The 530148-nt window shown below is 42.7% G+C and overlaps 9 protein-coding genes, 4 long non-coding RNA genes, 2 other non-coding genes and 2 pseudogenes across 73 annotated transcripts in view, besides 33 other annotated features; 10 read left to right on the forward strand and 7 right to left on the reverse strand.

The window, feature by feature from the left end:
• Nucleotides 3522-3651: an enhancer, noted in NCBI's record as "active region_9964". NCBI's record gives its function as "activates an Ori minimal core promoter by ATAC-STARR-seq in GM12878 lymphoblastoid cells {active_cell/tissue: GM12878}" and the evidence as "EXISTENCE:reporter gene assay evidence [ECO:0000049][PMID:35858748]".
• SNHG21 (small nucleolar RNA host gene 21) lies at nucleotides 3838-10480 on the forward strand. 5 transcript variants are annotated; one of them, NR_110097.1, is made up of 5 exons: nucleotides 3838-4122; nucleotides 7903-8058; nucleotides 10004-10059; nucleotides 10178-10213; nucleotides 10320-10480. It is a non-coding gene; the product is annotated as a small nucleolar RNA host gene 21 (long non-coding RNA). The 5 variants fall into 5 exon arrangements; NR_110096.1 differs by having other exon boundaries at nucleotides 10178-10480; NR_110098.1 differs by lacking the exon at nucleotides 10004-10059 and having other exon boundaries at nucleotides 10178-10480.
• Nucleotides 3942-4011: an enhancer, noted in NCBI's record as "active region_9965". NCBI's record gives its function as "activates an Ori minimal core promoter by ATAC-STARR-seq in GM12878 lymphoblastoid cells {active_cell/tissue: GM12878}" and the evidence as "EXISTENCE:reporter gene assay evidence [ECO:0000049][PMID:35858748]".
• On the reverse strand, nucleotides 8636-59343 carry FSD2 (fibronectin type III and SPRY domain containing 2). Of its 9 annotated transcripts, none has more exons than XM_005272425.6 (14): nucleotides 59240-59343; nucleotides 49524-49640; nucleotides 40026-40742; nucleotides 39785-39880; nucleotides 36069-36299; nucleotides 33519-33541; nucleotides 32040-32161; nucleotides 25347-25502; nucleotides 23024-23158; nucleotides 22154-22304; nucleotides 19172-19305; nucleotides 18440-18572; nucleotides 15376-15552; nucleotides 8636-12874 (listed from the first exon to the last, which is right to left on the reverse strand). In XM_005272425.6, exons 3-14 carry the CDS (start codon nucleotides 40662-40664, stop codon nucleotides 12622-12624), a joined length of 2250 nt encoding a protein of 749 aa, XP_005272482.1. In that variant the 5' UTR covers nucleotides 40665-40742; nucleotides 49524-49640; nucleotides 59240-59343; the 3' UTR covers nucleotides 8636-12621. The 9 variants fall into 9 exon arrangements, with proteins under 9 accessions (XP_005272482.1, XP_024305612.1, NP_001007123.1 ...); XM_024449844.2 differs by lacking the exon at nucleotides 59240-59343 and adding an exon at nucleotides 55818-55912; NM_001007122.4 differs by lacking the exon at nucleotides 49524-49640.
• Nucleotides 9219-9345, forward strand: SCARNA15 (small Cajal body-specific RNA 15). Its single transcript, NR_003011.1, has one exon.
• Nucleotides 16677-16877: a silencer, noted in NCBI's record as "peak2404 fragment used in MPRA reporter construct". NCBI's record gives its function as "represses an SCP1 promoter by STARR-seq MPRAs in K562 erythroleukemia cells {active_cell/tissue: K562}" and the evidence as "EXISTENCE:reporter gene assay evidence [ECO:0000049][PMID:32103011]".
• Nucleotides 35511-35676: a silencer, noted in NCBI's record as "fragment chr15:83450989-83451154 (GRCh37/hg19 assembly coordinates)". NCBI's record gives its function as "represses an EF-1alpha promoter that drives an FKBP-Casp9 reporter gene in an ReSE screen in HepG2 liver carcinoma cells {active_cell/tissue: HepG2}" and the evidence as "EXISTENCE:reporter gene assay evidence [ECO:0000049][PMID:32094911]".
• Nucleotides 59627-59726: an enhancer, noted in NCBI's record as "active region_9966". NCBI's record gives its function as "activates an Ori minimal core promoter by ATAC-STARR-seq in GM12878 lymphoblastoid cells {active_cell/tissue: GM12878}" and the evidence as "EXISTENCE:reporter gene assay evidence [ECO:0000049][PMID:35858748]".
• Nucleotides 62902-89382, forward strand: WHAMM (WASP homolog associated with actin, golgi membranes and microtubules). Of its 6 annotated transcripts, none has more exons than NM_001080435.3 (10): nucleotides 62902-63609; nucleotides 66377-66550; nucleotides 69966-70116; nucleotides 71194-71363; nucleotides 72597-72762; nucleotides 76374-76561; nucleotides 79684-79770; nucleotides 80025-80120; nucleotides 83873-84353; nucleotides 86503-89382. In NM_001080435.3, exons 1-10 carry the CDS (start codon nucleotides 63001-63003, stop codon nucleotides 86808-86810), a joined length of 2430 nt encoding a protein of 809 aa, NP_001073904.1. In that variant the 5' UTR covers nucleotides 62902-63000; the 3' UTR covers nucleotides 86811-89382. The 6 variants fall into 6 exon arrangements, with proteins under 6 accessions (NP_001073904.1, XP_047288109.1, XP_047288110.1 ...); XM_005272423.5 differs by lacking the exon at nucleotides 62902-63609 and adding an exon at nucleotides 63735-63983 and having other exon boundaries at nucleotides 66377-66533; XM_005272421.5 differs by lacking the exon at nucleotides 62902-63609 and adding an exon at nucleotides 63736-63983.
• Nucleotides 63158-63287: a silencer, noted in NCBI's record as "silent region_6754". NCBI's record gives its function as "represses an Ori minimal core promoter by ATAC-STARR-seq in GM12878 lymphoblastoid cells {active_cell/tissue: GM12878}" and the evidence as "EXISTENCE:reporter gene assay evidence [ECO:0000049][PMID:35858748]".
• Nucleotides 63308-63417: a silencer, noted in NCBI's record as "silent region_6755". NCBI's record gives its function as "represses an Ori minimal core promoter by ATAC-STARR-seq in GM12878 lymphoblastoid cells {active_cell/tissue: GM12878}" and the evidence as "EXISTENCE:reporter gene assay evidence [ECO:0000049][PMID:35858748]".
• Nucleotides 63638-63807: a silencer, noted in NCBI's record as "silent region_6756". NCBI's record gives its function as "represses an Ori minimal core promoter by ATAC-STARR-seq in GM12878 lymphoblastoid cells {active_cell/tissue: GM12878}" and the evidence as "EXISTENCE:reporter gene assay evidence [ECO:0000049][PMID:35858748]".
• Nucleotides 85560-86759: an enhancer, noted in NCBI's record as "P300/CBP strongly-dependent group 1 enhancer chr15:83501038-83502237 (GRCh37/hg19 assembly coordinates)". NCBI's record gives its function as "activates an origin of replication core promoter dependent on BRD2, BRD4, P300/CBP, MED14 and CDK7 cofactors, with strong dependence on P300/CBP, by STARR-seq in HCT116 cells {active_cell/tissue: HCT116}" and the evidence as "EXISTENCE:reporter gene assay evidence [ECO:0000049][PMID:35650434]".
• Nucleotides 85873-86072: an enhancer, noted in NCBI's record as "active region_9967". NCBI's record gives its function as "activates an Ori minimal core promoter by ATAC-STARR-seq in GM12878 lymphoblastoid cells {active_cell/tissue: GM12878}" and the evidence as "EXISTENCE:reporter gene assay evidence [ECO:0000049][PMID:35858748]".
• Nucleotides 87935-239431, reverse strand: HOMER2 (homer scaffold protein 2). Of its 15 annotated transcripts, none has more exons than XM_047433359.1 (10): nucleotides 205805-205994; nucleotides 145959-146115; nucleotides 128547-128678; nucleotides 117441-117533; nucleotides 112303-112409; nucleotides 107918-108074; nucleotides 105416-105526; nucleotides 104425-104505; nucleotides 102963-103177; nucleotides 87935-91068 (listed from the first exon to the last, which is right to left on the reverse strand). In XM_047433359.1, exons 1-9 carry the CDS (start codon nucleotides 205807-205809, stop codon nucleotides 102989-102991), a joined length of 1032 nt encoding a protein of 343 aa, XP_047289315.1. In that variant the 5' UTR covers nucleotides 205810-205994; the 3' UTR covers nucleotides 87935-91068; nucleotides 102963-102988. The 15 variants fall into 15 exon arrangements, with proteins under 15 accessions (XP_047289315.1, XP_047289312.1, XP_011520534.1 ...); XM_047433356.1 differs by lacking the exon at nucleotides 205805-205994 and adding an exon at nucleotides 205284-205796; XM_011522232.3 differs by lacking the exon at nucleotides 205805-205994 and adding an exon at nucleotides 205284-205796 and having other exon boundaries at nucleotides 112303-112442.
• Nucleotides 103075-103850: an enhancer, noted in NCBI's record as "H3K27ac-H3K4me1 hESC enhancer chr15:83518553-83519328 (GRCh37/hg19 assembly coordinates)". NCBI's record gives its function as "activates a minimal SCP1, AML or CMV promoter by ChIP-STARR-seq in primed H9 embryonic stem cells {active_cell/tissue: H9 hESC(primed)}" and the evidence as "EXISTENCE:reporter gene assay evidence [ECO:0000049][PMID:30033119]".
• LOC105370928 (uncharacterized) lies at nucleotides 146076-195247 on the forward strand. Its single transcript, XR_007064741.1, has 5 exons — nucleotides 146076-146136; nucleotides 152862-152908; nucleotides 170589-170640; nucleotides 172577-172691; nucleotides 195175-195247. It is a non-coding gene; the product is annotated as an uncharacterized LOC105370928 (long non-coding RNA).
• Nucleotides 205244-205744: an enhancer, noted in NCBI's record as "H3K27ac hESC enhancer chr15:83620722-83621222 (GRCh37/hg19 assembly coordinates)". NCBI's record gives its function as "activates a minimal SCP1, AML or CMV promoter by ChIP-STARR-seq in naive H9 embryonic stem cells {active_cell/tissue: H9 hESC(naive)}" and the evidence as "EXISTENCE:reporter gene assay evidence [ECO:0000049][PMID:30033119]".
• Nucleotides 216670-217170: an enhancer, noted in NCBI's record as "H3K27ac hESC enhancer chr15:83632148-83632648 (GRCh37/hg19 assembly coordinates)". NCBI's record gives its function as "activates a minimal SCP1, AML or CMV promoter by ChIP-STARR-seq in primed H9 embryonic stem cells {active_cell/tissue: H9 hESC(primed)}" and the evidence as "EXISTENCE:reporter gene assay evidence [ECO:0000049][PMID:30033119]".
• On the forward strand, nucleotides 239484-244331 carry RAMAC (RNA guanine-7 methyltransferase activating subunit). The gene is made up of 4 exons (NM_031452.4): nucleotides 239484-239643; nucleotides 240610-240658; nucleotides 242284-242462; nucleotides 243155-244331. Exons 3-4 carry the CDS (start codon nucleotides 242293-242295, stop codon nucleotides 243339-243341), a joined length of 357 nt encoding a protein of 118 aa, NP_113640.1. The 5' UTR covers nucleotides 239484-239643; nucleotides 240610-240658; nucleotides 242284-242292; the 3' UTR covers nucleotides 243342-244331.
• Nucleotides 242237-264913, reverse strand: C15orf40 (chromosome 15 open reading frame 40). 7 transcript variants are annotated; one of them, NM_001160115.2, is made up of 5 exons: nucleotides 264771-264913; nucleotides 263511-263637; nucleotides 261822-261949; nucleotides 245206-245320; nucleotides 243835-243929 (listed from the first exon to the last, which is right to left on the reverse strand). In NM_001160115.2, exons 1-5 carry the CDS (start codon nucleotides 264879-264881, stop codon nucleotides 243907-243909), a joined length of 504 nt encoding a protein of 167 aa, NP_001153587.1. In that variant the 5' UTR covers nucleotides 264882-264913; the 3' UTR covers nucleotides 243835-243906. The 7 variants fall into 7 exon arrangements, 5 of the variants coding, with proteins under 5 accessions (NP_001153588.1, NP_001153587.1, NP_653198.2 ...); NM_001160116.2 differs by lacking the exons at nucleotides 243835-243929; nucleotides 245206-245320 and adding an exon at nucleotides 242237-242431; NM_144597.3 differs by lacking the exons at nucleotides 243835-243929; nucleotides 245206-245320 and adding an exon at nucleotides 248091-258966.
• Nucleotides 253691-253985: a silencer, noted in NCBI's record as "tiled region #12194; K562 Repressive DNase matched - State 5:Enh". NCBI's record gives its function as "represses a minimal TATA promoter and a strong SV40 promoter by Sharpr-MPRA in K562 cells {active_cell/tissue: K562}" and the evidence as "EXISTENCE:reporter gene assay evidence [ECO:0000049][PMID:27701403]".
• LOC124903542 (uncharacterized) lies at nucleotides 265015-315119 on the forward strand. The gene is made up of 2 exons (XR_007064742.1): nucleotides 265015-266333; nucleotides 314761-315119. It is a non-coding gene; the product is annotated as an uncharacterized LOC124903542 (long non-coding RNA).
• Nucleotides 265091-265150: an enhancer, noted in NCBI's record as "active region_9968". NCBI's record gives its function as "activates an Ori minimal core promoter by ATAC-STARR-seq in GM12878 lymphoblastoid cells {active_cell/tissue: GM12878}" and the evidence as "EXISTENCE:reporter gene assay evidence [ECO:0000049][PMID:35858748]".
• On the reverse strand, nucleotides 269697-320526 carry BTBD1 (BTB domain containing 1). 3 transcript variants are annotated; one of them, NM_025238.4, is made up of 8 exons: nucleotides 320025-320526; nucleotides 309663-309819; nucleotides 303347-303452; nucleotides 295002-295199; nucleotides 283410-283602; nucleotides 273949-274036; nucleotides 271981-272127; nucleotides 269697-271499 (listed from the first exon to the last, which is right to left on the reverse strand). In NM_025238.4, exons 1-8 carry the CDS (start codon nucleotides 320423-320425, stop codon nucleotides 271341-271343), a joined length of 1449 nt encoding a protein of 482 aa, NP_079514.1. In that variant the 5' UTR covers nucleotides 320426-320526; the 3' UTR covers nucleotides 269697-271340. The 3 variants fall into 3 exon arrangements, 2 of the variants coding, with proteins under 2 accessions (NP_079514.1, NP_001011885.1); NM_001011885.2 differs by lacking the exon at nucleotides 273949-274036; XR_007064459.1 differs by lacking the exons at nucleotides 269697-271499; nucleotides 271981-272127 and adding an exon at nucleotides 281890-282002 and having other exon boundaries at nucleotides 273950-274036.
• Nucleotides 297581-298243, forward strand: FABP5P8 (fatty acid binding protein 5 pseudogene 8; annotated as a pseudogene).
• Nucleotides 319844-320013: a silencer, noted in NCBI's record as "silent region_6757". NCBI's record gives its function as "represses an Ori minimal core promoter by ATAC-STARR-seq in GM12878 lymphoblastoid cells {active_cell/tissue: GM12878}" and the evidence as "EXISTENCE:reporter gene assay evidence [ECO:0000049][PMID:35858748]".
• Nucleotides 320254-320733: a silencer, noted in NCBI's record as "silent region_6758". NCBI's record gives its function as "represses an Ori minimal core promoter by ATAC-STARR-seq in GM12878 lymphoblastoid cells {active_cell/tissue: GM12878}" and the evidence as "EXISTENCE:reporter gene assay evidence [ECO:0000049][PMID:35858748]".
• MIR4515 (microRNA 4515) lies at nucleotides 320609-320689 on the forward strand. Its single transcript, NR_039740.1, has one exon. It is a non-coding gene; the product is annotated as a microRNA 4515 (primary transcript).
• Nucleotides 320794-320913: an enhancer, noted in NCBI's record as "active region_9969". NCBI's record gives its function as "activates an Ori minimal core promoter by ATAC-STARR-seq in GM12878 lymphoblastoid cells {active_cell/tissue: GM12878}" and the evidence as "EXISTENCE:reporter gene assay evidence [ECO:0000049][PMID:35858748]".
• Nucleotides 320924-320973: an enhancer, noted in NCBI's record as "active region_9970". NCBI's record gives its function as "activates an Ori minimal core promoter by ATAC-STARR-seq in GM12878 lymphoblastoid cells {active_cell/tissue: GM12878}" and the evidence as "EXISTENCE:reporter gene assay evidence [ECO:0000049][PMID:35858748]".
• Nucleotides 322411-322705: an enhancer, noted in NCBI's record as "tiled region #9115; HepG2 Activating non-DNase unmatched - State 9:DNaseU, and K562 Activating non-DNase unmatched - State 12:CtcfO". NCBI's record gives its function as "activates a minimal TATA promoter and a strong SV40 promoter by Sharpr-MPRA in HepG2 and K562 cells {active_cell/tissue: HepG2 | K562}" and the evidence as "EXISTENCE:reporter gene assay evidence [ECO:0000049][PMID:27701403]".
• Nucleotides 322610-322659: a silencer, noted in NCBI's record as "silent region_6759". NCBI's record gives its function as "represses an Ori minimal core promoter by ATAC-STARR-seq in GM12878 lymphoblastoid cells {active_cell/tissue: GM12878}" and the evidence as "EXISTENCE:reporter gene assay evidence [ECO:0000049][PMID:35858748]".
• Nucleotides 348650-355399, reverse strand: LOC124903543 (uncharacterized). The gene is made up of 2 exons (XR_007064743.1): nucleotides 354583-355399; nucleotides 348650-354477 (listed from the first exon to the last, which is right to left on the reverse strand). It is a non-coding gene; the product is annotated as an uncharacterized LOC124903543 (long non-coding RNA).
• Nucleotides 348788-348874, forward strand: LOC124903588 (uncharacterized; annotated as a pseudogene).
• Nucleotides 360547-360826: a silencer, noted in NCBI's record as "silent region_6760". NCBI's record gives its function as "represses an Ori minimal core promoter by ATAC-STARR-seq in GM12878 lymphoblastoid cells {active_cell/tissue: GM12878}" and the evidence as "EXISTENCE:reporter gene assay evidence [ECO:0000049][PMID:35858748]".
• Nucleotides 360857-360976: a silencer, noted in NCBI's record as "silent region_6761". NCBI's record gives its function as "represses an Ori minimal core promoter by ATAC-STARR-seq in GM12878 lymphoblastoid cells {active_cell/tissue: GM12878}" and the evidence as "EXISTENCE:reporter gene assay evidence [ECO:0000049][PMID:35858748]".
• Nucleotides 360919-390682, forward strand: TM6SF1 (transmembrane 6 superfamily member 1). Of its 15 annotated transcripts, NM_001353878.2 has the most exons (11): nucleotides 360919-361046; nucleotides 366071-366174; nucleotides 369119-369216; nucleotides 372852-372955; nucleotides 375195-375277; nucleotides 376031-376152; nucleotides 377946-378050; nucleotides 380029-380121; nucleotides 380632-380751; nucleotides 384010-384133; nucleotides 389755-390682. In NM_001353878.2, the coding sequence occupies exons 1-11, from the start codon at nucleotides 360955-360957 to the stop codon at nucleotides 389790-389792; spliced, it is 1083 nt and encodes a 360-aa protein (NP_001340807.1). In that variant the 5' UTR covers nucleotides 360919-360954; the 3' UTR covers nucleotides 389793-390682. The 15 variants fall into 15 exon arrangements, 11 of the variants coding, with proteins under 11 accessions (NP_001340807.1, NP_001340811.1, NP_001340808.1 ...); NM_001353882.2 differs by lacking the exon at nucleotides 384010-384133 and having other exon boundaries at nucleotides 360919-361160; nucleotides 372852-373008; NM_001353879.2 differs by lacking the exon at nucleotides 384010-384133 and having other exon boundaries at nucleotides 360919-361160.
• On the reverse strand, nucleotides 366012-461097 carry HDGFL3 (HDGF like 3). Of its 3 annotated transcripts, XR_001751298.3 has the most exons (7): nucleotides 460605-461097; nucleotides 417273-417349; nucleotides 411177-411315; nucleotides 410689-410847; nucleotides 404489-404635; nucleotides 367733-369015; nucleotides 366888-367052 (listed from the first exon to the last, which is right to left on the reverse strand). XR_001751298.3 is itself a non-coding variant. In XM_006720554.5 (6 exons), the coding sequence occupies exons 1-6, from the start codon at nucleotides 460686-460688 to the stop codon at nucleotides 368983-368985; spliced, it is 639 nt and encodes a 212-aa protein (XP_006720617.1). In that variant the 5' UTR covers nucleotides 460689-461097; the 3' UTR covers nucleotides 366012-368982. The 3 variants fall into 3 exon arrangements, 2 of the variants coding, with proteins under 2 accessions (XP_006720617.1, NP_057157.1); XM_006720554.5 differs by having other exon boundaries at nucleotides 366012-369015; NM_016073.4 differs by lacking the exons at nucleotides 366888-367052; nucleotides 367733-369015 and adding an exon at nucleotides 381027-392549.
• Nucleotides 411304-412503: an enhancer, noted in NCBI's record as "CDK7 strongly-dependent group 2 enhancer chr15:83826782-83827981 (GRCh37/hg19 assembly coordinates)". NCBI's record gives its function as "activates an origin of replication core promoter dependent on BRD2, BRD4, P300/CBP, MED14 and CDK7 cofactors, with strong dependence on CDK7, by STARR-seq in HCT116 cells {active_cell/tissue: HCT116}" and the evidence as "EXISTENCE:reporter gene assay evidence [ECO:0000049][PMID:35650434]".
• Nucleotides 420098-420599: an enhancer, noted in NCBI's record as "NANOG hESC enhancer chr15:83835576-83836077 (GRCh37/hg19 assembly coordinates)". NCBI's record gives its function as "activates a minimal SCP1, AML or CMV promoter by ChIP-STARR-seq in naive and primed H9 embryonic stem cells {active_cell/tissue: H9 hESC(naive and primed)}" and the evidence as "EXISTENCE:reporter gene assay evidence [ECO:0000049][PMID:30033119]".
• Nucleotides 453554-453713: an enhancer, noted in NCBI's record as "active region_9971". NCBI's record gives its function as "activates an Ori minimal core promoter by ATAC-STARR-seq in GM12878 lymphoblastoid cells {active_cell/tissue: GM12878}" and the evidence as "EXISTENCE:reporter gene assay evidence [ECO:0000049][PMID:35858748]".
• Nucleotides 460355-460804: a silencer, noted in NCBI's record as "silent region_6762". NCBI's record gives its function as "represses an Ori minimal core promoter by ATAC-STARR-seq in GM12878 lymphoblastoid cells {active_cell/tissue: GM12878}" and the evidence as "EXISTENCE:reporter gene assay evidence [ECO:0000049][PMID:35858748]".
• Nucleotides 461195-461534: a silencer, noted in NCBI's record as "silent region_6763". NCBI's record gives its function as "represses an Ori minimal core promoter by ATAC-STARR-seq in GM12878 lymphoblastoid cells {active_cell/tissue: GM12878}" and the evidence as "EXISTENCE:reporter gene assay evidence [ECO:0000049][PMID:35858748]".
• Nucleotides 461195-462008: a biological region, named in NCBI's record as "H3K27ac hESC enhancer GRCh37_chr15:83876873-83877486".
• Nucleotides 461395-462008: an enhancer, noted in NCBI's record as "H3K27ac hESC enhancer chr15:83876873-83877486 (GRCh37/hg19 assembly coordinates)". NCBI's record gives its function as "activates a minimal SCP1, AML or CMV promoter by ChIP-STARR-seq in primed H9 embryonic stem cells {active_cell/tissue: H9 hESC(primed)}" and the evidence as "EXISTENCE:reporter gene assay evidence [ECO:0000049][PMID:30033119]".
• Nucleotides 474398-475597: an enhancer, noted in NCBI's record as "BRD4-independent group 4 enhancer chr15:83889876-83891075 (GRCh37/hg19 assembly coordinates)". NCBI's record gives its function as "activates an origin of replication core promoter dependent on BRD2, P300/CBP, MED14 and CDK7 cofactors, and independent of BRD4, by STARR-seq in HCT116 cells {active_cell/tissue: HCT116}" and the evidence as "EXISTENCE:reporter gene assay evidence [ECO:0000049][PMID:35650434]".
• Nucleotides 478180-479379: an enhancer, noted in NCBI's record as "MED14-independent group 3 enhancer chr15:83893658-83894857 (GRCh37/hg19 assembly coordinates)". NCBI's record gives its function as "activates an origin of replication core promoter dependent on BRD2, BRD4, P300/CBP and CDK7 cofactors, and independent of MED14, by STARR-seq in HCT116 cells {active_cell/tissue: HCT116}" and the evidence as "EXISTENCE:reporter gene assay evidence [ECO:0000049][PMID:35650434]".
• Nucleotides 497077-497277: a silencer, noted in NCBI's record as "peak2407 fragment used in MPRA reporter construct". NCBI's record gives its function as "represses an SCP1 promoter by STARR-seq MPRAs in K562 erythroleukemia cells {active_cell/tissue: K562}" and the evidence as "EXISTENCE:reporter gene assay evidence [ECO:0000049][PMID:32103011]".
• BNC1 (basonuclin zinc finger protein 1) overlaps nucleotides 509158-530148 on the reverse strand; it is a 28781-nt gene continuing 7790 nt past the window's right edge. For 3 of the 4 annotated variants that reach the window (NM_001717.4, XM_011521893.2, NM_001301206.2), the window contains exons 2-5: nucleotides 521407-521506; nucleotides 520110-520345; nucleotides 516225-518089; nucleotides 509158-511400 (exon numbers count right to left, since the gene is read on the reverse strand). In NM_001717.4, coding sequence (NP_001708.3) covers nucleotides 510716-511400; nucleotides 516225-518089; nucleotides 520110-520345; nucleotides 521407-521506 — 2886 coding nt within the window. In that variant the 3' untranslated portion in view covers nucleotides 509158-510715. Of the gene's footprint in view, nucleotides 511401-516224; nucleotides 518090-519182; nucleotides 519438-520109; nucleotides 520346-521406; nucleotides 521507-530148 lie in introns of those variants that run through there. The other variant, XM_011521894.1, reaches the window with a different exon arrangement.

Below are 530148 nucleotides of genomic sequence, written 5' to 3' on the forward strand. Positions count from 1 at the left end.
GTGTGCCTGTAGTCCCAGCTATTTGGGAGGCTGAGGTGGCAGAAATCACCTGAGCCCAGGAAGTCAAGGGTACAGGGAGCCAAGATCATGTCATTGCACTCCAGCCTGGGCAATGGGAGTGAGACACTGTCTCAAAAAAGAATAATAATAATCACGTTGAATATCAGTGGTTTAAATGCACCTAAAAGACAAAGATTGTCAGAGTAAATTAAAAAAAAAAACAAGATCCAACTATACATTGTGAACAAAATAACACACTTTAAAGACAAATACAGATTAAGAGGAAATGTGTAAAAAAGAGAAAGATATACCATGTTAACACTAATCAAAAGAAAGCAGTGGGATGTTCAGGCAGTCCATGTCAAGTAAAATAAATAAATAAATAAATAAAAGAAAGAGGCCGGGCATGGTGGCTCACGCCTGTAATCCCAGCACTTTGGGAGGCCGAGGCGGGCAGATCACGAGGTCAGGAGATCGAGACCATCCTGGCTAACACAGTGAAACCCCGTCTCTGCTAAACAAAATACAAAAAATTAGCCGGGCGTGGTGGCAGGCGCCTGTAGTCCCAGCTGCTCGGGAGGCTGAGGCAGGAGAATGGCGTGAACCTGGGAGGCGGAGCTTGCAGTGAGCCAGATCGTGCCACTGCACTCCAGCCTGGGTGACAGAGCGAGACTCCGTCTCAAAAAAGAAAGAAGGGGGGCGGGGAGAGAGAGAGAGAGAGAGAAAGAAAGCAGGAATAGCTATATTAATTTCAGACAGAGCAGAATTCAATGAAGGAAAAGTTATCAGGGATAGGCCGGCCACAGTGGGTCAGGCCTGTAATCTCAGCACTTTGGGAAGACAAGGCAGGTGAGTCACTTGAGCTCAGGAGTTCAAGACCAGCCTGGGCAACATGGTAAAACCCCATCTCTAACAAAAATACAAAAATTAGCCGAGCATGGTGGCGCATGCCTGTGGTGCCAGCTACTCGGGAGGCTGAGGTAGGGGGATCACCAGACCCCAGAAGTCAAGGCTGTAATGAGCCATGAGCTGTGATTGCACCACTGCATTCCAGCCTGAGCAATAGAGTAAGACACTGTCAAAAAAAAAAAAAAAAAGAGTTATCAGGGATAAAGAGAAGCATTATGTAATGATTAAGAAGTTATTTCTCCAAGAAGACATAACAGTCCTTAAAGTGTATGTGACTAGCAACATAATATCAAAATATGTGAGGTAAAAACTGATAGAACTGCAAAGAAAAACAGATGAATCCATTGTCATAGTTGGAGATTTCAACATATTGCTATCAGAAATAAACAGATCCAGCACAAAGAAAATCAGTAAAGACACAGTTGAACTCAACAACACCATCAATCAACTGAATAATATTGACATCTGTAGACGACTTCATTTAACAACAGCAAAATACACATTTTTCTTAAGCTCATAGGGAACATTCACTAGGAGAGACTACATTTTGGGCCATAAAATACACTTTAACCCACTTAGGAGAATAGAAATTATACAATGCCTGCTCTCAGACAACAATGGAATTTAACTAGAAATCAATAATGGAAAAATAACCTAGAAATCCCAAAATATTTGGAGATTAAACAATATACTTCTAATTTACATATGAGCCAAAGAAGAAATTTCAAGAGAAATTTAAAAATATTTTGAATTAAATGAAAGTGAAAATATAATCAAAATTTGTGGGAAGCAGTTAAAACAGTGATTAGAGGGAAATTAACACCATTGAATGCATATATTAGAAAAAATGAAAGATCTAAAATCAATTTTAGCTTTCACCTTAGGAAAACAGAAAAAGAAGAGTTAATTAAATACAAAGTAAGTAGAAGAAAACAAATAATAAAAATTAGAGCAGAAATCAATGAAATTTAAAACAGAAAATAGAGAAAATCATTGAAACCAAAAAGCTTGTTCTTGAAAAAGAGCAATAAAAGCAAAACACTTCTAGTAATCTAACTATAAAAACAATTGAGAAGGCATAAATTACTAATATTAGAAATGAAAGAGGGGAACATCACTACAGATCCCATGAAGATTAAAAGGGTGATAAAAACTCTATGCCCAAAAACAAAAACAAGAAAAAAACTCTACGCTCATAAATTTGATAGCCTAAATGAAATGGACCAATTTCTTGAAAGATACGATCTGGCAAAACTCACACAAGAAGAAACAATCTGAATAGGCCTATATCTATTTTTTAAATGGAATCAATAATTGATAACTTTCAGAAACAGAAAGTACCAGGTCCAGATGGTCTAACTGGTGAATTCTATGAAACATTTAAGGAAGAAATTATGCAAATTATCTATAGTCTCTTTCAAAAGATAGAAGTAGAGAGAATCTTTCGTAACTAATTTTTTTTTTTTTTGAGATGGATTTTCGCTCGTCACCCAGGTTGGAGTGCAACGGTGCCATCTCAGCTCACTGCAACCTCCACCTCCTGTGATCAAGCGATTCTCCTGCCTCAGCCTCCCAAGTAGCTGGAACTACAGGCACCTGTCACCACGCCCGGCTAATTTTTGTATTTTTAGTAGAGGCGGAGTCTCGCCATGTTGGCCAGGCTGGGCTCAAACTCCTGACCTCAGCTGATCCGCCCACCTCGGCCTCCCAAGGGGCTGGGACTACAGGCGTGAGCCACCACGCCCGGCCCCTACCCATCCTTTAAAGGGATACTCCGAATGTCTATGAACACTCAGATAAAACTGAACTAAATTTGAATCCACTTGTACTACATTTATTTGTCAACTCTTCGTTTGTCTACTTCTTGAGAACTTTAACAGCTGTACTGGGTTGGTTAGTGTCGCCCCCAAAATTCATGTCCTTCCTGGAACCTCAAAATGTGACCTTATTTGGAAAGAGTGTCATTGCAGATGTGATTAGTCATGATCAGGTCATACTGGAGTAAGGTGAGCCTTTTACCTAACAGGACTGGTGTCCTTATAAAACACACAGAGACAGAGACACACAGGGAGTATACCATTTGATAACAGAGGAAGAGAATGGAGTAATGCAGCTACAAGCGAAAGTACACCAATGATTGCTGGCTCCCACTAGAAGCTAGGAAGAGGCAGGAAGGATTCTATCCAGAGTCTCAGAAGAAGCAAGACCCCACTGACATCTTGATTTCTGACTTCCAGACTCCAGAAAGCGAGAAAATATATCTGTTGTTTTAAGCTATCCAGTGTGAGGTACTTGGTTATGGCAGCTTCAGAAAACTAATACAACAGCAATTTCAATTTCTACTTTATCTTCCTAGCCCCAAGAGTACCATGTGGCTATTAGAGTACAGGATTATGTAGGCTCTCAAATCCCTTCCATGGTAAAAGAATGATTGGGCTTCCAGCAGTGGCCAAGAATTGCCAGACGCTTATGAGCGCCTGCTGCGAGATGCTTGTACAGTGAATGCTCAATAAAGTGGTGGCCATTATAACCGCAAGCAATGAGACTACATAAATAGTAAGAAACGAAATAGAACAAGGGGCAGCGGGAGCAAAGAGAGAAACAAGGGCAGCTGAGGAAGGAAGCCTCAATTCCCCGGAGGACATCCGCGGGCGGAGGAAATGTGAATCTGCAAGTCGTTCTCCCAGACCCCGCTTAACGATTCCCGGCCCTTTCTCCACTCCCTACAGCCCTCGGACCCAGCAACAACCGGATCCTGTGCAGGTCTTCCCTGAGTCCAACGCGATTCTCCTGGATAACGTCAACCAGCTGAGCGATTCTGAGCCTGCGCGAAGCTCCTCGGCGCTTCCAGTAATGTCACGCTGGTGCGTGGGGCGGGACTTCCTCTCACGCGCAGGAAACGAGAAGGGCTTTTCCGCCGGAAAGAGAGTGGATTTACTAGGAAGGTGGGACGTTGGAGGGGTGGCCGCATGGAGTGAGTACTGTCTCTGGCCACCGAGCAGAGCCAGTGACAGCAGCGTCCTGGTAGGCAGGCAGGCGTATCAGGTTTCAGAGGATGCGGCTGGGAACGGGAGTAGAGGTGAGGGGTCGTTGCATCTGTCGCGGTGTGTATCTTTTGGGGGTTCAGCGCCACCAGCGACTTGGGCCTCATTCATCGCGCTTACATTTCTCCACCTCATTTGAAGAACGAGCTTCGTAGCCCACGGAGCTGAGGTTAGTATAAATGTGGAAGGGAGAAGTATGCACTCACCAGACTAAAGTTTACAGTTTTCACATAGGTTGTGCTGTTCTGTGTCCCATAAGGGCCTGCGAGAACCCAGACATTCTGAATCGGTGACGCCTGCTGGAGGCAGCAACACCTGTTGCATTAATTTTAGAACACACACACACGGAGTTGGTAATTCTTAAGCTTCCTGAATCTGCTGGCGGTCATTTGGTGTCAGAAGCAGAGCAAAGCCATCTTGGTCATCTCCCTCCTTTTAGCTTAAACCGAAGCATGATGGGGGAGATAGGCCGAAAGTTATACAGCTTGTTAATAACAGAGCCGAGAGTGAAAGCGCGATTTCTTCATTTTTAGCCCGGAATTATTTGTTGTACACCATACTGTTTCTTTGCATTGCTAGACAATTCGTCTTTTTTTACGAGGTTGACGGGGAGTTGCAAGGAGGAGTGAAAAGGGTGGTAATGTACATCTACATACAGTATAAATCCATGAAAGGCAAAATCCGTGTGTGTTAGGAGTTAGAACTGTGTCAGTCATCTACATCTTCCATAGTTTGTAGATGGAGATGAGTCTGTCACGTCGCTCTGTCATTTCCCTTTTAGCAACAGATGTGTAGTAACAATATGTGAAGAAGGAACTTTCATTGCCTGTTACATACATTTACACAGAGCGGCCTGGGGTTCACTGAGCAAGCTATGTGCTCACCCTAGAAAACTGATTCTGTAGAGTGCACTGCAGTCAAACCTCAGCTGTTTTAAGTAATCTTACATTTGGTGCTTGTGTGGCTTAAGTGTCTTGTGCATTATTGCAGTCATCTCTCTCATGTTATGAAATGGAAATGTGTTGTAGGAAAGTGGCAAGCCTGTGAAGAAAGTAAGTGAGCCTGAGGCCCAGAAAACCATACATTAGCAAATACTGAAAAACTGTTCACATCACATAGGGGGTATCTGAAGTACTGAGGAGCTCATTTAACCGGATGTTCATTGTGGGGAAGCCATGAATAGCCTCCCTCTCCTGGGTTCAAGCGATTTTCCTGCCTCAGCCTCCCGAGTAGCTGTGATTACAGGTCCATGCCACCATGCTCGGCTAATTTTTGTATTTTTAGTAGAGACAGGGGTCTCACCATGTTGGCCAGGCTGATCTCGAACTCCTGACCTCAGGTGATCCTCCCACCTTGGCCTCCCAAAGTGCTGGGATTACAGGTGTGAGCCACCGTGCCTGGCTCCTATATAAACAATTTTCAAACTTGTTGGTCTCAAGAGCCACTTAACAGTTATTGAAGACTCCAAAGAGCTTTTGTTCATATGAAAATAGTTTTGACTTCACTAACCCCCAGAAGGGCTTTCAGAAGCCCCCACAGAAACCAACTTTTAAGAACTACTTTATGCAGATGTTTCAAAGACATTTTAGATTATGTAGAGGAATGATTGCTGTTGTGATTGTGACATAAGCAGAAGTATCAACTTAAAAATGCAACAACAAGCACAGTAGCTTGTATTTCCAGTAGCTGTATAATTCCAGGCACAGAGAACACAAACAGATGTCCATTTTTAATTCTTTTCTTGTTTTTTTTGAGACAGGACCTCACTGTCACCCAGGCTGGAGTGCAGTGGTGCAATCACAGCTCACTGGCAGCCTCGACCTCCTGAGCTCAAGAGCTCCTCCACCTCAGCCTCCTGAGTAGCTGGGGCCACAGGTGTGTGCTACCACCCTGGCTAATTAAAAAAAAAAATGTTTTGTAGAGACAGTGTCTCTCTGTGTTGCTCAGACTGGTCTCAAACTCCTGAGCTCAAGCCATCCTCCCACCTTGGCCTCCTGAAGTGTTGGAATTACAGGCGTCAGCCACTGTGCCTGGCCTGTGATATTTTTCTATGCTTGGAAAGTTTATTAATCAGCTAGGATACTTCTCTACAAAAATACACATATATAACTTGAGATTTAAACTTTTCTCAGCCAGCTGTGGTGGTTCACACCTGTAATCTCAGCACTTTGGGAGGACAAGGTGGGTGGATCACTTGCGCTCAGGAGTTTGAGACCAGCCTGGGGCAACAGGGCAAAACCCCATCTCTACAAAACTGCACCCAGCTATTTTGTATTATTTTTATCTCGTTGCTTTTTTTTTTTTTCTTTTTCTTTCTTTCTTTTTTTTTTTTAGTGGTTTCAGGCAGTGGTTCAGACCAGCTGCTAGAGAATCATGGGCTAAGAAGAGAAGACTACCAATTTAGTAGATTTGGACATGGACAAGCCACAGGCAGTTTCTCTTCTCACTCTCTTGGCCAGTCATCTCTTGCTCACCTTCCCCTGCCAGTAGCCAGTAGCATGTGACAGCCTCTATATTCCATCTCCCTTTTCTCCCTCTTCCAGAACTAAGATGAGTTTTCAATGGATAACTGTACAGAAACATACCCACTGCTGAGTTTATAATAAATAGGTAAATGGTGTTTAAAATGCCTTCTGTAGGAATCCTTGGTAGATAGTTATATGTGGTTGTTTTTTGGGAAGTTGGCTTGAGGTTCTTTGAAGGGCTGGGAACGTGTATTTCTTTTGCGTGTGCCTGTGTGTGTCAAAATTTTATATGTTCATCAGTGCTCTACACGTTCAGAGAAACGTTTCCAATAACGAACCATAGAATGATCCCTGGAGCATAGGATCCCACTGTTTGAAAATTCTAGCCATCGATCACTTTATAAGAAAAGGATGAAATTTCAAACAAGGAGTTTGTTTATCTGATTTCCACCCTACAGATAATATATAAATTTGGCCAAAGTTGTTTGGGGAAGAGGGGCTGTTGTTAGGTACTGAGCTATAATACTTTGTTGCTTTGTATCACTTTTAAAAGTGACTTTTAAAGATACTTGACATTTGAAAAGGAATCACCTTTGATCTTTCTAAGTCCCTAATTTGACATTACCTTTATAGCATATAATTTATTCCATAAAGTCTTAGATCCTGAAACTAGTGGAAAGCCAAATACTCATGTTGTGCTATAAATATAGGATTGACAGTTAAGCTTACTCAGTAGTCAAGGGGGCGGCTTTCACTCACCAGCCTCCAGGGCATATGAACCAAATTTATGATTCAGAACATTTAAAATATACATTTTGAAGATCTTTGGGCTCTCTTAAGTATAGTCTAACTATAATAAATATTAAACATGTCAAAGGTCTCTTGCAGTGTTGGGAAGAGCATTCTAAACCACATACATCTTTCCCATCCCCAGATTGTTCTGTGTCCCCTCCCACTCTTCCCAGATTAGAAGTCACCATGGAGCACTATTAGTAATGGGACTCTGTATCAGATCTTTAAGGTGTATTGGGACAGAAGAAAGGTTGATATTTTGGGGTTGTTTGTTTTTTTTGAGACGGAGTTTTCACTCTTGTTGCCCAGGCTGGAGTGCTATGGCGTGATCTTGGCTCACTACAATCTCCGCCTCCCTGGTTCAAGCAATTCTCCTGCCTCAGCCTCCTGAGTAGCTGGGATTACATGCGCCCACCACCATGCCCGGCTAATTTTTGTATTTTTAGTAGAGACGGGGTTTCATCATGTTGGCTAGGCTGGTCTCGAACTCCTGACCTCAGGTGATCTGCCTGTCTTGGCCTCCCAAAATGTTGGGATTACAGGTGTGAGCCACCATGCCCAGCAGGTTCATATTTTTAATGTTTCCTTCTACTCCCCAAGCACACACAAATTTGAAAGCTGCTTTGCTTTCTAATAAAGAGGCTTTTCCTTTGATTTTGGAAGATAATTTGATGTCTCTTTTCTCTTTGCAGGTATATGAGCTCCCTGAAAGCACAAAGCAGTTATTTCCATCTTCAGATCATTCAGAGATTATGAAGGCACAAACCCTGCCTTCAATTTGCTTATAGTCAAGTGGAGCAGACACAAGTCAATGATTGCAGTATAGCCACTGAAGTAATCTAAAAGAGGTGAGTGTGGCACTTAACCTCTCCTGGGAGGGGGAGGAATAAGGCAGTGTTTCCAAGAGGTGATTTTGGAGCTATACAGGCATTAGGTAGACAAGGAAGGGGAGGTCCATTCTGGGTGCCTAGGACTCTGTGGCTGATTTATAAATCGTAAATGGTACAAAAAACAGTGTTGAGTATCTTTTACCTTTCTCCAGAGTACTGTTCTTACTTTTGGATAGTGCTTCTTGTTTTTTCCTTCCCTCTCCCTGTCCCTGTCACCTTTAAATTAAATGAATGTTTGGAAGGAAGTAGGAGGGTAAGAATCTTTCTGGGTGGCAGAATAATAGATGGGTCTACCAAGAGCGATGTATATACCCAGTAAAGCCATCTCTAAAACTGTGTTTCTGCATTGTTACAGTGCATAGTTGGGAAATCTCAGTTTTGTTGGCTGTGTACTTTCCCAGTGAATGGATTATATTCCTTTCTGCGAGCCAGTCTGTTTGAATTTAAGGGCATCTCTTAAATTCCTTTCAAGCAAGAGACCTAACATTTATACTTAGGAATGAGAGTAGTAGAGACAGCAAGATTAGAATCCAAGTTCATATACCAAAACATTTTTATTTGCTATGTCTGAGTGACTACATGTTGTTTGAATCAACTGCAGGCTAATTTGTAACATTTCAAATAAATGATAGTTTAATTCCTCCAGGATTTGAGTAAGGTGAAAATAGAGCTAAAAACCATGATTCTGTCACAGTCTGGGAAAATGAAAAAGCAATCAATTAGTGAGTTGGGCTTAATTTTTTTTTTTTTTTTTTCTGGAACTGGTGATAGCAGAAAACAAGCAGTAAAGTAGTCAGACATGATATACTTGACAAGAACCACCACCTGTTCAGTAGCAACTCTAAAATAAGTACTAACTTAGGGGCAGTTGTTGTGCCCAGGTCATAGTCATACTCCTTCCAGGAGACTTCCTGATGACAGAAAAGATGCTGACCAGCTGGGGTCTTCTTTCCAAATAACTTTTCTCTTGCATTTAGATTAATTAACCATTGGTTACAGTGAAACAAGCATATGTACAGAGTTAATCTCCTATAGCTTGAAGTTATACATGATCTTTATTTGAGTATCTTGACTTGTTAAAGGACAGTGTTTTAAAAGCTGGATTTGGTTATGTTCTTCTGGAGACTAAGAAAATAGAGTCCTTGAAATCAAGCTGACTCTGCTTTTAGCCTCCTAAATGAAAAGGTAGATAGAACAGGTCTTGTTTGCAAAATAAATTCAAGACCTACTTATCTACCAACAGCAATTACACGCTTTCCATTGTCTTCCTATAGAAAATAGGAGTAGTACACTTATAGATGAGAAAACTGGAGAAAGACATAGTGAACATGTGAGAATCTTGCTCTACTAATTGATAGGAAGGTGACTAGAAATTGGCGAAGTTTTCTTGGTAAGTTGAGGAGAGGACTTTTCTTATAGTGCAGTCTGGTAGCTGAACCGCCTTGCATCAAGACCAATGTAGTCTTATTTACAGAATGCCACATCACAGTGAATTGTGCTGTGGACAGCTTCCAGTGTGTGAGTTGTGGAAGATGATGATTTTAACAGATTTTGGAGGATGAGAAGTATTAAGAAGAAGGCCCCACTGTCCATGCATTTGCTCTGCTTTTTACTTTTGACCAAGTATACACTTCAGAAATATCTTATTGGATGTATACAAAGTGATTGTGTGTCATTTGAACCAGCAGGAAGTAATTTATTAAACACACTTTTCTAAATAAAAGTCATTTAATTTTATCAGAAATCAGTGTCATTTTAGATTGCAAGTCTCAAACCAACTTTCCAATTCTGACTTGTAAGGGTGCCTTAAATCCTGAATACTGTACTCTGTATTACTAAACCCATGTTAGTTTACGCCAAGATTCTGTGGTGGTTTTACATATTCTTTTTCCCCTTTGTTAAGGTGGGGAGGCCACAGCTTATGTGAATGACTTTCTCAGGAGTTATAAAGTGATACAGGTAAAGCTAAGAAAAGAACAGATTTTGATAACTTTTGTTTTAACTGTCCAGTGTTAGGGATTGTGGCTACAGTGGTCTAATTTTTAAAAACTCTTTTTTTTGCTTTGTTTTTTAACAGACTTATCAGCAGGTTGCAGGTGAACATGGCCTTGAGGTAAATCTGTCCCTTGCTGAATACAGTTTCAGTAGATTGTTTATAGTAGTTTCAGGAATTGAGATTTTTTACAAAAATACAAAAGTTTTGCTTGGTTCTGTTCTAGATGTTTTCTTCTAAATAAATGAGAAAGATGTTTCAACAAAGGCTCTTTATGCTGAATAATTGTGATGCTTGAAGTTGCTAATCTGCTTTAAGTGGATTTTAAATGTCAGGCAATTCTAGACAGTTTTTTCTTGGTCAAATAAAAATTTAATTAAAACTTTATACGTGTTGAGTTTTTAATCCATTTATCCGTGTTCATACTAACGTGTAGTATTCCATAAAGCCTATTAGAACCCTGAATTCAAACTTGCCTTCTCTGTGATATCCTGTTTCTTACTTGGTAGTTTCTATTTCAGTAGCTGAGAACTTTTTTTTTTTTTTTTTTTGAGATGGAGTCTTGATCTGTGAGCCATCTCGGCTCACTGCAAGCTCCACCTCCCGGGTTCACGCCATTCTCCTGCCTCAGCCTCCCGAGTAGCTGGGACTACAGGCGCCCGCCACCAGTCCCGGCTAATTTTTTTGTATTTTTAGTAGAGACGGGGTTTCACCGTATTAGCCAGGATGGTCTCGATCTCCTGACCTTGTGATCCATCCACCTTGGCCCCCCAAAGTGCTGGGATTACAGGCGTGAGCCACCGCGCCCGGCCGAGAACATTTTTAAATATACATGATATGTATCTTTTAATTGTTTATAACTGGAACTATTTCTGTGCTTACATCTGCTGTCCCTTGTTTCAGAGTAGACAGTCCAGCTTGGCAGGATAGGTGTGTGTGTGTATAACGAGTTATTAAATTGTCAGTGTGAATTGTTAATTCAGGAATCTGAGCTGCCATTTATACGAGTAGGCAGAGTTTAGTAGGAGATGAGAGTCTTTCAGTTTGTCAGACTTTGCAGGTGCTGGAAAACATCAGAGGTTTTTTGTTTGTTTGTTTGTTTGTTTTTGAGACAGAGTTGCGCTCTTGTTGCCAAGGCTGGAGTGCAGTGGCACAATCTCGGCTCACTGCAGCCTCTGCCCCCGGGTTCAAGCAATTCTCCTGCCTCAGCCTCCTGAGTAGCTGGGATTACAGGCGCCCACCACCATGCCCGGCTAATTTTTTGTATTTTTAGTAGAGACGGGGTTTCGCCAGAAAAAAGAAAAGTGGACTTTTTTTTTTTAAACACAAAACCTTAAATGATGAGATTAGGGCATATCTGGGTTTAGAGGCATCTGTGGGACATGATACTGAATTGTAATTGCTTCACAAATGGAATTATTCTGCAGCTTCACTCACAAGCTTTGAAAATGCTGTGTGTGCAGAGCTTAAGTGGCAACTGGAAACTTGAACAGGAGAACCAGGAATGTAGCTGATGGAGTTGGGCATTGAGCTCACAGAATGGCCTGGGGGCAGTGAGGCAGGATGCCTGAAAGCTGCCTAGCTAGAGATCAGTCTTCCTTCCCGTGCTCAGCTTTGCCCTTTGGTGGGCTGTTAATTTCTTTTAAAAAATTGTTGTGCATTTGCTAATATGCCACAGATGCCCTTCTGTTCTTTCACGCTGCCTCCATTCTAGGTTTTTTCCCATTTCTTGGCCATAGGTCCTTTGCTGTAGTTTTGAAAGAGCCCTGCCATCCTTCACATGGAGAGCAGTAAGAGGCCAAAGAGCAGTGGCTGAAGAAGATACTAATTTATTCAACAAATACTTGGTGACAGCTGTTATGTGTTAGCCCTTGGTGATCTAGCAATGAACAAAACAGGCACTGTCCCTCCCTTCATGGAATTAGGCATTATAGAGGTAATTTCAAAATTAGAGAGTGGTGCATACTGTGTAGGAGTGGAACAGGGAATACCCTGTATGCAGAGTACACAGTGGAAGGGACCTCACCACAGTGCTGCTCACTATTGGGAAAACGAGGGTAGAAGACATTGAGAAGGGCACACAGCTTCCCTGGTTCTCTACAGACAGCCTCTCGCCTTCTCAAGTGTATTCTTGGCTGACTCATGAAATGCATGGGTGTACTGGTGCTGCTGGAGCCATTAAGACTACCCTCGTCCTCTCCCAAGCTCTCTAGGTCTTGGAAACTCAAGATATTTTGCATATACACGAATATAGTTTGACAGCTTCAAAGACTTTTGAGTTCGTTTAGTCTGAGCCTTTATTTTACAGCTGGGCCTGGTAATGACTATCCTAGCAGCACACAGGTAGCAGCACACAGGACTAGAATCCAGGTTGGGTGAAATGAGCGCTAGCACACCAGTCAGATAATAGCATGAGCCATAAATTGTGCTGGGCACATGGTGCTTAAGTGCCAGGTTCAGCCAGCTAAGGCGTGAGCAGCTGCGAGAGGGGTAGGCATGGAAGACAGGAAACTGGACATCAGAATGTTCTAATAGAAAGTGACATGTTTTGGCATTGAAATGCCATTATGTACCTTTAGACACCCAGGCTTTTCCAAAGAAAAACAGGGATGCACAAATTCGTGAAGCTGACAACTAAATGTATATAGATGCTGAGAAAGGTCCACATTGAAAAATGACAACTTTGAATGTTCATAGTCTAATAGAATGCCAATCTTCTTTGGTGGAACTGTTATTCTTATATCTGGAGTTGTTCTGTTGTGCAGAAATTCATACTTATGCCTGAAAATTAAATTTGACATAATAAAGTTTCAGTAATTCTATAGATTGACTATTTATAGAACATTTCATACTAATTTTATTCATAGTCCTATGATTTTGCTATTTTCTAGTATTAAATGACTACCAAGGTGACAAGCCATTTCTAAAACTATACTCTCTAAACTATCTCTTTTCTAAAATTTGTCCTAAGAAACATTTTCTTTTTTTTTTTTAGATGGAGTCTTGCTCTGTCACCCAGGCTGGAGTGCAGTGGTGCAATCTCGGCTCACTGCAACCTCAGCCTCCTGGGTTCAAGCAATTCTCCCACCTTAGCCTCCTGAGTAGCTGGGATTACAGGCGTGCACCACCAAGCCCGGCTAATTTTTGTATTTTTAGTAGAGACAGGGTTTCACTGTGTTGCCCAGGCTGGTCTCGAACTCCTGAGCTCAGGCAGTCCACTTGCCTTGGCCTCCCAAAGTGCTGGGATTACAAGTGTGAGCCACTGCTTCTGGCCGAAACATTTTTCAAACATCATTTTTTCTCTAGCAACCTCTTAACCTAAGAAATTTACCTATAGCATCCTGAACTCTCTTTCATCTAAACTAGCATAGGAATAGAACATGTTTTTAAAATTTGGATTAGACATTTGAAACAGGGAACCTTGTGATTTTCCATGTGATAAAATGGGCTTCTTGGTATAAGCTCTTCTATGCACAGTTACTCCAGTTCTTAAACTTTCATATTGAGTGGGGAGCCAGTGGGCCTGTTACCAATCAATACTATATCACTATCCATGCTCTACATCCTGTGTACTTTGAAAAATGGCAGAAATGAAAACCTGTCACAGGAATTTCCTAACCCTGCTACCTACAGATATTTGAAGAGCTCTTTGTGTCAACAGGCTAGTCTAGGCTACTGGGATAAACACTTGGAATATGATCTAAACGTGTCAGAGGAAGCCTGCCTGTCTCTAGCCCATTTCACCTTAATTTAACTAAGCAGCTGCCAGAAGCTATGAGTCGTTTCTTCTACTTTCTATGCTACCACCAATAAAGTCTAATACTATGAGCCAAAAATGCAAGTCTGCTAGGAGACCTTATCCTAGGATACCTTACCTTCATTCTCCACTTGTAACGTGTGTGCACGTGTGTGCGTGCACGCACACACACACACACACACACCCTACATCTGTAAGAAACTGGCTTGGCTCTAGCACTTGGACTGTAGCTTTTGCCCTTCTTTTGTCATTCTTCTGTTTCCACCCCTCTTCTATTGTGTCTTCTTACCCCCTTTATTCTTCCCTCTACACGTGGACTTCTAGGCTTTCTTTATGCTCCCTTAGTTTTACTCTGCCCCTTGTTCTTGCCTTTCTAAAGAAGAGACTTTGCTCTTTAGTCTTACTTCAGGCAGAATCCCCAAATAAAGTATCTGCCTCAGTGTATAGTAATTCTTGGATTCCCCAAACTGGGTGTGAGGTTTAGTAGATTTCATTAGAGTCTTCATCTGTTATCGGAGGGGAAGTTGGTTTTCCCACTTATGCTTGGGCATGACACATAATGTGTAAATAACCATGATAGAGGATCATGGGCAGAGAGCATTGGATGAACATTAATAGGATTCATCAAATCAAGGAGGGTCAGAGGCCCCATTTTACAAGGTGTGATAGGAAAGCAGTGTGGGGTCTTGTTTTTCAGTTTTTGAGGTGAAGGAAGGTTGTAACCATGGCCTTCTAAGTCTGAAAGTGTATTCATTGGCCTGGGCTTCGTGAGACTTTTTTTCCCACTATATGGAACTACTCCATGTGTAAAGACAGAGTGCCCAGCAGCAGGAGCAAACCAGAATTAGCCATAACTACTAAGCCTCTTGCCCACATTTACTTAAAAAGATGGAACTGGGGCTTCAAAGCAAACTGTATTGGCTTAATACTAAAGGTGAACAGAAATGAAAAATCTATCACTTAAGTGGTTAGGAATGAAATCTTTGGAACCAGACTGCTTGAGTTTGAATCCAAGTTCCAAATCCATGTCGTTTGGATTATCTAATTGCTGTGAGGTGTGGTCTTCTTATTTTTATTCTTTTATTTTATTTTATTTTTTTATTTTATTATTTTTTTTTTTTTAGAGACGGGGTCTTGCTATGTTGCCCAAGCTGGCTTTGAAGTCCAGGGCTCAAACAATACTCCTACCTCACTCTCCTGAGTAGCTGGGACTACAGGTGCACACCACTGCACCCAGCATTCTGATTTTTCAAATGAGATAACACAATTGTGAGAAGTAAATGAGATAATGCATGTAAGAGTACTTGGCACATAATTCTCCATAAATTTTAGCTATTTTTAGTTGAAGAAAAGCTGCTCTTTCTCCTCTTACTTGGACTTTAGGGAAAGTGGCTGGCAGCAACTCCTGAAATATCTTAAAATATTTGTAAAATATAACGTGTGTCTTAATTATTGCTAGTGAAAAGGTCTTGCTGTAATCTTTCAAAAGCAAATTTTAATTGTGAGTATCCAGATTTTACTTTACCTTGATGATGCAAATGTGTGCCTCATGCACCAGGAGAGGCAATTTGCTCCCAGATCCTCCTGTTTACGGACATCTGCAAAGGCCACACCAACTCTGTAGTCCAAATGCTCATCCACCTCCACCTCCCAGTAATGGTGCCCTCGGACTGGAATTAGATTTCCCATGACAGCAACACACCTGGTTTTAGAAAGTGGAAGCATGTGTGATCTGGGGTGCCCCAAGCCTGGCTGTGCAGGTCAGTGATGCCAGTTGCTGGGATCAGTCAGTCGGTGGTCTACGAACGTGGTGGTAGGTGCTTCTGGACACTTAACTTGTAAAGTACCCTTAGCTCTCAAAGCTCAGTGGGCTGATACTGAAGATTTGAGATTATGTTACTGCTTGGTAATGGGAGAGGAGGAGGCACTAAACCAACAGAACAAGTTTTGTTTGCTCTTTAAAATGGTTGGGGCTTTCATAGAAAAAGGTTTGGTTCACTTGTTCATAAAAAAAGAAAAGGGTTGAAAATACACAACACAGCACGGTTAAGGGAACCATAAGCTTGAAGTTCACCACCATTGCTTATGGTACTAAATGAACATGGAAGGCCTTTGAGGTAGCCATCATGTTAGGGATGACTCCTGGTGGAATTCAGAGGCCAGCCCAAGGAGAACAAGATAGCAGATTCCTCACAGATCATTAAAATCTACCTCCACTGTTGCACTGGGAACAATTATACTGACAAAGATTAGAGTTATGTTTTGTTCTACATCAGCAAAGTATCAACAGAGGAAGGTTTTCAGTGAAAATCAAATTATACTGGTATCTCCAAAGTGAATATTCTACCTTCTTCAGGAGACTCCTACATTAACCAAAATATATATAGACCTCAACATCCCTAGAAAGATTTGTTCAGTTTAAAATTTTCTCTCTACTTTCAAAACCCCAAGTTCTTACTGCTCAAGCAAAGCTTTGGGAAGGAGGTTGCATGTTGGTTAACTTCTACCTCGGTTACCTCACCTATAAAATGAGGCCATCTCTGCTTCAAGCTCCAGACTCACATTTCCACTTGTTGTTTCAAATTCAGAATGTCCCAAATGGAAAAAGTCATATTCCCACCCCTCTTATCTACCAAAGTTTGGGGTGTAGTGGGGAGGGGTACATACTTCTCACATCTCCATTTTGGTTAATAGAGTCATTATCTACCCGGTAACCCCCTGGTGGAAAACTAAGATGGGAATAATGTAGTGGCTACAAGCTCACCTTCTAGTTTGATTCCTGCTTCAACCCTTAATAGCATTATACTCTTGGGCAAGTTACTTCTCTGTGTTTTAAGTATTCTCATCCGTCAACTGGGATTGGTAATAGTACAGGGCTGTTAGGATGATTGCATGAGATGAAATACATTTAGCACTTGGTAAGCACTCTATAAATATGGCAATATGATAGTCCCTGACTCATCTTCCTCTCTGTTGCCCTTTAAACAGGTGAGCACCTAGCCTTGTTGGTTTTATGTGCTCAACAGCAGTTGACTCCCCTGGCTCCTCTCACCCATGCTACTGCGTAGTCAAGCCCTCCATAGTCTCCTCTCTGGTCTCTGTTTCCCATCTGCCTTTGCCTTTCCCTCTCCCTCCCCAGCTCACGTTCTACCATGCACTGGAATCTTTCTGAAATGTAATCTGATCTTGTTCCCCTGCTTTAAATCCTCCAATAATTCTCACCACATAGAGGATAAAATCCTAACTTTTTGTGTGTATACTGGACTTTCTCCGACTTTCCTGCCTCATCTTCCACCTCTTCCCGTCATGGATCCTATACCGCAGACATACCAAATTCCTTATATTTCTCCAAACATGATCTTTCCGGCTTCTTTCATATGTACATGTACAAAGCAATTATCTGCCTTGAACTTTGGAACAGACTCACTCCATGGCCAGTTTTCCATCAGGAGTTTTGCTGTAAGGTACCACAGTGCAGGAGAGAGAGCACTGGGCTAACTGGTGGGAGACCTGGGTCCTTGTTTCTGTTCTCCCACTAGCCCACAGCATGACCCCTGTGAAGCAGGAGAACAGGGTCTGGGGGCAGGGAACCTAAGGACTTCCTAGAACTAAATTAAACGGAAAAACCCCAACCTTCTAAGTCCAAGTAAATAGCTTTGTATTTCAGCATGGCAGGAAACATCCTCTTCATTTGCATAGGGTGTACACCCAGTAAATGACTTTGTAACTTCACTTTAGCCACTTCATATACATAGGGTGTACACCAAGTAACCAGTGGGAACCTCTAGAGGATATTTAAACCCCAGAAAATTCTGTAACCCGGCCCTTAAGCCGCTTGCTTGGCCCACTCCCACCCTGTGGAGTGTGCTTTCGTTTTCAATAAATCTCTGCTCTTGTTGCTTCATTCTTTACTTGCTTTTTTTTTTTTTTTTTTTTGAGAAGGAGTCTCACTCTGTTGCCCAGGCTAGAGTGTAGTGGCGCCATCTCCGCCCCGCGGGTTCAAGCAATTCTTCTGCCTCAGCCTCCCGAGTAGCTGGGATTACAGGCACCCGCAACAGGCCCGGCTAATTTTTATATTTTTAGTAGAGATGGGGTTTCAGCATGTTGACCAAGCTGGTCTCAAACTCCTGACCTCAGGTGATCTGCCTGCCTCGGCTTCCCAAAGTGCTGTGATTACAGGCATGAGCCACCGTGCCTGGCCTCTTTCCTTGCTTTGTTTGTGCATTTTGTCCAATTCTTTGTTCAGAACGCCAAGAACTTGGACACCCTCCACTAGTAATTCCTGTCCCACCCTCATGACCTCTGGCTGCTCCAGCTCTGGCAGCCTAGGACCCAGGGACCATGCCCTCCCAGGGGACCGCGCCCTCTCCTGACCTCACCGTCCCAGGGGGCTCTTCTGCCTGCACCTGCCTGACCCCTCTTGCCCACACTCCTCTGGGTCCCCTCCCCATTAGGCTCCTCCCTCCTCACTCATTTGTAGGATTCCTTTTCCCTCGAGGCTGCCTCCGTGCCATATTCGGATTTGACCTGAATAACAGTGCACCTTCGGGAAGTTCACAGAACGCCCTTGTGAGCGGTTGACAAAGTACCTGGTGAAGTGAGTGTCGCTGGGTGACAGCTCCCTGGCGGGGGTTCTCCTTTCACTTCGTACAGCCGTAAGTCCGTCTTCAGAAATGGTCAGCCAGGGATGGCAAGTGTCCTTGTTTAGGCGAAAGTAGCTTCCTGTGGGAGGAGGAACACACAGAAGACCCGCAGCCAATCACTTGCTTTCTCCATGTGGGCGGTGGTCACCGGTTTAGCTTCGTGTGGGATACACCTAAGCCTGGACCTGGCCTAGTAATAGGCGTCCAGTTAACAAGGATGGCAATTGACACTCATCGGGCAGTCTTGTGTGCCTAGTATCCCCTTCAATCCTCACGACGACCCTTAGAAACAGGTGTCACTATTTCCATTTTGTAGATGAGGAAACAGAGGCACAAGGTGGTTAAGAAATCAGCTGGCAAATGATAGAACTTAAACTTGAACCCCAAGCCCCTCTGATTCCAGAGGCTGTGCTCTTTACCTCTAGCTGTAATGCCTGTGTATGGATAAGAATTTCTAACCTATTTGCCAAGGGAAATAGGAATTGAAGGACTTCTTAATGATCCATTTGACTTGCAATTAGGGCAGTATGGGACACCCCTGAACTCCTTCTGGCCTGACTTGCCACGTGTCCACATCTGTGCATATTCATCAATTTCCCAGTGAAGTCATAGCAGCACTGGGTCTGCCACAGAGTGGCCACTTTGGGTCCCAGAGACTTTGTGGGCTGGGGCACAGACCTATGGTGTGGACTGTAGCTGGCTCGCTCCTCACGCTGGGGCCCCCCATATTGAGGGCTCGCACATAGATAATGTAGCTCCGCCCCGGCTGCAGCTGCACCACGGACTCGCAGGTCGGGATGCCCACAACAGACCTGTACAAGGAAGCAGAGCTGCAGTCAGAATGGGGCTAGGACACCCAGGCCCAAGCACCAGGCATCCCTTTCAAAGCTGGAAGGTTTAACTCACTCTTGCGCTCCTGTCCTCTGACCCACATTTAACAGCAGCATAGCCAGGAGTGCTGGCTCCCCCTCTGCATTCCCTCCCACAGTCTCTGGTCTGCTTTTCTCACTTCATTGCTACTTCTTGTGTTTGTGGCTGTCTCCTCTCCAAGTCCCTCATTCTGGTTTCCCAGGCACCCAGCACTGTGCTTGGCATATGGTTAACACTGCATCATGGAGTGTGCATGCAGTAGAATCCAGTGTGTCTCTGTCCGTCTGTTAGGATCATAATGTCTCTGAGGTCAGGGGCTGAGTACCGCTATTCTTAGTACAGTACTGGGCCCATAGAAGGCCGTCAATTCAGCCAGGTGCAATGGCTCATGCCTGTAATTCCAGCACTTTGGGAGGCTGAGGCGGGTGGGTCACTTGAGGTCAGGAGTTCGAGATCAGCCTAGCCAACATGGTGAAACCCCGTCTCTACTAAAAATGCAAAAATTAACCGAGTGTGGTGGCAGGTGCCTGTAATTCCAGCTACTCAGGAGGCTGAGGCAGGAGAATTGCTTGAACCTGGGAGTTGGAGGTTGCAGTGAACCGAGATCATCACGCCACTGCACTCCTGGGCGACAGAGTGAGACTGTCTCAAAAAAAAAAAAAAAAAGGTCCTTGATTTATGTTTATGAGCAAACAATTCTGACTAGAGCTGAAAGTGTTAACTGCTGTTAACCCCCTAACAGCTGCCTATTGGAAATAATCCAATGTATTTAAATTGTACTATACAGAAATATAAGCTCATAATTGCCACTGTCTATATTGCTGCGGTTGCCAACCCCATGTCAGTCCAGTGGGCAAGAGAAGTCTTTAGGATGATGCCCATTTACCAATACAACACCCTCACCCAGATGAGGCCAAGTTGTCCAGGTTATCTTCAGGCTGCAGCTCTGGGCCAGAGGGGCACTTTTACTTATGCATTCAATAAATGTTAACTAAACTCCTTAGGTTCCAGGCACTGTATAGGGAGGCCCTCAGAAAAAACAAATGTAGTTCCTGCCCTCATAGAGCTTACAGTCTAGATGGGAAGAGCAGCATTCTTCAGGCAATCACTGGAAGGAATGTAAGATGGTAACCAAGACAAGTTGATAGTGTGCTGTAGTGTATAATGGTGGGGGCAGGATGGCTTTTGAGCAGAGCTCTGAAGAATGCTGAGGAGGTAACTGGATGAAAAAGGGACAGAGGAGTCTCCTACATAGGAGAAGCATGTGCCAAGGCCCTGTGGCAGGAAGGAGCATGAAAAGTAGGAGGAACTGAAACATGACCAATGTGGTGGGATCTTGAGAGGGAGGGGAGCTGGTGTGGGAGGAGCTGGAGAGGCAGGAAGGGGCCAGAGCCTGTGAAGGAGTTTTGCCTTTTCTTCAGCAATGGGTCGCCATGATTGGATTTGTACTGGAAGAATATGCACCAGCTCTCAGGTCATCTCTCAGGTTACTGACCAGCCCTCTGATGACCTCATCATTGTGAGTTGGTCCCAGGTGTCAAGTGCTCCTAAAGTATCAGCATAAATTGCAAAGGAAACCTGAACCATTAGGATGGCCAGAACCACTGGACACACTGCCCCACTCCTGAGTATCTCCAGAGTGGATTACCAAAGTCAGCCTCTGTGTGGCCATGGACACACAGATTCCACCTGGAACAGATGGATGGGTGGCATATGGCCACGTTTCAAGCCTGGCATTTAGCATAGAAGAATCTGCTTCCCTAACAATTGACACCAACACCTCTTCATTTCTCCAGCTCCAGGTCAGTGCACCCCTGTGTTCCACAGCAGGGGAGCCCCTGGTCCTGGTGGCTGGTGCTGGCCTGCCTGGGTGGTTCATCCCCTTTCACAAACTTCTGTAAACCAGAGGTAAACCTATGCTTCCTCCATCATAGGCTGCTGTAAACTCATAGGTTCTGCGAGCCCTTGTGGTCACTGAGTCCAACCCTTATCAATTTGTGAACCCCTCTAGCTCTCTGAGAATGAGGGGTGAACATGAGCTTCCAGACAGTCTTCTGTGATAGATGAAACATTCTTTGTACATTCAGCTGCAATCTCTTTTGTTTTCGCCTATGGCTTTCACCCTCACCTCTCTGAATTCTAGCTAGGTGGGTCTTTTAGTTCCTCCAGCAGCTCACTCCTGCCCCAGGGCCTGTGTTCATGCAGCCCCCTCCCCCCGAAGCACCCCTGCATTCGCTGTTCTTGGGGCTCAGTCTTTCCCATATGTTCAGGTCTCAGTTTAAACATCTTCTTTATCCAAAGTGGATCCTCACCTCCACCACCATTCTCTGTTTTATTACATTTCTTTTTCCTTCCTAGCACTGTATATTTTACACATTGGTTTGTTTTCTTGCCTTTTGTCTATTTTCCCACCAGACTGTCAGCCCCATTAGGGCAGGAAATTTGTCCATCTAGTTCCCAGTGCCTTGCACAGGACCTGACACCACCCAGGCACTCAATGCATGTTGAATGAATGAATGAATGAATGAATGAATGGGAAACCTTACTTGAGCTAAAACAACAACCACAACAACAACAAAACCTGAGGTTCAACCAACTTATTCATTCACTTGTCATTCACCTTCAGTAATAGCATTCCAGCTACTTCTCATGAACACTAAGCAACCAAAAATTGAGATTCCTGTGTATCAAAAATGCCAACCTTCTCTTCAGACTCCGTATACTTCCTAAGCCATGTCACTGTATCAGGTGTCAGGGCTCTCGTGCCCAGCAAATGCCCTCATGACTCACTCAGTTACACCCGAGGCTTCTGGACTTTCAGCCTGGGTCAGCTCCACAGTGTACGAGTCCACAGGATTCAGGTTCCCAGACTCCCAGCAAATCAGCACAGCCTCTTCACAGCTCCTTATCTCTTTGGTTTTAATAATGGGGGGAGAAGGTGCTAAATGTGGGAGAAAGGGAGAGATGAACAACTGTTGTGTTCATTTCCAGCTGTTTTGTTCAGAGCCATGGACAAACATCACAGCCACCTTCTTCCTCCCACAAAAGAGATTCAGTGCAATAAAAAGCAAACCAGGGAATCCCTTCCAGATGTTCCTGGAATAGAAGATGCTTGCAAGGTTTAAATGTCAGTGTGACCGAGAGTAGCAGTTTTTTATATTTTGAGACCAACCATCAGAAAATGTCACTGTCACTGTCGGCTGAGTGCAGTGGCTCACGCCTGTGATCCCAGCACTTTGGGAGGCCGAGGCGGGTGGATCACTTGAGGTCAGGAGTTCGAGACCAACCTGGCCAACATGGCGAAATGCCATCTCTTCTAAAAATACAAAAAAAAAAAAAATCAGATGTGGTGGCAGACACCTGTAATCCCAGCTACTTGGGAGGGTGAGGCAGGAGAATCACTTGAACCTAGGCGGCAGAGGTTGCAGTGAGCAGAGATCTTGCCACTACACTCCAGCCTGGGCGGGACTCATCTCAAAAAAAAAAAATGTCACTGTCAAACTAGGCATGTAGATTTTGTGTGTTAAATAAAAGAAAAAAATGTACACAGCTCTTCCTACCCTTCTGAATGAAATCAAGAGCCCTGCCATGTCTAGAAACCCATGACTCCTGTGTCCGCTTGAATGAAAGCCCTGCTATAGGAAATGAGTAGCCCATTACCTGTCATGTACACTGCACGCTCGCTAGAGGGGCTGGGGCCAGCCCTGTTGTGAGCTGTGACCCAAAATTCATACTGGGTATTTGGCACAAGGTTTGTCACTGAGCAATATGTTTCTTTGACAGTCACTGTAAACTCTGGGGAAAAAAAAAGATAAGAATTCAACCCTAAAAACTGGCCAAGTGGCTCCAATTCATTATGCCGAATCCCACAGTAGTAGATTACAAAACTGGCTATAAATTCCTCCCATCCCTGTATGCACTCCCTCTGCAGCATGACTTTGCTGCTCCTTCCATTCAGAGCTTCCTTCCTTCTCTCTATTCCTTGAAACTGGGCTTAGCTATGTGACTAGCTTTGGTCAATGGGGCAATAACAAACGATGCAAGCAGAGGCATGGAAGTGCTCGTGCACAGGGGCTAGCCCTCTTGCTGCTGGGGATGCTTCCACTACCACGTGAGCAAGCCCAAGCCAGCCTCCTGGAGGATGTGAGACCGCAGGGAGAGAGACCCCAGCTGCCCAAGTCCTCCCGGCTATCCTATCTGCGACAACAGTAAATGAGGCCATCCTAGACCAACCAGCCCTATCCAAGGTGGTTCAGAATAGAACTGTTTGGCCAGCCCACAGAATTACAAGAAATAATAGGGCCGGGCGCGGTAGCTCATGCCTATAGTCCCAGCACTTTGGGAGGCTGAGGCAGGTGAATCACTAGGTCAGGAGATCGAGACCATCCTGGCTAACACAGTGAAACCTCATCTCTACTAAAAATACAAAAAATTAGCTGGGCGTGGTGGCATTTGCCTGTAGTCCCAGCTACTCGGGAGGCCGAGGCAGGAGAATCACTTGAACCCGGGAAGTGGAGGTTGCAGTGAGCTGAGATAGTGCCACTACACTCCAGCCTGAGTGACAGAGCAAGACTCCATCTCAAAAAATAATAATAATAAATAAATAATAAATGTTTGTTATTTTAAGCCACTAAGTTGTAGGGGGTGGGGAGGGGGTTTGGTTATGCAGCAAAAACTAACACAACTCCAGACTTCCCCAGAATCTTGAAAGGCAGTGATAACTCCTTAATTTACGTTCGGATATCATTTCCTTTATAGTAAAAATGGTCAGTTTGAAAGATCTTTATAGATTGCCATGACACAGCCCCAATACAATGACTTCTGTGTATCTGCAGGGGGTGCTGACAGGGTTGATTTGTGGCAAAAGCTGGGGTTAATCAAGTCTGACTTCCTAGTCCCCAACCCCCCTTTTCAAAGCTCCTCGCCCCTCTCCATGTCCTCTTTAGTCCTTATTCTGACCACTCTCACCCTCCCTCATCATCACTTAAATTTACTCTTACTTTTCTCAAGAATTCCCCTTCTTTCCTGGGCAGAAACACCATCCTCAGCTTCTGGAACTCAGCCCTCCACCTGCATGGTCTGGTACAATGAGCAGAACTTGAGGCAGGACGCCTACACACCTGATTCACGTCCTTGTTCTGCCATAACTCACTGTGTCCTCACAGACAGCTTCTTTCTCTCTGACTCTCAGTTTCCTCATCCATAAAATGGAGATCTCTAAGTCTCTTTCCAGCAATCCCACTTCAACCCCACATGCCCAGGACAGGTGCTGTCAGGCTGGCCCTGGTCCCTTGAAATCTTCACATGTTCAGCTGGGGCTCTTCTGTTGTCTGACCCTCCCTCCTTAAGAAAGAATGGCTTATTGATTATTGTAGTATGGGGGGCCCTACCCCAGCTGTAACCCCACACCAGCCAGTCCCATTTCCGGGGAAAAGGATGTTGGCCAAGAGCTGCCCAGAGTGGAGGCCGGGGGCCATCTCAGGAGTTGTCTTCTCCTGGGAACGTGGAGCTGATCACCAGCAGCCCTTCCAGGCTGCAGAGGCCCCCTCACCCCTCATGGGGTCTGCAGATGAATCCTCCAGTTTCTTCTGCAGCACAAGGCTGCTATGAGAAGAGCACCAGCCTGACCCTCAGATGCCAGGACAAGCTAGAACCCAGCCAGCCCAGCAGGGCCTCCTTGACAAGGGGCACCCCTGGCCCCTCCTGCACACAGGGCAGCCAGAGACTGGTCCCAGGGACAACTCTGACCCAATGGCTGTAGATATGCTCCAGACCCCTTCGCCTGGCCTTGCTGTCCTTCCCAGTCAGGCCCCAGCGTGCCTTGCTAGCCCTTTCTGCCCTGTTCACCTGCCTGCATCCAATCCTCTGCATGTCTAGACCCATCCTGTCTCTACCATCCCAACTGCCAGGAAGACAGGGCCCAGGCCCCTGAGGGGCCTGAACTGTTCCCATGAGCACGGGCATGTTCCTGGCAGAGCCTCACCTGCTTGGTCCGTCCCAGGTGAGCTGTCCTGCACTGGCCGGTAGGACAGCTGATAGCTCTCCACAGTGTCGTCGGAGTATAAGCTCCAGCACACTCGGACTGAGGAACCTGTGGCTGAGTTAGGGACCTGTGGATTTATGACTGGAGCAGAAGGAGCTAGGAAAAGAAAAGAAAAAAGAAGAGGAACCTCTAATAGAGGTGTGGGGTGACAGTGGCCCCTTTCCCATGACCATTGATCCCCCCAATGAATCCACAGCCTTTGGGAATGGAAGAGAAAGTCCAGAGTAGACAAGGATGGGGACATACAGCCTCTCAACCATGAGTCTGCAAAATACAACCAGTATATCTATTCTTGCTTTGACAAGTGCAGATGAGCTTAAGGAGCAGGGGTCGGTGACAGGGACTCAGGCCAAGGCATAGATTGCGAGTCCTGCTCCAGGTTGTGGGTCCTCTGGCCCTTCCGTGGCACCTAAAGAGGCAGGACAACCGGGATCACAGCACTGCTGCCTCAGCAGAGACAAAGAAGCCTTCAGCAAGGAGGCTCTGCTTTCATTGATGGTATGGGGAAAGGGGGCATCCAGGGAACATCTCCCACATTAATGAGAGAAGATTGGGGTGGCCCAATTGTGATTTTCAGAACCAACTTCTTTAGAGTCCATCTACTAAGTTAATTCTTTTCTTCTCTGTAGGTGAATACTTCTATCTCCCCCACCCCTATACAGTCTCACACACACAACCAAGAATAAGAACAAGTGGTGTGTTTCCTCCATAATTCTTTTTTTTCTCTGTCTTTGAGACAAAGTCTTGCTCTGTCACCCAGGCTGGAGTGCAGTGACGTAATCTCGGCTCACTGCAGCCTCCACATCCCGATTCAAGTGATTCTTGTGCCTCAGCCTCCTGAGTAGCTGGGACTACAGGCTCACACCACCACGCCCAGCTAGTTTTTGTATTTTTAGTAGAGACAGGGCTTCGCCATTTTGGCCACGCTGGTCTCGAACTCCTGATCTCAAGTGATCTGCCTGACTCTGCCTCCCAAAGTGCTGGGATTACAGGTGTGAGCCACTTGTGCCCGGTCCTTTCCTCCATAATCCTTCTCCCATGGCAGCATCTCCATCCCAGACTTTTAATATCCTTAGTTTCAAAGGTTGAAATTGATCAACCCATGTAAGAGCACAGCTGAACTTAAAGGAGTTGACTTAGTTTTGGTTCATCCTTTGCTTTCTGATCAGGGGCTGAAAGATCGTAATGTGACAGAGGTGAGGAGGAAGACAATAACTTATATCCCCAGTGACAAAGTCCAGGGTGCACAACAGATGCCCTGCTAGACGCTGTCAAATACAGCTTCACCTGGAGATGCAGCGTAAGAAAATGTATGGTTCTGGGAACTTTAAACCCCTCAGGAAGCACTAGATGCAGGCAGGAAGGTGATGATTTATGTGAGATCTGGACACAGAAAAGTGAAGAAAAATGTCACTGCTTCTCAAGCACGGATTTGGGCAATAGTGCTTTTCCTTCCCAATGACTAATGATCATTTGGGCAGCACCATTCCTAGATGGGGAAAAGAACCATCCAGTGGACGTCATAGCTCTGTGAAATCTCTCCTTGACCCAGTGATTCTAAGAATGGTCCCCAAGATCTATGATTAAAGATTTGCATTACAGTATGGTTTACAATGGTAAAAAAAAATTAGAAACACCCCAGTATCCAACAATTGAGGATTAAATAAATGAAAATATGTAGGCACTAAAGTGATATTGCAAAAGAATTTATCAGGGTGAGAAAATATCTATCAAAATTGTTTTGCTGAAAAAACAGCAGATTTCAAAACAGAATGACTCAATTTTTATAACAAAAATACTGTGCAAGGAAAAAACCTAAAATGCTGTACACAACATTGTCCACAATCATGTTGTTCAGTGTTGGTGAGAAGGGGAAAGCAAGCAGTTGAAAAATGAGGAATTACAGACTATCCTTATAAATAAGTAATCACAATAATATTTTATTTTATTTCAATTTTTTGAGACAGGCTCTTACTCTGTCACCCAGGCTGGAGTGCAGTGGGGCAGTCATAGCTCACTGCAGCCTTACTCTTGGGCTCAAGCAATCCTCCCACTTCAGTCTCCCAAGTAACTGGGGCTATAGGTGTACGGTGCCACACCAAGCTAATTTTTAAGATTTTTTTTGTAGAGATAGGGTCTTGCTATTTTGCCTAGGCTGGTCTTAAACTCCTGGGCTCTAGCAGTCTGCCCACCTCAGCCTCCCAAAGTGCTGGGATCACAGGCATGAGCCAGCACGTCTGGCCAACAATAATACTTTAAAGAGCTACTTGGCACCATGTAATATGTTGTACATAAGTTTTCTCATTTAATTCTTACCATATTCCTATGAGGTATTATGATGTCCATTTTTACAGATGAAGAAACCAAGACTCAGAGAGGTTAGGTGAATTGTCCAGAGTCACACTGCTAGGAAGTGGCAGAGTTGGGATTCTCATGAGCTCCATAGAATTCCAAAGCCCATCTCTTAACCTCTATGCTAAAAACAGATACCCAGGAGGAACCTCAGAGAGGTCAGCCTCTGTACTCACTTATGAGCTAAAGACAAAAATAGGAAGTTAGAGGGAAAAAAATACTTGTTTCTAAATCCTTTTTTTTTTTTTCTTTTTTTGAGACGGAGTCTCGCTCTGTCACCAGTTTGGAGTGCAGTGGTGCGATCTCGGCTCACCACAGTCTCCACCTCCCGGATTCAAGCCATTCTCCTGCCTCAGCCTCCCGAGTAGTTGGGATTACAGGCACGTGCCACCACAGCCAGCTAATTTTTGTATTTTTAGTAGAGACGGGGTTTCACCATGTCGGCCAGGATGGTCTCAATCTCCTGACCTCATGATCCACCCACCTCAGCCGTCCAAAGTGCTGGGATTACAGGCGTGAGCCACCGCGCCTGGCCTTGTTTCTAAATCTTTATTATTTTTTTCAGACATTGACATTTCCTACTCAAAGCTCAGGGGGTCTGCAGGGTTTTCTACAATAAAATCATATAATCCGACTGGCCATGGTGGCTCACGCCTGTAATCCCAGCACTTTGGGAGGTCGAGGCAGGTGGGTCACGAGGTCAGGAGTTTGAGACCAGCCTGGCCAACATGGTGAAACCCCGTGTCTAATAAAAATATAAAAAATTAGCCAGGCATGGTAGCGGGTGCCTGTAATCCCAGCTACTCGGGAGGCTGAGGCAGGAGAATCGCTGGAACCCAGGAGGCTGAGGTTGCAGTGAGCTGAGATCGCACCATTGCACTCCAACCTGGGTGACAGTGTGAGACTCTGTCTCAAAAAAAAAAAAAATTCATATAATTTGCAAACAGAGGCAATTTCCCTTTTTCCTTTTCAGTTTGGATGCCTTTCTATCTTTCTCTTGCCTAATTGCTCTGGCAAGGTCTTGTAGCACTACGTTGAATTGGAGTGTTGAGAGTGGGCATCTTTGTCTTGTTTCTGATCTTAGAGGAAAAGCTTTCAACTTTTCACCACTGAGTATGATGTTAGCTGTGGGATGTCATATATGACATTTTTTATAATGTTTGCTCTAATCTTTATTATTTCCTTTCTTCTGCAAAATTTGGGCTTAGCTTGTTCTTTTTCTAGTTTCTGGAGGTGTAAAGTTAGGTTGTTTATATGAGCTCTTTCTTTTTAATGTAGGCGCTTATTGCTATAAATTTCCCTTGTAGTACATCCCTTTTGCTGCATCCCATAAGTTTTGGTATGTTGTGTTTCATTTTCATTTATCTCAAGGTTTTTAAAATTCCCTTTTGATTTCTTCTTTGGCCCCTTGATTGCTCAGGAGTGTGTTGTGTAATTTCCACATATCTGTGAATTTTCCAATTTTTTCTTGTTATTGATTTCTAGTTTCATACCACTGTGGTCATAAAAGATACTTGAGGCCAGGCAGAGTGACTCAGGCCTGTAATCTCAGCACTTTGGGAGGCTGAGGTAGGAGGATTACTTGACACCAGAAGTTCAAGAACAGCCTGGGCAACATAGTGAGACCTCATCTCTACAAAAACATTGAACAAATTGTCTGGGTATGGTGGTGTGGGCCTGTAGTCCTAGCTACTTGGAAGGCTGAGGCAGGAGGATTTCTTGAGCCCAGGAGTTGGAGTTTGCAGTGAGCCATGATCACACCACTATACTCCAGGCTGGGCAACAGAGTGAAACCCTATTTCAAAATAGTAATGATAATAACAATAAAAGATACTTGATAGATTTCATTCTTTTTAAATTTGTTAAGGCTTGTTTTGTGGCGTAACATGTGATCTAGCCTGGAGAATGTTACATGTGTGCTTGGGAAGAATGTGTATTCTGCTGTTGCTGGATGGAATGTTTTGTACATGTCCATTAGGTCCATTTGATCTATAGTGTTAAAATGCATCAAAAAGAATAAAATACTTAGAAATAAACTTAACTGAGGAGGTGAAAGACTTGTATACTGAAAACTATAAAACACTGATGAAAGAAATTGAAGCAGACACAAAATAATGGAAAAGTATCCTACATTCATAGATTGGAAGAATTAATATTGTTAAAATGTCCATATTATGCCAAATGATCTACAGATTCAAGGCAATCCCTATCAAAATCCCAACAGCATTTTTTACAGAAATAAAAAAAAAATCCCCAAATGTATATGGAACCACAAAAGAACCCAAGTAGCTAAAGCCATCTTGGGAAAGACAAAGCTAGAGGCATCACACATTCTGATTTCAAAATATATTACAAAGCTACAGTAATTAAGACAGTATGGTACAGGCATAAGGACAGACACATAGACCAATGAAACAGAATTGAGAGCCCAGTAATAAACCCATCCAAATGATCTTTGCTAAGGGTGACAAGAACACACAATGGGGAAAGGATAGTCTCTTCAACAAATGGCATTCAGAAAACTATATCCACCTGCAGAATAATGAAATTTGATCCCTATCTTACACCAGAACAAAAGTAAACTCAAAATAGATTATTAAAGACTTAAATGTAAAACCCTGAAACTGTATAACTTCTTAAAGAAAACATAGGTGAATAGCTTCTTGACATTGGTCTTGGCAATGATTTCTTAGATTTGACACCAAAAGCACAAGCAACAAAACAAAAAATAGGCAAATGGCACTACATCATACTAAAATAGCTTTTGCATAGCAAAATAAACCATTAACAGAGTGAAGAAACAACCTGCAGAATAGAAGAAAATATTTGCAAACTATCTGATAAGAGACTAGTATACAAAAAAAATAAGAATCTTCTACAACTCAATAGCAAAAATCCAAACCGATTAAAAAATGGGCAAAGAACTTAAATAGATATTTCCCCAAAGAAGACATATAAATAGCCACCTTGTATATGAAAGAGTGCTCAATCTCTCTAGTTATCAGGAAAATGCGCATCAAAACCACAATGAGATATCACCTCATACCTGCTAGGATGATATTGTCAAAAAGTGAAAGGAGGCCGACCGCGGTGGCTCAGGCCTGTAATCCCAGCACTTTGGGAAGCTAAGGCAGTCAGATCACTTGAGGTCAGGAGTTTGAGACCAGCCTGGCCAACATGGTGAAACCCTGTCTCTACTGAAAATACAAAAAATTAGTGGAGCGTGGTGGCGGGTGCCTGTAATCTCAACTACTTAGGAGGCTGAGACTGGAGAATCACTTGAACCTGGGAGGTGGAGGTTTCAGTGAGCCAAGATCGTGCCACTGTACTGCAGCTTGGGTGACAGAGCAAGACTCTTTCTCAATTAAAAAAAAAAAAAAAGGTGAAAGGTAACAAATGGTGAGAATGTGGAGAACTGGAACCCTTATATACTGTTGGTGTGAATGTAAAATCATGCAGCCACCATGGAAAACAGTATAGTGGTTCCACAAAAAATTAAAAATAAGCTGGTTGTGGTGGTGTGTGCCTGTAGTTCTAACTACTCAGGAGGCTGAGGTGGGAAGATCATGTGAGCCCAGGAATTTGAGGCCAGCCTGGGCAACATAGCAATACCCTGTCTCTGAAAAAAAAACACAAAAAAACCATATATATATATATATATATATATATATATAATAACTATTACATGATCTAGTAATTCCTGGGTATGTATTCACCAGAACTGAAATCAAGATCTCAAAGATACCTGTGTTCCATGTTCATTGCAGCATTATTCACAATAACCAAGACATGGAAACAACCTCAATGTCCATCAATAGATGGATGGATTTTAAAAAGTATGTGTGTGTATACATATGGAATATTATTCAGCCTTAACAAAGAATGAAGTTTTACCATCTGTGACAACATGGATGAATCTTGAGGACATTATGCTAAGTGACATTAGCCAGTCACAGAAGGACAGATACTCCATGATTCCACTTACATGCAGTATATAAAGCAGTCAAACTCTTAGAAGCAGAGAACGGAATTGTGGTTGCCAGGGGCTTGGGGGAAGGGGAAACGGGGAATTGTTGCTCAATGGATACAAAGATTAGTTATACAAGATGGGTAAGTTCTAGAGGTATGCTGTACAACACAGTACCTGTATTTAACAATATTGTATTGTACACTTTAAAATTTGTTAAGAGGATAGATCTCATGCTAAGTGTTCTCATCACAAGAAAGAAAAAAGCTCTGGGTAGTCTGAACCTGCCGCGAAGTACACACACAGGTGAGCACCTGGAATGGTGTTAATGGAGCCCATCAGCTGCTCCACATCAGAGAAATCCAAGGTCTGGTCTTCAAACTCAGGCTGTGCAGAGATTTCCACGTCTGTTTTTGTTTTCAGGAATTTCCCGAGTCTGTTGGTATAAAAAGACATGCTGACTAGAATGGAGGGGCATTCTCCTTAGGGTATATATATAGTGCTGAGTCACTGTCATAAATGAAGAGGGGCTCTTTGCTGAACTTTCATTTAGTTACAAACAGCTGCTGGCTGCCATCTACCATCTTTTTTGGAGATTGACCTAGGGGTCATCAATGGGGATGGGTGGGATTGGTTTGTGCCTTTGAGGGAGAGGAGAAAGGGTAAGGTCATGTCAGAGGGTGGGTAGAGGGCGATCTGCCAACAAGATCCAGAACCACACCCTCTGGAAGATCTCTTAGGTGCTAACCTGGGAGTTCCCACTCTCAAGTCACTCCAGGCCCAAGAGGTACTGAGGGTCCAGACTCCCCAGGCTTCCTCTCCACATGGTCAAGTGCCCTCAAGTTGCTGATCATGGGACTCGGGGTCTCCTTGTATCTGCTTCCTGGCAGTCACAAGGTTTGTAAATGGCAGAGGCAGAATTTGAAACCAGGGCCAGGCATGATGGCTCACACCTGTAATTCCAGCACTTTGGGAGGCCAAGGCAGGCAGAGCACCTGAAGTCAGGAGTTCAAGACCAGCCTGGCCAACATGGTGAAACTCCGTCTCTACTAAAAATACAAAAAAATTAGCCAGGATGGTGGGGGACACCTGTAATCCCAGCTATTTGGGAGGCTGAGGCAGGAGAATCACTTGAACCTGGGAGGCAGAGGTTGCAGTGAGCTGAGACCTTGCCATTGCACTCCAGCCTGGGCAACAAGAACGAAACTGTCTCAAAAAAAAAAAAAAAAGAATTTGAAACCAGTTCCATCTTTGCCAAAATCCCTGCAGGGATTACATTATGAAATCTCTATGTTCATGTTGCTTTATGGACATTTATTTTATTTGATTCTCACAAAGCTATCCTCATTTGTAGATAAGGTGTCTTCTAGACTGATTAGATTTGCTCAAGGTCATGAGGGTAGCAGGATTTGAACTGCTATCTGTCTGATTCTAAAATGTGCACACTTTCTGCAACTGGACAGTCTGGGTCCAGGCATAGTGGGGGGATGTTGGGGGTACTCCACAGATCTCAGTTCTTTCTGGTGAAATGAGGGGCTTGTGGAGGAGAGCTGCCCACAGGCTTGCTGACTGAGCCTCACCGTACACGCTCCCTACTAGCCCTGAGATCCTGAGATTCAATACTAGATGCTCCTAGTGACTGCACACCATCATTCCAAAGCCAGTGCTAATTTAATCAGGATTGACACAAAAGCTGAAACTGGAACCGTATAACCAAATGGAACTGAGTCTATTTGGATAACTAAAGTTGAAAAAAGTAAAAAAAGAAATACATACTAGAACAAATGTATTACCTGTCAGCCATAGCCACTGCATCCTAAAAAGGAAAAAGAGAAAATATTAAGTTGATTTTGGAAATAAATTTCTTTTTTCTTTTTCTTTCTTTCTTTTTTTTTTTTTCTTAAATGGAGTCTCACTCTGTCCCCCAGGCTGGAGTGCAATGGCACAATCTCGGCTCACTGCAACCTCCGCCTCCCAGGTTCAAGGGATTCTCCTGCCTCAGCCTCCCAAGTAGCTGAGATTACAGGCACGCACCACCACACCCAGCTAATTTTTGTATTTTTAGTAGAGACAGCGTTTTACCATATTGGCCAGGCTGGTCTCGAACCCCTGACCTTGTGATTTGCCCACCTCGGCCTCCCAAAGTGCTAGGGTTACAGGCATGAGCCACCGTGCCTGGCTGGAAATAAATTTCTTTTACCAACATATTGTTATAAATAGATAGATAGATATAACTATATATGTGATAATACATATTGTCACATCATATATATAAGATAGTTATATAATAATTGATATAACTAAATATATATAATAACATAAACATAGAAGAAAACTTGGAAATTAGGAAAAAGTTAAAAAGCCCAGCTGTATCCCATACCGTAACAAAACCACCCTTATTTCTGTGCATTTTCTTCCATACCACAGTACTGCTTTTCCCCATCAACTTTGTCATGTGCCTGTGGTCCTAGCTCCTTGGGAGGCTGAGGCAGGAGGATCATCTGAGCCCAGGAGTTCAAGGCTGCATTGAGCTATGATCACACCACTCTCCTCCAGCCCAAGCAACAGAGCTAGACCCTGTCTCAAAAGAAAAACCAACAACAAAAAACCCACACTATGTAAGCACTTTCCATGTAGTAAATGGTCTTTTGGGCCATCAGCTTGAACACTTGCATAACAGTTAATTGTGAACAGTTAATGAATGGAAACGCCATCATTTACTTGATGGTTCTTCTCTTGTTGGACATTTTGTTGTTTCCAGCTTTTCACCATCATACATAACAGTGAGAAGCCCACCTTCATGTTTATCACTTTCTCCATGTTCTGCATATGGTGGGCCCACTAGTTCAAGAGGTATGAGCATTGATGGTTCTTGCAGTGCCTGCCAAATTGCTCTCCAGCTTTATTCGCTGGCCCCTCACCCCAGGCACAGCAGAAAGGAGGCATGGTTGGGCTTTGAGGGGCGACTGTACTCTTGGACAATGTGGGGGCCATATTTAGCAACCAGGAAGCTCTGGAGGCTGAAGGCCCCTCCCCCACGCCCTGGACACCACATCTTCCCCCTCCTCCTGTGGCACCTTGTGAAGAAATCTGACTGAGATTGAAATTCCCATAGCCTAGCCATGTAGAGGGTTGGGTCAGATTTAATTTGTTTTCAAGAAAATTAGGAAATGGATTTTTTTTGCATGTCTGAGTTCGTGAAGTAAGATTTTTAATTGCTACACTTGTAACTGGGAAATTTAAGGTGCCTTTTCAGCCTTGACAACTTTCTCCCCAGAGCTCCAAGAGGCCATCTGAGGTGGCTGGAAAACTCTTAGAGCACTCTTGGCCGGGCGCGGTGGCTCACGCCTGTAATCTCAGCACTTTGGGAGGCCGAGGCAGGTGGATCACGAGGTCAGAGGTTCGAGACCAGCCTGACCAACATGGTGAAACCCCGTCTCTACTAAAAAAAAAAATACAAAAATTAGCTGGGCGTGGTGGCGGGTGCCTGTAATCCCAGCTACTCAGGAGGCTGAGGCAGGAGAATTGCTTGAACCCGGGAGGAAGAGGTTGCAGTGAGCCGAGATCGTGCCACTGCACTCCAGCCTGGGCAACAGAGCGAGACTCCATCTCAAAATAATAATAATAATAATAATAATAATAATAATAATAATAAAACTCTTGGCCGGGCATGGTGGCTCACGCCTGTAATCCCAGCACTTCGGGAGGCCAAGGTGGGCGGATCACGAGTTCAGGAGATCAAGACCATCCTGGCTAACACAGTGAAACCCCGTCTCTACTAAAAATACAAAAAAAAAAATTAGCTGGGCTTGGTGGCGAGCGCCTGTAGTCCCAGCTACTAGGGAGGCTGAGGCAGGAGAATGGCGTGAACCCAGGAGGCAGAGCTGGCGGTGAGCCGAGATCGCGCCACTGCACTCCAGCCTGGGCAACAGAGTGAGACTCCGTCTCAAAAAAACCAAACCAAAACAAAACAAAACAACAACAACAAAAAACTGTTAGAGCACGGTTTTTGCTCAGCTTAGCTCCAGGATGAGGGAACAGGTATCTGGGTGACCAGAACAGAGGAACAAAGACTGGTGCTGCCTCTGCGCTGGGGGAGGGAGAGAGTCTGCGCTGTGAGTCCGCCTGGCCACTCACGTGGAAGCCATGCAGAGAGATTGGGCCACAGCCTCCCCATCACGATCATCCAGTGGAATCAAATGGATGCTGGCCATAAAAGTCGATTCCAATGCCTCCAGGAGGAAAGAGGACAACCTAGCTTACCTCAACCATAACTGTCGTTTCCGTTTATAATTCCATCTCTTTCCATTATGTTCATTATTTCATTTTGTTTCATTACTGACCTTTATGAAATCCACCTTCTCCTCGTGACACATCTCCTCTATTGTTTCCATCAGTTCTTTGCAAGTATCTAGGTTTTCTCCACAGCTGACCAGTTGTCCATATAAGGCTTCCAGCTTCTCTTTCTTTTTCTCCCCTAGAGCTTGTATTTTTTCCTCATATTTTTGAGCAAGTGTTTCCAAGATCTCGTTGTAATGTGACTCAAAGTTTTGTTCTTGTTTTCCAAAATTCTCCTGCAAGACAGTTGATCTCAGTCATCATTTCAGCGCATGTAGTGTGTTGATTAGAGTCTTTTGTTTTTTGTTTTTTTGTTTGTTTGTTTTTGAGACACAGTCTTGCAGTGTTGCCCAGGCTGGAGTACAGTAGTGTGATCTTGGCTCATTGCAACCTCTGCCCCCCAGGTTAAAGTGATTCTCCTGCTTCAGGCTCCTGAGTAGCTGGGATTACAGGTGTGCATCACCATGCCCGGCTAATTTTTGTATTTTTAGTAGAGATGGGGTTTCATCATATTGGCCAGGTTGGTCTTGAACTCCTGACCTCAAGTGATCCGCCTGCCTCAGCCTCCCAAAGTGTTGGGATTACAGGCAAGAGCCACCACGCCCAGCCTGATTAGAGTCATTAGAGAAATGAAAATATGTGCCTATCAGAACTATTTTAGTTCCTCTACTTTGTCCTCTCATCTCTTGTTGGGAGTTGGAATGGAAACTGGAGGTGCTGGAACATAGGTGTCTCCGGCCTAGACTCCAGGAATAATCTAAACAAAAGCACTGCTTTCTCTCCTGGCAGCATTTTGCAATCCAGTTCCAGTTTCAACTACCTTCTATCACCATGACAAGTGACCAGGGAGATTATCAGTGATGATTCTGCCCGATATTGGACCTTAATGTGGAAATATTTTCCCTGAGAGATTCCCATCTATCATTCTCTCCTGAGCTCTTAACATCTCATGAGGCTCCTCTTCACTCCCTGGTGCTTGGATCATACAAATATCAAGATTAAATCAACTAGGATCATATCAACTAGGGGAGAAATGAAGGCAAAGGAGGAACAAGGGTTGTGGTCTGGCGGCACTGCTTACAGATGAGAAGATGCAAGAGGGCAGAGGGAGGGTTCTGACAATATTAATCCAGGAGCACAGTAGATGAGAAATATTAATATTAATAGAGTATATATTGCTTATATTGTCCCCAGAGCTCTGCAAGCTCTGATGGATGTCATCCTCATCAGATGATGGGGACATTTCCAAGGAAGAGGATCTTATCAATCATTCAGGGAGTAATTACTGAACACCTGCTATGTGCACAGGACTTGCTCAGAATGGTGGAAGAGAGAGAAAGGCAATAGATGAACTTCCCAGTGTTGAGTATGAAAGGATGGCCACTGAGGATGAAGGGACTTTGATCTGAGAGTAAGCTGGCAGAGCAGCATGTAAGAAGTTTTTTATTTTATTTTATTTTATTTTATTTTTTTTTTATGGAGCCTCATTTTGCCACCCAGGTTGGAGTGCAGTGGAGCGATCTCAGCTCACTGCAACCTCTGACTCCTGGGTTCAAGTGATTCTCCTGTCTCAGCCTCCCAAGTAGCTGGGATTACAGGCACCCACCACCAAGCCCAACTAATTTTTTTTGTATTTTTAATAGAGATGGGGTTTCACCATCTTGGCTAGGCTGGTCTCGAACTCCTGACCTCAAGTGATCTGCCACCTTGGCCTCCCAAAGTGCTGAAATTACAGGCGTCAGCCACTGTGCCCGGCCAATGTAAGAAGTTTTGTCTTCGATGTTGTACACTTACCCCCTTCTACCACTACCCTATGCTTGGCAGTGGAAGGGTTTGCCACTTCTCTGTATCTTCCATGGGGGATTAGTGCAATAGCTCTCCTCCCTTGTAAGATTGGGGCTGGAAAAGGTCTACCTTCATGGGAAATGGGCCTGGGGCTTCGTTGATTCATATAAGATCCTCCTGTTGGTACCATCCGAAGCTGCATTAATAGAAGTAGAGCATCCGCATGAAGAGAAGAGAGAGGGCAAGTCCTAAGCTCCTCAGTCCTGGTTGACCTCATCTGGAAGGTTGGGTTGAGCTCTGGCATCATAGTGGTTACCATGTATCTACTAGGGCACACACAGGGGACTGTGGCATGTTTGGTGACAGGCATGGAAACTTATTAATCTTATGAGAAATAGATATCAGCTGAGGAAAAGAACACTTACCAAAAACGGGATGGGTATCCTGTAATACCTTGTCAAGGCTGAACCGTGAAAGAGGAGCTAGTCTTATTCTGTGTAGCTCTAGGGGCCAATATGACTAGTGGACAAAAGTTACAGAGCCACACCACACCTTCTATCTCAGTCGTCTTGGCATCTGGATCAAGGCTCACATTCTTACCCATGTCAAGATTGGGAGGGAGAGGGGCTGTCAAAGAATAGAAACTCCTTTCCAATCCTAGAATTCTAAGCTTTTACTGATCTCTCAGAAAAGTCTGGAAATTGCTAACTAGACAAAGGCAATACATTATTTATTTATTTATTTATTTATTTATTTATTTATTTATTTGAGATGGAGTCTCGCTGTGTTGCCCAGGTTGGAGTGCAGTGGTGTGATCTCGGCTCACTGCAACCTCTGCCTCCCGGGTTCCAGCAATTCTCCTGCCTCAGCCTCCCAAGTAGCTGGGACTACAGGCACATGGCACCACACCCAGCTAATTTTTTATTAGTAGTAGAAATGGGATTTCACCATGTTGGCCAGTCTGGTCTCGAACTCCTAACCTCAGGTGATCCACCCGCCTTGGCCTCCCAAAGTGCTGGGATTACAGGCGTTAGCCACCGTGCCCAGCCATAAATTTATTTTTTAAATGCATGCAGAGCTAAAAATATTCCTTTGTTTGAGTAGCGATCATTGGCAGAAGTGGGTATTTTGCCTCTTAGAACAACAAAAAAGTGTTTGACAGTCTACACCTGACTTTATATAGTCAACATTATAGGTACCCCCAAAAGCCTAAAATTAACAACTCCCGAAACCAACGGAACAACATGGAACTCCACTGTTTCTGGTTTCTCCGCCAATGCACCAGATAGCAACCCGGGGATTCTCAGTAAGAACTTCTACCCCAAAAAAAGAGGTCCAAAACAAATAAACAAACCCAAAAAGACAAGGGCAAAAGAAAGGATGTCCCCTCTTCACCACCTGGGCTCAAATGAGGGAATTCACTGGATGATGCCACCGTGAAGTCATCTTTGTTAGAATAAGGGTCTATCAAGTTGAATGATGAAAACAGTATACATTAAAAAAAGAATTCGAATAAGGGTCTAAATCACATACAATTGGTGATTTGGGTAAAGGGGGATTAGGAGAAAATGAAGCCAGTGAAGGAGAGGGATTGTGATTGGGAAATTTCTACCTTATTTACTCATGCAACAAACATGTATAAAATGCCTGCTCTGAAACATACCATGTAGTAGGACTAGGGATATTGAGACAGACGACCCAGCTTTCACACCAAGAGCTTATAGTTCAGCAGGGAATGCTGACAGGTAATTGGTTCCATGACGTCCATGCCCAGGTGCTATGGGAGGTCAGTGAAAGAAGGGAGGAGAGAAGGGGGAGTGGTGACCCCTCACATTCTAAGAAAACAGATTCTCTAGCTCATACCAGAAACAGCTGCTTGACATAGCCATTGATGGAAGAAATGTGAGTCTGATGAGGTCTTCAAGTGTGCTCTTACCTCCACAGTGATGAAAACCTCCTCCAAATGATTTGCAAAGTTTTCCATCTCAATTATCTGCTTTTCCAATTTGTACATGTTTTTGTGAATTTCATCCTATCCAACAGAGGATCACAAAGAAGGTATTAATGTTACATCTTCTCTCACTCTTGTAGAAGGCGTTTTAGATTTATTCCCTGCGTATGTACTTGAGATACCAAAGCAATATCAAGACAGAGAAGAACCAAGGACACCTATTTACCTTGGCACTTTCCAGTGCTTCATTGAGTGGGATCACTTCATGCTCCTTATGTTCATCAAAAACCTTCTGAAAAGCTCTTATTGGAGTCTTACAAGTGACACAGAAGACATCAGCAGCTTCTTCTTCATCCTCTTCCTCGGGGATGACATAGCATTCATACTCCTCGCTGGCACGGCCGTGTGTGTACCTATAGGCTTCCCGCAAGTCCTGGCACTGGCCTGCTGAGCCCCACCCTCCGAAGCCCAGGTCCTCGGCCTCCGCTGCCTCTCCACTAAGTCTCCAGTCTCTCTGCTCCCTGGCTGGGTCTCTCCTCTTCATCATATAAGGAGGATATTCTGAAACCCCTGTTCTGGGTATGTTTTCATCAACAAACTCATCCCCTAATTCATGATCATCTTCAAGTCCATATAAGTGGACAAGTTCATCCACTTCCTCTTGAAGGTCTCTTTGAGCCTTACCATCCCCTGCTCCTCTTGACTCATTGGCCATTTCAGCTTGGACTACTTTCCTCATCCTAGTGTTCTCTTCTGGAAAGAGGTGCAGTCTGTCTTCAGAGTCATACAGGTCCATGTGGTAAAAGTGGAAATCCTTGGGAGTAGACCTGTCCAGCCCCAGTTCCTCCCCCGATTCCTCCTCCATTGTAACTCTGGAAGTCCTCAGAAGCACCTTTATATAAGAAAGATCCTTCCTGGACACTTAATAGTGAATATCTGGGCCCTGGAACACAAAAGGAGGAGGAAAATCATTTCTGGAGAAGGGCATTGCAGTAGATGATCATTAGATTGGGCTCTACTCATATAAAACTTTAAAAAAATTATCTGTGTAGTTCAGTCGTGGTTTCACTTTGAACCATCTTTAAAAAATTTGTTTTCTATGGGAGGATGGGCTTTCTAAGGTTAAAAGAGACAAAAGAAATTACAAAAGAAATGTCTAATAGATATGTCCAACAAAATACTTCCCTCATACATTAAAAAAAAAACTTAAAAGGCAAAATAATGGGAAGCATCTCAGGCAATTATTATTATTATTATTATTAATTTATTTTTGAGATGGAGTCTCACTCTGTCACCCAGGCTAGAGTGCAGTGGCATGATCTCGGCTGACTGCAGCCTTTGCCTCCAGGGTGCAAGCAATTCTTGTGCCTCCACCTCCCAACTAGCTGGGATTACAGGTATGTGCCACCACACCCAGCTTATTTTTGTATTTTTGGTAGAGACGGGTTTTCACTATGTTGGAACTCCTGACCTCAGGTGATTCACCCACCTCAGCCTCCCAAAGTGCTGGAATTACAGGCATGAACCACTGCGCCCAGTCTATTATTTTTAAATTGTATAAATTAATTGAAAAAGTGGCATCTCAATAGATGAATGTGCACAGACAATTCACAAAACAATTACTTTTGTATATGATAGCACCTGCACAAAAACATTTGAAAAAAACTGTACTTAAAAGTAACAGAACAGGCCTGGCGTGGTGGCTCATGCCCATAATCCCAGTACTTTGGGAGGCTGAGGCAGATGGATTGCTTGAGCTCAGGAGTTCGAGATCGTCCTGGGCAACATGGCAAGACCCTGTCTCTACCAAAAATACAAAAAAAAAAAAAAATGCCAGGCATAGTGGTGTGCACGTGTGGTCCCAGCTACTTGGGAGGCTGAGGTGGGAGGATCACTTGAGCCTTGAGGGGTGGTGGTTGCAGTGAGCCTAAATCACACCACTGCGCTCCAGCCTGGGTGACAGAGCAGGACCCTGTCTCAAAAAAAAAAAAAAAAAAAAAAAGTGACAGAACAAATAAGTAGATGCTGTTTTGCCTTTTCAGTTAGAAAATATTTAAAAATATCAAAAGTGATACCCGCAGCTGGATAAGGGGACAGTGAAGTGAGCACTCTCATATGCTGCCGGCTAGAATGTAAACTGGCCCCACTTTTCTGAAGAGCAAGCTTGGCAACCTGGGTCAGGAACCTTAAAGATGTTCACACTTTCAGCAGGGTGTGGTGACTCATGCCTGTAATCCCAGCACTTTGGGAGGGCAAGGCAGGAGGATTGCTTGAGGCCAGGAGTTTGAGACCAGCCTAGGCAACACAGTGAAACCCCATGTCTACAAAAAATTTAAGCATTTGCCAGGTGTGGTGGTGCATGCCTGTAGTCCCAGCTACTAGGGAGGCTGAGGCAGTGAGCCATGATTGCGCCAGTGTACTCCAGCCTGGGCGACAGAGCAAGACTCTGTCTAAAAAAAAAAAAAAAGTGTTCATACTCTCTAGCCTGTTCATACTCTCTCTAACCTAGTAATCCTCTTCTGGAACCTTGAGGAAAAATCCCAAATACAAGGAAAAAAATTATTTTATGTAAAAATGCCCACTACAGAATTTTTTTAAGTAGCAAAAACTTTTGTTTTTGAAAAGGTTTAATGATTAGGAGAAGGGCTAAGTAAACTCGGGGATGTACACTACATAGAATACAAAGCAGCCTTCAAAATGTTTATGGAGAGCAAATGATAACTTGGAAAAAGACATACAATATGATGTTAAGCAAAATAAACAGAATGCCCATTATATGTAGAATATCATGTCCACTATTTTAATGAAGTACATAAAGTCTAGAAGGATATAATAATAATAATAATAATAATAATAGTAAATACAATATTAGTAATAGCTACTACTTCTTGAACACTTATCGTATGCCTTTTCTGTGTTAGGCAGTTTATATATACATTATCCTCACATCGACCCTATGTGGCAGGCACTGCTATCATCCCCATTTTGTAGATGAGTCAACTGTGTCTCAGGGAGGGTATCTTGTGCAAGGCCACACAGTTAGTATATTGTTGAACTGGGATTTGAGCCTTAATCGGTGTGGCAGCTATAAGACTGTGCTTCACAGATATCCAACTACAGGGAGTGTAATTGACTGGAGGTTTCAGTTGCCCTCTGAAGTTCATTGCTGCATAGCATGCTTGCCACAAACATCTGCCATCCAGTGACAAGCACAGCCAGGAATTCTAAGGCAGATCCATTTCTGGTTGATACAGAACTCCTCTGAGCCCTCCTCTAGTTCCAATTACTCAGGAGGCTAAGGTGGGAGGATCACTTGAGGCCAGAGTTCAAGACCAGCCTGGGCAACATAGCAAGACCCTGTCTCTTAAAATACAAACAGAAGGCTGGGTGCCTGTAATCCCAGCACTTTTGGAGGCCAAGATGGGCGGATCATGAGGTCAGGAGTTCGAGACCAGCCTGACCAATGCGGTGAAACCCTGTCTCTACTAAAAACACAAAAAATTAGCCAGTTGTGGTGGCAGGTGCCTGTAATCCCAGCTACTCAGGAGGCTGAGGCAGGAGAATTGCTTGAACCAGGGAGGCGGAGGTTGCAGTGAGCCATGACTATGCCACTGAACTCCAGCCTGGACAACAGAGCGAGACTCCGTCTCAAACAACAACAACGACAACAACAACAACAACAACAAACAAACAAACAGTTCTCTGATGGCCAGAGGAGTTGGCTGGAGGATTCTCTGACAGCCTCACCAAGGCTTTCTTAGACCTCATGGTAGTCTAGGATACTTGCCTGAATCTTCCCTGAACCTTCCCTCTTGCTCTCCTTCAGCCAGGGTCAGACTTACATCATGGTCTGGCAGCTCTTCCAGCCTTTCCTAGCTGCCTCCCCATTTTATTGCTCACACAGGTATTTCCTCTAATAAAATTATTTTCCATCTTATGCCTGCTTCTTGGAGAACGAGATTAACACAGTCGGTTGGACTCCAAAGTCCATGCTTTCTTCCTGGCACAGAGCTGCCATTTGTGTGTGTGTGTGTGTGTGTGTTCGTGCGTGTGTGTGTGTGTGTGTTTGAGACAGAGTCTCACTCTGTCGCCTAGGGTGGAGTCCAGTGGCGCGATCTCGGCTCACTGCAACCTCCGCCTCCCGGGTTCACGCCATCCTCCTGCTTCAGCCTCCCTAGTAGCTGGGACTATAGGCGCCCGCCACCATGCCCAGCTAATTTTTTTTTTTTTTTTGTATTTTTAGTAGAGACAGGGTTTCACTGTGTTAGCCAGGATGGTCTCGATCTCCTGACCTCGTGATCCGCCCACCTCGGACTCCCAAAGTGCTGGGATTACAGGTGTGAGCCACCACGCCCGGCCCATTGTGTTTTATTAATTCTTTTTTGTAACAGTTTTATCGAGGTATAATTCATATACCATACAATTCACCTGTTAAAAATGTATACTTTAGTGGTTTCGTTTTTTGTTTGTTTTGTTGTTGTTGCTTTTTTTGAGGCGGAGTCTCGCTTTGTCACCCAGGCTGGAGTGCAGTGGCGCGATCTTAGCTCACTGCAAGCTCCGCCTCCCGAGTTCACGCCATTCTCCTGCCTCAGCCTCCCCAGTAGCTGGGACTACAGGCGCCCGCCACCATGCCCAGCTAATTGTTTGTATTTTTAGTAGAGATGGGGTTTCACCGTGTTAGCCAGGATGGTCTCGATCTCCTGACCTTGTGGTCCGCCCGTCTCGGCCTCCCAAAGTGCTGGGATTACAGGCGTGAGCCACCGCACCCGGCAATTCAGTGGTTTTTAGTATACTCACACATATGTGCAGTGATCACCACAGTCAATTTCACAGCATGTATTTTTAAATTTTTAAAATTTTTTTGAGACATGGTCTCCCTCTGTCACCCAGGCTGGAGTGCAGTAACACCATCTTGGCTCACTGCAACCTCTGCCTCCCGGGCTCAGGTGATCCTCCCACCTCAGCCTCCCAAGTAGCTGGGACTACAGGCACTTGCCGCCATGCCTGGCTAACTTTTTAATTTTTTTTTTAGAGACGGGGTCATGCCATGTTGCCCAGGATAGTCTTGAACTCCTGAGTTCAAGGGATTGCCCACCTCAGCCTCCCAAAGTGCTGAGATTACAGGAGTGAGCCACTGCGCCCGGCTGTAATTTTAGAGCATTTTTATCACCTCAAAAAGAAGCACTGTACCCTTTAGCTATCACCACCAGCATTCCCCCATCTCCCCTATCCTAAGCAACAACTAATCTACTTTCTGTCTCTATTGATTTTCCTGTTTGGACATTTCCTATAAACGGAATCTTATAGTATGTGATCTTTTGTAACTGGCTTCTCTCACTGAGCATACTGTTTTCAAGATTCATCCATGTCGTAGCATGTATCAGTATTTCATTCCCTTTTTAGGACCAGAAAAGTATTCCGTTGTATGGATATGCCATATTTTGTTTGTCCATGCATCAGTTGATTCGGGTGGCTTCCCATTTCATTTGGGTTGTTTCTACCTTTTGGCTATTTTAAATAAGGCTGCTAAAGATGTTTTTGTACCAGTTTTTGTTTGAATATGTTTTCATCTCTTGCAGGTATATACCCAGGGGTGAGTAAACACCTCAGAGTGGGATCACTGGGTCAAATGGTAACTTATGTTTAACTTTCTGAAAAACCATCAAACTGTTTTCCAAATTGTCTACACCATTTTACATTCCTGCCAGCAGTGTAGGAAAGCTCTGATTTCTCCACATTCTTGTCAGCACTTGTTATTATCTGACTGTTTGATTACAGTCATCCTAGTGGTTATGAAATGGTATCTCATTGTGGTTTTGATTTGCATGTCCCTGATGAATAATGATGTTAGTTATCTTTCATGTATTTATTGGCCGTTTGTATACCTGCTTTGAAGAAATGCCTCTCCAAATCTTTTGCCCATTTTTAAATTGGATTATTTGCCTTTTTGTTATTGAGCTCTAAGAGTTCTTTGTGTATTCTGCATTCTAGTCCACTGTCAGGTATGTAAATTACAAATATTTTTCTTCTATTCTGTGAGGTGTCCTTTTATTTTCTTGATGATGTCCCCTGAAGCACAAAAGTTTTTAATTTTGCTGAAGTCTAGTTTATCTATTTTTTTTGTTGTTGTTGCTGCTTGTGCTTTTGATGTCATGTCTAATAATCCATTGCCAAATTTGGGATGAATCCCACTTGGTCATAATGCTTAATATTTTTCTTTTTTGTTGTTGTTTTTTAAGAGGGATTACAGGCATGAGCCACCGTGTCTGGCCTAAGTTTTTGTCATATGTGACTAGATTCAGTGTGCTAGCATTTTGCTGAGGAATTTTGAATTCATATTCCTAACAAATATTGGCCTGTAGTTTTGGGGTTTTTTTCTTGTGATATCTTTCTCTGGTTTTGGTATCAGGGTAATATGTCTCATAGAATGAGTTGGGAAGTGTTCCTATTCTTCTATTTTTTGGAACAGTATGTGAAGAATTGTTATTAATGCTTGTTTCAACGTTTGGTAGAATTCACCAGTGAAGCCACCTGGTCCTAGACTTTTCTTTGTGGGTGGTGTATTGATATTCTTATTAATTTTTTTTTGAGACAGGGTCTCACTCTGTCACCCAGGCTGGAGTGCAGTGGCACAATCTCGGCTCACTGCAACCTCCACCTCCCAGGTCCATGTGATTTTCCTGCCTCAGCATCCCATTGGAAAAATTAGGGATTACAGGTACCTGGCACCACGCCTGGCTAATTTTTGTATTTTTAGTAGAGACGGGGTTTCACCATGTTGGCCAGGCTGGTTTTTTGTGTTTTTTTTTTTCACGTCAAGAAATAACTTTATCCGAAAGGAATTCAAATGGAAGATATATTTAGCATCAATTCATGTATTAGTAACTTATACATGTATTGTCAAGTATGACATCCATAAAAGCACAAAACAGTTTCTCACACGTTCCACCAAACTTCTGGCTTACTTTGTGTGTCACTTCCATGACTACCAATCACACATGCAGAAACTAGGAGAGACAGTGAAGATGGCTTTCCAGGAAGTTTACAAAATAAGAAAGGAAATGTATGTCAAAATATAGCGTAAGTAGCAATGGGGCCCTGAATTCACTTTGGAAAAAGCTAGTTTTTTAATTATTAATTTAATCTCTTTACTTAGGCCTATTTAGATTGCCTATTTCTTCTTGGGTCTGTTTTGGGACTTTGTGTCTTTCTAGGAAATGTCTATTTCATTTAAATTATCTAATTTATTCAAATACAATTGTTCATGGTATTTCTTTTTAATCTTTTTTATTTCTGTATGCTTGGTAGTAATGCCCCCTTTTTCATTTCTGATTCTAGTCATTTGAGTTTTCTCTCATTTTCTCTTGGTCAAACCTCTGACTAGAGGTTTGTCAATTTTGCTGATTACTTCAAATAATCTGCTTTTGGTTTCTTTAATTTTCCCTATTGTTTTTCTGTTATCTATTTCATTAATTTCCACTCTAATACTTATTATTTCCTTCCTCTGCTTGTTTTGTTTAGTTTGCTCTTCTTTTTCCAGTTTTTTAATGTATTGATTTGAGATCTTTCTTCTTGTTAAATATAGGCATTTATAGCTATAAATTTTCCTCTAATCACTGCTTTTGCTGTACCCTACAAGTTTTCATGTTATCTTCATGTCTATTCATCTCAAAGTATTTTCTAACTTCCATTTTCATTTCTTCTTTGACCCATTGGTTATTGAGGAGTGTGTTGTTTAATTTCCATATATTTGTGAGTTTTCCAACTTTCCTTGTGTTATTGATTTCTATTTGCATTCCATTGCGACCAGAAAACATATTTTGTATTATTTCTGTCCTTTTAAATTTATTGAGGTTTGTTTTATGGGCTAGCATATGGTCTGTCTTAGAGAACGTTCCATAGGCATTTGGGAAGAATGTGTATTCTGCTTCTGCTGTTGTTGAGTAGAGTGTTAATATAGATGTCTGTTAGGTGCATTTGGTTTATAGTATTATTTAAGTCTTCTATTTCCTTGTTGATCTTCTGCTTAGTCATTCTATCCATTACTGAAAGCAGAGTATTGAAGTCTTCAACTATTATTATTACAGTTTCCATTTCTACCTTCATTTATGTCAGTTTTTGTTTGACATATTTTGGTATTCTGTAGTTAGGTGCATATACATATGTAATTGTCATATCTTTTTGATGGATTGGCTCTTTTCTTTTTTTTTTTTTTTTGAGAAGGAGTCTCGCTCTGTCACCCAGGTTGGAGTTCAGCGGCGCGATCTCGGCTTACTGCAAGCTCCGCCTCCCAGGTTCACGCCATTCTCCTGCCTCAGCCTCCCGAGTAGCTGGGACTACAGGCGCCCGCCACCACGCCTGGCTAATTTTTTGTATTTTTAGTAGAGACGGGGTTTCACCATGTTAGCCATGATGGTCTCGATCTCCTGACCTCGTGATCTGCCCGCCTGGGCCTCCCAAAGTGCTGGGATTACAGGTGTGAGCCACTGCGCCAGGCAGATTGGCTCTTTTCTAATGACAGTGTATCCCTCTTTATCTCTACTAACACTTTTTTGTTTTAAATCCATTTTTTCGGATGTCAGTACAGCCCCTCTAGCTTTCTTGTGGTTGCTGTTTACATGATTTATCTTTTTCTATCCTTTTAGTTTCAATCTATTTGTATTTTTGAATCTAACGTGTGTATCTTGTAGACAACATAGAGTTGGCTATATTGTTATTAATTTTTAATTGATTCATTATGAGAAGTTTCCTAAGAATTTCTAAATTACAACACTTTGTTGGAGGAGCTCAAGCTATGATTTTTTTTTCCATATAACAAAATGGCATTTCCTACAAAATAATATAACACGCCCCCAAAGAAAATCCTCCCCAGAACCTGAGAATGAACATTCCAATTCTTAACTTTCTAGTAGGATAATAAATCAGAGGTTAGAAGAAGATTATCATCTACAAGTCTATCAGAACTAAATATAGGCATTTATGGCTATATCAGAGGAAGACATTTCACTCTAAAGGAGTATTAGGCCAGGTACAGTGGCTCACGCCTGTAAACCCAGCACTTTAGGAGGCTAAGGTGGGCAGATCATTTGAGCTCAGGAGTTTGAGACCAGCCTGGGCAATATGGTGAAAACCCATCTCTACCAAAAATACAAAAAAATTAGCCAGGCGTGGTGGCACACGCCTGTAATCCCAGCTACTCAGGAGGCTGAGGTAGGAGGGTCTCTTGAGCCCAGAAGACGGAGGTTGTAGTGAGCTGAGATTGCACTCCTTCACCTCAGCCTGGGTGATGGAGCGAGACTCCATCTCAAAAAAAAAAAAAGTATTAGATGATAGGTGAGTTATGATAGGAGAGTAATTATGAAGAGGACACTAAAGGATACTCTAAGACTGAGAGAAAAACTGTAACACAGGATAAACTTCACAGGGAGTTCAAATGTCATAGAAGAAGTTTTGATTTCCTTTTCTTTTTCTTTTCTTTTTTTTTTTTTTTTTTTGAGATGGAGTTTTGTGCTTGTTGCCCAGGCTGGAGTGCAGTGGCGCGATCTCTGCTCACTCAACCACCGCCTTCTGGTTTCAAGTGATTCTCCTGACTCAGCCTCCCAAGTAGCTGGGATTACAGGCATCCGCAACCACATCCAGCTAATTTTTGTATTTTTTAGTAGAGACGGGGTTTCACCATGTTGTCCAGGCTGGTCTCAAACTCCTGACTTTGTGATCCACCCACCTTGGCCTCCCAAAGTGCTGGGATTAGAGGCGTGAGCCACTGCGCCCGGGAGAAGTTGTGATTTCAACCCACATCATGGCAAACGGAATTGTCCTGGCCAGAGCTGGTCCCCAGTGGCTGTAAAAGCAAGAAAAACATATGGAAACACAGGTGAACCAAGGTTGGCTGGCAGGTGAGCTGAAGAAGTTGGCAGCATTGCTGCGGGCATAAGACGTATTAGGAGAACCAACGGAAAGTGGTCACCAGGCCTCATGAGAGACTCTGAGCCACAATCACCCAGACGAACTGTTCTCAGGTTCTTGACCCTCAGAAACGATTCAAGAGAATAAATATTTGTTGTTTTAAGCTGTCAAGTTTTGAAATAATTTGTTATGCCACAATAGATGACTAGTTCATTGTCCCAGACTAAAAATAAACTTTCCACCCAGCTTTCTCTGCTAGCTGCTATTCTCTCTTTCTCCCCTTTCCCTCTCCAGACTCCATCAAAGGGTGGCATTTCCACCATCACTCTTCAGGCTATGGAATCTGTATGCGAAGACTTTCCAAGGGGTACATGGTATAGATAGCTTCAGGAGGATCAGCTCCCAGATGCTCAACTTTATATTTAATCTTTCCCAGAGCTGCTCTGCCTGGGAAGGAACTAGCATTTGAGGCTTCATGTAGATTCTTTTTTCACAATAGTCCTTTTTCTCTTTATTACAAAAGTAAAACTATACCTCTCACTTATCCTGAATATTTCATTGCACTGTAAGATTTCATTGCTTGGTAATTAAAAAAAAAAAAAAAAAAAAACACCTCCAGGGGACTAAATGGAAGGACAATTTGAAGTATTGCTATCAATGGTGGAGGGTGAATGACATTAATGAATGCATAAGAAAAAATTTGTTTTCAAGCTAAGTGGTTTCCAGTTCTTTGCTTTCAATAAAGTTGAAGGAGGATCTAATCAAATTGTCAGCTAATATATGATTAAAAATAATTTTTCATGATAGATCACTATGTACTTTTTGAAACACATTTCAGAAAGAGTTCAAAAATGTGAGTGACATTGCTATAATAAAACACTTTCATTTCCATCAATGTTTGATTACGTAGCTAAGCAAGGTTGCTCTGTTCTTACATCAACAAAATGAAAAGCGGAAAGACAATTGACCCTAATTCCTGTTGCAGTCTAAAATATGTAATTTTCATCAATGGATACACAAATAAACTTTTTTTAAAAAAGCTCCATCTACCTCATTAAGAGATGCATTTCCATTTTATTTTTCATTTAACAATTATTGGCCAGGCGTGGTGGCTCACGCCTGTAATCCCAACACTTTGGGAGGCCGAGGCGGGCAGATCATGAGGTCAGGAGATCGAAACCGTCCTGGCTAACACGGTGAAACCCCATCTCTACTAAAAATACAAAAAATTAGCCGGGCGTGGTGGCGGGCGCCTGTAGTCCCAGCTACTTGGGAGGCTGAGGCAGGAGAATGGCGTGAACCTGGGAGGCGGAGGTTGCAGTGAGCCAAGATCACGCCACTGCACTCCAGCCTGGGCGACAGAGCGAGACTCCATCTCAAAAATAACAATAATAATTATTATTATTTACCAAAATTTGTAATATGTTTATGTTATTTTGCTTACATGTGATTAAAAGTTGTATTGGTAACTTCATCCAAAAGAAAAAAAGAGTTTAATATTCAGAGATGTATGGTCCCAGGAGAACAAGAGAAAATCTTTCATCTCAAGTTATACATCTGTATTTTTGTAGAGAAGTATCATAGATGACCAACAAAAGACTTTCCAAGCACAGAAAAATATTACAGGTCAGGTACAGTGGCTGACACCCGTTATCCAAGCACTTTGGGAGGCAAAGGTGGGAGGACCACTTGAGCTTAGGAGTTCGAGACCAGCCTGGGCAACAAAAAGAAACCTCACCTCTATTTAAAAATCAAAAAACAAAACTAGCCCAGCGTGGTGGTGTGTGCCTGCAGTCCCAGCTACTCGGGATGCTAAGGTGGGAGGATCACTTTAGCTTGGAAGATTGAGGCTGCAGTGAGCTATTATCTTGCCACTGCACTCCAGCCTGGGTGACAGAGCAAGACCCTGTCAGAAGATAGAAAGGAAGAAAGAACGAAAGGAAGAAAATTCATGTTTTAAGTGCACAATTCAATGATTTTTAGTAAATTCCCCAAATTGTGCAGCCATCATCACAATCCAGTTCCTAATGCCTACCCCCATTAAAAAATTGTGGTAAATCTAATGTCTTTTTTTAAAAAAACTAATATTATTAAACTATTTTAACATGACATATATATATAATGTTTTGAGAAAAATAAGCAAAATATTTTAAGATATGGTTTAGCACTGTTTTTTCCTTATCCATCACTTTTATGATCCAGTTTTCCTTAACTTCCATTTATGTGATCAAAGTTAGCAGCCAGCTGTTTGTCTTCCCTATTTGTTCCACAGTTGTACACAGAAAACAGAAGTCAACAAGTTCGTCGGCTTCCCCTATCAGCTCTGTTTAACTTTCTGCAGTGATAGACTGTCACTTCTGCTGATAGACTGTCCTTTTAATAGCCACTTCCCAAACTATATTTTTAAAAAGGCATTAAGTTTTCTTTCCACTATCTCCACTGTTTTGTTTTTTTTTTTTTTTTTGAGACAGGGTCTTGCTCTGTTGCCCAGGTTGGAGCACAGTGGTGAAATCTCAGCTCACTGCAGCCTTGACCTTCTGGGCTCAAACAATCCTCCCACCTCAGCCTCCTGAGCAGATGGGATCACAGGCATGCACCACCACGCCTGGCTAATTTTTGTAATTTTTGTAGAGACACGGTCTCACTATGTTGCCCAGGCTGGTCTCAAACTCCTGCTTAAGCAATCCTCCCGCCTTGGTCTCCCAAAATGTTGGGATTACAGGTGTGAGCCAATGCGCCTGGCCTATCTCCACTTTTGATTGCCCTTTTAATATAACATTTTCTCATGGCCTAATTTGGAAATTCATGGACCCTGTCTGGTGCTCTCCTGACTGCTCCATGCCATTCAATCCTATTGACCCTTCTGTGTCCCCCGGCTCAGCTGGGATTTCCCCTAGGCCACTGACTGCTGAAATCTCTGCCAAGTTCCTCCCCTTGGCTGCTCTTTATATGCAGGCATCCCCTTAACCTCCATTCTAGGCCCTCTTCCCACTCTCCACTTGCTCTAGGTGATCTCATCCAGTCTCACAGCTTCTATGTCCCCGTCTTTTCTGAGGGCTCCAAATCCATGTCTCTGGCTCTAACCTGTGCCCCATGCAGAGGCAGAGGCTCAGAGGTGCAGCTGCTGTCTTGAGCAGCCCCCTCCAGCAGCCCCCTCAAACTCAGCACTGCCAGATGGAGCTCATTGCCTCTCTCTTTCCCCAACTCACCATGTGGTGTGACGTCACCTCCACGGCAGCCCCTGCATGCTGCCTGTTAGTGGGGTGTCCTCCCACCAGCCCTGCCAGAACTCCTCCTCTCAATAAGGTTTCTCAAACTTTCCTGCACACACGTCGCCTTGGGGTTCTGGTTAAACGTAGAGTCAGAAAGTCTAGAGTGAGGTCTGGAAAACTGCATTTCTAAATCTCTAAATGGTGCCTATTCTGCTGGTCTACCTTGTAAGGTAGAAGATGCCTGGATGCCCAGCTGGCCCGTGAGAGGTTGGGACAGTCTTCCAGAAAACCCACCTTCTTCAGCCTCTCTACACTCTGGCCATGAATGTCTGTGATGTCCTGAACTGACTGCCTGCCCTTCCCTCTGCCCTCCCTGGACATTCCTGCTGTAAGCCTCCAGTTTCATCCCTCTTCCTCAGCCTTTATTTGTGGAGGCCAAGTTACCCATGGCCTCGGGAAGAAGAACTCTGCCCTGCGTCCTCAGAGAAGAACTCTGTCTCTGGTCAGAGATGACACCTTGCCCTTATGGCCTGGACCTCCCCCTTCCTTCCTGGGGACAACCAGCCAGGCTCTGCTCACTGCCTGCCCCAGTGCCCTCCAAGTTTTGTCCTGCAAGCACAGGAAAAGGCTAGGAGTAATGATGAGGAAAGCAGAGGTGCCAACACAGTTCTACATCTGGCCCATTTAGGAAGGATTTGAGACAGGCAGGCTAGCTAGGTTCCTATGTTAAGATGGTCTGGAGGAAAATGATAAAAGCCCCTCAGTCGGCCCCACACAGTGGCTCACACCTGTAATCTCAGCACTTTAGGAGGCTGAGGTGGGCAGATCACCTGAGGTCAGGAGTTCAAGACCAGCCTGGCCAACATGGTGAAACCCCGTCTCTACTAAAAATACAAAAATTAGCTGGGCGTCGTGGTGGGTGCCTGTAATCCCAGCTACTCGGGAGGCTGAGGCATGAGAATCGCTTGAACCTGGAAGGCAAACGTTGCAGCGAGCCAAGATCATGCCACTGCACTCCAGCCTGGGGGATAGAGCGAGATTCTGTCTCAAAAAAAAAAAAAAAAAAAAAAGCCCCTCAGTCAGGCTCTTGCTTATCTAACTCCCAGCCAATCAGTAACAGAAGACCCAAGAAGCTATAACTGCTATAACCATAAGCTCCTATTTCGGGGGTCTAGGGACTTCCTTGGAGACCCAAATGTGCAGTTACATTTAAACTCCAACCTATAGTTACCCCTTCTTCATTTTAATGCTAAAAATCACCCCTGGGGTGGTGATTTAAAATGCTAATGCTACATATAATATATGAAGAAGCATGTTGAGCCACTGTGCAAGCACTAGAAAAACTCTCCTACACCTGCCCCAATGTAACCCTTCCCCATAGAAAGCCTTTATAAAACTAACCCACACACTACTGCCCTCAAGGAGCAGCCCATTCTTTTCTTCTTCAGTGCCAGCTTCCTTGTGCACAAGCTAAAATAAACTTTCTCTATGCTGCTGTGTCTGGTGATCTCTCTTGATTCCTATCCTGGGAGATTACAAGAACCCAGGATGCTGGAAACATTTTGATCCAAGAATAGGAGGTTCTGGATCACAGTGATGGAACCATGTCCTGCTCTTAACCCAGAGGGGCCCTTAGTCATTTCATCTGGTGCTCCGTACCAACTATCACTCCCCCAGTTAATCGTGGCTACACCCTGCCTTCGAAATCCCTCACATTTCCCTCCATGGGCTCACCCTGGCTCTTTCTGACAGCAAGACAAAAACACAAGAACCAACCAGCCTTCTCTGATGGTAGACGGGTTGGGGAGGTGGGATGTGGAAGTGTGACTACCTGGACTCAGCCCTGGTGAGCCCCTGGGGACCTTCTCTCTTCTCCTCTTCACTCTGAAGTGTCCACGGGATGCTGTTTTTCTAGGTACTGTATCAGCACCACACAGAGAGGTCGACTTCCAGCAGTCATTAGGTGACAAAGATGCTGCTATCCTAACCCAATGCCATGTATGTTATTGGTTTCAGAGATCTGGATCCTCATAAGGAAACCTTACTCCTGAGACTCTAAGACTTGGGAACATCACTCTTGGAGTTCTCCCACTCTCCAATGCTCCAAAACTCTTCACATGGAAGATAGTGGTAAATATCACTTCAGTAACACCTGCTGAGGCTGAGATACCATGACCATGCAGGATTAAAGCACACAAGGCACCAGCTCCACCATGTCTTGGTCCATGCCACCTGGGACCACAAACAGGATCAGGTCCACCCCTAGATGGAGAGAAGGATGAGTGGAGGTAGGTTTCCAGAGGCAGCATCGCAAAGCCAGTGGTTTCCAGGCACCAGGGCCAGTGTTTTGCCTCCACAGCCAGTGTTTTGCCTTCATATGATTTATGAAGACTCCAGAATTGAGTTTTCTTTATGGGGAGGTTACTACTAAGAAACCTGTCTACCATTAGGCTCTGGCTGGGGCAGTCCTGGCTCATCCTCACTAATGCAGCCTGTACACAGGGCTGGAGAAGTGTGGCTTCAAGTGAACTAGGGCACAGCTTCTTCTCACACTGAATCTGCATCCCAGCAAAACCAGTGCTGAGCTGGACCAGCAAGTCTCCCCCTCCATACATACCAGACCCAAGGGATTGCTAGCTCCTCCTGGGTATCATGCACATTGCCTGCACTTTAGCCCATGTTTCCCTCCGATGGTTCCCAAGGTCAAAGTTCCCTTCCAGCTATGGAAACACCACTTTGCCTCCTCTCTCATCCTGAATCCCTTGTTGTAGTGGATGATTCTCAACAAAGTAATCAGAGCCTTCTGCCCTGAGAGGCCCTGAATCCTGCCTTCACACTCCTGTATGTCAGATTGCCCAGCTAATCAGAATTACCCACATTGCATAGAAATAATGTCTTACCATTAACAGCTGGGTTGAGCTCTTACTTGGCATCATGGGGGAGGAAGAGTAGGAGAATGAAGCTGAGCACAAGTACCTCTGGAAATAGAACCTGAGAGGATGGGAGGGTCATGCTTCTTCTCTATGGGCCTCTTATCAGCCAGCAACAGCAGCAGCAGGTCTCCCCAGCTTAGGAGCAGTTCCTCATTTCTACTCCACCAGGTCTCCTGGTTGCTGCCTCTGCTCCTGGGGCGTTATAGATTCCACCTGGTCATGGCAGAGTTAGTGTGTTATGGGGCAACATGGAATGACCTGGAAAGTCTGCACCCATGCAGAGGTCATCTGGTGAAGCCCTAGGTCCTTCTGTGACCCTGGCTAACCTTACCACATGCATGGTCTGTGGTGTTGGGCATCATTCATTGCCCCAGCTCTGAATGTTCATGGGGTTGGTGAGGTGTGAATTCAAGAGAACAGGATTGGGCTAGGCGCTGGGGGTACAATGGATGAGACACAGTTGCTGGTGTCAAGGAGGCTCCAGACAAGTGACTAAGGGATTATTACCCCATCTGGGGCTATGCACAACTTCTCAGAGACGCTGCTTTCCCTCTTTCCTGGGACCCCAGAGTACTTCTCCTTCCTAAAGCACAGAGTCTGTGCCAAAATCCCACTATTTCCCTCTGTGGCTCGAAATCTTGCTTGAAACCCTCCTGTCTCTACAGTCTGCTGACTGCGCGCACCATGGTCCTTCCTCAGGGGTGTCCCTGCCCAGGATAGCAGCATAGCTTATACAGCATATGTTGCTTTGTTCAGGCAGAAGTGGTACATCTGCACATCGTGCATTCTGAGGGCTCCATTACTGGCAAGTCCCAACTCTCCTGGGCACCAGGGATCCCCCACCCCATGCCATAGCTCTATACTCCCCAAGCAGCCCCACCTTCCCTAGCGGTAACCCTCTGTTCCTTCTGGCCGCGCTCAGGGTCTTCCATGTGAGACTCACCCTAGGCCCTGGCTCAGACTGTCCTGCCTGCTGAGAGCTCCCACTCTTCCCTATCTCACCACTGCTTCTTAAACCCCATACTCATCCAACATGGCCCTCCATGAAGTCCACTGCATTGCTACTATCCATGAATGAGAGCATGACATCCACCCCCTCCAGCACCAAACCAGAGACCAGAAGCTCATCCTTGACACCCCCAATCTAATTAATAACTAATTCATGCTGATTCTGACTCTACCTCTTGAATCTCTAAGTAATATCCCTTTTCCTGTCCCCTCTCCCTGCTCCCCAAGATCACTGCCCTCTGGATTCAGAGAGTCCTGTGTTTGCATTGTTTCTGCCACATCCTGGAAGTATGACTTCAGGAAAATCATCTCTCTAGGCCTAACTTTAATGGACTATAAAACAGCTCTATTAACAGTGTCTACCTCATAAGGTTGGCATTTAGATGAAATAACATAATGTACTTTATGCATAGTACATAGCTTAAAGTAAGTCCTCAGTAAGTGTTAGCTGCTGTTATTGTTGTTGTTCTTACTATCATTATCATGATTCCTACCTTAGTATCTCCCACCTGGGCTAGAAGCCTTCTACCTAGTCACTCATGGAGAGTGACCACAGCAGTGTGGAATCATCCATGGCTACTGTGGGAATATTTGTCCCTTGAAAACAGCCGATGATGAAAGAAGGCACCAAGCAGAACAGCCTCATAACCACGCACAGACATCAGCTATGAGATCATTCCTCTCCCAGGGGGCCCAGGCAGAGATATGGTATTCTAGGGATGGAGGTCCCTTGGAGAGCATCTAATTCAATTTCCTGATTTTATTCAGCAGGTCATGGATGTTTAAAAAAAATTCCTGATTTTAGGATGGCAAAACTGAGATCTTGTGAGGATAAAGGACTTGCTTATAGCCAATTTTCTTTTACAAAAATGTATCTGGGCTACTCTGTATTTAGCCCTGTGCTTGAATCCAAGCTTTTCACCTGACACACAACCAGTCAGGTGAAGAGCTTGGATTCAAACCCAGGTTTCCATTAAATCACACCATCTACAGACAGAGGAGCAGTTCACTAAAATAATGCTTACATTCCCATGTGCTACCCAAAGGGAAATAGCCAGGATTCTGTATGACCAATAAATCATCATGAGAAATTATTTCAACCAGAAGCTGGAATGTGAAACACCAAGTTGAACTGTCAGAAGACTGGAAAACACTTAGTGCAAATACAGATAAGAACACATGCTTTCAAGCTGGCACTTGCCCTTCGAACACACAACACAAAGTGGTCTCAACACAAACTGGCTCAGTGTCAAAGTAGGAATTTTGCAACACACCCTACAGTTAACAGTCACTTTTCCCCTCAACACCTAGACTCTTTCTTAACAAAATCAGGATTTGGGGAGAAAGGAAAGTTGACAATAAACTGTCATTTTATAAATGGTGAAACTAAAGCTTAGAGAAGTAAAGCAATTAGTCATAGTCCATTATGAATGTCTTTGCTGGATACCCTTTCCTCTATGCCAAGGGAAGCAGTTAAAAAAAATAAAAAAGATGTTTGTCTAAGGCTTATATGGGAGGTGTATCCCTGTGCATTACTTAGAAAAGTCCCCCAATAATTTTTTTTTTTTTTTTTTTTTAGAGACAGGTTCTTGCTATGTTGCCCAGACTGGTCTTGAACTCCTGGGCTCATGCAATCTGCCACCTCACTTGGCTTGTTTATTAACCTTTTATGGATCATGGGCATATCTACTGAATCTACTGAAACCTGTGAATTCTCTTCCCAGAAGTGATTCCATAAGGGCAGGAACATAACTTTGCCTATAATTTTAGCTCTTCCATGCAGCCCTTGGCAATTCCTGAGCCACAGCAGTGAAAGAAAGCTTGCCTTAAAGTGTTACAGTGATATGAAATGATTCAAATCAGCTTTGCAGACACTGCCCGAACCTGAAAACTTTCTATAGGAGGAGGCTGTATGCATAACAAGTGAAAAATAATTACGATGCTGTTTTTTAGTATTTGAATCAATGCATGAAGTTATTATTTTTCAGCATGTACACACAGATTAAATAAAATGTATTTACAACACAATAGTATAGCCAGATGATATTCAACATCTATATTTCCAAACTGTTCTACCAAATGGTTCTAACTAATGGGTCCCAGCACTACAGATATCCTAAAGACACATTATAAGAATCACCAGCCCCTGTCTGCCTTCATCAGAGCCTCTCACATCCTGTCCCAACATCATGTTCAGTTAATGCGAATTCTTGCTTTAAGAAGGCACAGAAAACATTTACACTATTTATTGTAATTTAAACATCTGCAATTTACCATGATATCTCTTCCCACCTACAGGAAAGATATTGCATTAATATTGCAGCATTGAGTTTCTAATAATACAATTTGCATTGGAAGAATATGACTACCCCAAAACTTGCCTGCTAAGCGTCCATAAATGCTTCCTTTAACTCAGAGGACCTGGAGTTCTGCTAGAAAATTGAATCTGTGTTCAGCAGGCTTTCCTTCCTAGTGACCTCTGCATGCCCCACAGGCTACCCCTGCCTATTTTACACCAGAGTTCTGCAAGTGGGGCACCAAAGCTGGATGGTAACATGAGCTGGCTGCAGCCACAAATAGCAACAGGCCTGCCATGAGTGAAGGTCCAAATATAGACCTGCTGTGGCTGAGTTGCCACTTCTTACTACTCAAGTGTCACCAGGAGAGGTCACATGCCGTGCTCTGAGTTACTTTCTGTGCTGTGAGGGGTTTTAGACTTGTGGCTCTACCATGGGTCTCAGATGGCTGGTCATGTGGAGAGGGCTGGGGACTGTCACGGCAAGACCAGGAAGAAGATTCCTTTTTTTTTTTTTTAAGTGAATGAGTTTCTAAAATTATATGCAAAATTATGTCTGTGTCCTTATAGAATCACTTCCGGGAAGAGAACTCACAGGTTTCAATAGATTCTCAGAGGTGCTCATGAACCATACAAGGTTAAAAAACATTTTGGGGGCACTTTTCTAATCAAAGCACAGGACACACTTCCCATATAAGCCTTAAGCAAACATTATTATTTTTTTTTTTTACTTGCCATGGTATGGCATAGAAATGGGACTATCCAGCCAATACATTCCTTATGGACTATGATTGACTATTTCTCTAAGCTTTAGTTTAATAATTTATAAAATGACAATTTAGTGTTAATGTTCTTTTCTTCCAAAATTCTGACTCTGTTAAGAAGTTGAAAGAGTCTAGGTGTTGAGGAAAAAAGTGAGTGTTAACTGTGGGTGTGTTGCAAAATTCCTACTTTGATGCTGAGCCCACAGACCAGCATAACAGTATAATCTCTCTCTCCTCTCTCTCTCTCACATGCACGCACGCACACACACACACACACACACACAGTGTAATAGTCAGAGTTGTCCAGAGAAACAGAACCAATAGAATGTATACATATATGGAAACAGATTTATCATAAGGAATTGACTCATGTAATTATGAAGACCAAAAAGTCCCAAGATCTGCAGTTAGTAAGCGGAAGATCCAGGAGAGCCAATGGTGTGGTTCTAGTCCAAAGGCCAGCAGGCTCAAGACCCTGGAGAGCCAATGTTTCCATTTGAGTTGGAAGGCAGGAAAAAAACCCATATTCCCACTTGAAGGCAGTTAGGCAGGAAGAATTCCCTCTTATTCAAGCTTTTGTTCTATTCAGACCTTCAATCGATTGGATGAGGCCCACTCACATGAGGGAGGGCAACCAGTTTTACTCAGTCTACTAACTCAAAGGTTAATCTCATCCAGAAACACCATCACACACACACACCCAGAATAATGTCTGACTAAACACCTGGTGACCCAATCAAGTTGACACATTAAAATTAACCATCATACATATATATACATATGCTATAGACAGTTTATATTCCCCTAAAATTCCCATGTTGAAACCAAATCCCCAATGTGATGGTATTTGGAAATGTGGCCTTTGGGAGGTGATTAGGTCATGAAGGCAAGCCCTCATGAATAAAATTAGTGCCATTACATTGGGGGTCCCAGAGAGCTCTTCCATGTGAAGATGCAGTAAGAATACAGGTATCTACGAACCAAGAAGCAGCCCTTCCTTACCAGACACTGAATCTGCTGGTGCTTTAATCTTGGACTTTCCAGCCTCCAGAACCATGAGAAATAAATGTTTGTTGTTTACAAGCCACCCACTCAATGGTATTCTGTTATAGCAGCCTGAATGGACTAAGACATATATTAATATATAGAGAGAGGATAATTTTATTTTTTCTTTTCTTTTTTTTTTGAGGCAGAGTCTCACTGTTTCGCCCAGGCTGGAATGCTGTGGTGCAATCTCGGCTCACTGTAACCTCTGCCTCCTGGATTCAAGCAATTCTGATGCCTCAGCCTCCTGAGTAGTTGGGATTATAGGGCATGCACCACCACGCCCGGCTAACTTTTCTTTTTCTCTCTCTTTTTTTTTTTTTTTTTGGTATTTTTAGTAGAGACGGGGTTTGGCCATTTTGGCCAGGCTGGTCTCGAACTCCTGACTTCAACTGATCCGCCCACCTCGGCCTCCAAAAGTGCTGGGATTACAGGTGTTAGTCACTGCACCCAGCCACCCACGACAATTTTATAATTAGAAAGATTGACAGTTTCCGCTTGAAAAACCAAATAGATAAGAAAACTAACAGAAATAACACAGTATAAAGCAGATAGTAAAAAGATATAATGTGAGGAATATACAAGAAAGATATTTAAAACAGACTGTTAAAAATCATAAGTAACTCATATTAGTTAAAATAGTATATTAAAATAGGGGAAAATCAATCACTTCAGCTAAAAGTTTATCTCTCCAAGAAGACTGAGTGACTGAGTCCCAGGGCCCAATCCCCAACCCTCACACCGGCAGCAGGCATAAAAGGGGAGGGACCTTCAGACAAAGGCACCTTTCCATCTTCAAGTTGCATTCCACAGAGGTTCCTAGATTTCTTGAGGTCATTTTCAAGGCAGAGAGATGCCCTAACTAGAGCTTTAGCTTCGCCCTGATTTTTTCGTTTGCTTATTGTTTACCCTTGGGGATAACAGCAAGTACAAAATCTGATTCCAACTTTTCCCAGCTCAAAACCTTCACAAACACTTTCACTTGTTCCCGAATCAACACCTCACAGGCCTTGCTTTGGCAAACGGCTCCTGATCCCAGCTTCCTGGCATCTCCCTCCTTTCCTCCTCCCATTCCCACCACCTGTCTCAGTGCACTCCCAGGATGGGAGCTGACATGGACTGTATTTCTCAGTCTACACTGCACATTTCCTAGGCAGAGACTAGGGCCGTCTTGGTGCTTGTTGCATGAACAGATTTAGCTCCACCCTGACACGTAAACTGGATTTCCTGATATCTCCTTAAACAGGCCTTCCGTAGCCAGGGGGGCATGTCGAGCCCGAGTGTCGGTGTATCTTAAGTTTGTCTGGGCCTCCGTTTCCTTAACTCTAAAGTGAAGAGTTAGAACACAGATTGTATTTAAACACCCTGGTTGGGAGCTGCAGTGCCCTGAATTCCCCCTCTTACTCCACCCCCTCAATACTGACACACAGCCGACACTCAATAAAAGTTTGTTGAATTGACAAAAATAAATTTGCGGCTTCTTGCCCAGTACTTGGCACTTAGAGGCCCTCAATAAATGACTATCGAGTTTATATTTCATCTCCCCAACGCATTTGTGACATTCTTAAGGGCGTGAACCATGTACTCAATAGGGCCCTGATGATAGAAAAGAAAATCAGCTTGGTCCCTGTTCTCAAGTTCATAGTTTAGTGTGGGAGACTAATACAATAACTCGCCGATTCAACAGATATTTTTCCAACGTCCGTATGTATTGGGTGGAAAAGGTGAGGCAAGAGTTGTATTTCCCAGACTCCTGAACAGGTTGCGAGATGATTGACTCCTGAGGGAGACCTTCTCACCTTTTCATTGGTTGTCGCTGGCCCTCTCGTCTATCACCCAACCAACCCCGAATGCCTCTTGTAAGCCCCACCTCCGGCAGCCAGCCAATCAGAAGTGCCGGGGGCCAGGGTGCTGCTGGGGCACTGACGCGGTTTCGATTCTAGCGAAAAATGATTTGGCTCGGACTGTCCCGTGACAGGCGGTGCGAGGAGGCCAGGCCCGCGCCCGCCGAGCCCTAGGGCCGCTGCTGCCGACAGCCATGGAGGACGAGCAGCCTGACAGCCTGGAGGGCTGGGTGCCGGTCCGGGAGGGCCTCTTCGCCGAGCCCGAGAGGCACCGGCTGCGCTTCCTGGTGGCCTGGAACGGCGCGGAGGGCAAGTTCGCTGTGACTTGTCACGACCGTACCGCGCAGCAGCGGCGGCTGCGCGAGGGGGCCCGGTTGGGGCCCGAGCCCGAGCCCAAGCCTGAGGCCGCCGTCTCCCCGTCCAGCTGGGCCGGCCTGCTCTCGGCCGCGGGGCTCCGCGGCGCGCACCGGCAGTTGGCGGCGCTGTGGCCGCCTCTGGAGCGCTGCTTCCCGCGGCTGCCGCCGGAGCTGGACGTGGGCGGCGGCGGGGCCTGGGGTCTGGGGCTCGGGCTGTGGGCGCTGCTGTGGCCGACGCGCGCGGGTCCCGGCGAGGCGGCGCTGCAGGAGCTGTGCGGGCAGCTGGAACGCTATCTGGGCGCGGCGGCCGACGGCTGCGGCGGCGCCACAGTGCGCGACGCACTCTTCCCGGCTGAGGGCGGCGCGGCCGACTGCGAAAGCCCGCGCGAGTTCCGGGAGCGGGCCTTGCGCGCGCGGTGGGTCGAGGCGGACGCGCGGCTGCGCCAGGTAAGCGAGGCCCGGTCGCCGGCGTTCGTCCGCGCTTCCATGGCCTGGGACACTGTGGGAGGCTCCCCCGGCGCCGAGAGCCCTGGCTGACGGCTGACGGGGAGGAGCCGGCGGGCGGAGAAGGCCGCGGGCTCCCCAGTGCCGTCACCTGCGCGGGACCGCTGCGGGAAACCGGCGGGAGCTGCGGGAGGGTCTGCAGAGAGGACAAGCGAAGTTAGAGCCTAGTGTACTTGCAGCTGGGAGCTGGGCTAGGCCCCCAACTTTTGCCCTGAAGATGCTGGCAGAGCAGGATGTTGTAACAGGAAATGCCAGAAATATTGCAAGCAAGACTGAAAACAACCCATCCATGTAGGAAAGAATAACACGGACTAAATGTAAGCAATTCCTGTGTATGAGGGGACGTCGCAAATGGGATAAAATGGTTTAGAGGAAGAAATGGCTTTTAGGAGATAGGGTGTTTTGTTTTAAGTAATATATACTTGGTCAAATGGAAAGCCGGCAGAAGGTGAACTTTATTCATCAGTTTGGAATGACCGCATTAGTGCCCTTTTAAGCTTGAAAGAGGTAGTTTGAGAGAGAGTAATTATTTGAGTGGTAAACTTACTGAACCTAAGGGGAGGGGAAGTACAAGTTCACAGAAGGGTTTAGGAGAAAATATGCCTTCTAAGTCCACACCCACAGTTTATTAAGGAGAGCCAGGCTGGAGTCTCGGCTCACTGCTGTTATTAACCTGAATGATTTTTTTCTGTGCATTCTTCTGAGGAAGGGGAAGTGAAGAGAAGAATTCAGCCTAAGCTAAATGTAGAATAAGCTTTCCAAATTAAAATGGTTTTATAAAAGGAGCTCGTTAGTGGGGTCATTTTTGTACTGTGGGTTTTATGTGTAAATATCTACACACCCACTTCTCGTGTTGATTTCACTTTAGAATATGAGGAAACCACAGGGGAGTTTCAGGCCAGTCAGCGTTTGATCTTCAACTTTATCGTCTTCACCTTAGGATATGAGGAACCCACAGGGGAGTTTCAAAAATGATATCATTTTGTATCAGACTTGTTTTTTACACACTCGGTTTCTCACAGAGATAGGTGGTTTCTCCTTAAAATCGAACATGTTTATGATGTATTTTACTGTAGTAAATACTATCAGAAAAGTTATAGTTTTCCCAAATTTAAGTTCACTCTGGGGTACTATAGCATGAATGTAGTTCATACTGTTGAGCTAGCCGTTCACGTTAGTGTAGTTCACATATTTATCTGGAACTTAAAAATGAGGGGTTGGGAGAGGAAGCTTAAATTCAAAACGTGTTCAAATATATAATTTTAATATTTAGAATGGAAAAGCAATTGATTCTAGAATTAGACCAATTGCTAGTATTGCTAGGATATATAAAATGAAGCTGAATGTTTTAACTCTGGAATTTTTCTGAATAGTTTAAGAAATAAGGCTGAAATGTATCACTTGCCTTAAGTTTACTTTTGCGTGTGTGTTTTGATTTTGTTCAGTGAGGCTTTCACTTAAAAAAAAAACCCATAATATTATTACCTGGATAAAAAACTATAGCTGAAAGTAGATCACTTTATCCTTAAGCAGAAGGATGGAAATAGGAGAATTTAAGAATGTATTGGTTGAAAAAAATCTATATTATTTGATTTTATTTCTCTTCTTCTGGGAGTAAAATAATTTCCTGCCAAGTGAGTCCACCTAGATTATACACTGTTCAGTTTATTTTCTGCCCTGCAGCAGAAGCAGTAACCAGCAGAGACTGGAACCACAGTTGAGGCTCTGTAAATGAGGTGACTGCTAAGGGCTTCATGGGAATATTAATCTGGGGCATTAAGAGAATCAACATGCTGAAGTACTTGGAGACAGCTCTGTAATGTTTTATGAGGTCTTTTTTTAAAATTTTTTTCGAGATGGAGTCTTGGCACTGTCGCCCAGGCTGGAGTGCAGTGGCGCCATCTTGGCTTACTGCAACCTCCGCCTCCCGGGTTCATGCTATTCTCCTGCCTCAGCCTCTCCAGTAGCTGGGACTGCAGGCGCCCGCCACCACGCCCGGCTAATCTTTTGTATTTTTAGTACAGACAGGGTTTCACCGTGTTAGCCAGGATGGTCTCGATCTCCTGACCTCGTGATCCGCCCACCTCAGCCTCCCAAAGTGCTGGGATTACAGGCGTGAGCCACCACGCCTGGCCCTTACGAGCTTTAAAAAGGAATACAGCCTCACAACACCTTTACAGTCAGAAAAGTGAAATGAAAAAATATCCACAACCTCAAACCTTCTTTTGGGTCCCTTTCGCTGCATACTTAGTGCATAGTTGAGATTAAACTTTGCACTCTGCCTCTCCATTTAATATTATAAAAGTGTCTTTTTTTTTGAAATGGAGTTTCCTTCTTGTTGCCCAGGCTGGAACCACTGTCTCCCAGGTTCAAGCGATTCTCTGCCTCAGCCTCCCCAGCAGCTGGGATTACAGGTGTGAGCCACCATGCCTGGACAAAAGTCTCCATATTATTAAACAATCTTCAGAAGCACAGTGCTGAATGACTACAGTAATAATATTCTTACATGGATATATCATACTTTTCTTAACCATTCTTGTTTTATTGGGCATTTTTGATGGAGGATGATAACATTTTCATATTTAATCAGTATTTAAAATTGATGTATTAAAAGTTGAGAACATGAAGGTTTCTTTTGTTTAGTTTTGTTTGTTGGGTATGTATTAAATATACTGTCCTGACTTGAGCTTTATTCACATTTGCTTTCTAGGTTATTCAAGGACACGGAAAAGCCAACACCATGGTAGCATTAATGAACGTTTACCAAGAGGAAGATGAAGCATACCAGGAATTGGTTACCGTGGCAACCATGTTCTTCCAGTACTTATTGCAGCCATTTAGGGCTATGCGAGAAGTTGCAACTTTATGTAAGCTTGATATTTTGGTATGTTTTTTTAAAATTTTTACTTTATCAGATTTACTATTTGTCATAAATTATTTCTTTATTTACACTTAATGTTCAATCTCTGTTTGTACTTTGTTTGGGTTTACCATTATGTTTATTTATTTACTTATTTATTGATAGAGATGAGGTTTTGCCATGTTGCTCAGGCTGGTTTCGAACTCCTGAGCTCAAGCAGTCTGTCCACCTTGGCCTCCCAAAGCACAGCATTACATGTGCCTAGTTTACCCTTATATGTACATATTGAGTTTATATTTAAAATTGATAGAAAATGAAGACATTTACGTTGGTCATCTTAATAGCTTAAGATTCCTACAGATTTGAAAGAGTTAAATGTTTTTTCTGGTGATGAATTTTTTTTTTTTTTTTTTTTTTTTTTTTTTTGAGACAGGGTCTCCCTTTGTCAGCCAGGCTGGAGTGCAGTGGCATGATCTTGGCTCACTGCAACCTCCTCCAGGTTCAAGCGACTCTTCTGTCTCAGCATCCTGAGTAGCTGGGATTACAGGTGTGTACCACCACGCCCAGCTAACTTTTTTTGTATTTTTAGTAGAGACGGGGTTTCACCATGTTGGCCAGGCTGGTCTTGAACTCCTGACCTCAAGCGAGCTACCCATCTCAGCCTCCCAAAGTGCTGGGATTACAAGCATGAGCCACTGCACCCAGCCTGATGAATTGTTTTTGATGTGATATTTATTTGCTTCAGCTTGTTTTCCTCTAAGGACTTACGCAGATTTCTTAAAATAAGATGAAAATTTAAATAGCAGGACCCTAGATTGTAATTCAGTAACTTAAATTTTAGTAAATGCTGTTATCACTCTTGCTTCATTGAGCCATCAGACAACCCTGTGACATCATTCAGAAAAGGCATGCTTATTCCAGTGTTACAAATGAATCTAGAGTCCAGAGGAGTTAAACAGCTTGCCTTGGGTCTCAACAACAGAAATCAGAAGACACCTAAGATGTCTCTTGGTTTCTGCCCCCTGCACCGGGCCATCTTTCCACATATAATCTCATGACCCTTGCCAGATGATTGTATTATAAAAATAGTATCACATTTAGATGAGAGTCATACCACTCTAACCTGTGGATAAAGTTGTTCTGTTCATTATTTTGAAAGTCTATTATTTGGAAAGTCTACTTCTTGCATACATTTTTCCTTTCTTCTTTTTTTTTGAGATAGAGTTTTGCTCTTGTTACCTAGGCTGGAGTGCAGTGGCGCAGTCTCAGCTCATCGCAACCTCTGCCTCCTGGATTCAAGCAATTCTCTTGCCTCAGCCTCCCGAGTAGCTGGGATTACAGGCATGTGCCACCACGCCCAGCTAATTTTGTATTTTTTTAGTAGAGACGGGGTTTCTTCATGTTGGTCAGGCTGGTCTCGAACTCCCGACCTCAGGTGATCTGCCTGCCTTGGGCTCCCAAAGTGCTGGGATTGCAGACATGGGCCACCACACCCAGCCTATATTTTTCCTTTCTTTTTTTTTTTTTTTTTTTTTGAGACAGAGTCTCGCTCTGTCGCCCAGGCTGGAGTGCAGTGGTGCAATCTCAGCTCACTGCAACCTCTGCCTCCTGGGTTCACGCCATTCTCCTGCCTAAGCCTCCCGAGTAGCTGGGACTACAGGTGCCCGCCACCATGCCCGGCTAATTTTTTTGTATTTTTAGTAGAGATGGGGTTTCAACATGTTAGCCAGGATGGTCTTGATCTCCTGACCTCGTGATCCGCCCGTCTCGGCCTCCCAGAGTGCTGGGATTACAGGCGTGAGCCACCGCACCCGGCCTGTTTTTCATAAAAGGTGTTTTAAGATATCACTCACAGATTTTATATATATATATATATATATATATATATATATATATATATATAGTACAATTCAGTGATTTTTAGTATATTCAAAGTTGTGCAGTGATCATTACTGTGTAATTTCAGGACATTTTCACCCCCAAAAGAAACCCTGTACCCTTTAGTCACTCCCAACCCTGGGCAACCACCAATCTACTTTCTGTCTCTGTGGATTTCCCTACTCTGGACATAGCAACAGCATTATTCAATATGTGGTCCTTTCACTCAGCACAATGTTTTCAAGGCTAATCCACGTTGGAGCAAATATCAGGATTTCATTTCTTTTTATTGCTGAGTAATATTCATTGTATGGATATATTACATTTTATTTATCAGTTGATGGACATTTGGGTTGTTTCCACTTTTTGGCTATTATGAATAATTCTGTGAATGTTTGTGTGTAAGTTTCTGTGTAGACATATGTTTTCATTGCTCTTGTGTATGTACTAAGGAGTAGGATTGCTGGGTCCTGTGATTACTCAATGTTTAACCTTTTGAAAGACTGCCAGACAGTTTTCCAAAGTGGGTGCATATTTTATATTCCCAAAAGCAGTAAATGAGGGTTCCGGTTTGTCCACATTATCACCAGCACTTGTTACTGTGTGTCTCTTTGGTTACAGCCATCCTAGTGGGTGTGAAGTGGTATCTCGTTATGGTTTTGATTTGTAATTCCTTGTCGGCTAACTTGTACATATTTCTTAGGCTTTGTAGAAGAAAAATTGCATATTGGATGACATAGCAGTACACGTCTTAGTTCAGGCTGTTATAACAAAGTACCGTAGATTAGTGGCTTATAAACAACAAAACTTTTTTTTCACAGTTCTGGAGGCTGGGTAGTCTGAGATCAAGGTGCTCACAGATCCATTGTCTTGTGAGGGCCAGTTTCTTAATTTGTAGATGACTGTCTTGCTGTGTCTTCGCATGGTGAAGAGCAGAGAAAGAGAGATCCTGTGTCTCCTCTTCTTTTTATAAGGGCATTAATCCCATTCTTGAGGGTTCCACCCTCATGACCTAATTACCCCCCAAAGGCCCCATCTTCAAATATGATCACACTGGGGATTTAGGCTTCAACATATGCATTTTGGGGGGAGTCCAATACCAGTACATGTTATAAGCATGAATATACAGATACTATATTTTAGGTGATTATATTACATATCCCTAAAAGAAACAGTAACAACAGCTAATACTTAAGTGCTGTGTTCCAGGCCCTATGCTGAGTGCTTGACAACACAGATCACTCATTTAAACAATTGTGTATTATTATTAATAGAAGCATAAGTTGACAACATTCCTCTCTAGAAAAAGTTATTCTAGGCATGTGAAGTGAAAGTGGGTTTTTTTTTCGCTTTATGCCCCAGAGTGTCCTTTTGTCTTACAGGTGGTGCTCAGCTTAGAGCCTTATTCATACGCAGTAAGGGACTGCTGAATGAATGAAAATTTAATTGACTGAGTAGTAGTGTAGTTAAATTAATCCATGTGACCAATTTCCTTTCAATTTCCTAATGGCTCTACATAACTATTAGCTCTTACTAAGAAAATTTTCCCTTCTGTCTGTAGAAGTCTTTGGATGAGGATGACCTAGGTCCTAGAAGGGTAGTTGCCCTGGAGAAAGAAGCTGAAGAATGGACCAGACGGGCTGAAGAAGCTGTCGTCTCTATTCAGGATATCACAGTGAATTATTTTAAGGAGACAGTAAAAGCATTAGCAGGTGATAATTTAAAAAATGCTATATGAAGATACATGTAATTGATTATCATTTTATTCAAATACCATTTGAGTCCCTCTTACGCACTAGGTACTATGTTTTCTAGGTGCTGAGAATTCAGTGTCAAGCGTTAAGAGACGTTGTACAGTCTGGTGAAGGGAGAGAAATCTTAATTATCTATTCATTGAAGCACATGGAAAATGGCAGTGACAGTAAATGGCACAAAGAAGAGAGACATGGGCTCTGAGGGTCTGTGAGAGAGAAATTGGGCTTGATCAGGGTGGTGGTCACTGAAGGCCTCTGAGAAGTGGCGCTTGCCCCAATATCTGAAGGGTAAATGGAAGTTGAGAGAAAATAAAAAGTGAGGAGTATTCCGGGCAGAAGGAATAGCACTGCCAAAAGTCCCCTGCCTTGAGGGAAGTTGGCAAATTAGGAGCTTAAAGAAAACCTGCGGGGCTGGATCGCAGAGAGTGCAGGACAGTGTGGTATGAGGGAAAATGCTGGCCAGACAGGCAGGGGTCAGACCATGCAGGGGCTTGTGGGCTGGGTGAAGGACTTTTTTTTAGTCTTAAATAATTGTTGATAAAAACACCAAGTAGGAAACAACTTAACGTCTGTCAGTTTGTTAAGTTATGGTACCTTCATAAAACAGAAAACTACGTAGCTGTTAAGCATGATTCTTGATTTTTTTTTATGAGTGGCAAGAGTTTCTGATACATTGTGCAGAATCAACAAGATAGAAAGCAGAATGATGATCCTGGTTTTGTGGTCAAACTATCCATATGAGCCTGTCTGTCTAGCTAGACATAGAAACAATATGGAAGCAAGTGTGCCAAAATATAAGAAGCAGTTGCCTCAACTAGGTGAGATCATGACTTACTGTCTTTTTAAAAATGGAATACCTAAAATTTTATATCAATGAACATGTATTATTTTTATCATAATAAAAAAGTTAATAAAATTTCTTTTAAAAAGGATATTCTGCAGGTAGTATGGAGGCAATAAAAAAAGGATTAGCTCATGATAAATGTTTCCCTTTTTAATGAGGTGTAATTATATTTTATTTTTATAATCCAACAGGAATGCAGAAAGAAATGGAACAGGATGCGAAGAGATTTGGTCAGGCTGCCTGGGCCACAGCAATTCCCAGGTTGGAAAAACTTCAGCTAATGCTAGCTCGAGAGACTCTGCAACTCATGAGAGCGAAAGAGTTGTGTTTAAATCACAAAAGAGCTGAAATTCAGGGAAAGGTAAGACAAAGATAAACATAACTTTGTTTTAAAAATACACTTTTATTTTTAAAACATTTTGTATAAATAAAGGATACAAGTGCAGTTTTTGTTCCATGGATATATTGTGTAGTGGTGAAGTTTGGGCTTTTAGTGTAATCATCACCTGTATAATGTAATTGTACCTATTAAATATTTCTCATCCCCCCTCCCACCCTCTTACTCTTCTGAGTCTCCAGTGTGTATTATTCCACACTGTGTATACACATTACTTAGCTCCCACTTATAAGTGAGACCATGTGGTAAAGCACACTTTTATTTTTAGATAGCACTTTTCTTTCCAGGCATCGTTAAAGAGCTTCTTTTCTTCGCTTATTCCAACACCATCTTCTGTGGAAGGTTAGACATAAAGTTTTCCTTTGGTTAAGATGTTTCAAAATACCATATTGTAGGTTTCACTTTATAGTAATACCAAGCTCAGTATTGAAATGGGTACTGTACTTGAAAATCAACCCAGCAATGTTTTCACTACAACTTTAAAATAATCAAAGAGATACTTCACTGCATAGTCACTTAAATTTTTTCCTATAATCTTATGACTTTAAAGCAGAAAACACTGTAAACACCTGTCTTAGTTGGCTCAGGCTTCTATAACAAGATTAAATATCACAGATTGGGTGGCTTAAACAACGGACATGTATTTCTCACAGTTCTGGAGGCTGGAAAGTCCAAGATCAAGGTGCCTGCAGATTCACTGTCCGGTGAGGATCCTCTTCCTGTCTGGTAGACAGCTGCCTTCTTAACTGAGTGCTCATATAGCCTTTCTTCTGTGTGTATGTTTAGAAAGAAAGTGATCCCTCTCTTTCTCTTCTAATAAAGGCACTAATCCCATGATGGGGGTGCTATCCTTTTGACATAATCTGAACTTAATTACTTCCAAAGGACCCACCTCCAAATAACATCACACTGGGAGTTAGAGTGTCAACATACGAATTTTTGGGGGGACACCAATATGCAGTACATAATAATACCTCATTGCCATTTATGTTTCTCAGAACCTAAATGTTTTCCTCTGTTTCAAGGATGAGATAAAGTATTTGCATCACTAGATGAAATGAAAAAGTGTTTCTTTCCTATTTGCTTTGTTATATTTAGTACTGAACAAGGAATAGAAAATAGCTAGAATGCTTCTAAAGTTTGTTTTTAATATACTAATTTATTTTAACTTATTTTTCTTTTTTCTATGAAAATAAGATGGAAGATCTTCCAGAACAAGAAAAAAATACAAATGTTGTAGATGAATTAGAAATACAATTTTATGAAATTCAATTAGAACTATATGAAGTTAAATTTGAGATATTAAAAAACGAAGAAATACTGCTTACTACACAGTTGGACTCTCTTAAAAGACTTATAAAAGGTAAAATTTAAGTATATAGATTGCAATGTTTAAATTATAAATTTAAGGAAATACAGACCATATTATCAATTACTTTTTGTAAATTATAACATCTGAAAATTTCCTAAAGTTTTCCTTCAGTGGTTTATTATTCAAATAATATATTCATTGTTAACACATAGCAAAACAAAGAAAGAAAAATGATTATTACCCCAATCCCATCATCTAGAGATGCTTAGTGGTTGGCTGGGCACAGTGGCTCACGCCTATAATCCCAGCACTGTGGGAGGCCGAGGCGGGCAGATCACTTGAGATTAGGAGTTCCAGACCAGTCTGGCCAACATGGTGAAACCCCATCTCTACTAAAAATACAAAAATACTAAACCCTGTCTCTACTAAAAACACAAAGTCCAGTGTGGTGGCACGTGCCTGTAATCCCAGCTGCTTGGGAGGCTGAGGCAGGAGAATGGCTTGAACCTGGGAGGTGGAAGTTTCAGTGAGCCAAGATCGTGCCACTCCACTCTAGCCTGGACAACAGGGCGAGACTCCATCTTGAAAAGGAAAAAAAAAAAAAGATACTTCGTGGTAACAATTTGCTGTATAACTTTGTAGATTTTAAAATATGCTGATATATAAAAATATAAATTTTTAACCAAAATATATAACCAGTTCAGTAACATCTTTTTAAACAATTTTTAATTTTTATGGGTGCATAGTAGATATATATTTTTATGGGTTACATGAGATATTTTGACATAGGCATATAATGCATAATAGTCTCTTTTTCATTTAATACATAACTGTCTTTCTATTTCAGTGAATAATAAAAGTATCAAAATTTTAATGGCTGCATAGTATTCCATTATATGGATATACCATGATTTCCAAATTTCAGGTGTTTTGAACAGTAGTGTAGTGAACTTTACACATGTCTTTGAGTATAGGACAGATTATTTCCTTGGAATAAATTTCTAAGGATGGAATTATTGGGTCAAGGGCAATGTATATTTTACATTTTGATACATAACAGTACAATAATCATCTGAGATACATTTTTCCTCACCTCCATATTATTTTCTGATTTCTAAATTTCATGCTACATAATGACCCTCTAGATAGGTTGTACATTTAAAATGATGCTCCCAGGCTGGGTGTGGTGGCTCACACCTGTAATTTCAGCACTTTGGGAGGCTGAGTGGGGCAGATCACTTGAGGTCAGGAGTTCAAGACCAGCTTGGCCGACATGTTGAAACCCTGTCTCTACTAAAAATACAAAAATTAGCTGGGCATGATGGTAGGCGCCTGTAATCCCAGCTACCTGTGAGGCTGAGGCAGGAGAATCGCTTGAACCTGGGAGGTGGAGATTGCAGTGAGCCGAGATGGTGCCACTGCACTCCAGCCTGGGCGGCAGAGTGTAAGACTCTGTCTCAAAAAAAAAAAAAAAAAAAAAAAAGAAAAAAGATGCTCCCATCAGCAGAATATGAGTGTGTATGTTTCCCAGACTCATGCCATTCTTTTGCATTTTTGCTTACTTGACAGAGAAAATGGCAGTCTTCCAATTTTCATTTATTTAATTATGAGTGAATATTGAACAAAATTTTGTATGTTTACGAGCCATTTGTACTTATTTTATGAAATGCCTATTCATAGTCTTTGTCCATTTTTCTTTGGAATATTTCCTTTCCACATTAAAAATAATATCCTCTATTGTCTGTCATATGTTGCAAATAATCTCTCCTTGTCATTTGTGTTTTCTTGCCTTTCAGAAATATTTAATTTTTATGAAGTCACGTTTATCAATTTTTTTCCCCATGGCTTCTGCTTTTAGTATTATGTCTGGCAATATTCTCCAATCCCAAAATTATGTCAATATATGCTTATGTTTTCTTTTCGTATGTTTATGATGTTGCTTTTTAAAACATTTAATTCTTTAGTCCAGGTGGAATTTATTTTGATTGTCGTAGGAATTGAACCTTTCCCTCAAATTGTTAAGCAGTCCCAATCACTGATTTTAAAAACATTTTCCCTAAATGTTTAACATTTCTCAAGTTAAACATTAGATTGACTTTGGTCTGTTTCTGTGTTGTTCTCCTCCATTGGTTTGTGAGTGGCTTCTGCTGCTGGCTCCATACCGTTCCCATGACTGTACCTTGGAAGCACATTTTAGGGTCTGGTAAGGCAAGTACCTCCCCCATTACTTCTCCACAAGTTTTCTGACTATTTTCACTCCTTTATTCTTCCAGATGAAATTTAGAATCAAGTTCAAAACAAAAACTCGTTGGAATTTTGATTGTGATTTTGCTTAAAATTAGAGATTACTTTGGGGAGAATAGTGGTCTTTGCAATTTTGAATCTTCCTACCCAAGAACATGGTATGTCTCTCTCCATTTATTTAAATCTTTTTTCCTAAAGTTCCTCCAAGTTTAATAAATTTCTTCACATAGATCCTGAACTTTTAGTTTAATCCTGAGTATTCAGAATTTTTTGCAGTAGTTTCAGGTTATAAGCATTTTACATATTTAGGAAAAAAATTACATTAAAAAAAGAAGTTAATCTGGAAGGATGCATGCCAGATTGTTCATAATGTTTTTCCTCTGAGAATGACTCAGAAGGTTTGGGGAAGGAGCAAGACAATTTCACTGTTTTATGTACTTCTGGAGGGTTTGAATTTGTTACAGTAAGCATGGCTTTAAAAAAAATCAATATGTAATCAAGATTATATATGACTAAGACATCTTAATAATATATTGCTGGTAGAATATAAGTTGCCTTTCTGGAGGGCAATTTGTCAATGGGTATCAAGATCCTTAAATATTTATCTGCTAAGGAAGTGATAAAAAGTGTACACAAAGATTTATACAGGGATGTTCATCACAGTGAAATGAATAATAGTGGAACATTGGAACAGCCTAACAACATGGACTGCTTAAATTAGAGAATACTATGCTGCCATTAAAATTTATCTTTTTAAATTTTTTTTTATTTTTGGAGATGGAGTCTTGCTCTGTTGCCCAGGCTGGAGTGCAGTGGCACGATCTTGGCTCACTGCAACCTCTGCCTCCCAGGTTCATGCTGTTCTCCTGCCTCAGCCTGCCAGGTAGCTCGGATTATAGGCATGCGCCACTGTGCCTAACTAATTTTTGTATTTTTAGTAGAGACGGGGTTTTGCCGTGTTGGCCAGGCTGGTCTTGAACTCCTGACCTCAGGTGTTCCGCCTGCCTTGGCCTCCCAAAGTGCTGGGATTACAGGCGTGAGCCCCTGCGCCTGGCCTAAAAATGTATTTCCATCCCATGGAAAATGTTCTTTTAGAACTCCATTGATATGTGTAGCTATGTAAGTAGTATGTGTGTGTGTGTGTATATATATATATACACACATATGTCTATATACATGTATGTATACATGCATACACTACATGGATATACACACATGCTACTTACATACATGTATATAGTCATGTATATACACATGTGTGCATGTATATTACATATACACATATTTTTCATATATGTTAATAGTGCTTCTCAGTGGTGGGATTACAAGTGATCTTTATTTTTCTTACATTTAAAAAAATTCAATGCATTTTTTAAAATAATAAAATATGTTTTAAACAATCATTAATACATTTTTAGAAAAACAAGATGAAGTTGTCTATTACGATCCATGTGAAAATCCAGAGGAACTTAAAGTCATTGACTGTGTGGTGGGGCTGCAGGATGATAAGAATTTGGAAGTGAAAGAACTCAGAAGGCAGTGCCAGCAGCTGGAGTCTAAACGGGGCAGGATCTGTGCCAAAAGAGCCTCTCTCCGGAGTAGAAAGGTAGGTACGCTCAGAGCGGCTTTCTTTTCTTTTCTCTTTCAGAGATTTATTCTTGTATGAAGGATAAAGGTATTGAAATAAGGTTTTTACCAACACAGTGATTACATTTTGTGTGCTTATGTACTTATCCATGGCTATAGTTAAAATGCTTTTAAATATTTTTCTTAAAAATATTTTTTTTCTTTTGGGATTTAAGCATTTAGCAAATCTCAAGGTTTTAATTTATTCATTCAACAACTATTTGTTGAATGCCCATTGCATACACAGGCACACAGGCACTTTATTTTTATTTTTTTGAGACAGAGTCTTGCTCTGTCACCCAGGCTAGAGTGCAGAGGCATGATGTTGGCTCACTGCAACTTCTGCCTCCTAGGTTCAAGCGATCCTCATGCCTTAGCCTGCCAAGTAGCTGGGTTTACAGGCACGCGCCAGCACGCCCAGCTAATTTTTGTATATTTTGTAGAGGTGGGGTTTCACCATGTTGGCTAGGCTGGTCTTGAACTCCTGACCTCAAGTGATCCGCCCACCTTGGCCTCCCAAAGTGCTGGGATTACAGGTGTGAGCCACCACCCCTGGACCACAGTACTTTAAAAACCACAATAGGTAGAAACTCTATTTCTAATAGCCAACTATAACAATTCTAAATATATTTTACTGTAAATTATTGAGTACACAAAAGAATTACAGATAACAATATTCAGCTCACCTCAGACATTATATTTGGTGATTTTTTTTCTTAATTTTAAAAAATCCATGAATACATAAAAAGATAACACTAAGAAATTTAATTTTCTCTGACAGAAAAGGAAGCTCCTATATATCATTTTTATACAGACTTTTATATGTATTTACTCATATTTACTATACTTTTCTCCTTTTTTTTTTTTTGAAACAGAGTCTCGCTCTGTCTCCTAGTCTGGAGTGCAATGGCGCAATCTCAGCTCACTGCAACCTCCACCTCCCAGGTTCAAGCGAGTCTTCTGCCTCAGCCTCCCGTGTAGCTGGGATTACAGGTGCCTGCCACCACACCCGGCTAATATATATATATATATATTTTTGAGATGGGAGTCTCACTCTGTCGCCAGGCTGGAGTGCAGTGGCACGATCTCGGCTCACTGCAACCTTCATCTCCAGGATTCAAGCCTGCCTCAGCCCCCTGAGTAGCTGGGATTACAGGCATGTGCCACCACCCCTGGCTAATTTTTGTATTTTTAGTAGAGACGGGGTTTCACCATGTTGGCCAAGCTGGTCTTGAACTCCTGACCTCAGGTGATCCACCCGCCTTGGCCTCCCAAAGTGCTGGGATTACGGGCATGAGTCACAGCGCCTGGCCACACCCGGCTAATTTTTGTATTTTTAGTAGAGACGGGGTTTCACCATGTTGGTCAGACTGGTCTTGAATTCCTGACCTCAAGCAATCCACCTGCCTCAGCCTCCCAAAGTTCTGGGATTAGAGGCGTGAGCCACTGTGCCCAGCCTACTATATTTTTCTTATTAGAATTAAGAAAACATGAAAATTGTGACTTTTGTAGCTTATAAAAATGTTCATTACTCTTCCATGTAAATACAAATACTTAAGAAAAACTTCGCTAGGTGCCATGGCTTATGCCTGTAATCCCAGCACTTTGGGAGGCTGAGGTGGGAGAATCACTTAAGGCCAGAAGTTCAAGACCAGGGACAACACAGTGAGACCTCATCTCTATGGTGCGCACCTATAGTCCCAGCTACTCAAGAGGCTGAGGCAGGAGGATCGCTTGAAGCCAGGATGTTGAGGCTTCAGTGAGCTATGATTGTACCACTGCACTTCAGCTGGGGTGATAGAACAAGACCCTGTCTCTAATAAAAAAATAAAAATAAAAAACTTTGTTAGAAGAGTATATTCTTTGCATGTTTGTGTTTAAGAATTGTACTTCTGGATTTAGGAACTGTTATTCAGAGGATTTGAAGATATACAGGCATTTGCCCTTTGCTCCACATTTCAGAAAACCCATGAGCCCCAGGAAGACTCTCCTTTGGCACTCCCATGGTGCTGTGGATGAACAGATGCCTCCACCTCCTTGGCAGTGTTTTTTATATATATATATAAAATGCTCCTATGCCTTCTCTTATCCAGACTTGGAGCATTAACCTTCACTCTCAAGATATAATCACTCCCCCTACCCCATTTAGAGGAGCTCTTTCCACTGATTCTGGAAATGTTGGAATTTGGAAGGCACTCAGTTAATAGAATGGTAGTTGAGGTGAGCTATCAACTTGGGTTCAAATCACAGCTTGGCCACTTAGGTAGCCATGTGACCTTAGGCAAATTACTTAAATCTCTTTCGAGCTCACAGTTTTCTCATCTGTTAAAAGAGGATGATAGGCTAGTGCGGCACCCGTAATCCCAGCTACTCGGGAGGCTGAGGCAGGGGAATAGCTTGAACCCGGGAGGTGGAGGTTGCAGTGAGCCGAGATCACGCCACTGCACTCCAGCCTGGGCAACAAGAGCGAAACTCAGTCTCAAAAAAAAAAAAAAGATGATAGTGGCAATAATACAAATTTCATGTGAGGATAAAGTATCATAAGGCATGAAAAGTACTTGGCATTGAGGCTGAAACCTACTCAATAAATGTTAGTATTATCTGTATTACTGTATTATTTTTTACATAGATGAAGGATTTTATGTGCATATCGCATATTATATATTGGTACAGTGCGTGGTTAAGCACAGGTGAAACAGTTCTAATTTTTCAGGTATTTGTAGGTTGCTCTGCTTTTGTAGGTATGCTCGGAAATGTGATGAGTATTAATAATGTTATGGGGAAATGTGTTTAAACAGTCACATTAAAACATTGTTGGGACACATCCCATTTAAGAATGGCGACTGCCTATGTGTCCTCTCATGGTTGGCGGATTGTTTTTCATCTCTTAAAGCACTCTGCTGGGAACAAATTATTTCCATAAGCAGCCAGGCAACCCTCATCATAGACTGCGGAGGAGACAGTACCATTGGGCCGCTCCAGAACTAATATTAATGAATGCCTTACACTATAGCCCAAATGCAGTGCTTTTTTCTTTTAATCTTTTATGCTATACCAGGGTAATATTAAAAACCATGTAGGTGATTTGTATTATTCCACCAGGATCAGTGCAAAGAAAATCATCGGTTCAGATTGCAACAGGCTGAAGAAAGCATAAGATACTCTCGTCAGCATCACAGTATTCAGATGGTGAGTCTCCTCCGAAGGAAAATGTTCTATGTTTGTGTAGCGTGACATGCAGGCCTAGACTTGTGGAAACTGGAGTTGCGCTGCCCTGGACCTGCAGCTGTCAGCCATTAGCCTCCAGGTCTGCAGCCTGGGCGCAGCCTTGGGGTGGTAATGTTGGGGTACAGCCTCTTTCTTTGCTGAGACATTTTTATTGTATGCCAAGACATTTTTTGTAATGTTGAGCAATTTACAAATATACATTTGTTTAAATATAGAAAAGAGACAAGATAAAAGAAGAGGAGCAAAAGAAAAAAGAATGGATCAACCAAGAACGTCAAAAAACACTCCAACGATTGAGATCATTTAAAGATGTAAGTTCTATAAACAATCACCTCATCTACACTTCTGGGGAAATAACTGAAGACCACCCTAAAAAAGATGAAAGTATGAAGTATTAAGAACAGGTCATTCAGAACGTGAAACATTTAAAAAATACCATTATTTCTGGTATATCAATAAAAAACAACAAAAATAGAATATCAGTGATTCAAAACCCATGATACAAAATAACTGCTGTTTTTGACATCACAACACGCTTGGGTTCCTGCTCTGCACTCCTCACTGAGTAGTCCTAACTGGCACTGGTGGTTTAGATTGGCAGGGAAAACTGAAAACTGTTCAACTCCCTTGACTTTAGCTGGCATTTCCCCTCATTTGTAATAAACAATTCTTTAAAATGTTATCCAGGCAGCATTGTGATATAAGTGTAGTGAAAGTGCCCTGTTAAAAGTAAAATTTAGTGGGTTTTTTTTTGATATCTACAACTTTCTTTTTTCTTTTTTTGAAGTATATACTTATGAGGATAATGTTATTTTTTTATGCCCTCTGTTCTAGGCCTACATTTGTATTTCCTCCACAAAATGATCCTGAGTCTAATTTTTTTCTATTTGTTGACTTTATTATTAGAGATAAATTCCTTTAAAAAAAGCTGCTATGAAAATTCAAAAAATAATTTTTTGCTTTTATTTTTAATTGACACATAATCATTGTACATATTTATGAGGTATAGTGTGATATTTTGATACAGGTGTATAATGTGTAATGATCAAATCAGGGTAATTAGCATATCCATCACCTCAAACATTCATCTAAAGGTAAATAGGTTTTTTAAAACAATGTAAATAGGGAGTCAGGCACGGTGGCTTACGCCTGTAATCCCAGCACTTTGGGAGGCTGAGGCGGGCAGATTCCTTGAGGTCATGAGTTTGAGACCAGGCTGGGCAACATGGTGAAACCCTGTCTCTACTAAAAATACAAAAATTAGCCGGGCATGGTGGTGCATGCCTGTAGTCCCAGGTACTTGGGAGGCTAAGGCACAAGAATCACTTGAGCCTGGGAGGCAGAGGTTGCAGTGAGCTGAACTTGCGCCACTGCACTCCAGCCTGAACAACAGAGTGAGACTCTTCTGTCTCAAAAAAAAAAAGTAAATAGGGGCTTATTTAAGAATATCATTGAATTTACTGACTGTAAAACATAGACCTGCTTTCATTCCCCAGCCCCTTCACAAAGACCCAAGTTTATTGTAGCCCCCAAAAACAACCCACTTTATCCCAGAAAAGATTCTGGAATAGGTATCAGATGCCTTCTGTATACCAGGCACCATGCTAGGCACTTCACATTCACTCTCACTTAGTTCTTGAAACAGCCTTGTGAGATAGTTTCATCACCACTTTACAAATGAGTAACCAAGGTTCAGAATGGTTGGTTACACAACTTAGTTCAAGGTTAAACAGCAGGAATTGAAGCCAGGTCTTACTCCAGAGCCACACAGGGCTTCTCAGCCTGGGCAACACATCCACATCCCCTGGAGAGCTTCTTCTAAGTACTAAGGCCCAGCCCCACCCATAGAAATTCTGATGTGATTGCCCTGGATCGGGGCCTGGGTGTGAACTGCAGCAGGAAGCATGAATTGAAGGAGCTGCATGAATACCAGATGAACACAGAGCCAGTGAGGTAGAGAGGAACTGGCTGGTCACCATCACCAAGAGAGTTTCGATGAACAGAATGGAGTCAGTGTGGAGGAAGGGATCCAAGGGCAACCAGCCCATCTCCTCAGGCCTCACTCAGATCAAGGAATTGTTTGGCAATACAGAAGATTACTTTTTCATGTGTGGGTGATATGAAAATGGGAGGGGTAGGCAGATTTAAAATGACAGAATCAGGCCTCCTAAGCTCCCAGCGAAACTGGAACAATTAGTTAAACGCTAACAAGTTCATCCCAAATTGGGATAAATTACTGGTTTTCTAGTCCAAAAAAGCCCATATGGAGGTATGCACTTGCATGGGGTGATAGGAAAGTCTGTGTGGCTTAAATTTTGGGTAAAAGAATTTAAGAATTCAGTTTCCTTCAGTTTAATGAGCCACCTGTGTGACGAAAGCTCATGGGCTTTTGGGATGTATGGACAGCGGCCATACACAGAATAAGGGAGTTCTGTGTTTACCAAGAAGTGCCACCCTTGAAGGGGACATAGCCAATTTGAGCACATTTGGAAGGGAGGAAGTAGGAGAGGGAGAAAACTAGAAATAAAATCATGTGATGCATGATATCTATTGCGATCAAGAAAGTTTTTTGAATATCTGAAGGGCTGTACAAGGTAAAGGATTTAATTTATCATGCGTGGACAGGCTGTATGTGCAATATAAGGCAGAACTCGGCCAGGCGCCATGGCTCACGCCTGTAATCCCAGCACTTCAGGAAGGTGAGGCAGGTGGATTGCTTGAACCCAGGAGTTTGAGACCAGCCTGGGCAACAAAGTGAGACCCCGTCTCTACAAAAAAACAAAGGCAGAACTTAACAGTCCAGAGTCACAGTGACATGCTGCAGCCGGGATGCCACAGAGGGCATCCTTGGGTGGTTCAGGGAACCCCAGCATCAGGGATGACCTGATCAGTTGGATGGAGATCAGTTGGATGACCACTGGAGTTTAGCCCTCTGGCCCATTTTCTGGGATTCTAATTCTGCTGGCATGGTCTCTGACAGAAGGCTGCAGGACGGCAGCTGCATGGCTGTGTCTGCATCAGGGAGGTTTGGGGGCTTGTCGCCATGACATTGCTATTTGTCCTGAAAGGAGCAGAAAGTGAGGGAAATAGAAATACTCCTTGAGTTTATCGTGGATTGCATGGGGTGTGTGTGTGTGTGTCCTTGAGTTTATCATGGATTGCATGGGGGGGGTGTGTGTGTGTTTAGGTTTGCATTGATAGGATCATATTGAACTCATCCTTTGCCAGTTTCTTTAACTTAGGTTTTTGAGATATATTCATGTTAATATGTATAGAGCTAGTTCATTTTAATGAGTTCATAGTATTACATTTTATGTTTTATTGGCTAATCAGTGCCTTCTTTAGGGACTTCCTCTCAAGATTAGCTCTTTGTAGGGCTAGGTTTTTCTATATCAAATGAATACCTGAAAGACCAGAACTTTTTCAATTTACATTTTTTAAATTATGAAATTAACTCTTAAGCCTAAAAGTAAGAGAAAAGAAATATCCACAGGCTCTGTTATAGCTTCCACTTGGATGTCGACTGTGCTGGCATTTTTCATAGAACTTTTCTCATTTTTAATCATAATACATACTATTTTATATCTGGTTTTCATTGAACACTATCATCTGATTTTTTTCTGATGTTTCAGGCGTTGTACTATTTATCACTTTTTATGGCTTTTTTTTTTTTTGGAGACGGAGTCTTGCTCTGTCGCCGGCTACTTAATATTTTGAATAGATTTGTCATAATTTTTTCAACAAATATCTTATTATTCGTATTTTAGCATTTCTAATTTTCCATACTAAAAGTTGATGACTATTTTCCTCTATATGTATGCTTTCATATCTTCATTTTATTACAGAGAAGGTAATACTTGATCAAAGGATATAAATGCTTATCTTTTTTTTAATCCATGAAAAATGGGTTCGGTAGAAAGGATGGCTGTACAAACAAGGAGTCACTTTGTGAATTAGACCATCCATGCATAGAAACGGATGTGTTTATAGATTTCTAGAAAGTTTCAGCATTTTGATGGTTTGCACTTGTGGCAGATTGCTCACCATGGTTTTTCATTTTCAGAAACGCCTAGCTCAATCTGTCCGAAACACCTCTGGCTCAGAACCTGTGGCTCCAAACCTGCCAAGTGATCTTTCCCAGCAGATGTGCTTGCCAGCTTCCCACGCGGTGTCAGTAATTCACCCGTCCTCTAGGAAAACTAGAGGTGTTCCCCTATCGGAAGCTGGTAATGTGAAAAGCCCCAAGTGTCAAAACTGTCATGGAAATATCCCTGTCCAGGTTTTTGTTCCAGTTGGTGATCAAACACATTCCAAATCCAGTGAGGAATTGTCACTGCCACCACCTCCTCCTCCTCCACCACCACCACCGCCGCCACCGCCGCCCCCACCCCCTCCTCTCCGTGCTCTGTCCTCATCCTCTCAAGCTGCAACTCATCAGAACTTAGGCTTCCGGGCTCCAGTGAAAGATGACCAGCCACGTCCTCTAGTGTGCGAATCACCTGCTGAGCGACCACGTGACTCCTTGGAAAGTTTTTCATGTCCAGGTAATCCACTGGAATTCTGTCCCTGCTCCCCATGAGTTGTTAAGCTGTTGAAGCATTCTAGCTTCAGAAGCCATCATCTTCAAATGGAAATCATTTTTATAATTCTCTATAGCCTTAAAATATTCCAGTATTTGCTGCCTTGAGTATCATTATTCTTTTATTGGAAAGTTAGTATAGTATAGCCTAAATCTGGTTTCATAAATGTTAATTCAGTTTGAAGAAACCATCTCTATACATTTAATGATCGCATGACTTGGGGTTTCTGAGGTTGTTAAAGTATCAACCTATTTGAAGTTTCTTAAGACTTCAGTATGTATTTGATTTCTGCCGTTGGAATACTTTTCAATACTGTTTTAAATTATGCTTACTCTTGCATCTCTGAGTCCTTTATAGAATCCAGTTGTTGTATTTTAAGCAGAATACTGGTTGGAAATTACTGTAGAGGCATACTAGCCAGAATGTAGAAGGCTGTTCTTGCAGACTGACTAGCACACTGAGGACCCTTACTATTGGAAATCTTTCTAAAGTGCAATGGGACAGAAAGAAAAAGTGGGCCACTTGTCTTGGCAAGTGCAGTACACTGAATACTCCTGACAGTTTCTTTAATAGGGCTATAGTTCTCACTCAGAATTTGAATTTTGACTTTAGACATTAAGTGTTGAGGAGAATGGCCTAAATCTGCCTAGACTTGGAGCCTACTTCTTTGGGGGGTATGTGTGTGCACTTTAGATAAATCCTAGCAAAATTTATGTAAATTTGTTTTTAAAAGTATGCTTAAGCACCTCCACCTAAACTGTGCAAGGTTACTGTAATAAGTGTTATGAATGATATAGCAGTTCCAAACTGTGATTCTGGTTAATTGAGCAATCTGGCTATTCTGAGTTCAGAGCTTCACTGTACCTAGAACCAGGTACAAATGAAAATGTTCATATATTAGGTGGAGACCCAATGGCCTGTTTCCATGGGGTTTGCAACAACTGCCCTGTGAATGAAAAGTAAAGAGTTCGCGTGGCTGTGTCTAGATCGGACTTTGGAAGTGGGCAGATCTTTGTGGGGTGCCACATTCCCAGCCCAGATTTAATGCACATGGTTTTGGGAAGTTCTGTTCAACTCACAAATGCTGCTAATTCACAGGAAAGAATAAGAAAGTGTGAATTTGCACCAGAGAATGCCCTTGATTGTGAAACCTGTCTCATTACCCCCAGAAAGAAATTGTAATAAGAAGGTATAAGTTTAAATCCAAAGCAAAATAGCCTTTTGTTAGCCACAGCACGGCCTTTCAATCCTGAACTAGAATTGATTATTAATCCTTGAAGCCTTACCTGGAAGATCTCTAAATTAGTGGCCACAGTCAGGCCTGTCTCCAGCAGGCGATAAAAGATTTTTACCCTCTCAGGGGTCTCCAGGTGCCAGAGTGAAAAATAGCTTCTCCTCACCAATGCCTTGAAGCTCTGATCTAATTGTGTTTTGACAGCATTTCACATCCTCAAAAATAAAGTATGTAAGCCACCTCAGGGTAATGTAGGTGGAATTAAACACATTATATACAGAAAAATGTGCCAGCACCACCCCTCCGGTGGCGGTTCATTGAGTTGCCGGTTAAAGTTTTATTTTAAGCCTTTTCATGTGTAGAAACCTACTCACTTCATTGTCATAGAATGAGTCATCACTGACTAATACCCAAGACTGAAGTTAAATTGAGCAGGATAAATTTTTTTTAAAAGATTTCTTTTAGCTGGACAGGGTAATGAAGGAGATACAGCTTCAGAGGTATCCAGGTCACGCACAGTGGGTGAGACTATTCCACCCCAGGCCTCCGTAACACTCTTCAGGATGGGAGGGACAGATCACATTTGTCTTGAAAAACCGTCATTCTAACAAAAGTGCATGTCTGTTCCTGTCAGTTGCTATGGATTTGAAGAAGTTAGCAGAAAGGAAGTGGTTAAGCTAAAACATGAGCTATTCAGCTGTCCTGGATTCAACCAGGGAGCTTATCGTTAGCACGTAATCAAGGCATTTGCTTAATGAAGTGATTATTTGTTTAAATCATGGTGTTAACTGATAGGAGATTTCACAATTTCATAGCAGTAATGTCCTGGGAAGGGAAAGTGTTTTATTGATAGTACTAGCTCTGCTTATTCAATTTCAGGATCTATGGATGAAGTGTTGGCCTCCTTAAGGCATGGCAGAGCTCCTCTCCGGAAGGTGGAAGTGCCGGCGGTGCGCCCTCCCCACGCCTCAATCAATGAGCACATTCTGGCTGCCATAAGGCAAGGGGTCAAACTGAAGAAAGTTCACCCTGATCTTGGCCCAAACCCCAGCAGCAAACCAACCAGCAACAGACGCACCAGTGACCTTGAGAGGAGCATCAAGGCTGCGCTCCAGAGAATCAAGAGGGTGTCTGCTGACTCTGAGGAGGACAGTGATGAGCAGGACCCTGGCCAGTGGGATGGTTAGGCTCAAGTTTGACAAAGGCACCTGCCACAGTAGGCTTGAATAAAGTGGGTGAGTCTTAGACCTATCGAAAAGCATACTAACAGGGTGCTGATAGATGGGCCACATAACACCCCGGAAGATCAGCAGGGCCTTGTGTAGGCTGCTGCAGCATTTTTTTTTTTTTTCTTTTTTGAGATGGAGTCTCACTCTGTCGCCCAGGCTGGGGTGCAGTGGCGCCATCTCGGCTCACCGCAAGCTCCGCTTCCCAGGCTGGGGTGCAGTGGTGCGATCTTGGCTCACTGCAAGCTCCGCCTCCTGGGTTCACGCCATTCTCCTGCCTCAGCCTCCCGAGTAGCTGGGACTACAGGCGCCACCACCTTGCCCAACTAATTTTTTGTATTTTTTAGTAGAGACGAGGTTTCACCGTGTTAGCCAGGATGGTCTCGATCTTCTGACCTCGTGATCCGCCTGCCTCAGACTCCCAAAGTGCTGGGATTACAGGTGTGAGCCACCACGCCCAGCCTTTTTTTTTTCTTTCTTTTGAGACAGAATCTCTCTGTCATCCAGGCTAGAGTGCAGTGGCACGATCTTGGCTTACTGCAACCTCCACCTCCCAGGTTCAAGCAATTCTCTGTCTCAGCCTCCCGAGTAGCTGGGATTACAGGCATGCACCACCACGCCTGGCTAATTTTTGTATATTTAAGTAGAGACAAGGTTTCGCTATGTTGGCCAGGCTGGTCTTGAACTCCTGACCTCGTGATCCACCTGCCTTGGCCACCCAAAGTGTTGGGATTATAGGCATGAGCCACCGTGCCTGGCTGATGCTGGAGCTTTTATGTGACATGGTGACTCTTAAAACTGGGGAGGGACGTAGAGATGAGAGTTTCACACACCAGCCCATAGGTGGGATGTCAAGACCCATCGGAAGTGTCGCTGGCCTAAGAGAAGAGCACTTATTTCTCACCATGGCTGATCTAGAATTGTTCCCTGATTCTGAAAGAAGTTTACACTACACTGGTAAGCAGTACTATTAGACTACTGACTGTGGCCTTCTGTGCATATGGAATAATGATTTCTCAGATTTGTAGGCTTGAATGTGAATGTTATTTTATCAGTAATCAGAATAAATTGCTTATATTCAGGAGTTATTTTAAATATTTAAATGAAATTTATTTTAGGCACCAAGCACTACATAAACTCATAATAACTATTTGCAATGCATTAGCATCACTCACGGGGTAATGAAAACATACCTTAGCTGCTGTAAAAGCAAAGTCTTCCGTGTCCGGGTGGGCTGAAAGTTTTTAATAAAATTTTAGCTAAACATTTGTTTAAGTGAATACTAAGGATGGAGCAATAGTGTTATTTTCCTCAGGAACTGAAGTCTCATGCTGAAGTATTTTCTCCTTAAAATTAAATTTTTAAAATCAGGGAAGGGGAAGGGACTGATGCAAAGCAGTCCGTTCATTTCTCAGACTGCGAGCATCCCTACTAACCTCATCACCCTCACTCTGGTGATATTACTCCTGGGTCTCCACAGAACAAAAGGAACGCACCTCGTTTACAAAGAAAGTCCTGATTGATATAGAACAGAAATCTTCCTACTTCAGTTTTTTTGTTTTTTTTTTTGAGACAGAGTCTTGCTCTGTCAACCAGGCTGGAGTGCGGTGGCACGATCTCAGCTCACTGCAACCTCTGCCTCCTGGGTTCAAGTGATTCTCCTGCCTCAGCCTCTCGAGTAGCTGGGACTACAGGCGTGTGCCACCACACCCAGCTAATTTTTATATTTTTAGTAGAGATGGGGTTTCACCATGTTGGCAGGATGGTCTCGATCTCTTGACCTCGTGATCCTCCCACCTTGGCCTCCCAAATGCTGGGGGTTACAGGCGTGAGCCACCACACCTGGCCTTCCAGTGTCTTAACTAACTGGTACACAGCAGCCTGAGGGGCCTCAGTTGGCACAGCTGGGAGGGGCGTGAGTCCCTTTCAGCAGCTGCAGCCTGGGTCTCCCTCTGTGGCATGGCCACTGCCAGGTTTCCCAGCCACTGCCAGGTTGCCCACGGGTCTGTCATGTGTGCTACCTTTTCAGAATGCAAATCCAACTCCTGTGTATGAATGAATGTGCCTCACTGTGCTGGCCCAGGCCTGATGGGCCAAGCCCTGACTCTGCACTGGCCCCTGTACCTGCCGCTCCCACCCAGGTTCCCAGGGGTGTTCCAGTGGGGGACGCAACCTGCGGGCTACTCGCTGGGCATCAGGTCCAGATCCCAGAGACAGGTCCAGTGGCTGTGGCCCAGGCCTCCTTCCCCACCACAGACAGGCCAGGCTCAGCATCAAACTTCCTAGGGAAAGAATTTGGAATTGAAAAAGTAGCAAAATCACAACTTTGTGGGACTTTTCTTATGCATATTTTGCAGTTTGGCATTGTTTGTAATTACGTATTTATAATTTCAGTATTTTGAGATACCAGCGAGCTTAATCAGGCTAAAATAATTCTCAGAATTTGCTTTCTAAGGGCTGCCAAACACAAGAGGCCTTTGAAAAAAGGATCCTTTTCAAAAGAACGTTCTCACAATAAAAATTCCTGGCCCAATTGTGTCTTCTGTGCATCAACGCTTCCTTTCCTCCTCTGGAACCTTCTCTCCTTCCTTTCTCCCTTTTCCTGCTTTTTCCAGCCAAGCCTTGAAGTCAATCCAGACTTTGGCTTCAGGGAATTCAGAGCCAAGGAAGTGGGGACAAGTGTCTCCTATTGCCCAGCTTCAGAGCTCTCCAGTCGGCCTCCAAAGCACTGCCAGTCTTCACCTCTCCCTGGCTTTCCAGCCCACACAGGAAGGGCAGCCCCTCAGCCTGGCAGACAAAACCCTCAGAGACTTGGTTGCCTCCCCTGGGCAGCCCCTGCCCCTGCCACAGGTTTTAGTCCAGCAATACCATGCTGCTTCCTGCCTGCCCCCAAAGGGCCTGCTCTCTTAAGTGCCTGGAATTCTCCCTGCACCCTTCATGTCCTGGCAAACCCATGCCCATCCTTAGGTCTCAACCCCACAGCCTTTTCCGCCAGGTCTTCTCTGACCTCTCTCTCCTATACAGCCATGTACTTTGTCTTGGGAGTCTGGTACAAAGGAGGACTGGCATCTGCTCCTAGTACAGCCAATCCTATGGATTGTCCTGGAGTGAAAAGCATTGAGCTAGGCCAGTCAGACTTGTGTATTCATCTGTTCGTCCATTCTCTCTTCAGAATTTGAACTAGGGAATCAGGCAGGTGGTAACGGCAGCCAGAATGAGGAGGTTATTGGTTAAAGGCCACATGGCATGTGAAACCCACGTAGTTGAGTGGATTTATGGGGCAGAGGCTCTCAGACCATAGGGTGTGTAAAAGCACATGAGAGTGCATTGGTTTTCTATTGCTGCCATAACAAATCACCACAAAAGTAGCTGCTTAAAAGACAAATTTCTTATCTTACAGTTCCATAGTCAGAAGTCTGACATGGGTCTCACTGGGCTAAAATCAAGGTGTTGACAGGGCTGTGTTCTCTTCTAAAGGCTCCGGGGAGAAGCCATTTCCTTGCCCTTTCTGGTTTCTAGAGGTTGCCCCTGTTCCTTGGCTTGTGGCCCCTTCCTCCACCTTCAGTGCCAGCAGCATCGTATCTGACCCTTCTTCCATCATCACATCTCTTTCTGACCCAAGGAAAGGTTCTCTGCTGCTGCTGAGAACTTGTGTGATTAGTCTGGGCCCACCCGGATAATCCAGGATCATCTCTCCATCTGAAGGGCCCTTTTGCCAACTATGGTAACATAGCCACAGGTTCCAGGGATTAGGATGTGGACATCTTTGGGGACCATTATTCTGTCTAGTAAAAGGAGCTTTCTAGAATGAAGATTTCCAGGCCCAGAATGCAAGGGTCCTCATCCAGGTTTTTTTGGGATGGGCCGGCAACACAAATAGTTCTGAAGCAGCTGCTCTGCAGATTGTCCTTAGAAAAATGCTACTACACAAAAGTCAGAGGACCTTAGTGGGCTGGTGACGCAGGAACAGCGAAGCAGGTACACTTAGAGCCACCGTGGGCTCCTCCTGGGGTCAGCGATCCTGAAGCCTGGTATTCATGAGGTCTTCAGAATGTCCCAGGTCGTCCCAAGTCTGGAGAAGTGGGGTGCACACTGGCCTCTGTCGTCGGCTGCCTATGAGAGCTCTGCCTTGTGGGGGAGCCTCCAAAATCCCCCATCAGCTGAGTTCCATGAACGCCTGCAATGGAGCAGCTCACCCCTCCACTGGAACAGAGCAGATCTGGGGAAAGTAATAGTCTTCTTACTGTGGTGTTCCCAGGGCCTGGGCATGAGGGTGCACAATAAATATTTGCTAAATGAAAACATGAATGAATGATTTAACAGCTGTAAGTATGAAAAGGACGATGGAAGAGGCACAAGTCCCCCTCCCTGGTAGTGGTTTAGTTTCATCCGGAGGGCTGGGGCCTTTGGGGCCTAAAAGAGGAATGGAGTTGGAGCAGGAAAGGATTCCAGGGATGGAACAGCATAAGCAAGAAGAACACAGGGAGAGTGCACAGCAAGGCCTGGGCAGGCAGGGGAAGAGCCTGCAGGGTCCTAGGACCTGATCTGTCTATGCTTTAGGAAGAAGCCTCTGGCAGCTCTGCATTAAAGGAATACGAAAACGGAGGAGATCCTGGAGGGTACGGGAACAGGGTAGGCATGGGCCGGTCAGAGCAGCGGTAGAGTGAAGAGATGACATGGCAAGATGGAGAAGCACAAGACTGTGTAACCTACTGTGCAATAAGCAAGAGAAAGGGCACAGAGATGGTAACAACTCTGGCAGGCGCAGCGGGGCCACTGCTGGGAAGTAGGGGGTAGAACTGTGGCTCTCGGCAATGCAAACAGCATCGGTGGCAGCCACAGAATTATTTCCACTCAGTGGTCTTGACTCCCGTGCAAACACACATTGGGCTTATCTAGCAGTCCCTTCAAGTTAAATGAAGTCATTGTGGCGCCAGACAGGGCATGGCTACAGGGAGGGCCCAGGCAGGCAGAGCCAAGTACAGCTTCATGGAGATTCCTACAGCACAGAACAGCTAATTCCTATGTCCCAAGCATGGGATGGAGGCATGAGGTATCCAGCGGGGTAGGAAACGGGGATATCTCAGCAGACGTGAATCCCCTCCCCTTAACATGTTGGAATATGTAAGCTCCCCAGAACTGTAAAGGACTCTCCTCTGGAGAAAGGGGAGTGCTGAAGCTGACTGAGTCAAATTGCATGAGCCTGGTGGAACAGGGGCTCAAAAATCAACACTCACTTGAATGAAGGAAAAATAGAGAAGGTCCTATTTCTTTTACTCTTGAGCTGAGGGCTGGGATTCACCACTCCTACACATTTGGGAAAAGCCGGTTCTGTGTTTGATACAGACTTTGCCATGTGAATAGCCTGTTCCAACAGCTCTGGAAAAACCTTTTCTGGTGGGGGCTGTGTATGGTGGCTTGCACCTGTGATTCTGGCATTGTGGAAGGCCAAGGCAGGAGGATCATTTGAGCCCAGGAGTCAGGACCAGCCTGGAAAACATGGCGGGACTCTGACTCTACAGAAAAAAAAAACCAAAATCTTATCTGGTGGAATGAGTCTCTGAGATTAGCTTTTACCCCAATAGCCAGGCATATAAAGCTACATTCTCCTGCCTTCTCAGAAGGCTAGTCCCCACAGAAGAAAAGTGCCTCATAGGTTGCCTTTGTGTGGGCCCTACTGAGGCAGAATATGACCAGATGAAGGGCAGGCATCCCCTAAACATCCCTAAGCATGGGGTTGCCCCAAAGCAAGAACCAGAAACATTGGCACACTCAAAAAATCCCAAGCCTAATATGCCCCAGCCCCCACTTCCACTTATGCTTTGGTTCAGGAGTAGCCTGCAAGGACATTAGCCTACTTAGGGAGATCAAGAACTTCCAAAGTATCTTGTCAAGATACAAAGGATTTCTGAAAGATTTCTGTTGACTTAAAAACAGACACAAATATTTTACTGAACTATGTATTTCTACAGAAACTATTACAACAAAATCAGGTAAAATTCACAAAGGTATACAAGCCTTTAAAGGAAAATATTTTTTCCCTTAAATATAAAAAGATCATTTGCCAAATAACATCAAAAAGAAACAAAGCAAAAACTGTTAGAAACAAAAGAAACAGACAGAAATACAATAATAGGAGACGAACATATCTTTCTTAGCCTTAATGAATCAAGTAAATTAAAATTAAAGGTCCATAATATTATACTTTGTAAGGTCAAATGAATACATCTGATTGAATTTTGTTCCCTTCAGAGAATATGCTTTCTTCTTCAGTTTCCTGGAGATATGTATTAAAACTAAAAATCAGGTCTCAAGAAAACATCCATGATCTCCAAAATGCACACAAATTGTACAGGCCATACTCTCTTTGACAAGGCAATAAAACTAGAAGTTTGTAAGAAATGCTAAAAAACAACAACAAAATAAACTACCTGGAAATTTAAAAGTATAATTTCAAAAAACTCCAGTAAAAAATAAAGTCAAATCTGAAATTATAAATTATTTATAACTTAGAACACTAAATATAAATTTAAGAGATATGGATAAAGATGTATTTAGAGGAAAAGTCGTACCTTACAATGTTAGTAACTGTCTTTTATTAAGTAAGAAAAAGTTAAAATGGCATGTAACTTAAGAAGGTGGGAAAATAATAAAGGAAAAAATTAAGAACAAAACGAAAAGAATCATGAAATAGTAAAACAGTAAAATTAAGATATAAATCTCAGAGTTGGTTATTTGAAAAGATCAATGAAACAGAGTAATTCTGGAAAAACCAATGAGAACAAAAAGGGAAAGCACACGCAACATGGGAATGAGGAAGCAGAATACTACAACTCCAGGCCAACAAATCTGAAAATAGAACAGAATCACTATTTAGGAAAATTCACTTAATTAAAAAAAATTTTTTTTTGAGAAAGGGTCTTGCTCTGTGTCCCAGGCATGCTCACGGCTCACTGCAGCTTCGGCCCCCAGGGCTCAAGTGATCCTACTGCTTCAGCCTCCTGAGTAGCTGGGACTACAGGCACACACCACCATGCCTAGCTAATTTTTAGTAGCGACTATGTTGCCCAGGCTGATTGTGAACTCCTGGGCTCAAGCAATCTTCCTGCCTCCGCCTCCAGAAGTGCTGGGATTACAAGCATGAGCCACTGTGCTTAGCCGGGAAAATTTAAATTGCCAAAAACTTACAGAATAGAAATAAAGTTTGAAGAAAATAATGAGCATGAAAAAAATTAAAAAAAAACAACAACCCCATATTTCCTAAAAAGGCACTACTAGATTTGGACAGTTTCATACATGTTATAAAAACTTCAAAGAGCAAAAAATTCTAAATATTTAAATGTTTCCAGGGCATAGAAAAACAGAGCTTCCCAAGTTCTTTTTAATTTTTTTAAGAAGTTAACAAACACCAATAACTGACAAAGCAGAAAAAAAATTACCCAACTATTCATCTTATTTAGGTATGAAAAATTCCATAATAAAATGAGAAAACCAAATCCAGAAGAATTTCACAATTTAAAGCTCTTATTTTTATTATACAAGTAATACACAATCTTTGTAGAAAAATCAGAAAGTACAGATAAGAAACACAAAATAAAAATCTACTATGGACCAACCAATCATAAATAACCACTGTTAACATTGAAAGGAGATGTATATTAAAAGAATAGTATACTATGACTACATCAGATTCTTGTAGAAATGCAGAGATGTCTTAACATTAGCAAATCTATTAAAACGATTCATCTAAAGTCATAATAGAGAAAAGCCAGTTGATCATCTTGACAGATGTGGAAAAAAGCCATTTAATAAAACCCCAACATCCATTACTAATAATATTTTCATCAAACTAGAAATAGAGGGCATAACCTGAATGTATAATTCAAATATTAAGATTATTTTACACTAAGAGTCAAATTTATAGTTTTGGAGAAACACTCTTCTAAGTAAAAAAAATTTGATATATATATATCAAATAATGTACAATATCAGCACAATTATGTAAATGTTTTTTAACATTGTTCTAAAAGTACCAGTCAATGTGATGAGTTGAGAAAGTGAAATAAGATTACAAATATGGGAATAAAATTATCAACCTACCCAGAACTATTACCCAACTGAAAAAGGCGAAAGAAATTAACAACAGCAAAACCTTTAGAATAATTCAGTAACTGGCTAGTTACAAAATCAATAACCAATCGCCAAGTTAAACTATTATACAACTACACACTACTCTCTTATGCAGAGGTAAGAATGAGGTAGATTGATGTGTACTGACATAGGAAGATCTATTGCAAAGAGAAAAATGCTAACAGCAGAAGGGTTGTCTCATATGGTCAAAGTGCTAAAACATACTTTAGGAAAAAACTGATGAATATGCTGTTGACTTTTTCTGGGGGAAAGGGATTTTAATTATGGGGGACTTTAATTTTCTACATTATGTTTTTAAATAATGTTTACACTTACATAAGTCTAATGTTTTAAAGTCATAAAAGCGATAGATTTAATTTTCATTTTTTAAAGTAGTAGGATCTCATTTACAATAGTAACCACACTAAAAAAATCACCTATACTAGAAAAGATAGGCTGAGAAACATAAAACATAAATTTACTGAAAGGTTAAATATTATAAAGATGTTAGTCCTCTTGTGTAAAATATGTAAATTTTACTCAATCCAATTTCTAATTTTTCTAAACATAAAATTATCTCAAACTTCTTTTGGAAGGTTTTTTTTTTGTTTTGTTTTTTGTTTTTTTGAGACAGAGTCTCGCTCCGTTGCCCAGGCTGGTGCTATCTCAGCTCACTGCAACCTCTGCCTCCTGGGTTCACTGCCTCAGCCTCCCAAGTAGCTGAGATTACAGGTTCCTATCACCACAGCCAGCTAATTTTTTTTTTTTTTTTTTTTTTTTGTATTTTTAGTAGAGATGGGGTTTCGCCATGTTATCCAGGCTGGTCTCGAACTCCTGATCTCAGGTGATCCATCCACCTTGGCCTCCCAAAGTGCTGGGATTACAGGCGTGAGCCACCATGCCCGGCCTGCACAATATACTAGGCAAGTTTTGAAAAAGTTTAATGGGGAAGTTTAGTCCAAAGCTATGGCGATCCAAACAATGTGGTACCAGTGCTAGAATGTGCAGGAAGATCACAACCCATAATAAAGAGTTCACAGCACACTCAAGGCCAGGGTGCTTATCCTGGCACCCAACAGAAGGGCTACTAGGTGTATGGCAAAAATGGGATTTCATATAGAATAAAGGACAGACTTCCCAATAAACAGTGTTGGGGTAATTTAGAAAATACATTCCAGATAGATCAGAGGTTTTTAAAATTTTTTTTAGAGACAGGGTCTTGCTCTGTTCCCCAGGCTGGAGTGCACCGGTGCCATCAAAGCTCACTGTAACCTCAAATGCCTGGACTCAAGTGATCCTTCCACCTTGGCGACCCAAAGTGTTGGGATTACAGGCAAGAGCCAACACGCCCAGCCAGATCACAGATTTAACTGTTTAGAAAGAAATAATAAAAGTACAAGAATAAGATAGTGGTGAATATTTATACAACCTTGCCATCAGAATTGGGAAGACCTCGCCGGGCTTGGTGGCTCACACCTGTAATTCCAGCACTTTGGGAGGCCAAGGCGTGTGGATTGCCTGAGTTCAGGAGTTCGAGACCAGCCTAGGCAACATGGCGAAACCCATCTCTACTAAAAACAAAAAGTTACCTGGGCGTGGTGGCATACACTTGTAGTCCCAGCTACTCAGGAGGGAGGTTGACACATGAGAATCGCTTGAACCCGGGAGGCGCAGGTTGCAGTGAGCTGAGATCACGCCACTGCACTCCAGCCTGGGGGCCAGGGTGGACCCCGTCTCAAAAAAAAAAAAAAAAAAAAAAAAAAAAAAGAATTGGAAAGACCTGCATAAGCATGACGGCATAGGTAGCAACCATTAAAAAAAAAAAAAAAAGTAACAGATAAACTTGACTAAAAGGTGTTTTTTTAAATGTCTAAACGTTTTTAAAAAGCCATACGTGCAACTTAAAATTTTGTTTTACAATGTTTATGAAATAAACCTCTTAGAAATCAATGATACTGCTGAACACCTTAAAGGGTTACATTTTAACCAAAAAAATATTTTTTTTAGCTCTCTGTCCCCAGGGTAACTCCAGTGTTAAAGAGGAAGCAGTACACACTCACACACTGTGGGTGGGAGTATAATTGGGTCTGTCTTTCTGGAAGGCAATTTGAGGCAATACATATTACAAGTCCTAAAAATGTGCATTCTTTTTTATTGTTGCAACAGGATATGTTATGCTGCAGTTAACCAATTAACCCTGAAACCCCAGTGTTTAACACCTAAGGTTTATTTTTTTTATTCATGCTACCCGTCCATGCAGGGTGGCAGGTGAGGGTAACATGAAGGGAGAAGGGGGCTGCTCCACGTAGTCACTCAGGGATCCAGGCTTGACAGAGGCTCTGTCCCTGGGACATCAGCATTTGCTGAGGGAAGGGAAGGCAGACACTGCGGAACTGCTCATGGGCATTTCAGTGTCTGTCTGGAGCTTCATGTGTCACCTGTGCTCACATTTCATTGGCCAGAATTAGTCATAGGACCCTGAATGAGTACAAGGGGGATGGAGGGTGAAGTCCTGTATGCCTCAGAAGGAAAGGAGCCGCAGATAGGGAGGCGCGTACTTTTGAGCCAGTGATAACTTCAGAAAATTACCCTAAGTCAATATTCTGAAAAGTTCGCAAGGATGTTAGAAGAACTTCATTATGTCCTTGACTACAACAGTAAAAAAATTGGAAACAACCTAAGTATCCAAGGTACAACCTACATAGAGGTTAAAAATAATGTAATTACATATTTACTGATATAGAAATCTATTCACAATATAGCATTAAAAGGGATAAAAGTTATAAAACAGTATGTATAATATGATTATATTTCATGGAAAAAGTAATAAAACACACACAGATGCATAGAAAAAAGTCTGAAAAGATAAAAACTGAAATGTTAACAGTGGTTATAATCAGATAGTGTAATAACAGGTGATTGGTTTTTTTCCCACTCATCTGGAATTTCTTTAAAAAAAGTATTATATTATTTATGTACCAAGAAAGCATTTAAAAAGGGAAACAAAAAACAGTACTCTTGGGAGAGTTCACTTATCCACTCCACTCTTCTCATTAAACTCTTATATTTGATGCAAGGAATGTCTTCTTGCCTGTCACATCATAAGACGCTGCTCTCACAACTGACGTAAAGTCGGGACTTCCTATTAAAAGCAGTACAAGAGGGTAAAAACAATAGCACAGCCTCACAGCTGTGAATCATCAGTCCTGCCCATCACTCGCCAAAACATGCACCACTTGGGACTCTGCCGTGGTTTACGGGCTCCTGCCAGGTGCCCTGGGGGTCTCTAGGGCCCAGGAGAACACTTTGCCGCAAGGCTCTGCACCGTCAAAGAGAGTAGGGCACTGAACAATTCCACTTCAAACAAAAGATCCACAAACTTCTGGTAAATGGATTCCAGAACATAGATCACCACCACCAGAAATAGAAAATAAAGTCTCCTCTTAGGTATACATATTTTTAATTAAAAACGCTTCCTTACTGTTTCTCCCACTTCCCCTTTTGCTGTTTCTTCACACACACACACACACACACACACACACACACACACACACACGCGTGCGCACATACACAGTCGTAAGTTCACTAGAACATTTCATCCAGCTCAAAATTCTTACCAAAGCCACCTTCCTGCCTGGGTAGTGTTTAAAGCCAACTAGAAAACCCATATTCTTGAGATCGGTACATGGAAGAGGCATGTAAGTAACATTTTCTAGACTAGACAGGAGTCCCTCTCCATGCCAAAACCCCCATCATCTCCAGAATATATACTGTTTCTTTGGGGAAGCCATGTACTCAGAAATTAGGGTCCTTTTAAAGCATGCATATCTTTAAAAATATACATGGACATTGATCTTGCAAGCTTCTAGTTTGCAAGTGCTTCAAAATCTAGTGATGTCTCAAGGCAATGAAAGAATTTAGCTTCTAGAAGGATGAATGGAACAAACAATCCACTTCTGGATATTAGCAAAGACCAGTGGCTGCCTCTTTTGAGTGCCTGTGCTAAGTCACATCACGTCTGCCTTCTTCCCAAAGGTGCACCTGGCCACATGTGAGGTCCCACCATAACGTCCCCAGCGCGTCCTGTGGTTGGCTCTCATCCAAAATTGTCCCTGGTTTCTATAGAGAAGGAGACTTTTCTAAAGAAAAAGAGCCCTGTTAAAATAGGCAGAGCATGATGTTTCTGGGAGGCATATTCACTGTATTACGCTCCACCCTTTACTTGATGTTTTGCATCAAATGTAGTCCACAGCAGGCAGGCGCCTGCCCACCACCATCAAGGCTGTGCTCATGGAGCCTGCAGGCTGGAGACCAACTGCCCTCTGTGCACAGTCTTCCTGGGTGTTGATCAGGTCCCGTTCAAGCTGCTCCCACCACTGAGCAAGGCTGCTCCCTCCCCAGAAAGCCAGAAAGGAGTGCATCTCCAGGAAGGGGCGGGCAGTGGACAGGCCACCCCCAGCCAGAACTCTGTTTCCATTCCTGCGATCTCAGGGCCTCCCACTTGTTTTGAACATACTGCTCTGCCTCCACTAAAGCCATCAATAAAGAACTCAGGGTGTGTTTGTTTTCCATAGAACTGGCCTCACAGGCAGAGACATCATTTTAACCAACTTTCTTGGAAAGATTCCTGCAAAACCAGAATCATTCCAAAGTGGAACTTATCATTTATAACAAACATTCCTAAATGTCATTCGGATTCACATTTTTGTAAACTGTCCTTTGCTGTGGACACATATTGAAATAATATAATTGTAATATGCTCTTATCAGGATATAAGAATTATTTTCTCTTGGCACCCACGGGTCACCAAAGGGACTAGAGTGGCATGTCTCAAAAGATACTGCATCAAGGTCCAGGAGACCTGGATGCAGAGTCCACGCTGCTGGTCACCGCTGGGTGACCCTGGGCGTGTCACTTTCTCTGTCTCTACTTCCCATCTGCAAAATGCAGGTGACAGTCTCTGCCCTGTTCTCTCACCCAATTAAAGTCTAATGTGATGGCAGGCAGGAGAGATGAAACTGAGGGGCCACACAAGTTCGAGGTCTTGTGTGGATACTGGTTCTCTTTCCCTCCAAGGCCTGACCATACTGTCCCAACCTGTTGCTCTGGTGGTTTTACATTCCCCGGGCGGCACTAGGAAGGCTTCCTCGCCACTCCCAACTTTAAAATGCATCCAGCTGGGTCTTGACTGGAATGAAAGGTTATTTTTAAAGGTCCTCTTGGTTAAAGGGTTCCAAGTTTTAGTTGATCTTTTTTAGACACCAGGTTTCATGGAGGCAGAAGGAAAGCTTATCAAGGTATAGCAGCCAGTCTTGGAAACACCAAAATCAGGAGACCTCAATTGCAAACTGAAAATGCAGTCCTGGCCCTGCAGCTTCCAGGCAGCACAAGCGGCTGCGATGCTCACGAGTGAATGGCTTACATTCTGCCTGAGTCTGGCGTAAGGTTATGACAACAGTACTGAGACTGGGCTGGATGTCAGAATAAACGAGGGCACGTCACACCAGCTCAAGGGAACACCGTCCAGGTTGCTCCAGGGCCACTATTTTAAAAGAAAGTAAATGAAAAGACACTGAGATCTTCAGAGAAAAGCAGAAGGAATGGAAAGTTCAGTGCTTTTGTAAAAGCTGTTGTGCTTTCACGGCCAAGCCCAACTTACCTTTCCCTTTAAGGGAGTCCTTACTACTCTTAGCTCCAGGGTTGCAACAGCTGTAGAGCTGGACACACAGCAGGAGGAATCCAAGTTCCTCACCTGCTGCCCACAGGATGCTCACCACACTCTTCAGTGCTTGGTGAACTGGGATCATGGGTCTCAACTGCACAGCAGCCCACTGTGGAAATGGCTCTTCCAACATTTTCTACACCTCCACTTCTGGAGTTTTCTAAAGTCACTGCTATCAGAATGTACAAGTGGCTTCAGTAACTATTCTATGCATGTCACCTGAGCATTCTCTTGTCAGTCAAGCGGGCTCTTTCTAGATTCATAAGTCACCTGATAAAGGCAGAGGTCATCTGAAGACCCCAGCGGAAGGTGTTTGGAACCCAGTGTCCACTGCTCCCAGGCAGCCACACACCCAGCCTGCTGCTGGGCAGACCAGGCTGGCTTGAGAATCCCCTTATCCCGCTGCTGGGCCACGGGGCTGACTCATAGCCAGCTCGGCTCTCTGGTCTCCTGGTGCAGCCAGGAGGGAGCTGCTACCAACTGTCCTGAGAGCCGTCTGGAGCTCTGGGGAAAGGGAAGGGCCAGCAGCAGACTACCCCGAATCACAAAGATGGCTGGCCACGCTTTCCACTTCCTGTCTGCCAAAAGCCCTATGTACTCAACCAAAGCCCCCACTCACCTTGCGGGAGCTCCTCTAAAAGTGCCTTGGTGCTCCAGATGCCCAGCCTTCCCTTCCATCCACATCCCAAACAAGACTCCCCAGCTCAGAGAGGCGTCTCCGTGAGGGGAAGGGAAGGAGAGCAGGAGGACTCGTGTTCACCTTGGGGCCCAGGGCACCTGGGTTCGGACCCCATCTCCCTCCTTCCTCGGGTTGTTTGCTCATTAATCCAAATTCAGCAGGGAGAAAGTCTAACCACGTCCATGGGAGAAGGTTTCTAGAAGGAGTAGTCCTCTTAGGTGGTTCTCAAAGGGGTGAGGGGGCACCAAAGCCTCCCCCCTGCTCAAGGCATTTAGAGATGTGTGGGGCCAGGGATTCAAGCCATTATTGCCACACACGGGCAATCTCCCAGGGCAGGATGCCAACAGCACCCACAGGCCCGCTGGCCCCACTGAGCAGCTCTGTGAGAGAGGAGAGGTTTATGGCTGCAGTCCCTTCCCTAGGAGAAACTGAAAAAGGCAGGACGCAGAGCTGGGTGGAACACCTCTGTCATGAGGGCCAAGGCTTGTCAGCTGAGCTGCTCTCTCCCCCCGAAATGCCTGTGATTTCTTCCCAGCTGTCCAGACCCATAAGACAATCCTACCCTAGGTACCAAGCCCTGGGCAGCCCCTATACCTGGAATCCCTGGGTCACCATTCCTAGGGGAGAAGGTGATTCGAGGGTCTGGAGAGCCCCAGGGGCAGAGCATCACGGATGGGCTCCAGGGGCCTGAGACCAGCTCCTGCTGCTTCCCCTTCTCCCTCCCTGCCCCAGGGCCACCCGAGCCCCAGCTTGGGTTTGACCAGACAGTGGTATTCATGTCTGTTAACTACCCAGCACAGCAAAGATGGTGCATCATTCGACAGGGTCCCAGCTCTGCTGTGGGGTTTGATTAAAACACTAAATTCTGTGTACACATTTAATTGAACAAATATTTATTAAGCACCTACTTTGTGCCAGACATTGTGCTAGGCACCCTCACTGTGTGCTGTTCCCACAGCACAATCATCTGCTCAGAAATTAAAACCAAGAAAAGGAACACTGTTGCAACCGTACAAACTGGGGGGGCGGGGGGCAGGGGGCAGTAGCGTGGATGCAGGCAACTCCGGGCCAGAAAATGCACCCACCAGAAGCTTGTTTTCCATCTCTCAGAAAGTTTCCACTAAACAGTTGTTTTAAAGCCTCTCGATGTTGACAGAGAGGAATGTTGTTCTCTCTGTGCCCCCCGGGGCTGGTGTCTGGTGGACATTCAAATACTCTGAATGCTATTTGATAAAAGGAGCCTGATGGCTTGGTGTAAAGAATATCAATATTTGGATTACAAAATGCGTGTTTTTTCAGTTCATATGGTTGCAACAGCCCTTATGAAAGATATAAACATCCCTGCCCTGACTGCATAAATGTTGAAGGTAGACCTAGTTCTGGATTCCTGAGTCAGAATCTTCCAGTTGTCCACAACCTCACAAGGCCAGAGAAGCGAGAGGAGATTTCTATTCTGAAAAGGAGTGAGTGGACGGCACAACTGGTTTGGAAACACGACAAACTGCGCCTGCATTTACAGAAGCAATGCACACAGAAGAACGTCCTAGAGCTATCTGGTCTCGCACACACGCTTGGGACTCACGGGCGGGGCCTGGGCCTCGGCCAGCCCTAGTTATCGGTGCCCAGCTTGGAGAGCCCTCGGCGGAAGTCATGCAGGTCGTCAATCTTCCCGTCCAGCACCTCCAGGAAGCTCTTCAACTCCACCTTCAGGTGGCGCTGTCGGTATTTGCTCTCCTCAATGTCTGTCTTTAAGGAACGCACTTTGTCTTCCAGGTTTTGATTGTCTCTCTCTGCCGCCTGGCCAAGCAAAAGGGAGAAGGGTCTAGAAAACTGAGTGACGAGAGTCATCCTTCAAAACCTGCTACAGCTGAACCAACCATTCTCCATCCAATCTGAGGGCCTGGGCCAGGGCTTAAGCTGCCTAGAGACATGCTACCCCAGCACACAAGCCTGTGACCAAGACATCAGAAGGGAAGCAGCAGGCACTTCAGTGACCTCCTCCTTTCCTGCCTGCTCTCCCACAGAGGGACCAACACCCAGCCTGAAAACCCAAGACCCAACAAAGCAGGCAGAACGCAGAGTCCTGCCTGAGGGAGACCTCACACAGGGCCCAGCAGGGAAAGTCTGAAATCCCTGTCTGAGTGGCTAGCAGAGACCACATTTCAGTTCCATCCTGAGAGACAGAACAGATGGGAGAGTGGCTCGTTCCCCTGGTCCCACAGAGAGGCGTGGCCTCCTCAGCCCCAGGCCAGCCTCTGGCCCTCAGAGAGGAAGGACTGGCCATGCCAATGACTCAGGGACAGCCAGTCTGTGCACCCTCTGATGCTGTTACCATGGAGATGTTCTGTGGCGCTGGGCCCCACAAGCCTACAGAGGCACATCTAGGTAAATCACAAGCAGGTTCCCAAAGACAGGACAGCTGTGAGTCCTTAAATGAGCCATAAGCCTTTAACTCTTCATATCAAATAAGAGCTTTATGTTGAGGGAATAAACAGAGACCTTTCTGAACATGTGCACAGGAAGCAGTTACCAATTCCAGGGTCATGTAACTACATGAAGCGCCGTGTGCATATCAGAGGACCTGCAGGGAAGAGGCGCTCCGAGGTGGAGGAAGCCCTGAAAATCCTCATTTTAGTGATCAGAAATCTGAGGATAGGGAGGAAGGCCTGCCCAAGGTCAGTGCCCAAGGCCACTGGCAGGGGAGTGGCTGAAGTGGCCCCACACCCTGACCCTGGGCTCTCAGGCCGCCCCCCCGCTCCTCACCCCCACCAGGGATCTGCAAGGAAACAGTCGTCTACACTGTGGTGATGCACAGGGGCCTTCATAGAACTTGCAAAACCAAAAGACAAACGTTGCTGAGTCTGCCCCGGGGGCAGGGGTGGATGCGGTGCCATCTGGCGTGCAGTCACTGCCAGCTTTTTGTGAATAGAAAATCTCTCCTTCAGCATTCTCAGTGTGAAAGTGATAGGAAGCAGGAAAATGAGTACCATGACATTTGTGCCTTCTTGTCTGAGCCAGGATGGCTGTGCCCCCAACCCACGTACCTCTAGCTTCTCAGAGACATATTCGCACTCTGACATGAGCTGAGGTATGATTTCACTTTGTTTTCGGAGATCTTTCAGCTCCTACATGAAAAAAATTTGAGATAGAACATGAAAGCAAGTCAGATAAAATATATTCTTGAAAATCACCAATGTGTGCACGCTCGTGGAAGCAGCTTTGGGACCCTGTCCTGTTTGCATAGACAGTGATAGTGACCATGCGAATACTTCATCTCAGGGAATTTCAAGGGTGAAGTGTGTCACACGCCTTGTCACGTGAAGTCTGTACACACCACCACAAGGCAGATGTTTTTCCGATTTCTGTTTTATAAGTGGAGAAAGTGAGGCCTAGGGAGTTTGGTAACATGAGCACGGCCTCCAACATGTGTGCACTTAACTGTCTGCCCCCTAGAAAATAAATGACTGTAGGCCAGGCATGGTGGCAGTGAGTGCAGGTGGCTGGCGCCGGGAGCTGGGCTGCGGTGTGGTGGGCACGTGTGTGTGGTGCTCTCATGGCGTGTGTCTATAGTCCCAGCTACACAGGAGGCTGAGGTGGGCGGAATGCTTCAGCCCAGTTCAAGACCAGCCTGGGCAACATAATGAGACTCCATCTTAAATAAAATAAATACATTTTAAATTTTTTTAAAAAAGAAAATAAGTGGTTACATCATGGGTCTCTAGCGGCATTAATTTGGCAGCAAAACTCAACTTCTGAGGACAGATGACAAACGCATCTGAGTGTCTTGTGAAATGTTCAGCTCCCTTGTGGATCTGCACGACCAGCTATAGAACAGGGGTAACAGGGAGGCGGCAGAGGTCATGGGGAGGCCTTTGCTCCAGCCTGTCTGCACCTTGCTGTGGCTCCCAGCTCTCTCTCCGTGCTGCTATCCAGGCAGCTGCCAGGGCCAGTCATAGGCCCCAAGACACCTGCTGTGTGCCACCCCGCAAGGCCAAGAGGACGCCAAGGGGCCCTGCTCGGAGCACCATTACTCACTGTCTCCTTTTCTCGGAGCTCTGCCTCCAGCTCCTCGATCCTCCTCTTCAGCTGCGTGTTCTTCTCCTTCTCTCTGTTGATCTCACTGCATTGTTCTTCCAGCTCATCAATCTTCAATACACACCACACAGGAAAGCAGGGACGCCAGCTTAACATTAGTCATTAAGCAAGAGATCACCACAGCTATGCTTCTCTTTTCTTTTAAAATAAACCCTAAACTAATCCACTTATAAGATTTTCTTTGTGGCTATGAACAAACCCCATGCAGCTCCATCATGGGGCTGCCTGCACCGCTTGCATGGGACCTGCTTTGCACATGATGCCTTACCAGAGGCATCTTACCAGCAGAGCCAAATAAGTAATAAAGCCTGCCTTCAAGATGCTCTGGGCTTCTGGTTTCCTCTCATGGCCGTGAAGAAGTAGATTCAGATTTGCTTTAAGGATCCATCACAAGCAAGGGCCAAGTGTCCCCTGAATTGATCTGCTTTTCTCCAGAATGACTGTTACACCACTGTAATCACGTCCTGCATTATTCTGTTTCATCTCAAGGGTTTAAGCCAGCAGGGTAGAAAAATCAAGCAACCTCATGGTACAGTGGCTGCCGAAAAGGGAAGCAATGACATTTCGAATATTATAAATCAAGGTGACCTTCCCCTGGGAATGCACGTGGAAGGGGCCTGGCCTGTGGGCCTCTTCCCCAAGGCTGAATGGCAAATCCCTACACCGCATCTTTCCCTTTCCAAGGCTGACCCCTCAAAACAGTTACCTGTGTGGAACAGGGGTGCAAGGGCTTGGCACTCTCACACTGCCATTGAATGCTGGGGGCCAAAATGTGTGTGCAGAGTGGACAGCAGGCGTGGACCCCACATGCAACACAAAAGCACTGTAGTGAAGTCCCCCCGAACAGGCAGCAGCAGTCCTTGACATGAAGGGCACCGAGGACACTTCCCAGAGGCAGGCTGCACCAAGCCTTGGGGTCTGAACTCCCAGCCCCTGCTGCTGCTGGAAACCACACCAACTTCCGCCTCCAACCCTGGGAGGCAAGCTTGTGAGATGTCGACTCAGGGAGGTCGACACGCCTCCAAGGGAGCGAGTTGTGCGTGATGCTCTTCCTCCACTCCCCCCGCACTGCTGCTGGCTATCAGACTGAGACCAAAGTGAGAAACTCAGCTCTTTTCTTGAAAATGCAAGAAAGGGCAATCGATCCCTCTGGCAGGCAGATCTGCCAGGCCTCGGGTGGGAACGTGCAAAGTCAGCAATTGGCCTGGTGCCCAACCGTCAGCACCAAGATGAAAAAATGACACGAGACACTTTTATGTGGCATTAGCATGAAAGTAAGACAGTGTGACAGAGGGCTGGGATGCAGGGGCCCTCCAGGTCGGGCAGGGCAGGGGAGAAAAGGGGGTCAAGGGGGAGTGAACACCAATCTAAATGGGACCTGTCCCCCTAAAACCCTGCACTGACGGAGCATACTCCAAAGCCTATGTGTTTCTAGTGGGAGGATTAACCATGATCAAAACAAGGTTAGCAGAGAAACCTCAAGACCTCAATGGGGGGTCTCTGGCCACCCCAAAAGCACCTTATGAACTAGAGTGTGACTAATGACAGGGAAGGTTACAGGTGCATTTTCAAACAAATCAAAATGCCAGGATGTCAAGGTCGGAGAGTAGAGGGCGTACAACAGGTCAGCACCTGTTTACCCTCCTCACGCCTCAAGCACCATAATCCTTTTCTCAACTCCAAATTTACATGTTTAGAAACAATAATGTGAATGGAAGCAGGACTTCCAAGCAGGCGCAACTCACCATCTCCCAAGTCTGTTTCTCACCTACCCTCTGGGTCCCCTTCCTCCACGGAGGGTCACTGAACCACAGAAATGCTGAGGGAGGGCACTCTGAGAGAGACAGGGCTGACACCTCCAGTTTATCTTCTCCTCAGTAAGAGGAATTATAAAACTTGGTTCAGAAAAGGTAACGAGTCTGGCCAGGCACAGTGGTTCACGCCTGTAATCCTGGCACTTCAGGAGGCTGAGGCGGGTGTATCACCTGAGGCCAGGAGTTTGAGACCAGCCTGGCCAACTTGGTGAAACCCTGTCTCTACTAAAAATACAAAAATTAGCCAGGCATGGTGGCAGGCGCCTCTAATCCCAGCTACTTCGGAGGCTGAGGCAAGAGAATCACTTGAACCTGGGAGACAGGAGGCTGCAGTGCACTGAGATCGTGCCACTGCACTCCAGCCTGGGTGACAGAGCGAGACTCCATCTCAAAAAAAAAGAAAGAAAATAAAACCAGAAAAGGTAATGAGTCAATTATGTACGTGGTTAAATTCCTACTAAGAAAGGCAGGGAGGGGGAGGGACGTTCCCATGGGAGAGGCAGCAAGTCTTCCTCTGGCCATGGGGATAAGGGCAAAGTTGGGGAGGGAGAAAAAGGGTTGTGGGTGCCCCCATCTCCCACTGCCCACACCAGCTGGCCTCGGGGCTCACTGCATCCACCGTACCCACCTTGTTGCGGAGCCGGTCATTCTCATCACGGCAGATGGAGAACTGCCTCTTCCACTGCTCCACACTGGCTGCCGACTCCTGCAGTGCTGTGGTCAGCCGTGCATTGCTCTCCCGAAGGGTCTGCAGCTCGATCTCCCACTTCTTCACGTTGGCTGCGCTGCAGGACAGGGACGGGCGGTGACGACGGGGTGGGTGCTGTCCCGTCTGGCTCCGCCCGCGTGGGGAAGGGGACTCCGCCATCCCTCAGCACACCCCTGGGGGGCCCACGCCCTCTCCCCACAGTAAGCTGGCAGGTGGGTCTGGCTACCCTGATCCAGGGCCAGGAGGGACTGGCCCCTCTCTCTGGTGTGAACATGTCATCCTGTGGTCTATCTTCTTAAAGAATCACCTTAGAAGAGAACACAATTCTTGGGCCGGACGCAGTGGCTCATGCCTGTAATCCTAACACTTTGGGAGGCCGAGGCGGGCGGATCACTAGGTCAAGAAATCGAGACCATCCTGGCCAACATGGTGAAAACCTGTCTCTACTAAAAATACAAAAAAATGGTGGCGGGCGCCTGCAGTCTCAGCTACTCAGGAGGCTGAGGCAGAAGAATCGCTTGAACCCAGGAGGTGGAGGTTGCAGTGAGCCGAGATCACGCCACTGCACTCCGGCCTGGCGACAGAGCGAGACTCCATCTCCAAAAAAAAAAAAAAAAAAAAAAAAGAAAACACAATTCTTCACGAATGAAGAGACAAAGCTAGGCATGAGGGCTGCAGGGCGGGCAAGGCCCATCCCATCCTCCTTACTGGCCGCCCTGCTTCCTCCTGAAAGGAGTTTCATGGGTGGACCGGGTGACCTTCAAGAATCGTATGAAAGCCATGGACGGACCTCCAGGACGCTGGGTTTAAACAAGCAAGAAGCCAACAGCTTGGCTCCGGGGAATAATGGTCCCACTGTAACCTGTGCCTTCTCAGAGCCTTTGAAGGAATCCAGATCTGAGGGCCTAGGGCTTGGAGACAGGAGAGAGTGACCAGGAATCAGTGCCCTGGGGGCACAACAGGGGTCTGGAGGGAGCTCTGGCTGGCCCATATCCCCCCGGGGTGTGAGGAGACCAGGAATCTGAGGGACACCTCTGCTGTCACCACAAAGGCCTCATGTTTCATCTGATTCTACATGCTTGGTGAGGAGGACGTTTAAAACAAAACCAAACTGGAATCAGGTTCCCCTCATTGTTCTCTTCTGACCCTCCTTCAATTTCCTTGCTAGGAGCCCACACATCTGTGGCGCTGAATGTGACTGGAGGTGACAGGGCAGAGCTGCACGTGACAAGCCCATGGGGAGGTTTCCGCCTGGCTAAGTCCTCTTTCTAAAGGCTCTTCCTAATTTTTTTAAGTAAATACAATGGTGTGTCTGAATAGATCTGTGTTATCTTTTATCCCACAACCTCAAGGACCTCGAGGACTTGGAAAATATGTACTTTCACTTTCAAACACCACTGACTGAAGAAATAATAAAATGTTATTATCTGGTGAATTCTAGAGTTGATGACTGACAATTTAAGCTAATTTAGGGAAATAGCTTCCTGCCCATTCTTGTAGTACCTCACTTGCTCATTAAACTCAGATTTGAAAACATTTATTTTTAGGGGTGAAACATTTTCACCCAGGCAGCCCACTGTGACTTAAACAACCAAAAACAGCTCTCAGTTGGGTGTGGTGGCTCACACCTATAATCCCAGCACTTTGGGAGGCCAAGAAGGGAGGATAACTTGATAAGCCCAGGAGTTTGGGACCAGCCTGGGCAACATAGCAAGACCTCATCTCTACAAAAATAAAAATAAAAATCAGCCAGGTGTGGTAGCGTGCACCTGTGGTCCCAGCTACTTGGGAGGCTGAGGCGGGGGGATCAGTCGAGCCCAGGAGTTCAAGGCTGTAGTAAGCTATGATGACACCACTGCACTACAGCTGGGATCACAGAGACTCTGCCTCAAAAAACAAATAAATAAATAAATAAATAAAGCTCTCACAATTGTCTGATGAGTAAGAAAAGAGACTGGTCACAGTTCTGTCCTTTGAAGTACCTGACAAAGAGTCACAGTCCAAAGGCAGGGGGTTGGATCTAAGGGTCACATGTGCTTTCTGGAATTCCTAGGTCAGATCACAGCCGGGCCAGCTGAGTTGGAGAGCTGGGGGCCAACTCTGTGGCGGCTCTGGCTGTGGAAGGGGACAGGCTGCCTCTGGTAGGCTCCTGAAGAGACTGTGAGTGCAGCCTTGAGTGGAACACGGGCCATGTGAGGTGATGGAAGGTTTACTAGCCATGTGACCTTGGGCAAGGAGTCACTTTGTCACTTGGAATTCAGTTTCCTCATCTGTAAAATGGGGGGAAGTTCAAAATGACAGCTTCTCTTATGGACCCAATGCTTGAGACCTCCCTAAATTCATACGTTGAAACCCTACCCCTAATGTGATGGTCTTAGGAGGCGGGGGGGCGGGTGTTGAGAGGTAACTAGGATTAGGTGAGGGCGTGAGGATGAAATCTTTATGAATGGGATCCAGGTCTTTACAAGAGTCCTCAGAGAGCTCACCTCCTCTCCCCACCTGTGAAGACACAGGGAGAAGACTGTGGTCTATGAACCAGGAAGCAGGCCCTCACCAGACACCAAATCTGCCAGTGCCTTAATCTTGGACTTTCTAGCCTCCAGAACTGTGAGAAGTAAAGGTTTGTTGTTTAAGCCACCCAGTTTGTGGTATTTTGTTATAGCAGCCTGAGCTAAGACAGCTTCTAAGATGATACAGCTTTTTTTTTTTTTTTTTTTTTTTTTTGAGACAGAGTCTTGCTCTGTCGACCCGGCTGGAGTGCAGTGGCGTGATCTTGGCTCACTGCAACCTCCGCCTCCCGGGTTCAAGTAATTCTCCTGCCTCAGCCTCCTGAGTAGCTGGGATTACAGGCATGTATCACCGTGCCCGGCCAATTTTTGTATTTTTAGTAGAGATGGGGTTTCACCGTGTTGCCCAGGCTGGTCTCGAACTCCTGACCTCAAGTGATCCAGCCACCTCGGCCTCCCAAAGCATTGGGATTACAGGCATGTGCCACCACGCCCAGCCAATACAGATCTTAAATGGGCAACTCTGAGGAGGGGGGCTTCTCGGTCTGAGGGAGACTGGGGAAAGCCTGCTGAACCCCTACCCCTGGCCAGCAGAAAGCCCTGAGTGTGCTCATGGGACCGCCCTAAACCACGAAGCTCAGCCCAGCCTGTGGGGAATGCTCCACATTCTCAAGATACAAAATCATAAGCACCGCTCATGCAGTAAATTAAAATCTTACTGATATCATTATGGGGATTGTGTTACATTTATAGATCAATTTAGGAGAAACTGATACTTTTAAAATATCAAGGCTTTTTGCCACTTCCCAACAGAATGGCTATTTATTAAACAATTATTTTATAAACCTTGAAATCATTTTAAAGTTTGCTTCACATAGATCTTGTATATTTAAGTTTATTTCTATGTAGTTTATGGTTCTAGTTCATACTGTAAAGGATCTCTTCTTCAAATATATATTCCACATGACTTTTTTGTATATAGGTGACTGAGTTTTGTGTGATTTCATATTTTAATAGTTTATGTTTTCACATGCGTTTCTCAGATGTTCAAAATTCTTTTTTTTTTCTTTTTTTTGAGACAAGAGTCTCACTCTGTCATCCAAGCTGGAGTGTGGTGGTGCAATCTCAGCTCACTGCAGCCTCTGCCACCTCCCAGGCTCAAGCAATCCTCCCAACTGAGCCACCAGAGTAGCTGGGACTACAGGTAAACACCACCATAGCTGGCTAGTTTTTAAAATATTTTTTCTAGAGACAGGATTTCATCATGTTACCCAGGCTGGTCTCAAACTCCTAGGCTCAAGTGATCCGCCTGCCTTGGCCTTCCAAAATGTTGGGATTACAGGCAGGAGCCACCATGCTTGGCCAAGAGTCAATGTTATAGATAAATAAATGATAAATTTGCCTCCTCAAAAACAAAACAAAGCACAAGCACAGGGGTGCATTCACACACACACACACACCCTCTCTCCACACATGTACACTCAATCACACACACTCTGACACTACCACACTCATGCACATTTGCCCTCTCTCCACACATTTACATACTCACAATATCTCTCTCTCACACACACACACTCTCTATTTCCCACACACACACAAATGGATGCTGATGTGGTTGGCCAGAGCAGGGCCATGAAGCCAGCTGGCCTTCCTTTCACCAGGAGACAAGAGTGGATGCTCTAAGCAGGTCCCAGTTTTCTCTCCCAATTTCCTGAAACCCTGTCCAGCAAGAAAGGCTTCTAGGGAAGTGCTGAAGGTGGAGAAAATAGAATCTGGACTTTAAAACAGCCTTACCTCTGCGTCAAGGCAATCTTCAGCTTGTCATTCTCAGACTTCAGGTGTGTGTTGGCTGGACCGGCGTGAGAGGCCTTTTCATCGTCCGTCCCGTTGACACTGGATGCCTGAGTAGAAGATGGGGTTTCACGCCCAGATTCCTGGCCAAAGTGAATTATCTTCACACGTTATTGCTTGTCTGCACATCGGCAGCAAGTTAGGCATAATAAGAAACTTTACGAGTGTGGACGAACCAACTCATCCAACCAGAATGCAGCAAAGACTAACAAGTTTTTGTTTTTTTTTTAAACAAACAAACAAACAAAAAAGAAAACAAAACCTAACAAAGACTATCATGACCAAAGAAAAAGGCACTGAAGAGACCATGTGGAGTTCATAAAGTCTGTGTGCTTTACTGACAAGGGAACACCTGGGCCAGTGCTCAGAGCCTTTTTACTTACGCCTTATGGAGAAACCCACCAAACTTGGGAGACCTGGTCTCCTGAAATACCACAGGGCAGAAGCCACAAGGGAGGAGGGACTCTTAGAAACAAGGAATGAAAAAGCACATATTAGAAAAGGAGACAACTTAAATATCTTGGGGCTATGGAGAGTTAGATCAACACATTCATTAAAGAGACAAGAACCAGGTCCTGTTGTTTGCCCACTCCCTTACTACTTAGTGCTGTTATGAATATGTTCAAGTGTTTTCCGTAAGTCATACCACGTAGAGGTGAAATCTCATCTGGTGCTAGATAAGACCTTAGAAAGATCTTATTTAGCCTCAAATAAGTACATGGGCAAAGGAAGAAACTAGAAGAGAATGGTGTATAAATCCAAGTTTCAATTTCTGAATTTCAAAAAAAACACCATAAACAAAATTAAAATGAGACAAAAACCCGGGGGGTGGGGAGGGGATGGGAATATATACAGCAGTACATATGAAAAACAAAATGTCGGCCGGGCGCGGTGGCTCACACCTGTAATCCCAGCACTTTGGGAGGCTGAGGCGGGCAGATCACCTGAGGCCAGGAGTTTGACACCAGCCTGGCCAACATAGTGAAACCCTGTCTCTACTAAAAATACAAAAGTTAGTCAGGCGTGGTGGCATGCACCTGTAATCACAGCTGCTCGGGAGGCTGAGGCAGGACCCGGGAGGCGGAGGTTGCAGTGAGCTGAGATCGTGCCACTGCACTCCAGCCTGGGCAACAAGAGGGAAACTCCAACTCAAAATAAAAAAAAGGAAAAAAATATTAGTATCTTTCCTATATTGACAAGCTCTTAGAGTCCTCATCTTTTAGAGCTACATGCTGAAATATTTACGGATGAAATGAAACATCTGGCATTTGCTTTAAAATATGGTGGGGGGGAGCAAATGAGTAGGTGCACAGATTAAACAATTGGTCATAATTTCCTAACTGTTAAAGCTGACCTATGGGTACAGGAAGGTCCATTATACAATTATGCCTAGATTTGCATATGTTCACATTTTTTTGTGTTTAAAAATAAAGCTCTTGAAAATCAATACAAAAGATTAACACCTTAACTTAAAAAGGGGTAGGTAATTGATATTCACAAAAGAAGAAAAGCATACAATCGATAAACATAAAAATATTTAATCTCACTAGTAAAGAAGTACAAAATGAAGGCCAGGTGTGGTGGCTCACACCTGTAATCCCAGCACTTTGGGAGGCCAAGGTAGGCAGATCACTTGAGGTCAAGAGTTCAAGACCTGCCTGGCCAATATGGTGAAACCCTGTCTCTACTAAAATTACAAAAATTAGCCAGACATGGTGGCAGGCGCCTGTAATCCCAGCTAATGGGGAAGCTGAGGCAGGAGGATCCCTTGAACCTGGGTGGCAGAGGTTGCAGTGAGCCGAGATCACGCCACTGCACTCCAGCCTAGATGACACAGTGAGACTCTGTCTCAAAGATAGAAGATAGAAGATGAGAGAGAGAGAGAGAGAGAGAGAGAAAGCGAAAGAGAAAGGAAAGAAAGAAAAGAAAACAAAAGAAAAAAAGAGAAGAGAAAAGAAAAGAAAGACTTTTCATCTGTCAAATTAACAAAGCTTTGCTGATGAGGGTGTGGTAAGAAAAAGCCTTATTCACTGCAGGTGGGAGTTAGAATGGTGTATTTCTGCAGGCTAAGTTTGTGGTATGCATCACAAGCTTTAAGAACATCCATACCTTTAACCCAATATCTCCATTTCAAGAAGTTATGCAGAAACCACCAAATGCACAAAGACATGCAAGAACATTCATCACAGTGTTATTTATATTAGTGAAATTTTAGAAATGCAGATGTCACAAATTATAGGTTAACCAAATAAGCTGTGATACCAACACTAGAATGCTGTCCAGTCATTAAAACAGTTTTGAAAAGGAATAATCATGACATAAAGTTAAAAGGTATAATATAAAATATATCCTGGAAAAGTATGTTAGAAAGATACACACCAAAACACTAATAAAATATCTTCAAGTGGTGAGAAGGTAGATGATTTTTATTTCCTTCTTTATAGTATGGTATATTTTTCCTTTATACAATAAACATGTATTGCATTTATAGTCACAAAACAGCCCCACATTTTAAGTGTTTTTGTAATTAGGCTGCTTAAAAATCCAACTATTTTGAAAACTTAATCAAAGTGTTCATACTCTAAGAGATTCAGGAAACCAAGTAATTGTGTGATTACTAATTTTAAAAAGCATACAAGGGCCGGGTGCAGTGGCTCACACCTGTAATCCCAGCACTATGGGAGGCCGAGGCAGGCAGATCGCCTGATATCAGAAGCTTGAGATCAGCCTGAGCCAACATGGTGAAACCACATCTCTACTAAAGATACAAAAAAATTAGTCGGGTGTGGTGGCGCATGCTTGTAATCCCAGTTAGAGAGGCTGAGGCAGGAGAATCCCTTGAACTTGGGAGGCAGAGGTTGCAGTGAGCAGAGGTTGCAGTGAGCAGAGGTTGCAGCAAGCTGAGATCGCGCCACTGCACTCCAGCCTGGGCAACAGATTGAGTCTCTGTCTTAAAAACAAAAACAAAAATAGTCTTTCTCTCTCTTTTTTTTTTTTTAATAGAGATGGGGTTTCGCCATATTCCCAGGCTGGTCTCGAACTCATGAGCTCAGGTGATCCACTGGCCTCGGCTTCCCAAAGTGCTGAGATTACAGGTGTGAGCCGCTGTACCCAGCCTTAAAAAAATACATACAATAACCTCTATACCTGGGGAACTATCAGGAAGGATAAATACTGCTAAAGATTAGAAACAAAAAGTCATTCCTAAATAATACATATACGTTAAATAACATCTTATTAGGTATACATGTATTTTTAAGGTTTAAAATACTTAGCTTATGCCTGTAATCCCAGCTACCTGGGAGGCCAAGGCAGGAAGACTACTCGAGCCCAGGGGCAGCACAGCAAGACCCCGTCTCAAATAAATAAACTTTTGAGAGGGGGTAAATATTAAAACAAAATCTTATCTGGAGAAATTCAGATATTAAACTTAAATATATCACTGTACTATGCGGTATTCTGAAAAAGATAGTATATTAGAAACTTTCTAGACCATGGACAATTTCAGATGCTGAATTTCATAGGTCCTCAGAGATTAATCAAGTAATTAGCATACAAAATTAATGGTATCACTGAATCATATTAAAGATTATTTAGAAAGATTCAGGAAAGTTCCTGTCTACCTGAAATCGAATTCACATGCATTTCCATAGGTCCATGTGGGCATATTTTATATGATGAGGCCAGAACAAGGTATTGGAAAGACAACTCAAGGCAGACATAGGTTCTGCCTTTGTGAAACATCCTGAGCCACACCAAATCTCCTGTCCCAAGGGTCGGCCACAGCACTGACAAACCCAGGGTCCCTGTCAGCATTCTCTCCCCTCCTCTCTGAGCACCGACATATTGGGCATACTCCCTCCTGGGGCTCAGCGATGCTGGAATTTCTCCCTCCCTGTCATCTTTGCTGGCTCCCATTTCATAACTGGGCCTATTTCCTAGGGCTCCAGCATCTGCCCTCCTCTCTCCACTGCTTCTTTGTGCACCCGAGACTGCAGCTACTGCCCCTGTGAGGCTGATGGTCAAGTCTAGAGCATCGATCTTGACTGCTCAAGATGCCCAGGCCTCCTGGTTCTCTTCCTGCAACCTGTCCTCATTTGCAACCCCCTCCCCGGGCTTCCCTGGCCCAGCTATTCTCTCCTTCACAGCCCCCTCGACAATCTTTCTGCTCTCAGTCCCTCCCTGCCTGCCTTACCATCTGCAAGCAAGCCAACCCTCTCAGGTGAAATCCAAATCAACAGTCACAACACACTTCCAACGTCCACCAACTACTCAAGAATAATTAAACAAGTAGCTAATAAATAAAAAATTACCCAGTAATGAAGAATTCTAGGTCTTCACAGTATCTCCAAGCACATCTCAACGCCTCCGACAGCACACCTCAGCTGCCAGCAGGCAGACTCCTGGCTATCTTGCTAGTATATCACACTTACTCCTGCCCCTAAGTATTCTCTCCTGAAGTCTCCCTTTCCCTGGCTTTCTACATATAACCCTGTCACTAGGTCGACTTCCCCCACCACCACATATACTAATCTAGACATCAGGAAAGTGGGTGTGTTGATTTCAGATTAAAATAGGTCCTTTTCAGTCAATCTTCACACTTTAGACAGACTACTGAATTCCTGGCCAAGCCGGATCTCCTCTGTTAAGACAGAGCTGTTGGAATAACCACTTCCACCTGACCTCTGTTAAAACCGGAGATGAACACAAGGGCTGTCTGACATCAAGTCTCTCTCTTGTGGGCACAAGGTACCCTACACAGAAACTCACCTCCCAGCACAGCCAGGAGACATGCTGCCTCGCCTCTGGCATTTAAACACAGTGACCACAGAATGTCTCTCCTGGGCCAGGATGTGTATTAACTCAAATCACATCAACCATTTTCTGTCAGAAATACAGTACCACATCCTAAAAAATTCAAGAGTCTCATAAAAACATGTCACTGTGATCAGGCTAATAGTTGAAAAAGCCTTCAAAATGACCTATTGTCAAAATTCCCTATTTCTGGCCAGAAGTGACAAGGAACAAAGAGTCCCTATCACCAACCCCACTGGGATTTACTTCATAGACTAATGTCTTACTTGGGAATGATTACTTGAGGTCTCGATTTTCTCCTGCGTCTTGTCTTTGGCTATCTTGGCAGCTTCTTTCACCTCCTGGAATTTCTCTGCAAACTGAACATGAAGAATAGTTATTAAGGCTTTTATTAACCTCACTCATGGCTGGTATTCAGAACCCACCTTTATTTATTTTGCATCCATTTTAGGCCCATACATTCTGTATAAATCCAGAAGAATTTTATTTGCTATTAAATGAATATAAGGATGTATATTCCAGTAAACAGCACTGGGCAAGGTCAGTTCTGAACCCATATCTAAGCTACTGAAGCTAGTTTGATGATGATGTATTAAAAACAAACTAATACAAAAATGGCAAATGAAATTTGGCTATACCACAAAAGAAATCCACGGAAAACTTCATAATCCATACCGAAAAGATCCAAAACCTCTTAGTGTCATTTTTTTCTAGATGAATACTAAGTATTTAGGAGTGAAATGTCTTGATGCTTATAGTTTAAAGTACTTCAAAAACAATAAAAGAGATGAAGAAATGTGGTAAAATGTTAACAACTGTTAAATCTAGGTAATGTGTATATGGGTGTTCATTATACTATGCCCTCCACTTTTTATTAATATCTTAATAGTTCCATAATAAAACAGTTCTTCAAGTCCTGGGACAATCATATCACCCATTAGCTTATTGCCACTAACAAGGTGGCCAATTTTAATTAGCAAATTCATTGTTTGAACAGAGAATAGCCTGTGATAATGGTGGTATTACAAAGTAAGAGCTAAATATGGTTGCAGACAAAACAAAAACTAGCAAGTTGCAAGGCTATCACCAATTCTGCAGGTTTTATTGAGAACTCATTTATTTCTGAGCACAGGCTATCCTCTGAGTATCTTCACAATGCCGACAACAGTGGTCTACTTTAGGAAACCTTGCCAGATAACAGATGTAGGTGAACCCAGCACCCTAGGGTAAGCAGTAAAGGTCAGTCTTTCTGTTCTGGCCTGTGTTGCAGGCCCTGTGAGTAAAGCCACAGCTGGGGAGGCTTCATATTTAACTATTGCAATGCTGGCAGAGGAAAATCACATTACCTGTTGCTTAAAACACGAGGTCCAGCAGGGATGCACAAAGCCTCCCTCACCTTTTCTTTTTGGGGACCTCTTAAGGAAAAACATCATTATCATGAACTCCTTTGTGGCAGGGTCCACATCTTTCCTCTCTGCACCCTCCTCCCACACCTGGCAGAAAGCAGGGACAGTACAAATAAGTTTGTTCAGTGAATGAACGAGTTTTAGGCTTGCACAGCCCTGTCCACTTTAGGAAAAAAAAATCATGTAAAAGACTTGGTTCTGGTCTTCAAAGGAGCTCCAAGTGTATCTAAGAAAAAGATTTTGTTTACATTCAAACATGTGAGAATCAAAAAGAAAATTTCAGACAGTAAGCTTAAAATATAATGAGATAGGATAAGCCCTATGATATGGTTTGGCTGTGTCCCCGAGCTTTGGCAGGATCCCCATGCTGTGTGCAGTCTACAGACTTGGTGACCTGCATCCCAGCAGCTCCAGCTGTGACTAGGAGGGGCCAAGGGACAGCTCGGGCCATGGCTTCAAAGGGTGCAAGCCCAAAGCCTTGGCAGCTTCCACATGGCGTTGGGCCTGCAGGTACACAGAAGTCAAGAATTGAGGTTTGGGAACCTCTGCCTAGATTTCAGAGGATGTATGGAAACGTCTGTATGTCCAGGCAGAAGTTTGCTGCAGGGGTGGGGCTCTCATGGAGAACTCTGCTAGGGCAGTGCAGAAGGGAAATGTGGGGTCAAAGTCCCCCACAGAGTCCCTACTGGGGCACTGTCTAGTGGAGCTGTGAGAAGAGGGCCACCATCCTCCAGACCCCAGAATAGTAGATCAACTGACAGTTTGCACCGTGTGCCTGGGTAAAGCCACAGACATTCAATGCCGGCCCGTGAAAGCAGCCAGGAGGGAGCCTGTACCCTGCAAAGCCACAGGAGCAGAGCTGCCCAAGACCATGGGAGCCCACCTCTTGCATCAGTGTGACCTGGATGTGAGACATGGATTAAAAGGAGATCATTTTGCAACTTTAAGATTTGACTGCCCTGCTGGATTTTGGACTTGCATGGGGCCTGTAGCCCCTTTGTTTTGGTCAATTTCTCCCATTTGGAATAGGTGTATTTACCCAATGCCTCTACCCCCATTGTACCTAGGAAGTAACTTGTTTTTTATTTTACTGGCTCATAGGCAGAAGGGACTTGCCTTGTCTCAGATGAGACCGGACTGTGGACTTTTGAGTTAATGCTGAAATGAGTTAAGACCTTGGGAGACTGTTGGGAAGGCATGACTGGTTTTGAAATGTGATGACATGAGATTTGGGAGGGGATGGAAAGATATGGTTTGACTCTGTGTCCCCAACCAAATCTCATCTTGAATTGTAACTCCCACAATTCCCACATGTCATGGGAAGAACCTGGTGGGAGTAACTGAATCATCGGGGCGGGTCTCTCCTGTGCTGTTCTTATGATAGTGAATAAGTCTCAGGAGATCTGATGGTTTTAAAAATGAGAGTTTCCTCCCATAAGCTCTTTTCTCTCATCTCCTGCCATGTGAGACATGCTCTCCACCTTCCGCCATGATTGTGAGGCCTTCCCAGCCACGTGGAACTGTAAGTCCAATAAGCCTGTTTCTTTTGTAAATTGCCCAGTCTTGAGTATATCTTTATCAGCAGCGTGAAAATGGACTAATATACCCTATCAGATACATTTTAAATAAATAATCATTTTTAAAGGTGTGGTATTAGTAGATGCATGATGGAACAGAACAAACAGGTGAGAAATGGGCCTCAACTTTTATATAAAAAATTAGCTTATGACTAAGGGGGAAACAGAAATTAATGAGGAAGATTATTCAACATATAATTGAGATAACTTTAGTAAATTGAGAGAAATGAATTTAAATCCCACAAACCTGTAGCATGATAAATTATTGATGAGTTAAAGGGGCAAGAAAAAGAAAATCAAACTTTAAAAAATCAGGATGCTTCTGAAGAAAAAAAAATTCTGGATGCAAACAGAACTGAGCATGTATCAAGCTTCTGCTTGAGAGGTGGGTGGATAATTTTCTAAACTTGGAAGAAATTTCTTAAAACCCACAAAAGTGACAGACTTCACTACATAATAATTTAAAGCTTTTGAATATAAAAGGAAAAAAAAAAAAAACTAAACCAGAAGGGAAACAACAGCCTTGGGAAAATATCTATAGCTAAGCTAGTACAACAGAAAAAGGGCTATTTTCTTTAGTATGGCAAGAGTTTGTACAAACTGAAAAGTATGACAAGCCCAGTAAATAAATGGCAAAATTCAGGAATAAAAAATGCAGTAACAGCTTATAGAAAACACCATTCAGCCTTGTTGGAAATGTAAATCAAAATAACGAGGTACCATTGTTTGCCTGTGAAATGAGCAAACACTAAAGACAATTAGATTCCCTGTGCTGGCAAGATATTTCTGGTAGTGTTGTGTATTGGTGCAGCCCCACTGAGAAACTATTTGGAAATATGTCTTGTTAGTGAAAAAAACATTCATACCTACTGACCCAGTGATACTGCTTCTGGGAAACCATTCTGCCAAAATAATTGAGAATATGGGGGGAAAAAAGGCCCTCAATACCAAGATGTTAATTCCAGCATTGTCTACAAATATGGAACACTGGAAACAACCCAGTGGGCCCTAGGAGAATGATAGAGAGAAACTTCCTCTCAAAGCCTCCAACTAGCAGAAGAAAACTGCCAGTCATGAGAGCCGCCTAGTAATTGTCCTTTGGTGAAAAATCGCCTCCCTCCAAGTCTTGCATTTTCTAATATTTCCCCCTTATTCTTAAAAAAATATATATATATGCTTGTAAATTTGGAAAATACAATTTAGAAAAAAATATTTTTTTCATATGATTGTTGGCTGCATGTATGTCTTCTTTTGAAAAGTGTCTGTTCATGTCCTTTGCCCACTTTTTAATGGTTTTTTTATTGTTGTTGTTGTAAATTTAAGTTCCTTATAGATGCTGGATATTAGACCTTTGCCAGATGCACAGTTTGCAAAAATGTTCTCCCATTCTGTAGGTTGTCTGTTTACTCTTTTGATAGTCTCTTTTGCTGTACAGAAGCTCTTTAGGTTAATTAGATCCCATTTGTCACTTATAAGTAGGAGCTAAATGATGAGAACACATGGACATATAGAGAAGAACAACACACACAGAAGCCTACTGGAGGGTGGAGGGTGGAGGGTAGGAGGAGGGAGATGATCTGGAAAAATATATATTTTTTAACTTTTAAGTTACATAAGTTATATATATCACTTATTTATTTTATATATATATATATATATTTTTTTTTTTTTTTTTCCCCTTTTGAGACTGAATCTTACTGTATCTCCCAGGCTGGAGTGCAGTGGTACGATCTTGGCTCACTGCAACGTCCACCTCCCAGGCTCAGGTGATTCTCCTGCCTCAGCCTCCTACTGAGTAGCTGGGATTACAGGCATGCGCCACCACGCCCGGCTAATTTTGTATTTTTAGTAGAGACGGGGCTTCACCATGTTGGCCAGGCTAGTCTCAAACTCCTGACCTCAGGTGATTCGCCTGTCTTGGCCTCCCAAAGTGCTAGGATTAGAGGCATGAGCCACTGCGCTCAGCTATATATATATATATATATTTAGACCTACAGTCCCATTGAGGTAGGAGGCAGGACTCAACTCTGGACTAGACGGAAGACTGGTTAATGGGCTCACCAGAGCCATGACAGTTTACTCATTCCCTGGCAATGACCTAGAAGTTACCACACTTTTTTTGGAAATGTTTGAATAACCTGCCCCTTAATTTGCATGTAATTAAAAGTAGGTATAAATGCGACCACAGAACTGCCGCATAGCTGCTCCTCTCGACACACTGCCTACAGGGTATCCCTGCTTTGCAGGAGCAGCCACAGGGCTGTAACACTGCCACCTCAATAAAGCTGTTTTCTTCTACCACCAACTCACCCCATAATTCCCTCCCAGGCAAAGCCAAGAACCTTCCCAGGTGGAGCCCCAATTTATGAGCTCCCCTGCCCTGCAACACCATCATCCAAGATAAGAACAAACCACATAATCTTCTGATATTTTTCTGTCTGTATATTTGCATTCATTACCTACATTTCTTTTAAAATAGATTATATATCTCATTTTATGGCCTCTTTTGAAATAAACAATATGATATTAATACTTCCATGCAATTATATGATTTTCTACTAAACATCTTTTTTTTTTTTTTTTTTTTTTTTTTGAGACAGAGTCTCACTCTGTTACCCAGGCTGGAGTGCAGTGGCGTGATCTTGCTCACTGCAACCTCTGCCTCCCGCGTTCAAGTGATTATCCTGTTGCAGCCTCCCAAGTAGCTGGGATTACAGACGCCTGCCACCACACCTAGCTAATTTTTGTATTTTTAGAGGAGACAGGGTTTCACAATGTTGGCCAGGCTGGTCTCGAACTCTTGACCTCAGGTGATCCACCCGCCTGGGTCTCCCAAAATGCTCCGATTACAGGCATGAGCCATCACGCCCAGCCTCTATTACACATCTTGATCGCTACATATTACCCTGAAGGATACACTGCAGTTTAACCAATTTCCTAGTACTGGATGTTAGGGCTTTTAAATTTTTTTTATGTTATAAATGATGCTGCAATCTTTGTACTGATATCCTTATACTCAGTTACAATTGTTTCCTTAGAATAGATTCTTGTCAATGAAATCCATGGATCAAAGGATATTCAAATTGCAAAGGTTTCCGAAATGTATTGCAAAATTCTCACATCTTCATTAAGGTCATTTTTTGGTACTTATTAAAATTGTGGTAATAATTTTAAACAAAATCATTATCATGATAGAAAATGAAACCATTACTGTTTGATTTCATTTGTGGCTTCTTTTGGCCTTAGCCATTGAAGACCTGAAGCAAACACTACTGTTTGTTTATTCAAAATCTGTTTCTTTTCCCGTAGCTTAACAGAGTCTCAAGTTTTTCTGGAGCAGGAAATTTCCTAGGTGCTAGAGAATGAAAGCTAGTCTAAGCCAATCATGGAAATCCGTTTCCCTGGTTTTTGGTGGGGTAGGGGAATGGGCTAGGGACCCAGCATTGATAATGGGGCCCCAGAAGTCTGCCAGGGGGGTTGCTGTGGTACCAGCCTCTTCCTCCTCCCTCTCGCCAAGAATGCAGGTGTGATGGGTAGAGCTTTAGAAGCCATCTTATCACCACAAAGGAAAGGCCGATAAAAGAAAAAAGAAACAAATGAAATCCATGCAGATTGTCAGACCCAACATCATGGAGCCACTGTACTAGCAACCACCTGCCTCAGGACTTCTTCACATGAGAGGAAATTATCCCATGTATTTAAGCACGGTGATTAGGTTACCTGTTACTTGCAGCCAAAAGCTTTCTACCTAAAACATGTCAAAATAATTATTAATATCCTCCATTTTAAACATTAGCTGTTAAATCAGGACCCAGAAAGGGAGGAGATAAAACAATGTTCTTACGATACTGAGTGAATAAAGTGACTACATGGGGACAAATTTGAATTACAGATGAAATCACTGAAGTGGGTCAAAAGCAAATGCCATGCACGTATCGGGGTTTGGCCAGATCAACCATGGTGCACTGGCAACGCCATCCTGGGTCGCTCCCCATTAAGGGCAGAATATGTTTCCTTCTGCCTGTAATGAATAAGATGGAACCAAACTTAGAACAGTGACAACTCGAGGTCAAATGCCAGAAAGAAACTAAACTTTAACCACTGGCTCATTCTTATATTTGTTCCTCCTTCTGTCTCCTTTCATAAGCTCTTCCTTTTATCAGCACATGCAAGTGCCTTTTCAATTTCCTTCAGTAGGCTGGGGTTTTATGTCCTCTCCAGTGGGTGGACAGACGAGTCCCAGTTTACTTCTGAGAAAACACAGCTTCTACTATTTTTGGACAGCCTATCTAAAGAGCAGGAAATTGCCCTGTAATAATACTTTTTGGACTGTGGTTGGGAAATAGTCCTTATAATGGAGCAGTTAAGACCAAGGCATCTATTTTCTTTCTGGGGGGTAGAGAGGGAAGTATGTATAAAGTGTTCTTAGATGAAAATGTCCACACTGGTGTTCCTTTCTCTAGCCTAGTTATAGTGCTTGATTACCATTTCCCTACAGGGCTGTGGGTGGTTGCTCTGGGAAGTCAGGAATACTCAGCCTGGCTGTCCCCTCAGCACACGCCTTGGGAGCCCTGGAGGCCAAGTTCCTCTGTGCTAGCTAACTGTCACTTGTTGAGATGGCCAGACTCACTTCATGATAATTTATCAGCGTGTGGTTAATCATTTCCTTCAGAGAGCAGGGGAAGAAGTTGATTTGAAACATTTGGACAAAGGGGTTATCTGAGGGCTTCTCTGACAAGTCTTTGTGACGATGGAGGTTGTGGGCACCGAGCAGAACTCCAGCACTGCACCAGAGGCTGAGTGGCTTGGCAGGACGGTGCACTCCTCCTTAATGATAGGACATTTTCTTCTGTCTGGGAAAAATTAGATGTGGCCATCCCTGGAAGCCAGCACAGCTCAAGGTCTCTTCAGTTCTCAGAGAGGCACAGAGCATTTAACTTGGACAATGTGTTCTGGTTTTCGTGGGGAGTTCTTGCTGTCGATTCTTTTCATAGAAACCTTCCCCCCTTTCTACCTAGCTGCTTGGGTTCCTTTAAAGATTGAAGAAATTGTTCCAGGCAGCTGTGAGTGATTCTCTCAAACCATCCTTGGCTTCAGGGAAGAACTTCCAGCCCTGGGAGGGAACAGGAGCACATGACCAGGACGGGCCTGCCAGGGATCACGTCTTGGACAGAAGCTCCCAAGCCTATTTGCCAGGATATGAGGCAGGTGTGGGAAGGGGCCACTCGGCTGAGGGGAAGGGAGTTCCCAACACACCCTTCCTCACCAAGGACCACTTCAGGAGGGAAAGACATACACCCCCATTACCCCCTCAGACAGAGGTTCCAGCTAATTATTCTTTCAACAAGTCACCATCTCATTTGCTTCTGCTTTAAACAAATTCTCTCTGCTCCTCACAGCACCTGTTCCTGTTCCTCTTCCCCATTTCAGAAAACGGCCTCACCACCCTCCATCCCTCATCACCCCAGAATCTCTTCTTCCTCTTCTATTCACCCCAGTTTTGCCAATATTTGTGCCTCGGTATTTTTAAAATTTCTCCAACTCTTAACCCTTCATCAGTTCTACCCTGGACTAAAACAATCTAATCTGACTTGCTGCCAGAAAAAATTCTACCTAAAATGCATCTGAGCATTTTCCTTCTGGTCTTAAAATCCTTCTCAGGCCATAGGACAAAGTCCAGAAGCTCTGGCATGACCAATAAAGCCTTCCACGACTGGACCTTAGCAGCCTTACCCACCCGAAAATCCTGGACACTCCATCAACAGTGAACTCTCCACAGCTTCCCTCACACACCTCACAGTGCCACGACTTCCCTCCAGCTATCCTGTTGTCGGGCAGACGACGGAAAAGGGAAATCTTCCCTGTGGACAAACCCCGAACATCTCATGGTGCCACATGCACAGCAGAGGTGGCCTGGATTTGACATCTCAGTGGGAATGGTTAAGGGCCTAGCTGCATGAGGAGGAACCGGGAAGAAACAAGGTGACAAAGAGGTTTGAGCAACAGCAACATCAATGGGTCCAAATGGAACCAGAGCCTGAAAATACTCATGTTCCATATGCATGCTCTTCAGAGGCCTTTACAGCAAAACAGAATATTTCAAACTAGGTGGCAGGAGGGGCTGTTCTATGGATACCCAGTCATTCACTTTCTCCAGGCAGCCTGGTACTTGCTCAAAAGACTTAAGGACACACTGGCCATGGTGCCAGGGAAAAAGGCACCAAATGGCCTTGAAAACACATACTCCTGCTCTCCACAGCCACCCTGACTCCCGGCCCTGCTGAGCATCCTACTGTCAACACAGTGACCCACGCCAAGCATCACACCTCTAGGCACCAGCCAGCTCCCTGGTGAAGGCTGATTCCACTGGGCCCCTTATTCCAGGGGAAGAGTGATTTATCATCACCAGAATAGATACTGTGGACCGCCATGCCTCTGCCAGCCCTATCAGCCAAAGATTTACCCAATACTTTCTGTCCCACATGACACTGCTTCAAACCAAGTGAGGCTGCAGAGAACTCACTTCTCTGCATATGAAGTGAAGCAACAGTGATTGCCATAGGATTCTCAGCTCCTCCCAGGTACCGTATCAGCCAGAAGTGGCAGGCCTTGCAGAACTGTGCTGCACTCGTGCCTGCTGAACATCCAGGATCACAGCACACAAGCCCAGGAAGTGAGGGATTGTGGACAGAGAGGACGTCTCCCATAACTATGTCCAATGACCTGCCCTCGAGATTTTTGCTTTTTGTCCATGTTTCCAGGCCCTGGTGATCTGGAGGTTTTAGCACCCAGGAAAGAATGCTTCTGTAAGAGGGCGGCACAAGGGTGGATGCTCAGAGTGCCATCAGGCCATTTTGGACTTCTCAGGCTTCTAAGGAAACAGAGTCTTCGTGGAAGTTCCTTGGGATGCAGAGGACAGTCTGTGGGGTATCCCCACTGGGGTGCTCATTTGTGACTGGGTATGGGATGGCCGGATCTGTGCGCTGGGGACCTCCTTAGAAGTGTGTGTGCGTGCACACATATATGTGAGTATACACACACATGCACACACACTGGACAAAGGAAGGGGACCAGTTAGCAGGCCTCTGCTGTGGGAGGCTTCCTGACTCACCCTAATTTCCCCCTCTTTGAAAACTGTCTTCAATACACACAAGTAACCCAAGCAGTCAAGTCTGTTCTAGGCAACTCTGTCAATTCCCCAAGAATCTGGAAATTTGTGAAGCCCTGGAACAAGGGCCACATCTCTGCATCCTCAGTGCTGAGGATGGTGTCAGCAGAGCAGAGGCTGGGTCAGCACTTGTCCAGCCAGTCAGTCAGATGTTCACAGCAAGGGTCTAGAGAAAAACAATTCTTAGAGCCAAGCTGCCAGAAGCAAGTCTGGCTCTGGCCCTTCCCTGGGTTTGCAGCTCTCTCCTGCACTCCTTGAGAGACTCCAACATTCTTCCAATAAATTTCTTTGACTTGTAAACTAGTCAGTCTTACCTTAAACCAAAATATTCTAAATACTTACAAAGGGCTCTTCTACCACCCTAAAAGGAAATGTAGTCTCTAAAACAGGCTCTCAGCCCCTTTAAACTGCTGAGTAAGGCCTCTCAGAGGCGATCAGTTTATTCCCTCAGTTCTTGAGGTTCTCCAAGTCTGTGGTCAGCCATGATTTGCTCCTCAACACCTTTCTAACCATCCAAGGAGTTTGTCCCAGGGCCCTTGGAGAAGTGACTTGGAGCTATGAATCCTCTCCCTAGAAAAAAAGTAACATACACACACCACTGTGTGGCATTTTAAGGCACGTGGGGAGTCCAAGCTAAGCGCTTCCATTATGCATCACCTTACTCCCCAAGAGCTCCAAAAACAGAGTCACTGACGTTGATGGCTGTCAGAGACAAAGTGTGCCTTACTTCAAAAGGGGTAACATGCTTATTTCATCAAGATGCATTCTTGGCAGCAGGAACACAGTCTCTTCCTTGGAAGTTCTATAGTAACAACCCTCCGATAACTGTGCCCTCACACAGGAAGGTCACCTAATCCTCAGAGTCCTGAAAACCCAATGGATCTGGTTTTGGCACACAAGCCAGCGCTCAGTCTGTGCGCTGATACCACCGGGCACAGGGAGCAGTGGCTGACACCTGGAGGGGAGGATGGACTGGCCACACTGCAACTTCAGGCCCCAAAGCAGCATTTGTTAGATACGAATTTCCCTTCCCCAGATGACTTCCGTGAACCTGGTATTTCAAAAGGGCCTCTGCTTTGGCAGCCCCGTGATGCCAGGAGGAGTGAAACCAAAGACCAGAAAGGAATCCTGCTCACCAAGGGCACATCCCTCGGCGGGCAATCACTGATGAGAATGGCATCTGATGCGGGATTTACTGCACTGTGGATAGGACCAAGTTACCTTTGTCAGCTGCTGCTCAGAGGAAAACCCCAAACCAAACACTGTGTTGGCTCTGCTGTCGGCCCACTGCCCAAACTTCTGTGACGTTTTGGTGAAGGTCATATTCGGTGTGATTGTGCTGTTTATGATCACCTGCAGAAAAACAGCCCAAAGAGTGAAAATTTAAATGTTGAATGAGACAAAGTCATTCCTTAGAAAGTCTTCTATTGGCAAAGCCAGTGCTTCAAGCCTGTATCCTCTGCCCTGTTAAATTTGGTCCCGCGTTCTCCTGGAACAACCCATGCTGAGTCAGATGAACAACCCATGCTGAGTCAGATACACAACCATGAAAAGGGGCAACTTCAGAGACTTAACAGTCAGTCTAAAATAAGATCCTACACGTTATCCGTGGGAGAAAGTCTCTCCTAAACAAAGAATAGTTTCCCAAACTGCTATTTATTTCCCCAAAGCTGCCACGCATCAGAGTGCCCTTAATGGCTAGCCATGTCCCACATTCTTGGAAGAACTGCACTATGTCGCTTTATGAGTCACCTGGAGCCCCAGTGTCCAACTCAAACAATTGAAAATCTCTATAAGCAATTGAGGCCTGCTGCTTCCCAACAGGAAGGAGCAGGTACAGTCCAATTAGGATAATTTGTGGAGGGTTAATTGACAAAGAAACTAATTATACGGGTGTGAGTGGGGTACAGGGAATCTGTAAGGATGGTGCAGCAGCCTGGTGCTAGCTGTCACCACTCCTTGGCCTAAAAGAATGAGGGGATGGAGAGGCTACAGACCCTGGGAGGGGGAGGGGTCACGTAGAGCAAGCTACCTGTTGGGGGACACAGTCAGCACATGGCAACCTCACAGGAGTGGGGAACTGGGGGAGCAAACACCCTCGCCTCTCTCCCTTTGATTTCCACTTGCCATTGGATAAACCCAGCTAGAAGCCAGAGGGCTTGGGAGCCCACTGATGTCTGCAAGTTAGCCCCTCAGGGACCAGAGCAGTGTCAAGAAGGGTAGAGGATGAATCTGAGGTGGAAGGGTAAGAAGATAATATCTAGCACATGGTACTTTTATTCATTCAAACATTTATTGAACATTTACTATACACCAGACATTCTGCTAATCAAAGATACAAAGATGAATGAGTCAAGGTTCCTGGTCTTTCAATGGCAAGTAGTCAGGAAGAGGGCAAAGACATCAAACAATTGATAAGGGTTATAAAATATCAACAATGGCTTATTCAGTAGAAATCATTGCAAGCCCTAGGACTCTAAGAAACACTCAGGAAAAATACTCTTGGAAATAAAGGATTACTGGGTGTCTATGTAAGGGCAGGGTAGCAATAACCACTGGCTGCTTCCCCATCAGATGATCTGAACAGGGAATAAGAGCAATCTAAGTAAGTATTCTAAAGAGTGAACCTACCAGCAATTTTACTTACTAAGGTTGTTTATTCTCAATGGTCAACTCAGAACACTTTCCTTGTAACTGATAAAACAGAGAAGACAAAAAAAGTTTGAATGGCATAGGGCTTGCTTTCTGTGGTAGGAACCTGAGTCTACTCTTTTGCTAAAGGACAGACCTTCCAGATACAAACCGTTGCCTTAACTAAAGGGATCTAGACAGTAAGTGACAGCTGTCAGTAGTAACAGAAGTATCATTGCTCTTGCTAGATCTACATTTATCTATCTATCAGACTATTGAGTTTGCTGATAAGCCACTGGCTCAAGAGAAAACCTTAGCTTAGCTGGTAAAATAATTTTTAGAATACTAACAACAGCAATTACTATTTGTTGAACACTTATTGAGTGCCTCATTTATATTAGTTCACTTAAACCTTACAACGAGCCTATGCATACGACTATTCCTTCATTTCACAGAAGTAACTGAGATTTGGGAAAGTTTTTTTGTTTGTTTGTTTGATTTTTTTGAGACAGAGTCTTGCTCTGTCACCCAGGCTGGAGTACAATGGCATGATCAAGGCTCACTGCAACCTCCACCTCCTAGGTTCAAGCGATTCTCCTGCCTCAGTCTCCTGAGTAGCTGGAATTACAGGTGACCGCCACCACACCCGACAAATTTTTGTATTTTTAGTAGAGAAGGGGCTTCATCATGTTGGCCAGGCTGGTCTCAAACTCCTGACCTCAGGTGATCCGCCCGCCTTGGCCTCCCAAAGTGTGGGATTACAGTCGTGAACCACCGCACCTGGCTGAGATTTGGGAAAGGTTAAACTAACTTGCTTAAGGTAACACATTAAAGCTGGCCAGTAGGAGACTCTAGAGATAAAAACCCAGTTGTCTGACTCCAAGACTTGTCCTATAAACTTCCATATCATGTTGCTTCTCATTTTATACACGATGAAGGAAACATTACTGCCCCTCTTCTTTTCCCCATCTATGAAGTACTGATGTTCATGTGCTACGGTCCAGCTGACTTTTCCTTTCTTTATAATAACCCTTCCATAATGCCAATGTCCATCTGAGTCAGGACATTTTACCAAATGTTTTCCATCTGGAAAACTGAATGCAACATGAGAAGTCAAGAGATCTGTCTACTGTCACTGGACACTATCAAGAGATGGGGGCAGGGAAGCAGGGCGTGGAAAATGGAGATCTAAACTACTGGCAAGTGTAGGGGAAAGCTATGGGACCTTGGAGGGTGGGGGGATTCTGGCTCAGCCCCAAGCAGGGTGGATATGGTGGAACCAAGACAGACCTAAGGAAGGTGTGTGGCTGGGAGCTGGATCAGGATGGATCACGTGACCCCAGAAAGCCAACCCTGGTCATCTCTCAATTACCAGAATCCTGGGAGGACAAAGCAATGACTACATCCATTCAGAAACTGGATTCACTTTAAATCTTGCTGCTACTTCACTGCAGGCCTATGCCCCTAGGTCAGTCACCACACCCCAAGTCTCCTTGAAAGGCAGTGGAAAGAGGCTGGCCAGAGTATAGGATATGGCTCTTAAGCTCACCCCATACAGGCTATCCCAGAGGCAGTCAAGCTAGAATAACAATGGTGATACCCCCTGCTATTTCCTTAAAACTTAGTTTCTAGGGCACTTTTTCACAGTCTTTAACCCCCATTTTTTTCAGATGGCGAAACTGAGGCTTAACAAGGTCAAGGGACCTGTTCAAGGTCATAAAACTAATAAGTGGCTAAAAAGAATATAATGTATGTCTTACTTACAAAGCAACAACGGACTGATTTCTAGAGCTAAGTCTATTTACGATGGCTGGAGGTTCATTCAGCTTCTTAAATCTGTAGACTCATCAGTTTTTAGAAAATTCTCATTCTCTCCATGAATATTGCTTCCGCTCTATTCTCTCTCCTTGCTTCTACTTCTGGGACTCCAATTACAGACATGCTAGGTCTTTCATTTTTCTTTGAGATAGGGTCTTGCTCTGTTGCCCAGGCTAGAGTGAAGTGGCACAAACATGGCTCACTGCAGCCTCGACCTCCTGGGCTAAAGTGATCCTCCCGTCTCAGCCTCCCAAGTAGCTGGGATTACAGGTGTGCACCACCATGCCCAGCTAATTTTTGTATTTCTTGTACAGATGGGGTTTCGCCATGTTGCCCTGGCTGATCTCAAACTCCTGGGCTCAACCAATCCATCTGCCTCAGCCTTCCGAATGCTGGGATTATAGACAGGAGCCACCATGCTGGCCATGCACAATATTTTTTACACTCATCAATTATTTTTCCCTGATTCTTGGTACTCTCTGATTCTATTTGGGTATTTTCTATTAATCTGCTTTCCAGGTCACTAATCCTGGCCACTGATGTCTCCAATCTGCTGTTAAATCTATCCATTGTTATCTTAATTTCAGACATTGTTATTTTTTAGTTCTAGAATGTCCATTTGGCTCTTTCAAAAAAAATTCTAAGACTCTGGGAGTATTCTCCTTCCTTTCATCTATTTTGTCCATTTTCCCTCTGTTTCCTTGAATATATTAATCGTAGTTTGCAGGCTCATGCCTGTAATCCCAGCACTTTGGGAGGCAAAGGCAGATGGATTGCTCGAGCCCAAGAGTTCGAGACCAGCCTGGACAACATGGCAAAACCCCATCTCGACTAAAAATACAAAAATTAGCAGGGCATGGTGCTGTGCACCTATAGTCCCAGCTACTCAGGGGGCTGAGGCAGGAGGATTACCTGGGGCTCCGGAGGTCAAGGCTGCAGTGAGCCGTGATCGTGCCACTGTACTCTAGCCTGGGTGACAAAAGTGAGACCCTACCTCTAAGAAAAAAGAAAGAAAGAAAATAAAGAAATCATAGTTTGCAATAGCATTGTCTTAAAAAATAAAAACAATCTGCATACCTTAATTTTAAAATATTTTATTGCTAAAAAATGCTAAGGACCATCTGAACCTTCAGCAAATTGTAATCTTTTTGCTGATGGAGGGACTTGTGTCGATCCTGATGGTTGCTGACTGATCAGGGTGGTGGTTGCTGAAGGGTGGAGTCATTGTGTCAATTTCTTAAAATAAGACAACAATATTTGCTGCATTGGTTGATTTTTCCTTTCACAAAAGATTTCTCTGTAGCATGCAATGCTACTTGACAGCATTTTACCTACAGTAGAACTTGCAAAAACAATGTCCACTACCAACAGAATGGATAAATACACTGCAGTATTTCCATACAATGAAATACTAATCCAGCAGGAAAATTAACCAAGGCTAACCAAATTGATCAGCATGGATGAATCACAAAAATTTAACATTAAAAAAAAAGAAGGAAGTTACAAAAGAACACATACATTATGAGTCTCTAGTATGATTCTATTCATATAAAGGTCAAAAACAGGTAAAACTGAATAACAGATTATTTAGGGCAGGGGTCAGCAAACTATAACCCTCAGGCCAAATCTAGCCTATGGCCTGTTTTTGTAATTAAAGTTTTATTGGAAGACAGCCATGCCCATTCATTTACATATTGGTCTATGGCTGCTTTCTGGCTACAAAAGAGTCAAATATCTGCAGCAGAGACTGTACAACCTGAATAAAAAACTTTTTTAAAAATTACTCTCTGACCCTTAGAGAAAAAGTTTGCCAACTTCTGGTTTAGCGATATATACACATGTGGCAAAACTATGCAGAAAAGCAAGGGAATGCTTAATACACTCTTAATAGAGTGGTGATCTCTTGAGGAGTGGATGGGAGAGCATCTAATTAGGGAAAGGCCCATTGAAGGACTTCTGAGGTATTAATGAAAGACGTACTTCCACTGGGTGGTGGGTACATATGGGTTTGCTTTATTATTAGACATTGAATGGTACCTATTAATACAAATGGTTAAAAATAAAGTCTACAAACCCATAACAAAGTTGTTAGGGAGGCTAATCTTCAGAGTGGGCAGAGGCTTATGAAAACAGCAGGTAGTATCCTTCCCGCCCATGGAGACACTGGAAGATTGTGTTAGGGACCGAGGAGGTGGCTGGACCTGTGGGTTCTGGCGTCAGAGGAGATACGAGACTTGAGTAAACTGGGGGATGAGAAGTAAAGGGGTCACCGGGTGGAGAGTGTCATCTGGTGGAAGAAAAGAAGAGAGGCCCAGGGCAGAAGGCTGACTTAAGGAAGCAACCAAGGAAGAGCAGGTGAAGGAGTTGGCAGTACACGTGCCACAGGTGGCCAGCAACCAAGGAAGAATTCAGCCCTGGGAGCCAAGGGTGAGTGTGTGAAGGATGAGGGCACAGCTGAGTGCCCTCAATGCGGCAGAATGACTTAGCAGAATGAGAACTGTTTACCCCTGGAGAGAGGGGAGAACGGACCTGGGGGAAGGAACCAAAGCCCAGAAGGGAGAAGGGGCTGTGCTAAAGCACCCCAGGCATAAGCTTCATACAGGCTCCCATCTCTGTGTACACCTTCTTCTTGCGTGAGTCATCTCTAAAACTTTCACAGAGAAAGAAGCCACCCTAGTAAAAGACCCAGTCCTGCAGATCAGTGGGACCAAGTTGTCACAAAATGCACAAAACACAGGTAATCAAGAGCTGCTTGGAAGCAGCAAAATGCTAAGTTTCTCCTGTCTCCAGTCTCACCTGCTCTGGATTTCAGAGGAAGCTGCTCATGAAACAGGCAGGGGGAGACAGGCCCATCGGATTCCTTTCATGAGAAGTCTTTCCCAAATCCAGGGAGATGAAGTTGGATGAACCTGGGAGTTTTCCATAAGAGGCTGTGACTGAGTTACAGCAATAAAAAGACATGTTGCCTGCTCCAAGAGTAGTTATTAACAGGTGCTTTTTAAAAATTTAAAACAACAACAACAAATCACAGACAGCGAAGAAAAGAAATATTCACTGAAAACCTACTGTGTGCTCGGAACCTTCCTTATGCTTGCTCCCTTAACAGAAGGTGCTCTGTATTTATTCAAAGGAGTGAATTCTAATGAGGAGTGGACGAGCAGAGCCTGAATGTGTTCCTGAAAGTAATTTTACATTTCCAAAAGAAAATACCAAATAAGTCAGAGTTTTGGATACTGATATCCTCTGAACCATCACAATCAGGCAGCACTCGCAACACAACAGGTGTGGCTAAATATTTGTAGAATGGATGACCTCTAAGGTCTCTTCCAATACAGGTTTCTGTGATCCTATAAAATAACTGAGAACCAAGGGCAGCAGAGTCATCCAGAGCTCCCAGGAGAAGCACCTGCTTCAGGCAAGTCTTGTCCACAGGCAGGCAGTTTCTCATAAGGATGGCAGTGATTAACTCAGTCTGGAAAGAGTGCCAACAGCACAATGAAATCAAGTGCTGTGATGGCTCAATTAACCAATGCTCTGAAAATGGAGTTTCTTTATAATGGAGTTGGCCGTTCTGCCTAAAAACTCACCATAAATCACATGCCTATTGGCATGTGCCACATGGTTTATAGCAGTGCTCTGAGAAGCTGGGAGTGGGGAGATGCCCTCATGTGGCTCCCATCTGTCCAGTGTCTATAAACAGGGACAACCCAAGGTTTGGGTCCTTGGGTCCCCCCTTGGCAGTGACCCTGCTGTCCTTCTGTGGACACAGTACACCTGCCACAGGCCTGGAGAGAAGGTGGCCAGGCCTGACCTCATCATCCACTCATTCCCCCACCCCCTTCTATGGCGTTGCCCACCCTGGCTTGGTGCTAGGACTCCAAAGATGAGCCAGGCATGGCTGCCATCCTCAAAGAGCTCACAGTCTCCTGGCAGCCCCAACACTGACATGGATCCACATAATCCCCTAGAGCTTGGGCAATGCTGAGGCAACACACTGAAGTTTTCCCACCCACTCATGTCTTTAGACAACAGCTGGAACTGACACATGAAACATTGTCCCGGGGAAGAAGGAAATGTCTTCGTGTTTTAAGAATAAAGAACAGGTCTGAGTACAGATCTTCCTGAGATGAGTAGCACCAACTGCTTCCAGAAGGAGGAGAGGCTGTCCATGCATCCCTCCCCAGGTAGAGCGTGACACATGCTTGGACAGGGCAGAGGAGCTGGCTGTGCCTGGCATGGAATGACAGCTGCTGAAGCTGTTGGCCACAGCTTTCCTTCTCAAAGAGCCTGTGCTCTTTGGCTGCCCACAGTTTACACAGAAGCTGAATCTGATGTGGCGTTTGCTCAAAATGAGCTGAGTCCATTCTACACCAGCCACTGCTTTTTTTTTTTTTTTTTTTTTTTTTATTATACTCTAAGTTTTAGGGTACATGTGCACATTGTGCAGGTTAGTTACATATGTATACATGTGCCATGCTGGTGCGCTGCACCCACTAATGTGTCATCTAGCATTAGGTATATCTCCCAATGCTATCCCTCCCCCATCCCCCGACCCCACCACAGTCCCCAGAGTGTGATATTCCCCTTCCTGTGTCCATGTGATCTCATTGTTCAATTCCCACCTATGAGTGAGAATATGCGGTGTTTGGTTTTTTGTTCTTGCGATAGTTTACTGAGAATGATGGTTTCCAATTTCATCCATGTCCCTACAAAGGATATGAACTCATCATTTTTTATGGCTGCATAGTATTCCATGGTGTATATGTGCCACATTTTCTTAATCCAGTCTATCATTGTTGGACATTTGGGTTGGTTCCAAGTCTTTGCTATTGTGAATAGTGCCGCAATAAACATACGTGTGCATGTGTCTTTATAGCAGCATGATTTATACTCATTTGGGTATATACCCAGTAATGGGATGGCTGGGTCAAGTGGTATTTCTAGTTCTAGATCCCTGAGGAATCGCCACACTGACTTCCACAATGGTTGAACTAGTTTACAGTCCCACCAACAGTGTAAAAGTGTTCCTATTTCTCCACATCCTCTCCAGCACCTGTTGTTTCCTGACTTTTTAATGATTGCCATTCTAACTGGTGTGAGATGATATCTCATAGTGGTTTTGATTTGCATTTCTCTGATGGCCAGTGATGATGAGCATTTCTTCATGTGTTTTTTGGCTGCATAAATGTCTTCTTTTGAGAAGTGTCTGTTCATGTCCTTCGCCCACTTTTTGATGGGGTTGTTTGTTTTTTTCTTGTAAATTTGTTTGAGTTCATTGTAGATTCTGGATATTAGCCCTTTGTCAGATGAGTAGGTTGCAAAAATTTTCTCCCATGTTGTAGGTTGCCTGTTCACTCTGATGGTAGTTTCTTTTGCTGTGCAGAAGCTCTTTAGTTTAATTAGATCCCATTTGTCAATTTTGTCTTTTGTTGCCATTGCTTTTGGTGTTTTGGACATGAAGTCCTTGCCCACGCCTATGTCCTGAATGGTAATGCCTAGGTTTTCTTCTAGGGTTTTTATGGTTTTAGGTTTAACGTTTAAATCTTTAATCCATCTTGAATTGATTTTTGTATAAGGTGTAAGGAAGGGATCCAGTTTCAGCTTTCTACATATGGCTAGCCAGTTTTCCCAGCACCATTTATTAAATAGGGAATCCTTTCCCCATTGCTTGTTTTTCTCAGGTTTGTCAAAGATCAGATAGTTGTAGATATGCGGCGTTATTTCTGAGGGCTCTGTTCTGTTCCATTGATCTATATCTCTGTTTTGGTACCAGTACCATGCTGTTTTGGTTACTGTAGCCTTGTAGTATAGTTTGAAGTCAGGTAGTGTGATGCCTCCAGCTTTGTTCTTTTGGCTTAGGATTGACTTGGCAATGCGGGCTCTTTTTTGGTTCCATATGAACTTTAAAGTAGTTTTTTCCAATTCTGTGAAGAAAGTCATTGGTAGCTTGATGGGGATGGCATTGAATCTGTAAATTACCTTGGGCAGTATGGCCATTTTCACGATATTGATTCTTCCTACCCATGAGCATGGAATGTTCTTCCATTTGTTTGTCTCCTCTTTTATTTCCTTGAGCAGTGGTTTGTAGTTCTCCTTGAAGAGGTCCTTCACATCCCTTGTAAGTTGGATTCCTAGGTATTTTATTCTCTTTGAAGCAATTGTGAATGGGAGTTCACCCATGATCTGGCTCTCTGTCTGTTGTTGGTGTATAAGAATGCTTGTGATTTTTGTACATTGATTTTGTATCCTGAGACTTTGCTGAAGTTGCTTATCAGCTTAAGGAGATTTTGGGCTGAGACGATGGGGTTTTCTAGATAAACAATCATGTCGTCTGCAAACAGGGACAATTTGACTTCCTCTTTTCCTAATTGAATACCCTTTATTTCCTTCTCCTGCCTGATTGCCCTGGCCAGAACTTCCAACACTATGTTGAATAGGAGCGGTGAGAGAGGGCATCCCTGTCTTTTGCCAGTTTTCAAAGGGAATGCTTCCAGTTTTTGCCCATTCAGTATGATATTGGCTGTGGGTTTGTCATAGATAGCTCTTATTATTTTGAAATACGTCCCATCAATACCTAATTTATTGAGAGTTTTTAGCATGAAGGGTTGTTGAATTTTGTCAAAGGCTTTTTCTGCATCTATTGAGATAATCATGTGGTTTTTGTCTTTGGCTCTGTTTATATGCTGGATTACATTTATTGATTTGCGTATATTGAACCAGCCTTGCATCCCAGGGATGAAGCCCACTTGATCATGGTGGATAAGCTTTTTGATGTGCTGCTGGATTCGGTTTGCCAGTATTTTATTGAGGATTTTTGCATCAATGTTCATCAAGGATATTGGTCTAAAATTCTCTTTTTTGGTTGTGTCTCTGCCCGGCTTTGGTATCAGAATGATGCTGGCCTCATAAAATGAGTTAGGGAGGATTCCCTCTTTTTCTATTGATTGGAATAGTTTCAGAAGGAATGGTACCAGTTCCTCCATGTACCTCTGGTAGAATTCGGCTGTGAATCCATCTGGTCCTGGACTCTTTTTGGTTGGTAAACTATTGATTATTGCCACAATTTCAGAGCCTGTTATTGGTCTATTCAGAGATTCAACTTCTTCCTGGTTTAGTCTTGGGAGAGTGTATGTGTCGAGGAATGTATCCATTTCTTCTAGATTTTCTAGTTTATTTGCGTAGAGGTGTTTGTAGTATTCTCTGATGGTAGTTTGTATTTCTGTGGGATCGGTGGTGATATCCCCTTTATCATTTTTTATTGTGTCTATTTGATTCTTCTCTCTCTTTTTCTTTATTAGTCTTGCTAGCGGTCTATCAATTTTGTTGATCCTTTCAAAAAACCAGCTCCTGGATTCATTGATTTTTTGAAGGGTTTTTTGTGTCTCTATTTCCTTCAGTTCTGCTCTGATTTTAGTTATTTCTTGCCTTCTGCTAGCTTTTGAATGTGTTTGCTCTTGCTTTTCTAGTTCTTTTAATTGTGATGTTAGGGTGTCAATTTTGGATCTTTCCTGCTTTCTCTTGTAGGCATTTAGTGCTATAAATTTCCCTCTACACACTGCTTTGAATGCGTCCCAGAGATTCTGGTATGTGGTGTCTTTGTTCTCGTTGGTTTCAAAGAACATCTTTATTTCTGCCTTCATTTCGTTATGTACCCAGTAGTCATTCAGGAGCAGGTTGTTCAGTTTCCATGTAGTTGAGCGGCTTTGAGTGAGATTCTTAATCCTGAGTTCTAGTTTGACTGCACTGTGGTCTGAGAGATAGTTTGTTATAATTTCTGTTCTTTTACATTTGCTGAGGAGAGCTTTACTTCCAACTATGTGGTCAATTTTGGAATAGGTGTGGTGTGGTGCTGAAAAAAATGTATATTCTGTTGATTTGGGGTGGAGAGTTCTGTAGATGTCTATTAGGTCTGCTTGGTGCAGAGCTGAGTTCAATTCCTGGGTATCCTTGTTGACTTTCTGTCTGGTTGATCTGTCTAATGTTGACAGTGGGGTGTTAAAGTCTCCCATTATTAATGTGTGGGAGTCTAAGTCTCTTTGTAGGTCACTGAGGACTTGCTTTATGAATCTGGGTGCTCCTGTATTGGGTGCATAAATATTTAGGATAGTTAGCTCCTCTTGTTGAATTGATCCCTTTACCATTATGTAATGGCCTTCTTTGTCTCTTTTGATCTTTGTTGGTTTAAAGTCTGTTTTATCAGAGACTAGGATTGCAACCCCTGCCTTTTTTTGTTTTCCATTGGCTTGGTAGATCTTCCTCCATCCTTTTATTTTGAGCCTATGTGTGTCTCTGCACGTGAGATGGGTTTCCTGAATACAGCACACTGATGGGTCTTGACTCTTTATCCAACTTGCCAGTCTGTGTCTTTTAATTGCAGAATTTAGTCCATTTATATTTAAAGTTAATATTGTTATGTGTGAATTTGATCCTGTCATTATGATGTTAGCTGGTGATTTTGCTCATTAGTTGATGCAGTTTCTTCCTAGTCTCGATGGTCTTTACATTTTGGCATGATTTTGCAGCGGCTGGTACCGATTGTTCCTTTCCATGTTTAGCGCTTCCTTCAGGAGCTCTTTTAGGGCAGGCCTGGTGGTGACAAAATCTCTCAACATTTGCTTGTCTATAAAGTATTTTATTTCTCCTTCACTTATGAAGCTTAGTTTGGCTGGATATGAAATTCTGGGTTGAAAATTCTTTTCTTTAAGAATGTTGAATATTGGCCCCCACTCTCTTCTGGCTTGTAGGGTTTCTGCCGAGAGATCCGCTGTTAGTCTGATGGGCTTTCCTTTGAGGGTAACCCGACCTTTCTCTCTGGCTGCCCTTAACATTTTTTCCTTCATTTCAACTTTGGTGAATCTGACAATTATGTGTCTTGGAGTTGCTCTTCTCGAGGAGTATCTTTGTGGCGTTCTCTGTATTTCCTGAATCTGAACGTTGGCCTGCCTTGCTAGATTGGGGAAGTTCTCCTGGATAATATCCTGCAGAGTGTTTTCCAACTTGGTTCCATTCTCCACATCACTTTCAGGTACACCAATCAGACGTAGATTTGGTCTTTTCACATAGTCCCATATTTCTTGGAGGCTTTGCTCATTTCTTTTTATTCTTTTTTCTCTAAACTTCCCTTCTCGCTTCATTTCATTCATTTCATCTTCCATTGCTGATACCCTTTCTTCCAGTTGATCGCATCGGCTCCTGAGGCTTCTGCATTCTTCACGTAGTTCTCGAGCCTTGGTTTTCAGCTCCATCAGCTCCTTTAAGCACTTCTCTGTATTGGTTATTCTAGTTATACATTCTTCTAAATTTTTTTCAAAGTTTTCAACTTCTTTGCCTTTGGTTTGAATGTCCTCCCGTAGCTCAGAGTAATTTGATCGTCTGAAGCCTTCTTCTCTCAGCTCGTCAAAATCATTCTCCATCCAGCTTTGTTCTGTTGCTGGTGAGGAACTGCGTTCCTTTGGAGGAGGAGAGGCGCTCTGCGTTTTAGAGTTTCCAGTTTTTCTGTTCTGTTTTTTCCCCATCTTTGTGGTTTTATCTACTTTTGGTCTTTGATGATGGTGATGTACAGATGGGTTTTCGGTGTAGATGTCCTTTCTGGTTGTTAGTTTTCCTTCTAACAGACAGGACCCTCAGCTGCAGGTCTGTTGGAATACCCTGCCGTGTGAGGTGTCAGTGTGCCCCTGCTGGGGGGTGCCTCCCAGTTAGGCTGCTCGGGGGTCAGGGGTCAGGGACCCACTTGAGGAGGCAGTCTGCCCGTTCTCAGATCTCCAGCTGCGTCCTGGGAGAACCACTGCTCTCTTCAAAGCTGTCAGACAGGGACACTTAAGTCTGCAGAGGTTACTGCTGTCTTTTTGTTTGTCTGTGCCCTGCCCCCAGAGGTGGAGCCTACAGAGGCAGGCAGGCCTCCTTGAGCTGTGGTGGGCTCCACCCAGTTCGAGCTTCCCGGCTGCTTTGTTTACCTAAGCAAGCCTGGGCAATGGCGGGCGCCCCTCCCCCAGCCTCGTTGCCGCCTTGCAGTTTGATCTCAGACTGCTGTGCTAGCAATCAGCGAGATTCCGTGGGCGTAGGACCCTCCGAGCCAGGTGTGGGATATAGTCTCGTGGTGCGCCGTTTCTTAAGCCGGTCTGAAAAGCGCAATATTCGGGTGGGAGTGATCCGATTTTCCAGGTGCGTCCGTCACCCCTTTCTTTGACTCGGAAAGGGAACTCCCTGACCCCTTGCGCTTCCCAGGTGAGGCAATGCCTCGCCCTGCTTCAGCTCGCGCACGGTGCGCACACACACTGGCCTGCGCCCACTGTCTGGCACTCCCTAGTGAGATGAACCCGGTACCTCAGATGGAAATGCAGAAATCACCGTCTTCTGCGTCGCTCACGCTGGGAGCTGTAGACCGGAGCTGTTCCTATTCGGCCATCTTGGCTCCTCCCCACCAGCCACTTCTTACTGAAACACATCCACTCCTTCCCTGGGGAGGAGTGGAGGCGGCTTCCCCTTCCAGCCCACAACAGCCTCCTGCTTTGAGAGGAACGAATGGCCCAGAAGTACCACTCAGAAGCTCAAAGTAATATACTTGATGTGGCCCAGCCAACAGAGAGAGGCAGGACTCAGGCACTAGACCTGCCCAAAGTCACAGAGGTGCAGCCCATGAGCTAAGACACAGCCCCAAAAGCTAAACGCATCTGACCACCTGTCATCATGGTTCAGATCAACATTTGGGATCAAAGGCCTAAAACAAAGTGGGGCTGACCCAGTGTGGTAGAACACAATGAGGACATCAGGAAGTGTTCATACTCCCCCAGCCCAGGTGCATCCATTCCTAAGTGGTCTGCCTGAGGCTCCACGGCATGCATGAGGCCTGGGACGTGCAGCTGGGCAGGGAGCAGAGCTCCAGGCTTGGGTAGCCAGTGAACATGGAACCAGAATAGATGCTCAGGAATAAGAACAGAAGTGGAACCAAGCCGACTGAACAGAGATGGGGGTGAGGGTGGGCAAGGGCAACAGACAAGAGCCCATAAGGAGAAGGCACTGGCATCAGCACAGATGCCCAGCAGTCCGCTCAACACACTGCACCTGATTCCAGTCTGCAGACAGCAGGCGATCCATCTGGAGTATTCAGGCAGGATCGAGATTGGGCTCAGGGAGATGAGGACCTTAGTAATGGGTGGGGAAGGGGCAAGCCGCGGGGGACCAGGCAGCAGCAACAGTTGCTATCACCCTAGGGTTCTCTCTCCATGCCCACCCGACTTGTGGAACAGCTGAAGGCACAGGGTATGATCTAGACCTAGGCTGCTGGGTTTACAGGTTGCTGCCTGCCAGGTCGAGAGAGGGCCCAGCAGGGCTGAATGTGCATTGGGACCACTTTCCAGTGCAGTGTGGTCAGGTTCTCCAGACAGGATACGTGCTCCCATCCCCAATCCCTGAATGCCAACTGTAGTAATTAAACAACTGAGGTCCACCCTACTCCCCACTTCCTGGGGCCTTCTGTTCCCTCATGGGATGCTTCCTTTTGCAGAAGGAGGCTCTGTCATGGATCTCTGGTGCCACAGCACTAAGGGAGGAACACGAGGTGGCGGCAGGGCGCGTTGGCTCACACCTGTAATCCTAGCACTTTGGGAGGCCGAGGGGCAGATCACTTCAGGCCAGGAGTTTGAGACCAGCCTGCCCAACATGGCAAAACCTGTCTCTATCAAAAATATATAAATTATCCAGGCATAGTGGTGGGTACCTATAATCCCACCTACTTGGGTGGCTGAGGTGGGAGAATCGCTTGATCCTGGGAGGTGGAGGCTGCAGTGAGCTGAGATCGTGCCACTGCACTCCAGCCTAGGCGACAAAGTGAGACCCTGTCTCAAAAAACAACAACAACAACAAAAACCAGGTGGCTGGGCACCATAGAAAGGGTAGTCCAAGATCCTCTGGCTGGCTTTGAGTTCCAGCAGCACCCCATGGCCTAGGTTTTGGATTCCCAGCCTGTAAGTGAGTCTATAGCTTGATGACTCTCCCACACTGAGCCTGGACTAGCGCTGTGCCACAGCCAGGGGCTTAGCCTACCCTCCCACACCCATCTGATTTCTCATAACTGTCATATTTGGCTTGAACCCCACCACATTGTCACAGCCTTCAGGAACTGCAGAGCCATAACGACACAGTGGCTGACACTTTGACGAATTACTAAAAGCTCAGCTAATAGGACTAAAGCACTTGCTCTAAGAAAGTCGTTTTATCTATATTTAAGCCCGATATATCCTTGGATAACTCAACTGACAAAAGTACAAACCCATCGAAGGATGGCAGATGAACTGGCAGAATCTATAGATAAAAGAAAGCAGGTCAGCTTGATTCACCACTGCTGTCAGAACATCCTGGAAAGAGTCCAGGCAATTCCAGCGCAGAAGCACAGAGGAGAGAAACGGTAATTACAACTGTGGCATCACTATGTCTCTCAGAAGGAAAAAAATAAAGGCACCTTTCAGATGTTCCCCCATCAAACACGAGGTGCCTACCTACTATGTGCCAGGCACTAGCACACTTCCTTACTGCTCATCAGATCACCAGATCCTGGGGATGCGCTATCATCCTACTATCATCCTGCTTGCTTAGGCAGAAAGACCAGTTCCTTCATCTCTGAAGCGGAGGGAGATAACACACTACCCGCCTGATAGGTGTCAGGAAACTCTCCTCTACCAGCCAGGAGAAGCCTGCTCCAACCCAACAAACCAGGAACTGGTGTGCAAATAACTGGGCACCCGCCCCGGCCTACAAAGCCTCCCCAGAGGCGTGAACCTGGGCCAGGTCATTGCCTCTCCTTAGACCTCAGCTGTAAAATGAGGACTTCTGGGGTCCCTTCCTGAGGAAGAAGGGCTGTGGCAACTGGAAGGGAGAACAAGAGGATCCCAGGGTCAAGCCACCTTTATCTGCAGTTGCCAAAGTGCAGAGAAAGGGTAAAAAGCAGTCACTTAGAGAACATGGGCTGAAGTGCCCTGATCTCCTGAAGAGATCGGGAGGCACCAGCAGGCTCTCGTGCCTTCCCTGGGAGAGCTTCCCTGGAGGCTTCCCCACACCTTCTGTTTGTGGAGTGTGGGGAGAAGCCTTTACCCAGGGCCCATTCTATTGCCCAGCCCCTGACTCCCCACTCCCCTGCTTCCTGTTGCATAGGAAGGCTGATCTAGAGGCAAAAGTCAGACTAGACTGCAGGTAGGAGATGAGGCAGCTACTGCAGGAGTCCAGGCAAGACTGTGATAGGACAAGAGTTATGGTCTTAAAAGAGCAGGCACGAGTGGGTGACACTTCAAAGGCAGATTCACTTGACAAACTTAAAGAAGGACTCTATGTTTCGCTTTATTAGCCCAAATGATTGGGGAATAAAAATGGAGAGGTGGTTTAGAGGACAAAAAGGGGAATTCAGCTTTAGATACACTGAATTCCAGGTGGCAGCAGATAATCCATGTAAAAAATGTACAGCAGGATGAAGACAGAAAACCAGCAGGTCTATTTTTTTTTTTTTTAAAGACTTGGTGATACTTCTGCTGGTATCCCTTCTTAATTCTGTTCCCATGATAATGTGGCAAAAATATCATGGGAGACAGAATAACAAAAATATATATGTATTTCAAGAAATACTCCAAAACCACTTAATAAAATTCAACTCCTATGCCTAATAACACCAAAACCCGACTAGATACAATACCCAATGCTGGCAAGGGTGCAACAACAGACACTCTCATACAGGCTGGAAGAACGAACCCTTCTGGAAAACAATCTGGCAATATGCATCAAGAGCCATAAAGTGTTAATATCTTGCCCCATAATATTCTAGGAATCTATCCTAAGGACTATTCAAAAGAAAGCAATGGTATGTGAACAATTGAGGATATTTGGTACATGAAGATGCTCATTATTTATAATAGCAAAACATTGGAAGCCACTTAAATATCCAACCACGGGGGGAAATTAAGAGCATTATAGGCCGTCGGCAGAATTATTATACAGGCATTAAAATGTTAGTTATGAAGACAGTGGTAACAGAGAAATATTTTTCTTCCCCATTTACCGTAAGTTTAAATGCAAAAAGAACAGAATATGTTATACAGACATTATAACAATAACTTATGTGTTAAGACGGCAGGATTTTGGGTGCATCTTGGATGAAAGATAAGCAACTGGGAGTATTAAAATCAGCTGAGGGGGTGGTACCTTGGCTCCGTCCACACTGATGATCCGATAGCTGTTCCTTGTGACATCATAGAAGTAGGAAACGGTGACCGCCTGCTTGCTCGCAGGCATCCAGTTCTTCTTGGTGTTGGGGTCAATCTGGAAGACATGCGCTCGGGTGGTGAAGATGGGCTGTTCTCTGCAATAAGAGAGTGGGCGTGTGAGTTGAGAGAACATGACTTAATGTATAATTTATGATTTCTAGGCCACCTACTGCCCCAAAAGATTTTAAATAGCTTATAGGGAAACATACATATGCATGAAGACAATTAAAATAAAAGCAAAGAGAGAAGAAAAAAAGAGACACCAGTGAGTAGTTTTTGCAAACCACATTCCACTTAGCTGTTATCCCGAGACTGCAGGGCAATTGGTGTAATGAACAATTTGCTTAAAAGGCAACTCCTTGTTCAGTGTTTTCGAATCCCCGTCAAGTGTCCTATACTTTTTCTGACATCCTGTTGTCATTTTTAGGATTTTGGAACCAATTCACTTTTTAGAATTTTTGTGACAAATTTTGGGGGATTCTGCAACAATTTTAGGATTTTCCAATCTATTTGCAGCTTAATGTTATATTTCTATTAAGTACTTCTCAAATTTGCAGTAATTTATGAATGACATAATTTTATCTTTTTTTTTTTTTTTTTTTTGGATATAGAGTCTCGCTCTGTTGCCCAGGCTGGAGTGCAGTGGCATGATCTCGGCTCACTGCAATCTCCGCCTCCCGGGTTCAAGCGATTCTCCTGCCTCAGCCTCCTGAGTAGCTGGGATTACAGGCGTGTGCCACTGCGCTCAGCTAATTTTTGTATTTATAGTAGAGACGGGGTTTCACTATGTTGGCCGGGCTGGTCTCGAACTCCTGACCTTGTGATCCGCCTGCCTCGGGCTCCCAAAGTGCTAGGATTATAGGCGTAAGCCACTGCGCCTTTTTTTTTTTTTTTTTAAGAGACAGTGTCTCACTGCTGCCCAGGCTGGAGCGTAGTGATGCAATCATAGCTCACTGCAGCCTGGATCTCTGAGGCTCAAGCAATTCTGCCTCAGCCTCCCAAGTAGCTAGGACTACAGGCACGTGACACCACACTTGGCTAATGTTGCCGGGAGGTGGTGGGTAGAGACAGGGTCTCTCTGTGTTGCCCAGGCTAGTCTTAAACTCCTGATCTCAAGTGATCCTCCCACATTAGCCTCTCAAAGTGCTGGGATATAATCCCAGCATGAGCCATTATAGGGCATGAACCACTGCACCTGGTAATATGATAGAATTATTTTTTATCTCTGTATCTCTTCAGTCTACTTCTGGAACCATTCAACAACCTGACCAAACCTTCAAATTTGATGTTTCCAACTTATAAACCTTTTGAGTTTTATGTAAATTCATCAAATCCATCCCTTCTGCTATTCTTGCCTCTATATTGTTGCTTTTTCACTCCACATGCCTAAAGCATTTTATGCGATTCACCAAATTTGCATATTACCTATGTTTCTTTCTGTTGAGTGGGGAATTAGATTTTGACAATACGCATTTAGAAACAAGGCAGATGAATAAAAATTGTAATGGATTTCACTGCATTTTGTATTCTAAGCTATCTACTTCCCAAAGTAATGCAAAATGGCACAGACTTATCACAAAATACATTTATTTTTGAAGAAAGCATCTTTACACAGACTGGCTCAAAAATCCTTTAAGTGTTCAAAATAAGATACAAATAGAAAAAAAGCCATCAACGTGTAAAAATAGTCCCATTGTTGCGGATCACGAGGTCAGGAGATCGAGACCATCCTGGCTAACACGGTGAAGCCCCGTCTCTACTAAAAATACAAAAAATTAGCTGGGCATGGTGGCGGGTGCCTGTAGTCCCAGCTACTCGGGAGGCTGAGGCAGAAGAATGGCGTGAACCCGGGAGGCAGAGCTTGCAGTGAGCTGAGATCACACCACTGCACTCCAGCCTGGGCGACAGAGCAAGACTCCATCTCAAAAAAAAAAAAAAAAAATAGTCCCATTGTTTATAAAATGCTACAGATTTAATAAGTACTTATTAGAGACACAAAATTAAAAGGTAACTTAGACAATTTTTTAAATCTTTACAATGTCAAAAGAGATAAAATAAAAGAGACATAGACAAGATACAAAAAAAAAAAAATCAAAGAGAAAAGAATTTGAAGTGTTCCAGTCTCTAGATGGAATGATTTTAGGCGAAGCAGTCTTTGAATCCATCCTGAATGTAGAATACTCATTATTAAAATTTTAAGAATGCTCTTGAGAAACTTTTCCTAGAAAACCAATTTGCCATTTGAGCCTCATATAAGGGCTACTGAGTAACACCAGCAGCATCAACCATCAACCGTGGTTTTGAAGAAATGCAGCAATCTTCTTTATGCCTGTTTCTCCTCAGGCATGCTATTAATGCTGCTTCAATGCAGCTGTTTACAGAGGCCAGCATTCCAGAACAGAGGCTAGCAGCATTCCTTGCTCCCTGAAACTTCCCTTCTAGGTCCCCTGGAGCAGGACAAGTGCCTCTGGGGCTGTGGATTACTAGGGCATTTTTATTCCCTCAAACAGAGACCAAGTTCACCCACACACTCGATGCTAAACCAACACCCTTCCAGCAGCTGGGTGACAGCTGTTAGAAACAAAAGGAAGATTCTCACTGTAATTTCCCGCATCTGCTGTCAAGAGAGGCCAGACGACAGGGAGTGTGTGCATATCAGTGCAAGCCCTCATACCCCATCCATGTGATATAATCCAGTCTGCAGTCTGGATCACCCAGCTGTGCCACTCTCAGCCCAGCACCATATTTTGCTAATCATCTAAGTACAACACCATAAAGGAAAACACTTCCACACACAGTATTCTCCTACATACGTGAAAGGAAGGAGCAATTTAAAGGGCAGCAACTACAGAACATTTGTTGAAGAATCAAATTATGCCTCATTGTCAGAGCACTAAATGGGCTGGGCTGGGGGCCCACGGGTTAGAGAAGGCCTTTCTGGGAAGGGACCCAGACTTTCAGATCTTCCCTCCTATTCCCTACATCAGAAAAGAGGGATTGGGTCTCGGTTTGGGCATGCTTAGACGGGTGTTCCCTAAATCTCCATGACAGGAATTAGCTGGTACACTTACTAAAAATACATGTTCCCAGGCCCCATCCTAGCCCCCCTTGAACCTGGCTCTCCAAGGAAGGGCCCAAGGGGCTCCATTTTTAAGAACTCCAGGTGATTTTTACTTTCAAGGAAGCTGGGGAGACATTCACATTAGATATAATCAGATGATCTAAAAAAGAAAAAAAGAAGTGGCCCCTAGAGCCAGCATCTCTACTCCAGAACAACACTGGTGACTGAATGACACAGGGAGACTCCAGAAAGTTCTCCCACAGCTGTAGAGGGGGCTGGAGGTGGGGCAACAGGGGGACCAAGAACAGGGTCTCTGGATGCAAAGGATGGGGGCAAGGGGCAAGGGGAGGCAGAGCTGTTCTGGTCAGGAAGGAGGGTGGAGATGAGTGCGGCCTGTGGTGGCCCAGCAGTAGCCTTCCGCAAGCACTCTCTGTCCCTGAGGCCTACAGGAGGGAGGAAGTGAGGAAAGCAAAGTGGAGAGATGGAGGGGAAGGCACAGGGAGCCGAGAAGATGGCAGAGCTTCCTGACCAGGCACAGGCAAAGCAGCCGGCTGTCTGCTCGGCATGATCCAGGTGTCAAAGTGAGTAGACAAGAAGGGTTCCATCTCCAAATCTGCCTGCTCAGCTCTGTGGATGGACTGAAGTCATGGTGAGCTGCCCTCGGGACCCCCAAGTAGAAATGCAACGATGTTGGAAGAACACAATGGCTCACCTGGCCACACTCTTGGTCAACATGGTCAGGCCCTCTGCAGGGCAAGTGGCTGCTCCAGTGTGAGGGGAGGCACAGAGACCTGGGAGGGGTACTGCAGGGCCTCCTGGCAGCTCCATTCTGAGGTAGTCACCATGGCAGGAAGCTATGGCCCTCCAGAGGCCAAAGACCTGCATTCCTCATCCTCGAGCCCCTGGGCAAACAGGGGAGGATTGCACGGCCAGTCTGGCAGGAAACTACCCGCCGCTCTGGGATTTCACATGAATAACCAAGTCTGGGGGCACTGGGGAGTTCCATGCTATTCTTCTACAATCCAAAAAGTCTAATGATATTTCAAAAAAAGGCAAAAAAGAAAGGCAAGGAGAAGAAAAGCTCGTAGCTGACCTTTACTGAGTACTTACCATTCTGCTAGGCTCGCTCTCCACTTTGAAACTGCAACAATCCTACAGGGAAGGGGCTGAACAGGTGGGGAAACAGGAACTCAGAGAGGCCAGGTAACCTGACTTGGGTCATGCAGTATATGACAGGTCTGAAATTTGATGTCATTTCTTTTTTTTTTTTTTTTTTTTAGATGAAGTCTCACTCTGTCGCCCAAGCTGGAGTGTAGTGGCATGATCTTGGCTCACTGCAACCTCCACCTCCTGGGTTTAAGCAATTCTCTGCCTCAGCCTCCCAAGTAGCTGGGATTACAGGCGCCTGCCACCACGCCCAGCTAATTTTTGTATTTTTAGTAGAGACGGGGTTTCACCATCTTGGCCAGGCTGGTCTTGAACTCCTGACCTCATGATCCACATGCCTCGGCCTCCCAAAGTGTTGGGATTACAGGCTTGAGCCACTGCACCCAGCAATTTGATATTATTTCTAAGTGACATGGAAACCCTCCCTCTCAGCCATTATGTTATTCTCTCTTCCTATAATAATAGCTGTCTGTAGTAGGCAGCTTCGGATGTGACTCCTGGTGACCCCCACCTCCTAGTGTTCATGCCCTTATGGAATCCCCTCCTCTTGAGTGTGGGTGAGACCTGTGACTTGCTTTTAACCAACAGAATATGGCAAAGGTGATGGGATGTCATTTGTGTAATTAAGTCACATAGGATTATGACATCTGTCTCCTATCAGACTCTCTCAATAAATTACCTTACTGGTTTTGATGAAGCAAGCTGCCATATTAGGGAGATCCACCTTACAAGGAAATGAGGAAAGACTCCAGCCAACTGACAGACAGGAACTGAGGCCCTTAGTCCAACTCCCTTGGAGGAATGGAAATTCAGCCAACAACCACATGAGCTTGGAAGCAGATCTTTCCATATGTGAGCCTTCAGATGAGACTCCAACCCTGGTCAACACCTTGATTACAGCCTTGCAAGAGACCCTGAAGCAAAGGGCCCAACTAAGCTATACCAGACTCCAGACACACAGCAATGTGGTTTAAGATGCTATGTATGTGACAGTTTATTACGTAGCAATAGAAGAGACACTGTCCTTCACAGAAAGCTTACTACACACCAAGCAAACCATAAATGTTCTCATTTAATCCTCCCAACAGGGCTGTGAGTGGGCAGGGCTCACCACACAGAAAATCAAAGGTCACAGGATCACTTCAGGCAAACTGAACAACAAATCTTAACACCTTTATGGGCAAAATCCAAACAGAGACCTCACCACAAAATTCAGAAAAGCAGACCCTGACTTTGAAAGAGTCTTCTGCTTCACTTGAGAAAGCAAAAGAGCTAGAAGTAGGACATAGAAGTCATTTCCTCCAGTGTGCAAATCAATATAAATAGAAAGATTTAAGAGAATCAGAACTTTCCAACCTGCGTTTCCTTCCCAGCAGGGAAAAGCTGAAGAGAGTGTATCAGAGGACAGAAATTACCTTCATATCCAAATTTATTCTCCTTCCTTTGATGTTCAATGTTCAGAGAGTAAATTTCAAATATACTCCCATTCCTTCTTCAGTGCTTTAAATAGAAAGCAGATGTTTCCGGATGGCAGAACGCTTCTTTAGACAGACAATATAACCTACCGTTCCTTGCATAGTCTCTTTAGAGCTGAATAAACACCAATTGCTGTTCATTGAACACATTCTGGAACCTGACAGTAATTGTTCCCAAGAATAATTAGATACTCTGTGCAACATATGTATGTTTGGAATATGAAAACCACTCGGCAAAGAGGCCACTCCTGCTTTGAACAATTTCTGGCTCCATGTGAAATAATTCTGCAAAGAATTAGCACGACTACTTTTGCAAAGAAACAAGAGAGAGAGAAATGATGTTTTAACTTATAATTCTTCACTTGCAATGTTTAGCTCCACACTTTTTCTGACATAAACCTACAAAACATCAAAATTCTTATTTTTCCTACTTCTATTTGATTTGAATTAAAACAAACCCTTCAGACATTATTTTACAGTATTACAAAGTCTTGTAAGGTACCCTAATTAGTTTGTATCTGTCTTGAGTCTTAAACCCCTCCAAACACCATCTACTACACCAACCGACAGGTCTTCCTCTAGTCCAGATGGGTCACACTCTGCCTGCCCAGCTGCAAAGGCTTCCCTGGCTCTGTCCCCAACAGGACCAGCTCCCAGTGCTTTGCATGAATTACAGGCTGTCCCCTGACCACCTGGCCCTGCCCTCTCACCAGAAGGGCTTCTGCTGCTTTCCTTCTAGAACTTCTGAATCATCTGTACTTTCACACATCCCAGCCAATGCATGTGCCCATCACTGGACCCAATACATCCTCGCTTCACTGTCCCTTCATGTACTGTCATAGCATCTTGTGAAGTCTGATTTGTGCTCTGAAGACACAGGCCCTTGACTGGTCACCCATCACAAGGGACTGGAAGCATGGGCTCATCTGGCCCCTGACCCACACTCTAGGTGGTCAACAGGCTACGCCAGCCAGCAGGGCCAAATCCTCAGAACCCAGAACAGAGAACTGAAGGAAAAAGGAGATGTGGACAGAAATTTTTTCTTGTACATTCTCCCATGCAAAGAATCTAACTTACAAGCATATTGGAGTTCTACTTTTATACAAAATCCACACAGTAACGTTATTCTTATTTGCAGATAATAGAATTGCACATAGAGAACACCCAAGAAAATCAACTGAAAAAGTGAGTAATCAAAATTCAGTAAGGTGGCTAGGTATAAAATCACTAATAAAATCAGTAGCCTTCCTAAATACACAAACAACCAGATAGAAAATATAACAGATTGTCTGGCCAGGCAAGGTGTTTCATGCCTGTAATCCCAGCACTTTAAGAGGCCAAGGTGGGCGGATCACTTGAGGTCAGGAGTTTGAGACCACCCTGGCCAACATGGCAAAACACATCTCTACTAAAAATGTAAAAATTAGCTGGGTGTGGTGGTGGGCACCTGTAATCCCAGCTACTTGGGAGGCTGAGGCAGGAGAATCGCTTGAACCAGGGAGGCGGCGGTTGCAGGGAGCCGAGATTATGCAACCGCACTTCAGCCTGGGCAACACAGTAGGTGAGACTCCATCTCAAAATAAAAAATATATAATAATAGATTGCCAAAAATCCCATTTACAGTAGCAACCAAAAGGATACAATTTCTTGGACTCTATTTAGGAAGCATGCAAGATCTATGTTTAGAAAATAAAAGCAAGCCAGGTACAATTGTGTGCCCCTATAGTCCCAGCCACTCAGGAGGCTGAGGCAGGAGTATGGCTTGAGACCAGGCTCTAGTACATACTAGAATTGGGCCTATGAATTTCTAATGCATTCCAGCCTGGGCAACATAGCAAGACCCATTTTTTAAAAAACCCAAATAAATAAATACAGTAAGAACAAAAACTTCTGAGGCACACAGAAGAAAACTTTAATAAGACATATTCTTAAATGGGAAAGCCAACACAAAGCTGTCAATTATCCCTAAATTAATATATAAATCTAACATAATAAAATTATTATTTTTAGAACTAGACAGGGTTATTCACTGGAAAACTCTATGTGAGGACAGCCAAAATATTCTGAAAATGAAAAGCAATGAAGAGTTTTAGCCATCTCAGATATTGAAATGTATTATTATAAAGTTATAGCAAACAAGGCAGAAGGTCTTAGCAAATAAGTAGGTAAATAATGGAAGAGCAGAGAGTCCAGAAATAGAAGCCTAAAGAAGTGAGTGCATGACACAGGCAGTATTGCTCATTAGTGGAGACACAGAAATCCTGTTACAACAATGCACCCTAGGAAGAGTCTGCATCTGCTGGACCTTAGCCAGATGTCTGTCTCCTTGCCTGGTCTGAGCCCCTTCAAGGAGGTCACAGCTGCCCCATTCTATTAAAGTTATTTTCTTCCTGCCCCCAAACTGCCCAATTAACAAACCTGATAAATTAGTGATCTGATAGAAGAAATACTTGTCACAAATCCTCCTAGTCCTCTGACTAGGAATTCCCTTTTTGGGTCACATTTACACCAGGGAATGGATGAGGCAAGTGCCGCTGATGAATGCTGACAGGCTTTATTAATGACACTACCTTATTTCCTAGAGTGTCTGACAGTTTTTAAGGAGCTTTGAACATACATTCTCCTATTGGCCCTCCTGAGATGTGAGTTTGACTAAGTTCTGGGGCTGGGTCACAGGCAGAGGGCTACCCAGAAAAGCCATCAGATCCATTCTCATGTGCTTTGGAAAAGGGTCCCGATTCTCCAAAAGGGCTGGATGGGCCCAGGGCAGTGGGTGAGGACCTGGACAGCCAGGAGGGAGACAGGCAGAGTTGTGGAGAAGCAAAGCTGAGATGGAAAACAAATACAGGCAAAGGGGTGCAGAGGAGGAGGTAAGGCTTCTCTGAGGACGCAGGATAGGTAAACATTACGGCGGCAGGGATGAGTGAAGTGAAGGGGAAGTCTAGGACAGGGACAGAAGAGAAAATAAAACTCACTAGCAACATAGCAATGCCATCCTATGTTCAAACAGCACCCCTGAACCCCTGCACAGAAACCCCTCTCCCACCTCCACACATATATCTCCCTCCACCTCAGTCCAGAGCCCAGCAAATCTGCTAGGTTTAGCAGATAAGGGAGGAAACAGCTATTCAGGCACCAGAGGTGCACTCAAGAGATCAGCAAGGGCCACTGTGTGGCACAGGAAGCGGGTGGCAGGAGATGAGGTCTCAGGGAGGGCCAAAACCAGACAGCCATGGAGCCTGAGCACCAGGCTAAGGACATCAGTCTTTAACTCGGGGCCAGCATCTCCCTAATGTGCTCTGTGGAGCTATTTTCTCTTCCAAATACATTCCAAAAAACATACATGTAGGAAAAACATTAAAAGCATTTGGATAGTCATTCTCATAATTATCTGCTATCACCTTCAAGAAGTGTTCTCAAGCCAAGACTGCCAGGAAATAGCTTGGGGGCTGCATAATACACAGGTATCTGTCGTGTTAGCCACAACACAGGTGTATTCTTGCTCTGACAAAGCAGCCACTGCATGGATGGTTACTTTCTATCCACAGTATGCTGTCTATAGAAGGAATCTTGTCTCAGGATTTCAACATATATTTGTGATTTTATTCTGTAGATGGTATGGTTAACATTTATACTATAAAAATTCATCCCACCTGAATCTATCATGAACAAAGGAAGTTTTAAACAAAAAGAGTTTACGATTCACATATGAACTCCACAAGCTAAGAACTGGAAAACATCCAAGTGATTTTTTTTTTTTTTTTTTGAGACCGAGTCTCTCTCTGTCACCCAGGCTGTAATGCAGTGGTGCAATCTCGGCTCACTGCAACCTCTGCCTCCCAGGTTCAAGTGATTCTCCTGCCTCAGCTTCCTGAGTAGCTGTGACTACAGGCACCTGCCACCACGCCCGGCTAATTTTTGTATTTTTAGTAGAGACAGGGTTTCACCATATTGACCAGGCCGGTTTCAAACTCCTGACCTTGTGATCCGCCCACCTCAGCCTCCCAAAGTGCTGGGATTACAGGCATGAGCCACTGTGCCCAGCCAATATCCAAGTGATTTCTAAAAAACCAGGTGGTATGCTGCCCAAGTCACAGGATTAATGATTTCTGAGACAGTTGAATTCAAGAGAGCACAAAATCTTCCCGAAGGAACCGTTTGTGTTCTTCCTTTTGCTATAACACATCTGTGTGCAAAGATTTTCATATTACACTGTAATGAAACAAATTATGGAAGACGTCATGCCATACCTGATATGAGGGTATGACTTGGAAACATTATTCTTAATATTGACTAGATACGGTTTTTTAAAGGACTGGAAAAATAATGTTCTCAATTTTAAATACTGAGGGCTTTTATATTCATCTACAATAAAAATGAAGTTAGATATCTACTTACATACTTTGTTCTTAAGCTGAAAATAATTTTGTTTTATTCTGTTACAAAGCATTCACACACAAATGTGAATAATCTCCCAGCAATTAATTCATCTGTGAGACCATATCTTGCTGTCCACCTAAGAGTCTGTTATATTTTATGATCGGTTGATCTTCCACTAGTGTTTCAAAATGTAAATTGTTCCATAGTAAAATAAATTTAGAAAATGCTGAGCAAAGGAGTGGCACAATCAGAACTACAATTTAGAGGGATCACTGTGGCACTTCTATTGAAGATGGGCTGAAGGGGGAAGAGACCGGAAGCTATTACTGAGGCACTTCGCAATCATCCAGGCACCTGGAGATGAGGGCCTGGCCTAGAGCGGTAGGGACCGAAGGAAGGGAGTGGGTTCCTGAGATTTCAAAATGGCGTCGGGAGCATTTCCAGTTTCCAGTTCAGCACGTGAAGAGCTTGGAAGTCGCCACTCCATTTTAACAAGTAAAAGGCTGGGTGCGGTGGCTCTCGCCTGTAATCTCAACACCTTGGGAGGCCAAGGTGGGCGGATCACCTGAGGTCGGGAGTTTGAGACCAGTCTGACAAACATGGAGAAACCCTGTCTCTACTAAAAATACAAAAAAAAATTAGCCAGGCGTGGTGGCACATGCTTGTAATCCCAGCTACTCGGGAGGCTGAGGCAGGAGAATCGCTTGAACTCGGGAGACAGAGAGGTTGCCGTTGGCCGAGATTGCGCCATTGCACTCCAGCCTGGGCAACAAGAGCGAAACTCCTCTAAACACACACACACACACGGCAACAAGAGCGAAACTCCTCTAAACACACACACACACACACGCCACACCCCACATCAAGTAAAAAGCTGAACAAGACTGGGCGCAGTGGCTCACGCCTTGTAATCCCAGCACTTTGCGAGGCCAGGGCGGGCAGATGGCTTGAGGCCAGGAATTCGAGACCAGCTCGCACAACATGGTGAAACCCCATCTCTACTAGAAATAGAAAAATTAGCTGGGGGCTGGGCATGGTGGCTCATGCCTGTAATCCCAACACTTTGGGAGGCCAAGGCGGGCAGATCAGTTGACGCCAGGAGTTCGAGACCAGGCTGGCCAACACAGCAAAACCCCGTTTCTACTAAAAATACAAAAATTAGCCTGGCGTGGTGGCCCACACCTGTAATCTCAGCTACTCGAGAGGCTGAGGTGGGAGGATCGCTTGGGCCCGGGAGGTGGAGGCTGCAGTGAGCCAAGATCACACCACTGCACTCCAGCCTGGGCGACAGAGTGAGACTGGCTCAAAACAAAAAAACAAAAAACACGGAAAAATCAACACCTCTTCTCCGCTCTGTCACAGAAGTGAGGTCACAGGGCAAACCACTGCCCCCAAAATTAGAGAGACAAGCAGGTACCGAGAATAACAACTTACCAGAGCAGAAAGCCATAAGCAGAGACCTCTGTGGAAATGAGTGCCAGGGCAGGAAAACCTGAACTACAATTGGGGAATTGCTGAAGACTCAGTGTGGGGTAGGTCTCAAGAGTTAAAAACTCCAGAGGGATCCAATCATAGGGGGGCCTGCCCACTGTCTTCAGTTTTACTTCCAGGAGTTTTACCAGGTTTTCACAGTGAGCATCAGAGAAAAATCCCCTCGTGCTTGAGGCAGGGGGAGGGGAATGCAGCCATTTTAAAATACACCAGAGCACCTGTTCCTTCCTAACAAGGCCTGCCCTCAGGAGAAACTAATTTACCAGGGCCCAATCAGCTGGGGTACTATCAGCACCCAACTAAGCTAGAGGAAGGGAAATACCCAACTCCAGCCCCCTTCAACCATCCTGTCCTACTTAAGCGGAGAGAAAATAATTGAGAAGCATTGGTAAACTTCACAGTCCAGGTGCACAAACTCACCTAAAGACTGAGACATAGTCACAGGGCTATGGAATGCTTCCCCTCCCCCGGACCTTATCACCACATTACTAAAGGCCTATTTATGCAGTTCCCTTCACCCAGGACAGCATGTCTACCTTTCACCAAAAAATTACAAAGCACACCAAAAGTAAAAAAATAAAATAAAAAATAGTTTGAAGAGACTGAACAAGTATGAGAACCTGCAGTCGTAATATGGCAGGCATGTTGGAATTATCAGACCAGGAATTTTTTTAAATGATTAATATGCTAAGGGCTTTGATGGAAAAAGTAGACAGCATGCAAGAACAGATGGATAATGTAAGGAGATGGAAATTCTAAGAAAGAATCAAACAGAAATGCTACAGATTAAAAACACTGTAACAGAACGAAGAGTGCCTTTGATGCGTTCATTAGTAGACAGGACAGGGCTGAGGAAAGAACCTTTCTCAGTCTTCAAGGCAGCCTTAAACTGCTTTCGGAAGGCTCAGGGATTGGAAGTTCTGAAACTTTCAAAACTAAAAAGCAAAGAGAAAAGACTGAAAAAAAAAAAACCACCAAAAAACAGAATAGCCAAGAACTGTGGGAAAACTGGAAAAGGTATAAGATAGGCATAATAAAAATACTAGAAGGAGAAGAGGGAAAGAAAAATCAGAAGCAACATTTGAAGCAATGACTAAGAATTTCCCCCAAATTAATGTCAGACACCAAACCACAGATCCAGGAAGCTCAGAGAACACCCTGCAGGATAAATGCCCAGAAAAACTATACCCTAGGCATATCACATTCAAACTTCAGAAAATCAAAAATAAATTTAAAATCTTGAAAAAAGCCAGAGGAAAGAAACACCTTACCTACAAAGGAACAAAGATAAGAATGACATCTAACTTCTCAGAAGCCCTGCAAGTGAGAAGAATGGAGTAAAATATATACTGTTAAGAGAAAAAAGCACACACCAACCTATAATTTTGTACTCTGAGAAATTATTGTTTAAAAGTGCAGGAGAAATAAGGACTCTGAGATATACAAAAATGGATGCAGTTTGTTGCCAATAGACCTGCCTTACAAGAAATGTTAAGTGTTTCAGAAAGAAGGAAAATGAGATAGGACAGAAACTTGAATCTACATAAAAAAAGAGCATCAGAGAATGAATAAGTGAAGGTAGCATAAAAACTTTTTTGTTATTCTTAATTGATCTAACAGATAACAGTATGATCAAAATAATATATTCGAATATGTATGTATATATATGCTTATATGTAAATGAAATGAATGACAGGATGATATAAGCTATGGGATGGAGGAGTTAGGATTATTTTGTTATTATAAATTACTTGTACTACACATGAAGCAATATAGTGTTATCTGAAAGTGAGCTTGGATTCATTGTAAATGTATACTGCAAACTCTATGGCAGCCAGTAAAAAAGCGTAAAAAAAGAAGTATAATTGATATGCTAAGAAAGGAGAAGAAATAGAATCATATGAAATGCTCAATTACAACTACAAAAGGCAGAAAAAGTGTAGAAGAAAAAATTGGAACAAAGAACACGGGCAACAAATAGAAAACAGTAACAAATATGACAGATATTAATCCAATGATATCAAATCACCTTAAATGTCAATGTTCTAAATACACAAAAGACAGAGATTGTTAGAATGGGTTAAAAAATAAGGCCTGACTACAAGAAATCCACTTTTTTTTTTTTTTTTGAGATGGAGTTTTGCTCTTGTTGCCCAGGCTGGAGTGCAATGGCTCAATCTCGGCTCACTGCAACCTCCGCCTCCCGGGTTCAAGTGATTCTCCTGCCTCAGCCTCCTGAGTAGCTGGGATTACAGGCATGGGCCACCATGCCCAGCTAATTTTTTGTATTTTTAGTAGGAACGAAGTTTCTCCATGTTGGTCAGGCTGGTCTTGAACTCCCGACCTCAAATGATCCGCCCACCTTGGCTTCCCAAAGTGCTAGGATTACAGGCGTGAGCCACCGCGCCCAGCCACAAGAAACCCACTTTAAATATACAGACACATATAGATTAAAAGCAAAGGGATGGAAAAACATACACCATATAACACTAGTCAAAAGACAGCAGGAGTAGCTCTATCACTTTCAGACAGAGCAGACTTAAGAGCAAGGAAAGTTATAAGAGAGAAAGAGTCATTACCTAATAATAAAGGGGCCAATACTAAAGGAAGACATAACCTTAATGTGTATGTGCCTAACAGCAAAGTGTCAAAATACATGCCAAAACTGACAGAACTACAAGAAAAAAATTAATGAATCCACTACTATAGTTGGAAATACCAACAGCCTTCAGTTAGAGATGGACAGATCCGAGGCTGGGTGCGGTGGCTCACGCCTATAATCCCAGCACTTTGGGAGGCCAAGGCAGATGGATAACTGGAGAGTCGGGAGTTTGAGACTAGGCTGGCCAACATGGTGAAAGTCTGTCTCTACTAAAAATACAAAAAACTAGCTGGGCATGGTGGCGGGTGCGTGCAGTCCCAACTAATCAGGAGGCTGAGGCATGAGAATCGCTTCAACCCAGGAGGCAGAGGTTGTAGCAAGCCAAGACTGTGCCACTGCACTCCAGCCTGGGCGACAGAGCCAGACCCTATCAGAAAGAAAAGAAAAGAGAAGAGAAGAGAAGAGGAAAGGAAAGAGAAAGAGAAGGAAAGAAAGAAAGAAAGAGAAGGAAAGAAAGAAAGAAAGAGAAAGAAAGAAGGAAGGAAGGAGAAAGGAAGGAAAGAAAAAGGAAAGAAAGCAAGAAGGAAGGAAGGAAGGAAAGAGAGAGACAGAAAGGGAGAGAAAGGGAGAAAGGGAGAAAGGGACAGATTCAAAGAAGCAGAAAATCAGTACATAGTTGAACTCAACATCACGACATCAACCAATGGGGTATAATTGGCACCTACAGACTATTGATCCAAGAAGAGTAGATTGCATGTTCTTTTTCAAAGTGACATGGAACATTCAAGATAGACCATATTCTGGGCCATAAAACACACCTCAACAAATTTAGAAGAATAGAAATTATATAATATCTGTTTTCATACCACAATGGAATTAAACTAGAAATCAATTAATAGGAGTGGCCAAAAAGTAGAAACAACTCAAATGTTCATCAACAGATGAATGGATAACAAAATGTGGTGTATCCATATAATAGAGTATTATTTGGCAATAAAAAAGAAATAAAATACTGATACAGGCTATAACAAGGATGAACCTTGAAAACATTGTGCTCAGTGAAAGAAGGCAGTCACAAAATGCCAGACATTCTATGATTCCATTTATATGAAATGTCCAGAATAGGCAAAAAACCTATGAAGACAAAGTAGATGAGTGGCTGTCCAAGCACAGGAAGCCAGGGTAGAGGAAATTGGGAGTGACTGCTAATGGATTCTGACTTTCAGGGGGAATGAAAATGTTCTATAAAATTAGATTGTGGTGATGGTTCCAAAGTCTCTGATTACAGTAGAAAAAAAATCAATGAATATGTATTTATACATTCATTGTATAATGAATGTATATTATGTGAATTGTATATTATGTGAATTATATCTCAATAAAGCTTTATTAAACTTATAGGAGGCCATTGATTCAGACTGAGCTTCTGCACTCAGTCCCAACAGACCAAACCAAAATGGAGTCACTTATACTAAAGTTCCAGGTGACCATGTCAAAACTAAGTGGTTTATCTGGTCTTTCAAGAAATCAGGACAGAGAATAGCCAAATCCACACACAGGCCAGTTTTATCTGACATGATAAGGAAGCTCCCTCCACTTTAACCTTTACAGGGACAGTAACTTTGAAACAACCCATCTGCTTTTTGTTCTTTCTTGTTTCTGCTTTCTTCAGCCCTTTTCTGTCCATACATACTCAATGTCCACATTGTAGGGTGGAATTCTCTGAATCTCTTCTGATTCTGAGGGCTGCCCAATTCAGTAATTGTTCTGTTAAATTTATTTTGTCTTAAGTTTTTCTTTTAGTCAGCTGTTTTGCTTTTTTTTTAAAAAAAAAAAAAGATCAAACATGGAGGATGAAGGAGAAAAAAGACTCAGTGACTCTAAATTGTCTGGCTTGGGCAACTGAGAGGAGATTTTAGTCATGCTGGGTGTGCCTTGCCTGTGAACCAACTGGAAGAGATGTTGGGAAGTGAGTGGTATTTCTTTTTGGGGTGACTGCTGTGTTAGAAGACAACACCAGGGAGCCCACAGCAGCAGATGAGAAGAAATCACAGTGGATGAAACCACTCAGGGAGGGTCTGCAGAGAGAAAAGAGGAGAGGAACAACCAAACCAGGGAGGCACTCATGTCAGGGGCAAGAAAAGGTACTATCTTTGGATGAACACAGGGCCAGGAACACAGTGGGAAAGCCAGGAAAGAGTACTGGAACTCAAAGAAGTTCAAGATCATTCAGGTTGATTGATCATTCCAAAAAACCATTTGGCTATGTTGGAAGTAAATGCTTGGTGCTGCGAAGTGAAAACAGCACTCAGGCAAAAGTTTTCTCAGCAAGGCAATTTACTTCTATAGAAGGGTGCACCTCACAGATGGAGCAATGGCGAGAGCACACTCGACAAGGGAGGGGAAAGGGGTCTTCTTCCTAACGCAGTTAGTCCCTACTGCTGTGTCTTTCCCCTGTTGGCTAGGGTTGGACTGCACAGTCTAAGCTAATTCTGATTGGCTATTTTAAAGAGGACAGCGGTACAAATTGGAGTGGTGGGGTGAGTAGTTTTGGCGGGAGGGATGGTTACAGAACAGGTGACTAAGGATGACTAAGGACAGAGCAGGTGACCAAGGATGACTAAGGACAGAGCAGGTGACCAAGGATGACTAAGGTCAGAGCAGGTAATAGAGGCTAGGAGGGGGTCATTTACTGAAGCTAGGGGCAAGGAGGTGTAAAGAACAAGGAAGTTAAACTTTAAAATGGAGAACAAAGAACCAGAGAGCTGAACATACTGACATATTGGCTCTTTGAAGAGGAACTCAGAACTCATTGTACTTAACAACTTTTCCACTCTTGGATTTTAAAGGAAGTTAACAGGCTAAAACCTTTGAAGAGGAATTTTACTGTATCCTACAGTTACATATCATATTAAAAGCTAACTTGTTTCAGCTGGGTGCGGTGGCTCATGCCTGTAATCCCAACACTTTGGGAGGCCGGGACAGATAGATCACCCGAGGTCAGGAGTTTGAGACCAGCCTGGCCAACATGGTGAAACCCCGTCTCTACTAAAAATACAAATTAGCCAGGCATGGTGGTGTGTGCCTGTAATCTCAGCTACTCAGGAGGCTGAGGCAGGAGAATCGCTTGAACCTGGGAGGTAGAAGTTGCAGTAAGCTGAGATCATGCTACTGCACTCCAGCCTGGGTAACAGAGCAAGATTCTGTCTCAAAAAAAAAAAAAAAAAAAAAAAAAAAAGGCTAACTTGTTTCCCTACCTTTACTGAGAAAGGTAAAGAAAGTGACGGACATCTCAAATACACATTAAAAAGATGATACTGCCAGGTGAGGTGTCAAAGCCCCCACATTGTAAAGTGGTTGACTCGTGGGTTGGTAAGAATTTACTGACAACCATATAGGCTTGAAGAAGTTTTATTAGAAAGAAGGAACGCTGCCGAGGAGTCCAGTGGGGTGAGTCGGTGAGAGGACTGAGCACCTTATGGTGGATTTTTCCTTAGGGGTATTTATGGACCTTAAGGCAGGAGCTTGAGGGTAATTTGGACCATACTAGCCACGTAGGTCATGATAAATGATTACATCTGTAGTAATTCTGGTGCCTTAATGTCAGCAAGGGTTGCACAGTACGTTTTGGCATGGCATTCTGGAGATGTATAGAAATCCTAGTGACTTATAAATTTTGGGGGAAAGAAATCTGGAACCAGATGCCTGCTTTAGATAATAGGGAAGTGCAATTACTTCTAATTTCCCAGATAAGGAGTTTGCCTCGGAAGGCGTGTTTGATGGTCACCAGGTGGTCTTTGCTCCCTTCTAAATTCCTCAGATGGGAGTTTTTGTCTCCGGGGCCTGTTCAATGGTCACCAGGTGATTTTTGTTCTCCTCAGAAACATTCTTCATTTTGTCTCAGCAACGTAACAGTGCCTAGTTTCAAGTCTGGTTTCTGTCAGGGTCAAAGTTAAACAAGAGGAAGGCTGCTCCACACAACTTTTCCGTTTCTCTTCTTAAGGAGTAAGGGAGGAGGGTTCAGGGCTAAGTCCCTTCAGTCTGTGTGAGGTAGGGACATTAATATAACCACCTCAAGGGTTTGTTAAGATTAAATGTGATAACATGTGCAAAGTGCCTTTTTGCTATTAATAGCAGACTGTTAAAGGAATGTTATGTTGATTATAGGTGTAAGACGCCACTGCAGGGAAGAGAATCCCTTTGCCACCTTAGACAGCTCAACCCTCCCATAGAGAATCTAGCTCTCTCTCCCTATTACCATCAGCAAATTAAACAAAGAAATCTTCAAAAAGAATAACTGTGCTTTTATAACTTAAGAAAATTGTTCAAAGTTTAAAAACTTAGAAGTCTAGGACTTGTTTTTTTCCTTTACTTGCAAATTAGTTCTAGTTTTGGCAAACTGGTTTTATGGTTCCCAGGTACCTACCCTTTCAGGTTTCCAGGTAGCAGCAAGAAGTACCCTAGTACCACTTCTAGAAGCCAGTCGTTGTAAATGTACGGCTACCACTCTGAATTTAGGTTTAGGGGAAAAAAAGCTGTTTTTTTATTTTCCTAGGAATCACTTTAGTTTAAAATTAGATTGCATGGTGTAAAGAGCTGGTAACTTGCCAAGTCAATTACAAAAAGTGTAAAGCATAAAACCAAAGGTGCAGACATACCTCAAAAGAGTGTTTATATTTTCATTTACACTATCAGTTGGTCTCTCAGGCTAATGGCTATATGTGTGTGTTCCAATAAAACTTTATTTACAAGAACAGTTGGCAAGTATAGAGTTGCCAGATTTGGCAGATAAAAAGACAGGACTTTCAGCTAAATTTAAATTTCACGGCCGGGTGAGGTGGTTCACACCTGTAATTCCAGCACTTTGGGAGGCCGAGACAGGACCTCACCTGAGGTCAGGAGTTCGAGACCAGACTGGTCAACATGGTAAAACCCCCATCTCTACAAAAGTACAAAAATTAGCTAGGTGTGGTGGCAAGTACCTGTAATCCCAGCCACTTGGGAGGCTGAGGCAGGAGAATTGCTTGAACCCAGGAGGCGGAGGTTGCAGTGAGCCAAGATCGCACCACTGCACTCCAGCCTGGGCAACAGAGTGAAACTCTGTCCCAAAAAATAAATAAATGAATTTAAATTTCACATAAAAAATGAATAATTTTTAAAGTTATTTGTATTGAGATATAATGTGGACACCATAAAATCTACCTTTTTAAAGTCCCCAATTCAGTGGCTTTTTATTCACAGAATTGCGTAACCATCACCACTGCTTAATTTCAGGGCATTTTCAGAGCACCCCTCAAACCCCGTACTCATTAGCAATCATTCTCCTCTTCCCCCAGCCCCTAGCAACCACTAACTTACTTTCTGTCTCTCTGAATTTGCCTGTTTCAGGCATTTCATATAAATTGAATCATATAATATGTGGCTTTTTATATCTAGCTTTTCTTTTCAGTGAGCGTAATATTTCTGAGGTTGATCCATGTCAATATATATCAGTGTTTCATTCTTTTTATGGCTGTATTATAGCCCACTGTATGGATATATCACTTTTTTTTTAATCCATTCTTCATCTGATGGACATTAGGGTTGTTTCCATCTTTTGGCTATTACAAATAATGCTGCTATGAATATCCATATACTATAATTATGTGGACATATGTTTTCTTGGCTCTTGGGTATATATACCTAGGAGTGGCATTGTTAAGTCATAGGATAACTCTATGTTTAGCTTTTGAGGAACCGTCAGGCTGGCTTCCAAAACAGCTGCTCCATTTATGTTCCCACCAGCAATGTATAAGCGTTCCAATTTGTGCACATTCTCACCAACACTTGTTATTGTCTGTCTTTTTGATATAGCCATCCTACTGGGTGTGAAGTGAAGGATGACAGATACCGGGCACATCTCTAAAGGAACAACCGTGTACCTATCTGAAGGCAGCCTATACCCTAAGTAGGCGGACTGTGTGTGTGTGACTGTTCTGGGCCCTGAATGACTTTCTTGGGTTGCAGCTGCCCAAGGAGGGAACCTCACACACTAGTTAACCTATTTCAGGGTCTTTTATTAACAGGAAAATTTTAAATAATGCTCTTAGAAATACTGAAAACACAGAAAACTGGGGTGTAGAGAGACAAGAGGGAGTCAGGTAACTGTAAAGCAAATGGTTTTTATGCGGTGCAGCCTTGGAAGTTACAAGCAAACCTGCAGATAGTGGGCAGGCCATATTTCAAAGACGACGAAGATGTCATACTGGACTCTGCTATTCACTCCTTGTATGAAGTGCCACGATGGAGTTAAAGCTCAGCATCCCTGTGCCCTGGAGAGGGTGGTTATGGCAGCCACCAGTGCCCAAGGAGAACATCCACTTTTCTTACTTTGCCTCCAGGTTAGTCTGATTTTTTTTTTTTAACAGCAAACATTGCCTGATGTAGTCTGATCATCTTGAAGAAGCCTGAGCTACACGGAGAGGGTAGCTCCAGATCCTTCTAGAACTTCTCTTCTGCATCTGGAAACCCCATGCAGTTCCTAACCAATGGTGCCTACCAGCAGAGCCTGAGAGTCTGACCTACTGCCTACAGCCCAGGGCACACAGCCTGCCTCCCCCTATTTCTGCTATTGTTCTTGCTTCTGTAATTTCATCCCAACAGCAGCACTCTATCAGGCCATCTTCCTGAAAGCAACACAAACCCCTGCTTAGAAGAGTAAACTATTGACGGTAGACAGCAGATCACACAGTCAAGCTTTGCATGCCTTAGGAAATGTTCTTGCTGCAGTCCCTCCATCCTGGACCCTTCCTCCAGAATCCCCCACTGCCAGTCCCTCATCCTGGCTCCCTGGGAATTCTCAGGTGCCATCTCTTTTCTGGTCATTTATTTAAAACGTGTACAGGGCTGTGGAAAACTGGTGCTTCCTCAAAAAGTTAAATACAGCATTTCCACGTGGCCCTGCAATTCTTCTAGGTATATACCCAAAAGCATTGAAAGCAGACCCAAACAGCTACTTGTATGCCCAGGTTCAAAGCAGCATTATTCACAACAGCCACAAAGTAGAAACGACCCAAAGTCTATCAACAGATAAATGGATAAACAAAATGTGGCATACACATAGAATCGAATAGCCTTAAAAAGGAATGAAAGTCGGCCAGGTGCGGTGGCTTATGCCTGTAATCCCAGACTTTGGGAGGCTGAGCCGGGCAGATCACGAGGTCAGGAGATCGAGACCATCCTGGCTAACACGGTGAAACCCCATCTCTACTAAAAATACACACACACACACACACACACACACACACACACACACACACACACACAATTAGCCAGGCATGGTGGTGGGCACCTGTAGTCCCAGCTACTTGGGAGGCTGAGGCAGGAGAACAGCGTGAACCCGGGAGGCAGAGCTTGCAGTGAGCCAAGATCATGCCACTGCACTCCAGCCTGGGTGGCAGAGTGAGACTCCATCTTTAAAAAAAAAAAAAAAAAAAAGGAAGTCCACTATATGCTACAACATGGATGAACTTTGGAAATATGCTAAGTGAAATAAACCAGTCACAAAATAAATATTCTATGAGTCCACTTATATGAATCAAATTGTCAAATTCATAGAGACAGAAAGTAGAACAGTGATTACCAGTGGCTGGGGGAGGAGGGAATGGGGAGTTATTGCTTAATGGGTTCAGAGTTTCTGTTTGGGATGATGAAAAGTTCTGGAAATGGAGAGTAGTGATGGCTACACGACATTGTGAATAAGCTTAATGCCACTGAACTGTACACTTACAAATGATTTAGGTGGTACATTTTATGTGTGTTTTACTAAACAACAACAAAGTGTGCTGGGAGCAACTCCTGGTGAGGTCGGGGATGGCTTCACAGAGATAATGACAGGACTGAGTCCTTAGGAGGACAAAGGGAGGAAGAGCAACTGTGAAGAACAGCTCAATGGCACCAAAGAGAAACCTGCAAAGGGCGTGCATTTAGAGGACAGATGGAGGTGGGCACAGTGGCTCACACCTGTAACCTTAGCGCCTTGGGAAGCCGAAGTGGGAGGAATGCTTGAGGCCAAGAGTTTGAGATCAGCCTGAGCAACATAATGTGACAAAAAATACAAAAACTAGCTGGGTGTGATGGTGTGTGCCTGTAGTCCCAGCTACTGGGGAGGCTGAGGCAGGAGGATCACTTGAGCCCAGGAATTCGAGGCTCAACTGAAAATTTTTTCAATTTTTTTTAATTGAAAAAAAAAAAAAATCAACTGCTGAAAGAATTCTGGAGATAGTGATGATGGTTGTAGAACAGTGTGAATGCACTTAATGCCCTGAACTCTATACATGTAACATGGCTAAAATGGTAATGTTTATGTTATCATAATATTATGTTATATAAATTTTGCCATAATTTTTTTAGAAGACTGGAAAAAAACCCCACTGTCTGCCTCTTCCACACCACTGTTGGAGTACTATACCTTGATAGAATTCACTGGGAGGCAATTTATCATCACACATCCAAAGTCTCAGAACTGCCAGGTACAGTGGCTCATGCCTGTAATCCAGGCACTTTGGGAGGCTGAGAGGAGTGGATCACTTGAGCCTAGGAGTTGAAGACCAAGGGAGACCCCTTCGCTACAAAAAACAAACAAACAAACAAACAAACAAAATTTGCCGGGCATGGTGGCACGTGCCTGTAGTCCCAGCTGCTGGGAGGCTAACGTGGGAGGATTGCCTGGGCCTGGGAGTTCAAGGCTGCAGTGAGCTGCCCTGTCTCAAATAAATAGATAAATAAAGCCTTAGAACTGCATACTCCTCAACCCAACAACTCCACTTCTTGGAATCTATTCAAAAGTGATAAATAAGGATATACAAAGATACTTATGCCAAAGGATAGTCACTGAAGAGCTGCTTATTAAAAACAAAAACAAACAAACAAAAATAAACCTGTAAATAAACTAAATGCCCCAAAGTTGAGGATTGGTTAAATTAAGTATGATATATCCGTGCGAAAAGTACCACTTGGCCTTTCAAAATTATAAGTAAATATTTGCTCACATGGAAAGATGGTCTTCTTTTCTTTATGTATTCTGATTGATTCTATACTTCACTGTTACAAAATAAAGAGACCACCCAGTGTTGCTGAGTCCCAGCCTAGCTACAACTTTCTGTCCCCTTCCCTACCAAATAGAATTAGCCAGACCTTGAAGGACTTGAGTGTCACTTGAAACTTCTTGCCTCAGAGGAAACAAAATAATGGGGGGAAACAAAGAATTCATGGGTTCCAGAATTCCAAAAATATTCAGCCAACACTCGGAGCGTGGAGTGAAAAGAGCGAGTTGCTAAACAGCACCATCCTCTGCTCCCATTCTTATAAATATGTGTACAAATATATATTAACTTAACAAATATTTAATCCACAACTATAAAGGAGAGCTGTGCTGGGTGCCAAGAATATCCCAGGAAACAAGACAGCCATGGCCTCAGAATCCAGGGAGATTGGTACCTGTCTGTCTGAGCACCTGTGTGTACATGGGATGAGGTACAAAACAGTGACCCTAAAGCAAGGGTCTTCCGACAGGATTGAGAATAGGTCTATTGCATGCATGTGACGTGAGGACAGCCTTGCTGCAATGAGAAGTCTTATCCAGGCAAGAGAGAGGCCAGTGTCTCTTGCTTCCCAATCTAAAGGTCAAGTGCAGACCCCGCTGGACCAAACAGAACAGGTGTGAGGGTGCTCCAAACACCAGGGTCGGCAGAGGGGGAGAGGTTAAGTACTCTCAAGAGCTTTAGATGGCAAAGGGACAAAGATGACACAAGCTGGATGGGGACTTGGCACTAAGAGAGCTGAGCCCTGAGTTGCCAGCTGCTTGGCCCAAAGTATGGGCTGCTCTGGAAAGAGCCAGAGCCCTCATTTTTTTTTTTTTGAGACAGAGTCTCACTCTGTTGCCAGACTGGAGTGCAATGGCGCGATCTCGGGTTACTGCAACCTCCACCCCCTGGGTTCAAGTGATTATCCTGCCTCAACCTCCCGAGTAGCTGGGATTACAGGCGCACGCCACAATGTCCAGCTAATTTTTGTATTTTTAGTAGAGACGGGGTTTCACCATGTTGGCCAGGATGGCCTCGATCTCTTGACCTTGTGATTCGCCTGCCTCGGCCTCTCAAAGTGCTGGGATTACAGGTGTGAGCCACCGTGCCCGGCCCAGAGCCCTCATTTTACAATTTTTGTTTTTTTCTAACTCACAGTTAACCCACTGAACAAGAAGTACCCATTTCTGATTTGCATTTTCCCTATAAATCCCATTATTGAAAGAGTTTGCCCTTCTAGGCAGAATTTATGAAAAAGTAATTTATTTCCTCATTTCTTCATTGCTCTAAGAAGTCACATATAACCGCCAAACGGTTTTCTAATCTGCAGGATATCACCAAGGTGGCCTCAAGAATTGATAGGATCCCAGCCACAAGTGAAGGTATGTTACCAGCTAGAGCAGGCTGAGAGCAGAACAGCTGCCCTTTATCTTGGGGAAATAGCACAGGCACCTGTCCCTCCTCTCCCAGGGCCCCAGGGGGAACTGCTGGAACAGCCCTTTCCTTCGCACCCAAGGACATGGCACATGATACCAAAGACACATGCAGGAAGGTGCAAGCGGGGAAGATCCGCCCCCGTGGGGACAGCAGCAAACCCCAGTGTATGTGAGAGGGAGAAGTTACGTGTTTAGAATATTATGAGATTGAGGCATTTAAGGGAAGTCTTCAAGGAAGGAAAACTAGTTAAGAAGAATAAACCCATTGTTCTACAGCCATGGTGAGCTTGCTGTAAACACTTGGAAACAGTGTGCCTCCCACCAGCCTTTCATATGCTGCAGGCCTATGCACACAGTAGGCCCAAAATACTTGCTAAACTAGATTATTTGGCTTTAAAATTATATCACATGTGCCCAGCAAGGCAAAACTCATCTCTATTATTTCCCACAATGTCAAGGGCAAAAGTGAAATCAACCTCATCTGGTCTAAGACAGGTGTGGGGGCCCCAAATCCTTATAGTTTAGGGGCGAGACTGCTGCTGAGACTAGAGCCCTGCAGGACTGGGTCAGCCTGCTCCTCAGCTGGACCATCTACTCCGAGGAGCAGCTCGGAGCAGGATCATGGAGAACACCTGGGCAGCAAATGGCCCAGAGCTAACTAGGGACTAAAAGCAGGCAGCATTGCCCGAGCCGCATTACACACTCATCAAAGTCCCAGTGTCTACTCTCATAAGAATCCTTCAAAAATCTAACGCTTGACCCTAGGGACACAGAGATATATAGACGCCATCCCTCCCGGACAGCACTCACTGGCAGTGACTCAGGATGAGTACTGGGTGCAGAAACTCCAGCACCTGAGGGTACAGATACTCAGGCCACGGTGCTCTGGGGTTCAGGTGTCACAGCCAGAGGTCTTTGCCAGGGATCCTCTAGAGCAGGCAGATGCTATTCTCAGGACAGTGTGATCATGTTGGGACAGTGCCCACGGGACAGGATACCACAGTGCTCAGATTTCTCTCCTACCAGGGCCTCATTTCCGTGTCCTACTTGAGTATCAGGCCCCACCTCAGCAGGTGAGGCTGGGTGGTCTGGTGGGGGCTCATTCCCTTAGTTCTTCTCCATGGGGTTTCCCCTCCACACTCACCTCCACAGCTTTGAGGACATGTCTATGTGATGACACCTGAATGTGTACCTCCAGCCCAGGTGTCTCTCCTGAACCCCATGCTTGCACCTTACCTCCCTGCTGCTGTTCTCCCTGCACCCCTATTTCAGTGACTCACACCACTGGATCTGTCACTATGGCAGAAACCTGGGAATCTCACACCCAGCACACAGCAGGAACATCTCCCTCGCTGTCCTCTCCTCAGCAGCCCAGGCTGTCAGCCTCCTACCTAGTAGTGTCCTCCAATGGGCCACAGGTGTGTTGAACTCGGCCCCGTAAATGGCTGTGCAGGGCACAACTCTGAGTGTCAATCATGAAAGACACGCAGACTCATTACATCAACTGCCTGGCAGATCACAGATTTCCAGAAGGTGTCTTAAAGAAGCGTTTTTTTCTAATTTGTACAAAGATGTCACTTGTCCTGGGAAGAAGTAGCCTGCTGAGAAGGGGATCTCAACCCTCAGGGTGCAGAGCAGGGCCTGGGCCACAGGAGTCCCAGGGCTGGGCACTGTTTTGTCCATTTGCCTAGGTGCTGTAAACATATTTTCCATGTGTCCGTGACACTAAAAAGATTGGGAAACACTGACCTAGATTACACCAATAGCCCCTCTGTGCTTCTGGATCTCTTCTGTTGGCAAAAACAAGCTCAGGTCTCTCCCATTTATACCAGACATGTAAGTTAACATGCCTGCTCTACCCAACACCTCTCTCTGCCTTCAGGCCTTACTCAGGGAAGTCACAACGGGTTGCTCGTCCATACAGGATCAAGGACAGGTTGGCCTGTTGGCCAGACGCCCAGCACAAACAGCTCAGCCCAGTGAGGGAGAGTCATTAGGTAAGCCATCAACCACCTCCCTGCAGAATTCAGTCATCATTGTTGCATGTGGAGTCCCTTCTCATACATAATCATACATTACTAGTATAATAATCCAATTATCCAACTCTCCCAACAAAGAGGCTTCACAGATCAAACTGACCTCAGGTTTGAGCATTATTTACAAAAAGGTCAACCAGAAATTAATTGGAACGTCCAGTACCAGGAAGAATCAAGTCAATAAATTAACACAATAGAGTACTATGTAACCCTTTTAAAAAAGAACATTCTTATGACTATATAAATATTGTTCCCTGCAGAGGCAAAAAATGTGCCAGGATTATAGTTCTTTCTGTACAGTTCCAATGTCAACAGCAGAGTGCTACTCACAGGAAAACATTCCTAGTATCAAGGTCAGAGAGAAGCTTCTCCTTTCTAGCACTCTCCCAGTTGTTCAAAAGCAGGCGGTATCTTTCGTGCACTTCATATTTGAAACATGACATGCTTGTGATAATTTTTAATTTTTGTGATGTTTTCCTATTGCCTTCTCTATCGAGGAAAGAAACACAGCCCGTCTTCCCATAACCCTAGTATATTCCAGCTTGTTCACTCTGTCCATTGTCTGGAATCTGCTCCAGTCTCTGTCCTCAAGATATTATTCTTGGAGCCAGTAACTTCCACCTGTAATTTGGAGTGAATGCTTCTGAGGCCCATTCATAGCCATCTGTCCAGAAGTTCTTTTCACCAGACTCCCAGGAGCCATCAATTCTTTTTGCCCACTTCCCCACATCATGACCTCCTTCATAGTCTTCGCCATTGTTTTGCTGTTGTAGATCCTCAAGATGAGCGGGAGGTCAACTTTAAGTCCTTGCACATCAGGAATGGCCTTTACTTTCCCCCTTATACTTGATTGGTTTTGGCTGGATGTATCCTAGGGCTGCTGTACCAAATTCCCACAAACTTGGGGGCTTACATGACAGGAATTTATTTTCTCACAGCTCTGGAGGGCAGAAATCCGCAGTCAGTTGACTGGGCTGAAACCAAGGTGTCGCCAGGGCCATGCTGCCTCCAGAGGCTCTAGGGTTGGAAGCTCTAAGGAAGCATCCATTGCCCCACCTTTCCCAGCTTCTAGAGCTGCGTTCCTTGGCTCATGGCCTCCTCCTCCATCTTCAAAGCCTGCAGCAAAGCATCTTCAAAGCTCTCTGCAGAGATCCTCACATCCTCTTCTCTATTCTGTGTGTAGTAAAATCTCCCTCTGCTACTCTCTTCAGAACACTTGTGATTACACTGGGCCCTGGATAATGCAGGATAACCTCCCCATCTCAAAGTCCTTAACTTATCATATCTGCAAAGACCCTTTAACATATACGGTAACGTAGGTTCAGAAATGAGCATCTGATATATCTATGGGAGACATTTTTTAGCCTACCACTCTGGGGGTAAAACAATCTTTTTTTTTTTTTTTTTTAAGACACAAAGTCTTACTATGTTGCCCAGGCTAGATTCAAATTCTTGGGCTCAAGCAATCCTCTTACTTCAGCCTCCCTAGGAGCTGCGACTACCACAGCACTCAGCTTAAAACAATTGTTTTAAATGGCTTAAAAAAAATGATTTTCAGACGGGCATGGTGGCTCACACTTGTAATCCCAGCACTTTGGGAGGCCAAGGTGGGCAGATCACCTGAGGTCAGGAGTTCAAGACCAGGCTGGCCAACATGGGGAAACCCCATCTCTACAAAAAATACAAAAAATTAACCAGGTGTGGTGGCACACACCTGTAATCCCAGCTAGCTGAGGCACGAAAATCACTTGAACCCGGGAGGCGGAGGTTGCAGTGAGCCAAGATCGCACCACTGCACTCCAGCCTGGAGGACAGAGTGAGACTCCATCTCAAAAAAAACAGGTTTTCCCTCATGTGCCACTGTGCAGGCCTTGCTCCACTCTTCTCCTGTCATCTTATCTGATGAGAAGCTGCTTCTGCTGGCTCCTCCTCCCCTTCCGGACTCCTTGGTGCTGGAGCACGTCACACTTTCCCCCTTTCCCCACGCTGATCTGAGCTGATACCATGCTTCCAAATACCATCCGCCTACCCTGGATGCACGCCAGACCAAGGAAGACTTTATTCTAGAATGCCAACATCCACACTCCCAGTCTTGGCTCTGCCAGTGGAGTCCACTCGTCCCCCATCCCGCTGATATGCACAGTGTCCCTGTGGCAGGAGTATCACCTAGTATCACCTGAGACCTCCAATTAAAGCCCCAGCTTCAGCACCACTTCTCACTCCTGCCCTTGCTGGACCTGCAGACTCAGTTCAGAGGGTCTCTGGGGTTGTGCAGGGCAGACTGGTCAGCTACCCCAACTCCCTGTGGCCCCTCCACTCAGACTCTGGGCTCTGGTCTCCTCTGTGCTATATTTCTGACATTGCCTTTCCTCTACTAGCTTTCTATGGTCCAGAAATTTATTGTAATCTCTCAACTACTGATAATTCCCTCCCATTCATTTTGCTGTCCTGGGATTATACTTTTCATAATCTCCTTATTATCATTTTAATGGGTTCTGGGGAGAGAAGGTATAAATAAGCACAAGTGCTGAATCCTCCATCTTGAACATTAAGTTAATCTCATTCATTTTTCAGTTATAACTTGCATATGCTTAAAAGATAACAGATATTCTATTCTAAGCTCCTTGTCCAAGGGCTCCTATTGGTGGGAGGTTGGAGGTGGGCTTGGCACATTCAGATTTACATCCCAGCTTGTCACACCCACCCCACCTCCAACACTGAAAGACCTTCCTTGTATGAGCACCACTGCCCCTGACACAGATCTGCCAGGACACTTTAAGGAACTGGCAAACATATGTGGGGTTTCCTCTTTCCAGGATTTGTTTTAAAGCAAATGAGTTCCATGGCCTTCCCTATAATGCCAGACTACAGGCATTGAGGCATTAAGAGAATGCACAACTCTAAATCAAGAACACTTTTTGCAGGTTCTATCAGCCCAAGAGAACCTTTTTACTCAAAAGTAAAGCCTGCATGATACCTCCCTGCTTTACAAAGCCTCAAGTTTAAAAATAAACATGGGCATTTGAAGGAGCACAAAAATAGTTTGTGTCCACAGCTTTACATAGCCCAGCGGCACTAGGTATATGCTGGCTCGGAAGAAGCCGAGAGAGGCCACATTCAATAGAAAGTTAGCCCTTGTGAACCTCAAACGAGTGAGACACAAGTGAAGGGAGCCTTTTTTTATGCTTGATTCCCTTGTACTACACAGGGCCAACTGCACTCCATTCAAACCAACCACAGGTGTCCGCCTGTCCAGCTATTCATGAACAGGTTGTGAAGGCAGCCTTCTGAGCCAAAATCCAAGTCCTCACTCAGCCTTTGTCTCCACCTAACTTTGTCATCTCCTCCCTATCAATCCCTGCACCCAACCTACAGGCTTAACAGATGTCCCTGCTCACCCCATACCTGTGCTTTCCGAGGAGCTGTGCCTTCCTCCAGAATGCCCCCTGCTCATGTCACCCCTGCACTGAGCACACCACCCCCAGGTCAGAATCCTACCACCCTTCAGGGCAAAGTGCAAATTGGTCACCTCTTCCATCAGAGGCACGTGGCTCCAACACCAGACTGGGTTCTCTCCCTGGATACCAGCTCTCTCTATACCTCACTCGTGGCCGTCATATGTTATTCAGGCTCATCTTTGGGTAGCTAGAGATGTGTTCCCCCCAAATTGGGCTGCAAGTCCCCTTGGGTAGGGATCAGGTTTTCATTTCTGGGGCCCCTGTAGTGCCTTGATAAAAGAGGTGCTTGGGCCAGGCGCAGTGGCTCACACCTATAATCCCAACACTTTGGGAGGCTGAGGCAGGGGCATCACCTGACGTCAGGAGTTCGAGACGAGCCTGGCCAACATGGTGAAACCCCATCTCTACTAAAAATACAAAAAATTAGAGGGGTCTGGTGACACGTGCCTGCAGTCCCAGCTACTCAGGAGGCTGAGGCATGAGAATTGCTTGAACCTGGGAGGTGGAGGTTGCAGTGAGCTGAGATCACGCCATTGCACTCCAGCTTGAGTGACAGAGCAAGAGTCCGTCTCAAAAAAAAAAAAAAAAAAAGGTGCTTGATGTTGTGGCCAGAGGCTTTGAGTGAACCCCAGTCTCAGAGGGCTCAGAGTGACCAGCTCCTGCCTAGTGGGACCCTGTGTAATTCCAAAAAGCAAACAGCAGCTCTTTGTTGGACAGTACAGGGAGCTGAGAACATGCTCTACAGCAGAACCGCTAGATAATGTTCTCCTCCCATGCACGCATGCAAGTGTGCACATACCCACCCACACTCACGCAGGGTATGCTGAGGTACACTGACCCTCTCGGCTCCTGGCAGGGCCTGACAGCTGGAACCCTGGCTTATGGTTGATCTTACCATCAACCTCCTTCATTTTCCCCAGTCGGTTGTACAAGTGACCCTTCCCAATGCGCCCTGCCTGGTCTGAAAGAGGCTGTAAAGCACAGCTCTACCAGGGTAAATTTAAGGGTCATGACTACATCTTACGTGCCGTGTCTCAGCCAGAATTAAGACAGAGCTTGGCACCCAGGAAATGTGTCAACAAAGAGGTGAGAGAGAGGCGTGCAGACATAGAGAGACAGAGAAAGAGAGAACAAGAGGTGATGGGAGCAAGCACTCAGTAAAGTTCCTTGTACACTTCTTTGGGTTTGGAAAGAAAAGGTACGGAGTATTGGTAGGTCTTCAGCACACAGAAGTAAGCAGCTAACAGAAGACCGGCACATTCTCCCGTCACTCTGGAGTGCTTTGGCTGCTGTGTGGGTAACGGGTTAAGATCAATCAGATGTGGGGCTATGGTACTGGATCTTCTAGAGTTTATTCTCCCTTTGGAAAAGGTTCAATGCTTGACTTTTAGTAAAATGAGGCTGCCAGCAGGTGTCTAGACAGCTGGGGCCCATGTGTGCTGGCCCTTTTTTTTTTTTTTTTTTTGAGTCTGGCCCCAGAACAGCCCCTGCTTGTTCCCATGCACCAGGGACATGTCACTTGTCTTCTCCAAAGGGCCACATGGCTTGTGTGTGTAGACTTCTCCCGACTTCACTTTTATCTTCTTCAAGCTTCCATCCTCAGATTGACATGTTTCCATGCACATTTACATCTTAGGGCTTCAGGGCAATTCACAGTCTGCTCCTAAGAGATCTGTTTTCTAAACAGAAAATGCCTTTCCATGGTCATACGGCAATGCTTGCTAAGATCCGCTCCCCGCAATCTCAGCAGAACCTTGGAAAAGGTACTTCCTGGAGGTTCTAGTGCTTATTGATCACCTGTTGTGGGCTGGGCATCATGCTGGGCACTGACATACATCTCACCCAATTTTCCCAACAACCTTGAGAAATCGGCATCTATACTTTGTTTCACAGAGGAAAACAGAAAGGAAAAAAAGATTAAGTAACTTGTCCAAAGCCACACATAGCTACTCAGTGACAGTCACCTAAGCCCAACGTGATGCTCCAGGGTCCCTTTACTTTGTTCCATTGTGCATATCATCAGTTATTTCCCACACCTTTGTTCTACCCACTCTTCTCCCAGACCACCTCAGCCCTTTTCCTCTCCCCCTACCACTATGTTTAGGCTGAAGCCCTTGAGGTGCTCAGCTGATCTTGGGGTAAACAGGTTCATCCTTATCCATCCCTTACCAAAGCTGTCATCTCAGGCCTTAAGGAATGATTCAGAAATCCCAAGCCTCTCATCAATAGGATCTCCACAGCCTTTCCCAAAGTCCCACTCAGGAGAAAGCCCAAAAATACTCCTTAAGTTCCCAAAACCTTCAGGTTCCAGCCCAAGGTTTCACAGCCCCTGCAGGTGCCTCTCACGCCTGTTTAGACCATGTTCATCAACCAGCCATGGGGTCAGTAAGATGGGGCATTAGGCAGGACCTGGTGCCTCAACAGCCAGCCCCCTGGGTGGCCACACAGAACCTCCATGTGGTCCCCTGGGTCTCTCTGTAGCCACCAGCTACCACAACAGGTCTCTTCCTCCCATGATAGCAGCCTGAACTGCCTAGGACCATGTGTGTCAGTTTCAGAGGGTGGCATGCATAAAATGAGGATTCTAGATGGGCTGGAGTTAGTTTGCACTACCTTGGGAAATCCTCTTTCTCTCAAGCTCCTTGTCCACATTCAGCCCCCAGAACTGTTCAGAGAAATTTCCCTTTGGCTGTGTAACCCTTAAGAGTTCCTTCTTCCCTTTGACCTCCTCTAGCCCAACCCACCACCCTCTCAAATGTCACTTCCTCAGGGAAGCCTTCCCAGCCCCTCCATACCAGGTTAGATACCTATTATTTGCTTTCATGGCACCCCATAATTCTCCTTCAGAACATTTTCACAGCTGGACCACTAGGCTCCTCATTGCCCCTTCTAGATAATTCTCTTCCCCCTCCCTAAAATTCCCCAGCCCTGAATCTCCTATCATCAGACTCTGTCAACCACCAACCCCCATGATACTCCCCCTCATTTCTCAATGATTTTAGCTCTAGATCACAGTCCCTCTCTCCTACACTAATCTTGTCTTGATTCTTTGTGATTTCAATACACACATAGATGGTTCTTCCAGCTGGGCTCAGTTCTTGACCTTCTCTTCTCTTGCCTCTCCAACTCCCTGTCATAACCTTTCATTACCAGTAAGTCCAACCCATCTATAATCTTCATGTCATATATCCCACTCCCTGACACTGACACACACTGTCCCAGTCCACACGGGCTGCTATCACAAAATACGAGAGGCTGCGTATAGCTTATAAACAACAGAAATTTATTTCTCACAGTTCTGATGAGAGGTCCAAAGTCAAGGTGCCAGTAGATTTGGTGTCTGGTGAGGGCACACTTTCTGACTCACAGATGGCATACTCTCACTGTATCCTCATGTGATGGAAGCAGCAAGGCAGCTCTCTCAGGCCTCTTTTATAAGGACCGCTTTAGTTTGTCTGTCCCCTCCAAAACTCATGTTGAAATTTAATTTCGACCAGGTGGGGTGGCTTACACTTGTAATCCCAGCACTTTTGGAGGCCGAGGCAGGCAGATCATCTGAGCTTAGGAGTTTGAGACCAGCCTGGCCAACATGGTGAAACCTCGTCTCTACTAAAAATACAAAAATTAGCTGGGCGTGTTGGCACACACCTGTAATCCCAGCTACTCAGGAGGCTGAGGCAGGAGAATCACTTGAGCCCAGAAGGTGGAGGTTGCAGTGAGCTGAGATTGTGCCACTGCACTCCAGCCTGGGCAACACAGCAAGACTGTCTTCAAAAAGAAAGAAAGAAAGAAATGTAATTGCCATTGTAACAGTATTAAGAGGTGGAGCCTTGAAGAGGTGATCAGACCATGAGGGCTTCACCCTCATGGGGAGGATTGATGCCATTATACAAGGGTGAGTTCCACCCTTTTTTCTCTCTCTTTGCCCTTTCATTATGTGATGACAAGCAAGACCCTCCCCAAATGCCTGCACCTTGATACTAAACTACCCAGCCTCCAGAATGGTAAGCCAGTAAATTTCTGTTCATTACAAATTACCCAGACTGTAGTATTCTGTTACAGCAGCACAAAATGGACTAAGACAGGAACTAATCCCTTTAATGAGGGCTCTACTCCTATGACCTAATCACCCCAACAAAGTCCCCACCTCCTAATACCATCACATTCATGATTTGATTTCAACATATGAATCCGTGGGGGACACAAACATTCAGGCTCTAGCACATATGATGCCACTCCCAGCCCAGCCCATACTCCCAGTCATCGACACCTGCCTCTGTTGTGTCCCACAACACTTACCACCTTCTAACATGCCATGAAATTTACTTATTTGTTGTTTTCATTTAATGCATGTCTCATTAAAATGTAAGCTTCAAAAGGCAAGAATTCTTGTCTGTCTGGTTCATGGATATCATCACTCCCATGAACAGTGCCTAGCCTACACTAGATACTTAACAAATACTCACTGAATGAGTGAATTATAATTGAGGAATTACTTTTGTAATAATTACTCACCTCTTACCTAGGACGGAGGAGCTTGAAACTCCCAATTTCTATAGCGATAAAGTGTTGCTTGATTGGGAAACCAGTCCTGGAAACCACACTGCAATTTATATATTTTATATTCCATAATTGAGTAATTATTTTTATAATATTCAATTCCCATGTTCCTTGCTATACTGTAAGCTCTACAAGGACAGGGGCAAGTACTCAGTAAATATTAGTTAACTGCGTGAATGGAGGAGCAAAGTTAGGATGTAAGAAGTGCACTGCTGGCTGGGCGCAGTGGCTCACGCCTGTAATCCCAGCACTTTGGGAGGCCAAGGTGGGTGGATCACGTGAAGTCAGGAGTTCAAGATCAGCCTAACCAACATGGTAAAACCCCATCTCTACTAAATACAAAAAATTAGCCGGGCATAGTAGTGCATGCCTGTAATCCCAGCTACTTCGGAGGCTGAGGAAGGAGAATTGATTGAAACCGGGAGGCGGAAGTTGCAGTGAGCTGAGATTGTGCCATTGTGCATTCCAGCCTGGACAACAAGAGCAAAAACTCCGTCTCAAAAAAAAAAAAAAAAAAAAAAGTGCACCGCTAGGCTACTTCTGCCCCTCCACGGCAGCATGACTGCCCATGTGGGATGACTGCGGGCCCGGCCCAACTCTGTATCCTCTCAACCACTATAGTATTGGCAGTGGTTTCTCTGCTAGAAATGCACTGCTGGCCTAAAGACCAGCCAGAAGTACACTACTGGGCTAAATCTATTGTGTGCAAGGGTAACCTCCACCTGGACTGCTTGGACGCAGCTCTCTTCCCACTGGCGGCCACCGCAACACAGGTAACCTAAATAAAGCTGTTGATTCTGATAACCCCAAGCACAAAACATTGGAAGCCTTTAGAACATGAGAGGTCTGAGCACATAGACTGGTTTCTGTTTCCGCCATGCAAATATTTAATTGCATGGATGTAGGGGGAAATGGACTTTACCTGTTACCAAGAACAGTTCCAAAGACTTCCTAAAAATTTTCATTCTAAAACCAGATTACCTACTCCAGCTCTCTTTTGGTTAGAAAACAAAAGCAAATAAAAAATAAAAACAGATTACCTAGAAGACTGCAACCATGAATAACCAGCAATAAATACTTAACAAGATCCTATCTAGGTTCAGATCATAATTTTAGACTGTAACTTCTTCATCAAGCTGCATTCGTTATTCACTAGGTTAGTTTAGCCTTTAATGGGTAGACTTGCTCCAAGAAAAAGGGCATATAAATAAATTAAACAACCGATTTTTGTAAGATGCATAAAGAACCAAATTTCACTTCTCAAAGTCAGTCTCACCTCTCACCTAGGATAGAGGAGCTTGAAACTCCCAACTTCTATGGAGATAAAGTGCTGTTTGATTTGAGAAACCAGTCCCGAAAACCACATCACCTTCCCTCTCACATTCCCAACAGATGAATCCTATTACAGCCAGGAGAGCCCCATCTACAAAAAAACAGCTGTAACAACTGGCAAAAAAATAAAAACTAAAAAAAAAAAAAAAAAAAAGCTGTCATGCATCTTTGAGACAATCAACAATGCAGACGACCATCTAAAGTGTGAATCATTGCTGGGTATGGAAAAGATTCTGATTCAAGGCCAAAAAGAGGGTGAGCAATGTGGGCTTTGGGGAGCTTACAACCCTGCTGTGTGTCAAGATTAGTATCAATACAGCCGATCATAGACCCAGCCTAACAGGCTTAACTTATTTGAGATTTAGATTCCTACCACGTAATCTGAATAATGCCTTCATAGAAGTGATCGTAATATACAATCCAACAGGATCAAAGAACTAAATCATTCTGAGAAACTCTGCTGAAACCTGAGAAAAAGGACCAGGGAGAAGCTGGGAGATAGATGGATGAGAAAGGGAAGACAAGGAAAACGGCTTAGCAGGTTCTGAGCAAAAGAAATCCATAGGAGGCCAGGCACGGTGGCTCACGCCCGTAATCCCAGCACTTTGGGAGGTCAAGGCGGGTGGAACACCTGAGGTCAGGAGTTCAAGACCAGCCTGCCCAACATGGAGAAACCCCGTCTCTACTAAAAATACAAAAATTAGCCAGGTGTAGTGGTACACACCTGTAATCCCAGCTACTTGGGAGGCTGAGGCAAGAGAATCACTTGAACCCAGGAGGCGGAGATTGCAGTGAGCCGAGATCGCGTCACTGCACACTCCAGCCTGGGTGACAGAGTGAGACTATCAAAAAAAAAAAAAAAAAAAAAATCAAAGGAAGCCTCGGCTACTAGCCTCCACCCTGTTACAGGTATGCTAACACAGTTTTGTTGTTTTTTTTTTGAGACGGAGTTTCGCTCTTGTTGCCCAGGCTGAAGTGTAGGGGCAGGATCTTGGCTCACCTCAACCTCCGCCTGCTGGGCTCAAGTGATTCTCCTACCTCAGCCTCCCGAGTAGCTGGGATTACAGGCATGTGCCACCACGCCTGGCTAATTTTGTATTTTTAGTAGAGATGGGGCTTCTCCATGTTGGTCAGGCTGGTCTTGAACTCCGACCTCCAGTGATCCGTCCGCCTCGGCCTCCCAAAGTGCTGGGATTACAGGCGTGAGCCACCACGCCCGGCCTAACACAGCTTTTCTGAGGCACATCTCTGCTTTTGGTTTTAGACTTCAAGTTGTACTCTTGAAATAAAGGCTGTTTTTCTCATGGAACTATAAAAGTCTCACAAAATGTGACCCTCTGGGTGACTTCCCTCAGGGTCGGACCACACACATAACCACCAACTTCACTCTGTGTGCTGGCTGTGTGACCTTAACCAAGTCACTCCACCTCTCTCAACTCTAGTTTATCCATAAAATGTGAAGCTCAAATGAAATACCGTATAAAGGGAGTCAATAAGTATTAGTTACCCCGGCAGAACTCACTCTTCCACAGAAACCATGTAAGATACCACAAGGACCGCCTGGCATGACCTGACGTCTGTACAGCATGCCATCCTGCAGCCTCAGAGGTAAGCGTCCGGTGCAATCACAGAGTGCACAGACAGCCAGGAAGCAGCTCTGAGATGCCATCACTGCCCCTGAAGGGAGGGTCTTCTGCCTGAAGATAAAGTAGCCTTTTCCCTGCACAGATTCTCCAGAAGTTTCCACCAAGTGTACAGAGAAACCACTGCCAATACTATAGTTGTTGGGAGGATACAGACTTGGGCCTGGCCCACAGTCATCCCACATGGACAGTCATGTGGCAGTGGAGGGGCAAATTAAGGCCAGCTAAGAATTCACTGTTTGTCTGATACAAACAGCTGATGGATGCAGCTTTTCAGCAGAAAACTTGCATTCTGGCTGGGTGTGGTGGCTCATGCCTGTAATCCAAGAACTTTGGGAGGCCGAGGAGGGTAGATCACTTGAGGTCTGGAGTTTGAGACCAGCCTGGCCAACATAATGAAACCCCGTCTCTACTAAAAATACCAAAGTTAGTCGGGTGTGGTGGCGGGCACCTGTAATCCCAGCTACTTGGGGGGGCTGAGGCAGGAGACTCACTTGAACCCGGGAGGCGGAGGTTGCAGTGTGCCCTGTGCACCTCCTGCCCTGTGCACACCCCGCCTATGAGAGGTGCTCTTGGGCTCCCTCAGTTGCCCATACAGAGCCAAGATCTAGCCACTGCACTCTAGCCTGGACGACAGAACAAGACACTGTATCAAAAAAAAAAAAAAAGCTTGCATTCTACCACATGCCACCTTCATCCTCTTTTATGACATTTCCAGGGTTATGCCAATTTCACCAAATGCCTAAAAGGCAGTATTTGAAGCTGTACCAATTTTTGCTATGAGGACAACTTCGTCCAGCACCCACAGAGCTCTGCCCTTGAGAGACAGGCCCCCTGGGGCCACAGTGTGACCAGCCTGGGCTGACACTGCCATTCTTAGTGTACTCCACTTAATTATTTAAGGCATGAGGCATTGTTTCCTTCTCAAGGCAAAGCTTTCAGAACATTTAAAATTCATGGGAGAAGCCAAGGAGTAGCTTTTTTTAGCTCCCTCCCTTGAAGCCAGTGATATGGCTTTCAATCAGGCTGTGGGATTCCAATTCCAGTTTTTCAGAATATTTCATCCTTGGTGAAGCATGCCTGCTTTAAAAAAAAAAAAAAAAAAAAGGCCAGGTGCGGTGGCTCATGCCTATAATCCCAGCACTTTGGGAGGCCGAGGCAGGCAGATCACGAGGTCAGGAGATCGAGACCATCCTGGCTAACACGGTGAAACCCCGTCTCTACTAAAAATACAAAAAATTAGTTGGGTGTGGTGGCATGCACCTGTAGTCCCAGCTACTCAGAAGACTGACGCAGGAGAATCGCTTGAACCCAAAAGGCAGAGGTTGCCATGAGCCGAGATCGCGCCACTGCACTCCAGCATGGGCGACAGAGCGAGACTCCGTCTCAAAAAACAAAACAAAACAAAACAAAACAAAACTGACAGAAGAAAAAGAGAGGACACTCTCACAAAGTCAAACTCAATTAACCAGCAGTTCTGTCTCACAGGAGTCACTTTAAATTTACTGAATCTGATTCTGTTAGTGCCAAAGAAAGACAGGAGCCCTAACCATCACTAGGAACACACTGGGTGAGGGGAAGACAGGACTTTCTACTACGAGATAAAGCTGTGCTCAAACCCAGGCCTGGGGGGCCTAATTCAGCACTCTTCTCACCCAACTCCATCCATATTATGGAAGACAGCCCAATGCTAGAGACCATCTAGGTGGGCAAGCAAAGGCCTATGCAGGAGAGCTCATTCCCGAGTAAGATGTAGGGAAGAGGGCCGGGCGTGGTGGCTCACGCCTGTAATCCCAGCACTTTGGGAGGCCAAGGAAGGTGGATCACTTGAGGTCAGGAGTTTGCGACTAGCATGGCCAACATGGCAAAACCCTGTCTCTGCTAAAATCACAAAAATCAGCCAGGCATGGTGGTGCGCACCTGTAGTCCCAGCTACTTGGGAGGCTCAGGCAGGAGAATCGCTTGAACCTGGGAGCTGGAGGTTGCAGTGAGCCAAGATCACACCACTGCACTCCAGCCTGAGCCTGGGCAACACAGCAAGACTCTGTCTCAAAAAAAAAAAAGAAAAAAGAAAAAAAAAGACCTGGGGAAGAGCTACCCACCACACCCCAAGGCAATGCCATACGGAACAGTATTCTCACACCACAGAGGAGTAATTGAGGCCCCAAGACAAGCTGATGGTGCACTCCCTAAGATGAGAATTAATGCGCTGCCTCCTGAGCCACACCCCTGAGCCTCCACAAGGGCTTCATCACTCCCGCAAAGCTCGGCCCTCAAGACACTCTCTCTGAGGATGAGGAAAACCCAGCAATGTTCAAAGCTGTTTACTCCTCAGAACAAGGTTTGGACAAAGCTTTTGGCGGCATCACAGGCCTTCTCCTCCTGCCTCCTGCCCTGTGCACACCCCAACTGTGAGAGGTGCTCTTAGGCTCCCTCAGATGCCCACACAGAGCCAAAGCTGGGCTCCCTCCCACCGATCTGAACCCCACTGGGTGGGTCCACATAGAGCAAGCTCCCCACCACAAACGGCAGCTGGTAATCTACAGGGGGGCGGCTCTCTCCTCCCCGTGCCCTCACTGTCAGCTCAAGTTGTCCCTTCTCTAGGCTAAGTATGCCCAAGTCCTTTAAACAGGTGGTGCTAATCTCCTTTGGATCAAGGACCCCTTTGAAAATCTGATAAAAAAAAAAAAAACTATGGACACCCTCCCCAGACAAGCACACACTTATCTACAACTCTCCATAGGATGGGCAGGGGTGTTCAGAGACCCCACATCCCACATTAAGAACCCTTCCTTGAGATGAGGTCTTGCTCTGTCATCCAGGATGGAGTGCAGTGGTGCAATCATGGCTCACTGCAGCCTCGACCTCCTGGGCTCAAGGAATTCTGCTGTCTCAGCCTCCTGAGTAGCTGGGACTACAGGTGCATGCCACCACACCCAGCTAATAAAAAAAGAAACAACAACACAAAAAATGACTGGTAGGGAAGAGGTCTCACTACATCACCCCAGGCTGATCTCGAACTTGTGGCTTCAAGCAATCCTCCCACCTCAGCCTCCCAAAGTGCTAGGTTTACAGGTGTGAGCCACTGCACCCAGCCAAGAACCCCACCTTCTCATCATTCTCACAGAAACATGCCCAGACCCCTCCTGCTCTGCATTCTCTCCTCCAAATGTCCTTCCATACATCTATACTTAGGGGACCTCTGGTGCCCAGAACCAAACGCAGGGTTCTAGATGGGAGCGGGGCAGGCCCACTGCCTCCTTTCCTACAGTGCTTTCACACTTCACTAAGGTCTTCAGAGTTTGAGGCAGCATCCTGGCAACCACATCACCAGGGCTGACTCACAGGGAGCTCACCTTCCACTCGAAATCCCCAAGTCTCTCTCACACTCACGAAAGACCCGCCCCACTCCCCATGCCCAAGACATGAATAGGTGCCATCACTCTACCTTGGGAAGGGGTGGACACCACACTTCCCTGCCACCCAGCAACACGCAGAGTTCTCCCTGCCCTGGATGTTCCCAAATCTGAGCCGGTCCTTCCCGCTCCCTATCCTCCCACACTCACAGGAAATCCTTCTGGAAATCAGCAGGCCTCAGCATCCCTGGCCAGAACACTCTCTTCACTTTCATGCCTTACTGGAAACCAGTGAGTCCCTGAGAGCAACACTCCCCACCGCCCCCCACATATGCAGAACAGAAAGGGAGGGGGAAGGGTATCCTGGTGGCCCCCATCATGCAGTCCCTCTGTGCCCTGGAGGCGAGGTCATTCAGCCACCTGTTCCCACCCACCTTCGCCTGCCTCCACGTTACTTTCTGCCACCCACCAAGGGCTTCAGCTCCTGGCCCAGCCTCCTCTTCCGCCCACCACCTGTCACCATCCACAGAGATAACCCTCAACACCCTGGACTCAGTTCCTCAGCCTCTTCCACTCCAATGCCTCCTTCCCCATGCTCCTTTAGTGACCCTCACCCACAGCCATACCCTGGAATCCTCCATCACCTTAAAACATGAGCTGCAGATCCCTTGCTTCCCGCCCACACCACCCATCCTCCCAGTTCCCCGCACATGCATTTCCCATCTCGCAGAGACCTCCAGGCCACTGATTTACTTCCCCACTCCACCAGCCACCTCCCGGCCTCCCTTTCTTCCTGGGAGGGCCCATGTCCATCCCATGGTCTCTCATGGTTACCAATCCCCGGTGGATCCTGCCCCCCTGCCTGGCCGAACCCCAGCCTGATGCCTTCTGCCACCTGCTTCCTCCACACCCACACCCACGCCACTGGGCAAGGTCAAAACAGGGTGGACAAGTTTCACTTTAAATTCATGTTCTCTGACCTCAAACTGTCACTCTGCAGTGGCCGACAGGCCTGTGTTTCTCTGGTAGCCTTGCCGCCCACTCCCGGAAAACAATTTCACATCACCTTCTCCTCCAGCTTCCCACACCCTGTCCCCCACTCACGCTCTCTGCTGACGACCCTGCCTCATACTTCAGATGGAAAAGAAGAGCCACAGATGGGAACTCTGTCTTCCCACCACACCAATCCCGCCTGCATCTCTGTCATGGTGGCCTCCTTCCCTGGGGCTCTGAACCACAGCCTCTCATCTTCTCAAGGCCTGGGCTCCTCTGCCCCCCGCCTTCAACTGGCAGCGCTCCCCTCACACCTCGCCTGCTGCATCTCCTGCCTTCAATGCTTCCCTCCGCACCTGCGCCCTCTCATGTATGGTCCTATTTCTCTGCTCCCTTAACAGTCAACTTCTTCAAAATGTGGTCCACATAACCCTGCTCCCCAGCCTCGCACTCACCTTCCAACCCACCTGGCTCCTGGACCCATCTCAGCAGTGCTCAAACCAATGCCCAAACTCTCCTGCTTAGGACACTTCTCCACTGGCCACCCTGAGGCCACCACACCTCACTGGCCACTCCTCCTCTATCTTCTCTGCTGGCTCTTCCTCCTCTATGGCCACCTAAAGGATGGGTGTTACACACTCAATCCTGAGCCCTCTCCTTCTCTGCCTGCCCTCCCTCCCTGGGTGACCTCACTAGCCTTCTCCCAGCTGACCTCTCGGCTAAGCCACAGATTCATACAATTACCTACCTCCTCCCCAGCTCCACCTCCACTCACCCCCTCAACCTGAACCTGTTGATACTGAATTTGACTCCCACACCCCCATCCTAACTTGCTCCTCTTCCAGACTTCCCTACATCTCCTAGTGGCATAACCTAAAACCCAAAGGGGCCTTCTTTATTCTCTCCCTCTCCCTCATCCCTTATGCCATATCTCATCCATCTGAAGGTTCTTACAAATCCATCTGCAAGCCTTCTGTAGAACCCACCCACTTCTGTCTCCTCTGTGACCTTCTCAGCCTCAGCCAGCAACCACTTTGACCTGGAGACCTTCGATGGGTCTCCTTGCTTCCTTCAACTGTTGTCCCCTTCCACTGCATCCCCCACAGAGCAGAAGTGTGCTCTTCTTAAATCTGAAGAAGGATCATGCTGCAGCCCTGCTAAAACCTTTCACTTTTATTGAATCATACTGCCCATCAAATAAAACCGCCAGTCCATGCCTCAGCTCAATTTCGTCCTCGCATACGTCTTTCTCCAATCTGAGACAGGGTGCCCTCCCCTCACTTGCTGCAATCCTGCCCTGCTGGTCTGACTTCAGTCTCTCAAACATTCCAGACATCCCCCTCCTACTTGCAGTCTTTGCACCTGCTCTTTCCTCCACCTAGAACGCTCTGCTCCCTTTCTGCACATGCGGTAGCAGCCTAAATGTCACCACCTCTTCAGAGGGGCATCTCACAACCACACATTCTAAAGTCGGTCTCAGCCCTTGCTTTTTTCCCTCTGGCACTAAGCACAACCTGCAGTTATTTTATTTGTGGATCCATTTACAGGTTGTGTTTTCAGGGGAGGGGCCAGGGACAGGTGGAGCTGTCTCCCTCACTAGAATGTAAATTCCACACAGAGAGGGATGGTGTCTGTTTTGCTCACCATTGATTACATGTTGAAATGATACTATTTTTGGTATATTGGATTAAAATTTTAATTTCACTTGTTTCTTGTCAATCTTTTAATGTGGATACTGGAAAACTTAAAATTACATACATGGTTCTCCTATTTCTTTTTTTTGTTTGTTTTTGAGACAGACTCTTGCTCTGTCACCCAGACTGGACTGCAGTGGCGTGATCTCAGCTCGCTGCAACCTCCGTCTCCCAGGTTCAAGCGATCCTCCCACCTCAACCTCACAAGTAGCTGGGACTGTAGGTGCATGCCACCATGCCTAGCTAATTTTTGTATTTTTTTTTTTTTGAGATGGGGTTTCTCCATGAACTCCTGAGCTCAAGTGATCTGCCTGCCTCTGCCTCCCAAAGTGTGTGAGGTGTGAGCCACCATGCCTGGCCAGCTCTCCTATTTCTATTAGACAGAGCTGGTCTGGAAGGCAAGGGTGGGGGAGTCACAGATTATAACAGATTATAACTTCATATTATAATTAAATGTTTTATGTGCTAAACAATATAGAGGGGCCTGGACCAAAAATATTCAGGGTACACACAAGACTATTAGGTTGGGTTAGGTTATAGCAGGCTTGAAATATCCAAGTAATGAGGATGAAGTCATGAATCATCACTACTTAGCTCATGTCAAATATCCATGACATGTGCACATTTGAAGGCCAACACTGGGATGACAGAGGATGTGTTTCAACATAGTCATACAGCAAATATCCTGCTGCCCCTCCCAACGCCAATGGGTTCCCAGGCCACTGTGAATGACATACAGTCTAGACATTCTTCTCTGCATAAGACTTCATGCTCTCACCTTCAGCTTTCCCCTTCTCAAACTTAGTGAATGAGACTCAGTGACAGAAACTTGGATTTTGTTATGGTTTGGTTTCTCTGACTCTGGGCTGCTGCTGGACTGAGTGGGCTGAGGGACAGTGATGTGCAGAAGCAATCAGCCCATATTCCCTGAGTTCCATGAGACACACGTTAAGTCAGAGAGTTGGGAGGGACACAGATAAGCTGCCCTCACACTGCCTCTGCCCTCCAGGTCAGCACATTAATGTTCGTTCCCTCCAAGACATTATCCGCTCCCATGGAGCAAGAAAATCCACTTCTCACAGAGGTTAATAAACTTACAGATCTCATTACTCAAAGAGGTCATGCTGGTGAGAATTTTAATGCATTTTTCAGAAAGGGTCTGGAAGAATTAACAACAGAACAATGACTGGCAACTCAGAGAAGTGAGGGCAAAGAGGTGACCAATGGAGACAGAGCAGGCTCCCCCTCCTCCCACATGGTGTGCCCAGGGCTGTGGATGGCAAAGCACTCCGAGTCCGATCAGGGTGGCTGTCCCTGTGCACCCACCTTCTGGGTCTGGGACTGCTTGCATCTGTTCTTACTCCCTGGTTGCTTGGCATGTTGGCACACCATCTACCAGTGGCCACTGGCAGCTTTACAAAGTCACAGTCTTCAATCTTCAACCGGTCCCTGAAGGCTGTTCTCTAGTCAGTATTTGCTTCAGCTCACTCCTCGCCCCAACCCTACAACCAGCTTTATCAACCCATTTTCCTTCTTGATCTACCCTCCGGTTCTCAGATCAATCCCTTATCTCACACAGAGAAGAAAATGCCAGCTCAGCTGGGCATGGTGGCTCATGCCTGTAATCCCAGCACTTTGGGAGGCTGAGGTGGGTGGATCACCTGAAGTCAGGAGTTTGAGACCAGCCTGGCCAACATGGCGAAACCCCGTCTCTACTGAAAAAACACAAAAATTAACCGGGCGTGGTGGTACACACCTGTAATCCCAGCTACTCAGGAGGCTGAGACAGGAGAATTGCTTGAACCCAGGAGGCAGAGGTTGCAGTAAGTTGAGATCGCGCCACTGCACTCCAGCCTGGGCGACAGAGCAAGACACCGTCCCCCGCAAAAAAAGAAAATGCCAGCTGATCAAGCTCCTATGCCCCTCTTCTGGCCACAGCCTCAAAATGCCTCTATACCTGCACCTTGCCTGGTCTCTGAGGACGATGCACTCCTCTTCAGGTCTTCCTCTAGTTGCCGCCTGCCTCCAACCTTACTGCCTCTCATCCTTCTCTAAGATATTCAATCTCCCCTTTTCTTTACCCTCAGACTCCCAACATCCTCAACTTATGAAACAAACATCAATGGTCCTTCTACCCTGACTCACTTTCAAGCTACCTTCATCATCAGCTAGACTTCTCCACCCGCTCCTCACATACTCACTTATTAAATGCATTTTGCCTGCAAATGGATTTGTGTTTTCACATTTGGCTGAGGCTGCTCTCAAACTCCCTCAGTGCCCTAACACTCCCACTCCCACAGGGAGTCTCAGTCTCAGTCTCCCGCCTCCTCTAAGCTTTCTGAGGCCTCTGACCCTGTTGAAGATGCTCCCCTTTTCAGCCTCCTCTCCCCTGGCTTCTGCAACCCCTCTCTCCTCCAGCCTTCCTCTGAGTCTCATCACCTCTCAGGCTCATTCACCGGCTTCTTTTCCTTCCCTCCAGTTGCAGGCCTTGGCCAGAGTTCCATCTTTATCCTTCTTGACTTTCTTTCTCCTTAGAAGGTCAAATCCATCTTAGAGGTGATGGCTCCCAAATCTGTATCTCTGACTCTATCTGAACTGTTGAGTGTTAGAGCTGAATTTATACTTGCTATGGATAGCCTGGACAAGTGAAAAGTCACCATATCCGCCCAAAACTAAACTCTCATTTTCCCCAAAAGAACTGCATCTCCTCTTACGTTCCCAATCTCAGTCAACATCACCACTATCAGCCGCACAGCCTAGAAACATACACGTCAATGGTAATTCAGCCTCTTGCATTCTCTCATCCTAACAACCAAGAGTGGAGTCCATCCACCACATGACTCTCATGGGAGCTTTGGTCTCCAGAAAGTGCATCTTAAGAACAGGAATTTTGGCCGGGCACGGTGGCTCACGCCTGTAATCCCAGCACTTTGGGAGGGCAAGGTGGGCGGATCACTTGTGGCTAGAAGTTCGAGACCAGCCTGGCCAACATGGCAAAACCCCGTCTCTACTAAAAATACAAAAAAAATTAGCCAGGTGTCGTGGTGCAAACCTGTAGTCCCAACTACTTGGGGGGCTGAGGCAGGAAGATCGCTTGAACCTGGGAGGCAGAGGTTTCAGTGAGCCGAGACTGCACCACTGCACTGCAGCCTGGGTGAAAGAGCAAGACTCTATCTCAACAACAACAAAAAAAAGAACATGAATTTTGCTCTCAGATATGCTCAAGCTTGGTTTCCAACTCTGCCATGTCCTGACTGACAGCTTTGGTAGGCTACTGAATCTCTTAAGCCCAGTCTCTTCAACTGTGAAAATGGGGAGGTTGTCCAAATGTCCATCAATGATAGACTGGACTAAGAAAATGTGGCACATATACACCATGGAATACTACGCAGCAATAAAAAAGGATGAGTTCATGTCCTTTGTAGGGACATGAATGAAGCTAAAAACCATCATTCTGAGCAAACTGTCGCAAGGACAGAAAACCAAACACCGCATGTTCTCACTCATAAGTGGGAATTGAACAATGAGAACACCTGGAGACAGGGTGGGGAACATCACACACCGAGGCCTGTCGTGGGGTCGGGGGAGTGGGGAGGGAATAGCATTAGGAGATATACCTAATGTAAATGACGAGTTAATGGGTGCAGCACACCAACATGGCACATGTATACATATGTAACAAAGCTGCACATTGTGCACATGTACCCTAGAACTTAAAGTATAATAAAAAAAAGAAAAAGAAAATGGGGAGGTTGTTGTGAGAGTTAAATGAGATATTGCATAGACAGCACTCTGCATAGTGACTCCAACCTACCAAGTTCTCATTAAATGATAGCTTAATTGTGTCCTCATTTAACAACTATATATGAAAGACCTGCAAGGCGGGAGGATTGCTCAGGAGATCAAGACCAGCCTGAGCAACATAGTGCAACCCTATCTCTACAAAACATAAAAAATTAGCTGTGCATGGGCTGGGCGTGGTGGGTCACGCCTGTAATCCCAGCACTTTGGGAGGCCAAGGCGGGCGGATCACGAGGTCAGGAGATCGAGACCATCCTGGCTAACACAGTGAAACCCCATCTCTACTAAAAATACAAAAAATTAGCCTGGTGCCTGGCTGGTGCCTGTAGTCCCAGCTACTCAGGAGGCTGAGGCAGGAGAATGGCGTGAACCTGAGAGGTGGAGCTTGCAGTGAGCTGAGATGCACTCTAGCCTGGGTGACAGAAGGAGACTCTGTCTTAAAAAAAAAAATTAGCTGTGTATGGTGGCATGTGCCTGCGGCCCCAGCTACTCAGGAGGTTGAGGTGGGAGGATCGCTTGTGCCCAGAGGTTGAGGCTGCAGTGAGCTATGATTGCACTGCACTGGAGTGTACTCCCTGAGTGACAGAGCAAGACCCTGTTCCAAAAAAAAAAAAATCTAACTCTCACCCCCAGTGAGAAGTCTGGAATCTTCCATATGTTTTCCTCTTTTACAGTATTACATATAACCCTAGAAGCTGCCTCAGATCCATTACAGAGCAAGGCAAGGTTTACATTATATAAATCTGCTATATCAGCTTTCTCTCTCTATCCCTTCAGTTCTTGCCTGGAGTGTGACCAGTTCCTATGAGGTCTCTTTCCTTCCAATCTCCATACTACCCTTCATTACTATCTCTAAAATAATTTTCCTGGCTGGGTACAGTGGCTCACACCTGTAATCCCAGCACTTTGGGAGGCCGAAGCAGGCAGATCACTTCAGATCAGGAGTTCAAGACCAGCCTGACCAACATGATGAAACCCCCTCTATACTAAAAATACAAAAATTAGCCGGTTGTGGTGGTACACACCTGTAATCCCAGCTACTCGGGAGGCTGAGGCGCAAGAATCGCTTGAACCGGGAGGCAGAGGCTGCGGTGAGCCAAGTTCACACCACTGCACTCTAGCCTGGGCGACAGAGTGAGAGTCTGTCTCAAAAAAAAAAAAAAAAAAAAAAAAATCCTAAAACAAGCATTATTCTTCTCTTCAAAACTGAAAATGTTCCCTTACTGCCTACAGACTGAAGTCCATACAGTATAGTGCGCTCCTGCCACCCACCCCAAGTCACCTCTTCCTCTCCAAGCCCACTGCTTGATGCCCAGGTCAGGCCTCATTCTTCAACACCAGGACAAGCTGCTCCCCTGACCTCCAGCCTCACCTATGGCTGGCTCCCTGCCACTCACAGGATTAACTCCCAACACCTTAGCCCAAAGCTCTCTCCTTCATGCCTATACCTTCCCAAGCCTTTCTCCACATTCACCTTCTACTCCACATTCTTTTCCATCTCCATGCCTATTATTAATAGCTAATGTAAATCAACATGTGTGTTTCATTCAATCCTTACAACAACCCTACAACATTGGTATAATACTATTATTATTCTCATTTCACAGATGAAGAAATGGAAGCTCAAAGAAGGTCAGCACATTGCTCCAGTCACACAGGCAGTGAATGGCCAGGCAAAGACTGGGTCCAAGGTCCCTGTTCTTGACCCGCATACTTCACTACTTCCCTTAGGCAACACTCTCTGCCTAAATGCCCTGTTCCTCATTTTGTCTGCCTGAGAAACCCCTCTTTATCCTTCAAGATTTAGCTTGGATGTCACCTCCTTCAGGAAGCCTTCTCTAACTTCGTACAGAGTTAAGCATCTATCTACGTTCATATTTCAATAACAGGCTTATTTCATTGCCCTAATTACCTGCTCACCAGCCATCTCCCTCAGGAAGGCAGGGACTCTGTCTTACGACCTGTCTTCCTGGTGTCTAGCCCAGAGAAGGTACTCAACATTCAGGTGATGGTCATTGGCCAAAGGATCAAGAAAGGTAAAAGAGCTGACGAACTGATGAAGGGTGATCAGAAAGGAATTCAGATCCATACGAGTAAGGATGGGAGTCCAGAGACATACAGGGACCCTGAAACTACTGACTAGTCCACATGGCCCCTGGTACAACATCCTCCAATGCCCATCCATTGGGCAGTGTTTACGTGATGTCCAACTTCTCCACTAGCCTGTAAGCATCCTAGAGCCACCGATGTCCATCACTGTGTTCCGAGCACCCACGACAATGCCTGACACAGGTAGGTCACTGCTGAATGAATGAGCGAATGCATATACAAATAATCAATGAGGAGCTCCCTGACCAGCAACACAAATCCCTAGTCTGATGCCACAATGGGGAGAAACCACTTAACTTTGTCCACACTTGCACCTCCCTGTAAAAGCAACGAGTTGGCAGACCGGTTTTCTTGTTGATATACATGGGTCAGCTCATTCTCCCGGCCTTCCCGATCCTCTGGCTGGCGACATTCCTCCACCCACACCACCTGAGAGGCTTAGCAATATGAGGCAACATTTCACAGGGTAAGCCTCGGATTGCCTGAGTCACCTGATGACTGGAAGCCAACTCTGGCACTGCTCAGGACTGGGAGCAGAGTGACTGGGTCGTCTGGAAGGCAGCCACACAGTGGCTGAAGACTCAGAGAGTGCCCAAGGGGATTAAGGATGAGGGAATGGAAGCACATGTCATCCCCAACCACCTAACTCCAGACGGTGCCCAAAGGGCCAACTTCCCACCCAAAGAAGAAATGATGGCAGTGGTAATGATAATGATGATAAACTTGGCCATCATTTACTATTTATGTGTCCGGCATTGTGCTAAATGCTCTATACACATTTTCTATTTAATCACCTCAATCATTTAATAGATGAGGACAGTAAAGCTTAGAGAGAGAAAATATGTCATCTAAGCTCACACAGCCAGTGAGGGTGAGGAGGGCTGGGGCTTGAGCTGTATGTGCTTAACCAGCCTTCCCAGCTCCCACAACCAACGGTGCTCCATGACAATGCAGCTGAGACAGCTGAGTCTACGCTCAGTCCACTTGGAGGAGTTAGAGAGCTCTTCCTCATACCAAGTGAGCTGAAATATGTCTTGATGCCACCTCCACTGGGAGCTCCTTTTCCTTGTCTTTGGAGCATCCTGGAAGAGGCTCCATTCCTTTTCCCCATGAGGACTCTCTCTGTCACCAGCTCCCACAGGACACAAGCTAAAACAACTCTTCGTTTTTCCATTTATCTAAAAACTCCAATTAAAAGCTTTCCCAATTAGAGATCCCAAAAAGGATCCATTGCCCAGGCAGTGGGGTCTGCAATATTCCTCACTCATCAGGTCCCTGTGGATACCGCCCACCCCATAACCCACAGACAAGATTACCCGCAGAACAAAAGGAGGACTAAAGGCAGACTGGACTTGGCCTGCCCCTCACTGGTGATCTGGACAGAGATTTCCCCAGGCAGGGCAAAGAAAGGGGCCTCCTAGAGCCCCTGCATAGCTGGGACCCGCCCTCACTTCGGCCCTCCTTTGACTGGGAGCCACTTGTGTACTCAAGAGCTTCTTTTTAATACACGGCTCTCACCCTGACTCCTCTGGCTAGTGGCAAAGCCTCATCCTAAGCTTGTCTGCACAGGGGTGGGGACTCTACCATCTCCAATTCCTCAGAGGAATAATAATAAGACTATCAACCAGGCTTATGAATAAAAATTTTTTTTTTAAATCTCTCTAGTCTTTGACAAATGTCTAAATGTGTTCCCCACAAGCATATTTTTATTCTAACAAGCTAATTTGAAATATAATTTAAATAAATTCTACCAGAATGATACCATATGACTAACAGCACCCCGGTGGCAGAACTACTGGAGTCTTCATCATGCATTCAGAGGCTCCCATCCTGCCGTTCTTCCCACACAAAACGCACCCCGCTAGGAAACTGGATCATGATGCCAGCTCTCACCTCCAAACCTATAAATACGACTTGGGGGCAGTCTGTGTGCACAATACCTAGAAAATGCAGACACATAACAAGCAGTGCTTAAAAGACCAGTGGATCAAAACCAATGCAAATTAGAAGCTTTATGCCCCAATTCCTCACAATGCTTCTTTTTGCTCAATTTATTTTCACCCTGGGGGGAAAAAACAAAGTCTAACTCTCAAGATCTATAAAGTCAGGACTTGATACACCACAGATTTCTAACATTCAGAAAAATGCCTTTTCTCTATTGTAAATATGCTATTTGACTGCTGTTCACGTTTGACAAAGGTGAAGAAGGTTTTTCTTGTCAAATGGAAAAGGGGTCCCTGCCCTCAGCCCCACCCCGTGTATCAAAGAGAAGTTCTTTATCCAAAGGTTTTAGATGTTTGTGCAGGCTGTGGTGACATTTCAGTGGATTTGCCCACGGTTTTTTTTTTTTAAATTTTTAATTTCCCTTCATACTAAAACAGGAAATATAATGTCCTTCCTTTTGTATACATCCCTGCCAACTGGCTCACTGGGGGAATTCTCTTTGAAGGAGGGGGTGTGATATACACCAAAGAACCTTCAAAGCAGAAGGGGGCCTTCGAGGTATGGGCATGGGTGCTTCCTGCTTGCAAAGAGCCTTCTCATCCAAGTCTTAAAGCAGAATTACTCGGCCCTGATATTTCCAAACAAGGAGAAACAATTTGAGCAGCTGGGTCTCGGTCCACCAACCAACCTTAGCAACAACGATGAATCCTTGATGTTCTTACCAAGATTCACTAAGGAGCCGTGACTCACCCAAATGACACAGGCACTGCAAATTACCCAATGTTAATTGTGATCTTGGTCTCCTCTACCATTTCTTTCCTTCAGTAATTCATTTAAAGCAAACAACTGCTTTAAGAAATTGTTAAAATGTCTTAAAAAAAAAAAAAAAAAGAGCCTGTCTTGTTCCAGAAAGGATTTAAATAGGTTTACAAAGATGTATAAGATTTAGCAAAATGACAAATTAGAAGTAGGTGTGGATTTAAATGATGAGGTATTTTTATAGTTATTGGCATGTAAAGATGTCCACTCAAGATATTTTAAGTTGGAAAAATTATGTTACAAGACAGATGTATAAAATGATTGCATTTTGTTAAAAATAGACTTGCTCTATGTAGACATACATCTAGACACACACAGACATATATACATGGAAAAAAGTACAAAGGCAGACATTGAAATGCTGATGGAGGTTATCCCTAAGACGTGGGATGACAAGTAATTTTCACTTCCTTCTTTATGCTGTTATTTTTCAGTATAAACATGTAGTTTTTTTATAATTAGAAAAAAGCAAAGCTATTTTCCTTTTGTTAAAAAAAAAAGAAAAAGAAAAAAAGTGGTAGATGGCCGGGCGCGGTGGCTGACGCCTGTAATCCCAACATTTTGGGAGGCCAAGGCGGGCAAATCACGAGGTCAGGAGATCGAGACCATCCTGGCTAACAAGGTGAAATCCCATCTCTACTAAAAATACAAAAAATTAGCCGGGTGTGGTGGCAGGCGCCTGTAGTCCCAGCTACTCGGGAGGCTAAGGTAGGAGAATCGCTTGAACCCAAGAGGCGGAGGTTGCAGTGAGCCGAAATCGCACCACTGCACTCCAGCATGGGCAACAGAGTGAGACTCTGTCTCAAAAACATTAAAAAAAAAAAGTGGTAGATGATAAAGGGTAAAGACAAAACAAGGGTAGGGCCATCACACTGAGCTAGAAATAAAGGTAATGGATGAAGTCTGATAAATCTGCTAAGGGTCACCACACATTTAACTCTAAGTTCCTCAGGAGCCATTCCAGAAAAGAAACCTAATAATTTACACAAATCACTGAGTCTATTCGACAAAAATAAACCATGTGCTCTGCTCAGCGTCCCGCTTCAGCAGAATTACTTGGCCCTGATATTTCCAGCGAACTGTGCGAGCAGCAAACATGCCTTTATTCTTTCCTAACAACACTTGGACCAGAAACTTCAGGGCAGTTTCCAACGAGAATGATGGCATCTTCCCAAAGTAAAAGTCAACCCAAAGACTGGTCTGGCCATTGCTACCTCCCTGACCTCTTCACCTTCGTGCTCTCTCTGGCTCACTCTGCTCCAGCCATACTAGCTTCCTTACTATTTCTTGAACAAGCCAGGCATGCCCCTGCCTCAGGGCCTTTACACCTGCTGTTCGCACTATTCACACTGCCAGGAACACTTCCCTCAGACACCTCCATGGCTCACTCTCCTCCTTCTTTCAGCTCTTTAATGCCTCCTTCTCAGTGAAGTCTTCTAACTGGATCCCCATCTAAAATCTCTATCCTACTGCAACATCCTCTAGTCCCCTTCCTTATCCTATTGCTATGTAATAAACTGTGTATTTTATTAAAAAAACAAAAACAAAGAAAGTCAACCAAAAGAGAATATTCATTCACACCTATTTACACACTCATTCAATATCTACTTATTTAGTGCCTACTCCATTCCAAATTCTGTGTATTCTTCCAGTTCGGATACTAAGAGGGATGGCTGTGTAACCATCAGTGTACCACAGCATCTGTCCTCCCCACAATGTACCACGGCATCTTTCCTCAATTCCCCAAATAGATGGGCACCCCTCCACCACCACCTGTGATACCCAAAGGACTATAACATTGTGTTTACTCTCACAGCATTTCACATATAAAGCTGGTACTTGTGTATGTAGTTTATCTCCCTTTTCAAAATATAAGCTCCCCAAGGGCAGGAACTAACTAGTGGGTCTGCTCATCTCTGGATCCCTACAGCACTTGCCAACTGCCTTACCAATGTACAGACTGAAGGAATATTAGAAAGTGAAGTTTAACAAACCCACAGGACCAAGAGAAGACAAACTCACCTCAACATATCTGAAAGACTGTATCTATTGCAGTCAACTCAAACCCCAAAGAACAGCCCTATAATTTGTTGGAACTACAGAGTCTGGTGTGATTCAGAGGGAATGGAAAATTAAAGAAGGAATGAATGAACATCAAAAGAAAGTAAATCGGTATAGAGTACCAAAAGGCAGCCTGAGGTGTTAGATAACCAAGATTGTGGCACCTGTACATGGCAAGGTAATCTTGGCTGAACAAAATAAGTGAGTGTAAAATGAAGCCAAACAGTAATACAGTAGATCTTATTTGTAAACACTGACAAAATCAGCTAAAAGTCACAACAGTAGACAAGCTGGCTTTTCTGTTAGTCTTTTGCAGGAGAGTAAAAAGGTAATTTACAACTCCAGTACTCAAATGACAGCAGACGGCCCGAAAATTAACCCACATCACAATGAAAGCTAAATGGCTTGCTTTAATGTTAAAAGAAAGCTGCATCCAAATGTGATCTCTTTCTCTCTTGGCCCTTGCAACTCCCAATTAAGCAAGCTATATAAAAGTTAACCCAAAAATTATCACAGCTTCCAGGCCAGCATCCAAGCAAGGCTGCCCACAACATTCAAGCATTAACTCAATTAAAAATTATTTACTGGAGGCCTATTTGGTGCCAGGCACTGTGCTAGGTGTTGGAATACACTGGTGAAAAAGATAAGGTCCTATCCTTTTGGGATGCTACTGGGGGAAGACGGATTATAAATAAGTAAATAACACCTGCATGCTTACTGGCATGCTGTGGTGAGCAATTATAGGAAACAAAGGTAGGGCTGGGGCCCAGCACTTTGGGAGGCTGAGGTGGGCAGATCATTTGAGGCCAAGGGTTCAAGACCAGCCAGGCCAACATGGTAAAACCCCATCTCTACTAAAAATACAAAAGAATTAGCTGGGTGTGGCCGGGCATGGTGGCTGATGCCTGTAATCCCAGCACTTTGGGAGGCCGGGGCAGGCGAATCATGAGGTCAGGAGATTGAGATCATCCTGGCTAACACGATGAAACCCCGTCTCTACTAAAAATACAAAAAATTAGCTGGGCGTGGTGGCGGGCGCCTGTAGTCCCAGCTATTCGGGAGGCTGAGGCAGGAGAATGGCGTGAACCCGGGAGGCGGAGCTTGCAGTGAGCCAAGATCGCGCCACTGCACTCCAGCCTGGGCGACAGACAGAGACTCCATCTCAAAAAAAAAAAAAAAAAAAAGAATTAGCTGGGTGTGATGGCACATGCCTATAATACCAGCTACTCAGGAAGCTGAGGCATGAGAATCGCTTGAACCTGGGAGGCAGAGGTTGCAGTGAGCAGAGACCGTGCCACTGCACTCCTGCCTGGGTGACAGAGGGAGACTCTGTCTCAACAAAAGAAAAAAGAAAAGGGGCTGGGTTAGATAGTTCTGGAGGTGGGTGCTCTAGACAGGATGGCAGGAAAGACCCTGAAGGGGTGACCCTGAGGCCAAAGTCTGAAAGGAAAGAGGAAGGTAAGAGAATTCCAGGCAGGGGAAACAGCAAGTGCAAGGATCTCAGGTAAGGCAAGAAAAGGAAAGGAGATCTATGTTAGCAGAACACAGTGAGGGGCACAGCAGCATGGCAGGGGGAGCTGCGCCCAGCGCCTGGTCAGTGGGAGGTATTTAAAAAGGGGAATGACATGATCTGATTTATGATTTTAAAAGCTGGTCACTTAGGCTTCTGTGTGAAAAATGGACTGCAGACAACCCAGAGTGGATACTGGGGGGCCTGTTAGGAAAGAGGTGATGGTGGCTAGAGTGGGAACTATGGCTATGGGGTGAGGTGAATGCACTCCAGATATATCCCGGAAGTAGAATGCACAGGACAAACTGATAGCCTGCATGTGAGAGGTTGGGAAGAGGACTCAAACATGACTCTTGGCAAATGAGTGCATGGTAGGGCCACTGACTTGGATGGGGAAGACGGAAGGCAGGTGAGAGCTGGAAGGCATATCAAGAGCTCCATGTATTGACGAGAGTCAGAAGCTCCAAGAAAGATCTGAGCTAGAAATTAAAGTGTGGGCATCATGGGCATATCGATGGCATTTGAAGCCATGGGAGGGTGGGGAGGAGTTGCAGGTGGGACAGTATTACCTAGGAAGACAGTGTGGACAGAGAAAAGGAACCAGGACCAGTCCCTGGGCAACCCCATGATTAGGAGTAAGAAGAAAAGCAGGAAACAGTGGGGCCAGAGGAGCTGAGAGGGGTGTTGTTTTGAGGAGAGGGAGTGGTCATTTGTTAGGAATGCTGCTGAGAGAGGTGAAGTGAGGTGAGGCTGAGATCTGGCAACCCCCTGGTCACCCAAGACCCTGGCAGTTTTGGTGCAGAGGTGAGGCAGAAGCAAGACTGTAGAGTATGGAGAGTGAACAAATGGCAGGAGAAAGTGAATGGAGCCAGTGGGTTTGGATGTATCTTCTGAGGTGTTTTCAGGTGAAGAAGAGCAAAGAAGTGAAACAGGAGAGGGATGTAGGAGGGAGGGAGATCTCCTTTTTAAGATGAGAGCAACTAAAGCTATGCTATCCAATATGGTGGCCACTAGCTACATGTGGCTATTTAAATTTAGATTAAGTTAAAAATTCAGGTCCTCAGTCTCAACAACCACATTTCAAGTGTCCAATAACCACATGTGCTGGTGGCTGCCACGCAGATACAGAACATTTCCAGCAGTGCAGAAAGTTCTGTTGGTCAGATGTATGCTCCTATACTGATGGAGAAGACCCCGGAGAGAAAGGTGGTTAGGAAGGAGAGACAATCTCTGAAAAGATGGGAGGAGGAAGGGATGGAATGGAGGCTACCCCAGAAGAAGGGGCCCCTAGTAGGAAGAGATGAGGGACAGGTCATCCAGCACAGCAGGCAGGTAGGAGAAGGTAGCAGCAGCTGCATACTAGACTAGGTGGTGGCAAAATGAAGACATTCCCTTGGTCAAAGGTGCCTATCTTGTCAATTGAAAGGGAAGCCACGGGGTGTGCCTAGGAAGGGGAGAGGTCTGGAAAGGGGAATAGGTATGAAATAGTTGCCTTAGGGAGTAAGAACACAAACTCACTGGAGAGGCCACACTTAACACAGAACACTTCGCAGAAGAGAAGTGGAAAATGGTAGTGAACATTTGAGGGAGGAGAAGCATCTCAAGTTGGGGGGAGGTAAACTCAGATAGTTTGTTTTTTTTTCCCTTAAATCCTAGTCCTGTCTACACAGCAGAGCCATGACGAAGCTGTAGGATCGCAGCAAGGTTTTCTACTAGCTGCCCTTTCAAAAAGTTCTTCCCCCTCCATCCTACACAACTCTCAGAAAGGATGACATTGGTTCTATTTTCAGTTAAAACGGCTCCCTCCACCCTCCTGTCTGAATTGCTTCCCCAGCCCTTAGCTGCATCTCAATTTACGACCATGGCTTGTATTTTCACATAAATAATAGAAGACATGGATCTATTAAAAATGGCAGAGGTAGGTAGGAGTTACAAACCAGCCTTTATCTACGAGAAGTGAGTAATATATACATTTATCGAATGATGTTAAAATTACATGAAAGACATATTCTGTGTTTAAACAAAATCCCCAAGCGTCTCCTCCCTGCTTCTCCACAAACAAAAATTATTTTTTGACATTTTCTTTAAGGTTTTATGAGTGAGTAAACATTTTCATTTCCACAGAACTATTTGATCTCAACCACAGAGTTTCAGTACTTGTTTTTGATCACACAAGTACGGTGGATTGGTTTTGTGTTGGCCAGGGGGAGGGAGGGCCAGAAAGAGAGTTAAAATTACCGGATCCCTTTTATCTTCCATTCTGAGACCTTACATTTGCCAACTCCTTTTTCCCTGTACATTTTTTTAAAGTATGAAATCTGAGAACCTCAAAGGCTCTCACTGCTCAAAGATCAGCCTTTTCACAGTCCACTGAGGACTCACTGGAAATGTTACAGAAATACGGCCTGCCAACTTGGGTGCCTCTGGGTAAAATCACCCACAGTTGCTGTTCATGTGAAATCTCCTAAATGTAAGCACACTTCTTCAGCCCTCGCTGCTCATCTCGCCTCCTCCTCTCTGTCACCCACCTCTGTCATGTCCAGTTCATGTTGGCCCACAGCCCTCACACTTCCATTCCTCAAAATTCCTCTTGGCCTGCCTCTGATCCCCTCACACACTCTGCAGCTCCCATGGCTAAGACTCACCAGGCAAAATGACTCCAGAAACTTAACCTGGAGTACGGTGCAAGAAAGCCACTGACCCAGGGGGGCTGAGCCAGGGCACCAGGACAATCTTGCTCCTTCCACTGCACTCTTGCCTTCCCAGGCCCCACCCATCCCAAACAGGAAAGCAAGATCTCTAGACCCTTGGAGCAGAAGCATTTGAGTCCTGCGAAGGGCTGTTGGAAGAATGCTGGGTTCAGCAGCAGGGAACAGAGAGATTTAGGAATTCTGGTTCACTTACCCGCCTCCATGCCCACGTCAGGCAGTGGCAAGGCCACCCCTGCTACACAAATGCTCATCAACTACACAGCCTGGGGGAAGTCACCGAACCACTTTGTGCCTCAGTTTCCTCATCTGTAAAGTGGACATAAGTGTCCCCTGAATACGTATGGCAAACCGTCAACGTGTGCCCAAATAGAGTGAGCAGATGTAAGGAGTTATTGTGCTATTAGCACAGTGGCTCCCAGACTCACAGAGCCTACTGCTCAGAGAGACGCCGAGGGGAAAGCTTAAATTACTTTATATACTCAGAAGCATTAGTCACTTCGACAGAGTATTTCAACTTCCCTCCTGAGCATCTACTCAGTTGTTTCAAAGACTGAAGCCTCACCTAGGTTCCTTATAGACTTCCATCATCTTCAGCATCTCAAAGCAGATCCAAAGTCCACTATTCCTACGCTGGAGGTTTATTATTATTTGATTATTTCCAGGAAAACTTCGATTTCCATTTTGCTTGTAATAAATCCAAACGTGGAGAACGACAAACTGCTTAGACTCACACAGGCCCTGGAGTTGACTGCGCCCAGGGGCGAAGAGACCGCGGAATGGCCGAGGCAGGAGGCCGGCCAGGGCACCGGTCCCCGTCAGGTGCCCCCGTGCCCGGGCTGTATGGGAGGGGAAGGGCCACGGGCTCCGCGCCCAGGCCAGGGTGCCCCTGCTGGGTGTCCGCGTGCCCCGGCGGAGGGCGCGGGTCAGGTGGCCCCAGACTCCCGGGCGCAGAGTGTGCGCTCGCTCCGGCTTGGGGAGGCGGGGGCCGGCCCGCCGGGAGGCTCCGAGCCCGGTTACGCCAGCCGCGGCCCCGCAGTCCCTCCGGAGGGGCGCGCGGAGAGCGCGCGGCGCGGGCTCACTCACCCCATCTCCGGCGCTGCTCCGGCGGCCGCTCCGACGGGGCCTCTCGCGCTCGCTCTCCGCCCGCTCGGCAGCCGCTCCCCGCGCGGCACATGCGGCGGCCCGTGCGCGCCCGGCTCAGCCCCGGCGCCGCTCCATTCCGCGGGGCTGCGCGGCTGCCACTGCTGCCACTGCCGCCACCGCCGCCAGGCGCGGGCGGGCGGGGGCTGGGCGGCCGCGCTGGGGCGGTGCCCGCCCCGCCCTCCCCAGCCGCTACCCCCGCCCGGCTCCTTACGTAACCTCGTGGCCCCCGGGCCGCGGCAGCGAGCCAAGAGGCGGGGGGCGCAGCACTGTGTGCACCGTCCCCCGCGCAGCCGCGCAGTCGCCGCTTTTCTCCCGGGCCACCCAGTCCTCGGTGCCGGCCCCGCGTTGGCGCGCCCCCGCCCCACGCCGACCCGGGGCCCTGGCGCAGTGCCATCAACATCCTGCCTGATGGACTTAAAGTCCCATTCACACCTGGCGGGGACTTTAGGGCTACCTTTACTTTGCAGATAAGGGAACCGAGGCCTGGGGAGGGTAAGTGATTTGCCCAAGGTCACACATTCAGATTAGAGTTCGTTCGGGTCTCCAGAGTCTGAGATGGGCATAGCTGTGCTCCTCCTTAAAGCCCACCTTCATCTTCCTGCCAGTTGCCCGGCCGAGTGGCCTTAAGGTACCCGCCACCGTGAAATTTCGGAAGCCAGCCTGGCAGAGAAGAGCCTACAGGCCGCGGCAGATGCTCTGGGCTCTTTCCTGGATAAAAATGAGATGAGGGCTCCCACTTGAAGGGGCAGTTTTAAGGCGGCTTCATCAAGCTTGGTTTTATCCTTAGAGCGAGGGGAATTAGGATGGCAAAAGTAGAACTTGAAGAAGAGCAGGCTCTCTTCGTCGCCTTTCTACCTATCAGGTCCTGAGTTTCTACCAAAGGCTGGCACTGGGACTAACCTAACCTTCATCCCCCGGGACTTCCACGGGATCATCTTCTGCTGGGAACACACCGCCCACATAAGCCTGGCATCTCAGGACAGTAAAAAAGTCAAGGGACAGGTCGGGCGCGGTGGCTCACGCCTGTAATCCCAGCACTTTGGGAGGCCGAGGCGGGCGAATCACGAGGTCTGGAGATCGAGGCCATCCTGGCTAACACGGTGAAACCCCGTCTCTACTAAAAATACACACACACAAAAAAAATTAGCCGGGCGTGGAGACAGGCGCCTGTAGTCCCAGCTACTCCGGAGGCTGACGCACAAGAATCGCGTGAACCTGGAAGGCGGATCTTGTAGTGAGCCGAGATCGCACCACTGCACTCCAGCCTGGGCAACAGAGCGAGACTCCGTCTCAAAAAATAAATAAATTAATTAATTAAATACATAAATAGCCGGGTGTGGTGGCGTGCTCCTGTAGTCCCAGCTACTCCCAGCTACTCGGGAGGCTTGATGCAGGAGAATCGCTTGAACCCAGGAGGCAGGGGTTGCAGCGAGCCGAGATCATGCCACTGCACTCTAGCCTGGTGAAAAGAGCCAGACTGTCTCAAAAAAATAAATAAATAAATACAAAATAAGTTTGTAAAAAATAAAATAATCTTGGGAGTTTCCAAATCCTCCATGCATAGTAATCAGCAATATCAGGAAAGTGAGCTTGTAGAACACTGAACAAGTCATTTATCAGGTAATACCTGAGGATTCTGAAGTGTTCGAATAACTTCAAAGGCAAGCCACTGAAATCAGAGTTTTTCATTTTTATTTTATTTTTATTATTTTTTTTTTGAGACGGAGTCTCACTCTGCTCACCCAGGCTAGAGTGCAGTGGCAGTGGCGTGATCTCGGCTCACTGCAACCCCCACCTCCCAGATTCAAGCGATTCTACTGCCTCAGCCTCCCCAGTAGCTGCGACTGCAGGCGCATGCCACCACGCCCAGTTTTTTTTTTTTTTTGTATTTTTAGTAGAGACAGGGTTTCACCATGTTTCGATCTCCTGACCTCGTGATCCACCCGCCTCGGCCTCCCAAAGGGCTGGGACTACAGGCATGAGCCACCGTGCCTGGCCGAGTTTTTCATTTTTTTAAACTACAATCCACAGTAAGAAATATATTTTACACTACAACCTGCAACCTGGTACATACTTCAGCACATACATACTATGTCTATAGGTATATCGATATAAAATAGAAACAAAAAGTTATATAAAACAATGTTTATCCTCTCACTTGCCAGGCAGGCATTCAGACATCATTCTGTTTTGTTGTTGTTGTTGTTGAGACAGAGTGTTGCTCTGTCACCAGGCTGGAGTGCAGTGGCATGATCTCAGGGCACCACAACCTCCGCCTCCCAGGTTCAAGCGATTCTCCTGCCTCAGCCTCCCAAGTAGCTGGGACTACAGGCGCGCACCACCACCCCAGCTAATTTTTGTATTTTTAGTAGAGACAGGATTTCACCATGTTGGCCAGGATGGTCTCCATCTCTTGACCTCGTGATCGGCCCACCTCAGCCTCCCAAAGTGCTGGGATTACAGGCGTGTGCCACCGTGCCCGGCCCATTCTGTTCTATTTTTAAAAGCAGTACTGCTCATAACCTACTAAATTGATTTCAAAACCTATAATCTACGTATTTTTACTTTCTTTTTCTTTTTCTTTTTTTTTTTTTTTTGAGACGGAGTCTCACTCTGTTGCCCAGGCTGGAGTGCAGTGGCGCAATCTTGGCTCACTGCAACTTCTGCCTCCTGGGTTCATGCAATTCTCCTGCCTCAGCCTCCCGAGTAGCTGGGGCTACAAGCGCATGCCACCACACCTGGCTACTTTTTTGTAGTTTTAGTAGAGATGGGGTTTCACCATGTTAGCTAGGATGGTCTCGATCTCCAGACCTTGTGATCCGCCTGCCTCGGCCTCCCAAAGTGCTGGGATTATAGGCGTGAGCCACCATGCCCGGCCTGTATTTTTACTTTCAACAGCAAAATTAGGCTCACCATGTACATGCATAATGTTGTTATTAGTGTGCTCAGATTTCTGGTATGGCTGGTCCAGGGACTTCAAACATTTTTTTTTCTAACCATAAAAGGTCAGTTCTTTCAACTGCATATGAAACAAATGTATTATTAAAGCCATTAATTAAAGGGATAACTGTCGGGTATTATGCAGCTATTACATTATATTTGTGAAGCCTATATAGTAACATAGAAATATATTTATTCTTTCAATAAATGTTGATCACCTGCTGTGTATCTGGTACTGTGTTGGGCATAAAGTGCTCAGCAAAACAGACGTCCTTCTGTCATAGGACTATAAGATTGTGTGAATGGTATTAATCAAATAATCACACAAATATATAAGCTACGATCTGTGTGAATAGGAGACCTAATTTAGGTTGAGGAGGATGGTCAGGAATGGCCTGTTGAAGAGACATTTAAAAAGAGGCCTGATGGCTGGGTGTGGTGGCTCATGACTGTAGTCCCAGCACTTTGGGAGGCCAAGGCAGGCAGATCACTTGAGGCCAGGAGTTCAAGACCAGCCTGGCCAACATGGCAAAACCCCATCTTTACTAAAAATACAAAACCTAGCCAGGCATGGTGGTACATGCCTGTAATCCCAGCTAATTAGGAGGCTGAGGCAGGAGAATCACTTGAACTCAGGAGGCAGAGGTTGCAGTGAGCTGAGATTGCATCACTGCACTCCAGCCTGGGTGACAGATTGAGACTCCATCTCAAAAAAAAAAAAAAAAAAGAAGAGGCTTGAAGACAAAGAAGCATCAGTCATGGGGAGCATGAGGGGAGGGTTCCAAGCAGAGGAAACTGCAACGGCCCTGAGGTGGTAGAGAATCATGCTGTTCTGAAGAGCTGGGAGAAGGCCAGTGTGGTTAGAGTGCAGTGAGCTTAGCAAAGCATGGGTGAAGTATGCAGGGCCCTTTGGCTGGATTAAGGATTTGCAATTTATTCAAATGCAGTGAGAACCCACTGATGGGTTGGGGAATGCCGTGATCTGGTTTATATTGTTAAAATATCACTCACTCCTGGGAGAAGAGGGGATAAGAAGGGGACAAGAGTAAAACATGGAGACTGGTTAAGAGGCTCTAGACAAAAGATAAGGGTGGAGATGAAGGGAAGTGGATTACAGATTATAGATATTTTAGAGGTAGACTCAATAAGACTTGGTGGATGGGATGTGTATTAGGATATAAAGTTAAGTTTGTAAAATAATCTGAATTACAGCTGTGCTATGAGTATAATTATGTAAAATTAGAAAATATGGACAAGGCCTGGAGTATAGAAAATGAAAAAGTTTATTAGGATGGCAGAAGGAATATAGGGTAAAGGCATCAGTATTAGACTCAGACCTGCATTAAGTCCTGGATCTACCATTGACTATCTGTGACCACGGGCAAGTTTTTAACTTCTCTGAGCCTCAGCGCTCTAATCTACGAAGTGGCGATATCTCTTTGGACTATTAAGAAGAGTGAATGAGAACAGGTGTGGTGGCACACACCTGTAATCCTAGCACTTTGGGAGGCTGAGCCGGGTAGATCACCTGAGGTCAGGAGTTCAAGACCAGCCTGACCAACATGGTGAAACCCTGTCTCTACTGAAAATATAAAAATTAGCTGGGCATGGTGGCACATGCCTGTAATCCCAGCTACTCGGGAGGCTGAGGCAGGAGAATCACTTGAACCCAGGAGGCAGAGGTTGCAGTGAGCCAAGATACTGTGTCACTGCACTCTAGCACGGGCAACAGAAGTGAGACTCCGTCTCAAAAAAAAAAAAAAACAGAGTGAATGAGATCATATCTGTAAAGTGCTTAGCTCAGTCCCTAGTATAGTACATCTTCAATACATTACAGGTATTATTATTATTATTACTGGCTATAATGGTGGAACTAGGGTGAAATTTTCATTTATTGTGACTGAATTAATATTGTCAAAATGGTTCTTATATAATCAACATTTTAAAATTTAGTACAGTTTGAGGATTCTCAATCTGCCCCCACCATGGAAACAGCTTGTGTACTTCCTGCCAGATAACACTTTGCCAATCTGTATCCAGAGCCCTCCATAGATTCAGGACCCCTCTACAGGGCACCTAAGGATCAGAGAAGACTATGGGCTGTCTCTTTAAGATGACACCAGATCAGTATGGGACCACCAGCCCTAGCCCCTGCTGTTTCCAATCAGGCCAAGGGCCTGCCCTTAGGAAGGTGAGCTATAAACGATTTCCAACAGTCCCATCTGTCCTCTGCCTCTCCCATCCAGGGCTCTCCTAAGTCTATGTGTCCTGGATGCCTCCAGAGATTTTGATAGCATCTACCCATTTTTCTTTATTTATTTATTTAAGACGGAGTCTCACACTGTCACCCAGGCTGGAGTGCAGTGGCGCGACCTCCACTCACTGCAACCTCTGCCTCCCGGGTTCAAGCGATTCTTCTGCCTCAGCCTCCCAAGTAGCTCGGATTAGAGGCATGCGCCACCATGCCCGGCTACTTTTTTGTATTTTTAGTAGAGACGGGGTTTCACCATGTTGGCCAGGCTGGTCTCGAACTCCTGACCTCATGATCCGCCTGCCTCGGCCTCCCAAAGTGCTGGAATTATAGGCGTGAGCCACCGAGCCCGGCCTACCCATTTATTTAATCTTAACTGAGCACCTATTTTGAGCCAGTCTGTGTCCTTAAACAATAAGCTAAATATAATGTAACCGAGGTATGAATAAGGTAGTTCCTGCAGAAGACTTCAAAAAGGGGATGTGTGAGTTGGGTCCTCAAGGATGTACAGGAGGGAAGATCATTTCTATGTCCAGCAACGAGACCAGCACATGCTGAGACACGGAGGCATTAAAGGCCATGACTTAAACAGGAAACGACAAGAATGTCCATGTGCTTGGCTCAACAGTGTGGTAGGAAGTGGCCAGGAACAAGAGGTAAGTTGGGACCACTCTGTGAAAGACCTCCGGGTCATGTTAGGAGTTTGGACTTGATTCTGAGGCCTCAGGGAGTTAGTGGAGATTTTGAAGTAGGAGGGTGGCATGATCAGACTTGTGTCTTAGCTTCTCTGGCAGCAGATGGGAGAAGGTTGTGGAAAGGCAGGCTGGAGGCAGGAGAAGCTTGTCAGGAGGATCTTAGCAAGACTCCAAGATTGGGGAAGGACAGGAAATGTCTTAATCAGCCCCCAGTGAGGCTGGGAGCCTGATTAGAGAGAAGAGCCAGGGAGCTCTGGCAATGCAAGGGCCTGGGAAGCTGCAGCTGCTGGGAACGGGTGGGGAGTCAATCATCAAACAATCCAACAACCTTGAGGAGAGGACTTTGGACCTCACTGGCTGCCTCCCAGCAGAATTCAATTCCAAGAGGCAAAAATAGAAATGACCAGATGAATAGCCCAGCCAGCTGCAAGTGCCCCCAGGGGCATCCTGATTATGCTGCCCCATGCTCTGAGCTATCACACTCATTGTCACCCTTACCCCTATCAAAAGGTGTCTCCTCCACTAGACTATGGTCTTCAAGGGCAGGGTCCCTCCTGGGTTTTTCTTGTTCTGTTTGGCTCCATCCTCAGGTAAGCTCTCTTCTGGACTCCCAACTCACATTCAAGTCTAGCAAATTCCCAAACAGGTCAAGCCAAAGTCTCCGAACTAAGCCTCGCCGTGTCTGACTGCCCTGCCTTGGGGCACAGGCCGATTCCTGAGCCCATCACTGTGGCCAGGGGAATGGAATGTCCTGATTGGCTCAGTCTGGGCTGAGGTGTGGAGGCAGCTTCTCACAGAAGGCATGAAGTGGGTGTAGGACTGGGGCGGACACCTAGAGGAAAATCAAGGTAAATAGATTCAGGGTGGTGGCCAAAACATAACACTGCCCACTGTCAGCATATAGTTATACTTGTTTCCCATTGGCATGCACAGAGTGGCTGTTGGATAATAGGTAGTTGAAGGCAGAGCACAGTCATTGCAGGTTAAGCAATTCCTGGAGAAGAACTTGAAAGGGCCGGTCTGGAGAGTGGGCACAGTTCTGAGGATCCAAGGCATAGATGGTGGAAGTATACGCATTAAGCCAGTCATTCTCAACCTTGGCTGAACATTAAAATCACTTCTGGAGACTTGACAAAATACCAGTGCCAGGGCCCCACCTCCAGTAAGAATGATTTAATTGGTTTGAGTGGTGCCCAGGCATCGGCAATCCTTTAAACTGATTATGATTCCGATGCGCAGCCAGGGTTGAGAACCACTGCCCAAGTCTTGGTGTTCAAAGAGAAGTAGGTGTGATACCCAGAGCCCCAAGAGTTTAGGAACTGGTGGAACAAAAAGGAGGACACCCAGCTCACTGGCTGGGCTTGTATGAGATTTAGGGTTCCGGAGAAGAACGAAGAAATCCAAAGAATTTGTAAGGCCAGGGAGGTGCAGTACCTCCTGTGAACACATAGCAGAAGGAATTAATTCTGAAGTCGCCTAACTTTCTCTGAGAGAGCCTGGAGTTCTAAGGATTATTTGCCTCCGATTGGCAGCAGCACAACGAGAAGGTGCCTGTGTGTATATCTGGAAAGCTGGCATGGGTCAGGTTCAGATGGGTGAGGCTGGAATTGACAGCCATGCCTGAGGGAGACTCAGCAACACTAGGGATGAGTTAAGAAAATGATGGAGTCATATATAGCTGAGGCTTCCAACCGGAGACGTTGGGTAGAGGGTGATACCTCTCAAGAGGGGGAGAAGCAGCAGCAGCAAGTCAGAGAAGTGAGATAATGAGTGCAATTTTGGACATGCTGAGATGCAGGAATCTGAGGAACAAATAAGAGGAGATGTCCAGTGGGCAGTTAGATATTATAGGTACACAGCTTGGAAGGGAGACTTGGGAGCCATCAGCAAGTCAGTATCTGAACCTGGGAAGTGTGTGTTGAACAGAGGTGGGGCTGAGGGTGATATTGAGGGAATCACCAGGGAGGAAAGTGAGCCTGTGAGGATGACAAAGTGGCCGTTAGTATCCAAGGGGCCATTCTGTTCTAATGTGGATCAATTCCCCTTCAGCATGATTTCACTGAATTAAATATCAACTTTTTAAAAAGCGAGATAACTCCTTGCCAGTATACTAAGAGCAAACAAAAACAAACAAAAAGCAATTAATACAAAATAGAAACAAGTGGGTTTTCAATTCAAATGTAGCAAATATTTACTGAACACCTACTATGCGCCAGCCTAGCTACAGATGGTGTGGCTGGCATGGTTAGCTTATCAGGCACCCGGCTCCACTCCTACTCTCTTCTCCAGCCCCATCTGGGAGGCCTCGGTGGTAGTTCTGGTTCCTAGAATCTTTGCTTCAGCTGATCCACCAGTTGCTCTATGTGAGGTCTTCTGGAAATCTGGGGTCCTCATAGTGAGGAACACCTTTGCAGGAAGCTACCTTCACCTCAGCTGCCCAGCAGGCTTTAGACTTTGTCTGTTCCACAAAGCCCTGGCCTGTGCTGGGCTCCCTGTAAGACCTGGCTTCTGCTCCAAGGTCCACCTCCAGCTCTTTCCCAGCTTCTGTGTAGGGCAGAGATGCCTTATCTGGCTGTTGGCCCCAAATGAGCAGACCAGTGAGGTGGCATTTCCACCATCTCTCCAACTGCTTGCCCCGCAGGGTCTCCAGGAGTTTCCTTTCTGTCACTTCCGAGCTACAATACCACAACAGTTTCCAGAAAGTCACTTGGAATCAAGACAATACACTTCTACTCACACAAAGCAAGAGGCTGGTTAATCTCTCACAGTCCCCACTTACTCATACAGATTTCCTCTTTCACCATTTTCTTTGGGTTCCTCATCCCCTCATCTACCCAGCAAACACTTCCCGTGCGCAGGTTGGGGGGTACTATGAGGGTTGCCTCTGTGACAGACCCCTCCTTTTAGAAATTTGCTTTCAATTACATATGACTTATTGTTCTCTTGGCACATGCCATCTCTCCATTTGCATAATTCTCCAATCTACTGATTCTTTACCTTCTTCAAAACTATCACAAAAGCTGAGTGTTCAATCTACTTTACTCAAGTATCCCTTTAAATTCCTGTGCTTCACTGGTTTATCACTTTGTAAAAATGTCTTCCTCAGTTGGTTCTTGGATATACTGTCTCCTAAACAAGTTTTTTTTTTAATTGTGGCAAAATATACATAACAATAAAACTTACCATTTTAATCCTTTTTAAGTGTAGATTTAAGTGGCACTAAGTATATTCACATTATTGTGCAATCCTCACCACTATCCATCTCCAGAACTTCTCCATTATCCCAAACCAACATAAGTTTTTGTTTTTTATTTTGAGATAGAGTGGCCCAGCCTGGAGTGCAGAGGCGTGATCTTGGCTCACTGCAACCTCTGCCTCCCTGGCTCAAGCGATTCTCCTGCCTCAGCCTCCCAAGTAGCTGGGATTACAGGTGCCTGCCACCAAACCTGGCTAATTTTTGTATTTTTAGTAGAGATGGGGTTTCACCATGTTGGCCAGGCTGGTCTCAAACCTGTGACCTCAGGTGATCCACCCACCTCGGCCTCCCAAAGTGCTGGAATTACAGATGTGAGCCACTGCACCCAGCCCACACAAACTTTTAAAAAATGTCCAGGCCGGGTGCGGTGACTCACACCCGTAATGCCAGCACTTTGGGAGTCCGAGGCGGGCGGATCACGAGGTCAGGAGATCGAGACCATCCTGGCTAACACGGTGAAACCCCGTCTCTACTAAAAATACGAAAAATTAGCCGGGTGCAGTGGCAGGCTAGTCCCAGCTACTCGGGAGGCTGAGGCAGGAGAATGGCTCGAACCTGGGAGGTGGAGCTTGCAGTGAGCTGAGATTGCGCCACTGCACTCCAGCCTGGGCGACAGAGCGAGACTCCGTCTCAAAAAAAAAAAAAAAAAAAAAATGTCCAGAGGCCGGGCATGGTGGCTCACACCTGTAATTGCAGCACCGTGGGAGGCTGACGCAGGCAGATCACCTGAAGTCAGGACTTTGAGACCAGCCTGACCAACACGGCGAAATGCTGTCTCTACTAAAAATATAAAAATTAGCCGGGTTTGGTGGCGTGCGCCTATAATCCCAGCTACTCAGGAGGCTGAGGTAGGAGAATTGCTTGAACCCGGGAGGTGGAGGTTGCAGCAAGCCGATATTGTGCTATTGCACTCCAGCCTGGGCAACAGAGTGAGACTCTGTCTCAAAAAAAAAAGTCCGGGAAGTGGGGACATGCCTAGTTCACTTTTTGTTCCTAATTCTGAACATAGTATATGCCTCATACTCTTGGCTAATTAAAGCAGATAAGAGGTTTAATATAAAAGGTACCACAGTGACACCAATATCAGTCCATCAAACCACTTCTAAACTACTTTTTATTAAAACAAGAGGGGTAAAGCTAACCAAGAGAAAAGGGAGAAAACATAAACTTAGTCTAGCTGGGACCCAACATCAGGCTAGACTTGACCTTGCCCAGAGGGGCTAAAAGCCCAAAGACCCTAAAGAAAATAAGAATGAGGCCTTGCCGGCTGGGCACAGTAGCTCACACCTGTAATCCTAGCACTTTGGGAGGCTGAGGCAGGCAGATCACGAGGTCAAGAGATTGAGACCATCCTGGCCAACATGGTGAAACCTTGTCTTCTTGTTGTTGTTGCCCAGGCTAGCGTGTAGTGGTGCAATCATAGCTCACTGCAGCCTTGAACACCTGGGCTCAGGCAATCCTCCTGCCTTAGCCTCCCGAATAGCTGGGATTACAGGTGCATGCCACCAAGCCTAGCTAATTTTTTTTTTTAAGTTTTTGTAGATATGGGATCTCCCTATGTTGCCCACGATGGTCTCAAACACCTAGGCTCAAGTGATCCTCCTGCCTCAGCCCCTCGAAGTGCTGGGATTACAGGCATGAGCCACCGCACTGGGTCTGCCATCTCTTCTGAAATGACATGGACCCTTGTGGAGTCCCCAGTCAGGCTAAAAAATTAGCTGATAGGAAACAAAAGCACTAGAAGGAATAGACTGAGCCCATTACTACTGAGTAAGAGCCTTTGAGCAACTAGAAAGAACAGTGTTTCCCCAAACTTGCCTCATCGTATGAATCACACAGGCATCCATTAAACATTCCGATTCAATACTTCTGGGATGGGGTGTGGGAATATGCATGTTTAATAAGCACCTGGAGTGATTCTTACAAAAGGCAAATTTGGGAAAGAATGAACTGGAGTGTTCCATTAGCAAAGAGGGGCTGACCTAGCTGCCTGGAGCTGTGAAGGTAAAGGCTCCCAGGCAGTCTTATCATGGGATCTTGGGAGCTCCTCAGACCACTGGCTGCTTTTACCAACCCTCAAAACTCCCATGGGCCTGCTGCTTCTGCAAATTTGGCCTTTCCTCCTCCAACATCCTCCATGCAGGGCCTCTTACTTCCACCTCTGCTGCCAAAAGCCTTGGATGATCCCAAGTTCTGGCAGCCCCATGCCCTGGCTGCTTCCCTACAACTGAGCACTGACGATGAGATGTAGTCCTAATTTAGAACTAAAGAACCAGGTATTCTTTGGCCAGATATTAATTAGGAAATGACTACAGAGAGCTGGTGACATTAGATTCTACCTTTAGATCCAGCTGGGTCATTTTATAGAAATAACTTGGGCAATTTATATCTACCAAATCTGAGATCAGTGTTTACAGAGGAAGACACTGGACACCAACTATAATTGTCAGAGCTGAAATTTAACCTTGGGGCCCTCCTGATACAGGCTTGCCGAATGAAGCCTGGGAGGTTCATTCACGTTCAGGCTGCTCCAGCGCGTCCCCCTGCCTACATATGGCACAATTGTATCATCACCACTCCCTTCCTAAAACTCCTCCAGATCAGAAAGGGTTACAATAAAACAGGCTGGTGAATGCCATTTGGCTAGAGAGTCAGATGTTTTAATTAAGCAACTGCTTATTTCTTACAGGTCAAGCTGGACCTATAATTAATTTAGCCAGTTAGGCTTTGTTTTAATTAAAACACAATTTCTGCTAGGCATGGTGGCTCACGCCTGTAATCCCAACACTTTGGGAGGCCAAGGTGGGCAGATCACTTGAGGTCAGGAGTTCGAGACCAGCCTGGCCAACATGGTAAAACCCCGTGTCTACTAAAAATATGAAAATTAACCGGGCGCAGTGGTTTGCACCTGTAATCCCAGCTACTCGAGAGGCTAAGGCAGGAGAATTGCTTGAACTGGGGAGGCAGAGGTTGCACCACTGGAGCCAAGATCACACCACTGCACTCCGGCCTGGGTGACAAAGTGAGACTCCATCTCAAAAAAACAAAACAAAACAAAACAAAATTTCTGAAATAATCCCTATTTATCTTCACTTCAGAAAGTTTACAGAAAGCAGTGTTTCCATGGGAAGTCAACAAGTGTTATGCAGCAGGAAAAGGTTCCGTGCTCCATAGGTTTGGGAAATACTATGCTAAACAAAGTGAAATAAGTTTCTTTATTCTTTGTTTTTAGGACCTTTAATATGTCAATGTAGACTTAGGAAATTCCAATAAATGAACACAATTTACTATATTTTCTTTTTTTTGAGACAGGGTCTCACTGCATTGTCCAGGCTGGAGTGCAGTGGTGCCATCCTAGCTCACCGCAGTCCTGAACTCCTGGGCTCAAGGGATCCTCCTGCCTCAGCTTCTCTATTAGCTGGGACTACAGGCACACACCACTACACCCGCTAACTTTTGTATTTTTTGTAGAGACGAGGTCTCACTATGTTGCCCAGGCTCGTCTCTAACTGCTAGCCTCAAGTGATCCTCCCATCTCAGCCTCCCAAAGTACTGATGTTACAGGCATGAGCCACTGTGCCCAGCCTATATTTTCTAAATTAGATGAATTTATTCGCAATTAAACCTTAGGTAGTTTTCCAGAGAACATTTTAGGAAATGCTGAAATAAAAGATACTGTTACCCAAAGCCAATCTGACCTAATAGAAGTAAGCAGTTGCTACTTTGCTTGATCTCAGGTAAATATCTCCTACCTCTGAGGTACTATTCTCTAAAACCATAAAAATCACTTATTGGGGTTAAGGGGTAGAGCATAGTGGTTAAGTGAGAAGGTTGTCTGGATTTGTATTTGGCCTCCCATACTTATTAACCTCAGACGTGTTACCTAACTTCCCTGTACCTCAAGTTCCCTAGCTGTAAAATGGGCAATATTGGTACCTCCTCTCAAAGGCTGTGGTGAGAATTAAAGGCACACATTGGGCTATTATCAAGCAGCAGAGTGCATTGGCTCCTGAAGAGAAGTGGGTCCTCAAAGCCCTTTTTTTTTTTTTTATTTTCCAGCAGATAAAAGAGGGGTCATGGGGCCAGTTGTGGTAGCTCAGGCCTGTAATTCCAGCACTTTTGGAGGCCGAGATGGGAGGATCGCTTGAGCCCAGGAGTTCAAGGCCAACCTGGGCAATATGGCGAAACCCATCATTACAAAAAATACAAAAATTAGCCAGCCATGGTGGCATGCACCTGTAGTCCCTGCTATTGGGGGATGAGGAGGTTAAGGCAGGAGTACGGCTTCAGCCCAGCAGGTCGAGGCTGTGGTGAGCCAAGATTGTGCCATTGCACTCCAGCCTGGGTGACAGAGTGAGACCCTGTCCCCTAAAAAAGAGGGGTCACTTTAGAGGGTATAACAAAGTTGGCATTGGGAGTATGGTAGAATTGAGGGGTGAATGCAAGGAGTAAGCATAAGCTGAAGGGAGCCATTGTGCTGGAGCTCAAAGTATGTGGGAGGAAAAGTGGAGGTACAGGTGAGAGTAACAGGCCCAAGATGAAGGGGAAAGTTCACTAAAACACGGAGAAAGAGGAAAATAAAAGAATCAAGTCAACCTTGTAACAGATTATATAGAAATACATGCCTATGTGGGTCAGTAAGTATATTATAAAAACAGAATAAAAGGGGGGGAAAGAAAACAGTCAAACTTCACAATTTCTTTAAGACAGCCTTAGCTGCAGCCTATGACTCCAGTGCACACCCTGTTGCTCCCTGACTCTTAGGGAGGTTGACAACCTAGGATACTAGTTTGGACAGTGTGCAAAAGTGAATTTTACTAGGAGCCTCCAGCAGAAAAAGGAGTCACCCAGAATTGCATAAAACAAAGGCGGGAAAATGTTAAGATACTAATAGCCAAGAGGTAGAATAGAGAGGTTCCTCCTGGTGACTTGCAGGGTTAACCTGGGACCTCTCGGATTAGGATTTCAGTGGTCTCACTGGCATTTCATGACTGACATCTACTGCCACACAGCATTGTGGGTTACAGTGAGCAAAGTTGTTTCTCAGAAACTCTTTAGAAAACGTGAGTGTGAATGAAACTAATAGCATCTTGTCCAACTTCAGTCATCTTCAGATAAGAAACTTTAACTTCCTCAAGATTTCATGATGGCTGAGAATGAACTTACTAGGTCAGTTCTGAGAAAAGTAGTTTGGTCTCTTTAAAACCACAAAGCAACAAGTCAACTCTAAAAAGGATGTTTGTGGCTGGATACGGTGGCTCACACCTGTAATCCCAGTACTTTAGGAGGCCAAGGTGGGAGGATTGCTCGAGTTCAACAACAGCCTGAGCAACATAGTGAGACCCTGTCTCTACAAAAATAAAAATTAGCTGGGTATGATGGCACACATCTGTGGTCCCAGCTACTTGGGAGGCTGAGGCAGGAGGATCAACTGAGCCCAGGAGTTAGTTCAAGGCTGTAGTGAGCTATGACTGCCCCACTCCACTCCAGCCTGGGTGACAGAGGGAGACCCTGTCTCAATAAATAACTAAATAATAAAAATAAAAAAGGTGTTTGTGAGATGTTCAAATCTGTGAAAATTGAACACCATTCTTTGCTTATATTAAGGAATAATTTTTTAGGTATGATAACGTAAGTTTTAAAAAAAAAGAGCTCTTAGTGTTGAGAGATACATGCTGAAATACATACAGTTTGCTACAAAACAATCCAGTGGGTGTGGGGAAGTGGGTCAGGGTATAAATGGAGTTAGTGTGGCCATGAGTTGCTAATTGTTGAAGGTAGGTGGTAGGTATGTGATGGTTTATTATGCTGTTCTACTTCTGCATATGTTTGGAATTTTCCATTAAAAACTCCACAAAGCAGGCCAGGCACGGGGGCTCATGCCTGTAATCCCAGCACTTTCGGAGGCTGAGGTGGGTGGATCACGAGGTCAGGAGTTCGAGACCAGCCTGGCCAATATGGTGAAACCCCACCTCTACTACTAAAAATACAAAAATTAGCTGGGCGTTGTGGCGGGCATCTGTAGTCTCAGTTACTCAGGAGGCTGAGGCAGGAGAATCACTTGCACCCGGAAAGCGGAGGTTGCAGTGAGCCAAGATCGCACCACTGCACTCCAGCCTGGGTGACAGAGCAAGACTCTGTCTCAGGAAAAAAAAAACCAAACAAACAAAAAACCACTCCACAAAGCAGAGATATCTCACTGCACAGGCAGGCCATTTAATGTATATGTGTAAATATAATAGGTATTTTATTCACATATTCACTCATTCAAAAATATATATAACATATTGTAACAAAATTCACATAAAATTTACCATTTTAATCATTTTTAAATTTTTTATTTCTTTTTTGTAGAGGTAGAGTCTCACTGTGTTGCCCAGTCTGGTCTCAAACTCCTGGGCTCAAGTGATCCTCCCGCCTCAGCTTCCCAAAGTGCTGGGATTACAGGCATGAGCCACCATGGCCGGCCATTTTAACCACAGCGGAATTTAGTACTTTCACAATGTTGTGCAACTATCACCACTATACAGTTCCAGAATATTTTATCGCCCCACAAGGAAACCTCAAACCCAGTTAGTCAGTCAGTCCTCATTCCTCCCCTAGCCCTTGGCTACCACTAATTTGCTTTCTGTCTGTATGGATTTGCCTATTCTGGATATTTCAAATACATTCAACACATTTGTTTAGATTTAAATTTTATTTATTTTTATCACTAAAACATTCACAGGTTTAAGGTTTAAAAGGGTCTGCAGTGAAAAGTCTCCGTCTCACCCCTCTTCCCCAGCAACACAGTTCCCTATCCAGAGGCATCTTTCCAGAAATTAAAAATTCCTCTTTCTTTACCCAGATGGTAGTATTCTATACACACTGTTCTGCAGTTGGTCTTACTTCACTTATCTCAGAGATCACCCTATAACAGAACAAAAAGAGCTTTCCTTTTACAGGTGCATAGTATTCCATCATTTCAGACTGTGTTTCACACACTGTTAAGTGCTTTGGGGCTATAGAAATTAACAAAATATGGTCCTTTTCCTAGGCAGCTCAAAGTCTAAAAAGTACTTTATTTTGAGAGGGAGTGTGGAGACAAACTATAGGTTTCAGCTTCGAGGCTGATCATAATCTCAGCTGCCTTCACAGCCAGACTATCTGGAAGGAAAAAAAGAGATCTAAGGTAAAGTGGTCTGAGAAATACTGGGGGATTGGCTAGCAGATGTTGGCAAAGGTGACAGCAAACTGCTGCCTCTCTTCCACCTTATTCTCTAAGACATAATTGATCACATCACTTATGTCCTCTCATGTTTTTTCTGATTAGAAAAGGGATTCTCATTGAGGAAATTCAGAAAGTGGATAGAGAAGCAGAAGAATTATCCATAGTTGTTTGTAAGCATGTTAAATAGCTGCTTAAAACTGCACTGCATCGATACACCATAACTTAATAGCTTCCTGTAGGAAAACAGCCTACTGCATGGCAAGAGTCACACCATCTTGGGGCGAAACTGCCATGATGTTTGATCTCCACACACAAAGGTATTCTGCAGTAAGGTCTTGAAGCAACGCTGTACACAGATAAACCCTCATAAAGATGCTTACCTAACCTCCCCAGTGGTCATGAATCTTGGAAGAAAGTCTGAAGACATGACTAGCTGCACGTCTTTACCCTAAAAGCTTGCTATTTATAAAGGGCGGATGCGGGGATCTACGATTCTTATGGCTGCCTAGACATCACTTCTGTTCATAAGTCCCTATGAAATGTTTCCCTCTGAGAAGCTGGGTTTGTCAGCCTCTTTCTTCGTCCTCTAAGCTCCCTCAGCCTTTGTGGGTAGGTTCACATACACCTACTGACCAAGGAACACTCCTCATTCACTTCTGCATTTTAGAGATCCAGGAACTAAAGCTACAATAAATGTTTACTTAAAGAGACGAAGAGACATCTAAGTGCATACAGTAAATGAGATAGGTAAGACATGGAGCCAGACGTTTTATTTGAAAATTATCTTTATGAAATTGAAACCATAGTAATAAACTTAGGGAAGATGCAGGGATAGAAAGAGAACAGTAACTGAAAGTTAACACTTTAGAAATTCCAACAATTACTGGATAGTAAAAATAAAAATAAAAAACTCTATAAATGAAATAGAGGAAAATTAACTTAAATAGAACCTTTGTATCCTCAACAACTACAGAAGATGCCTGCCACACCCATGGAATAAATGTTTGTTTAACTGAAACGAACACAACAGCTGGATGAAAAGAGACCTAGGATATCTGATGGCGGTGAAAGAGGATTATCATGTGGAAAATAACTCATGCCTAAACACTGTGAGGATCATACATGGTAAGTGAGGGGCAAAGGCTCCATCCAGCTTATAGGTGGTAGCTGAAGCCATAGGAATAGATACAATTGCACATGCAGAGTATGCAGAATGAGAAGAATTTTGAGCAAGACCTCCTCAACCTGACCAGAAACTTTTCTTGCCTGAGGCAGGGGGAGGACAGAGCTGTCAGCAGGGCTTGGGGACTATTAGGAGTATCTAGATCAGCAGATAATTTGAGAGGGCCCAAGAGAAGGAGAGGCCTATGTTTTGGGGCCTGAGAGAGGTTTCTTATCGCCAGTGATTTTATCACCAGGGCTCTGAAAAATGGATAGGACACTTCCTTCCAAACAATGTAATCTTCCCTGAAAATGGACCTAATAACATGCCTCACATTACCATCAAGGCTAAATTGGACTCCACTGACTCATAATTCTTTTTTTATCTTTGGTTTTGATCCTTACTTCCCATACAACTCAGTAAATGACAGCACTGCTCTTCTTCTACTGAATAATCTATTTCAAGGATGGGCAGTGGAGACTCTATAGTTGTGTTTGCTATTATTACCTGTGCCATAGTAGAATCCTTTATAGCATTCATGTCGAATGTAAAGGAAAAGAGAACAAACAAAACGAAGTAGATTGATATCTTGCTAGGTAAATCCTCTGAGATAAAATTTCTTTCAAATGGAGTCAGCTGTGTAAGAAAAAAAATGGCCTCTTCTTGCCATGCTGTGTTTTGCATGGATGTTGTGGCTAAGAAACAGCCTTTGACTACAATAATATGTGGGTAAAAATATCTCCAGCTCCTGTTTGTCTAAAAATGGCCCAAGATAAATAAGCCTTATCGCTGGCAAAATTCAATTCCCTTTGGCAGATATTTGTTAATCACCAGCTGTGTTCCAGAGCCTGTGCTGAGGACACAGAGGTGAAAAGCCATAGTCCATGGCCCCTGGTAACTCCTGGATACCCAGACATAAGGAAGGGACTCCCTGAATTATTGATGGGAAGAAAACAGTCCATTCAAAGGGAAGATGTATTCCTCATTGTAAATTAATACACGGGCACCTGTTTACTGAGAACATCATGAGCTTGGTTAACGTAACCCAATTCTTGATAATGAGCAGCTCTGGATTTCTGGATGTTTTCAGCTAAAGATTGGGCTCTGGATCGTGCCATAGGTGCAGGTAAGTAAAATTATGGGGGGTAGGGAAGAGGAAGCTCATGTGCTCCTTCCTGTAGTCCTAACTTCCACAGGGCACTGGGGCATGGCTCGTTTCTAACATTGGTGATTCCTATCCTTTCTCAAGAATTCTGAATCAGGTGAGAGAGAGAGAGATAGCGAGAGAGAGAGCAAGAGAGACAGATACATACACACACACACACACACACAGACACAGAGAAAGATAAACAGAAGCTGTTGAGGAGGCAGAGCTGCTAAGGGTATCATTTTTTTTTCTACTTTGACACCATTTTCAAATAAATTTTAGTAATTGTGTCACTATCCAGCCTGGATGGATAGCCAGCTTCACTTTGACATTTCTCTTTAGATGCAACAACCTTACAGTGGAGAATTTATTTAAAATTTTAAATAGATTTTAGAGGATTCTTGGAAGCAAGAAACTATGGCTCTTGCCATTAATCTCTGACTGTGCTAAAATCAGTCCAGTTCTGGGCCAGTGCTTCAAAACCCTTCCTTTACTGTGCAAGGACAGAACAGAACTGATATGGGGGTGGGGGAGGGAACTAGCTATTTCTGCCACAGCCAATAGTAATATTATGACTGTCATCTTTCCAAGAGGTACATCAGGACACAGACTACTCAAAGGTAGATGTCTGGACACTAAGATTTTAATCATTAACTCCTGCCCTTAAGGTTTTCCAGGCCTAAATCTCCTCTTCTATTCTCTGTGCCATATTATCCTGGGGTTTCAACCAAGTGCTTCAAGGTTGTATATTCGAGCTAGCTTGCTAGCGTCCTCCCTTCCTTCTTTTGCTCTTAGGTATAATTTACCTACCATAAAATTCACCCATTGTAAGTGTACAATTCATGATTTGTAGCACATTTATGGAGTGTGCAGCCATCACCCCTATGTAGTTTCAGAATGTTTCCATTAGCCCAAAAAGATCCTTAATGCTCATTTGTAGTCAATCCCTATCCTACCCTAACCCAGGCAATCACAAATCTGCTTTATGTCTCTATCAGAGCTTCTTTTTTGAAGAAAATTTTGGCCTTAACCATCCAAGAACTCCTGCACCTCTACCTGAAGGTGGGGTGCCCTTCTGGCTAAGAATACAAATTATGTTCTTAAAGTTTTACAATAGAATGCAACTTTATGCTGGTGTGTCTGTTGCAGGCCATGGCCACGTCGGCCATGGAAAGCACCCGAGTGGAAATAAATAGAAAATTCTTCTCCTGCCTCAGCCTCCTGAGTAGCTGGATTACAGGCATGTGCCACCACACCTGGCTAATATTTTGTATTTTTAGTAGAGATGTGGTTTGTCCATGTTGGTCAGGCTGGTCTCCAACTCCTGACCTCAGGTGATCTGCCCACCTGGGCCTCCCAGGTGGAGGTTGCAGTGAGCTGAGATGGCGCCACTGCACTCCAGCCTAGGCAACGAGAGCAAAACTCTGCCTTAAAAAAAAAAGAAAGAAAGAAAATTCTTAGGCACTGCAGTAGAGGTACAAGAAAATGGAGATTGCCTCAAGTGCTGGCACAGCAGGAATTTCAAAGCCTCAGATATGGATAATAACCGCAGGTGACGTGGCCTTCTGAGTAACAAAATGCTTTATATGGAGGTAAAAGTTGTATCTGGGTGCTAAGCAGTGAGCCCACAGTTCTACATGCTTTGGATCTGGTGGACATCTTACTCTCTGTGAGTTCTCAAGAATCATTAAATTCGGAGTATACCTCCATGAGGTACAAAAGAGGCAGGCAACAGGGAGCCTCCCTGCCTCCTTGTCTCATTTATATCTTGCACTGCTCTACTCCAGCTTCAGGAATAAGTCAAAGTAAAAGGAACTATAAACTGTGTCCAGGTTGTCTCTTGAACCCTGACAGGCTCCAACTTCTGGCTACAGCAGTGTCTAATATGAAAGCAAACAGACCTTGCTTCAATCAAAACCACAAAACATCTGCATTCTAGTCTCTCACCACAGAGCAATCTTGACCACCCTGCCATCCAGCTCCTATGTCTCAGAAATATGCCTCAAATATGTTTTTCTGTAGGTTCCTGAGTTATCCCTTCCATGGGCAGGGCACAGGCTTTGAAAAAAGAACTGGCTTTAAATCTCATTTCTCCTGCTTGCTTATCATAACTGCCCGTCATCTGTAAGCCTGGATTGTAAGAGAGGGATAATATGTAGCCAGGTAGGTTGTTGTGAGAATGAGTAAATATAAATATAAAGCTCTGCCCAGTGCCTGGCATGTAGTAAATGCTCGGTATTTACTACATAATGGTAGCGCTAGTAGTCTTCATATTTTAACATGGTTGTTTTCATAGGACAATGACAAAATGTTTGTATTAGAACCTCTCCCTTCTCAAGCCAAGTTAGAGTGTTTTATTTTGGTTTGGAAAACAGTGCAACTGTTTGTTAATGCTTATCATCTAGGCTATAGAAAACACATCATAGTTCATAAAATCATTATAATCTCATTTTGGAATCAGGAAACTGAGGCTCAGAGAAGAATCTCAGCAAAGTCACTCAGGTCATCTGCATCCATCTAAAGCCAATGTCTGGCCAGGCATGGTGGCTCATGCCTGTAATTCCAGCACTTTGGGAGGCTGAGGTGGGCGGATCACATGAGGCCAGAAGTTCAAGACCAGCGTGGTCAACATGCTGAAACACTGTCTCTACTAAAAATACAAAAATTAGCCAGGCATGGTGGTGCACACCTGTAATCCCAGCTACTCGGGAGGCTGAGGCAGGAGAATCACTTGAGCCCAGGAGTCTGAGGCACGAGGGTCACTTGAACCCAGGATGCAGAGGTTGCAGTGCACAGAGATCGTGCCACTGCACTCCAGCCTGGGTGAAAAAATTAAGCCAATGTCCTTCCCACTTAAAAATACTAAAGATCAGCCAGCCGTGGTAGCTCACACCTGTAATCCCAGCACTTTGGGAGGCAGAGGCGGGTGGATCACCTGAGGTCAGGAGTTCGAGACCAGCATGACCAACATGGAGAAAACCCATCTCTACTAAAAATACAAAATTAGCCAGCCGTGGTGGCACGTGTCTGTAGTCCCAGCCACTCGGGAGGCTGAGGCAGGAGAACAGCTTGAACCCGGGAGGTGGAGGTTGCAGTGAGCCGAGATCGCGCCATTGCACTCCCGCCTGGGCAACAAGAGCAAAACTCTATCTCAAAAAAAAAAAAAAATACTAAAGGTCTCCATAGAGCAAAGGTTCTCCACTCACCTATGGGAGGGGCAGACTTCTACCTACCATGGTGAAAACAGAGTCAATACACGACAATGTCTAATTAGAATGAATATGCTCTAATCTGAGGAGAGAGACATATTTCCCTAGGTAAGGGTCACAGTTCATATTCCAAATATGACTGGGATGATATTGCACAGGGGCTCCCTGGGGGCACTTGGGAGAGAAGACTAGTAAAGAGCTCTGTGAGTCACCCCACAGGGAAATGCAGCAGTCTTGGAGTCTGTCTCTGAAGAGTATTCTACAAGAGAATTAGGACCCACTGTGAGCCACTGTGCCTAGCCGACATTTCTTAAAAGAAGACATACAGGCCAGGCGTGGTGGCTCATACCAGTAATCCCAGCACTTCGGGAGGCCGAGGCAGGTGGATCGCCTGAGGTCAGGAGTTCGACACCAGCCTGGCCAACATGGTGAAACCCTGTCTCTACTAAACATACAAAAATTAGCTGGGCGTGGTGGTGGGCGCCTGTAATCCCAGCTACTCGGGAGGCTGAGGCAGGAGAATCACGTGAACCCAGGTGGCAGAGATTGCAGTGAGCCAAGATTGCACCACTGCACTCCAGCCTGGGCAACAGAGAGACTGTCTCAAAAAGAAAAAAAAGACACACAAATGGCAAACAGGCATATGAAAAGGTGCTCAACATCACTGATCACCAGAGAAATGCAGATCAGAACTACAATGAGGTATCATCTCACCCCAGTTAAAATGGTTTATATCCAAAAGACAGGCAATAAATGCTGGTGAGGATGTGGAGAAAAGGGAAGCCTCATACATTGTTGGTGGGAAGGTAAATTAGTACAACCACTATAGAGAACATTTTGGAGGTTCCTCAAAAAACTAAAAACAGAGCTACCATATGATCCAGCAATCCCACTGCTAGGTATATACCCAAAAGAAAGGAAATCAGCATATCAGAGATATCTACACTCTCATGTTTGCTGCAGCACGGTTCACAATAGCTAAAATTTGGAAGCAATCTAAGTGTCTATCAACAGACAATTGGATAAACAAAGTGTGGTACATATACACAATGGAGTACTATTCAGCCGTAAAAAAAGAATGAGGTCCTGTCATTTGCAACACCATAGATGGAACAGGAGGTCATTACATTAAGTGAAATAAGCCAGGCACAGAAAGACAAACATTGCATGTTCTCACTTACTTGTAGGATCTAAAAATCACAACAATTGAACTCATGGAGATAAAGAGTAGAAGGATGATTACCAGAGGCTAAGAAGGGTAGTGGCATGGTAGGAAGGTGGGGATAGTTAAATAGTACAACAAAAATAGAATGAGTAAGACCTACTATTTGATAGCACAACAGAGTGACTACAGTAAATAATAACTTAATCATACATTTGAAAATAACTAAGAGTGTAATTGGATTGTTTGTAACACAAAGGATAAATGCTTGAGGGGATAGATACCCCATTCTCCATGATGTTCTTATTTCGCATTGTGTGCCGGTATCAAAGCATCTCCTGTGTCCCATAAATATATACACCATGAACCCATATAAATTAAAATTAAAAAAATTTTAAATAAAATAAATTTAAAAAGAATGGTCAGTCTGCATCCTCTGCACCCAAGAATCCATATTCCTCACAGGAGCTCACTTCTGGCAATCCACATAGTGTGTGTGTGCACGCACTCCGTGTATATGCTTGTTGCAGAATCACCTTCTTCAGTAAATTTCTCAGGGTTAATTTCACTTTCCTCTTATTCTTCCTTTACCCTGAAGTACCTCTATACTTATATATCTAGTTGCAATTATCTCTCCCTGCATCCCATTAGATTATCATGCACTATTTATTTATTTATTTATTTATTTATTTTTGAGACGGAGTCCGCTCTGTCGCCCAGGCTGGAGTGCAGTGGTGCAATCTCAGCTCATTGCAACCTCCGCACCCCGGGTTCAAGCGATGCTCCTGCCTTAGCCTCCCAAGTAGTTGGGATTACAGTCACCCACCACCACACCCAGCTAATTTTTGTATTTTTGGTAGACACAGGGTTTTGCCATTGTTGGCCAGGCTGGTCTCGAACTCCTGACCTCAGGTGATCCACCCGCCTCGGCTTCCCAAAGTGCTAGGATTACAGGCATGAGGCCACACTATTTTATATACTGCATATATTACCATCATAACTATCTTCTGGTTGACTCTACAATTAGTACGATTAGATCTTAAGATTTGTGTGTGGTTTTTTTTTTTTTTTTTTGAGACAGAGTTTTGCTCTTGTTGCCCAGGCTGGAGTACAATGGCGTGATCTTGGCTTACTGCAACCTCTGCCTCCAGGGTTCAAGCAATTCTGCCTCAGCCTCCCAAGTAGCTGGGATTACAGGCATGCGCCACCATGCCTGGCTGATTTTGTACTTTTAGTAGAGACGGGGTTTCACCATGTTGCCCAGGCTGGTCTCAAGCTCCTGACCTCAGGTGATCTGCCCCCCTCGGCCTCCCAAAGTGCTGGGATTACAGGCGTGAGCTACCGTGCCCAGCTGTGTTCCACATTTTTTTTTAACTCTCCTCACTCCTCCAACACTAAGCCCAGAAATATATTGTATAGCAATGTTTGTGGGGTGAAAAAAAATCCTAAGAATCTTTAGATTAGGATTATACCTGAACACAAATATTACATAAATGATCTTACTTTGCATTAACAAAAATCAAGCAAATTATAGCAAAATGCTGAAAAAAAAAGTAATTTTTGCTGCAGAGAAATAAATGCTTGCAGCTCATTTCTAGCCAATGGTGGTTTAGTCATAGGGAGGTTGTTAAACACCTTTCTGAGAAGCTCCCAAGGCACATGTGTTATCTGAGGGAACATATGGAACCCACCATGGGTGCAAACGGGGTGCCTGGGACTACTTGGATATACAGTTTTGTTAATTTTCCAGTCTTGTTGAAGGATTCACCTTCATTCTGATTAACTTTCTTAAATGTTTACCTTCATATTTGCCAACTGCTTAAATTGGTGCTTCAACTGTTGTGACCATCTGCTCAGAGAAAACTTTTAGATTACGTCACAATTTTCAGAGCCTCAAATCAGTTTTAGAGCTGGAGGAGACCTTAGAAATTGGAAAGTCTAAGTCCTTCACTCTTATGTTAATAAACATCTCTTCACTGCCTGATGTGTGTCAGCCTCAGTGCTAGGTGCTGGAGATGAAGAGACATCACACATGGCCCCTGGACTCTTAGCACTTACACTCTAGCAGGAAAGAGGAACATCAAAACAGATTCAATAAGGTAATGTGAATGGTTATCTGATAAAAGGGAGTCCAGGAAACAAATGTGTTATGTACAAGAGGTGGGCTGAGTCTTTATATATGGTTGAATGTTGACTGAGGGGAGAGGAAGTGGGAAAAAATTAGTCAAAAATAAAACTGGAAGGCCGGGCACGGTGGATCACACCTATAATCCCAGCACTTTGCGAGGCTGAAGCAGGTGGATCCTGACTTGAGGTCAGGATTTCAAGACCAGCCTGGCAAACATGGTGAAACCCCGTCTCTACTAAAAATACAAAAATTAGCTGGGCATGGAAGCAGGCACCTGTAGTCTCAGCTACTCTGGAGGCTGAGGCAGGAAAATCGCTTGAACCCGGGAGGCAGAGGTTATGGCGAGTCGAGATCGTGCCTCTGCACTCCAGCCTGGGCAACAGAGGGAGACCCCATATTGAAATAAACAAACAAACCTGGAGAGGAAGGCAGGGGCAAGATCAATAAATATTAACCGAGCACCAACTATGTATCAGATTGCCAGACTCAATGCTCATTGCTAAAGATGTGAAAGACATGGCCTTACCCTCAAGGAGTTTATAATTTAGGTGGATGTAAACAAATTACAATTCCTCACAGGAATTCACTTCCTGTGATAAATGCATGACTAGGTATATGAAAGACATAAAGAATAATCCGTTCTACTTGGAGGTGGGGACAATAGTGGGATGATTATGGAAGCTCACCTGAAAAGGCTGTTTACCAGGTAGACCAGAGTGGGGAGGGCACTGCAAACAGAAGGGACAGCATGTGTACAACATAGTACGAAGTCTTCCAATAACTTTAAACAGTTTGATATGGGTATGCATTTAGTTCATTTAGGCAGTGATATGGTTTGGCTGTGCCACCACCCAAATCTCATTTCGCAGTTCCAACAAACCCCGTGTGTTGTGGGAGGGAGGTAAATGAATCATGGGGGTAGTTTCCCCCATGCTATTCTTGTGATAGTGGGTAAGTTCTCATGAGATCTGACAGTTTTTTATTTTTTTGAGAGGGAGTCTCACTCTGTCGCCAGACTGAAGTTCAGTGGCACAATCTCAGCTCACTGCAACCTCTGCCTCCTGGGTTCAAGCGATTCTCCTGCCTCAGCCTCCTGAGTAGCTGGGACTACAGGTGTGTGCCACCACACCCAGCTAATTTTTGTATTTTTAGTAGAGACCGGGTTTCACCGTGTTGGCCAGAATGGTCTCGATCTCTTGACCTCGTGATCCACCCGCCTTGGCCTCCCAAAGTGCTGGGATTACAGGCGTAAGCCACTGCACCTGGCCACGATCTGACAGTTTTATAAGGGGCTTCCCCCTTTACTTGGTTCTCACTTTTCTCTCTCCTGCCACCATATAAAGAAGGACGTGTTTGCTTCCCTTTCTGCCATAATTGTAAGTTTCCTGAGGCCTCCCCAGCCGTGCTGCACTGTGAGTCAATTAAACCTCTTCCCTTTATAAATTACCTAGTCTTGGGTATATCTTTATTAATAAAGCAGCATAAGAACAGACTAATACAGGGAGAGTGGCAAGAGATGAGACTGGACCGATAAGACAGAGTTGAATCTCGATCAGCTGCACATTCCAAACTAAGGAGCTTGGATTGTATCCTAGAAGAAATTAGGAATCACTGAAAGGTAAATGGATCCAGGCCTAGATATAATCAAGCTACTCTGAGCTAGCCGATAGATATACAATTAATTATATTATTATCAATTATTTTCTGTATGTTTCACAATGATAAAGGATGCTCTACTAGCAGAGTGGAGAAGGGTCTGGAGGGGAGCAAGGCTAGATACAGGGACTGACCAGTTAGAGACTGTCACCTTGGTTTGTGTGAAAAATGATGAGGGCTGTAACTAAGAGGGTGACATGAAGGAATGAAGAGGAGTGAACAAACAGAAGAGAAAGTTCAGTCAGAAGCTGAAGTTCACAGGACTTAGGGAGACACTGAGTATCTGGAGTAAGAGAGATGGAAGAGTCCAGGATGGCTGCTAGGTTTCTGGCAAGGGAAACTGCGAGGAAGCATTCTCTGAAAATGGAAAGAGAGGTAGATAAACAGGTTCAGGAAGAAAGATGAATTCCCATTTAGACACATGTTGCAGATGCCTGTTGGACATCCAGATGGAAATTTCTCACAAGCAGGAGTATTTATGAGTCTAGAGCTCATATGTGATGGATGGCTGGAGATATCCATTGAGTCATCAGAACAGAAATGGAAGCTGAAGCCACAAAAGTGATAGTCTGCATAGGCAACACAAGGAGAGTATAGGCAAGGTTATGGGGATACCAACTTTTAAGTGGCAGGCAGAGGAAGAGGGAATCAGCCAAAGAGACAGAGATAGAGAAGTGTATTATATATATGTATGCATGTTTATATATATACACATATATATATTTAAATTTCTGTACATCATGTTTTTTTGTTATATACCACTAAGAGTTATATATTATGATGTTTTGATGTCTTAAAAAAGGGCCCAGCCAAGAGCATGCCTGTGATACACAAACCAACCAATCAAGAGCCATACCCCCTCTATATGGTCCATACACCCCACAAGACAATATTCCTGTCTCAGTCACCCCAGGGCCAGGTACCAGGCAACTAGGGACCATCCCTATAGTTCAGAGCCCTCTGAAATTATTCAAACTAGCCAATCCTAAAATGTTTACCCTGACCTGCCTTTTCTTTCCTAATGAAACTCCAATAAAGGCTCCGGCCTAACGCTTTCCCCTTGCTCCTGTGTTCTGCCTCTGACCACCCTGGTGTCTTTCCCATGTGGCTCTGCGTGGCGTGTTGTGCTTCCTATCTCCAGGACCTGTGAGTGTAATGAACTTTGTTTTTCGGAGCCTCTCCTGTATCTCCTTTTGTGGCCACCCCTGACTGACCATCACATAAAATAATACAGAACAATAAGAAAACAGTGACCCAGGGAAGTGGACAATCATGAGAAACTTGGAAACAAAGTGAGAAGGTTTAAAGGAGGAAGGAGATAAAAGCATCAAATACTGCACAGATATGAAATATGCCGACAATTTTAGAGTCTTGAATTTGGCCCTGGGACAACTTTTCCCTAGTGAACTTTGCCAGGGTGGTTTTATTAGAGTGGTTTCAGTGGAGTACTCAAGGGCAGAAACTTGACTGAATTGAACAGAAAAGATAGAGAAGTATAAACTGCAGATGTGGAGTATTCTTTGTAAAATACGCATGTCGGGGGGAAAGGAGATCCGAGATAGTCTGAAGAGGATACAGGATTGAGGGCAGGGTATCAGTTTTGTTTTGAGACTGAAGAAATTTGAGCAAGTGTGGGGGTGGAAGCAGCCAGTAAAGACGGAGAGTTGAAAACAGAGAAGAGAGAAGGAATAATTGCAGGCACAACTTGCAAGAGCAGAGGATGCACTGGCCAAAGACACAGGGAACTGCAAGCTGCCCAATATCTCCCTCTTCCTGTCCCATTTGACAGGCTCATTTATCAGCTGTGCCCCTGGATAAACTGCATAACCTCTTGACCCTCAGCTTTAGTCTTTAAAGTGGTTATTGTCCAAGATCACGAATGGCCTCTGAAAGCAGAGCTCTTTTGATGCCAGCATTCCCCAGGACTTTCTGCTGGTGTGTTTTGCCTGTAGATCATTGGGTCAAACTAAGGTTTAAAGTTATGAGTAATTGTGCACTGCTATTGGGAATGTAAAATGGCACAGCCATTATGGAAAACACTACAGTGGTTCCTCAGAAAATTAATAATAAAATTATCATATGATCCAGCAATTCCACTTCTGGGTATGCACCCAAAAGAATAGAAAGCAGGGACTTGAATAGATATTTGTGTATCTATAATCACAGATGCATTATTCACAATAGCCAAAAGGAGGAAGAAACTCAAGTGTCCATTAATAGATGAATGGATAACAAAATATGGTGTAAACATACAATGCAATATTATTCATTAAAAGGGAAGGAAATTCTGACACATGCTACAATGTGGATGAACCTTGAAGACCTTATGCTAAGTAAAGCCAGTCACAAAACAGCATATAATGTATTTCACTTGCATGAGGTACCTAGAGTAGTCAAATTCATAAAGATAAAGTAGAATGGTGGTTGCTAGGGGCAGAGGGGAGAGGAAAATACAGTTATGGTTTAATGGGCACAGAATTTCAGTGTGAGAAGATGAAAAAATCTCGAGATGGATGGCGGTGATAGTTGCACAACAATGTGAATGTACTTACTGTCAATGACCTGTGCACTTACAAATGGTTAAAATGGTAATTTTTATGTTACATATATTTTACCACAATTTAAAAAATATATCTGCTTAAGTAAAACAAAATGTCTACAATGAGTAGAAAAAAACACTATAAATTTCATGATGTAACCTTTCTCATGCACATCAACAGGCCCAAGGATATTACTATCCAGAAGAATATAACTGATGCTTTAACAGGGACTTTTAGTTGCCAGCAAAGATTAAATTATGGCCCATATATTCTGGTTATACCAGATAGGTAAGAGCCACATTTTGCAAACATTTCCATCAAAAATGGTTTCAATAAAAAATTTCTGATGCTTAAAGTCTAAGTGTCAGTTATCTAGAAAATTCCCCTTCATGAAACAGATTTCCTGTTGTCAGAAAATGAGACATAATAATCGATAACATATCAGAGAATGAAAAGACATTGGTGGGCAGAAAAAAATTTCATTTGAAAATTTGAAAATCTGCTGGAATACCTAGAGTTCTTCACAGAAACTCTCAGAGGCCTAGAGGCCCCTAAGTGTCACACACAAATTTACAGGAAAGAAAATACCAGTTGAGTATCCCTACTATGAAAATCTGAAATCCAAAATGCTCCAATGAGCATTTCCTTTGAGTGTCATGTTGGCACTCAAAAAGTTTTGGATTTGGGGACATTTTGTATTTTGTATTTGGGGATTAGGGATGCCCAATCTCTATATTCTTTTCTGGGTAAGTCCTCAATACTTACAAATAATGTCAATAATAGTCACAAGGAAACAACCAAACTAGCCTACAAGAAGCCCCTTTTCCAAATATCCTTCTTGATTCCCGATACTAGGTGAGGAAGCATTTTTCTTAGTTTTTCAATTGTCACACTGCCCCTCTTCAAGTTTTCTATTTCCTGTTCTTGTCTCCTAAATATGGGTATTTCCTGAGGGATAGGCCTTGGTCGCCTTCTCTTCTCTATGAATACTTTCCCTGTTGAAAAGATCATATACAGCTGCTCCTTGATTTTTGACGGGGTTATGTCCAGATAAACCCATCACAAGTTGAAAACATCATTAAGTCAAAAATGCAGTTAGTACACCTAATCTACCAAACATCATAGCTTAGCTTAGCCTACCTTAAACATGCTCAGAACACTTACATTAGCCTATAGTTGGGCAAGCTCATTTAACACAAAGCTTATTTTATAATAAAATGTTGAATATCTCATATAATTTATTGACTACTGTACGGAAAGTGAAAAACAGAATGTTTGTATAGGTATTCAAAGTACCCTGCCACTGAATGCACATGGTACCATTGTAAAGTACAACAATCGTTAAGTCAAACAGTCCTGTCGGGGAGCAACTGTACACCAGTGATTTCAACTATTGTTTCTTCATGAATTACTCACACATTTACATATCTGGGTAGAGCCTCTCTTTCCTGAGATTTAGTCTTGTATTTCTAACAACTCCCTGGAAATTTTCTCTTGAATATTTCACCAGTGTTTCAAATTTTACAAATGTATTTGGGCTCTGAGTTCATTTTTCCCTTAAAGCCACTTTACCTTATGGATATTCCTTTTCAGCCCCAATTTCCCAGGCTTAAAGAATTGGAGCCTTTCCTGATTTCTTTCTTTTCTTTCTTTTTTTTTTTAGATGGAGTCTCACTCTGTCGCCCAGGCTGGAGGGCAGTGGTGCAATCTCGGCTCACTGCAACCTCTGCCTCCCAAGTTCAAGCAATCCTCCCTGCCTCAGCTTCCCGAGTAGCTGGGATTACAGGCGCCCCTGACCACGCCCGGCTAATTTTTTTGATTTTTTAGTAGAGACAGGATTTCACCATGTTGGTCAGGCTGGTCTTGAACTCCTGACCTCAAGTGATCCGCCTGCCTCGGCCTCTCAAAGTGCAGGGATTACAGGAGTAAGCCACCGCACCCAGCTCCTTCCCTGATTTCTACCAATCTTTTTCTCTCGTAATCCACTCAGTAACTAAGTATAGTACTATTTACTATTTAGCGCACTATAGCGCGCTAACCAATTGCACTACTGGAGCTCCAGAATAGTACTATTCAATTATTATTATTATTTTTTTTTTTTTTTGAGACGGAGTCTTGCTCTGTCACCCAGGCTGGAGTGCAGTGGCGCAATCTCTGCTCACTGCAAGCTCCGCCTCCTGGGTTCACGCCATTCTCCTGCCTCAGCCTCCCGAGTAGCTAGGACTACAGGCGCCGGCCACCACGCCCAGCTAATTTTATGTATACTTAGTAGAGACAGGGTTTCACCGTGTTAGCCAGGATGGTCTTGATCTCCTGACCTCATGATCCACCCGCCTCGACCTCCCAAAGTGCTGGGATTACAGGCGTGAGCCACCGCACCCGGCCTTTTATTCAATTATTGTAACCTTGGTTGTTACACCTCTTACCTTTACTACCCAACACCAAGACTATCCTATTCCCTCATCCATACTATCCTATATACTTTTGCTAGGTTAATGTTTCTAAAACATTACTTGGAATATTCATAGTTCTATCATTCATTCCACAAACATTTATTCAGTGCTAACGTCATGGAAAAAGCACAATGTGGGGCTGGGCTCCACGGCTCAGGCCTGTAATCCCAGCCCTTTGGGAGGCTGAGGTGGGTGGACTGCTTGAGCCCAGAGTTCGAGACCAGACTGGGCAATACTGCAAAATTCCATCTCTACAAAAAATACAAAAAATTAGCAGGGTGGTGGTGTGCACCTGTAGTCCCAGCTCTCCGGAGGCTGAGCTGAGAGGATCGCCTGAGCCCAGGAAGTCGAGGCTGCAGTATGCCATGACCACGTCACTGCACTCCAGCCTGGGCAACAGAATGAGACCCTGTGTCAAAGAAACAAACAAACAAACAAACAAAAAAAGCACAATGTTATACACTCCAGAATGTAGAAATGCATTAGATAAAGGCCTGTTTACAGTTTAATAGGGGGAAAGACTTGCAAGTAAATAATTTTAGTTCGAAGTTAGAAAGTGGTAATAACTAAATACATGAAATTCCAGAAATATGATGGACTCTCAATAGAAAGAAAAATTATTTCTAGGTAGAGATGTCACTTTCTAAAGCTTTAAATAATGGAAAGAATTTCAACATTTGGAGATGAGGGGGAGAGACAGGTATTTCATGCAAGGGACATGAGCAATCTATAAAAATGTAATAATTTATGCATGACGTACTTCACAGGGTCTGGTTTACCACTGACTGAGGGAGAATGGAAGGGGAACAGCAGAAAATAAAAAAAGTTTTGAATCCAAGTTAATAAACTTGACCTTTAATCTACAGGCAACAGAGAGCCATTGGATCAGCTATTTTGGATCACGGTGGTGCTTGAAGATGGCTACACCTATAGCAGGTATATGTAAGATAGGCTAGTAGCAGAGTGATGCTAGAGGCAGGACATCAATGAGAAAGGTACTGCACTGACACCGTGCAGGGGATGGTAATGAGAACGTTGATTAGGTGGGGGCAGTGGGTAAGAAGATGCAAGAATTACTGTAGGGGTACAATCGACAGGACTTGGCAAGTGATTGGAGCATGGAAAGGCAAGAAAGGGCATCAAATCTGACATCAAAGTTTCCAAGTTGGTTGTATTAACAAAAACGGGTGCATAGCCTGGGAAGTAATTTGGGAGGGAAGAGGCCAAGCTTTGTCGGGATATTAAGTGTTTATACATTTGCTGAACATCCCACAAGACATGGGCAAGACTCTTGGAAGTAGCTGGATACTGACGACTGAAGCTGGAGCAGAGAGGGGGTATGTTTCTGCAAAACCACATACAAAACGGACTACGGAAATCTTACTACCGAGGCTTGCCCAGGCAGGAGAGAAAGGTGTAGCATCCCTGAAGTCATCAGTCGTGTCTACTCTTCACCGCCTGCTCTCACCTCACGTTCCCCACGAAGACTCCGGGAGCAGGCGGCCGGAAGGAGCCCTTCCCTCCCTTCTCCGGTGATTCCCAGAACTTCCGTCTCTACCCGTCACCTGCTCCCAATCAAAGGAGCTTAATAGACGGCGACGTTTTCGACTGCCCAGCCACCAGGCAGGCTGAAAGTGCATGGAGGGCATCATCCACCTTTAGACAGCTACTTGCCCACACCTCATCGAGCTCTGGGCGTTGTGCCAGCATTTGAAGAAGCGATCTGTTGCAAAGCGATCCACACGGAGAGCCTTAGTTATCGCGAGACTTGACAGGCACCCTCAACTTTAGCCCGCCGGAAGCGGAAGTCAGGTGGTTGTCGGATTTTAGAGGAAGGCGCTCGGTTACATTGGAGAACTGGAGTGGTCTGGAGTTCCACGGTGTAGTGGACCAGAGGCCACCTCTCCTGGGCTTCTCAGTGTCTCGCCGGCGGGGTTCGGCCTGAGCTGGATTGACATAGCCCTTGGCGGGTGAGTCGCCCCGGACGCCCGGGAGGAGGGAGCGGGGCGGCCGAGCTGGGTGGCCAGCGAGGTGTCCTCCCCCTGTGCGGTGATCTGTACTCTTTGCTAGACCGAAGCCCGTTTACTTCTCACGGCCCATAATTTCCCTCACTTCTGGAGGTATAAGGTGCTTCGGAAGGGAGCAAATCTGCCAGAACCTTGGTAAGCAAGCTGTGATGTGCCTTGAGGACGGACTGGAAAACGCAGTTGTTTTCAGTCTGCATCTTCGTCTGTTCCCCGGGCTCACCTCCCAGGGCAGCGAAACCCCATTCTGGTTGGTTATTTCCAGGGTTAGTCGCCCGCAGCCAAAGTTCTTTGTGGTTTTATTTGTGGTGAATAAATTAGCAGTATTCAAGTACAAATCTGAAAGGCTTACCCTAAAAGAACATACATACTTTATGAAGTTTGTATTCATACTTGAACTATTTTGCTTTTGAAGGCCCAGAGGACAAATCTTGTAGCTTCTTGCTCTTGAGAACCAGTTCCCTCTTTGGAATATTAGCTTTGGAAGTCTTTAGAGCGTTTTTTTGGTTTGTTTTTTGTTTTTTTTTTGAGACGGAGTCTCGCTCTGTCGCCCAGGCTGGAGTGCAGTGGCGCGATCTCCGCCTCCCAAGTTCAAGCGATTCTCCTGCCTCAGCCTCCCGAGTAGCTGGGACTACAGGCACATGCCACCACGCCTGGCTAATTTTTTCTATTTTTAGGAGAGACGAGGTTTCACCGTGTTAGCCAGGCTGGTCTCGATCTCTTGACTTCGTGATCTGCCCGCCTCGGCCTCCCAAAGTGTTGGGATTACAGAGGTGAGCCACCGCGCCTGGCCTTAGAGCACTTTTACTCCAATTCTTTCCTTGAATAAGACTCTTATGCGCCACCCTCCCCTACAAACACCTTTTGAGAGTTTCCTTAAATAAAGTCAAGTTTGTTTTTTTCCTCCCACAGATTTAAACAACCTAAACATTAAGCAGTACAGCTGCCTCAAACCTTTGGGGTAAGTAAAGCTTGGGTCGATTAACATTCTATTTAAATTTCGTTCTCAGTAATAATACAGTTGATATTTGTTTACATGAGTATGGGTGGGGAGTCGTGGGAGAACATATGAGAACATAAAAATGGAGTAGCACCTTTTCCTTGCCTTATGATTTTTACTGCCCATCTGGATTAGGTATGGGTCATCTTTTTAGTGATTTCTGTGATCCCACTAGAATTCTAGACATGATTTTTAATTAGCTGAATTTATTTAAAACTCATTCCTTGGATTTGAGAATTTGATATAGTTTGCCAATCCCAGACACATTGAAAGTCTGATATTTGGTATTTGATAAAGCATACTAAGAGCAATAGCCTGAAAGATAAGAGTGTCAGGCTGGGCGCGGTGGCTTATGCCTGTTATCCCAGTACTTTGGGAGGCTGAGGCAGGCAGATCACCTGAGGTCAGGAGTTCAAGATCAGCCTGGCCAACATGATGAAACCCTGTCTCTACTAAAAATACAAAAATTAGCGAGCGGGCGTGCACCTGTAATCCCAGCTATTCGGGAGGCAGAGACAGGAGAATCACTTGAATTCGAGAGGCAGAGATTGCAGTGAGCCGAGATCGCGCCATTGCACTCTAGCCTGGGCAACAAGAGTGAAACTCCGTCTCAAAAAAAAAAAAAAAAAAAGGCTGGGCGCAGTGGCTCATACCTGTAATCCCAGGACTTTGGGAGGCCAAAGCGGGCGGATTATGAGGTCAGGAGTTCAAGACCCGCCTGGCCAACAAAACCCCATCTCTACTAAAAATGCAAAAATTAGCTGGGTGTGGTGGCGCGTGCCTGTAATCCCAGCTACTTGGGAGGCTGAGGCAGGAGAATTGCTTGAACCTGGGAGGCAGAGGTTGCAGTGTGCTGAGATCGCGCCATTGCACTCCAACTCTGGGTGACAGAGCAAGACTCCGTCTGGGGGAAAAGGAAAAAGAAAAAATCTACATATTGTTTCTTGCAATGCAACAATAATTTCCGTTTAATTTTGTTGGGGTTAAAGTAGGTAGTATAAATGTTACAAATATTTGCATATGTTTGGAGGAAAGGCAGACTAATGAAGAAGTTATCACAATAGCTTCCATTGTCACATCTTTTTGTCCCAAACCTTTTATTGGAAGTTAATAAAGTAAGAAAAATAATTCGGGCCAGGCACAGTGGCTCATGCCTGTAATCCCAGCACTTTGGGAAGCCAAGGCAGGAGGATCACCGAAGCCCAAGACTTCCAGCCTAGGCAACATGGCGAGATCCCGTCTCTTCAAAAAATACGAAAATTAGCCGGGTGTGGGTGGCATGCACCTGTAGTTCCAGCAACTTGGGAGGCTGAGGTGGGAGGATTGTTTGAGCCAGGGAAGTCAAGGCTGCAGTGACCCGAGGTTGTGCCGCTGTGCTCCAGCCTGGGTGACAAAGTGAGAGACCCTGTCTCAAAAAAAAAAAAAAAATGTTGAATTCAATATCTAAAATATGACATGTCTGAAAGCACACAAAGACTTCCATGAATACCCCGCCTAAAAATTGCTTACTTCTTGGTTTTTCATTATTTGGAGAGAGTGTTAATTTTTAAATTTTTTTTAATGGAAATGTCTTTAAAATTGTACAGATTTTCAGAATGACTGACACTGCCGAAGCTGTTCCAAAGTTTGAAGAGATGTTTGCTAGTAGATTCACAGAAAATGACAAGGAGTATCAGGAATACCTGAAACGCCCTCCTGAGTCTCCTCCAATTGTTGAGGAATGGAATAGCAGAGCTGGTGGGAACCAAAGAAACAGAGGCAATCGGTGTGTATTCAAAAGAATAAATGCAGATAGTTGATCTGGCAGAGGATAGCTTTAATCTGCTAGACTGGAAGGCCAGTGAGGGCAGGGACCAGTGTTTTTGGTATGGCATACCTAGTACCTAATAACAGTACCTGGTACATCATTTCTGATAAATATTTGCTTTAATATTTTTTCAGCACCATGTATTTTTTCCTTGCTGTTCAAGTGCGTGTGTTTTTTTGTTTTTAGATGTTTTTTCTGTAGACTAATATTTTCAATGCAAATCTACTTTAAAAACCTAGAGTTTTCTACAGCTTGTTCAATTCCATAAAGAAAACATTGTTTCGATTTTACTTTAGGAAGAAGTTTACAAATGGAAGTTACTTTTACTTAATAATTCAAAATAGTCAAAGGAATAAATTACCATACCATTTTTGTACAATTGAATAGATTTCACTTTAATTTGGAACTATTCTATTGGTTATATAGTCTGCCTATGTCTCTGTAAAGTGTACCTAGTATAATACTGGAAGAATGATTTCAATCTTAGGAAAGTTTTGAATAACTGGCACTATAACATTCTATTGTGAAAAATGTTTTTTAGTCTTATTTATTGTGTATTAGAATGAGAAACCAGAAGCACTGCTATGGGTTTGTCATATGTTTTTTTTAACAAGGGAAGTTTAAAGATCTTTTTTGTTTTATTGTTGTAGGTTGCAAGACAACAGACAGTTCAGAGGCAGGGACAACAGATGGGGGTGGCCAAGTGACAATCGATCCAATCAGTGGCATGGACGATCCTGGGGTAACAACTACCCGCAACACAGACAAGAACCTTACTATCCCCAGCAATATGGACATTATGGTTACAACCAGCGGCCTCCTTACGGTTACTACTGATAGAAATGTTGGCAGCTTTTAGTAAAAGCATTTACTCTGTTACCATGAGAAAAGTTTGGGTGTCTTCTGTTGGTCATAGTTTTACATCTGATTTTACAGAATGGATTATTGATTTTTTGGAAGTTGAGACTTTAAAAAAAATAGATCTTACTTGCGAAATGCGATGGTTGCTGGGAATACCTGAAACTGTGGATTATATTGCTTGACTTCTACCTCAGAATCTTCTTTGTTTCATGACTTAATAGTGCTTTAAGTTTGGTATATTATTTGACCTCTAGGAATTCTTTGTTTTACACAGAAATAAAAATTTTAAAATAGAAAATGCTTTTACTTTGTAAGGTAAGAGAGTATCCATATGCTTAGATGTGCTCGTTTCTAAAATTCTAGAGGTTGATATAATCAGCTCATGAATGCACAGCTATGCTTTTTGTGATAGATTGTACATAACATCAGCAGTTGAAAGGTAAAACAATTGCTTTTTTTTTTTTTTGCATTTGTTAAGTGACTATGGTACTTTGTGATTCCTTAATCTATAGATGAGTCAGCTCCACACTTGAGTCTCTTTTTAGAGGGAAATCAGTAATAAAGCTGTAAAATAAGGAAGGAATCATTGTCAGTTTGTGTCTTGATCTGGTGGTGGTTGGGATAAGGGTACACATCATTTTATACAAACACTAAAGCTTTTTGCTAACAACATAGCAGGTCAAAATTCACACATAAGAAAGTTTAACTCTGTACTGTTCACACTTTTTAATCCTGTAAATAATGCTGCATTTTGATGGTTCTTACTTTTTTGGTATTTAATGTGGGCTGATTTTACAATGTTATATTCACTTCCAGATGCATACCTCTGCTGCTTTCTCTCCTATAAATAGTGATGCTATAAACTTCCTTTCACAGAGATCATTCTATTTCAAATCACTTTAATGATTATTACAATGATTTCATTCAAATAAAAATTTTAAAATATTTAAGCATCTTCACTCCCAAGTTCTGGCAGTTAGCCCATTTATTAATATGGTGAAATGAGATTTTTGGGTTTTTTTATGCTGTCCTTCATATCTGTTGAAAAGGGCTTATTTGGTTTAACAGTAACATTAAGAGTGCAAATTTCAACATAGGTCAAAGGAATTAACAGGCACCTTCCTGACTTTATTAGAGTGACAAAAAAATATATATATTTAAAAAGGCGTCTTCCAGCCAGGCATGGTGGCTCATGCCTGTAGTCCCAGCACTTTGGGAGGCTGTGGGCGGATCACTTGGGGTCAGGAGTTCGAGACCAGCCTGACCAACATGATGAGACCCCGTCTCTACTAAAAATACAAAAATTAGCCGGGTGTGGTGGCACATGCCTGTAATCCCAGCTACTCGGGAGGCTGAGGCAGGACAATTGTTTGAAGCCCAGAGGCGGAAGTTGCAGTGAGCCAAGATCGTGCCACTGCACTCCAGCCTGGGCAACAGAGCAAGACTTCATCTCATAAAAAAAACGGGGGCATCTTCGTAAACCTATTTTTAATGCCTTCTCTCTTAGCACCCCACTCTAGGCCCTCGAGGTTGACTTCTCCAGGTACTTCATGCTCTCCATCTACCTCTCCCTTTTATTCTCCCTTCCTGAAGAGCCATCCTCTCGGGTAACTGTTTTATTGGAAATGACCTAATAAGTCGGGCAGTCACACTAAGATGCAAATACAATTTTAATAGTAAGGGTTTTCCCTGTAACCTCCCTAATTACATCAGTAGGCAAGAAGCCAGTGCTGTTATATAAAGATAGGATTTGATACTACAGATATTTAGTCTAGATAGTAATGTCCTGACTACACCCCAGAATCTTCTCTGAAAGCAGAAGTGTTATCAAAAATATCACCTGGTTGGGTATGGTGGCTCACACCTGTTATCCCAGCACTCTGGGAGGCCGAGGCGGGAAGATCACTTGAAGCCAGGAGTTCGAGGCCAGCCTGGGCAATGTAGCAAGATCCTGTCTCTACAGAAAATTTTAAAATTAGCTGGGTGTGGTGGTGCACGCCTGTAGTCCTAGCTACTCAGGAGGCTGAGGCAGGAGGCTCCCTTGAGTCCGGGAAGAGTTCAAGACTACAGTGAGCTAGGATCATGGCACTGTACTCCAGTTTGGGCTAGATAGATGCTGTCTCTTAAAAGTAATGATTTATAGGCTGGGCACGGTGGCTCACAGTTGTAATCGCAGCACTTTGGGGGGCTGAGATGGGCAGATCACCCCAGGTGAGGAGTTCGAGACCAGCCTGGCCAATATGGTGAAATCCTGTCTCTATTAAAAATACGAAAATTAGCCAGGCATGGTGGCGGATGCCTGTAATCCCAGTTACTCGGGAGACTGAGTTAAGAGAATCACTTGAACCTGGGAGGTGGAGGTGGCAGTGACCTGAGACCATGCCATTGCACTCCAGCCTGGGCAACAAGAGCGAAACTCTCTCAAAGAAAAAAAAAAAGATTTATAAAATCATCTCCTGAGAAAGCACAGGCACTGACCAGTAGTTGGGACAGTATAGCTGACTGTAGCTTTAGGTCAGGATTCTGTGCTGTGCCAGCTGTTGACACAAAGGGAGATGTATGGGTCCAAGGCCAGCGCTGGAGGAGTACTTCTCAGGAAGCTCAGAAGAGAGGTGGTTTTCCAACAGTATTTAAATGTTTTAACACCCAACACAGCTAGGCTGCTTGTGTCCTGAGTATCAGCCGTGCTTGAAAAAATGGGAGGAAACCTTTTAACATGAGTAAATTCTGCATGCTGCATGAATAATCTATGTTGTTATGGTTTTTGTTTTTTAACAGCAGTTACTATCAGACTGTACCCCTGCCCCTGATCTGCTTAAAACCAGGAAGAAATAAAAGGTACAGTTTCTGCTTCATAAGACAGAAAATAACATGAAAAAAAGCTTAAAGATAATTTAAGAGTGAGAGCAAATAAAATAGTGTCAAATAGAATTAATTTCAAGTAGTCTGTTGTAATAACATATGGCATTAGGTATAAGGAATCCTAGCTTCCAGTTCTGTGCTTAAAACATATGTGACCGTGAGAAAATCATGTAAACACTGAGCTTATTGGCTCAGCTGTAAAAATGGGGACAATACCCACCCTGCCACCCTCACAGAATTATAAAAATAAATAATCAAAGGAAGAACTTGAGAATATAGAGTTGTGACCATTAAATCCCTAGTAGGACACAATAGGTGCTGCATAAACATTTGTTGAATCAACGGGAGGGAAGTATTTGGTAAATTGTAAAGCGTAGTGTTGACATAAAGGATGTAGAGTAACGGGCAGAAGATGAGGTAGGGCAGAAGACGTTGAGAATTAAGGATTTGTGATTGTTTCCTTATGTTAATTCATATGTGAATTAGCAAAGGAAAGCAAGTTATCTCATTCAGAAAATAAACACTTCAAATGTGGAAGATGGTTTGTATAAAAGTTGAGCTAAAATTAGTAGCATTTGGCCAGGCTCAGTGGCTCATGCTAGTAATCTCAGCACTTTGGGTGGCCAAGGAGGTGGACCATCTGAGGTCAGGAGTTCGAGACCAGCCTAGCCAACATGGCAAAAACCCCGTCTCTATGAAAAATACAAAAATTAGCCAAGCATGGTGGTGCAGTCCCAGCTACTAGGGAGGCTGAGGCTGGAGAATCGCTTGAACCTGGGAGGTGGAGGTTACAGTGAGCCGAGATTGTGCCACTGCACTCCAGCCTAAGTGACAGGGCAAGACTCCATCTCAAAAATAAATAAATACATAAATTAAAATAAAATTACTAACATTTGCCATTTGGAAATTAGTAGTGAATTTAGAATGTCAAATGTTAATTACTGAACACATCAGATTAATGTCCTTTTGAGAACAGGATGCTGGGGACTTTTAGAGTTTTTTGTTTGTGTTTTGTTTTTGAGTGCTAGGTGGACTTGGGGTTATACAGAATGTAATAAACTTGAGTCACTGCTCTGAGAATAGTTTTGGGGTTCTTGAAACCACATAGGAAAAAGACATCTGGGGAGATTTCTAGCATGGTTTTTGTTTCCAAAGCCACTTTCCTTATAATGCTCAACAGACAAATAGGTAATTATCCCTTGTATTTTATTCACCTAAAGAAAAATGTAGGACTTTATAATAGAATTAAGGGTAATAAAATGTCAGCTTTAAGTTTAGAATGTTAAAATTGAAGGAAATAATCATTTACCCTGAATCAGGTTATTGACAGCACTAATTTTGAACTCTCATAAAAGAACTCTACTTGTTTCCTAAATATAATGTTTTTTAAAAATTTTATTTATTTTAAACAAGTTCAAGCCAAACCGAAATACAATTTTTTATACCTTAAAAATTTCCCTAGACTTCCTATTTCATTTGATTCATTCAATCCAAACACAGATCTGGCTGTGTATGGAAAACTATGCCGTAGACTGTTGACTTCTTCTAATTAGCACAATAATCTACAGTGAAAAGGATTTTTTTTAAATTAGGCAATATAGGAAATAAATACTCCCAGTTTAAGGTGGCCTCTATTATTATTGGACTTTAGTTAGCTGGAAATGTTAGTTGTGAAAGTACTTACTTTGTAATGTCAGACAAATTAGATATTATATGTAAACTATTCACTGAAATGCCTATTTGAATTTTTCTTTCAGTATCTTGCATTTTAACCAGAGACACATATTTAATATATATAAATGAGGATTTTGAAATATTAAATAAGGCTTTGGTTAATTCTGTGTGAAAAATTATATAAGGTACTCAAAGAATCTTCGTTCTGTTTATTTATGAACACAGAAAGATATGCTTTTAAAACTCTCAAATTTTAAAATTGATTTAAGCCCAGTAGCAGAAAATACTCTTGACATTGGCAGAAGTGAATATTGTTAATATTTAGATTAATCATTCAGGATTCAGATATATCCAGATATGACATAATATCTAAACAAAGATTTCTCCTGACATCTGCTGTATTAAATTATTATAGAATGAAATAAACAACTAGATTCAAGTAGTAGATTACAACACTGGAGCCCACAGCAGCCTTGAGAGCAGATTATCTCCTCTTTTCTAGAAGTCTGGTTGATTACTGCTGGCACCAGCTTTTGAGGAAAATAAGGATGGAAGTAGAGATCCCTTGACTTGTGCACATTCTGGGAGAGAGAGTGGCCCTGGGCCAGGCTGGCTGCATGGGTCCCAATCAGTGGGGCTGCACTCCATCATGGTGTGCCCAGGATGAGGAATAAGTGACACTTCAGCTGTCGTGACACTGCTGAGGCCTCTGGGTGCCAGAGAAACATCTTGCTTCTGAGGAATTCAATTATCAGTGCTGTCAGATTAGAAAAGTGGAGATGAGCTGTGGATAATACCCCTCAGATTTAAACATTTGCAGGATGAAACAGGAGGAGCAGGTTAACGAAGAAGACAAGTCTTCAGTCAGAACAGCTGGCCAGGCACGGTGGCTCACGCCTGTAATCCCATCACTTTGGGAGGCCAAGGTGGAAGGATCACCTGAGGTCAGGAGTTCCAGACCAGCCTGGCCAACATGGCAAAACCCCATCTCTACTAAAAATACAAAAATTAGCTGGGTGTGGTGGTACATGACTGTAATCCCAGCTACTCCGGAGGCTGAGGCAGGAGAATCGCTTGAACCCAGGAGGCGGAGGTTGCAGTGAGCCAAGATTGCACCACTGCACTCCAGCCTGGGTGACCGAGCGAGACTCCGTCTCAAAAACAAACAGGCAACAAAAACAGCTAATATGTGATTCGACTGCCCCATTGCAGGATTAAGAGAGAGCATAAAGCATGCAGCACTAAGCTAGGCACATAATGGCTACCCAGTCAGTCAGGTTCGTATATAAGAGTGAGTTATCTGTGGGCTGCTTAGGTGCAAGAAGGACAAGTCGCATAATTTTCACCAGTGTCTTCATGGGCTGATGGGCTGATTTCAGTTGTTTTCACTCCTCTCCCTAAAGGGCACAGACAGCCCCATGTATGGGCTAATTCAGTTGGTGTTTTCACTCCTTTCCCTCAGGGACACGAGAGCCCTATGTATTAATTACCAGTTAGATTTTCTCTGGGTTTCAGTGACTCCTCCTGAGACAGCTTCAGGGGATGATGTGATGATGATCTCATGGTTTTTTTCCACTGCTCGTGCCTTTAACTCCCTAAAGAATCTCCAGTCTCTTTGTCTGAATTAGGTAAATAAAGCTGTTCTAATTGCTAATGGCTAGAGCTTTGTTGTTTGTGTGTGTATTTTTCTCATTTTAAAATTTCCTCAACTTGTGTGTTTACAAAATAATAAAGCTGGCGCGGTGGCTCACGCCTGTAATCCCAGTACTTTGGGAGGCCGAGGCAGGCGGATCACGAGGTCAGGAGATCGAGACCATTCTGGCTAACACGGTGAAACCCCGTCTCTACTAAAAATACAAAAAGAAATTAGCCGGGCGTGGTGGCGGGCACCTGCAGTCCCAGCTACTCAGGAGGCTGAGGCAGGAGAATGGCGTGAACCCAGGACGCAGAACTTGCAGTAGGCCGAGACTGCGACACTGCACTCCAGCCTGGGTGACAGAGTGAGACTCCGTCTCAAAATAAAATTAAAATAAAATAAAATAATAAAATAAAATAAAAAATATAAAAAGTGAAACAATACAAAAATGAATAATTTTGGCTGGATGCAGTGGTTCACGCCTGTAATCCCAGTAATTTGGGAGGCCAAGGCGGATGGATCGCCTGAGGTCAGGAGTCTGAGACCAGCCTGGCCAACATGGTGAAACCCCGTCTCTACTAAAAATACAACAACAAGAAAAAAATTTAGCCAGGCATGGTGGCTCAGGCCTGTAATCCCAGCTACTTGGAAGGCTGAGGCAGGAGAATCGCTTGAACCTGGGAGGCGGAGGTTGCAGTGAGCCAAGATTGAACCACTGCACTCCAGCCTAGGCAACAAGAGCGAAACTTCGTCTCAAATAATAATAATAATAATAATAATTATTATTATTATTTTTAACTGACTTCTATAGCTGTTATTTTCCTGTCTTTATTCACTGTTCTCTATCTTGCCTTCTAAATTTCATACCGTTTTCAGCCTCTTCTCTGTTGCACTGTTTCCAACATGGTCTTTATTTCTATTATGCTTTTGTTTTTCATTTTTATTTATTTATTTTTATTTTTTTTTAATTTATTTTTTTATTGATAATTCTTGGGTGTTTCTCACAGAGGGGGATTTGGCAGGGAAGGTCAGCAGATAAACAAGTGAACAAAGGTCTCTGGTTTTCCTAGGCAGAGGACCCTGCGGCCTTCCGCAGTGTTTGTGTCCCTGATTACTTGAGATTAGGGAGTGGTGATGACTCTTAACGAGCATGCTGCCTTCAAGCATCTGTTTAACAAAGCACATCTTGCACCGCCCTTAATCCATTTAACCCTGAGTGGACACAGCGCATGTTTCAGAGAGCACAGGGTTGGGGGCAAGGTCACAGATCAACAGGATCCCAAGGCAGAGGAATTTTTCTTAGTGCAGAACAAAATGAAAAGTCTCCCATGTCTACTTCTTTCCACACAGACACAGCAACCATCCGATCTCTCAATCTTTTCCCCACCTTTCCCGCCTTTCTATTCCACAAAGCCGCCATTGTCATCCTGGCCCGTTCTCAATGAGCTGTTGGGCACACCTCCCAGACGGGGTGGTGGCCGGGCAGAGGGGCTCCTCACTTCCCAGTAGGGGCGGCCGGGCAGAGGCGCCCCTCACCTCCCAGACGGGGCGGCTGGCAGGGCAGGGGGGCTGACCCCCCCCCACCTCCCTCCCGGACGGGGCGGCTGGCCGGGCAGAGGGGCTCCTCACTTCCCAGTAGGGGCGGCCGGGCAGAGGCGCCCCTCACCTCCCAGACGGGGCGGCTGGCCGGGCGGAGGGCTGACCCCCCCACCTCCCTCCCGGACGGGGCGGCTGGCCAGGCGGGGGGCTGACCCCCCCACCTCCCTCCCGGACGGGGCGGCTGACCCCCCATCTCCCTCCCGGACGGGGTGGCTGGCCGGGCTGAGGGGCTCCTCACTTCCCAGTAGGGGCGGCCGGGCAGAGGCGCCCCTCACCTCCCGGACGGGGCGGCTGGCCGGGCGGGGGGCTGACCCCCCACCTCCCTCCCGGACGGCACGGCTGGCCAGGCGGGGGGCTGACCCCCCCACCTCCCTCCCGGATGGGGTGGCTGGCCGGGCGGGGGACTGACCCCCCCCCACCTCCCTCCCGGACGGGGTGGCTGCCGGGCGGAGACGCTCCTCACTTCCCAGATGGGGTGGCTGCCGGGCGGAGAGGCTCCTCACTTCTCAGATGGGGCAGCTGCCGGGCGGAGGGGCTCCTCACTTCTCAGACGGGGTGGTTGCCAGGCAGAGGGTCTCCTCACTTCTCAGACGGGGCGGCCGGGCAGAGACGCTCCTCACCTCCCAGACGGGGTCTCGGCCGGGCAGAGGCGCTCCTCACATCCCAGATGGGGCGGCGGGGCAGAGGCGCTCCCCACATCTCAGATGATGGGCGGCCGGGCAGAGACGCTCCTCACTTCCTAGATGTGATGGCGGCTGGGAAGAGGCGCTCCTCACTTCCTAGATGGGATGGCGGCCGGGCGGAGACGCTCCTCACTTTCCAGACTGGGCAGCCAGGCAGAGGGGCTCCTCACATCCCAGACGATGGGCGGCCAGGCAGAGACACTCCTCACTTCCCAGACGGGGTGGCGGCCGGGCAGAGGCTGCAATCTCGGCACTTTGGGAGGCCAAGGCAGGCGGCTGGGAGGTGTAGGTTGTAGTGAGCCGAGATCACGCCACTGCACTCCAGCCTGGGCACCATTGAGCACTGAGTGAACGAGACTCCGTCTGCAATCCCGGCACCTCGGGAGGCCGAGGTTGGCGGATCACTCGTGGTTAGGGGCTGGAGACCGGCCCGGCCAACACAGCGAAACCCCGTCTCCACCAAAACCAGTCAGGCGTGGCGGCGCGCGCCTGCAATCACAGGCACTGGGCAGGCTGAGGCAGGAGAATCAGGCAGGGAGGTTGCAGTGAGCCGAGATGGCAGCAGTACAGTCCAGCTTTGGCTTGGCATCAGAGGGAGACCGTGGGGAGAGGGAGAGGGTGAGGGAGAGGGGGAGGGGGAGGGGGAGGGGGCTCATTTTTATTTATTTGAGACAGCGTCTTGCCCTCTCACCCAAGCTGGAGTGCAGTGGCGCAATCATGGCTCACTACGTCGAACTCCTGAGCTCAAGTGATCCTCCTGCCTCAGCCTCGCAAGTAGCTGAGACTACAGGCACACACCACCATGCCTAGTTAATTTTTTTAATTTTTTTTGGAGAAATGGGGTCTTACCACGTCGCCCAAGCTGGTCTCAAACTCCTGGCCACAAACTATCCTCCTACCTCAGCTTCCCAAAGTGCTGGGATTACAAGCGTGAGCCAACATGGCCAGCCTTACCTTTTACTTTTAAATTATGTTAGCCACATTTCAAGTGCTCAATAGCCACATGTGGTGTGAGCAGCTATCACGTGTACATGCCACCCAGTACGGCTGTAGAAGAGAACTAAAGGCTAGCTAGCATTTCTGTTGACTTGACTCACTCCCTTATTGTCCACAGTGCCCCAATCCCCCTAGGCATCTCTGGGGAAACCTAAGGCTTTGAAACAGTTTGAACGTCACTGCGATAGTAAAAACACATCACAGATTAGTTTTCTGTAGAAATGACCAGGGAGTACGTAACTTGTGGCTGCAAAGTTTGGGGATTCTTCCCTCCCCAAACTCTATCTAGGGGACCGATGGACCCTGAGGCAGACAGGATTATAAAATGCAAAAACCCTTAATAACTAAATTATGAGGATTGTCTGAGGAATGCCTATGTGGGTAGAAATAGGTGGTCTTCCTGCAACCTAGAAAAAGGGAGTTCCTGTACTATGAAGGATCATTATCTCCAGTGTTGTCCCAAAAGACCTTCTGTGGCTGGCTGATACCATAGGTCCATCCCTGCAGCAGAAATGGGAGCTATAGATGGTCATAGCTCCCTTACCCTGGCCCCTAATTTCCCTGGCTCTGATTCCAGGCTCTCCAAGCAGCCTTCAAATGATGATTCTCTTAAAGAGATTTCCCAAAGGGACAGAATGTTCTCACTAGCAGATCCCACTATACAGTCTATTTGGCAGTTGTGTTCTTCACTCAAGTTAATAAGCTGGCATCTTGATAAGAAATTAGCTCCTTGCCAATTGCCCAGCCTAGATCCATTTTCAGAAACACTGGCTACGTGGATTTCTGAAACCTGCAGAGTTAAGGAAGGAACTCAAGACCATGCTGACTCCACCATGGCAATGGGCTGAGACTCTCACGAACCCAGCTGGCCCCAAGTTAACAACACTCCGACCTGAGCTAAATTTAAGATACAAGGGGACTAAGCTTAAGGAATGGCTCTGAGAAAACGAGAAGGATCACAGCATGTGAGCCCGTAGTCAGGCACTGCAGACTACCTAATAGTGCTGTTCACTACAAAAGGAAACGAGTTTCAGTTTGTGTGGCTTTTTGCTGTTGTGTTATGGTGCCACCTCTTGGATGTAAATTGAAATTCTAAGTTTTTAGTCACTAGTTACATGCATTAAAACAATTTGAATTTGGGGCCATGTGGGTTCTAAAATTTATACTCTGCATTACAGCTAAAGAACTATGTAACCAAATCCCTGGAATCTAGGAGGGGGATGCTGACAGCCCACAGCCCAGAGAGCTGCCTCCTAAAGTTTGAGCATTTAGGTATTTGGAACTTTATTTTTCAAGATGGAATCTCTGTCGCCCAGGCTGGAATGCAGTGGCATGATCTTGGCTCACTGCAACCTCTGCCTCCTGGGTTCAAGCAATTCTCAGGCCTCAGCCTCCCAAGTAGCTGGGACTACAGGCATGCATTGCCATGCCCAGCGAATATTTGTATTTGTAGTAGAAACAGGGTTTCGCCATATTGGTCAGGCTGGTCTTAAACTCCTGACTTCAAGTGATCCACCCGCCTCAGCCTCCCAAAGTGCTGGGATTACAGGCATAAGCCACTGCACTGGCCTAGGTGTGCACTGCAAAGGTTCCACCTTCATCCTCTGGTTATTGCTGTCCCTCCCCTAACCGAGAGGAAAGTGTGGAATGGCTCACAGAAATCAGAAGTCTGAAATCTCTGCTCCTGCCTCCAGGGCATAATGAGCCAGGCTGTTCTTTCCCAGGATCTGTCGAAGTACAGCATAGGCAAACCACCTAGCAGTGTCTGTCAAGTAAGCAACCAAGTTAATAAGTGATTAATACATCATGTTTGCACAAGTAATTATCATTTATTAAGGTGCGGGTGATAGATGACAGATGCAGTGCTAGAACATCATATGTCGGCATAGTTGGATAAATATTTTTCAAACCTTATTCATAGGCTGCTTCAAATCCAGGATTCTCAGGACAGCACAGGACAAGAAAGACAGTGTAATCAAGTCACTATAGACTGCCTAGCCAGTACTCACTTGAAATTAATGGGAGTGAGCAAAGCTAGAACCATGTCATTAGACAAATGTTACGGAGGCTGAATATTTTGTGTCTTGGGCACTAGGTCACTGGGTCTACTTCAGTATTTACAGGGGAATACCAGGGCCCAGATGATGAAAAGTACATTAACTGAGCTTCTACAGCAGGTCAAGGTGCCCAAGCCTTAGCTGTGATCTCTTAACAGTAGGAATAGTCCTGTGTGAGACAATTAAGTTGTGAGGCTGCTGTAGACTATCTTGTTTGCAGTGGGGAAAAGGGAATCGTGTTCTGGGAATACAGCCCCTGGGCCAGTTCCTACCTCCAACAGTAGTTTGTTTTGTTTTGTTTGTTTCTGTTTTTTTGTTGTTGTTATTGAGACAGAGCCTTGCTCTGTCACCCAGGCTGGAGTGCAGTGGTGTGATCCCGGCTCACTGCAGCTTCTGATTCCCGGGTTCAAGCAATTCTCCTGCTTCAGCCTCCCAAGTAGCTGAGATTACAGTCATGTACCACCACGCCCAGCTAATTTTTGTAATTTTTAGTAGAGGTGGGGTTTCACCATGGTGGCCAGGCTGGTCTTGAACTCCTGACCTCAGGTGATCCACCCACCTTGGCCTCCCAAAGTGCTGGGATTACAGGTGTGAGCCACCATGCCCGGCCCCAAAGTAGTTTTTGATGACAGAGTGTCCCCATATCTTCTTTGTTACAAGATACTGCTACGTTTCTCAAAGAAAAAAACTCACTAGGCAAAATGTTCCCACGTTTAAAATATCACCGTTTAAAATGAAGTAAATAGGTTATCGTAGTAGAAACTGGTGGTTCCTCTCCAGCATCCATTCCTCTCTTTGTAACTTTTCCCAATTTTATTCAGGTATCCAACTCTCTCTACTTCTTTGCTTCTGAGTATGCTGACCCCATTTCCACCTCTAGGATGGGCCTTAATTGGCCTGAAACAATTAGGGTAATTCTTTCTTCTATAGTTACTGCTTTAGGGAACTTGTGTTATAGAATGGCATTCCCTGATCACAGGGGCTGGCTTAGAAATTTCATGTGACTTGATTTGGGCTGATACAAGGGAAGGCTGACTGAAAGCTTCTGGAAAATACCAGAGCTCCTAGGAGTGGCCTTTTCTCCTACTGCAGGGGTTGATACGTGAATATGAAACCTGGTTGGCCTTTTGTCTACATGAAACAAGTGGGCCTGAGGATGAAACTGGCACTGCAGAAGATTCAGGGGAAGGAAAGAAAGCTGATTTTTTTTTTTCTTGAGACGGAGTCTGCCTCTGCAGCCCACGCTGGAGCGCAGTTCGCAGTTGTGCGATCTTGGCTCACTGCAACCTCTGCCTCCAGGGTCCCGGTTCACAAGCAATTCTCCTGCCTCAGCCTCCCGAGTAGCTGGGATTACAAGCATCTGCCACTATGCCCAGGTAACTTTTGTATTTTTAGTAGAGACGGGGTTTCACCATGTTGGCCAGGGTGATCTTGAACTCCTGACCTCGTGATCTGCCTGCCTCGGCCTCCCAAAGCGCTGGAATTACAGGCGTAAGCCAACACGCCTGACCAAAAGTTGATCCTTTTTTTTTTTTTTTTTTTTTGAGATGGAGTTTCGCTCCTTTTGCCCAGGCTAGAGTGCAATGGCACGATCTCAGCTCACCGCAACCTCCAACTCCCGGGTTCAAGCGATTCTCCTACCTCAGCCTCCCGAGTAGCTGCAATTACAGGCATGTGCCACCACGCCCAGCTAATTTTTTGTATTTTTAGTAGAGATGGGGTTTCTCCATGTTGGTCAGGCTGGTCTCGAATTCCCGACCTCAGGTGATCCACCTGCCTTGGCCTCCCAAAGTGCTGGGATTACAGGTGTGAGCTACCATGCCCGGCCAGGAAAGTTGATCTTTTATGATATCATTTTATGACATTCTAACAGTGATCCATGTAAAATCCACAAGTAAAACGGCTTTACAGCACACATGGCAATGGTCTTGAGAAAGAGTGGGAAAAGCTCTTAAGACCATGTAAAACAGAAGCACATTTGCAGGCAGTATATGGCACAGTTTAGAAGACAAAGCAGCTGGGCTTAAACCAAGCTCTGCCATTAATGTGCACTGTGATCTCACATAAGCCACCTTTTCTTGCCCTTGATACCTATTTGGTACAAGTTAAGAGTTGTACTAGACGAGTAGCTTCTCTTTCACTGTCTGGGATTTTTTCTTTCTTTTTGAGACGGAGTCTCACTCTTGTCGCCGAGGCTGGAGTGCAGTGGCACCGTGTGGGCTCACTGCAACTTCCGTCTCCTGGGTTCAAGCAATTCTCCTGCCTCAGCCTCCCGAGTAGCTGAGATTACAGGCACCCACCACCATGCCTGGCTAGTTTTTATATTTTTAGTAGAGATGGGGTTTTACTATGTTGGCCGGGCTGGTCTCAAACTCCTAACCTCAGGTGATCCACCCGCCTCGACCTCCCAAAGTGCTGGGATTACAGGCATGAGCCACCACACCCGGCCTGGACTTCTTATATATGAGGTCTTATATATAATCTTACATATAAATATATATATCTATGTATAAAATCTATCTATGTATATCTATCTATCTATAAAGAAAGAGACAGAGACAGATACAGGGTCTCACTTCGTTGCCCAGGCTGGTCTCAAACTCCTGGGCTCAAGTGTTCCTCCTGCCTCAACCTTCCAAAGCGCTGGGATTACAGGCGTGAGCCACCAAGCCCAGCTACCATCAGCAATTTTTATTATTGTTCTTCCTTGTGGATTTTGTTTTTAATGATTTGGTCCATCAATACATCTTTCTCATGTACTTGCTGGACAAAGCGCACAACTGCAGATCAGCTCTCCTGATCAGCAAAGGAAATTAATTTTATTTTCTTTAATAAATTACTATAACTTGACCTGAAGATGTAAAAATATATTATTAGCTTTTGAAACTTTAATATAGATGTAATTTCTGACAAGCTTTTACAAATACTGAAAATAGCTTCCAAGTCCTCTTTCTTCTTTTAAGGATCTTTGGAGATTCATAAAAACTACTGAATTTGCTGATTATTTAAGTTATTAGAGGAAGATGAAAATTCAGTGACTTCTCAAAAATTATAATTCACATTTAATTACAAGTCATGATTTTTCTTTACTTTTTCAACAAAATGGTAAATATAGTCTTTAAAAGATGTAAAAAAAAAATTTTTTTTACATTTAAATAAGCATTTAAAAATCTAAGGTAAGACTACAAAGCAGCATAACAGGTTTTCTGTCACTTGTAAACTGGATTAGAAGGCAATCCCCAGAATTCCAGAACCGTTGTGGAGATATGATTTTTAATTTACAATCTAGAAAAACTGCATTCAACAAGTAGTCCAAGGATTTGGGTTCTAGTTGCCAGCTTGCATGGTACAATCTTGAGTAAGTCTCTCAACTTCTGGATATAGGAAATCAAAGGCCCCCCAACAGAATGAAAGGTGTTAAATCAGGTCATCTTGAATATTCTTCCCAGCTCTGTTATTTTACAACGCCATGAAATCAGAGTAACATGTTCCAGGCTGTTTGGGGTTTGGGATTTTAGAACCTGATGCAATGTATAGCACTTTTTAAATTTCTACTTTTTGGAGTCTTATTCGAATATATACATATATATATGTCCCCCATGTTCTTCTGTGCATGTAGTATATTTTTCTATTTAACAGCCTCTTCACCATTAGCAATAAAAAAGTTTCTCAAGGATGTATTTTTTATTTCTTTTTTTTCGGGGGGAGAGAGTTTCACTCTTGTTGCCCAGGCTGGAGTGCAACGGCGCGATCTCGGCTTACTGCAACCTCCGCCCCCCAGGTTCAAGTGATTCTCCTGCCTCAGCCTCCTGAGTAACTGGGATTACAGGCATGCGCCATCACATCTGGCTAATTTTGTATTTTTCGTAGAGATGGGGTTTCACCATGTTGGTCAGGCTGGTCTCGAACTCCTGACCTCAGGTGATCCGCCCACCACGGCCTCCCAAAGTGCTGGGATTACAGGCATGAGCCACTGCGCCCGGCCTCATTTCTTGCTTTTATGTTTTTTTGGCTTCCTTTTTTAATTTCTCCAAGATCTCTTCTGGAGTTGTAGAAGCCAAAAGCTTCACCACCTTTTCACGAGATTTACCACCCTGGACCAAAAGAGAAAAAGCATACTTTACTGTTTAGCACATTCTAATGCTATTAGAGATAGCAGACCTCCGTTGTATAATGGGCTCTCCTGATGGCTTTCTCTTGGTTACTTCTGGTCTAACCAAAGACTATCTCTTAGATTCTTCCTTACTACCATTTGTTACTAAACATTTGTTAGTACTAACAACTCTCCAGGGTTTTTACCTTCATACATCAATTTCTATAATAAAAGCTGGACATTAAAATCTCAAAAATGGGCCAGGCGCGGTGGCTCACGCCTGTAATCCCAGCACTTTAGGAGGCCAAGGTGGGTAGATCACGAGGTCAGGAGTTCAAGACCAGCCTGACCAACATGGTGAAACCCCGTCTGTACTAAAAATACAAAAAATTAGCCGGGCATGGTGGCATGTGCCTGTAATCCCAGCTACTCAGGAGACTGAGGCAGGAAAATCGCTGGAACCCAGGAGGCAGAGGCTGCAGTGAGCTGAGATCGCGCCACTGCACTCCAGCCTGGGCAACAGAGCAAGACTCCATCTCAAAAAAAAAAAAAATCTAAAAAATGATATTCTAGTCTCAAGCAATTAAGTTAAAAATGAAAATCATCTTTAAAATACCAAAATAAATATTGCAATTTTATATAAACTTTGTAGTAAAATAATTATAAATATAAACAAATTGCTATTCTCTATGTTGTTAAACATTTCTGAAAATTCCAAACAAAAAGTAGCCACATATCCAAGTGCCACGATTTCACAACCACTTAAAACTTTAAAAAGGATTTGTTGGCCAGGTGTGGTGGCTCACACCTGTAATCCTAGCACTCTGGGAGGCTGAGGCGGGTGGATCACCTGAGGTCAGGAGTTCGAGACCAGCCTGGCCAATGTGGCAAAACCCTGTCTCTACTAAAAATTAGCCAGACGTGTTGGCGCGCGCCTCCAATCCCAGCTACTCGGGAGGCTGAAGCAGGAGAATCACTTGAACCGGGGAGGGGCGGGGCGCGGGGCGGATGTTGCAGTGAGCCGAGATTGCGCCATCGCACCCTAGCCTGGGCAACAAGAGCGAAAACACCGTCCCAAAAGAAAAAGAAAGGATTTGTTTTCAAACACAGCCTTTAAAGAAGATAAAATTTGAGAAGGGGTTTATTTAGATGAGTGGAATTTGAACAGGCAGAAGAATGAGGAACATCTTTCAGGCAAACGTCAGCGCATGAGCACTAGCCAAAAATCAGAAATGACCTGCCACAGGTGGGGAGCATTCAAATGGATTTTTAGGTGCAGTCTGTTAATCAATGACTGTGAATGCCAGCTGGAACCTGGATAGGAGCTATATAGTATAGCACTGGAAAACAAGCAGAGCTTTAAGAAATATAAACATGGCTGGGCCCCCCTCCTGCAGATTCTATTTCAAGAAGCCTAGAGTGATACCCAGGGATCTGTATTTAGAAATCATTCCCAGGTGACTTTGATCTCCACCCCTAGTGCAAAACCATATTAATGACATCATATGAACCTTCTATCTTCCCAATGAGCTTCTCCTAGCAAGCAAGGACAAAGTACTTGACGGAGTCCCTCATGGAGATGACTAACAATAGGAATTGCTTTAGATTGTTTAGCGTGGTGATGACTTAAAGGATGAGAGAGCTAAGCAAGATTAATCTGACAGCAGGTTCAGGAATGAATTCAGAAAGGAGAAAACACTGGCAACAGCGGCAGTGAAGAAGCATAGGCACACAGTGTGGATAGTCTCAGTAAGGATTAAGGCAGCAGGCATGAAGGAGACTAAATAGGAAGAATTGACAGATTTATGCAATTAAGTAAATATAAAAGTTATAAACAACTAGTTTCCCAATTATTTGAAAAAGACAAAGAAAAATCAGTATTTTATGAATCATCATTAATATGTAATAATCAAACATGGCTGGGCATGGTGGTTCACGTTTGTAATCCCAGCACTTTGGGAGGCTGAGGTGGGCAGATCAGTTGAGGTCAGGAGTTCAAGACCAGCCTGGCCAACATGATGAAACCCCGTCTCTACTAAAAATACAAAAATTAGCTGGGTGTGGTGGTGGGCACCTGTAATCCCAGCTACTTGGGAGGCCTGAGGCTGAAGAATCACTTGAACCTGGGAGGCAGAGGTTGCAGTGAGCCAAGATCACGCCACTGCATTCCAGCCTGGGCAACAGAGCAAGACTCCATCTCAAAAAAGAAATAAAATAAGGCCAGGCGCAGTGGCTCACGCCTGTAATCCCAGCACTTTGGGAGGCCGGGGTGGGTGAATCACCTGAGGTCAGGCGTTCAAGACCAGCCTGTCCAACATGGTGAAACCCTGTCTCTACTACAAATACAAAAATTAGGTGGGCCTGGTGGTGGGTGCCTGTAATCCCAACTACTCAGGAGGCTGAGGCAGGAGAATCGCTTGAATCCAGGAGTGAGAGGTAGCAGTGCGTCAAGATTGCACCACTGCACTCCAGGCTGGACAACAGAGCGAGACTCCGTCTCAAAAAAAAAAAGAAAATAATTAAAGAAGTTTAAAAAGAGAGAGACCTCCGGGCATGGTGGCTCATACCTCTAATCCCAGCGCTTCGGGAGGAGAAGGCAGGTGGATCATTTGAGGTCAGGAGTTCAAGACCAGCCTGACCAACATGGTGAAACTCCGTCTCTATTAAAAATACAAAAATTAGCCAGGCATGGTGGCATGCGCCTATAATCCCAGCTACTCAGGAAGCTGAGGCAGGAGAATAGCTTGAACCCAGGAGGTGGAGGTTGCAGTGAGCCAAGACTACGCCACTGCACTCCAGCTTGGGCGACAGAGCAAGATTTTGTCTCAAAAAAAAAAAAAAGAGAGCGAGACCTACCTTATCCAAAACCACATCACTCTTCCTGAGTTCTAGGACCTTGGAAAGATACCGACAGAGCTCAGCATTAGCCTCTCCCTCTGATGGAGGTGCTGCAATAGCTACATTTACAGCCTCTGCTGTCAAATCTGGAATGAAAATAGTGTGGACTTTATCCTTAAGGAGTTCTTTTTCTTCATGAAGCAAGGACATTTTGTAAAAGAGTTTTTGCATTTGCCTGGCACACAGATTTTCAATTAAAAACTGTTGAATGAAGAAATGAATGATTAAACTAATCACATTTAAGGAACATGAACATGATAAAAATGGCCCTACCATTACAGGAAATAAATCCAGAGAAGAAAAGTTATTGACCCAATCTTGCCGACCAAGATGGGCTTACAGAGCCCTGGGGAATATCCTGGATTTAGGCAACTGGAAATTGCCCTTGGTATGTGAAGAGCCCCAGGCAGGGAGTCATAGATGGCCTTCAGCCTCATCAATGTCACTGAAGAAGTGTATGGACAGGGCAGCTTACTAGATTGTACAAGGTTGTGCAGGGTTTCCTCAACAGGAAAATGAGAGCCCCGGACTAGGTTCACCTCTTATGTGACACATATCTTGAGTGTTTTTAAAATTTAATAATGTTTACTTAACAAATATTTACAGAGCACTTACTATACACCAATTTTAAGCACACACAAATGTGTTAAAGGCTTTACAAATACTAACTTCTTTAATCCTTATAATAACTTTATGAAGATATTAGTACCATTATTATCTCCATTTTACAAATGAGCCATGGCATCCAGCCTCCCATTTTAGATCTAATGAAACATAATACTCCAACGTAGACAGTGTCCACACCCACTACTTAGAAAATGCTGGCCAAGGAGGGTATGGCTAAGTTAACTTGGTCATCAGCATAAACCAGGTCTAGCACGTCAATGTTGTGGTTTTCCTTTCAAAATCTAAAAATGGTTTGAAATACAGAGCTTTAGAGGTGAAAAAGACCTTCAAAAGAATTTAGAGCAATGGTTTTTGAACTTTTTTTCCTTTAGAATCCCTTCCCCCAATTTTCTCCAGAATCCCAATATGTAAAACAAATGTAAACAGAGCTAGTCAGGAGCCCTGTCTGCCTGGCCTCCTCCTTGCCCAAAGCTGATTCCTGAGGCACCTCCAGCACTCCAGAGAATAGCCTGAAAGCCTCTAACTTAGTCCAACGATCTCATCTGACAGATGAAAAAACTGGACCCATGAATGTTTTATACTGTTTTGATTTAAAACAAATTCGCACAGGAACTGATCACGGGTCTCAGATCTCAAGTTTTCTCCCTCTCCTTAGGCCAGTGATCATTAAACTACACTAAAATGTCTCTTCTTTCTCTGGCCAATGTCTCCAGTTTTGGAACAGGACAAACTAAGAATAATCCAGACTACACACAAGTTTCCATAACTGTCCTTTCTAAAATACTGTATTTTTAAAGAGGAAAATATACAATGGTTTTCGTGTAACTTGGCATGATTTAAAGATATATTCACTTTAAGACACCTTTACATTAGAATCTAGAATTTTAAAATGGAGAAGCCTCTAACTGCAGATGTGAAAAATCAACTGTCATAGAATAAGCTTTCAGCTAACCAAAGCAAAGGAGGGCTGTAGGAGACACCTGATTCACACTTGAATCCCACCCCAGTGTCCAGGTATACCTGTTACAGCATTTTGTTTGGAGCCAGGTTTTGCATGGATGGCTATGGTGACGCATCCTTTAGGATCAACTGCCACAGGACCTAAGGGAGGAAGTGGTCTCTCTGGTTCCTTGCTCTGGCTTTTACCCTAAAATGACAACCACACAACTTTACAGGTTACAAAATATTTTCCCACACATTTAATTTGATTCTTCCACTACCCCCTTTCACCCTTAACAGACAAACTAGGCTCATCAGTGGTGTCCAGGGACTTCTGGCCACCTAGAAAGCTTTTCCCACAACCTTCAAGGCTCTACTCAATTTTCCCACGAAGGGTTCCCATCAACCCAACAGTGTTTTTTCCCCCCTTGCAAGAAAACCTAACTCTGGCTTCTAAACCTTAATGCTTGCTCCTCCCTCTGCTTTGTATTTCCAATTCCTTGGGGGCAGGGATCATTTATTATTCATCATTGTATCTCATGCAGTCGGAGCTAATAAATGTTGGTGAAAGTGTGTATGTCTGCATGTTGCGGGAAAGGGAGGAAAAAAAAATAGTGCTTGATATTTAAAGGCCTGTTATGGGACAGGGGCTGTGCTAGGAACTTTCGTTCAACAAATATGTAGGCAATGGATATGTAAAGATGAAAAGGTACATGGTCCTTGCTCTCAAGGAGCTCGGACTGCTGCGAGGGAGAAAGAACATACAAAATTATAATACACTGTGCTAAGTGCACCGATGAGATAGGCACAGAACATTACCCCACAGGCAAATCAGCATTGGGGCACTGGAGAATGCTGCCAGCAGGAGGCAGTGCTTGAGCTGAGTCTGAGAAACGGACTGGGGTTGGCCAAACAAAGATGGTGGAAATGGGAGTGCTGTATTCTTGACAGAAGGGGTGCGATCAGCCAAAGCAAGGGAGGAGAAAGCAGAATACAGCCTCCTGGGGAAACGCAGGTCATGCCGCTGCGGGAACATGAATTGCTGGACTGGGAGTGCGGGTAGGAGGCCAAAGGTCAGCACACGCAGCCCAAGGAGAGCTCGGCTGCCGCCGGGCCCAGCGCTCAGAAATCACCAGGTGGACGGCAGCGCAGCCTACTGAGGCGGGGCGACGGCAGCAGGCCGCAGCTCTGGGGGTGGCGGCGGCTGTCCTGAGCCCCGGAACTGAGAGACGGCAAGCCGCTGGCAGTGCCTCCACTCACTCCCGGGCCCCGCTTCTCCCGCGCTCTTCAACAAGTACCCCTGAGGCCCACCCCTCTGCCGCCACGGGACCTGCTACTGGCCTTGGTCGTCGCACCAGCCTTCTTAGGCATCTCGGCGCAAAGAAGCCGAGCGGAGCCCCGAGTATTGGGTGTTGCCCGAAGGTGCCTCAGCCCGCTGCGGAGCCGCAGCATCCCCGCCTGGGAAGGCGCCGGAAGAGCCCTCTGCGCTTGCGCAGGTAGCCGGCAGGAGCGGCCCCACCGCCCGGCGCATCCGCTCTGGCCAGAGGGCGACACCTTAAGGCCGGCGGGAGCGAGTCTCGTGGCCGCAGAACATGCGCGAGTCTCTTTTGTTCTGGAACGGGCCGAGCCCCAGGAAGTGGAGCTGCGGAGCTGAGGCCTCACCGTGTCTTGGCCCACCCTGCTCAGCTGATAGGAAGGTGTGTCACCTCTTTCCTAATCGGGGAAAGAAAGGTATTGTCACTTCTCAGAATTGGAGAGCGCGGCAAGGAGTGCACAGGGCCAGGTGTCTTCTCGCTCCCACAGCCAAGCAGCAGATGCAGAGTCCCACGCGCTGCCTGTGGCCATCAAGTCGATATAGAGCCTCGTGGCGGCTTGGCCCTTGTGAATCTTCCACGTATCGATGGCGCACCTACCTTGTGCCAGGCGCAGCGGATCCCACAATGTAAAAGAAGAGGAAATACACTGCGACATGTGATATGGAGAGACATGAAACAAATCAGCAGAGGCAAGATCATGGAGTCACTGAAGGCTTTCAAGCAAGGGATTATTAGCAGCCCAATTTGCTGGGTTTTAGAAAGACACCGGCTGCACTGTGGCCGACAGAGGAAAAGCCAGAGACAGGGAGATCCGCCCCCTAAATGGGAGAGGGTGGCCTGAACTAGAGTAACCGCAGGGAGGGTGGAGCGCTGATCATTTCAAGGATCTTCAGGAACTGAAATGATCAGAACTTGGGAATGACTGCATGTGCGAATAAGGGGGAAAAGTCAAGGAAATGCCCAGGTTTGGGGCCCAAGGAACAGGTTTGGGAGGCCGAGGTGAGGAGTTCAGCTTTGGACATAATGAGTTTGAGATGCCCACAGGACATCCAAATACAAATGTTAAAGGGGTAACTGAATATATGTGACTGGAGTTTGCGAAATCAAGGCTGGTGATAGAGATTCTGGAATCTTCTGAAAGCAGATGGCAATTGAAGCTATGGAAATGGATGAGAGAGTGTGTAAAGAGCACGAGGGCCCAGGTTAGAACAGCAAGGGCAGGTAGAGAAGTCACCAAAGGACACTGACCAGGTAGGAGTACGGTGTAACGGCAGCTAAAGAAGGGCGCTTCAAGAGGGAACATCAACAGTGATGAACACTCTGGAGAGAACATGTCACATGTAACGACTGAGAAGTGGCCACAAGATTTAGAAATCAGGGTGGTGGTGGTGACCCGGGCTACAGCAGTTTTAGTGGAGAGAAGGAAATGGAGATAATTGTAGAGAATAATCCAGTGACTTCACTGTGAAGGAGCAATTGGTATCTGGAGGGGCACATGACATTCAGAGACTTATTTTTATCATATTTGAAGATTGGTAGGAAAGAGCCAGGAGAAGAGAGGTTACAGCAGAGGACGGTTCCTGAAGAGGTAGGATCTGAGCTCAAGTAGAGATTGAGTTCTCTACAGGAGGCCTTAGACACTCCTTCCTTCCTAAGGGAAAGCTTAGGTGGACATGTAGCTGTGTTTGTAGGTTTGGTGATGGGAGGTGGAATTTCTTTCATTAACTAAGGCGGGGGAGGTGTTGAAGGTATATTGGGACTCTTGAGAATGGCAAAGGGCTGACTATTGCAACTCACCCAGCGGTAGACAGTTAAGGGAGACCGTGAAATCATCTATGATCCCAATCTATAGTTACCTTATTTTATTTTTGTTTATTTTTGAGACAGGGGGATGGGAAGAGCCTGTCGCCCAGGCTGGAGTGCAGTGGCGGGATCTCGGCTCACTGCAACCTCCGCCTCCTAGGTTCAAGCAATTCTCCCTGCCTCAGCCTCCAGAGTAGCTGGGACTACAGGCGCGCGCCACCACACCCATTTTTTGTATTTTTAGTAGAGACGGGCGTTTCGCCATTTCGCCCAGGCTGGTCTCGAACTCCTGAGCTCAGGCAATCCACCCACTTCGGCCTCCCAAAGTGCTAGGATTACAGGCGTGAGCTAGCGCCTGGCCTATAGTTACGTTACTTTAGATGCCTGGATTCACCAGCTAAGAAGTTTTTTTTTTAATTAAATTTTTTTTTGGCCCCAGTGCTACTACCAAAGCAGTCAGGAAGTTGAAGATAAGGCAGACAACTGGATTGATTCAGGTATATTTAAGTGGGTTGAGGGTTATTGATGAAATGGTTAAAGTTATTAAAGACCAAAGGTGGAGAGGGGTTGAGGGAGACCAAAAGTAGAGTCTAACTGGGTAAAGAAGGAAGTAAAGAAGAAAAGAACAGAGAGGACAAGGGGCTGCAGTCTTAGGTTCAATAACGGGTGTAACTGGAATGTGAGTGAGAGCTGGAAGAAACACCAAAGGTTGTGGCCAGAGAGTGGGATGTCTGAATTTCCTATTTCAGATGTAGAGCAATTCCACATCATGATAGGGTATATGGTGTGGCCATGATAAGGAATGGTGAAGGTTGCTGGAGGTAAAGAAGAAACTGGAAACCTAGGTGTAGCTGGGTTGTCCACATGGCCACTGAGGCCATGCAGTATAAAGGCTTGAGCAGAAGAAAGTGAGCCAGGTGTTAAACCAAAACCATATTTCCCTTCTTTGAAATCAGTTAAGAATTGAGGCACAAAAGCTGAACCAGCATTATATAGCAGTCATTTGTAGAATCTGCTTTGGGTGAAGTCACGTCAGCCTCAATTAGAGGTTTGGCAGTTGTCATGGAAATAAAGGGGACGTCTGTGAAGGTGAGTTACGATGGCATCTGGCTAGATGGGTGAGGAGAGCTAAGAGGTGCTCTGCTGTGAACCATTCAGCCTTTCCCACACGTGACTCAGGAGTAGGGGATATGAGGACTTCATTGCACCAGTGGGGAGGAGAAAAGCCATCCGCCCCATGTGCCACCAAACTGTGCACCTGACTTGTTGCTCCTGCCCACATCCCTGCCTCCTGAAGGGAGAGAGAGGCAGAGTGGGAAGACATATTGCCTAATGGTGAGGGAAAACACAGGGACTGATTCAAATGGCAGGAAACCCCTTGTAAATGTTTGTGGTGGTTCACATTTTATTGAGACAGGATCTCGCCATGTTGCTCAGGCTGGTCTCAAGCTCTTGGATTCAAGCAATGCTCCTGCCTCAGCTTCCTCAGTAGCTGCGCAACTACAGGCCTCATTTTATCTTGTTTTAAATAGAGTCCCACTTAAAAACTCGCAATGGAGAAACAGGAAAAGGGATTTTTAAAAGCATATAAACTAGGTGTATGTGAATAAATACACAGTGTAGCTCTGGGGCTGGTTGTTGGGGCTGGGATTGCGATGGTACCATCCTTCTTGTGAAGGATGTGTTTTTTCTAATTGGGGGATAATTCCAGGTCTCGAATCTGGATGACTAGAACAGGAAGTAGAAAGTGGTTTGAAGAAGCACTAAAAAGTGGGACAATGTTTCAAACACATTGCGCATATCACATTGAAGACCTTGCTCTCTTTAATGTCTTACAAGTTTATTCCCAGGTTAAAAATAATTTAAAAAAAAAACTAGTTACTACTATCAATACTCTGATAATGCAAGTAATCTCGATTTGTTGGGTAGATACTGGAATATCACACTTTCTTAAAATAGTATATTTTACAGTAAATATAGATTAGTCAAGTATCTTTCTGGGTCTCAATGCAAAGTTTGAGAATAGTGACATGTTATTTTTGGACCCAGCAAAATATTTTCTCAACTCTGTAAATGGGTTTAAATTCCACCTCCCACCACTTAATAAACTTTTTTTTTCCTGCCCCGACAGGATCTTGCTTTATCGCCCAGGCTGGAGTACAGTGGTGCAATCATAACTCACTGTAATCTTGGACCCCTGGGCTCAAGCAATCCTCCCCTCAACCTCCCAAGCAGCTACAACTATAGGCACGTGCCACCACAACCCAGCTAATTTTCTTATTTTTCAGAGACAGGGTCTATGTTGCCCAGGCTGGTCTTGAACTCCTGGCCTCAAGTGATCCTTCTGTCTCAGCCTCTCAAAGTGCTGGGATTACAGGTGTGAGCCACCGTGCCCAGCCTAGCTGACCTTTTAATTTCTTTGCCTGTGAAATGGGTACTTCCCTCATACTGATGCTGTGAGAAACAAGTAAGAATGTAGTAAAGTACTCATTGCAGAGCCTAGTAGTCACTTGGGTAGTTATTAATAAACAGCTGTAAGATGATAGTCACACTCTTAACAGTAAATAAGATTATTTATTGGATTCTCCCACATTCAACCTCCACCTCCTGATTAGAACAGGAGAAAAACCTGAGGCCACAAGAAATGATCAAGAAACAAAAGGCTGCGGCAGTTATCACTGCAGTTCCTATGAACTGGTTTAAATCAGCAATGAGGTATTTGTATTTTGTATTGCATTACTCCCATTAAGTTAAACCTCAATTAACTAGAACCTTTGTTCCAAAATGGTGTTGACAGCCAGGCGTGGTGGCTCACGCCTGTAATCAATCCCAGCACTCTGGGAGGCCAAGGCAGCTGAGGTCAGGAGTTCGAGACCAGCCTGGCCAACATAGTGAAACCCCATCTCTACTAAAAATACAAAAATTAGCTGGGCGTGGTGGTGGGCACCTGTAATCCCAGCTACTCTGGAGGCTGAGGCCGCATAATAGCTTGAATCCAGGAGGTGGAGGATGCAGTGAGCCGAGATTGCACCACTGCCCTCCAGCCTTGGCAACAGAGCGAGGCTTCATCTCAAAAAACAAACAAAAAACAAATCAAAATTCTGTTTATATTCACTTTTAGAAGAAAAAGGCAAATGACATAAAAGAGTTTTTTTTATATATATATATATTTATTTATTTTTAAAAACTCCAGGGGATGTCCCAAAGTTAGTAAACAGTTCTGTTTCTTGTCCCTTTTATGGCTGCATGCAGTTTCAATTGTTCAGTACAACAGATGAGGCATTTAAAAGGTCTCCAACGTCAAGAAACACTAACTCATCTCTGGCATATCATATTTTTTAAGGCAGAAGTATTTTCTGTAATGGTTACTACAGAGTGTTTACTGGTTAATTTTTAGTTAACCAGAACCACACATCCCATAGATAATTCCATTTAACTGAGGTTTATATCCGTAAGAGCATTACCATAGAAAAATTTCCCTTTAGCAATTTCAAGAGACCTCAGCCACCAATATACCTACCTTCTTTACAATATAAAGTGAAATATTACTTTAGATGAAAATTTTTTGTATCTTACTTAGAAAAAATTAAGTTGATATTTAAAAGAATTTTGATTTTTAATCACCTTCCACAACGATTTGATATACCTTAAACTCCACTTTCATTTTTTATAAGAGAATCACTTTCAAGGGAAAAAAATGGATGTTACTATATTTTAAAATCTGCTTTATAAAAAAGTGTATAAATATCAATCTGCCAGATATACTTCCTATCCCCAACACAGCTGTAACACTGACTAATGGGGTCATGACCATGAAGCAAATTTTACTTCCTAAATAGAAATGTGTAGGTGGCAGAAAGCGTATTTTTCAGCAGGAGTGATTCTGTTGGATCTCTTTACAATGTCAGAGCAGTTGTTAGAAATGTTAGTATTTTATTCGGTTTCTTGCTGTGAAGGATTATCACAATGTTGAAGTGATGGCTGTTCACCCAGTCGTCATCACCGTCATCATCTCAATCTTGGGAATCATCAGCAGTGTCCCCCACACAGAGAGACAGGTATAGTGGTGCAGTTTAGTGACAGGGAATCCAGTCTTAGATCCTGTTTATATCACATTTTTGTGAATTTACACAAAATTCCATTTATAGCTTTAAAACTGTACTACATAACACATTACTATACTACTACAAAATATCCTTCTCTATAAATGCACTGAATATTTTCTTGGGCATTTTATTAGGCCTTTTTTAGCATTATTACAAATGCTAACAACAAGATACTTCAAACCACCAAATATAAAGTCAGCTTCTTAATTTTCTGAAATTTAGTTATTTGAGTTAATAAGAATTCTGTAGGAATACTGACCCATCTCTTTTCATCCAACCTTCAAAATAGTTAAGCCTATTTGCCCATCTCACCTAACCTTCAAAATAGTTAAAACAAAAACAAACCCAAACTAGCTATATATAACAAGAATCTTTCAATTCCCAAACTATTGAAAGACCCTAAGTCAGCCAATCTATGAAATTATACAAGATGAAGGTGAAAAAGCTGTGCTTTTTTTTAAACCATTAAACCCAGTTCTTTTCTCTTAAAGTTGTAAGAAAATGGAAAATCTGTTTTTAAATCATGCAAAGATTTAAATAAGCATTTTTCTATCTGCTCTAAGAAACTGTTTCTTATCTTACAATTTTAAATATTCATAACACTCAAACTACTTTTTTGTGGCCATTTATGTTTTTGACACTAGATTGTATGGTATTATTTAGCCAAGATGTATTATAATGCTAAATTATGTATAAAATATGATTTCTGGAATTTGTCCATCTTCTATTGAAGTGCCATTATTATTGCCAGGGGAACTAAAAAAGAAAAAAACAGTCTTGCTTGCAGCAGGTGTCTCATGCACTACTTTCTTCAATCCTTTTGTGCCATAGTGGGAATCTGGACCCTAAATGAGAACAAAAGGTTCCTTAGTAATTTTCATTTAATAAGCACTCAGTTTAATGTGGTGTTTTAATTAGATTAATGTTCCATTATATTTCACTATCATTCCTATATAAAATTTTATGCTGTCATTTAGAGAAAAATGAAGTTTTTACCAAAAAACTAATTAATGAATAAAAATACTGAATGTACAGCCCAGCTATTAGAGAATAGTGAAAAGATTTTACAAAAATAACTTTTATTTTCTGCCAAACATTCAACTGCTTACTGAAACAAAGGGCTACTTCTTAAGAAGAGCTATTTCTTTCAGAACAGAGCTGTGGGGAGAAGTACTTCTTTTCGGAAGGCAGTGGAATATTTTAGCTCCCAGCTTCTTTTCCCCCCTCTTTATAAATGGCTCAGCTGTCAGTGACTCTCAGCTTCTAAAACACACATTCTGCAACATTCAAGAGGAAACCATCTGGAACATAGTGCATGACTCTTACTTTGAGTGTTGCACATGCTGTGTAGCACACATTGGGCAGGATCTCTATGGGTTCCTTGAACATGACCCTGAATGTGTTAGCTGTCCCATCACAACTAAAGCCGGTATCATTCTGTCCCAGGGTTTGCTTTTTCTCATATTCAATGATCTGTAATTTTTAAGAGACAAGTTACATTTAAGTTAAACCAAATAAAGCAAACTATAGAAAATAATATAAAGCCCTTAGCAATGTGTGCGTGTGTGTTTTGAGACAGACTCTCACTCTGTTGCCTAGCCTTGGGGGTGGGGGGGTGGGGGGTGGTGTGTGTGTGTGTGTGTTTGAGACAGACTCTCTCACTCTGTTGGTGGGTGTGTGTGTGTGTGTGTTTTTGAGACAGACTCTCTCACTCTGTTGCCTAGCCTGGGGTGCAGTGTTGGGGTCTCGGCTCACTGAAACCTCCACTTCCCAAGCTGAAGCAATTTTCGTGCCTCAGCCTCCTGAGTAGCTGGGATTACAGATGTGCGCGACCACACCTGGCTAATTTTTTTGTATTTTTAGTAGAGACAGGGTTTCATCATGTTGGCCAGGCTGATCTCCAACTCTTGGTCTCAAGCGATCTGCCCACCTCAGCCTCCCAAAGTGCTGGTGTGAGCCACTGCGCCCAGCCCTAATTTTTCATTTTTTTTGTAGAGATGGGATCGTGTTCTGTTGCCCAGGCTGGTCTGGAACTCCTGGGCTCAAGCAATCCTTCCACATCGGCCTCCCAAAGTACTGGGATTATAGATCTGAGCCACTGCGCCCAGACTGTTTCTATTATTTTACTCACAGTATTTATACTTCATAATTTTAATGTACCTATAATCCTGATGCCCTCCCACAGTTTGTACACAAGAAGCCTGGTGTCTTTTTTTTTTTTTTTTTGAGACGGAGTCTCACTCTGTAGCCCTGGCTGGAAGGCAGTGGCATGACCTTGGCTCACTGCAACATCTGCCTCCCAGGTCCCAGTTCAAGCAATTCTCCTATCTCAGCCTCCCGAGTAGCTGGGATTACAGGCATGCACCACCATGCCCAGCTAATTTTTTTGTATTTTTAGTAGAGACAGGGTTTCACCATGTTGGCCAGGCTGGTCTCAAACTCCTGACCTCGTGATCCACCTTCCTTGGCCTCCCAAAGTGCTAGGAGGCCGAGGCAGGAGAATTGTGTGAACCCGGGAGGCGGAGCTTGCAATGAGCCAAGATCGCGCCACTGCACTCCAGCCTGGGCAACAGAGCAAGACTCCATCTCAAAAAAAAAAAAAAAAAAAAAAAAAAAGAAGCAGGGGCCTAATGCCTGTAATCCCAATGCCTTGGGAGGCCAAGGCAGGAAGATCACTTGAGCCCTGGAGTTCAAGACCACCCTGGGCAACACAGCGAGACAAAAAAAAAAAGAAAGAAAAATTAGTTGGGCATGGTGGCACATACCTGTGGTCCTAGCTACTTGGGAGGCTGAGGTGGGAGGATTGCTTGAGCCTGGGTGATTAAGGCTGAAGTGAGCTGTGATCGCACCACTGCTCTTCAGCCTGGGCGACCAAGTGAGACCCTGTCTCAAAAAAAAGTAACCAAGAATAAAGCAGGGTCTGCTCAGCCCCTTGGAAGTCACAGGATGCTCACACCAGTTACAAGAAATTTAGTTTCAGTCCTAGAGTTGAAAGGGCCATGAAAAAGGCAGGAGGATGTTTTAAGACTGCACAGCAGGAAGTACTAATAGAAGGGATTCCTGGACAAAGAAGAGCTCCTTATATGCTACTGCTTTTGTGAAGGACCCCAATTTTCTGCAACCAGACTTTTTAGATCAACTCTAAAACAGAACTCTTTATGCTTACAATGCTACTAAGGGGCCTTCTGATTGCTTTGACAATTATATTGAAATTTGGATTCTGTCAAAACAATATCTTAAAGTTACCTGTTTGTGTTATTTCAAAATGATATATGGTGGGGGAGGAAACTGTACCTGTATATTCACTTGATAATCTGTAGGGCCATGAATAGATCCATACAAGCCAAATCCAACTATAGAGATCCTTCTATTAACTGTGAATCTGAGAGAAAGAAGCCAAAAATAAAATATAATTAATCCCATGTGTTCATATTCTGAAGGGTTATAATTTTTTTTAAGTGTAACCTGGAACATCCAGTTTTGCTTATAAAAAGGAAAACAAATTAGATATCCTTGGAAATGTCATCTGTTTGCTTACCAAAAAGCTTTCTAGAGCAGATTTGAACTTAAGAGGAACCTAAGAATTGGTTTTGTAAAAGAATTTAACCTAAATACCCACTTTTGTTGTAATGATAATTTTAGTGCTATACGAGTCCAAATATTTGTACATCTTTTTCATGAACGCAGACATCTCAGCCATTAGGACTGAAGCCCAGCATCTCAAACTACGACAATTATCAATTCAACAAATACTTACTAAGGGCTTATCATATTTAGGTACTAGGCTTGGCACTGCGGAAGTAATGGTCAACAAGACAGTTTCTACCTGCATTGTGCATACAGTCTAATGGAGGACACTGATAATGCAAGAAAGGAATAAATAAATAATTACAAATTGTAACAAGAGCTGTGAAGGAAGTAGGCTACTCTAACAGAATACTGGTAGCAGAGGGATGGGACAGGATTCGAATGCAGTTTCCTAACTAGAATAATTAACAAGTCCAGTTTGGTCATAATAGTTAAGAAATATTGACCCATCTTACTCCATTTTGTAAATGAATAAAAACTGACATTAAATACATATGGAACTGAGGCTGGGTGTGGTGGCTCACACTGCAATCCCAGCACTTTGGGAGGCTGAGCCAGGTGGATTACCTGAGGTCAGGAGTTTCAGACCAGCCTGGCCAACATGGCAAATCCCTGTCTTTACTAAAAATATAACAGTTAGCTGGGCATGATAGCAGGCACCTGTAATCCCAGCTACTAGAGAAACTGAGGCAGGAGAATCGTTTGAACCTGGGAGAAGGAAGCTGCAGGTGACCCGGCACTCCATCCTGGGTGACAGAGCGAGACTCCTTCTCAAATAATAATAATAATAATAATAATAATACATATGGAACTAAAAGCCTGTAAAATCTGACATAATTATAATGTCTTACATTGCAAAATTACATTGAGTAACTCTCAACATTGTCAGCAACACCTTCAATTATTAGTAATACTAACTCATCAATACCACTTCATGAGTACTTCCTAGTGTGCCAGGCACTGAACTTCAGTTCTTTACAGAATTATTTCCTTTAGTCATCGTAACAGCCCTATAAGCTAGATAACAGTACTATTTTGAACATCTGGTACAGTAAGATCACCTTAAACGCTTACAAACATGTAATTTTTTTTAAAGAGATGGAGTCTTGCTCTATTGCCGAGGCTGGGGTACAGTGGTACAATCATGGCTCACCACAGGCTTGAACTCCTGGGCTCAAGTGATCCTTCCACCTCAGCCTCCCAAGTAGCTGGGCTGCAGACACACTCCACCATTCCTTGCTAGTTTAATTTTTTTTTTTTTTTTTTTTACAGATGGAGTCTAACTAAGTTGCCCAGGCTGGTCTAGAACTGGTCTCAGATGATACTCCCAACTCATTGTCCTGAGTTGCTGGGATTATACCCATGAGCTACCACTCCTGGCTCTAAAATATGTTATTTATAATTTTTTATTATAAAAAAGTAGGGCAGGCACAGTGCCTCATGACTGTAACCCAGCACTTTGGGAGGCTGAGGTGGGTGGATCACCTGAGGTCAGGAGTTCGAGACCAGCCTGGCCAACATGGTGAAGCCTCACCTCTACTAAAAATACAAAATTAGCCAGGCATGGTGGCACACCCCTGTAATCCCAGCTATTCGGGAGGCTGAGGCAGGAGAATTGCTTAGAACCCGGGAGGCGGAGGTTGCAGTGAGCTGAGATGGTGCCAGCCTGGGCAACAGAGCGGGACTCCATCTCAAAAAGAAAAAAAAAAAATAGACCAGGCACAGTGGCTCACGCCTGTAATCCCAGCACTTTGGGAGGCTGAGGCAGGTGGATCATGAGGTCAGGGGATCGAGACCATTCTGGCCAACATGGTGAAACCCTGTCTTTACTAAAAATACAAAAATTAACTGAGTGTGGTGGTGTGCACCGTAGTCCCAGCTACTCAGGAGGCTGAAGCAGGAGAATCGCTTGAACCTGGAGGCAGAGATTGCAGTGAGCCAAGACTGCACCACTGCACTCCAGCCTGGGCAACAGAGCGAGACTCCACCTCAATCAATAAATAAATAATACATTGTGCTTAAAAAAAAACAGAAAATGCAGCTAAATAAGAGGAAAATTTTAAAGCTTCCATAAATCCAGACAGCCCTTGCTAACCCCTTACAATTTTTAATCCTTTATATTTCTTTTTCAGTTACATTTCTATGAACATATATGTAATTTAAAAAATCATATCAGAATATATATATATTTGTAACCTCTTTTTCATGTAAAATGGTTAAAAAAACTACCAATTCACTATATTTAACTAATGCCTTGTTGGATAATCTAGATTATTTGCAGTTTTTGTTATTATATAATAATGCCATGAGGAACAATCCTATAGCTAAATCATTTTATGAAGCCTTAATTATTTTCCTTGGAATAAATTCCTAGAACTGCTGGTGAAAATAAAAGGCACATTCTTTAAAAAATTTTTATTTTTTTTATTTAGACAGGGTCTTGCTCTGTCACCCGAACTGGAGAGCAGTGGTGCAATCATGGCTCACTGCAGCCTCAACCTCTTGGGCTCAGGCGACCCTCCTGCCTCAGCCTCCTGAGTATCTGGGACCACAGGTGCATGCCACTACATGCTGCTAATTTTTTAAAAATTATTATTTGTAGATGCGGGGTCTCACTATGTTGCCAAGGCTGATCTTGAACTCCTGGGCTCAAGTAAGTGATCCTCCTGCCTTGGCCTCCCAAAATGTTTTGATTACAGGTGTGAGCCACCACACCCAGTCAAAAGGCACAGTCTTAAGGCTTTAGGTAAACATTGTCAAGTTGCTTTCTGGAAAGATAACATTTTATACCCCATAAGGTATAACGATCATTTTTCTCTCACTCTTATCAACCAGGAATATTTTTCATTTTCTTTTGCCTTTGAGAAACTGATAGTGACAAACTCCATTTATATTTTGATTATTACTGTTACTATTTGACACAGGATCTCACTTTGTCAACCAGTCTGGAGTGCAATGGCACGATCTCGGCTCATTGCAGCCTCAACCTCCCAGGTTCAAGCGATCCTCCCAACTCAGCCCCCACAAGTAGCTGGGACTACAGGCACACGCTACCATGCTCAGCTAATTTTTATATTTTTTTGTAGAGATGGGGGTTTCACCATGTTGCCCAGGCTGGTCTGGAACTCCTGAGCGCAACAGATCCACCCGCCTCAGCCTCCCAAAGTGCGTGGATTTCAGGTGTGACTCACCATGCCCAGCCTATTTATTTGATTATTAATGAGGTAAAACATTTGCTCATATGCTTACTGCCCACTGGATTTTCTCTCTAATGAAATACCCAACTCATGTTCTTTTCTCATTTTTCTCTACAGATGTGTTTGTCTTTTTAATGTAGATTCAAAAGATCACATTATATAGAGATGATAGTTATTTATGCTTTGTTGGTAATATCCACTGTAATAAGTTTCCCATTTGTCACTCATCTTTTAACTTTATGGTGATTTTGTACTTAAAACTTTTCAATTATCTGTTTTCAAAATTATGATACATGCCAAGTTTAGAGAGGTCTACCTCATCCTCATAGTACATAAACATTCACCTGTTCCAGCACTTTCATGGTTTCAGTTTTGTTTAATGTTAAAATTTTAATTTACATCAATACAGGTACATGGGATCAGTAAGGATCTAACTTAATTTTCCCAGTGGTTAATCCTTCCCTCACCTTTATCATATTCTTTTTTGTTTTTGAGACAGGGTTTTGCTCTGTTGCCCAGGCTGGAGTGCAGTGGTGAGATCACAGCCTCCTTCCTCAGCCTCTTAAGTAGCTGAGATTACAGGTGCATGCCACCATGCTGAATTTTTGAATTTTTTTGTAGAGATGGAGTTTCACCATGTTGTGCAGGCTGCTCTCAAACCCCTGGGCTCAAGTGAGCCACCCACTTCAGCCTCCCAAAGTGCTGGGATTACAGGCGTGAGCCAGTACACCTGGCCATATCATTTTCTAAATGTTCATTTATGTTAGGTTAGTTTCTGACATCTATAGTCTGTTCCATACAACACTAACTTCCTATAGCTTTACAATACTTTGTCTTGTCATCTGTATTACTCTTATTAAAAGAGAAACATATACTCTTCCAAATTAACTGTTAAGAATTTTGCCAGCCGGGTGTGGTTGCTCACACCTGTAATCCCAGTACTTTGAGAGGCTGGAGGTGGGCAGATCACCTGAGGTCAGGAGTTCATGACCAGCCTGACCAACATGGTGAAACCCAGTCTCTATTAAAAATACAAAAACTAGCCAGGCATGGTGGCAGACGCCTGTAATCCCAGCTACTCGGGAGGCTGAGGCAGGGAGAATAATTACTTGAACTCAGGAGGCGGAGGTTGCAGTGAGCCCAGATCTCACCATTGCACTCCAGCCTGGGCAACAAAACAAGACTCCATCACAAAAAAAAAAAAAAAAAAAAAAAGAATTTTGCCAAGCCATTCTCCACTACCTTAAAATAGTATGTGACTTCTGAAAGAAATTCTCTAACATACATAGGTTAATTTGGAAGACACTGTCCTTATTAAAGTCTGATTCTACTCAAACTTTTCCAGTTCTTCATAAAGCTAATGTACTTTATAGTTCTTACTGGGTTTAATCCTACTACTTAATATTATGTTACTGTTATGAATGGGATTATTCACAATACTACAGTAATATTCAACATATATAGTGATATATAAAATTACTACAATACAGTAACATATTGTAATAGTAACATAATACTCAAAATATTTAATGATATTTACTCAATTATAACTAAATTCTTTTACATTATAATTTTTTTGTGGTAAAGTTATGTACCATTTTAACCATTTTTTCTTTTTTTTTGAGATGGAGTCTCACTCTGTCACCCAGCCTGGAGTGCAGTGGCGTGGTCTTGGCTCACTGCCAGCTCCGCCTCCCGGGTTCACGCAATTCTCCTGTCTCAGCCTCCCGAGTAGCTGGGACTACAGGTGCCCACCACCACGCCCGGCTAATTTTTTGTATTCTTAGTAGAGACGGGGTTTCACCGTGTTAGCCAGGATGGTCTCGATCTCTTGACCTTGTGATCCGCCCGCCTCAGCCTCCCAAAGTGCTGGGATTACAGGCATGAGCCACCACGCCTGGCCCATTTTAACCATTTTTAAGTGTACAGTTCAATGGCACTAAATACATTCATATCATTGTACAACTGTCACCATTATTCATCTCTGTAACTGAATTTTGATGACATACAGGAACACCAATGGTTTTTAAATATACTTTTTATAAGTGGCCACTATTCTCTTTTATTGGTTCTAGTAGTTTTTTAGCTTGATACTGAGGTTACCTAGGTGGACCAGTTGTTCTCAAAACGAGTTCCACCCCCAAGGAGGCATACTCGATTTCACAAAGGTTTAGGGGGGCACTACTGGCAAGGAACTAGGGAAACTGGATTTCCTGAAATGCACAGAACAGTCTCCCATAACTCAATCAACTTTTAAGTGTCTTGCCAGAATTCATGTAGGTAAAAAATCTGTTTATAACTACAAGCCTTGAACCTCATTCCATTTTGTTTATAAACCAGATTTTTTAGTGCTTTTTTTTTTTTTTTTTTTTTTGAGACGGAGTTTTGCTCTTGTTGCCCAGGCTGGAGTGCAATGGTGCAATATTGGCTCACCACAACCTCCACCTCCCAGGTTCAAGCAATTCTCCTGCCTCAGCCTCCCAAGTAGCTGGTATTACAGGCATGTGCCCCCACACCTGGCTAATTTTGTATTTTTAGTAGAGACGGGGTTTCTCCATGTTGGTCAGACTGGTCTCGAGCTCCCGACCTGAGGTGATCCGCCCGCCTCGGCCTCCCAAAGTGTGGGGATTACAGGCATGAGCCACTGTGCCCAGCCTTTTAGTGCAATTTTAATATTCAGACTTTTACAAGAGGCAACTACCATATAAACAGAAGGAATATACAGTCAATTCTCATTATCTGTGGAAGTTATATTTAATATACAGAATTAGCAAATACTAAACCACTGCTCCTAGGGGAAATACGTGTGTGTGTGTGTGTGTGTGTGTATGTATGTATGTCTACATATACACACATATACACGCCTCGCATAGATTATAATCTTAAGTCCTAAAAACAATTCATCCAGCCAGGCGTGGTGGGTCACACCTGTAACCCAGCACTTTGGGAGGCCAATGCTGGTGAATCACCTGAGGTCAGGAGTTCGGGACCAGCCTGGCCAACATGGTGAAACCCCGTCTCTATTAAAAATACAAAATTAGCCAGGTGTGGTGGCACATGCCTGTAATCCCAGCTACCTGGGAGCCTGAGGCAGGAGAATCGCTTGAACCTGGGAGGTGGACGTTGCAGTGAGCCGGGATCGCACCACTGCACTCCAGCCTGGGCAACAAGAGCGAAACTCTATCTCAAAACAAACAAACAAACACCTCGTCCTAGTATATTCTATTTTCTTTATTCCACAAAAGAGAAAACAGAGTTTGGAAGTGTTAAGTGACTTGTCTGAGGCTGCCCCACTAAGAGGTGCCAGAGCTGGCCTTCAAGCCCCATTCAACCTGCCCAAGAGCCAGAGTTTCTTGCACTCCACTGCACTGCCCCTCCCCTTCTCCACCTCTGTAGGAGAGCTGAACCAGGAAAGTAGAGCCTTGCCTTGTTCAGCCACAGCTGGAAACGTGCTGGTCTGGCAACTAAAGTCTTTGCTGAAAACGATTAAGAAAGTGCCCCGAATATTGACTTTACAGGTTACAGATAAATTTCAGCCAGTAGGCAAGTTCAGAAATAGACACTATGAGTAGGACCAACTATATATACTCTTTTACCTGGAACCTTTAAAGAAAACGTAAGTGGCAGCAATGCTGCTCATGATATTTAAGACATAACACGCCTGTACTGTGCAGCTGAAACTGTCTCATCATGGTGATGCATATATGTACAGCAACTAACTACTTCAGTTTGCCTTCCAGTGTTGTCCTGCCCAAAGTCTATGTATTGAACTACATATTTTACTATCAATTACATTTATTCCCCTTTATATTATAACTAGATCACTTATCAATTAAAAAATGTATAAAGCATATTATCTATGAATTTTATTTCAGGTTAGTAAAGTGGGAATTACAAAATATTTATTAAAAAAAGAGAGAACTGGGTTTGATAGAGTTGTGAACTACTAATGTACATAATGCCATTAGCAAATAATCAATCAGAATTATAATAACACTGCTTTAAACAGCAAGGATATCTCTATCTTGAGGTTTCAATAGTTTATCATGTCAAACAAGTATTCTTCTAGGCCTAATCTAGTAAGAATTATATCTGGAAGGAAGGTGAAATTTTATCAAAAGCCTTTCTGACATCTATTGAAATTAAATTGTTTTTCTTCTTTGATCTGTTGTGAGAATTATACTAATACATTTCCTAACACTGAGCCATTCTTTCAATCTCCAAATAAACTCTGTTTGGTCATACAGTGTTATTCTTCGAAGGTACAGATTCAATATCCTAATGTTTTACACAAAATTTCTTCTTTATATTGAGATTGATCTAGAATTTTTTTTGTCTAGTCTGATGCCTATATAAGGGTTATGCTTCCTTCAATAATTAACCAAGTAGTACTTTATTCTTTTAATGCTCAAGGAAACTAACTGTTCCTTGAGGATTTGACAAAACTCACCTGTAAAAACCACCTTGTGAAGGGACAGTTCTTTGATAACTTTTAATTCCTTCCATGGTAATTGGTCTATTCAGGCTTTTCTTCTTCAGTCAATTTTGATAATTTATATTTGCCTATAAAATGATCCATTCCATCAACATGTTCAATTTATTAGCACAGAATAAACCCAGAATTAAAATAAAAATGTCAGCATATAATTATATTCCCATTTTTGCTTCTAAATGTGAATGTTTATTACCTTTGCCAGAGGTTTATTTATTTTATTGGTCTTTTAAAGGAACCAGCTTATGGATTTATGAATTCTACTATTTCTAATTCATTAATTTCTACATTTATCTATTTACTTTCTCTTTTCTTATAGTTCTTTTGCTATTTGTTTTCTAGCTACTTGGGCTGAATGCTTAAATCATTTATTTCTACTCTATTTACTACAAGTAGTTAATTATTACTTTTTCTTTGTGTGCAGCTTTGGCCTCATCCCATAATTTTTGCATATAGTTATTGTGAATTATTATTAAATAGTCTACAAGTACATTTTTAATTTCCATGTTAACTTAAGATTTATAATAGTCCCACATCCAACCAGATTTTTCTGTTTTAACAAACTTGTTAATTTCCAGTTTTATACTGAAGTGCTATTAAATAAATGAAAATCCAAAAGTCATGTTTTGTGAAAACCGGCACTGATTCTATTTTGACATTCAACCTAAAGAAACACAGTACAGCAAAGACAATTTCTTCAACAGGATTATACGCATGCATTTTTCAAGATTCTTGATTTTTTTCTCAAGGCTTTTATAAATGTATACTGAGATACTTTCCCTGCAACATCTATGCAAAGAAAAAACTCACACTAAACATAGTAAGGTTACATTTATTAATTGTAGCCCTAAGCCTGTAAAAATAACGTTTGATCAATTAAGGTCTAGAACTCAGCCCACTGGCAGTGGTGATCCAAACAAAAATCATGTAACAGCTGGGCGTGGTGGCTCACCCCTGTAACCCCAGCACTTTGGAAGGCTGAAGCAGGTGGATCACTTGAGGTCAGTAGTTCGAGACCAGCCTGGACAACATGGTGAAACCCCGTCTCTACTAAAAATCCAAAAAGATTAGCTGGGCGTGGTGATGCATGCCTTACAGGTTACTCAGGAGGCTGAGGTGGGAGGATCGCTTGAACCCAGAAGGCGGAGGTTGCAGTGTGAGAGATCCCACCACTGCACTCCAGCCTGAGTGACAGAGCGACTCCATCTTGGGGAAAAACAAAAAAATCACGTAACAGAAGGTCCAACCCAATCCTTTCTTACTCTATTTTTTTCTTAAGAAGTCACCCTCACTCATAAATCAGTGAGGAGGGCAGGATGCCTCAGTGACTTCTTGACTCCTATATTAACTTAACTTAAAAGTGTATTAAATGAAGTATAAAATGAAATGTTGGTTAATTATCTCCCATAATATATAAAAAAGGCCAAATGGTAACTGCTACCCCCACTCTACCCCCGCATCCCCAATATAACAGATACCTGATTCGATCACTCGTCCCACTGTAACCCCAGCGGCTTTCTACTTGCTGGAATCTATTGATGCAGCATTCCTTTCCCCTGAGACAGCATCTTGGTCGGTCAATGTATTCAACTCGGGGTTTAGGGTTGACAGTAAAATGAAGAAAGAGGTTTACCACTTCACGATCTGACAAAATTCCAGATTGAGCAGGACCTGTGGAAATAAAAACATAAGCCTAAAAAAAGGAATTTGATTTCAATTCCTAACTTTGGAATTCACTTAACGTAAATTCAAATCTAGAGGACGTAACATAAAAATAGGGGAAAAAAATCTTAGCATATATAATTTTTGCATATATTTTAAGGTTTCAATAAATCCATTTGAGGTTAAACACATTAATTAAAATGTTAAAAGCATTAATTAGTCAAAACTTAGATCCAGGAATAAATGCTATTCCTCATGGATGCCAGGAATCCTCCTTTCTCACCTTATACAAAAATCAACTCAAGATGGATCAAAGACTTAAATCTAAGAAACCATAAAAATTCTAGAAGATAGCATCAAAAAAACTCTTCAAGACATTGGCTTAGGTAAAGAATTCATGACTAAGAACCCAAAAGCAAATGCAACAAAAACAAAAACAAATGAATGAGACCTAATTAAACTAAAAAGCTTCTGCATAGCAAAATAAATAATCAGCAGAGCAAACAGACAACCCACAGAGTGGGAGAAAATATTTGCAAACTATGCATCCAACAAAGGACTAATATCCAGAATCTACAACTCAAATCAGCAAGAAAAAAAAAACAAATAATCCCAGCACAAAGTGGGCAAAGGACATGAAGAGACAATTCTCAAAGGAAGCTATACATACGTGTGCATGTGTCTTTATAGCAGCATGATTTATAATCCTTTGGGTATATACTCAGTAATGGGACGGCTGGGTCAAATGGTATTTCTAGTTCTAGATCCTTGAGGAATCGCCACACTATCTTCCACAATGGTTGAACTAGTTTACAGCCCCACCAACAGTGTAAAAGTGTTCCTATTTCTCCACATCCTCTCCAGCATCTGTTGTTTTCTGACTTTTTAATGATCACCATTCTAACTGGTGTGAGACGGTATCTCATTGTGGTTTTGATTTGCATTTTGCTGATGGCCAGTGATGATGAGCACTTTTTCATGTGTCTGTTGGCTGCATAAATGTCTTCTTTTGAGAAGTGTCTGTTCATATCCTTCGCCCAGCAGACTTGGAACCAACCCAAATGTCCATCAATGATAGACTGGATTAAGAAAATGTGGTACATATACACCATGGAATACTATGCAGCCATAAAAAATGATGAGTTCGTGTCCTTTATAGGGACATGGATGGAGGTGGAGACCATCATTCTCAGTAAACTATCACAAGGACAAAATACCAAACACCGCATGTTCTCACTCATAGGTGCGAACTGAACAGTGAGAACACTTGGACACAGGAAGGGGAACATCACATACCGGGGCCTGCTGTGGGGCAGCGGGAGGGGGAAGGGATAGCATTAGGAGATATACCTAATGTAAATGACAAGTTAATGGGTGTAGCATACTAACATGGCACACGTATACGTATGTAACAAACCTGCACGTTGTGCACATGTACCCTAGAACTTAAAGTATAATTAAAAAAAAAAAGAAGATATACAAGCGGCCAATACACATAAGAAAAAATGCTCATCACTGATTATCATACATAGGCAAATTAAAACCACAATAAGGTACCACCTTACTCCTGCAAGAATGGCCATAATTAAAAAATAAAAAAAGAAAAATAGATGTTGGCGTGAATATGGTGAAAAGGGAACTCTTTTACACTGCTGGTGGGAATGTAAACTAGTACAACCACTAAGGAAAACAGTATGGAGATTCCTTAAAGAACTAAAAAGGACTGGGGGTGGTGGCTCATGCCTGTAATCCCAGCACTTTGGGAGGCCGAGGCAGGCAGATCCCAAGGTCAGGAGTTTGAAACCAGCCTGACCAACATGGTGAAACCCCATCTCTAACAAAAATACAAAAATTAGTTGGGTGCAGTGATGTGCGCCTGTAGTCCCAGCTACTCGGGAGGCTGAGGCAGGAGAATCACTGGAACCTGCGAGGCAGAAGTTACAGTGAGCCGAGATCGCACTACTGCACTCCAGCCTGGGCAACACAGCGAGACTCTGTCTCCAAAAAAAAAAAAGAACTAAAATTAGAACTACCATTTGATCCAGCAATTCCACCACTGGATACCTACCCAAAGGAAAATAAGTCATTACATGAAAAAGATACTTGCACGTACATGTTTATAGCAGCACTACCAACTGCAAAAATATGGAGCCAACCTAAATGCCCATCAACCAACAACTGGATGAAGAAAATGTGGTATACATACACCATGGAATACTACTCAGCCATAAAATGGAACGAAACAAAGGCTTTTGCAGCAACTTGGATGAACTTGGAGGCCATTATTCTAAGTGAAGTAACTCAGGAATGGAAAACCAAATACCATATGGTCTTACTTATAAGTGGGAGCTAAGAAACTATGAGGAGGCAAAGGCCTAAGAATGATATAATGAACTTTGGGGACTTGGGGGGAATGGTAGGAGGGAGGTGAGCGATAAAAGCCTACATGTTTGGTACCATTCCCCAACATGGTGAAACCCCATCTCTACTAAAAACACAAAATTTAGCCAAGGGCGGTGGTGGGTGCCTGTGATCCTAGCTACTAAGGAGGCTGAGGCAGGAGAATCACTTGAACCTGGAAGGTGGAGGTTGCACTGAGATGAAATTGTGCCACTGCACTCCAGGCTGGGTGACAGTCTTACTCTGTCTCAAAAAAAAAAAAAAAAAAACAGAATAGAATTGCATTCAAATGATAGATGGGAATAACTGTCAACCTTGAGCTTTCTACCCAGAAAAATATCCTTCAAAAATGAAGGCAAGCTGGGCTCAGCAGTGTGCCCCTCTAGTCCCAGCTACTCAGGAGGCTGGGGTGGGAGGATTGTTTGAGGCCAGAATTTTGAAGCTGTGAATAGCCACTGCACTCCAGCCAGGGAAACACAGCAGGGCCCCATCTCTTTTTTTAAAAAAAATGGTAAGATAAAGATGTTTTTAGACAAAAGAAAAAAAGAGTTGAGAGAATCTGGTTAGTATCCTACCTGTTTTAAAAGAAATATTGAAGAGAATTCTTCAAGCTAACAGAAATGTGCCCAGATAGAAGCACACATCTGGTCATACAGAAAAAAATGAAGATAACTGAAAGGGCAAATATATAGGCAAATCAAAAGGATTATTGACTTTAAAAATAATGTTTTGTGGGCTTTATAACATATGAAACATTAAAATACATGAAATAGTAGCACCAAAGGCTAGAGAAGGTTAAATATAGCAAAAGTATCAATAATGCCTTTATATTGTGTAGAAAATTTTAATTTAAAAATTTTAATTTTATTTATTTATTTAGAGACAGGGTCTCACTGTTGCCCAGGTATGGAGTGCAGTGGTGTGATCACGGCTAACTGCAGCCTTGAACTCCTGGGCTCAAGTGATCCCCACCTCAGCCCCCCAGGTAGCTGGGACTACAGGTGTGTACCACCACTCCAGGCTAATTTTTAAATTTTTTTTTGTAAAGACAGGGTTTCGCCATTTTGCCGAGGCTGGTCTTGAACTCGACTCAAACAATCTACCTGCCTCAGCCTCCCAAAGTGCTGGGACTAAAGGCATGAGCCACTGTGCCCCATCTAAAAAATTTAATTTTTAAGATTTAATTTAAAAATCAATAAGGATATATTCTTGTAATAACAAGGGCAACCCACTAAAATAATAATAAAAGAATCTTTAATACGGGAGGCTGAGGTGGGAGGATAACCTGAGCCCAGGAGGTTGACGCTGGAGTAAGCTGAGATCATGCCACTGCATTCCAGCCTGGGTGACAGAGGAGACACTGTCTACACCAAAAAAAAAAAAAAAAAGAAAAAGAAAAAGAAAGTTTAATAGACTATTAATCATATTAAATATAAAGTGAACCAAATATTCCAAATAAAAGGCAAAGTCTGTCAGACTGAATTTTTTAAAAATGAAGCTTACAAGAGACATGGTCAAAATAATGTAAGGCTAAAAGTAAAAGGATGAGAAAGATATAGAATTTAAAAAACCTTGAGAAACTATACCAATATCAGACAAAGACTTTAAAACAAGAAGTTTAGGCCAGGCGTGGTGGCTCATGCCAGAATGTTGGGTGACTGAGGCAAGCTGATCATTTGAGGCCAGGAGTTCGAGACTAGCCTGGCCAACATGGCAAAACCCCATCTCTACTAAAAATACAAAATTTAGCAGGGTGTGGTGGTGCACACATGTAGTCCCAGCTACTAAGGAGGCTGAGGCATGAGAATTGCCTGAACCCAGAAGGTGGACGTTGCAGTGAGCCAAGATTGTGCCACTGAACTCCGGCCTGGGTGACAGAGGGAGACTGTCTCAAAAAATAAAATAAAAAACAAAAACCCACAATAAGTTTAGATTTAAGATGAGATAGACTGTAAAGATAAAGAAGCAAATTCAATATAAAAAAAAATCCTAAATTTGAAGGTACCTAAAATAAAGAAGAAAATAAAGAAGAAAACTGATGGAACCAAAAGGAAACACATTCTCAATCATACCCTGAGATTTAAATCTACTTCTTTTAGTAACTGATAGAACAAAAAGCAAATCAATAGATAGATACATAGAAAATTTGAAGATCATTAGTATATATTCCTTTCATAGATATAGTATTCAATCTGTTGAACAGATACAGGACTATTCAGGTTTTTCTGCACATAACAAAGAAGAATACATTCTTCTCAAGTATACATGGATACTTATTACAACTACCGTATGGGCCAGGCACGGTGGCTCATGCCTGTAATCCTAGCATTTTGGGAGGCCATGATGGGTGGATCACCTGAGGTCAGGAGTTTGAGACCAGTCTGGCCAACATGGTGAAACCCTGTCTCTACTAAAAATATAAAAATTAGCCGAGCGTGGCACCGCATGCCTGTAATCCCAGCTACCGGGGAGGCTGAGGCAGGAGAATCGTTGGACCCCAGGAGGCGGAGGTTACAGTGAGCCAAGATCATGCCACTGCACTCCAGCCTGGGTGACAGAGTGAGACATTGTCTCAAAAATAAATAAAACAAAATAATAAAAAATAAATAAAACTACCATATGCTGGGCCAAAGCAGATATCAACAAATTTCAAAGCATTGAAATGATATAGAATATATTTTCTGACTATACTGGAATTAAGACAGAAATCAGCAAGAGCAAGATAAGAAGAAATCTCAAATATTTGGAAATTAAGTTATCTATAATTTATGAGTCAAAGAAAAAAAAAGCAAAAATTAAAAATTCTTAATCGAATGCTAATGAAAATACACATATTAAAAACTGTGGGGGGGAAGGATGCTGAGAGAAAAAATATACACTTAAATATATGCATTCAAAAAGAATATAGGTTGACCTTCTAAGTATCTCAAAAAGTCACAAAGACTAATAAAATAAATAACCCCAGCAAATTAAAAGCAAAGAAAGGAAAGAAAGTAATAAAGAAAAAGGCAGAAAGTAATGAAATGGAAAACATACTGTAATAGAGAAAATTAATAAAGCTAGAAGTTGGTTCCAGGAGAAAATTAATAATACAAACTCTTGAACACTGGGGGAAAAAAAGGAAATATTTCTAACTTTTGTATGAGGACAATTTTGACAATTTCATTGCAAGAAAAAAAAATATATATAGACTAATTTCTCTCATTCAGTAGTCATAAAAATACATTAAAAATTCAGCAAATTAAATCCAGTAATATATAAAAAGGATAATGCATAACAACCAAGTCTGATTTACGTAAGGAATCCAAAATAGGTTTAAATTGGGAAATCAATTAATGTAGTTCACTATATTCACAGAATAAGGGGGAAAACTGTATCATTACCAAAAAAAAAAAAAAAAAAGAATAATAGCTTGATTCCTCTAAAAGAAAGCAAGAAAGGAAAAAAAAAAAAAAGATGTGACAAGTAGAAAACAAATTGCAAGATGGTAAACATAAACCCAAATATATCTGTAATTACATTAAGTGCAAGTGAACCAAAACAGTTCAGATAAAAGACAAAGTCTGTCAGACTGGATTAAAAAATTATTGGCATATTCAACATCATTAATCATCCGTGATATGAAATTTAAAACCAAAATGAAATACGTCCTCACATCCACACAAATGGCTAGAACTACAAAAACTGACAATACCAAGTATTGGAGAGGATGTGGGCAACCAAAACAAACTCTTATGTCTCTTCACTTTGTTGATGAGTGTAAACTGTTACAACCACTTTAAGGGACTGTTTGGCAGGATGGCAGGATCTACTAAAGCCGACCATATGCACACTCCATGACTTAGCAATTCCACTCGTATATATCCAACAGAAATGTTTACGTATGTATACCAAATCACACGTACAAGAATGGCCTCAATGGTCCCCAAACAGAAATAATCCATATATCCAACAACAGTAAAATGGATAAATCATGGCACAGTTGTATAACAGAATATTATAAAGCAATGAAAAAGAATGAACTACTGCCACACTCAACCACATGGATGAATCTAACAGGCGTAATGTTAAGAGAAAGAAGCCACACAAAAATGAATACACACCATATATATGATTTCCTTTATATAAAGTTTACATATGGACACAACTAATTTATAGAAGACAGAAAGTAGTCACCTTTCAGAGGGAGATTAGTGACTTAGAGGGTCATGACAAAGGCTTCTGGGGTACTAGTACAGTAGGATAAATTGGTTAAATAAGTATGTTCACTTTATTTGTTAATTTTACTATATGGATGTTAAACTTTAATTTCAAAAGTTTATTTAAAAAAAACCCAAACACTGATTCTTATCAGCAAAAACAAAAACAATCTTGGAGAAAATTGGAACAAGTATAAGTCAGAAAAAAAAATTTGGTATAATAATAAATATACAAAGAATCAATGTAAGATAAACCAGTAAAACAAAATTTGAACACACCAACAGAACAACAAAAGACATGAATAATGTAAAGGAAAATAAATAGGCCAATAAGCATAATGAAATACAATTCAGCCAGGCACACTGGCTAAGAGGTGAAGGTGGAAGAATCACTTGAGCCCAGAAGCTCATGGCCAGCCTGAGCAACATGGCAAGACTTCATCTTTAAAACTAAAATAAAATCGAAAAATAAAAAGTAATACAATTCAAAACAATCATGAAATAGTGTTAAAAATAAAAACCATATGACTGTCTCAATAGACATGAAAAAGCATTCAATAAAATCCAGCATCTCTTCATGATAAAAGCCCTCAACAAACTAGGCATCAAAACAATATCCCCAAAATAACAAGAGCCATCTATGATAAATCCACAACTAACATCATGCTGAAAGGGCAAAAGCTAGAGGCATTCACCTTGAAATTAGAAAAAGACAAGGATGCTCACTCTAACCACTCCTATTCAACATAGTACTGGTAGTCCCAGCCAGAGCAATCAGGAAAGGAAAAGAAATAAAATGCACCCAAATAAGAAAAGAAGTCAAACTATCTCTCTTCACAGATGATATGCTTCTATACCTACAGAACCCTAAAGATTCCACCAGGCCAGGTGCGGTGGCTCACGCCTGTAATCCCAGCGCTTTGGGAGGCCAAGACAGGGTGGATCACCTGAGGTCAGGAGTTTGAGACCAGCCTGGCCAACATGGTGAAACCCCATCTCTACTAAAAATACAAAAATTAGCTAGGCACGGTGGCAGGCACCTGTAATCCCAGCTACTCGGGAGGCTGAGGCAGGAGAATCTCTTGAACCCGGGAGGCAGAGGTTGCAGTGAGCTGAGCTCGTGCCAGTGCACTCCAGCCTAGGCAACAAACAAGAAAACTCCATCTCAAAAAAATAAAAAAAGTTCCACCAAAGGCGCCTGGAACTGATAAAGAACTTCAATAAAGCCTCAGAATATAAAATTAATGTACAAAAGTCAGCAGCATTTCTATACGCCAGTAACGTTCAAGCTGAGAGCCAAATCATGAATGCAATCCCATTTACCATGTCCACACAAAAAATAAAATACCTAGAAATACATCTAACTAAGATGTATTTCTACCAGGTATTTTTACATCCATACATCTTGGTTAGATATATTTTTACCAAGTAAAAGATCTCTACAAGGAGAACTATAAAACACTGCTGGAGGAAATCACAGATGACACAAACAAATGGAAAAACATTATATGCTCGTGGATTGGAAGACTCAATATCGTTCAAATGACCATATTGCCCAAAGCAATCTACAGATTTAATGCTATTTCTATCAAACTACCAACATCATTTTTCACAGAACTAGAAAAATATTCTAAAATATGCATGGAACAAAAAAAAAGCCTAAATAGCCAAAGCAATCCTAAGCAGAAAGAACAAAATTGGAGGCATCACATTACCACTGGATTTCAAACTATACTATAAGGCTACAGTAACCAAAACAGCATGTTACTGGTACAAAAACAGACACATACACCAATGGAACAGAAAAGAGAACCCAGAAATAAAGCTGCAGACCTACAGCACCTCATCTTTGACAAAATGGGGAAAGATCCCTCTATTCAGTAAAGGGTGCTGGGAAAGTTGGCTAGCCATATGCTGAAGAATGAAACTGGACCCCTACCTTTCACCATACATAAAAATTAACTCAAGATGGATTAAAGATTTAAAGTAAGACCTCAAACTATAAGAATCCTAGAAAAAAACCTAGGAAATACTTTTCTGGACACTGGCCTTGGGAGAGAATTTATGACAAAGTCCTCAAAAGCAATTGCAACAAAAACAAAAACTGACAAGTAGGACCTAATTAAACTAAAGAGCTTCTGCACAGTAAAAGAAACTATCAACCCAACAAATGGACAACCTATAGAATGGGAGAAAATATTCACAAACTATGTGTTGGACAAAGGTCTAATATCCAGGATCTACAGGGAATTTTAACAATTCAATAAGAAAAAAAAAACTCATAAAAAGTGGGCCAAAAAATATGAACAGACATTTCTCAAAAGAAGATATACAAGCAGCCAACAAACATGAAAAAAATCCTCAACATCACTAATCATCAGAGAAATGCAAATCCAAACTACAATGAGATACCACCTCATACTCCTCAGAATGCCTATTAAAATAAAAAAAACAGTTGCTGGCAAGGCTACAGAGAAAAGGGAATTCGTGTTCACTGATGGTGGGAATGTAGATAAGGTTAGCCATTGTGGGAAGCAGTTTGGAGATTTTTTAAAGAACTCAGAACTACCAAGGTTGGGCACAGTGGCTCATGTCTGTAATCCCAGCACTCTGGGAGGCTGAGGCAGGTGGATCACTTCAGGTCAACAGTTCAAGACCAGCCTGCACAACATGGTGAAACCCCATCTCTACCAAAAAATACAAAAATTAGCTAAGCTTGGTGGCGGGCGGGCGTATGTAGTCCCAGTTACTCAGGAGGCTGAGGTGGGAGAATTGCCTGAACCCAGGAGGTGGAAGTTGCAGTGAGCTAAGATTGTACCACTGTACTCCAGCCTGGGTGACAGAGTGAGGCTCTGTCTCAAAAAAAAAAAAAAAAACCACAAACAACCTCCCAAAAAAACCAAAAAACATAGAACTACCAGTCAACCCAGCAATCCCATTACTGGTTATATATCCAAAAGAAAAGAAAATGTTCCACCAAAAGACACATGCACTCATATGTTCATCACAGCAACGACACTGACTCAACCTGGGTGCCCATCAGTGGTAGACTGGGTAGAGAATGTGACACACACACACACACACACACACACACACACGGACACACACACACCACAGAATACTATAAAGCCATAAAAAAGAACAAAATCATGCCTTTCGCAGCAACATGGATGCAGCTAGAAGCCATTATCTTAAGTGAGTTAATGCAGAAACAGTAAACCAAATACCGTATGTTCTCACTTGTGGAAGCTAAACATTGGATACACATGGACATAAAGATGGAAACAATAAGCACTGAGGACTGTTAAAAAGGGGAAAAGAGGAAGGGACAGAAGGGGGAAAAGAGTTAAAAAACTAACTACTGGACACTATGCTCACTGCCTAAGTGATGCAATCAACTGTACCTCAAACTTCAGCATCACACAATATACACATGAAACAAATCTGCACGTTACCCCGAATTTAAAATAAAAGTTGAAATTATTTTTTAAAAAATCATGAGAGCTAGGCACAGTGGCTCATGCCTATAATCCCAGCACTTTGGGAGCCCGAGGTGGGCAGATCACCTGAGGTCAGGAGTTCAAGACCAGCTTGACAAATATGGTGAAACTCTGTCTCTACTAAAAATACAAAAATTAGTTTGTGGCGGTGCACGCCTGTAATCCCAGCTACTCAGGAGGCTGAGGTGTGAGAATCGCTTGAACCCAGGAGATGGACGTTGCGGTGAGCTGAGATCGCACGACCGCACTCCAGCCTGAGCAACAGAGGGAGACCCTGTCTCAAAAAAAAAAAAAAAAAAAAAACCATGAGACTTTTCTTTCTTTTGAATCAATCTGGCCGTGATTTAAAGGCAGATAATAGTCAATTATGACCTGGGTAATGAAAACAGGTCAGAAGTGGTCATGGAGACTCAAAACAGATCTGTCTGATTTTAATCAGAAGCATCGACCTTAAGAGTCAAACAGAGGCTGGGCGTGGTGGCTTACACCTGTAATCCCAGCACTTTGGGAGGCTTGAGCCCAGGAGTTCAAGACCAGCCCTGACAGGATGGTGAAATCCTGTCTCTATAAAAAAAATTAAAAAATTAGCTGAGCATGGTAGTGTGCACCTATAGTCCCTGCTATTTGGGAGGCTGAGGTGGGAGGATTGATTGAGCCTGGGAGGTGGAGGCTTCAGTGAAATGCGTTTGTGCCACGGCACTCCAGCCTGGGTAACAGAGGAAGACTCTGTCTCAAAAAAAGAAAAAAAAGAAAAAAAAAAAAAGCCAAAAAGATCTGTCATAACCTGGGGTAAGGCACTCAACCTCTCCCAACTTTACTTCTCTAACCTATACAATGTGGATAATATAATTTTGAAGGGCTTAAAATCATACACTCGCATATATGTTTGTCATGTGATTAGTACTGAATAAAAGCTTCTTTTCCTCTCTGGCGCAGGGAGACTGATAGAATTTTTTTTTTTTTTTGAGATGGAGTCTCGTGGAATCTCGCTCTGTCGCCCGGGCTGGAATGCAACGGCATGATCTCGGCTCACTGCAACCTCCGTCTCCTGGGTTCAAGCGATTCTCCTGCCTCAGCCTCCTGAGTAGCTGAGATTACAGGTGCCCACCACCATGCCTAATTTTTTGTACTTTTAGTAGAGACGGGGTTTTACCATGTTGACAAGGCTGGTGTCGAACTCCTGTCCTCAAGTGATCCACCTGCCTTGGCCTCTCGAAAGTGCTGGGATTATAGGTGTGAGCCACCAGGCCCAGCCCTGACAGACTATTAAAACAGTTTCAAATAGATTTTGGTGAATTTATACCCTTACCTGCTGCAAATTCCTCAATTGTCATCAGTGGGAACCGGATTAAGGAAAGTGCTTTTCCTAGAACTTTTTGTTTATTCCCAAAAGTCACAGGTAATTGTTGTCTCTGACATTCTGCTTCTGCCCAGCGTACAACAGCTCCAAAAAGTCGACTTTCTCGAATACTGAGTGTGTCTCTCTCTAAAACTGCACAGAGTGTATCTATAGGCAAAATACAAAATAAACCCAATTAGAAATATTTTAGCTCTCTAACCAAGCAATACCAACAGACACACTTATATTAAGTTTTCAGATCTCAACAAAAAATAGGTTAGACACTTAAAACTACAGACTTTATACTTTAAAATACTAAATAATTAAAGGACTTAAACTCCAAAGTGTTCCATAAAAATCAGTTTAACAATCAATTTATTACTTACCATACATGCAATATTAAGATACAGTACTCTCCTTATATATTTATGCCATTTATCAAGTAAACTCAACTATCCAGAATAAGATTAACAAGCCACAGAAAAAGGTTCCAATTACATAAATTCTTAAAGTCTACAGATTATAATTCATTCGTTCATTCAGTAAATATTTATTATTAAGCACTACGTGCCAGGTACTATTAGGCAATTTTATATATATATATATATATATATATATATGTATGTATATATTTTGGATATAGAGTCATAGAGTCTCATTCTGTTGCTCAGGCTGGAGTGCAGAGGCACAATCTCGGCTCAATGCAACCTCTGCCTCCTAGGTTCAAGCAATTCTCCTGCCTCAGCCTCCTGGGTAGCTTGGATTACTGGCACGGGCCACCACACCTGGCTAATTTTTATATTTTTAGTAGAGACAGGGTTTCACCATGTTGGCCAGCCTGGTCTCAAACTTCCGACCTGAAGTGATCTGCCTGCCTCGGCCTTCCAAAGTGCTGGGATTACAGGCGTGAGCCACCGCGCCCAGCCAGCACTGATATATCACTGAACAAAAAGTTAAAAATTCCTGCCCTCATGGAGCTTACATTCTAATGAGGAGAAACAGATTAAATAAACACAAGTAAATTCGAGTATCTTAGATGATATACATGGGCAAATATGTCAGGTTAAGGAGAATCAGAAATGCAGTTTAAAATAGGAAGGGGCCAGGCATGGTGACCCATGCCAGTAGTCCCAGCAATTTAAGAGGCTGAGACAGGAGCATGGCTTGAGCCCAGGAGTTTCAGGCCAGCCTGGGCAATATAGTGAGACCCCATCTCTACAAAAAAGTTTTTAAAAATTAGCCAGGCATGGTGGCATGCACTTGTAGTCTCAGCTACTCAGGAGGCTGAGACAGCAGGATCACTCGAGCCTGGGAGGTTGCAGGCTGCAGTGAGCCATGATCATGCCATTGTACTCCAGCCCAGGCAACAGAGTGAGACTGTGCCAAAAAATAATAAAATAAAATAAAATCGGGTGGTTTAGGCAGGCTTCACTTATGCCAAGACATGAAGGAAGTGGGGGAGTAAGCCAAATAGATACCTAGAGGAATAGTATTCCAGGACTAAAAGTACAAAGGCTCTCATATTAAAGTGTGCCTGGCATATCTGAGGAATGGTAAGGAGGCCAACGTGGTGGAGTGGAGTGAGCAGGAGGGAAGAGTAGCAGGCAAGGAGGCCAGAGGCTGTGGGGAGAGGGGGCAATCATGCAGCACCCTGTAGATCATTTGGCTTTTACTCTAAGTGACATGGAGAATGCCTGGAGGATTCTGAGTTGTCACATTTTATGTTCTGAAAGGATCACCCTGGCTTCTGTGTTGAGAAGAGGCTATAGTGAAGACAATATCAGTTGGAGGCTCTTGCATCGATCCAGGTCAGGGATGGTGGCCTGGACAAGGAGGGTAGCAGTGGAAGTGGTGAAAATTGATCATATTTGGAACATATTCTGAAGGAAGACTCAATTAGATTTCCTAACAGATTGGATGTGAGGTGTGATTTAAAGAGAGGAGTCAAGAATAACTGCAAGGTTTATATAGCTTATGCACTGGAGGGATGAGGGTGGCATCAACCAAGATGGGAAAGACCACAGGAGGTGCAGGTTTGGGGTGGGGAAAGAGCTGAAGTTTCATTTTAGACATACTAAGTTTGAAATTCCTATTTGACATCCAAGTATAAACGTCATGCCTGTACCTCAGGTCCTCACTCAGAACCCTTTTCCTCTTATGATAGGCAAAATTAAAATAAGCTCAGTTACTTTTAAGTTCTAACAGCCCAGAAGCAATAAGTTCAGAAGAGAAAGGGGCTTTAGAGGCTAATATACTAGAATGAAATGATAAACTGCAATCTAACAGGGATAGAGAAAAGAGGAAATTTGTGAAAAGAAGACGTTAAGCACTTGAAAAGAATAGCTATCAAGGGTCTTATAGAGTTTTTTAAAAAAACAACACTTCACAGACCTGAGGGCTTCACTGTACAATAATAATGTAACTGATACTTAGTGAGCATTAATAATCACAAGAATCCTAAATTATATCCAGTACATATTGTTTAATATAGGCAGGTAAAATAAAACATTTTAGATTTCTCAAAGGGTCAAAATAAATACCCCAGTTCGACAGCAAGCTGCCCACGCCGACGGCAACCCTGCTCTGCATGCCCGCCCGCCCGTGCCCACCATGGCCACAGTTCAGCAGCTGGGAGGAAGATGGCGCCTGGTGGACAGCAAACGCTTTGATGAATACATGAAGGAGGAGGAGTGGGAACTGCTTTGCGAAAAATGGACGCAATGGCCAAGCCAGATTGTATCATCACTTGTGATGGCAAAAACCTCACCATAAAAACCGAGAGCACTTTGAAAACACAGTTTTCTTGTACCCTGGGAGAGAAGTTTGAAGAAACCACAGCTGATGGCAGAAAAACTCAGACTGTGTGCAGCTTTGCAGATGGTGCATTGGTTCAGCATCAGGAGTGGGATGGGAAGGAAAACACAATAACAAGAAAACTGAAAGATGGGAAATTAGTGGTGTACTGTGTCATGAACAATGTCGCCTGTACTCGGATCTATGAAAAAGTAGAATAAAAATTCCATCATCACTTTGGACAGGAGTTAACTAATAGAATGATCAAGCTCAGTTCAATGAGCAAATCTCCATAGTGTTTTTTTTCATTACTGTGTTCAATTATCTTTATCACAAACGTTTCACATGCAGCTATTTCAAAGTGTCTTGGATTAATTAGGATCATCCCTTTGGTTAATAAATAAATGTGTTTGTGCTAATAAAAAAATAATAAATACCCCAGTTCCTAAAAAACGACACTTCTAGATGGATAGGAAAATCTCTAAAGAACCTAGATAAAACAGGCACTTCTATGAAATATCTAATAGTTATACTTTAAATTAAATTTAAATAAAAATGAGTATGCTATAGTTACAGCAGAAATCAATTAAAGCATTAAATATGATTACATTATCCATAAATACATATCAGATAAACATTTCTTTAAATACTATTCTACAATATGGGCAGGCACAGTGGCTCACTCTTGTAATCCCAGCACTTTGGGAGGCCGAGGAGAGTGATCACCTGAGGTCAGGAGTTCGAGACCACCCTGGCCAACAGGATGAAACCCCATCGCCACAAAAAATACAAAAGTTAGCAGGGCGTGGTGGCAGGTGCCTGTGTAATCCCAGCTACTCGGGATGCTGGGGTCAGGAGAATCGCTTGAACCCGGGAGGCGGAGGCTGCAGTGAGTCAAGATCACGCCACTGCACTCCAGCCTGGGTGACAAGAGCAAAACTCTGCCTCAAAAAAACAAACAAACAAACAAAAAAAAACTTTTCTGCAATGGTCTACACATGCTAAGAGCCAAATATTTGCTTAATATCAAACATAAGTAATATCCTAGCAAAGGTATCATAGTCCCAAGAACACAGGAGAGGCTTAATACCATGTTAAAAATAAACTGGTTACACATAATTTTTTTTAAAAATCAAACTTTAGTATCTCTTATTGTAGCTGAGCAGATGAGTATAAACTATGGCACCACGAAGCCCTTTCATAAGTAAATTAAATGCAATCAATATGACACAACCATTTGATGGAAAACCAGAAGACTTTGAACCTACATGTCTCCACTTGGTATGCTAATAACTTCCGCAGAGATAAACACATAAACTTTATTACTAAAAAAAAAAGCACATCATACTACCCTTGGTGTAAATTCATTTTGTTCTATCAACATGATAAATTATCTTCTTCCTTTAGCAAAAGGCTGTAAGAAACAGTATCTCTTCCTCCAGAACACATATTCAAATCCCGGAGGAGAAAAAACATCCTGAGAATATAAGACAGCTATAAAAAGCTCCTGAAGCCAGCCCTTTCTTTCAGCTCCCAGTCTTCTCTTGAATTACCAATTTTTGGGGCTAGGCATAATAGTTCACACCTGTAATCCCAGCACTTTGGGAGGCTGAGGCGGGCAGATGGCTTGAGCACAGGAGTTCGAGACCTACCTAGGCAACATGGCGAAACCCCGTCTCTACCAAAAAAAACAAAAATAATAATAATAACTGATAAAAAATGTTTTTTAATTAATTACCAATTTTTAACAAGTACATTTGAAACAAACTAGTCTATGGGGTAGAAAGACAAACACATAGGTCTTCTACTGGCAGATGTGTTAAAGTACGAAGTTAAAGCTGAGAACCAAATAAAGATCAGAAAAACACAGCAGATTGTTTCATAAATATTAACACAATACTGAGTTTTCAAATAAACAACTGTGAGTCAAATCAAATGACCAAATATTTATTGGCTTCTACCCTGTACAAGGCACATACTTCAAGATTCCCAGGCTCCAACGGCATGCATAATTTAAGAGCAATTTATAAGGTGTAAGTTACCCAGATGCAGGCAGTAATGCTTCAAATGAGAACACACTGAAGAACAAATGAAGCATCTGACAGCTACCCTAACAGGGAGGAAATCTTAGGATTAAGCAATGTTTCATTAACAACTTGGGCAGTGTTTAGGGCTCTCAAATATCCAGTACTCAACAGACACCACATGCAGGTGCTGGGGAGGAATCTGATTTACTCCCCGTCCTTCAGTATATTATAAGCAGTGTATTATTTGTTCCCAAGGTACTGTGCAATACATCAACTAACAACAGGATGTTAGAACAGAGGAATATAACAAGTATCATGGACGAGGGTGGGGTATCAGCTCCCAAAAAATGAGTCATATGGAAGTGTTATTTTAGCCAAGATCTTAAGACTATGTGAGAGCCAGCCAAGATGGGAAGAAAAAGCATTATTCTAGACACAGCCAGTCAGTCCAGTTAATCAACAAATATCAGCTGAACATGTACTATATTCTTCTGTCTTTGGTGCTAGTGATAGAGTTGTACACGAGACAAAGTCCCTGCCTTCAAGGAGTTTACAATTTAGGAGAGAAAAGTAAACAATCAACATATATATACAGAGACAAATACCTAGATAAGACTTTCAGAGAGCAATGTGTATTACAAGGAAAATAAATCAGAGCAAGAGTAATGGAACAGGGATTGCTTAGGGGAACACGGTATCTAATTAAGTAGGTCTGAAGTCTCAGGTCTTCTTTAATCTGAGATGCCAAGATTCAGGGGAAGAAGGATCCTAATCAGAAGGAATAGCAAATACAAAAGAATGGAATATAAATAATCCTGGCCAGCGCATATGGGAATTGAATTAGGGGGAGAATGGTAGGAGACAAAGTCAGATGTAGGTAGTGGCTTCTACCTATTTACCAAAGATGTTTTCTCTTCTTCCTGGGATGTGACTAGTCTGCATCTCCTGGCTTCTCCAAAGTTAGGTGAGATCTTGCAACTGAATGGGACCAATAAAATAACAGCCAAAATGTAGGTGCTATATCAGGGTCAATGCTTTTAATCTGTGGGTATTTTCCCCATCCACACTTTCTCCCATCTGCCAGCAAAACACAGATAATAGCTAGGCTCTAGGGCATGACAGAACAACAAGAACGAACTACCTATTGACTATAATACTCCCTTGGTCTGTTATATGAGCGTGAAATAAACTTCTGTGTTTGAGCCAGTCTGCATTTTTGGGTCTATTTCTTACCACAGCCTGACAAATACAAGGCCTGACTCCACAGGCCTTGTATTACTGTGAGCTTTTATAAGGAATTTAAATTTTATGCAAATGGATGTGGGAAGACACTGGAAGCAAGGAAGTTATATGGGCTGATTTTTTATTTATAAAGATCATTCTGGCTGCCATGTAGAGAATGGAGTGTATGGGAGCAAGACTGCATGAAAGGAGAGACTACAAGAGACCACTGCAATTATCCAGGTGAAAGAGAATGGTGGCTTAGACTAGGTGGTAGCCACGGATATGGTTAAGTAGTGGTCAGATTCAGGATACATATTCAAAGTAGAGCCATGAGCACCTGCTGATAAGACTGCATGTGGGGTATGAGAGAAAGAATAACCAAGAATAACAGGAGTTTTTAGCCCAAGCAATCAGGTTCATGGTGGTGTTGTTAAGGAAGACTGAAAACAGTTGGAAAGGAACAGAAGAGTCCTCACAGACAGCGAGAGGAATCAATGGTTCTCCTTTAGCTGTTCTGTTTCAAATGCCTATAAAATCTCCAAATGAGAATGTCAAGTAGACAGTTGGGTATATGAGTTTGTAGCCCAGAAGACGACAGGGACTGAAGATACGTATTTTGGGTTATCATCATAAAGATAGTATTTAAAGCCACGGGCCTGGATTAGATCTCTCTACTCTCCTACAAGACAAAAGGTACATTGTTAGCCTATCATTAGATGGTCCTCTATCACCTGGCTTTAACCTGCTTTGCACCTCCTTCCTCTTATACACTTCTTCCTGAGGTTCCACTTGCCGCTAATGCCCTCCCCTCTCCACTATCCAAACACAGTAAGTCCTCAACGTATGGGTTCTTGGAAACTGTGACTTCAAATGAAAGTGTCTAACGAAAGCAATTTTACCATGAGCTAACTGATAGAAACAAGAGTTAAGTTCCTATGGCATATTTCTGGTCACAAAAATACCACCAAGCTTCTAAATAAAGACTCAAAGCACTTCTAAATTGAACAGTGAAATAAATGTGAGCTATACATACATTTAAGAAAGATTAATACAGACAAGAAAGAGAATCATTTACCCAATTTTTGGTGAATCAGTGAGTGACAGTGGTCATAGTGGTGGTGGGTTAAATCCAGGAATAAACGTTTACAAAGTGAAAATTTTGAGGAGGACCTCCCACACAACGCAGTTCAAAAGCAAATAACATAGTGGACTTGCCGAGCGCTTTCATACTATGTCATTTATCATCAAACATTTGTATGATTATCATATACTTTACAAATTTTTACTTGATAAATCATTTTCCAATCCACTTATTCCAGTTCAGAGTCTCAGGTGGCCAGAGCTTATCCCAGTGGCTTGGTATAGGCAGGAACCAATCCCACACAGTACATCATTTCATCACAGGGCACACTCACACACACTCTCATTCAGACTGAGGCCATTTCGACACACCAAAGAACCTAAATGCACATCTTTGGGATGTGAGAGGAAACTAGAGTGCCTGGAGAAAACCACGAAGATACAGGAGAACATGTAAACCCTACAGATCGTGGCCCCCGCCAGGCGTCCATTTTTTTCTTATCAACATTATAATGAAACGACATTATTCAAGGACCTACTGTGCTATCCATTCTTTAAGGCTCATATCAGAACCTCCTCTGTCAAAATTTTCCTAACACTACTGCAATTTGAAGTAATCGCACCATTTTCCGGATTTGCATAGTAATTACTTTCTACATATCTAATTTAGAAAAGATAGAAATCACATTTTACCATATGTCCTCTCTTTTTTTTTAATTTTTATTTTAAGTTCAGGGGTACATGTGCAGGTTTGTCACAGAGGTAAACTTGTGTCATCGGGGTTTGCTGTACCGACTATTTCATCACCCAGGTATTAATGCCCTCTCTTCTATTAGCGTTTTAAATCTTAATTTTCAAATATTTGTTCTTTGATTCTCCAATTAGACGTTTCCTTAACAAGACAACTCATCTCTTACTATTTTTTATATTTCCTATGGACCCTAGAATAATGCCATGCATATGATGGGCATTCAATGAATATTTATTTGATTTGAAATCTTTTAACAGGCAATGAGCTAGTTAAGACTTTTAGAAATATTTTCACCAAAACAAAAAAAAGCAAAACTCTTAGAGAGACTTCAATCATTTGGGAAAGCCACTGATTTAAAAATAGCCCCTTCTCCAACAAGGCTGACAAGTAAGGCATTAACTGTACTTAAAATGTAACAATTTACTTCATAGCGAACTTACCTATATCAATATCAGTAAACCCTTCTGCACTTATTGCATCCATTGTGCTTTTGTCTATTGTATCTAGACAAAGACTAGCAAGCTGAGGTTCATCAAATAATCGAGCCTAAACATATAAAGAGATAGTTATTTAACTTTCATAGTTATTTTACCTTCAGACTGTACATATTTGAAATTAATATTGTCAACAGTTATAATTGCTAATTATGTAAAAATATCTACTTAAAATACACGCAATAATGTCTACATATTCTTAAAACTTTTCATTCTACAATCAGAAATGAAAAGCTAAAAATACAAATGCCCTGCTAAGAACAAATTGACATTACCAATACCAATCCTGTTATTTTTATGTGCTTGTGTGTGTGTGTGTGTGTGTGTGTGTGTGTGTGTACAGCCTATATTCTTATACATTACTTATTCTGATCCTTAATGAACCCTTTATGTTAGATAAGGCTTACATTATTATCCCATTTTCAGAGGTTTGGAGAGGTACAGTGACTTGCCTAAGATCATCTAGTTAAGTATGTTGCACAGCTAGTACTTAAATCTTATAGTCTTTTCACTAATTATAATATCAATTGTCAAGCACAACAGTGCAAATATCAGATTTTCTCTTCCATTGCCTGTTTTGATTTTGAGGAGAGAATAGGGTACTAGAATTTTAGAGCATGACAGCTCTGGAAACCTAAGCAAAATTAGGTCTAACAACACAAGAACAAATACATAAAATTCACATGACGGAATATTATACAACAATGAGAATGAACAATCTACAACTACACAAACCAATATAAATGAACCACACAAACCTAATGATGAGCAAAAAAGCCAGAATATATAATGAGCAAGAATATGTACTGTAGAATTCCAGAAGAACTAATTTTGGCTTTAAGATGTTAGAAGTCAAGCTTACAATATGTGCTTTATCAATACATATGTTATAACCCTCCCCCACAAAAAAAAAAAAAACAGTTTATAAGCAGGGGGAGTCCAAGTTAAACTCAAGCAAGATTTTTAAAAAGCTGAAACACTGAAAAAGGAGGTATGATGATAGGCATGCCAATGACCAACCTTTCATTCTGGCCTGGGGTTAGTTCTCTTCACATTTTAGAGGATGGGCAAACACTAAATGCCCAAAGGTATTATGTTGGCTTGGGCAGAAACTTTCTGAGAATACTGCCAATTAGTTAACCATATCATAAATGACACTAATTATTTGGCATGATGATGACTCTTCATTTAATTTTAAAGTAAAATTCATTTTAAAGTATTCAATAATTCAGATACTACTGAACAACTGATAAATATCTAAACAATTATCATGTGTTTTATGGGGGAGAAAAGAAAACATTAAACACACTGGCTTTAAATTTTTTAAATTTAAGTATATTTTAAAAATTATATATATATATATTTTAAGTTTAAAACATTTACATATAACATAAAATATGTATAGAATACTCGAATGTTTGAAAATGCACTTCCTAGATTATACACTGAGCCTGTTTACAATAATTTGCTTTGTCAAATTTTAAATAAATTTTAGCACTAAATAAAAAATTTGTATTAATAAATATTAAATCTATCTCATGCAATTTTCCCTCAAACTATTTTTCATTTGGAATTTCCTTATTTTTTTTTAACTGCACCTTTTTTGTTTAGACACACAAATACTTTGGAATTTCAAATTTATAGAAAAGTTGAAAAGATAGTGCAATGAAAACCCATATACCCTTTATCCAGATTTATCTAAATATTATTTAACATTTTGCCTCATTTATTAATTTTTTTTCCATATATATACACACACACACACACACACACACACATCTATCTGGGAGGAGAGACTAAACTATTTGAGAGTAAGTTGCACACATCATGGCCTTTTACTCTCTTTTTTAGTGACAAGGTCTCACTGTCACCTAGGCTGGAGTGCAGTGGCACAATCTCGGCTTACTGCAACCTCTACCTCCCAGGTTCAAGGGATTCACCTGCCTCAGCCTCCTGAGTAGCTGGGACCACAGGCGCCTGCCACCACACCCACCTAATCTTTGAATTTTTAATAGAGACAGGGTTTCGCCATGTTGGCCAGGCTGGTCTCCAACTCCTGACCTCAAGCGATCCACCTGCCCAAAGTGTTGGGATTACAAGCATGGGCCACCGTGCTTGGTTTTTGTATTTTTTAATAGAGACAAGGTTTCACCATGTTGTGCAGGCTGGTCTCCAACTTCTGGGCTCAAGCAATCCACCCACCTCGGCCTCCCAAAGTGCTGGGATTTTTGGTGTGAGCCATCAGGTTTGAAGGGCTTTTACTCTTAAATTTCCTAAGATTAAGGATATTCTCTTACATAATCATAGTAATTAATTTTGATAAATTTAACATCAATACAATATCTTTACCTAATCCACTGGCTGTATTTCAGTTTTGTCACTTGCCCCAACGTTTTTTAATAACATTTTTCCTTCTACTACGGCATCTAGTCTAGGATCACAGTTATACATTTTCAAGTTATGAAGTAGTACATTTTTATAAAGTGAAATTCTAATATCAACAGATTTTTTTTTTTTTTTTTGAGATGGAGTCTCGCTCTGTCGCCCAGGCTGGAGTGCAGTGGCGTGATCTCGGCTCATTGCAAGCTCTGCCTCCCGGGTTCACACCATTCTACTGCCTCAGCCTCCCGAGTAGCTGGGACTACAGGCGCCCACCACCTCGCCCGGCTAATTTTTTTTTTTTTTTTTTTTTTTTAGTAGAGACGGGGTTTCACTGTGTTAGCCAGGATGGTCTCGATCTCCTGACCCCGTGATCTGCCCACCTTCGCCTTCCAAAGTGCTGGGAGGTGTGAGCCACCACTCCCAGCCTCAAAAGACATTTTAATTGGCCAACTCAACTATATTTTTAGTTGGTGTTCATATAAAAATTGATCTTTCACTCTAGGAAAAACAATTTTCTATAAAAATTATCTTATTCAGGGTAGCAAATGTCTGTCACTCCTTACACAGGCAATATCAAATTTCCTATGGAATCTACTGCTGCTATTTAGGGTAAAATAAATTTTCTCAAAACGGACTTTGACTTTGGCATTCTCTTTGATAACACTTCATAAAAAGTGTTTTTCCCTCTATAAATCATGCTGGTACAGTATACTGGCACTTTGCTTTAGAGAGAAGCTGGCAAAGGCCCTCTTAAGTAAATGAACATGCTCAGTTCAAATGACTCACTTAGCAGGAACAAGAAGTTTCACATGACAATTTATGGGCTAATTCACATGACCCCACCAGTGAAAAATGTAATACTGGAATCTCAGACCAATAAGATACTGAAAAGTTTTTTTTTTCTCATAGTGACACCTGTTAATCCTTGCTACCCAACATGTACTCCAGAAACACTGGTGTCATCTGAATGCCTGTTAGAAATGTACTCTGAGGCCCTATTCTGGTCCTACTGAACCAGTATCTGCATTTTAATTGCCAAAGTTTAGTTTATTGGTTTCTGAATTTATATCTCACCTTTAAAATAAAAGTAGTTAAGTGATCGTCTCTACATGCATTAAAACTCCTTGGACAATAAAGAATCTTATGAATATCAACTTATTTATTAGATTTTAATGACAAATTCAAAAGAGGAAAAAATACGGAGATATCACTTATTAGTTATATGACTTTGGTCAAGTTACTTCACCTCTCTGTGCCTCAATTTCCTTACTTAAAAATGGTGATAATAAGAAAACCTTTACTTTGAAAACCTACACCTCATAAAGTTATTGTGAGGATTAAATGAATTAATGTACACAAAGTGCTGAGAAAGGTGCCTGGCATACAATCAGCTCCCAGTACATTCTGCTATTATCAGTATCACTAAACCTTCACAACTATCGATTTTAGGTGAGACCTTAGTTTTACCCACTGCTGTCTAGTGTAATAAGACGTTAACTTCTGTAAGCTTCCATTTTTCATCTTTAAAAAGAGAATAAGGAGATAATAGGCGAGGCACGGTGGCTCACGCCTATAATCCCACCACTTTGGGAGGCCAAGGCAGGTGGATCACTTGAGGTCAGGAGTTTGAGACCAGCTTGGCCAACATGGGGAAACCCCGTTCCTACCAAAATAAAAAAATTAGCCAGGCGTGGTGGTACGCACTGGTAATCCCAGCTACTCGGGTGGCTGAGGCAGGAGAATCACTTGAACCCAAGAGGTGGAGGTTGCAGTGAGCCGAACTGCACCACTGCACTCCAGGCTGGGCAACAGAGTTAGAATCTGCCTCAAAAAAAAGAGAAAAAAGAAAAAAAGGGACAATAATATTAAACTACATCACAGCATCATAGTGAGGAGTAAGTGCCATAATATATGTAAAGGGGATAGCTTGGGGTCTGGCATACGTGGAGTTCTGTAATTATGTCCAAGAAGAGGTGACATCAGAATGTTCTTTCTTCTGTAACTACAAATACCTCATGAGAGAAGATGTTTTTAAAAGGTACCAAACATTTTTTCTTTTTTTTTTTTTTTTTGAGACAGAGTTTCGCTCTGTCGCCAGGCTGGAAGGCAGTGGTGTGATCTATGCTCACTGCAAACTCTGCCTCCCGGGTTCAAGCGATTCTCCTGCCTCAGCCTCCTGAGTAGCTGGGACTACAGGCACGTGCCATCACGCCCAGCTAATTTTTGTATTTTTAGTAGAGACGGGGTTTCACCATGTTGGCCAGGATGGTCTCGATCTCTTGGCCTCATGATCTGCCCGCCTCGGCCTCCCAAAGTGCTGGGATTACAGGCATGAGCCACCGCGCCCGGCTGGTACCAAACATTTTCTAAATGATAGAATGAACACTGAACTGGAAAACAAGAGCTCTGGGCCATGGCCCTACCTAGCCTATGAGGGTTTGGAAAGGCAGTTAATTACCCCAGGTTTTAATTTTCCCGTTTGTAAAATGAGAGGGTTGAGCTAGGGGCCATCAATAATTATTTCCAGTACTAATGTCAAATGGGATATTTTATCACCTTAGAATTTTAAAAACAATTTTTACACAGGATTACAACACTGTCTAAAAAGAAAAAAACTGTTGATATACAAAGTATAAAGCTCAGATTACACACATATAACAAATGCTAAATACTATATGTTAAGGACTGGTTAAAGGTTCCACAGTTGTGTTCGGTTTGTAAAAATTCATTAGACTATACACTTAGAATACGTGTACTTTCTTTTTTTGAGACAGCGTTTCCCTCTGTCACCCAAGCTGGACTGCAATGGCGCAATCTCGGCTCACTGCAACCTCCACCTCCCAAGCTCAAACTATTCTCCTGCCTCAGCCTCCCAAGTAGCCAGGGTTACAGGCATGTGCCACCATGCTCGGCTAATTTTTTTATTTTTAGTAGAGACTGGGTTTTGCCTTGTTGGCCAGGCTGGTCTCTAACTATTGGCCTCAAGTGATCCGCCCACCTGGCCTCCCAAAGTGCTGGGATTACAGGCTTGAGCCATCTTGCCCAGCCACAATCTATGTAGTTTTCTATATGGATCCTATACTTAGTGAAAACTTAAAAATGTCAGAAAAAGAATATTTCACATAAACCTAAAACTTTAACTCCTCCAGCAGTAGATCAGCAAGTTTCCAGATTACAGGTCCAAAGATCGTTAATTTTAGAACTTTTCAGAACTTGAAATATTCCATCTTTATTCCAGATCCAGCAAAATTTGAGAACAAAGACATTCATAAAATTTCATGCTGTCATACTCTCAATCATAAGTAGAAACAATACTGGATCTCAATCTCAACTCCAATTCTAAATAGTTATCTAACCTTGAGTCACAACACCCCACTTATATGTATAAGGCTTTAGCTTCTTCACCTATATGATTCAGCACCGTATTAACTCTAACATGCTTTTTTTTGTGATGGAGTCTCGCTCTGTCTCCCAGGGTGTCTGCCCCGCCACCCCAATTCAAGCGATTCTTCTGCCTCAGCCTCTTGAGTAGCTGGGATTACAAGCCCGCGCCACCACAGCCGGCTAATTTTTATATTTTTAGTAGAGACGGGGTCATGCTGGCCAGGCTGGTCTTGAACTCCTGACCTCAAGTGATCTACCCGCTTCAGCATTCCAGAGTCTTGGAATTACAGGCGTGAACCACCATCCATGGCCTCTAATACACTTTTCAATTCTAAAATCTTACATATCTGACATGTTTCCCTGATTTGTATTATAAAAATCATTTTATATACTTTAAAATTATAATCTAGAATTCTCCAGGAAATATTAAATGCCCATATATAGTTTACTCAATTTTAAAACTACAATGATACATACCTTAGCTACATTTACTTACCTGAGTAAGTAACATAAAGGCATTATCTGCCCTAAGATGTTTGGTGAGAAATTCTACACAGTGTGCTTCCAAGGCTGGGACTGCGTATTTCTTGGCAGTATAAAGAGTGGTCATAACTGTTTCTGGACCAATTTGAACTTCATCTGAATATAGAAATCTGGAAAACAATTGGCATATTTGCAGAGATGGTCAGTAATGTTTTAGATAAGCAATCCATCACAGTTAAATTTCTGAGGAGTATTTACTTATATTTTTATTTTATGTTTTCATCCATCCATCCACCCACCCACCCACCCACCCAGCCATCCATTCATCTATCCATCCATCCATCCATCCATCCATCGACAGGGTCTTGATCGATTCCAGGCTGGAGTGCATGGCTCACTGCAGCTTCAACCTCTCTGGCTCAAGCCATCCTCCCACCTCAGCTCCCTAAGTAGCTGGCACTACAAGTTTGCACTATCACACCTGGCTAATTTTTTATTTTTTGTAGAGACAGGTTTCACCATATTGCCCAGACTGGTCTTGAACTCCTAGGCTCAAGCTATCCTCCCACCTCAGCCTCAACTGTATCACCCTCATAATGCTCACTTGACATTATGTAGCAAACTCTGTGATGAATACAGGGAATTAAAAGCTAAGTAAGGCACAGTCCCTCATGGCCAAAGAGAGGGGAATGAATAAAACCAGAGAGAAAGCTACCATTTGTTGAGTGTCTGCCGTATGACAAATGCCAATTCATTTAATCCTCTCACATAGAAGGAAGGTGCTATTCCCTGCATTTTAATAAGAAAACCAAGGCTGAGGAAACAGGAGAGCTGTTTACCATAACACACCATTTCAGGGCTTCTGACTGTTTTCAGTGCCATACAGTAAGGCCAAGAGGAAATAGACTGCTTGGGTTTGAGCTTGTTTTGTCACTTGCTAGCCATGTGACTTATTATCAATGCCTGCCTCTCTAAAAAGATGAGAATAAGAGCACCTACTTCATAATGTGGTTGTGAGGATTAACATAAATTAAAACACAAAGCATTTTGAATAACGCCTGACAAAAAAAATTGCCTCAGTAAATATTAGCTATTTATCTGTATGTTGTCTCATATTTTTTATCATTATTTCCCTCTGCATTTTGGAAGATTTCCTTGCCATTATCTTCTGGTGCCTTCCTATTTTTCTCTACAGCAATCACATTTAAATTTCTAAGAATGCTTGCTTCTTTCTTGATCGTTCCTTTTTTCTCCACAGCACCATGTGCTGGTTTTATGAACGCAAAAACTTTCTGAAGTCTCCAAGATGACATTAACCAAAGTTTTAAAAGTTCTCGTCTGTTTCCTTGAGGATCCGCTGTTGTGTTTCTCTTGGTCTCTGTCATTCACGTTCTGCTTTTCCTTATATGTCAGATGATTAAACTCCGTCTCCAACTTCACTATTCTAAGCAGCTGGTCTGTTTTCAAGATAATACTATCTCCAAAACAGAAATGTTGGCTGGGAGCTCTGTGTATGTGGGAGGCTTGCTGACTGGCACCTGGCATTAGAGTGGGAAGCCAGCCCTAGGGCAGGGACCCCTCAAAGCCATTGGAAGAGAGCTTAACCCTGGGGTCCCAAAGCCATACCCAGCAGTCCCAGTTCTTCTCAGGCAGTTTGTTCAATTTATCTCAAAAAGCCTGTCCATTGTCATGGACAGCTGGCTAAGGGGATGGTCTATACACAGGCTTTAAATTAATTTCCATGTTTTAGCACTACCTTCTCATTTCCACCCTCCTTACTTCCAACTGCTAGCCAAGAACTTTGTTGGGGTTCTGCCAGGAAAGGCGCTCCAGCTCCGCTGCGGCTTTGAAAGCTCTGGATTCTGGGCTCCAGATTCATCTACTCTAGTTCATCCATCAATCAGCTTCCAACTTCTCTGTCCCTTTCTACTCTGTTGGCCCTTCCAACCTCTCTTTTTCTCTTCATTGTAATGGACTTACTATTTTTTAAAAATTTCTTAATAGTCATTTTAATTGAGAGAGAGAGAATGCTAACAGCATGCTCAATTCCCTTCTTAAACTAGAAAACTATGAAATTTTTGTTTTAGGCCAGGCACGGTGGCTCATGCCTGTCATCCCAGCTATCTGGGAGGTTGAGGCAGGAGACTCACTTGAATCTGGGAGGTGGAGGCTGCAGGGAGCGGAGATCGCAACACTGCACTCTAGCCCGGCCAACAAAGTGAGACTTAAAAAAATTTTTTTTTAATTAAAAAAAAAAAGAAATTTTTGTTTGAAGGACAAGGTAGCAGTCTAGAAGTCTTTACATGCCTGCCTTGATGTATTTTTGTCAGGTAAAAATTACTAGAGTTGTAAAACAGAGCAGCAATGTGAGGCCTTTATCACCATTTGCCCTTGATTAGATTCACACTTAACAGGACAAGTGCCGCAAACCTATACATGGTTCTATGAGAATCTATAAATGCGGGCTTTGACTTAGGAAGATGTGGAAAAGGTTTGTAGAGAAATTTCTGCTTGAGATTAGATCTAAAGATTAAAAGGACGGTGGGAAGTACACTCCAGGAACAAGAGAGAATCAAGTTTGTAGATTATTTTGTGTGAGATCTCCCATTCAAATTGCTTTTATCAAATTATACTTCAGTAATATACTTTTGCTTTCTATCAAGGAACATTTTTTAAAACAAGTATGTATCTGAAGACACAGACTGAAGACACTTCATTACAGCAATGTCTTCTGTATGAGGGGATCTCATCAGGATTTTTTTAAAAACTCATCTAATTATCAGATTTGTGCATCTCCTAAGCAGTTGCCTTGTTTTTAATCTATAAATAATTACGTCCACCCAGGTTTCTCTTTTTGCACTAGCTGCTCAGATAATTAAAACAAAGTTGGCCGGGCATGGTGGCTCACGCCTGTAATCCCAGCACTTTGGGAGGCAAAGGCAGGTGGATCACCTGAGGTCAGGAGTTCAAGATCAGCCTGCCCAACCTGGTGAAACCCCGACTCTACTAAAAACACAAAAATTAGCCGGCATGGTGGCGGGCGCCTGTAATCCCAGCTACTCAGGAGGCTGAGGCAGGAGAATCACTTGAACCCGGGCAGCAGGGGTTGCAGTTAGCTGAGATCACGCCATTGTACTCCAGCCTGGGCGACAGAGCAAGACTCCGTCTCAAAAACAACAACAACAACAACAACAAAAGTTTATAGCTTATACATTTTGTTTGTTTTTGAGACAGGGTCTCATTGTCACTCCGGGTGGAGAGTGGTGGCACGATCATAGCTCACTGTATCCTGAAATTCCTGGGCTCAGGTGAATCTCCTGCTTCAGCCTCCAGAGTAACTAACACTACAGGCACATGCCACTAGGCTCAGCTCATTTTTTTTTATGCTTTATGTTTTTGTAGAGACAGGTCTTGCTATATTTCCCAGGCTAGTTTCAAACTCCTGGCCTCAAGCAATCCTCCCGCCTCAGCCTCCCCAAGTGCTGGGATTATAGGCCTGAGCCACTGTACCCAGCTTGACAGCATACATTTTTCTATTAGCTTCACCCTTGACTCTAGTTTATTTCTTACCCTTGTGTTTCTTATAAGACATTTTAAGTTCTTTTGGGTGCACTGCAAATTAAAAATAAATACTGGACAATAAACAGTAAGAAAAGGATCTCTGTGTATCTTATATTTTTAATTTATTTCTTAAACAGTACCAGGCACATTATGGGCATGTGTTTAAGTCTCAATAAATACACGTTAATTGACTAGACAATTCAGCACAGGTTTCTATGTAACGTCAAAAGGGAAAATATTTTCATTTCTAATAAAAAAAGTTACTTAAAAATCCAAGAATCCTCTTGATTCATATGTATACATTTCCTTTACATTCTATTTAATTATTAGAGTTTTTATAATATTTAAAAAAAAACTAAGCCAAGGTTTTTAAAATGTAAAGATTAAACATGACATTACCACAATTCTTCGTATTTTAAAGTGATCATTTAAGCTCTCATATACAACCTCTAAGGACGAGAGCACAGAAAAATTATTACATGTCCTCAAATTAGTCCTATTTTCCCCCCAAATTAATAATTTTCAAAAAAAAAAAAAAACAACTTAGGTTATATTTAATCTAACTAAAAATTTAAAGCCGGGCACGGTAGCTCACACCTGTAATCCCAGCACTTTGGGAGGCCGAGGCAGGCGGATCACCTGGGGTCAGGAGTTTGAGACCAGCCTGGCCAATATGGTAAAACCCCATCTCTACTAAAAATACAAAAATTAGCCAGGCGTGGTGGCACACACCTGTAATCCCAGCTATTCGGGAGGCTAAGCCAGGAGAATTGCTTGAACCCAGCAAGCGGAGATTGGGTAAGCCAAGATCGCGCCACTGTACTCCAGCCTGGGCGACAGAGTGAAACTCTATCTCAAAAAATAAAATAAAATAAAATAAAGTAAATTTTAAAAGCCTAAGGTGAATACTTGATTTTATATAAGAATGATCACAAGATATGTGTAAGAAACTTTGTATCACTACTTATCTGTTCATTTTACTCAAAAACATTTATTGAGGGACTATATAGCAGGCACTGTAATAGTGCTAGAGATAAAAATATGGGTAAGATAGCTTTGCCCATAAAAACCTTACACAGTCAGTCATGCATTACTTAAAGATGGAGATACATTCTAAGAAAGGCATTGTTCGGCAATTTCATCATCATGCAAACATCATAGACTGCACTCACATAAATCTCAATGGTATAGCCTACTACGCACCTAAGCTATGTGGTATAGACTATTGCTTCAGGGCTACAAACCAGTACAGGATGTTACTGTACTGAATACTATAGGCAACTTTAAAACAATGGTGAGTATTGTGTATCTAAACATGGAAAATGCACAGTAAAAATACCGTATTATAATCTTATGGGTCCACCATCTTATTTGCAGTCCACTGTTCACCAAAATGCCATTATGCAGCACGCAACTATAGTCTGGTACTGAAATGATTAAAAAGTAATGTCCTAATAACAGAAGTATATATTAGGCACTCATATCTAATAACTAATCTCTAATGATGGCCCCAAGAAATCATACTTTCTTGTGTTCATGTCCTTACATAGATCTGTCCCATGATGAATCTGGGTTGTCCCTGTGTGAGCCCCTTGAACCAACAGATTGTGGCAGAGTGACATTGCACCAGTCTGAGACCTACACCTTAAGGATGCCTGGCAGCTCCTGCTTTTGTGTTCCTCGGAGTCATGAGCCACGAAGTCAAGCTACCCTGCTGGAGAGACCAGCTGAAGAAGCCTCTTGAAGAGGACCTGAGACTTAAGGCTCAGCCATCCCAGACTGTGAGTTAAACCTCCAGATGAGTCCAACCCCACCTGCTATCTGACTACAGCTACATAGACGACAAACCACCTAAGTGATTCCAGTCAACCCACACAACTGTAAAAGATAATAAAAGTTGTTTAAGTCACTACGCATTCCAGTGATTTGTTCCACAGCAACAGATAACCAAAACATGCTGTGAGAGATTAATTAGATGAGCCAGTGTGCAATTTTGCCTGTGGGTGGAATTTTTACAGAGGAAGTAAAGCCTGAAGATTATCTGAAGAGTAGTAATTAAGTGTGGAGCCCTGGCAGAAAGACTGAGGAGTACAAAGGTAAGGAGGCCTTAGAAGCAGGCACTAAAACAAGAAAAAGGCCATTAGTAATTAGGGTTGAAACACTGAGTGGATGGAGAGGAGATGAAGAAAGAGAGATCAAATCACAAAGGTTTCATGTACCTGCTAAAGTGTTTAAACATCCTGTAGGTAAAAAGAAGTCATTAAAAGATTCAGGGGAATTATATGACCATATACCAATATTGGAGAGATCACTGTTAACAGGATGAATGGAGAGAGTTAAGTCTAAACGCAGTAGTTTGGTTGAAGCAATGCAGAAAAAAATGGAGAGGCAGGTAAAATTTTCAGGAATGGTCTAAAATGGACAAGAAATGTGTAGAATGGAGTGAAACGAAACTACAATTTGGAGCTAGGCCCATGAAGTCATTTCCTAGCTGACCTACAGAATCATAAGCAAGAATAAATTATTGCTTTTTGGGGGTTGCTTTATTTATAGCATTAATATGGCAAAAGCTATTGCAGGGGGATAAGAAGTATGCCTGTCTCAAAGGATTTTCCTGAAATTTAAGTGAGATCACAAAGGGGCTTAGGAACAATCTATGGCACACAGTAAAAGTACTCATTAAATGTCAGATATTTTCATTAATAACATGTCCATCTGCATGGGTATAAAACATTACTTCACGATGGTCCAGTTGGAAATGAGGGTCTGGAGCTAAGTAGAGCTTTGGAGACACATGTGGGGGAATGAGTGCGTAAAGCTCTCACTTTGGTTGATGGGAGAAAGGATGAGAGCTGAGGACTGAATACTGAAGAACACTTACCTCGTGCCCCTTCCAGCCATCACGTCATTCTCTGTTCCCCTTTGCAACAAAACTCCTGAGAGGACTGTTTATACTGTCTCCAGCTCCTCACTTCCCATTTTCTGCCTAACCTACTCTAATCAGCTGAAATCACTCTTGGCAGGGTTATCGATAGCTTCCACCTTGTCAAGATTAAAAATCAACTCAAAGTCTTCATTATACCTGACTCTCAATAGCATTGAGCATAACTGACCACTTTCCACTTTCCATAGTTGACATTTCCCACTTCTTCTTTCTTGAAATGTTTTGACTTGACTTTCAGAATATAATGCTCCTTCTTTCTCTTCTAATTCCACTGACAGCTGCTTCTCAGTTTCATTTTATGCTTTTTCTCTGCTACATCTCTACATATTTGAAGATTCCAGAGCTCATCCTTGTACCTCTCTTCACAGTCTACATGCCTTCCTAGGTAATCTCACTTGATCTCTCGATTTAAATACCATTCACTCTTAACTTGCAAATTTATGTTCAGCAAGCTGTTCCCTCACCTCCAAATTCATATTTCTGTCTACTCTATGACACTACTTGGATGTCTTGGAAGTCCTCTTGGTTGTACCTTCAAAAATATATCCAGAATTTGACCATGTCTCATCATGTCCTTTGCTACCTCCCTGGTACAAGGTACAATTCACCATCGCCTCTTGCCTGGACTACTGCAAAAGCCTCTTCATCTATCACCTTGCTGCCTATTTTACTCCAACCACTGCCAGAAAGAGTTTGTTTTTTTAAAATGTAAATCAGATCACAACCTCCTGCCACCACCTCCGCCTCCCCAATCTCATTCAAAACTCTCCAAAGGCTTTCCATCAAATACCAGCTGAAAAAGTCTTCGCTCAGTCTCTAAAGCCCTGCACCATCCTGTCTGGCCTATCTTTTTGACCTCATTTTCTACCACTTCCCTCTACTGTGCTTAAGGCACACTGGTTCACTCTTGTGTTCCTCCAACAGGAGATACTTAGTGCCGAAAACAATGCGTTCCCTTGCTGAGAATGTTCCTTCTCTCATAACTTGATTATTTTTCTTCAAAACATTCATCAGTACTTGACATTGTATCTTTAGTTTCCCTTTACTAGATTATGTGCTTCATGAGGGCAAGGACTTTTTCTTGTTTATTGCTGTGTCCCAAACACCTACAACAGCCATTCGCTGTTTCACAAGCGCCCCAAAAGGGAGGCATATAGTATTTGTCAAACAACTGAAGAACATCATTTAAAGGTCAGGCAGTTCAAAGTGCACAGTTTCTTTAAGGGCTTCAAACTTAAGTTCATGAGCCTGTAAGTAATGTTAACTAATTCAGGATGTTTACAAGTATGCCCAAACTAACCTGCTCTTCCAACTTAGCAAGTACTATCAGGCATCTTTTTGTCACGTATTAGCTAACAACAACATCTACGTTACACAGCCAGCCAAAATTAAATTTAGAAATCAGTCCAGATATCAATTTCAAAATAGAACAATGACCAGAACCTGAAGGATAAATACAATGCTAGGAAAATAAAACACACTGAAAATGTAAAAATGAAAAAAAAGTTTAAAAATGTAAAAAATGTTTTACAATGTGAAAAAAAAAATTGCACTGTCCTACATTTCAAACACTCTAAAATTAACTTACTTTCTATTGATGGGAAAGCACTAATTAGCAGCTTCGGTGAAAATATTAAAATATGTATTTTTCCTCTACATTCTTATCCTAGTAATCTCAATATTTTTTCAAAGTAAAAAATTGCCCCAAAATAGTTTTAGATTTGTGGTTCTTAAATTTAGTTTGTATAAGTATCACTTAGGGAGAGTGTTAAAAATGCTACCAAGGTCTCACCTCCAAATATTACGGTATATAATGAGGATGAGATCTACACATTTCATAAGCACCCCAGAAGATTATAATGCAGACGGCCCACAGATCATTTTGAAAACTACTTCTAGTCTAGAAAATCCAAATGAACTATACCCAATCCTCCTGGTGAACTTTAAACTAAAATGACCTGGATTTTAGCTTTTGAGGTCCCCCCCCTTTATAAATGTAACTGAACTAAATTACAGAAAATATCAGAAACAAAGAATAAAGAAGAAAAAAAGGTACTTTCATCTCACTACTCCAGGTGACTTTGCTTAGCATTTTGGTATGTTTCCTTTTATCCCGGTCTCTAGGTATATGTTTGTTCCATGTCTTTTCACGTTGTAACCATGGTGCAGTTTCAAGTGCTATCCGTCATATTTAGTGACTGCATTATATCTCATCAAGTGAACCTACCACTGTTTAACCATTCCCTACAGCTGACTACTTCCTCACTACTATAAATAAAGCTGTAAATATTTTTGTATGCAATTTGCAATACTTGAATGCTTCTTACGTGTGGAAAGAAAATCTATAGCACCAAACTGTTTTCCAAAAGGGTTTTTACCACCATCTTTGTCAGAAAATGCTGTTCAGATGTTACCTTTAAATTTTTTGGTGGGATTAATGGAAGGAAAAAATACCACTGTCTTTTAATTTGCACTTCCTAATTACCAGCCAGGTAAAACATTCGTTAATTAGTTGTATTTTTTCTTTCTCTAAGTTATCTATCCTGTCCTTTATCCATTCGTCAATGGAATCTTATTATTTGTTTCTAGTTGTGTGAACTTTACATTCATTTTCTTGTTCATCTTTCTGATTCAACTGTGAACCTTTGTATCTAATTCTGTCCCACTGACCTGCCTGTTTTTGCTTCAGTACTACCCAAGACTCTGCCATTTTAATAACAACACGTTCTACTCAGGCAGCTATTTAAAACCATCTTAGTATAATGAAACAGACATGGTCTTCAGTGTGAGTTAGCTGTTTGTTACCTTGGGCAAGATACTTGACTCTTCTGGGCCTCAGTCCCATTTGTGAAATTGGGGTAAACAATTCTTACGCCTCCCTAACAGGATGGCTGTGATTAAAAGCTAGTAATGCCAAACAATCACCTTTTCATTAGATGTCAATCTACTATCCTCAAATAACCAACAAGCAAATTCTAACATCAAGGGAGGGATTCATTTATAAGCAAATGTGACCTTGTGTGTAGAAACACAAAGCAGGTAAAGCCTCACTTGTCTGTTTTCGTATTTACTTTCCTGGGTCTTGACAACTAATACGTTAATGAAAAACAAAAACAAAAACAAAAAAGTGGCCAGGCGCGGTGGTTCACGCCTGTAATCCCAGCACTTTGGGAGGCCGAGGTGGACGGATCGCTTGACCCCAGGAGTCCGAGACCAGCCTGGGCAACATAGTGAAACCCTCTCTCTACCAAAAATAAAAATAAAAAAAATTAGCCGGGCGTGGTGGCGCGTGCCTGTAGTCCCAAATACTCGGGAGGCTGAGGTCGGAGCATCACCTGAGCCCGGAGAGGTCGAGGCTGCAGTGAGCCATGATCGCGCTACAGCATTCCAGCCTGGGCAACAGAGCAAGACCTTGTCTCAAAAAAAGCGGGGGGAAGGGGGTGACAATAACCCCAAAACATCAGTCCTGCAAGATTTTTCAACTACTCTCTTCCCCCAAACAAAAACATAAAACTTCGCAAATGGGCAATCAGGACAACCTGATCTGCCCCTCTATCCTTGCCACTTGTCTAATTCTGAAGTCTGAGCGACAATCCATAATTGGAATGCGAAACGCCTTTCAATGGTAAAACGCACGCTTGCCTAATGAAGACACTAACGTTTAGTTGGCGACTGAGCCGTCCTGGTTCACAGATTTCGATTTCGACCCTCCGGAGCATCAACGGCTCGGGAGGAAACTGAGGCCCCGGGCGGGTCAGAAGAGCCCAGCCCAAGGTCATCCGGGAGTCCGGGTAGGCCGGGCCCCGGGGATCTCCCAGCCCGGCCCGGCCCGGCCCGGCCCGGCCCGGCCCGGCCCGCGCTGCCGCTCACCTCAGCAGCGCCAGGAAGGCTGCGGGCTCCACGTCCGGCAGCTCGATCTCGGCCGACGTGGTGGCCATGCCGCCGTTGAACATGGCGTCAAAGACGGCGCTGCCGGCCGCCAGCACGAAGCGGTGGGCGGGGATGCGCTGCGGGCCCCCAGCGGCGGCGGCGCCGCGACCCTTGCCCAGTACGAAGCGCACATCGCTCAGCAGCTCCGAGTTGAAGAGGAAGGCGAAGCGCTCCTTCAGCGACGCCTTGGTCGCCTGCCAGTTGTAGAGAGGTTCCCGCTGCAGGGGGAGCAGGGGCCCCAGAGAGGACGGTGAGGGCGGCGGCGGCGGCCCCGCGGGGCCCGGCTCCGCCTCAGCCCCCGACGCCTGCTCCCCAGCTGCGGCAGGCCCGAGTGAGGCCATCCTCCAGCTGCGCGGTTGCCCACGTTATGGACAAAACTCCGCCGCCATCGCCCAGGCCGCCTCCGGAGGCCGGCGCTGCCTCCCTGCCTTCCGGGAAAGGCGCTTCCGGGGGCCTCGCGCCTCCGCAGGCCCCTCCCTGACCGCGCGCGCCCCCGCACGCCCGGGTTGCCGCTGTGCGCGGCCGCGGGAGGTGTAACAGGACTGGACTCCCGGCAGCCCCAGGGCAGGGGCGTGGGGAGCTGGTCCTAGCTCAGCGCTCCCGGAGGTGGAGCTTCTGCAGGCTGGGTGCTGCCGGGCCTACGGGCACCCACCCCCTGGCTCAGTGCCCTGGGTATTCTGACTCAGTAGGTCTGGGGTAGGGCCTGAGAATTTGTAATTTTAAGATGCATCGTGGATCTGCAGGCGGCTCTCACGGCTGCCTTTTTCTTCCTGCAGGCCCCTTATCACCAAGTCCAGCGCCCCCATTGTGTATCTGGGACATGTCCCAAGGCCTGTCCCGAGGAGTGTTTTGCCTGGAAGTGGAGGGGCAGGAAAGTATGGCCAAGGGAACACGTGAGGGAGGGGATGACATGACTTCCCACAACCCTGTACCCCAAGCGTGGCCAAGTCGCCGCTCCAGAAGGCCGCGAAACCCGTGGAAATTCCGGAAGCAGAGGTGGAAGGCTTAGAACCCCAGTGACCTCTCCCCAGGTCCGCAGGTCCCTTTCCCTTCTAATTGACCCTTTGGTTCCGTCCTCTGGGCCTAAGAGACATTTCCTTCTACTGCTTCCACCCCTGTATTTGAAACCCCTCGTGCTTGCCCACCTTCTCTTGTAGCGCTTTTCAGTCCTTGCACTGAACCACTGCCTAAGCTTGAAATTTAAAAAATTAAAAACTAAAACACACACACAATGGAAAAGGCTGTATTATCCCTTCCCAGGCAGTATTTACAACCCGGTCATCATGATTGGGGGACCGAGGCCTTCCTTTTTCTCCCTTCAGTGAGGCAGGCCCTGAGTTAAGTCAGCTGTCAAAAGCAGAACGTAGAAAACCCAAGAAATAGTCCTTGACCAGGCACGTATAGTTGGAAACACCTGTTCTTTGCAGGAAGAGCCTTACAGATTACAAATGCCGTCAAGTAAATAGTAAACCCCAAACCTGGGTTTCTCCTGTAAAATCACTCCACTTGTGAAACCACCAGAGGGGACTTCCAGCTGTTAGGCATTTAGAATGGTAACTTCTTTGGGAGAGGAACGTGCTTGGGAAGAGACTTAAAGTAGTAGGGGCTGAAATAGTGGATGCACAACCCCTTCCCCATTGCCAGCCGGCAATTCCTAAAGACAAAGGGACATCATGCTACTAATGATACCATTATCACACCTAACAAAATTAACCATATCATCAAATCATCTATATATGATTTTTTTTTTTTTGAGACGGAGTCTCGCTCTGTTGCCAAAGCTGGAGTGCAATGGCATGAAGTCTGCCTTCCGGGCTCAAGCGATTCTCCTCCTCAGCCTCCCGAGTAGCTGGGGTTACAGGTGCGTGTCACCACATCCAGCTAATTATTTGTATTTTTAGTAGAGACGGGGTTTCACCATATTGGCCAGGCTCCTCTCCAAGTCCTGACCTCGTGATCTACCCGCCTCGGCCTCCCAAAGTGCTGGGATTACAGGCATGAGCCACCAGGCCTGGTCCTATGTATAATATTTAATGTACAGTTAATATTTGTTTCTCCACTTGTCTCTAAAAAAATTTTTTTTTGAGACGGAGTCTTGCTCTGTTGCCCAGGCTGGAGGGCAGTGGCATGATCTCCGCTCACTGCAAGCTCTGCCTCCCACGTTCACGCCATTCTCCTGTCTCAGCCTCCCGAGTAGCTGGGACTACAGGCACCTGCCACCAAGCCTGCTGATTTTTTTTTTTTTTTGTATTTTTAGTGTGTCCAGAGTTCGTTCCTTCTGGTGGGTTCGTGGTCTTGCTGACTTCAAGAATGGAGCTGTGGACCTTCCTGATGAGTTTTATAGCTCTTAAGATGGCAGGGACCCAAAGACTTCTTCTGAAGAGCAAAAGAACAAAGCCCTTATGTCATGGAAAGGAACCCCAACGGGTGGTTGCAGTCTCTGGGCGTGGGGGCAGGAGGGGAGGGGCCGGCGGGGGTGGGGGGGGTGGAGTCAGCTTTTACTTCCTTATTTGTCCCCGCCCATGTCCTGCTGATTGGTCCATTTTACAGAATGCTGATTGGTGCACTTTACAGAGTGCTGATTGGTCTATTTTACAGGGTGCTGATTGGTCCATTTTACGGAATGCTGATTGGTCCATTTTACAGAGTGCTGATTGGTCCACTTTACAGAGTGCTGATTGGTCCATTTTACAAACCTCTAGCTAGCCACAGAGTGCTGATTGGTGTGTTTTTACAGAGCACTGACTGGCACATTTTACAAACCACTTGTAAGACAGAAAAGTTCTTCAAGTCCTCACCCTACCCAGAAGTCCAGTTGGCTTCACCTGTCATTAGTAGAGACGGGGTTTCACCGTGTTAGCCAGGATGGTCTCAATCTACTGACCTTATGATCTGCCCACCTTGGCCTCCCAAAGTGCTGGGATTACAGGCATGAGCCACTGTGCCTGGCCAAAAATATCTTTCACAGATGACTTTTTTTCCAATCCAGGATCAAATCAATGTTCACATATTATTGACTGTGTTGACTTCTTTGAAGGTCCGGGGAATTGTGGAGTATAATGCTCCACAATCTGGATTTGTCTGGTGGATTCTGTATGATTCATGGTTAGATTCCAGGTTAAACATTTTAGGCAAGAATATGCTGGTGATGTTAAGTACTTCATTGCCTCACTTCAGAAAGCGTATGTTGGTGATGCTAAGCTTGATGACCTGGTGAGGCTGTGACTGTCAGATCCCTCCATTATGAAGGTGTATGATTCTTATGTAATAAGTAATCCATGAGGGTGATGCTCTGAGACTGTTTGACCAGTCTGTTTCCCCAAAAAGCTTTCACCTACTGATTTCAGTATCCATTGATGATTCAGAAAATTAATTCACTTACTACTTTTAAGTGTCATCCCAGGTATTCTAATGCAGGCCTTTCATAGATCACACTCTATAGTATACTATACTAGCTAGTTTAAAAGGAAAGAGATTAAAAAACATAGAATTGGACATAAGAAAGGATATATAAACATAATTGTGGAGTTTAAAAATATGAGTAATTCTATTAGTGGCTTTGAAAATATCAAAGGAATGTACTCGTCTAGAAAACCTGGACAATTCAATTATCTATACAGGACATTAAAACTTTCAAAATAATAACCTTCAGGGAAGACTGGTTCCAGATGAGCTCGTTAAACATGTTATTATTGTTTTAAAGGAAATGTTTAAAATAATACATGTTTGTTATAGAAGTAAGTAGACTTCCAGTTTCAGCCATAATGTACCAACTTGTCTAACCCTCCCACCAAAAACAACTATACAAGCTGGAGTGTGTGTGTGTGTGTGTGTGTGTGTGTGTGTGTGTAAACAACTGTTTGAAGGCATTGTTAAAGAAAAAAATTATTCTGGGCTGTTGCAGTGGCGCACGCCTGTAATCCCAGCACTTTGGAAGGACAAGGCAGGCAGATCACCTGAGGTTAGGGTTTGAGACCAGCCTGGCTAACATGGTGAAACCCCATGTCTACTAAAAATACAAAAATTAACCGGGTGTGGTGACATACGCCTGTAATCCCAGCTACTTGGGAGGCTGAGGCAGGAGAATCGTTTGAACCTGGGAGGCAGAGGTTGCAGGGAGCCAAGATCGTGCCGCTGCACTCCAGCCTGGGCAACAGAGCAAGACTCCATCTCAAAAAAAAAAAAAGAAGAAAGAAAAAAATTATTCTGACACTAGTTAAAATGGTAAGAAAGATTTTATTCAAGATGATTGCAGTGGAAGCATTGCAACAGGAGAGAGAGATCAGGCACAGTTCTGAAAACAACATCAACAGCTGGGCATTTATAGCCAATGAACAAAGTGAAGGGGGGTCAATGGGTGGAAAATTACTAAGATGATGCGTTAAGGGTGGGGAGATTCTTTCTAAGACTGGGTTGGGCAGGCCAAAGACAGGATATGGGCCAAGGTAGAGGCCTAGTTGAGAAAAAAGTCCTAAGGAGCCTGAATAAAAAGTTTGGTCAAGGGAGTTTTTGTCAATATTAAAGAATAACAGATGCTGGCCAGGCCCAGTGGCTCATGCCTGTAATTGCAGCACTTTGGGAGACCGAGGTGGGCAGATCACCTGAGGTTAGGAGTTTGAGACCAGCCTAGCCAACATGGTGAAACCCCATGTCTACTAAAAATACAAAAAAATTAGCCAGGCGTGGTGGGGGGCGCCTATAATCTCAGCTACTTGGGAGGCTGAGGCAGGAGAATTGCATGACCCCGGGAGGTGGAGGTTGTAGTGAGCTGAGACTGTGCCATTACACTCCAGCCTGGGCAACAAGAATGAAACTCCATCTCAAAAAATATATAAATAAATGAATTTTTTAAAAAAGAATAAAAGATGGCCGGGCACAGTGGCTCATACCTGTAATCCCAGCACTTTGGGAGGCTGAGGCAAGTGGATCATGAGGTCAGCCATTTAAGACCAGCCTGACCACGATGGTGAAACCCCGTCTCTACTAAAAATACAAAAATTAGCTGGGTGTGGTGGCAGGCGCCTGTAATCCCAGCTACTTGGGAAGCTGAGGCAGGAGAATTGCTTGAACCCGGGGGGTGGAGGTTGCAGTGAGCTGAGATTGCGCCACTGCTCTCCAGCCTAGGTGACAGAGTGAGACTCTGTCTCAAAAATAAAAAATAAAAAAAAAAATAAAGGATACAGATAAGACTTGAGGGATCAGGATCCTTAAAAGAAGTGTGTGAGATTCACTCCAACTTTTCCTCTGAAGGCATTTTCTAATTTGTTGCTTGTTTCCCAAGCAGAAAGAAATAAGGAGACAGAGTATGAGGCTGCCCAAGTAACTGGGGGAAAGTCCTGGAAATGAGGAAACTGCAGAGACATAAATCTAAAACTCTGCAAACAAATTCACTTCATGCTATTGGATAACTTCTAAGCTGCCCTGTGCAGGGAGAAACAATGGCAGCTGAGAGACTAAGAGTTAAGTAGAGACTTCTATGTGCTGCACAGTGCTGGAGAGATGGAGGCTATGGTTCAAGCTCCACCAGGATGGGAGAGCCTTGGCAAACACGAAACTTTTGGCTGAAATCCCATAGGGACATGCCCTAGAAAAAAGAATTATACTTTACTAGTAAGAACAAAATTCAATAGCTTAAAACTAATCCTTGACAGGTTCAAGGTGATCTGTTTGAAGACATATGTGTTGTCCTACACTTTTTCATCTACAATGTTGTCAAGAAAATTAAAAATTATGAGGCATATTGAAAACATGAGAGAGAGGGAGAGAGAGAGAAGATAATGGAATCAGTTCTATAGGATTCAGGTATTGAATTTATCAGACAAGGACTTTAAAATAACTATGATTGCACTTTGGGAGTCTGAGGGCAGGTGGATCACCTGAGGTAGGGAGTTTGAGACCAGCCTGGCCGGTATGGTAAAACCTTATCTCTACTAAAAATACAAAAAATTAGCTGGGCGTGGTAGTGGGTGCCTATAATCCCAGCTATTTGGGAGACTGAGGTGGGAGAATCGCTTGAACCTGGGAGGCGGAGGTCGCAGTAAGCCAAGATTGCACCACTGCACTCCAGCCTGGGCCTGACAGAGCGAGATCCCATCTCAAAAAAAAAAAAAATAAAAATAATAATAATAATAATAATAATAAATAAAATAACTATAATTACTGTATGAAAAAAATAGAAAAAAGATGAAGAATTTTACCAGAGAATTGGAATCTGTGCAGAAGGGTCAAATGGAGATCCTTGACCTGAAAAAGTACTATAACAAATTAATAACTAATTTGTGTTTAATAGAAAATTAGATATAGCAGAACAGAGAATTAATGTAACTGGAAGACAAGCCTGTAGAAAATGTTTAAATTGAAACACAGAGAGAAAAAAGCATAGAAAATACAGAAAACAGGCCAGGCACAGCAGCTCACACCTGTAATCCCAGCACTTTAGGAGCCCAAGACAGGCAGATTGCTTAAGGCCAGGAGTTTGAGACCAGCCTGGGCAACATGGCAAAGCTCCACCTTTACAAAAAATACAAAAATTAGCTGGGCATAGTGGTGTCCAACTGTAATCCCAGATACTCAGCTGGCTGATGCAGGAGAATCACTTGAACCCTGGAGGTGGAGGCTGCAGTGAGCCATGATCATGCCACTGCACTCCAGCCTGGGCAACAGAATGAGATCCTGTCTCAATAAAATAAATAAATAAATAGGAAACAACATATGTCTGTTAATTCTGTTAATCATGAGACAAAGTGAAAAGGACTAACATATGTATAATGGAGTCATAGAAGGATGATAGAGAATGAGGCAGAAGAGCATTTGAAAAAAATACTGGCTGGAAAATTTCCATACTGATGAAATATATCAAACTACAAGGAAATGTAAGCCTTTGCTACTCTTGCATTCTGCATATCTGCAGACTTAACACCACGTGGATGCCACCAAGGCTTATGGCTTGCATCCTCTGGATAGGCAGCCTGAGCAGCACCCAGGGCTGGAATGTAGGAAGCAGAGTCCAAAGGTGGCTGCAGGGCAGCAGCACCCCAGGCCTGGCCCCCAAAACATTCTGTCCTCCTAGACCCCTGGCCTGTGATGGGAGAGACAGACTTGAAGATTTCTGAAATGCCTTCAGGGACTTTTTCCATTGTCTTGACTATTAGCACCTGCCTCCCTTTTTTTTTTTTTTTTTTTTTTTTTTTTTTTTTTTTTTTTTTTTTTTTTTGTTAAAGACTGTCTCGCTCTGTTGCCAGGCTGGAGTGCAGTGGCATGGTCTTGGCTCACTGCAACCTCCACCTCCTGGGTTCAGGTTATTCTCTTGCCTCAGCCTACCAAGTAGCTGGGATTATAGGCATGTGCCACCATGCCCAGCTAATTTTTGTATTTTTAGTAGAGACGGGGTTTCACCATGTTGGCCAGGCTGGTCTTGAACTCCTGACCTTGTGATCTGCCCACCTTGGCCTCCCAAAGTGCTGAGATTACAGGCGTGAGCCACCACGCCTGGCCCGAGCACCTGCCTCCCTTTTATCTGTGATAATCTCTCTAACAAGTGGTGGCTCAGCTGTGCTCTTGGATTCCTCACCTGAAAATGTTCTTTCCTTCTGTACCACATGGCCAGGCTGAGAATTTTCCAAAGTTTTACTCTCTGCTTCCCTTTTAAGTTCCAATTTTAGATCATGCCTTGACTCCTATATCTGCTCATAATCTGTTAAAAGTAGCCACACCATGTCTTGGATGCTTTGCTGCTTAGAAATTTCTTCTACCAGATACCCTAGGTCATCACTCTGAAGTTCAGCCTTCCACAAAGTCCTAGTGCATGGACACAATGCAGCCACGTTATTTGCTATAGTTTAACAAGGGTGACCTTTGCTCCAGTTCCCAATAAGTGCCTCATTTCCAACTGAGACCTCATCAGCCTGGCCTTCATTGTTCATGTTTCTATCAGCATTTTGCCCACAACCACTTAACCAGTCTCAAAGTTTCAAACTTTCCCTTGTCTTCCTGTCTTCTTCTGAGCCCTCCAAACTCTTCCAACATCTTCCCATTACTCAGTTTTAAAACCACTTCCACATTTTCAGGTATCTTCCTAGTAACCCCCGACCCTTGGTACAAATTTTCTGTCCTAGTCCATTTGTGATGCTATAAAGGAGTACCTGATGCTACATAATTTATAAAGAAAAGAGGTTTATTTGGCTCACAGTTTTGCAGGCTGCTTCTACTCATGGTGGAAGGCAAAGGGGGCAGCTGGCATGTACAGATCACATGGTGAGAGAAGAAGCAAGAGAGAGGGGAGGAGGTGCCAGGCTCTTTCAATAATCAGTTCTAATGAGAACTAAGAGTGAGAATTCACTTACTCCCATGAGAATAGCACCAAGACATTTATGTCGGACCTGCCCTGTGATCCAAACACTTCCCATCAGGCCTCACCTCCAACACTGGGGATCACATTTCAACACGAGATTTGGTGGGGCCAAACAAACCACATCCAAACCACAGCAGATAACAGTGCAGGATTATTTGTGATAATAGAACATTGGAATAGGCTGAGTGCAGTGGTTCATGCTTGTAATTCCAGCACTTTGGAAGGCCGAGGTGGGCAGATCGCCTGAGGTCAGGTGTTTCTTTTCTGTCTGAGCTGTATCAGACATTCAGAGAACTGCTACAAATTTGTGCCCTATAGGCCAGGTGTGGTGGCTCACGCCTGTAATCCTAGCACTTTGGGAGGCCGAGGCGGGTGGATCATGAGGTCAGGAGATCAAGACCATCCTGGCTAACACGGTGAAACCCCGTCTCTACTAAAAATACAAAAAAAATTAGCCAGGCTTGGTGGCGGGTGCCTGTAGTCCCAGCTACTCGGGAGGCTGAGGCAGGAGAATGGCATGAACCCAGGAGGCGGAGCTTGCAGTGAGCAGAGATCGTGCCACTGCACTCCAGCCTGGGTGACAGAGCAAGACTCTGTCTCAAAAAAAAAAAAAAAAAAATATTGTGCCCTACAAACAAGGAATCTGATAAGTTCTATTTTGTGTGATTCCTGTCACACAAGGGTATGGTTATAATCAATAAATTATCAAGAATGTTCCTGAAAGGAGAAGACTTCTGTTTTCACCAAGTGTTAATGAGAATCAAATCTTTTGTTTACAACTTTATACTTTGAAGGATTTTCCATAGACTAGCTTCTGGTGCTATGTATTTTTATTTTTATTTTATATATTTTTGCAGAAAGAGTCTCGATCTGTCACCCAGGCTGGAGTGCAGTGGTGTAATCTCAGCTCACTGCAACCTCTGCCTCCCGGGTTCAAGCAATTCTTGTGCCTCAGCCTCCCGAATAGCTGGGACTACAGGCATGTGCCACCACACCTGGTTAATTTTTTGTATTTTTGTAGAGACAGGTTTCACCATGTTGCCCAGGCTGGTCTCAAACTCCTGAGCTCAGGCAGTCCGCCCTCCTCAGCCTCCTAAAGTGCTGGGATTAGAAAAACATAAAGTAAAAATAAAAATAAAACAAAATAAAATTAAAAAGAAACACAAACTGAGAAGAATGTTTGCATGATTTATGACAAAGGCATGATATCCTTAATATATAAAGAGCCTTTACAAATCAATAGGACAAATACTCTTTCTTTTTTAATGGACAAAAGACACAAACAGGGAACTCACAGAAGTATAACCTCTCTGAAGAGCAATTCATAAATGTGCCCACAGTTTAAAACCTACATATCTTTTGTTCCAGTAATTCTACCTATGGTATCCTAAAGAAATAAGAGCTGGGTGTAGAGTTAAAAGCAACAATAACAAAGATATCAAAGCATTATAATATTTTTTAAAATAGAAACAACTTAGATCAGTGGTTAACTAAATTATGGTATAATCAATCATATGATGGAATGATAAATATCTGTTGAAAAAATTCTATTGATGTGAAAAAATATTCTCAACCCATAATGCTAAGTAAAAACAGGCTACAGAACGAGACGTGTAGCATATCATTTTGTCTTTTGGGCTCAGAGTATACCATTTTGTTTTAAATGCCACATACACACACACATATATGTGTATAAAGAGACAAAGTAGGACCACTGTTATCAATTTGATATATTGCAGGATAATGGGAATGTGGGTGATTTCCCCCACTTTCTATTACTTTTCTTTTCTTTTTTTTTTTGTGAGATGGAGTCTCGCACTGTTGCACGGGCTGGAGCGCAATGGTGCAATCTCCGCTCACTGCAACCTCCGCCTCCTGGGTTCAAGCGATTCTCCTGCCTCAGCCTCCTGAGTAGCTGGGATTACAGGTGACTGCCACCACACCCGGCTAATTTTTTGTATTTTTAGTAGAGACGGGGTTTCACTATGTTGGCCAGGCTGGTCTCGAATTCCTGACTTTGTGATCTGCCCATCTCAGCCTCCAAATCTATTACCTTTCTTATTTTAGAGAAAGAGGTTTTTTTTTTCTTTTTTAAATAAAAACACTGTGAGATTTGACTATATACAAATTTTGAATTATCCAACTGGTCAACTATAGCAGGGACTCTAGGCATGTCTATGCCATAGAATGCAGTTTGTTTCCTTGACTTCCTCTGAAATGCTGTTAGGTTTCACCTTTCATTTGATTAAATGCAATTTAATTCAGTTCGATGCTCATTGCAAGGCAGTTAGAGGTGAGATTCCAAAGATGACTAGAAAATGTTACTCACCCTGAAGAAGCTTATAATTTAGTAGAAAAGGGGGAAGCCCACTGAAGCCTGCTCAGCTAGAAATAAAACTCTTGATGTTTGGTGGATTTGAAAAAATAAAAATGCAGCAGCAAAGGCAATTTGTCATACCCTAGACTAAATTCAGCTTACGTTGGAGCTCTTCTTTCTTTGCTTGTCATTGCTTTCTGGAATCCAGCCTAGGAAAGTAATATATGTCACCATGTGTGCTAGTTTATAATTAGAACAAATGTGAGGACTTATAAGAAAAAGACCTATTGGCAAAAAACATTGAGTAAAATTCTAGAAAAGGCAGTCAGGAGAAAGAAGAAGGAAGAAATCTATTTTGGAAAATAATTTAATGCCAAAGAAAGATAAGACATTTAAAAAGCATAAAAGGCAATTATTATGCCCTTAGGATTTTTATATTTCAGCGAGTGCATGAAAATATAGCTGCTATTGAATTACCCTCTATTTGAAAGGATGAGTATTGTAGGTATAAATAGAAGCTAAGGTCAAGAAGCCAAAGGCAGAAAAAGACTCACACATCCAGCAGAGACCGATAAGCATGTAAAATAATATCCTCTATTCATAAGGCTGCGATTATGCCCATGACCCGACTTTGAGCTCCAGGAAAGAAGTGCAGGATAAAAGCCAGGGGTCCCAACATTGCCCTTCCTACAAATCTTTTTTTGTTTTGTTTTGTTTTGAGATGGAGTCTCACTCTGTTACCCAGGCTGGAGTACAGTGGCACGACCTCAGCTCACTGCAACCTCTACCTCCCAGGTTCAAGCGATTCTCCTGCCTCAGCCTCCCAAGTAGCTGGGACCACCAGTGCCGGTGCGCGTCACCAAGCCTGGCTAATTTTTGTATTTTTAGTAGAGACGGGGTTTCACCATGTTGCCCAGACTGGTCTTGAACTCCTGACCTGAGGTGATCTGCCCACCTCAGCCTCCCAAAGTGCTGGGATTATAGATGTGAGCCACTGTGCCCGGCTCCTTCCTATAAATCTAAAACCCGCTCCAGCATTCAACACACTTTACTGTAACACTAACACACAGTAGAGTCTGATTTCTAAGATCTCTGAGCCCATAGGGTTAATTTCTCCCAATACTTCCCCTTTTTTCAACTGAGAATTCACACTTTTCAGAAAGATGTGTTTGACCTAAGCCCCAAAACCCAACACTCCCTCTTTCTCCAAGATCTAGAGTTTCTGAGAAGCCTTTCCCAGAGGCATGGCCCTAGGAATTAAACAAGCGAACAAACAGAAAAAGGGTCACCCCTAGTGTGAAGCAGCTTGATCCCCCCATCTTTCCACCCCGTCTCCCCATGGTGCAGACCGCCCCCATCTCAGATTTCCCACCATCTGCCTGCCACGCTCAGCACAGAGCCGCTCAGCCTTCCTTCTCTGCTGTCCTGTCTTCGACCATCCCCTTGCCCATCCCCTCTGTCTCAGGCTCCTATCCCAGCTGTCTGTGCCCAGCCACATTCACTGATGGCTCCCCCACTGTGCCACACTCCATTGAGTGGCAGTGCTAAGTGAGTTTGCTGCCTCTTCTTCATCCTTCTCTGAGAGGTTCTCTTCTTTATACGTCACTCCCATGACTCAATGGTCAGACCTTTTCTTCAAGAAGAGGATAAAAAAGGGACCAGGTGTGGTGACTCACGCCTGTAATCCCAGCGCTTTGGGAGGCAGAGGCAGGTGGATCACTGGAGGTCAGGAGTTCGAGATCAGCCTGGCCAACATGGCGAAACCCCGTCTCTACTAAAAATACAAAAATTAGCTGGACATGGTGGTGCACACCTGTAGTCCCAGCTACTCAGGAGGCTGAGGGAGGAGAATTGCTTTAACCTGGGGGCGGAGGTTGCAGTGAGCCAAAATTGTGCCACTACACTCTAGGCTGGGCGACAGAGGAGACTCCGTCTCAAGAAAAAGATGAGTGGAAAGAAGGACCTGTCAGTTCCCCAGGTCCACTCAGGTTCTCTCAGTTCGCTAGCTCTTTTTCAGACACGCCTCATCTGCATGTTAGAGTAAATATCTCTGTTCTGCCTCACCTGGGAGCCACTCTTCTGGGCTTGAGTAAGAATTTATTTAATAGCTGATACACAATTTTAGTCTGTGACCCATCTGAGGGATGGGCGACACGTCTACCCATCCTAAACAGATTCTTGGCACCTTTTCCCTGATGAATTCGACATGTGGGTGGGAACAGGAGATACTGTCTATCTGTGCCCTTTATCTTTTTGGATTGAAGAGGTGGAAAATTCCTGTTCCTAGGTTCCTTGAGGCAATAACGTTCCTTCGGATCCAGTTTTCTTGGGATGACTGGAGGAAGCTGAGGTTTGTAGCTTCCAAAGAGCCTTGGTTTCTTAACCCAAGCATCTGTTGCACTGGCTGGCACCAGGGTTCTAGGCATGGTTTATATTTACTTCCATCCCACCATTTTTCTTACAAACTCCAGATCCCACGATGCTCTCATGGACTCCCTGAATGTGTCATCTTATATCAAAATTTCTCCTCCTTTCTTCTGGCCCTGTGAGAGTATGCCTCTGCTTGGACCAGTAGAACTGAACTAAATGTTGGTTCGTATTTAAGTAAATTATGTCCAGCGGCTTGTTACATAAAGAGGAGTGTGGAGGGGAGATTGATTTGTTAATGAAATGGAAATAGAAGGCAGGACAGCTTATTTAGAAGCAACAATAATACCAATAAGCATATTTACTTAACGTATTGAGGTCATTATTTTTGGTCATCCCTCCTCCTCCTCCTCCTCTTCTTCCTCCTCCTCCTTTTGACATTACACTTATTTTTTTACACATTTCTCTTTCAAAAATTCCATTTTTTTTTTTGAGACGGAGTCTTGCTCTGTCACCCAGGCTGGAGTGCAGCTGTGCGATCTCAGCTCACTGCAACCTCCGCCTCCCAGGTTCAAGCAATTCTGCCTCAGCCTCCGGAGTAGCTGGGATTACAGGTGCATGCCACCACACCGGCTAATTTTGTATTTTTAGTAGAGACAGGATTTCACCATGTTGCTCAGGCTGGTCTTGAACGCCTGGCCTCAAGTGATCCGCCCACTTCAGCCTCCCAAAGCACTGGGATTCCAGGCATGAGCTACCGTGCCCAGCCCAGGAGGCTGAGGTGAAAAGATTGCTTGAGCCTGGGAGGTGGAGGTTGTAATAAGCTGAGATCATGCCACTGCACTCCAGTCTGAGAGACAGAGCAAAATCCTGTCTCAAAAAAAAAAAAAAAGATTCATTCAAATTTCAGAGATGTTAAAATGTAAAGAAATATACATTTATAATTCATAAAATACACTACACGTAAGCTATTCTGCACACTATAGTATTTTTTAATTTTTCTTGTTTTACTGTATGTTTTTCTTTGTAGATTTCTTTCATTTTCTGAATGTTTCTCAAATTAGACTTGTTTTGCTGATTGATTTTCTACCATGTCAATTTTGATTTCCACTTCTAATGATGACTTTAAAGAGTCTATCATAGATTTTTTTATAACAAATTTTTTTTAAATCTTGGCCTTCTTGCTCTTGGGTGTATGCTCCCTTTATCTCTTTTATAAATGATGAACCTCACACAAGAAATCCAAATGTGAAAGGCATAAAAAAATCTTATAGGTGAAATCATAGGACACATTGGAGTAGGCAAAAATTTCTTAAAAAGGAAATAAAAAGCTTTAACTGTAAAAGAAAAAAACTATAAATTAGGCTATATTAAAATGAAGAACCTCTGTTTATCAAAGATGTCAATCAAGAGAAGGAAAAGGCATACCATCGTCTTGGAAAAGATCTTTATCGATAAAGGTCTGGCAACCAGAATGTTTAAATTGTTAAAAGAAAGGAAGCCAATCAAGCAGAAAATGGGCAAAAGACAAGCACTTCATTAAAGAGGTATTCAAATAGCCAATAAGTACACAAAAAGATCTTCAACATAATGAGTCATCAAGGAAATGCAAATTAAAGCCACAATGAGATACCACTACACCAGAACCACAATAGCTAAAAATTAAATGGCTGACAATAACGAGTGTTGTCAAAGACATAGAACAATCAGGACACTCATACTCTCCTGGTGGGAGTATAAATTTGTGCAACCATTTTGGAAAATTGTTTGGCATTATCACCTATAGATGAACATAAATATAATCTGTGACCTAGGGATATTCCCAAAAGAAATATGCACCTGTGTTCACCAAAAGACATGTCCAAATATGTTCACAAGAGTATCATTTGTAATAAAAACTAAAAACTATTGAAGTGTTCATCTTCAGTAGAAAATAGAAATTGTGGTATATTCACACAGAGGAATACTAAACAGCCATGAAAATGAGCCATGAAATGCAACATCACAGATGAATATCACAAACATAATATTGGATAACAGGAGCCAGATCCCAAAGAGTGTGTACTATATATATAAAGTGCAAAAACAAGAACCTAATCTATGGTGTCAGAAGGCAAGGTATGGAAACGACAAGAGGTGGGCTTCTGGGTGCTGTCACTGTTCTATTTCGGGGTCTGAATATCGCTACTGAGGCAGCTCCTTATGTCCAACATCTCTTTGTGTGTTTTCAAGAGCTATCCACTTTTGCAAATTGACTGAGCTATACACTTCAGGATTCATGCACCTTTCTGTGTATATGTTAGACTTTATTGAAGTTTCAAAAAAAGAACTGGAGATTTGTTCTTTAAATTCTTGCATTTCTTCTGGAAGATTTAGTTAAGAGATATTCCTTAGGCTCTTATTGCTTTTTGCTGTCAATGTCCTTAAATTACTTTTTGCTTGCTTGAGTAACGATGACAATATTTGTGCACACAATAAAGTGATGTATTTGATTTCCCTCTTTTTTTTTTTTTTGAGACGGAGTTTCACTCTTGTTGCCCAGGCTGGAGTGCAATGGCACAATCTCAGCTCACCTCAACCTCTGCCTCCTGGGTTCAAGCGATTCTTCTGCCTCAGCCTCCCGAGTAGCGGGGATTACAGGCATGCGCCACCACGCCCGGCTAATTTTATATTTTTAGTAGAGACAGGGTTTCTCCATGTTGGTCAGGCAGGTCTCAAACTCCTGACCTCAGGTGATCCGCCCACCTTGGCCTCCCAAAGTGCTGGGATTACAGGCGTGAGCCACCGCGCCCAGCCTTGATTTCCCTCTTAATATTCCTGTGCAGCTTTCCTCCTATAAGACAGAAGGCTTATCTTGCCAGAGCAGGAAAGAGTGAATATTTGGCTTCCTTATCAAGGTGATTGGTTTAACATTAGGGTGGCCAGGGAGAAGGGCTGGTGTTTGCTCCCAAGCCTCTTTTAGCTCCCAGGAATGCAGAATGAAGAGCCATGGACCTGCTGGGAGAGGGTGAGGTGACCCTATTGCTCGACCTCCTGGTCAGGGGCCAGATGGACAATGTGGCAGTGATTCAGTGGAGCTCATGGGGTCAGTGAAAGCCAAGGTGAGGCTGAGCCAGCTGGAGAGTGGCCCTTTGGCTCTGACCGAGAGGAACAAAGCTGGTTAGACCAACTGCAGAGATTAGCTGTGGACCCCAGAACACCAGGGCCAGGTCCAACTGCCCCTCAGTGATCACCAGGCTGCACATACCAAAGGGCCAACACGAGGCCAAGGGAGGCTTCTAAACCCACAATATCTCAAAGTGACATCGGCCCCTTCTCTGTAGACCCAGATGCTACCTTAGAGATAAGCTGGAAGTGGAGAGAGGAATCAGGCTGAGACATTTTGCTTATGGGGTAGCCTTACTTAAATGGATTGGTTACATTCTTGTCTTTGACTAATTGCAGTGGGATAGACTGAAATACATTTTTTCCCTGTTACCTAGTGGGTGGGACCTGGTAAGATCAGATCACTTGGCCAGGCACAGTGGCTCACGCCTGTAATCCCAGCACTTTGGGAGGCCGATGCCGGCAGATCCCGAGGTGAGGAGATTGAGACCATCCTGGCTAACATGGCAAAACCCCATCTCTACTAAAAATACAAAAAATTAGCCGGGCGTAGTGGCCAGTGCCTGTAGTCCCAGCTACTCAGGAGGCCAAGGCAGGAGAATGGCATGAACCCAGGAGGCAGAACTTGCAGTGAGCAGAGATCGTGCCACTGCACTCCAGCCTGGGCAATAGAGCAAGACTCCGTCTCAAAAAAAAAAAAAAAAAAAAGAAAAGATCAATCACTTAACAGAGAAATAAAACATTTCTTCAGCACTTCTGAGTATGGCGTGAATAAATTTGCAGCCTTCTTTCTTTCTCTTGTTTATTTTTCCTTGATTTTCCCACCTTGCAGACTTTTGTTACTGTTGAAAGTAGTTTATGATAGAAAGTTTTGTATATATTTGAATAGAATAACTTGAGAAGAAAGCTCCTGGCGTTGGAACTCCCCACAATATTTTATTTAGTAGTTAAACAATTTTTATAATTTCTCTTACTTTTTCACTCTATTCATTGTCTAATCATCTATCCACCCACCCAAGCAATAGCCATTTTGTTGGAGCTATGCATCGGGTATTCAGCTAGAAGATGAGTAAGACCGTCCTTGCCATAAGATTTTGAATACAGAGAATGAGCAGGTAGCAAACACTGTTCCCTATTCCCTCCTGCACACATCCACATGGGCTTATTTTCAATGTCAGTGTCTAGGCATTTTAATTACCAGGCATTGTTCTAGGTCCTGGGTTTCTGAGTCTTTTGACACAACGGCAGTGGTCTTTGAGCACTTCCTTGATTTGTAGTATGCCAAGAGGTATATCTCCTCCCCCAGACCTGGAATCAGCCCTTTCTCCCAGGACCATTTGTTCCCTTCAGTGGGAAATATATCTAGAAACCAGAATGTGGCCCCAGGGGAGCTCATTTCTTCTGTGCTCATGATTTTTTTCTAGGACTTCTCAATGGATAAGAGCTGAGATGGTGAATATTAGGGGAGGAGATATAGTAGGAGATGAAGAAAAAACTACTTTCTCTAGGTCATTTTTCTATTTTCAATAGAAAAAATTTTCTATTATCAATCATTTAGTGTATATATATATATTTTTTGAGACAGAGTCTCTCTCTGTTGCTCATGCTGGAGTGCAGTGGCATGATCTCGGCTCACTGTAACCTCCACCTCCTGGGTTCAAGCAATTCTCCTGCCTCAGCCTCCCGAGTAGCTGGGTCTACAGGCGTGCACCACCATGCCCAATTGATTTTTGTATTTTTAGTAGAGACGAGGTTTCACCATGTTGGCCAGGATGGTCTCTATCTCTTGACCTTATGATCCGCCCGCCTTGGCCTCCCAAAGTTCTGGGATTATAGGTATGAGCCACCACGCCCAGCCTAGTTTATATTTTTGATTTTAATAACTAATACATCTGTTAAAATACCTTTATAGTTACTATAGATGTATAATACATCTGTTAAAATACCTTTATAGTTGCTACAGATGTATAGTACATCTGTTAAAATACCTTAAGAGTTGCTACTGAACGCATCGTGGCATTGCCAGTCTGGGTGAGGTAGGTTGCTGCCATACCTTCCCATGAGTTACAACCTGGGTGCCCGTGCCTAACTCTGATCTTCTGGTTCCTGTGCCAAGGTTCCCACCAGAGATGGAGGGTGACAGTGGTTGCTGGGCAGGAGTTGGGGAGACGGGCCAAGTGAGGCCCAAGGCACCAGGGGGTAGGAAGCAAGTGGCTTGGGTTGGTCCCTGGGAAGTGGGGAGGCAGCAGGAGGTGGGACCCTCCATGAGCCAGGGTGCAAGCTCCAGTGCATGCCCTGTTGTTTCATCAGACTTCACTTACAACACACAGATTCAAAGATCAAATTACTAAGGGCCAGGCACAGTGGCCCACACCTGTAATCCTGCACTTTGGGAGGCCAAGGTGGGCGGATCACTTGAGGTCAGAAGTTCGAGACCAGCCTGGCCAATGTGGGGAAACCCCGTTTCTACTAAAAATACTAAAATTAGCCAGGTGTGGTGGCACACACCTGTAGCCCCAGCTACTTGGGAGACTGAGGCAGGAGAATCACTTGAACCTGGGAGGCAGAGGTTGCAGTGAGCCAAGATCACACCATTGCACTCCAGCCTGGTGACAGAGCGAGACTCCGTCTCAAAAAAAAAGAAGATAAAATGAGTAAGAATTTTTCAAGATGGCAACTGCAAAGCACTAAACCTCAAATAGGGGGCTCTCCAGAGCACAGGGCCCTGTGAGACTGCACCTGTCCTATGTCCATGAAGCAGTCCCTGTCTATACAGTACGTGGTAGAAGTTTTTAGAATATGGTCTGGGGTCCTGAGGATCATGGAGACCCTTCAAGTGATTTGTGAGATCAAAAGCATTTTCATAAAAATACTAAGACATTTTTGCCTTTTTTACTCTCATTGTCTCAGGAGCGTGCAGTGGGGTTTTCCAAAGGCTACTTGACTTGCGATACTGAAACAGATGGAATGCAGAAGCAGAGAATCCTGCTGTCTCCTATTAAGCCAGACATTGAAGAGTTTGTTTTTTTGTGTGTTTTTTGTTTTCATTTTTTTTGTTTGTTTTTTGAGACGGAGTCTCACTCTGTTGCCCAGGCTGGAGTACAGTGGTGCAATCTCAGCTCACTGTAACCTCTGCCTCCCAGGTTCAAGCAATTCTCCTGCCTCAGCTTCCTGAGTAGCTGGGATTATAGGCGCATGCCACCACACCCAGCTAATTTTTGTATTTTCAGTAGAGACGGGGTTTCACCATGTTGGCCAGACTGGTCTCGAACTCCTGACTTTAGGTAATCTGCTCGCCTTGGGCTCCCAAAGTGTTGGGATTACAAGCGTGAGCCACTGCACCCAGCCTTTTTGTAGGGCTTTTTTGTGTGTGTGTGTGTGTGTGTATTCTTTGTGGTTTTCTATATATAGGATCATGTCATCTGTTAATAAAGATAATTTTACTTCCTCCCTTCCAATTTGGATGCTTTTTTTTTTTTCTTTTTCTTGGCTAATTGCTCCATCTAGGAGTTCTAGTACAGTGTTGAATAGCAGTGGTGAAAACAGGCATCCTTGTCTTATCCCTGATCTTAAGAGAAAAGTTGGCCGGGCACAGTGGCTCATGCCTGTAATCCCAGCACTTTGGGAGGCCGAGATAGGTGGATCACCTGAGGTTGGGAGTTCGACACTAGCTTGACCAACATGTAGAAACCCCCGTCTGTACTAAAAATACAAAATTAGCCAGGTGTTGTGGCACATGCCTGTAATACCAGCTACTTGGGAGGCTGAGGCAGGAGAATCACTTGAACCCAGGAGACAGAGGTTGCGATGAGCCGAGATCGCGCCATTGCACTCTATCCTAGGCAACAAGAATGAAACTCCACCTGAAAAAAAAAAAAGAGGAAAATTTTGCTTTTTACCATTGAGTATGATGTTAGCTGTGTTTTTCATCAGGTTGAGGATAGTCTCCTTCTATTCCTAGTTTGCTGAATGTTTTATCAAGAAAGCCTCAATAATTTTTAAGAACGTGGAGTGTCCGTGAGACCCGTTTGAGAACTGCAGATCTAGAGTATTAGTTAAGAGCAAGGGCTGTAAAGTTAGTCTACCTGGTTTTGAACTGCAGCTGGGCCACTTATTTGCTATAAGACCTTGGCCAATTTACTTAACCTTTCTGTGCCCTAGTTTCCTTACTTGGAAAATAGGAATGACGATAATAGTAACATGATCTACCTCAGAGGGTTAAATTAAAATGAGATGAATACATATTAGAACGGTGCCCAATGTAGGATAAGTGCTCAACAAATGTTAGCAAGTATTCAAAGAACCAAACCAATTTCAATACTGGCTGACAATTTCTGTATTACTCTTTTCCTAAAGTCTACCCTACAAGGATTTAATAATTTGACTTCACTTTTGATTAACACAAGATGCCTCATTTTTCAAATTTACATTTCTGTAATTGTTATTGTTTACATTTTTGTCATAGTTGTTTTTCTTCTTAATCCATTTTAACTGTCCAATTGTGCTTTTATTATTAGCTGTCTTACCCACTGCTTTGATACAGTCAAATATAAGATAAATAACTAAATTTAGGCCAGTTTATACCACATTATCAAGGCTGTTGTTGTGTCAATAAAAATAATAATAGGGCTCCAAGGACTGAAATTATCTGTCCCACATGTTCTGAATCTTTTAAATAATCTATGAAGACTAGGCACAGTTGCTGTGATTCTACTGCAGTGATATAAATATGACCTTCCACGAAAAAGCATGTCATGGCCAGAAGTAAAATTCAAAGCAGCAGGTTGGGTTTCAGAGTCTACGATGCTAGAATATGCTGCCTCTCTGGTTACAGGGAAATAAATATAGACCAGACTGATTATGTGAACACATTTTATTTAACTTTGCCCATCTTTACTCATTTCCCAGCCAACAGAAACTAAATCAACCCAGCTATAAGTAGGTCTGCTTATCTCTTTCCTTCCAGCCTCAGAAATTTCCCTTCTTTTCAAGGCTAAATTTTCCATCTTTGCTGTTGAGTTTATTCCCTTGCTGTCTTGCTAAATTACCTGTCCATTTTTTTTTCTTTTTTTTTTTTGAGACGGAGTTTTGCTTTTGTTGGCCAGACTGCAGTGCAGTGTTGCGATCTTGGCTCACCACAACCTCCATCTCCCGAGTTCAAGCAATTCTCCTGCCTCAGCCTCCTAGGTAGCTGCAATTACAGGCATGCGCCACCATGCCCGGCTAATTTTGTATTTTTAGTAGAGATGGGGTTTCTCCACGTTGGCCAGGTTGGTCTCGAACTCCTGACCTCAGGTGATCCACCCGCCTCAGCCTCCCAGAGTGATGGGATTACAGGCGTGAACCACCGTGCCTGGCCTGTCCATTTCCTTTCTGGTGACTTTGATGTCTCCATTTCCACTGGTTCCTTTCCTTGATATCCACAAATACATAACTAATTTCCCTAACAGAAAAACATCTCCTCAAAGCCTCTGCTTCAGCTTCTGAGTGTCTTCCTTTCTTCTTCCTTCCTATCAAAGTTTCTTCACTCCACATTTTCATCTCCTCACAGTCTTCATGCCGCTGTGGTCTGGCTCTGGCCACCACTCCCCTGAGTGGCTCTAAGGCCACTGGCTGGTGATCTCCTACCTGCCAAGTCCATGAGTCTTTTTCTGTCATGTTATTTGACCTCACTGGGCTTGGTGGTTGACCATTCACTCCTTGAAACTCTCCTTACCTGGAATTTGTAACACAGTTTTATAATTTTTCACACTTGTCTTTCTCTAATGTTTTCTTTTCAGTTTGCTGTATCACAACCTCCTCTTCTGCCCCACCGTGGGCACTGGTATTACCCATGCTTCCATCCTTGGCTGTCTACTTCCTACTCTCAACCCACTTTCTGCTTAATCTCATGGATTCCCATGATTTCAGCTAGTGCTGGTGATCTCCAAAGCTGTATCTCCAGCCCTGATCATTCTTAGCATAATACTTGTTTTGAATATTCAAACATCTAGAAATCTGTTGGTGTCCTACAGACATGTCAAACTGAACTGACTACATCTCCTTCCCTGGAGCCTCTTTCAATTCCTTGTAAGTAAATTTCTGCTACCTTAAAAAAAATCCAGCCAAAATCCTGGTAGTGAAGCGGGAAGAATGTCTGGCTGTCTGACGATAGCCTGTGGCCTCAACAGATCATTTATATAAGAATGTGACAGAAATGTGCTAGCTATGTCATACAGTTGTGTCCAGAGATGAGGGGAAAGAGTTCATCACATTCCTATTTCAGGGAATAACACCACCAACCAGTTAGCCACATGCTGTGGTAGAAACTAGCTAAGCCCCAGTTGCTATCCTGCTATCCTGGTCTACTCATCAATAGCTAGGTGAATTTGGGCAAGGATTTTTGTTTGTTTGTTTGTTTGTTTGTTTGTTTTTAATTGAGACAGAGTTTCTCTCTTGTTGCCCAGGCTGGAGTGCAGTGGCGCAATCTCAGCTCACTGCAATCTCTGCCTGCTGGGTTCAAGTGATTCTCCTGCCTCAGCTTCCTGAGGAGCTGGGATTACAGGTGCGCGCCACCACGCCCAGCTAATTTTGTATTTTTAGTAGAGACGGAGTTTCACCATGTTGGCCAGGCTGGTCTCAAACTCTTGACCTCAGGATATCTGGCTGCCTTGGCCTCCCAAAGTGCTAGGATTACAGGCGTGAGCCACTGTGCCCGGCCTGGGCAAGGTTTTAAACCTTGCTAGGTTTCTATTTCTTCTTCTGTCAAATGGGGATAATAACATTGTTGTTTACCTACCTAGGATAACATAAAAGATCAGATTGTTCAATTAGACTCACAGGACTCAGTAATCTTATCCAGTATTGGCCTTTACTGAGAATTCGAAAGATACACATGATATTGAGACTTGGGCCAAGCACAGAGATGCTGAGGACCACCAGTGCAGCTCCCGGTCCTCTCTCGCCATATTAGGATGCACCCTGGCACAAAATGGACATAGGAGGTTTTTAAGTGATGCATGCAGGATATAACTTACACAAAGAGGTCAGGAAACACCTTCGTTTTATACTTCAGTAATTACACAGCTGACAGATCAGCTATATCCTGGTAAATTATTGCATAAATAAGGGCTTTTTGTTATCTTTCTGATTGTAAATGCCATCAATAAGTATTTAGGAGATTGGGCCAGGTGTGGTGGCTCACGCCTGTAATCCCAGCACTTTGGGAGGCTGAGGTGGGCGGATCACAAGGTCAGGAGATTGAGACCATCCTGGCCAACATGGTGAAACCCTATCTCTACTAAAAATTAGCTGGGCGTGGTGGTGCCTGCCTGTAGTCCCAGCAACTCAGGAGGCTGAGGCAGGAGAATCGCTTGAACCTGGGAGGTGGAGGTTGTAGTGAGCCGAGATTGTGCCACTGCACTCCAGCCTGGCAATAGAGTGAAACTCTGTCTCAAAAAAAAAAAAAGCATTTAGGAGATTGACCTGGGTCAATTCTTTTTTCTTTTTGTCCCCTTTCCTCAGATGTTCTGAAGGTTGGAAATATGACTTACTACCATTACCTAACAGTTATTTCTTCTTCTTTCCTAGTTAATACAACCTGATTTCATTTGGGCCACAACATGTACAAAGAAGGAATACCTGTCCCCAGGCCTCAGAGAAAAGTCATGATTGATTGAAGCTTAGCCCGTTCCCCTGCTAGAGATTGCTTCTGAACTCAGCATGTGGCCAATTATGGCCAATGAGATGGAAGAGTCTGGAAGCAGGCTTTTGGAAAGATTCTTGTAGCCTAGTTAAAGATAAAATCCCGGAAAGGGAAAAGCCTTGTGTTGACAAGCTTAAGAGTGAAAAACCAACGTGTTGAGGAGGAGGATTAGGAAGACATAAAGAGGCCGGGTTCTTAATGACATCCTTGAGCCACTGCAGCTAAAAAGGAAACTTCTTTCTCCAGGATTCTTATGTCAGATTTTCAAATGTCTTCATGGCTTAAACCAGATTTATGCATTCTGTTACCTGTAACTTCATGTGTTCCCAGTGAAAACAGTACCTTGTAGAGTTGCTTGAGAATCAAGACAGGCACTGAAAGTAATGCGTCAAGCATACAACAAGTTTCTATCTTATAAGCACTACCCAACATCTTTTTCTCCTTTCTTCCCTGGTTTATAAAACTTGATTTTATTTGGGCAGCCACAAGCACAAGGAAGGAGGACCTTGTTTCCAGGCCTCAGAGAAGAACCCAAATAGGTCTCAGCATCTCTCAGTATACCTTAGTCCTTTTAGTTCCCTTTCCTTTTCCTTCTCCCAGCCAGCTGTCATCCCTAAATTCTTCTGTGGTCCATGTTTCTCAACATCCATTTAATCATCAAACTCTTAGATTTGATTCCTAATTAACCTTTCCTTTCTCCTTTCGTTGCAGCCGCCATAGTCAAGACCCGTTCATTTGTAGCTTAGATTACTGCTCTTCTCAGCTCTTTGCTGCCTAGTTCATACCCCCTCACCTCATTCTCTGTATATCTACCAGACTAAGCTACTAAAATGGCCAAGCTGAGCATGTCACTCCTCTGCTTAAAAGTTTCACTAGGATGGGCGCAGTGGCTCACACCTGTAATCCCAGAAATTTGGGAGGCTGAGGCGGGCAGATCACCTGAGGTCAGGAGTTCGAGACCAGCCTGGACAACATGGAGAAACTCCATCTCTACTAAAAATACAAAATTAGGCCGGGCGCAGTGGCTCATGCCTGTAATCCCCGCACTTTTGGAGGCCAAGACGGGCAGCTCACAAGGTCAGGAGTTCAAGACCAGCCTGGCCAGCATGGTGTAACCCCGTTTCTACTAAAAATACAAAAATTAGCCAGGCATGGTGGTGTGTGCCTGTAGTCCTCAGGAGGCTGAGGCAGGAGAATCGCTTGAACCTGGGAGGCGGAGCTTGCAGTGAGCCGAGATCAGGCTACTGCACTCCAGCTTGGGCAACAGAGTGAGACTCCATCTCAAAAACAAACAAACAAACAAACAAAACACAACAAAATTAGCTGGGCATGGTGGCAGGTGCCTGTAATCCCAGCTACTCAGCTACTCAGGAGGCTGAGGCAGGAGAGTCACTTGAACCTGGGAGGCAGAGGTTGCAGTGAGCCAAGATCACGCCATTGCACTCCAGCCTGGGCAACAAGAGGGAAATTACATCTCAAAAAAAAAAAAAAAAAAAAAAAGGTTTCACTAACCTTCCTCCCCCGGCCAGGTGGCTGGGAGTTCCTAGATTATGCTGTGGGATTATAGCGTCTGGGCCATTCTACCTGCTCTAACTACCTTTCTTCTGAAAGGCACTCTCTGCCCTGGTCTTTCAGGGTTCACAGTCTCTATCTAACTAGCCTGCCTCCCTAGCTGAATTAATCACTCTCTCCTGATGAGGTTCAGGACATGTTACCCCAAAAGATAGCATCTTGGCATTTGAGAAACAGCAGAATTAGTAAGGTCACTCTCACCTCCCTCTTGCCCTTCTTTGGAGTGAATCATAAAACCCTCACTCCAGAAGTACCCTTCCTATGTGCAGAGGAAAGGGGCATTAGGAACATCCTAATCCTGAAGAGACACCAAGAAGAATCTGAACAAACAGGACTTGCTGAGTTCCCCTCAGTTTCTTTCCATTAGATCACATCCTCTTTGTCTAATCATACTTCCTCATGACTACCCACTGGCTGGGGCTGGTCCTGGACTGATAAGTACACACTTGATCTCAGCCAAAGAGCAGAGAAGCGACGGACTGACCAAGTATAAGGAGGCTCCAGACAACATGCAGACACCCAGCAGCTGGCCCTTTTGCTTTTACACATCATTGCCCCAGAGAAACTCCTGAGCATGTACACAAGGCAAGCAGTACAAGGATGTTCACTACAACATGGTTTGTAGTAGTGAAAAATTTAAACCTAGCACAAAAATGTGCAAGTTTCTTTGTTTCTTTTTTTTTTCTTTTTCTTTTTTTTTTATTTTTTTATTTTTTAAGACGGAGTCTTGCTCTGTCACCCAGGCTGGAGTGCAGTGGCGTGATCTTGGCTCACTGCAACCTCTGCCTCCCGGGTTCAAGCGATTCTCCTGCCTCAGCCTCTCAAGTGGCTGGGACTACAGGCCCACGCCACCATGCCCAGCTAATTTTTGTATTTTTAGTAGAGATGAGGTTTCACCATGTTGGCCCAGATGATCTCGATCTCCTGACCTCATGATCTGCCCGTCTCAGCCTCCCAAAGTTTTGGGATTACAGGCGTGAGCCATCGCACTCGGCCAAGTTTCCTTGTTTCTTTGGGTCTTCATTTGGAATATAAGCCTGTTTGCTTAGTTTTTTATTTCCTCTCACTACTTCTGCCTCAAATCCTCTGGTGAAAAAGTTTTTGTCTCTAAGACCTTCAAACATACTAGATAACCTAATAATTTCATCTTTCTTTAAGGCAGCCCTCCTGCCCTAAGCAGGACTGTTTGTCATCCAGGCTTGCTGTACAGCTGTCACCCCATCAATGCTAGGGGACCCCTCAGCCTCACTCCTGGGCTGCAGCTCCTGTTTCCTGAACCCCACGTCTTCCTCTGCATCGTGTACTGCCTGGTTTTGGTGGAGTAAAGACCCTTGGGAGGTAGATTTTTTTTGAAATCTTGCATCTCTGAAAATGCTTCTTTTTTTGCTCCTCTTACCTGATAGTTTAATTTTTCAAGTTCAAATCTCAAACTATCTTCATTAGATAATCTGAGAACACTTCCACTACAAAACACCTAAAAATGCTGGATACAGGCTGGGTGCGGTGGCTCACACCTATAATCCCAGCACTTTGGGAGGCCGAGGCAGGAGGATCACAAGGTCAGGAGATCGAGACCATCCTGGCTAACACGGTGAAACCCTGTCTCTACTGAAAATACAAAAAATTAGCCGGGCGTGGCAGCGTGTGCCTGTAGTCCCAGCTACTCAGGAGGCTGAGGCAGGAGGATGGCGTGAACCCAGGAGGCAGAGCTTGCAGTGAGCCGAGATTGCGCCACTGCACTCCAGCCTGGGTGACAGAGTGAGACTCTGTCTCAAAAAAAAAAAAAAAAAAAGCTGGATAAAATAGAACAAAATCATTTAAACACACATCCAAGCATCCAAGAAAATAGGTAAAAGCCCCAGAGGCTAGGAGAAAACTAAACTCTGGGACCTAGAGTCTATGAGCAACGTGGCACAGCTCTAGGGAGGTTGCCAGCTCAGTAACCTGGAAGCTTGGTTTTTGTTTACACCAAGTTAGAAGAGCAGGCTTTGAGTTTACTGGATGCAGAAAATGGATACTGACATCTCTGCAGAGAGCTGGGGCTTTTAAAGGTGATGTGGGGATAAAAGGGTGAACTAGCAAAAAAATGTCCCTGCACACAGGGAGACAAGAATGAAGACTATACGTCTTGGCCTGGACTCAAAGTAGGGTGAAAACTCTTGCTTGTTAATTTGTGGCCATTGTATACCATTGTTTGAGATTTGAGTTTCTGCTACCAGCACATTCTGGAAGCAATGACTCCCCTTACCCATCTGATTCTTCTGGCAACACATAGCACCTTTTGTGGATGTCTGGTTTAGGTTAAAAGGTGTTGTCTGTAGCTGTGGATTAGGAGAATGTTTCTCAGAGTGTAGGCTGCAGACTACTTGTATTGGAATCTCTGGGGAACTTGTTAAAGATTCAGATTCTTAGGCCTCACCCTAGAGCTAACAAATCAGAGTATCTGGGAGACTACATTTTTAACAAGCTTCCCAAGCAGTCCTTGGACACACTAAAACTTGAGGCCACTTGATTAAAGCCAAGCTGAGTGACTCTTAAAGGGCCTTTGCTTTCAGAGCTCAGCAGGTTAGTAAAGGAACCGGCTGGAGCTGGTCCTGGACTGATCAAGTACACACTTGATCTCAGCCAAATCACAGAGAAGCGATGGACCGACCAAGTATAAAGAGGCTCCAAATAACGTGCACACACCCAGCACCTGGCCATTTCACTTTTAGGCATTGGTGCCCTGGAGAAACTCCTGAGCATGTGCACAAGGCGAACAGTACAAGGATATTCACTACAACGTGGTTTAGAGTAGTGAAACAACTCAGTGGCCCATTAGTGAGGGGAATGAAAAATTGTGGTATAGTCAATACTCTAACAGTGAAAATGAGTGACCAAATGTATAAAAATCAGTGGATTTCAAAAACTTAAGTGAAAAAAACATGTAAGGATATTATTTACATAAACTTTAAATTTTTATAAAATAACTATATATTGTTTATAGGTAAAGTATATAAATATGGGTTGATCATGCCCCAATTTCAGGAGAGTGATTGCTTCTACAGATGGAGAGAGAGGACCAGGACTGCAGAGGGGATTTCAATTTTGTTTTTTTTTAAAAGAAGCATATTTTCTGCTCACCCCCTGCCCTCACCTCAATTTTTGTCAGTTACTGTTCTTACAGGGTAAACGTTTATAAAATTTACATTTTATTTTGTAACTCCAAGTAAGTTTTCTATGTTTTGCCTATAATTGTTTCAAAAATTAAAAACTTTTAAATAGCATTTCAGCTTTGTGACTATGTAAATATTATTAACTAAATAACCAATTGTTACAGCTCTTTTAGAATTTGTCTAGCAGGTTTTCTTTTTTTTGTTTGTTTGTTTTTTGTTTTTTTTTACTGGAAAACCCCCATTAAAAAAAGAACCAATTAATATGACTGGAGCCAGGGAATATTAATAAATGTAAATCCTCATGCCATTTGAAATGTTGGTCCAAGGAAATCCTTTTGGGCATCTGAAAATGATGAATCCTCTTAATCTCTTGCTGGCTTCTTTCACTTCTTTGGGGTTTCAATTTCTTGTATCCCATGTTGTCCTTTTTCTTGGACCCTCCTTTAATTTTTGCTGGAAAATATGTTTGAATAATTTTGTCATCCAAGGAATATGAACAGTAAATGTTCCAAGTTCTTGTATGTCTGAAAATGCCCTACGATTGCCTTTACAAATAACTGGTACTTCGGCAGGGTTTAGATTGTACCAAGCTTTTCTTCCTTGCTAACTATGAAGATGTTATGTTATTCATTGTTGTCCAGGATCCAATGTTGTTCATGTCAGGTGAAAGTTCTGTTTCTTTTTCTTTCTAGGAAATCCCCAAGATTTTAAGATTTCCCATTTATATTTGGAGTTGTGAAATTGTACCAAGATGTGTCTGGATTTTAATTCAATTTGACGTATCTTTACTGATGGCTCCAGGGTGCAAGGCACTGTTCAAGGTGCTGGGCTTCATTAGGGAACAAATCAAAGATTCCTGCCCTCCTGGAACTTACATTCTAGCAGGGGAGACAGGTCATAAATAATATGCATAATGCATAAGACAATTATGTAGTGTGCTAGTATTATATAGTGCTATCAAAAAAAGGAATAAATAGAGTAAGGAGAACTGAGAATGCTAGTGAGGGAGGTTTAATCTTATTTTTTTCTTTTTATTGAGGCAGGGTCTCACTGTGTTGCCCCAGGCTGGAGTGCAGTGGTGCAATCATAGTTCACTGCAGCCTCCACCTCCCAGATTTGAGTGATCCTCCCACCTCAGCCTTCTGAGTAACTGGGACTACAGGTGTGCGACATCACGCCTGGCTAATTTTTAAATTTTTTGTACAGATGGGGTCTCACCATATTGCCCAGGCTAGTCTTGAAATTCTGGGCTCAAGTGATCCTCCTGCCTTAGCCTCCCAAAGTGCTGGGATTATAGGCATGAGCCACCATGCCTAAGAGTTTAACCCTTTTACCTTAATTTTGTTCAGTGAACACTTTCAGTCTTAAAGACTCACATATTTCTTGAGCTTAAGAAAATGTTGTTCTGTGACTTCTTTGGGTATTCTCTCTCTTTCATTTTCTCTGTTCTTTCCTAATCAGACAGATGCTGGATCTCTGTGTCTGTCCTTGGCACTCTCTTATGTTTGCTGTCTCTTTGTTTTTCTTGCTCTACATTCTGAGATTCCTTGATTCCAGATCAACTGCTTGGTCTTTCGCTGCATCCAATTTATTATTTGGCGCACTTATTGAGTGTTCCCTATTGCAATCCCACTTTTAATTCCCAAGAATCTTTTCTTGTTCTTTGCTTGTTCCTTTCCCATAGCCACCTCTTCTCAGTTCTTGAATGCAGCATCTTCTCAAATTATTCTGAAGATAGTGACCACAATTTTTATAAAATCTTTCTTTCCTAAATTATCTCTGTTTCCTCCAAGGTCAATTTTTCTATTGGTCCAACTTGGATCTTCTCTTCCATGCTGTTGGTTTTCCTAATATATTTGCAATCTTTGGTTTTCTGTTTACGTTGATGAATAAAGGACTATGTTCATTAGTATGGTAGTTTCCATGAGTGTCTTTGCAGAGATGTGTAAGTCACTGTTAGGCCCCTTCCTTGGCTGACAGAATCATCTGAGGGTTCTTTGTAAGTAGGTGGGGCCTATCAAAAGATAGAAACCCTTTTAGGTTGTCTGAAGGAGAAGCAAACAGTCAGGTTAGAGACATTCACAGTAGTTCAAGTGGGCTTTACCCTCCACTGAGGGGTAGATCTCTTTAGTATTTCAAACTGGGGTCTACTTCATTCTCAAGCCCTATACCCCGCTTCAAACACTCCATGAGCCACCCTGGGCAACATAACAAGATCTCGTCTCTACAAAAAATTAGCCAGGTGTGGTGGTGCAAGTCTGTAGTCCAAGACCCTGGAGGCTGAAGTGGGAGGATCACTTCAACTCAGAAATCTGAAGCTGCAGTGAGCTATGACTGCACAACTGTACTCCAGCCTGGGTGACAGAGCAAGACCCTGTCTCTAAAACAACAAAAAACACTCCTTAGGAAGTTTGCCCACTTTCTTTAAAAAGCAGTTTTCCTGATTAATCTTGAGTGTGAAAGCCATTGCTTCTAGTTACTACATGTTCATGCACAGAAGAGGGTAAGAGCTGACTATCTGAGCTATTCTCAGTGCTGTTCCTGAATGATCATCCAAAGTCTCCGTCTACTCTTTGCATTTGTTGATTCTGAGCTTGGACCTATCTCCCCTAGGAAGAATTCTGGTGCTTCAGTCTTAATCCTCTATTCTTTCTCCATTGCTGTTTTGTATTTTTCAGTTATCTACTGCTGCATAACCACCCCAAAATTTAGTGGCTTAAAACATTTAAAAAAGTATCATTTCTCATGTGGGTTGATTATGCAGTTGTTTTGCTTTATTTGGTGTTGAAAGGTTCATGACATCCTCCCATGGCTAATTTTTAGTGATACCTACTGGCTGGGATCTCAATTCAGGTTGTCAGCCAGGGACCTTAGTTCTTCTCCATGTTAGCCTTTCTACATGGCTGGTTGAGCTTCCTGACAGCATGGTGGCTTAGGTTCCAAGAAGGTGCATTCTAAGAGGATTAAACCCTAATGTACAAGCAGTTTTATAAGCCTCTGCTTACATTTCCTAATGTCTCACTGGCCAAAACAAACTACATAGCCAAGTTCACAGTCAAGTGGTAGGAGAGATGCTGTTTATTAGGGGCACCCAAAGTAACAGCACAATATTCTATGTATCCTTCACATTTTCTGGTTCACTAGTAGAACCCTTTCCTGTTTTCAAGTACTGTGTTTTTTCTTCTTTAAAAAATAAAACAGAGCTGAGATTGGTGGTGCACACTTGTAGTCCCAGATACTCAGGAGGCTGAGATAGGAGCATTGCTTGAGCCCAAGAGATCAAGGTCAGCCTGGTAAACATAGCAAGACCCTGTCTCTAAAAGAAAAAAAAAAATGTGTGTGTGCATGTATGTGTATGTATGAGAGATACATACCCAGGAACAGTCTAGATACTACAACAACACTGGGTTTTGATTTAGTTCTTACTCTAATTCACCTTTTCCATACAGAATGTCAAATTATCCATTTCTTTGCTTATCAAACCATTACATTTTATCCTTACTTATCAATACATAATATTTCTTCTTTCTTGCCAGCCACTGTAACTGCACACTTCCTCTTGCCTCATTTGTATTCAAGCTTTATTATATGAAATAATATTCATAGAGCATTGCTTGAAGGATATTCACCAATTCCCTTTGATCAGAGCTGGCAGATAGATTCAAGTTGGCATGGGAGAAGAACCCTATTAATGAGTACGGTTGGAAAGGATTATGAGGCAACGTCCAGTCTCAACGGGAAAAAGTTCAGTGATCATTTGGTGACGTTTGTCCTGGGCTTGGACTAGAAATGATGGTGTGGGTGCCAGGAAGGCATTTTCATCCCTTTTCCCAGATATTGTAAAATGTATCACTGAAAACAAGCCAGAACTTCAGAAAGTTGCTTTTCTGTATGTAATTGTTTTGACCACTTGAGTGTCCTGAGTGGCACTTGACAATATGCCAATCACCTGCCTTGAGGATGTTCTGGGAGACAATTGTTCAGAGTTTGATTCTATATTTATTGCAGAAATGTTGCTGAGGATAAACTATATGACATGGTGTTCCCTTTAAGAAGAGCCAGGGAAGAGTTTTTCTGAGCAACAGATCTGTTTTTATCTTATGGACACTGTGAATGTTACAACTGATTATGTTTCCCTCCTTGCTTTGGTTGCTAGGAAACCCAGGACAAAATTGCAGACCTCCTCTGGCAACTGCACAAGACCTTTGAAAAACATTTGACATGCTAACTTTACCTCTCCTGTCATTTTATTTTCATATCACTTTTTCTTTAGAACTCCTTCCTTCCCTCTCGATTTCCTTCCATCCTTTCCCCCGTTTTCTTTCTTCATCTCTCCTTTCCCCTCCTCAGTTAACATTAATTGTGCATCTGCTGTATGCCTGGCACCATGTTTAGGGGTTGGACGCACAGCCACCTTTACCCCCACCCCCCTTCAAACCCACGTTAATAATTGCAGCCCTAGTCACAGCACTCGGGGTTGCTGGAAAGACTTAGGGAGATACATGCACCGAGGGATTCTTCCAGAGTTTTTTTTCAGGTGGGCTGGGCCCTCCCTGGTTTCTTCTTCAGAGAGGATTCTAGTGACCTACACACTAAGCACATCACCCTTGCCCTGGTCTCTCTCAGATCATTTGTTCTGTCCCTATACACCCCATAGATCAATCTGTTTAATTGCCTCTTGCACATTCATCTAGAGTGGGTAGCCTTTCATGAGTACACAAATACAACTTTTATCAAAAAGATTTTTTGAAAAAGGAGAATGGAAGCATGTGATGAAGGGAAGAGAATGAATGTTCAGGAGCTGGGGGCTAAAGCATGAAAGCTGACTTCCACTTAACTTTTCCTGAAGATCATTAATCTGCCCAGCCCCACTCTTCCATTGTTCCTGCTTCCAATGTGACCAAGCTCCTCAAAGTTCTGCTTTCACTTCCCCTCTGTGGCAGAAACAGGCATGGTAAGGTGGGGGCTTTGCATTTAATTCCTGATTAGTCAGTTAAGTCAGTGATTTTGAATCTGCATTACAAAACACTGTGTGTTTCTCAGGTAATTGGCATTGTACAGCCTCTATGTTTCTATTTTTGCTTCCAGGAAGCTTGGAGTCAAATTCGATGCTTCGTCACAGCTGCAATATTAGCCTTCATGGCTTGCAAGATTGATGCTCCTTAAAAAGCAGAAAACAAAAATCAAAAAACATCTTTATTGTTTGAATGACTTTTTTTTTTCTTTTGAGATGGAGTCTTTCTTGCTCTGTTGCCCAGTTTGGTGTGCAGTGGGTATGATCTTGGCTCACTGCAACCTCGGCTTCCAGGGTTCAAGCAATTTTCATGCCTCAGCCTCCCAAGTAGCTGGGATTACAGGGTGTGTGCCACCATGCCCAGCTAATATTTGTATTTTTAGTAGAGATAGGATTTCACCATGTTGGCCAGGCTGGTCTCGAACTCCTGACCTCAACTGATCTGCCCACCTGGGCCTTCCAAAGTGCTGGGGTTACAGGCGTGAGCCACCACACCCAGCCTGAATGCCTTTTTAAAAAGCCATATACAACCCTTTTTCAAACAATGATTTTGAAATTGACCTACACTGAGCAGAACTTCAGACCTTAATCTCCTGGGCAATGAGTCAAATGATCAAATCAAAGCGTGTCCAAACACCATTGTCTAAGGTGCTGGGCATGGAGCTTTGCTGGGGGTCAGCTGTGATATCATGAGTCTAGCTACTTTAAGTCAGAAGATGTGAATTCAAGTTTGCCCTGTGTCTTCTTAGACACTTGAATTTGGCAAGTCATCTAACTTCTTTCAGCCCCAGTTTCTTCATCCATAAATGGCTCTATGTTCTTCAGACAGCTGTTGTGAGGATTACAGGAGATAGAATTGATGGAATTACTGTTTAATCTACAGAATACTATATTGTCACAAAATCGGATTATATTTGTTGGGTTTATGACTTACCCCAAAACCCAGGGAAGTTTCCTGTAAAACTGAAAACTTCTTCCCAACTGCAAGCCTTCCGACCACTCATATTTTCAGCGTTAAGAGAAACTTGTCAACAAAAATCATGTAGTCTCCAATACGCACATCACAATACCTCAAACACTGCCATGTCACTTGGGTCCCTTGTGGGCTGTAAGGGAGCAGCTCTCAGTGTTGGGCTGTTGGATGTTTCTGTTATTGAGTTCAGATGCCCATGGCTGTTCTGCTGGTGGCAAGGCTCACCGACCCCTCTGAAGTGGCTTCTGTTCACCATTCTCTTTGGCTCTCTCCTTTTCCTGGGACATTGATTCATTTCCTTTGTTTTAAGCCCCACCTCTTGCTAATGACCCCCAAACTCTCTGTAGCTTGTGCCTCTCTTGGTGCCACAGATGAGTATCCAAACAGTTGACAGCTCTTCCTGGGAGCCCCTGGGTACTGAAAAACCCACATGTCCACAACCAAAATCACCTCTAGTGCCCTCCTCCCAGCCGTCTCCAATTCCTATCTAGATCTTTCACACCTGTGTCCTCCTCTTCTCCTCTTCCCTCTCACTGCCATTGCCTTGGTTCAGGGCCCATCCTCTCTTGCCAGGACAATTGTAGGAGCCTCCTAATTGTTCTTTCTGCCTCCTATCCCTCTTCCTTGTAAACCATGGTCCATGCCAGCTACCAGACAGAGCTTTAAAGATGCTACTCTGATCAAGTCCATCCCTCCTCCCACTTATACGGTTTATTTTTTATTTTTCAGAGATGAGGTCTCATTCTGTTGCCCAAGCTGGAATGCAGTAGCACAATCATGGTTCACTGCAGCCTCGACCTCCTGGGCTCAAGTAATCCTCCCACCTCAGCCTCCAGAGTAGCTGGGACTATAGATGTGTGCCACCACACCTGGCTAATTTTTTGGCGGGGGGGTAAAGATGGGGTCTCATTATGTTGCCCAGGCTAGTCTCCAACTCCTGGCCTCAAGTGATCCTCCCCCCTCAGCCTCCCAAAGTACTGGCCACCATGCCCAGCCTCATATACAAATAATTTAAGATTCATAATCTTTTCTGATATTGAGCCCCTGATCCCTCTCCATCTTCACCTCCTGCCAGCCCCACTCACACACGACATCCCAGTATTTCCAACCAGCGCAAATTACTTGCACTTCATAAAGTGGCAAGCTCTCCCACACATTTCTTTCTGCCTTTAACATGTTTTGGCTCTGTTGCCTGGAAAGCCCAACCTCTTCTGTGTCTGTTTGGCCAGCTTCTACTTGTTCTTCAAGGCTAGTCTAAAGCCTCACTTCCTTCTGAGGCTTTTCTTGGATCCTTCAGACCAAATTTGCTGTTTCCTATAGCAATTGGCTTATATATTTTTTATTGCATTATATGGTAATTGTTTACATGTCTTTCTCATACTAGTCTGTGGTCCTCTTGGGCAATTTGTAATTCATCTTTGTATGCTCACTTCTTAGAATAATGACGGAAACACAGCAGACTGTCTGAGGATGTTTGTTGATAAAATGAATTGATTAGTGATGTAATTATCATATCTATTTTTACAATAGTAGCGAGCACAACTGAAGCCAGGTCAGTATGACAGGAGGGGTAAGTCTAGAGCTGCCATGTCCAGTACAGAAGCCACTAGCCACATGTGGCTGTTGGGCACTTGAAATAAGACTAGTCTGAGTTGAGATGTGCTATGTCAAATACACATGGGATTTTGAAGACTCAGAATGAAAAAGATTATAAACTATCTCATTAATATATTTCATGTTGATAACTTGTTGAAATGATAATCTTTTGGATATACTGGGCTAAATAAAATATATTATAAATTAATTTTACTGTTTCTTTAAAACTTTTTGATGTGGCTACAAGAATATTTAAAATTATACATGTGGCTGGGCGCGGTGGCTCACGCCTGTAATCCCAGCACTTTGGGAGGCCGAGTTGGGCAGATCACTTGAGGTCAGGAATTCAAGACCAGCCTGGGCAACATAGAGAAACCCCATCTCACTAAAAATACAAAAAATTAGCTGGGTGTGGTGGCGCACACCTGTAATCCCAGTTACTTGGGAGGCTGATGCACGAGAATTGCTTGAACCAGGGAGGCGGAGGCTGCAGTGAGCCGAGATCGCACCACTGCGCTCTAGCCTGGGCAGCAGAGTGAGATTAGGTCTTGAAAAAAAATTAATAAATAAAAATAAAATAATACATGCGGCTCACATTTGGGCTCACAGTATATTTCTGTTGAGCAATAATGATCTAGAGCATTCAATCACTGAACAAATATTTCTTTCTTTTTCTTTTTTTTTTTTTTTTGAGGCAGAGTCTTGCTCTATCACCCACGCTGGAGTGCAGTGGCATGATCTCTGCTCACTGCAACCTCTGCCTCCTGGGTTCAAGTGATTCTTGTGCCTCAGCCTTCTGAGTAGCTGGGACTACAGGCACACATCACCATGCCCGACTAATTTTTGTATTTTTAGTAGAGATAGGGTTTCACCATGTTGCCTAGGCTGGTCTCAAACTCCTGACCTCAAGTGATCTGTCTGCCTCGGCCTCCCAACGTGCTGAGATTACAGGCTGAAGCACTGTGCCTGGCTTGCAAATATTTCTTGAGCACCTCCTATGTACTGGGCATTAATCTAGATGATGGGAATGGAACAATGAACGAGCCAGAGAAGGTTCCCAACCTCGAGGAGCTTCCATTATCATGGAGGAGAGATCCAGACCAGTAAACAAAGGCGTAAGCCAGATAATTTTAGATAGTAAAAGTACTCTGAATCAAATAAAGCAGGGCGCTTGATAGGCGAAAGTTCAGGAGGGTGGTCAGGTAAGGCCTTCTACAGCAGCTGAGTCAACTGAGGTCAGAGGCAGGAATCAGAGGGAGGAGACTAGGACATGTTTAGATGAGAGGCAGTATAGACCAAAACTAAGAGGAGGTGCGGATGGGGAGGAGCAAACAGACTTGAGTGATATTTGGAAAGTCACACTGGGAGAATTGTGTAACAAAAGGAATTCCGGAGAGGTGGGAACTGATGGCTCCCAGGCTTCTGGCTTGGGTGAGTGGGCGAATTGTGGTGCCACCAGATAAAATAAAGCAGGAGTGTGTCTTGAGGAAATGAGGAATTCTGTTTTGACATTGTGAGGTGCCACCGGGATGCCCAGGCAGCCATGCTAAGGGAATAACAGGTCAGGGCTTGTTATTTGGGATCTAGCATCATAGATGTGGCCATTAAAACCAAGTGTGTCTGAGAAAGAAACAAGAGAAGATGGTAGGCAAAAGAGGACACTCAGGGCCAGGTGTGGTGGTTCACACCTGTAATCCCAGCACTTTGGGAGATGGAGGCGGGTGGATCACCTGAGTTCAGGAGTTTGAGACCAGCCCGGCCAACATGATGAAACCCCATCTATACTAAAAATACAAAAATTAGCCGGGTATGGTGGCGGGCACCTGTAATCCTAGTTCCTTGGGAGGCTGAGGCAGAATTGCTTGAACCCGGCGGGGGGCAGGGCAGAGGTTGCAGTGAGCTGAGATTGTGCCACTTCACTCCAGCCTGAGTGAAAGAGCGAGACTTTGTCTCAAAAACAAACAAACAAACAAAAAACAAACAAACAAAAAAAACCCAGGACACTCAGGTTCAGGGAGCAGATTTCTAAATTGGAAGCTACTTGAGCCTGTGTCTAGGTTGAGCGGAAGGATCCAGGGCAGCCAGAGGGGTTCACTTATCCCAAAAGCCAGGGAAGGTTCCTGCGAAAAACTCTTCCCAACTACAAGCATTCTGACCACTCATATTTTCAGCATTAAGAGAGAAACTGGCCGGGCGCGGTGGCTCACGCCTGTAATCCCAGCACTTTGGGAGGCCGAGGCGGGCGGATCACGAGGTCAGGAGATCGAGACCATCCCGGCTAAAACGGTGAAACCCCGTCTCTACTAAAAATACAAAAAATTAGCCGGGCGTAGTGGCGGGCGCCTGTAGTCCCAGCTACTTGGGAGGCTGAGGCAGGAGAATGGCGTGAACCCGGGAGGCGGAGCTTGCAGTGAGCCGAGATCCCGCCACTGCACTCCAGCCTGGGTGACAGAGCGAGACTCCATCTCAAAAAAAAAAAAAAAAAAAAAAAAAAAAAAAAAAAAAAAAGAGAAACTGTTGTCAACAAAAAAATCATGTAATTCCCAATATGTATATCACAATACCTTGAAACTTTGCCATGTCACTTGGGTCCCTTGTGGGCTCTGAGGGAGCAGCTCTGAGACTGATGCAACAAGGTTGGGTGTTGATGGAAGGGATGGGCTGGCTTGGGAGCCTGGCTGGGAGCTCAGAGGTATAGGAGGAAGTGTCTCTTGTCAGGGAGGAAGTAGGAGTTTAAGGAGAGTGGTGAAGGTTAGGGGTGGAAGAGGGTGATGTGCAGGTGACAGGTGAGGACACCTCTTGGAGAAACTTTGGATATGTCACAGTGTGGGCCAAGGCTTAAACGTTATGCACTCAGAGCTGGAGAAGCCTTCAAGAAGAACTAGGATGAAGGATTAGGAGAACTGGCATTTGAAAAGTGGAGTGGCCCTGGAGCAGGCCATACCTCCTCGTAGCTCATTTTCCTCATGTCTAAAATGAGCCAAATGGTCTTTTAGAGGCTAGGTGCGGTGGCTCACACCTGTAATCCCAGCACTTTGGGAGGCCGAGGAGGGAGGATCACTTGAGCCCAGGAGTTTGAGACCAGCTTGGGCAACATAGTGAGACCCTGCCTCTACAAAGAAGTGGTGCGAGACTGTAGTCCCAGGAGCTAAGGAGGCTAAGCTGGGAGGATGGCTTGGCGTGGGAAAGTGGGGACTGCAGTGAGCCCTCATCTCTCCACTGCCTCTAGCCTGGTTTGCAGAGTGAGACCCTGTCTTAAAAAAATAAAAATAAAAATAGGCTGGGCGCGGTGGCTCACGCCTGTAATCCCAGCACTTTGGGAGGCCGAGGCGGGCGGATCACGAGGTCAGGAGATCAAGACCACGGTGAAACCCCGTCTCTACTAAAAATACAAAAAATTAGCCCGGCGCGGTGGCGGGCACCTGTAGTCCCAGCTACTCTGGAGGCTGAGGCAGAATGGCGTGAACCCCGGGAGGTGGAGCTTGCAGTGAGCCAAGATTGCACCACTGCACTCCAGCCTGGGTGACAGAGCGAGACTCTGTCTCAAAAAAAAAAAAAAATAAAAATAATAAATAAATAAATAAATAAATAAATAAAATAAACCCCTCAAATGGCAACAGCAAAAACACATAAATGGTCTCTTAAATTCCCTGGAAGTTGTAAAGACAGTAAGTACATGCCGGTACCTCCCTCAGTTGCTTGAGCTGTTCTCCTGGAACTCACTGCCCTTCAGATAGCCACAACACTTGACACACAATATTTTCCATACCCGTAGGCATCTATCATTCAGAGGAAGAGGCTTATCTTCCAGTCTTTGTACCCTGCAGGGCCCAATGCAGGCTGGCTGGTGGGCACCTGGCCTCCAGGAATGCTTCCTGGAATAGCAATGAATGGCGCTCTAGTCTCTTAGAGTCTCAGCATTTATGTCCATTTCAATTAAAGAAAAAAAAAAAAAAAGAATCGCAGGAGGTGGTGTAGTGAGCAGCACAGGATAACGCGCTTCGTAGGTATGAACTCAGTTAACCCCACAGTCACACTATGAAGTGTGTTATCCCCATTTCCCAGATAAGGGAAAAGACAGAGAGGTTAAGTAATTTGACCAAAGTCAACAGCTGGTGACTGGAGAGCCAGGTTTAAAAACCGGATGCCGGCTCCGTGCAGCAGCCCGCCGATGGCTACTGGAGCGGAGAGGTTCCGAGGTTTCAGGGGCATTTTGTCCTTTCCCACTTCTGGGCCGTGGGCTCCCCCATAGACGATCCCGCGGGCCCTTCCTCCTCTGACACCCTCGGATCTGGTTCCACCTTTCCCGGACCGCAGCTCAGCCCCGCGCCTCTCCAGCTCTTCGATGACCGGTTCCCGGCCGTGCCCCGGGCCCTCCCTCGGAGCGCGCGCCGCCAGGGGCACCTGTCCCTGCGCGGGGGTGTCGCCGCCCCTCGGCGCCGCCGGGCGCTTGCCGCTGAGCCGTGGCGCCCCTGGCAGGAGCACTGCAAGGACGCCTCCCGGGACTGCACCGCGGCCCTGCGCACTTGGGGCGACGGGGCCAGGCGCGGGGGACGGCTGCGGGCTGGGAGGGCGCGCGGAGGAGACACCGCTGAGGGGACGCCGCTGAGGGCGCCACGCGGGGGGCGCGGCTGAGGCGCCTCGAAGGGCAAGCGCCAAGGGGGCGCGGGCGCCGCCGGAAGCTGGGGCGGGGCGCCCAGCGGGATGCGGTGAAGGGCGAGCGGCGCGGCGGCTGCGATGAGTGCCTCTGCGGCCACCGGGGTCTTCGTGCTGTCCCTCTCGGCCATCCCGGTCACCTATGTCTTCAACCACCTGGCGGCCCAGCATGAGTGAGTGAGCCGGCGCGGCGGGGGTCGCGCCGAGGGGCGGCGGGAGTTGGCTCGCCGCGACGGGAGCCTCGCAACTTTTCCGAGGGGGCTGGGACCGTCCGCCGCGGGACAGAGGTTCGTGGCCGCAGGGGCTCCCCGCGCCTGGCCAGACTAGGGGGGCGCCCCAGGGGTCGCACGGGCCGGGTCTTGGAGCCGGGCCCTGAGGTGCCCAGGCTGGCGCATTTCGGGATGTTGGTGCCAGCACCGCGCCAGGTGCCCGGGGTCACAGGCGTCAATACGGCCATGCCCCTGCCCTGGAGGGGCCCAGGGGCCGGTGGGGAGCGGAACAAACACGGACACTACGAACCTGGCCGTGTCAGCTCGTTTGTGCCTTGTTCTTTTTGCATCTCACGGGAACGTTTCCATGTATGGACTTTCGCATACTTATCATTTCTTATTAATTTTAGAAACTGTTGTGAATGACTAGCAGAAATAGCCCGGAACCAACAGGCAGAGACGTGGGTTCTAGGCCTGGCTTTGGCACTGACGGTGTCTGGCCTGACGGTGTTTGGCACTGACGGTGTGGTCTGGCCTCGGTTTTCCGGTCAAGTGGACTTTGTGTGCGTCCTATTGTAAGGTTCCACCGAGACCTCTTTGTGAAGGGGCGTTGTGAATGGAGAAGTGCTTCCCAGTGCCTGCGCTGGGGTAGGATGGGGACAGGCAGCAGAGGCAGAACACTTCAATGTGAAGGAAATGGGTGGGGCTGATGGAGGGGGACAGGGCTTGGGTTCGAAGCCCTGCCTCCCACTCCACTGCAGGGATCACGGACTAACCTGCAGCCGGCAGCTGAAGGCCTGAGGGTCGCCGGGTGTTGGGACAGGCGCCAGCCTCTGTTCCTGCTGATGTTGGTTGCTGTCTGGAGGGAGGAGGAAGTAACCTGCTATGTCTCTCAGCTGTTGGTGCTAAGGAAATTGCATCAGTCTGTAGGCTGCAAACCCCCTTCAGCTGGTCAGGCCGTGGAGTGTCTGTACATAGGGTGGTAACTTCCTCCTCTCCAGCTGCCTGGCCGCCTGATACAGGCAGCACCCACACTGAGTGCTCACCAGGCACCAGCAGTGTCTACCCTTGGTCTGGCCCAGTCTCTGGAGGCATCCCCTGGAGGCAGCTGCTCTGGGCCACCGAATATTACATGCCTGTCAATATAGTGCATGGGGGACCCTGTGCTCCAAAAAATGGCATTACGGGTAGTTCAGTGAAGATATACTGAGTGCCTACTGTGTGTTTGGCACTGTTCCAAGTGTTGGTGACATAGCTATGAACAAGCCAGAAGAGGCTGTGGAGGCAGGTAATGAGATAGACATCAACAAACATTAATACATCGATAGTGACATGCTATGAAGATAATAAAATAGGGTGACTGGGGAGGGGGCTGGTGGCCAGGGAAGGCTTCTAGGAGGAGGTAACACTTGAGCTATGGGAAGATCTGGGAATGGAGCCTGTCGGGCAGGAAAATGGAGCAGTGCAGGGGAAGGAATTGGATGGGCGTAGTAGGTATTTTGGAAGGTGAACAGATGGGGCTTACTGAAGAGGGTTGCATGGCAGCAGAGGATTTGAGGATGAGCCCTAGGTTTTGGCCTCAGCCACTGGGAAGATGGTGATGGCATTTACTGAATACAGACTGAACTATGTATTGCTGTGCATGATGGAGCGCACTGGCAAGCACTACAGCATTTTGAATAATTAGTGTCAGCCATTCTTCCTGTCCTCTTGCAGGTTAAAACCCCCGTGGCCTTTGATTCCTCTCTTCTTTCTCCACTCCCTTCCTCCTACTGTCTGCTTCCCCATAAGTCCTGGGGCTCTAGTGTCTGTTCCCTCCTTTCAGTTCTCCCTGGCACTGGCCCTTTCTGACCTGGACTGTGGCAAAGGCTCCGGTGCAAGTCTCGCTGCCCAGCCCCGCTGCGTGTTTCTCGGCCTCGGCCCCCCAGTCCCAGCCCACGCACTAGTGCTCCTGCCGCACCAGCCTGCCTTTGCTCCTTGACCATTCCTCCTCCTCTCCAGCCTCTAGCCCGGACTCCTGCTGCTCCCTGACAGGGATGCTGCCTTCCTCCTATCGCAGACTGTTGAAGCCGCACCTGGACTTTATGGCCACTTCTACCTTCTGCAGACCCTCCCTCTCTCTCCTTTGAGCTCCCTCAGTCCCTTGTTTGCACCTTTCTCCCGAGAGTTACTTTCCTGTGGTAAGAACTTACCTGCCCCGGCTATAGCTCACCCCTCTGTACTGTCCTGCCCAGGCCAGCGCCGTGTGCATCGTAGGCACTCAGGTATGTTTGACTTTGTTGAATCGAGTTTCCTTCCCACCAAACCTTTTATGCAACTCTGAAAACCAGAAAAAGAAAATTAGATTGAGAGGTCAGGAAAGGATTGAGCGTGTTCTGTCTCCCTCTCTCACTGAGAGAGACACACTGCTCACACTCATCCTTGCATGTCCCCTCTCAGTAGGTGTCTGTTCATAGAAGGGCATCAGCAGCCCTTCCCACCCCCCAAGACTAGCAACTTTCTCATCCTGGGGTTAGTCGCAGCCCTTACCTGTCCCTGAGTCCCTGCAGGACCTGTTTCTTCCTGTGGTGAGCAGGTCCTGCACTTGGCTGTTGTAGGAGGGTCTCTGGGGACAGTGCCAAGAGTCAGAGACAATCTGCTGCCCTAGTTTCCCTTCATTCTTCCCTCCTCTCCTGGAGCTAAGAGCATGAGAGGACGCTGTGAACCAGTTCACACTGCTCTGTCCTGCTCCAGAAGAGCACCAACCACGCGATCCTGCTGGCAGTGAGTGCAGGCCCTTGGTAGGAGTGAAGACTGGAGTTGTCACCTGACCACCACCTGCCTCAGGCTGTTCACCATTAAAATGCCTGTCAGCTGACCCAGCACACCCACCTCTTCCCTCATGGGATTCTTCAGCCCAGCATCATACTCTTGACCCACACTGGCTTCCTCCTTCTTCAGCTCATCCCCACAGGAGGAGCCTGGAGCAACCACTGAAGTGCAATCACCAGAAACCTCCTATTTTTCAGTTTCTCACCTGGACATTGAAACAGCCACCCTCATTCTTTTTTAAAAAATGTAATTAATTGTTATTATTTTTTGAGACGGACTCTTGCTCTGTCATCCAAGCGGGACTGCAGTGGTGCAATCTTGGCTCACTGCAGCCTCCAACCCCCAGGTTCAAGCAATTCTACTGCCTCAGCCTCCCAAGTAGCGGGGATTACAGGCATCCGCCACCTCGCCTGGCTAATTTTTTGTATTTTTAGTAGAGACGGGGTTTCACCATGTTGGCCAGGCTGGTCTCCAACTCCTGACCTCGGGTGATCCACCCGCCTCGACCTCCCAAAGTGCTTGGATTACAGGTGTGAGCCACTGCGCCCGGCCTCATTCTTATCATAGAATTGATCCATCTATCATTTATCCATCCATCCTCCATACATTCACCCATACTCCATCCATCCACTCATCATCATCTATCCATCCATTTATCCATCATCCTCCATCATCCATCAATTCATCCATCATCCATCCATCCATTTATCCATCATCCTCCATCATCCATCAATTCATCCATCATCCATCCATCTATTCACCCATCATCCACCCATTCACCCATCATCCATCCATCCATTCATCCATCATCTATCCATTCATCCATCATCTATCCATCCTTTCATCCATCATCCATCCAACCATTCACCCATCATCCATCCATCTATCCATCCACTCATCGTCTATTTGTTCCCCCCTTCCCTCCCTCCTTCTATTCTTATCTTTCTCTCTCCTAGGGGACGGTGATAGTTATCCAAAGGTCCCGATGTTGGGCTGTGGTGGTGTGGAGGGGTCTCAGTTGAGGAGTGGTGCTTGTAGCTGCTCCAATCTGAAGAGGTCCTGGTGTAGCAGGCCATTGGAGTGGGCCAGGTAGTATTTTGTCTAGAATTGGAAGCCCTGTCAGTGCTGGAGGTGTGAGAGGGAGAGTATTGCTGTTGGACTGCAGGAGAACTCCTAGTGGGTAGAGCTCAGAGTCCATTGAGATAGGTTCCTCCATGTAGGCAGGGACTTCTCTTATTTATCCAGTCTCCTAGGGCCTGCAACAATGGCTACCACATAGGGGTGCAGAATACATTTTTTTGCTTGCTATGTTTTTGAATTAATTAATAAACAGATAGATGCAATGATGTGACTTTCCTAGGGTGACACAGTTAGCAACAGAATGGGTACCAGGATCCCGGTTTCCTGACTGATAACTCTACCAAGCCTCGTGCCCTATCGCTGCCCCACTGAGTAGCGGCTTTGGCCCCTGCTGTCCTTGGTGCCACTCCCTTTCCTGTAGAACATCCAGGGGATGTACTCAACTAAGCTTCACCTTGGTTTCTATGGTTTGGGGTTGGATGCTGGTCTGTTGGCCCTGGTTCTGGGGTGTTGGGCTATCTTCATTCTGGCCTCAGGTCTAGTCCAGACTCCTTCTCCATGGATTTCCTGGCCTCATTCTCTGGCCCATTTGACTATACACATAACATAAGGTCTTTCTTGTCCCCTGGAAGGCATGTTTAGTTGTAATGCCTATATATTCCTTGGAGCTCAGTCTGAGGGTTTCTGACTGGCCCTGAGGGAGGTGGCAGAGTCAGTGGTGAGGCCTGTCAGCTGCTAGGGAGCAGGGGTTAGAGGAACGTGTAAGTGGAGGCAGTGGGGCAGTGGCCATAGGTGCAGCAGGGTGGGGTGAGGCAGAGGGAGCTCCAGACGTGTCATCTGTGCACATGAGACAGGATAAGAGGAGAATGAGGAGGACCTGATGGCTTCGGTCCCTGAAAGTCATGGGCTGCAGCCCAGATGGGCCAAAGAGCTGCAGATAAACTTCACTAACTCTACAGTGCTGGGAGCTGCAGGCAGAGGCAGAATTATGGATGAATTATGCAGCACTAGGAGGGAATGCATTCAATAGTCAGGAAATTCCAGGCACCAATGTGTTTATTTTGATAGTGACCACCTCCCTGTTCTGGTCGTTGCAGTTCCTGGACTATTGTAGGGGTTGCTGCCCTCATCCTGTTCCTGGTAGCACTGCTGGCTCGTGTCCTCGTCAAAAGAAAACCACCCCGGGACCCACTGTTCTATGGTACGTCTCCACAAAGGGAAATCTTTTGTATCTGATTAATAACACAATACTTTCAGCCTCAGTCACATATTCCTCCTTGGTTGTGAATACTCTGAGCCCTTTGGTAACAGTGGCTGCAAGTGTAGGGGTGTTTCAGGACAATCTGGCCCTCGCCTCTGGCTATTGCCTCTCAGGCAGTGGACTCCACCCTCTCCCAGGTGGCATCCCGGTGGAGAGTTACTGCCAGGCCAGGCAGGGCACCCTGCCAACCCCAGCATGCTTTGACCTCTGACCTCTGACCTCGACTCTCATGCTAGCTCCTTCCTGGGCTTCCTGTCTTCAGCCTGCTACTAGCAGTCCCCCCCACTTAGTGCAGAACTTAACTGTGTGGTGTCTGGGTCTGCACATATGCATGAAGAGGAAAATAATGGAACCTGCCATAGAGACAAGCACCTATAGTGCACCTTGTATGACCCTGAGCACTTTAGCAGCAGGCTTTCACCTAATCCTCACCATCCCTCCACTTGAAAGTGAAGCAGCTGGCTTGGAGATGCTAAGAAATGTGGCAAAGGTCGTGTGGCTGTTGACCCCTAAAGCCCATGCCCTTCCATCATGCATGCTGCCCCAGCCAAGCTGCTACCGGCCTTTGAGCACTTCCTGTGCCAGGTACCTTGCTGGGCATTTTGTTCTGTAGTTTCTGCTTCAGTAATGCTGCATATCAAATGCACCCCAAGTCCTACAGCAACAAACATTTATTTTTCTTGCTCACAGGTCTGTGGGTTGGGGCCACTCTGCATCAGGCTGTGGGTTGATTTCAGGGCTGTTCTCTGACTCCTTGTTCTTGGACCAGCAGCTCCCAGGCATGCCCTTCTCATGGCAGATACAGAGGCACAGTGGGGCTAGAAGGAAGAAAGTGGTGGCTCTTAAGGCCTTGGCTTGGAGCTGCCCCATCTTACTCCCACCCATATTCCAATGGCTGAGATGAGGCATAGGGCCAAGCCCATCAGCAACAGCATAGGGAGCATTCTCTGCCTACAGTGGGCCTTGGGAAAGGTGGGGTGGGAAGGAAGAATTGTGAGTAACTAGTTTCTCCCAATCCACATATAAGAAGCTCTGAAGCTTCAGAAATGATGTAATTTGCCTAAGGTTTTACAGCCAGTCATTAGATGAGCTGGGTCCGTCTGCTTTCAAGGCCCACATGCCTTTTCCTGGCTCTCTCCACTAGCCTGTGCTCTGACCCTTGCACACCTTTCCAGATGAGTTTCCTGCTGCTGTCTGTCCCTCCTGTTCCTCCCCACTCCATGGAGCCTGTATTAACTGTACTGATGTCTCTCCTGACTCTTCAAGGCTGGGCACCCTTTCTCCTGTACCCTCAGCCCTCTGTCCTGGTCTGTTACAACTTTGAGTACACTGCAGCCTCAGGGTGAGGCTCAAGGCCAGACTCCTCACGTACTAGAAGGCAGAGACCATGTCCTTGTCATTGCTAACACAGTGTCTGACACTTGTGTTGTCATCAGCAATCATTGGCAGATTATGTGCCGAACACTTCCTTTCTTGGAGACATATGATGGCTAATCACCTGGGAGGCTTCTGGAAAATGAGTATCAGGAAGTGACACTGCCAATGAGAACTGGGCCAAAGGCCCCCATGGAGGCGTGGGGAAGGCACATCTGCAAAACAGGGCACATGTGGCCTTTTGTTCCTTCTGGGGAGAATGTGAATGCTGGACTCCTGGCTGCTGACTCCAGGCAAGGCCGGCTTCCCTTCTCTGTGAATTAACCATCCCCACACTCCTCTCCATTTCTTTTTTCACAGCTTTTCTTATATTCACCATCAGATTTTTCTTCTGTCCATGTCCATCCCATAGTCTAAGGCACCAATCTGTTACAACTTGAAAATGCAGCTTTGACAAACTAACATGCACTAAATTTGATCACCTGCTGTTTAAAAAGTATTATTTCTTAGTTATTTGTGCTAGTAGTTTTAAGCCCATTTAGGAGATGCTCACAACTCTGGTAAGATTCTCTGACAGGTATAGCTTTCCTTCTGTCATATTCAATTATACCCTCTTGTATTCATTTTTAACATCACTAGTCTTTTTTCTGAAAGCCATTGTCACTTGCACATCAGCCACCTGTCTGTCTCTAGGATACGCCATGTGGAATAGGGTAACCACACTGGACACGCTGTGAGGTGGCCTGCTTGGGAATCATTGAGATGAATCACTTCGTCAAGTCATTGTCTTTTTTTTTTTTTGAGACAGAGTCTTGTTCTGTCGCCCAGGCTGGAGTGCAGTGGTGTGATCTCGGCTCACTGCAACCTCCGCCTCCTGGGTTCAAGCAATTCACTTGTCTCAGCCTCTGGAGTAGCTGGGATTACAGGCGTGCACCACCACACCCAGAAAATTTTTGTATTTTTAGTAGAGACGGGGTTTCAATATGTTGGCCAGGCTGGTCTTGAACTCCTGACCTCAGGTGATCTGCCTGCTTCAGCCTCCCAAAGTGCTGGGATTACAGACTTGAGCCACCATGCCCAGCCTGAATCATTGTCTTAAACTTAGTGGTCACTTCTATGCTTCCTTGGCCACTCAGTTACTGGCTTTGCTCCCACTGCCCATGTGGGATGTGGGTTTGATTCTGGGCAGCCACTTGTAGGGGAGTGGAGGATGGGTGGAGTTGGCCTGCTAGAATCTTCTGTGACTGAGCCGGCAGTGACCATCATTCTCCACTCCTGTGATGAGTGTTCCCTTGATGAGAGTACTTAGGCAGGGATGGGGAGAGCTGCGAACACAGGTGGAGGTCCAGCTGGGTGTGTAGAAGGGGTATTCTGTTAGTCTATCTCGATAATTGTCCACAGCATCTTCTGGAAAACATGAAAAACATTCCATTATTATTAGCTGATGCCAAGCTTGTAGTAATTGTCTCCTGAGCTATTGCTTTTTAAACTGCTGCTTTCTTTGCTCTAGTGTATGCAGTTTTTGGATTTACCAGCGTGGTGAACCTCATCATAGGACTGGAGCAAGATGGAATCATTGACGGGTTCATGACACACTACTTGAGAGAGGTATGGGATCACTTAGTGATTATGAGGTTTCAACCAAAAGGCCACAACCCAGATCACATTACTCAGAGACAGAAATCCTCTCATTTAGTGTGAACAGGTACGCTACGCAGGCTTTCATTTCCTATAATAGCCTTAGGTCGCTTAGTCACATGGAAAGTGGAGCAGAAAGGACGGTTAGATCACGAGAGGCAATTCTCTCCAACATTCAGCTCTCACGGCTTCTCTCACTCATGACCGCACACATGACCTGCTTTTCCCCTTTATCTGTATTTAATATAAATAAGGTACCTTAAATGGATTTAGTATTTATGTGTCTGTTAATACATGACTATCTCAGAAACCCCAAGTCAGTCTTAAATTTGTAAAGTACCCAACACAGAGGCACTTGATGAAGTCATTTGATTGTGATGGCTTGCACTCTCCACCATGCTGCCCAAATCATAGCTTTGATACTACCTGGTACTCGAGAGAGCTAGTCCTATTTTCTTATTTTATGGTGGGCTGAACCCAGCCCCAGAGAGGTTAAGTGACTTATTCAAGGTGACACAGGAAATGAGGAAAAGGGCTCAAAGCAGATTCTTCATCCATGTTCAGATAATGGGGAGCTTTGTATGTACGCTGTGGGAGTTTGGGTTTTATCCTGTCTGTGAGGGAAGATTTTAAGTCAGTGAAGAATACAGGCAGCTCTGGGAAGGATGGGCTTGCAGGGAAGGGTCCGTGCCATGAGCTGGGGCACCAGTCAGGAGGCTTCCTCGGGACCAGCAGGGGCATAAACGTGGCTGGATGGAGGCAGCGCATGGGAAGTAGAGAGAGGGATGAACTTTAGAGAATCGGAGTGGCTGGAATGAATAAGACTTGGGGACAAATTGGGAGTGATGGGAAGGATGAGGCCTAAGACAGTGTCCTGATTCCTGCTTTGGAATTTGGAAGAATGCTGCTGTTTTTACACCAGAGAGGGATGACAGGAGGAATTTATTTCTGCAGACATTTGTTGAAGGGGACTCTGTGGTCAGAAGACCTGCTCCCTGCCCCCTGGGAGCTCCCTGCCTGAAAGGGTGGGGAGATGGAATTGTCCCAGGCACAGTGAGAGACTCACTCCAGGCACAGAAGTACTCAGAGGAGGAATTAAGTCTGGGTGCAGTCGGGGAAGGCTTATTGAGTTGGTGACACTGCTGTAGCATTTTAAAAATGGTCATGGCAGTGGAAGATGGACATTTCCAGATGGACCAGGGAGGTAGGGGGAATTCCGGAGAGAAGGGACAGCTTGGGCAAAGGCTTGGAGAGGAGAAAGAGCATGTGCCTCTCCCTGGGGCACCAATCTGCAAGGATGAGGCTGAGTTTCTATGGGGAGGTGGAGTTTCAGATGCTGGCAGGGCTTTGCAGGTCTTGAGCTCTGAGGAGCAGTCCTGGAAGAGAGAGTCACGGGCCATCGGAGTGCAGTTGGTACCTGAATGTCTGAGAGGAGAAGGGCTTGCCTATGAGAAGGTAGAGAGAGAAAAGGGCTGAGCTTGGGACTTTAGAGACCATGGCCAGAAGAAGAGAAGCCCCTGAAGTGGACCATGGGGGGCAGGCCAAGAGGCAGAAGGAAAACCTGGAGAGTGGGGGCCATGGAGCCCAGAGGAGGGAGGTTTTAGGAAGGAGGCGGCTGACGAGAGGGCTGGAGGCTGAGTTGGCAAGGGTGGTAAGCATTGGGGCAGACGGGGTATCAGAAGGGGGACTGGGGTGTAACTGTGGTGGCAAGGTCTGCAGGGCCAGGCTCTGGGGACCCAGCTGTGATAGAGAGGAGATGGGGCTTGGTCCAGCAGGCTGTGACAAGTTTTGGGGAGTTTTAGAGTAGAGGAACAACATGCCAAGAGCCAGGCCTTGAGAATCTTTATCTGGCAGGAGGAGTGTCATGGGTTGGAAGGAGGGGACAAAGGTAGGGAGACCATTTGGGAACATAGCTGTGGTCCAGTGAGGGACACTGAGGGCTAGACCTAATGCTGTGAAGAAGAGGGAGAATTGCCGGGGTGACATCGTAGCAATAAAGTTGATAGATTTGCTGAGAGACTGCATAGGAGAATGAGGAATGAAAAAATGACCATGTGGTTTTGACCTTGGTAAGCCGAATGGTTTCACCATTAATATAGAGAGGCCATGGCTGGCCTGGTGGCTCATGCCTGTAATCTCAGTGCTTTGGAAGACAAAGGCGGGAGGATCGCTTGACGCCAGGAGTTGAGACTGCAGTGAGCAATGATCACCACTGCACTCTAGACCGGGTGACAGAGTGAGACCCTGTCTCTGTACGTACACACACACACACACACACACACACACACACACATACAGAGAGAGCAAGAGAGAGAGAGGCAAGATGGAAGGCTGGTTGAGGGGAGAAGCTGATGAATTAAGAGTTCAGGCGAGTTGAAAGGACCTGTGGCCTGTGCACCATGCAGTTAAAGATGCTCATCAAGCTACCAGGAGAGGCCAGCACTGGCTCAGAGAGCCAGGTGTGTTAGCAATGGAAGTCTGAAACCATAAATCGGATGTATTCTTCAGTCAGAGCAAGTCCAAGAGAAGGGACGTGGGCCTGGCATGGGTGTAGAAGCAGAACCTTGATTCTGTTTCCTGCTTCTCTGATTTTAATTTGATTTGATCTGTGGGAGAGATGACAGAGCAGTCCTTGCCCCAGGGGAGCATGAAGCTTAAGAGAAAGCCCTGCTTGCTTGGCTGATTGATGGGCTGGTTGATCTGCACTCTTCCTTGTTGTAGAAAGGACTTAAGGCATCTTACAGCGTGAAACAAGCCAGGACAGCATGAACGTGGGAGAAAGAGGAAAGGAAAACAAGGTGGGGCCAAAACAACAGTAAAAATGCACGGAAAATTGATGACAGTGATTTTCTAGAAGCCACCTGGAAATGTAACCACCTAGAAAAGGGAAATGTAGTTCGTCATATAATCTTGTGTTCATAACATTAACATTTGCCCAGGAGAAGTATGGCTCTTCTTGGTCTCTGCTAGGTATACTAGCTACGTGACCTTAGGAAAGTCTTGTAATCTCAGAGCATCTGTTTCCTCATCTGTAAAATGGACTCAATCCTGTCCATCCCACTGGGTTGTTGGGAAGGTAGAAGGAGGGGTTGGGTGTGAAGCTCCGAGTTCGGTGCCTGCCTGCCTATGTGTCAGTATGTGGGGAATGAGTGTTGTGCCATGCCCAGCCCAGCAAGCCACGGGATCAGCATGAATTATTAAGGCCAGCCACTGGTTCTGGAAAGCAGGGTCATCCCTGGCCACCTCTCTGGTCACTGCCAAGCACCTTGTGTCAAAGATTTGGCTTGGTCTCCATGAGTTTGCCATACAGCCAGGATTGCCTATCATGCCATCTGCCTTCGCATCACAGTACAAACCTATGTTGATGCATCATGGGCCAATTGGCCAGGCATTCTCTAATTCCATCCTCTGTGGCCAGACCCTGGTTTTGGCAGCTCCAGCGTAAAGTTGTATTTTCATGTTCCTACCAATTTTGAAGAAATAGTTTCATCTTAGCAGATGAACACAAGTTAGTTCTGCTGTTTTATTTTACTTGCAATACAGGTCTGATGTTCTGCATTTACAGGTCTTATTTAAAGTGGACTTCTTTTTAATGCTTTCTTTAGGGTGAACCGTATCTGAACACCGCATATGGGCACATGATCTGCTACTGGGATGGCTCTGCTCATTATCTGATGTACCTGGTGATGGTGGCAGCCATAGCATGGGAGTAAGTCAGTTCACCTGGTGTGTGCCTTTGCCACCTTAGCAACCGATAAGCGGGTATGTAAGGAAACGTTATGCATAGAGGCAAATACACAAGCAGGTATACTGGACATGAATATAAGTTCCATGGGTGCACGTCAGACGTGGCTTTATCCTCCTTGTACCACTGCCTTTTGAATATGTCCTTCTGAATTGCTCCCTAGCATGGTGACAGCTCGGGCAGACCCTTTAAGCTTTCTGATTATGTTGTCTTACAAGAATAATTTTTATTTTCAGCAATTAAAGCTAAGCACATCTTAAACTTCATTTCAAAACTTCAAAATTTCCAAACAGCAATCTCATTTCGGTTCAAAGCTTCTGTCCTTCCCCAGATCAGGCACAGCTCTGCGGCTTGGCTCGCACTAAGGCTTGGCTACATGGCTTGTCCGTTCACTCCTCCTGTCTCACTCTGCGGCTGGCCCCTTGGCAGTGGATGTGTATGTACAAGGGATTAAAGGAACAGGAGCCGAGTCTGATGTGAAAGGTGCTGGTTTTTGGGTATTGGTACCCCCATCATGATATGCTAGCTTGGTCTTGGGAGGCACACATGTGAGTTCTTTAGAGACCCCAACCACAGGAGCTTCTGCATTGCACTAATCCCTGAAGTGAACGACGTGCTCTTGGGCTGAATTTCTGCCCATGGTGGCACACCCACAGCTTTTTTTCTGCTGGGGCCCCTGTAACCCAGAAGGTACACCCTTTGGGGAGGGGTCTTTTCAAAACATTTCAAGTCCGGCCATCTTCTCAGGCCTCCACTTGCTTCTGGGTTACAGAAAGTCATGCATTCTTGCCCCATACAAGGTTGAAATGTAGTTTACCCAAGTATCTCCCTCACTCCCAACATGCACTCAAGGTCAGCTCCAGCTAATTCTTTTTTTTTTTTTTTTTTTTTGAGACAGGCTGGAGTGCAATGGCACAATCTCAGCTCACTGCAATCTCCGCCTCCCAGGTTCAAGCGATTCTCAGGCCTCAGCTGGGACTACAGGCGTGTGTCACTATACCCGCAAATTTTGTATTTTTAGTACACAAATCTAAACATTTTTTTCACCATGTTGGCCAGGCTGGTCTCAAACTCCTGACCTCTGGTGATCTGCCCGCCTCAGCCTCCCAAAGTGCTGGGATTACAGGCGTGAACCACCGTGCCCGGCTCCAGCTCATTCTTATCTGTTCTCCTGCTTATAATCCCAGTCATTATGAATGGGCCTCTTGGGGTCTGGTTACATTTGGCTTGAGGGCGGGGGTGGGGCAGGACGCACACAGTATTCTCGTTTCCCTTCAGAGAATTTCCTTTTGAATTTCTCATAGCCTGTTACATAGTGTGGAGTTTGGGTTATTGGGGTTATCAATTGAAGGAACTTTTTTTTTTTATTTTGAGACGGAGTCTCGCTCTGTCACCCAGGCTGGAGTGCAGTGGTGCGATCTTGGCTCGCTGTAACCTCTGCCTCCCAGGTTCAACCATTTCTCCTGCCTCAGCCTCCCAAGTAGCTGGAATTACAGGTGCATGCCACCATGCCCAGCTAATTTTTTTTTTTTTTTTGTACTTTTAGTAGAGATGGCGTTTCACCATGTTGGCCAGGCTGGTTTCAAACTCCTGACCTCAAGTGATCTGCCCACCTCAGCTTCTCAAAGTGCTGGGATTACAGGCATGAGCCACCATGCTCGGCCTGAAGGAAGTTTTTGTCAGCATTGAAGATTTGGGGTATATGTCTAGCAGCTCCTTTGCAACATGGGGTACATGTCACTTGTCTTCACCTTTGGGGCTTTGGCCAAAATTCTGTGACCCCAGAAAAAGTCCATTTAACATTATCATTGTAAGTATAACTCATACTTATAATGATTAAAAATATGGATCCAATTTCATTTCTTCTTTCAACTTTCTTTTTCCTTTCATGCTGTTGAGTTTCACACACAATAGGGAAATGCAGGAGTCCTGTGGCAGGGATGATCATGTTGTAGTTTAACAGAAGACATAGCAGGCGTAATTTCCTATTTAAAAGGACACGAAGAAGGTTCTATAGTATATCACATGGCAATGAAGTTACATAACCAGGGCTCCTTGTGTTTGATTTATTCCTCTCAATTCAATATGTTTTGATTGATGTACTTTACTAGTTTGAATACAAAATAATATTGAAGATCATTTTTTGCTTAGTATTCTAAGACAAACATACCAAGTCAAGATTTTTTTGTTGTTGTTGTTACAGGGAAACTTATAGAACCATTGGCCTATATTGGGTTGGATCTATTATTATGAGTGTTGTTGTTTTTGTGCCAGGAAACATTGTAGGTAAGAAACTTTATCTTAAAGTTCACTTTCCTTTTCTAAAACAATGGGGCTTGTTTTTAAATAGAGAAGCTCTTTTAGTTATAATAGAACCAAGTGATTCCAAGCTTACTAAAAACCTGTTTTGCAGAATAATTCCTTTTTCTCACCTTTAAAAAAAGTACTTTTTAAGAAGTGCTTTGAGCAATTTTCAGATGTGTGCATTGAACAATTTGGCAGTCAAGTTATCAGGGATTCCTGTTTTTTTAGAAGGATCTTGAGGGAGTGAGTATGGTGTTTATGGCTATATTTAGTGTGCAAATATGTTAACTCCTGACACACTATGAGAACTCCAAAAATGTACTTGGAAATTACAAGTACATTATTAATGTATGCAGGAAATCAGGATATATAGGTAGATAGATAGATAGATAGATATAGATATAGGGAGATAGATATATACAAACATATATAGATACCTATCTAGATGTATTTTTTGAGACAGGATCTCACTCTGTTGCCCAGGCTGGCTTGCAGTGGTACAGCCATAGCTCACTGCAGCCTTGATCTCCTGGGCTCAAGCAGATTACTGTAGATAGGACATGCCTGTTAATACACATCTAGTATTTTAAATTGACCTTTTTAATTTGGCCTCATTAAAAATATTGTCTGGCCCATAGCAAAATTTTAGATGACCTGAGATGGGGAGGTATCCTAAATATTACTTGTGTTAGATATGCTTTTGGTAACTTCTTTCTCTTTCTCTCTTTTAAATAGGGAAGTATGGAACACGAATTTGCCCTGCTTTTTTCTTAAGCATACCATATACTTGTCTTCCTGTCTGGGCTGGTTTCAGAATCTATAATCAGCCATCAGAAAATTATAATTACCCCTCAAAGGTGATTTTATTAAGCTTTGATGTACCCTGTTCTCAAACTCATAGGGTTCTTTCGCATCCACTGGCCACTGAATTGAACCATGCCTCTGTGGACTGGAGCATTTGGGGCATCCAAACAGTGCGACTGTTTTGATTATGTAGCATTAGCTTACGTATTAATTAATGTAGGCAAGAAGGTCTGTTTCTGTCTGAATACATCTGCTTCTGTTGGCAAGGCCATACTTTGGGGAGCTTCCTGTGCCAGTGGTCACACTGGCTCTAACTATCAGATTCTGCATTAGTGTGTCAAGTGAAGTCCATAGTGTGTGGTTCATCTAGGATTGTTAATGGCCTGGACGTTGAACACCTGGGTTCCTCTGTGACACCTATGCATTTACTACCCCAAGAGGACACTGGAGGGATACTGCTCCTCAAGGTAGTCTACACAGCCATACAATCTTGACTCCAGAGATCCAGGCCCATAGAGACTGGCTACAGGACATCTGAGACACCTCCCTTCCATTCACAGCCAAGGTAGTCAAGGTGAAACAGCACTGGCCTGGCAGATACTCTGTTAAGGCCTTCATTTCTAAGCTAGTTTCTCTCTGTTTCTTTTACTTTTCTAGGTATTAGATCATTTAGCAAGATCTTTTAAGCAAAACTGATATATGAAAATATGAATTACTAGAGATAATCAGAATACGACTATTCATTTTACAAAAGATTTTCAGTATAATTCATTAAAATACATTTTAATTGACAAATACTTCATTTGTAAACATTTAGACACCTTCTATGTAAACTCAGGCTGGCACACTGACAGCTGGTACTAACTTCCCTCTGAGGAAAGAGGTGGCTGTTAAAAAGAAAAAGCAAATAGTCAGTCCACCCTTAGTCCCAGCTCCACTGCTTTTAAAGGTTCCATGTCAGTGTGTCAACAGAGTAGGTATGCCATGAGGCATGCAGAATTACTTATCATTATTTTTAATGTGAAAACACAGTGACAGCCAGGGCCAAGCAGGCATTGTCATACAGTGCTGACAGAAACATAAATTCAGAATTGCTCTGCAAAGCAATTTGGCAATGTTATCAACCTTAATAATTCTGGAACCCAATAATTCTGCTCCTAGAGCCCTATCTTCAGGAAATCATCACACAGATACCACCAAAGATTTACAAAGTTGTTCATCATTACATTAAGTATAACAGTGAAAAATGCCTAAATATCCAACAGTGGGAGAATGGCTAAAGTGTGGTGTTTCCATATGGTATTCAGTTTGAGAAAATTTTTAAACATGTGGGAAAGTGCTTATAATATAGGCAGATGTTGAGAGCAAAAAGAACAAATACAGAATTGTTTATATACAGGAATAATTTTATATATAAAATTGTTCCTAATTTTGTGAAAAATGTAGATATATGTGTGTGTATATATGTATGTTGTGTGTATGTAACTATATCTATTTACATGTATTACTGGAAAAGTATACCAACGGTTAATAGTGGTGTGGCAGGTTTATGGTTTACCTTTAAAATTTATTATCATTAAAATGTCATTTCAAGAAAAAAAGTGGACTCATAGAGCTACAAGAGCCCTTCGAGAGATCATTTAGCCCAAATTCTTCATTTCACAGATAAGGAAATTGAGACTTGAGGAAGGAAATGATTTTCCTAAAGTTCCATGGCCAGTGATTTATGATATAAATTGTGCATCTTCAAAATTCTCTTATCCATCATCATGACATTTAATGTTTCAGATTTCAGATTCTTCTTTGGCACTTTGGGCCTGCTCTTTAGGTACAAACTCTATTTTAGGTTATTCAAGAAGCCCAAGCGAAAGACCTGCTGAGAAGACCATTTGATTTAATGTTGGTTGTGTGTCTCCTCCTGGCAACTGGATTTTGCCTGTTCAGAGGTTTGGTAAGCATAACAGATCATAATAACGTAACATTGTGATACTACTCACATTTCCAAATGGAAAAAAACTTAGAAATATGTTTTTGTTTTTCCATCAGACTTCTTAGCAAACTAACAAACCATTCCTCCCATCAAAGCCTGGAGCCCTGGACCTGCTTCCTGCTGCTCCCAACCCCAGCCTCCTGCTGTCACCTCCTCCTGTCCTTAGATCAAGCTCTACTCAGAAGCATCTTCCTCCCCGTTTTAGGGCATCTAAAAAATCAGCCATCAGAGTCTCTCTTTTTTATTCTTTTGATGTTTCTGATTTAAATGTAAATATCTTTGGTAAGGATGGCACCCTAGGACTGCAACACAACTGTGGCACAGAGCATCCCTGTGTTCTCAGGAGTAGGGGCAATGGGGTTGAGGAAGGCGTACCAGTTCAACAATTCACGTGTATGTAGGGTCATGGGAATGTCTCACTGGTAAGAGTAGTGTTGAGTAAATTCATCTCACGCCTGGAGTCTTTGTATTGATGTGACTGAAATACATTAAGGGCACATGGGCATTTCATGTTTTCTATTTTCTCTTTATTAATATTTTACTGCAGAGGTTAGGAAAAAGACTCACAGGCTTTGTAGTTAGAATCCTGGCCACTTACTAGCTGTGTGGCCTTGGAAAAACTACTTAACCTCTTGGACTCTGTTTTCCTCTCTGTAAAATAACACTACCTACCTTAACAGTATTGTTTTGGAGATTAAATAATGTACATCAAACACTTGGTAGAGGCTCTTATACATAGTAAATGATTACTGTTAGGATTTTTATTGATCAGTGATCCTTCACAATGCCCCAATTTGATGATTTCTTCTTAGTAGAAATGAATTTGGGAAGTTTAGAATTATATTGTTAATTATATTCAGCTTCAGTGACAATTTCTATTCGAAGCCTGTTGGCGCGCGTAACAGTTGGACAGTAGAGTGGCAAGTGTAAGCCCATGCAGGTGACTTTTATCATTTCAGGGTCTTGGGCTACTGGGGGCCTGTGCAGCAGGCTGGGTTCAGGGTGAGAAGCTGTTTTAAGAGTTATCTTTATCTGTGAAATGTCAAGAAACTTTCTGGAGGAGAGCTGGCTAACAGGAGGAGGGGCATGGGGAAGAGAAGTAAAGAAGGCAAGGCCATAGCTTTGCTTAGACCACAGGGCCACTGAAACTGTTCTTTGGTTAGTTTGTTGTAATTCTTAAAGTTCAAACAACAAAAAATAGTGGGCCCCACCTGTATTCTTGCACGGCCATATCCCCTTCCCTGTGCACGAGAAAAATGTGTGCATGTGTGGGGGTGCATGCAAGGTGGGTAGGGCTTTTGGATTGGGGCCATTTTTACCAACTCTGTCATTGGCCTGTGTTCATATATGCCATCTAGGTGGGACAACATTTATGGCCAAAGACATGAGGAATGGTGCCTGAGGGGAGGAAGGTGACTCAGAGGGGACCTAGTAAAGTGCCAAAAAGACTTTCCAGCAAGAGGACCCTGCTTTCAAATCATCTTTTACTGCCTCCAAAGGCCATATACGCTATGATGCACTGGAGACAGGAAGGTGCTATTTTCAAATCTTGCAATGCATAGTAAGATGAATTTGGTGTAGAAATATACTTTTCTTCCTGTAGGGAATAGGGGGCTAGTTATTTCCAAGAAAAGTGAAACTCATAATTTAAAGCAAGCTGTGCTTTGGCTAGCCAAACCTAGATACTTAAACTCTGAATATCTGAAAAATACCCAAGAATAGGGCATTAGTTTCCATTTCCTGCACCATAATTAACCTTTGCTTAGTCTCCTTAGAACAAATCTGCAAAATATTTCCATCATTGATGAGCCTCTACAATGCATACGTTTTGTTAAACAGCAAAGCAGCTTGTGACTAAACCTGGCACATTTAGCCTTATCAGCAAACCTAAGAACCAGATGTGATTGTATTTTTATAATGAGTTTATTTTTGTCCTTAGATTGCTTTGGATTGCCCATCTGAGCTCTGCCGATTATATACGCAATTTCAAGAGCCCTATCTAAAGGATCCTGCTGCTTATCCTAAAATTCAGGTCAAGTAGTTATGAAGCCTAAGATTTTTCTAAAATTAATTTTCTTTTTAAAAAATGGGTCCCAGCTGGGTGCGGTGGCTCACGCCTGTAATCCCAGCACTTTGGGAGGCCGAGGCAGGTTGATCACGAGGTCAGGAGTTTGAAACCAGCCTGGCCAGCATGGTGAAACCCCATCTCTACTGAAAAAATACAAAAAACTAGCCGGGCATGGTGGCACATGCCTGTAATCCCAGCTACTCAGGAGGCTGAGGCAGGAGAATTGCTTGAACCCGGGAGGTGGAGGTTGCAGTGAGCCGAGATTGCGCCACTGCACTCCAGCCTGAGTGACAGAGTGAGACTCCACCTAAAAAAATAAATAAATAAAAATAAAAGTAAAAAAAAAAAAAGAGTCCCATATAGGAAATAGGAATTAATATTTTCAAAGATGAAAATGTTTACTTTTTTGTACTTTTTAGTCAGGCCAAGTTAACTGCCAATTTGCTGATGATGTTATTTCTCTGTTCAATACAGATGCTGGCATATATGTTCTATTCTGTTCCTTACTTTGTGACTGCACTGTATGGCTTAGTGGTTCCTGGATGTTCCTGGATGCCTGACATCACATTGATACATGCTGGAGGTCTGGCTCAGGTACTAAGAATATTCTGTTGAGAAGGTTTACTTGTGGTCTAGGTGTCAATTGTTGAATATATGAAAAACTTCTCTGCTCAGTGTTTTAGACTAGGAGATAGCTATTAGACATGTCACCTTTTGTTTTGCAGTTCTTCAGAAGACATTTCTGCAAGTACATTTTATTTCAATCTCACAATAACTATATGGTAGATGTGCCATCCAGTTACACAGATGAGGAAGTTATCTGTGGTCCAGTGAAGTTAAATGATTTGCCCAAGGTTACACACCCAGCATGTGGCATTGTTGTTTTATTGGACTGTTTCACAATCTCTGAATACCATGGCTACTAAAAAAGGATTGAGAGCTGTCACCTTCAAAATGTCCATCCAAATTTAAGACTTCAGAATTCCACTACGCTATGCTATACAGAACCAGGGAAACTGGTTTAAAAAATGTTCTGGGCCTGTCATTTCATTCCTTTTCCGCTGGCACCTTGCCAAATATTTGGCCTAGAGTAGGTGTTCAGTGAATGCTTACTGCGTTTAACTGAAAATGAAATTATCTATGGAGAACTTCACACATAACATAAAGCACATTTTTACAAGATAATTAGCAAAACAAATCAATCTTCTGAACAAGGAAGAAAATTAATTTTTCTTACTAGAAATAAAACAAATGAACTTATCATTTAAAAACATTAGCTTCATCTTGTTCTTTTCAAGCAGTTATAAGAATGAGGTTCATCTAGAAACTGTAGGCTTGTACAGTCAATTATATGCATGGTATAATAATCATGATCGTAAGACATACTAGAATTCACACGGTTGAAAAATATAGTATTTAAGGGGTCAATGCATTAAATCCTTTCAGTTTGAGGTAATTCTTAATTATAAAATTAGCATAGTAGTATCGAAAAAGTTGATGTAGCATCCAGAAGTAATGGTTCCTGTCCTTTCCTTGAGGGGCTTAAGAAGGAAGAGAACTAACATTTATTGCTCTTTGCTGGTTGTTTTTCCTTTGCAGACCTCTAAATACCTGATTCCTCAGTCCTTGGGGTTTATTTCTGTATTTTAGGTCTTTATCTTTGTATCTTTCAATACCAACTATAAGCTGATAACTTCCAGTTTTCTACCTTCGGCCCACACCGTTCCCAGACTCCTGTATTTCATTCCAAACTCAGTCTTTTTACTTGCATGCCTCACTAGCACCTCAGATTTAATATATAAAATAGGACCTGATCCTCCCCACAACCTCTCTTCCATTTTTTCATTATCTGTTTAAATAGTCCAATTGCATCCAGCAACTCAAGCCAGAAACTTGGAGTAATTATTTACACTCCTCATCCTCTACATCTAGACCACCACTAAGTCCTTTTTTTTTTCTTTTAAAGAGACAGGGTCTTGCTCCATCTCCCAGGCTGGAGTGTGATGGCACAGTCATAGCTCACCGCAGCCTCGGACTCCTAGGCTCAAGCAATCCTCCTGCCTCTGTCTCCAGAGTAGCTGGGACTACAGACATACACCACCGCACACAGCTAATTTTTAAATTTTTTAAAGAGATGGGATCTTATTTTGTTGCCCAGCTTATTCTCAAATGCCTGCTTCAAGTAATCCTCCTGCCTCAGCCTCCCAAAGTGGTAGGATTACAGGTGTGAGCCACCACACCCAACCAGGTCCAGTTAGTTTTACTCCAGTGATTCTCCAACCCATTTTTTTTTTCCAGCTCCGCTGCCCCTACACTAGTCTGAGCTCTCATTACCTTACTTCATGCCAGGCAAACCACGTTAAAAGTTTTACTTACCTATTTGTCTAAGGATAGGCTATGTGCTCTGCTGCTGTAACAAATACTCAGAGTAGCTTAACACAATTAAAATTTTAATTCTTTTTTATGCAAAGATCATGTGGGATATTTTCAAGGTCCAGGCCTGGCACCAGGTCAACTGAGGGGAGGCTGGTGACTGTGGTCTTCCTGCCTGCCTCAGAATAAACAGCACAATGGACACATAATAATATCTTTTGTAATAGCTCTGGGAAAAAAACCCCAATTTAAAGATGAGGAGGCTGAGGCTCAGTCCACCTGAAATTATTTGCCTAAGATTACAGTTATTAAATGGCAGAATAGGTTTATGAAATCCTGTCTGACTCCAAAGCTCATATTCTTCTCCATTGTGTTATCTCACCCACCCCATGCAAACAATGAACTATGGCACAGAGTCCTACAGCACAAAAGACTGTATGTAGTACGAGGTGCTGGAGAACCTTGTGGGTGGAAGGCAGTGACATTCCGAGTTGGACTCTGAGGGCCAAGTGGGGCTTTATTAGGCTGAGCCTCTCCAGGGAATAACCCAGGGAAACACTGAGGTGTGGGCATATGCAGCAGGTCTGAGGGCAGAGTAAGCCTTGCCTTTTTTTTTGGCCTGGTTCCTCTGCCTTATTCTCCTGTATCCTTCAGAACAGATGGCCGCATACCCACTTCACTCTTGCCAGCCCTTTCTTTAGAGGATTAGACTGTTCAGTTTGACAGCTGTTCAGTTTGACACCTATTACCTGTGTCAATTGTGCTTTGCCTGCACAATCAGGCCTCCTCTGCCTGCCATGTGCCTGGTCGGCCTGGTACCAGTCCCTGATGCAGGAATGCTAAGTGTCATCAGCCAGCAGGCTGGTTAAAGAGACCAGATGTTGGACCTGGTCAAGTCTCAGGAGACAAATGGAAACAGCAGGAAAACCTAGGCAAAAGCCTAGTCACATGGCCAGGGTCAACAGTCAGGAAGCTTAGGAAGGTCATAGCTTAGAGGAAAATGGGTGTGGTAAGCCTGTAGCAATAAGACAAACCCTAATCTGTTGGTGAAGCTAAGCTTGCAGGTGGGCACTTATTACTCCAGCCAAGTGGTTCTGAGAAGGGCAGTGTGGACTACAGAGCAGCTGGCAGCCGCAGGGGCATTACCTCATTCATGTCAGACGTCAGGCATCCTGGGGCTTATCCATCACTGCCCAGTTGATAAGGCAGCCTGAAGCCCCTCTCTTGATGGTGAATGCCCAGATCCAGAGCCTAAGGCTAAGGACCAGATCCTGTAAATGTCAGAAGGATGTTTCTCCCAGCCCAGCAGGTGAAGACAGACTGAGTAAAGAATTATGGGTCTGATTCCCACAGCTCTTGGCTGAGCTTTAATATCTACCCACTTATAGTGTGTAGGCTAAGGAAAAGTTAGAAGCCATGCCGCAACAAAACAATAGATATGACCAGAATACTGAATTACGTTATTTGTTTTGTACTTAGCAAATACTCGCTTATGAAATGGAGTCTCATCTTATGGGAGTATCTGACACATTCATCACAGAAAGCACTCTCCAGCAAGGCACGGTGGCTCACACCTGTAATCCCAGCACTTTGGGAGCCCGAGGTGGGTGGACTGCTTGAAGTCAGGAGTTTGAAACCAGCCTGGGCAACATGGTAAAACCCCATCTCTACAAAAAATACAAAAATTAGGCTGGCGTGATGGCATATGCCTGCAGTCCCAGCTACTAGGAAGGCTGAGGTGGGAGGATCACTTGAACCAGGAGGCAGAGGTTGCAGTGAGCCGAGACTGTGTCACTGCACTCTCCAGCCCAGGTGACAGAGAGAGACCCTGTCTCTCCCACCACCACAAAAAAACAAAACAAAACAAAAATAGGCATTTTTCTGTAACTTTAATCAGCATCTTTGCTTGCTAAAATTGCCATTCTTATTTAGAAACCTTATGCATTCATGATCCCACTAACTTTACTAAAACTTACTTTTACTGAAACATCTAGTAAACTCTCAAGAATCTATGCAACTTAGTAAGGGAAAAAAAAACCACCTTTGAAAAGTTCTAGATCAGTATAGGCCAATGGAAGAAATATTGAGTAGTGGCCAGGCGCAGTGGCTCACACATGTAACCCTAGCACTTTGGGAGGACCAGGCAGGTGGATCACCTGAGGTCAGGAGTTTGAGACCAGCCTGGCCAACATGACGAAACCCCGTCTCTACTAAAAATACAAAAAATTAGCTGGGTGTGGTGGTGGGCATCTATAATCCCAGCTACTTGGGAGGCTGAGGCAGGAGAATCGCTTGAACCTGGGAGGCAGAGGCTGCAGTGTGCCAAGATCACGCCCACTACACTGCAGCCTGGGTGACAGAGCAAGACTGTCTCAAAAAAAAGAAAGAAAAAAGAGTGAGTAGTTATTGGGGCCTTGATTTCAGACCATGTAGGAGTCTGCCAAATCTGCTGCCTTCAGAAATCAAAAGATCAAGGAAAGAGTAAAAGAAGATTGAATAAAATGAAACCAGGACACATTTTAGACCAAAGAGTTCCACTGGGGACTTACTCATAACCCAGGTATCTTTTCATATAAAATGCTAACCATAGGATTAAAGCTGCAAGTGTAATCTGAAAGGCATTATAGGCTGCTTAGATCCACTTATTAGCATTTCCTATCAATTGAAGCATTTTCTCTGCTAAAATATCAATGAAAATGAAAAAAAGCCAAAGCCAGTAGAGTTCATATAGTTAGGAACATAAGCTCTGGAGGTGAACTGGTTCAGATTCTAGCCTGTTGCTGATGAGCACAATGACCTTGGCTACTTTACCTCTCTGATCCTCAGTTTCCTCTTCTGTAAAGTGAGGATAATAACAGTAGCTTTCTCATGGAATTGCTGTTAGGGTTGGATGAGGTAATACATGTAAAGGGCTTAAAACAGTGTCTGGCACATAACAGCTATGTAACCCTTTGTTGCTACTATTACTGGTAGAAGATTCCCAGTAAGAATTTGGAGATATGCCTTATGTTGTTCCGAAGATTAACCTGAAGACAAACTAATTAAATTAAGTGTATTGTATATAATTACCAAGAAAACAAAGAAACTGGGTGAAAGCTTTGGGACAGACTCACCATGGGCTTGGTAAGGAGCCTGCCATCCCACAGCCAGCGAAGGAGGTTCAGTTACTTCAGTCAGGTGCTGCCCTCAGACTCTCTAACTCCCTGGCTATGTAGGTGCTATGTCATGTCTTTTTCTCACAAAGAGATATGGAAACTTACGTGTGAATAATTTGGTTGTGAAGAGTTTACTGAAGTAAATTTATCATTTTTTTTTTAACTTGAGACAGGGTCTTGCTATGTTGCCCAGGCTGGTCTCAAACTCCTGGACTCAAGTGACCCTCCCGCCTTGGCATCCCAAAGTGCTGGGATTATAGGTATGAGCCACCACGCTCAGCCTGGAAGTAAATTTCATACGGTTTTTCCCTCATGGAGACGTTAAGAAAAATCTGAAAGTAACAGTTTAGGAAGAACACGGATAGTTGGGATACTAATGCAAATCTTGTTTTCTTCATTTGCTTCTGGTGTGATTCATTGCTAAACATCTTTATTTAGTATTAAATTATACTGATTTAACATCTTTTATGTACTTATCCTTTCATGGAGACACTCACAGTAAAAAGGTCAAAAGGTCAAGAGAATCTAAAAACAAAGGGCCCAGATTTTCTACAGTCGAGCACCAGATCATGAATGGGTATTTCAGTTTTGTACTTGTGTCTACAGAATAGCCCCAAGTGCTTGACACTGTCTAAGCATGTCACAAACATCACCTCACTGAACCCTCATAACAACCTATGAGGTGGGTTCCACACCTCACCCGAGGCCATACGGCTGGTTTGTGGTGGAGCTGTGATTTGACTCTGGATGTCTAGTTCCAAAGTCAGTGTTCTGAACCAATGAACTATGTTGCTCAGAAAACTCTAAGAAAAGATAACACAGTTCTAGATTAGCTATTTATACTGTATTAGCAAAAGACCCTGGCTATCATCCCAATGGTCACCTAAGTTTTCTGCCTATAACATTCACATGGACATATAACACTCTTTCAGTTCCTCCTTGTGGAACCACGATTAACTTTTTTAGTTATCCTTTACAGATTGTCTCTATACATGTAAGAAAACAGCTCTTAAAATTTAACCTTTGTTCACCTTATTGTCTCATTTGCCATTCCAATCATCCATTCTTAAAAAAAAATCAGAGTATATCTCTTAATTATTTCTGTAAGGTGAAAATGATTTAGAATGAAGTGGAAGAAAAATTATTAGGGACTCAACCTCACATTGCTAAATTCTGGAGAAATTTCTAGGATCAACAACTCATATCTGTAATCCTGGGCCTCCTGTTAATTCAGCAGCATTGAGTTCACTGAGCCACCTGACCCCAGCACAGGCTCAGGCTGAGCTCTTCAGGTCCTGCCATGAGAGGCCTTGTGCTGCTGGGAACATCACCCAGGAGAAAACCTGCAGCCCTTTATTAGCTATGTGCTTGGGAAGAGAAACCTCCTCAGGTGAGACTGTTTTTCTGAACTTCAGAACCCTGAACACTTAACATCCTATGCCTTAGGAGAAAGCTATGGTCAGGTGCTCACTCAGCTGGAAGTGTGGCCACCATAAGTACATCCATTAGGACTATGAGCAGTACTGGGAGCTGCACACCACTGGCCTTAGAGTTCTTCTCTCACATACAAATGCCTCTTTTGATTATGAATGTTAAAATTTTTGTGCCTTGTTTAATAATTCTGAATAAAGAGGCCTACTAAAATACATACAAAACTAGAGAAATGCTTTGTAGACCCTTTTTGTATTTTGACAGTCACAAGTCCATTGTTGTTGAACGTTTATTGAGCTCTAACAATGTGACAGGTGCCACACAAAACATTAGACACAGTACCTGCCCAGTGGGCTTACAATCTAATCTAAGGACATGAATCTTTTTTTTTTTTTAAAGACAGAGTCTCACTCTGTCACCCAGGCTGGAGTGCAGTGGCACAATCTTGGCTCACTGCAACCTCCACTCCCCGGGTTCAAGCAATTCTCCTGCCTCAGCCTCCCGAGCAGCTGAGATTACAGGCGTCTGCCACCACGCCCGGCTAATTTTTTGTATTTTTTAGTAGAGATGGGGTTTCACTATGTTGGCCAGGCTCGTCTTGAACTCCTGACCTCAGGTGATCCACCCGCCTTGGCCTCCCAAAGTACTGGGATTACAGGCGTGAGCCACTGCGCCCGGCCATGATTCACTTAATGTTGCCATGAGTTTGCTGTTCATGAAAGTGAGGTATTAACTGCACTGGTTAGTGCAGGAAAAGAGCCTACGGAATCACTGACTTTTTACACAGGCTCCCCTATGCAAGTAGGCACAACTGCTCATATTTATTCTCTCAAAGTATGGTTGGCATTTCCCCAAATTTGGTGATTTTGTGATGTGTACAAGTATCTATAAAGACAGAACCACCAAACCCAGATTTCTGAGAACCAGGGATCAAATGTGGCTTCCAGTCCAGAGAAAATGCTTGGTTATATATTCAGAAAAACACTATTATTCAAAACAGGCCCTAAGGAAAAACAGTATGGGAGCCATGCTCCTGCTCAGAGTTCCTAGAATGTCCAGAAAGCACCTCCTCAGGGCAGCCCTGAAAGTGCCCTTTACTCTCAAGGCATTTTGTCCTCAGAGCCCAGAGATGCATATACATTTGCTGGGTTCTGCCTGGGCATCTACCCAGGGGAGTTGTATCTGAGGGCCGAGTCCTCTCAGTGCCTCATGGATCACAATGTAGACAATCCACGTGCTGGTCCTTGGCAATACATCATGCTAATTTAATTTATATCTCCAGAGTAGCAAAAATGTACCACAGGTCTCCAGAATATATCAGGAATTTGTAAAAATGCAGCCCATTAAAATATCTGCCACTGATAAAAAATTCATAAAGATGCTGCTTAAAAAAACTTGTCCTTTTCTTGTCATGGTGAAGTCAAGTAAGTAACACCTTTATCTGTGAAATCACTCAGCAGAATAAATTGGTTTCATATGGAAGAAATGTAAAATAACTTATATGTATTTAAAGCAAATTATCTAGTTCTTCATTCTTGTTACTTCTATGCCTTCTCTATAGTGCAGTCTTTTGTCTCTTTGATCCTGATGAACTGATAATTTACTACTTATTACATTTAGATTCCCAATCCTTTATTCATGTGTATCTTGAATTTCAGCAAGATATGAAAATGCAGACTCCAGGGGTACATTTTGTAATGATACAAGCCTTCTGAGGAAATTTTCTGACAGGAGCTTTTAATCCTGCTGTGGTCTGTTTTACCCTTTCCAATACGGTTTTCCTCTGTGCTTGCGAAAAATATCAAAAAAGACCAATTGGCACATTCTGAATGTGTTTTCTGAATAAGTATATAAGTAGAGAGGGAGGCCATTTTGCAAATGCGGATAATGCTGACATGTCGTACTTCTAAATAAATTATAATTTGATTTAAAAAGGTTGCCTGCATGTACATTTGCCATTTTACAAAGAGCAACCGTACTCCTACCTCCACCCAAGTTGGTAACAACCTTATCTTACAAACAACCCTTAATATTTTAAAAGCTGCAGAAAAAACAAATACATGAATAAATGAATAAACAAAAAACACATAGGGAAAGGGTATGAGCTCTTGCTGCAAGGAGTAGATGAAAGACTGATAAATGAAGCTGAGGTCCCCCCAGTGCTTCCCTTTCAATAGTTTATGCTAAAAATATTTGTTTTTTAAAACTCTGCGCTTTCTTCATTTTTATTGGAACGCAATTTGTGAACCACAACTGAGTCTGTATGCAGGATCTCCAGAACGCAAATCAGAAAAAAATTTGAGATTTTATTCAGATTTTTCTATTAGATTGAGCCACTAATGTTCGGTAAGGGGCACTTGATGGTTAAAAAACACAACTGGCATGATAAAACTACACTAAATAATATCTACTTTATTTGAACAGTCATATCAAGAATGGCCCTAAATTTAATCAAGGACTAAATTTAATGAAAGACTCTGACATTAAAGACTCTGGATTGTTTGAAGGTATTTTGCCTGCAGGTGAGACTGGTTTTGAGGGCACAGAAACGTAGCCTGAATGAACCATTCAGAACTCATCATGCATCCAACTGAACACGTTTCATGCTTACTCAATTTTTTTTTTTTAAATGCAACAGGCTCAGTTTTCTCACATTGGTGCATCTCTTCATGCTAGAACTGCTTATGTCTACAGAGTCCCTGAAGAAGCAAAAATCCTTTTTTTAGCATTAAACATAGCATATGGAGTTCTTCCTCAGCTCTTGGCCTATCGTTGTATCTACAAACCAGAGTTCTTCATAAAAACAAAGGCAGAAGAAAAAGTGGAATAAAAATATTACTTCATGTTCCTCCTTTCTAAATTACTAACTTTTGTTATACTGGTACTGATATTTTGTCCCATTTCACTCTCTTCTCATACGTGAGTACTTAAGAATATGTACATTCTTGCTCTGCACTGTATGTGTGAGCTATATGGTATTGTGTAAATTTTTTTTGAAGGAAAATGGAAATTCTTGAGAAACAGTTTGTTTAAAGAAATATATTCAAAATCATTTGTGAATAAACTTGATCATCCATCTCAATATTGTTTGACATATAAAATAATTATAAGTGTAAAAAATTACAATTTAGTGCCAACAGTAGTGAGCATGAAATGAAACTATTCAAAAGAGAATATGGCCTGTGCATATTAAAAAATTCAAAACAGTGAATGCAGACTGGAGGAGTAACTTTTGCAAATAAGATGAATATGCTTCATTATTAAACTCAATATAAAAGGCAAATCATCAGAATATTTTTAAATGTTGTTTGAAAAATGTTTTCCCAAGGAAAGTTTATTATTTGCTGCTGTTTCAAGAAAATTACTTTTACTAAATTTTTTTGTGTGAATTTAAACAGCTAAATAGGGATCAGTAACTTTATCTCTATCCTTAATGAACATTTGTTTTATTGGTGGCTGGAAATATTTCTATTGTATTTCTGTGTATATTTTTAATAAAATTATTTTTGGCCTCTTATAAAGACAAATCTTATTAAATTTGAAACATTTCATATATACACATAAAACGCTTTTAAAGAAAATTTGTGAGTTGTATATTCCAATTCAAAATGCCATCTACATTCCCCTTATGTTTCAGTGTGAGCAATGAAGAGGTCTTTTGATGAATTAAATTTCATTAATTAAAAAATACATTCAAATATTCAAAATTAAAAAGGACCTTTTAAGGAAGAAGTATTAGATCGACATCCCTACTATCTTTTTATGAACTTTTCATGTTTGGGATTGTATGTTGAGTATACTAGAGAAAATCAGTATTCACTAAATGAAAGAAACACACCAAAAATACAAACAGCCACCTCCTCACTGTGCCCTGGAATGATAAATGGACTGGTGCTTTCATACCCTTAGCTGCCATCATCACCATCATCATTATTAACGGCCCTAGGCTTTTAGGTCTGCTCACATTTTCTCATGTTTTTATTAGCTCTCATCAAGAAAACCAAAAGAAAATGGGATACAAATCAATGCATGGATAATATCAAATTACAAAATCTAGGGTCCACTGGGCTGGTAAATATGTAAGTGTAAGCAAATCATGTAGTCATCTCCCCATCATCCCCTACAGTGTTTTCAAATAATCTAAAACCCAGAGAGTGTTTAAAAAAAAAAAAAGAAAGAAAAAGAAAAACCCTCACCTGCACTTGATTCTATTGTCAGCTTGCTGTGAACAATTTTTGCTTTAATATATGAATTACATTAATACCTCACGTTACATATATGAAGCCAAATTACACTAACTTAGTTTGCTTACAACCTCAAATCTTACTCCCAGTACACATTCCAATAAATTTATTCTGTAAAAACAATACATTTTTTTGTTTTTGATTTTTTTACAGTAAACTTTTCAACTACAAACCGTGAATACGCGAAAGATGTTCCAAGGACAAGCATTAACAGGATTGATAAAACCCAAACTGACTAAATGTGTTCTCACAATATAAGCTGGCATAAAAATAAATAAAATTCTCTATTATCACAATAGCAACAATAATGTACACATAATAATGGTTTAAGGATGAATATTAACTATTCTAATTGTAGTTCCAAAAGAAAACAGTTTATTTTAAAAGTCTACATTTAAAAGTCAATGCTTTGTCTGGTTTCCCATAGGGCTGTTGCTGATTCCAGCTTTAAAATGTAAAGTATCCACCTTGAGTGCTTAGCTCAAAATTGTATTGGCACTGGGAAAAAAATAAATCATTGCCTTTATTTTGGAGTAACACAAAAAGACTCACTAACTTCACATATAGAAACTTAGTTTGTGTACATAACAATATGAATTTTGAGAAGTATAAGCTGTCAACTAGCTATTTCTAATACGGAATAGATATTTTACAATATGGTTAAACTTTACACATGGCCTCAAAACTGAAGGACAATTTTAATTTCGTCTTCAATATACCAACGTTATGTATTTAGGAATTAATTCCTGGGTTCTGTCACAGAGAGGAAATTCCATTCTTAAGCATTATGTTGAGTGGTCATCTAAAAAATGTTAATTTATATTTAACTGAGTGTTTGATGATGGTGGGGTCAAGGCAGGAAAACGATGATCATAACTGCCTTGATAAAAGGATCCTAGACATGTATAAGTCTGCGCAAAAATCTTGATAATCCTTAGTGGTTAAGGGCAACTTCATGCAACCAAATAACATGAAATTAAATCAGTAACTTTTAAAAAAGGCTAAAATGTCTTTTCCCCCCGAAACACAACAGAGAGGAATATGAATAATGTACATACAAACTGGGGTTCTGTCAATGACAACAAGGACTATGTGTTGGTTCATATCAAATCCAAGAATATTAGACAACCAAACATATAACCTTCTTGTGGTTTCTCTTAATATGCAGCATTCATTATGGTAGTTAGGTCTGTAAAAAAAAAAAAAAGAAAGAAAACAAGCCTTTAGATGATTTAGGATACTAACAATGAGAGCTATCCACACCTAGATAGTACATAATTGGGTTTTCTGAAATTTTAATATGCACTGCAGCATTAACAATACTTACTGAGCAAGAGCAGCTTCTGTGGCTTTGCTTTAGACCTGTCAGTGCAAAAAGTTAAAGGAAATCCTAGGGTATTTTTAGTGTCCCATAGAAAAAAATTATAAACCTTGTCTACTGTCTGTTAGGACAGAGTGCAGCAGTGCACATTCTACAATTCTAGGACTATGTTTATTGCTGGAATACATCATCAGTGGAGAAATTGATATAATCTATCTTTGTGAGGACATTCTTCAGAAAGAAAGGTAAGCTGTGTAAAATTTAAAAAGCACTTAGAGTGTGCACCAATTAATCTTCAGAATATTTATAACTTAATTACTTGTGACACATAGCTCAAACAAATGTAGAAGTTAATCATGATGTACAAAGTCTCTGACTTCTTGCTTTTAAAAAAAACATAAAGAATAAGAGGAAGCCTAGATTTCTTTTAAAATTTAGATGGCATCCGTGTGACAAACAGAAAATAAAACATTTGTTTCATAAAAGAATTATGTTTCTATTTGGGTCCCACTTTAAATTGTGTCTGGTTCTATTTCCCCAAAAGGATGCTATTTTTTCCCCCTCATCATTAACCCAAATATATTAAACCCCCTAGTAATACCCTCATGGGATGAATGAAAGAGGGAACTCAGCCCTCAAATATTTTTTCTGAAAACAGCCTGCTTCCACTCTTAATTTCACTAAATGAATGAACATGTTTGTAAGCACATGTGCACACTGATGGGTATGTTCTCATTCAGACAGCCCAACATGTATACTAAATGGTATATATTATAATAAACGATTCCAGGACCTTCAAAGGAGAGAGAGTTACCAAAACTTCCATCCCCCTAAGATGGCAGAAATATACTTTTTATCCTTCTGTCCCTATTAAAATGAGGAAGTAAATCTTTAAAAAAAAAGTTTGAAATTTGTGAACTTAAAAAATGGAGTGCCTGGTGACTCCTAATTATTTCTTAACAAAAACACCAGTTATAAGATTATACTCACAGATACTTTGGAGGATCTTCCTCCCTTGTGAAGGAGGAAGACACCCATTAGAACAATGAAAAATTGTTAGTCAACCAAAGAAAGTTTTTTTTTTTTTTTTTTGAGACAGAGTCTCGCTCTGTCACCTAGGCTGGAGTACAGTGGCGTGATGTGAGCTCACTGCAACCTCCACCTCCCCGGTTCAAGTGATTCTCCTGCCTCAGCCTCCTGAGTAGCTGGGATTACAGGTGTGTGCTACCATGCCCGGCTAATTTTTGTATTTTTAGTAGAGATGGGATTTCACCACGTTGGTCAGGCTGGTCTCAAACTCCTGACCTTGTGATCTGCCTGGCTCGGCGGCCTCCCAAAGTGCTGGGATTACAGGCGTGAGCCACCGTGCCTGGCCGAAACCTTCTTTAACAATGTTTTCTTATTATTACTGTGAAAGGCAATAAATTCTATGTTTATCTTGGTAGAATAATCACAGTAAAAACTACTCAATCCACATCAAAGAATATTTTTGGAACAGGTGGTCCCATGGCAGCCTCAGAGTAGTATTAATACCCCAAACAAAGTGAAGGGAGCACCAAGAATGTGACTATAGTTTTAAGGACATGCTTTTTGTGGTCTTTAAACAAGGTGCTGTCAAATGGGTGCTTTGTAAAAGCAAATTACAAAATCTGAGATTAAAAAATTCTCATACCATAATCACTTTGCATCTATGTATTGAAAACTGCATCTTGCTAATTCATCATGGTATATATTCTGGACATGGTACTCTGACTGTCTCCTAGATCTGAAGTCTCCTCTGAGTAAGTAGCCACAAGTGGTTCCTTATGCACTGGTTGCCATGCACCCCTATATTAGATAATGGCTGAAGAATCCAATCGGATTCTCTCTGGAGGTATCTAAATGTGAGGCACACTGAGAGGCTATAGGGTGGTAGCAAAACTGAAGGATACCCAGAACACTGTAAGCAGAAGCTATGAAACAACAGAAGCCGTAAGGATCTTTTCAAGGAGTACCATTTTGATATGAAGGAATGATAATATTCAATATGGCTATGCAGACTGGGCAATTTGGCACGTTATAACAAATAAGTAACTTATTACTTGCAGAAAAACAACTGTTTTTTGCCAATGATAAAATTTGAGTGTTCAGTGAAAACTAGAATTTCAAATCCTCCATGACTGACAGTTTTCCAATATTTAAAGACTTTTTTTTTAGAGACAGGGTCTTGCTCTTGTGCCCATGCTAAGTGTAGCGGTGTGATCACAGCTCACTGCAGCCTTGAACTCCTGGCCTCAAGCTATCCTCCTGCCTCAGCCTATCAAAGTGCTGGGGTTACAGGTGTGAGCCACCAAACTTGGCCCCAATACTTAAAGACTTTTCTGATGAGATAGGTAGTGATATTAAAAATGTGATTAAAAACATTTTGTACTGAAATGAGTGAATATTTGGAAGACCCAAGTAATTCAGAAAACCTATATTTTCTAACTGGGGGAAAGCTATTCAGAGCGCTAGACAAACAGGCATATGAAGAAAAGCTCAGTATCGCTGATCATTAGAGAAATGCAAATCAAAACTGCAGTGACATACCATTTCACACAACTCAATGGCTATTACTAAAAAGTCAAAAAATAACAGATGCTGGCAAGGTTGCAGAGAAAAGGGAACGCTTATATGCTGTTGGTGGGAGTGTAAATTAGTTCAACCATTGTGGAAATCAGTAGGGCAATTCCTCAAAGAGCTAAAAATAGAACTACCATTCAACCCAGCAATCCCATTACTGCTTATATACCCAAAGTAATATAAATCATTCTACCATAAAGACACATGCATGAGAATGTTCACTGCAGCACTCGCTATATACAATAGTAAAGAAATGGAATCAACCTAAATGCCCATCAATGACAGATTGGATAAAGAAAATGTGGTACATATATACCATGGAATACTATGCAGCCATTAAAAAGAGTGAGAGCATGTCTTTTGTGGGAACATGCATAGAGCTAGAGGCCATTATCCTTAACAAACTAACACAGGAACAGAAAACCAGATACCGCGTGTTCTTGCTTATAAGTGGAAGCTAAATAATGAGAACTCATGGACACAAAGAGGGGAACAATGGACACTAGGGCCTACTGGAGGGTAAAGGAGAGGAGGAAGAGGATCAGAAAAAGTAACTATTGGATACTAGGCTTAGAACCCAGGGTAACAACAAACACCTGTGACATGAGTTAACCTTTAATAATAAATCTGCACATGTACTCCCTGAAGTTTAAAAAAAAAGCAAGACGATTAAGATACTCATATCACCATTTTTCAATTAAATATCTGTATAATACCAGATTTTCTTCATATACCTTCAACCACAATTACATATTACAATAAAGAGAATGCAGAAATAGATATGAGGATCTAGTTGTCTTCTATCAAATCAGACATTAAAAAGATTTGCAAAAATGTAAAAATGTCTTTCTGCAAACTTTTCTGTGAAATGTTATTTTCATAAAAATGCTATTTAAGTAATGGATTTATTATATTAAATGAATTAAGTATTTTTAAAATTTGTTTTTATTTCTAATTAAATAAATATCATTAACGATCACATATATAAACAAAGCTCTTTGGGGCCCTTAATAACTTTTTTTTTTGAGACGGAGTCTTGCTCTGTCACCCAGGCTGGAGTACAGTGGCACAATCTCAGCTCACTGCAATCTCCGCCTCCCAGGTTTAATCAATTCTGCCTCAGCTTCCTGAGTAGCTGGGATTACGGGCACATGCCACCACGCCCAGCTAATTTTGTATTTTTTGTAGAGATGGGGTTTCACCATGTTGGCCAGGCTGGTGTTGAACTCCTGACCTCAGGTGACCCACCCACCTTGGCCTCCCAAAGTGTTGAGATTACAGGCCCCTTAAAGGGGGCCAGGTGCAGTGACTCACGCCTGTAATCGAAGCACTTTGGGAGGTTGAGGCGGGCGAATCACTTGAGGTCTGGAGTTCGAGACCAGCCTGGCCAACGTGGTGAAATCCTAACTACGAAAAACACAAAATTGGCCAGGCGTGGTGGCACGTGCCTGCAATCCCAGCTACTCAGGAGGCTGAGGCAGGAGGATCGCTTGAACCCAGGAGGCGGAGGTTGCAGTGAGCTAAGATCGTGCCACTGCACTCCAGCCTGGGCGACAGAGCGAAACTCCATCTCAAACAAACAAACTTTTAATGGTATTAAGGAGGTCCTGAGACCAAGAATAAATGAGAGTAAACGGTGAGAGGTAAGACTGCAAAGATAAACTGGGGTCAGCTGTGAAAGGCATTGTATGACGGAATAAGGAACGCAGACTTAATCTTGTGGGGCACTGGGGAGATATAAGGCAGCAGCCACTATACTGTAGAAAGAACGGGTTCAGGGTCAGAAGAATAAAGGCATGGCCACATGGTAAATCGTTACAGTAAACATTGTAGCTATCATTCCAATGTTTATCCTCTGTCCCTCCCTCCAGTTGTGTGGTAGCCTTGTGTTTTTTTTGTTTGTTTGTTTTTAATGATATAAGACTTTATTGTCATTTGAGGGTCTGTTTTCCAAATAATCTCTAGTAAATATATTGGAATAATTACAAATTTTAAGTCCCAACTTACCGATACGGCACGATTCTCAGACCTTCCCCTCCACTGACTGCCAGGCAATCGTCAGCACCAGACAAGGCTGCCCACCACTAGTATCTTTCACTGCAGCCCTCCTGGACTCAAGCAATTCTCCCGCCTCAGCCCCCCAGGTAGTTGGGACTACAGGCGGATGCCATAGCTGTGTGGTAACCTTGTGATTTAGCGACCTGAATCCAGCTCCAGGGGTGTGGAGAACCTGAATGGTGTGAGCCAGTTCTAATCCTCTTGTATCAGTAGTTGGTTTAGGGATAGGTAGCCTTCTGATATAGTCTCCAATGATTCCTGCCTCCGGTATCTCTACATCACATTCTTGTGTAATCACCGCCCCTTTAGTGTGGGCTGGACCTAGTGACTTGCTTGTAATAAACAGAATGAAGCAAAAGTGATGGGATGTCACTTCTGAGATTAGGTTACAAAAGACTGACTTCTGTTTGCCAGCACTCTCTCTTACTGACACTTTACTGCTTACTCTGATGAAGCCAGCTGCCATGCTGTGAGCTGCCTCATGGTGAGATCCATGGGGCAAGGCATCAGAGGAGGCCTCTGGGAAACAACTCATGAGGAACTGAGGCCTCCAGTCCAACAACCGTGAGGAGCTGAATCCTGCCAGGAACAATTTGAGTGATCTTAGAAGAGGATCCATCCCCAGTTGAGCCTTAAGATGATCTGAGTTCCTGCTGACACCTGGACTGCATTTTGGTATCTCAGTTCCTTTTGCAAGAGACCCAGAGCCAGAGGATTTAGCAAGTTGCACCTGAATGGACTGTTGATGAGTCTTGAAAAGATGAGATAATAAATGCTGCTTTAAGTCACTAGTTTTCAGTTACATGGCAATAGATAACTAATACAGTAGGTGTAAGCCAATCAGTGCATGGTGTCCTCCTGGCCACAGATGAGTAACTTTCACCTTCTATCCATATGAATCGAAGGAACTCCAAGCATTCTAGATAAGGGCGCCTGCTCCTTTCTGTCTCCTTCTGCTAGTGGCAGAAGGGAGGAAGTACTCAGAGAGCCTCTGGGAGCAAAAAGGGACCCTCGTAAAAATCTCTTCTTTCTTTCCCTTAACAATATGCATAACATCAACCCATCATCTGCTTTGAGACCATCAGGCTTTTTATCATTATGCCCTTTATCCTAGCTTACTCTGGATACTATAAGATGGGCTCCAGAGCACCCATCACTTCCTGAACTCATATCCCCAGTCAGCTTTGCACAGGTCCTTTTACGGCCTCATTTCTTAACAGAACCCCCAACCCCATTCTTTAATCTCTTCTACTGGGCCCCCTGAAAACCACGGTTAGCCATTAGCAAAACTCCTATATTCTCAATTTGAATTTCCAAGAAATTCCACTCAACAACTTGTTCTAACTAAAACCTGTTTTCTTCTAAGGGCAGTGCTGCCTCTTTCCCTGTAACCCTCTCAAATGGTAGCTCTGTTCTCTCCCACAGCTCTTGTACTACTACTTGCCCTGGAGGTGGAGAAGGTGTCCTTCTTGCTCCTCCCTACTATTTATAAGCTATTCATTCTCTCCCCTGTGCCCTACCTTCCCTGAAAATAAAAGCCTCCCAGTTTTGAATCTCAGTGTAAGCTACTCCCCTCCTTCCTGCAATCATCTACAGACTCCCTGGATTATTCTCCTTACTCTTTAAAGATTTCACTTCTGGCCCTCTGTCATTCATCATAATTCCTGTGATTTCAATATCCACATAGATTATCTTTCTAACATTCTGGTATCTCAGTTCCTTGGTGTCCTCTCTGCCAAAGATCTTGTCTTCTAAGACCCTACCTCAGTCACTCGCTCCCATGGTTTGTTCTTTCTTTTTTTTTTTTCTCTCTCTCTCCCTTTCTTCTTCCTTTTTTTTTTTTTTTTTTTTTTTTTTTTTTTGAGATGGAGTCTCACTCTGTCGCCCAGGTTGGAATGCAGTGGCTCGATCTTGGCTCACTGCAACCTCTGCCTCCCGGGTTCAAGCGATTTTCATGCCTCAGCCTCCCGAGTACCTGTGACTACAAGTGTGCACCACCATGCCCAGCTAATTTTTGCATTTTTAGTAGAGACAGGTTTCACCATATTGGCCAGGCTGCTCTCAAACTCCTGACCTCAGGTGATCGGCCCACCTCAGCCTCCCAAAGTCCATGGTTCTTTCTTAAAACAAGTGATTCACAACCACTGGGAGTAACTGTAAATACTGTCTTAAGCCACTGTTTTGAAAGCAAAATTATGTAGGCATTTTAGGTTATTATTAAGAACTCTGGGGTTCTACTGGCATTTAACACACAGGGCCATGGGTACTAAATGTCTTGTGATGTAGACAGTGCTCGTACAATGAAGAATTAAGTGTCCCACTGGAAATACTAGTAGCACCTGCACTGTCATCGGCAACTACTGCAACCTTTCCATGATTCTATTCAAATACCTCACTCTTCTATCACCATTTATATTTCCAGGTCATACTCAAACTCTGTTGACTCTCTCCCTTTCTCATTTACATCTTTCCTCTTAAGATATGTTGGATTCCATGGTCCATTGTTATAATCCTTGTACACATCCTTGATTCCCTGGCCTCTAATCTTCTTTACCCTACTCTCTGCGAAAACCTTAATTCTAGTTAAATTCAATTATCTGTCCTCTCTGTGACTGAATAATTGAATATGCCTGGAGAAAAACACACAACCATTGTGACCCCTCTCACTTTAAATTCAAGACCACTGGTCTCAAGCAAGCCTTTAGTATTACCTGGCAATTCAACTTCATTTCCCAAGTTCATTCATTCTCTTATTCTTCTAAATGACTATTTTGTACCTTTTTCTCTCTCTTGAATCTTCCAACATTTTTTCCTATTCTCAGTCTCAAATGCTAACCTTGTTCCTTAAGAAAATAGAAGCAATCAGGTAAGAATTTCTACAAGCTCTCACCCCAAGTATCTACTTACCTGTATCCGTGCCCAAATACTCTGCCTTTCCTTCCAATTTAATGGATGAACCAAGGTAGCCCCTCCAGATGTGCACCAGATCTTATACCTTCTTTCTTTTTTTTTTTTGAGACAGAATCTCGCTCTGTCACCAGGCTGGAGTGCAGTGATGTAATCTCAGCTCACTGCAACCTCCACCTCCCGGGTTCAAGTGACTTTAGTGCCTCAGCCTCCCGAGTAGTTGGGACTACAGGCACGCACCACAACACTCAGCCAATTTTTGTATTTTTAGTATGGTGTATTTTCACCATGTTGGCCAGGATGGTCTCGATCTCTTGATCTCGTGATCCATCTGCCTCGGCCTCCCAAAGTGCTGGGACTACAGGTGTGAGCCACCGCACCTGGCCCTACCTTCTTGCTTTCTAAAGGACACTGCTTCAGCAATTCTTTCTTACATTATCATTTTGTGATCATTTCTGACTTGGATCATTCTTACTAGCATATGTAAATTCTCCCATCAAGAAAAAAAAAGACCTTCCTTGAACTTCTATCCCAGACCATGACTATTAAATATTTGAAAACTAAAACTATTCAATTAGCCCTACATGATATCAGGACTCATTATAAAGCTACTATAATTAAGAGAGTGTGGTATTGACCAACAGAACAGAATAGAGAACCCAGAGAGAGACCTATGAATATACGACAGATGCACTGCGGATCAGAGAAAAAAGGAAGGACTATGCAATAAATGGTGCTGGTTCAAATGGTTATGCTTAAACAAGACAGAAAAATGCTAGCCATAAAAGGAAAGTCTGATAAAGCTGACTACAATACAATAAAATTTAAAAAGTCTGATTGCTAAAAATATCAGAAAGAAATTGAATAGACAAGCCATAAACTTGGAGAGGATATCTGCAAGAAATATGATGATCCATGTTAGTTAGAATCTAGAGTATGTAGAGAAGTCCTACAAATCAGTAAGAAATGAAATCCAATAAGAAAATGGGCAAAACCCAAAACACGCGCTGTACAGAAGAGAAAACATGGGTGGTCAATAAACATGAAAGGCAGCTCAACCTTATCATTAATCAGAGAACTATAAATTAACACTATAATGACCATTTTATACTCACTATATTGGCAATAATTAAAAAGCCTGACTATGCCAAGTTAATCACAGGGAACTCTTCCACACCTCTGGTGAGAATGTCCAACTACTACGGAAAATAATTTGGCATTATCTTGTAAAGTTAAAATCCATCAACTCACGGCTCAGTATTTTCAGTTCTAGTTACATATCCTAAATAAACTCTTGTACACGTATACTAGGAGACAGGCATGAGAATGCTCACAGCCACACAGTTCATAATAATTGCAAAAAGCTGGCCGGGCACAGTGGCTCACACCTGTAATCCCAGCACTTTGGGAGGCTGAGGCAGGCAGATCACGAGGTCAGGAGATCGAGACCACCCTGGCTAACACGGTGAAACCCCGTCTCTACTAAAAATACAAAAAAATTAGCCAGGTGTGGTGGTGGGTGCCTGTAGTCCCAGCTACTTGGGAGGCTGAGGCAGGAGAATGGTGTGAACCTGGGATGCAGAGCTTGCAGTGAGCCAAGATCGCACCACTGTACTCCAGCCTGGGCGACAGAGTGAGACTCCGTCTCGAAAAAAAAAAAATAATAATAATAATTGCAAAAAGCTGGAAACAACCCAACTGCCCATCAATAGGAGACTGGATAAATAAGTTGTGGTATACCCATAAAACTGAATATTATACAGTAGTTAAAATAGACTACTGCTACACATAACCACATGAAGGAATCTTGGGAAAACAGTGCTGAGTGAATGTTATAAGTTTTTAAAAAGCTAAAAATAAGTAATACTAAACAATATACTGTTTATACACCTATATGTTAGGCATGGGCAAACATTTCAAAAAGAAAAGGAAATAATACAACATTAGTGCTCATCTCTGGGTAGGAAGAGGGACTGGAAAGAATACGTAAATAGATACAAGTTAATTGTGATGTTCTAGTTTTTAGGTTCGGTGGTAGGGTCACTTTATAGCTTTATAACCTTATATTTATATATATTATTTTGTATATAACAAATATATCATTAAAAATAGGCTCTTGCTTCCCACTTGAGCTCTTACTAGCTGTGTGATCCTAGGCCAATTCTTTCAGTCTCAGTTTCCCCAACTAAAAAGCAAAAGCAATACCTGCACCTACCTCCTGAAGTTTGTATGAGGATTAAATGAGATAATGAATGCAGACCACGCACAATATGTGGCACACAGGATACTAGTGCTAGCTGTAGCAGCTATTATGTTCTAAGGTGCTTTCAAGAAGAAATGGTTTTATTAGTGGTTAGAACAATGAATCTACAATGCATAGGATATATAGAATGAAAACGTAATCAGTAAAGTTGAAATCATATGTATGGATAAGATGAACACAAGATGTTTTCAGAGTAGAAGTGTGCCAAGTCAGACTGAAGGAAGGAGCTCTAGAAAGAGACTAAGAAGGAACAGGGAGAGGAAGCAGAACAGATTGGTAACCTGGAGGAAAAGTCAGGAGGAGAAATGTCTGATAGTATTAAATTTTGCAGAGGTGAAAACGAAGACTAAATGAGACGTTGGATCGGGCAAGGAGAGGATCACTAGGAACCTTTACAAGAGCAATTTCAATGAAGTGGTCAAAGAAGAAATAAGAGTGCAATGGGTTAAGTCATCAGGAGGAGGAGAGGAAATGGAGACTGGGAGAAAAGATCATTCTTTTTACGAAGTTAGAGATGAAGGGAAAAGTGAAAAGGGTAAAATATAAGATGGAAGGGAGGTATCATCAAGATTAAGGGAGACCTTAGGCTGTTTATAGGCAGAGGGGAAGGAGCCAGTGGAAAAGAAGATGTGGTATAGAAGAAGGGGACGAATGACTGGGTGTGCTTTGGAGAAAACAGGAGGAGATAATATTCTGAACCATGACAATAGAAAGATGTAAATTAGTGCTTCTCAGACTTTCATGTGCATATGAATTACTTGGGGTTGAGTTAAAATGCAGATTCCGATTCAGAATCTGGAGTTTCGGGCAGGTCTGAGATTCTCCATTTCTAACAAGCTCCTACCTAATGTTGATGCTACTGGTTCACTGACCACATTCTGAGTATTAAGGGGGTAGGACAACTCTTCCTTTGTCATGAGAAGTGCATCTAGAAATAAGTTTGGTAGTAAAGGGAAGAGAAATTGTTGGAGTTGTTGCTACTTGCATATTGAAGCGACCTGACATAAAGGTAGCAGGTCGAATAGAAAGAAAATCAAGTGAGCCAGGTGTTCAAGTTCTCAGTGACTGTTAGCAGGTATATGTCCCTGGGAAGGCTGCTGGCAAAAGTAATGATAGAGGACTACTTATTAAAGAAAAGTCAAGAGGATGAAGATAAGCAGAGGATAGAGTAGGGCTGAGCTGGGTGAGAGGAATAAGAGAACAATCAGAATCATAATACTTTGGGAGTAATTATAGATAACTGGGATGAAGGAAGAAAAGAGTTGAGAGGTAAACAGGACTGACATGAACAGGCAAGAACTCTGCTGAAACCAGATAAATTTCTTAGGTCATTATTTTTAAATGATTTGACATTGTCTAACTAGTCTTCATAGAGGAAAGACTCATGGAAAATGCATGGGGGCAAAATTTGCCTTCATCAAGTTTTTTACAAAGGTGGACTTACCTGTGCTTTGAAGTTAACAAAGGTTAACAAAAGTTATGAAGAGTCATCATAGACAAATTTGTCCCTAGGGGTACTTTAAATATCAATATTCAAACATTGCTTGCATATTTAAAGTCCTCATGGGTACAATGAATTACACACTGCTTCTGGGAAAGAAGCAGCAGTATGTAATACTCTATTTTGAACATGCCATTGATTTTGTGATAACAGAAATACAACTGTTGAATTTTGGGGTGGCATTTCATAATTTCAGTATTTCACATTGTACTTTAAAAAGACTCTAAAGTTAGTATAAAGAAAAATAAACCTGTTCATAGAGATCCAAATTGACAGGCAGGTATAATTCTCACTTGGCTCTTTTGTTCAGACTCTAAGAATTTGATTATATTAAAGGGCTGAGTGGATGCATATAATAGGCTGAGAATACTTCTCCATTTATCAACACAATGTTTACTAATGCTGACATATGGATGCTGAATCTGAAGCAAAATGTCTTCTAATAGAAGGTAAGAGAAATTATAAGCACATCCTTACCCCTTCACTGGTTTTCTGCAAGTCTGAAGTTGTGTTTCTTGTGTCGTTGCCCGCATCTCCACCCTCAGAGCTGCTTTTGTTTTCCTCTTCTTTGCAGTCTTTGTCATCTTCATCTCCTGGAGATTTCCGGGACTGTTTAGAGGATTTCTAAATGTTTAGACAAGTTAAATATTATAGTCAAAAGCAGAAATCCAAATGTACAAGTAAGAGATGCAGAAATAGCTGACTTGCATCTATCTAGTTTTAGTGGTTGATAGAGGATATACTGACACAACATGTAGTATGCCAAGGCTGAGCTAGGTGACATTGGACAAATCATTTCACCTCATTGGACCTCAGTTTAACTAGCTGGAAAGGAAGCAGAAGTGGGCTAGGTGACCTCTTAGTTATTTCCAGCAATGTGATATTAAAAGCACAAAATGAAGATTAATGTACCTAGAACACTGTCAATGAATAAATACAGCTGGATGGACACCACCTTAAGAAGGCTACAGAAGTGGAAGGTACCCTAAAGGTCATCTTGTCCTCCCCATCATTTTATAGTAGTGGAAATTGAAAGAAGTGAGGTGAACTATCCAAGAGAATATATAGATATTCATGCTGGAACACCTCTTGAAGCTGTTTGGCTAATGGGATACCCAGAATCATCTTGATAAAACTGTTTGATATAAACTAATCTTTTCAATTGTGGAGCATTATTTAAGAACTCAAGGCCATACTGTGAACCAGTCCTTTTTCCTCGTCATCTTGCATTTGAAAACAAGATGAACTCTAGAGGAAGATGAAAATACAATTAGTTTGCCTCAAGAGTTGCTTGGCAGCATTGCATTAAAATTATAGAAAGCTGGCCCCAATTGTGCGCCTTAAGAAAGTAAAATATAGTGTTTTTCTACACTTCCTCTTTGAGACATTTTAAGAGTCTTCAAGCACGTTGCAAGTAAGAGGTAAGGCAAAACTGATTTTGCCAAGTTACTTCTGGTCTTCCAGAAATGAATGAGCAAACTGAAGCTTCTTCAGATAATCAGTTTTTAAAAATGCAACTTTCAAAGAGAAAACATAGGCCAGGCATGGTGGCTCACGCCTGTAATCCCAGCACTTTGGGAGGCTGAGGCGGGTGGATCACCTAAGTAAGGTCAGGAGTTTGAGATCAGCTTGGCCAACATGGCAAAACCCTGTCTCTACTAAAACTACAAAAATTACCTGGGGCTGGGCGCAGTGGCTCACGCCTTTAATCTCAGCACTTTGGGAGGCTGTGGTGGACAGATCACCTAAGGTCAGGGGTTTGAGACCATCCTGGCCAACATGGTGAAACCCTGTCTCTACTAAAAATACAAAATTAGCTGGGTGTGGTGGCGAGAGGCCTGTAATCCCAGCTACTTGGGAGGCTGAGGCAGGAGAATCACTTGAACCTGGGAGGTGGAGGTTGCAGTGACACTCAAGCCTGGGTGACAGAGTTAGACTCTGTCTCGAAAAAAAAAAAAAAAACAAAAAAAGAGAAAACGTCCTCTAGCTGTGTGGCAGAATATATAATTAAACTGTTTCTATTTTACTTAACTGAAACTACCAGCCAAGCCCAAAATGTCAGTTTAAAATGTGATTTTTACTTTTTACATGAAGGGAAACAGGGATTTAATAATACAAATGTGGAGTATTTCAAGTGACGATCAAGAATGACAATAGTAAAAGTGAAACACTTTCTCTTTATAGTATAATTATTAAAATGTAGCAACTGCTTTATATAGTGATTTTCAAATAACAGTCCTCGATACGCAGTTCTTTTTTTTTTTTTTTTTTTTTTAAGACGGAGTCTCGCTCTGTTGCCCAGGCTGGAGTGCCGTGGGGCTATCTCGGCTCACTGCAAGCTCCGCCTCCTGGGTTCACACCATGCCATTCTCCTGCCTTAGCCTCCCGAGTAGCTGGGACTATAGGTACCTGCCACCACGCCCGGCTAACTTTTTTGTATTTTTAGTAGAGATGGGGTTTCACTGTGTTAGCCAGGATGGTCTCGTTAGCCAGGATGGTCTCGATCTCCTGACCTCATGATCTGCCCGCCTCGGCCTCCCAAAGTGCTGGGATTACAGGCGTGAGCCACCATGCCTGGCCCCTGGCAGTTCTCATAATAATGAACAACTCCCTAAAATTTCTAATGCTCATAAAGGATCTTTATGAGTAACCTTATAAATTAGTTTATAAGTATTACAATTTGGCATGTATTTGGGATATACAGAATAGAATTAGGGCATTACTAGTGTTTTATTAATGAGTCACAACATTTGGTATTCTATGAAGAAATCTGGTTGCCAAGCTCTATTTGGTAATCTTGAAAAGCTTTTCAGATTACTGAAACTCCTGTAATTTTGGAGAAGGACTCAGTTTTATCAGTGTGGTCCTAAATTGGTTATGTGTTTGATTTTTGCTATCTTTGTTTTTTTAAACTAAAATTACTGGTGGTTTATCAACATCAGTTTAGTTTGTTGTGAGGCTCTCATTAGTCCTATTGTAAATAGTAAATAATTTGTATGCAAAATATTTTTGACCTATGATTTTCCAGTATCTGCTATGACTCAAATATGAATAATCCATAGCCTTACTGCTAAAGAGAGAAGACATATAATCTCCCTCAAATCTACTATAGCATGACTTTTCATTGTGATTACTGAGCGTTTTCCTTAGAAAACTGAAATTAGGTGAGGTAGAGGAGACAGGTGTGGGGCCTTTTCCTCTACCCAACTGGAATGTAGTAAAAAAAAGTTTGTGAGCCACTAATTTTCCATGCAAAGGAAGACCATTCAACTCTTAAGAAATAGACATAAAAACAGGCCGGGCACAGTGGCTCACACCTGTAATCCCAGCACTCTGGGAGGTTGAGGCGGGCAGACTGTTTGAGCTCAGGAGTTTGAGACCAGCCTGGGCAACATGATAAAATCCGGTCTCTACTGGAAAAAAAAAAAAAGCAAAAATAAAAAAGCAAAAAAGCAGCGTGTGGTGATGTACGCCCGTGGTCCCAGCTACTGGGGAGGCTGAGGTGGGAGGGCAGCTTGAGCCCAGGGGGCAGAGGTTGCAGTGAGCTGAGATTGCACCACTGCACACCAGCCTGGGTGACAGAGCAAGACCCTGTCTCAAGACAAAGAAAAAAAAAAAAAAGGAAAAATCACCATATTTGTTTTTTAAAAAGCATTTGGGAAGCAAAAGAGAACAATGAAGTTATGCTAGGCAAGCGGTTCTCTAAATGTGGTTCCCAGATCAGCAGGATAAGCCTCACCTGGAAATTTGATTCCTAGACCCCACCCTAGACCTTCTGAAATAGAAATTCTGGGGATGGGGTTCAACAATGTTTCTATTTTACTTAACTGAAACTACCAACCAAACCTAAAATGTCATGTTATAATGTGGTGATTTTTACTTTTTACAAGAAGGGAAAACAGGGATTTAATGATACAAATGTGGAGTGTTTCCAGTTAAGATCAAGAATGATAGTAAAAGTGAAAAACTTTTTGTTCTCCTAGTAAATACAGTATAACTATTCAATGTGGCAAGCTTGTCAAACAATGTAAGCTTGTCTTTATAAGTCTTCCATGTAATTCTAAAACATGTAACAGTTTGAGAACCATTATGCTAGGTTATTTCATTGATATTAAAAATAAAAAGCTATTCTTTTTTTTCCCCCCTTTTGAGACAGGGTCTCACTCTGTTTCCCAGGCTGGAGGGCCGTGGCATGATCATGGCTCAGTACTCGCCTGGACTCCTGGGCTCATGCAATCCTTCCACCTCAGCCTCCCAAGTAGCTGGACTACAGGTGTGAGCAATCACTCCTGGCTAATTTTATTATTTGTGGAGATGAGGTCTCACTATGTTGCCCAGGCTGGTCTCAAACTCCTGGGCTCAAGAGATCCACTTGTCTCAGCCACTCAAAGTGTTGGGATTATAGGTATGAGCCATTGTGACCAGCCAAAAGGCTATTAAATGATCATGAAGTTGTAATCTTCAAGGAAAGCAAAGGAAATGATCCCTTAATTTAAAATAGATAAACATTAGTAAGCTAAGTGTGTCTTTACCCTTTCTCTGCTTTAAATTTTAAGTCCACCCAGGTGGAGCCCCATTACTTTTGGTCTTTGTAACAAGCAATAAAATAATGGCATTTAAAAGCCACATATCCACACTATTAAATGCCTAGGCAACATTAGGTAGCTTAGATAATTTAGGGTTGCACAACACATTAGGTGGAAGCTCAGCAGGCAATCACAAATTAAGTAAAATCAATTCAAGTAGGTGTTTAAATGAAGTCCAAAATGCTAAAAGAAATTCAGCTTAAAAAAGTAATTACAATGGAAGATAAAGTCTGACAAGAAAAATTCTAATTACTTTGTCGTCATTTGCAAACTTTATCCCCATCCAAGGCAATCACATGTTTTTCATTAGGTACACAGGAAACAATGCTGCATTCACACAATTCTGCCTGTATGCCAGTTGGGTAAGATTTTATATACTGCCAAAATAAATGCTGATAATCTAATAAACTCTAGGTACTTGTTTTTAGAGTTTCCTAAGTGTATTCAGTCACTAAACACCAGAATTTAAATAGAAGTAATTTATCCAGGTATTCAATCATGTGACAGACCAATTATAGTGAAACCTGTACCAATCTTTGGTCTTCAAGGATCCATTTATCTTGCTTTCAGTTTCTAAAAGGTGAATAATTTTCACAATCTCAGAGTTCTTTCCATTGTATTTCTGAATTACCATATGAAAAAACCTAGACTTTCAATTTGTAAATCTAGGATCATGTCATTCCTCTGTTTAAAATCTTCAAGTATTGTTAGATTTGGAATAAAATCCAAATTTCTCATTATGGCCTACAAGTCTGCATAATTAGGCCTTTGCCAGCCTTTCCCCCTTGGTCATGATTCTCCAGCCACACCTTCTTTCAATACAGGAAAAACATGCTAAACTCTTCCCTGCCTCAGAGCTTTGATGCTACATTCCTTTCCCTCTGCCATATATGGCTTCTCCTCCTACTCTCTTCTTTGAGGTCTCAGCATAAACTACACGTTTTCAGAAAGCCCTGGCCACCCTATCTAAAATAGGGGACCTATTTTAGGTCCCCCTGCTCCCATTCAATTCCTTCACACCCTTTCACAATTTATTATTTACGTGATTACTGTGTGCTACCCCCACTCTCTGTTGTACTATAATTTATGTGAAGGCAGGAATGGAGTTGCTCACCGCTGTATACCTAGTCTGGTGTCTGGAATAGACTAGGTGATCAGGAAATAAAAGAACTGAATAAATAAACAGCCAAAGCACATTCTTTGAAGCAGAATGACAAGTAAAAATATATCTTTTTACAGTCATGTCACATAGTAATGTTTGGTCAGTGACAGACCACATATACGAAGCCTTGACGTGTGGTAGGCTGTACCACCTACATTTGTGTAAGTATACTCTATGTTGTTTGTACAATGACAAAATTGCCTAATGATGCATTTCTTTTTTTTTTGAGATGGAGTCTCGCTCTGTCACCCAGGCTGGAGTGCAGTGGCACGATTTTGGCTCACTGTAAGCTCCGCCTCCTGGGTTCATGCCATTCTCCCACCTCAGCCTCATGAGTAGCTGGGACTACAGGCGCCCGCCACCATGCCCAGCTAATTTTGCTTTTACATTGTTAGTAGAGATGGGGTTTCACCATGTTAGTCATGATGGTCTCGATCTCCTGACCTTGTGATCCGCCTGCCTCAGCCTCCCAAACTGCTGAGATTACAGGTGTGAGCCACCGCGCCCAGCCATGATGCATTTCTTAGAACCCCATAGTTAAGTTACATGTGATGCATTTACACATATAGTACATAGACATAGTCTTGAATTATATTGTGTTTCCTACATTTCTCAATTCTTTAGAGCTCGTCTGGAGGTTACTGTAGGAGGCAAAGCTACTCATATATCCTTAACTAAAGAACAGTCAGTCCTCCTCCAACTAAAAAGGTGGTATTTTCAGGGCCAAATCAGCCCTAAAGAGTCAATAGTCAGATTGCTCTAATATCTAAGGTTACCTGACTTCCCTCTGCTGTATTTTGTCCCTAAAGGCAGAGGCTCCATAGAATTTAGTATATTTCTATGTACCCAATAAACACATGGAAAATAATCTAAAAATGTTTAATGGATATGCATATAACATTAATAACAATGAGAAGTTTCTTAGTAACCTTTGAAGTATATGACTTTTTCCGTTTTGAGCCTGCTTTTTCATTCTTTCTTTTGCCTTTTCCATCTTCTTCTACTCTATCACCTTCTTCCTCACTGCTTGCATCTGCAGTATTTCCACCTTCTCCCTCAGTTTCTGAAGAGCTCTGTTGCTGAATTGCCTAAGAAATAATAAAATATTAGCTGATTACATTTTTGAAAAAATAGCAAAGAACAAACACTGAAAAGAACTACTCTGTTTTCATTTGAAAGGGTTCCGCTTACTCGGAAGATTTTCAAAAACAAAGGGCTGTCAAACTGAATTTTCCAATGGACACTTGATTTGAACCCTTCTGATTAAGAATTACATTTAATCCAAAATGCTACTGGAGTCAAAAAGAATTGTGACTTCAAGGTAACTATTAGTAGAAAGGACATATAAGAAAGATTTGAAAAAGCGTTAAAACCAAAGAAATGAGATATAGCAAGTGACAAGGAAGTAAACCATTACCTGGTAGCCAGTAAACTTTACTCCTGGGTTATTTTCTATTTCCCACAATCCTTCGTTAAATCCTTTCCGTTTGTTTGACTTTCCAAACTTGTCTTTGTACTCCTTATATGGAAAAAGGTCTTTGGGACCTAGAAATGCACTGCAGAGACATATTAGAAATAGAATTGACACACTGACCTTCAAAGGTAAGATATTTTAAATATCAGTATCAGTGAAGATGTCAGAGCATACTATAGCAAACAAATCTAAAGTACATATAAACCCTTCAAGTTAGGCACATATTACGAGGTGTTTCAGACACATACTTCAAGGCAGAAAAAATGGATAGCTGAGCATACAAGCCAGCCACCTGGATTGTGCTACTTTGATTTTACTTTTAAATTATCAATATCTTCATTTAAAAACTGATTTTTAGTTACATAAGTAGAATTAAATATGTCTACTTTGGCCACTTAAATCATCATCTTAAACTAAGATTTATCTATGTTAATCTTACCACAGGTAAGGGTTTTGTGAAATTCACAGTAAAAATATAAATGCTAGAATAAAAAAAAGATTTTAACTCTCTATATAGTAATTCCCCACTTAACTGTGGTTTTGCCTTCTGTGGTTTTAGTTACCCATGGTCAACTGTGGTCCAATGGAAAATGAACAATTCATAGGTTTTAAATATTACACCCCTCTGAACAGGTGATAAAATCTCACACCCACTCCATCCTGCCTGGGACATGAATCATCCCTTTGTCCAGCATATCCATCATATTTGCACTACCTTCCCACTAGTTACTTAATAGCTATCTCTGTTATCAGATGGAAAAATCATAGTATATATAGGTTTCATACTATCCACGGTTTTAGGCATCCACTGGAGGTCTTGGAATGTATCCCCTACAGATAAAGGGGGCACTACTGTACCACGTTAGTATATTTATTCACTATTATTTCTTTCTTTTTTTTTCAGATAGAGTTTTGCTCTTGTTGCCCAGGCTGGAGTGCAATGGTATGATCTCGGTTTACTGCAACCTCCATCTCCCGGGTTCAAGGGATTCTCCTGCCTCAGCCTTCCAAGTAGGGGATTACAGGCATGCTCCATCACATCTGACTAATTTTGTATTTTTAGTAGAGACGGGGTTTCGCCACATTGGTCAGGCTGGTCTCGAACTCCTGACTTCAGGTGATCCACCTGCCTCGGCCTCCCAAAGTGTTGGGATTACAGGCATAAGCCACCGTGCCCAGCCTATTATTTCTATAAATTAAAAAATCATTTTAGTGTTTAATGAGGCACTAAGAAAAAAATTAGAAGTGACAAAGCAGATAGACTTTTATCCAATTTAAACCACATCCTAAATTAATCACAACCAAGAAAAAAAAAGAAGTTAGAACAAATTCTGAGCCTGGCTAATAGATCAGAGTCTTTAGCATTAGGCCACAGTTCTGGCTGACACCCCTAGAGCTTACTTCTCAAACTGAGATTCACACATTCCTTCATTCAACAAACATTGATTGAACATTTGTTAATACAATGTGCCAGGCACTATTCCAGAGGAGCTACAGGGAACAAAGAGACAAACATCTCTGTTTTCTTGGAGCACATGTTCTAGTGGCAGGGGTGGGGGTTTGGACAATAAAAAGATAAAATATATAGTATGTGTGCTAAAAAAAATAAAGCAGAGAAGGATGGGAAGAATAGGAGATGGATTTTATAATTATAGATATACAGATCAAGGAAGGCAAAGGGAATAGCTAAGTAAAGAACAAAGAAAGTGAAGGAATAACTCATGCAGTTACCTGGAGAAGAAAAGAACAAGTTGAAGAAAGAGCAAGTACAAGGTCCCTCAGGTGGGAGAGGAAGAGTGCCTCATAAGTTTGAGAAACAGAAGAGGTCAGTGTGGCTAGAGTGAAATGAGTGAAGGACGACTGGTGTGAGACAGGTTAACAGAGTAGGGGCACAGATTATTTAGGGCCTTGAAGGCCACTATAAAGGCTTTGAGTGAGATGGGAAGCCATTAAAGGTTCTGAGAAGAGAAGTGGCAATTTATGTCTTAATAGGATAACTTTGGCTGCTGTACTGAAAACAGACTGAAGACTTAGTTACTACAGTAGAAGCAGGGAGACTAATTAGAAGGCTTCTGAAGTAATGATGGTGACTTGAACCAGGGTGTAAGCAGTACTGTTGGTAAGAAGTGGTCAGATCCTGAATTCATTCTCAAGAAAGAGCATCAAGATTTGTTGATGGGCTGCATATGGCATATGTGAGAAAGGGTAGAGGAGTTGAGGATATCTCTAAGGTTTTTTTTTTTTTTGAGACGGAGTCTCACTTTGTCGCCAGGCTGGAGTGCACTGGCACGATCTCGGCTCACTGCAACTTCCGACTCCCTGGTTCAAGCGATTCTTCTGCCTCAGCCTCCTGAGGACCTGGGATTATAGGCACATGCCACCATACCCAGTTAATTTTTGTATTTTTGATAGAGACGGGGTTTCACCATGTTGGCCAGGATGGTTTTGATCTCCTGACCTTGTGATCCGCCCACCTCAGCCTCCCAAAGTGCTGGGATTACAGCCATGAGCCACCACACCTGGCCATCTCCAAGGTTTTGGACTGAGAAATAAGAAGGAGTTGGTATTTACCGAAATGGAAATATTTTGGGGGGGGAACAATATTTGGGGGCAAAAAACTCAGTTTTGAATGCTACATTTAAAATCCAGTTTAGACATCCAAGTGGAGATGTCAGGTAGCTGGAGAGAGGACTCTGGAGTAGAGGGGAAATGTGTAAGCTGGAGATGTAAATTTGGAAATTATCAGTAAAGAGAAGATACTGAAAGCTTTCAGACGAGAGGTTAACAGTTTACTATTGATCTCTGTAAATTCCATTTTCTGCCTGGGTCTCAGGGTTGATCCCTCGCATTGTGCAGCTGATCAAAAACTTCAAGTTCATTAAAACTCCTGGGTAAGCTTTCTGACCCCAGAGCGGTTTAAGAAGCACCAAACTTTTAAGAAGCACCAACCTTTTCCTTATTGTTCACCTTTAATTGCTCAGTCAGCATGATTCTACCTCATTGAATCCAGAAATAATTTATTACATTACTGGACATCTTAATAAAAAAAAGTCAAAGTCTTGCTTGATAAACTGAACACAATAAATGGACTTTGTGTATGGCAACTTCACTTTTAGAAGAATTTGTCGTGAATTATTAGACTCTAGCTTTTGACCTTCCCCAGTCTTTGACTCTATGCTTAAGAAATAACTGTGGGCTAAGCTGCCTGGTATTCACATCAGCTACTTGATGCTAATCAGGGCTTGCCTATACTTATTTTTTTGGGCAGGGGAGAAAGGGTCTCTCACTGTAGCTTTGGCTTCCAGGCTCAAGTGATCCTCCCACCTCAGCCTCCTGAGTAGCTAGGACTACAGCCACCATGCCTGGCTAATGTTATTTTTTTGTAGAGACGGGATCTCACTATATTGCCCAGGCTAGTCTCGAACTCCTGAGCTAAAGTGATCCTCCAGCCTTGGCCTCCCAAAGTGCTGGTATTACAGGCATGAACCACTGCACTCAGCTGCCTATACTGTAATAATGCCAGAAGAGTCAGGGCTAATGGTCATTATTTTTTGATGAAAGAGTTAACAATTTTTGCCCTCTTTATTTTTATCTTGTCCCACTTTTGGATGTATGAGATGGACGTCTTCCTGCTACAGGAAGCATTCTTTTATGAATAAATGATACATTTTTACTAGCATTCCGCAGGAATGACTTTAACTGACAACTGGCCATGTTAGCTACTGCCGGCAAGAGGGAGCCTGAATGAACTGTTCTAAAACAAGTTGTAATTTTTTGATAAACAACCCTGTTTTTTTCTGGATTATAGATAATTGTGTAAATCAAATCCCCTCTCAATTGGTTAATTGCTATATGTTTTAAAATTTTTTAAGCATAGAAAAGAAAATACATTTTTTCAAAGCTAAATGCACTGAGGATGATATATTTTTCCATGTTAAGGGTTCCTTGAAAATTGTCTAGACTAAAACTACTGGGTTTATGTTAGAAGCAGAAGAACTTGAGGCTCCAGTCACCTACATCAGAATTAGAACAGATTCAAAGTCATGTTCTGAGGAAAATTCTGGTCGTGCCTAGGGTACTCCTTTAGCTGAACCAAACGTAGCCTTCTTGTTAAGCTCACCTCACTTTTCACATACCTCCCCTGCATCATTTAACTAATTTTAATTTAATTGATAGCTATTTTTTAAACACCTACCATGGGCCAGGCACTGTGTTAAGCACTGTGTAAGTAGAGTAAGAAACACTGACATAATTTCTGCCTTCAGAGAGGGTGAACATTCATACTTGCCAGGGCAAGTATAATCTCAGGTTCAGGGACACCCAATACTTAGTAACTAAGTTCAGTAGAATCAATGTTATGACAGGTTTTTTGAAGTTAATTCTCCCCCAGGTATTTTTAAATCTGCCTCTGGATGATCAAACCAGCAAAAAAATCACATATAGACTACTGTACAACCAGATCATTTGGAGATGGGTTCTAAAAAAATCAAACCAATGGTACAAAAATAAAATGGGGGCGGGAATAAGGAAAATGCAAAAATATGCATCATAAAGCCCTATACATTTATTATAGGTAAAACTTATTTCTAAGCTTTCTAGCAACCTCTCTTAAGGAGGAAAACATGATCAGTTGCATAGTCCATAATGTCTATTACATAAAAATAATACAAAAGTAAATAAAACTTCCTGAGAGAAATTACAATTATTTCTCTCACGAAAAAAAGTCTGTCTTGAGAGGCTTCTCCTAACTCTCTTTCAAGACAAGAATGAGGAAGATGTTGGGTGGCAGAGACAACAAGCTAAGAAAGTTCATGCTAGGCTCTACTAACGTTCAAATGAACATAAGTGATGACCCTGAATTTGAAGACTTAAAAATTTTGTGACAGTTTTTAGCTTTTCTCCACATTTCCAATTTGTTCCATTTGTTTTTTGTTGTAAATAACCATATCCGTTCCTAGTGTGTCAAAGATTGCCAACTATTCCACAGTATTCATGCTCTTCTTTTTTCCTATACTGAATATTCCTTCCAATTTTTAAAGCAGGATACAGAGTTGCCCAGCTAGAGACTGTTTCTCAGCTTCCCTTGTAGCTAGATGTGGCCACATCACCAAGTTCTTGTCACTGGAATGAATGCCAGTGTAAATGATGTACAGTAAGTCCACACTTAATGTCGATAGGTTTTTGGAAACTGTGACAACACTGAACAAAAAGAAGTTAGTTGACAGCCTGCTGTCTGATGTTTCCTTTAAAGTCGCAGTTGCCAGGAACCTATCAACTTAAGTGAAGATCTACTGTATGTAACTTCCTGTCATTTCCTTACAAGGAACTACTTGTTCTTCACCTCTTCTCTTTCCTCCTTCCCACTGCCTGCAAGATGCACATGTGCTGCTGAGCCAGTTTTTTTGTTTTAGCGGTTAATGACAGGACAAGAAACAGAAGCAGCTCCGGTCCCTAGGGCAAAGTAGTCTACCCACCCCAATCTACCTGCCTACCTCTGAATTATTTCAAAAGAAAGAAATAAACTTCTATATTATTTGAGACATTGTATTTTTAGGTTCCTTTATTACATCAGTGTAGTCAGTACACCAACAAATACAGTTAGAAAACCTAAAAAAGGTGGTATATTTCCTTGAGGGCCCAACAAGGTGAAAGAGCCAGAGAGAACATAACTTTGTTCTGTGAAATATGAATGGAAAAAACTTCTCTGGAAGGGAAATATATAAGAGCAATAGAAGAAATTACTGGGAGTGGTACAGAAACCACTCTAGGACTTAAAAGTGTCCTAGAGGAGACTTGTGGGTGATGACCAACATTTAAGCAGAAACACAAATGACATTCAAAAGCAAAGATACGCTTTTAGTCATAAAGACTTCTATCATGAAAACTATTTACATTAACAAAAATACATTATTAACTTTGGCAATTTTATATAACTGATTATAATGATTTTAATAAGACGTAAGATGTCAGAGATCATCCATAACAATGTAGCATAGCAGAGTCAAGCTAGAGCTGTTGAAACTATTTTTGCTAACTTACGTTTCATGGGTGCCAAAAAAGAAGATAGGATACTTGTTTGCTGGAGGCTTCACAGCGCCCTCTGGGAGTTCATCAATCTATGAAAGATACATTTAGTTACTGAGTGAGTGGTTATCATAAATACAATGTGAGCATTGTTCTGATAATTTACTGCTAATTTCAAAATAAAATCAATCAAAACTCAGATAGTTTTTTAGAACTTTACAAAATGATTCTAAAGTTCCTATTTGGCCCACCACATGGAAGTCAACTCTAGGAATGGATTACAACCATTATAATAATTTATAAGCAGGAGCCAAAACTACTCATTTCCTTTGACTCAACAGAATTATTCCGGGGAATCTGTCCTAGTGAAAAATTAGAGTAACCAAAAAAAAAAAAAAAAAAAAAAAAAAAGAATACAAAAAGATGTACTTCTTTTGAGTAACAGTGAATACATATACATCCCTAGAAACATAAATAATGCATAACAGAATTATAAAAACTTAACTTGATGAACTATTATGCAGTCATTAAAAGACATCATCTCTTGCCTGGACTACTACAAGTCTCTCCTCCCATCCATTTAAAGTAGAATTCCCTTTGAAAATGCACATCTGATTATGTCACTTCCTTACTTCAAATCTGTCTATAGCTTCTCATTGCTTACAGCATTCCTAGCTGTACATCTGACTCACTTATGGAGCTTTAAAAAAATAAAGATATTTCAGCCCTTCCTTCCTCAGATCTACCAATTCTTATTTATAGCTGAAGTTGAGAATCTCTAATAGGATAAAGTCAAAATTCCTTAGAATACTATATAATTACACATACATTATTCCTTAGAATGTTTCAAGAAAGGTTTTGACCAGTCTAAACTCCTGTCACTTTTCTCTCCTCATGCCATGATTCGGCAGTGTGAAACTGCATGGAGTTGTTTATAAGCATGCTATTTTATTTCATGTAGCCTTCTCTGATGGTTGAACTTCTCATCTTTCAGACATACAATGTTCAATTACAAAAGTGAGTATTTACAAGAAGAAAATAAACCACAACAAAACTGCCAGAACTTTTCTTCTGAGACGGCATCAGGCAAGTTCCCAGAAATGCTTACATAGAAATGCTTTCTGGTTATACGCCAGCTTCCCCTCTCTACCTCAAACATGACAACTCCCAGCATTCACAGGTGTCTAGCAAGTGGGGAACCCTGAAATTTACGTTTCATTAGCTTCATTGTAAATCCACCTCTGTATGTCACTCTCTCAAAGCAAGATCTATGTACAAGTCTTGGGTACAACTCTGTCACTTATTGGCTGTGTGATCTTGGGCCAGTCACTCAACTGCAGTTTCTTTATCTCTTCACATATAACTACAGACACTCAGCATACAGAGTTGCTGTGAGCAAATGAATGGTAGTTTAGAATCTCTAGCACATACCAGTTGCTTAATAAATGCCAGGTAGTTGTTAACTGTTATTATTAGCTATCAGAGCCCCTAGAGAAAGAGCAGCTCTCCCCATGTGGCTTACAAAACCCTCCACTACCCACCTCTTATCAACTGACTTCTCTGAATTTCCCCCATTGTTCCTGTCTGCCCTGTAAAGCCACATGACATGGCTGTGTGCAGACACATTTTAAAAATCACTTCTTTTACTAAAAATGCAAAAAAGTAGCCAGACATGGTGATGGGCACCTGTAGTCCCAGCTACTCAGGAGGCTGAGGCAGGAGAATGGTGTGAACCTGGGAGGCGGAGCTTACAGTGAGCCGAGATTGTGCCACTGCACTCCAGCCTGGATGACAGAGCAAGAATCCATCTCAAAAAAAAAAAAAAAAAAAAAAAAAAAGAAATAGACTGACCAAGCAGATGGAAGAATTCCAGAGCTTGAAGACCGGTCTTTTGAACTAGTCCAGGCAGACAAAAATAAAGGAAAAAGAATTATAAAAAATGAACAGTCTTTGAGAAATACAGAATTATATAAAATGACCAAAACAAAGAATTACTGACATTTCTAAGAGAGAAGAAGAAAAAGGAAACAACCAGGAAAATATATTTGAGGAAATAATTCAAGAAAATTTCCCAAATCTTAGTAAAGAAATAGACATCCAGATGCAAGAAATCCAGAGAATACTGGTAAAATACTATACAAAATGAACATCACCAAGGCATATAGTCACTAGACTGTCCAACATCAACTCTAAAGAAAAAAATATTGAAGGCAGCTAGAGAAAAAGGGCAGATTATGTAAAAAGGGAATCCCAGCAGGCTAACAGCAGATGTCTCAGCAGAAACCTTACAAGCCAGGAGAGACTGGTGGCCTATTTCCAGCATTCTAAAAAGAAAATAAATTCCAAACAAAAATTTCATATCCTGCCAAACTAAATTTCATGAGCAGAAATAAAGGAGAAATAAAATATTTTCCAGACAAGCAAGTGCTAAAGGAATTCGTTACTACTAGACCAGCCTTAGAAGAGATCCTTAAGGAAGTTCTAAATACGGAAACAAAAGAATAATACCTGTTATCAAAAAAACACACTTGGGTACAGAGCCTGCAGACCCTATAAAGTAACCACACAATAGAAAGTACAAAACAACTGTATTAGTCTGTTCCTACATTGCTATAAAGAAGAACCCGAGACAGGGTAATTTATAAAGAACAGAGGTTTAACTGGCTCATGGTTCTGCAGGCTGTACAGCAAGCATGGCTTCAGGGGACCTCAGGAAACTTACAATGCCTCAGGAAACTTACAATCATGGTGGAAGGTGAAGAGGAAGGAGGCACATCTTACATGTCCAGAGCAGGAGGAAGAGAGAAAAGGGGGAAGGTGCTACACACTTTTAAAGAAGATCTCATGAAAACTCACTCACTATCACAAGAACAGCAAAGAGGAAATCTAACCCCATGATCCAATCACCTCCCACCAGGCTCCTCCTCCAACACTGGGATTATAATTTGACATGAGACAAATCAACATATGGGCAGGGACACAAATCAAACCATATCAGCAACCAACAACTTCATGACAGAATCAAAACCTTGCATATCAATAGCAACATTGAATGTAAATGGTCTAAATGACCCACTTAAAAGGCACAGAGTGGCAGCTTGGATAAGAAAACAAGACTTATCTGTCACCTGTCTTCCAGAGACCCATCTTAGATGTAACGACACCCATAAGCTCGAACTAAAGGTTTGGAAAAAGATCTACCATGTGAATGGAAAACATAAAAGAGCAGGAGTTGCTGTACTTAGATAAAACAGACTTTACGTCAACAACAGTAAAAAAAGGACAAAGAAGGCTGAGCGTGGTGGCTCACCCCTGTAATCTCAACACTTTGGGAAGCCGAGGCAGGGGGATCACCCGAGGTCAGGAGATCGAAGCCAGCCTGGCCAAGATGGTGAAACCCTGTCTCTACTAAAAATCCAAAAAAATTAGCTGGGCGTGGTGGCGGATGCCTGTAATCCCAGCTACCTGGAAGGCTGAGGCAGGAGAATTGCTTGAGCCCAGGAGGCGGAGATTGCAGTCAGCCAAGACTGCACCACTGCACCTCCAGGCCTGGGTGGCAAAGTGAGACTCCATCTCAAGAAAAAAAAAAAAAAAAGTACAAAGAAGGGCAGTACATCATGAAGAATTCAACTCAACAAGAAGGTTTAACCATTCGAAATATGTACATGCCCAACATTGGAGCACCCAGATTCGTAAAATAAGTACTTCCAGACCAATGAAAAGACAGCCACACAATAATAGTGGGAAACTTCAACATCCCACTGACAGCATGACAGCATTAGATAGATCATCAAGGTAGAAAACTAACAAAGAAATTCTGGATTTAAACTCAACACTTGGACCTAATAGACAACCACAGAATATTCATCCTTCTCATCTGCACACAGAACATACTCCAAGATAGACCACATGCTTGGCCATAAAGCAAGTCTCAATAAACTAAAAAATAAAAGACAAAAAATCATATCAACTATACTCTCAGGCCACAGTGGAATAAAAACAGAAATCAATACCAAGAAGATCTCTCAAAATCACAAATTACATGGAAATTAAACAAATTGCTCCTGAATGACTTTTAGGTAAACAATGAAATCAAGGCAGAAATAAAATAATTCTTTGAAATAAATAAAAACAGAGATGTAACATACCAAAATCTCAGGGATACAGCAAAAGCAGTGTTAAGAGGAAAGTTCACAGTGCTAAACACCAACCTTAAAATACTAGAAAGATCTCAAAATAATGATCTAACATCTTCCCCGGAGGAACTAGAAAAACAAGAACAAACTAACCCCAAAGCTGAAAGAAGAAAAGAAATACCAAAATCAGAGTGGAATTGAACGAAATTGGACCCAAAAATCCATGCAAGGATCAATGAAACCAAAAGCTGGTTCTTTGAAAGGATAAACAAGATCCATAGATCGTTAATAAAATTAACAAAGAAAAGAGAAGATCCAAATAAGCACAATCGGAAGTGACTAAGGTGACATTATAACCAATTCCACAGAAATGCAAAAGATCCTCAGACTATTATGAACACCTCTATGCACACAAACAAGAAAATCTAGAAGAAACACGTACATTCCTGGAAAGATTCAATCAGGAAGAAATTGAAACACGGAACAGACCAATATTGAATCCTTAGGTTGAATCAGTAATAAAAACCTACCCCAAAAAAGTCTCAGCCTAGATGGATTCACAGCCAAATTCTACCAGAGGTACAAAGAAGAACTGTACCAATTCTATTGAAACTATCACAGAAATTGAGGAGGGATGCCTCTTCCACTCATTGTACAAAGCCAGCATCATCCTAATACCAAAACCTGGCAAAGACACAACAAAAGGAAAAAACTACAGGCCAATATCCCTGATGAAAGCAGATGCAAAATCCTCAACAAAATACTAGCAAACTGAATTCAACAGCACATCAAAAAGTTAATTCACCATGATCAAGCAGGTTTCATTTCTAGGACGCAAAGTTGGTTCAACATATAAAAATCAATAAATGTGATTCACCACATAAACAGAATTAAAAACAAAAGCCACATGATCAACTCAAAAGACTCAGAAAGAGCTTTTGATAAAATCCCTTCATGATCAAAACCCTCAAGAAACTAGGTATTGAAGGAACATATCTCAAAATAAGAGCCATATATGATAAACCCACAGCCAATATCATACCAAACAGGCAAAAACTGGAAGCATGCCCCTCGAGAATTGAAACAAGACAAGGATGTCTACCTTCACCACTCCTATTCAACATAGTACTGGAATGCCAGTCAGAACAATCAGGCAAGAGAAAGAATTTCAAGAAATAAGGCAAATAAGAAAAGAAGTCGCAGGAGAATGGCGTGAACCCGGGAGGCGGAGCTTGCAGTGAGCCGAGATCGCGCCACTGCACTCCAGCCTGGGCGACAGAGCGAGACTCCGTCTCAAAAAAAAAAAAAAAAAAAAAAAAAAAAAAAAAGAAAGAAAAGAAAAGAAGAAGTCAAAATTATCTCTCTTCGCTGATGATAGAGTCTGTATCTTAAAAACCCTAGGCCAGGCACGGTGGCTCACGCCTGTAATCCCAGCACTTTGGGAGGCCGAGGCGGGAGGGTAACTTGAGGTCAGGAGTTCGAGACCAGTCTGGCCAACATGCTAAACCCCGTCTCTACTAAAAATACCAAAATTAGCTGGGAGTGGTGGCTCGTGCCTGTAATCCCAGCTACTTGGGAGGCTGAGACACGAGAATCACTTGAACCCAGGAGGCAAGGTTGCAGTAAGCCGAGATTGCATCACTGTACTCCAGCCTGGGTGACAGAGCAAGAGTCCATCTCAAAACAAACAAACAAAAATCCCTAAAGACTTTGTCAAAAGGCTCCTGGTAACTGACAAATGACTTCAGTAAAGTTTCTGGATACAAAATCAATGTACAAAAATCAGTAGCACTTCTATATACCAATAACATCCAAGCTGAGAGCCAAATCAAGAATGCAATCCAGTTTACAATAGCCGCACAAAAAATAAAACACCTAGGAATACATCTAACCAAGGAGGTGAAAGATCTCTACAAGGAGAACTACAAACACTGCTAAAAGAAATCACCGATGACACAAACAAATGGGAAAACATTCCATGTTCCTGCACTGGAATAATCAGTATTGTTCAAATGTCCAGACTACCCAAAGCACTAAAGATTCAATGCTGTTCCTATCAAACTACCAAGATCATTTTTCACAGAACTAGAAAAAACTACTCTAAAATTCATATGGAACCAAAAAGGAACCTGAATAACCAAAGCAATCCTAAGCAAAAAGAACAAAGCCACGGGCATCACATTACCTGACTTCAAACTATACTGTAAGGCCACATTAACCAAAACAGCATGGTACTGGTACAAAAACAGACACATAGACCAATAGAATAGAAAAGAGAACCCAGAAATAAAGCCATATACCTACAGCCATCTGATCTTTGACAAAGTGGACAAAAATAAGCAATGGAGAAAGAACTCCCTATTTGATACATGGTGCTGGGATAGCTGGCTACCCAAATGCAGAAGAATGAAACTGGACCTGTAACTTTCACCACATAAGAAAACCTAACTCAAGACGAATTAAAGTTCTAAATGTAAGACCTCAAACTATAAGAATCGTAGAAGGAAACCTAAGAAACACCATTTTGGACACAGGCCTTGGGAAAGAATTTATGACTAAGTCCTTAAAAGCATTTGCAGCACAAACAAAAACTGACCAGTGAACCTAATTAAACTAAAGAGCTTCTGCACAGCAAAAGAAACTATCAACAGAGCAAACTGACAACCTACATTGAATGGGAGAATATATCTGCAAACTATGCATCCAACAAAGGTGTAATATCCAGAATCTATAAGGAATTTAAAGAATTCAACAAGCAAAAAAAAAAAAAAACAAATAATCTCATTAAAAAATGGGCAAAATATATGAAGAAACACTTCTCAAAAGAAGACATACAAGCCAAGAAACACGAAAAAACTTGTCATTAATCATCAGAGAAATGCAAATCAAAACCACAATGAGATACTATCTCACACCAGTCATAATGGCTACTATTTTCTTTTTATTATACTTTAAGTTCTAGGGTACATGTGCACAACGTGCAGGTTTGTTACATATGTATACATGTGCCATGTTGGTGTGCTGTGCCCATTAACTTGTCATTTACATTAGGTCTATCTCCTACTGCTATCCCTCCCCCCTCCCCCCACCTCATAATGGCTACTATTAAAAAATTAAAAAACAATGGATGTTTCATGAGGTTGTGGAAAAAACAATGTTCACACACTGTTAGTGGGACTGTAAATTAGTTCAGCCACTGTGGAAAGCAGTTTGGAGATTTCTCAAAGAACTTATGAATAGAACTACCATTTGACCCAGCAATCCCATTACTGTGTATATATCCAAAAGAAAACAAATTGTTCTACCAAAAAGATACCTGCTCCCTCATGTTCACTGCAGCACTATTTATAATAGCAAAGATGTGGAATCAACCTAGGTGCCTATCAGTGGTGGAATAAATAAAATGTGGTACATATACACCAAGGAATACTACATAGTCATACAAAAGAACAAAATCATGTCCTCTGCAGCAACATGGATGCAGCTGGAGGCCATTATCTTAAGCAAATTAATGCAGGAACGAAAAACAAAATACCGCATGTTCTTACTTGTAAGTGGGAGCTAAGTAATGAGTATGCATGAATGCAAAGATGAGAACAGTAGACACTGTGGACTCCAAAAGGGGATGGGAGGGAGGGGGACAAGGGATGAAAACCTAACCATTGGATACCTGGGTAATGGGATCATTCATACCTAATACCTCAGCATCACACAATACACTAAGATAACAAACCTGCACGTTTTCCTGAATCTAAAATAAAAGTTGAAAATAAAATTAAAAGAAAAAAAGAACACTGTATGAACATGGTGGTTTCCTCTTTTTATCTCCCCTTTTCTCCTCATCCATGGCAATTTAAATTTATCAACAAAATACTAAAGTAATTATCTCAAAGGCCACCAGTAACATTCCCCTTCCCAGTCTATATCCTCTTGCCCTCTCTATGGCTCTGCTATGGCTTGAAGGGCTCCCCTCCAAAATTCAGGTGCTGTTAATGTAATAGTATTAAGAGGTGGGACTTTTCAGAGGTGATTAGGCCTTGAGGGCTTCTCTGTCATGAATGAATTTCGATGCTTATAAATAAAGGGGGCTGGACAGAGACAGAAAGAAGTTGGTTCTCTCTTGCCCTTCTGTCTTTGGCCATGTAACGATACACCAAGAATGCCCTCATAAGATGCCAGTGCCTTCCTCTTGGACTTAGCCTCCAGCACTGTGAAGAAATAAATTTCACAATTCATCCTTGAACAACAGGGATTGGGGCACTCACCTCCTGCACAGTTGAAAATCCATATATACCTTTTGACTCCCCCAAAACTTAATTACTAATAGCCTATGAAGCCTTACCAATAACAAACAGTAGATTAACAAATATTTTATATATGTATTATATATTATTACAGTAAAGTAAGCTAGAGAGTAAATGTTACTAAGAAAATCAGCCCAGGTGTGGTGGCTCACGCCTGTAATCCCAACACTTTGGGAGGCCAAGGTGGGTGGATCACCTGAGGTCAGGAGTTCAACACCAGCCTGGCCAACATGGTGAAACTCCGTCTCTACTAAAAATACAAAACCTCATGCCTGTAATCCAAGCTACTGAGAAGGCTGAGGCAGAAGAATCGCTTGAATCCAGGAGGCGGAGGCTGCAGTGAGCTGAGATCGCGCCACTGCACTCCAGCCTGGGTGACAGAGCAATAGACTCCAGCTCAAAAAAAAAAAAAAAAGGAAAAGAAACTGTATTTACTATTCATCAAGCGGGAGTGGATCATCATAAAGGTATTCATCTTGGTAGTCTTCACAATGAGTAGACTGAGGAGGAGGAGTAAAAGAAGGGGTTGTCTTGCTGTCTCAGGATTGGCAGAGGTGGAAGAAAATTCACGTAGAAGTGGACCCACAAACTTCAATCCTGTGTTGTTCAAGAGTCAACTGTATTGTTTCATGTATTTTGTCGTAGCAAAACAAAACAGCCTAAAACAAACCTTATCATTCTTGACAACCTTCTTTTCTCTTGGTTTCCACAGTACTACAGATGGTTTCTGACTTATAATGGTTTGACTTAAAATTTTTCAACTTTATAATGTTGCTAAATTCATACACATTTAGTAGAAACCATACTTCAAATACCCTTACAACCATTCTATTTCTTGCTTTCAGCACAGAATTATTCAATAGATTACGTGAGATACTCAATACTATTATAAAATAGGCTTTGTGTTAGACGACTTTGTCCAGCTATAGGCTAATGTAAGTGTTCTCAGCACATTTAAGGCAGGCTAGGCTAAGCTATGAAGTTTGGTAGCTTAGGTGTATTAAAAGCATTTTTGACCTAAAATACTTTCAACTTAAGATGGGTTTATCCGGACATAATCCCTTGTAAGTTGAGGAACATCTGTACTCTTGTCTGGTTCTCTTATTTTCTAGCTACTTTTACCAATATGTTTCTCTGGTTTTTCTCTTTCTAATCTAGCGATTTTTTATGTTTCTCTAGATTTCATTTCCAGATCTCATCTACTCTGAAATTATGTTCTCTTTCCAAGCAACCCCATTCACTTAGATGATTTTAACTTTTGCCATTATTTTTATGGACTCCCAAATCTCTACCTCTAGCCTCAAATTTTCCTTTGAACTCTAGGGATGAAATTACAAACATCTACAAACCATCTCCTTTACAGGTCCCATAAGTAACTTAAACCCAAGAAAAGACTACAAATAGGAAAGGAGGCACACTTATAGTTTAAAGAATAAGAAAAAGGCTCTGGTATCCATTCTCTTGAAGAAGTCTGCAGGCCTTCTTAACTAACATACGGCAACAGCCTGAGGATTACAGTACCATCCCAAAGTCATCTTTGAACTGAATGAACCATCTGTCACAGAGCAAAGATGCTCTGGTGTACTAAGAAAAGATGGACTTTCAGTCTAGAAACTTATTATTAAAGTAAGCCTACTTTTGATTTAAATTGTGATACTGAAGGTATCAATCTCTTGGGGCCCTGAGTTTCAAATCTGTAAAATAAGATGGTTGGATTAGGTAACCTCTAGATTTCCTTCAAGTCCTGAAATTCCATGGTTTGTCTACAATTGAATTAATTTCCTCTGAATCTGTTTTTCTTCCTACTTTAATTATTGTCATACTCTGATCTTCTGAGTATTTTCTCGAGCCCCACATTCAGCTGTTCCCTGAATCCTGTCAATTTAACCCCTGAAATGTCTCTCAAAGTGAGCACCATTCCCATTACTAAATTTAGTTATCTAAATCAAGTTCTTATCTTTTGGCAAGGCTATTGTAACAGTTTTTCACAATGTCTCCTTGTTCCCAGGATTTCCCATTACCTACTATAAAACTTCTGTAAAAACCTTGTATATGTTACATTGAGCACCACCCTAAAAAAAAAAAAAACCTCAAAATGAATCTGTATAATATGAATTGTAGTAAAAAACACGACATAAAATGTATCAACTTAACCATTTTTAAATGTATAGTTTAGTAGTATTAAGTATATTCACATTACTGTGAAACAGATCTCCAGAAAATGATCATGCTTTAAATGGCCAAAAATAAAACTTAAAATGTATGTATATGGTTATGTGATAGGCACTGAATTACTAGTTGATAAAACATTATCACATAATGTACTTATTTTACTCTTGTGAGAAACAAAGTGAAAGGTTTAAAATAATCTTTTGAAACTTCTTTCAAACAAAAACAACCTTTGGTTAAGCTCTTCCTCTGCTATATAACTAATATCTACTGCAGAGGTTGCAAATTGGTGGCCCTCAAGCCATTTACAGCCTGAAGATATGTTCTGTTTGGCTCATACAGTGTTTTTAAACATTTGAATTAGTTACAAACACCTAAAAACTAGAAGATTCAGATTAAAATCCAGCTTAATGACTTCTGTGAAAAGAATATGAAAGTGAAAAAATCTAGCAACACTAAGCTTGCATTCCCACATGGTAACAATTAGCTGAAGATGGTCAACCATAGTTGCCCACTTTAGACAAAGAATGTGCTCTCAAGTTTGTCACACTCTCTACCATTCTCTAACACTGTAAATGTCTTCTTTCCTTATTTATATGGCTTGCTTAGCCCCTTTGAGTATTTGAGTTTGTACCCCCTGGAACAAATATTGTAAAAAACAGAAGCCAGCCTTAACATTACGTTGGTTCCCTCATGAATTTAATGTTTTGACATGCACTCACTTTATATTTTTATGAGTCTTGTTTTTAACTTTTTTGAAAATTATACTTTGACAACTTTGGAAATACACCAAGATGTTCAAGTATCTACACTTTCCTAAGCCATTTAAAGTGTACACCTCCCAGGCACAGTTTTTCTTAGCTTCTGGAGTGATTATCAAGTGGCAACAGAACTTTACTTTTATTGACTTTCTGTTTCTCTGCTATTTCTGTTTTCCTGACTTTGTATTTTTACTTTTGTTCTGATGCAACAAAACTTCATGGCTGGCTGGGCGCGGTGGCTCATGCCTGTAATCCCAGCGCTTTGGAAGGCCGAGGTGGGTGGATCACGAGGTCAGGAGATCGAGACCATCCTGGCTAACACGGTGAAACCCTGTCTCTACTAAAAAATACAAAAAATTAGCCCGGTGTGGTGGCGGGCACCTGTAGTCCCAGCTACTCGGGAGGCTGAGGCAGGAGAATGGTGTGAACCCGGGAGGCAGAGCTTTCAGTGACCTGAGATCAAGCCACTGTACTCCAGTCTGGGCGACAGAGCGAGACTTCGTCTCAAAAACAAAAAACAAAAAAAAACACACATTAAAACATTCATGGCTGAACACACAACACCCAACACTGGACAGATGAGACAGATTCTTAGCCACGTTTGGTTGTGATTCTGGTTCTGCACAGACAGTAAGTTTATTCCCTATAATGGGATGATAGGTACCTAATCTCTGTTGGATGCAGCATGGCAAAGAATCTGATACACTAGTCTTTTGCCTTGTAGAGGAACACGTCTTGCTTCAACTGGGAAGAAAAGCCCTTTGAGATCTAGATTGCTATGTGTGTCCTGTGTTTTCTTTCACTTGTATATGAAGTTGCACACCTGAAGGTAAGCCTCAATGTGTGACTGTACTTGAGAAAGCCTTTACCCCTTTTTGAGTTTGAAACATTGTCCTACCTCTGGAAAGGGTATTAACAAATTAGATATAAATCTCTTAAAATAAAAGCTGTTTTTAATTGGTTTATAGATGTCGGTAAGACTTAAGAAATCTAACATAAAATGAATATAAGAATTTTCAGGAAATAAAAAACTGAATTTTGAATACTTAAAATGTGGTGGCATTTTTGTTGTTTGCTTGCTTTGCTCACTGCAGAGATACTAAGGGGATATACAGATTAGAAATTTAGGCTCTTCCCTTACAGCCTGCAAATCTGCAGCCCCATGGACTGGAGCCCGTGGGGAGGCAGCCTCATTTTCCATAGAAAACTTATTATCAGAGTTTCATCCCTGGACCTTCACCATTAGTGTCACTGGGACTCATTAGAAATGCTTATTCTCAGTCCAAAACAAAGGCTTATAGACTTTGGGGAAGAATCAGTGTTTTTAGGAGCCTCCAGGTCATTTTGATGCATATTTTAAGAGATTTCATCCTCTTGCTGTGGTTCCTGCGGATGGGTTGCTTTCATTTCTTGTAATTAACATGCATCTCCTCAAACTCGGCAGGATTTTTGCACTGAGATTGCAAAAATGCATTGGTGCAAGTTGGTTTCCCTAATTCTTAAAAAAAAAAAGTACAAAATGTCAAATTTCCTATTTTTTATTAAAGGAGAACTACACTATATTAAATGTGGTATCCTAAAAACCCCAGAGTCTTGCTCTGTCACCCAGGCTCGAGTACAGTGGTGCAATCTCAGCTCACTGCAACCTCCGGCTCCTGGGTCCAAGCAATTCTCCTGCCTCAGCCGCCTGTGTAGCTGGGATTACAGGCACGTGTCACTATGCCTGGCTAATTTTTTGTATTTTTAGTAGAGACAGGATTTCACCATGTTGGCCAGGCTGGTCTTGAACTCCTGACCTCAAATGATCCATCCGCCTCGGCCTCCCGAAGTGCTGGGATTACAGGCGTGAGCCATTTTGCATTTTTATATAAGAATCAAAATTCAAATAATCCAAGTGAATCCTTGAACAAATCAGACTGGTTTGATGAATTTTTGGTTTTAAAACACCTATTTGTCCTTGTCTGAATTTAATTGCCATGGAGTGTGTAATATAAGCAAATGTTTTATTTTTCAAATAAGATTTGGGTTGTTTGCTCATAAAGACGCAAATAACATTTTTGAACTTCTTATATAAGGTCCACTGTTAAGCTAGTATTACTTCCATTTAATGATTAAGAAAAATATAAACTTGAATTACAAAATATAAACTTCAAATTGACACACTTTTAAAAAATTTCAACAGCAATTATGTTCTGTAGTTTGTTAGATTAAACATCATTTCTAATATTCCTAGTTAGCTTCAAGACCCTACACTAACATTGTCATGTTAATCAATGGATAATCTTTGCATATTTGAATTTTTAAGATAGAAATATAAAAACATTGGTCACTGAGTGTGTGTGTGTGTATCTGCTTTTAATTTTTATATGTTATGTAGTGGCTATTTTTGCACTTTAGGAAGATATAGAAAGGATGTATAATATGTATATTATGCACGTTCATGAACTTTACTGGTTTGCTACAACAATTTCATATGACATAATTTCTCAGTTACTTAACTCTGTGAAACAGAAACTAGTTGCTTTGGTTGTTATAATTAACATGAAGATTGAGATAATATTAAAAACAATAGTGGTACAGAAATCAACTGCATATGCAAGATGATGGATATATTTTTGTTTATTAATGGGAAAAGATTAGTTTTGTTCATCAAGTATCTGGGTTTCTTTCAAAATGCGCAAGAGGATAATGAAGGACAAAACCTGGATGAATACTGAAAGCTGTGAAGGTTTGTGGAAAGGAAAATGTATTTGCTTTGAACTATAATAACTGCAAATAACAGTCCGAAAACACACAATGAAATATTAAAATTGCTGAAGTTGGCTCAGTTTTAATGAATTTCTTCATAAGATTAAAAAGGGAAAGTTTCTGAATCTACTAATGTCAAATATTTGTTAATACAAAGCTAGAATTTTGTTTTCTGTGTCAAAATAATGAATTGGTCTTGGAGAATTCTGTCTGATCTTAAAAAGATATAGTAAGAGTTACTCTTCACCCTCTAAATAATCTAAGTAGCAGAGATGATATATTTCACTAGAATAACCTCCTGAACTTTGTGTTGACTCTTGTCATACTCTTAAGTTTGTTTTTAAATAAACAAAAGTTCCTCGCTTCTACCCCGGGCAACACAGGCAGACCCCATCTCTACAACAACAATAAAATTAGCCAGGTGTGGTGGTGCATGCCTGTGGTCCCAGATACACAGGAGGCTTCAGTGGGAGGATTGCCTGAGCCCAGGAGGTCAAGGCTGCAGTAAGCCATGCCTGCATTCCAGCCTGGGTGACAGAGTGAGACCCTGTCTCAAAAAATAAAGAAGAAAAAAAAAGTTCCTCACTTCTCATAGAGCTAAGTTTCTTTTAGAAAAATTGGGTTACCATTTTCTATGTCTATTTAAAACATTATATTGTTGTTTCAATTAATTCATTATTTATTATTCTCAGATGTCTATGCTCCTACGTTAAATCAGTGATTAATTCTTCTCTGATAACTCTTCCAATGTCACTGAGTTCACAGTATTCACTGCGAAATGGATCAGGCTTCTACTGTGGTGTAAGACCTAAAGCTTGATATTAGTGTTGTCTTGTCAGGAGAGCCTATCTGCAAGTTCTCCTCCCTACTCTTATTTATCTCCTATAGATAAAGACCCCTAGCCAAAAACCCTCCTTATCAAACAGAACAGGCACAGTTCCTACTTATCCCCAAGTAGCAGGCTTCAGTTTCCTGCCAGTCTGTAGAATTATTCAAATAAGCCAATCACATTCTCCTGTAGGAACCAGGTGGTACCTTACCCTCTTGATACTACAAAACCTGCCTCCCACTGCCCCTGGTGGGGCATTCTGTTTCGGAGTGCAATTTCCATGTGGCCCATGTAGCGTGCAGTGCCCTCCTCTCCTGAGCTGTGAGTATATGTAACTAATAAACTGCTGTCTGTCTCATCTGTCCAGTGTTGGGTGTTGTGTGTTCAGCCATGCCTATAACCACAGGGTGGGAATCCCTCCTTTACCAATAGAGTAAATAGGAGGTGATTAAAACACAGATAGGTACCAACATGACGATAATCTAATTAGGAAACAGAGGCAAGGAAATTCCACATGGCTCAAACTTGTATGTGTGGTAGCTTAGTGGTTTTGTTCATTGTAGGAGTCCAGATGGTAGTTGGGGGTGAGAAGTCCTAAGAACCAGAGGGCTAGGCAAGGATACCAAGGTTCTCCATAGGCAAAGCCTCTTCTCTCGAAAGTGCTCAAGGCCTACTTCCTTAGTCCAATCAAATCTCTGCTTAAATATCATCTCATCAGAGATACTTCCTTTATAACCTAACTTGAAGCAGCACCTCCTTCCCTATTATTTTCTATTCCCTTATTCTGATGGATTTTTATTTTTAGCATTTCTCTAATATTCAGTATATGTTTGTCTCTTGACATTAGAGTAATCTCCATGAGGGGAAGACTTGTTCATCCCTGTAGCACTACTGCCTAAAGCAGTACCTGACAAAATGGTAGGTGCATAATAAATATCCCTTGAATGCATGATGTTATAAGTCTAGTCCTATGGGCCTGGCCAGCTCTTTGTGTGTGTTGTGTGTGAAGGGAAAGAGAGAAAGGGAGAAAGTAAGGAGTGAAGTATAAGGATTGTCACTTGGGGTGTGTATGTGTGTGGCGGGGGGCAGAGGGAGGTGGTGGGTGGAAATCCAAGACTACAGCTGAAACAGTAGATGCCAAACCTAGCCTGAGGAATTTATTTCAGGATTCAATAGTGGAAAAGGAAAAAAAAAAATAGGGAAGACCAAAGTGTCCTGATTGACTCCGGATCTGACGATGCCCACATTTACACATGGAGGGAATCCATAATCCCTGCTGTGGTGGGGAATAGAAAGGAGAGTTGTGGAATAACGTTCAATAACAAATTACTAAGAAAAATTATTATGAGGTTATAGAATAAAGGAGTCTCTATGCATAAGAAAAGAATGGAAGAAGGGCAAGCAAACTTGTCTCTGAGCATGCCAATGAGAAGAATTTTTTGGGCTAGCTGACAAAAAACGTAGAGAAAAAAACATTTTAGCTATTAAAAAGTTTATGAGGTGTGGTAAATTAGAAAAGGGGAAAAAACCCTAACATGTGATGTTGTTATAAAAATGGATTTGGATAAAGAGAAGTCTGCAAATCAGTCAACAAATTTACCATAGGGGCAGAAGGGAAAATCACAGTATGAAAAAGGAAATGCATACAGGAGAAAGGGGAAAGAATTTTAAAAATAAGAGTCTGTTTGGTTTAATAAACATGTAACTTATCAATTTTTTTTTTTTTTTTTTTTGAGACGGAGTCTCACTCTGCTGCCCAGGCTGGAATGGAGTGGCATGATGTCGGCTCACTGCAACCTCTACTTCCCAGGTTCAAGCGATTCTCCTGCTTTAACCTCCCAAGTAGCTGGGCCTACAAGCACACACCACCATGGCCGGCTAATTTTAGTAGAGACAGGGTTTTGCCATGTTGGCTAGGCTGGTCTCGAACTCCTGACCTCAAGTGATCCACCCACCTTGGCCTCCGAGAGTGCTGGGATTACAGGCGTGAATCACCATGCCCGGCAATTTAATATTTGAAAAGAACACTGTTAAAAGAACTGCAAGCATGATGATATGGAAACACCTTCCAAAATACTAGTTTGAAAAAATGTATGAAATATCAGGCTGAGTTATCTTCAAATATATAAAAACGACCATCTACTAGTGATAGAACAATCTTATAGCTACAGACATTTTTTCACCCAATAAAACCCTAAAAACATTGTCATTTTAATCTTTAAAATAATTATAAATAATTTTGAGAGGTCATGATATACCTAGAACTTAGTGCTTTTAACTAAGTTGTATATAGCAGATGTACAGGGGATGTATGCAGGCTGTATAAAGGGGATGGGCCAGATGATTTACTGAGGTTTCTCATTAGCATGTTACACTGCTGATTCTGGAGGAAGAATATATGTGGGGCATTAACTCAGCCTCATAGTATACCTGGGGAGAGGCGTAGTCTCTGACAACTGAAAGAACACAGCTCGAATAGTTAAAAGTGAGGCATTTCGATTTATGATCTTCATTTAAACCTCCAGGGTTTATCCTTTTCAATTCTTGTAGTCACTTTTTTTTTGAGATGGAGTCTCACTCTGTTGCCCAGGCTGAAGTGCAGAGGTGCGATCTCAGCTCACTGCAGCCTCCGCCTCCTGGGTTCAAGTGGTTCTCCTGCCTCAGCCTTCCGAGTAGCTGGGATTACAGACATGTGCCACCACGCCCGGCTAATTTTTGTATTTTTAGTAGAGAAAGGGTTTCACTATGTTGGCCAGGCTGGTCTTGAACGCCTGACCCCAAGTGATCTGCCCGCCTCAGCCTCCTGAAGTACTGGGATTACAGGCGTGAGCCACCATGCCTGGCCCTTATAGTCACATTTTAAATTGAGTTGTCTGATCTGGCTTATTCCCCCAACGCTGCACCCTCCTCCTCCACAATCCTCCTTGGTCTTCAAAGCTATTGTCCACATAGATTCTATTTTGAACAGGCATAAAATAAAACACACTTGCTTTTAGGGTTTATTTTTACTTTTGTTGAGGTAAAACTTAAATGCAGTAAAATACATTGATCTTAAATGTGTATTTCATTATTTGGTAATGTGATAAATGCATATACCTATATAACAAATACCTAAATCAAGTATAGAACATTTAAGTCATCTCAGACATTTTCCCTGTACTCTCTACCAGATATTTCCCTTTTCTCATAGTCTTTTTATGGCTTTTTATGGCTAGTCTTTTAAATTTTAGTCATTCTAGTAGGCATGAAGTAGTATCTTCTGTGGATATCTTTTAACAAACTAAAGTGTTATAATGCTTTATGTATTTACTTTAAATTTTAGTCATTTTAGTAGGCATGAAGTAGTATCTTCTGTGGATATCTTTTAACAAACTAAAGTGTTATAATGCTTTATGTATTTACTCAAAATAAATGAAAAGGTATGTCCACACAAAGATTTGTACAAGGTTGTTCATAGCAACTTTATTCCTAATAGCCTAAATCTGGAAATAGCCCAGGTGTCCTAATGAAAGTGGCCAAACCAACTATGGCATATTCATACAAGGGAACACTACTAATATATACAATAACATGAATGAATCTTTAAAACACTATGCTAAATGAAAGAAGACTTACACAAGAGTACGTATTGGATGATTCCACTTATATTAAGTTCTAGAAAAGGAAAAGCAAATCTATGGTGAAAAAAAATCTGAGTATGATTACCTCTGGAGATTGGGAAGGGTATTAGAGAATTTTCTGGGGTAATGGTAATATTTTATACAGGTCTCATGAAATTTAACACTTAAGATCTATGCATTCACTGTATGTAAATTTTACCTCAAAAGTTTAAATAAATATTAAACTCTAGTTAGTTATATGCATGCTGAAGTATTTAGGGATGAAGTAAATTAATGTCTGCAATTTACACTTTAAAATACATAAAAAATAAGATAGCTTGATGGATGAACAGAGATTGTTAGATGGACAGAAATGTGATAAAACAAATTTAGCAAAATGCTAACTATAGAATGTAGGTCTTGGGTGTATGGGTGTTCACCGTGATATTCAACTTTTGTGTATATTTGAGTATTTTCAAAATAATACGTTGATATAAATAGAGAGGGAAGAAGAGGATGAGACTAGTGTTAACAAATTGGCTATATCCTTTTCTCTTAAAATGTAAAGTCAACAGATATTATCTAGTCAATAAATCAGGAGACTACTGTGCTTCATTACAAGCCGAGGTTGATTTTTAAAACCCTGTACAGATTGAAACCACAGTAGTAGCTATTGGGTACTATGTTTATTACCTGGGTGACAAAACAATCTGTACACCAAACCCCCATGACATAAAAATCAAAAAGAAACCAATAATAATATACATGCACAAGGCCTGCCCCAGAAAAAAGTGTCATTCAAAAAAACAAAAATCGTAGAGTGAAATTATTGCTAAATAATTGGACAATTAAATTTATTGTGCCCTGCTGTCTACAACTTCTCCTTTAACAGGCCCTCAAAAAACTGAACCAACAAGAACCTTGTCTGATTGAATATAAAGAGCACCTTGGCTGGGCATGGTGGCTCACACCTGTAATCCCTGCACTTCGGGAGGCCAAGGCAGGCAGATCACTAGAGGTCAGGAAGTCGAGAACAGCCTGGCCAACATGGTGAAACCTCATCTCCACTAAAAATACAAAAATTAGCTGACTGTGGTGGCACGCACCTGTAATCAGAGGTTGAGGCAGAATTGCTTGAACTCAGGAGGCGGAGGCGGAGGTTGCAGTGCAGTAAGCAGAGATTGTGCCAATGCACTCCAGCCTGGGCGACAGAGTGAGACTCCATCTCAAAAAAAAGAAAAAAAAAAAAAAAGTATCTTTTCCCACTGCAAAGAGAGTTTGGTAAGGGTTTCCAGTTCTAAACCTGGTTTAAATTTCTAGGAACCTTTATTTGCAGAACTTTAACCTTACCTTTGCCATCTCCCCAATAATGACTCTTAGCTGGCCCTCCTCCAGCAAAATTTCCCTAGTTATATGCAAGATTTTATATATTTCATTTTAATGGGAAAAGAATTCACTGCTTTACTCAGATCTTCCAAGCCTTGCCTCTCCCACCAAAAAATTTAAAGAAAGATAATCATGTACAAAAAGCTAAATTCAGATACATGTAAATCCAGTTCATAACAGTTGTGCCAATTTGGGCACATCTTTTATTTTTGGTGTCAATTTCAGAGGGCTTTAAGTTGTTAACACAAAAATGATATGCGATATCAACTTTTTTACCCTTGAATTCTGTTTTCTCTTACATAAATACTGCCAACTCTTTGTTTTATTCAAGTCTGATAAATAGGGCTTTCCAATTTGGAGGTAATTTTTGCCTTCTGCTATCTGTGTTAAGTCAGTGTTTTATAAGCAACATATTGTTGGATTTTATTTATCAGTCCAAAAGGAAACCATTTATGCTTGTACTATGATGTCTGGCTTTTTATGCTTGTTTTCTCTCTTCATGTTTATCTTTATTCTATGAATAAGGTATTCAGACACCTCATTCTTAATTCTATAATTAGATATTTCAAGAACACTATCAAAACAACTTATAAAATATAATCACTGTTAATAATATAATTACTGTTATAAAATATTTTATCTATTCTAATCTGAAATAAGGTACTTAGTGCTTTCCTCTCTTCCTTTCCCTTTCCCATTCTTTATGAATCTTTCCTCCGTCTTCTCTACTAGGTTCCACTGTTTGGTTTAATATATTAGGTAGTACTGTAATCACTTTTATTGCTACAATAACTTCAGGAAACTACCCAGGGCAGATGTCTTCAAAAAAAGAGCAGGAAGAAGGCAAATGGCAGATGAAATGAGATGTCAATATGGAACTACTCGAGCGTCAGTTGCAAGGGAAAATCCAAGACAACAGATAATACATTTCCATTAAGAGGTGGGTAACCATTACCAGACTTGCAAAGAATGTGGTAAAGACCCTTGTAAACTTTCACTCTCGTACAACAACAAACAGTTTTGGAGAAGGCAAGAGGAGAGTTGGAGGTTATTAGGAGATAATTTTTAGTAAAAGCTATGTGTATGCTGTGGGTCTCAGCACCCTTTTTTTAAATTTTTATTTTTTGAGACGGAGTCTCACTCTGTAGCCCAGGCTGGAGTGCAGTGGCACAATCTCGGCTCACTGCAACCTCTGCCTCCCGGGTTCAAGCAATTCTCCTGCCTCAGCCTCCCGAGTAGCTGGGATTACTGGCGCCCACCACCACGCCCAGCTAACTTTTGTATTTTTAGTAGAGACAGGGTTTCACCATGTTGGCCAGGCTGGTCTCGAACTCCTGACCTCAGGCAATCTGCCCGTCTCAGCCTCCCAAAGTGTGCCCGGCCTAGAAGCTTTAAGAAGACTGCTTGGAGAGCTTAAGATAAGTCTTCAAGAGCCTAGAAGTCATAGAATGCTGGTATTTGACTCAAGCCCAAGAAATCTTAAGAGCACAGAACTTTCTGGTTAGTTGGTCTGATGGCACAGTGAAATGGGTGACTGCACTGGGATTGGCTTGCACTCTCAGAGTTTCTTGTGGTAAAGAAGTTTTCCACAGACCATCAGCTAGAGACTGTGTGAGGTTGTCTTAAATCCCGTCAAAGAGGCTACCCGGAGGCGAGAGGATCATAGCAGAAAAAAGCTGAAAATATACCATGAGATGTCCTGGGAAGAGGGAGTTTTAGTGACCACTTCAAGAGAGATGCATTTGCCTGTATTGAGAAGTGAAGATGAGATAATCCCAGGAACACTGGTGATGGAGGTGGCAGGTTGTTTCTAAAATGGCTTGTGTGATCCCCACTCTTGATATTCATATCCTTACATAAAATCCCCTGTCCTTGAGTATGTGCTGGATCTAGTTACTTACTTATAATGAATGGAACATGGCAAAGGGGATTGGATGCCACTTCTAAGATTAGGTTACAAAAAACTATGACTTCTATATTGCTGACTCTTGCTCTCTTGCTTGTCCGCTCTGAGGAAGCCAGCTGCCATGTTGTCAGTTATTCTATGAAGCCTACATGGCAAGAAGCCTAAGGCAGGCTCTGGCCAACATCTCATGAAGAAATGAGGCCCTTAGGCCAACAACCCATGAAGAACTGAATCCCATCAACAACTACTTAAGTGAGCTTGAAGATGGATCTACTCTCTAGACAAGCCTTAAGATGACTGCCCTTGTGGGAGACCCAGAGCCAGAGGATCCAGGTCGGCCATGCCTGGATTCCAGAAACACAGAAATCGTGACTAAATGTGTATTGTTTTAAGCCATTAAATTTTAGAGCAACTTGTTATACAGCAAAATATAATTAATATGGAGTAGCTCTGAAGAAACTACAAAAAGAGTTCAAGAACAAAGCAGGAGATACCAGACAAGTGTGTTCATGATTCAGATATTCAGTTAGACTTATCGCTCAACTGAACACTACTAGCTGCTTATGGATTTGATATTAACCTATTGTAATTTCCATTCTAAGTCTCATTTAGTTTATACTCAAACTACTGGTTAAAGATGGAAGGCTAAGACAGCAAAAGAACATAGATGTTCAAATAGAAGTTAATGAAGAGCACAAAATAGTAATCCGGTAAATTTATTTCAAAATTTTCTGTATTCTGAAATAATATCTTCTACAGCAACCTGGATGAAACCGAAGGCCATTATTTTAAGTGAAGTAACTCAAGAATAAAAAACCAAATACTACATGTTCTTACTTATGAGTGAGAGCTAAACTATGAGTACGCAAAGGCATACAGAGTGGTATAATGGACACTGGAGATTCAGAAGGGAAGAGGGTGGGAGGGGGGCGAGGGATGAAAAACTACCTGCTGGGTACAATGCATACTCAGGTGATGGTGCACTAAAATCCCAGACTTTACCGCAATATAATGCATCCATGTAACCAACAACCACTTGTACCCCATAAAGATATTGAAAAATAAGTAAATAAATACATTTTTTAAAAACAAAATTATCTTTATTCTATCTGTAAATTGGATTTATCTGATCAATATTAGCATTCTCCATCTGAACCAGCAATGAAAGGAGAAAAAAAATGGTGATGAATATATCCCAAATTAGCATTTTACTTTAAAAAATTAGTTATACTTTAGGATTCTCATTTTGGTGACTATCTTTTCATGTCATATATATACACACATATATTTTACATAAATGGGCTGTATGTCACAGAAGCTACTTTTCTTGGAAATTCTTTTTTTTTTTTTTTAAACAGAGACATTGTTTGTTTGTTAATTGAGTAAGTGGAGGCTTACCGCTAAATCTTCCCCCAGACTTACTCTTCCTCAGGTAATCACTACTTATAACAAAGTATGCTTTTCTCCATGTTCATATACATAATCATATACAAATGTTACACGGGCAGAGTTTTTTTTTTGTGTGTGTGTGTGGAGAACTACTCTCTGTGTGTGTCTCTCTCTCAAACACACACCACCACAAATACACACACAGGAATCATACTTTATAAAATTCTCTGCACCATGAAAAGTCCTTGCAGTCAATTGCCATAAATTTAATTAATTTGTTTTTAATGGCCGCATAATAATACAGCAATTGGATAACCTATAATTTATTTAACCTTTCCCCAGGGATGGGCATTTACCTTGTTTTCAGTGCTTTTCTCCTTAGAAAAAGGCTGCAGTGGCCGGGCGTGGTGGCTCACGCCTGTAATCCCAGCACTTTGGGAGGCTGAGGCGGGCGGATCACCTAAGGTCCGGAGTTCGAGACCAGCCTGACCAACATGGAGAAACCCCGTCTCCAATAAAAATACAAAATTAGCCCGACATGGTGGCACATGCCTGTAATCCCAGCTACTCGGGAGGCTGAGGCAGGAGAACTGATTGACCTGGGAGGCTGAGGTTGCAGTGAGCTGAGATTGTGCCAGTGCACTCTGGCCTGGGCAACAAGAGCGAAACTCTGTCTCAAAAAAAAAAAAAAAAAAAAGGAAAAGGTTGCAGTAAACACACATTTTTATGCACTGGTGCTTCTATTTACATGGGATAGACTTTGAGGAGATTGTTGGATCATAGATTAGAGGTATTTTCCATTTTAGCAGATATTACCAGAACATATTTTTTAAAGGCTATAATAATTTACATTTCAACCAAAGTATGAAAATGACTTCCCTTCCAATCTTTGACAGCATTAGACATTATTGCTCTTTTAAATTTGTATTTCCCTCATTAATGGTGAGGTTAAGCATCTTTTCATAAGTTTACTGGCCATCAAGATTTGCCTTTCAGTGAACTGCCTATTAATATCATTTCTGCATTTCCCTACAGGGTTATTTATTTTTATTTAATTTTTTGAGACAGGGTTTCACTCTGTCGCCCAGGCTGGAGGGCAGTGGTGATCTCAGCACACTGCAACCTCTGCCTGCTGGTTCAAGCAATTCTCGCGCCTCAGCCTCCTGAGTAGCTGGGACTACAGGTGTGCACCACCACTATACCCAGCTAATTTTTGTATGTTTTGGTAGAGATGGGGTTTCACCATTGTTGGCCAGGTTGAACTCCTGACCTCAGATGATCCGCCTACCTTGGCCTCCCAAAACCTGGGATTACAGTATTTTTTAAAAACAACTATTAATGTATAATATACTCATCTGATATGTACAATTTCCACTGCATATTTATTCATTATGTAATGTATCCATTGACGTATTTTCTTCTCGGATTCCAGGATGCCATAGTCTCGTAATATACTTTTTCCCTATCTTACCATCCACTTCTTATGAGTCTCCTTTCATAGCCCCTCTTCTCTTCTCTACCTACCTACACTTACTTACTCCCTTGGTGATTTCATCTGGTTCTATGGTTTTAAATGCCACCTGTATGTTGATGAGTCTCATATTTCTATCTTCAAACTCCAGACCTCTCATATGAGCTTCAGACTCACATATTGGGTGTCTCACTGGCATTTCTAAAATGAACTCTTAACATCTTGTGGCCTAATCTACTTAGCTTTCAAGATTCTCCATGTGAGTAAAGGGCGTCACCATCCACCCAGATGCCCTTACCAGAACCTGGAATTCATTATTGATTTATTCCTCCCCCTCACAGACATATCTCATTCATCACTGTGTCCTTCAATTATACCCCAAAACATGTCACCAAACTAACCACTTCTTTCTACATCCACTGCTACTCTACCCCATCCCTATCTACTCCACTATCATCCAAACTTCTATGAAAGCCTACCAACTGGGCCCTTTGAATCTACCTTCCCCTACTCCACCCCTCCCTTTGCCCCCAACAATCAATTCTTCAGTCCCTGAATATAAATCAGATCATGTAATTCCCCTGCTTAAAACTCTCCTATGACTTTCCATCCTACTTTAAAAACTCTAAACTTGTTACTAAACTATAAGGCCTTACATGATATGGCTTTGTCTACCTACCTGAATTCATCTTCTGTCCTTCTCCCCCAGGTCCTAGCTCGCTCACTCTGCGCCTCATTTGCCTTCTTGCTTTTCCTTGATTATGCTGAGCTCATTCCTACTTTTTCCTCAGAACATCCAACTCTGCTGAAGTGTCACATTTTCACAGAAGTCTTCCTTTATTATACAGAAACACACACATCACATACATGCTAGCCTCTTACTTTGCTTCATCTTTTTCCATACCTTTCCTGGCTACATTAAATTACATATTACTCTGCTTGCTTACTAATTCATATCTCCCCCTCTAAACTAAAATATAAGCTTCATGAAGACAGAAGATGTGTCCTTCTTGTTCACTGTTAAATCCCTGGCACTCAGAACAGTAATCTGGCATACAGTGGGAATTCAATCATTTTTTTTAAAATAATGGGTAAATATTGCTTTATTATTTTTGACACTGATAATTGCAAAGGTACTCTGATTAACTACATTGAAAGCAACCAATGTATAGCTGTAGCTCATTCATATTTAATGCGGCATAATATCCTGTTATGTCAATACACTACAATTTAACTTTTCATCCTCCATCAAAAAGCTTGGGTTCTATGATTCCAGCACTTTGGGAGGCCAATGTGGGATCATTGCTTGAGCCCAGGAGCTCAAGACCAGCCTGGGCAACATAGTGAGACCTCATCTCTACAAAACAAAACAAAAAAATTAGCTGGGTGTGGTGGTGTGTGCCTGTAGTCCTAGCTACTTAGGCACAGAGTCTGCGGTAAGAGGATTGCTTGAGCTTGGGAGCCTGCAGTGAGCCATGATTGTGCCACTATACTCCAGCCTGGGCAACAGAGCTGAACTCTGTCTCAAAAAAAAAAAAAAAAAAGCTTGCTCATTTCCAAATTTTGTTCACCATTATGAATCCTGTTGTTGTAAAATTCTTGTACATATCTTCTGTTATATGTATTTCTCTAGAGTGTACAACTAGGATTAGAGATGCTAAGTCAGAAAGTATGCAAAATCCAACTTTACAACATAAAGTGAAATTGTTTTCCAAAGGGGTTGGACCAGTATATACTTCTTCAGTATTGTATAAGAGTTTCTGTTCACCCATATCCTCTTTAACATATGATACTGGCAAACCTTTTAATTTTTGGCAGTCTCATATTGATCTTACTTTGCATTTCCCGATTACTTATGAGGCAGAGCATCTTTTCATATATTTATAGGCCTTATGTATTTTTTCTATGAAATGGCTGTTCATGTCTTTTGCCCATTTTCCCATTGAGCTTTTGTCTTTTTCTTACTGACTCATTTTGTATACTAAAGCTTTATTGGTTCTATGTATGGTAAGCATCTTCTCCCATTTTGTGGCTTATCTTTTCAATTTCATTATAGAGTTTTTCAGTGAACAAAAGCACTTGATTTTAATGTACACAATTTTATTAATCTTTCCTGTTATGGCTAGTTCTTTCTATGTCTTGTCAGGAAATTCTTCCTTACTCCAGGGACACAATGATATTTTCCCACAGGCCCTGAAAGCCTTCCACACTTTTATCTATGTAGAAACGATTTTTGTACATGGTGTGAATTAAGGATCTAATTTCATATGGATACTATGAAAGTTAACCCATATGGATATTTAACCTATATGGATAACTAATCATATCAGTGTTTTTAAAAAAGTTTCTCCTTTCCTCCCCTTGATCTTGAATTCCATATCAAGAATTCCATCTATCTGTGGGCCGGTTTCTGTATTCACTTTCTATTCTGCTGGTTAATACATCTCTCCCTGAGCCAAAAGCGGTCTTAATTTACTGTTAATTACTATTTGAACAATTCTGTGTGTTGATAACTGATAGGACAAGTCTCACCACCTTATTCTCCTTGTTCAGAAATGTCTTGTTTTGGCTGTCTTTATACATGCATTTGAAAGAACAGAAATAAAAAGAAAACACAATTAAACACGCATTTATAAAATCAGCAAGGACTAAAAGATACCTAAGAATATACCTAAAATATATGTACAGAAAATTACAAAACAATTTTAAAACATTTAAGAAGGCCTAAATAAATATAAAAATAAGCCACAGTCATGGATTAGAAGCCTCAATATTCTAAGATGTCAATTCTTCCCATACTAATCCAAAGATATAATCCAAATTCCAACAGTTAATTGTGAATCTCAACAAGCTAATTCTGTTTGTCCCAATTTTTTATTGGAAACATATAAAATTGTAAGTTTAAGACTTTAACTAAAGTATGTCTTGGAATCTAACATGTTATAAACCTTGTCAATTTCCAACTATGTCTGTTATTAAGGTGAGGAAAACTTTCTTTTATTATACTCTGGATATGTTCCTCAAAGTCTGTCATTTATTTGGCTAACTTATTTTCAGTAACATTGATTCTTCTGCTTGTTATCTTTGGATGTATATCCTAGACTGATACCAGACAAAAGGCAAAAATCACCGAATCCAAGCACAAGCATGATAATCCATCAAATGTCTCAAAAACTTAACCTATGGTAGCATTAATAACATTGTAAGGATTTTGAACCATCTGTTAAATGCATCCTATTGTAACTTATCTCTCCTTTTTTTTTTTTTTTTTTTTTTTGAGACAGAGTTTCGCTCTTGTCACCCAGGCTGGAATGCAATAGTGCAATCCCAGCTCACTGCAACCCCTGTCTCCCAGGTTCAAGCAATTCTCCTGCCTCAGCCTCCCAAGTAGCTGGGGTTAGAGATGCCTGCCACCACGCCTGGCTAATTTTTTGTATTTTTGTAGAGGTGGGGTTTCACCATGTTGGCCAGGCTGGTCTCGAACTCCTGACCTCAGGTGATCCACCTGCCTCGGCCTCCCAAAGTGCTGGGATTACAGGCATGAGCCACAGTGCCTGACCTGTAACTCACCTCTTTCTAAGGATACAGATATGAAGACAGTTTTGACTTTCTGCCAAAAGTTCCAATCTAAAAATAAAAAACAAAACAAAACAAATTTTGATAGACATGCACTCCTGACAGGGTTGCTAAACAAACATTTAATTATGGAAAGCAAACAGTAGGAAGAAAATACCAATATATGCCACAGTTAAGAGAGCAGACATGGTGAGTACTTTGATTAGGAAGCTAACATTAATTTTTGATGAGTCAATGTAGTTCCCAATAAAATAAGAAAAAAGGCACGATGAATGAGCTAATTGTAATATTTCCATAAGTACAGGTTAAGACTTGGTTGTGGGAACATAAATGTCCAGAAAAGACAGCATTTTTTGGATAATTTTTTCAGAAATAATCTCCTTCAGTTTATGTCTCAAGGATGAAATTCATCACAGGAAAATTTGAAAAATCCTAGGCATAAAACAAAATCTTAAGTTTTGGGTTTTTTGAGTCTTAAGATATGCCTGTTTTAAAAACAAATAAAAGTGGTAGCACAACCAATCCATCTTGACCACCCTATATGTACAACATCTGATTCAATCATTTAAATAATCAAACACAGGCATTTTCTGAACACTATCTTACTTTCTTTGTTCTCAATTCTAACCAATTGCCTCATTTAAGGACAGGCCTGGGCAAACTTCTGAGGTTTGTCTTTAGTCTTAGCTCTTTATCTTCCAGTAACTTCCTCTCCTGTTCTATTCCATGTAACGCCATGTCACCACAGGACCTTACTTCATTGCTCCTGCCTTTACCACATATGGACTTCCATAAAAACTCACTGTCATGGGACATCTCTTCCAGAGTCCCGTTCTCTGCTTATTTGAATAAATTACAATAAGCACAAAAATCAAGAGTAAAAAAAAGCAATCCGTGCAATGGGAGAAAATTATTTGCAAATCATAGATCTCCTAAGAAGCTAACAACCAGAACATATGATTAAGTCCTACAACTCAACAACAACCACCATTTTTTGCTGATTAAAAAATGGGTGAAGGACAATAGACATTATTCCAAAGAAGACATACAAATGGCCAATAAGCACACGAAAAGATGCCCAACATTACTGCTCATTAAGGAAGTGCAAGTCAAAACCATAAGATACCACCTCACACCCATTAGGATTCCTACTTTGAAAAAAAACAGAAAATAAGCATCGGCGAGGAAGTAAAGAAATTGGAACCCTTGTGCATTGTTGGTGAGAATGTAAAATGGTGCAGTCCCTATGGAAAACAGTACGGTGTTTCCTCAAAATATTACAAATACAATTACCATATTGAAGTAGAAGGCAGGGCTTAGACCCTGGACCAGATTGAAGACTAGCAGAAACAGGAAAAATATGAAAGCAACTCTCCGTAGGACACACCTACCAGTGCCATGTCAATTTACCGTTGCCAGCACAACATCTGGAAGTTATTGCCCCTTTCCATGGCAAGGACACAATGACCCAGAAGTTACAATCCTTTTTCTAGGAATTTCTGCATAATCTGTCCCTTAATTTCCATGTAATTAAAAGTGGATATAAACATGACTGCAGAACTGCCCCTGAACTGCTACTCTGGGTACACTGCCTACAGGGTAGCCTATAGTGTAGCTGCACTCTGCATGGGGCAGTACCTGTGCTGCTGCTGCTATACGCTGCCACGTTAATAAGAGTTGCTGACTCACACCACCACCACCCCACCCATGAATTCTTTCCTGGGCAAAGCCAAGAACCCTCCCAAGCTAAGCCCCAATTTGGGGGCTCACCTGTCCTGCATCAATATGAACAAGGAATTCAACTTCTGGCTACCTACTCCAAAGAACAGAATGTAGGGTCTTTAAGAGATAGTTGTACATTCATGTTCATAACAGCATCATTCACAATAACCAAAAGGTGAAAAAAACTCAGGTATCCATCAGTGGATGAATAAACAAAATGTTTTACATATACACAATGGGATGTTATTCAGTCTCAAAAAGGAAGAAAATTTGGACATACATGAGCCTCAAGGATATTATGCTAAGTGAAATAAGCCAGTCACAAAAAAACACATACCGTATAATTCCATCTGTATGAGGTACCCAGAGTAGCCCACTCATAGAGACACAAAGTGGAGAGGTGATTGCCAGGGACTAGGAGGCAGGGAATGTAGAGTTATTTTTTAATGGGTATAGTTTGTTTTGCAAGATGAAAAGAGTTCTGGAGATAGAGAGTGGTGATGGTTACAAAACAATGTACTTAATATTACATAAACTATACACTTAAAATGATTATTAAGATGGTATAAATTACATTCTATGTATTTTTACAATTAAAATTTTTTTTTAATTACAATGAGCACATAAAAAGCTTATTCCAAGTCTGGTTTTCACCTTTTCTTTACCTAAAATAAATTCAGGGTTTCTGCCTAATTGTCAAAGTGGTTAGTGTGAATTCCTTATCTCCTTTCACTTCCTCCTGGCATCCTATGGAGATGGGTGCAGACGGCAATGAATTTTAGTGCAGCTCCCTTCCACTTACTTGCTCTGTAACTGAGCAAGTCAGTTGGTAAAAGAGATTAATGCATTTTAGCTTTCTCATCCCTTCGAAAACAACACTGAAAATCATCTTAAATCTTATGTCTCAGAAGGTACTATCATTTAAATTTTCATTAAAGACTTTGAAATTGCCTGCAGGGAAGGAAAAAGCAATAGAACAAAATGTAAAGGAGGGCTCACTCAGGATGCAGTGTTATCTCTTTCTAATGGTAAGACTATATAGTTGTATTACAAATAATGTAGACAGTTCCAAAAACTACATTTCAATATCGTATGACAAAAAAAGCTGAAACCCAGTCTTTTTGTAATAAATTGCCAATTAAAAATGTCTCCATGTATTCTCTTTTCCACGCTCTTTCTTAGTCAGTTTTGGCTCATTCTTGTTCATTTAGTCTAATTGCAAAGATAGAAAAATCCTGTCATCATGTTTCAGACAAATATTGGGCAAAAAACTTGAGGATTGTATTTGTGACTAATTGTATAACAGGTTATTTTAGTTTCTGTTATGTGGAAAGTGTAAAACATTCCAACAAAGGTTTTTTAATGTAGATTTTTTTTTGCACCCATGCTGTTGATTGCTAAATGTAATAGTCTGATCATGATACTGAATAAATGTGTCTTTTTAAAAAAATAAAAGAAAAATATTGTCATCGAGATCTACATATATTGCACTTGTATTCCTCTATGTACATGTTTCTGTTCCTTAATCTATCTCAAGCTCTTTAATGTTAAAATCATGTCTTATTAATTTTTATAATGCTAAGTCTATCACAGTTACTAACCCAGAAGAGATACTCAATAAACACCTAATGAGATTATAATGGTAGAACATTAATGTTACCCAATTCACGTAGTTCTACCTTCACATGGAAATAACTGAAAATTTAAAAAGTAAAAGTTTCAATGACAGAAATTAAGAATGTTATATGCTTAAATGCTGAAAACCAGGTTCTTACAAAATTTGGCAAAGAATGAAAAAAGGGAAAAAAATCTCCTAGGAATGGTTAAAAAAATTAAGTTACATATACTTATATCTTAAAACAAAACAGAAAAGTTTTGAGTAAAATTCTGGATAAAGATGTATTAGTGAAATAAAAGCAAAAATGAAAACAGGTTACAAAACTAATATCCAACGAAGTACTATAACTTATGTGCTAGAAAGTATGAAATAGCAGATCACTATATTTTGACTCCATCCTGAAGTTACAAGTTATACACATTTATGTGCCAAATAAAGCCCTGACATTTATTAAATAAACGGTCAAAAAAAGGGACAGATATGTAGAAATATAATAGATATGTTAGATTTATATACCTCTTCATTTTGGAGAGAGTAGTTGACAAAAAATAAACATTAAGAATTTTAAAAAATATATTAGTAAATATCAATATATTTATATTTGTCCATTATATTTATTGACTTATTTATTAAGTCAATATACTTATTGACTCATTTATTAAGTCAATATACTTATTGACTCCTAAAGAAGCTTTCTTTTCAGGAATACAAAAACCATTTTTTAAAAGTTGATCACATATGAAAAGAACACTAAATGAATTAAAATAGTTAAAAAGGATACATAATCTGACTACAAGATAACCATATTAAAAAACAATAAAGCATTACATACAAACTCTTTAGCCAGTTATAATTCCTAAAATTCTCTCCTAAATATCTCTTGGGCCAACTCAGAAATGAAAATCACAAAACCTATTTTGAAAATGACTATAAAACACCAATTATTCAAATCTACATCATGAAGCCAAATATGACCTGAGGAAAACTAGCTTTAAAAGTTTTCATTTTCAAAAAGATTTCAAAAAAATTAAATAAGACTTTATTTCATTAAGTTTGAAATAGAAGAAAAGAAAAATATACTTGGGGAAAGGTAGTGAAGATGAGATCAGAAATTAATGATTTAGAGAAAAAAATAGAATTGATTAACAAAAAAGGGGGAAACAAAAATCCAAGAGGATTAGAGAAGGTTAGAGAGAGATGATTTTCATTTATAAGCAAAAGATAGGAAGGTGCAGTTAAAGCCTGTTGGCATCTATTTTCTCTATGAAGTATGAAGGTAAAACAATTTGCTGAAAATGAGGGGGAAAGGCTGGAAGAGAATAGTAAATGTATCTACTAACATCTGAGGAAGATGTACAAGGAGCTGACCTAGGGCATGCCCACTCTTGTTAAGCTGCACTACTTTTGTCATTTGCTTTTACAATATAAAAATAAGGGACACATTTGTTCTGGGTTACCTGATCCTTTGTAGTTAAATAAATCTTTATCCCAGGAGTGTACTCAAAACGAAGAATGGAGACCATGATATTTCATAACTCTACCAAAGGCTTTGTCCTTCCCCTGACATCACACATAGCATAAGATAGGGTCAGTGCTGAGCTGGAGAACAGCCAGAGTTCTTGAACACCTGGCATATCATAAAATTTAATCTAATCTTATTTCTTTTACTTCAAAATATTTCCATTTATAATAGTATAGTGGGTCTGTTTCTAATAACATTTTACATATTTTATGTGAGTCAGTGAGCCAGATGTAAGACATAAAACTGTGCTTACAGTAACTTTTCAGAAATGTTTCTTTTAAAAAATTGAAGAATGCCTTCCTATCATCAATACCAGGTTCTCTCTACTCAGATTGCTATATCTCACAGTAGCAAGGCAATCTCTTTTTGATAGGACAAAATAATTAAAAAGGAAATACAAAACCATTAGAAACATGTTAATCGCAAAAACTTTACATCCACTTTAAAGGGTACCACAAACCTGCCCTATCTTCAAGTTTCTGAACTTCACAAAAGCTCATCATCTTCAGTCATAGCTTGATACCTCCACAGTCTAGTCCCACAAACCAGGAAAACTCCACAGCCTCAATATCATCAGCCACGGAACACTAGTTTGTCAAACACTGTATATAACTCGGTAGTCAGCAAACGTGTGGAACTTACTACCTTTAAGAAGTCAATTATAGGCCGGGCACGGTGGCTCACGCCTGTAATCCCAGCACTTTGGGAGTTCGAGACCAGCCTGCCCAACATGGCAAAACCCCATCTCTACTAAACATCTAAAAAATTAGCCGGGTGTGGTGGTGTGCGCCTGTAATCCCAGCTAATTGGGAGGCTGAGGCAGGAGAACCTGGGGGCGGCGGGGAGGGGGTGATGAGGAGGGTGGTAGAGCTTGCAGTGAGCCAAGAACACACTACTGCACTCCAGCCTGGGGTGACAGAGAGAGACTCCGTCTCAAAAAAAAAAAAAAAAAAAAGAAGCCAATTAATTATATATATAGTTGTTGATACATTTGCAGTTGAAAGATTAAAAGGAAGATGAGAATTAAAATCTATATAACTAACCTTTTGGGATCAGGGGACATATTGGCCTGGATAGTTCAATGACCTAATACACTATTGCTTTAATTTATGTTCGTGTGACCTTCATGTAAGACTGTGGCTACAGCAGAATAAAAAGCTCAGGACTGTTAACAAATCATCCTCTCAAAAATCCAACTTCTGTTCTATATAAACGCATACAACTCACAGAGATTACTTTCCCTTTGGCCTACTGACCAGACCAGTGTTTTTCAAACTGTAGGTAATGAAACTCATTTAGCAGGTTGCAACCTGACTTTACATAAAATGAAATATAAAAATATCAGAATGTATCACATATAGTAAGTACAACTTGAAAATTTTTTTGTTATAGGTGCATCTTAGTCCATTTTGGGTTGCTGTAACAGAATAAATGAGGCTGGGTAATTTATAAAGAAAACAGGCTTTATTTAGCTCATGGTTCTGCAGGCTGGAAAGTATAAGCATGGTACCAGCATCTGCTCAGCTTCTGGTAAGGGCCACGTGCTAACTCAAAACATGGCAAAGAAGGTCAAAGGGAAAGTGGACACGTGAAAAGCAACCAAACAGGAGGAAGAAACTTGCTTTATAACTCACTCTTGCAAGAACTAATCTATTCTCAGAGAACTAATCTAGTCTCCAGAGAGGGAGAACTCACTACCACAGGACCAGCAACAGTACCCAAACACCTCTCGCTAGAACCCACCTCCCAACACCACCACACTGGGGATAAAATTTCAACATGAGTTTTGGAGGGGACAAACGGATCATATAAAAATCTCAGCAGTGTGTGTGTGCATGCATGTGCACGTACTGGGATGGGAATTAATATTTATTTCTCACTGTAGGTTACAGTCAAAAAACCTGAAAGCCGTTAGACTGCAATCAATCAGCAACAACAACTCATTTCCAAAGTCTAAATATTTTTTTCAAAATTATTGACTTCATCATCATGTAGTAGTCCAGGGAAGGAGATAAGAGAAGTTATAACTTGTTTTAAATTAGTTGGTTTCATTTGGAACATCAAATAGTGGTCTAGAGGGAATTTTCAATCCATTCAACATATGGTAACTCTAAAAGCATTAACTGAGAATTTATACTACTACTCCCTCTGAACAAGCATTTCCTCCAAGATCAAACATGTTATTAATAATAAAGTACTACTTCAGTGTCAAAGGAAAAGGAAATAGAGATCTGAAGTTGAGTTTATTTTCTGACCTGTCTACATCATAAAAAATCCTTAATCTTCTGTGAAACTCATTTTTATATGTGCTAACCACTACTGAAACTATCACTTAAAACCACTCTCATCTCGTATTTTGCAATAGAAACTGAGAAGTTATTACTATGTGATCAGAAATTTTCCAGTCCCCATACAGGCAACCTGGCAGCTACCACTGACTCCCCTACACTGACACCTCTACTTCTGGGTAGCTGTATAGACTCTATATTCAGACTTAGAGAATCTATTCAGAATATGAGTTTCAATGATCAAATGAGAAGAATAGTTTATTCTTAGACCCTTTTTGTATGTTAATGTGGTCCAGTTTATCTTGTCCCCAAATCCTGAAGCTCTGTGGAACTTCCAGAAATGGCCTATCACAAGCCAGGTGCAGGGGCTCACACCTGTAATCCCAGCACTTTGGGAGGCCGAGGCGGGTGGATCACGAGGTCAGGAGTTCAAGATCAGCCTGGCCTAGATAGTAAAACCCAGTCTCTACTAAAAATACAAAAAAAAAATTAGCCGGGCATGGTGGTGGGCACCTGTAATCTCAGCTACTCAGGAGACTGAGGCAGAGAATTGCTTAAACTCAGGAGGCAGAGGATGCAGTGAGCCGAGATCGCCCCACTGCACTCCAGCCTGGGCGACAAAGCGAAACTCCATCTCAAAAAAAAAAAAAAAAAGGCCAGGTGTGGTGGCTTACACCTGTAATCCCAGCACTTTGAGAGGCCGAGGCAGGCAGATCACGAGGTCAGGAGATTGAGACCATCCTGGCTAACACAGTGAAACCCCATCTCTACTAAAAAAATACAAAAAAATCAGCCCAGCGTGGTGGTGGGCACCTGTAGTCCTAGCTACTCGGGAGGCTGAGGCAGGAACCCGGGAGGCGGAGCTTGCAGTGAGCGGAGATCCCGCCACTGCACTCCAGCCTTCATGACAGAGCAAGACTCCATCTCAAAAAAAAAAAAGAAAGAAAAAAAAGAAATGGCCTATCACACTCAGAAATCAAGATGGGTAACAATGGGAAGTCCCCAAATTCCCAGAGTCTAGAGCCAACTCACTATTATAAAGCCACAAAGCAGCTGCTGAAAAACATACCTTCCAAACCACAGAAGCATTTACTGAGACTTTACTACGTTCCCTGCATTGTATAAGTAAGAAGCTTTGTGTTCTTGGGAGATAATTATTTAGTAACTTAATTGGAACTTAATTAGCAAATAGTTCTTTCATATACATTTTAACATTTGATCCTTAGGAAAAAGAAGGGAAAGAGTAAGAATTATCATCCATCCTATTTTACAAAGAGGTTCACAATAAAAAAGATGCCCAGCCTAACAAACCAAGATAGTAGTGGAATGAAGTACTTGTCTTTTAACCCCTGGTCTGATTCTCTTTCTCTTCATTGCAGGACTTCCTCAGAAATCTGGAGGATGTCATTCTGAAGGCTTGTGCTCACCAATCATTAGATTACTTTATTCTTTTTTTTTTTTTTTTTTTCACTTCTGTGTGGCTCTCTGTGACCATACAGATGGTTATTTACCAGACTAAATGTGGTAAATTCTTATCTAGGTAAAAAGAAGACAGAAAAAAATAATTTATAATCTCTATCCTCTATTTCAATGAGGGTACTTTTATGCAGGAGAAATTAATATTTGTAACATGAAGGTCAACCCATTCCCCCTTTTACATAGTTGCCAATAGTTTAAATACACCATATGAGCAAATTATTTTACGTATTAGGACCACTATTGACCTTTAAAGATCCTTCATAGTCAGTACTTCTACTCTACCTAGAGTGAATGACTAGTTTTTTTTTTTAAAGTTCTAATGAGTTGCAAACAGACATGTTTATAAAATAAAAATAAATTATGAGAAAAATAAAGACATACAAAATGTAAGCCTCAATTATTAGATTCACAAAGCTACTCCATCAAACGGCTCTAAAAATTTCTAAACTCTTATTTCAATTTCTGTACCTATTTTGTCACTGACAAGTAACATTCACAGGACATGCTTTCAGTAGCACTGCAAGTGATTAGAACACCTTTTTGTAGTGGATGAATAACTACATCAAGTGGGATGGATTCTGATCTAACATCTGAGACTTTTGAAACAGAAAGCTTTCTCCAATAAATAAATATATTCGGGCTAGTCTCCTACTATATTTATTATACTTACAAGCCTATAATACTTTTCTAATGCAAACAGGCTTTTCAATGAAGTTGTACATAATTTTAAACCATCAGTCATTTCCCAAAAGAATCAAATACAATCTCTAATAGTAGAAAACTGACTTCCGAGAATTAATATTATTTTCCAAATCATGGAGGAACAGTAGTCATTAGAGAATTCCAAAGGGGATGTGCCAGGAATAGAGACTCATCTGGTTGAAACGGGAGCATCGGAAAATGAACATATTGGTATCAAAAGTTTAAAGTTCCTATGAGCTCCCAGATTAAGTGGGAGAAAATGAGACAATTTGCCAAATCCTTGGCAAAGTGAAAGTAGTCCCTGGGAAAAAGACTGAGTGAGCTTGTGCCAGGACTGAACAACTGATGTACTTCTTAGGCCAAAGTAATGAAGATTATAAACACCTTACTTTATGTTGAGATTAAAAAGAACTTAAGTCCCAAATGATTCTCTGAAAATAATGTGGCCTGGTCTCCAGAAATAAATTTATCACCTTCTTAGTAGATCATTGTCAAATGCAAAAAACCTGAAAGTGCTATGGATCAGAAAAGGAAGATTCCCAACAAATATTTATATTAATAAAGGGTATGGAAACACTTCATAATCATGTTTTAGAATTGCTGCAAATTTAATCTATTGCTAGAGATATGAAAAAACTATACCCCTGTGCCTTACATACAGTAGGTGCTCAACAAAAGTTCAGTAAGAGCTCAGCTCTTGAAGCTATATAAATAGGAAGGTCAAATGCTTTATTCTTATGCTTTACAAAGTGAGAGGTTAAAGAAAGCTAGATCAAAAATATGATAAGCAGTGATTTAATATTAAAGGAAGAGAAAGACACTGATGCAGGTAAACAAACCAGACAGGCTGAAACCAGAACTCAAAGAAAGTCTAAAGAGAATGCTCTAAAGTAGAAAATGAAGTTTCTATAATAAGTCAAAAGGGAATAGGAAGATGCAGCTTGGTAGGAGTGAGGACTCGAAGGAAAAAAAACAACTCACTGAAAGCTAAAAATAGTGAAATTTAATCCATGTAGAAGTATTAGTTCTCCTTTCTCCCTAACTCATATAAAATGTGTTTTTTAAATTGAGGTATAACTTTCATACAGTATAGTGCACAAATCTTAAATGTACAGCTTGATACATTTTTACATATGTACACATCCATGTAACACCATCCAGATCAAGACAGGGAACATTTCCAGTGCCTTCTCCTATTCAATAACTCCTTTCTACCCACTACAAACCAGTGACCACTGTATCAGTAATTTATTCCTTTTTATTGTCAAATAGTACTCCACTATGTGAATATACTACAAATTTGTTTACTCATTCTCCTGCTGATGGACATTTGGGTTGTTTCCTGTTCTATCATGAAGAAAGTTGTTATGTATGAGCATTCTTGTACAGTATTTTGGTGAATATAAACACTCATTTCTCTTGGGTATATGCCTAGAAGAGACTGCTAGGTCACAAGGTAAGCATATGTAGATTAAGTCAGTTTTCTTAAGTAACTATCAATACACTCTACTAGCAATATTTGATAATTCTCATATAAAGTTTTTAAGTGTAAAAAAGTGCTTTAGTTAAAGCACAATAATTTTGAGGCTTTTCGTTTACATTGTTTTCTGACCTTTTAGAGTAGGGGGTAACATAAGCAGAGTGCTCACATCTCAGCGGAAGGTTTGGGTGGGGTATGGGAAGAAAACAGAATTTTGATTTCAGTTTCTTACTCTTTTAGCTAAAAAGTAAATTTTACTAGTATTTTATATGCAAGTTGACACTATTAATAGTATTCTTATTCAGATGGTTATGTTTATTCACGTTGAGTATACTGTGATTTACTGCCATTTGGTGTGTGCCCGGTTGAGCAGGATTATGGAATATCTACTTCTAACTGAACTAGCTCTCACCAAATGAACAGGTGGCTAAAAAAAAGAAAGATTCCTACACAAAAATAATATTAGTAATGTAGATGCAAGCAAACAACAAGGTAAATGTCTAAGCTGACACTTCTATTCTAGAAAATCTCTTCGGAAGTTAAGAACAATGACCATCCATCTAGTCAAATCTCACAAGAAGCAGGCAGAAAATATTCCAAAAATTAAGACTTTAAAAAATATGAACTTAACCTATAAGTAATAATAAGTATTATTACTGTTAACGATATTGTGCAATGAAAATTTTAAAACATATTGTTTTCATCATGTCATCCCTTTTAGTTTCTTTTTGTGTTTATTTTATGCTGTATATAGTAGTAACAGAAAGCACATGTATATATAAAGAAAATTTAGATATATTAGTGATGTATGCTCAAATTATTTTACCAACAGGGTACACAAACAAAAGCGATCAGAGACTCGTTTTAGCCTCAGTACTTTTTAACATTAAGCTAGCTAATCCATAACATAGATGAACTTCTAATTTTTAAAGCCACACAAAATTAGGCATACTAGATGAGAAACAGCCAGCTGCTATTTAATGTTAGAATAATACATCTGAACAATGGGGGAGAAGGAAGGAGGAGGACAGGAATCTACCAGAAAGAGGCATGAGAGTACTTTCGTAGGCACTGTTCTATACCTTGGTAGGTATTATGTCAATGTATTTATGTATTTATATTATATATATGTATCACATATACTTATATATATCAGACATATATCATATAGAGAGCTATATTTATATTATACCAATGTATACATTTGTCAAACTCACCGAATGGTACAGTTAAGGTAAGTACATTCCATTCCATGTAAATTTTACCTCAAAAGAGAAAAGGATCCATTCAAAGTATTAACCACTAGGTTAATGGCATGCATGTGTCTAGGAGTAAATTATGGCGATGTGTGCAACTTACCTTGAAATGCATTAAAATAAGAGGAACTATTATGTAGATAGAGGGAGGATATATGAACAGATGCATGAAAGAGCAAGTAGAATGAAATTTAATTGTAGAATCTAGGTGTAGATAAATGGGTCTTCACAGTTCAATTTTTTAAACTTATCTATATATTCGAAATTTTTCAGGATAAAATATTGGAAAAATAAATCTGAGTTGAAAGTTGACAATAATTTAAAATAGTGTAGTGATACAAAGGAAAGTTAGAAATTCAAAAAGGAAAAAGGTAGGAACATACAAGTACCATCACTTGGTGCTTTTAGATACTCTGTATTTGTGAGGTGAGAATTATCTTTATTTTACAGACGAGTAAACAGAAACTTAGAAAGATTACAGAACATGCACAAGGTCACAGTGTGAAGCCCAGCCAAGAGCTGAATCCAACCTGTAGGAATTCTGAATCCTCTTGACCTACATTCCTCACAAAGGGCTGCCTAGGACCAAACATCTTCCCTAGAGCAAGGAAGTTGCTTCTCCATTCCTGTATGAACCAGCTCTAATACAAAGTGCCTTCCTACAACATGTACTCTGAAATCTGTTTCTTCCTGGTTTCCCTCCTAAGTTTGAGTCCTTGGCGCCCCACAGTATCTAATGCCCACATGAATGGCCTTCGTATCAAGTGATAATATTTGAAACTTCAATAAGCAAGACTTTTTTTCCCAGTTAGCATTTTATAACATTATCATCTACACAGCTATACCTAGGTGTAAGATGGGAATAATGCCTCATAGAATTGGGATGAAAAAAATGAAAACATATGTGAAGTATACGCACTGTAAAAAAGGGGACTCAAATCTTTTTCTAACCTTTACCTTTGGAAATTGCAGCATGCCACTAACGAGAAAATAAAACTTCTTTTTTTGAGTCTTAGGTTGTTTCTTGAGGAGCTCGTTAAATGTGAATAGATACAGATTTTTCTTTCTTGTACCTATTTTATCTAAAAACTTAATTTTGTTTCCTCATTTTATTTTCCATTTTGCCTTATTTGGAATTATCACTTCCAGGAATTTTATGTACAATTAGATATACAACTAGGACCACTTCCGTAGGATTTTTCTGTTTCACAAATTACTACAGGTGGCCAACCTGTACAGGCAACATATTAATGAAATTTTAAGTCTATTTTCTTTTTGACTATCAGAAGATATTTTTCAAAGGGAAGATTTTAAAAAGCCATTATGGTACTAGGAAATGACCAACTAGTAACGGTAACCTTTAATTGGCTTTGACTGTGTTTATACACATATGGCCCTAAAGCTATACATTTCTTACTTGGCAAACAGATTCGGGGATTTTCTGAAGTCACAAATATATTCAGGGACTCCTAAAGTCACAAATCTTGCCTCTCTAAGCAATACTGTATTACAGCATAAAAAATAACCAGTTATTCTACCTTAAAAACTTTGCCTTATCTTAAGGACAATCTACAGTTCAGATGCGAAGCTATTTTCAGTCTACTGGAACCTGAATAAGACTGTTTTTTCCTCTTGATATCTGAGGTTGTTAGTGTTGGAAAGGATCCTAGAGATGATTTTATAGTTGCAGCAATGGATATGCAGACAGTTGAAATGATTAGTCCATAACAGAGCCTGAACCAGACACCAGGTCCCCCAATTCCTGGCCTAGTGTTCTTTCCATTTGACAATCATGCCAAACCAAATATTTAAAAAGTGATTATGTCCATCCATTACTTCAACTTCACTAAATTTCAGTCTGGCCACTCGTGATGTCACTTCCTTTTGTGAATGGGTGTATTTTTTTTTCTTGATCTTGCTATCTTCACTTGACTACAATACAACATTTTAGAGCTCACACTATATTTATGCCAATTTTCTCCATGACTGTTTCCGTTCCTAAAGAATACCAATATAATCTCTAGAATGCCTTGACCCTCCTTTTCACAAGATTTCTTATTTCAAGCAATCAACTGCCAACCATACAAAAATAAAAATAAAAAGGATTTCTTCTAAAACACAAAGCACACATGGCAGTGTTGTGTGTCTTCCTCAAAGAGCTTAATAAAAATTGTGAATGCTATGTATTACATGCAGACGCTTTCTAGAAAAAGAGCCCAACGACAACCTTGTTATGTAGGAAGAGAGAGCTATTGTGGACTGTAGCAGGAGGCCAAGAATAAGGTTTGAGATTCTACCTAAAACAAATATGGAGGTGGAAAGGCACAAGAAGCTTGCTGGACCCACCAGTCAGAGGTAGGCTGCAAGCTCTCGGCTATCAGAGGTCGGTTTAAAAGAACGATGGGCACCAGAGAGGCACGTACCCCAGGACAATGATAGGGCAGGCGGGGCACCGGGAATCGCGCTCAGGGAAAACTCAACAAGTCTAGAAGGCAAAGAGATGGATGAATGACTGCCAAGAGGCTCCCGCTGGCCTCTGGATGACCACTACCACTTTCCAGGATTTACTGCCCGCCGGCACTCGCCGGCTCGCGGACAGCCGCTCACCCCGCTGCCGTACCTGCCCCGACGTTCGCCCGGGACCCAGGGTATCCACCAATGACCCTGCCCGGAGCCGAAGCCTCCGTCGCAGGCCCGCTGCCCGGCGGCGTGGCTTCCCGGTCGGCACCGGCTTTCCAGGAGGAAGGCAGCGTCGGGCCTGCGGGGGCCGGACCCGCCTTCGAAAGTGGGCGGAAGGATGGCCGCCCTGGCGGAGTGCGGGCGAGGCCGGGAGCCCTTGCCTCAGCCCCGGCCCGGTCTTCTTCGTGCCGCGCCGCCCTCAGCCCTCACCACAGCCGGCCGCGAGCTGCGGGCTCGGGGCTGAGGCGATGGGGAAAGGGGGCGGGCGCGCCATCATGAAGGGGAAAATGGTGGGCGGGCGGGCCCGCGCGCGGCCGCGGTACTCACCCGGGCCGGCCAGTGCGGGTAGCCCTTCATCTTGGCGAAGACCAGGTCGCCCGCTTTGTACTCGCGGGGCCGCGGACGCGCCATCCCAGCCGCTCCCCTTCCTGGTAGTCCTTGGTCGCCGCGAAGATGCCGGGAGGCCGCCCCCCCGCGGGCCGACGAATTGCGCCGCGCTCCCCGCGGGCCTCAAGCCGGGCGGACGAGCGGCCGCTCCGACGAGGGGAAGCGGCGAGGCGGCGGCTGAGGCAAGGGGTGGGCGGGGGGCGCAGCAGGCCCGGCAAATCACGGCCCGGCAGCGGGGGAGGGGAGCCCCCGGCCGTTCGGCGCTCGCCCGCGTCCGGCCGCGCCAAGGTCCCCGCCGCCGCCGCCGCCGCCGCCGCGCGCGCTGCTCACCAGCGCCGCGTCGCCTGCCTCATGCCGCCGCTGCCGGTCTCCCTCCCGGGCTCCCGGGCGCGGCGCGAGCGCCGGGCCTCGCGTCTGCTCCGAATTCCTTCTCGGGCAGCGACCGCAAACACGATCTTATTATTGTTCTCGCGCGCGCTCAGCATCCCCCCCCCGCCCCGCTTCCCGCTTCCCGCTCCCCTCCCCTTCCCTCCCGCGCGGGCCGGTTAATTCCTAGGTACACGGCCGGCTTTCGCGGAGAAACCGAGCGCGCCAGCCCGGCTTCTCGGCTGGCGGGCGGGCGGTGGGCGCGTCCTCCCCCAGCACCGAAGCCCGCGCCGGGCGGGCGGGAGTGCCTACTCCGGAGGACGCCCGCCGCCTGCTCTCTTTTGTTCTTGGCCCGGAGCTGCCTGCCGCAGCCCAGCCAATCACCACCCGGCCGCCCCCTTCCCCTCCCGTCCGTGCCACTCTGGGGGTTCTCCCCACTCGCGCCCCCCGCTCCCACGCCCACCTCCCGCTGACTCGACCCTCTCCTGGCTACCCCCAGCCAGCCACTTCCGCGGCTGCTCTCTGGTGAGTGGGGGACAAAGGCGCTCCAGGCCTGGGGGACGGCGGCGCGAGGGGACCCTCTGCTGGGCACCAAGCTGCCGGAAAGAGCACCGCTCCGGAGTCAGCGACCTTATTGGATTCTTGCCCCAGGTCTGCCCTTAACAATGCAGTGTGACCCACCTAGGGCGAGCTATTTAATCGGAGTCATGGGAGGTTTTCTCATTTGCTGAGTGGCACAGACGGGATTCGAACCTGTATCCACATGAGTCCAAAGTCCATAAGCGATTATGTTTCTCTCTGTGTGCGTTTTCTAGGCCTGCAGTGTTTGTGAAAAGGACTTGCACTGGCCGGTCACTTGTTTCCAATCCTGGCAACCTTTTGGACAACGTTTTTGAAATTAGCATCCCTTTCTGGAGATGTATGTACATATACAGTTCATTAGCTCTAGAACATGTTCATTTACCACTATTTTACTCTAAATTCCCTAGCTGGCTGCTTTCAAAGACATTTTGAGAGTAGGAATCTTCCTAACACTCTCTTTTGTGAGGAGTAAGTAGAATAATTCAAGGAATCGTTTGGAGTCTGTCCAATGAACGAATGCTGCTTCTTTAATCATGCTGTAACCCACCTCCTTTAAGGGGTCAGCTGGCATAGCTCCTAAATGCTGCTTTCTGTGGCCCTCACCTTGTCACACGGACAGTTCTCATTTGTGTCTGTTCTCTCTCCCTTTTACAGAAGCTACAGTTTTCCCCACCATCCGCCCCCCTCTCTGGCCTTGTAGAATGGTGTGTGTGTGTTTTAACTCCTGCTCTTGTTCTGTGGTGCTGGGCTTCCTATGATGGGGCTTTAAAGTCTCTAGATTTCCTGTGGATTGTTTACTTTGTTAGCAGTGCTTTTACATTACTTTACTAATGCATTTCCTTACTACTTGCATCTCATGATTTTTCTTTTTTTTTTTTTTTTTTGGTATTGACCTGTACTCACCTGTCCTACAGGTTCGTTTTTTTCCTCTTTTCTCACTGTGGAAGATGAGTCTAGGTCCTCTTTGCCTCAGTTGTGATGATCTGCTAACATCTCTCTCTCCTAGAACCTACCGTATGCAGCTGCCATGATGTCACGCATTGCTCATGAAGCTGTAGAATGATTTCTGTATCCTCATATGTCAAACTCACATCCCTCTGACTAGCTGTCAAAGCCCTAGCTGTTGCCTGCTTGCCCCTACAGTCCAGCCTCCCTGTGGGCACGGGGTGGATATAGGGAAGAGGAGAGAAATGAGAGGGGAAAGGTTGTCAGTTGGAAGCCAACCAGGGGAGGGCAGTAAACAATGGAGGGATGCGATCACAGTTCAGGTTTAGACATTACTTTGGTGGCCAGCATGGGACTAGACTTGAGGGTGAGAGGCTTGGGGCAGGACCTGCATTGATATTCTCTCCCCAGGAGAGATAAGACAAGGGCTGAGACAGAGCTTGCCGATTCTTTGGGTGGTAGGTGGGTAGGAAGGAGGAAGAGTAGAAACTGATTCCCTGGTTTCTGGTTGGAGCAACAGGATGATTAGTTTTGACACTCACCAAGGTGCAGAAATCCATGAAGAATGGGCAGGTTTAGAGATGAGATCTTGAGTGGTTTGGGATGTGTTGAGATTTCCATGGGCCATCCAGAGAGCTAGTTAGTGGGCAGCTAAATACACAGCTTAGAGAAAGTGGTCAAGACAGAATGTAGACTTTTGAGTGATATCAGTATATAAGTGGTCACTGAAACCATAACGGAGGATGCCCAGGAAACTGTAGAATGAGAAAAGCAGTGCCCAAGTTTGGAGCCAGGTAACACCAACATCTAAGGGTCAGGTAGAAGAAGAACGTAGTGTCATAGGAGCCAAGGAGTAAAAGATTTTCCAGAAGGAAGGAAATGTCTGGGTAGATGCCACAAGGAGGTCAAGTGAGATATGGAAGGAGATAAGTCTGTTAAACCTGGTGATTGAGAAGTCACTGATGAAACAGTTGGGAACTGTTTCACTGAATGGTATTGGGAAGACACCAGAGTGGTGGATTGAGATGTGAGTAAGAGGTGAAAATGTGGAGGCAGTATAGACAACTCATTGCTCATTGCCAGCAGTGGAGAAGGAGTAGCAAGAAAGGATGAAGGAGCCAGGCATGGTGGAGTGCGCTTGTAGGATTTCTTGAGCCTGGGAGTTCGAAGCTGCTGTGAGCTGTGATCACACCACTGCACTCCAGCCTGGACAACAGAGACCTCATCTCTTAAAAAAACATGAAGGGAGAGTTATTCTGTTGTGATTTCTGGCTGGTTTTTAAAGCTAGGAGAAATTTTAGTTTGTAATGAGGAGAAGTAGCCAGTAGAGTGCATAACTGATGGAGTTTGGTAATTTTGAGAAGGTGGAAATTTCTCCCAATCTAGGCTTTGGTTTCAGGTTTGCTCAGCACACATCATTTGCCTGACTCTCAATCTTTCATCTAACCAAGTCAGACTTAATAATACACCCACATGGGCTCCCTCTGGCTGGTCATCAGGAATCGCCTAATGCTCTTGGCTAAGAGCCCATCTGTCTCTGCAGCCAGGATGGATGCACACCACCTTGTCAACACATTGTGACGGGGGATGAAGCATTGCCCTGTGGCTTTCACTGCAGACAGAGCTTTCAGACTGGTTCTTCCACTTTATGCAAAGGACTAAGCTGTGGCTATTCCAGAACAACGCTCTACTCAAATATTTAACAGATAATATGTAACTTTTTAGAGATATAATTAGGACCATTAAAAGAGTCTGATGTATTTTATTTTAGTCAGTGTGGCCCCAGGAGCTGGTCTATTTGCTATATCAAAATAGCATACATTAATTTTACTTCTGAAACATAGAAGGAAATCCATTCACAAATGGTGATAATACCAACTTTCTTTGATCACTTTTTATTTCAGCATCCTCAAATCCCTGCGGGCTAGTACTTCTCCTTGCCTTTGGCTTCTTGATGTATTTTTGCCATCCTCTTCTCAATCATACACATATATGTATATTGTTGACATGATCCTGTTGTCACTTTCTCCTTTCATATCTTCACTTAGCTTTCTAGTAAAACTCTAACAGTTCCTTCAAATCTTGCCCCCAAATTCACCCATTCCATAATGCTTCAATTGCCTAAAATCTATTCCTTTGTCCAAGTTATATATGAGGTGATACATATAAGATACTTAGAACAGTGCCTGGCACATAGTAAATTCTCATTAAATGTTAGTCGATATTGTTATCTTTGTTGTTTACATGGTGTGGTGAAAAGAACTGTGGAAAGGGATTCAGGAAAATTTGGTGTTACACACACACACACACACTCAGCATGTTAGAAGAGAGCTCCCTGGGCCTTGCATCAGAGTCCATTTCCATTACTTTTGCCACTAGAGGTATCTCTTAAATGTCTTTCACCCCAATCCCAGGGGACTGGTCTCACACTCCTTGAAAGAGAAAGGTCTGTAAGATATTGACACCCTCTTGAGAGTCAAATAAAAGAACTGTAACATACTACTTGTAGTGAGAGAGACAACTCCCATGTTGGTGTGAGCATCAGAGGCAGTTCTAAGTTGGTAAAAGGCACCATAGAGTCAACATGGGCCATGAGGGGAGAGGTCCAGGGTTAAATGTTGGGGTCAACCAGAATTGCCTGAGTAGGGATGGGTAACAGCAGCAACTGCACTTAGGTCACCAAGTAGAGATACAGATAGCACCTCAATCATAACCCCAGAAATGTTAATTGTCTTGGAAGGCACTGCTTGAGCTACCTGGGACCTTATTTGGGGATGGAAATAGGGATTGCTTTAGGTCCTAGGAATTCTCATGAGACTGTGCGCCTAAGGACTATTTCAGTTTAGGTTGTTTTCATTCTTACCCCTTCACTGTTGTGTTGCAGGCTGAGGAGCAAACTGGGTAATTTTACTGAATTACTAGATAATTGGAGAGAGGGGGTTCAAGATGTAGAAGATATTAAAGGCTTGAAGAGTTTTGCAAGTTTTCCTACCATTTATGCTAGTATTGTTTCAATAGTAGTGTATATGCTGCTGAAGGGAGCATTAGATTACAATTATATTATTAGTTAGCATTCATTCATTTATTGAATAAGTATTTGTTGAGTATGGTTATGTATCATCATTGTTCTAGATCTAGGACCCATGGGGAATAATGAAGGAATCAAAACTATGCCAAATGAAGTAGTGTTACAGGAGGCTAGGGTATCTATAGCTAACCGTCTGAAGGGCTACCATGTAGAGTGAACAATGTGGGAGACATGATACTTTGATAGTTTGAGGCTTAGACATGAAGAGGCCTAGGAGCTTTAATTTCACCCTCTTGAAGTGCTGACCTACCGTGTAAAGAATCATAAATACCTTGCTAGTATGGAAGAGGAGTGGGGCACATGGAGAGAGATAGGTCTTGGAGAATGAAAAATGAAAGAGAGGAGAGAGAGGCCCAGCCGGTCCCCAACTCTTCCAGTCTCTCTTGTTGACTGGAAGCCAGACATGTGAGCAAAACCATGTTGGATCCTCCAACCTCAGTTAAGCTATCCTAGCCAACACCATGTGGCAGAGACAAACTATCATCATTGAGCCTCACCCAAATCACAGACCATGAGCAAGTAAATAATGGCAGCTGTTTTAAGCCACAAAATTTGGGGCTGTTTTGTTATGTAGAAACAAATAACAGAAGCAGGGTTTAATAGCAGATTAGATACAGCTGAAGTGAGCTACTGATCTGGAAGATGGATCAAAAGGAAAGATATTCAGACAGAAGCTCAGAGGAAAAAAAAAGGGAGGAAAAAACAGAAAAGAACATAGTATACTCACACCAACTTTCTATTAGCTAGTATTTGTAAGTTAGTATTCTTTTTCTCTGAGATATGGTGAAAAATCTAATATGAAGTCCCAAATGATGATGAGAGGGAGAGAATGGAATAGAAGCAGTATTTGAAGCAGTGATGGTCATGAATTTGCCAAAACTGATTAACAATACAGCTATGGATTGAATATTTGTGTCCTCCCACCCCCGATTCATTTGTTGAAACTCTAATCGCCAGTGTGATGGTATTTGGAGGTGGGGCCTTTGGGAGGTAATTATGTCATGAAAATAGAGTTCTCATGATGAGGTTAGTGCCTTTATAAGAAGAGATACAAAAGAAGTTGCTTCTTTTTTCTTTTTTTGAGATGGAGTTTTGCTCTTTTTGCCCAGGCTGGAGAGCAATGGCATGATCTTGGCTCACTGCCACCTCCGCCTCCTGGGTTCAAGTGATTCTCCTGCCTCAGCCTCCCGAATAGCTGGGATTACAGATGTGCACCACCACACCCAGCTAATTTTGTATTTTTAGTAGAGACAAGGTTTCACCTTATTGGCCAGGCTGGCCTTGAACTCCTGACCTCAGGTGATCTGCCCAACCTCAGCCTCCCTAAGTGCTGGGATTACAGGCATAAGTCACTGTGTCAGGCCAAGAGCTTGCTTCTTTTCTCTGCCTTTACCCTATGAGGATACAGTGAGAAGATGGTGATTTGCAAACCAGGAACTGTGCCCTCACCAGACACCAGCTCTGCTGGTGCATTGATCTTGGATTTCCCAGCTTCCAGAACTGTTAGAAATAAATGCCTGTTTAAACCACTCAGTCTACAGTATTTTTGCTATAGCAGCCCAAATTAAATGAGACAGATATCAAGCCATAGATTAAACAGTATTTTGAACATCAATCATGACATATTTTTTAAAACCACTCCTAAGAACATAATAGTAGTCTGGTTGTGGTGGCTCATGCTTATAATCTCAGCATTTTGGGAGGCCAAGGCAGGAAGATCACTTGAGCCCAGGAGTCTGAGACCAGCCTAGGCAGTATAATGAGCCCCTGTCTCTAACAAAAAAAAACACAAAATCCAGCAGTGGTGGCATGCACCTGTAGTCCCAGCTAATTGGGAGGCTAAGGTAGGAGGATCACGTTAGCTTGGGAGGTTGAGGCAGCAGTGAGCTGTGATTGTGCTACTGCACTTCAGCTTAGGTGACAGAGTGAGACCCTGTCTCAAACAAAACAAAACAAAACAAAACAAAACAAAAACCCAGCAACCATAATAGTAAAATTGTTGAAACCCATAGACAATGAGAATATATAAAAAGAAGACAAAGGCAAAAACACATTATCTTCAAAGGTGCAGCACAAAGAATGATAGCTGATTAATCAGCAGAAAGAAAATAACTAGCAACCTAAAATTCTAAAGCAAACTTCTTTCAAATAAAAGAGAAAGACAATTTTTAGACAAATATAAACCTAGAGAATTTATCAGCAGCAGACTTGCGCTAAATGAAAAACTAAAGGGAGCTAGTCAGGTGGAAAGAAAATGATCCCAGACAAACAGCAAGATGCAGGACAAAATGAAGAACGATAGAATAAATATTTGAGAAAATCTAAAGAAAAATAAAATGAACTATAAAATTACATAATGATCACTTACTTGGGTTATATATATGGGGAATTACAAATTTACAAATAGGGTGTTTTTGTTGTTGTTGTTGTTGTTTGAGACAGTCTCACTGTGTCACCCAGGCTGGAGTGCAGTGGCGCCATCTTGGCTCACTGCAACCTCTGCCTCCTGGGTTCAAGCAATTCTCCTGCCTCAGCCTCCCGAGTAGCTGAGATTACAGGCACATGCCACCATGCCCAGCTAATTTTTGTATTTTTAGTAGAGATGGGATTTCGCCACGTTGGCCAGGGCGGTCTCGAACTCCTGACCTCAGGTGATTGGCCCACCTCCACCTCCCAAAGTGCTGGGATTACAGGCTGTCCCCACTCAAGTAGTGAGATTGAGGTAAGTGAAATAAAAAGGTCTAAGGTCCCAGAATAATACAGAAAGTGACAAAAATATGAACATACTACATTTTAGTTTTTATTATTATTTTCAACTTTTGTTTTAGGTTCAGAGTTTATATGTGCATGTTTGTTACATGAGTAAATTGTGTGTTGCTAAAGTTTGGTATATGAATGATCTCGTCACCCAAGTAGTGACTATAGTACATGGTAGGTAGTTTTCACCCCTTCCTTCCCCCTTCTCTTTTGGAGTCCCAGTGTCTATTGTTTCCATCTTTGTGTCCACATGTACTCAATGTTTAGCTCCCTCTTTTAAGTGAGAACATGCAGTATTTGGTTTTCTGTTTCTGTGTTAATTTGCATAGGATAATGGTCCCCAGCGGCATTCATGTTGCTGGAAGGACATGATTTTGTTCTTTTTTATGGCTGCATAGTATTCCATGGTATATAGGTACCACATTTTCTTTATCCAGTCCACCGCTGCTGGGCATCTGAATTGATTCTCTGTCTTTATTATTGTGAACAGTGGTGCAATGAACATACCAGTGCATGTGTCTTTCTGGTAGAACAAATTATTTTTCTTTGGGTATATACCCAGTAAGGGGATTGCTGGGTTGAGTTGTAGTTCTAATTTACTTGAGAAATCCCCAAACTGAACTAATTTACATTCCTCCCAACAGTGTATAAGCATTCCCTTTTCTCTTCAACATTGCCAACATCTATTGTTTTTTTGACCATTTAGTAATAGCCATTTTGATTGGTGTGAGATGGTATCTCACTGTGGTTTTGATTTGCATTTCTCTAATGATTAGTGATATTGAACATTTTAAAATATATTTGTTGGCCACATGTATGTCTTCTTTTGAGAAGTGTCTGTTCATGTCCTTGGCACATTTTTAAATGGGGATGTTGTTTTTTTCTTGTTAAGTTCCTTATAGATTCTGATATTAGACCTCTGTCAGATGCATAGTTTGTGAGTATTTTCTCCATTCTGTAGGTTGTCCGCTTACTCTGTTGATAGTTTCTTTTGCTGTGCAGAAGCTCTTTAGTTTAATTAGGTCTCATTTGTCAATTTTTATTTTTATTGCATTTATTTTTGAGGACTTAGTCATAAATTATTTGCCTAGGCCGATGTCTAGAATGGTACTTCCCAGGTTTTCTTCTAGGATTTTTATAGTTTTAGGTCTTACATTTAGGTTCCTAGATTTTCTCCTAGGATTTTTATAAGTTTTAGATCCTTTTGCCATAGACAAAACTAACTCTTGGGTTTTGTATATGGCAAAAGGATCTAAAACTTATAAAAGTTATATGGCAAAACAAACGGGTTGTTTCAGTCTTCTGCATGTGGTTAGCCAGTTATTCAAGCACCATTTATTGAATAGAGTGTCCTTTCCCCATTGCTTGTTATTGTTATTGTTGACTTTGTCAAAGATCAGATGGTTGTATTAATAGGTGTGCAGCTTTATTTATGGATTCTCTATCCTATTCCATTCGTGTATGCGTCTGTTTTTGTGCCAGTACCATGATGTTTTGTTTACTGAATATTACGTTTTAATAAGTTAAAGATATATGTCGTGTTCTCTAAGATAACCAGTGGAAGAATAATAAAAGAATGCTCAACTAATGGAGTGATAACAAAATAAGAAAAAAACACATAATCCAAAGTGGCATGAAAGGGGAGAAGAAAGAACATGGAATAATTAATTAAATATGAAATAAATGGTCACATGATAGGGTTAAACCCAAATAAATCAGTGGCTACATTATAGGTAAATGGAAGATATAATCCAATTACAATTAAAAGATTGTCAGGCTGATTAAAAAGACAATTAACTTTATACTGTTTACAAGAGATATATCTTGAGTAACAATTTTGAAAGGTTGAAAGTAAAATGATGGAAAAATAAAAACTTTGGAAATACCGATAGAAAGTGGCTCTGCTAAATCAGATAAAGTAGACTTTATGGTATAAAGCATTACTACAAATCAGTGGTTCTCAACCAGGAGCGATTTTGCCCCCCAATGGACTTCTGGCAATGTCTAGAGATATTTTTGATTGTCACGACTTGTGGTGAGGATGCTACTACCATCTAATGGGTAGAGGACAAAGATGCTGCTAAACATTCTGCAGTACACAGGACAGCACCTCCCACCCAACAAAGAATTCTCCTGCCCATGTCTTAAATGTCAATAGTGCACAGTTGAAAAATGCTGCTATAGATGAAGAAACATTACATAAAAATAAAAGGGTCAATTCACCAGAAAAAATAAAATAATTTATATACACTAATAACATTACCTCAAAATATATAAAGCAAAAAACCTGACAGAATTAAAAGGGGAAAAGAAAAATTCAGTTATGGTGGGAGGTTTCAATACAGTTCTCTCAGGAACTGATAGAACAAGTAGACAAAAAATCAGTAAGAATATAGATGACTCAACACAAATAATAAATACAATCTTATTGATATATTTAGAATAAAGTACTAAACATCTACAGAATACACATTATTTTCAAATACACATGGAACATTTACCAAAATTGTCCATATGCTAGGCAATAGAGTAAGTCCTAGTAGCTTCCAAATTATTAAAATTAGGCATAGTATATTCTCTGACCACCGTGGAATCAAGCTAGAAATCAATAACAAAAAGAAAACTAGGGCCTGGCGCGGTGGCTCATGCCTGTAATCCCAGTACTTTGGGAGGCCAAGGCAAACAGATCACTTCAGGTCAGGAGTTTGTGACCAGCTTGGCCAACACGGTGAAACCCCATTTCTACTAAAACTACAAAAATTAGTCAGGCATGGGGGCGTGTGCTTGTAATCCCAGCTAACTTGGGAGGCTGAGGCAGGAGAATCGCTTGAACCCAGGAGGCAGAGGTTGCAGTGAGCTGAGATCGTGCCATTGCACTCCAGCCTGGGCAGCAGAGCAAGACTCCATCTCAAAAAAAAAAAAAAAAGAAAAAAAGAAAAGAAAGAAAAAAGAAAACTAGGAAATTCCCAAATATTTGGAAATTAAACAATATATTTATTGCCTAACTTAAGATAACCTATGAGTCAAGGAAGAAATCACAATGGGAATTAAAATATATTTTGAATTGAATAATATTGCAGCCAAAGCAATCCTAAGAAAAAAGAACAAGGCCGGGCACAGTGGCTCACGCCTGTAATTCCAGTACTTTGGGAGGCCGAGGTGGGCAGAGCACAAGATCAGGAGTTCGAGACCATCCTGGCTAACACGGTGAAACCCCATCTCTACTAAAAATACAAAAAAAATTAGCCGTTTGTGGTGGCGTGCACCTGTAGTCCCAGCTACTCGGGAGGCTGAGGCAGGAGAATCGCTTGAACCCAGGAGGTGGAGGTTGCAGTGAGCCAAGATTGCGCCACTGCACTCCAACCTGGTGACAGAGCAAGACTCCGTCTCAAGAAAAGAAAAAAAGAACAAAGCCAGAGGCATCACATCACCTGACTTCAAACAATGCTACAATTCTGCAGTAACCAAAGCACCATGGTGCTGGTACAAAAAATAGAAACATACACCAGTGGAACAGAACAGAGAACACAGAAATAAGGTCACACACCTACAACCAACTGATCTTTGACAAAGTCAACAAAAATAAACAATGGGGAAAGGACACCCTATTCATAAATGGTACTGGGGAAACTGGCTAACCATATGCAGAAGAATGAAAGTCGACCCCTACCTCTCACTGTATACAAAAATTAATTCAAGATGGAGTAAAGACTTAAATATAAGACCTAAAACTATAAAAATCCTAGAAGAAAACCTAGGAACTGCTATTCTGGACATTGGCCTTGGCAAATAATTTATAACTAAGTCCTCAAAAGCAAATGCAGTAAAAACAAAAAATTTGACAAGTGGGACCTAATTAAAGAGCTTCTGCACAGGAAAAGAAGCTATCAACAGAGTAAACAGACACCTATAGAATGGAGAAAATATTCATGAACTATGCATCTGACAAAGGTCTAATATCCAGAGTCTATAGGGAACTTAAACAATTCAACAAGAAAAAAACAACCCCATTAAAAAATGGGCAAAGGACATGTCTCAAAAAAAGACATGAGGCCAGAAACATATGAAACAATGCTTATCATCACTAGTCATCAGAGAAATGCAAACCAAAACCACAATGAGACACCATATCACACCAGTCAGAATGGCTGTTATTAAAAAGTCAAAAAACAATAGATGTTGGCAATGTTGCAGAGAAAAGGGAATGCTTATAGGTGCGACTATAAGTTAGTCCATCCCCTGTAAAGGCAATTTGGAGATTCCTCAAGTAACTAAAAATAGAACTACCATTTAATTCGGCAATCTCTTCACTGGTTATATACCCAAAGGAAAATAAATCATTCTACCAAAAAGATACCTGCACTCTCATGTTTATCACAGCAGTATACACAACAGTAAAGGCATAGAATCAACCTAGGTCACCATCAACAGTAGATTGGATAAAGAAAATATGATACATATACACAGAATAGTATGGATCCATAAAAAAGAACAAAATTATGTCATCTACAGCAACATGAATGTAGCTGGAGGCCATTATCCTAAGTGAATTAATGCAGAAACAGAAAATCAAATACCATAAATTCTCACTTATAAGTAGGAGTTAAACATTGGGTACACACAGGCATAAAGATGGGAAAAATAGACTCTGGGGACTGGAAAATGGGGAAGGGAGGGTACAGGGCAAGGGTTGAAAAACTACCTATTGGGTACTATGTTCACTATTTGGGTATCAGGTTCAATTGAATCCCAAACTTCAGAATCATACAATATATCCATGTAAAAAAACCCTGCACAGGTACCCCTAAAACTAAAATTAAAAAAAGGAAAAAATAATAAATTGATCTTAAATACAATTTGTGTGTAGCTTTAAAAAATGAATAATATTTGGAACACAATGTATCTAAACTTGGGGGATGAGCTAAAGCTGTTTAGGGAATCATAAATACATATATTAGAAAAAAAGGATGAAGAACAGAAAGTTAAACCTTACAAAGGAGAACGAAAGAATGAAGAGCAGAAATTAATAAACAATAAAAATATTTCAAAGAGAGAATCAAAAATGCCCGAAGTTGGTTTATAAAAAAAAATAAATTGGACAAGCCTCTGTCAAGTCTGATCAAAAGAAGTACAGAAAGCACACATAACAAATATGAAGGGTGAAAAAGGGCACGTCATTTCAAATCTTACAGATATTTAAAATAACAAAAAGGCCATTGTGGAAAATTTTAAGTTTTGAGTTTCATTAAAAATTTTAAGTTTCATTTGAAAATATACGTGAAATGGACAAGAAAACACATCTTAACTAAATTGACATAAGAAGAAAGAGAAATGTGAACAGTCCTAAAGCTACTAAAGAGATAGGTTTTGGCTGGGTGCAGTGGCTCACATCTGTAGTCCCAGCACCCTGGGAGGCCAAGGTGGGAGGATCACTTGAGCCTAGGAGTTTGAGACCATCCTGGGCAATATAGTGAGACCCTGTCTCTATAAAAAAATTTAAAAAGATAACCAGGTGTGGTGATGTACGCCTGTGTTCCCAGCTACTTGGGAAGCTGAGGCAGAAGGATCACTTGAGCTCAGGAGTTTGAGGCTGCAGTGAGTGAGACCCTTTCTCTTAAAAAGAAAGGAAAATAAATTTCATCCATAATAAAAAAAAATACTCTTCCAAAGAAAATTCCAGGCCCAGATGGCTTCACTAGTAAGTCATAACATTTTAGGAAGAAATAATGCCAATATCACACAAACTCAGAGAATAGAAAAAGAGGGAATACTCCCTGACTTGTTTTATGAGGCTAGCACAATCTTAATACTAAAACATGACAAGTAAAACACAAGAAGGGAAAATACCAATCTCTCTCATAACATAGATTTAAAGAATCTCAACCAAAATATAAGCTAGCCAAATTCTGGTATACATAAAAAAGATAATACATATGGAAAAATTGAATATAATCTAGAAGTTAACATTTAGGAAACAATCAGTGTCATTTACCACATTAATAGATAAAGGGAGAAAAATCTCATGATTAGACATTAAGGAAAAGTGATAAAATGAAGCATACATTAAAAAAACAGTAAACTAGGAATAGATGGGAATTTTCTTAATAAAATAAAGGGTATCTACAAAAACAACATACTTAATGGTGAAATGCTGAAACATTTCTCTAGGCTTGTGAACAAGACAAGGATATCTGCTATCACCTCTTCTATTCAAGATTGTATTAGAGTTCTTAGCCTGGAAAATAAGGTAAGAAAAAAGTGTTCAGATTGGAAAATAATACACCATTATTTACAGATGACATAATTATGTATATAAGACTAAATGATTATAGTTAAGCTATTGCAATCAACAGGTAAATTCAGCAAGTTCATAGGCCAAAAGGTCAGTATAAAAAAATCAATTGTGGAGGTTCCAAGATGGCCGAATAGGAACAGTTCCACTCTACAGCTCCCAGCATGAGCGACACAGAAGATGGGTGATTTCTGCATTTCCAACTGAGGTACCAGGTTCGTCTCACTGGGGCTTGTCAGACAGTGGGTGCAGGACAGTGGATGCAGCCCACCGACTGAGAGCCAAAGCAGGGCGAGGCATCGCCTCACCCGGGAAAAACAAGGGGTCAGGGAATTCCCTTTCCTAGCCAATGGAAGCTGTGACAGACAGCACCTGGAAAATCAGGTCACTCCCACCCTAATACTGTGCTTTTCCAATGGTCTTAGCAAACGGTACACCAGGAGATTATATCCTGTGCCTAGCTCGGAGGGTCCCATGCCCACAGAGCCTTGCTCGTTGCTAGCACAGCAGTCTGAGATCGAACTGCAAGGTGGCAGCGAGGCTGGGGGAGGGGCGTCCGCCATTGCTGAGGCTTCAGTAGGTAAACAAAGAGGCCGGGAAGCTCGAAGTGGGTGGAGCCCACTGCAGCTCAAGGAGGCCTACCTGTCTCTGTAGACTTCACCTCTGGGGGCAGGGCATAGCTGAACAAAAGGCAGCAGAAACTTCTGCAGACTTAAATGTCCATGTCTGACAGCTTTGAAGAGAGTAGTGGTTCTCCCAGCACGGAGTTTGAGATCTGAGAACGGACAGACTGCCTCCTCAAGTGGGTCCCTGACCCCCAAGTAGCCTAACTGGGAGGCATCTCCCAGTAGGGGCTGACTGACACCTCACACGGCTGGGTGCCCCTCTGAGATGAAGCTTCCAGAGGAACGATCAGGCAGCAACATTTGCTGTTCCGCAGTATTCGCTGTTCTGCAGCCTCTGCTGGTGACACCCAGGAAAACAGGGTCTGGAGTGGACCTCCAGCAAACTCCAGCAGACCTGCAGCTGAGGGTCCTGTCTGTTAGAAGGAAAACTAACAGAAAGGACATCCACACCAAAACCCCATCTGTACGTCACCATCATCAAAGACCAAAGGTAGATAAAACCACAAAGATGGGGAGAAACCAGAATAGAAAAGGTGACAATTCTAAAAATCAGAGTGCCTCTTCTCCTCCAAAGGAATGCAGCTGCTTGCCAGTAACAGAACAAAGCTGGACAGAGAATGACTTTGAGAAGTTGAGAGAAGAAGGCTTCAGACAATCAAACTTCTCCGAGCTAAAGGAGGATGTTTGAACCCATCGCAAAGAAGCTAAAAACCTTGAAAAAAGATTAGATGAATGGCTAACTAGAATAACCAGTGTAGAGAAGTCCTTAAATGACCTGATGGAGCTGAAAACCATGGCACGAGAACTACGTGACACATGCACAAGCTTCAGTAGCCAATTCAATCAAGTGGAAGAGAGGGTATCAGTGTTTGAAGATCAAATGAATGAAATGAAGTGAGAAGAGAAGCTTAGAGAAAAAAGGGTAAAAAGAAATGAACAAAGCCTCCAAGAAATATGGGACTATGTGAAAAGACCAAATCTGCGTCTGATTGGTGTACCTGAAAGTGATGGGGAGAATGGAACCAAGTTGGAAAACACTCTGCAGGATATTATCCAGGAGAACTTGCCCAACCTAGAAAGGCAGGCCAACATTCAAATTCAGGAAATACAGAGAATGCCACAAAGATACTCCTCAAGAAGAGCAACCCCAAGACACATAATTGTCAGATTCACCAAAGTTGAAATGAAGGAAAAAATGTTAAGGGCAGCCAGAGAGAAAGGTTGGGTTACCCACAAAGGGAAGCCCATCAGACTAACAGCGGATCTCTCAGCAGAAACTCTACAAGCCAGAAGAGAGTGGGGGCCAAAATTCAGCATTCTTAAAGAAAAGAATTTTCAACCCAGTATTTCATATCCAGCCAAACTAAGCTTCGTAAGTGAAGGAGAAATAAAATCCTTTACAGACAAGCAAATGCTGAGAGATTTTATCACCACCAGGCCTGCCCTAAAAGAGCTCCTGAAGGAAGCACTAAACATGGAAAGGAATAACCAGTACCAGCCACTGCAAAAACATGCCAAGTTGTAAAGACCATTGAGGCTAGGAAGAAACTGCATCAACTGACGAGTAAAATAACCAGCTAACATCATAATGACAGGATCAAATTCACACATAACAATATTAACCTTAAATGTAAATGGGCTAAATGCCCCAATTAAAAGACACAGACTGGCAAATTGGATAAAGAGTCAAGACCCATCTCACATGCAGAGACACACATAGGCTCAAAATAAAGGGGTGGAGGAAGATCTGCCAAGCAAATGGAAAACAAAAAAAAAGCAGGGGATGCAATCCTAGTCTCTGATAAAACAGACTTTAAACCAACAAAGATCAAAAGAGACAAAGAAGGCTATTACATAATGGTAAAGGGATCAATTCAACAAGAAGAGCTAACTATCCTAAATATATATGCATCCAACAAAGGAGCACCCAGATTCATAAGGCAAGTCCTTAGAGACCTACAAAGAGACTTAGGCTCCCACGCAATAATAATGGGAGACTTTAACACCCCACTGTCAACATTAGACAGATCAACAAGACAGAAAGTTAACAAGGACATCCAGGAATTGAACTCAGCTCTGCACCAAGTGGACCTAATAGACATCTACAGAACGCTTCACCCCAAATCAACAGAATATACATTCTTCTCAGCACCACATCACACTTATTCCAAAATTGACCACATAGTTGGAAGTAAAGCACTCCTCAGCAAATGTAAAAGAACAGAAATTATAACAAACTGTCTCTCAGACCACAGTGCAATCAAACTAGAACTCAGGATTAAGAAACTCACTCAAAACTGCTCAACTACATGGAAACTGAACAACCTACTCCTGAATGACTACTGAGTACATAACGAAAAGAAGGCAGAAATAAAGATGTTCTTTGAAACCAGTGAGAACAAAGACACAACATACCAGAATCTCTGGGACACATTTAAAGCGGTGTGTAGAGGGAAATTTATAGCACTAAATGCTCACAAGAGAAAGCAGGAAAGATCTAAAATTGACACCCTAAAATCACAATTAAAAGAACTAGAGAAGCAAGAGCAAACACATTCAAAACCTCGCAGAAGGCAAGAAATAACTAAGATCAGAGCAGAACTGAAGGAGACAGAGACAAAAAACCCTTCGAAAAATCAATGAATCCAGGAGCTGGTTTTTTGAAAAGATCAACAAAATTGATAAACCACTAGCAAGACTAATAAAGAAGAAAAGAGAGAAGAATCAAATAGATGCAATAAAAAATGATAACGAGGTTATCACCACCGATCCCACAGAAATACCAACTACCATCAGAGAATACTATAAACACCTCTATGCAAATAAACTAGAAAATCTAGAAGAAATGGATAAATTCCTGGACACATACACCCTCCCAAGACTAAACCAGAAAGAAGTTGAATCCCTGAATAGACCAATAACAGGCTCTGAAATTGAGGCAATAATTAATAGCCTACCCACCAAAAAAAGTCCAGGACCAGAAGGATTCACAGCCGAATTCTACCAGAGGTATAAAGAGGAGCTGGTACCATTCCTTCTGAAACTATTCCAATTGATAGAAAAATAGGGAATCCTCCCTAACTCATTTTATGAGGCCAGCATCATCCTGATATCAAAGCCTGGCAGAGACACAACAAAAAAAGAGAATTTTAGACCAATATCCCTGATGAACATCAATGCAAAAATCCTCAATAAAATACTGGCAAACCACATCCAGCAGCACATCAAAAAGCTTATCCACCAAGATCAAGTGAGCTTCATCCCTGGGATTCAAGGCTGGTTAAACATACGCAAATCAATAAACATAATCCATCATATAAACAGAACCAAAGACAAAAACCACATGATTATCTCAATAGATGCAGAAAAGCGCAGTATTAGGGTGGGAGTGTCCTGATTTTCCAGGTACTGTCTGTCACAGCTTCCCTTGGCTAGAAAAGGGAATTCCCTGACCCCTTGCACTTCCGAGGTGAGGCAATGCCCCACCCTGCTTCGTGGGCTGCACCTACTGTCTGACAATCCCCAGTGAGATGAACCCGGTACCTCAGTTGGAAATGCAGAAATCACCCGTCTTCTACGTCGCTCACGCTGAATGCTGCAGACTGGAGCTCTTCCTGTTCAGCCATCTTGGAACCTCCCCAGCTCCACGTTTAGCTGTAGTACTTTGATAGTTTCATTTTTAAATACAAGTTTTGATTTCTTTAGAATTGTTTTTTGGTGGCGAGAGTGAATGGATATAACTCCTCTACTTTCCAATAGTTAGGCCATTGTACAGTTTCAATTATTAAGTCATCTCCCCACTGATCTGAAATACTGTTTATCATATCCCAGATTCCTGTCTATTCTTGGGTTTATTTCTGTACTCTTAATTCTCCTCCATTGATTTATCTATTCCTGTACCAATGTTACTCTTCTATTTCTGGATATCTGGGACATTTTTGTGTGTGTGGTTTTTTTTTAGAATAATTTTGCAAACATTTTCAACTTAAATAAAAAAGTGAATGAATATTCATTGATTTTTTTATTACACCACATTTATGAAATTGAGCATCTCTATCTAAGATTAAATCTGTCTTTGTATTGGTTCATGTCTATTTTAAGTTTTTTTTCTTTTCTTTTCTTTTTTATTTTTTGAGACAGAGTCTCACTCTGTCACCTAGGCTGGAGTGCAGTGACGCGATCTCAGTTTACTGCAACCTCTGCCTCTTGGGCTCAAGCAATCCTCCCACCTCAACTTCCTGAGTAGCTGGGATTACAAGCACCCACCACCACACCCGGCTAATTTTTCTATTTTTAGTAGAGATGGGTTTTGCCATGTTGGCCAGGCTGGTCTCCAACTCCTGGCCTCAAGTGATCTGCCCACCTCGGCCTCCCAAAGTGCTGGGATTACAGGCATGAGCCACTACGCCTTGCCATATTTTATGCTGTTTTTTGATAGGTTTTAAAGATTTTATTTATTTACATCCATATGATAGATATATGCTTAGCTTATATAAGTCCTATATATTCACTTTATTCCTAGGATTTTTAAAAACCAGGTATAACTGACATTCAACAAACTGTACATATTTAAGGTATAGAATTTGATAAGTTTTGACAGATGTATGTAACTATGAAAGCACCAACATAGTTAATATGGTGATACATTCATAATACACAAAAGTTTCTAATACTCCTTTGTAATCACCAGTTCCCCAAGCAAACACTGATCTACTCTGTCACTATAGATTAGTTTGCATTTTTTAGAATTTCATGTAAATGGAATCATACAACATGTACTCTTTTTGTCTGGCTTCTTTTACTCGACATAATTATTTTGAGATTCATTCATGTTGTTCTGCGTATCCATCATTCACTTTTTTTCATTGCGGAACTGTATTCCATTGTACGAATATGCCACAATTTGTTTATCCATTCAGCTGCTGAAGGACTTAGGGTGGTATCTAGTTTTTGGCTATTACAAATAAAGCTGCTATGAATATTTCTATATAAATATTTGCATGGACATGTGCTTTCTTTTCTATTTGGCAAATCCCTAGAAGTGAAATGTTTGGGTCATGCGATAGATATATGCTTACCTTATTAAGAACTGCCAAGCTGGCTGGACACGGTGGCTCACGCCTGTAATACCATCACTTTAGGAGGCCGAGGCGGGCGGATCACGAGGTCAGAAGATAGAGACCATCCTGGCTAATCCGGTGAAACCCTGTCTCTACTAAAAATACAAAAATTAGCCAGGTGTGGTGGCACGTGCCTGTAGTCCTAGCTACTGAGGAGGCTGAGGTAAGAGAATCGCTTGAACCTGAGAGGCAGAGGTTGCAGTGAGCCAAGATTGCACCATTGCACTCCAGCCTGGGCGACAGAGCAAGACTCCGTCTCAAAAAAAAAAAAGAACTGCCAAGCTATATTGCACAGTGGCTGTAATCATTTTATATTCCTATCAGCAATGTGTAAGATTGTTTTGGATCCTGCTTTTTAGTTTTACTGTATTATTAAAACACAATGGAGTCAGATTTTATTCTACATTTTGGAATTTATGTAGGTTTTCTTTATGGCCTTACAAAAGATTGATTTTTATAAATGTGTTGGTACTTGAAAGTATTCACTATGCTCAGGATATAGAATTCAAACTTATTGATTATATAATTCAGAGCCTTTATAGGCCTACTTATTGTGTCTATCATGTGCAGAGTAAATGAATTATAGTCTCTTACTGCTATTATGTTTTTGGCAATTTCTTCTTATTTTCTGCAGTTTTGTCTTATGAATTTTATTTATTGCAGAAAGATTCATGACTGCTATTACTTCACTGTGGATTGTTCCCTTTAACATTTTAAAGTCTCTCTCTGTTTTGCAAACTACTTTTAAAATTTAATTTAACCTTACCCAATTTTAATATTACTATCCTTGTATTCTTTTGGCTAAGTTTTTAAAGATTTTTATTATGGAAATTTTCAAACGTGCAAAAATATGAAAAGAAACCAGTATAATGGATATACATTGTATTATACAGTTTTAGCAAATATCAACTGTTGGACAATCTTGTTTGTATTCTGTACACATCCTTTATACCTAGGTTACTTTGAAGCAAATCCCTGATATTATATAATTTCATCTGTAAATATTTCAGTGTGTATCTCTAAAAGATAAAGACCCTTAACAATAACTACAATACCATTATCATCCTTAAAATTGACAATAATTCCCTAATATCATTCAGTAAAATAGCCAGAGTTCAAATTCACCTAATTATTTTATAAATTTGTTAATGGTCTTTTCATTCAAATCATGAACCAGTTAAAGCCCATACGTAGTAATTATGTAATTTAAACTATAGGCTTTCCACTTCATTTATTTCTTTTCCTTGCAATGCATTTGTCAGAGATCAGATTATTTCTCTGCAGTTTCCCATTGCCTTGATTTTGAAGAGTTCATCCCCGTGGTGATGTTGCCCCTTGTTGCCTGGGCAACAAGAGTGAAACTCCATTTCAAAAAATAATAATAATAATAATTGCAAAATAATGAGTTGATTCTCTAGTATTCACCAAAGATAACTACTAATTTCTCTCTTTTTCTTGTGTTATTATAGGAATGCATGGATTTAGAATGTTTGATAGATTTCAATCCATTGAAATCATCATTTTTATTTATTTATTTTTTTATCAGAATGAATTACTTTTTGAGTCATCTTTTTTTATAGGTTATTGGGATGCAGGTGGTATTTGGTTACATGAGTAAGTTTTTTAGTGATGATTTGTGAGATTTTGGTTCATGCATCACCTGAGCAGTGTACACTGCACCCTATTTGTAGTCTTTTATCCTTTGCTCCTCTCACCCTTCTCCCCAAGTCCCTAAAGTCCATTGTATCATTCTTATGCTTTGCATCCTCATAGCTTAGCTCCCACGTATCAGTGAGAACATACGATGTTTGATTTTCTATTCTTGAGTTACTTAGAATAATAGTCTCCAATCTCATTCAGGTTGCTGAAATGCCATTAATTCATTCCTTTTTATGGCAGTAGTATTCCATCATATATGTGTGTATATATATGGTGTATATATATACGGTATATAGTGTATATATATACTATACTATACATGGTATATATACTATATACTATATATACTATATATAGTATGTATACACGCTACTATATATACTATATATGGTATATAGTATATATACACACTACTATATATACTATATATGGCATATAGTATATATACACACTACTATATATACTATGTATGGCATATAGTATATATACACACTACTATATATACTAAGTATGGCATATAGTATATATACACACTACTATATATACTAAGTATGGCATATAGTATATATACACACTACTGTATATACTATGTATGGCATATAGTATATATACACACTACTGTATATACTATGTATGGCATATAGTATATATACACACTACTGTATATACTATGTATGGCATATAGTATATATACACACTACTGTATATACTATGTATGGTATATAGTATATATACACACTACTGTATATACTATGTATGGTATATAGTATATATACACACTACTGTATATACTATGTATGGTATATAGTATATATACACACTACTGTATATACTATGTATGGTATATAGTATATATACACACTACTGTATATACTATGTATGGTATATAGTATATATACACACTACTGTATATACTATGTATGGTATATAGTATATATACACACTACTGTATATACTATGTATGGTATATAGTATATATACACACTACTGTATATACTATGTATGGTATATAGTATATATACACACTACTATATATACTATGTATGGTATATAGTATATATACACACTACTATATATACTATGTATGGTATATAGTATATATACACACTACTATATATACTATGTATGGTATATAGCATATATATACTATATACTATATATGGTATATAATATGTATACACTACTATATATACTATATACCGTATATAGTATATATATACACTACTATATATACTATATACCGTATATAGTATATATATACACTACTATATATATACTATATATGGTATATAGTATATATATACACTACTCTATATACTATATATGGTATATAGTATATATATACACTACTATATATACTATATACCGTGTATAGTATATATACACGGTATATAGTATATATACACTACTATATATACTATATACCGTATATAGTATATATATACACTACTATATATACTATATAAGGTATAGAATATATACCGTATATACTATATACCGTATAGAATATATACCGTATATACTATATACCATATATAGCATATATACTGTATATACTATATGCCGTATATAGCATATATACTGTATATACTATATGCCGTATATAGCGTATATACTGTATATACTATATAGCGTATATAGCATATATACGGTATATACTATATACCGTATATAGCGTATATAGCGTATATACTATAGTATATATACGGTATATATACCGTATATAGCGTATATACGGTATATATACTATATATACGGTATATACCGTATATATACCGTATACATAGTATATATACCGTATATACGGTATATACAGTATATATACCGTATATATACTATAGTATACTATAGCATATATAGTATATATACTATAGTATACTATAGCATATATAGTATATATACTATGTACACTATAGCATATATAGTATACATACTATGTATACTATAGCATATATAGTATATATACTATATATGCTATAGTATACTATAGTATATATACCGTGTATATACAGTATATATGGTATATTGTATACCGTGTATATACAGTATATATACGGTATATTGTGTACCATATATATACTATATACGGTATATAGTATATATGCCGTATATATACTATATACCGTATATATAGTATATACGGTATATAGTATACTGTATATATACTATATACGGCATATAGTATACTGTATATATGGTATATATATTATATATACCATATATAGTATATTGTATATATACCATATATATGGTATATAGTATATATACTACATATACATACCATATATGGTATATAGCGTATATACCATATATATGGTATATAGCGTATATACCATATATATGGTATATAGTGTATATACTACATATACATACTATATATATGGTATATAGTATATATACCATATATAGTGTGTGTGTGTGTGTGTGTGTGTGTGTGTGTGTGTGTGTGTGTATACACCACAGGCTTAGGCAAGGATTTCATGACCAAAACCCAAAAGCAAACGCAATAAAAACAAAGATAAATAGTTGGGACTTCATTAAAGAGCTTTTGCATGGCAAAAGGAACAGTCAGCAGAGTAAACAGACAACCCACGGAGTGGGAGAAAATCTTCACAATCTATACATCTGGCAAAAGACTAATCTCCAGAATCTACAAGGAACTCAAACAAATCAGAAAAAAACAGTTCCATCAAAAATTGGGCTAAGGACATGAATAGACAGTTCTCAAAAGAAGATATACAAATGGCCAACAAACATATGAAAAAATGCTCAACATCACTAATGATCAGGGAAATGCAAATCAAACCGTAATGCAATACCACTTAACTCCTTCAAGAATGGCCATAATAAAAAAAAATTAAAAAACGGTAGATGTTGGTGTGGATGCAGTGATCAGGGAATACTTCTACACTGCTAGTGCGAACGTAAACTAGTACAGCCACTATGGAAAACAGTGTGGAGATTCCTAAAAGAACTGAAAGTAGAACTACCATTTGATCCAGCAATCCCACTACTGGGTATCTACCCAGAGGAAAAGAAGCCATTATACAAAAAACATACTTGCACACGTATGTTTATAGCAGCACAATTTGCAATTCCAAAATTGTGGAATCAACCCAAATGCCCATCAATCAAGAAATGGAAATCATCATTTTAAATTGCTACCAAAATTGTCCCATATTTGGTCTTTGGGTGCTCTTTCAAGTTATATCATGAGTCTTTTTGACATGACAATCATAGTAGTCTTTGGACATTCTTTGCTTTGTGGTACCAGATGTTTCAGATTCACCTTTTAATTTTCTTGTCCCAGATGTGGAATCAGTCATTTATCCTAGAAGCCCTGATTCTTTTTAGTGGGTAAAGGTATATAGAGACCACAATCTGGGCACTAAGGACTGTATTCTTTCTTTGTTTCTTTTTTTTTTTTTTTGAGACAGAGTCTTGCTCTGTGGACCAGGCTGGAGTGCAGTGGTGCAATCTCAGCTCGCTGCAATCTCTGCCTCCCAGGTTCAAACGATTCTCCTGCATCAGCCTCCCAAGTAGCTGGGATTACAGGTGTGAGCCACCTCACCTGGCTAATTTTTGTATTTTTAGTAGAGATGAGGTTTCACTATGTTGGCCAGGCTGGTCTCGAACTCCTGACCTCAGGTAATCCACCCACCTCAGCCTCCCAAAGTGCTGGGATTACAGGCGTGAGCCACCGTGCCCAGCTAGGATTGTATTCTTTATGCTGTCATTTGCCTACTATGTCTATGGCCATACTTTGACTTTCAGCCTTTCAGAGACATTTTATTTTAGATGTGAGTTGTGTTTTGTTCAATAATACATTCTGAAATTAATAGAAAATTAGGTTATTTACACGATTCTTGAATGTATAATTGAAATAGGCCTATTCAGCAACTGTAAGAATCCCTACATTGGCCCTCTGATCTACTGAGTGAGGACTATTATGACAGGAAGAACCAACTGGAAGAAGACCTTGGAACTTTCCTTCCCTACCAGGATGTAAACCAAAAGCATCTCTGGAGGAATTTCAGAGGTCAGTGCCATCATCAAAGATTTAAAAGATACTGCATCCCCATTTACCTTGCTGGTTTGGCCTGCAAGAGAAGGTGGTTTGATCTTGGAAAAAAATACTTGATTCTCATATGCTTAATCAGGTGAAGTTGCCAATTGCTGTTCCAGATCTAATATCCTTCCTGGAGCAAATCAACTCAGCTTCTCATACTTAGTATTAATATAACATATGCTTTTATTTTTATGTCAATTTGCAAAGTCACCTGAAGCAGTTTATGTTCACCTAGCAGAAATAATGGTACACCGTCATTTGCTTCAAGGCCGTGTCAGCTCTCCTGCTCTCTACCATCACCTAATCAGTAGAAATCATGGTTGTCTTAACATTTTACAGAAAATCAAAATAAGGCCAGGCACAGTGGCTCACACTTGTAATCCCAGCACTTTGGGAGGCCGAGGTGGGCGGATCACCTGAGGTCAGGAGTTCGAGAACAGTCTGACCAACACAGTGAAACCCCGTCTCTACTAAAAATACAAAAATTAGCTGGATGTGGTGGCATACACCTGTAATCCCAGCTACTCGGGAGGCTGAGGCAGGAGAATCGCTTGAACCCAGGAGGTGGAGGTTGCGGTGAGCCAAGATCACGCCACTTCACTCCAGCCTGGGTGACAGAGTGAGTCTCCGTCTCAAAAAAAAAAAAAAAATAGCCCACTACATCAATGATACAATGATGACTGGTTCTGATGACCAGGAAGTAGCAAGTATCCTAGATGTCATATTAAGACACATGTGTGCCAAAAGGTGGGAGATAAAAACCACACAAATTCAGGGACTTAGGGAGGTTTTTGGAAGTTCATGAGCCTAAAGCATGTTGGAATATCTCTTCCAAAGGGATTGACATGTTACTCTAATTGCACTTTCTACCATTAAAAAAGAGGTTTCCTTTTTAATGCTTGACTTGCTTCTGGAGGTCAATGTATGGTATATTTGAGTGTGCTCCAACTCAGTACCTTGATAGTTTTGAAGGGGGCTCCAAACACGAAAAGTCTCTGCATCAGGTCCAAGCTGTAGTAACAAGCTGTTTTGCTACTTGGACCTTCTGTGCCAGATGTATTTTATAGGTTTATGGCACAAAGAGATGTTCAGTGAGGCCTCCTGAAAAGCCCTGAAGGAGAATAACAGAGCAGGTCTCTAGGATTTGAAAGCAAAGTCATGCTTCATTCTCCAATTGAGAACTAACTCTGACTGGGTTCCTGTAGAGCTAGATTGTTTAACCATGGAACATCAAGAGACCACGTAATCTTAGTTTCCTCTTATGAACTAGGTGTTATCTGATTCATTAAGCAATAAGGGTGAGCATTCACAGCACCAATTATTAATTAAATAGAAATTGTATAATAGGGATCAAAATTAAGCAAACCTGAAGGCACAAAGAAATTACATATGACACCTACCCCTGCTTCACTGTTCCTCTCCCTCTGTGTAGTCCTATAATTTGCTGGTGAATTCCTTATTACCAATTGGCTTAGGAAGAAAAACTGAAACCTAATGATACTTGTACGAACAGGAAGTAGACTGCTGTAGCATTACAACCTCAGAAGGATTCCTGAAAGACAGTGTTGAAGAGAAATTGTCTCACCTAACAGAACTTCAAGCAGTCCATTTCACTGGCAACTGGGTCAATGTGAAATACTCAGAGGAGAGAATCTGTATTGGCCCATGGGCAGGGGTTAAAGAATTGGCCAGTTGGTCAGGGACATTGGAAAAAATAAGATTGGCAAATCAGTGAGAAGGGATCTAGGGAAGAGATATGGGGATGGACCTATTTAAAAGTGCACAGAGTGTGAGGATATTTGTGTCCAATGTGGATGTTCACCAAGGGCACCTACTATAGAATAATCATGTAGACAGGAAGACATGCTCTGAGGAGGTTAGCCAGCCCCTTTCCCACCCAATGTTTCCTCAATTGCTCATGTTCAAAGTGGCCATGATGGCAGGGATGGGCATAACAGCATAGACTTTCCCTCACCAAAGATGATCCAGCAACCATTGCTACATGTCTCACCTCCCAGCAGCACAGACCAGTGCTGATCCCCAATGTGGAGTGGGTGATAATTTGTTCCCATTGAATAATCAATTGATATGGACATGGACTTATCTTTTCTGTCTGCAATGCTTCTGATAGCACCATCCTCCCTAGACTTATGGAATGCTTTATTCATCACCAAAGTATTTCATACATCACTTTTGACTAAATAATTCATTTTACAGAAATAGAAGAGTCACAGAGGCTCATGCCCATGTCATTTACTGGTTGTACCACATATCCAAACACCCAGAAACCAGTGGCCTGAGAGAACAGTGAAATAGCCTACCAAAGACAATTACAGTATAAATTGGAAGACAACACTCTAGGTTTGGGGTATATTCTACAGGGTGTGTGTGTGTGTGTGTGTGTTTGTGTGTGTGTGTGTGTGTAACCAGTAATCAACATATGTGCTATTTTTTCCACAGCCAGAATACTCAAGTCTGGGGATGCAGGTGCAGAAGTGGGAGCATATCCTAACGCCCCACTCACAGAATTTTTGTTTCCTATCCTTGATAAGGTTCTGCTGGCTTAGAAGTCTTAGTTCTCCACGGAGGAATGCTTCCATGAGGGAACATAATTGATTTACATTTTTTATTTATGAGTTGGGACTACCATTGGCCATTTTGGACTTTGTATGTCTCTCAACTAACAGGCAAAGGAGGTTATTGTATTGGCTGGAGTAATCCCAATTACATAGGGGAATTTAGTTGCTAAGACATAATAAAGCTCAGTAGATTCTCTAGGGTACCTCTTAGTACCATGTCCAGTAGAAAAAAAGCTAATGAAAAACTAAATGAAGACAAATGGGGATCAGACCTTTCAGGAATGAAGGTTTGGGCTACTCCAAAGAATCTGGGTCAGTTGAGATACTGGCTGAGGATAAAGGGGGTTGAAATGTACAGTGAGATAGGAAGCTCTATATAACAACTACAGCTTCAGTACCACGTACAGAAATGGGGTGAAGCAGCTATGTATATTTTTTCCTTGCTTGATATGTACATATACATCTGTATGTATTATTTTTCCTCCCTACTTCTCCCTTGTTTTTTAGATAAGGGTTACTCTTAGTCTAATTAGGTTCCAAATGATTCTCATGGGATTCCAGCTAAACTAGAAGAGAAAGTAGCATCACACAGAGATGGATATGGGGACTGTTATGAGTTTACCTATTATTTTTTGGGGGAAGGGGATGAGAACTTCTTTGTTGTTCTTGGTTGTGTCTTGATAGGTGGAGGCATGGAGTTGTTATTTTTCTTGGAAATTTAAAATATGAGCAGAAGAGTGTGTATGAATGCTTAGTAGAGAGAACTGTTCCAGTTATTTACCTATTGTTTCCTAGCTTCAAATTCCCCTTTCTATGCTTTGCTGTGTGATACTGGGGCTGGCCTCTGCAAACTAGATTTCCCAGATTCTCTGACCAACTGGCTTTTTTTTTTTTTTTTGACAGAGTCTTGCTCTGTTGTCCATGCTGGAGTGCAGTGGCACAATCTTGGCTCACTGTAACCTCTGCCTCCTTGGCTCAAGAGATTCTCTTGCCTTAGCCTCCCAAGTAGCTGAGATTACTGGTGCCCACCACCACGCCTGGTTATTTTTTGTATTTTTAGTAGAGATGGGGTTTCGCCATGTTGGGCAGGCTTGTCTTGAACTCCCGACCTCAGGTGATCTCCCTGCCTTGGCCTCGCAAAGTGCTGGGATTACAGGCATGAGCCACTGTGCCCAGCCACCAACTGGCTTTTAAAAATGATGCTCCACGAGGTCAGGAGATCGCGACCATCCTGATTAACATGGTGAAAACCCATCTCTACTAAAAATACAAAAAATTAGCCAGGCGTGGTGGTGGGCGCCTGTAGTCCCAGCTACTCAGGAGGCTGAGGCAGGAGAATGGCGTGAACCTGGGAGGCGGAGCTTGCAGTGAGCCGAGATCGTGCCACTGCACTCCAGCCTGGGCGACAGAGCGAGACTCCGTCTCAAAAAAAAAAAAAAAAAAAAAAAATTATCCAGGCGTGGTGGTGGGCGCCTGCAGTCCCAGCTACTTGGGAGGCTGAGGAACCTGGGAGGTGGAGTTTGCAGCGAGCCGAGATAGCGCCACTGCAGTCTGGCCTGGGCGAAAGAGCGAGACTCCGTCTCAAAAAAAAAAAACGAAAAAGAAATAAATGAAGCTCCAGTTATGGACATTAAAGAAATGGAGATATATGAAATGACTAAAAAAGAATTCAGAATAATCCTCTTAAAGAAGTTCAGTGAACTACCAGAATATTTGGATAGAAAATTAAATAACATTTGGAAAATAATACATGAAGAAAGTGAGGAGTTTAACCAATAGAAACAATGAAAATTAATCAAATAGAAATCCTGGAGATGAAGCACTGAAAAACTCAATAGAAAGCTACAACAGCAGACTCAATCAAGCAAATGAAAAAATCAGTGAGCTGGAAGACACAGCATTTAAAATTATCCCATTAGAGCTGCAAAAGACAAAAGATTTTAAAAAATGAAGAAAATCTATGGGAATTATGGGACACCATCAAGAGACCAAACCTTTACATAACAGGAATCGTAGAAGTAGAAGAAAGACAAAAAGGGTTAGAAAGCATATTTAAAGAAATAGTGGCTAAAAACTTCCCTAATCTAGGGATAGATGCCAACATATAGGTACAGGAAGCACAGAGGTCTCCAATCTAATTCAACCCAAAGAGGAGTTCATCAAGACATATAATAAACTACCAACAATCAATGGCAAAGAAAAAATTCTAAGAGCAGCAAGAGATAAACACATCATGAAGAAATGCCAATACAACTATCATTTGATTTCTCAGCAGAAATCTTGCAGGCCAGGGGAGAGTGGGATGATATATTCAAAATATCAAAGGAAAGAAAAATGGCAACCAAGAATTCTTTACTCAGCAAATGTGTCTTTCAGAAATGAGGGAGAAATAAAAACTTTCCCAGACAAACAAAATCTAAGAGAGTTCATCACTACTAGACCTATAAATTGTCAAGGGATACAAATTACAAAATGATGTAAATTCTGACATTGAAAACAAAATATGTTTGTGTGGGAGTAAAAGTGTAGAGTTATTATATGTAATCAAAATTAAGTTGTTATAAGTTTGAAATAGGCCGTTATAAGTATAAGATGTGCTATGTAAGCCTCATGGTAACCACAAACAAAAATCTTTAGAAGAAGCACAAAACAAAATGGAAAGGATTCAAAGCATATAACTAAAGAAAACCATCAAACCACAAAGAAAACAGCAAGGGAGGAAGAAAGAAAGAAAGCATCCAGAAAACAACCAGAAAACAATTAACAAAATGGCACTAGGAAGTCCTTACCTATCAATAATTACTTTGAATGTCAATGAATTAAATTCTCCAATAAAAAGACACCCAATGACTGAACAGATATAAAAACAAGACCCAACTATGTGGTACCTATATAATACTTACTTCACTCTTAAGGACATACATAGACTGAAAGTAAAGGGATGGAAAAAAATATTCTATGCAAATGAAAACCAAAAGAGGCCGGCACAGTGGCTCATGCCTGTAATCCCAGCACTTTGGGAGGCCAAGGCGGGCGGATTACGAGGTCAGGAGATAGAGACCATCCTGGCTAACACAGTGAAACCCCATCTCTACTAAAACTACAAAAAATTAGCCTGGGGTGGTGGCGGCACCTGTAGTCCCAGCTACTTGGGAGGCTGAGGCAGGAGAATGGCAAGAACTCGGGAGGCAGAGCTTGCAGTGAGCCGAGATCGCGCCACTGCACTCCAGCCTGGGCAACAGAGTGAGACTCCATCTCAAAAAACAACGACGACGACAACAACAACAACAAAAAAACGAGAGCAGGGGTAACTACTTTTATCAGATAAAATAGGCTTTAAGTAAAAAATTTGTGAAAAGAGACAAAGAAGGACATTATATAATAATAAGGGGTCAATTCATCAACAGGATATAACAATTATAAATGTATATGCAGCCAACATCAGAGCACCTAAATATATTTTAAAAAATTAAAGCAAGCTTGGCCGTATGTGGTGGCTCATGCCTGTAATCCTAGCACTTTGGGAGGCCGAGGTGGGCAGGTCATTTGCGGTCAGGAGTTCAAAACCAGTCTGGCCAACATGGTGAAAACCTGTCTCTACTAGAAATACTATATAATATTAGCCAGGTTTGGTGGCTGGCGCCTGTAATCCCAGCTACTTGGGAGGCTGAGGCAGAAGAATCGCTTGAACTCGGGAGGCGGAGGTTGCAGTGAGCCGAGATCATGCCACTGCACTCTAGCCTGGGCGACAGAGAGAAACTGTCTCAAAAAAAAAAAAAATCAAACTTGTCTAACCCACACCCTGTAGGCCACATGTGGCCCAAGACAGCTTTGAATCCTGAATGCTGCCTAGCGCAAATTTGTAAACTTTCTTAAAACATTATAAGATTTTTTTGTGATTTTTTTTTTAGCTCATCAGCTAGCACTAGTGTTAGTGTATTTTACGTGGCCCAAGACAATTCTTCTTCCAGTGTGGTCCAGAGAAGCCAAAAGATTGGATACCTCTAAAAGATCTGAAGGGAGAGATAGATTGTAGTCCAATAATAGTAGGGGACTTTAATATCCCACCTTCAACAACAGACAGATCATCCAGACAGAAAATATTGGACTTGACATCACTTTAGACCAAATGAACCTAACAGACATAACAGAACACTCCACCCAATAGCAACAGAATATACATTCTTCTCAAGCACACATGGAACATTCTCTAGGATAGATCACATGTTAGGGCACAAAACAAGCCTTAGAAAATTTAAGAAGATTGAAATCATATAAAGTATCTTTTCTGACCACAATCATATGAAACTAGAAATCAATAACAGGAGGAATTTTGGAAAATTCACAAATACATGGAAATTAAACATGCTCCTGAACAACCAATGGGTCAATAAAGAAATTACAAGAGAAAACTTAAAAGATCTTGAGATAATTTTATCTTAATAAAAAGACACCATACCAAAATCTTATGGGATATAGCAAAAGCAGTTCCAAGAGGAAAGTTAATAGCAATAAATGCCTACATCAGAAAAAAAAAAACTCAAACAAGTTAATGTTAAGGAACTAGAAAAAGAACAAACTAAGCCCAAAGGCAGCAGAATAAAGGAAAGAAACACATCCTTGTTCATTCTTGATGAACACAGATGCAAAAATTATCAGCAAAACACTAGCAAACTGAATTCAATAACACGTTAAAAGGTTCATCCACCATGATCAAATGGAATTTATTCCTGGGATGCAAGATTGGTTCAATATATGCAAATTAATAAACGTGGTACATCACATTAACAGAATGAAGAACAAAAACTATATGATTATCTCTTAGATGCAGAAAAAGGCTTAGACAAAATTCAACATCTTTTCATGGATAAAAACTCTCATTAAATTAGGTATAGAGGAATGTACCTCAACACAATAAAAGCCACGTACAAGAAGCCCACATCTAACTTTATACTCAATGGGGAAAAATTGAAAGTCTCTCCTCTAAAACATGGAATAAGACAAGGATGTCCACTCTTGCCTTTCCTATTCAACACGGTAGTATAAGTCCTTGACAGAGCAGTTAGGCAAGAGAAAGAAATGAAAGGCATCCAAATAGCAAAGGAAGAAGTGAAATTGTCGTTCTGGGCATGGTGGCTCTTGCTTGTAATCCCAGCACTTTGGGAGGCCGAGGTGGGTGGATCACCTGAGGTCAGGAATTGGAGACCAGCCTGGCCAACATGGTGAAACCCCATCTCTACTAAAAATACAAAAATTAGCCAGGTGTGATGGCAGGTGCCTATTATCCCAGCTACTCAGGAGGCCGAGGCAGGAGAATTGCTTGACCCCAGGAGACAGAGGTTGCAGTGAGCCGAGATCTCACCACTGCACTCCAGCCTGAGTGACAGAGTGAGACTCTGTCTCAAAAAAAAAAAAAAAGAAAAAGAATCAGTAGTATTTCTATACGCTTATAATGAACTATCCAAAAAGAATAGTTTCACTTAAATAGTTATAAAAATAAATAAAATGCTTAGGAATAAATTTACCAAGAAGGTGAAAAACCTATATACAAAAAACTATAAAAGAAATTGGGCTGGGTGCAGTGGCTCACGCCTGTAATCCCAGCACTTTGGGAGGCCAACGTGGGCAGATCACGAAGTCAGGAGATGGAGACCATCCTGGCTAACATGGTGAAACCCCATCTCTATTAAAAATACAAAAAAAAAAAATTAGTCTGGCATGGTGGCGGGTGCCTGTAGTCCCAGCTACTCGGGAGGCTGAGGCAGGAGAATGGCATGAACCCAGGAGGCGGAGCTTGCAGTGAGCCAAGATCGCGCCACTGCACTCCAGCCTGAGCAACAGAGCAAGATTCTGTCTCAAAAAAAAAGAAATTGAAGAGGCTAGGTGCTGTGGCTCAAACCTGTAATCCCTGCACTCTGGGAGGCCAAGGTGGACGAATCACGAGGTCAAGAGATCAAGACAATCCTGGCCAACATGGTGAAACCCCAATTCTATTAAAAATACAAAAATTAGCTGTGCATGGTGGTGCACGCCTGTAGTCCCAGCCACTGGGGAGGCTGAGGCAGGAGAATTGCTTGAATCCAGGAGGCGGAGGTTGAAGTTAGCCAAGACTGTGCCACTGCACTCCAGCCAGGTGACAGAGTGAGACTCTGTCTCAAAAAAAAAAAAAAAAAAAAAGGAAAAAGAAATTGAGGTATACATAAATAAATAGATATCCTGTGTTCATTGAGTGGAAGAATTAATATTGTTCAAATATCCATGCTACCCAAAGCAATCTACAAATTCAATTCAATCTCTATCAACATTCCAATGTCAGTTTTCATAGAAACAAAAAAAGCAACCTAAAATTCATATGGGACCACAAAACCCCCTGAGTAGTCAAGAAAATCATGCACAAAAAGAACAATGCTGGAGAGGTGTCACACTACCCAACTGAAAACTATACTACAGAGCCATAGCAATTAAAACAGTATGGTACTGGCAAAAAATAGGCATATCAACCAATGCAATAGAATAAGGAGCCCAGAAATGAACTTATGCATGTATAGTCAATTGGTTTTAAATAAAGTTGCCAAGAATGCACAACTGGAAAAGGATAGTCTTCAATAAATGGTTTTAGAAAACTTGAAATCCATATGCAGAAGAATGAAATTGGATCCTTATCTCACACCATATATGAAAATCAACTCAAAATGGAATAAAGATTGAAACATAAGATCAGAAACTGTAAAACTACTGAAAGAAAACAGAGGGAAAACTATACAACATTGGTCTGGCCAATGATATTCTGAATTTGGCCTCACAAGGGCAGGCAACAAAAGCAAAAATAGACAATGGGATTATGTCAAATTAAGAAGCTTCTGCACAGCTAAGGAAACAATTGACAGTGTGAAGAGACAACCTACAGAGTGGGAGAAAATATTTTCAAGCCACATATCTGATAAGGGGTTAATATACAAAATATATAAGGGACTCAACTCAATAGCAAGAAAACAAACAAAATAATTTAAAAATGGGCAAGGGACTTAAACAGATATTTCTCAAAAGAAGGCATAGAAATGCCCAACAGTATATGAAAAAATGCTTGATATTGATAATCACTAGGGAAATGCAAGTTGAAACCACAACGTGATATTTCACACCTGTCAGAATGACTATTATCAAAAAGACAAAAGATAGCAAGTATTGGTGAGGATGTGGAGAAAAGGGACCCTTGTACATTGTTGGTGGGGATGTAAATTAGTACAGTCATTATGGAAAACTATATAGATGTTCTTCAAAAAACTAAAAATGGAATTACTATATGATCCAGCAATCCCACTTATGGGTATTTACTTAAAATACTTGAAATCAGTTTGTTGAAGAGATGTCTGGACTTCCATTGTCATTGTAGCACTGTCCACAATGGCCAAGCTATGGAATCAAGCATAACTCCAAATAGTGGGGTAAGGGGAAAATGGAGAAATGATGGTTAAAGGGTACGAAATCTCAATGAGGAGGAATGAGGTTTTTTTTTTTTGAGATCTATTGCATAGCATGGTGAATATAGTTAATAATAGTGTTTTGTACATTTCAAAATTACTAGGAGAGTAAATTTCAAATGTTCTCACTATAAAACATAAGTATTTTAGGTGATGAATATGTTAATTAGCCTTATTTAATTATTCCACTTTGTATTCATAAATCATAACATCACTTTGTTCCCTATAAATGTACACAATTATAAACTTAATTTATACTGGGGTAGGGAGGCAGTGGGGGTCAGGGAATTCCAATTATTGTAAAAGCTTTTTGGTGCTAGTTGACTTTAAAAACTACGTGCATATATTACTTAGATAAAAATGAAAAGTAGATGATTAAACAAACACTTTTTTTCTTTTAACAAAAGAAAGGAAGAAGATGGAAGGATGCTGGCAGGGTGGTAGCATTAGAGTGATCTTTTTTTAATCTTTGTCTTTTACTGTTTCCATGCACCTCCTCCCGCCCTACCTCCAATTAGTTTGTATTACTTTTGCATTCAGGAAAAAATTCCCAATATTTAGGAAAAGCTAACACTTCTTCATATCCTTAGATCTCTACTCTGGTGGCTTGGATATTGGGTCAGAGAAGCGCCTTCCTTCTTTAACAAAAGTCATACTATCATACGTGTTTATTTTTTCACTCAAGCATTGTGCGATAGGTTTTTCTCCCTGTCCTTCGGGAAGCTATTCAGGGTACACCCTACTGCACATCCTGACCTCAGGCTGTCCCTGTCAGCGGCCAGCAGAGTCCTCACTTGACTAGCTTTGGAAGAACCGAGTGGGGTCCGAGCTGTGGGCAATGAAAGTGGAGTTGAGTAAGAGCACCTGGCTGGGTTGAATGCCCATGACCAACCAGCCAAGGAGAACTGCTCACCCAGAAACTCAAGCAAGCCTCCACGTTTTGGTCCATTGACCCAGCTCAGGAAGAGGGAGAGTGGAAAGTGAAGGAGGAAAGGACAGCGGGACTGGTTCTGAAAGCTGAGAGAGCAGAAAGCTGAGGGCTCTCACTTCCCGTGTGTCCTTTTTTTCTGAGCCCAGAGGTCATGTGGTATAGCGGGAGAAACGCTAAGCCTGGGAACTCTCCCAGTTGTTCCTTCCTGACCTGTAAAACAGAGCTGCCCTTGCAGGGCTGATGTGAAAATTAACTACATTAAGTGAACTGTATAGAAACTATATGGTACTTTTCAAGACTACAAGGACTTATTAATCGAGATAGTTTATTGTTAGTAATGAAACAGTGGGGTTGGCTCAGTTTATCCCCGAACTTTTTGCTTGGAATCCTCTCAGGTATTTAACATTGAGATTTGGGTCTTTCATGACTAAGACAATTGGATTTTTCCAGCAGCTACTATTGATTCAATTAAAGAATTTCAATAGGCATAGTGATAACTTTCTAAAAAGTTATTGTTCATAAACAGCAGACTTAAATCGTCATTTTTTAAAGTAGGAAGAAAAAGATGATGCCTAGAATGGAAGATAAAGCAACAAGAAGTAGAGTTGACCCTTAAACAACACAGGGGCTAGGGGCACTGACCCCTTCCACACCATGGAAAATTCACGTGTAACTTTTGACTCCCCAGAACTGAACTTAACTACTAATGGCCTACAATTGACCAGAGGACTTACAGATAACATAAACAGTTGTTAAACACATATTTTGTATGTTACATGTATTAGACACTGTATTCTTATAATAAAGTTAGCTAGAGGTACTAAGCCTAGTACCCAATAGTTATTTTTTTCTGATTCTCTTCCTCCTGCCAACCTCCACCCTCAGATAGGACCTATGTCTGTTGTTTTTCCCCTCTTTGTGTCCACATGTTCTCATCATTTAGCTTCCACTTATGAGTGAGAACATGTGGTATTTGGTTTTCTGTTTCTGCGTTAGTTTGCTAAGGATAATGGCCTCTAGCTCCATCCATGTTGCTGCAAAGGACATGATCTCATTATTTTTTATGGCTGCATAGTATTCCATGGTGCATAGGTACCATATTTTCTTTATCCATTCTACCATTGATGGGCATTTAGGTTGATTCCATGTCTTTGCTGTGGTGACTAGTGCTGCAATGAACATATGCGTGCATGTGTCTTTATAATAGAATGATTTATATTCCTTTGAGTATATACCCAGTAATAGGATTGCTGGGTTGAATGGTAGTTCTGTTTTTAGCTCTTTGAGGAATCGCTGCACTGCTTTCCACAATGGTTGAACTAATTTATACTCTCACCAACAGTGTATAAGCATTCTCTTTTCTCTGCAGCCTTGCCAGCATCTGTGATTTTTTGACTTTTTAAAAATAGCCATTCTGACTGGTGTGAGATGGTATCTCATTGTGGTTTTGATTTGCATTTCTCTAATGATCAGTGATGTTGAGCTTTTTGTCATATGCTTGTCAGCCACATGTATGTCTTCTTTTGAGAAGTGCCTGTTTGTGTCCTTTGCCCACTTTTTAATGGGAACTTTTTCTTGTAAATTTGTTTAAGCTCCTTATAGAGCTGGATATTAGACCTTTGTCAGAGGAATAGTTTGCAAATACATTCTTCCATTCTGTAGGTTTTCTGCTTACTCTGTTGATAGTTTCTTTTGCTGTGCAGAAACTCCTTAGCTTAATTAGGTCCCATTTGTCAATTTTTGCTTTTGTTGCAATTGGTTTTGGCATGTTTATTATGAAATCTTTGCCAGTTTCTGTGTCCAGAATGGTATTGCCTAGGTTGTCTTCTAGGGTTTTGATAGTTTTAGGTTTTACATTTAAGTCTTTAATCAATCTTGAGTTGATTTTGTATATGGTATAAGAAAGGGGTCCAGTTTTAATCTTCTGCTTATGGCTAGCAGTTCTCCCAGCACCATTTGTTGAATAAGGAATCTTCCTCATTGCTTGTTTTTATCAGTTTTGTTGAGGATCAGATGGTTGTAGATGTGTGGTCTTATTTATGAGCTCTCTATTCTGTTGCATTGGTCTTATGTGTCTGGTTTTGTACCAATACCATGCTGTTTTGGTTACTGTAGCCCTGTAATATACTTTGAAGTTGGGTAGCGTGATGCCTACAGCTTTGTTCTTTTTGCTTAGGATTGCCTTGGCGATTCAGGGTCTGTTTTGGTTCCATATGAATTTTAAAATAGTTTTTTCTAGTTGTGTGAAGAATATCATTAGTAGTTTGATAGGGATAGCACTGAATCTGTAAATTGCCTTGGGCAGTATAGCCATTTTAATTATATTGATTCTTCCTGTCCACGAGCATGGATTTTTTTCCATTTGTTTGTGTCATCTCTGATTTCTTTGAGCAATGTTTTAGAATTCCTTTTGTAAAGATCTTTTACCTCCCTGGTTAGCTGTATTCCTAGGTATTTTATTCTTTTAGTGGCAATTGTGAATGGGATTGTGTTTCTGATTTGGCTCTCAGCTTGACTGTTGTTGGTGTATAGGAATGCTGGTGATTTTTGCACATTCATTTTGTATCCTGAGACTTTGCTGAAGTTGTTTATCAGTTCAAGGAGCTTTTGGGCCGAGTGGGGTTTTCTAGATATAGAATCATGTTGTCCGCAAATAGGGATAGTTTGACTTCCTCTCTTGCTATCTGGATGCCCTTTATTTCTTTCTCTTGCCTGATTGCTCTGGCCAGGACTTTCAATATTATGTTGAATAGGAGTGCAAAGAGAAGTCATCCTTGTCTTGAGCCAGTTTTCAAGATGAATGCTTCCAGATTTTGCCCATTCAGTGTGATGTTGGCTGTGGGTTTGTCATAGATGACTCTTATTATTTTGAGGTATGTTTCTTCAATACCCAGTTTGTTGAGAGTTTTTAACATGAAGGGATGTTGAATTTTATTGAGGCTTTTCTGCATTTATTGAGACAATCATGTGGTTTTTGTCTTTAGTTCTGTTTATGTGATGAATCATATTTATTGATTTGCATATTTTGAACCAAACTTGCATCCCAGGGATAAAACCTACTTGATTGTGGTGGGTAAGCTTTTTGATGTGCTGCTGGATTTGGTTTGCTAGTATTTTGTTGATGATTTTTGCATCAATGTTCATCAAGGATATTGGCCTGAAGTTTTCTTTTTTGTTGTGTCTACAAGGTTTGGGTATCAGGATGATTCTGGTGTCACAGAATGAGTTAGGGAGGAGTCCCTCCTCCTCAATTTTTTGGAATAGTTTCAGCAGGAATGGTACCAGCTCTTTTTTGTACATCTGGTAAAATTCAGCTGTGAATCTGTCTAGCCTTGGGGTTTTTTTGGTTGGCAGGCTACCTATTACTGATTCAATTTTGGAGCTTGTTATTGGTCTATTCAGGGATTCAATTTCTTCCTGGTTCAGCTATGGAGGGTGTATATGTCCAGGAATTTCTTCATTACTTCTAGATTTTCCTAGTTTGTTTGCATTGAGGTGTTCATAGTAGTCTCTGACGGTTATTTGTATTTCTGTAAATGACAAAGTTTATTTGGTTCTTCTTTCTTAGTCTAGCTAGCAGTCTACCGTATTAATTTTTTCAAAAAACCAGCTCCTGGATTCGTTGATCTTTTGAATGGTTTTTCATGTCTCAATCTCCTTCAGTTCAGCTCTGATTTTGGTTATTTCTTGTCTTCTGCTAGCTCTGAGGTTGGTTTGCTCTTGCTTCTCTAGTTCCTTCAGTTGTGATGTCAGGTTGTTAATTTGAGATTTTTCTAACTTTTTGATGTGGGCATTTAGGGCTGTAAATTTGAAGGAGCCATTTTTATCACACATACTGAACATTTACTTTGGGCTGGATGCTCTTCAGGAAGAAGACAGAGAACACCCTCAGCCCTTACCATTCTCCTTAACTTGGCTCAAAAAGCAGGGCAGGGTGGTGCAGGTTAGAGCAACAACACACAGACACACCTCCTCACAGAAACACTCATGGTAGGAATCAGAGAAAGTGCTGGAAGAATTCTAGAGGTCACCTACTGCATGGTTTTCAAGAGGAAAGTCTTTTTTAGCCGCAGAACATAGAACAAAATATTAAATGTACATGAAACCAGATGGAAGTGGAAGGAGCTCGTGTGGTGCTTGGGAGCTGTCCAAGCTACTTCTTATCTCCTCTTTAGCTCTCCCTCCAGAACGGCCTGTGAGGCACCTGTGAGGTTCCCTAGAACCCCTCAAAGTACAGTCTGAAACGGCAATTTTACAGATGGGGAAATGAGGGCTCCAGCATTAGAGATGTTTAAGGCCCCACAGCTAGGGATGTGCAGAGGTGGAAGCTGAAGCCAGGACCCTCGAGTCCCCAAACGTGTTCTTTCCACCACATCAGTCCTCTGCGTGTGGTGTGGCTGGTGACCCGGAGGGGCTCTGGATTCAGCTTCTTCTCCCGGAAGGCAAATGCCATCTCGGGAGTTGCGGGGGAAGCCCGTGGGAAACCTACTCCAATCCAATGTTCTAGGCTGAGGCACTCAATTCCTGGAAGCAGGATTAAGACCATTCAGAAAATATGTCCTCTTTTCAGCTAGCCTTGTAACTGGAAGAGGTACATGGGGTCACCAGGGGACTTTCCAAACATAATACATCTCGGAGGTCTGAAAGGACTCAGAAGTAGCGCACAATGCCTATTGCAATAACCAAGTAATTCCAGCAGAGGGCACTATTTCCTAACAATCTGAAATGCTAACCAGCATCACAGATTGGAAAGCTAGGAAGCTCCTTTAAAAAAACAATTTTTTTTTTCAGTAGTCTTAGCTCTCTGCAAAGAACATAAGTATAGCAATTCAGACTAATTAAAATTCCCAATCACACAGATTTCTAGGGTGTAGTTTTAAAAGAATCAGGTGACCAATAGGCATTCTGTTCTTTAAACAGTTTGCCTGTGGCTGCTTTTAAAGTTTCTTGACTAATCTGGCTTTAATGATCAGCCAGAGCATGTCTTGCAGAAGAAAGAGCAAAAGACGTTGAAGCACACTGAGCCAACCACACATTTCAATAAATATGTAGATTTTGAGACACTGTGAACCAACATGCACACATTTCAATAAGTAGATAGAAGCATAGGGACAGGGAACAACCCACACATTTCAATAGATAAACGTGGAGGCATTGTGAACCGACAAATAAAGAAAAAAAAAGAGTTGTGGGTGAGAAGGGGGGTGACAGGCTGGGCTACCTGCTCAGGAATGCACAGCTGGTGTCCAGAGACTCAGTCAGATGCTTCTCTTCTAGCCCCACGATTGCCAGGGAGCTAAGAACAGGCTCTCATTTCCCCAGATGAGGAAATCCTGGTCCAAAGGGGTTTTCCCTCAGGGGTCTCAAGCTCCTCTGTAGATGCCCCAGCATCTGAGGAGGTGGGAGGAGAGGCTGAGAGAGGCTGCCCAAGTCAGGGACTGAGTCTTTTCTTCCCATGAACAGAATGAGTAGCAGGACTTTTCCCTTTTAAGAAGAGTCTAGACCAGTGATTCTCAACTGGGGGCTATTTTGTCACCCACTCCCATCAGGGAATATTTGACAATGCGTGGAGATATTTTTGGTTGTCATAATTTTGGGGGTGCTATGGCATTTAGTGGGTAGAGACCAGGGAAGCAGCTGAACATCTTACAAAACACAGGACAATTCCCTACAAGAAAGAATGATCTGGTCCAAAAATGTCAATAGTGCCAAGTTTGAGAAATTGTGGTCCAGACGAGGGACCAGAAATTCTCAAACTGTAGTCCCCAGTATGGCACATCATCACCACCAGGGATTTATTACAGATGGAAATTCTTGGGCCCCATCTCAGACCTTCTTAATCAGAAGCTCTGGGAGCAACTTGTGTTTTAATGAGCCTTTCGGAGAATCTAAGGCATGCTCAAGTATGAGAACCGCTTGTTTGGGGACTATACTGCTTGAGGCTGGTAGTCTAACACTGTGCTTCTAAGTTATTAATGTGCTTACAGTCACTGCAGAATTGTTAAAATGCAGGTTCTGATTTAGTTGTTGTTAGAATTTGCATTGCTTACAAGCTCCAGGTGATACTGACGATACTGGTCAGGGCCCACATTTTAAGAAACAAGGAGGATCTAAGATATTGCTTAGAAATTTGCCAGATCATAAAATACACCTGAAGTGTATGTTGAACCTTCAGATTCCCAGTACCCTTCTGAGACCCTCTACGTAGGACATTTCCAGAAGAAGGGCCTAGGTTGTTTTTGTTTGTTTGTTTGTTTTGAGACAGGGTCTCACTCTGTTGCCCAGGCTGGAGTGCAGTGGTGTGATCATGGCTCACTGCAGCCTCAACCTCCCAGGCTCAAGTGATTTTCCTACCTCAGCCTCCTGAGTGGCTGGGACTACGGGCATGTGCCACCATGCCCAGCTAATTTTGTTTATTATTTGTAGAGATGAGGTCTCGCTATATTGCCCAGGGTGGTCTCAAACTCCCAGGCTCAAGCAATCCTCCAGCCTTGGCCTCCCAAAGTGCTGGGATTACAAGCATGAGCCACTGCACCTGCCCAGAATACGTATTTTTATTAAGTGTCCCAGAAAATTCTCACAATCAAACAGATCTAAAAACACTGACTTCAGAGGGCAGATTCAAGAGTTATTGATGCATACAACACCTCTGAGTCCCCTTCGTCTATATCAGAAATTCTCAACCCAGGCTGGGGAAAATCACCTGGGAAACTTTGAAACTCCCCCTGCCCAGGCCACAAAGTAGACCAATTACATCAGAACCTCCGAGGGTGGGACCTAGGAAACAGCACTTTCTAAAAGTTGCCCAGGTGATTCCAGTGTGTAGCTATGTTTAAGAATCAGTGACCTTAGGAAAACAGTCTGGCAGTTTCTCAAAAAGTCAAACACACAGTTAACATATGATCCAGCAATTCCACTCCTAGGTATATACCCAGGTGAATTGAAAACATATGTCCACACAAAAACTTGTACATGAATGTTCATAGCAGCATTATTCATAATAGCCAAAAAATGGAAACTATCCAATGTCCATTGGCTGATGAATGGATAAACAAATTAAAATGGATATGTCATATCCACATGATGAAATACTATGTAGCAATAAGAAGGAATGATATATGTTACAACTGGAATGAAGCTTGAAAACATTATACTAAGTAAAAGAAGCCAGTTGCAAAAGGCTGGCTTTTGTGATTCCACTTACAGGAAATATCAAGAATAAGCAAATCCATAGAAGCAGAAAGTAGATTAGTGGTTGTGAGGGGCTGCTGTGAGGGGAAAACTGCTTACTGGGTACAGGGTTTTGTTTTGGGGTGATGGAATGCTTTTTAACTAGATAGAGGTGATGGTTGCACAACATTGTGAATGGACTAAATGCCACTGAACTGTATACTTTAAAATGGTTAAAATGGTAAATTTTATGTTATGCAAATTTTATCATAAAGGAAAAAAAGAATCAGTGGCTTATAAACTTTCCTAATAGAGGTAGATTTTAAGAAATCAGGCAAAATCAGGATGTGAGTGAATCAGGTCACTCAGGAAAAAGACAACCTAAAATAGACAATCTGCCATATCTGTGCCCATATATTCTTGGACCCTTGCTAGGGTAGGGTGTAAATACATTTTCAGAGCCTTGTGGACAAGGGCGGGGACGGTGTATATTATACTTACCACCATAGATTAACAGTGCTAGGCACATAGTAGGTGGGTTCTCAATAGATCTGTTGATTGAAAACTGGAGGCCATGGGTAAAGCCCCTTGTTGAAGGGGGAGTGCTGACAGTAGGACTGCAAATGAGGTTGGGGGGCGGTGGTAAAGCAAGTCTGTAAGCAAACCTCGATCACACGGTGCCATAGGCTCGCCCAGCACTGTGGGGGAAGGAGTTGGCTTCCTGGAAATGATGATACCTGAGCTGAGGCTCAAGGGGAGGCTCAAGGGTTATGGGGGACTGCAAAGGCAGCTCCCGCAGAGCCAGCAATACATGCATGGTCATAGGCAGCTCACCAGCGGAGACTGTGGAGCAAGGGCTGGGGTCAGCCTGCTGAGGCCAGGCATGGTCACAAAGGATTTTCTGTTACTGTAGAACCCCCTGGGGACGTCATCAGAAGGATGGATTTGAGAGTAAGTCAAAAGGCTGTTGAGATAGCCTTAGAGAAGGAAGAGAAAGAAGGAGAGGATTGTCTTGTTGAACTAACATTGATTACGCACATGAAAAGGGGTTTTAGAGTGTTTTTTGGTAGGTAGACTTGTTGGGATTTGGCAACTGATTGCTGGCTATAGGGAATGAAATAAAAGAAGCCTAGGATAGTGATGATGATGAGGATGACGAAGACATTGTAGTTAACATCTGTTGAGTGCTTATGTTCCAGGCATTAAGTGCTTCATAAACACCTTGTCATTTGAGCCTCATCACAAACCACTAAAGTACAGACTATTTTGTTATTGTTGATGGGTGTTTTAATTCTGATCAGTACCTTTTCTTTTTGGGGGGGAGGGGTGAGACTGTTTTTGTTTGTTTGTTTTTTGAGACAGAATCTTGCACTGTTGTCCAGGCTGGAGTGCAGTGGTGTGACCTCGGCTCACTGAAGCCTCCGTCTCCGGGGTTCAAGTGATTCTTGTGCCTCAGCCTCCTGAGTAGCTGGGACTACAGGGGTGCGCCACCACACCCAGCTAATTTTTGTATTTTTAGTAGAGACAGGATTTCACTGTGTTGGCCAGGCTGGTCTCAAAGTCCTGGCCTCAAGTGTTCTGCCTGCCTCGGCATCCCAAAGTGCTGGGATTACAGGCGTTGTTTTTATCCTCATTATACAGACGAAGAAACTGAGACCCAAAAAGCTGTGACTTGGACAAGGCCACTCATTTAGTATGTGGAGTAGCCAAGGTTTGACCCCAGCGACCTGAAGAGCCATGCTCTTAACCATGCCTGGTATTGACCCTGGGTTTTTAGTTTGGGTTGGCTGGGTGGGTGGTGGCACCATTCTTCAATCCAAGGAAACAGGAGGAGGAAAATGGTTGATTGGTGGTGAAATGACAAACTGAGTTTGGGACAAGTTGGGCTGGAGATGCTGTGGATTATTCTGTGATATCCAGTAGGTATTTGCTAGTCAGGAGTGCAGCTATGGAGGGACTCTGTTGGAGGGGTAGACTTAGGAGGCACCAGCCTACAGACAGTAAAGTCATGGGAATGAATGAGACAACCTAGGAGAAAGAATGAGAGGAGAGGAATAGGTCAAGAACAAGACTAGGGGACACTGAAGAACCAAATGTGTCTTTTTGGATGTGGCCATTAGGAAGTCACTGGGAACCTTGGTTTCCTAAATGGTAAGGGACCCTAAAGGGTAAGGGGAAGAAACAAGAGTGCAGTGATTAGGGGAGAGGTAAATCTGCTATTCTAAGGTCCTTGGCTGTAGAAGGAGGAGGAGAGAATATCACTAGAAGGGATCAGTAATCAGGGTCCAGAAGGCTGTCTTTTTCTTTCTTTTAATCATTAAGATGAGAGAGATCTGCAAATGTCATAAACTAGAGAGATGGAGCCATCCTAGAGAGATGGAAAGGATGAGTTTGATAATGAATGGGAAAGAAGGGCTGGCACCACATCCTTGAGGCAGCTAAAGGGGTGAAGTGAGGGCATCAGGCTTCAGAAAGAATAGGGAAACTTCTTTTGAGTCCAGAGAAAAGTTAAGTATTGGTTTGAATGCACCTTTAACAGCATATAGGGGCTTTAGAAAGGTAAGATTTGGCCAAGGGCTCCCCCTACTATACTCTGAAATCCACTGTTAACACTTGCTCTGTGGCACCCTTCCCATGGGCTGCTCAAAGCCAATGACTGATCATGGCAGGAATATAATTGCAGGGAACCCATTCCCCGGAGACGCAGGACTGCTCTGATGGTTGACCTTGGCTCAAGAGCTCCTTATGGCCTTCCTGAACTTCCTCAGACTGTGTCAGCTTTGGATACTTTCACCTGACCTTCCCTCCCTCTCCCCTTCACTGAGAGCCAAAACTCTGTTGCACAGGCTGGCTCTCCCAGCTTTCCTTGGCTCTCTCTCTCTCTCTCTCTCTCCATATATATATATATATATATAATTTTTTTAGACGGAGTCTTGCTCTGTCACCTAGACTGGAGTGCAGTGGCGCGATCTCAGCTCACCGCAAGCTCTGCCTCCCCAGTTCATGCCATTCTCCTGCCTCAGCCTCTCAAGTAGCTGGGACTACAGGCACCTGCCACCACACCCGGCTAATTTTTTTTGTATTTTTAGTAGAGACGGGGTTTCACCATGTTAGCCAGGATGGTCTTGATCTCCTGACTTTGTGATTCACCTGCCTCGGCCTCCCAAAGTGCTGGGATTACAGGCGTGAGCCACTGTGCCCAGCCCGGCTATTTCATCTCAAAGTAATTTATCTTAATAAAATCCATGCACATTTAGCCCTGTTGGCATCGGCATCATGGAGGACCCAAACACAGCCCCTTATAGGCGCAAGTGGATAAAACCAGAAAGGCTGAGCCAGGGAATTTCAGATCCCTCAATGACAGGTGTTGAGCCCAGGGAGATCATGATGGGTCTGAATGTGACAGCAAAATGGGTGGTGGTGGGATCCTGGTAACTTTCTCATAGAGATGTTTGCAGCTTACTGTGACGGCCCACCAGGCATAAGGTGGATTTTCAGGAGGTTGAGGCAGATATGACCACATGAAGATGGGTGTCATTATACACAAACTGAAAAGGAGGTGGTGGGCAATGGGGGAGGAGGTCTCTCAATTATCCGAGAGTAGGCAGTGAGGCCAGCTACTGTGAATATGGAGAGTTGGTGGGGTGGGATCTTGCAAAGTGGTTTTAGAAGAACTGTGGGAGAAGGAAGATAAAGCTGGTGACAGATAAAATGTAAGGAGACTAGTGGGAAAAGGGGATGGAGAAGTAGCAGGGGTGGGAACCTTCCAAATGACAAAGCTGTAGGCCTTGGGAGACTGGATTTTATACTAACTGTTAAGGGAAACCACTGGATGGTTTTGAGATGAGGCACTACATCATCTGTTGTACATCTTAGAAGGACCACTTTGGCCATTGTAGAATGTATGAATGGAAACAACAGATCAGTTAAGAGGCAACTGCAATCATTCAGAAAGGAGACAGGGCTTAGAGTAGGGGGAGAACAGTACAGATGATGGTAGATGTGTTTAGTTTCCCTCTGATAACTTTTCTCCCAGTGAAATATGAAGCAAGAACATCAACTGAGAGTGGGGCTGGATGGGTAGATAGGATCATACTCTTATCTATATATTGGAAGACTAGGAAAAAAGGTGAAAAAATTAAAAGTTACAAAAATCTGTTTTTTTTAAAAACCTGCATTTTTAAGAAGAGGCTTAACATTTTTTTCACTGCACTCTATTTGGAGCATTTGGAGATTTCTCTTTGATAGCACTGTATTTTTTTTTTAATCACTTTTTTTTTTTTGAGATGGAGTCTTGCTCTGTTGCCAGGCAAAAGTGCAGTGGCGCGATCTCAGCTCACCGCAACCTCTGCCTCCTGGGTTCAAGTGATTCTCATGCCTCAGCCTCCCGAGTAGCTGGGATTACAGGAATGCACCACTGTGCCCGGCTAATTTTTTGTATATTTAGTAGAGACAAGGTTTGGCCATGTTGGCCAGGCTAGTCTCAAACTCCTGATGTCAAGTAATCTGCCCGCCTTGGCCTCCCAAGGTGCTGGGATTACGGGCATAAGCCACTGGGACCGGGCTGTATTTTTCTTGATAAAAGATCAGCACACCCAAATCCCCCTCCCAATGAAGTAACCACTTCTTTTCTTTTTGAACTCACTAATTTCTGCAACTTTTGTTTGATGTGTCAGTAGTTACTGACACTCTTCCCTGTCCACCAAACTCTCCCCCACCCTCCAGGGTTTTCAGCTCTGTCAAATTCATAATGCATCTCTGTGTGTGTGCATAAGGATATACACTTGTACAAAACGCAGCCCATATGACAAAACCATTTTTACAAATGTTTGCCTTTTTAAACAAAAGGTGTGCCATATATTTTTATTAAATCATAGAAAACATTTGTATACAAATCTTTTCACTTTGGGAAGACTGGAATATTAAACAGCTGGGTAACTAAACAGTTGAAAGATACATTTCACTTTAAATAGAAACAAGTTTTAAGTTGTCACACTTATTAAAACAAAAAAAGCTGAAATAATTGGTAACAGGTTGTTGGCTTTTTAACCTTTAGACCACAGAAATAATCTCTCTTATAACCCTCAACTTTAAGAATGTTTTTTATTACTTACATCAACCACGAATTTAAAAGATAGTTAACTTGAATTCTGAATACAAAATCAATGTCCTTGTACCTACACAGGCTTTTAGAATGCTGCAAATGCTGAATTTTAGGAGATGGTTTCATTCCACAGGACTGACTGAACTTCCTTTCTACCATGGAAAATGTATGTAACAGTGTGGAATATATTTCCGAATAAGTTAAATATTAAGACATACAATATGGCAATAATGTCCTACTTTTTTTCCTACCAAGTAAATTCAAAAGTTCATCCTAATCTTATACGTTTATAAAACGGTGAAGACTGAGGGATCCAGTGATACTGAAAATACACAACAACCATCAGAACCACATTATCTACGGCAGAATATGTACAAATGTTCCTGCCAAAATCATGCTTGCATTCATTCCACAGGTGACCAAAAAGAACAGAGTTTGAAGTTCACCAAATGAAAACGAGCAGTGATTTTGACATTTAGGTCATCACTTGTTCTGCTTCTGAGCAGAGATCCAGAGGTGACACAGTGCAATATCTGCACTCACACCAAACACCACATAAGCACAAATTAAATATTGTCAAAATATTTTTAAATTAAATTGAAGACCATTATTTAAGTGCATGAGATATTTTTCCCCTAGCTTCTTGAATGCATGTTACAGAACAAGAATTAACAAGGAACATGTTAGAGGCCAACCCAATCCTCTGAGAACTCCCTGGGGTAACATATGAGACCTCTGGTGCAGGGCTGAGGGGAGGGACAATTATCCACTCCAAACACAGGGATGGTCTCAAAAAATCAGTCTTCCAAACTCAGGTCTGGATTTCAAACTAATTGAAGAAGGAACTGAAAATGCTGTTTTGGGGACTGGTATCTTGTCCACAGAGTCTTCTTCCCCAGGACCCTTCTTATCCAAGACCTTTAACACTGCAAGCCTCATTTAAAGCCACCCCCAGGTCCTGGGCCCACTGGTGTCGATCTGCAGACCTGGATCTGTCCCAGGGAACATGTAAACAAATCTGGGAAAAATCACATTTCTGCAAGTTTTCCTTGTATCAGTGAAAGACCTCTTGGGCTAAGAAAAATAATAGGAAGGGCTGCCCCAGTGTCATCTTCCCACGAGGTTTGTCTTTTGCTCATTGTGCTGTGGAAAACTATAAAGTCAAATCAAATACTTTTGCCTGACTCGCCCCAAATGATATGAAACAGAAACATTTCTATGGACTACTTTATTCCTGAATTATGAAAAAAGCTTATCTGAGCATACTTGGTTTGCCATCTTGTTACTGGAGGTGACTTGGAGATGAGGCCAGGCTTTTGTGCAGGTTGGGATTCTGGCTGTGTCTGTTTCGACTGCGAACAGACGAAAACATGGTGTTGCAGCCTGGTACTTTGCATTTGTGGAGCTGCCGGAGGTGCACAGTTTTGTAGTGGGCCCTAAAGGTCCCTTTGTTACTGTATGTCTTTTGGCAGAGATGACAGGTTATGGGCAACCCAGAAGGCAGGCTAGCAAGGCTCTGGTCAGCCTTCTCCATCAGGACACAGATGGGGTACTCATCTTCCCCAGGGACAAGGCTCGACCCTTCACAGTTCCCATCACTGTCCTCCATAAGCACAGTGCCTTCCTCACTCACCCCGTCAGAGTCCCAGGAAGAATGGCTGCTACTCTCTGACTTCATGCTCGAGGTAGTGCTCAAATCCAGGATGGTGCCCTCGCTCAAGGGGCCAGAGTTGTAGCTCTCCAGGCTGGCACTGTGGACTTGCGTTATTGGGTAAACCAGACTGCCCATTCGACTTGTTCCTTTGAAGATGACAGATGTCTGGGAGGCTTGCTGTGTAAAAGCCACATCCTGATAGGCTTCCTTAGCCACATCTTTCAGAAGGTAAGCTGCACGGAAATGATCTTCACTACTCTCCAATGCTTCCTGGCTCAATGCTTTTTGGTGGAGGTTTAGGTTTGAGCTGTGTCTACAAGAGTGAAAAGATGGTTAGTAATGGGTTGGGCTGTTTTAGAAACAGTCATCATTCTGAGTGGAGAGACTTGGTAGATACCAGGAAAAACATGTGGTATGGGAGCACCGATGATAAGGGGGTAGGCCCCCATGGGATGTAACACCTGTCTGGTGGATACAGACCCACTGTTGTTCATTGCTTGCCAGAAGTTAGTGTTCACCAGGAAAGCCGACAGTCTGGATACTGAGAATATGTAGTCTTCTTTGATTTCCAGTGTCTGTTTGATGTACTTTCTGTACCTCATGTCCTTTCTGTAAATGAGCTCACTGTTTCAGAGCTACTGGTTTAGACATACCCCTTCTCCCAGGAAGCTTTCCTTAACTTCTCATGGTGCCCTCCCATGTGCCCACAGCAGCACTTCCCCCATTGTAGAAGTCATCACATTCAACTGTAATTGCCTGTTTCTGGTCTGTCTCCCAGAATGACTAGACTAAATCAACTAGACTAGTTTAACTAGGACACTGGAACCAGGAGATCCCAGGAGAAAACTGGTCACAAACTATAAGGAACTAAGAAAAGGACTTTATTTCAATGAAATCAGGAAACATTACCTTCTGGGGCTGCACTGTCCAATGATAGCCACTAGCCATATATGGATACTGAACACCTGAAATGTGGCTAGTATCATATGTTGAAAGGATAATATTTTGGATATACTGAAGTTAAATGTTATTAAATTTTACTGCATCTGCTTTTTTACAGTGGCTATAATATTTAAAATTTCATATGAAGCTTGCATCGTATTTCTATTGGATAGCACTGGTCAAGAGCATTGACATACACTTCATCCCAAAAATTCTAAAAGTGTGGTTGAGAATCCAATTGGCTAGAATTGTGTGTGTATGTAGTTTAGTTCATATTTGTAACGTTTCACTATCCTATACCAGACAGAAGTTTTGCAAATGCAGCAGAATAAGCATACCACCAATCTTCCACCCAATGATTACTCTCGAAGGACAGATAATGAGTATCCATTATGACACATGCCTTTTAGTCATATGTTATCATTTGGAATTAACTTGTAAATCAATGTTGGTCTTCCTCAGAAATCCTCTGCTAACTTTTGACAAGCAAAAGTCCTTACCAAGGGGGTTACAATCTTAAAGGTGATAGGAGAATTATTCCAAATAGAGAAAACACTCCCCCAATACATATCAGAATGTATGGCAGAGTCAAGTTGGGAAAACACCTTCACCAAAATAACTAAGAATTGAACTTTTTAAATCCCCAAAGACGTGTGTGGGAAGCTTACTTATGTTTTATAAAATGTACAAAATTTACTGTTCAACTTCTGTCTTCTATTCCCTTACACATATATTCTGGACATAATCAGAATTATACTCCCAGATCACCCACTTTGCAAGCAGCCCTTCTTAACTCCAACTCTGCCCTGTGATTATGTCAGCATTCTGGGTTGAAGGGGCTGGTATGTGCCGACAGAAAACCAGACACTGGGTGGACGTACAGGTTCCAGTACATACAAGTGGTTAAAAAGAAAGACAAACACTTTTATTGGAACCTTGTAAAGAAAGGTCCCTACTGGAACAAAGCAAACCTCTGGGACTCATACTCAACTCCTGAGTATTCCATGCATACTAATGGCTAACTTGTGGGCTCTCGCTCCTCTCAAGCCTTAGAGGGTTAGATACATTTCCTGAGGTGCCATGTCCCCTAAGACCAGTAACTACTACAACTGTAAAAACCCTCTGGATCATGTGCCAGGCTTTGGTTTCTAGGACTCTCCTAATCCTGTACTCACTGCCCATGTCTCCATCTCTTCCCTTCAACCCTACAACCTCTACCTCTCCCCTCCAACTCTTCCTCTTGGCTTCTATTTTGATTAGTTGAGACCAGTGGTTCTCAAAGTGTGGTCTGAGCACCCCTAGTGATCTCTGAGGCCCTTTCAGGGGGTTCCTGAAGTCAAAGTTTCATAATACTAAGATATTATTTGCCTTTTTCACTTTCATTGTCTCATGAGTGAACAGTGGAGTTTTTCAGAGGCTACGTAACACAATTTTGCAACAGAGCATATGCAGAAGCAGATATGAGAATCTAGCTGTCTTCTACGAAGTCAGACATTAATGAGATTTACAAAAATGTAAAACAAAGCCACTCATCTCACTAAATTTTTGCTTTGGAAAATGTAGGGTTTTTTTCATAAACATATGTTAATATATAATTTAAAGTTTTACAATTTTTAAATTTTTAATTTCTAATATGATAAATTTTGATAGATATAACCCAAATAGAGAAAAGCTCTTGAGTAACCTTAGGTTTTAAGTATTTGTAAAGGGGTTATAAGACCAAAACGTTTCAGAGTTACTGGTGTAGACATATCCCTTCTTCCAGGAAGCTTTCCTTAACTTCTCAAGGTGCCCTCCCACAACAGCCTACATTTCCTTCACTGCAGAAGTAATCACATTCAACTGTAATTGCCTGTTTCTGGTCTGTCTCCTCCACTACAGAAGGCCTCTATGGGCAGGGATTATGTCCCCAGCACCTAACATAGACAGTTCTTAATATTTGCTGGGTAAATAAGCATCCAGGGTGTTGTCCCAGTCCCTTCCTGATGGGTCTTGGTAACTGTTGCTGGCAGTAGCAGTGGCTCAAAGAGAAGTTAAATGTCCCTACAGGAATGTGGTTCTCAATCTCTGACTGAGAGAAATGGTGTCAGGTCTGGGCCTGCCCACAAAGTCAAATTTAAAATACTGTAACTTAAATCATAGATTCTAGGTAAAATGCATTTCAAGTTCTAGACTAATTAGTGGTTTTAATTTATAACGCAAGATGCTTTCCTGTTGTGGTGGGGGAAGGCTCGGATCTATTAATACAAATAGGTCAGAACATAAGGAAATATTAAATCTATGAAAAAATAAATATCAAATGAAAAAGTATCTTGAATCCAATATGCCTTCCAATTTAGTAGATATTGTAGGATAGAACAGTATCATAAATATCAAAGATAATATGACCAACATGACTGTCTCTGTAGCAACAGCTTATTCATGAACAAACACTCCTCCTCTTGGAGGCTGAAGAAGGACTGGTTCACTAATTAGGGTGCCTTGGTGGTTTGGTTCAACATCCTATCAGTAGAAACACTGATTTAATATAAACATTTAACTAATATCTCCTGTGCTCTATCCTCTTTGCTAAAGACAATAAGTATGTTCTTATGAGCCCTGTCCAGGAATGTGTGTGGGAGTCTGTACATTTTCACCCTCTTAACAAATTAGGCATTACAACTTGGACCAAGTGGTGGTGTTGAACTGCTTCAAGTCAAGCTTGTTTCTGCAAATGTAGCATTTTAATATTCAGTGTACCATTTAACATTTATCATATTCCATTTCATCAGGCAGCTGATCTTTTCCATAAGCCTCCTGGGGCCATCTTTTGGTATGCTTGCTCTTCCATTTATAGGCTAGGGAGGAAGGTGACCTGAAGAGTGGTTAGGTGACTCAAGTTCATGAAGAAAAGCACAAGCAAGACAGTAACACCACTGCTATCCCCACGGTGATGAGATATGCTCTATAGCGGGGGACTTTGTAAACAGTTTGCCTGCGTGTGTGTGTCATGAAAACTCAGGATCTTTCAACCAGAAATCACAGTCCCTGAAACAACCTGCCAATCACCTTTATTCTTTTATAACTTAATATTTAAAAAACCTTCAATCAAGCAGTGATTCTTCCTTTCAAATGTAGCTGGGTAACTAGAAATAAAGGAAAATATTTTATTCTATGGATTTCATATTATCAAATGAAAATGAGTCACGTTTTGGGACGCTATAGTGGCAATTTAAAAAGCTCCCTTCTCACTCTTATTCAAATAGTTGTTTACGCTTTACTCAACCTGCTAATGTGACAACTAGTTCATGTTTTTTTTTTTTTTTTTTTTTGAGACAGAGTCTCGCTCTGTCGCTAGGCTGGAGTGCAGTGGCATGATCTCAGCTCACTGCAATCTCTGCCTCTCGGGTTCAAACGTTTCTCCTGCCTCTGCCTTCCCAGTGGCTGGGACATGACTACAGGTGCATGCCACCACGCCCAGCTAATTTTTCTATTTTTAGTAGAGACAGGATTTCACCATGTTGGCCAGGATGGTCTCGATCTCTTGACCTTGTGATCTGCCCGCCCTGGCCTCCCAAAGTGCTGGGATTACAGGGATGAGCCACCGCGCCTGGCCATAGTTCATGATTTCTTATCCCACACCCTTGTGGCCGGATGTGTTTCTGAGTTCAGAATTTCTCAGACTTCAGACAGGCAGAATGATGCATATAATGAAACATTGTTAATGCCCTATAATAAATCCATTACTATTTGTACTATATATGTATTTATAAATCCACACAAAAGGAGATTAAAGAAGATTACAAGTAGCCTCACATCACTTCAGGTCAGGTTTTGCAGCCAAATTAGGTTAGGTTTTTGGAAGTAAAAATTCATGAATGTTGAAATATGAAAATTCATAGAACGGTTTCTCAAACTGTAGCCCCCAGAATAGTAACATCAGCATCATCTGGGAACTTGTATTCATGAATGTTGAAATATGAAAATTCATACAACAGTGTTTCTCAAACTGTGACCCCCAGAATAGTAACATCAGCATCATCTGGGAACTTGTTAAAAATGCCAACTCTCAGGCCTCACCCTAGATCTAATGAAGTGGAAATTCTAGGGTGGGGCTCAGAAGTCTGTGTTTTAACAATTCTCCGGGTGATTCTGATGCATGTTAAACTTGAAGAGCCACTGCCTTAGAAAAAATGATTGCCTACAGATGCCTTACCTGTCTCTGCTCCTGCGGGAGGGAAAGGTAGCATTACAGCCCTCCACTGTGCATGTGTGCATTTCTTTGACATGCATATTCTTGTGATGAATTTTCACACTACAAGCATTTTTAAAGGTCTTCTTGCAGATGTCACACTGGAAGCGATTTTCTTCTATCTGCCTTGCTAATGCATGCTGACCCACGTGCTCCAGTTCTTTAGAATCTTCAAGACAAGGAAAAGCCATTCCCCTGTTGGACAAAGCACTGAAGAGTCCCCCAGCCAGCAGGCGCTGCTGCAGTTCCATGTAGTCAGAAAAAGGAACTTGGGGTTCCATCCCAGGTGTGAAGTAGTGTTCATGGCCACCATCCTCGACCTCCCTTGGCACCATGATCAATGCTGGTGTCTGCTCAGTCTCCCTCTCTGAATTGTGTGTGGCCTGCTCAGGGGTTTGGCTGATGGCTCCACTGGACTCAATTACTGATTCACGATGGCAGGGCCTCTCCCCTTCAGGGAAAGGCTTCCCTAAGCCTCCTGACTGTACATGCTGCTCCTCAGATACTCTGTGTGACTGAGGACTGCAGGCCTCCTGCTCATCTTCACTGACCACCTGTAGGGGCATGTCTTCATCTGAGCTGAGGTTGTGTCTTTTCTCATTAGCTATTTCCACAGCTTCTTTCTCTATTTTGATAGGCATACTGGACTTCCTGGATTTCTTCTTGGGAAGGGCATCAAATGGCATTTCGTTTGAAATGAGCTGTTCTGGGATTGAAGAGGACAACAGCGGGAGGGAAGGGAGTATCCCAGGCGTGTTTGCTACCTCGGCAGGCGTGGCTGGACTGCGGTAGAAAGGAAGGACTGGCTGGACTGTCTTTAGGTTGGGAAAAAGCACACCATTTTGCCCAATGTTTGGGAAGGCTGGTTGGCCTTTGGAATCCTCTCCTGAACCAGGGTAGCTGGGAGGAGGCCTACAGTCTGGGGACGTCACTGTGAAACCTGGGCACTTGTAGTTCTCAGAGCTGGCCAGGTTCAGGCTGTTCCTGAGGTCTTTGTCCCGGTTATTTCTGTTCATTGGCATGTGCAGCCGAGGGTTGGGGTTGGCGCTATGGCGATTCCGGCTCCTTAGGGAGCTGAACACCATGTTACACCCTTCGATGGTGCACTTATGCTTGATCTTCAAGTGGACGGCATTGTAGTGGATTTTGAGGGTGCCTTTGTCATAGAAGGTCTTCTCACATGCAGTGCAGAACACCCGGCCCTTCTTTGTACCAAGGCTATTCCTCTCAGGCTTCACTTTGGCCTCAGGGGATAACTGTGTCCTTTCAAACTTAGTGACAATGTTGTATGAGCTGGAGTCACTTAAATGGGTGCTGTCTTCTTTTTTAGTAATAGCATCCGGACAGTTTAAACACTGATCTTTTTCAACCTGAAATGGTGTGGAACTGGAAGTTAAGAAGCTGCTGTCAGGGAAGGGCCCATGGACTTCCTGTTTGGGGTCCTGACTTTGGTCATGACCCTGCTCCAACATATATTGTTCGGGCAATGACCCTATCAGTGCAGGAGGCAGAGGGTTGAAGAACTGGAAAGGCAGCATGAAAGTCATGTTGCTTATGAGGTTCTCAAAGGGGTGTATACTGCTGGGGTTTCCTTTGTCCACAGGAGTGGGGAGGCTAGAACTCCTGTGACTGCAGCTCTCGATGAAAGCCCTGATATCTACATTTGCTGTGGAAGGTGGTATGATGATGGATTGCTCTTCTTTCTCTTGAATTGCCATGAGTTCAACTATAGATTTGGTCTCTCCAAAACGAAGGAACTGCTGCAAGGTGGCCACTTCTTCCTCACTGGTCATGATGCTCCAGTGATCCAACACCTTTCCTGATGCATCCTAAACCCAAACCAGATGTTAGAAGTGTGATCAATTTACAACTCCTTACCCTTTCCTCTAAAAATGTAGTCCACTAGACTATGGGATACTTTTGTGCATATAGGAAAAAGATGAATGCAGGGCTTTGGGGAATTTAGTCCCTGCTCACCCTACTCTCCCAGGCCAGAAGCTTTGTGCAGAACATAAGCTGCACAAATATTAGCAGTAGTCCTACAATTGGTGCAAAAGAGACAAATAAAACCATATTACTCAAGTGAAGTCAGGGAAATGTAGTGATTATTTTTCACCTCATTTCAGACCAATTGCTTGTCTAGCATTAGACATAATAATTTTCCCTGCTAAAATTAAAATATGTATCATTTGAACAATAGTAACTTCTTTATCTAAAGAGAATAGATGGAACAATCAGGCCTAGATGCAGCTCAAGTATTCATTTGCTGCAAGTTTAATAATCTTCCTAAGCAACTAACATCAGAAAACAAATGAACTGTATTGATCTACTGCACACATTCACAAAGCAGGGCTGTAATTACACTGGAGTGTTGGAGATCTTTCAAACTCTAGCAAGGCCTAACTTTTCCCAAAACTACAATAAATATTTTATCACAGAACATGTATTTGATGGCCTACTGAGATTTTTCACAGTGCATGTAAGAGTTTTGAAGATGATGAAGAATGTAACATCATAAATTTTTCATGCACTAGAGGTTCAAGGTAATTGATTCCATATTTTTAATCCTAACACTAGAAAGCAAGATTATTAGGATCATTAAATATTGATCTATGTCCTAACGTAAGGTCATAATGCTACTCTACATAAACGGTTGTTTCTAGTCTGCTGGGGGTCCTGCACTAGAGGTGAGCAAACATTTTTACAGGGGAAGATTATGGTCTTTTGAGTTAAAAAGAAGTGAGTACAAATTCTGGGTCTGCCACATACTAGTGAAATGACTTTCAGCATGATTTTGAGGCACTCTAAGTCTCTGGTTTTTTGACTGGAAAATGGGGATAATATGCCTAAGCTTAAGATTATTGGGAGTGGATCTAGGTCTACAAAATTGTTTTTAGTGTTCATTTTAATTACATGGCCTACCTCAGTAAGACTGACATCTATGTTGGTCTTGGAAATATGTTCGCCTCCCATTTCATTGAAATTTTTACCAAACTTTGACATTTTCTAATGTAATGGCAAGAAAATACAATGCTGTAGCTGTTTCATATCTTAAAGGAATGATGCTTCATCTCAGGAAACATGTTCTTTGCTTCTAAAAACACCTTGATAGCCTCTTTGGAAATGAAACATGAAGCCTACACACTCAGCATGATCTGGGAACAGAGGTAAACTACTCTGCAAAATAAAGAGGACAGAGAGGATGAAGGGCTTGGAATACTGGAGAAAAGAAGAGAATATATGAAGATGCCAAAAGAAAACTGGGGTGTGGGGAGGGAGGGAGGGAGGGAGACATACACACACACACACACACATATAGAGAGAGAGATTGAGAATGAGCAAATGCATACATGAACACAGAAATATAAAAAATAGAGCCTAAGAAGGAAGAACATCAGTGAGATGGCAGAAGGCTTTAAAGAACAGGAAGGTGTGCTATGAAATTATAAGTTGTTTGCTGTGTGGTTCATGTAAGTTCCCTTTCTCAATCCCAAACTCTCAGTAAAATCTGATACAGACAGATCTTGTGTCAGTAAGTAGTTTGGGACTAATGAAAGACATGGAGGCAGCACCTGAAATGGGGCAAATGGTTTATTGTGGAAGAGGTAGTTTAGTAAAAGCCAAATCAGAGAATATGTAATGCTCCTAAAGCTTCATAGGTATCTTGGAGGAAAGCCTTGGACTCCCCCCAAGAACATGAGGTAGGGGCTTAGGCCATTAGAAAAGAAGTATTAAAGGGAAAGATGGCCACCAAGGGCTGTAGCATTGGGAGGTAACTGGGTTACGTCAGTTATATGGGCACAAATTTCAGAAAGCACCCTAGGAGGACAATGTTCATGTTTACTGTACCTGCAGTACGTATCCACGGATATAATCCTGAAGTGTCCAGTCCAAGGCATGGAGGATCTGGAGAACCTCATCTTGCTTCAACACACTGAAGAGCCGGTCCAGTAGGATTTTTAGGCGAACGGGGATGGCCTGGGTCCCATAGAGCATGAGGCTGCTAATATCAAACACTACATTGGACTGGACAATCTCCACCTGGCTTGTTGGATACATGGGGGGGATCCTTAGCTTACTTAGAGCTGAAAAATCAAATTGAGGAAATGTCATTTTGAAAAGTTCTAATTGTAAGAGAAACACTGCAAAAAAAAGTAGGTTAGGACCAATTCTTGGTTATTTATTCCACAGAAAATACATGAATATACAAATGATTAAATACCTTAATAGCTATGAAACTTCAAATTATTTACAGGAACTTCTAAAATACATGAACTAGCCTGAGACTTTTCTCCCTTTCTTGTGGCCTTGCTAAGGAAAGAAATAGTCACAAACAAGGAAGGAATAAGGAAAAGGGGTAAAAACTGAGGTGGGAGGTGCATAATCAAGAGAATAGCTAATCAGGAAGCATAGAGTCTGGGGGTAAAGAATCTGGGTTTGGGAATCTGAGAGACCTGAGTTTGAGCGTTAGTTGTGGGGCTTGACATTTTCTAGTTGTGGGGCTTAACAAATTAACCCCCCTAAGGCCACGCTGTCCAATGTAATAGCCATCAGTCACATATGGCTATTTACATTTAGATTAAGTTAAAATTAAACAAAATTTAAAACTCCATTCCTCAGTTACACTAGTCACATTTCAAGTACTCAGTAGCCACAAGTGACTACTGTAGAGTTGTCAGATTTGGCAAATAAAAAAAGATTCCCAGTTAAATCCAAACGTAAATTTGAGATAAACAATGAATGGGTAGGATATACATATACTAAAAATATTCATTGGGATATACCTAGGCTAAAAAACAATCTGTTGTTTATCTGAAATTCAAATTTAACTAAGCGTTCTGTATTTTATCTGGCAATCCTAGCCTAGAGGCTGTAATAGATAGAACAGAATACTTCTATCATTACAGAATGATAGCAATGAAGCACTAGTTTCTACATCTTTAGAATGAGGTTAATAAGACACTTCCCATATAGAGTAGTTAAGATTCAAGACTCTTTGAATCTTAGCCTGTTACCTGGGACATGCTAGTAACTTACTAGTTTACTAGTTAGTTGTCATTCTTAAGATATTAAATCAGTTCCTGAATAACTCTAAGTTACTTAGAGGTAACACTACAGGCCAAGAGAGGGTGAAAAATAAAGTTACCGTGGGCCACCCATCCATGCTTGCATTGGTCACACTGACGGTGGTTTATTTTCCCGGGTTTGAAACTTTGGCAACTACAGTTCAGAGTACAGCTGATAGCCTGAAAAAGAGGAGAAAACAGGTATGTGGAGCATGTAAGTGATGTGTGAAACATTCATTGTATTTCAAACAAAACATATTCCTCCATTCGGCAGCACTTATTGAGCAATATGTGCCCACTGTGTGCCAGGCCCAGAAGTGTATATTGTACTCTGGAAAGATGAGCAGCCACCCCTGCACCTGGAGACCGTGAACACATTACACAGATATTCCACATTCAAGAATGAGTTTAAACATCAGAACTTTTTATAAGAAAAGATTATGGGTTAGAATGAAATCTCCTGCACTGTTATTAAGCTCATAGAAAGGGTAAACATATTTTCACCAAATTTCTAAGTTGACTAAAGCAGCAACCCTGGAAAGTATACAGAAGCTGTCTTGGAACAAGTAAAAGGGAGAATAATATGAACTGAGAGTAATCTACATATAAAATTTATTTCCCCCCACCCACAGATATGGTAGAAGCTGAAAATACAAATAAGATTTGAGAACATGTAATAGCTGACTACACTGAGGATGATTCCCTGACGCCATTCACTGAACTATGTGACTGTCAGAGACAGACACAGGCTGAACAAGCCTTGCATCAATGCCCCTTGCATGTTATGGTGCCATGTTTTATGTGGGGGCATAGAATGTACAAAAATATAGCTGAAATTGAAAATAGAGATGTACATGTCCAACAAAGTTCCAGTATTAAAAACAAAGCTTTGTCTGAGCGTGGTGGCTCACGCCTGTAATCCCAGCACTTTGGAAGGCCAAGGTGGGTGGATCACGAAGTCAGGAGTTCAAGACCAGCCTGGCCAATATGGTGAAACCCTATCTCTACTAAAAATACAAAAATTAGCCGGGCATGGTGGCACATGCCTGTAGTCCCAGCTACTCGGGAGGCTAAGGCCGAAGAATCGCTTAAACCCGGGAGGCTGAGGTTGCAGTGAGCCAAGATCACACCGCTGCACTCCAGCCTGGGCGACAGAGCGAGACTCCCTCTCAAAAAAACAAAAACAACAATGACAAAACCCACAAAGCTTCACGTATATTTTTAAGATGAGTTTCTCAAAGGAGATACAGTACTGAAGAATATAATCTATTATTAAACAGAAAAAGCCCTCAAAGCAGCTTTGTCAGTGAGGTTCCTGGGAAGAGCTGCTGGGTAGAATTTGTATGATTCACAAGAGTCTTGAAACTGGGAAGTGCGTGTGTGTGTGTGTGTGCGCGCGCATCTGGAGGAGGGATAAAAAAGCCTTACAATTAAGGTTTAAACCTCTAATCTGCCAATTGAGGGACTATGTGGCCCTGCATGGGGGAGAGGGAAAGGAGAATCTAGCTGAAGACTTGGGAAATTCATTTTAAGGAGTATATGATCAGTCTCCACTTAAAAATTGGTTGCTGGTGGGATTGTAAAATGGTACAGCCACTTTGGAAAACATTCTGGCAGTTCCTCAAAAAGTTAAACATAGAGTTACTATATGACCCAGAAATTCCACTCCTAGTTGTATACCCAAAATAACCAAAAACATGTCTACAAAAACTTGTATATGAATGTTCATAGCAGATTATTCACAATAGCCAAAAAGTAGAAAAAACCCCAACATCCATCAACTGATGAACAGATAAACAAAATGTGATATATCCACTCAATTGAATACTACTGAACAATAAAAAGTAATGAAATACTGATACATGCTGCAACATGGATGAACTTTGAAAATATTATGTACTAAGTGAGAGAAGCCAGGCACAAAAGTCACAGACTGTGTGATTCTATTTACATGAAATGTCAAGAACAGGCCAATTGATAAAGGCAGAAACCAGATTAGTAGTTACCTGGGGCTGTGGAGAGTAGGGTATGGATAAGAAGTGACTGCTAGTGGGTAGTAGTTGGAGGGAGTGTGTTCTTGTTTGGTTTGTTTTCATCTTTGAGAAAAACAGCTTTATCGAGATACAATTCACACATACCATATAACTCACCCATTTAAGGTGTACAATTCAATGATTTTTAGCATATTCACAGAGTTATGCAACCATCATCACAATCTAATTTTGGAACATTTTCATCTTCCCCAAAAGGAACATGTACAATAATATGGTAGACACATGTTTTCACTTCTCTTGGGTATAGTCCTAGAACTACTGGATTGCATAGTAACTCTTGTTTAATGTTTTAAGAAACTGCCAAACTTTTCCAAAGCAGCTGTATCATTTTACATTCTCACCAGCAACGTATGAGGGTTCCAATTTCTCCACATCCTCATCAACACTTGTTATTGTCTGTTTTTTTCATTAGAGCCATCCTAGTGACTGTGGGTGAGATCTCATTGTGGTTTTGATTTGCATTCCCCTGATGGCGAATGGTGCTCAGCATCTCTTCATGTGCTTATTGGCCATTTGTATGTCTTCCCTGGAGACATGTCTCTTCAGATCTTTTGCCTATTTTTAAATTGGGTTGTTTACCTTTTTAGTATTGAGTTATACAAGACCCCCATATATTTTAGATATACGTGCATTACCAGATATATGATTTGCATACACTTTCTCCCATCCTTGGGTTATCTTCGCTTTCTTGATGGTATCCTTTGAAGCACAGAAGTTTCAAATTTTGACCATGGTTTCTTTTTGAGGTGATGAAAATGTTCTAAAATTAGATAGCAGTGATAGCTGCACAACTCTATGAATATACTGAAAGCCACTCAACTGTACACTCTGTAAGTTAATTTCATGGTATGTCAATTACATCTCAATAAAAATATTATTAAAACACAGGCTGGGTGCAGTGGCTCACGCCTGTAATCCTAGCATTCTGGGAGGCCGAGGTGGGCAGATCACCTGAGGTCAGGAGTTCAAGACCAGCCTGTCCAACATAGTGAAACCCTGTCTCTACCAAAAATACAAAAATTAGCCAGGTGTGGTGGCATGCACCTGTAGACCCAGCTACTCAGGAGGCTGAGACAGGAGAATCGCTTGAACCTGGGAGGTAGGGGTTGCAGCCTGGGAAACAGAGCAAGACTCTGCCTCAAAAAACAAAACAAAAAAACCAGTGACCCTGCTTAAATACAGGTTAAATTTTTCATGATTTGACTGTCTTCTACGATTTATTTTGGACTAGAATGGGTTTGAACACAGCTGCAGCTAGGCATTTTCAGGTGATGCGGAATAGGGCTGTTTAAAACTGAGGTGTACAGTAAATAGCAACAGCATTACCTAATCCATTCAAGAGGCTACCAAAAAACAGGAAATGTGGGAGAAAAGGTTTTGCTCTTGTAAACTGTACAGTATAATACAAAAAACTCCATGTGATTAACACTCACTTTAATAATGCATGCATTCTCAAGGGTGATGCTATCATCCCCAAAGGAATAAAAATTGGTCTTGGGGGGTGAAAGAATTACTCTATGTATAAACACAGATGTACATACATACATAAACCTATATCGCAATGGTGTGATCCTAAAATTTCTTTGGAGAGGCACAATTAAGAAAAAATGTCTAAAATCTCCTTAGGTGTGGAGGTTAATGAAAAAAAATCAAGAAACACTGTTCTAATGACAGAAACTATTTTACTTTTTGGTTACAGAGTTTCTACTTGCATATACACATACAAATGTATTAAATACATGAACAGTATACATCTATGTAAGTATACCTATATACATAATTATATAGTTACCTTGAATGTAAGTTAAAGGATACAAGTGAGTGATGGTTGAATTTACATTACACACTGTCAAAACAAAAATTCTAAAAGGCACGATTAACTTAGTTTGTAATACACCTAAAACGTTGTCCAGCATCTCAAACTTGGCTGCAACCCTCTGAACATCAGCTCACGGATGAACCAATTATTGCTACATTCTCAATAGCACCAGTACACTCAGTACTAAACCTCTGAAATATTTCACAATCTTGATTCTATAAATATGACCATTTTACAGAAAAATTTTAAAAGGGAGAAAAGTTCTTATTTTGGATTATATCCCTCAAAATGCCATTCCTTTTTTTAAAATTTTTATTTATTTTGAGACGGAGTCTCATTCTATTGGCCAGGCTGGAGTGCAGTGGCACAATCTCGGCTCAATGCAACCTCCACCTCCCAGGTTCAAGTGATTCTTGTGCCTCAGCCTCCTGAGTAGTTGGTATTACAGGCATGCACCACCACACCTGGCTTTTTTTTTTTTTTTGTATTTTTAGTAGAGACGGGTTTTGCCATGTTGGCCAGGCTGGTCTCGAACTCTTGACCTTAGATGATCCACCTGCCTCGGCCTCCCAAAGTGCTGGAATTACAGGTGTGAGCCACTGCACCAGGCCCCATTCACTCTTTAAAAACAAGATGTTGGAATTATATGAGTAAATTCACATTTTGCTTATTTGGAAAATAAGACCTGCTTTAACCAGAAGTAGAGATGTCCTTAAGCACATGCTTCCTGAAGACTCTGCTCAAAAGGCTCACGCAACCCAGGAAACCAGGTGACTGTCTCAGGTTCAGCACAGCAAAATCATAGAGGGAACAATTCCAAGCACATTTCATAGATTAATACTGAAACTTATTTTTTGCATCTCGTCACCTAGGTCAGGTTTTCTCAACTTTGGCACTACTGACATTTTGGCTGGATAATGCTTTGTAGTGGGGGGCTGTTCTGTATGTACGACATCTGATCAACATCCCTGACTGCTACAAACCAGATGCCAGTTACACCCTACCCTCCAGTTGTGACCACCAAAAATGTCTCCAGACACTACCAAATGCCCTTGGGGGGGGGCCTATACCACTCCCATGGGCATTTGGGGCCTATAGTTTTAGTTTGGGGGCAATTTTAGCTTCAGTTTCGGGATAATTTTAAATAATTTTGTCTATAATTCAATGAATGAATGCAGCTTTATGAGAAATATTCTTGTGGTTCTCCATGAGCCCATTTGAATAAGGCTTAATAAAGCTCATTAAACATCTATGGAAATAAATCTCAGAGGAATTATTTATGAACTAAAAAAGCTAATTACAGTGTCTAAGAAAACTTCCAATATCAAGGCCCTTGGGTTTTTCCACCCATCTTAGAACTCCACGACATAGTAAAATTACAGCACCATTATCTAAAGATAAATGAAAACTTCTAAAATGAAATTAAATGAAAATATTCTAATTACAGGACAAAAAGTACTCATGTAAATCAAAACGGAAAACTCTTAAAATGTATAGCCTTTGGAATCCATTCTTGTTCCATTCTTCAGAAACATAAAGCAGATGTTTACAACATTCTGAACTCATCAAGACACAATCATTGCTTTTTAATGCACTCATCTTAATCAGACTATTTTCAGAATTGTTATTAATCACTTTGATGTGCTACAAATCAACATTCAAAATCCTGGTTTGCTTTTTCGTAACTATCGTTTTCTCATTTATCTAAAAACTACTGACACACCTAGTATGTGATGGAAGATTGGGTTTTGCAGTCTTGGGATAGAAAGTTATGACCTAGTTTTTAGGCACGCTCCTGGACCCACTTGGTCTCTCGGACACCCTGTTCTACCTTTGGCTTGAGGAGATGCTACCACAGGCCTCTTGTCAGGAGATGCTGAGTTGAATTCCTGGCAGTGATCAGGCTAGGCACATAGTTGGGTATATACATAGATATTCAGTGCCAGACAGAGTAGGTCTCTCATGGGATTTGAATTGAGCTCAGAATAAAAACTGTTTAGTTCAAGGCTGTTTTCATCTCTAGTATGTGCATATACTTTCATTTCACTGAAGATAAACCCAGGGGGATATTCCTGGGGGACTAACTGGTAAGGGGAAGAGGGAATTTTGGGGTTCCCAGATTCACAGCACTGGCCCTTTGAAGGGAGTCATTTGTATTAATTAAAATTAAATAAAATGGCCAGGTGCGGTGGCTCACGCCTGTAATCCCAGCACTTTGGGAGGCCGAGGTGGGTGGACCACGAAGTCAGGAGATTGAGACCATCCTGGCTAACACGGCAAAACCCCGTCTCTACTAAACAATACAAAAAATTTGCCGGGCGTGGTGGCAGGCGCCTGTAGTCCCAGCTACAGGGGAGGCTGAGCCAGGAGAATGGTGTGAACCTGGGAGGCGGAGCTTGCAGTGAGCTGAGATCGCGCCACTGCACTCCAGCCTGGGTGACAGAGTGAGACTCCATCTCAAAATAAATAAATAAATAAAATGTAAAATTCAGCCCCTTGGTCACACTAGCCACATTTCAGGTGCATAGTAGCAACATGTAGATAGTGGCTACTCTATTGGACAGTGGAGATACACAACATTTCCATCATCACAGAAAGCTCTACTGGACAAGGCTGAGTTCAATGGTAGGTAGATTAGCCACCCTTCCAGCATCTGCTTTTTGACGTGGTTTATCATGTGATCTATTTTAAACCTCACTACAGTACTGTGAGGAGAGAATTATTCTCAGAAACTTAAATTTATGGAAGATTTGTAACATGCCCAGGGTCACGCAGTTGGTGAGCCTTATTGAGCATTTATTACATGTGAGATACTGTACTAATCAGTGTACAAGAATTATTTCATTTCTTTCTCACAACTACCCAGGGAGATTAGGTATTACTATCCCGATTTTATAGATGAGGAAGGTAAAGAACTTACAGGCTACTGGGATGGTCTCAAATTTGGATACTAGGGGAGGATTACGCCTTGAAATATCAGTATTTGGTGCTAACTACAGTTATGGTTTCATTTAATTCCTACAACCACTTTCAGAGTTAGGTATTATCATACACATTCTGCAGATGGGGACATTAAAGTTCCACACAGTAAAGACATTTCATTCATTGAATAAGTATTTACTGAGCATTTATGAGCCAGGCATTGTTCTAAATTCTACAGATTAAAATGTTGAACAAAACTGATAAGGTCCCTACCTTCAAGGAGCTTATATTCTAAAGGGCAGAGACAGGAAATGAACAACAAACAGTATCATTTCAGAATAAGGCAAGTGTTATGAAAGAACTAAGAAGAGGCCAGGCGCAGTGGCTCACGCCTATAATCCCAGCACTTTGGAAGGCCGAGGCAGGGAACCTGAAGTCAGGGGTTCAGGACCAGACTGGCCAACATGGCGAAACCCCATCTCTACTAAAAATACAAAAATTAGCCAGGCGTGGTGGCGCATGCCTGTAATCCCAGCTACTTGGGAGGCTGAGGCAGGAGAACTGCTTGAACCCGGGAAGTGGAAGTTGCAGTGAGACGAGATTGTGCCACTGCACTCCAGCCTGGGCGACAGAGACTCCATCTCAAAAAAAAAAAAAAAAAACTAAGAAGAAAGCTATGCTAATGATTTAACTGGGTGGCATGGAGGGATAGGGACAGGAGTAAGAATGTTTTAGATTGAGTCATCATCAAGAGCCTTTGAGGAGGTAACATGTGAATTGAGTCCCAAGGCATGCCAAGGAGTTGGTCATGTGCAGACTGGAGAGAGAGGAAGTATTTAAGGGAGAAGGCATAGCAAGTGCAAAGGCTCTCAGGCACAATAGAGATGGGTGTTCAGGGAAGAGTTAAGGGGCCAATGTAGCTGGAGTGAAGTTGTTGAGGTTATTAGCAGAAAATGAGAATAAGACAGGTGTCAGAGACCACTGTGCATAGGACCTTGTGGGGCAGGTGAAGGAGTCTGGATTTTAACAGTAAGCCTTTTTTTTTTTATGTATGAAATGAATATAATCTCCCTGTTAAAAAGATACCTCTGGCTGCAGGGCTGGGGAGCCCGAGCCCCTTCCCGTTCACCTCACCGGGCACCTTTCACTGAGAGGTAGTAAAACCTAGGATTGGCCTCAACCTATGTCTTACTTCCAGTTAAGCCATGTAAAAACTTCAGCTCCATGCCTTGGTGCCTTTGGCCATCATGTGGGCTGGAAACCTACTCCTGCCTACCTCAGAGGCCTGTTAGCCATATTAATGTGGATACACAGATGGGGAGCTGAAGCAATCAATCAAAACAGTGAGACTGTTACTGCTGCCAGACCCACAACAAGTAAGTTCTTCGGTCTTCTGGGCTCTGGTTGTCCGACTCTGCACAGAGCTACCAAAAATATCTAAGGTAAAAGCCCCTAAAAAAGTTGCTTCACAATGAATCATTCCTGCAAGAGGCAATGAAACAACTAAAACTCCAAACCAACACTTAGCACTGGGCCTGATACTTGGTAAGCCCTCCACTGGTATTATCTGAGAAAGTAAACGAATGATTGAACAAATCAATGAGAGAACTGTACTATGCTTACTGATTATTAATCTTTTTCCCCCAGTTATCTTTTTCCCCAATATGCCTTAGTAAAAATAAATTTAATTTCCAAGTCTCAGTTGGTGGTCAGGTGACTTAAGTACTGACCAATGGTATACAATACAAATTGTTGGGTGAAGTATTGTAGAAAACTCCTCATAAATAGCAGATGACTCTACTGTAAGACCTGTCTGCCTTTCCCTCTTCCTCTTTCTTGGAACAAGAACCTGATGGCAGGAGCTCAGATACCATTTTGTGACTATGAGGCAATACCGAGGTCATGCCCTAAGGATGGCTGAGAAGAAAGAGTAGCAACTATTATTTAGGAATTCTTTTAATTTGCAGCCAAATGCAGTTTCTAGTTTACACACTGATCTTCCAGTTGACTATGGAGAGGGCCATGTA

This window comes from Homo sapiens, chromosome 15 (assembly GCF_000001405.40).
Source record: "Homo sapiens chromosome 15, GRCh38.p14 Primary Assembly".
In the NCBI taxonomy this organism is placed as follows: Eukaryota; Metazoa; Chordata; class Mammalia; order Primates; family Hominidae; genus Homo; species Homo sapiens.

What these genes read in the sequence shown, in the direction of transcription:
- BTBD1 (NM_025238.4), bottom strand. Translation starts at nt 320,425, where the DNA reads ATGGCCTCACTCGGGCCTGCCGCAGCTGGGGAGCAGGCGTCGGGGGCT. An exon ending in GGGACGAGTGATCGAATCAG is followed by an intron (nt 274,037 to 283,409) that starts GTATCTGTTATA and finishes TCTTTCTCTCAG; the next exon opens with ATTCACAGTTAATAGAAGGA. An exon ending in ATTATCAAGTGAATATACAG is followed by an intron (nt 272,128 to 273,948) that starts GTACAGTTTCCT and finishes TAAAAATTACAG; the next exon opens with ATCATTGAATATGAGAAAAA.
- RAMAC (NM_031452.4), top strand. Translation starts at nt 242,293, where the DNA reads ATGACTGACACTGCCGAAGCTGTTCCAAAGTTTGAAGAGATGTTTGCT. An exon ending in CAAAGAAACAGAGGCAATCG is followed by an intron (nt 242,463 to 243,154) that starts GTGTGTATTCAA and finishes TTATTGTTGTAG; the next exon opens with GTTGCAAGACAACAGACAGT.
- FSD2 (NM_001007122.4), bottom strand. Translation starts at nt 40,664, where the DNA reads ATGGAGGAGGAATCGGGGGAGGAACTGGGGCTGGACAGGTCTACTCCC. An exon ending in AAGCACTGGAAAGTGCCAAG is followed by an intron (nt 39,881 to 40,025) that starts GTAAATAGGTGT and finishes TCTGTTGGATAG; the next exon opens with GATGAAATTCACAAAAACAT. An exon ending in CACACATTTGCATCATCAAG is followed by an intron (nt 12,875 to 15,375) that starts GTAAAGTAAAAT and finishes TTTAATTTTCAG; the next exon opens with GCATAAGTATGAATTTCTGC.
- HOMER2 (XM_011522232.3), bottom strand. Translation starts at nt 205,318, where the DNA reads ATGCTGAAGATGATGGAAGTCTATAAGGAACCTAG. An exon ending in CTGAGCAGCAGCTGACAAAG is followed by an intron (nt 117,534 to 128,546) that starts GTAACTTGGTCC and finishes CTTCATGTTCAG; the next exon opens with TTTGCAGAGAAATTCCAGGA. An exon ending in ATGTCTCTGAGAAGCTAGAG is followed by an intron (nt 103,178 to 104,424) that starts GTACGTGGGTTG and finishes TTGCTTGGCCAG; the next exon opens with GCGGCAGAGAGAGACAATCA.
- WHAMM (NM_001080435.3), top strand. Translation starts at nt 63,001, where the DNA reads ATGGAGGACGAGCAGCCTGACAGCCTGGAGGGCTGGGTGCCGGTCCGG. An exon ending in AGCATCACAGTATTCAGATG is followed by an intron (nt 79,771 to 80,024) that starts GTGAGTCTCCTC and finishes GTTTAAATATAG; the next exon opens with AAAAGAGACAAGATAAAAGA. An exon ending in GGAAAGTTTTTCATGTCCAG is followed by an intron (nt 84,354 to 86,502) that starts GTAATCCACTGG and finishes ATTCAATTTCAG; the next exon opens with GATCTATGGATGAAGTGTTG.
- HDGFL3 (XM_006720554.5), bottom strand. Translation starts at nt 460,688, where the DNA reads ATGGCGCGTCCGCGGCCCCGCGAGTACAAAGCGGGCGACCTGGTCTTC. An exon ending in ACCCGCACTGGCCGGCCCGG is followed by an intron (nt 417,350 to 460,604) that starts GTGAGTACCGCG and finishes TATCTTTCATAG; the next exon opens with ATTGATGAACTCCCAGAGGG. An exon ending in TGCAGAAAACCAGTGAAGGG is followed by an intron (nt 369,016 to 404,488) that starts GTAAGGATGTGC and finishes CATGTTTTCCAG; the next exon opens with AAGATGCTGTGGACAATTAT.
- C15orf40 (NM_001160115.2), bottom strand. Translation starts at nt 264,881, where the DNA reads ATGCTGCGGCTCCGCAGCGGGCTGAGGCACCTTCGGGCAACACCCAAT. An exon ending in CAAACAAAATGCTGTAACAG is followed by an intron (nt 261,950 to 263,510) that starts GTATACCTGGAC and finishes TTTTCATTCCAG; the next exon opens with ATTTGACAGCAGAGGCTGTA. An exon ending in GTGATGTGGTTTTGGATAAG is followed by an intron (nt 245,321 to 261,821) that starts GTAGGTCTCGCT and finishes TTTTCTGTAGAG; the next exon opens with ACAGGATCTTGCTACATTGC.
- TM6SF1 (XM_011521679.3), top strand. Translation starts at nt 360,955, where the DNA reads ATGAGTGCCTCTGCGGCCACCGGGGTCTTCGTGCTGTCCCTCTCGGCC. An exon ending in CCGGGACCCACTGTTCTATG is followed by an intron (nt 366,175 to 369,118) that starts GTACGTCTCCAC and finishes TCTTTGCTCTAG; the next exon opens with TGTATGCAGTTTTTGGATTT. An exon ending in GTGGCAGCCATAGCATGGGA is followed by an intron (nt 372,956 to 375,194) that starts GTAAGTCAGTTC and finishes TTGTTGTTACAG; the next exon opens with GGAAACTTATAGAACCATTG.